Here is a 470,000-nt window from a genome sequence, read left to right as displayed (position 1 = left end):
GAACAAAAAAAAAAACAGGTTTACTGTACTTACTTTATCCCTCACTCCGCTGGCAGATGGTGCCCTCCTCTTCCTTCTGACGGTCTGGGCTGTTGGTCAACAATGCAGTTGACCAACAATGCAGGACTTCTTTCTTCATTTTCCAAAAACGTGTGGCAAAATATGTGATCTTCATTGTTCATTTTTGGAGTGTCTGTTTTCCAAAATGTGGTCATTTTGTAGGTGTTTTCATTGTCCTGATGCTCCAGGGCCTCCACAAATGTGATAGGTATTCAGGAAATTTAAATGTGTAATTTATGCTCCTCACACATGTGGCATCCCCATACTCAGGAGGACTAGAAGAATGTGTTTTGGGGTGTAACTGTAAGTATGGCCATGTCATGTGTGAGAAATAACTTGTAAAAATTACAACTTTGTGAAAAAAAAATCACATTTTATTTACTTTCTTCATCTTCCAAAAATTTGTAGCAAATACTTACAACCTCAAAAATCTCACCAGGCCTCTTATTAAATACCTTGTAGGGTCTACTTTTCAAAAAGAGACAATTTCGGGGGTGTTTATACTGTCCTGGCATTTTAGGGCCTCATTTTAAGCAGCCAGGATATCATGGTTTAAAATATATACCATAGTTTGTAGACTCTATAACTTTTTTGTTTTTACCAAAGAAACATATACACACATACATTTTGGCCTAAATTTTAGAAGAAAGAATATTTATTATATTTATTTGCAACATTTTTAGAATCTAGGGAAACCAGGTTTTTTTTTTTTAAACGTGTAAATCTTTTTTCCTTTTTCTGTAGCAAAAAAATTTAAAAAACCCAGTGATGAAAAAATATCACCAAAAAAATCTTAGTCTGTCTCTAAAATTGTCAATGTATCACAGTGATTAAAATGGAAAAATGGCTTGCAAAGGAAGGGGGTTGAATATGCTGGTCTTCAAGTGGTTAACATTGCTTTTTTGAAATGTTACAAATTACATCAGAAGTTTATAAACTCCACCTGAAATGGATTACAGTGAAGCCCAGATTATATAATTCTCTTAAAACAAACAACTTTTACAAAACATTTTTAATTATAGTGTAAGCTCCGTTTATTAATAAAGAGATCATTGATCATTGTTATGTAGTCATCATGACTGTAAATCATCTCTAAAGCCTCGACTATGCATGCACAAAGTGACATCTAGTGGCTATACGGATAATTGCAATAAAATGAATGTTGATACAAAATCCATTGTGATAGGGGTTTCTCTGGGCTTTTCAAGTGTATCTTCTTAGTCTAGGTTCACATCTATGCTAGGTTCACATCTATGCATTTGCAGTTAATGCTTTTTTCAGGCACGTTTTGCAGAGTGTTTTTTTTTCTTTTTTGATGCATTTTTAGATGCAGTTTTCATGCATTTTGTGTTATTTTTCCCCTTTAAAAACAGCAGGCACTTCCTGCCACCGTTTGCATCATTTCCCCTCCGCGGGCTGCTGCCATCCTCGTGGAGACTGGGAAGCATAACTGCTGAATAAGCGGCGCCAGCCTGACACTCCTAAGCAGCGCCTGCCTGACACCCCCCCATGTGTGGCACTGGGACAGAGCACCCCCCCGGCCCCCCATTGGTACGCCACTGCCCTCAATCCATACCAGGCCCATATCCGAGCATGCAGCCCAGCAGGTCAGGAAAGTGAGGGGGCGAGTGAACCGTATCAGGTTTCATGCCCTCAACATGGGGGGGTGCTTTGGGGCTCTGCCCCCCACCCCAAAGCACCTTGTCCACATGTTGATGGGGACAAGGGCCTCTTTCCCACAACCCTCATTCACCGAAAAAGTCTCACACACAGACAAAACGCAAACACAGTTTTTGACAATTCCTTTTTTAAAAATCAAAAAATAATGACCTGCCAAGCTGCCATTTTTTTTTATTTTGGTGTGAGGTTTCCCTCCAAATCCATACCAAACCTAAAGGGCCTGGTATGGATTTGGGAGGGGACCCCTCGCTGTTTTTTTTTTACAATTCTTTTAGCCAGTAATTCTTCTTTTTACATTCCGCTGTCAGCGGGTAATCCCACTGACAGCTAACGACCCATCGGTTGTTAAGGATTCGGCGGCCAGCTTTACGTGTTACAGTGTTTTTAAAGGGAAAAAATAAAAAAAGCACAAAACGCATCAAAAAACTCATCAAAAATGCAACATTTGCGTTTCTGGTGCAACTCCATTAAAGTCTATTACATGTAAAATGCAATCTGCTGCAGGAAAAAAGTCCCCGACCCTTGACCATTGTATAACAGATGTACTATACTTCCCTCACTGCCTGACCAACCCCCTACTCCAGCCCCCATACCATTTCCAATTAATAGAGACCGCACCAAGATGGAGTAAATATTGGCCGTAGCAGCCCCTTTTATTAACCAATAAATTTAAATGAACATAACCATAAAAAACATCTGATCTTCGCGTTGGTCTTTGCATACACTCCACATACCATCTGTTTAGTGAATGCACTGCGGTACCTTTTATTTTTGATAATAGGCCTCTAGCCGACATACTGGCTCTGAGACAACCAACTGACCGCAGTGCACCATTTAACCAAATTCCAGCTAAACCAACGTTAACTGGAATACCACCATCGAGACCCATACCACCGATGGGTCCCGAACTCTCCTTATCTGAGGTTTCTTCATTCACCCGCAATGACCAACACCCGCCAACTGCCACGACATCCTGATGACACACCGATCTGTAGAAAAAGATAAATTGAAAAAAGAAAACAAACAGGGAGGGTGGGTGGGAAGCTTGTTCCTCCACGCTGCTCTGATGCTGTTTGGAGGGGCCAGCTCCTTTTTACTCCTCTGTCCCCTCCTTCCCCAGGCTCCCCCCAATCGGGTAAGACCTGTCTGTACCCTGTTAACTCTGTCATGTCCAGCCCTCTGCTATTTTTCCTTTTTGTCCTTTTCGCTCTGGGCTTTCCTTGACCATTGTATAACAGATGTACTATACTTCCAATACTGCCTGACCAACCCCCTACTCCAACCCCCATACCATTTCCAATTAATGGAGACCACACCAAGTTGGAGTAAATATTGGCCGTAGCAGCCCCTTTATTAACCAATAAATTTAAATGAACATAACCATAAAAAACATCTGATCTTTGTGTTGGTCTTTGCATACACTCCACATACCATCTGTTTAGTAAATGTACTGTGGTACCTTTTATTTTTGATAATAGGCCTCTAGCTGACATACTGGCTCTGAGACAACCAACTGACCACAGTGCACCCGTTAACCAAATTCCAACTAAACCATCGTTAGCTGGAATACCACCATCGGGACCCATACCACCGATGGGTCCTGAACTCTCCTTATCTGAGGTTTCTTCATTCACCCGCAAAGACCAACACCCGCCACAGCCCCTACCACCCTCAACGCTCTCTGGATTCCCCCCAGCACAGAGGTGAACCTCGTCACCCCGAACCACCACCAAGTATCCATTCCTAACCCACCATCTGCTGACACCCCCTTTAACCGTTTTTTTTTTTTTAGCTATTTCCCTCCTCTCCACCGAGCGGTCCAATCTCCAAATCGTCCAAGCGATGATGTCAGACCTCACAATCAGCATACCCAGGAAAGCCCAGCGGGGTGCCTAAATCTACCTGTATACCCCTCGTTATGTCCCACATGGACTGTAAGCCCAAATAATCCCCGCTGACGTGTAACACCACAACGTCCGGAGGCCCCATCCAGTCGTGCAACGCTATGCCCTCCCGGCACTATCCTGCTCCCTAGCACGCCCTGTACTCCTAACCAACGAACACTTGTTACTCGTCTAGCAATGCCCCAGTTTGTCCCCTCATACCTACTGTCTGCACCTCTTGTCCCCCTCAACCCAGATGAGAGGACCAATATCCAGCCCAGGCCTTGTGTTCCACCTGCAAGAGAAGAGAGAACCCACCAGCCATAACCACAACAGGCATGCAAAACCCGCATACCCCCCAACAAAAACCCCGCCAGCATAACCTCTCCTATAATCCTGCAACAGGTGGGGGAGACCATACCACTGGAACTTACGTGGTTACCCTTGAAAATGCACTTAACCTGCTCTTAACCTGACCCCCATCTGGCCACCTCCCTATCAAATAAATAAGACGAAAACCATTGTCCCCAAAACCTAACGCCGGTAAACATTCCCGCCCATGGACTTGAACTCTGAGCGTTGGGGAAAAGTCCTAATGTAGCCACCATGTCCCCTCACCTTCAAATATAAAGAGCCCCCCAGGCAAGCACCTGGGGTTCCCACACATCCCCGCAGGTGACCTGCAGAGCCTTGCCCCCCCTGTACTTCGGACCATGGCAAAAGCCGTTGGGAACAAAGAAAAACTTCCTAGACCGATGTACCCCAACATACCCAATGGGCGAAAACCTGCCGTCGAATCTCCAACAACACAGTGTGCCCCATGATTCTTGAGCTTACGAGAGAGCTGATACCCTATCAGTGCTCATCCTAAACTTGCAAGGAAGTACCATCCACCCTGTGAGTTACCGACAAAAGGGGGCTGTAAACCTGCCAGTCCTGGGTCACCTCCGACATACGGGACAATGAACCCCCTAGTTACTCTGGTGCCGACTGACAATTCCCGGGGTACATCCCCACCGTAAGCCAGACCAAGCTGGTGCTGTGACGTTCCCACCCTCGGCCCCCCCAGCCGCCACTACCCTGGCTTAGGGACAATTAACCACTTACATACTACCAGACACAACCTAGTTAATACCCCGAGAATACCCCCGTATTGTCAGGAAGGGACACCCATACCTCAGATGGGCCCAACCCACAGTTATTTAAAATCAGGAAGGGACCCCATACCTCTGACGGCCCCAACCCACTGTTATCCACAGTTAGAAAGGGACCCCCCATACCTCAGATGGGCCAAACCCACAGTTGTTTGTACAGTCAGGAAGGGACCCCCATATCTCCGATGGGCCCAACCCACCGCTATCCAGTTAGGAAGGGACACCCATACTTCCGATGGGCCCAACCCACTGTTATCCAGGTAGGAAGGGACACCCATACCTCTGATGGGCCCCACCCCCAATTTTTTGTACAGTCAGGAAGGGACACCCATACCTCCGATGGGCCCAACCCACCGTTATCCAGTTAGGAAGGGACCCCCATACCTTCGATGGGCCCAATCCACCATTATCCAGTTAAGAAGGGACACCCATATCTCCGATGGGCCCAACCCACCATTTTTTGTACAGTCATGAAGGGACACCCATATCTCCGATGGGTCCAACCCACCATTATCCACAGTTAGGAAGTGGACACCCATACCACAGATGGGCCCAGCTATCCACGGTTAGGAAGGGACACCCATACCTCAGATGGGCCCAACCAACCATATTCCCACTCAGGCCTGGGCACCTAGACCCCAGGTGGGCCCCACCCATTAGCATCTGCAGTTAGGAAGGGCCACCCATCCCTCAGCTGAGCTCAACCTACCTTTTTTCCCCGTTAGGAAGTACCTCAGAAGGGCCCACCCAACCATTCACCCTATTTGGGAAGAGACACCCCTACCTCCAATGGGCCCGACCCACCATTTTCGCCTAGTTAAGAAGGGACTCCCCTACCCCAGATGGACTCAACCCACAGTGTCTCACAGGTAGGAAAGGACACCCATACCTCAGATGTGCCCAACCCACTATTTTCCACCGATAGGACGAGACACCCGTGCCTCCGCTGAGCCCGTTCCTTTCCCTCCTCCATGGAAATGCTCACCGCCCCTTCGCCAGGCCGTGTCCCCGTAGACTCCCCTGCGAGCCCCATCCACTGCTTCCATTAACTGAAGGGCCGAACAATGTCCGGGGTGCTTTCCCCCACCCACTCCCGCCATAATAGCGAAAAACAACCGTAACTAATCCTGTAAAAATTCCTCCGGATCACCCCATTGGGCTCTATGCTCTGTTGGCCCCAGCCGGCTTGCCCCTTGTCCATGGCAGCCATGAGAACAGTACCCCAGACCCACCTTCCACAGCTGTCCCATGGACCCCGGTGCAAGGTATGCCCCTAGAGGCCCCTCCAAAACCCATACACTCCCCATCGTGTAAGAGTTGGCTCAACTAACGCCCGATTGTGCGTCAGCAGCCTCCCTCCCCGCCATCCCAGCCATGTCCACCCCATCTGTGGCAGCCAGGCCACCGGCGAACCCCACTTGTGCCTTACATCCAACCTGGCAACCTCTGCACTCCCGTATTGCCCCGGTAGCAGTGTGATGGCGGGCCGAAAGCACCCGGGGATCCCCCTGTGGGCAAGCATGAGCGCGTGTCCACCCCCTCTCGCTATGGTCTGGGCCCACCCCGCTAACCTTCAGACTGCCCAGAAATGGAAAAATTTTAATATAGACTTACCCGGCTGCCTAGGATGAGTCGGGTCCCACCAGCCGCAGGTCCCGCTTTCATCGCCGCCGACTGTCTCTGGGGCTCCTCCTCCTCTTCCGACACCGATCGTGCCCCGTCCTTCCATCCCCAGTGAGTGATAGCTCTCCCGGGGGAGTGCCCCCAGGATGCCGCAGATCCACACGGCTGCTGATAAAACAGTTTAGTTCTTGTTTACTGTGGCAAAAAAATGACACAAAGGAATGAATAACATAAAATTGTACGTCATGTGAATACCTTATCTTAAGGCAACAAATCTCTAGTAATCGGTGCAATTATACCATAAGGATTTCTGTCAATAAAGCAAAAATGCAAAGAAACACAAAGTGGTTAAATACAATCAAACCCTGTTTCAGTCATTGAAATCTATGTGAACTAGACATGTGCACACTGAAATATTTCGTTTCGGAATTTCGTTTTCGTCCGAAATATAAATTTATTTAGTTACTCCCGAAATTCGTTTTTCTTTATTTCGTTTTTCGTTAAAAACTTGCATTCGTCCGAAAATCGAAATGAATTAAGGTCGAATCGGTCATTAAAGGCTTATGGTGTCTGTCGAATGTTCAAAGTAGATTCGACGGAGCAGCTAAACTGTACGACGTCGCAATCGTACATTCCGGTCGAATTTTCTGGGATGCATTTGACCGGAAATGTTCGATAGCAGCATCGTACAGTTTGTTTAGCTGCTCTGTCGAATCTTCTAACTTTTGACAGACACCATAAGCCACATTTACGTTTGCATGTTTTCGTTTCTGTGTCGAATCTTCATCGTTCATGCTCATTGTATTGGTCTACTCTGCCCCAGCAGTCAGCCAACCAAACTTTCACATTAGTTTCTCAATCAGAAGTGCGGCCGCAAAATCCGACGCTGTGTGGCTTAGAGATAATGGCAATGACAGCACCAGCAGCAACCCATTCCAGCACTAGCAGCATGGAGGAGGCTGTTCCTGGGCCTTCTAAGGCAGCATCCAAAAATGGGCGCAGGAGGGGGACACAAGCTGCATCCAGCAGGAAGCGTAACCTAATGTGGACTCATATTGAGTCCCAGGTCCTGGTAAGGGAAACGCTTCCTTGCTGGATGCAGCTGTGTGGCCCCCGCTCCAGGGAAACCACTACGGAGTGGAAGCGAGAAAAGTGGGAGGAGATTTCTAGGAAGGTGGAGGAGACATATCGCCATCGGCGTGACCCGACTGCCTGTCGCAAAAAATTCAGCGACATAAAACGGTAAGTAACGTGTCCGATTATTTTTTTTTTTACATTTTAACCACTTCAGCCCCGGAGGTATGGCTGCCAAATGACCATGCCACTTTGTGCGATTCGGCACTGCGACGCTTTAACTGACAATTGCGCGTTCGTGTGACGTTGCTCCCAAACAAAATTGATGTCCTTTTTTTCCCACAAATAGAGCTTTCTTTTGGTGGTATTTGATCACCTCTGCGGTTTTTATTTGCTTTTTGCTATATAAGTATCCCCAACAAATATATAAAAAACGAATTTCAATAACAAAAAATGTAAAACCCAGCGGTGATCTAATGCCACCAATAAAAGCTCTATATATGGCGGGAGAAGAGCATAAATTTCATGTATATATATAAAAAAGTGTTATGGTGGCTGGACTTAACCAGCTTGCGGACCCGCCATATTTTTAGTTACTATGGGGGGGTCCACATCTGCAAGTGGGTTAATGCTTTGCAAAAGAAACAAGGAAGGAAATTTTACACTATACACAGTTCACACAAGCGCGTAATAGAAAGGTGGACTGGAGTGGACACAATGGACATTTACTCGGCACAATCCCTATCCTGCCTTTTATTATTTATTGTGCACCAAAAAAGCATAGGTTTTTCTTACAATAAATTTGGTTAATAAATAAATGTGCAAACCTTGTGCTACATGAAAAAATGTGCCTAATCCAAAAATTGCATTTGCATTGTTTCATTCTACGGGTTCATTCTACATGTGTTTCATGTGTTGATGTCATTTTCAGATTACAATTGTAGTTTAATTGTGGAACCCGTTTCTCTTCTCTTTTTGTTTTGCAGTTCCATAGTGTGTAAACGCAGGCAGTCGGGGCGCAGAGGAAAGCAGGTATCTCTCCTCCCCCATGAGAAGGAGCTCTTAGCAGCTGTAGGGGAGGATGAGATAAAAAAACTGCTGGCTCATCAGGGTTGGTGTCAGCATTGCATTGTGTGTAGGAAATTTTTTTTGTCAACCATGCGACGCGACATAGTCATTTACCATGATGTGTTTGATTTTATTTAAAGATCGTCTCCAGGCCTAGCGCCGCCGGAGGCAGAGGGCAGAGGAGCAGGAGTCCTCCACGTCATCATGCAGTAAGTACTGTAGTAGTGACACTAATACAGTGGTTCCTTTTCCATTTGTCCAGCCTTCCATTGTTGATTCCAGAGTCATTGTTTCTCGCTCATGTAGTGACAGGTAGAGCCTCTGCGACGCTCTGTCAGGTAACGCAAGCGATTGCGTAACTTACGTAATTTGACAGAACGTGGCCGCTCTGAACTGAGGTGCCTGATCAGTGGCAGTGCACCTAGCACTCGCCGGCGCTGCTGGAACCAGGACAGGTAAGTGCCTCGTATTTGTTTTTTTTTTAAATGATTTTTTCTAAATGGTGAATGCATGTCCCTGCCTTGTAGATAAACGTTAGTGACCTGCCCTGTATTGCCATGCTAATGGATAATTAATTTTATCTATTTACACTACAGTATATCTATTTACGTTTATTAACGTTCATCATTTCTCCTTTATAAATAGGTGTCATCCAGTCAGAGGGGGAGACTGAGGAGGAGGCTGAGGCAGCAACGCCCACATGTAAGTTAGTATAATCTTGCTGGTATCTGCTGAGTGATCATACATGTTTCAATGTTCTTGTACTAATGTGTGAGATTGTTGTACACTGCAGATTGTAATGTTCTTTTCTATCATTACTCAACAGCTGCTGAGCAGGAGGTGGAGGAGACCTGCCCTGTAGAGGCTGCTGGGGATGCGGCGGAACAGCCAGATGCGGCAGATCCAGGGAGTAAGCATAACTTTTTTTGTATTTCCCCAATGTCCCTGATCACGCCACCTTCTTGCTGCAGATCAGATTCCCAATCTGAGCCAATCACTGTTAATCATTATGAATAACACAGCAGGCTGGGGGGGGGGTGTCAGAAAAGAATCTCCAGCTATTGGCTGGCAGTCCCTGGACATGTTCAATCTCTGGCATGCCCCTAATGCATGCATTAACACTTTTCTCCTGATGTTATACCTGTTATACCTCCTAGCCTAGACCAGGAGTGAGTAACCTACCTAGCCTAGAACAGAAGTGGGGCTTAATTTATTCAACAATCAGTGGCCTTACAAAATTATCAACTTTAAAAAATAGCCTGCTATATTTTATAAAACAACTTTTTATTAGGTCATCCCAAATGCAATGGCTTGAATGGCTTCTCTTTGGTGAGTGTAATGTTAAAAGCTGGTATAGCTGATATGTTTTTCTGCAAGTGCAACTGATCCTCCATATTTGCCAAAGTCAGTCAGTCTGGATGAGGTAGATTAGTTAGCAGTAGCACTTAGGCGTCCATTACACCTTAAGATTTTCTCCAGCCGCCCGTGCGACCAAGCGGATAAAATCTTTGGGAGATTCCCCTTTACACTGCTCGATGTGTAGAGGGGAATCCCTTTGTACTCTGGCCGGGGAGGACACTCAGCTCCACCCCGGTCAGAGTACAGTAAAGTAGTACTACACCTTCCTGCACAGCTCTGCAAACTTGGTATGACGCAGCGAATTGACGCAGACACCACTATCTCCTACACACAAATTGATTAGGTGCATCTCACTAAATATCAAAAACTGGTATGGATGGAAGTGAAAACATCTCAAGATGTTACAGTATTGTCTACAAGGGCTGGGAGATCGTTGCCTTTATATAATGTTAGGGTGAAGAAGCCATGTGTATGTGTATTGTATTATCTATCTATCTAATGTATTTTCTTTTCTTCACAGGTGAAGTCTTCATCCTGCAACTGCAGCCTGTGGACGAAGACCTGGACCTGCCCGCGTCTGGTTGGACTGGCTGTCCTTCTGAGTCCCCAGTGGTTTCTACAGTCCTCCACCCTTTAACATCCCCCCACCTGGCCTCCCCAGTGCATCCTTCACCCGCTCCAGAACAGGCACACATCCCCCACCCTCCAGAGCCACATGTGACGGATTATCTGCGGCGCATTGTGGAGGTCCAAAAGAGACATTTTGCAGTTACCCGGAGGCTGCGTCAATCTTTGGCCCTCCACAATCACCGGCAGCTCCGTCACTCTGTGGCTCTGCAGAGGTACCAGCGTAGCCTCAGGAGACACCTGGAGGCTACGTGGTACCTTGGTGACCAGTTGGCTGGGATTAATATGTCCCTACAGCGACTGGTCACCAGGTTGGGGGAGAATGTACTCTAATTTTTTTTTTTTTTGTTTTGTTTTGTTTATGTTAACTGTTAAATAAAAAAATTTTGTTCAGAAATAATTGTTTTCTTGAGTTTTGCTTTCCTTGTTAGATTTGTGTGATGTTTATCTAAATGAACTAGTCCATATATTGTTACTAACTTACTAGAGGCCTTATAATTGTAGTTTTTCTACATTTAACCATCAGGCTGAACTTAGAAAATTGATGAGATTTCTCTCTACACTATTTCAATGTGCAAAGGGTAATCCAATGTATTGTGTCCAGTCACGCCGTTCAGCTTTCCCTCCACCAGAATACACAGCAGATAGTTAGAGCAGGGGTTACTCTATACAGTCCTCAACAGTTCACAGGACATAGGTTGCAGGCTTGCAATCATGAGGGCAACAGTTAACCGGACAGAGGTTCACAGGCTAACGCAATTACAAGGGGCAACAGTTCAAAGGGCAGTGTCATGGTTATGCAATAGAGTTTGTCTGTCAGCATACCTGTCTCCATGTGTTCATCTCTAGAGACCAGCTGACCCTCACCTGACTGCTTTTGTAAGCTCTCCTCTAGCATGGCTCCACCCCAGCTCCTATCAGGGAACCCTATATTAACCTGTGCACTGCAAGCCAGCAGTGCTGATCAACCATTGTGTGTTAGCTTTCGTGTGTACTGGCTGTGTTTCCTACGTCTGATTCCAGTTAACCGACTTTGGCCTGTTCTCTACTATTCCTGTCTGCTCGTGACCCTGACCTTTGGCGTGTCCCTGACCATCCCTGTTTGCCTGTGACCCTGAACCTTGGCGTGTACTCTGTTGTCCTTGTCTGCTTGTGGCCTCGACCTTGGCTTGTCCCTTACTTCCTTGTTGTTCCAGCCTGCTGCCTCTTTCCTCTTCTCCTGTAGTCTACCGTGAGCATGAGATGTGAGACCCTGGGGGCTGCGACCTGGAGCCAGACTGCAGCGCAGTCCATCCTCACCACTAGAGGCTCTGGTGAACACCTACTGGCTCTTAGACTCCGCGCCCTGGAGAATCTATGCTCTAGCTCCCAGTGGGATCTGTGTTAGTGATCCAGTAGACCTGCTTCCTGAACCTCCCAGGTTTCAATCCACAGCAGTCAGTCCTAGGATCCACTACCTAGCGGTGCACTTCCGATTCCTACAGAGTGCATCTGTCACCTAGCCTCAAGGTGACCTGACAGGCAGTCATCATTTCCAGGGCTTGAGTAACATGGCAGCAGGGTAGATTACTCACTCACACTAGTGACTATGGACAATTGCAGATGGTCATGAAACAGGCGGAGGATCAGAGAGGGCCCTGGTGTCCCCAGGGTCAGAGATGGTAAATGGGAGGGGTCCTGGGCATCTGGATGCAGCTCAGCAGTGACCAACTAATATATCTTGCATAGAATCACGTTTCCAACTGTATGCTTCTTTGTGCTATGTTGTGTTGGTAGCATATTCTGATCCTTGAGTTGACAGTCTCTCCATCAAGAGGAACTGTCATGCTGTTGAGGTCATCTTTAATCATTGTCTCTTATTTCCAGACCACCAAACAAAAATGGTTAAATATTAGCACATGTTGCTATTTGTATTTACAAAGACAGCAACACGTGAGCAGTAGCGCCACGTCAAGGCTTCAACCCTTGCTACTGTCCATTCACACAACATTCATTCATGCAATCAAGCACACTCTAGTCACTCTACACAACATTCATTACAAAAAAGGGTGATGGAAGGAATAAAGGGAAAAATTTGGATTGCTTAAAACAATATAATTCTATTTAAATCTTGGGGTCACACCAAAGTCAAGTAGACAACTGCTATTGTGTCAAGTGGTAAGAAAATAAAAAAAATGATTTTCCTCAACATTTGGATGGTTCCTCTGAGTCCCATCTATCTTCACTGTCCATTCACACAACATTCATTCATGCAATCACGCACAATCAAGTCACTCTTGTCCCATCTATCTTCACATGGTAACAATGATTCAGGTCTCACAAATTAAGGGTAGGGTAACCCAGCTTGGGGAGGTTAAATTTGAGGAAAGTTATTTGTTCCATCAAATGGGGTGTTAGTTGTGAACGGTGTGGATTAAGGATATTCCCAGTAATAGAGAAAACTCTCTCACTTTGCACAGTGGTTGGAGGACAGCATAGTAGTTGCTGGGCAACCAGGCAAAGACCAGGCCACAAACTTTTCTTACCATCCCAATAGGTCAAAGGGTCCTCTGTAGGAAGCAAAGGTGCTTCATATAGGTAGGCCCTGACCATTTCAGAGGCACTGCTCTCCTCTCGATTACCTGCTGCTTGACCTGCATCCACCAGATTGTCAAGTGCCTCTACCCAACATGCACATGCTCCACTCTGTTGTTTTTGAGTGATGCTGCCAGGCCTTGGAATAGCAGACATGGCTGGTGAATCTTCCAAACCGGCCTCAACCGTCGTACATCTCTGTTGCTGCAAATTCCGGACCCTTTCAATCAATTTTTGTTTCCAGTAGGAGAGGCTGTTGTCTCTGAGTGCCATTTTACCTTTGATCCTGGGATCACACAGGGAAGCCAGCATGAGTTCAGGGCTTTTGCGGACACGGTCATTTAGCCGATCTTTTAAAGGGGTTGTAAAGATAAAAATTTTTTCACCTTAATGCATTCTATGCATTAAGGTGAAAAAACTTTTGACAGTACCGCCGCCCCCAGCCCCCCCGTTTTACTTACCTGACGCCTCGAATCTTCGCTGCTCGTCCTCATTGCAGCTCAGCCTGGTCGCTGATTGGCTGCAGTGGATGGATTGAAAGCAGCGCAGCCATTGGCTCGCGCTGCTGTCAATCACATCCGATGACGCGGCGTGCCGGGGGGTGGGGCCGAGTGATACAGCGAGCGGCTATAGCCGCCGGCTGTATCACGGGAGCGCGCCCGCAAGCACTCACCACCGTGCGAGGGAGCTCGCATTAAGGTGGTAAATGCTTGCGGGGAGGAGCTGAAACAGCCGCCGAGGGACCCCAGAAGATCAGGTTCGGGGCCACTCTGTGCAGAACGAGCTGCACAGTGAAGGTAAGTATGATATGTTTGTTATTTAAAAAAAAAAAAAAAATTACCTTTACAACCCCTTTAAGTTAGCTTGTAGCTTTCTGATGAAAGACGCTACATCGGCATGAAGTGGGCTGCCACAAACAGGCTCACTGTTTTCTAGGTACAATCCCATCTTATCTATGAGATAGGTAAACAAGGGTATGACCTGTCCTAGGCTGGCATTGCTCTGACTCAAGTTTTCCGTCACATTCCGAAAGGGTTTTAAGACATAAACGAGCTGCCCAATTATACACCAGTCATCACGTCCCAGTGTGGAATCAATCCCGATGCTGTGGCGGGATGATAGATTGTGGATGGCTGTCTTTTGCTCCAAAATGCGTTCCAGCATTTCCAGGGTATAGTTCCACCGGGTGCTGACATCTTGTTTCAGGCGATGTATGGGGAGCCCTGATTGTTCTTGCTCCTCCCTCAACAGTTGACTAGCCCCAACACTGCGGTGGAAATGCCCTGCAATCTTTCTACAAAGGTCCAAGATTTGAGCAATCTTGTTGGTTTTCTCCACTGGGATTGCACCCTTGACCACTAAATGCAGTATGTGTGCAGAACAGCGCACACCGACAAAAGATCCATCTTGGAGAGCTTTAACCATGTTTGAACCTCCGTCTGTCACAATGAACCCAACAGAGACATTGGTGACTGCCTGCTCTCCAAACCAATTGGCCAACATTGATCTAATTGCCCGCAATATGTTGGCAGAGCTGTGTTGGTCATCACGGACTTCTGTGTGGAGCAGGAAAGCTTGATAACCCTGCTGGTCTTGCGCTGCAGACCTGCTTCCTGATGGAGTTTGAACTCTTACACCAGCGCCACCACCAACAGGCACAGTGGCCTGCCACCAGTGTGCAGTCAAAGACAGGAAAGCGTGTTGACCGCTGAGAGCTGTCCACAAATCAGTTGTCAAATGAATTGTCTGACCCTCGGCTTTGGCCATTTTTTCCTTCAATAATCCAACGCATGAGTGGTATAGTGCTGGAATAATCTTTCTGCTGAAAGTTGTTCGTGCAGGAACAACGTATCGTGGAGCAAGGGCATGCATGAGCTGTTTAAATGGCTCCCCTTCAATCATGCGAAAAGAGGCTCCTCCAACAGCAATGAATTGGCCAATGAGGCGGGTGATCTTGTTGGCCTGCTGTTTTGACATGCCCTTGGAACTAAAGCCAACAAAACTATCGAGGGTAGGCTGATGATGTCCTTGGGAGGATGAGGAGCCTGATTGGGTCTGCAGTGGAACTACTGCACGTGGGCGGGTTGTATTAATTGAACCCTCTCTATTGCCTCCTGTGCTCTGAGTAAGTGGTGTGCTTGAGGAGGTACCACCAGTACAGTCAGAGTCCGTTATGCTGCTTCCTGTGCTACCATCTTCTTTTTCTGCCTCTGCCCGCAGTAAAGTAGAGTGGTGGTAATTTTTAAGGTGTAGGTTCATACCAGCATTGGTTAAATGACCTAACTTTTTACCCCTACTTACTTGCTTCCCACACAATTTACACTTGGCAAAGAACCCGCCTTCCAATGTTTGAAAGTATTTCCAAACGTTGCTGCGGCGGGATGCAGCCCCTTGACCCTGTGGATATCTATTTAGGGCTGATATAGCTGCAGCAGGTAGCACACCAGTGGTGGAAGCTGTTGCCACTACAGTTACACTTGGTGAACTAGAACTAGTGCTGCTAATGGCAGGGGTGCTGGGGACTGGGAGGTCGGTGATATCATCACAGGATTCTTCCATAATAACAGAGGGAGAAGGGGAGTTAGCAGCAGATGAAAAAAGTGGACTGCTACCTGTCCTACTCCTCACAGAATATCCCTCTTGCACTTTCTCCAGGTCAAGCTGTAAGTCCTGTGGGCTAAGATTGTATAAAACATCCGCAGTGTTTGGGGAAAGAGGAGCATCACATTCTAAATCATCTTCTTGGGCCAATGAAGAAAAAGTCTCACACTCTGTCTCTGCTGCTGTCTCCCTCAATTGCTCCTTTGGGGAGCTGGGCAGTGGCACTGGTAGTGTGATTGGTGGTGGTGACTGTAAAGGCAACTCCACTTTACTAGGTTTCTTGCCTATTCCATAAAAATATGCAGCCATGACACCTGTAGAAGTGGAAGGAGGCGCTGCACTGGCAGTGGAAGTGGCAGCAGATGTTGGTGGTCTGGCAGGAAAAGTAATATTAGAAGAACTGGGGGTGGTGGAACTAGCTTTGCTGGTGGCATTGGCGGTGACACCCACTGCTGTGGACAGCATGTTGGTGGCGGCAGAAGTGTCAGAGGCACTAGTAGCAGAGACCTTGCCACTTTTTTTACCAAGGCGTCCACCGCGACCACGACCACGACCACTACCTCTACCAGCCTTCACTTTTACATTAGAACGGTACATTTCTGAACTTTACAGCAACTGCAAGTCAGAAAATGGACTGGAGTGGAGATAGGGTATATAGAATCTCAATCTATAAATCACCCCCCACCACAACACGGGCAGCCTCTGAGGCTATCACAACACTAGCAGCAACACTAGTATCACTAGTCTATCTATCAAGTTCACAACACAGATGTAGCTTGCTTCACTACTATTCTGCTGCTGTGCTTAGCTTATGCTCAAATGAAATAGTTCAGGATCTCTGATAAAGTGACAATGAATTCAAACGGACCAGCTAAGATTGACTGTTCTGAAATGAATCAGCGTGTCTGTCTCTCTCTGCTAGCAAATCATAAGTGAAACTAAGTTGGCTGTACATGCGGTTCTAGCTATGTTACTGCCCCTCCTCTTTGGTTACAATTGACCAATAATAACCATCATCATCATTATTTTTATTTTACTTAATTTTTCTCTCTACATCGAATCTTCTCTCTCTATGTCGAATCTTCTCTCTATGTCGAATCTTTTCGAATAATCTTGGACTACTATGGTGGATAGACTATAGAGTTAAGGTTAGGCACATTCGACCACAGGTTCGATAGACACAAATTGTTATTGTTAGCGTCATGTCGAATCTCCTATCTATATCGAACTGTTGTCGCAACGAAAACGAAAATAAAGCATTTGTTTATGTCGGATCTTTCGTTTTTCGGAATCTGCGCTTTCGTTATCGTTTGTTAAAACGATAACGAAAATACCTGAAATTCGGACGAAAATGCATTCGGACGAAAACGAATGCACATGTCTAATGTGAACAGGCAGAAGAAAGGTAGGGGACTGGCATTTTCTTGACTATATCAGACCACTCCTTTCTGTATCCTCAGCCCACAGGCACTTAATATCTAAGCAACTGGCAAAACTGGCAAAACATTCAGCAAAACTGTTCTATTTATAACTTGGCTGGCTCCTTTAGGCAGAGTTCCAGATAACTGACACCAGACCCCTTAAGTCAAACAACATTAGTCACTGGTGAAGATTGGAAAGGGATAACAAGGGTTAAAGGTAACTCCGTGGAATCCAGCAGGTCTTCAGCTAGCACTTAAAGAAAGGTAGAGGAAATAATCCTGGATGGTAGAGCAGAGCAAATTTAGCTGGTATGTTGTTAACCGGTAGAGGATGCAGACTTTTCCTGTATAACCTAAGCACAAGTGATCACAGTGTATGATTGTTTAATGGTACTGTATCCTTTAGGACTACAGGTGCCAGAGATGTGAGCGAAAGCACAGGTGTCTGTAAACAGTGTCTATGGATTCAAATGAACTTGCATCCAGTGGCACTACAAGTACCAGAAATGTGGACAAATACAATGGTGTCTGTAGAACTAAATGGGCAGGTGCTCGCTCACTTACTCTGTCACTGAAGTTGCTGGTAGCGATAAAGATGGTTATGGCATGTCAGGCCTCTGGGTCCTGGCTCAGGGAATGGCGTCGGACCTCGTAGCGTGGAAGGAGCAGGAACAGCCTCCAGACCAGTGCAAGATAGGGAAGCGATGCTGTCCGCAGATGTCCCTCTGGATGCCGCTTGATAACGCTTTCTTGAGCAGGCCGCGACACAGGCACAGAGTTCCTGTTGGCAGATCCAGGCCGGGGTCCCAAAGAGAGCGATCCAGGCCTAGACCAGCCCTTTTATATCCTCTCCCAGAAGTCTGTTCTTCTCTTTCAGCAGTCTGGTAGTTGTAGTTCAGGCTAGTCCTGCTAGAATCGATACTCCAGCATTCTGAACTACACATCCCACAATGCTTTGCTTTGCTCTATGCTCTACCTTAGGAAATGACAACATAGAGTCCAAGCCAACACTAGAGGGAGACAGCTCCACATTAACAGCACTGCACACTGTCCCTGAATTGCAGGCAACAATAGCCGACTCCTGGCTACATATGTATGCAACTAAAATGAATACCTAGATGAAAATTGTCAAATTACTGTTTTTGCTTACAAGAGTAATATATGGCCTGTTTTTTTAAGTCTGAAATCAAATTGATTATTATCTCCTCCGTGTTTGCCAAAGGAGATTATACTGTTGGTTTTCACTATGAATGCTTCACCTATTGTAAGAGGCACACAAATGCAGTATGTGAAGTCTTTCCTCAGTGTCATTAGGCTGCCCATGATGATTTATTTACAACCACATCACTTATGAGAAAGGATTCTTGCTCGTCTCTTATACCTGTGCTGCCCTCCTCTCTGTTGTGTGCAACAACCTTGATTCATCCTCCTCCTTTTCTTACCACTTTTCAGCTTGGCCAATTTTTACCCTCAGAAGACTCATGTAGTACCCTCCTAGATAGATGCTATGATTAGGTAAATTTGCAGTGCTTTGAAAAGGTATTCATACCCCTTTGAAAGTTTCCCACATTTTGTCATGTTACAACCAAAAACGTAAATGTAATAATTATATTATAATTTTATTGGGATTTTGTGTGATAGACCAACACAAAGTGGCACACAATTGTGAAGTGGAAGGAAAATGATAAATGGTTTTCAACATTTTTTTACAAATAAACATGTGAAAAGTGTGGCGTGAATTTGTATTCAACCCCCCAAGTCAATAATTTGTAAAACCACCTTTCGCTGCAATTACAGCTGCAAGTCTTTTTTGGGTATGTCTCTACCAGCTTTGCACATCTAGAGTGTGACATTTTTGTCCATTCTTCTTTGCAAAATAGCTCAAGCTCTGTCAAATTGGATAGAAAAACATCTGTGAACAGCAATTTTCAACTCTTGCCGCAGATTCTCAATTGAATTTAGGTCTGGACTTTGACTGGGCCATACTAACACATGAATATGCTTTGACCCAGGGGCGGACTGACCCATTCGGTCATTCGGGCACAGACCGAGGGCCCGTGCCGCTAGTGGGGGCCCGTGAGAGCCTCAGCAATACATGATGCAGTCTAATATGGATTCAGCAGGACGCGGCTGTGATAATACCTCTCACAGCACGCTGCTCCTTGCCGGCTCCTCCTTCCCTCCCATCCCACCCCAGATGCTTGTATATAACATCACCTGGGATGGACGAGAAGAGAGGAGGCGCCGGCAAGGAGCAGCACGCTGTGAGAGGTATTGTCACAGCCGCATCCTGCTGAATCCATGTTAGACTGTCACTGCATCATGTATTCAGGCATTGGTGAGGTGCTGTTTCTGTTGGAAGTACCATGGATGATCATCGCTGGGGCGGGCGACGTGGCAGACAGTTCAGGTTCCCGGGCCTCAACAGGACCACAGGAGGCTCCGTGATAGTCTCCCGGTCCCCCCCTGTCCTCCACCACCACCCACCCACAGTGTCCCCCTGTGCCTTACACCCCCCCACAGTGTCCCCCTGTGCCTTACACCACCCCACAGTGTCCCCCCTGTGCCTTACACACCCCCCACAGTGTCCCCCTGTGCCTTACACCCCCCCAGTGTCCCCCCCTGTGCCTTACACCCCCCCACAGTGTCCCCCTGTGCCTTACACCCCCCCACAGTGTCCCCCTGTGCCTTACACCCCCCCCCACAGTGTCCCCCTGCGCCTTACACCCTCCCACAGTGTCCCCCTGTGTCCTCCTCCCCCCACCGTGTCCCCTTGTGCCTTACACCCCCCATAGTGTCCCCCTGTGTCCTCCACCCACCGTGTCCCCCTATGTCTTACACCCCCCCCCGTGTCCCCCTGTGCCTTACACCCCCCACAGTGTCCCCCTGTGTCCTCCTCCACCCACCGTGTCCCCCTATATCTTATACCCCCCACCGTGTACCCCTGTGCCTTACACCCCCCACAGTGTCCCCCTGTGTCCTCCACCCACAGTGTCCTCCTGTGCCTTACACCCCCCACCGTGTCCCCCTGTGTCCATCTACCCACCGTTTCCCCCTGTGTCCTCTACCCCCTCTTACCCCACGGCTGCCCTGAGAGACACTGTGCTGTGTCTGGAGGATCACAGTGCTCTGCTTTGTGCCCCGTGTTTTGGTTTGTGACCTGCGCGCCACATGGCCTGTGATATGCCCTGCTGTGTACCCCTCGGATGTGCCATACTGTGTGCCACATGCCCTGTGATGTGTCCTTTGCCCTGCTATGTGCCCAATGCCCTGCTGTGTACCGCCTGATGTGACCTACTGTGTGCCCTGTGATGTGCTCTACTGTGTGCCCCATGCCCTGTGATGTGCTGTGTAATCCCTGATGTGCCCTACTGTGTGCCCCATGCCCTGTGATGTGCCCTGCTGTGTACCGCCTAATGTGCGCTGTGACCCATGATGTTCCCTACTGTGTGCCCTGTGATGTGACCTACTGTGTGCCCCATACCCTGTGATGTGCTCTGTGCCCTGCTGTGTACTCCCTGATGTGCCCTGTGCTTTGCTGTGTACCCCCTGATGTACCCTACTCTGTGCCCCATGCCCTGTGATGTGTCCTGCTGTGTACCGCCAAATGTGCCCTGTTTCCAATGATGTGCCCTACTTTGCCCTGCTATGTGCCCCATGCCCTGCTGTGTACTGCCTGATGTGACTTACTGTGTGCCCTGTGATGTGCTCTACTGTGTGCCCCATGCCCTGTGATGTGCTGTGTACTCCCTGATGTGCCTTACTGTGTACCCCATGCCCTGTAATGGGCTGTGTACTCCCTGATGTACCCTACTGTGTGCCCCATGCCCTGTGATGTGCCCTGCTGTGTACCGCCAAATGTGCCCTGTTTCCAATGATGTGCCCTACTATATGCCACATGCCCTGTGATGTGCTGCATGCCCTGCTGTGTAACTCCTGATGTGCCCCATTGTGTACCCCATGCCCTGCTGTGTACCCACTGATGTTCCTTGTACCCCTTGTGATGCACCATGCTATGCTTAATAATGTGCCCTGCTGTATACAGCATAATCAACCCTGCTGTGTGCCCCCAGATGTGCCCCATGCCCTGTTGTGTACCACCTGATGTGCCCTGCTGTGTGTCCTGTGATGTGCCCCATGCCCTGTGATGTTCTCAGTGCCCTGCTGTGTACCCCCTGATGTTCCCCCTTTGCCCCATGATGTGCCTTACTGTGTGCCCTGTGATGTGCCATACTGTGCCCCATGCCCTGTGTTGTTCCCTGCTGTGTACCCCTTGATGTGCCCTGCTGTGCGCCCCATGCCCTGTGATGTGCCTGTGCCCTGCTGTGTGCCTTACTGTGTCCCATAATTTATGTAGGTGGGGCTTTGTGTAGGCGTGGCTTGCATGTGGGTGGGGACACATGATCTTCTATTGCCCGGGGGCCCCATGAGTTGTCAGTCTGCCCCTGCTTTGACCTAAACTATTCCATTGTAGCTCTGGCTTTATCTTTAGGGTCGTTGCCCCTCTGGAAGGTGAACCTTTGCCCTAATCTCAAATCTTTTTCAGATTCTAACAGTTTTTACTCTAATGCCGCGTACACACGAGCGGACTTTGCGGAGACTTGGCCCGGCGGACGGGATTTCGTCGGACAATTCGATCGTGTGTGGGCTCCAGCGGACTTTGTTTGCTCAAAAGTTGGACGGACTTAGATTTGAAACATGTTTTAAATCTATCTGACGGACTCTTCTTTCTAGCGGACAAACCGGTCGTGTGTGTGCTAGTCCGACGGACCAAAACTCACGCATGCTCTGAAGTAAGTACAAGAAGGAAGCGCTCGGTCTGGTAAAACTAGCCTTCGTATTGAAGCTAGCACATTCCTCTTCTGTGATCTTTTAATACAGCGCTTTTTTTTTCTTTATAATGCGAGAGGAATGAAGTTGTTTTGGTGCTTTATATTCACACAGAGTTCTCACAAACTACTTTCTTCATGATTTATCCTCATGCCATGACTAATATGATATTTTTAAAAAGCCAGATCTCCATAAATAAAGTATTAAATTCGATTTTGGACTCATCTTTTTTTTTTTTTTTATATTTAAACACTATCTATTTTACAATGTGTGCTAAATTATACAAAATGATTTATTTATTTTTTTTAATTATTTTTGTAGTTTCAAGTTACCACAATAACCTTAATATTTTGTGTTGTTTTAATGAACCTTAATGAGGTTGGTGTCCCTTGTTAATTAGACATAGGGGGGTTTATTTTCCACAGGCAAATTCATTTTTCACTACAAGTACAAATTGTACTTGGAATTGCACAGAAAGAGCATTTGGAAGTGCATTCGCTGTGGATCCGAGGGGCACATGCAAGGAACCACAAAAAAAAAAAAAAAAAAAAAAAAAAAAAAAAAAAACCTTTTTCTTGCACATGATTGTATGATAAAATCAGCAGAGCTTCCCCTCATTTCAGATCTTCCCCTCAGATTTACAGCGACTGCACTTCCAACAAGTGCACTTGCAGTGCAATTTCTAAAGTGCACTTTTCACTAGTACTTAGCACTTGATTTTCTAAATGATTTAGCCTTTAGAAACAAACACGCATAGGGGTTGATTTACTAAAGGGAAAAAGACTGTGCACTTTGCAAAGTGCAGTTGCCCTCTGCAAGAGCAGTTGCTCCAGAGCAGGGATCCTCAAACTACGGCCCTCCAGCTGTTGTGGAACTACACATCCCAGGAGGCATTGTAAAACTCTGACATTTACAGACATGACTAGGCATGATGGGAATTGTAGTTCCTGAACACCTGCAGTTTGAAGACCCCTGCTCCAGAGCTTAGTAAATGAGCAGAAGCTCTGCTGACTTCCATCATCAAATCATGTGCAAGCAAGAATGCTGTTTTTTGAATTTTCCTTGCACAAGATTGGGTACTTTTTGCAAAGTCAAGCCTTACCTCATTTCCTAAGCTCTGGAGCAATTGCACTTGCAGAGGGCAACTGCCCTCTGCAAAGTGCACAGTCTATTTGCTTTTAGTAAATCAACCCCATAGTCTTTTTGACCTGTACCTGCCTACTCCCAAACAAAATGTCGTTTTGGAATCAAAACACATAGTCAATAATGTAAGGTAACTAAAAAATCCATTTATTTTGGTAAAAAAAAAATTAGGAAGGCAACACTGGAGACACTTTTGGAATCTGTGAAGCCTTTCATCCCCCAGGACACACATCAAGTTTTAGGACAAGAAAATTGGTCTCTTGTGACTAGGGAGCACAGAGAGCACAGTCAGACCAGACAGAAGCCAGGCAATCACTTTCGACTCTTCCGTGGAGCCTTCCCTGCACGCTTCTCTGCAGCCTTCCCTCCACGCTTCTCTGCAGCCTTCCTTGGAGGCTGTGCCTCTGGTGGTGTACTTGGGGAAGGAAGAGGAGGAGGAGGAGGAGGAGTGGCTTCATCTGCTAGATAGGTTGTAGCAGTAAGCTGCCCTCTCAAGCCCATCTGATAGGCCTGCAAAATCAGACCCTCACAGAGGAGGTGTTGCCCCTTTTCCAGTTCCAGCAATCTGCTGGCCATATATGTCCCATACGCCTCCTCTGCATTGGGTGGTGTGCTTATTATTTGGCTCGCTTCACGAATGAGGTCTAGGGATTCCTCCTTAGTTTGTGTCATTCTTCTGTGCCTTTTGGTGGTAATGCGGAGGGGAGGCACCTGACACTCCGTGCAGCTTCTACTGGGCCCAGCCACAGCCTCCTCCTCTCTCCCACTGGGCAAGGCCTCCTCCTGGCTGAGGTCATCCTGTGTCAAAAAAAGGGACATAGTTGTAATTTTGTGTTACGCAATCACACACAATTTTCAGCTCATGACTTGCAAATCTAATTCTAAACAAATAGTAAAGGCTATCTATTTGACCCCACCATTATTCCAGCTGATCAACAATATCTGAAGTACATAGGCGTGCACACAGGGTGTGCCAGGTGTGCCTGGGCACACCCTAATCACCTTGTGTGGTGCATATTCCCCCCTATTTAGACCACTGATATTTCATCACAAAAAAAAGTTACAAAATAAAATAATTTTTTTTTAAATCTAATAAAACTACTGACACTGTCCACTGCCCTACTGACACCATCGGTACATATACACATGCATATGTATTTGAGCTTTGGGGTGCACACCCTAATGCAAGAGGCTGCGCACACCTATGCAGAAGTATATTTTTGGCCACTACTGTCTAGTGATATGTCTACATATTAATATTTGTGATGAAGTCATTTTTTATGAAGCACTTAATAATTTGAGACGTTAGCATCATTAATAACATTTACACAATCACAAATTCCACAAAAAAGGATACCTGGCTAAAGCTGGGCGCATCCACTTCATCAAGGATGAAAAGGCCCAGTTCTTCCTGGGACTCCTCAGCTGGGGTGGAGGTGGATGGAAGGCTGGAGGGAAGAGTGGGGGGAAGGCTGGAGGGAAGGGTGGGGGGAAGGGTTGAAAGTGATTGCCTGGCTTCTGTCTGGTCATCCAGGAATCGCATTTTGTGGTAGTACCACAGCTTGGGTACATAAACCTGGTCGGCTGCTGCTCCGGATCTGAGCGACTCCTGGATTTTATTGTGTTCCCGCTTATACATGTTTCGCAAGATACCAATATTCTTGTCCACAAACTTGAGGTCTGCCTGGGGGACTCGAGTCTTCACAAATTCTAAAAGTGTGCCCAGTGTTGCCTTCCTTACATCTCTATTGTAATATAGTGGGTGTTTGACCTCCCACAGGTTTTTTTTTTCCTGATATAAATCTATAAATCTGGACAAAAAATCAGCCTCCTTAAAGGGATTCATTTTTGCTGAAAGACAAGACACAAGATCAAAACTGTAATGTCAGTCAGAACTCCCAGGATTATTTTTTGAAGAATCTAGGGGACACATATACACACACACACACACACCCACCCACACCCCCACGTTTAATCTTACCTTCGTTTCTGACGCTCGCTACTTCCGCACGGAAATACGTAGGCCATCGTAATAGCTTTATATACACTGCGCATGTGTCATGCTCCGCCTGCGTTGCCCGCCCCTGACGTTCTTTAGTACGATTTGTCACCGCCCCTTCACTCTTCGTTGCGCAGTGGGAGTATCTAGAGAAAGATGGCGGACAGATTATCTGCAACTAGCGCGGAGGAAAGCCCGGAGCCACAACCATCCACATCCAGGAGGAGATATAAGGCCACCAACATGGCTTTTGAAGAGATGGTGGAGATGGTGTCCATATTGAGAAGGGAGGACTACGATGGGAAAAAAGGACCATACACACGACCGAATATGCGTAAGGACAAAATAATGTCCTCAGTTGTCACCACTCTAAATTTGGCACTAAATGGTCTAAAGAACAATTGAGGAAGCGGTGGTCTGACATCAAAAGTAGGGAGCCAGAACAATATTGGCGAATAAAGAAGCTTCTTAAAAAAAGTAAGTACTTGTTGTGTGTTCCTAGTGAGATACTTAACTTGCATGCTGATCCATATTTTTTTCGTTTATACAGCATCGTTCGTAAAGACCGTTCTTTGTAAAATACATATGGTACTAAGAAAATTACGTTATTTTTTTCGCCAAATACGATGTTACAGGGTTGGACATACATTTAGGTCTTGATAATTTGTCGTATTCCCAAAATTTGGTGATGTGGTGTAGATGTGTTTGAAAATATAATGCTTCTTCAAAAATGATTCAGTGTATAAGGACAGGACACAGCAGCTGTTTCCACATCTGGACTCACGAGCACTAGTGTACTATGTGACCATAAAGAAATTTTTGAGGGGTAATACACATAGGAGATCATTGAGGTGTCTGCATCTGTGAAACTTGCATGAAAATGTGTATTGTTTATAATTGTTGTTCAGAGGGAATTTTGATCCTGTTTTCTAAATTTTTGCGGACAAAAAAAGGCAATTGTCCACAACTCATAACCAACGTTTCATATTAATTTTTAAAATAAAAAATATCACTGTGTTTTAACTATACCTTTTGTTTAATTATCATAGGGGAGAAAAGACTCAGACAACAGTCCAAGGATCCCAGGACCCCCCCAAGTCACCAGCCTGAAGCTGAAGATACCCCAAGCCCCAGCCCAAGACCATGCCCACCCGACGAGCTGGAAGAAGGAGAGGTGGAGGAAGTGTGTGACATTTCAACACCACCAAGTGAGTGACTGACACCCCAGCTTAAGGTAATCTATTTAGGCGTGCATATTTTAACCCATTTTTATATCCACACATTTTAGGTGAGGTTCTGGTTGTGGAAGGCCAAGCGGCAGAGCCATTCAGCACAGACAGTGCACAAAGACTTATTGGCCAGATAATGTTGTGGAATGGCCAAATAGATCGAATGTGTGACCAAATTGACAGCATGAAAATGCGGCTGGACACCATGCAACAGGAAATGAAGAACATGATTGATGTTTTGGGCAGAATATAATAACGTTTTGCCTAAAAACATCAATCATGTTCTTCATTTCATTGTCAAGTTTGTTTTTTGTTACAATTTTGAAGTTTTAGCATTAAAAAAAAAACAATTTGCAGATGCACACGGTGTGTCATCATGTGCTATCTTCCATCAGGGGATATCAATGTACTTGTTTTGTGTTTGCAACCCCTTCATCCTAAAAATGTTATTTTGTGAGAGGAACAAAGGGATTGCACACACAAAACATGTACATTGCTCCCCCGTGATGGGAGATAGCACATGTTGACGTGAACCTTTTTTAATACCCAATTTTGAGCATCTGCAAATTTTAGCCTTTACAAGGGTGACATCACCAGCACCGTTATTCACACATGTTGAACTTTGTAAGTTCTTTTTTTTATGTATGTTTTTAAAAACACTGTTGTTAATTGTAATTTTGTAAACAAGGTCTATTTTTTTTTTAAATATGCCTTAAATTACGAAAAAAAAAAAAATGTTTTTCCAAAAAAAAAAAAAACATTTCCAAAAAAATGCACCTTTCAATGTGCACACAGTAAAATGTTTTAACTACTACAATGTGTGTGGCTGATTATTTATCAATAAGATGTTTTGCTAATTTTTGTGTGGTTACAGTGACAAAGGGCCTTATTAAATAAAGGGAAATGCACTTGCCACTACTACAAGTGCACTAGGAGACAGACATAACTAAATGCAAACAAGAATAAAAACAAGATATTTTAGCCAAAATTTTTTTTCTTTATTTTTTAAAGAAATTAGAGCTCTTCTTGAATAGCAATGGCCCCCCGACCATTAAAATAATTTACATATCGGTCACGCACTTGACGTGCGGTTTGGGGGGCCAAGCCAATACGGCCAATTTCCAGGCCTGTGAGAGTTTGGTCAACTCCAAGTCCAGCCTCAGGCCCAACAGAGGTCATATATGTAGCGGAATGTCTTCTTAAAAAATGATGGAGTATGCAGCAAGCCAATATGACATGATTTATTTTATAGTCCGCCAGATTTATGGCCGAGAGGAACAAACGGAACCGGCTGTCCAGAATCCCAAAGGCATTCTCCACAACTCTTCTTGCTCTGGCCAGCCGGTAATTAAATACCCTCCTCTCAGGGGTGAGTGTCCTTTGGGGGAACGGCCTCATCAAGTGCTCGCCGAGAGCAAACGCTTCATTAGCGATAAAAACTGAGGGTAGTCCATCCACATTCTGGTCATCAGGTGGCAATCCCAGGCCACCAGTCTGGAGACGCTGGCACAGCTCGTCTGTGCAAGGACTCCTCCGTCAGAAATCCGGTCGTTCTTCCCCACGTCCACAAACAGAAAGTCCAAATGTGCTGAGACCACCGCCATCAAAACTACACTATGGAACCCCTTATAGTTATAGAAATAAGACCCCGAATGGGGTGGTGGCACAATGCGGACATGCTTCCCATCAATCGCCCTGACACAGTTGGGAAAGTCCCAACGGTCAGCGAACTGGGAGGCCACAGTCTGCCATTCCTGTGTACTGGAAGGAAACTGTGGAGTGAAACAAAAAAAAATAAGAGAAGTACTTTTAAACATAACTTGGATATCAGATTACACAAAAACATTCTTGAACAACAGCAGTTGAACATTATTAATATGTTTTTTTTGTTAGTTTAATTATAAAAAACATAAGGCCCACTTATAAGATTACTCACCCCCTCTGATGGCCCATTGATCAATTTTAATGGGGGGGGAGGGGTTCTAAATTGTGTAAAAAACACACCTGACAGTTTCAAACATTAGAGGGGGTGGGGGAGGGGTACTAATTTGGTTAATAAACACACCTGACAGTTTCAAACATTTGAGGGGGTGGGGGAAGGGTTCTAATTAGGGTCAAAAACACACCTGACAGTTTCAAACATTTGAGGGGGTGGGGAGGGGTTCTAATTAGGGTCAAAAACACAACTGACAGTTTCAAACATTTGAGGGGGTGGGGTAGGGGTTCTAATTAGGGTCAAAAACACACCTGACAGTTTCAAACATTTGAGGGGGTGGGGGAGGGGTTCTAATTAGGGTCAAAAACACACCTGACAGTTTCAAACATTTGAGGGGGTGGGGGAGGGGTTCTAATTAGGGTCAAAAACACACCTGACAGTTTCAAACATTTGAGGGGGTGGGGGAGGGGTTCTAATTAGGGTCAAAAACACACCTGACAGTTTCAAACATTTGAGGGGGTGGGGGAGGGATTCTAATTTGGTTAATAAACACACCTGACAGTTTCAAACATTTGAGGGGGTGGGGGAGGGTCAAACAGTACAATGGAGCTGACAATATACATTGTTCAAGGGACTATAGGCTAGAGCTATAAATGGACCCAGGATTGCATGGTGGGGAGGTTATTGAAGGTAAATATGCATGTAGGGCAAAAAAGGATCAATGTAAAAAAACAGGTATGCATGAAGATAAAGGGGACATTCACAGCATATTCCAAGCATGGTAATTAGGTAACGAGGACCTTTAGACAATACATTATCAAACATTTAATTCATATCATGTAATGTTAAAGGATAAAACTTACCTTCATATAGTCCTTCTGCAGGACCTGAATGATGGCAGAACAGGTCTCTGGGATTATGATCCCCAGAGCCTGGGGGGAGATGCCTGTCGAGAACTTCAAGTCCTGAAGACTTCTCCCAGTCGCCAAGTAACGTAAAGTGGCAACTAGCCTCTGCTCCGCAGTGATGGCTTGCCTCATGCAGGTATCCTGCCTGTTGATATAGGGGGTCAGCATAGCCAGCAGACGTTCAAAAATGGGGTCCGTCATCCGGAGATAATTCCTGAAATCCTCAGGATTATTCTCACGGATCTCACGGAGCAAAGGCATATGCGAGAATTGGTCACGCTGGCGCAACCAATTCTTCATCCATGAACTCCTCCTTGCTCTTTTCATGGACTGGACTCGGGTCAAAGTATTAACCCCAACACCAAGTCCCCACGCAGCACGAACTCAAGAACGAGTACGTCCACGTGACATGGCTTCAAAACGGTCGGCTGGTCAAACAAACAAACTTATAACAAACGCACTGAAGAACAGCAAGGCCTATGAAGAACGACCTTAAAATCAGGAACGAGCGGACCAAAATGGCCTGCTAGGCAGGTTACGAACTGACCAACACGCACTGAAAAGCAGATACAAACCTCACAAGCACAAACTGAACCGCAGAAAACGATTGAAATAAGCTGAAGTGTGAAAAGCGCAAATCGTCTCTAACCAAACTTCTACTAACACGAGATAAATACGAGATTAGCAGAAGGAGCCCAAAGGGTGCCGTAGTGGGGCTTGAACTTCCTTTTTATAGTCCAGTCGTACGTACTGTACGTCACCGCGTTCAAAACCAGCAGACTTTTGGAGTGATCGTGTGTGTCCAAGTCCGTCCGTTTTTAAGTCCGGCGCACCTAGCGGACAAAGTCCGGCGAAAAGTCCGCCGAGCAAAGTCTGCCGTAAAGTCCGCTTGTGTGTACGCGGCATAAGATTGCCCTGTATTTGGCTCCATCCATCTTCCCATCAACTCTGACCAGCTTCCCTGTCCCTGCTAAAGAAAAGCAAAAGACAACATAATGCGGCCACCACCATGTTTCACGGTGGGGATGGTGTGTCAGGGTGATGTGCGGTGTTAGTTTTCCGCCACACATAGCGTTTTGCTTTTTAGGCCAAAAAGTTCAATTTTGGTGTCATCTGACCAGAGCACCTTCTTCCACATGTTTGCTGTGTCCCCCACATGGCTACCAACAAACTGCAAACAGGACCTCTTATGGCTTTCTTTCAAAAATGGCTTTCTTCTTGCCTCTCTTCCATAAAGGCCAGTTTTGTGGAGTGCACGACTAATAGTTGTCCAGTGGACAGATTCTCCCACCTGAGCTGTAGATATCTGCAGCTCCTCCAGCATTACCGTGGGCCTCTTGGCTGCTTCTCTGATTAATGCTCTCCTTGTCAGTTTAGGTGGACTGGTAGATTTTCAGTTGTGCCATACTCTTTACATTTTCGGATGATGGATTGAACAGTGCTCCGGCTTGGGATAAGACTGCTTTAAACTTCTCCACAACTTTATCCCTGACCTGTCTGGTATGTTCCTTCATGTTGCACACAGGTGGACACTATTTACTAATTAAGTGACTTCTGAAGGCAATTGGCTCCACTAGATTTTAGTTAGGGGTATTAGAGTAAAGGGGGCTGAATACAAATGCATGCCACACTTTTTATCATTTTTCTTCCTCTTCACAATTATGTGCCGCTTTGTGTTGGTCTATAACATAAACTCCCAATAAAATATATTTATGTTTTTGGTGGTAACATGACAAAAGTGGAAAATTTCAAGAGGTATGAATTCTTTTTCAGGGTAATTCATCTAGCAGTGTGGCTAAAGTATATGATGACTATATGAAGGGATCTTTGCAATACTTATAGGAGACACTACCACCAAATTGGAGGGGCAACAAATAAAGAGATTATATTATACAACTAATTTATCTAATCATTAATACGCTATAGTGACTGTTTTTTTTTTTCATAACAATTACTTTGCACATTATTTTAGGTGCTTGAATCAAATAATTGAGCTTTAGCATTAGGCTGCATTGTATAAATGTTAGTGTGAAAAGAGTGCTTGAGCAATGAGCAACTTTTAATTTATGTACTATGATATTTTTCATTATAAAAATTAAACAGACTACTTTATTTAGTGAGTTTCTAATGGCAAGCGATGACCTAATAATAAACAGATTTTTTCCTCCTGTTATTTATTTTTTTTCAATTGACAATTTTTGTTAGGTTTTTCATTTTACTGAATAAAGAAAAAATAAAAAATAACAGACAAAGGATATCACATGAAGTCTACAACAACCAGTATACAGGAAAATCAGTGGTCCAAAGGGAATGCAAGTGTTAAAGTAGCAGGATCGATTTAGCGTAATAATAATGGTTAACCAAGAATGAAAGAGAAACAGTTCAGCATTGCAAACATGAGTAGCTGGGCCCAGGCCCATAAGAGGTCAGACCAAACTAAACAAGGTATATAATTAGAACTCAGAACCTTACAGAAAGTCCTTAAATAACTGCCATTAATAACAACAAAGGAAACAAGAAAATGTAGAGAAAATAAAAGAAAGCGTTAGTAAGAGAGATGAGGTCTGCATCCATCACTCCTGTGGTACCAGAGAATGCCTGTGTCACAAACATGTGGAGCTATTAGAGCTTCACGGGGTATTTTCTCGCAGATGCCAAGGCTCCCAGATTGCATTGTGCCACTCAACCGTGTCGGTAAGGTGAGCTGTAAGGGACTACATAATTTCCATATTCTTGATCCTGGCATACAACTCAATGGAAGTCAGCGGAGTCTGCCTCTTCCATTGAAGGGCTATCAGACATCTAGCGGCTGTAAGAATATGATGTGATAGTTTCTTAGCTAACCTGGGCAATCTAGCTGGAAGCAACCCCAATATGAAGACCATATCAAACAGTTACATAGTAGGTGAGGTTGAAAAAAGACACAAGTCCATCAAGTCCAACCTATGTGTGTAATTATATGTCAGTATTACATTGTATATCCCTGTATATTTCGGTCATTCAGGTGCTTATCTAATAGTTTTTTTAAATTATCGATGCCCCCCGCCGAAACCATCGCCTGTGGAAGTGAAATTGCACATCTTTGCCGCCCTTACAGAAAAGAACCCTCCATGCAGTTTAAGGTTAAACCTCTTTTCTTCTAATCTTAATGAGTGGCCACGTGTCTTATTAAACTCCCTTCCGCAAAAAAGTTTTATCCCTATTGTGGGGTCACCAGGATGGTATTTGTAAATTGAAATCATATCCCCTCTCAAGCGTCTCTTCTACAGAGAATAAGTTCAGTGCTCGCAACCTTTCTTCATAACTAATATCCTCCAGACCCTTTATTAGCTTTGTTGCCCTTCTTTGTACTCACTCCATTTCCAGTACATCCTTCCTGAGGACTCTAAAGTCATGAATAGAAATGGCCAGCTAAGCCTATCAAAGGCTTTCTCAGAATCCAAAGTAACAGTGCCTGTATATCTTGCCTATTGACAATATCTATTAGGTTGATAACTCTTCTGGCGATGTCATCTGCCTGTCTCCACAGGACAAAGCCCACCTGGTCCTTGTGGATTAAAGATGGGAGGATTTCAGCCTCAATGAGAACAATTTTGTGAAAATGTTCAAATCTGAGTTCAGAAGAGCTATGGGCCTATGATTTGTACAAGGGGTGTGGGCCTTGTCTGGTTTAGGTATTTAAGTGAGGAAAGAGGATTGCATATCCCTCGAGACCTCTTCATCTTGCATAAAGCCATTAAATAACCGGGTTAGATGTGGGAGTAAAACAGGCGAGAAGGTGTTGTAATACTCATAGGGGAGGCCATCTGGCCCCGGGGTTTTACGGTTTGGTAGCAATTCTCCTCCTGTTATTTTTAAAGTTTATGGCCCCTTTAACGTGGGTGCCACCATGTAGCGGATTCCACTTGCTCAATGGGCAATCGTTCCGCTGATCCCCACTGAGTAGGCAGATGACAGGTATGTGTCCGCGCCACTGTGCAGAGCAGACACGGACACAGTCCCACTCTCCTCTATGGGTAAATCAGACAGAAACAGACTTCCTGTCCGCTTCCATCGGATCCAATCCACTGAACGGATGGAAAAAAAGACCACCATCCGTCTGATTTTTGCAGGCAGAATTGGATGGCGCCGGTGTCAGTGGACACATCAGCCATTCTATAGGGGAGACTAAAGGGTTCGATCAGTTCCGCTTAAAAAACTAACCTGATTGGGCAGCCTGTGTGAAAGGACCCTAAAGTAGAACTGATTTCAAAGTAGGAAAGATACTGTATATGATGCAGTTTGTCAATAGTAAAAACACAGCAATTATTGTCCCCTTTAACAAATTCTTACTAGGTTTTAATCCTGCCAGTAGATCAGTTGATTTTCAACTACTGATAGAAGAGACCTTGCCGCCCCTTTTGTTCCCCCCCCCTGGACCGAGCCGCCGCTGTCAGCAGCACAGGATAGACACAGGCAGCGGTGCTAATACAAGGGTGATTGGAGCAGCTGCAGGCTCTTTCCCTCCCCTCCCTCTCATCTTCACACTGCTACACAGGAGAGCGGCGCTGGATGGAATAGCCGCCCGTCCCCGCCCACTCCTGATTGGTCATGGGGAGGACTAATCCCAGGAGGAAAGGATCATGGGACATGTAGTCCCGGTGACTTGCAGCCCACGGTGATCCCTAGGGCAGATTACAGCCCCCAGCATGCCAAGCAGAGGGGCAGAGCGAGCCTAGAGCTGGAGGAAGGAAAAAGGGGGAGCCATGAGGCAGCCAGGGAGAGAGGCCACGAGGTCGACAGGATCACAGGAAGAGAGGAGCTCTTTCCCCTTGCTGGTTGAGGTGGAGACATTGTGGTGTGGACCGAGTGATGACCCTTTCTGTCAGTAAGCCCCACAGGTGGACGCAGGTCTCCTTCGCAGACATCATATCGACTGCGAGGACACCCGAGTCACCTCTAGGTGCATCTATACAGGCATCACTGGGTCCCTGAGTCATCAGGTTGCCAGTCAGGCATTCTTCAAGAGCATGTTCCAGGATATCCTTTCCTTTGGACCTTGGTGTCGCCAGGATTGGTGAGGGGATGAAAGCCTGCCTTGTGCACACACACTAAAAGAGACACTGCATGCAGACATTTTTACTTCACCTCCTTACATTAGAACCTTCACAGACACTTTGCATAAGTTATCCATTTCTGCACAGAAATCTCTTAGGGCTTTGTTGAGCTAGCTAAAGACACCAGATATCTACACTGCAAGGACTCCCTCATTTAATTCTCCTACAACTCAAAGGACTCAAGGGGGAATTAAGAGGGAACTCTTACTTAAAAACTTTAAGGTGGCATTCTTTGCATATTGTTCTTTATTGCATTGTACGTTTATGTTTTGGACCCGTGGTCCCAGGATTTTAAGGGAGTATATTGACATACAGGAAGCCATTCTTTCTCGATTTCATACCCGAGCCCATAGGCCTCTGGGTTGGTTAAATTGTAATCTACTTGTTTTGCATACCTCTTTGGTGAGTATCAGTATCAGAGTTTACTACAGGTAACTAACTGTCTCAGTTCATTACTGTCTTGTTTGCTGCTAAACCTCTTAGTAAAATACTCTTTTTATCTGCTACAGTCTGGTGTCTGTTTACATTGTATCTGCAGTATAATTTGTTTACCCAGGTGTGTCAGAGGGGCTGATACTGTTCTTGGGGTTGAGGGGCAGAACATAGAACCTAAAATTATCATGCGGCTCCTACTGGGGTGGCGCTACTTGTAGGTGCTCGCCCGGGATACCTTTGTTCTGCTTTAAAATCTCCAATACAGTACCCCTGAAAGCATCAAGATGGACCATACTGCTGCGATTCAGTGGTGTGAAGAAGAAAAGGGCCACCAGAAGTCAAGTGCGGCGATCAAACTCCCTGGGGAGGCCTGGACTGAAGAGCAGATCAGTCAAGCAGGGAAAACGTCCAAGACCAGAAAGTGTGGGTGGTCGATGCCAAACCCCAATCCTCTTCCACATACGCTTTGGTGGAATGGAGGCGAGAAACTCCTGACAGCTTCTGAGGGGCCACTGTGCAAATGCCTAACAAAACGTAGGTTCATCTAATTCAGCTGAATGTAAAAGATATGTGTCTAGGGAGTTCCAGCCAAGCAGTGTCAGCCGAGGAAGAAGTCACCTCAACTGCTCCCAAGGCCATGATTAGGCCATAGTTCTGCTTTGTGAGATTTTGTGGCAAAATGTCAGAAGGACATTCCAATGTGTTATGGGACTGGATATCGAAACGTCAAGGTGAAAACCTGTCTGAATACATCAGACCTTTGAATAAGATGCTGAACCAGACTGTGTTGAAGAAGGGGATGGTACGTTCTGCCATAGATCAAGATAGGGTGCAGCAAATCCTAAAAGGTGCCCTATGTTCTGATCCAGTCTGAATTCAACTAAAGACCTTAGCAGATGTTATGTCATTGAAATATCCTGAGCTCATAAAGGTGGTGAGGGAGGAAAAAGCCATGTTTGAGGACAATTGAGTTGCAGTCAGGCCAGTGTCGGCACCTCCAGCTGACGTCAGATGAGTGGGGACAATGGAGCCAAACTCAGAGATACTGTCCTCAAGTCCCAGATAATGCAAATGATGGAAATTATGAATCTGCTGGCAGCTAAAATCATCAAGACGTCCAGTGAGAAGTCCAAAGTGTCTAACATACCTCCAACTCCTCCTGCCGCCTCTGGCAAGAAACCAGCAAGCCAAGGGGTCTGTTTCAACTGTGGAGGAGTAGGGCATTATCAACGTGTGTGTCCAATCCTGGCGAGTTCGGAAACCCAGCATCCAAAACCGGCAGGAAACTTCAGAGGGCCCCGGTGAAGGAACCAACTGGGTGCCCATCTACAGTAGCTAGCTCCAAGATCAACACAAAGACTGCAGTGGAAGTCCAAACCCTCGCAGAGGGCTCTCGCTGTTGCCTCTGAGTGACCCAATGTCCCGCTCCCCTTAACCCAAGCTGCCCAGCATCAGAAAGTCAGTGAACACAAACCCTCCGTTGCACACCAACTGTCACGTACCTGATCAGTGAGCCTGACATGCAGAGGAAGGCCTCTCATACAGCTCCGGCTCCAGGGCCACTGGTAGTGATACAGCAGCCACAGGAGCATGTCGGGGTATGAGTGCCTGTAACAGTCCAGTAGTCTGCGTGGCAGCAGTCAGCAGGTAGGTAAGGCAGGTAGCAGATGAGCTGGCACGATGCTTGGCTGATGACAGACTGAGATGGACAGCTGGAGGCAGGAATCGGATGGAAGCTCGCTGGACTGGAAGCTGTAGCAGGCTGGATGAACGAGGTCAGACAAGCCGGGTCGGCAGCAATTGGACAGATCAGGCATAGACAACAGACAGCAGGGAAGTCAGGTCACAAGCCGAGTCAGTACCGGGAGATCAATCGAGCAGAATCAGAAGGCAGAAGCAGAATCCAAAAGACAAGCCAGGGTCAGGGCAGGTAGCAGGTAAACACAGGTAGAGGAAAGCCGGATCAAGATCAGAGGTCACATGGATAAAACACACAGAAGCTGCAGACCAATCCGCAATGAATCAAAGCTGCAGCCAGTTTAAATAGCCTGCTTGGCACCAGTATTACTGACAGATGCATGAGTGCGCCCGCATGAGCACGCTCGGAAGACCCTGATTATGCACATGTGCCTGGGTACTTTCTGGTCTGCGCATGCACGTCAGTGTGCGCTGACGGACTCGAGCAGTACCACGGACATGTCTTCTCTGACACTAATCCTCCAGGGCTCAACAAAAACCGAAGAAGGGGGCACAGATACAGGCCACAGGCAGGGCTGGGGCTACCACTAGGCAAACTAGGCAGCCGCCTAGGGCGCATTGCTGCCTAGGACACCCGACCACTGGTGTTCCCACTCTTCTCTCTGCAGTAAGCAACTAAGTCTCAGCATCAGCTGCCGCTCCGTTCGTGCATTTGGGGTTATTTACGAAAGGCAAATCCACTTTGCACTGCAAGTGCACTTGAAAGTGCACTGAAAGTGCACTTGGAAGTGTAGTCGCTCTAAATCTAAGGGGTAGATCTGAAATAAGTGGAAGCTCTGCTGATCATCCAATCATGTGCAAACTAAAATGCAGTTTTTTATTTTCCTTGCATGTCCCCCTCGGATCTACAGCGACTTTACTTCCAAGTGCACTTTCAGTGCACTTTCAAGTGCACTTGCAGTGCAAAGTGGATTTTCCTTTAGTAAATAACCCCCATAGTGTCATAGGCACAGCGGCGATGGAGGACTGTGTCTGTGTCCCGACTCCTGAAAGAATGGAAGCAAGCAAACATTCATTGATGGGCATTGGTAGGCTGCATTTGATGGGCGCTGGTGAGGCTGTATTTGATGGGTGCTTCATTAAAAAGGTGGGGTATACATGGGCAGGGCAAAGGGGGTGGAGTCAGGGGTGGAGCCGAGGGGGTGCCAAAATTAGGTTTTGCCTAGTGTGTCAAAAATCCTTGCACCTGCCCTGGCCACAGGACAGGCTAACTCCAATACCCCTTGCAAATTCCCTGTTGAGCTGGTGGGACATTCTGTCATGCCTATTCAAATGGAAGAAATCTATACAAAGGCCCTTCTGGACACCGGGGCACAAGTGACTCTTCTGTACCGTGACTTCTTTGACAAACTTCTCAAACACTTGCCCCTGCAAAAGTTAGAGAAGTTACAAATATGGGGCATAACCAGTCAAGTTAGCCTTTGACCCCTCCGTGGTTGGAAAAACATATACTTTGACACACTAGCAGTGGTATGTCCTCGTCCCTCAGGGGCCAACATGAGTTCCCTGATCATAGGAACCAACACTGACCTTGTCAGAAGATTGCTTACTGCTCTTCTCTTGGAGCCTGATACTTCAGCCAAGGGTATACACCCCATGCTGAGACAAGCATACCAGTGCCTGGTTCAAGAACAGAAGGCCCCAGCTGAAGGAGTGGGAAAGATATGGCGCTTGGACCAGTGCGAGAAGGTACTACAACCTGGCATGTTTACAAGTGCTAGTCAAGCTCAATTGGAAGCAACCAGGTCCTTTCATTGTCCTTAAAACTTACTGTCAGAGAGAAGAAACAAGGGTGGTGGTATTCCCAGAAATGCTATCGATTAGAGCTTTGCAACAACGTGACAGGAGGATTTCAGTTAGTGTCCACAACATTACGGCCTCACCAGTGAAGTTGCTGGCTCGAATGTTGCTGGGGCAAGTGAATCCTGCCACCCCAGTCTCACCCTCTGATTTGGTGAGGGAAGTAAAGAATGGGATCCCCATTGAGGAGTTCTACCCAAGGAACACTCCACTCTCACCTGCGTAGAAAGAAAGGGTCAAAACCCAGCTCCTGAGATGGCAGAATAGATTCTCCAAGAGTGAGTTCATGCGGGGTGTGGGTTGTACAAAAACTGCTCAACACCGTATTCGCCTTCAGGAAGACAAGCCATTCAGGGAAAGAGTCAGATGGATCACCTTGGGGAACCTGGAAGACCTACAAGTACAGCTGTCAGACCTGAAGAGAGCAGGTACCATCCGAGAGTCCAGGAATCCCTATGCTTCCAATATAGTGGTGGTGCAGAAGAAAAATGGTTCCCTTTGGTTGTGTATCGACTATCAGATTTTAAACCAAAGGACCATCCCTGACCAATATACCAGCCCAAGAGTAGAAGATGCTCTGCAGAGCCTGTCACTGGCAAAGTGGTTTAGTGTGCTGAATTTGAACAGTAGATACTATCAAATGCCCATGCACCCTGAAGATAGGGAGAAGACAGGGTTTATCACCCCAGTAGGATTCTTTGAGTTTGACAGGATGCCTCAAGGTCTGTTTGGTGCTTCAGCAAAGTTTCACGGACTAATGGAGAGGACAGTGGGGGACATAAACCTAACTGAGGTGTTGGTGTATATCATCGTCTTTGGCAAAACTCTTGAAGAGCGTCTGGAGAAGGTCTTGAAGACTCCATGATGAGGGGTTGAAGCCTTCAATTAATTACCTTTGCCATGTCATCTCTGCTGAAGGAGTGGCCACTGACCCCCAGAAGCTGGAAGCTGTCACCTCCTGGCCAAGGCCCACCAATGAGACTGAGCTTAGGTTGTTCCTGGGGTTTTGCCCATACTACAGGAGATTCGTCGAGGGATTTTCTAGAATAGCTCACCCCCTTAACGAGTTAGTGAGGAATGAGGATGAGGACTATGACCCAGACCTAACAAAACCAGTTAAATCACCTGGAGGGCCTAGGAGGCCTCGGGAGTCAATCCAAGACCAGTAGACTGACCAGTGTGAGCAGCTGAAGTGGAGTCTAACAACTGCTCCTGTTCTGGCCTATGCTGATCCAGCTAAGCCGTGTGAACTGCATGTAGATGTCAGTCGGTTAGGTGGGGTGCTGTATCAAGAACATGATGGACACCTGTGGCCTGTTGCTTATGTGAGCAGAAGTCTTGCAACTGCTGAGAACTATCCTACACAAAAGTTAAATTTCTGGCTCTAAAGTGGGCAGTGGTTGACAAGTTAAAAGATTACTTGTATGGTGCAGATTTCATGGTCAAAGCTGAGAACAACCTGCTAACATATATCCTTACTAATGTTGGGCGAACAGTTCGAGCCTAGCAAAAGTTAGTCCCGAACATCGCCTTTTCACCCGTTCAACGAACACCTAAATTTGCGAGTAGCTCGACTGGATGTTCGCCTGCAAAGCACCCCATAATGCACTGCGAGCTTCACATTCTAGGACCCTAATTCTAGGACCCTAATTGGATGAAGGCTTGCACCTGGCTGACTGCAGCTATGCAGGGGCAGGCCCAGAGGTGGTTTGCGCCATGGAAGCTTAAGCCAGGAATGGTGGTGTGCAATAATGACACTAACCTTCTGTCTGCCCTTCGACAGGAAGAGTTCACATGTGCCATGCCTGGCATGTCCTCAATTTGGTGGTGCAGAGTTTTTTAAACAGATACACAGGTTTGCAAGATCTTCTAAAGCAGAGCCAGAAGAGTCTGTAGCCTTTTCAGGTGGTCATATGCAGCCAGTGTTCAGTTGACTGAAATTCAGCAGGAATTCCACCTGCTCGTAAACCACGTGATTTGTGACTTGCCCACCAGGTGGAACTTAAATTTGGCAATGCTGCAGTGGCTGCACATGCAGCAGAGGGTTGTCAATGAGTACCTCTGTAAGTATGGCACAAGGACAGCTCAGGGCACCTCTGCTGTTTTTCCCCACGCCAATGGCTGCTGAATAAAGGATGCATGCACTGTACTGTCACCATTTAAGGAGGTGACAAGGATGGTGAGCGATGACAATGCATGCATCAGTGACACAATCCCTCTTGTGTTCTTGCTGGAGCATACTTTGTGTGGCATTATGGACAGTGCACTCGAGGCAGTGCAGCGGGAGGAAGAGGAGGACTTCCTTTCCTTTCAAGGCCCGCTTTATGCAGACACTCTTGAGACACCACAGAACACACAAGAGGAAAGGGAGGGAGGAAGAGGAGGAGGATTCTGGCAGTTTTGGAGGCATTGAAGCCGAGGAAGACGTACGCCAAACCTTTACCACTTCAGCCCCAAGCCTCGTTTTGAGATTTGTTGTTTAAGTTAAAATCATTTTTTTTTTGCTAGAAAATCACTTAGAACCCCCAAACATTATATATATATTTTTTACAGACACCCTAGAGAATAAAATGGCGGTTACACTGAGTAAATTGATACCCAACATGTCACGCTTCAAAATTGCACCAAAATCTCCATTGGCAATGTTTAAAAATTTCTACAGGTTACCAGTTTTGAGTTACAGAGGAGATCTAGTGCTGGAATCATTGCTCTCTCGCTAGCGATCGTGTCAATACCTCACATGTGTGGTTTGAAAACAGTATTAATATGCGGGCGCGACTTACATATGCGTTCACTTTTGCACGCGAGCTTGGGGGGGGCGGGGCACTTTAAATTTTAATAATTTTTTAAATTTATTTTACCTTTTATTTTTTATTTTTACACTGTCCTTTTAAAAAAAATAAAATTTGGGTCACTTTTATTCCTACTACAAAGAATGTTAACATCCCTTGTAATAGAAAAAAAAGCATGACAGGACCTCTTAAAAGTGAGATCTGGGGTCGAAAAGACCTCAGATCTCATATTTACACTAAAATGCAATAAAAAAAAATTAAATGTCATTTAAAAATAGATTAAAAAAAATCCCCTTTAAGAGCTTCGGGCAGAAGTAGCGCTTGACGTCGCTTCCGCCCTCCAATGCTATGGAGCCGATCAGGGGCCATCTTTCCTCCACTAAACATCCAGGCAGAGTGGACGCGATCGTCTCTGCCGCTAAAAACAGCTCCGGTAAGCGGCGGAGACGACATGAGCGTGGTGGGGGGGCCCCTCTCCCACCACCGATAAAAGTGATCTCGCGGCAGGAGAAGGCCCCCCCCCCACCACCGCAGAGACCATTTTTATCCTAAAGAGAAATGCACGCCATTCCGGAAAATACCGGGGTTATGGGCCATAGCAACGGTATTTAGAGTTAAAGTACCAATGTACAGGTACAGCGATTTGCGTGAAGTGATTAAGAGATGGTTTTCAGTCCCCAGAAACCTTGGGAGTAGTACGTGGCTGGGAGGAGGAAGTTCCAGAAAGGACCAGAGAATGCATGGCATCAAGGATAAGGATCATTATTGGTTGACAACCCTCCTTGACCACCGTTACAAGGGGAAAGTCTCTGAACTCATCCTGCCCTCGCAGAGGGAGCACAGGATGAAATATCTTGAGGACATCTCTGGTAGGTAACAGTCTCATTGAAAAGCTAGTTTTGAGGCTTCTGTTGGTCAAAGAAGGAGTGGGGGGGAAAAGGGGGCCCCCTCAGTGATGCATTTCAAATTTTTTTTAGTCCTCGCCTCCCAGGACTGTCAGCTTCAACATCCCATTGGCAGCATCTGCATCATATGGTGGAATATTATCTAGGGGCAAAAACAGACATGGAGAGATTTCCAGTAGACGATCCACTGGGTTTCTGGGTCATGAAAATAGACCACTGGCCAAAACTTGCCAGTATGCAATTGAGCTGCTGGGCTGCCCTGCATCCTGCGTGCTTTCCGAATGAGCATTCAGTGCCTTGCCAGAGGTTTTGTGACAGATAAAAGAGCACGTCTGTCCACAGACTCCCTTGACCAGTTGACATTTGTCAGCAGCAGCTATCAAGCCCCTGATACCGATGCCACTGATTAAGTGTTATTGGGATCTCAAATCTCTGTAAGACTGTCTAGGCTGCCTAGCTTTGTGGGTGTTGATTTTATCTTGAAGTAACTTTTTTGGTATAGGTTTAATGGACACAATTAACACCCAAGGACCAACTTTTCCACACCTGTTTGACAGGTGCATCGTTGTCAATTTTTTACAGCAAGGCCAATTCTTGCTTTCATCAAGAGTACCTCTACAAGGTTACAGGGTAAAGGCACCAACAACACTCAAAAATGAATTTTTCTGTAACTGTTTGACAGGGGCATCAAATTTAAATCTTTTACAGCGAGGCCAATTCTTGCTTTAATCAAGAGTACCTTTATAGGGTTACGGTGTGAAGCCACCACCAACACCCAAAGCCCAATTTTTCTGCACCTAGTTCTTCTATCCAAAGTCTGCAAAAGAGACACCAGACTTTATCTAAAAAAAAAAAATTATTAATCTTGGCCTGAGTGTACAATAATTTGGCTTCTTCACATAAGGCTTGCTCACTGTGGTTTAAAAATGTGTTATTTTCATCCAAAGTCTGCCAAAGAGACACCAAAATGTATCCAAAAAATCTCTAATCTTGTTCCTAGTGCACTAAATTGTGACCTCATCATACAGACTGGTTCCCCAGGCCGTTGTTTACAAAATAAAGAAAGTTTGCAGGGAAATCCAATTTGAATTAAATTTTCTTTCCTTTAGACCCCTTTCACACTGGGGCGATTTCAGGCTTTTTTTTCGCTAAAGATAGCGCCTGTAAAGTGCCTGAAAAGCACCTCTCAAGCCACCCCAGTGTGAAAGTCCGAGTGCTTTCACACTGGGGCGATGCGCTTGCAGGTGTATACACCGCTCCTCCACCGCCCCGTCCATTGAAATGAATGGGCAGCTCTGCCGAAATGCCTGTAAGCACTACTGCAGCGGCGCTTTTTGGGCACTATTAACCCTTTCCTCGGCTGCTAGCAGGGGTTAAAAGTGCCCTGCTAGCGGCCGAATAGCTCCGCCATAACAGCGGTAATGCCCACACCGCCCCAGTGTGAAAGGGGTCTTATAAATGTCAGTTTTGCTACAGTAGGATCTGTAAACGATACAAATGCGTCACTTTAGGGGCAGACTAAGGCCCCCCCGGCACTATATTTAAAGGATTTTTTCATTTTTATTGTTTTAATTTAAACATCATTAAAATCACTGCTCCTTCAAAAACAATCTTTTTTAAACATTTTTTTGCATTGGTACATGTTCCCCAGGGCAGTAGCAGGGCCCCCATACCCTTTTTATGGCCAATAACTTGCATATAAGCCTTCAAAATGGGCACTTTAGATTTTTCCTGTTCGGGTACAAACGTTTGTGATGTTCGAGAGTTCAGGCACGAAGCAAAGCAGGGGTTATTTGGCCCAATCCTTACCACCACCAAGTTGGATGCCACTGGTCAAAGGTGGTTGGCTGCCCTATCAGGGTTCATATTCAGCTTAAAGTACCGTTCAGGGGTTGGGATCAAGGAGGCGGATGCTCTGCCAAGGAGACCCTATGGTTCCGGAGCCAACTCTGAAGAGTGGGTTCAACTGACACCCAAAGGGATATCAACCCTATACCAAGGGGCGGAATATCAAGCTGGAGGCGGGTCGAGAGCCGAAGACCTTGGGTTCCGGGCAACTGGTGTCCCCAGATGATACTGTGACCTTACCCAAGTTGGGATGAAGACCCGCCCAAGCTCCCCAATAAAGATTTGAGAAGGGCCCAAGTGGAGGACCCCCTTTGCATTTTGGTGTTGAAGGCTTTGTAAGGCCAACTTCCAGATTTACTACTTACAGACTCAAAAAGAAGCATGTCTGGTGCACGGAGAATGGGATCGGTTGCAGTTACGCAATGGAGTGATCTACCAAAGGGGCCCCTCCAACAATCCTGAAGAAAGGTGGCAGCTATTCCAAGGAAGCATAGAGAGACTGTGCTGACTGCTCTACATGAGAATAATGGCCACCTAGGGCCCAAAAGGACATTCAGCCTGGTGACAGACCACTTTTACTGGCCCTGCATGCAGGTTGAAGTTGAGGGACACTGCCACTCCGGTGTATACAAAAGAAGATTTTATCCCACAGAGCTGCCCCAATAGGCCATCTTCAGAGTCAAGGACTGATGGACTTTCTGTGTCTGGAGCCTGACTTGAGTGGAAAGGGAAATATCCTGATGGTGACTGACCACTTTACCCGGTATGCCTGGGCATTTCCAACTAAAGGCCAGCAAGCATCCACTCTAGCCAAGATCCCAATAGAGAAGTTCTTTGTTCATTACGGCCTACCTCAAGGCTTTCACTCTAACCAGGGGAGAGACATTGAGAGTAATCTCATCCAGAGACTCTTAGGCCTTTTGGGCATTCAGAAGTCGAGAACAACCATAGAGATAAAGATTTAACCACACCCTTTTAGACATGCTTCGGACTCCCACTTCAGTGCAGAAACAGCATTGGAGTAAGCATATCGCAGCCATTGTGCATGCCTACATTAGCATTGCAAATGATGCCACAGGCTACTCCCCTTACAGGCTTTTGTTTGGAAGGGTAGCTCGACTGCCAGTTGACTTATCATCTGTGGGACATTATCGAGGTATGTTCCAGGGCAATGTGCCAAATGTGCCGAATTGCGTATGAGAAGGCACGGGCTGCCTCAGACACCCGCGGGCAGCGAAACGAAAGGAACTTTGACTTGAGGGTGAGAGACCATGATCTACAGCCTGGTGATAGAGTGCTACTGAGGAACTTGGGTGTCCCTGGAAAACAAAAATTGTCTGATTGCTGGAAGTCGCAGCCTTATATCATCTGTAAGCAGCTGTGTCAGGCTAGGAGCAGATAACAGGTAACAGTTCAGGTGTGCTGATTATGCAAAGATGTAAATATGTGTCCAAAAACTTGTAGAGAAAAATGGGACTCTAATTGTGCCTCGGAGGAGTATAAACAAAATGAGATACAATATATTTATACAACAAAGTGAGGAGCCTAAAATTACCATAGGAATTTGAGGGGTACTAGTACCATCATCCCAAAACATCAAGATCAAAAGAAATGAGAGAGCAGAGTAGTGGCTGCAGTTGCTGCTACTGTGAGCCAATGTCTCCACCCCCACAAAAGGGAAAAAGGGGGACTATTACGGTACTTGATAAAAGTAAGCATTGGTAGGTATAAGCCAGAAAAGAAATATAAAATATTTTTATAAAAGATTACTTTTTAATGGAAAAAATGTCTATAAAAATACAATTCCGCATACAATTGCAATTATACACAACAACACTCCATATAACCATAAAAAAGGAGATACCACATAGTCTAAGCCAGTGGATTCCACACAACTTTTAAATGACAGGTGTGTGTCAACTTTTATTCTCGACCGGTTTCGCGGTTAACACCACTTCTTCAGGAGAACCAAATCTACAATATGACATAAAGTAGTTTTAATTTTAACATAGATATATGTGTAAATCAGATTATTGCAGCACAGTTGTTAACAGATTATCAAAACACTTCATACAGACCATATAAAAATAAGGACAAGCTCACCCATTCAGGAGATTCCTGTGGGCTTGCAGGACCCCATATAATTCCCCCTGCGGCGGACACAGGGGATGGCAGACAGCCTCTGATGGATAAATATTTGATTAGTGGATCATAAATATCACCATGTTGTGATATCAAGGGGAGATGTGCCCATACCGTAAGATTGAGATACCCCGAAATAGTGGTATATGGAAGAGAATGGAATTCCGTGGGGAAGGTTAAAAAGACAGGAAGGGGAAAAAGGAAGGGAGGAAAAAGAGGGGGAGGGGGGGAGGAAGGGGAGGAGGGGGGGGAGGAGGAAAGGATAGAGGGGAGGGTAGGGGAAGAAGCATGTGGAGAGTGAGGAGGCCGAGGGTGGGGAAAGGGAAGAGAGAGGGGGGTAGGGGGAAGAGGGGAAGGGGAATGGAGGCACCGGGGAGGAAGGTAAGGGAATGCCAGGGGAGAAGGTAGGGAAAGATAGGTGGGGAGGACAGGGGGAAAGGAAAGCAACCTAGTAAGAAGGGGGGAAAAAGGGGGAAAGGGGGAAACCAAGGGAGGGGACAATTGGGGGGAGAGGGGAAAAGGGGGGGGAAAGGGAAAGGGAAGGGAGGGGGGGAAGGTAAAGGGAGGAAGGGGGGAAAAAAGGGGGGGGGAAAGGACAACCGGAAGGAAAGAAAGAGGGGGGGAGGGGAAATGGGGATAAAAGAGACTGGGGAAGGAGGGAGGGAAAGGAGGGGGGGGAAGGGAAGGGAGGGAGGGGGGAGAGGAAGGAAGAGAGAGGGGGAGGGGGAAGAAAGGGGAAACGAAAGGAAGGGAGGGGAGGGTTGAACAGGAGGGGGGGGGGAGGGAGGGGAGGGAACAAGGGGGAAAAAAGAAAGGGGGAAAAAGTGGGGGAGAAGGAGGACCCAACAGACCACCATCCAACTGAAAGTTAAGGTGATGTGTGACGCGTGAGCTGGAGTTGGATATAGGGGTTCGCCTTATAGAGACATCATGAGTAACATACTAACTTCAAGCACCCCTGTAGCTAGGGTCGTGGGTGCGTCCCAGAGGAATCACTAGAGCCAAAGGGAAATTAGATAAAAAAGGATTACTCAGCATATTATAGCAGAGGAGGTGTTCTACAGATGTCAGTGGTGAAACAGACAAATACCACAGACATCAGTCTCCTGTTAAACCAATATACTGACATACAGGGATAAAGGATAATAGGGGAGAGTAATACGATCAAAAGGATAAGTATACTAGTTCCCTCTCAAAACTGGGAGGGCGCATCCATCAGGTATTAAGACTTACTTAACCATGGATGTAGGAGTAAGAAGGATGTCAGGCACTATAAAGACACAGGGCGACAGAGTTGGCGCCAAGTACCACAGTCCCGCACGGCCACGGGACGGGATAGTGGGCAGCCAGGTAGCACACAGAGGGGAGCGGCAATACTGACCTTGTGTAGGGGAACCCCAGGGCTGGCTCCACGTCAGAAAGCTGTCCGGCTCGTATAGCGGCCATTGCTGGCCGCTATAAGAGCTCCCCAACCCGGAAGTCAGGGCACGCCAACGTAGGCGGTCCCTGACGTCACCGGGTCTGTTCGCCCGCACTGCGCAGGTGCACGTGAGTGTGCTACTGCGCAAGCGCGTGCTCCTGTCAAAGGGAAACAAGTTCCCAGACACGGAGACACAAGCAGCAGACAGCTGCCAGGGCAAACATGCGTCCGCCGCGAGAAGGAGAACCGGGACCCGACAATTGTCAACAGGTCCTGATAGGAACAAGGGAGATTGTCCTTTTACAGCAAATTTGTTCAAAAACCATAATAATGAACAACCATTAATAAAAAGAATCAAAACATATAATATACAAAATGTGGTAATTACCTGTGTCACTAAGGACCTATTAGGTCCCAACAGCATCAAGGGTGGTCATGAAATATTTATACAAGAGTAATCAAATTTTTATTATTTAAAGAACAAAGTTTAAAATACATTACAATCTTGGTAATTCGATTTGAGTTCAGGGATGTGCTGGTTCCCAACCGGAGCAAGTCCATCTATACACTGAATGCCGTGGGTATTGCATGCTGAAGGAATCGCATGCAGAACCTACCCACGGCATTCAGTGTATAGTTGGACTTGCACCGGTCCCTCCGGATTTCTCATCCGGGCGACTCGAGCAACTCCAGGAATCCTTCGTCCCACACACACCTGCCATTACTAATTATGGCAGCTGGGCTTCCCTATATAGGATGATATCCCTCAGTCTTTCCCCAGCGGCTCATCCCCCCAGTTGTGAGGAACCTTGTGGAGAGACTTTGGGTACTAGATCGCAGGTATTTGATCTCCCTTTTTTTTTTCTCTGTTAGCAGCCCTTCCTTTTAGACTAAAAATTTCCCTTTTTTTTTTGTTTGTTTGGACTAGACTATCATCGGCTGTAAACTGTGTCCTCTTTTCCACTCTGGGACGTGTTTTAAAGCTCACATATACATCACCTTTCATCATAATTGAAACCAACAGCCTAATCTTTGGAAACAACCATTTTTTTTAATGGTGCTGCAACCTTTCAATTAGGTTTGGTCTAATCCCAGTATATTTACTTGGTGAGTAATCTTCAATATACATTCTCTTGCCCTAGGGGCTATCTTTCCTGTTTTTTTTTTTTTCCTTTGATCACTGAATTCACTACCTCCTATCAACCATCTGCATGTTTAGGGGCCCCTCCTTTTCGTCCGTCCAGGTGGGGAGGAGTATTCCCACGGGCTCCCAGGCCTCCTCTGTCCCACTGAGCCGGTGTTCTCCATGTGCGGTCCTTTTCGGTGAGTTGAGGGGCATGTCATCAAAACTTTGCATTTTGCATTTTATTAGAATGCCACATAAATATGTAATTCTATCTACTTGATTTTCCATACTAAGTTCACTATAGGCAAAACATGACTGTACACCAATGGGTATATATAGAAATTATCATTGTGTTAATATGTGCAATATTTTTTAATATAACATTTTTTTATTAATATTCGTTGCAATGTATATATTTCTAGATATGAATCAATGTAAAGACAAACAGATCAACACAAGTATGTTATTTGCATCATTATGTATTCATACTCATCATATGACGTATGGTACTAATTAAGACTCTATTTGTAGAATTCACATGATGCTTTCATCTGTGCTATCCGCAAGGCCCTGACGAAGCAGAATATCTGCGAAACACGTAGGCCATTCCTTGTATAATTTGTTGGGAACCAGCACATCCCTGAACTCAAATTGAATTACCAAGATTGTAATGTATTTTAAACTTTGTTCCTTAAATAATAAAAATTTGATTACTCTTGTATAAATATATTGTATCTCATTTTGTTTTTACTCCTCCGAGGCAGAATTAGAGTCCCATTTTTCTCTACAAGTTTTTGGACACATATTTACATATTTTTCTGGCATGGTGTAGGAGTATTAGTGTTCCATGCTCACCCCACTCCTATACAATGATTATGCAAAGAGTTCAAGGAACAAGAGCACATACCATGAGCAGGTCTAAGCAGAGCAGGTCAGCTGGGACTTGTAGTTCACTGCTGAAGATGAAGGTATGTGTTGGCTGAACCTTGTAGTTCACCACTGCAGATGAAGGTACTACAGTGGAATCCGGCAAAGCGTAGTCTAGGCAAGCTGGGTCATACACAGGTAGATCAGTCCAAACAGTACTGAATCAGAAGCGAGCAAGCAGGGTCAAAACTAGCTGGGTCATACACGAAATATACAGAGCAAATATCAGCTGGTTCTAGCAGAGGTAACAACTGTATCAGGAGCACTGATTGTGTGCTGCTGATATAGGTGATTTAAAGGTTAGCTGGCCAATCACTGTTGTTTCCCAGGCAAAGTCTGTGTCAGGTGAGTTCTGCTGGGTCTTAAAGGGATTCTAGTACTGACAGATCCGCCTGGAAGGAAGGACAGGCCCACTAGAGACTTGGCACTGCAATCACCTACTGCCCTTGTCAGAAGCAGTTTATGTGCCACAACAGCCAGATTCGCAGTCTGCTCCTGTGACCTCTCGGAGACCCTGTCCAGTAACCAGGTCTCAATCTGTGCCCCTGAACACAGAGGAAAGTGAGGATGAAGAAATGGCCATCTGAAATGTCAGAAACTGTCACCCCTTCTTCTCCTCCTCCTAGGGAGACAGATACCGTAACCCTCAGGACTGAGGCCCCAGAATTCATTCCTCAAAGCCAATCTGTAGGACCCACAAACCTCTTTGACAACAGGAGATTTAGAAACCTTTCACTTTCCTATAGTGGAAGAAGGATAAGATGTGCAAGAAGGAGAGTCAGATGAATAACTGGCTAGTGTGCCTACAACACCTGAACCCTGAAGAGAGCAGAGAGAGAAAAAAAAATTTGCCCATCAAAGAGACCGACATATGATGCTCTGGGTGAAAACTCTGAAGAAATTATTCTCATCTCTCAAAGGACTCTCAACATGCCTAACCTTCCCACTATGGATTTAGTGGAGTGCGACCCCAACTCACCCCCTGGCGCATCTAGGTGGGCCATCCCAATATTGGTGGCTTGTAGACAGGACAACCTTCCCTCTTATGATAAATGGTGGGAGGTTCCTCTGTCAGATTCTTATGTACATGCTAATTGTTTATTTTCTTGCATTAACCTGTTTGTCTACTGATGTATCTTTTAAAGCATGTAACAGGTTATGGACTCTTTCCCTCGTTTGGAGGACCAAAGGTTCTTTGGTGGGGGGAGTGTGTAGCAGGGTTGCAGTGATTCCCCTCTCTGCTTGCTCCTCCTGCCAATAGATGACAGGATCGTGGCACAGGAGAAGAGACCTTACCTTCCCTTTTGTCCCCCCCTGGACCAAGATGACACTGTCAGCACCGTAGGACAGACACAGGCAGTGGCGCTGATACAAGAGAGATTGGAGCAGCTGCGGGCTCTTTCCTTCACCCTCCTTCTCCTCTTCATGCTGCTACACAGGAGAGTATCCCCGCCTGCTCCTGATTGGTCATGGGTAGGACCAATCACAGGAGGAGAGGATCATGGGACATGTAGTCCCGGGTGACTTGAGGCCCACGGTGATCCCTAGGGCAGACTACAGCCCCAAGCATGCCGAGCAGAGGGGCAGAGCAAGCCTAGAACTGGAGGAAGGAAATAAGGGGAAACACAAGGAAGCCAAGCCACAAGGCAGACAGGATCACAGGAAGAGAAGAGCTCTTTCCCCCTTGCCGATTGTGGTGGAGACATCGCGGCATGGACCAAGTGGTGACCCTTTTTGTCAGTAAGCTCCAAAGGTGGGCGCAGGTCACCGGTCGCAGACATCCTATTGGCTGCAAAGACACCCGGGTCACCTCCAGGTGCATCTATACAGTCATCACTGGGTCCCAGGGTCATCAGGTTGCCAGTCCGGCATGCTTTAACTGCCTGTTGCAGGACATCCTTTCCTTTGGACCTTGGTGTCACCAGGATTGGTGAGTGGGCGGAAGCCCACCTTGTGCACACACTGCATGCAGATATCTTTATCTCATCTCCTTACATCGGAGCCTTCACAGGATACACTTTGCATAAGTTATCCCTTGTTACTGGGCATTTCTGCACAGAGATCTCTTTGGTCTTTGTTGAGCTAGCTGAAGACGCTGGATATCTACACTGCAAGGACTCCCTCATTTCTTTCTCCTACAGCTCAAAGCTCAAAATATTGGCACACATTAAGGGGGAACTCTTACTTAAAAAGTTTAAACTTTAAGGTTGCATTCTTTGCACATTGTTGTTCATTGCATTGTACAGGACCGTCTTTAATATTGATTGGACCCTGGGCAAACATTATCTTTGCCCCCCCCGCATGCAATTTTTCTCTCCAGCTGCTTTGAGACATACAGTAAATAGCAGCTAAACTCCAAATCAGTTTAGTACAGCAGATCAGGCAGCAACTGTGATTGCCAGAGGTTAAAGCATAACTTTACCACTTACTGATTAGTTGCTTGAGGTTACAGCACATCGTTTCTGCTAGCTGATTGGTTTTGGTTGCTAGAGGTTACTGCACATAATTACCGCTCACCCATTGGTTGCTGGGGCTAGATGGTGTGTGGGCAGTGGTGGTGGTGGTGGGGGGCGGAATGGTATCAGTGGCAGTGGTAGGGAGGGATTGGAGGGTGTGATCAGTGGCAGTGCTGGGGGGTTGATGGGATCGGTGGCAGTGCTGGGGGGAATCAGTGGCAGTGCTGGGGGGGATGGGAATAGTGAAGAGTGTGCTGGTGGGAATGGGATGAGTGGCAGTGCTTCAGTGGGATGGAATCAGTAGCAGTGCTTGGGGGGAGGAGGGGGATGTAATCCATGACAGTGCTATGTGGAGATGGAATCAGTGGCACTCACTTGCTGTCACCTGTCAGTCAGTGTCCACTCAGTTCCCCCTGCCTGTATGAGATGGGGGGGTTAAAGAAGGGGGTGAGAGAGGGTGGTGGGTGAAAGAAAGAGAGAGAGATGGGGTGGGTAAAACAGAGAGAGAGAGAGATGGGGTGGGTGAAAGAGAGAGAAAGCGGGAGAGGGTTAGAGAAAGAGGGTTAGAGAGAGGGGTTGAGAGAGAGAAAGAGGGGCTGAGCGAGAGGGGGTGAGCGAGGGGGCTGAGAGAGATAGGGGTGAGTGAGAAGGGGGGTGGGTGAAAGAGAGGGGGTGAGAGAGAGTGTGTTGTGAGAGGGGGGTTGTGAGAGATAGAGAGGGATGTGAGAGAGAGAGGTGGGTGAAAGAGAGAGGGGTGACAGAGGGTGGGTTTGGGGATGAGAGAGAGAGGGGGGTTGGGGATGAGAGAGTAGGGATTGGGGATGAGAGAGGGAGGGGATTGGAGATGAGAGAGAGAGAGGGGGGATTGGGGATGAGAGAGAGAGGGGGGATTGGGGATGAGAGAGAGAGGGGGGATTGGGGATGAGAGAGAGGGGGGGATTGGGGATGAGAGAGAGGGGGGATTGGGGATGAGAGAGGGGTGAGAGGGGAGGATGAGAGAGGGGTGAGAGGGAAGGATAAGAGAGAGGGGCCCATAGCCCTATCTGCAGTCTCTTCTGTGCATCCCCTGTCCCAGTCTGTGGGTAGGTGTGTGTGATGCCCGGTACCTCCTTTCATAGGACATTCACGCTGGCTAGCAGCGGGTAGGGCCCTTCTCCTTCTTGGTGCTCCTTCCAGCTGATCCTTTTTATGTCATAGATCGCAGACTGTCCCGGGTAGCAGTCCCTGGCTGCATGTGCCTCCCACGATCCTCAGGGGACCCATAATCCGCCTGTACTCCGGGCTGCTGTCAGAGCTTGTAGTGGAGAGGAGAGCAGGGTAGCAGTACCTGGCTGCATGCACCTCCTGCTGGTCCTCGGGGGCCCCCAATCCGCCTGTCCCCGGTCCACTGTCGGCGCTTGGAGTGAAGAGGTAGTTGGAGGAATCCAGTCTCTGGGTGGCGCTGCAGCGTCAGGGTTCTGCCTGCTGCTCCTGACCTCTCTGTGATCAGGGAGCTCTTCTCCTTCCTGAGCTCTCACTTCTTGCTCCCGCTGCCACAGGTTTAGGACTCCCCAGAACAAGGGGCTCAAGGGGCAGCTGCTTTGGGCCCCTGAACAATGACAGGGCACTGGGCAGCTTCCCCTTTTGCCCCACGTTAAAGACGGCCCTGGTGATGTACATTTATGTTCTGGACCTATAGTCTCAGGGTTTTAAAGGAGTAGACTGATATACAGGAAGTCATTCTTTCTCCCTTTCATACCTGAGCCCATAGGCCATCTCAGGCCTGTGGGTTGGTTAAACTCTAATTTACTTGTATTGCATACCTCTTTGGTGCTCAAGTTACCAAATCTCAGAGTTTACTACAGGTAACTAACTGTCTCAGTTCATTACTGTCTTGTTTGCTGCTAAGCCTCCTAGTAAAATACGCTTTTTATCAGCTAAAGTCTGGTGTCCAATTACATTGTTTCTGCAGTATTATTTGTTTAACCAGGTGTGCCAGAGTGGCCGAGACTGTTCTTGGGTATGAGGGGCAGAACATAGAACCTAAAATTATCAAGCGGCTCCAACGGGGGTGGCGCTACAACTGCATATTATCAAGTAATAACCATATGCAATCACCAAAATATGCTTTGTGATAGTTGGCATTTAACTTCAAGCAAGTATTTAAAACACAATTTAATGCAGCTATTTATTTGATAAAAATTTATTTTTTAATACAGCTGGTGTAAGTACGTAAGTTGATCTACATCAGCTTCCTGTAATTCATCACCAGGCAATACTCAGGTCCACAGGTTAGCAGAAAGTGATCCAGCAGGTCAGCCAATCAGGCTGCCTTGCTTTGCACACTGCCAATTCTGCCATCAACTCTGTGAATGTGCCCAAATTGACTTATTCACCTGTGTCATACTCTAAAGACCTTGAACACAGGGAGTCAGTCTTAAAGCGGAACCAAAGTCCCCAATACATACGTTTCGAATTGTCTGAAGTTGTTCCCCATTGCCAGCATCTTCTACCCAACTTCTGCAGCCGTCTTGATTGACTGGTGTCTGATGACATCACCTCCTAGCAGTTTCTTTTATATGATTATATAATTTTTGGTGCGTTTCTTTTGAAGCCTTTGGGGCAAAAACTAACACCTGTACCCTTTCAAAATACGCACTGCATTTGAGCTGTATTTACTGTATGTGATGGGCACCATAGAGAATAATGTATTTTCTATTGTCATGCAGTATAGCTCAACAGCAAATGCAGGATAAAATGCACTAGTGTAAATGGAGGCTTAATTTTAAAGCAGAGTTTTTTTGTTGCATATAGAGCACCAACCCTGAGGAAGCTGATGTAATTTAACTGGTTGTTTCCCGAGCTTTGTGCAGAGGCAGCAAGGTACACAGCAACAGTTCTCTCACTCTGGCTCAGTAATTAGTCTAGGGAATGTCTTTTCAGGGTTTATGTTATTGCTAAAGAACTTGGATGGGGTATAGGGTGATATGGGATACTCCTGATCTACTGAATAATAGCTACATATCCGTGATACCACCACCGGCCAGCCAAACCGCTCACCTCAGCATATGGACCCCTGAACTAACAGATGGGTCAAAACAGCATTTACCACACTCAGTGGATGGGGATGAAGACTTGTCTAGGAAGATGGTCCCATGGTAGTAAAGATGGCACTCAAAATTGTAGATCATATCACATGTAATAAAAATGAAAGTACATAGTGCACACTGCGTGGCTAAAAAACGATAACATTTATTAAAAGTCAGGTACTCACATAAACAGCACTATGCCCTAGTGCTGGGATACAGATAAAATATCATCAAAGGATAATGTAGGCTAGATGGTGGCTGCAGTGATGTCCAAAACCTCCTGCACGCGTATCGTCCTCCTCCGGATTTGGACCACTGACGAAGTAGGGGGCGACAGGAGTGCTTTTTTTTTTTTTAAATATTTATTTTGCTTTTTTATTTTATTTTTAAACTGTTCCTTTCATTTATATAACTTTTTTTATTGTTATCTCAGGGAATGTAAATATCCCCTATGATAGCAATAGGTAGTGACAGGTACTCTTTTTTGAAAAAATTGGGGTCTATTAGACCCTAGAGTCATGAAATGCTCGTAGCTTCCGGTTTCGTAGGCCATAGAGATGATTGGAGCCATTCTGGTCTCTAATCAGCTCTATGGTCAGCTGGCGGAACCACTGGCTGCATTCTCAGGTTCCCTGTTGGGACAGGAGAGCCAGGGAAAACCATTGAAGACGGTGGGGGGGACATTCCCTCCCACTGCTTGTAAAAACTGTCTAGAGGCTAATTAGCTGCTAGGATTACTTTTACATGAAAGCCAAATGCTGGCTGAAAAGAATGATACCAAGATGATACCTAAACCCGCAGGCATCATTCTGGTATAACCACACAAAGTCCAGCAACATATCAGTACGTTGCTGATCCTTGTTGGGCATATATTGTAATCTTTTTTTTCATGCAGCCTGTGGGCTGAACAAAAAAGGAGATTGATCGGTGGGTATGCCCACCATTAGAAAACCTCCCTTCATCCACCCACTTCTAATGATGGGCATACATGCACCGTTTTGTTTTTAACTGTGGTGGTGAAATCACCTCCGACAGCGTTGGAGTCACAGCTTTATGTATCGTGGGAGCAAACACTGTTGCTGTCAAGATAAATAAATCTGCGATGCAGCTGAATGGCGTACCTGAAAACAAAAATATGGTTAACAAGAAAACACAGTAAACAGTAAAAGGAGAGAGAGCGTCTTGGCCTTACGGGCAACTAGGTGTAGCGCCATATTTTGGTTATATTCATGGACACAGATGGGTTTCTCCACAACACCAGTCACCGTAGTAATTTGGACCGTCGTGTCTGCATGAAGGGAGTTAAGAACGAAAACATTCTTATTATCCCTCCACTTCATAGCGAGCAAGTTATTACACTTCAAGCAGGCTCTACCCCAGCCTAACACGGGAATCTACAAGCTGCTGGGGAAAGCACGGTGCCACATGCTCCAATCTGATGATCAAACAAGTGACTAAAAAGTGGCACGCTCGTGTAATAATTGTCCACGTACAAGTGGTACCCCTTTCCGAATAAGGGTGACACCAAGTCCCACACAATCTTGCTAGCGCTTCCTATGTAGTCAGGGCAGTTTGTTGGCTCTACGTGACTATCTCTTCACTCGTAAACCATAAAACTACATGTCACAGAGCTTATACATCTTGACCCCGTATCTGGCACGCTTGATGGGAAGATACTGTTTAAATGACAAGCGGCCAGAAAACTTAATCAGGGACTCATCAACGCAGACAACTTGATGGGGAGTAAACAAGTCTGCAAAACGTTGGTTGAAGTGGTTTATGAGGGGCTGAATTTTGTAGAGCCGATCGCATCGAGGGTCTTTTCGAGGACGACAGAATTCATTGTCATTGAAGTGCATGAACCGCAAGATCTGCTCGTATCGTGCCCTGGCCATGGAAGCAGAGAACACGGGCATATGGTAAATTGGGTCAGTGGACCAATATGACCGCAACGTACTCATTTTAACTATGCCCATGTCAAGGGATAGACCCAGAAAGGTCTTAAATTCGGAAACTGTAATTGGTTTCCAATCTCTGGCAAGGGAGGACTGGGGATTAGCAGCGATGAATTGACCAGCATACAAATTACTTTGGTCCACAATAGATCTATGGAGATCTTCGGTGAAAAACAGTGAATAAAAATCAAGTGACGTAAAATCAACTGTTTCCACCTGAATGCCCGGTTGGCCAGTGAGTGGGGGAAGTATGCGTGCTGCAGAAGTGGTGGGCTTCCAATTAGGATTGGCGAATTCTGCAGGAAGGACACTATGGGCACGATGGGCCTCTCTTTGTCTTCTTCTTGGTGGCACCGGGACACTACTTGTGCTTGCCACCTCGCCAGCTTGAACTGCACTTATGGGACTCGCCACGTCACCAAGGGTTACTGCAGTGCTGGATGTACGACCAGGGTGTACTAGGCCGCTGGTGCTTGCCAGTTCACCAGAAGGAATAGCGGCGCTAGTACTTCTCTGCTCCATACGAGAGCCCTGCAGTTCTTGCACCTCAACAGCAGAAGAAGATCGGGGTCTGGTACGCCTGACCTTGGCAGGGACCACAACTCCGTCATCAGAGCTATCTATCATGGAGCCGCTGCTGTCTATAGGATTGTATTCTGAGCCTGAATCTGACAGATGAGTTACTTCCTCTTCACTATCTGTCATGCTCAGGAACGTGCAGGCCTCTTCACTACTGTACGTTCGATTTGCCATTTTGGGCTCTAAATTTACTGGTACAGTAGTGAGACTCACAGGTAAAAAAGCTCCTAGGCTGTCAGCAAATGTAACAAACGCTACCGAAAAAACTGTTAGCGATCGCAGGGATCAGGCCTGACTCTGCGAACGCTGCAGTTATGTGTGTTTAGTGTTTTAGTAAGTGACAGTGATCGATCGATACTGCACTTGGCTGGGCTGGGCTGGGTGGAGGGGCAAAACACAGGTGCTAGCAGGTATCTGGGCTGATCCCACTAACACTGCGTTTTTGGGAACCCTAAACTGCTGGGGACGCTACATGATGAAACTTCCCTGTGGCATTCCCCGTGATGCCACAGGGAAGTCCCGTCAAGTCACCGTGCGTCAGTGGGGGGCGGGGTCACCGGGTGGCCCCGCCCCCATTATTTAAGAACCATCAGAAGAGGAGAAGCGTCACACAGCGGGAGCCTCCCTCCATGCCAGCATGGATGCGGAGCAGCCTGAAAAGAAGATGAAGACGAGAAGATGAAGAGAAGAAGATGAAGAGAAGAGCTGGAGCCTCCCTCCATGCCATGGATGCGGAGCGGCCCGAGGAGAAGAAGGGAAGAAGATGCCGCGGAGGAGATGCTGGACGAGAACACTGGAGGAAGAACCAGAAGTACCAGAAGAACCAGAAGAAGAAGAAGATGAAGGAAGATAGAAGATAGAAGAAAGAAGAAGCATTTAAATAAAGGAATTGTCAAAAACTGTCTCTTGTCATTTTTAACATTTTTGACAGTTTTTTAGTGAAATGGTAGGGGTACTTTTGTACCCCCTTACCATTTCACACAGGGGGGAGGGCCAGTATCTGGGGGTCCCCTTGTTAAAGGGGGCTTCCAGATTCCGATAAGCCCCCCGCCCGCAGACCCCCACAACCACCGGCCAGGGTTGTGGGGATGAGGCCCTTGTCCTCATCAACATGGGGACAAGGTGTTTTGGGGGGCTACCCCAAAGCACCCTCCCAATGTTGAGGGCATGTGGCCTGGTCTCTCGTCCCCCCCTCTTTTCCTGTGGCCTGCCAGGTTGCGTGCTCGTATAAGGGTCTGGTATGGATTTTCGGGGGGACCCCACGCTGTTTTTTTTTTTAAATTTTGGCCGGTGTTCCCCTTAATATTCATACCAGACCTGAAGTGCCTGGTATGGAATTTAGGGGGACCCCCACGTAATTTTTTTTTTAAATTTTGGCCGGGGTTCCCCTTAATATCCATACCAGACCTGAAGGGCCTGGTATGGAATTTAGGGGGACCCCCCACATCATTTTTTGTTTTAATTTTGGTTCGGGGTTCCCCTGTGGGGAATTCCCATGCTGTTTTTATCAATGAACTTCTATGTGTATTGTCAGACCGGCAATGCATTAATACCCGCGAGTAGTTTTAAATGACTTTTTTTCCTTTGAAATGTCATTTTGCTGTCAGACTGTTCTAAACACGGGAAACATGCGCCCCTTTACAGGCATACTATAGACACCCCCCAGGTACGAAATTTAAAGGGATATTACACTTTTATTGTTTCACTTTAAGCATTATTAAAATCACTGCTCCCGAAAAAACATCTGTTTTTAAAACTTTTTTTTGCATTGATACATGTCCCCTGAGGCAGGACCCAGGTCCCCAAACACTTTTTATGACAATACCATGCATATAAGCCTTTAAAATTAGCACTTTTGATTTCTCCCATAGACTTTTAAAGGGTGTTCCGCGGCATTCAAATTTGCCGCGAACACCCCAAATTGTTCGCTGTTCGGCGAACTTGCGAACAGCCGATGTTCGAGTTGAACATGAGTTCGACTCGAACTCAAAGCTCATTCCTACTCATCACTAATCCCTCTCCCTGTGTGGGCCCCCCTGTGTGCTCGGGCCCCCCTACAAGAGGACCGGTGATCCCCCCTATCAACAGCCCTGGGAATGCTAAGCCAGCCACTGAGGTTCCAATCACTTCTCCGAGTCACAGCCTCAAACTGTCAGTGCTGCTGTTCTCTGGTATGATAGTCTGTGTCAAGCTGTAAATAACAATCTATGTAAACTGTACGTTATAACATTTTATGTACCCCATCCACTAAATTAAAGTGGTATTAAACTCAAAACCAAAAATGTATTTATATTGCAGCTTACCAATGATTGGGTGTGGTGGCTATATTAGTTTTTTTTTTGGCTTTCTTCCCTCTGTTTTCACCTGGTGATCTGGTCAGTAATACACCTCCTCTATTAGTGAGACATAACTCTGGATGAATGAGAAAAGGAGGCACAGCCGACTTGTCAGTCCGCAGGGGAAGGGTAATGTTAAATGTATTAGCAGATTTAAATACACTAAACAAATTGAAGCCAAACTTCAGCTCACACGTTATAATCAGTTACAGCAAACTGTTTTTTTCCTTTTGGGATAAAGGTTTTGCATGAATAAATAAAATCTGGCTCATCCATGTAAACTGATAAATTCTGCTGGAGAGCTTGTGCTTTTGAAAAACAATAGACTTGCTGGTTGGATCACCAAGTGAAAATAGAAGAAAGAAAGCCCAAAAAAAGAAAACTAATACAGCCATCGCATCTAAGAATTGGTAATAAATGTTTGCTTTTGGGGTTTGATACCGTTTTAAACATATTACTAAACACTTTGGCTTTTCTGACCTTAAAGCGTAAACTTCAGTAATTTTTTCATCTTTCCATCTATTAAATCTTCTGTCCTTGTTGTTTTAACTTTGGATAGTAAAACATTTTTTTTCTGCCAGTAAATACCTTATACAGCCCACTTCCTGTTTCTTGTCTGGTAAAAAGCCTACATTATGCACAGCTCTCTCTCCCTCTCCTCACTCTCCTGAGAGTTTACCAGCAAGGGAGGGGGGTGAGTCATAAGAGGGCCAGTGAGAGCTGTGGGGCTGGAGGTGTGCCTCTGTGCTTCTTTGTAAATCCAGGAAGTGAACAGGCAGCAGCTTCAGCTGCCCACAGTTAAAATTGATGCAGCCCCAGACTCAGTGGAGGGAGATTTCTGCTGCATATTTGGCAAGTACAGAATCGCTGTATATATAAAATAATATGCAAAGTGGTTGGAGGGAAGCTTCAGAATGGCAAAGGTGTTTTTATTACAAATTATGTGAGCAGACTGAGGTTCCTCTTTAAGTACACCAAGACCAAAAATATATGTATATGGGTGCTGACACCCGATATCTTAAAATTTTACCCCATACATACTGCATACATGGAAAGTAAACCCTGCAATGTCCTTAATAATAACGTACAAACATAGGATCCAGAAGAGCATTTTAAAGAATGCATATCATTTATGTATATTTAAGAAAGCTGAGCTATATACAAGTGTGAAGACTCAGATAATCCTAAATCCTATGTTTTCTGTGGTTTGGTTGAACTTTACACATTTTTTTTTTTTTATCTGTAATGTGGTAAGGAGTTAACTGTCTCACAGAAATAGCCAAAAACACAGATTAAATACTCTTTGTTTTCCCACTTAAAAGTGATTTATCTGATCCATCCATTTTCTTGTTGCTGCACACCTAGTGGACTTTCCATAGCAATATATGTAGACATTATTCTGCTGGAAGCAGCATGCTTGGCTATCTGGCAGACTGTTGTCATTTCCATTACTATGGACAGGAGTAAAGATGATGAGAGATACTGCATTCCTACTCTATCCAAAGTTAAACATTTTGGGTGGAGTTCTTTTTTAAATAAACACATAAAACAGGTATATGAATATTTAGCTATATGTACCATTTATTAATAAACATGACCCAAACTAACTTTTTGCTACTATACATCAAACATTGTACTATTATGTGCTCTTAACCAACTATTTTGGCAGAGTTAATACTGTGAGATTACCAAGCTATCACAGCATGGTCTATATATAAGTATATTCCTTGGAAATTCCAATCTCTCTTCAGTCAGACTAACATTATTGAATGCCATTAACAATGCCCGGAGAGGGCAACATGCATTGTTCAGAGCAGTCAAGTCTGAACTTCAATGTCCCATTATCTTGCCAACTCTGATAATTGTCTTCCTGTATCTAGAAAGGTGGGTAAACTCAGGTACTGATGCTCAGAGCATGCCATCTTTTTACCAGTTCTTTGGGTTTATTAAGCATTTCATTCCAGTGCTCCAGCTCTCGACCTCTTGTGTACATGTATGGTCCAACGACAACACGGCCCAGCAAAACAGTCTCTAAATAACACAGAAAGCATATCAAATGATTGTCAGTTTGTCATTAGTACTATACTGACTATAAATAAATAATGTCTTCATACCTCTCCCTATTTACTGAAGCAGTACTAAGAGCAGTAATGGTGCGTAGTAATCCATAAGGATTAAACAGATTTCAAATAAGTTTACAAGTATTTCCTGCAATTTGGAAGCTGTTCGTCTGAAACAATATACCTTAAAGCAGGGCTTTTTTTCAGGGGGAACTTGGTGTGACTCAGTTCCACCACCTCTGGCTCAGACCCTTTGGTGCCTGCTCACCACAAATAACTTGTAAACACAGAAGTCCAGTTTCTGTGTTTACAAGTGACAGCTCTGCACTCTGTGTGTAACCCCCTTGAATTCTGCACTCTGTATGTAATGCAATATGATTTAATACCCCTTTAAGACCTTCCTACTGTTTGTGAAATTTGACTGACCACACCCACTATTTCATGTGATTTGGAGGGCGTGGAGGGGTTTTGGGGGGTCGTGGTTGAGTTCCAGCACCTATTGTTTGACAAAAAAAGCCCTGCCTTAAAGTATATGTAAGCCCTCACCCTGTAAAACAATCCACTCAGTTTAAAATAGAAAAGGCAAAAAAGTTGTGTATACTGTAACAGAGCGAGATCCTGTCACTGAAAAGGAAGGAAACTATGAAAACCGGATTCACATTAAGGGTAATGTGAGGTTCTGGACTATCTTTTCTGAGCGGAGAAAGCTGTGTTTTTGGGTTTTCTCCGGATTCCCTGGATTGGAACTTTCAATCCTGTGTCTGGATTTTACCAGGTGCCTGCAGCCTGTCCTGAGTACACAGGTGTGCAGAGTTGTTACAGTGTCACCTCTCAATGCGTGTCACCTCTCACGTCACGTTATTACGTTGGAGGCGACAGAGGAAACCGGGGCAGCCCAGCCTTCCAGAACACCGAGGTGGCCACAGAAGGGCCGTCATAGGCGGCTCATTGGCCCTCTCCTGAGGGGAACTTCCAGAGGCTGAAGCACACACCTGTTACCCATTTTCAAATTAATTACTAAGGTACTTAAGATACGCCCCCCACTGGCAGTCCTCAGACGACGCCCGGGGAGAGCACACATATATGCTTTGCAAGATGGATGGGTAAGGACGGACATTAGTGTGCTGCTGGGTTTCATTATTGAAAAAATCTATTCAACACAAATGCAGTATTTATACTCTTCTGATCTGAACACACAATTACTTCAACAACGCAATAAGGTATTAATTATTTTATTTTTAATCTCTTTTACTTTTTGTTTATGCAATACATGGTTACTCCATAGCACTCTTTGTAACACTCACCTTCACTTGGCGTCCTCTCGCCCTTTTGGTTTGGATGCATTAGTATCACACTACGTATTTTGTCTTATTCATTGTAAACCTTATTGAATACAATACACTTGTAAGTTTTTGTCACCTTTTCAACATTCCTATTTTATTTTTATTTTTCACTTGTGTTTGACTGTTTTTTGTGGTTTGGGCATGAATTGCTTACGTGCACACCCTCAACTTATATTTGTTTTAACACACATATATTTTCCATACTGTACCCTTTTTCTATGACATGCATCTTTTCTAATGGATTACACTCATTTGGCCGCCATAAGCGGTAATCACACACACATGCACCTATTTCCTCTCTTTATCTTGCTGACACAATATCATTGTGTCACTCCTTACTGTTTATAACATACCCAGATCATCTGTTGTATGCCTAATACTAAGATGATTGTGGGAACAACGCACAATTCACCATCGCAACCAAGTACAGCGTGACATGGTTTCTCTTATATAGGGATTGGATATAAACTTCCCAACCCCTCTATGGAGGAAAAACCTAGATTATATACTTAGTTAACATTGAAACAACCCCGGCAGCACATGGAGGGGGACTCCTTTCATCAAGATTCTCCCCCTCTCACAATGTCCTAAAAAAGTACCCTTACCTCTTTGGTATGTTAATTATGTATAATTACAATTTTCAGGTGCTCCTGCCCATTTGATTCCCTGTTGGGGGGCCGTTAAACATGTGACCACTTGTTAGCCTCACAGATCGGGGTCGCCCCCTTGGGTTAAGGGCAGTGTTGCCAACCGCCAGTATTTTTACTGGCAGCCAGTAAAAACAGGCAATTTTCTCCTGCCAGTAAATGCCAGTAAAAGTAAAAGGTTAGAAAATATACAAAAAGTGTATCGCTATAAACTCCAAAAATTAAATATATGGTGTTTAAACACAGTATAAAGTGTATAACAAACAGATGTTAGCATCGAGAACTATAATGTACTATATAAAGGTACAAATACTGTGTACATATTAAAAACAAAGTGAAAAAACAATACAATATTAGTGTAAACTAAATATGGTACACTGTGTACATATATGAAATACAAATAATAAAAACTGAAAATAATAGTATAAATAAAGTAAAGTCCAGAAAGTCCAAATGGGGTTGACACCACTCAGAGTTCTTATAAAGAAAGTCAACCGATGTTGTTGAAAAAATATGAATAAAAGTGAAGAAGCCACCACCAAGGGTCTTAGGGGGCTTACAGAAGGCAAATAATTAGGAGGGACCAGTGTCCACCTAGACGTTAGGGTTGAGGGATCAACTGGATCAAACAGGCAAGTGGAAGTATGAAAGCAACAAAGGTGAGCAGGAAAGCTGTTGGCGGTTCAAGAGCCGTCACCGAAGGCATCGAGAGGCTTACCAGAGGTTGTTGACTTGAGAGGACATACGTCATCCAAGTCAAAAAGGCTTAATGACCAACTGGTCAAGATGATACGTCTTCTCAGATATCCTCAATGGCTTCCAAACAAAGATGGCAATTCAACCTCCACAGTTATCCACATGGCATAAAAATTATATTCCAATAAAGGCCACAAACGGATATTCATATATCATGCGAGAAATGGATAAAAAACTCACATAGCGTAATAACGTAAACACTGGTTTATTTAAAAATTATCAAAAATAGACTCACATACTAGAAGATCATCAAAGGCACAAAATTCAAATAGCGGTAATTGTGAGGGGTCCACCCCATACAATTACTGCTATTTGAATTTATTTATACTATTATTTTCAATTTTTATTATTTGTATTTCATATATGTACACAGTGTACCATATTTAGTTTACACTAATATTGTATTGTTTTTTCACTTTGTTTTTAATATGTACACAGTATTTGTACCTTATAGAGTACATCATAGTTCTCGATGCTAACATCTAACTGTTTGTTATACTTTATACTGTGTTTAAACACCATATATTTAATTTTTGGAGTTTATAGCGCTACACTTTTTGTATATTTTCTAACACTTGGGTCTATAGGTGTGTTGGCTGCTATTCACTTCCAATTTTTTACGCAGCACTGTATTACTTATATTTTTTATGCTATTAAAAGTAAAAGGTTGCCAGTAAAAAAATATGGCTGTGACACTCGCCTTGGTCCATCCAAGTGCCTGCTACAGTGTGATCGGGTGGCTCTGGTGGAGGCGGTGCCTGAGCATGTCGTGTGATGTCATGGTACAATGGAGCCAAGCAGAGCAGCCAGAGCCTCGTGTGCAGGTCTGCAGTATGGGAGCAAGGCAGGCTGGGACCGGGACCGTCAGTGCTGTTTAGAATGGAGTGGACTGAAGGGACCACTTGGCTTGGAGAGAGACTATCACTGTGACTTAGGAGGGGACATGTTGTGTCTGTGAGGTGTCATCATCATCTGTGCTGCTGCACACTGCTGTCAGTGTCACTGTGAAAGTCAATTTTATGCGTGTGTGCTGCCCATTCTAATTTTTGGAATAGCCAGTAAAAACTTGGCTTTGCCAGTAAGTTTTGGGTGTTGTGTCAGTCAATTTCAATCTGGTAGGTTGGCAACACTGGTTGAGGGCATCGACAGGCTCTCAGTGGGTCCGGGATCGCACTTGAGAGGATTATCTGGTTTTTAAAGCAGTCTCTGGTTAAGCGAGCCTTCCTGGCGGAAAGGGTAAATACACTGTGATTACATAAATCAAACACGAAACAATGTAGATGTAATAAATGAGACTGTGTTGGATATTAAATTACATGACAATTAGAATAGTGAAATCTATCCTCTTGATGTATTTATAGAAATGTAAGGACCCCCTGAAGAAGACCATAACCTTTGAGGTCGAAATGCATTGGGGCATTTCCATACATCGGATAGTGCAATTTCAAGTGTAACAATCTATCACCCTTGATGTATAACCTTTCCTAGCCTATTTTGTCTCGCCTTGTATATACCAGAGCTCATCTTTTAATTCATTTTTTATATGTTTTGTGTCTAACCATCCTTTGAAATAATAATAAAAAATCTGATTTTTTTACAAAATATTTGACTCCTATTTGCTGCTAAAAAGCCCCGTGGGGAACTTTTCACTTTTTTCTTTTCAGAGTTGTTACAGTGTCTTGAAAAAGTATTCATACCCCATGAAATTTTCCACATTTTGTCATGTTAGAACCGTAAATGTATTTTATTTGGATTTTATGTGCTAGACCAACACAAAGTGGCACATAATTGTGAAGTGGAAGGAAAATGATAAATGGTTTTCAAAATGTTTTACAAATAAAAAATCTGAAAAGTGTGGTGTGCATTTGTATTCAGCCCCCTTTACTCTGACACCCCTAACTAAAATTTAGTGGAACCAATTGCCTTCAGAAGTCACCTAATTAGTAAATAGAGTCCACCTGTGTGTAATTTAATCTCAGTATAAATACAGCTGTTCTGTGAAGCCCTCAGAGGTTTGTTAACCTTAGTGAACAAACAGCATCATGAAGGCCAAGGAACACATCAGACAGCTCAGGGATAAAGTTCTGGAGAAGTTTAACCCTTTCATGACTAAGCCTATTTTTGAAATTTGGTGTTTACTAGGTAAATCCATATTTTTTGCTAGAAAATTACTGAGAAACCCCAAACATTATATATATTTTTTTAGCAGAGAATCTAGAGAATAAAATGGAGATTGTTGCAATATTTTATATCACACAGTGTTTGTGCAGCGGTGTTTTAAACTCAAGTTTTTGGAAAAGGGACACTTCCATGAATTTTAAAAAATCCAAACGGTAAAGTTACCCCAATTTTTTTATATAATGTGAAAGATGATGTTACGCTGAGTAAATGGATACCAAACATGTCACGCTTTATAATTGCACGCACTCGTGGAATGGCGACAAACTATGGTAGCTATGAATGCTTTAAAATTTTTTACGGTTACCAGGTTAGAGTTACAGAGGAGGTCTAGGGCTAGAATTATTGCTCTCGCTCTGACGATCGCGGCGATACCTCACATGTGTGATTTGAACACCGTTTACATATGCGGGCGCGACTTCCGTATGCGTTTTCTTCGCTGCGCGAGCTCGCGGGGATGGGGGCACTTTTTTATTTATTTTATTTATTTTTAGACTTATAAATTGTGTTTTAAAAAAATTTTTTTTTTTTTACTTTTATTGCTGTCACAAGGAATGTAAACATCCCTTGTGACAGTAATAGGTGGTGACAGGTACTCTTTATGGAGGGATCGGGGGTCTAAAAGACCGAAAATGGCGATTCTGAATACTGTGTATTTTTTTAAATTCGGCGCCATTGGCAGCCGAGTAAAGGGGAAGTGACGTCATGACGTCGCTTCCGCGTTTACATTCAGAAGGCTGGCGGCTGCCAGCCACTGGAGGCAGCCGATTGGACACCGGGCCTCCCGATCGCACGGGAGGCCCGGTAAGAGCGGCGGGAGGCGGCGGGAGGGGGGGGGGATGTCCCCTCCCGCTCCTCCGGTATAACAGCCGAGCGGCTTTTAGCCGCATCGGTTGTTATATACAGGTAGCCGATCGCCCGCTCAAAACAACGGTACCGGGATGATGCCTGCAGCTGCGGGCATCATCCCGGTATAACCCCAGAAAGCCGAGTACGCACATATGCGTACGGTCAGCGTGAAGGGGTTAAAGTAGGCTTAGGTTTTACAAAAATATCACAAGCTTTGAACATATAATGGAGCAATGTTCAATTCATCATCCAAAAATGGAAAGAGTATGGCACAACTGCAAACCTACCAAGACATGGCCCTCCACCTAAACTGACAGGTCAGGCAAGGAGAGCATTCATTAGAGAAGCAGCCAAAAGGCCATGGTAACTCTGGAGGAGCTGCAGAGATCCACAGCTCAGGTGGGAGAATCTGTCCATAGGACAACTATTAGTCATAAACGCCACAAATCTGGCCTTTATGGAGGAGTGTCAAGAAGAAAGCCATTGTTGAAAGAAATCCATAAGAAGTCCTGTTTGCAGTTTGCAAGAAGCCTTGTGGGGGACACAGCAAATATGTGGAAGAAGGTGCTCTGGTCAAATGAGACGAAAATTGAACTTTTTGGCCTAAAAGCAAAATGCACATCATCCTGAACACACCATCTCCACTGTGAAACATGGTGGTGGCAGCATCATGTTGTGAGGATTGCGTTTCTTCAGCAGGGACAGCAAAGCTGGTCAGAGTTGATGGGAAGATGTATGAAGCCAAATACAGGGCAATCTTAGAAGAAAACCTGCTAAATCCTGCAAAAGACTTGAGACTGGGGCTTCCCCTTCTTTTCTTATAGTGTGTACCCCATAAGGATGGCTCAGGGCTCCCAATTTAGAGACAGCTACCAGTATGGGAGACAGAAGGTCTCACCCACGGGTCAGAGGTGCTCCAGCAAGCAGCCAGGAGACAGAGGGTCTCACCAGGGGGTCAGGTGGGTTCCTATCAGGGTGTCAGGGGAACCCCTATCTGGAAGCGAGGATTGGGCTTTGCAACAGGGTGTTCCGACTAAAGGCTAAGAGAGCCAAGTGAGACAGGAGAGCTGGACAACAGTCAGAGAGACTGGTAAGAAGAGCAGCCGGGCTGCCAACAAGGGAGCCAGGTGGCTCTGTATTTTCATTGTTCATATTGATGTGGAAGAACCTCTGCGTGGGCAACTGATGTGTATGTGAACTTTCCGTTTTGCTTAATAAAAGTTGGCTGCAATGCCCTTAAACGCAGTTTTGACTGATGCAACTCATTGGAAAAGGACCTGCCACATGAGTATAATCTTCCTAATACCCCAATACATATAAAAAAAAAAATTATAAATACTTTTTTCCAGATCTTTTTTTTCTTTTTGTATAAGTGATCACATTCTTTGTTCTCAGCTGCATAAGGATCTTAGAGGGCTGGGGGAAAAGAGCGTCAGCACACCAATCTTTCCAGTGAATGGCTGTGCAAAGGGGGGGGGGGGTGGTCATGCCAAGTCTGATCATTGGAGGAGAGCAGGCTGAGCTCTCAGCACAGCTAGAAAGCTGACCGTGCTGTGCTCTCATGTCTAGTGTAGTCAGTTTATAATAGGAAGGCAGAGGGAATGGCAGGAACACCAGGTATTTCACACAAAGAAAGCAATACAACAAGAACAGGATACATTTTCATACAAGTACTTGGTACAGCAGGCACATATCAGGTAATATAACATTTTGGGTTGACATATTCTTTAACACAAGACACTAATTGCTGTTCAGCATTTCCGTTTCTCATGGCCTGAGTATGAATCCTTACCCCTTCCACAGCAAACAGAATGCACTGTGCCCAGCCTGAAATATGTGAAGAACCTGTTCCTCTTGGCTATTTTATTGAAGGCAAAATATTTTTAGCATCTTGGTGAGTGCCATTTCTGTTGCTGGTACAACTGACTGTTTCAGTGGAGACAAGTTGAGCCAGCACCCGAAAAGTGATCATGCAGTATGGAGCCTGATCTGGCCTGCAGTGGCCTGTGAAATATTTGCCAAATGATTCTAAAGTCTCCTCCTGTACACTTGATGCCAGCTCTTCTCTCTTGGAAATGTCACATGGAGTACAGGGTCATTGTCAACACCAGCCTCTGTGATTCCTTAAAGACTAAGTTCACCTTTTTTTTTCTTCCTAAATTGCAACTCCCCTATGTACCACTATAGCATTCATGTACTTTTTTTGCCAAAATATCAAAGCTTTCCATAAAATCTACAGACATGTACCTTACTGTCCTACATCCATGATTCAAAACTTATCTATTGCTTCTGTCTTTCGTCATACAAACTAGAGGTCATGACACAGGAAGGAGTTGACCAGCTGACCTCATTAGCACACACCCTGCATCATCTACCCTCCCATTCCCAGCTGCACCATTGTTAACCACTTGCCGCCTGCCATATAGCAGAATGACGGCAGCAAAGTGGTCTCAATACACTGACTGGGCGTCATATGACGTTCGCAGGATATTGAGCCGCTGTGCGCCCCCGGAGGCGCGCATCGCGGCGATCGTTGTTGCGGGGTGTCAGTCTGACACCCCGCAACACCGATCTAGGTAAAGAGTCTCTGACGGGGACTCTTTACCACGTGATCAGCCATGTCCAATCACGGCTGATCACAATGTAAATAGAAAGAGCCGGTGATCGGCTTTTCCTCACTTGCGTCTGACAGACGCGAGTAGAGGAGAGCCGATCGGCTGCTCTCCTGACAGGGGGGGGTCTGTGCTGATTGTTTATCAGCACAGCCCCCCCTCGGATCCCACCCAGGACCACCAGGGAAGCCACCCAGGACCACCAGGGAAGCCATCCACACTGGACCACCAGGTATGCCCCCTAGACCCCCAGGGAAATACTAATCTGTGCCCAGGCAGCTGCCAATCAATGCCCAGGCAGCTGCCAATCAGTGCCCACTCACAATGCCTACCACTGCCAGTGCCACCAGGGATGCCTATCAGTGCCGCGTATCAGTGCCCATCAGTGCCACGTATCAGTGCCCATCAGTGCCGCCTATCAGTGCCCAGCAGTGCCACCCATAAGAACCCATCTTTGCAGCCTTTCAGTGCCCATCAGTGTCGCCTATCAGTGCCCACCAGTGCCACCCAGTGCCACCCATGAGTGCCCATCAGTGCCGCATATCAGTGCCCGCTCATTGGTGCCACCTCATCGGTGCCGCCTTATCAGTGCCCATCAGTGAAAGAGAAAACTTACTTATTTACAAAATTTTTTAACAGAGACAAAAGCAAAACTTTTATTTTTTTCAAAATTTTGGGTCCTTTTTTATTTGTTTAGCAAAAAATAAAAAACGCAAAGGTGATCAAATACCACCAAAAGAAAGCTCTATTTGTGAGAACAAAATTATAAAAATTTAGTTTGGGTACAGTGTTGGATGACCACGCAATTGTCATTCAAACTGCGACAGCGCTGAAAGCTGAAAATTGGTCTGGGCAGGAAGGTGTATAAGTGCCCTGTATTGAAGTGGTTAAATGAGATGCAATCAATCATTGATCACCCTTCTCACTAGATATACAATCAGATTGCATAGTGTTTGGCCATCTTTATTCAAGTACATAGGAAGGAGTGGACAGAAACACTCAGCTGTCAAGCCCCGTTCACATCTCTGCATAGCGGGAACTCACATTCCCACGTTTTTTTGTTTTTTTTTTTGTTTTTTTTAGCGAGGGGGGAGATGTTTTGGAGCATTTTCACTTATCACACATAGGGCAACACACAGCAATTGCCCCAAAGAAGCTTCAGTACTTTTTTTAGAGCAGAGCTTGGTGCGTTTTTACTGCGATTTTTGATGCAGCGCATTTCTGAAATGCAAGGAGATGCACAGATGTGAATGGAGCTTCATTGTTCTTCTGTTATTGCACCAATTCCACTTTCAGGACCCATTCACATCAAACATAGTGGGAGCGAATGTTTTGTGTCTCGTTTTTCCTGTGACACGCATAGGGCAGCCCGTTGCTTTAAGTGGGCTGTGCTATATGTGGCTTATGGTACATGTTGGCGTTTTGTGGGTTGCATATTTTTTACTGTGCGTTTTGCAGCATTTGCCATTCGTTTTTTCACATGGCAAAAAGTGTGTTTGCTTCTGTGTTTGGTGTGCCATTACCAATTAATGGCACTGAATGTGATTGCTGCGTGTAGGGCAGCACATTCAGGGGGATGGGCTCCCCTATGTGTGATGAGCGAAAATACTCCAAAACAACTCCCCACCTCACTAAAAAAAAAAGTGCATGTGGGAATGCGAGTTCCAGCTATGCAGAGATGTGAACGGGGCTCGACAGCTGAGTGTTTCTGTCCACTCCCTCCTATGTACTTGTATAAAGATGGCCATACACTATGCAATCTGATTGTATATTGTGTATTTAGTGAGAAGGGTGATTACTGATTGATTGCATTTCATTTAAAAAACGTGCACCTGGGAATGGGAGGGTGGAGGATGCAGGATGTGTGCTAATGAGGTCAGCTGGTCAACTCCTTCCTGTGTCATGACCTGCAGTCTGTAAGGAAGTAAGACAGAAGCAATAGATACATTTTGAATCATGGATGGAGGACAGTAAGGTATGTGTCTGTAGATTTTATGGAAAGCTTTGATAATTTTGCAAAAAAAGTACATGAATGCTATATTGGTACATAGGGGAGCTGGACTTTAGAAAAAAAAAGGTGAACTTAGCCTTTAATAATACAGTGATGACAGTGATGGACATGTCTGTTATCTTAACATGCCCCCCTTCAATATCAGGCCCACAGCAGCAGCATGATCTGCTGTAACTATTATTGGATCCTGGAGTACCAGGAACACGCTCCATAGAGGCAAAAACGTGCAACAAACTGGAATACATTGCTACATTGCCAAGGAGAACATCATAAATTATGGTTTTATTGCCAATTAGCTATTTATTAAAAAATGGATAAAATTGCCACCTGTATTTTAAAAGACTCACTGAGAGCATGAGCTGGGTGCCGGTTTAGACATGTGGGCGGATCCCAACCATGTTGTCGCGATCTTACCCCAGCCTGGACCGGCTCTGTGATGTCAGCCGACAGCAGGCTTCAGCTTCAGCCCGCTGTCTGCTGAAGACGGGTCACAGGAGTGCAGAACGAGCTGCACTCCTGTAATCCACAGGAGAGGTAAAGCCAAATAAGATTTGGCTATACTTCTCCTTAAAATTCACAAATTGCTAGGCCTTTATTTATTAGGTTTAGAAGATTTAAGCTAGATTACTTACTCTTCCTGCTTAAAGGGAAGCATTTTTCTTTTTTGAAAGATTTGAGAATGAACACCTTCCATTTTCATTTCCTGGAAATTTTATTTTTTGAAAGATGGGTGCATTAGAAAGGCTTTACCATTTATTTCTTGAGGCCTATATTCATACAATTTTTGAATTATTATCTTCTCTAGGGCTCTTGGGTCAATATACTTTAAGGTCCTCTTGCTCACTTATGAGGCTCCTCATGGCTTAGAACCCAATTATCTGTCTGATTATCAACTTCCCCCCCCCCCCAACCTTCACTCCTCAAATTCTGGTCTTCTGTGTGTCCCCCCTACTTACCAGCACTCAATGGGAGATATCTCCTGCTATGCTCAAAGACTCTGTAATTTACTTCCAAAGAACATCAGAGAGTCATCTTCTCTAAATTCAAATCTAATCTAAAAACTTTTTTCTTTAGACAGGCTTTCACATAATGTTTCCATTTTTGCACTTTATCCTAGATTCCTGTCTATATCTTGTGTTAGAAAAAAAGTAGAAAAAAAAGTAGAAAAAAAATGACAGCAATTCAGAGGACCCTTTTCTTCTGACCTCCTTTAAGCAAAGGAGTCACAGTGACCTCCACTCACTACTATCCCTGATTATTGCTTATTTGCTGACAACGTCCTTCTTATACACAATAGCGATTCTCTGATATTGGTTCAGATCTTACTGAGGAGGATTGGTCTCATATTTGGATCAACACTAAATCTAGTTAAGGTAATGACCTAGAAACTAAAACCAATTATAAAGTTCTCACACATTGGTACAGGGTAAGTGTTGGAATCTAACACAGTTACTTACCCCTTTGTTTTCAGCGATGTGACGTAACCGAGTGACCCCGCCCCCTCTGACGATACAGGGAAGCCATAGGGATGTCCACGTGCGTCAGAGGGGGGCAGGGTCATCCGGCGACGTCATCATGTGGCACCGCCCTCAGTTATAAAAGAACTGTCACCTGAGAGGCCGGTCATTAATGCAGGGTTTTTTTCTCTTTTTCGGTCCGTCAGAGCGAGAGAAGATTAAGATGAATGGACTTCATGGGACACTTTTATTTTTTTTATTTTTTAATAAAGGACTTGTCCCAAGGCGTGTATTGTCGTTTTTACCATTTTCACACTTTTTTTGTGAAATGCTAGGGGTACATTTGTACCCCGTTACCATTTCAAACGGAGGGGGCTGGGATCTGGGGGACCCCTTGTTAAAGGGGGCTTGCAGATTCCGATAAGCCCCCGTCCGCAGACTCCCACAACCACCGGGCAAGGGTTGTTGGGATGAGGCCCTTGTCACCATCAACATCGGGACAAGGTGCTTTGGGGGGGCCGCTACTCCAAAGCACCCTCCCCATGTTGAGGGCATGTTGCCTGGTAGGGTTCAGGAGGGGGGGCTCTCTCATCCCCCCCTCTTTCTCTGCAGCCTGCCGGTTGCATGCTCGGATAAGGGTCTGGTATGAATTTTGAGGGGGACCCCCAAGCCATTTTATTTTTAATTTTGGCGCGGGGTTCCCCTTAATATCCATGCCAGACCTGAAGGGCCTGGTATGGAATTTGGGGGGGACCCCCACGCAATTTTTTTTTAAATTTTGGATTTGGGTTCCCCTTAATATTCATACCAGATCCAAAGGGCCTGGTAATGGACTGTGGGAGAATCCCATGCTTTTTTTCAATGACTTGTATGTGTATTGCCGGGACCGACAATTCATTATAGCCGCGAGTACTTTTAAATTACTTTTTTTCCTTTAGAAATTTCATTTTTCACTCGGACTGTTCTAAACACGGGAAACATGCGCCACTTTACAAGCATACTATATACTATAGACACTCCCCAGGTACGAAATTTAAAGCAATATTTCACTTTTATTGTTTCACTTTTAGCATTATTAAAATCACTGCTCCCGAAAAAACGGCCATTTTTAAAACTTTTTTTTGTATTGATACATGTCCCCTGGGGCAGGACCCAGGACCCAAACACTTTTTATGACAATACCATGCATATAAGCCTTTAAAATTAGCACTTTTGATTATTCATGTTCGTGTCCCATAGACCTTAACGGTGTTCGCGTGTTCAAACAAATTTTTTGCCTGTTCGCATGTTCTGCTGCAAACCGTACCGGGGGGTGTTCGGCTCACCCTTAGTTCTGAGCCATCTAAATATATTAAGACATTGTCCGCATAGACAGAGATCTTTACAGACAGCTCCCCATAACAGATGTCACCCACTGCTGCCGTCTGTCGCACCGCCAGAGCAAGGGGCTCTATTGACAGTGCAAACAGAATCGGCGAGAGCGGGCAGCCCTGCCTTGTTCCCCTCTGTATGGAAAAAACATCAGATATATCCTTCATACCTAGAGTTAGTGTAGAGCAGGCGGACCCACTTAATGTATTGGGGGCTAAAGCCCATGCGGTGCATAGTTTCCCAAACAAAGGACCAGTTAACAGTATCAAAGGCTTTCAGCACATCCAACGATAACACCAAGCCACTTTTTTGGTCAGTAGCTGCCTGTGAATATGCAAGTAAAGACAGAGAATATTGTAGTACATACTCTTTCCAGGCATGAACCCAGTCTGGTCCCGGTGGACAAGGTGAAGAATAACCTTTTGTAGTCTTGTAGCTAAGAGTTTAGCCAGCACTTTAACATCAATATTTAGTAGTGAGATTGGATGGTAGGACCCACATAACAGTTTATCTTTCTCGGGTTTGGGCAACACTACAATCAGGGCTTCACACATGGATGCGGGAAGCTCGCCATCCTCTAATGCCTTTCCGAACAGAGAATGTAGTTTCTGTGCTAGGTCTTCTGCATAGTTCTTGTACCATTCAGCAGGTAAACTGTCCAACCCTGGAGTCTTGTTGGGAGGGAAAGAATATATGACTTCTGTAATTTCCTCAATTGTCAGGCGTTTATTCAAAATAAGTTTGTGAGGGTCCTCCAATTCAGGGAATTGGGTGGATTCAAAGAACCCCACCGACTCAAGTTCAGTTGGGGGGGACGGGTCTGAATATAGGCATTCATAGAAGGACTTGAATGTCTTGTTTATGGTCATAGGATCCGAAGTAACTGAGCCATCAGGTAGTTGGATTTGTGGTATGGATCTATTTGTGTATTCCGTGTGAGAAAGATAGGCCAGCATTTTACCATTTTTCCCACTATGCTTGTGTAATCTAGCCGACAGATAGAGTTGTTGCTTCTGAGTTGTGTCCACCCTATGGAGATCCAGTGCCTTATGTGCCCCCACCAAGACACCATGGGAATCTTGAGTGCGGAATGCAGTATATTGGGCCCTAGCTGTCTCTAAGGAGGACTCCAAGGTCCGAAGGGTAGCCTGACGATATTGGAGATACAGGCGCCCTGGACAGTTGCCTTAAAGGCGTCCAATGTGGAGCCTGAGGAGGAGGACCCGGCATTGTCCCTACAGTAGTGAGACATGTCCTGCCGGATGGATTGCTGAAATTCGGGGGTGAATATCGAGAGGGGACTGAGCTTCCACAGCCGAAAAGAGGGCCTATGTCCTAAAAGTAGTTCTACACACAGGGCAGAATGGTGAGATATTGTCTGAACTAAATAAGAGACTGTCTGAATATAGAGGACTAGATCCGATGTCCCCAGGGCATAGTCCAGCCTGGAAAGAGTACGGTACGTCCGAGATTAGCATGAGTAAACCCTGACTGTGGGATTTTTTTGTCGCCATGGCTCGACATAGCCAAAGGCACTCGAGACACACTGCGGCGGTGGTCGGTGTCTCCCTCTGCACACCACAATTTTTTCTCACGCCACACCAGGTAATACCCTTTCTTCACTTTATCTCACCACCCCCATTTTTCCTCTCCTTGGTGTTTTTCACGTGCAACCTTTTCTCACTTTCACTTCCCAGTCCTATTCATCACCATTTCTCTCCTCATTACTCACTTACTCCTGTTCACCTCTCCCTCCACTGTCACCTCCCCCTCCCCCCACCCACACCTCCACCTCCCCCACCTTCTCTCCCCTCCCCCCCAACCTTCATCCAGCTATTCCTTCCACCTTGGTTCACCTGCCACCTTTATCCTTAGGGTGCCTCATGGTCCTGTGTCTCCTCGGGGGGTGCCTGTGTTTGTCGCCACGGCGGGGATGCCCCCCTCAGCTCCCGGTTGCAGTGTCTTCGGACGGCCTGCCACATCTGGCCATTCACCACCAACCTATGCTTTCAGGGAGTACTCTTTATTTTCCGGGGTATTATCTGCCCTCCTGTACCCACTCTAACTTTTTTACTCATTCTAATATTATAAATTTCAGAAACATGACGTGTCCGCTCCTGATGAGTGGTCATGAACCACGAAATGCGTCGAGCTACCAGTCCCTTTTTTATCCACCCATTCGATTATATACACGTTATTGCTTCTCTAACAGGATTTTGAGGCCAGAAATCAGGCAGGCTCTACCTCATTATTAATTGTTTACCTACCCTGACACTGGTGGTCCCTTGTTTTTACCTAGCAATGATGTTTGTACCAATGTTATTATCTACTTTATCTTGCGTGACATTTGATGTTAGTAATTTTTATGCTGATCCTCGGTTATCAGTGCTATTACGCATCCTATTACATTTTACCTAGTGTTAACCATACATTGTTGGATACCATTGTTTGTATTTAACTATTAATAAAGTTTATTGACCCACCGTTCATGTGTCGGCTTGCAAACCATTGGCTTCATTTAAAGTCCCAACCCTTTCCTTTTACTCGCTCGCTCAATGCTTGTGGGTTTCTTAAGTATAGCCAAAGGAAGCACACTACTGACCAAACAGCCTAGATTCATAATGGAGAGGCTTCGATCGGTGAGCTTGTTTCTTAACGGGAGTTGATCTCCCATTCATCACTGTGATGGAGGAACTGGTGTCATTATATTGTTTTTGCACTCTTCAGTAAGGACTGTCTTTTTGGTGTGGATTCACAAGACTTTCTCAATATTCATATATATATATCTATCTATAGATATAGATATATATCTATATCTATAGATATATCTATAGATATAGATATATATACATATATATTTATTGAAGATTTTCAAAATTTTTTTCACAAAGTATCAAAACAGACATTACCTCCAGGGCCCAATCTTCCTTTCCAGTACTTCCCACTCCTTAAATAGGCAATGTGGATGATATAATGGGCACGTTATGGGTATTTCCTGGGTAGGGTGGGAATCCTGTAAAGGGGCCTGTCTAAGGTTCTATTTGTATCTCAATTCCCAGCCCATTCACTTCACCCTCACAACTCCATCCATTCCTCTCATCCACTCATCTTTCAATTTCTGACGATCTATTTTCTTTTGGGTCACTGCCTGTCATTTGCGTGTTTCTCTATGCTGATAAAATTTATACATAAATCCCTTTTGCTTCCCACAAGGTTTCCAGATCAAGTCATATTTCTTTAGCGCTCCTTGCTTTATATATACTGATTCCTCCTTGAGAATTATCCCCCGTTCATACTATTTAGCCATTTAGCCATTCCCCACTGGACGGTGGTGTGATGCCGACTGCTGATTTCCGTCACTCCCGTCCAGTAACGGAACAACTTCGGGCATCTCCAAAACATATGGTACACATCCGCCTCTAACTCCCCACATCTAGGGCATCTTGAGTCTGGCCAGCGGCCAAACTGACAAAGTTTTCGAGGGGTATAATAGGTTCTATATAGCAAGAACAAATGTGACATCCTCTGAGAGGGGGACAGCGAGACCAGTGGGGCCAGTTCCAAAATTCTGTTCCACTGCAGTTTGGAGATGTCTCCCACGTCTTTTTCCCATTTTCTCCTGTACAAAGGGGATTCCACCCCTCCCATTCTCCCCTTATTGATATGTGGATATATTTTTGAGATTAACCCTTTCCCTGACTCTGCATTGAATTAGTTTTTGAAGAACTGGAATTGTATTCCATTCTAGGAAGCTCCCTCTGAACTGTTCGACTAGTGCGTGCCTGACCTGTAAATATCTGAAAAAAGAGTTATTCGACAGGGCGTATTGGTCTCTCAGTTCCTGGAAGGTTTTCAAAATGCTGTCTAAGTATAGCTGAATAATGTACTTTATACCACGTCTCTCCCATTCCTTTACTACCCCCATCTTTTGTAGTTCTCCCAGTTTGCTGTTCTCCTACAGGGGGGTGTACTCCTTGAGACCTCTATATTTCAAAATTGTTTTCGCTGTATCCCATACTCTCATCATTAGACTCAGGGTAGGGAGTCCTGAGGGAAAGGATCCCACCTCCAGAGCTGCAGCTATTGAATCCTGTGGGGTATTTTGTCGGAGCATCTTTCTGAATGCTTCTTGGCCTGCTAGATTTCACCCCGCTATATGCTGGAGTTGTGACTCCAAGAAATAACTAAATGGATGTGGAAGCGCTACTCCTCCTTCCGACTTCTGGAGCTGCAGGGTAGTTAACCGAATTCTTGCTGGGCCACCCTTCCAGATCAATTCTCTGAACAAAATATCTATCCTTTGGAACCACTTTTTTTATGGAGCCAGATTGGGGAGTTATGTAATACATAAAGAAGCTGTGGCATCCAAATCATTTTGATTAGGTTACAGCGACCTGCCACGGATAGTGGCAGGCGTTTCCACACTTTTATTTTTCCCCTAAATTTGGCCAATAACAGGTCAATATTGTGTGAGGTATAAAGTTGAGGGTCTCTGGAGATATTTATACCTAGGTATTTAAAATTATTAACCACTTGAATCTGGACCACCTCCTCTGGAAGGGGGCCTTCCAAGGGATCTACAGGTAGCAAGCTAGATTTTGCCCAGTTAATCTTTAACCCGATGAAACATTTTTTTCAGTATATTTGTATACAGTATATATATATTTTCATTATTAGGGACATTTTTTGTCCTTTTTGGACACATTTGAGAGCACTACTGTGGATTCTATTATATATTTATTTATTTCAGCGCCGTCAATTTACGCAGTGCTTTACATATATATTGTACATTCACATCAGTCCCTACCCTCAAGGAGTTTACATATATACGTGTAGCACTGACCCCCGAAGGTGCTGCTGTATGCCTGTACTCTGCTTCGCTACCCCTTTTGATTTCTCTCAGCCCCCCCCCTGACACAGCTGTGATGTAATAATGTGCAGTAAAAACCCTGAAGACAATTTCACAATATACAATGTAATATACCTTTTTGTCTACCTTTGGTCTCCAGTCTCCACTTGCCCAATAATACTAAGGAAAACAACACTTATGCCCCGTACACACGGTCGGACTTTGTTCGGACATTCCGACAACAAAATCCTAGGATTTTTTCCGACGGATGTTGGCTCAAACTTTTTTTGTCTACACACGGTCGCACAAAGTTGTCGGAAAATCCGATCATTCTGAACGCGGTGACGTAAAACACGTACGTCGGGACTATAAACGGGGCAGTGGCCAATAGCTTTCATCTCTTTATTTATTCTGAGCATGCGTGGCACTTTGTCCGTCGGATTTGTGTACACACAATCAGAATTTCCGACAACGGATTTTGTTGTCGGAAAATTTTATATCCTGCTCTCAAACTTTGTGTGTCGGAAAATCCGATGGAAAATGTGTGATGGAGCCTACACACGGTCGGAATTTCCGACAACAAGGTCCTATCACACATTTTCCGTAGGAAAATCCGACCGTGTGTACGGGGCATTACACAAAATTACTTAAACAAGAACTTTGTTTACTGTATTTGCTTTAAAGTAGAACACTACAATAGTTGTACTGTCAGACCAGCGTAGTGTGACAGTCAACAGATTTCAACGTACAAAGGTATTATACAGATATAAAGTGTTTGAATTAACTTGCTAGTAATGTGCTAAGGAAAATAGGATAAATGGCAGAGTGAAACGATTTCACTATGAGCACTGTCCCATCCTTTGCACGCTTTGTAACTATAAGTGAATCAAATACTAATTTAATAAAGTATAATACAATCTTTAGGGAGCTCCCATTACTTGATATCACAGTAACTTTAATATGGAAATGAAACACAAAGCCTTGTGTTTTATTAGACAGTCCTTCTTTTCTTCTTTCTTCTGCTAACTATGAATAAAGTGAATTTGTAATCCAATGGTTAATGACTCCCGATCAAAGCAAGCTGAATATTGAATCAAAATTATGGTACAGCGGTACTGCAACTATCTCTGATGCCAATGACACAGTACCAGATCCTCAATGAGATACAGGCCCGGGGCCTAGATTTAGCTCAGTCTAATCCTTTTGACTTTGCTTGTGGGACTATGGGTCCCAGCAACTCTGTAGTATACAGATGAATGTGTGAAAGTGCATCAAGGAAATTTTTGGGCAACAGCCCTCTCACCCAACCAGGTCAGTGTTGTCAGAAAGTTCCGCTCTGGTGTATAGGGTCCTGTCTCTGGCCGGCTGGCACCTCTGCACTGCTCCGCTCCACACAACGAGACGCTCCGGAACTCTCAGATGGTGTGTCACAGTATCGCTGCTCGGATCGCTCTTCCGTGGAGGTAGGCCGCGCTGCGCTGGAGACCTCACACAGATCCTCCCGGGCTGGCCATGCGTGTCCAAGAGAGCTAAGATGGCCGTGCCCAGCCCTTTTATAGGCTTCCCACAATGCAGTTCTGTTCTCCTGATGTTCATGGGAGTTAATGGGCATTATGGGTAGGTCAAGTTAATGTCCAATGTAAACAAACAAAACACTTCCATGTCAACTTCTTGAACAATGAAAAATAAAAAATGCAGTCCTTTCATATTTTGGCTGCTAGATGGTGCCAGATGCTAAGCTATAACATAACATTAATTATATATCAAAAATGTGACCGCTACACACTCCTCCTGCTTGAACTCTTTGGTCCCCAAAGAGATGTAAGATTTTGTTTCTGTTACACATTTTTGTTTCTATGCGGTTACATAAAACCAACAGGGGAGCTTCCCACCAATTTTCACATGATGGGGAGCTGTCCTGTACATTCACAGCCGACATTTTGATGTCGTGTACAGGTGTGTCAGTGGGTGAGATGGAGCTTTGATTTTCTGAGTAAAAATCAAGAGTATCAAGCCTTTCAGGATTTCTCCTGGCAGTAAATTTAGTTCCTTCAGAACACTCGCCCAATGTCTCATAAGTTAGTCTCTTTGGGGGACGAATAACTCTTTTGGGCCTCTGTGCTTTTGGCGTCTCAGGCAAGTTAGTGTGTTCCTCAACTCCATCTTTTTCTTGTGGCTCAGAATCGGAATCAGCGCTTAGATTTCCCAAATCTGTTTCTGGAAGAAAAACTTGACTCCTCTGGATCTTCTCTTGATCTACTTTTGAGTATGAATTCGGGAGCCTCCGGTCTAAGAATTCCACCATCCTCTCCCCCTGCTTGGAATGAAAGGTCCACTTCAGATTCTGATACTTCAGATGGCGACAGGCAGCTTATCTCCATCTCCTCCTCTTCTTCTTCAGTAGAAGAATGTTCAGGCCTAAGTCTGGTTACTGGTCTGTGTACAACAGTGGATGGCAGCTCCTCTTGTGCAGTAATCCTGACTGATTTCGTGAGAGGCAGGAGGTGATTACGGTGCCAAGTCTTTAACGGCCCGGTGCTTCCTTCTGGTCGAATTTCATATACTGGAAGTTTCTTGCACACAATATATGGTTGTGATTTCCAGCAATCAGCCAGTTTGTGCTTGCCTGGGATTCCCAAATTCCTTAACAGAACTCGGTCACCAGGTTGTAAATCTTGAACCCGTACTTTGAGATCAAAGTTTTTTTTGTTTCTGTACCCTCTGCAGTCTGATGTGACTTGAACCTTATCATAAGCAGTTTTCAGACTCTGAGGTATGTTCCAAGCTGGTTCCAAAAGCCAAGTCCACCGGCTGTCTGGCTTCTCTTCCAAACATTAGCCGGTAGGGGGAATATCCTGTTGCATCACACTTGGTACTATTATATGCATGTACTAATGCAGTAATGTGCCTGCTCCAATATGGTTTTTGCTCAGATGTCAGAGTTCCCAACATATTTTGGTTAAATCTCTCCAGCTGAGGGTCGCCTTGTGGATGGTATGGGGTGGTTCTAGATTTCAGAATACCTAAGAGATCCAACAGCTTTTGAATCAGAGTACTTTCAAAGTCTCTCCCTTGATCGGAATGAATTCGTTGTGGTAGACCATAATGGACAAAGAACTTTTCCACCAGAACTTTCGCCACTGTAGAGGCCTGTTGGTCTTTAGTAGGGAATGCTTGAGCATAACGAGTAAAGTGATTGGTAACTATTAGAATGTTCCCCTTTCCACTTAAGTCGGATTCCAAACACAGAAAATCTATACAGACCAGCTCCATTGGATCTTGGCTCTCCAAATGACCCATTGGGGCAGCTCTCTGAGGCAAGGTCTTCCTCTGTATACATCGGAGGCATGAGTGACAATAGCCCTCTACTTCGGTCTTCATATAGGGCCAGTAGAACCTGTCCTTCACCAGCTGGAAAGTCCTTTCTGCTCCCAAATGGCCTTGATGATCATGCAGAGCAATCAGTATCTTCTCTCGGTGCTTCTCCGGTAAGAACAGTTGCCACTTCTCTTCACCGTCATCAGAGGGGCCCCTTCGGTAGACCACCCCTTGTTTGAGCTGTAACCAATCCCACTCTTTGTATAAGACGCGAGCTTCCTTTTTAGTGCTTTTGAGAAATATGTCAGGGTGTTTGCTCTCCAAAGCCTTCAGCGCCAGGCTACAAAGTGGGTCTTGTTGTTGGTCCAACTGAAGATCTCTCCTGGACAGCTTTGGTAAACCCTCCTCTGCAATTTGAGTGACATCACAATAACACTTAGGCACTCTGGCAGCAGACACTCCAACTTCTTCTGCTCTAGCCCCACCTTTACTTTGCTGTTGTGCTCCATCACAAAGGACTCCCACTCCTTCTGGGGTGAGCTGGGTCCATTCTTTTGTTTGACCCTGGGAGCAGTGAGGTTGTCTTGATAATACATCTGCATCTCTATTTCCAATTCCTGGTCTATATTTCAAGCTGAATGTGAAAGCTGAGAGTGCAGCCAACCACCTATGGCCGGTGGCATCCAACTGTGCTGTGGTAAGCAAGTAAGTAAGTGGGTTATTGTCTGTTTTATGAATGAACTCTGCACCATACAGGTAATCCTTGAGTTTATCTACCACAGCCCATTTTAAAGCCAGGAATTCCAGTTTGTGAGTGGGATAGTTCCTCTCAGTGGGGGCTACACTTCTGCTCACATAGGCGATGGGCCTTTGTTGTCCATCATGTTCCTGATAAAGCACTTCGCCCAGCCCGTTTCGGCTAGCATCCACATGCAATTCACAGGATTTGCAGGGTCTGCATGGGCTAGAACCGGAGCAGTGGTAAGGCTCCATTTCAACTGTCTGAAAGCCTCTTCACACTGTGGAGTCCATTCTTCTTGGATGGACTCTTCTTTCTGGGGCCTTCCTTTGGCTTCCACAAGCCTTCTGAGTCCAAGCCAGTTCCTTCTTGATTCTTCAACAGCTCGGTGAGTGGGTGGGCTATCTTAGCAAACCCTTCCACAAACCACCTGTAATAAGAACAGAACCCTAGAAAGGATCTAAGTTCAGTCACATTGGTCAGTCTAGGCCAAGAGGTAACGGCCTCCAATTTCTGAAGGTCTGTTGCCACTCCTTCAGCGGATACGATGTGGCCCAAGTAATTCACTGAGGGTTGGTAAAAGTGACACTTCTCCAGGCCTTCGTCATGTAATCTCTTCAAGACCTTCTCCAGGCGCTCTTCGTGCTCCTCCAGTGTTCTGCCAAACACTATGACATTGTCTAAATAGACTAACACCTCGATCAGATTCATGTCACCCACGGTCTTCTCCATTGATCGCTGGAAGGTTGCTGGGGCTCCAGACAGACCTTGAGGCATTCGATTAAACTCGAAGAATCCTACAGGGGTAATAAAAGCAGTCTTTCCTCTATCTTCAGGGCACATGGGGCTCTGATAGTACCCACTCTTAAGATCTAGCACACTGAACCACTTTGCTCCTGTTAAACTCTGTAGGGCATCCTCTATCCGAGGTGTGGTGTACTGATCTGGGATGGTCCTCCGATTTAGTGTCCGGTAGTCAATGCATAGTGGCAAAGAGCCATTCTTTTTCCTTACAGCTACTATCGGAGAGGCATATGGACTCTGGGACTCTCGGATAATCCCATCCTTTTTAGCTCAGCCAGCTGCTCCCGTAGGTCTTCCAGATCTCCTAACGGGATCCGCCTTACCCTCTCACGGAAGGGTTTATCTTCTTCTAACCTGATTTTGTGTTTGGCACTCTTTGCCAGCCCCACATCGAACTCACTTCTTGAGAGAGCAGTCCTCCATCTCAGGAGCTGGTTCTTCGCTCTCTCCATCCAGGCAGGGGTAAGAGGTGTGTTCTTTGGGTCGAATTCTTCTAGGGGAATCTCTCCATCCTGTTCTCCTATGATGCATCACGGTGAGACTGGGGTTGCTGGACTAACCTGCCCCACCAGCACTCTGGCAGGTACATTTACAGGGAAGGCTGTTGTGTTGCAAATACTGACTGAGATACATCCTTTACTTCTCTTCAGCGCCTTGGTTGACAACACTTCAGGGATAACTTCCAGGCCCTTGTCTTCTTTCTGCCTGTCCGTCTCGAGATTGATGAAGGGGCCCGGCTATCTCCAACTTAGCTTAACAGAGGCCTTTAAGCGGACTACCTCACCCGGCTGTACCAGCTTTTCCCTCTTGTCCAGGCGCCAGACCTTTCCCACCCCTTCTGGTGGGGCCTTCTGTTCCTGCACATGATCCTGGTACACCTGTGTTAGCATGGGGTGCACTCCCTTGGCTGGAGTGTTCTTCTCCTGTACAAGTGGAGTTAGAAGTCTTCTTACCAAGTCAGTGTTGGTCCCAATAATAAGGGAACTTCTATCAGCCCCAGGAGGGCGAGGACACACCACTGCCAAGGTGTCGAAGGTTTCAGCCTTTCCTGCCACAATTGGATCAAAGGTAAGCTTGATGGGTATGTATCCATTATAGGGGAAGTTCTGTGTCCCTAAACCCCATATCTCCAGCTCTTCCAGCTTCTTCAAGGGGAGATGTTGAGATATTTCTCATAAAAATCTTTGTATAGCAAAGTTACTTGAGCTCCAGTGTCCAGCAGGGCTTTCGTGTATATGCCTTCTATCTGAATTGGGACAATCGGGGAAGGTCTCACTAACTTGGGAGGAAATCCATTTGCTTTAGCACGTTTACCCCATTGAGTGGCTTGTACCTTCATGCCTTGCTTACGTGAAGTTCCTTTTCTCTGCTTCGACTTAGCTATAGCCGATTTAGCCTGATGGGTACAATTGGGTTTGGAGTTGACTGCTGTGACCGGGCGCCCAGTTGACTCCTTCACTGAGGCCCTCTGAAGTTTTCCGCTGGCTTTTGTGGTTCTGCTACAGGTTCTGTTGGACTTGGACATACTCGGCGGTAGTGTCCTGCTCCTCTACATTTAAAGCAGATCTTCTCCTTTATTGGTTTCACAGTCTGATTAATGTTAGTACTCGTTGGAGTCTTAAGGGTTAAAACTTCATTCTCACGTGGCATAACCAGTTTAGTAGCCAGTAGGGTCATCATCTCTAACATTTCTTTCTGCATTTGGAGCAATTTCTCCAGACCAGACTCACATGTCAACAGATGTTGAGTAGATGAAGGCCAAGATGTCTGATCTGTGCTCACCATCAAGACACTGGGTTCCTGAATGCCTTGTAACTCATCTAACTGCTGTCCTGTTATCCTGGTTATACTGGGAGGTTGACTCTTTCTTTGTTTCTTGTCTTTTTCTACCTTCATTTTGGTTGCCTCATTTATCTCCTCAATGAGGACCTCGTCTGGTGTAGATAGATCTTCTAGGTGCTGCCTCAACCGAAGCTTGATATAGTCGCTCCTCAGCCATGTAGTCACGGACCTCAGGAACTTCCTCTGGATCAGTTCAACTCCAAAGTGTTCTTCGGAGCCTTCTCTCATCGACACAGACAACAGACGGTCCTTCAGCTCAATGGCTCTGAATAAAAAGTTCTGAGGAGTCTCCTGACTACTCTGTGTCATATTTATCAGTTGATGACACAGTTCAGCAACATCTTCCTCTTTATAATAACTCTTCAGAATTCTCCTAAATTGAGTTAAAGTCAATCCATTCTTCATCTCCAGTATGCCCTTAATGCTTAGGCATGGACTAATGGCGTTGATCACAGCCTCTACAATCTCAGACTCCAAGTATCCCCTCTGTAAGCCCAGCTCAATTTGGTGCAAGAGTTTTTGGTAAGAGAGCTTATCCTTCTGTCCCCTCTTTCCTATCTGACCATCAATCTTGAAGTCTTTCCTGATAGTCACTTCTGGCAGGCGGGTATGAGGGTGCCTTTTCATTACTGACACCGGTCTAGGTATCACTTGACTGTCACCCAGGTCTCTGCATGTGACAGTTAGTCCCTTAATGTGTTCTGTAATCATGTTGGAAGTCTCCTGAAACCTCTCCTGTATTTCGTTGTATTGCTGTTTCAACTCGGTTTACTGTTGCTCTGACTCTGAATTCCTCTCAGGAACTCCAACTGTTTTAATAGCTGCCCTTTTCTTTGTGAGAGGGGACCCTCTGCCACTTTCCCTTGGGGTAGACTGGAGACTGAATTCTTGCTGAGTGAGCTCTGTCTCCCCCTGCTTGGCAGGATGTGTCAAGCAGAGTACAGTTCTATCAGACAGTCTCACACTGGTGCCTTGAAAATTATCAGGGACCCCCTTCCTCCATTCCATTAAGGCAAAAGTGCGGGAGGTCCCATGGTCTGGCCTCACAGCTATCACCCAGGCCTTCCTCTCTGGGGATAGTACCTGCACCACTTCTCTTACCTGTTTCTCCTCCCATCCTTCCACAGGGAGTTCAAGTGCCATGCTAGCTTCTGAGCGTGCGCCTTCAGCTTCGCACCACTGGACCACAGTAACGGGATAAATTCTGACGTCAAGAGGGTGGGTTTGTCTGCAAAGTAACAGGATCCCGGACAAGCCCCCACGTGCAGCACTGACCCCCGAAGGAGCTGCTGTATTTTAATTGGGCCTGTACTTTGCTTCGCTACCCCTTTTGATTTCTTTCGGTCCCCCCAACACAGCTGTGATGTAATATAGTGTGCAGTAAAAATCCTGAAGACAATTTCACCATATACAATGTAATATACCTTTTGTCTCCAGTCTTTGTTTACTGTATTTGCTTTAAAGTAGAACACTACAATAGTTGTACTGTCAGACCAACGTAGTGTGACAGTCAACAGATTTCAATGTACAAAGGTATTATACAGATATAAAGTGTTTGAATTAACTTGCTAGTAATGTGCTAAGTAGGGATGAGCCGAACACCCCCCGGTTCGGTTCGCACCAGAACCCGCGAACGGACCGAAAGTTCGCACGAACGTTAGAACCCCATTGACGTCTATGGGACTCGAACGTTCGAAATCAAAAGTGCTCATTTTAAAGGCTAATTTGCATGGTATTGTCCTAAAAAGGGTTTGGGGACCCGGGTCCTACCCCAGGGGACATGTATCAATGCAAAAAAAACTTTTAAAAACGGCCGTTTTTTCGGGAGCAGTGATTTTAATGATGCTTAAAGTAAAAAAAAAAAAAGTGAAATATTCCTTTAAATATCGTACCTGGGGGGTGTCTATAGTATGCCTGTAAAGTGACGCGTGTTTCCCATGTTTAGAACAGTCCCTGCACCAAATGTCATTTTTAAAGGAAAAAATCTCATTTAAAACTGCTTGCGGGTTTAATGTCATGTCGGGTCATGGCAATATGGATGAAAATCAGTGAGACAAACGGCATGGGTACCCCCCAGTCCATTACCAGGCCCTTTGGGTCTTGTATGGATATTAAGGGGAACCCCGCACCCAAATTAAAATAAGGAAAGGTGTGGGGCCACCAGGCCCTATATACTCTGAACAGCAGTATACAGGCGGTGCAAACAAGACAGGGACTGTAGGTTTGTTGTTAAGTAGAATCTGTTTGTAATTTTGAACATTTTTAACGTGTTTAGCTCCAGCCAAAAAATCTTTTCTAAGCTTTTTGGAAAACATAGGGAAGGGTTATCACCCCTGTGACATTTGTTTTGCTGTCTTTCCTCCTCTTCAGAAGATTTCACCTCACTTTTTTGTCCCAATGAAAAATGTTTTTTGAAAATTTGGGTTTTTTTGTGGAACAAGGATTGGAAAGCATCAGTGGAAAGGAGAAATTGTTTTCCCATATTAACTCTTACAGGAGAGAATTTCCCTTCCTAGGGGTAGATTTCATCTCACTTCCTGTTGTCTCCTTCCGTTTGCAAGTAGGAGTCGTTTGTAAGTTAGATGTTTGAAAGTAGGGTCCTGCCCTATATACTCAGCAGAAATTTGGGCCTTAGGTGTTGCTGTGGCCACAACACTGTAAGCCCTCACAGGGCCCTGCTGTGAAATATTAGATCAAGAATTGTAATTACATGCCCCTGTTGAACAGGAGCTGAAAAATTAGGCCTTAGGCACTGGTGCTGGTGCCACAACACTGCAACCCCTCACAGACACTCTAGTTGGAACGCAGGAACGAGCCCTGCTGCAAAGTATTGCATCAAAAATTGTAATTACACGCCCCTGTTAGACAGGGGCAGAAAAATTGGGCCCTAGGCACTGGTGCTGGTGCCACAACACTGCAACCCCTCACAGACACTCTAGTTGGAATGCAGGAACGAGCCCTGCTGCAAAGTATTACATCAAAAATTGTAATTACACGCCCCTGTTAAACAGGGGCTGAAAAATTGTGCCTTAGGCACTGGTGGTGGCGCCCAGAACCAAAAATGTTCTTACAAGCTATCAGCGTGATGATTGAGGAGGAAGAGGATAATTACTCAGGGATAGTCACTCAGCATCAGCATAGGCAGTCTTTGAAGGGATCTGAGATTTCAAAAAAAATTATTCGGTTACATCAGCATCAGGTGCTTGGTAGCTGGTGGTGATCCAAGACTCATTCATTTTTATGAAGGTCAGCCGATCGACCGAGTCGGTGGACAGACGCACCCTGTGATCGGTTACCACGCCTCCAGCAGCACTGAATGTGCGTTCCGAAAGAACGCTGGATGCAGGACAGGCCAGTAGCTCAATTGCATACTGTGCAAGCTCTGGCCAGTGATCCATCCTCAAGACCCAGTAACCCAGAGGATTTTCGGTGGGAAAGGTGTCCAAGTCTGATCTTGCCCCTAGGTATTCCTGCACCATGTAAAACAGACGCTGGCGATGGTTGCTGGAACCGATCATACCTTGGGGCTGCGGACCAAAAAATTGTCTGAACGCATCGGTCAGACGGCCACCTTCTCCACCGCTCCTTCTTTGACTGACCGAAGCCTCAGCAACACGTTGTCCAGAAACAGGAGTTTGTAACCTCCCAGTCTCTGGGAACGCGTTGCACAGACCTTTCTGCAAGGCCTCCCGAAGATGTTTCATCCTCTGCTCCCTCTGCGATGGCAAGATAAGGTCCGCAACCTTACCCTTGTAACGTGGATCAAGGAGGGTTGCCAGCCAGTATTGGTCCTTCTCCTTGATACCACGAATACGAGGATCCTTACGCAGGCTTTGCAGGATCAGGGAGGCCATGCAGCGTAGGTTTGCTGAGGCATTCGGTCCGGAGTCCTCTGGGTCACTAAGAACGACATGGTCCGCAGCCACCTCCTCCCAGCCACGTACAAGTCCATGTGTTTCTTGGGGACTGATCCCTTAAAGACTGCTGCTGATGCTGAGTGCCAGGCTCCACCTCCATACTGACACAATCTTCCTCCTCCTCCTCTTCCTCCTCGTCCTCTTCCTGTGTGATCGGCGGGCACGCAGGAACACTGTCTGGATAAAGGGGGCCTTGAGAGCTAAGGAAGTCCTCCTCTTCCTGCCTCTGTTCTGCCTCAAGTGCCCTGTCCATTATTCCACGCAGCGTGTGCTCCAACAGGTGGACAAGGGGGACAGTGTCACTGATGCATGCACTGTCACTGCTCACCATCCTCGTGGCCTCCTCGAATGGTGACAGGACAGTGCATGCATCCCTGATCATGGCCCACTGGCGTGGGGAAAAAAAAACCAAGCTCCCCTGACCCTGTCCCTGGTGCCATAAGTCGCACAGGTACTCATTGATGGCCCTCTGCTGCGTGTGCAGCCGCTGCAGCATGGCCAACGTTGAGTTCCACCTGGTGGGCATGTCACAGATTAGGCGGTTCTTGGGCAGGTTAAACTCCTTTTGGAGGTCCGTCAGCCGAGCACTGGCATTATATGACCGGCGGAAATGCACACAGACTTTCCTGGCCTGCCTCAGGACATCCTGTAAGCCCGGGTACCTGCCCAAGAACCGCTGCACCACCAAGTTAAGGACGTGAGCCAAACAGGGCACATGGGTCATTTGTCCCTGTCGGAGGGCAGAGAGGAGGTTGGTGCCATTGTCGCAAACCACCATTCCTGCCTTAAGTTGGCGTGGCGTCAACCACCTCTGAACCTGCCCCTGCAGAGCTGACAGAACCTCTGCCCCAGTGTGGCTCCTGTCCCCCCAAGCACACCAGCTCAAGCACCGCATGGCATCTTTTGGCCTGCGTACTTGCGTAGCCCCTTGAACGCCTACGGAGCACCGCTGGTTCCGAGGAAGAGGCCATGGAGGAAGAAGAAGAGGAGGGGGTGGAGGAGAGAGGTGTGTCACAATCAGCATTTTGGAGGCGTGGTGGCGGAACAACCTCCAACACTACTGCACCTTGTCCTGCATCCTTCCCAGCTGCCAGCAGAGTCACCCAATGCGCCGTGAAACTTAGGTAACGTCCCTGTCCATGCCTGCTGGACCATGAGTCAGCGGTAATATGCACCTTACCGCTGACCGCCCTGTCCAGCGAGGCATGGACATTGCCTTCCACATGCCGGTAGAGAGCCGGAATCGCCTTCCGTGAGAAAAAGTGGCGTTTGGGTACCTGCCACTGAGGAACCGCACATTCCACAAACTCACGGAAGGGGGCAGAGTCTACCAACTGAAAAGGCAGCAGTTGAAGTGCTAGCAATTTTGCCAAGCTAGCATTCAACCGCTGGGCATGTGGATGGCTGGGGAGCAAACTTCTTTCGGCGGTGCAGCAGCTGGGGCAGGGAAATTTGCCTGGTACAATCTGACGTCGGTGTACCAAAAGCAGATTGCCCACAAGTACTTGGCTGTGACACACCTAATTCTACACCTTCATTCCTCTCACTGCAGGTCTCAGAGAGGACTGAAGGTCTAGTGGGGTTGGAAATCTCAGCTGATGAGGAGCAAGGAGAGATCCTCTTTGTTCTTTGGTGTGGGTCTTTTAGATACGCTTGCCAACGAACTGCATGGCAGGTCAACATATGTCTGGTCAAGCATGTGGTACCCAAGCGGGAGATATTTTGGCCACGCGAGATACGCTTGAGACATATGTTGCAAATAGCAGCGGTGCGATCTGATGCACTCGTCTCAAAAAAGGCCCACACCAAAGAACTTTTTGAATAACGCGCAGAGACTGCAGCGCCCTGCACATGTGGAGCTTTGGGGTGTGATGCAGTCAATGTGCTGCCCTTAGGCTGGCCCCTGGAGGGCATCCTGCCTCGTTGGTGATGTGCTGCCGCCTCCTCCTCCTCCTCCTCCTCCTCCTCCTCCTCCTCCTCCTCTCTCCTATCAGGCACCCACGTTGAGTCAGTGACCTCATCATCCCCTCCTCCTCATCACTGGAGCAAACCTGGCAGTATGCTGCAGCAGGGGGAGCATGACTGCCAGATTGCTGTCCTTCTTGGGCACCCCCTCTGTCCGCGCTCATGTTACTGCCTTCATCGAGCTCAGTATCGTCATCAGAGCCTTCCAAACGCTGGGCATCCTCCTGGAGCATGTACCCAACACTGTGGTCAAACAGTTCGAGGGAATCCTCATGAGGACATGGTGGAGCTAGGGAAGGAGTCACTGATGACATTGAGCTGAGGGAAGAGGCCGCTGCTTTGCCAGACAAAGCACCCTGGGCATGGGTGAGAGAGGATGAGGAGGATGAGGACGGCTTGGTCATCCACTCGACCAAGTCTTCCCGCATGTTGCGGCTCAACATGGCCAGCTGCCGAAAAAAAGGCCAAGCGTGTCCCATGGCCACGTGCTGATGAGGATGCACCGTCTCCACGACCAGCACTAGACACAGAGCCTGCTTGCCCTCTCTTATTGGCTTGTGACTGTCTGCCTCTCCTTCTTGGCCTTCCAGACATACTAATGGCCTGTAGCTGCACTAAGCTGGGATAGAACACCTGTAATTTTCTTCAAGTAGCTTTATATACTGTAACCAGACAAGCCTGCCTGTCAGTAGGAAGATAACAGGAACGGATCTAGCTGAACACTGTGAGCAGGACGCACTGTACTAAATGTAAATAGTCTAGCTGCCTGACCGTGGTACTAATAGGATCAAATAGAACACCTGTAATTTTTCTTCAGGTAGCTTTATATACTGTAACCAGACAAGCCTGCCTGTCAGTAGGAAGATAACAGGAACGGATCTAGCTGTACACTGTGAGCAGGACGCACTGTACTAAATGTAAATAGTCTAGCTGCCTGACCGTGGTACTAATAGGATCAAATAGAACACCTGTAATTTTCTTCAGGTAGCTTTATATACTGTAACCAGACAAGCCTGCCTGTCAGTAGGAAGATAACAGGAACGGATCTAGCTGAACACTGTGAGCAGGACGCACTGTACTAAATGTAAATAGTCTAGCTGCCTGACCGTGGTACTAATAGGATCAAATAGAACACCTGTAATTTTCTTCAGGTAGCTTTATATACTGTAACCAGACAAGCCTGCCGGTCAGTAGGAATTTAACAGGGAACGGATCTAGCTGAACACTGTGAGCAGGACGCACTGCACTAAATGTAAATAGCAGGAACGGATCTAGCTGAACACTGTGAGCAGGACGCACTGCACTAATGTAAATAGCAGGAACGGATCTAGCTGAACACTGTGAGCAGGACGCACTGCACTAAATGTAAATAGCAGGAACGGATCTAGCTGAACACTGTGAGCAGGACGCACTGCACTAAATGTAAATAGCAGGAACGGATCTAGCTGAACACTGTGAGCAGGACGCACTGCACTAAATGTAAATTGCAGGAACGGATCTAGCTGAACACTGTGAGCAGGACGCACTGCACTAAATGTAAATAGTCTAGAAGATAAACAGGAACGGATCTAGCTGAACACTGTGAGCAGGCACTAAATGTAAATAGCAGGAACGGATCTAGCTGAACACTGTGAGCAGGACGCACTGCACTAAATGTAAATAGCAGGAACGGATCTAGCTGAACACTGTGAGCAGGACGCACTGCACTAAATGTAAATAGCAGGAACGGATCTAGCTGAACACTGTGAGCAGGACGCACTGCACTAAATGTAAATTGCAGGAACGGATCTAGCTGAACACTGTGAGCAGGACGCACTGCACTAAATGTAAATAGTCTAGAAGATAACAGGAACGGATCTAGCTGAACACTGTGAGCAGGACGCACTGCACTAAATGTAAATAGCAGGAACGGATCTAGCTGAACACTGTGAGCAGGACGCACTGCATTAAATGTAAATAGTCTAGATAGAAGATAACAGGAACGGATCTAGCTAAACTGAATACAGTGTATATATATATATGCAACACCTGGGATGCATATATATACACAATACACTGTAAGTGCAGCTAACTGACTGACTGTTCTGCCTAATCTATCTAACTCAAATCAAATGACACTGTCTCTCTCTCTCTCTATCTCTCAGCACACCGGAACACACACTACACAGGGCCGCCGTGCAGGCGGCCTTATATAGTGTGGGGTGTGTACTAAATCCCCTGAGCCATAATTGGCCAAAGCCACCCTGGCTTTGGCCAATTACAGCTCTCTCTACTGACGGCGCTGTGATTGGCCAAGCATGCGGGTCATAGTGCATGCTTGGCCAATCATCAGCCAGCAATGCACTGCGATGCCGCAGTGAATTATGGGCCGTGACGCGCCACACGAATTTAGCGCGAACGGCCCATAACGTTCGCAATTCGGCGAACGATCGAACAGCCGATGTTCGAGTCGAACATGGGTTCGACTCGAACACGAAGCTCATCCCTAGTGCTAAGGAAAATAGGATAAATGGCAGAGTGAAACGATTTCACTATGAGCACTGTCCCATCCTTTGCACGCTTTGTAACTATAAGTAAATCAAATACTAATTTAATAAAGTATAATACAATCTTTAGGGAGCTCCCATTACTTGATATCACAGTAACTTTAATATGGCAATGAAACACAAAGCCTTGTGTTTTATTAGACAGTCCTTCTTTTCTTCTTTCTTCTGCTAGCTATGAATAAAGTGAATTTGTAATCCAATGGTTAATGACTCCCGATCAATATGAATATTGAATCAAAATTATGGTACAGCGGTACTGCAACTATCTCTGATGCCAATGACACAGTACCAGATCCTCAATGAGATACAGGCCCGGGGCCTAGATTTAGCTCAGTCTAATCCTTTTGACTTTGCTTGTGGGACTATGGGTCCCAGCAACTCTGTAGTATACAGAAGAATGTGTGAAAGTGCATCAAGGAAACTTTTGGGCAACAGCCCTCTCACCCAACCAGGTCAGTGTTGTCAGAAAGTTCCGCTCTGGTGTACAGGGTCCTGTCTCTGGCCAGCCGGCACCTCTGCACTGCTCCGCTCCACACAATGAGCCGCTCTGGAACTCTCAGATGGCTCCGACAGGCTCCTCTGGCTCCTTCCCAGTCTTGCCCCGCCATCAGCCCAGCTCACTGGTGTGTCACAGTATCGCTGCTCGGATCGCTCTTCCGTGGAGGTAGGCCACGCTGCGATGGAGACCTCACACAGATCCTCAAAGGCTGGCCATGCGTGTCCAAGAGAGCTAAGATGGCTGCGCCCAGCCCTTTTATAGTCTTCCCACAATGCAGTTCTGTTCTCCTGATGTTCATGGGAGTTAATAGGCATTATGGGTAGGTCAAGTTAATGTCCAATGTAAACAAACAAAACACTTCCATGTCAACTTCTTGAACAATGAAAAATAAAAAATGCAGTCCTTTCATATTTTGTCCGCTAGATGGCACCAGATGCTAAGCTATAACATAACATTAATTACATATCAAAAATGTGACCGCTACATACACTTTTATATATTTATGTTTTTCATCTCTTGTTAGGTTTATGTTATTTAAGTAACACCACTACTATTGGGTATTTTTGCATTCTAAAGCACATTACTTTTGTATTAATAAATCTTTTTTAGATGGCATCTTTCCAAATAGTATGCAGCCCAGCAGGATCTGTGACCCAGGGACTCATTTGCATTATATTTGTGTAGCAATATGGACTACAATCATAAAGCACTGTACCTTCAAGTATTTCAAAGCATTGTCTGTCCCTCTAGTGATCAATTTTTGTGCCAAACAAAAGGATTGGCATGAATAGTCCCCCCGTCAGATAATTGCTTTGCACGATTATGTGCCAGGACTACATATCCCAGAGATCTTTGCTGCCATTGTGAGGTTGCTGGGAGTAGCTAGTAGCAATAAAAGAAGCAAAAGCCCACACGGAGCTCTCTTCATCTCCGTAAAAAAGGGAGAGAGAGGCCACAGCCTACCACGTGGAGTATCACCCGTAACCCATAACCTCAGAGGCTTAGCTCTGCCGTTTGCTGTTGGACATCCTTCCAGCACCACTCTGGTCGCCTGCCATTCGGTGTGTGTCAAGCTTCACATTGGGAGATCGAGACAGCGGATCCACTGCATGAGTGTCACTACATGAGTTCCTGTTCGGAAGACATCGGGGCGGTCTGGTTGTTGGTGAGAAGGCAAATCGCTCAACCCTTATCCATTCTTTGTCCCAGTTACTTTGAGACACTTTGCACAGACATCTCTACTCCAGGAATACTTTGCTGAATTTATCTGAACACTGTGCTTAGATATCTTTAGCCTTCCTCACTACAAGAAATCTATGGTTTCCCACTACAACTAATCGGATTACAGTTAACGGGCTCCTACATGCCATTAAAGAACATCATATCTGCAACGTGGACTTTATTGCCATTACTAATAGAAAGGCCCTATACTATTATTTCTAGATCTTCTCTCCCTTCTTAGGATAGCATTATAGGCTGGCTAGGTCCGATCTCTTACAGAGTGTCAGTATAATCAGTTTTGTCGCTTAGAACTCAGCAGATCTATAACCTCCTCTTTGTGATAATCTTCCCCTTTATTGGTTCAAGTAAAATATTCATAGTACCTAAGTACGCAGAGTTGTCTGATTATTACTCTATATAGTGATACAAGAATGTCTGAACCCAGAATGTCAGGTGGGTTGGAATGTTCAACAGGTCATGGCCGTGCAGATGAGCAGGTAATTCTAAGCAGTCCTCTTGGGGGCTGTGCTACATTTGGGGGCTCGTCTGGGATGCTTTCTGCAGTTGGCCCTTGCCGACCTAGATTGGAGCTGCAATCTGGATGGGAGGCAGCCTCAATGGCCGCAGTTGCTTGGGGTAGAAGTCATGGGGCCATAACAGACAAAATCACCGTTCTGGAGATACCGGGAAATGAGCACACCAAGAGAACAGAAGGTGACTGAGACCTCTGGCACCAGGACACCGCGCCTACCTGGTGGAAACTGAAGCCACAGAGGAGTTGGATCAAGTCAGGGCACTGATAGAATGGAAGGAGGAGGTGCCAGTGTGCTTTCAAGATGAAGAGGTACGTCTGACTGAAGAAGTGACTTCAAGGGTGTTCCCATTCAAAATGGAGAGAGAATAGACCGAGAAGCAGCCCCCTGCAAAACTCACAAGAAGGGTCCTGTACTGGTGGGAGCTGACTCACAAGGGGCCAGTGCTCCTCCCCTCTCGTTCTATATGGATATGAGTCGATTCGTCGATAGCCTGGTGAAGAATGGATCTGGGAATGCTCACCAGAGTTACCGAAGACTTCAAGTTTTCTCAGGGCAATTACCGACCCCTGTGGGAGAAGACGAGTTTGAAACATGGATGAGCCAGTTACAGGCCATGGAAGAGTGGAGTGTTCTGGAGGCTGCAAAACGACAACAGCTTAGTGAGAGCCTTCGAGGCCCAGCGGCTGATTTGATCCGTAACCTGAGGATGGGCAAGAGGGCTTGTATTGCTTTGGACTACATAGATGCCTTGTATGCTGTTTTTGGAAGGGTTGAAAATACTGCTGACTTGCTGTATAAATTCAACCACACTCACCAACAGAGGAAAGAGTCTATCTGAATACATCTCCCGAGTAGACAGGATGCTGCATCAAATTATCCTCAAGATTGGCACTGACCCTAAAGATGTTGATCAGGCCCGTCTGGACCGGGTTCTGCACGGGGCCCAACCCAATCATCCTATTGTACTGAAGTTATTGCTGAAGAGAACTCAGGTGGTACTCACCTATCCTGAATTGTTAAGGAAGGTAAGAGAGGCTCTGTTGGAAGAAAAAAGTCAACGATCAAGAGAACTGATCTTTGCTGCTGGGAACAAAGAGAAAGTGGTGGCCCGAGCTGTCCATGCAGAAATGGAATTCCCTGATGAGGATAGTGGAACTGAGTATGAACTGAAGGGATCAGCCCTCCCTGACATCCATAAACCAGTAGCAGAACTCAGGCCAACCGAACTTATGGCTCAGGTAGCTCAGGCTAACCCAAATGTATCATGCTCTGATGTGACTGATGGAGACCCAAGCAAAGGTTTAGGAGTAAAGGACTCGTTCAAGTGAACAAAAACTGTACCCAGAGCGAGAAAAGAGATGTTATGGATGCGGGAAGGTCAGACATTTCCCAGCTAAGTGCCATAAATCCAGCATCAGCCCTCAACTACTCACCATCCTAGGACTCCTACGAGCCTTACAGAAATTTCTTTTCCCAAAGCTGGCGGGAAACTTCAAGGGACCTCAGTGAAGAAGCTAGTTGAGAGTCCCAAGGGAAAACTGCGCTCCAAAGACAAGGAAAGAGACAAGAAAAGAGATGAGAAGAGAGGCAAAGAGAAAGTGGGACGCAAGCCCCCAGTCCCCTCTAACACTTCGGTACCTAAGCGGATCACAGAAAAAAAATCCTTGGAGAATGGAAGACGGGGACAGGAAATCAATGCACACCTTGCCAAATGAGTAGTTAAACCAACTCCACCACCTCCAAAGAGGCTGGCTAGGGCACAAAGCATAGAGTCGCCTGTAAGAAACCTACCCAAGAACTTAGTGGGGCTTTCCCCCATAGTGTCGATACAGGTAGAGGGCATATATACACAAGCTTTGCTGGACACTGGAGCTTAGGTGACACTGCTTTATCGAGACTTTTATCACAAGTACTTGAAGCATATTCCTTTGTGCAAACCTGAGGAGCTAGAGATTTGAGGCATCGGGACCCAGAAGTGCCCCTATGATGGCTACATACCCATCAAGATAACCTTCGACTCTGCTCTAGCTGGAAAACCAGAGACTTTTGACACACTGGCCGTCTTATGCCCCCGACCTCACAGGGCTGGCCGAAATTCTTTATTGACGGGCACCAACACCAGTTTGGTAAGGAGACTACTTACTTGCCTGGCCTTGGAGGGCGCTCCCATTTGGAAGATTCATCCTTAGTTGAGGCACGCATTTCAGAAGGTGTTGCAAGAAAAGAAGGCACCTGCAGAAGGAGTGGGAAGTTTGTGGTGGCTGAACACCCAAGAGAGGGTGCTGCAGCCTGGAGAAAGGGCCTGTCTGAAAGGCACAGTCAAGCTGTTCTGGAACCAGCCGAGTCCATACGTGGTGGTAGAAGCTGATCCCGCAGAAGAAGAGTTTGGGATAGAATTGGTTCCGGAGATTGTCCCCACTCAGGCCTTGCTAAGAAGGGGAGGGCAGATTCCTGTCAGTGAGCATAATGTCACTAGCCACCCGATCAGACTAAAGCCTTGAATGGTGATCGGAAAAGTGAGTGCTACCACCCCGGTAGCAGGGAATGAGATAGCTCAGAAGGGAAATGGAGGAAGAATTACTGACCACTGCCCAAATCTTCCCTCTTCATGGGAAGAGAGGATTAAAGCTCAGATAGCTCGATGGGAGAAAATGTTCTCCAAGAACAACTTTGATGTGGGCTGTGGCAAGAGCGCTCAACATTGAATTCGACTGACTGAAGATAAGCCATTTTGAGAGAGGGCGAGGCGAGTCCCCTTGTGTGACCTGGAGGTTCTTCGAGAGAAACTGGCTGAGCTAAAGAAGTCAGGGGTCATTAAGGAGTCCAGGAGCCCTTATGCTTCTCCAATTGTGGTAGTAAGGAAGAAGCATGGGTCCTATTGGATGTGTATCGATTACTGAACCTTGAATTGAAGAACCATCCCAGATCAATACACGACCCCTCGCATAGAAGAAGCCCTACAATGCTTATCAGGGGCTGAATGGTTCAGTGTATTGAATCTAAAGAGTGGGTACTACCAGATCCCCATGCACCCAGAAGACAGAGAGAAGATGGCTTTTATTAGCCCGCTGGGGTTTTTCGAGTTTGATCGAATGCCACAGGGATTAACTGGGGCCCTTGCCACTTTCCAGCAACTGATGGAGAACACTGTCGATGATTTGAACTTGGTGGAAGCATTAGTTTACCTAGATGACATCATCATGTTTGGCCGAACGTTAGAAGAGCATGAGGCCCAGTTGGAGAAGGTTTTTCAGCGACTACATGATGAGGGGTTGAAGCTGTCATTAGAGAAGTGCCAGTTACCTAGGGCATGTGGTGTCTGTTGAAGGGATAGCAACTGACCCTCAAAAGCTGGAGGCGGTCACTTCTTGGCCCCGCCCAACTACCGTCACCGAATTGAGGTCATTCTTGGGCTTCTGCTCCTACTATAGAAGATTTGTGAAGAACTTCTCACAGATTGCTCGGCCATTGAATGAGCTGTTACAGAAGCAAATGGAAGGGGGGCAGCAGAAAGCCCAAAGAAGAGGGCCCAGGCAGCCTCAGGAGTCTATCTAGGAACAATGGACGGTGAAGTGTGAAGGGTCCTTCGAGCCATTGAAGGAAAGCCTGGTTGAAGCCCCTGTGTTGGCCTATGCTGAAGCCTCGAAACCATATAAACTACATGTGGACAGCAGCAGAGATAGTATTGGGGGGTGTTGTACCAGGAGTCCGAGGGGAGACTTCGCCGCCCACTGGCTTACATGAGTCGCAGCCCCCCCCCAAGAAGGACTATCCTGTGCACAAGTTGGAGTTCTTGGCTCTTAAGTGGGCTGTAGTAGATAAACTACATGACTATCTGTAAGGGGCCACCTTTGTGGTGAAGACTGACAACAACCCCCTGACTTCTTTATTATCCACTGCCAAACTGGATGCTACTGGACACCGATGGTTAGCTGCTCTGTCCGAGTTTCAACTCAGTTTGAAATATCGACCAGGAGTGGGACCTCTTTCCCGAAGACCTCACTCCATCCAGAATGGTCAGAAGAGTTGGGTCCATTTACCTCTCGAAGGACTACAGGCTGTGTGTCAAGGAGTGGAAGATAAACAAAGAGGAGCGATAGGAGCTAAAGCAGTGGGGGTCGCCCCTGCGGGAGTACCGAAGTACTACTGTAATTTGACCCAAGTACGCAGCCAAGAGTTGCCTCAGCTGACTAAGAAGGACATGAGACGGAATCAATGGGAAGATCCATTAGGGAATCTAATAAGGAAATCGTTGTCCACCAAAGACCCTCAGATATTGATGAATAGCCCCATTGAGGGGGCCAAGGTGATTCACAGAGAATGGGAGAAAATTAAGCTGAAAAAGGGGATCATATATAGAAGAGGTCCCAATAAAGAGCCAGCTGTTCCTCCCTGAAAAACATTGTCTAACTGTGCTAACCGCTCCCCATGATGATCATGGTCACTTAGGCCCAGATAGAACTTTCAAGCTGGTCAGGGATCGATTTTACTGGCCATCCATAAGAATGGAGGTGGAAAGCTATTGCCGTTCTTGTGTCAGGTGTATCCAGAGGAAGACTTTACCAGGCAGGGCAGCCCCCATGGGCCATCTACACAGTCAAGGACCAATGGAGTTGGTGTGCATTGATTTCTTGTGCCTGGAACCTGATCTGAGTGGAAGGAATAATGTCCTGGTTGTGACAGATCATTTCACCCGATGTGCTTAGCCTTTCCCCACTAAGGATCAACAAGCTAGTACGGTGGCCAAGACTCTAGTGGAGAAGTTCTTCGTCCATTACGGGTTGCCTCAGTGCCTACATTCAGATCAAGGTCGGGACTTTGAGAGTAAACTAATCAGAAGACTATGTGAACTCTTAAGCATAAAGAAATCCAGGACTACTCCTTACCATCTCCAAGGGGACCCACAAACTGAGCGTTTCAACCGCACCCTGTTGAACATGTTGGGGATGTCCCATTAGAGAAGAAGCAGCATTGGTGAGACCATATCACTGCAATAGTTCATGCCTACAATAGTACCTCAAATGATTCTACCGCATACTCACCTTACAGATTAATGTTCGGGAGAGAAGCTCGCCTACCCGTGGATCTGGCCTTCAGAACTTCAATAGATCACACCTCCCAAGCCTCTTATAGGGGATATGTCGACAGGCTCCAGAAAGAATTTAAAGATGGTCTATGAGAAAGCCAAGGATGAAGGATATGAGGATAAATGGGGCTACCTATATAATGAAAGGCGACAGACCCTGTTCACTTTTGTAGGTGCTATGTGCCTCTATAGTGACTATTGAATGTGCATATACCAATAGTGCATTCCCAATAAATTACCAATGTGCATGTGCTAATTTTTCAAAACCTCACAAGGTTGCCAAATAAACTAGATATAAATAAATGTTCAGAAGTGATACAAAAAACGTGATACTACCATAACAAAAATACAGGTAAATAAAAATAAATAAATAAATCAAATAAAAATCAAATGAAAATCAGATAAAAATAATAAATAGTCCCAAAAGTGTAGGACAAATATAAAATATTAAAAAATATTTAAAAATAGTACAAATAATATGAAATGACCACAAAAAATTAACGTGCCAAGTCCAAAAAAAAAAATCAAAAAATCAATCCAACCAAAGTCTTATGTGATAGTTAAGTGCTTGGTGACCATATACAGGAACAAAATCCAGGTGACTTTTAAGTGCTTCCCCTCGGGTCCCCACTCACCAGCTCTAGTAACCCCTACAGGGGTATCTCGCATAGCATATAGGCTTGATGCACTGATCATGCAGCCAGGCTTCAACTTTACCAACCAGTATCCAGCTCCTATGGACCTTCCAATTCTGATTGCCACTACCCAACGTCCCAGTCAAGCACTTGCCTTCTTCACCGAGCATTTAGTAAACGATGACTTTGATCCACCCTCTGACACTACTGGGTGGGCCACTAACTTATTACTGGCCTGTCATAAAATCAATGTGACTTCTCTTGTTGATGTATACAATTTGTTATCAGAAGACCCTTCATTAAGTCAGTTATTAACTGTTGCAACTTCTAGTTTGTTAGATGGTTAATTGTTTAGCTTTCAGGATGCAGTAAAGTGATTCTACAAGTTGTGCTCTGTCTTTAGGGACCAAAGACTTTCAAGTGGGGGGAGGATGTAGCAATATGGACTACAATAATAAAGCATCGTACCTTCCAGTATTTCAAAGCATTGTCTGTCCCTCTAGTGATCAGTGTATCAGGTGACATAATATTTGTGTGTCAAACAAAAGGATTGTGGGATGAATAGTCCCCTTGTCAGATAATTGCTTTGCACGATTATCTGCCAGGACTACATATCTCAGAGATCTTTGCTGCCATTGTGAGACTGCTGGGAGTAGCTATAAAAGAAGCAAAAGCCCACATGGAGCTCTCTTCCTCCCAGGCCTGACGCAAGACAGACCTCACTGTACAAAGAGAGAGGTTGCGGCCTACCACGCAGGGTATCACCTTCCAACTCGTAACCTGAGAGGCCTAGCTCTGCCGTTTGTTGTCAGAACATCCTTCCTGCACCACTCTGGTCGCCTGCCATTAGGTGTGTGTCAAGCGTCACGTTGGGAGATTGAGACAGCGGATCTGCTGCATGAGTGTCGCTACATGAATTCCTGTTTGGAAGACAGCGGGCGGTCTGGTTGTTGGTGAGAGTGCAAATCGCTCAACCCTTATCCATTCTTTGTCACAGTTAAATTGAGACACTTTGCACAGACATCTCTACTCCGGGAATACTTTGCTGAATTTATCTGAACACTGTGCTTAGACATCTTTAGCCTTCCTTACTACAAGAAATCTACTGTTTCCCACTACACCTAATTGGATTATAGTTAAAGCGAAGGTCCGCCCACCACTTCAAAAATGAAAAGCCAGCAGCTGTACATACAGCAGCTGCTGACTTTTAATAATAGGACACTTACCTGTCCTGGAGTTCAGCGATGTCGGCACCTGCAGCTGATGTTTCCAGCGGTGGGGTAGGAGGAGGGAGCCGAGTGGTGACGCCAAGGGCCTCTGCGCAGGCTCCCAGAAGTGAGGACAGGATACCTGTGAAAGACAGGTATTCCCCCCCCCAAAAGGTGCCAAATGTGGCACCGGGGGGGGGGGGGATTAGATGAGCGGAAGTTCCACTTTCGGGTGGAACACCGCTTTAACAAGCTCCTACATGCCGGTGAAGAACATCATATCTGCAACATGGACTTTATTGCCATTACTAATAGAAAGGCCCCTATACTATCATTTCTAGATCTGCTCTTCCCTTCTTAAGATAGCATTATAGGCTGGCTAGGTCCCATCTCTTACAGAGTGTCAGTATAATCAGTTGAAATATCCGTCTAGGGGGAAACATTATTTCTCAAGGAAGTGTGTGCATAGTATTGTCATTGTTAATATTTGTCTTGTGCCTTTCGGAGAAATTCTTTTGCTGAGTTGGCGCTGTTGCCTCCTCTTTGTGATACCTCCTCTTTGTGATAACGTTTCCCTTTATTGGTTCAAGTAAAATATTCATAGAACCTAAGTACACAGAGTTGTCTGATTATTACTCTATAGTAATACAAGGATGTCTGAACCCAGAGTGTCAGGTGGGTTGGAATGTTCAAGAGGTTACGGCCATGCAGATGAGCAGGTAATTCTAAGCAGCCCTCTAGGTAGCCGTGCTACATTTGGAAATTATCTTTTACTGATTTATGTTTTCTGGTGTATGACATCTAGTTTAAAGTGATGGTAAACCCTATAAATATAAACTCAATGAAGTGACTATCCTCAAGTGATACACAGAAATTAAACAAATCCTCCTACATAAGTTGTACCAGTATATGTACATCCCTCTTTTCTCCATTCAAAGTACAGAATTTAGACAAGATTTCTGAGCTCCAGAAGGCAGGGGTGGGTATCTGATGTCTTACACGGCAAAGCACAGAGAGGAGAGCTGAGTGTAATCTGAGATCTGAGTGTAGGGAATATGTACACCCCACTCTTCACAGTCACATAGGGAAACATGCACAGCTGAGGCTGTCAATCACCTGCTGTGTGCTGGAGGAGGGGGTGGGGAGCGTCTCACAGGATTGTCTGGTGTTGGTACATATTTTCAGAAGTGACTCATGCAGATAGCACAGGAAGGAGGGAGCAGATAGGAACCACACTCAATGCTTTAGATAGGGACAAGAACTCACTATAGAAGAGGTTTCAGGTTACAATCACTTTAAGAATATTACCTTTTTTAGCACTGTTTGTTTTCTATCCTCAACTTTTTTATTTGTTGCATTATGTGCATGCATTTGAACCAACAATATCTCCTCGTAAAAAATGGTACCAGGCAAGTTAGGAACAACCTATAATTTCTTATTTCCACCTTTTTAAATAAAATCAGGTTGCTGACAAAGTACGTCATGCTTTTCCTTTTCGGTAACAGTAATCAATGGACATAAATGAATACAAATTCTTTATATATTCTGTAGATCTCTTTAACAGAGTAACTTTTGATTATTCTTTCCCTCCAACCTCCATTATCCAACAGCTGGCAAAGCCTGCAGATGGCTGTAGCTGGCATCTAATTGGGTTTTAATAACTTAATTCTCTGTTATATTCAATATATGTGTTTCACTTGGGAGAGACTTTCACTATAAAACTTCCTGGGCATAACAAAAGCTATAATATTATTATTAATTAAAGGGCTTGATAGATACACATCCTTGTGCCCTTTTCATATGAATCAAACATCTATGCAGGAATTTTGCCTAAGTCACTGTGACAAAGACCTGCAATGCTCACTAATAGTAAAATGGCTAATAAGGGAACTGAACTAAAATCTTGTTTGCTAGTGATATGGGACAGGTGAAGGTTGGATAAACAGCTGGAGAGGAGCACCCAGTTCACACATTGTTGTTTGTTGTATTTTCCATCCAAGGTATGTGAAGCGGAATAGTTTAACTCCCTGGTGGCAGAAGGAAAGTGTTTATACTACGAGGTGGTCAGATAGAAGCAAATCTAGACTATCGTCAGCCTTGTGCAGTACTGAATCCATTGGGTTGATTTACTAAAACCAGAGAGTGCAAAATCTGGTGCAGCTGTGCATGGTAGCAGCTTCTGCCATCAGCTTGTTCATTTAAGCTTTGACAATAAAACCTGGAAGCTGATTGGTTTCTATGCAGAGTTGCACCACATTTTGCACTCTATAGTTTTAGTAAATCAACCCCCATATGTCCCAATTCAATATACAATTTTGCTTTATCTGCTGACATTTCCTTCATTATATATTTGCCTAATATGAATAATAGTGAATAACCTTTTCATAAATCATTAGAAAAATGCTACAAACTCTTAATGTCAAAATAATATAATGGTTTGCTCTCCCTAGCACTTACAGCTTTAGATGCCAAACTTAAAGATGAACTCCAGGTATCGCATACTTACAGTACATTGATCCAGCTTGTGCCAAAGTAGACAAAGTACATATTTTGTACCTGATGGATTGCTGGGGAAGTTGGAAATCACTGTAGTAGTCGGCGCATCTTCAGGGTCCTGCTTAGAATCCTTGCAAGTGGCTGCCCCACTGCACACTGACCACAGGGTTTATTGCTCAGCACCACTGCTATTTTTATTGAATGAATACAAGACATTCTCTCACTGAACAAGGTGGAAAGGAGGGGCAGCGACACCTAAGCAAGACCCAGAAAATAGTGGCTATCACTCTATTAGTGCCAACTACTGTAACGATTGTCAGCTTCCCTAGCGGTCCATCAGGCATGAGATATGCATACTTAAATTGTGAAAGTGAAAACAATTCATTAATAACAAAAAGTGAAAGTCCATATAAAGCAAATGATGTGCTCCAATCTGAACAAAAGTGCAAAGTGCTCCAGAGTTTTCAAGGTGTACCACAACACCCCCTCCTGTGTCCCCACTCACCAGATGGAATGGACCCCCAGCTTTTTAGTCAAGGGGTCACTTCAGGCTTAATAGTGGTGGCCAGGAATGGCAGCTTTAACATTAGATCATCAAGTAGACCTCCCTTGTTAAGGATACTCAGCCAAGATGAAAGGTACCCAAAATGAAAGGAAGGGACTGATGGTGAAGTACCGCTTTGGTAAAGGATTTTTTGCACATAAAAATGAATACTTACAAGAAGCAAGATAAAACCAGGCATAAAAAACATGGAGCTGTGAGTACAAAAACGCTGTTCATGGCGTGCGTTCCACGATACCGAAAGTGACGTCAATAAGAACCAGAAATTACGTCCACGCGTTTCACCCTCCCACAGGGCATCATCAAAGGTCCTTTGAAGGTGATACTGGCTGAGTATCCTTAACAAGGGAGGTCTACTTGATGATCTGATGTTATAGCTGCCATTCCTGGCCACCACTATTAAGTGACCCCTAGACTGAAAACCTGAGGGTCCATTCCATCTGGTGAGTGGGGACACAGAAGGGGGCGTTGTGGTACACCTTGAAAACTCTGGAGCACTTTGCACTTTTGTTCGGATTGGAGCACATCAGTCACTTTATATGGACTTTCACTTTTTGTTATTAATGAATTGTAATGAGCTGTAATTTATATTTTTATTATATTTGGTCAAGTGATTAGCACATTGTGTACAGCAGCTGCACCTGATATCTCATTTTCACTCTATTTTATGTTTTGACATATTTGTTACACTATCGTACATTTGTTACACCATCAGAACGAGTTTATATATTTAGAATATATTTGTATACCTAAATTCAGGGCCGTCTTTAAGGCAGGGCAAAGGGGGCAGCTGCCCTGGGCCCTGTCATTGTTGTGGGGCCCAAAGCAGCTGCCTCATACTTGCCAACTATCCCAGTTTAAATTCTCTTGTGCCTTGAAGTTTTAGTCCTGTACTGTGTCCCGATATCTCAGTGTGAAGTGCTGCTACTAATGCTGCCCAGCTCTGCCTTATTGTTGTGTACAGATAACTCACCTGCAGACCCTGTGTTTACATGTAAATAACCATCATTCATATGTAAATAGTGGCAGCATTTTAATGTAAATAACTGAGGCCGACTGCATTGATATGTAAATAAAGGCGCCATTCATATGTATATCATGCCCCTCTGCAGTGAGGAGATGATGTGCTGTAACCTCTAGCAACCAATCAGTGAGCATTATTACTGTACAGTAATCTCTAGCAACCAGTCAGTAAGTGGTAATGATATGCTGTAACCTCTGGCAACGCATCACAATCGCTGCCTGCTCTGATACAGTAAACCGATTTTAAGTCTAGCTGATATTTATTGTATGTCTCAGAGCAGGTGGAGAGCGAAATTGCATGGGGGGGGGGGGGGGCAAGAAAATCTTTGCTCAGGGTCCAATCAATATTAAAGATGGCCCTGCTTAAATTGTGCCAAGCTGGACCAAAGAAAGTATGCAGTAAAGATAATACTTGGGAGTTTAGATTTAATGTCCATAATGCCCTGATGATAACTCCACCTCTATGGCTGAATATGAAACTTGTATAACCCTGGCCTGGTCGTTCAGTTTAATTTATTCTAAGTAATCAGAAAAAGACACACAGATATGTTTCATAGATATGGATATTTTATATAGATGTATGTATGTGGGTATGTGTGCTACTTACTATCTCCTTCAGCATTCTGCAAGACGGAAAAACTCAGGCTTGCTGTGTCCAATTCACTTTGTTCCAGCTTAAAGCTAAAAGTTTCATTATACACAGGATTTGGAGTCCCAAGCACTACAGCTGTCTTCTTACTCTTAATAAACCTGTTGTGATTCATGAGGGACACCTTAACAAATGCTGAGCCTATAGAAAAGAGATGACAATATTGTAATCTATATACATAACTATAATCAGGCTGATTTAATATATATATATATATATATATATATATATATATATAAAACAATCTGGTTAAATTAAATGTATACATGCATGTATTATTTAATTGGAGGTGTGTTTAACATATTTCAGGCCTAGTTGGCCATTGACGAGATATCACATGTCTTTCACTGCTACCCTTCATTAATTAGATTCGAGAGGGTGTCATTCGATAATATTAATCCCCCTGCCAACTATTACATAGCCCAAATTGTAGGGAGCCACACAATCTACCTGATATGTAACAAGACCACAGTGATAAATACATCATATTCTGGACTGTGCACTTAACACTATAATGATTTTTCAGCTACACTTTAAAAAAAGGGTAGTGCGGTGTCATAATGACATCAGAAGGCCTAATTCCAGCTTTGGAGCCACAAGGCCTATTTAAGGAATTTGCTAAATGGTCTTCAGTTGATCTCCAGGTACCTTGACCTGACTTGGCTTGTCCTAATCCCTGGTTTTGTTTGCCTGCCCATTGCTGCCTTGGACCTGCTTTTGCTTAGCTTTTGTTTGCTGATCCAGCTAGTTGCCGACCATGGCTGATTTCCTGGTGTGATCTTGGCCTGCCTACTGACTATGAACCTTACTATTACCCTGCTTGCTCATTACTTATCTTAGGCTTTGCTTCCAGCCTGTTCTTGATTGCTGCTGTTCCAGTTTACTCCTCTGAGGTCCCTCCAACTGATGCCTTGCTCCTTGGTGACATCCCTACCCTGCTCTTTAGGGACATGGTGTGCATGAGCCCCTAACAGTCAAGTCTTCTGCCAGACGGGAGCGCCTGCATATTAGACTTTTGGTACTTTTGCCTCTTTGTGCCCTCTCATTCCCTGTTCTCAACTCCAAGGATATTTGGACCAGTGGTGTGGGGGAAGCCCTCACATTACTTCAGCCTCTTAGGCTCCATTCACATCAATGCGTTTTTTCATGCTTTTTGCAGAAACGCAGGACATTTTTTAAAACATGGGTTCCTATGGAACACATTCACATCAATGCATTTTTGTGCATTTTATTTCAGAAATGTACCACTGTGTATGTTGAGATATGTTGCGGCCCCTGGCCTGCTCCACATGCACTACAATAACCAAAAAATGCATGCAGATCCTTAATAATGTCATATTAATTAACCAACTTCTAGGCAGACAGCACAGGCCTAACATTGTATTATAATCTTTATATAACGTCATTTAAAGAAGGAAGATCTGTTAATATTTCCTTCCTCTGCTCAGTCTTCTGTGTTTTTTTTTTTCTTCTTCTGTATAATCAGATCTTACTAAAACCAGACACCACAATAAATGAACAATAAAGACAGCAGAGAGGCTGAATCTGAGAGAACGTGGAAAAAAAATAGTTTGGTTCACAGAAAGAGATATTGTTTGTGTAAACAACCTTTTAATAAGAGGATGATGGGAAAAATGTGTGGCCCATAACAGTACAGAGAAAAGCCGCCTTTTTCTTTCACCTTCTGCTCCTAATGGTAAATTCAATCCTACTGGTCAAATTGTACCATATAAAATCCTAATATATAATACACTTGACTGTTTATTATTTTATTTTGTATTGTTTATTGTTTATTTTATAGTTTTATCTACCACTTACTAAAACTTTAATTTTTAGGTAGAATAGGGTTGGGGCTCCTGCCAGGAGGATTTGTCCAGTCAATTTCCATCTTGGGGACATCACTGGAAATTAAAGTTTTGCAATGGGAACAAAGAAAAGGCTACTAAAGGAACCATTTACAGTTCTGTACATGAAACCTTATCATGGAAATATAAAGCAAAAAGTATATAAACCTAACATAAAATGTCCAGACTAGTAAGCTTCCATAGCATTACACATTATTTTTCCAGCTTAAGACACACCCTGCTATGACATGCGAAGGAAAAACTTGTCCACAAATAACACATAAATAGTATTTTTGTGTGTATTTTCTTTTTGAATTGAAAATGTTATGTGGTCCTTTTTTAGATGCAAATCAGTCTACTTGGAATTGCTTTTTTTTAAGTATTTTACCACGTCTTCATCTGCAATGAAAGTGTTCCACAATTAAAAACTAACTAGAAATAGTCTGCCTTTTCTGGCATTTGGTGCAACAAGATAATCATTCCGTTTTAACACTATTACGCTCCTGCACAGCTTGTTTTTATGTCAGCTATAATTTCTTGTACTTTTCCAAATCAAATTGTAAGCATTTATTGTTTTGATTAAATAACAGTTGTCCTTATTAATAAAAAGCAGCTGTAACTCATGTGTTACAGTCTTGGATCATTCAGCAAATCTTGACACTGCTAAATGATATAGTGCACTGGATTGTCATAATAGAAGCCAAGCATTTTACTAATTTGGGGATTACCAGGAAACCTATAAATCTACTGTGTGTTTGTGACACTATCAATGTAATATGGTAGAGCCCCCCCTGACTTGCAGCCCCTGAATTTACCTGTAGTGGGCATTGTTATGACATTTTTCACCAGGTTGTTGATGGTGATGTCTAAGGACATTATCAGGTTAGGGGCAGATTTTCCTAGAAATTATATTCAGGACCCAGTCAAAATGGGTTGCATATTTAGTCCTGCACACATTTTAAAAACAGGTTTATACTGGGTGAATGCATGCGGCTCTATTGACAAATCCAGAAGTTGTGATTATTACTTCTTAGCAAAATGTCCTTTGAAACATTTGCCACTTGAGATGCATCATCAAATACTATTAAAGCTCATGTTCACGGTTTGTTAATTAAATAGGTCTCTCACCATAAAGAAATATACTAAAGCCTAAACAAACCTAGAAAATAAACTCTAGAGATTAGAATTAGCCAACAAACCATGCACTTTTATTTATTCAAACAAATCAAGGACATTACAGTACAACCTTCCTTCTCCCTATCCAATAAAACATAGAGGGCTCTGGGATGGACTCACTCAAGATATTATAAATTTATGTACACATCTGACAGATGGCTAAACTGAGAGCTAGAAAACAGCTAAAAGTTTACCTCCCACACATTTATGCCGCGTACACACGATCGGACATTCCGACAACAAAACCGTGGTTTTTTTCCAAAGGATGTTGGCTCAAACTTGTCTTGCATACACGCGGTCACACAAATGTTGTTGGAAATTCCGAACGTCAAGAACATGGTGACGTACAACACGTACGACGGCACTATAAAAAGGAAGTTCAATAGCCAGTGCGCCACCCTTTGGGCTCCTTCTGCTAATCTTGTGTTTATCTTGTGTTAGTAGAAGTTTGGTGAGAGACGATTCACGCTTTTCAGCCTCGTGCTTTTCAGTTCGTTACTGCTTGTCAGTTTGTGCTTGTGGGTTCGTATCTGTTCTTCAGTGCGTGTTGTCAGTTCATTACTGCCTTCTATTTAAGTGCGTTCTATTTAATAGTTCGTATCTGTTTTTCAGTGCGTTCTTGTCTGCTCGTTTCTGATTTTCAGCTTGTTCTTCTCAGGTCCTTTCTGATTTTCAGTGCATTCTGTCAGTTCGTTCTGACCAGCCGACCGTTTTCTAGCCATGTTGTGGGTATGTACTCATCGCAGAGTTCGTGCTCTGCAAGGGCTTGGTGTTGGAGTTCTTGCTTTGACCCAAGTCCAATCCATGAACAGGACGAGGAGGAGTTCATGAACGAAGAATTGGTTGCTCCAGCGTGACCAATTCTCTCACATGCCTTTCTTGCGGGAGATCTGGGAGAATAATCCTGATGATTTCTAAAATTATCTCTGGCTTTGCTGTCCCCTTATATTACGAAGCAGGACACCTGCATGCGGCAAGCCATCACTCCCAAGCAGAGGCTACTTGGCGATGGGGAGAAGTCTCCAGGATATTAAGTTTACGACTGGAATCTCCCCCCAGGCTCTGGGAATCATTATTCCAGAGACCTGTTCTGCCATCATTCAGGTCCTGCAGAAGGACTATATTAAGGTAAGTTTTCTCCTTTAACATCACATTCTATGTATTTAATGTTTGCTAATGTATTGTATTTCTTTCTTCATTCCCTAATTACCATGATTGTAATATGCTGTGAATGTCCTCTTTATCCTCATGCATGCTGGAAGCTTTTAATCCTCCTTTTTTGTCCTTCATGGATATTGGCCTTCACTAACCTCCCCAGCATGCTATCCTGGGCCCATACACACCTAACCTAGTCACTTAACAATGTATTTTGTCAGCTCCATTGTAGTGCTTACCCTAAACACCCCCTAAAGTGTGTCCAAATGTTATTGTTGTCCTTAAATTCAGGCAGAGTGCAAGAGGCTTTTTTTCGGGGGGGGGCCAAAACTCATTTGGAACCCTCCCTCCCCCCCAACCGCTAAGTAAACTGATACCAATTCTCTATCTGACTTTGCCAAACCCATACACACTATACTTACCTCTTTTGTGGTCATATTTATGGATGAATTCACAAAATCATGTAGTGCAAGGGCCTGCCAGAATACTTACAAATGGTACTGTTTTTAAAAGTATATATATACATATATTGAGCTTAGGGGTGCACACTCTAATGCAATAGGCTGGTGGTAACAGATGTAACATAAATAGCATGGTTTCAATATAATTTATAATGCTGACGCAGATCTGTCCCTCTATTCCCAAAGACTGTAAAAACAGTTTGCTCTTTGCCATTTGCTTATTAGCGATTTTTTTTTTTTTACTGCAGCTGGAGTTTGATGATCAGTTATTTTATGCAAAGGCACTAAGGTTTATATTTCTCTGTTACATTTCACTGTTATTATTCCCAAAGACTAGCAGGAATGCTGATACATGTAGTTCCATAGCTTTAACTTCCAAGCAGTGGCAGAATTATAGGGGTCGCTGAGGTTGTCATGGCGACCGGGCCCCTTGCTGCAGGGGGCCCTTGAGGACTCTCTTGTGAAAAGAACGAGGGGGGGGGGCTGAGGACTCTGATGTGAAAGGAAGGGGGGACTGAAGGTTCTGATGTGAAGGGGGAGGGGGAATTGACATCCCTGATATGAAAGGGGTCAGGGGGGACCTGAGGACTCTGATTTGAAAGGAGGGGACTGAGGACTTTGATGGGAAAGGGGAAACTGAGAGCTGTGATGTGAAATAATTCCAGGGGACATTAGAATGATATGAAAAGGGGGGGAGGGGACTGAGGACTCTGGAAAGGGGGGAACTAAGGACTCTGATGGGAAAGGGAAGGACAGAGGACTCTGGAAAGAGGGGACTGAGGACTCTGGTGTGAAAGGGGAGGGGTGAGGACTCTTATTGGAAAGGGGGGAACTATGGACTCTGATGGGAACAGGGGGACAGAGGACTCGGATGTCAAAGGGGGGAACTGAGGACTCTAGTTGGAAAGGGGGGAACTGAGGACTTTAGTTGGAAAGGGGGGGAATGAGGACTCTAGTTGGAAAGGGGGGAACTGAGGACTTTAGTTGGAAAGGGGGGAACTGAGGACTCTGATGTGAAAGGGGGAACTGAGGACTCTGATTGGAAAGAGGGGGGACTGAGGACTCTGATTAAAAGGGGGGGAACTGAGGACCCTGATTGGAAAGGGGGAATTGAGAACTCTAATGTGAAAGGGTGCCAGGTGACTGCGGACTTTGATGTGATGAAGGAGGGGGGGAGGGAAGCTGGGGACTCTGATGGTAAAGGAGGAAACTGAGAACTTTAATGTATAAAGGTGCCATAAGACTGCAGACTCTGATGTGAAGAAGGATTGGAAAGGGGGGGACTATGGACTCTAATGGGAAAAAGGGGGACTGAGGAATCTGATGTGATGCAAGGAGGGACTCTGATGAGGCACCTGATGCAAGGACAGATTCTGCTGGGGACCCCTGATGCAAGAACAGACTCTGCTGGGGACACCTGATGCAAGGATGGACTCTGCTGGGGACACCTGATGCAAGGATGGACTCTGCTGGTGACAGGCGACGTGGCAGGTGACATGCTCAGAGCTTTCACTGATTCTGCATTATGGTGAGTTGAATGATTTAATTTTATATTACAATGTAATAATAGAAATAATGCGCTTCAATCATCCTGACACCATAACAATCATGGTGCCGGGATGATTGAAGCGCTAACACCAGGTGTTTGGAGTATCTTTATCTGCTGATTGTTAAACTTTCTGGAATACACATATTTCTATTGTTGTGTAGGATCTGGGGCTGCTGTCCCTTCATTCCTCTCTCCCCCTTTCCCTCTCCATCCCTTATTCATCTCAGACTCTAACCACACCCCTTTGAGCCACGCCCGTTTAAGCCACGCCCACTATTTCACGTAAACCACGCCCATTGATCATCGCGGTGCACTTTGCGCACCAGTTTTGTTTTTTATTACTATGTCACGCCTACAAACGCATGCCCCGCCTCTAATTATTACACGGCTCCGCCTACAGCTAAAAAAAGTGTCCCACATTTTTTTTTGCAATGTTGGCAACTATGCTGTATACAGTACTTCGATAGGAGGAGCGGAGACAAGCTCCCCGATCCTAAGCCAAACTGTAATCTGTGCGGGGAGCTGGTCACATTGATTACAAAGTGAATGTACAGTGCTGTGCTCTTTGTCTCCCCCTACAGTGCAGTACCCGGCAGGAAGAGCTAAGGTAAAGGTCTGCCGTTTTTTATCTACTGTATGTGTGTTTATATATATGTGTGTGTGTGCATGTATTTATATGTGCATGTATGTATATGTGTGTGTGTCAGTGTGTGTGCATGTATTTATATGTGCATGTGTGTGTGTGCATGTATGTGTGTGTGTGTGTGCATGTACGTGTGCTCATGTGCATGTATGTATATGTGCATGTACGTGTGTATGTGTTTTTATCAGTGGCGGTGCGTCTATAAGGGTGCACGGGTGCCGCCCCCTCTCTCCAGCCACCCCTCTATCACAAATAGATAGATTCATGCATAGCGTGAATCTATCTATGGGCGCCACTGCCCCCCCTATTCAGGCGCCTGGCCCCTTTTCAGACGCCGGGCGCCTGAATTACACCGGCGGGGGTGTTTTTTAAAGCACTAATAGGCTTCAAAATAGGTGCCATGCTTGGCGCTCACAGTCCACCCAGGTGTTAGAAAAGCGAATGAATATTCGCTTTCCTAACACTGAACCGCCTCTCCACCAATCAGGTGCTCGGGTCTGTTACCCGTCGGCTGCGTTTGATGGGCACAGTGACTGCGTTTGAGGGCACAGTGGTGGCAAGTGATGGGCTCAGTGGCTGCATTTGATGGGCACAGTGACTGCGTTTGAGGGCACAGGGGTGGCAATTGATGGGCACAGTGGCTGTGTTTGATAGGCACAGTGGTGGCAATTGATGGGCACAGTGGCTGCGTTTGATAGGCACAGTGACTGCATTTGAGGGCACAGTGGTGGCAATTGATGGGCACAGTGGCTGTGTTTGATTGGCACAGTGGCTGCGTTTGATTGGCACAGTGGTGGCAATTGATGGGCACAGTGGCTGCGTTTGATGAGCACAGTGAGGCTGCAATTGATGCGTTTTTTTTTTTAAAGAATTTTTCAGTTTGCTTGCGCCCACCCAAAAATTTTGAGCACCAGCTGCCACTGGTTTATGTGTGTGTGCATATGTGCATTTATATATATATATATATATATATATATATATATATATATATATATGTGTGTGTATTTATATATGTGTGTATGTATGTGTGTTTACATGTATATATGCACATTTTATGTATGCGCTTTTAATCCTGACCCCCTATATGTGTCCCACTAGAATCGATTTTTTTTTTTTGCTTGTTCATAGTACCAGCAAAAAAAATGCTGTTCCTCTGAAAAGTGATCCATGCTCAGATCGCTTTTCAGAGGCATTTGACAGCCGGTAAAGAGGCAATATGTTGCCTCCTGACCACCTGTTTTAACCCCTTAAATGCATCATCACTATGCTGCAACTGCATGCAATGCACACAGTTGCAGGGTGGTTGCAGTGCAGCCCCATTCACATAGGGGTGTACTTCAAGGGTGTCCTAACTGGAGCCACTGAATGCCTGTGGGAGGGAGAGGAGGAGAAGCGGGGGGGGTGGAGAAATCGATTTCTTTATATGCAGCCACCCACTTGCGACAAGGCCCTGGTGTTCTGCCATCGGGCTCGGAGAAAAGAGCCCGGTCAGGGGTGCCCTCCATGGTTTCTTGCATCGGGGCCCTGAAGGTTCTAGTTACGCCTCTGCTTCCAAGGTTTTGCTGCAACCTGTTATCCCACAAAACTTGTGTTCATGACTGGTTAACCACCTGTTGTTGATTCAATTACCTACACACCCAGCCAATCTAGACCATCTCCCCTTCTATTTAAGCTTGTCTCATTGCTCAGGCTTTGACTGAGTGACAGATAGTTTTCCTAGTGCCAGGTGATTTTTAATAGGCTTTCTAGTGTACCCCCAATGCTTGTCTTTGCTACTCACTCTTTGTTGTCCTGTGGGTCTCTGTGCACCTGTTCATAGTATTTGAACTTTTGGGCTGGTCCAGTGATCCCTGTGCTCCAGCACTGCAAGGGATTAAGGATGAGCTCCGGCGTATTCACACAGCCCACGTGCAGAGCCCGCCAGGAAGTCGGAACTGCGTTGCGCTAATCACAGGCAGTAAGACATTTCCCGAAGCGCAGCTGCAGAGATCGGGAAATGTCTCACTGCCTCTGATTAGCGCAGCGCAGTGCCGACTTCCTGGCGGGCTCCGCACTTGGGCTGTGCGAACACGCCAGGACTCATCCTTAGAAGAGATTCTTATCTGTTTATTGGCCCTTAGTTCCCAGTAGATATCTGTTCAGGTGAGTCTGAAAACTGTAACCTGGGAATTGTCTGCAGAGTAACCCATATCCACATTCAAGAGTTTTGGAGAGGACCAGGCAGTTCCTTAGACTCTGCACCTTGGCCCTTCCAAGGGCCCTCACCTTTTCTGTATGTGTGGGCATGCTATGTTCTCTCCAGACAGTACCAATAGGTGTCCCCCCTGTCCTAGACTCCTCATTTACATCATCTGTGTCCTGTGTACCTGCATTCCCTGGGACTCCTGTGCACCTCAGTGTTCCTCAAAGATAATGTTACCTCTGTGTTCTGTAATCTCAGCATCCCACTGCTGCCAAGATACTTCTATCTCCCTGTTGGCCTGCACCCCAGTGCAGTAAGAGGCTCTCATAGGTTTTCTGTGCCCTAACTCCTGCCTGCCTGTAAGACCAACACTCCAGCACTGCACTATACTCCTGCCATTCCAGAGAGTTCTGTATTCTGTTCTTTCCAGGATCCTTGTCTCTGTGCTTTTCTGTACCAGGTTGGCTGTAGGCTGCATGTTTGTGCTCTCTAAACACCCTGCCATCCAGCATGTATGCTGCATAGAGGGTCCACAATCCCAACCATATGACAACTGCATTATGAAATATATTGTACCATGTTGTTTCTCTAAATGCAGTGCGTTTTAATGCCATTCAACAAAACAAAGGTCAGCAATCCATATGATGATTGCACAGGCCATTCAAATGTACACTTGTATTAAGAACACTTCATGGGACATAACTGTAAAAATGACTACAATTGCTTTACATGTTCTGTTTAGTTTTTACCTTGCCCCCGTGGGTATGTGAAAGAATAGAGACATATTCATCTTGCTTAATAACTAATTATATTAGTGTGATGGTCATTGAGAAGAATGTTTCTTACGTTGTGTGCTAAGAATCCCCTCTTTACAGAAAGCTCAAAAGTTAATTGGTGTCAGTGGTTAGTTTTCTTGAGAAAGACATTGCTCATAGTTCAAGGAACCCCTATTTGCCTCTGGAGGAACCCTAGTATTCCATTTAACCTTGGTTAAGAAAGGCTAGTCTGGGGAAAACCTAGAACTACTGACAAGTGGCCTTTCACCAACTGGAGGGTTGGTTGTAAAATGTTCACGTATTTTAATGATTTTTCCACATGTAATTCACTTTCAGTGCTTGCCCCAGTCAGTGTTTTTTACTCCTAGCTATCAGGAAATGGCATTTGTAATTTAATTCTTTTAGGTCTGTGTTTTCTTTTTGACCAGAACAACAGGAAATTATAACAACCGTTAAATGTTCTTTTACAAACAGATGTGCATGGATGCATGAAGAAGTCAGGGGATAGGAGATATAGTGGTATTTAGCAGTGGTATTTAGCATGTAGAGCATATTAGTCATTCCAAGACTAACATCTTTGCAGAACTACAATATAGCTTGCCAGCTAGATGAACGCTACTTTGGGAGACACAGCTTTTTTAAAAAAAAGAATGTGCAAAAATCAAAGATTCTGATTATCTTCTGTTTAAAGTAATGAAAAACCTGCTGGAGGTAATGATATTCATGCCCAAGAACAAAAATCTAAAATATTGCAGCCTACCATGCACTAGATGTGGTGGATGCATTGTTTTTTGTAAGGCTTAGTACATTTTTTGCCAGTACAGAAAAATACCTGTTGATTCTGACAGAAAACCAGCGTTCTTGAAAAAACCTTGCTCTGGACTGAAACATCTAACAATCTTACTAGCCTTCCCAGCTATCATCTATGAGCTACAAAGCAAGAACCCCTATGTATTGGAGACAGAGAGGGTTAGGTGTTGTGGGCAAAATCAGGAGTGCAACCTCATTTGACATTACTGTTTCTCCATAAATATGGTCAAGTGTGTGAAAGTTGTCACCCTAGGAAAGAAGGTGTGTTACTGACAGGTAATATAAAGTAAAAAAAAAAAAAAAAAAAAAAAAAACGAATGCAGTCACCATATCTAAGATTTAGTGAGTTGCAGTGTATGACAATTGATTCCAGCATTGTCTTGGTTGAAGCTGAGGTTCTCCCTTTGCTATTTCATTTCCAACACAGCCATTTGTACTGGAGATTCAGTAAATGCGCAGACACAGTAGGCCTTACTGTTTTAAATAGATTTTTTAAACTAATGTTTAAGAGGGAGGGGGGAGGAGGCATGTAAAAGGAACAAAAATTTGTGAAGTTCAACCTCTCTGGAAGTAAACCCTCCTACCATTTTCAGCCAAGGAAGCTGCATCTTGGCCTCTGTTTAATCTCCAGCTGCCATGATGCTGCACATGTGATCAGTTATGACACCAGCCATTGGATGGTTTCACAGTATAGTTCAAGAGTACAACCAATGTGAGTTACATTCCTAGCACGTGCTGGGAATGTAACTGTTTTTTGAAACTGTTAAATCAATAGGTTTACGTCTGCTTTAAGTAACTAAAAAGCCCATAGTAATTTCTCATGCCACTTCATGTTATACAGTGTGTGTGTGTGTGTGTGTATATATATATATATATATATATATATACATACAGTGCTGTGTTTTGGCCTAGGCCAACTGGGCCCAGGCCTAGGGCGGCACTTTGTGGGGGGCGGCAAAAAGCCCCCCCACACACACACACAAAAACGGCACCCGCTCTCCTCCCGCACAGCAGAGCACATCAAGAGAGTACAGCTTGGGAGTGCAATGGCCTCGCGGCTGCAGATGGGGCCAGGAAGCAGTTAAATCAGGAGCTGTCAAGCCGCCCCTGTAAAGCTGTGATTCTCTCTCTCTGATGTGGCCAATCATGGGGAGAGAAACAGCAGGGAGGAAGCTGGGCGGCAGCACGGCAAAATCAATTAGAGCCGCTCTCTCTCTTTCTTCTCTCTTCTCCATTCAGCTGACAGAAAGGGGAGGGGGGCGAGCGGGGGAGTTCTCTGGTAAATGGAGCAGCTGTGACAGGGAGAGGAGAGATGCGGGCTGTCTGTGGATCTCCCCTGCTCGCCTCCCTCCTCTTTCTGTCAGCCGAAGAGAGAAGAGAGAGAGAGCGGCTTTAATTGGTTTCGCCATGCCGCTGCCCAGCTTCCTGACCACTGTTTCTCACCCCATAATTGGCCACAGCAGAGGGCCAATCAGAAGACTCTGGGGGCATCATGGGAAGAGTAATCCCTGAAGAGTGACAGCCCTGTGTGTCCACAGACATCGTGCTACAGTCTCCAGCATGCATGCACTCTGCTGGGGGGGGGGGGGTTACAGGAGGAGAAAAAGAGAGTACTGTGCTGGGGGAAGCCAGATAGGGAGCCACGCTGTACCCGCACCACCAGAGAGTCACGCTGTACCCGCACCACCAGAGAGCCACGCTGTACCCGCACCACCAGAGCCACGCTGTACCCGCACCACCAGAGAGCCACGCGGTACCCGCACCACCAGAGAGCCACGCTGTACCCGCACCACCAGAGAGCCACGCTGTACCCGCACCACCAGAGAGCCACGCTGTACCCGCACCACCAGAGGGGGAGAAAAATGAAGCCACTGCCAGGGTAGAGATGCTACACTACTGACTAGAGTTGGCCTGGGCAACCCAGAGTGAGTGAACGTCCAGCCGGAGGGATCACTGTTGCAGTTTCACCGGGTCTGGTAAGAGAGCCTGTTGTCCATTATACATTACTGTTCCCAGGAACTGAGCCATTAGGAAGTTCCTAACCTGATATCCTCTAGGCCAACCCTAGTGACCCCACTGTCCCAGAGCCCACAACAAGTTACGTCACTGAGTTTCGGTTACTGGCCAGACAGGGATGCGCCAGCGTGGGCACCCAGGACATCTGCCGCCCGGAGTCCCACAAGCGGCGATGGGCTTTCCGTAGCAGCCCACACCTCTCTCCCCACTGTCAGCCACACACACTCAGTACACAGCCAGGAGGAGGAGGAGCCACAGAGGAGGGACACGACTTCAGTGCAAGAGCCTCCCAAAGCACCCAGCACATATCCCCTTACCCCCAAATGAAAAGATGCTGTATCGCTCACTGTCCTCCTCCTGCGGCGTCCCTTTGTCCTCTTCCCGTGGCGTCCCTCTGTCCTCCCATGAAGATGAGAGGGCGGATCTTAAAAAGGAAGGGGTGTGGCCTTGACAGGAAGGGGTGGGTCATAGTTAAATTAGGGGGTGCGCGAGCTTAGTCAGGCCTAGGGCAGCACAAAACCTAAATGCACCACTGTGTGTGTATATATATATATATATATATATATATATATATATATATATATATATATATATATACACAAATTGACTAAATACGGCCCAATAGCACCGCTCAGGGCCAAGAATAAACACTCCTGTAAGGTAATAAATGTCAAAACTATAGCTTATAATCTAAAACCATTTGTGTTAGCAGCTACTATAATATAAATCATACATAAAACCAATGGTAATTAAAAAAGCCCAAAATGTCACCCGACTTCAAACTGCCATAGCAGCGCTCATGTCAATTCATCAACATATGACACGCTCTTATATAATTCCTCATATAAGTGAAAAAAGTCCAATGAAGTGGTCTATGTGAGTGAATCAAATTCCTTATAGGTGATAAAAGTTCTTATCATAGGTGTGCACAGCTAGGGATGAGCCGAACACCCCCCGGTTCGGTTCGCACCAGAACCCGCGAACGGACCGAAAGTTCGCACGAACGTTAGAACCCCATTGACGTCTATGGGACTCGAACGTTCGAAATCAAAAGTGCTCATTTTAAAGGCTAATTTGCATGGTATTGTCCTAAAAAGGGTTTGGGGACCCGGGTCCTACCCCAGGGGACATGTATCAATGCAAAAAAAACTTTTAAAAACGGCCGTTTTTTCGGGAGCAGTGATTTTAATGATGCTTAAAGTAAAAAAAAAAAAAGTGAAATATTCCTTTAAATATCGTACCTGGGGGGTGTCTATAGTATGCCTGTAAAGTGACGCGTGTTTCCCATGTTTAGAACAGTCCCTGCACCAAATGTCATTTTTAAAGGAAAAAATCTCATTTAAAACTGCTTGCGGGTTTAATGTCATGTCGGGTCATGGCAATATGGATGAAAATCAGTGAGACAAACGGCATGGGTACCCCCCAGTCCATTACCAGGCCCTTTGGGTCTTGTATGGATATTAAGGGGAACCCCGCACCCAAATTAAAATAAGGAAAGGTGTGGGGCCACCAGGCCCTATATACTCTGAACAGCAGTATACAGGCGGTGCAAACAAGACAGGGACTGTAGGTTTGTTGTTAAGTAGAATCTGTTTGTAATTTTGAACATTTTTAACGTGTTTAGCTCCAGCCAAAAAATCTTTTCTAAGCTTTTTGGAAAACATAGGGAAGGGTTATCACCCCTGTGACATTTGTTTTGCTGTCTTTCCTCCTCTTCAGAAGATTTCACCTCACTTTTTTGTCCCAATGAAAAATGTTTTTTGAAAATTTGGGTTTTTTTGTGGAACAAGGATTGGAAAGCATCAGTGGAAAGGAGAAATTGTTTTCCCATATTAACTCTTACAGGAGAGAATTTCCCTTCCTAGGGGTAGATTTCATCTCACTTCCTGTTGTCTCCTTCCGTTTGCAAGTAGGAGTCGTTTGTAAGTTAGATGTTTGAAAGTAGGGTCCTGCCCTATATACTCAGCAGAAATTTGGGCCTTAGGTGTTGCTGTGGCCACAACACTGTAAGCCCTCACAGGGCCCTGCTGTGAAATATTAGATCAAGAATTGTAATTACATGCCCCTGTTGAACAGGAGCTGAAAAATTAGGCCTTAGGCACTGGTGCTGGTGCCACAACACTGCAACCCCTCACAGACACTCTAGTTGGAACGCAGGAACGAGCCCTGCTGCAAAGTATTGCATCAAAAATTGTAATTACACGCCCCTGTTAGACAGGGGCAGAAAAATTGGGCCCTAGGCACTGGTGCTGGTGCCACAACACTGCAACCCCTCACAGACACTCTAGTTGGAATGCAGGAACGAGCCCTGCTGCAAAGTATTACATCAAAAATTGTAATTACACGCCCCTGTTAAACAGGGGCTGAAAAATTGTGCCTTAGGCACTGGTGGTGGCGCCCAGAACCAAAAATGTTCTTACAAGCTATCAGCGTGATGATTGAGGAGGAAGAGGATAATTACTCAGGGATAGTCACTCAGCATCAGCATAGGCAGTCTTTGAAGGGATCTGAGATTTCAAAAAAAATTATTCGGTTACATCAGCATCAGGTGCTTGGTAGCTGGTGGTGATCCAAGACTCATTCATTTTTATGAAGGTCAGCCGATCGACCGAGTCGGTGGACAGACGCACCCTGTGATCGGTTACCACGCCTCCAGCAGCACTGAATGTGCGTTCCGAAAGAACGCTGGATGCAGGACAGGCCAGTAGCTCAATTGCATACTGTGCAAGCTCTGGCCAGTGATCCATCCTCAAGACCCAGTAACCCAGAGGATTTTCGGTGGGAAAGGTGTCCAAGTCTGATCTTGCCCCTAGGTATTCCTGCACCATGTAAAACAGACGCTGGCGATGGTTGCTGGAACCGATCATACCTTGGGGCTGCGGACCAAAAAATTGTCTGAACGCATCGGTCAGACGGCCACCTTCTCCACCGCTCCTTCTTTGACTGACCGAAGCCTCAGCAACACGTTGTCCAGAAACAGGAGTTTGTAACCTCCCAGTCTCTGGGAACGCGTTGCACAGACCTTTCTGCAAGGCCTCCCGAAGATGTTTCATCCTCTGCTCCCTCTGCGATGGCAAGATAAGGTCCGCAACCTTACCCTTGTAACGTGGATCAAGGAGGGTTGCCAGCCAGTATTGGTCCTTCTCCTTGATACCACGAATACGAGGATCCTTACGCAGGCTTTGCAGGATCAGGGAGGCCATGCAGCGTAGGTTTGCTGAGGCATTCGGTCCGGAGTCCTCTGGGTCACTAAGAACGACATGGTCCGCAGCCACCTCCTCCCAGCCACGTACAAGTCCATGTGTTTCTTGGGACTGATCCCTTAAAGACTGCTGCTGATGCTGAGTGCCAGGCTCCACCTCCATACTGACACAATCTTCCTCCTCCTCCTCTTCCTCCTCGTCCTCTTCCTGTGTGATCGGCGGGCACGCAGGAACACTGTCTGGATAAAGGGGGCCTTGAGAGCTAAGGAAGTCCTCCTCTTCCTGCCTCTGTTCTGCCTCAAGTGCCCTGTCCATTATTCCACGCAGCGTGTGCTCCAACAGGTGGACAAGGGGGACAGTGTCACTGATGCATGCACTGTCACTGCTCACCATCCTCGTGGCCTCCTCGAATGGTGACAGGACAGTGCATGCATCCCTGATCATGGCCCACTGGCGTGGGGAAAAAAAACCAAGCTCCCCTGACCCTGTCCTGGTGCCATAGTCGCACAGGTACTCATTGATGGCCCTCTGCTGCGTGTGCAGCCGCTGCAGCATGGCCAACGTTGAGTTCCACCTGGTGGGCATGTCACAGATTAGGCGGTTCTTGGGCAGGTTAAACTCCTTTTGGAGGTCCGTCAGCCGAGCACTGGCATTATATGACCGGCGGAAATGCACACAGACTTTCCTGGCCTGCCTCAGGACATCCTGTAAGCCCGGGTACCTGCCCAAGAACCGCTGCACCACCAAGTTAAGGACGTGAGCCAAACAGGGCACATGGGTCATTTGTCCCTGTCGGAGGGCAGAGAGGAGGTTGGTGCCATTGTCGCAAACCACCATTCCTGCCTTAAGTTGGCGTGGCGTCAACCACCTCTGAACCTGCCCCTGCAGAGCTGACAGAACCTCTGCCCCAGTGTGGCTCCTGTCCCCCAAGCACACCAGCTCAAGCACCGCATGGCATCTTTTGGCCTGCGTACTTGCGTAGCCCCTTGAACGCCTACGGAGCACCGCTGGTTCCGAGGAAGAGGCCATGGAGGAAGAAGAAGAGGAGGGGGTGGAGGAGAGAGGTGTGTCACAATCAGCATTTTGGAGGCGTGGTGGTGGAACAACCTCCAACACTACTGCACCTTGTCCTGCATCCTTCCCAGCTGCCAGCAGAGTCACCCAATGCGCCGTGAAACTTAGGTAACGTCCCTGTCCATGCCTGCTGGACCATGAGTCAGCGGTAATATGCACCTTACCGCTGACCGCCCTGTCCAGCGAGGCATGGACATTGCCTTCCACATGCCGGTAGAGAGCCGGAATCGCCTTCCGTGAGAAAAAGTGGCGTTTGGGTACCTGCCACTGAGGAACCGCACATTCCACAAACTCACGGAAGGGGGCAGAGTCTACCAACTGAAAAGGCAGCAGTTGAAGTGCTAGCAATTTTGCCAAGCTAGCATTCAACCGCTGGGCATGTGGATGGCTGGGAGCAAACTTCTTTCGGCGGTGCAGCAGCTGGGGCAGGGAAATTTGCCTGGTACAATCTGACGTCGGTGTACCAAAAGCAGATTGCCCACAAGTACTTGGCTGTGACACACCTAATTCTACACCTTCATTCCTCTCACTGCAGGTCTCAGAGAGGACTGAAGGTCTAGTGGGGTTGGAAATCTCAGCTGATGAGGAGCAAGGAGAGATCCTCTTTGTTCTTTGGTGTGGGTCTTTTAGATACGCTTGCCAACGAACTGCATGGCAGGTCAACATATGTCTGGTCAAGCATGTGGTACCCAAGCGGGAGATATTTTGGCCACGCGAGATACGCTTGAGACATATGTTGCAAATAGCAGCGGTGCGATCTGATGCACTCGTCTCAAAAAAGGCCCACACCAAAGAACTTTTTGAATAACGCGCAGAGACTGCAGCGCCCTGCACATGTGGAGCTTTGGGGTGTGATGCAGTCAATGTGCTGCCCTTAGGCTGGCCCCTGGAGGGCATCCTGCCTCGTTGGTGATGTGCTGCCACCTCCTCCTCCTCCTCCTCCTCCTCCTCCTCTCTCCTATCAGGCACCCACGTTGAGTCAGTGACCTCATCATCCCCTCCCTCCTCATCACTGGAGCAAACCTGGCAGTATGCTGCAGCAGGGGGAGCATGACTGCCAGATTGCTGTCCTTCTTGGGCACCCCCTCTGTCCGCGCTCATGTTACTGCCTTCATCGAGCTCAGTATCGTCATCAGAGCCTTCCAAACGCTGGGCATCCTCCTGGAGCATGTACCCAACACTGTGGTCAAACAGTTCGAGGGAATCCTCATGAGGACATGGTGGAGCTAGGGAAGGAGTCACTGATGACATTGAGCTGAGGGAAGAGGCCGCTGCTTTGCCAGACAAAGCACCCTGGGCATGGGTGAGAGAGGATGAGGAGGATGAGGACGGCTTGGTCATCCACTCGACCAAGTCTTCCGCATGTTGCGGCTCAACATGGCCAGCTGCCGAAAAAAAGGCCAAGCGTGTCCCATGGCCACGTGCTGATGAGGATGCACCGTCTCCACGACCAGCACTAGACACAGAGCCTGCTTGCCCTCTCTTATTGGCTTGTGACTGTCTGCCTCTCCTTCTTGGCCTTCCAGACATACTAATGGCCTGTAGCTGCACTAAGCTGGGATAGAACACCTGTAATTTTCTTCAAGTAGCTTTATATACTGTAACCAGACAAGCCTGCCTGTCAGTAGGAAGATAACAGGAACGGATCTAGCTGAACACTGTGAGCAGGACGCACTGTACTAAATGTAAATAGTCTAGCTGCCTGACCGTGGTACTAATAGGATCAAATAGAACACCTGTAATTTTCTTCAGGTAGCTTTATATACTGTAACCAGACAAGCCTGCCTGTCAGTAGGAAGATAACAGGAACGGATCTAGCTGTACACTGTGAGCAGGACGCACTGTACTAAATGTAAATAGTCTAGCTGCCTGACCGTGGTACTAATAGGATCAAATAGAACACCTGTAATTTTCTTCAGGTAGCTTTATATACTGTAACCAGACAAGCCTGCCTGTCAGTAGGAAGATAACAGGAACGGATCTAGCTGAACACTGTGAGCAGGACGCACTGTACTAAATGTAAATAGTCTAGCTGCCTGACCGTGGTACTAATAGGATCAAATAGAACACCTGTAATTTTCTTCAGGTAGCTTTATATACTGTAACCAGACAAGCCTGCCGGTCAGTAGGAATTTAACAGGAACGGATCTAGCTGAACACTGTGAGCAGGACGCACTGCACTAAATGTAAATAGCAGGAACGGATCTAGCTGAACACTGTGAGCAGGACGCACTGCACTAAATGTAAATAGCAGGAACGGATCTAGCTGAACACTGTGAGCAGGACGCACTGCACTAAATGTAAATAGCAGGAACGGATCTAGCTGAACACTGTGAGCAGGACGCACTGCACTAAATGTAAATAGCAGGAACGGATCTAGCTGAACACTGTGAGCAGGACGCACTGCACTAAATGTAAATTGCAGGAACGGATCTAGCTGAACACTGTGAGCAGGACGCACTGCACTAAATGTAAATAGTCTAGAAGATAACAGGAACGGATCTAGCTGAACACTGTGAGCAGGACGCACTGCACTAAATGTAAATAGCAGGAACGGATCTAGCTGAACACTGTGAGCAGGACGCACTGCACTAAATGTAAATAGCAGGAACGGATCTAGCTGAACACTGTGAGCAGGACGCACTGCACTAAATGTAAATTGCAGGAACGGATCTAGCTGAACACTGTGAGCAGGACGCACTGCACTAAATGTAAATAGTCTAGAAGATAACAGGAACGGATCTAGCTGAACACTGTGAGCAGGACGCACTGCACTAAATGTAAATAGCAGGAACGGATCTAGCTGAACACTGTGAGCAGGACGCACTGCATTAAATGTAAATAGTCTAGATAGAAGATAACAGGAACGGATCTAGCTAAACTGAATACAGTGTATATATATATATATGCAACACCTGGGATGCATATATATACACAATACACTGTAAGTGCAGCTAACTGACTGACTGTTCTGCCTAATCTATCTAACTCAAATCAAATGACACTGTCTCTCTCTCTCTCTATCTCTCAGCACACCGGAACACACACTACACAGGGCCGCCGTGCAGGCGGCCTTATATAGTGTGGGGTGTGTACTAAATCCCCTGAGCCATAATTGGCCAAAGCCACCCTGGCTTTGGCCAATTACAGCTCTCTCTACTGACGGCGCTGTGATTGGCCAAGCATGCGGGTCATAGTGCATGCTTGGCCAATCATCAGCCAGCAATGCACTGCGATGCCGCAGTGAATTATGGGCCGTGACGCGCCACACGAATTTAGCGCGAACGGCCCATAACGTTCGCAATTCGGCGAACGATCGAACAGCCGATGTTCGAGTCGAACATGGGTTCGACTCGAACACGAAGCTCATCCCTATGCACAGCCTATTGCATTAGGGTGTGTACCTCAAAGCGCAAATACATAGTTACATAGTTACATAGTAGGTGAGGTTGAAAAAAGACACAAGTCCATCAAGTCCAACCTATGTGTGTGATTATGTGTCAGTATTACATTACATATCCCTGTATATTGCGGTCATTCAGGTGATTATCTAATAGTTTCTTGAAGCTATCAATGCTCCCCGCTGAGACCACCGCCTGTGGAAGGGAATTCCACATCCTTGCCGCTCTTACAGTAAAGAACCCTCTACGTAGTTTAAGGTTAAACCTCTTTTCCTCTAATTGCAATGAGTGGCCACGAGTCTTATTAAACTCTCTTCTGCGAAAAAGTTTTATCCCTATTGTGGGGTCACCAGTACAGTATTTGTAAATTGAAATCATATCCCCTCTCAAGCGTCTCTTCTCCAGAGAGAATAAGTTCAGTGCTCGCAACCTTTCCTCATAACTAAGATCCTCCAGACCCTTTATTAGCTTTGTTGCCCTTCTTTGTACTCGCTCCATTTCCAGTACGTCCCTCCTGAGGACTGGTGCCCAGAACTGGACAGCATACTCCAGGTGCGGGCGGACCAGAGTCTTGTAGAGCGGGAGAATTATCGTTTTATCTCTGCAGTTGATCCCCCTTTTAATGCATGCCAATATTCTGTTTGCTTTATTAGCAGCAGCTTGGCATTGCATGCCGTTGCTGAGCCTATCATCCACTAGGACCCCCAAGTCCTTTTCCATCCTAGATTCCCCCAGAGGTTCTCCCCCCAGTGTATAGATTGCATTCATATTTTTGACACCCAAATGCATTATTTTACATTTTTCTACATTGAACCTCATTTGCCATGTAGTCGCCCACCCCATTAATTTGTTCAGGTCTTTTTGCAAGATTTCCACATCCTGCGGAGAAGTTATTGCCCTGCTTAGCTTAGTATCGTCTGCAAATACAGAGATGGAACTGTTTATCCCATCCTCCAGGTCATTTATGAACAAATTAAATAGGATTGGTCCCAGCACAGAACCCTGGGGGACCCCACTACCCACCCCTGACCATTCTGAGTACTCCCCATTTATCACCACCCTCTGAACACGCCCTTGTAGCCAGTTTTCAATCCATGTACTCACCCTATGGTCCATGCCAACGCACCTTATTTTGTACAGTAAACGTTTATGGGGAACTGTGTCAAATGCTTTTGCAAAATCCAGATACACCACGTCTACGGGCCTTCCTTTATCTAGATGGCAACTCACCTCCTCATAGAAGGTTAATAGATTGGTTTGGCAAGAACGATTCTTCATGAATCCATGCTGATTACTGCTAATGATATCATTCTTATTACTAAAATCTTGTATATAGTCCCTTATCATCCCCTCCAAGAGTTTACATACTATTGATGTTAGGCTAACTGGTCTGTAATTCCCAGGGATGTTTTTTGGGCCCTTTTTAAATATTGGTGCTACATCGGCTTTTCTCCAATCAGCTGGCACCATTCCAGTCAATAGACTGTCTGTAAAAATTAGGAACAACGGTCTGGCAATCACCTGACTGAGTTCCCTAAGTACCCTCGGATGCAAGCCACCTGGTCCCGGTGATTTATTAATGTTAAGTTTCTCAAGTCTAATTTTAATTCCGTCCTCTGTTAACCATGTAGGTGCTTCCTGTGTTGTGTCATGAGGATAAACACTGCAGTTTTGGTTACTGAAGCCCCCCGATTCACTCGTGAATACTGAGGAGAAGAATAAATTCAATACCTCTGCCATCTCCCCATCCTTTGTAACCAGATGTCCTACATACATATATGTGTGCATGTGTATACATACTGAGGGTGTCAGTAGAGCAGTGGCGGGTGCCAGTAAGGCAGAGATTGGTGTCAGTAAGGCAGTGGATGGTGTCAGTAGGTTTTATTAGTATTATTATTTTATTTTTATTCATATCAGGGGTTTAAACAGGGAGAATCTGCACCACACAGGGTGATTAGGGTGTGTCCAGGCACACCTGGCACACCCTGTGCACACGCCTATGGTTCTTATATTCGTGCACCACACACCCAGGCTTGTCACCGAGTAAGAAGAAACTCGCCCCTTAGGGGTTAAACTCACCAGAAATCTGAAAAAATCAAGCGTCACAAACGCATCTTATGTTGCCACTTCTCAGGAATATCCACTGGCTCTCTAATATTCTTATTGGGAATGGCAGGCTCCAGTAAACAAGGGTCCTCTCCATGTGTTCTGCACATGTGGTGCACGAATATAAGAACTTTTATCACCTATAAGGAATTTGATTTACTCACATAAACCACTTCATTGGACTTTTTTAACTTATATGAGGAATTATATAAGAACGTGTCATATGTTGATGGATTGACATGAGCGCTGCTATGGCATTTTGGACTTTTTTAATTGCCATTGGTTATATATATATATATATATATATATATATATATATATATATATATATATATATATATATATATATATATATATATATTACACACAGGTGCATCTCATGAAATTAGAATATCATCAAAATGTTAATTTATTTTGGTAATTCAATTCAAAAAGTGAAACTCACGTGTTTTATATAGATGCGTTACACGCAGAGTGATATATTTCAAGTATTTCTTTCTTTTAATTTTGATGATTATGGCTTGTACAGCTAGTAAAAACCCCAAATTCAGTATCTAAGAAAATTAGAATATTACATAAGAATATAAGGGCTGCACTGACTTTGGACTGATAAAACACAGTGGACAACACCAGCAGATGACATGGTTCCCCAAATCATCACTGACTGTGGAAAATTTTGCATTTCATATGGAAATCAAAATCCCAGAGTCTGGAGGAAGAGCAGAGAGGTACAGAATCCAAGTTGCATGAGGGCCACTGTGTTTTATCAAGTCCAAAGTCAGCGCAGCCCTTATCTTATGTAATATTCTAATTTTATGAGATGCATAAATACCTCCTTAACAAAATGTAAGCATTAAAGGGGTTGTAAACCCTTGTTTTTTTTTTTTTTTTTTTTAAATAACAAGCATGTCATACTTACCTCCACTGTGCAGTTTGTTTTGTACAGACTGGCCCCATTCCTCCTTTTCTGGGGTCCCTCAGTGGCGCTGGTGGATCCTCCCCGCATCTAGTATCCACGTTGGAGAAGGCTCTCCTAAGGTGGACATCCGTGTTTAAGAGAACGTATAAACAATTGTGACTCCATTTTAGATTCCCCTCCATTTTCTTTTTGTAGAAATGACCTTCTCTATGTATGAGTTTTGCCATAAGCAGCCTAACTTCAGTTTGCATAGAACCACTTCCAGTTATTGTGGTTAGGCCGATTCCCGGAACAGCTTCCTGTTTTCTGTGAAGACATAGGCTATTTCTTTTTCTCTTTTCAGCAGCCTAACTTGTGATGATAAGGAAGTACTGAGCAAGCTTGTATAACCCTTAAGACATGTATGCCTTATATTCAGCCCCTCCCTTCTTTGTTTTACTTGCATATAAGCCATTGTCTTCCTCATTAACATCAAACATCTTATGAACACACTCAAGCTTGCTTCTCGTGTCATGTGGTGTCTCACGGATTCGAGGGTCCCGGTGGTCGGCCTGCATAACCAGGTTGGTCGTCAAGGTGCAAATTGCTTTCCAATGGGGGCTCGTCTGGGATAAAGCAATCATCCGTGGTAAGTAGACTTTTTGACGAATTAATTTGACAAATTATTTTCTTGCCTCGACTCCGATAAAGCTTTAGTCCCTTAAAATTTATATAGAAAGGAGATGGACCATGCCTTGAAGTGTGAACGGTGTTTGGGAGACCTGAGGGTCCTAGAGAGAGGATTCTTTAACATTAGACAAAACAGTACTGTAACTCTTTTTTGGAAGGAGAGAAAGAGTTGTACTTGGATACATAATACTAGTATAGAAATTATAAAGTGACTCCGTGCAAAAATAGGAAAATTGATTAATTATCACATCAAAAGTCGTGGTTGAGAAAGATAAAACCTCCACCTCTACACACACTGCCGCTTACCGACTCCAAATGATCTCCTATTACAGGAGATCACACTCGCTTGTGGCTTAATACCCAGCCCGGGTGGAGGTGGCCACCGATCCCGAAAATTGAAGCAAGGCGTCAGCATGTAGCTCCGCCCCATGGAGCCTAATGTGAATCCATCTCATGGAATTTACCTATTTCACATTCGGTCAGAAATGTGTCTGTCCCTTTAACCACTTGCTTACTGGGCACTTAAACCCCCCTCCTGTCCAGACCAATTTTCAGCTTTCAGCGCTGTCGCACTTTGAATGACAATTGCGCGGTCATACAACACGGTACCCAAATGAAATTTTTATCATTTTTTTCCCACAAATAGAGCTTTCTTTTGATGGTATTTGATCACCTCTACGGTTTTTATTTTTTGTTAAAAAAATTGAAAAAGACAGAATTTAAAAAAAAAAATTATATTTTTTTTATATTTTGTTATCAATTTTTGCAAACAGTTAATTTTTCTCCTTCGTTGATGTACGCTGATGAGGCGGCACTGATGAGCTAGGATAGGTGGCAGTGATGGGCACTGATGGGTGGCAGTTATGGGCACTGATGGGTGGCAGTGTTGGGCACTGATTGAGCACTGATGGCAGCACTGCTAGGTGGCACTAATAGGTGGCACTTGTGGGCATTGATAGGTGGCACTTGTGGGCATTGATAGGTGGCACTTGTGGGCTTTAATAGGTGGCACTTGTGGGCACTGGCAGATGGCACTTGGAGGCACAGATGAGGCATCTGTGCCTCCTTCCTCTTCGGGACCGATGTCCCTTTGACATAAGCCGGTGATCGGCTTTTTTTTCCTGACAGCGTGAGGAGAAAACGAAACCGATCACCGAGCTTTTGTTTACATCATGTGACCAGCTGTCATTGGCTGACAGCTGATCACATGGTAAGGGGCCGGGAACGGCCCCTTACTCGGATCTGTGATCATCCGAGTCTCCGTGACTCGGTGATCACAGCGCGCACACCGCGCGCCCTGCAGGGTGCGCGCGGTGCGCGTGCATAGGGGAGGACGTCATATGACGTCCTCCCGGAGATTGAGGTCCGCGCTGTAGCCGTCATTCGGCTATGGCCCGGACCTCAAGTGGTTAAGGGTAAGTGAGCAGCCTGCTTTGTGATGCAGTAAATGTCCTCTCACAAAGCCATCTGTTTACTTTTAAACACTAGTCTACAGAGCACTGCACTTTGATGACGCTTTTACAAAGATCAAGAAGTTCTCTTGAGCTGTCTAACTATAATATAGAAAGTTGTTTATTTTGTGTGTATCCCACAGGAAGTTGCAGCTTGGCTTTCTAAAAAACAAACATATTTATGTTACATCTATTCACCTATTCACTTGTTTTTTAATTGGAAAACCAACTTTATTGAAAAAATATATGCATGGTACATAAAATAATGTAAGCCAACATGGCCAGAACAGTAGTACATACATGAGCACATTAAGTTATCTGCGTGATATAGGGTGAAATATCCAGTGGACACGAAGCCAGTACACAATAAAGAAGAAGGGAAGAAAGGGGGAGAGGAGGGAGGGAAATGAGAGATGGACATATCAACATTTCAAATACATGTTTCACCATCCTCCAACCATCTGTTCCAGACCTGCTCATATTTAAGCGGACATCCTCTATGTACATAAATCAGCTTCTTATATGGGAGAGTGTCATTAATTTCTTTTTTCCAGCACTGGATTGTACGGGGTAGGGCCTGCATCCAATTACAGGCTATCGATTTTCTCGCCAAGAATAGCGTTTCATGTAGAAAGGTACAAAGGGGTTTCTCAGCATCTAAATCTGGCAGCAGACCGAGTAGACACATCTTTGGGTCTAGGGTAGCAGGAGAGCCCATCTGATCGTGCAGGAAGCGTATCGCTTGTATCCAGTATGGTTGGATAGTTGGGCAGGACCATATAAGGTGATAGAAGGAGCCTGGGGTGTGGTCGCATAGACGGCATCCTGGATTATACATGGGTTTGAAACGCGCTATCCTCTGAGGAGTCAGATATGTCCTATGTATAATATTCAACTGCGTGAGGCGGTCCGACAGTTTGGGGGAGACTTTTTTCACGTCTTCAAAGATCTCATCCCAATCCTCATCCTTAATTATTCCAACATCCACCTCCCATCTAGTCTTAGCAGTATAGGCCAAGGCTATGGTGTTGGGAAAATGTTAAATGAAAAAACTGCGCTATATGAGACCAAATGTAAGATGTAAATTCACAATAAGTACTGGAATAACTTAAATAAAGAATTCAAATGCCTAAATAAAATCGATTTGCTTTGCAGTATTCTATCTCTAAAATAGTGCAAATAATCGCATCACAAGACAATAAAGGAATCACTTCCCAATCACCTCCTTTTCAGGTACTTACAACTCCGCCATGCTATATAAACTCAGTTTGCTGGCTCCAACCCATCCCTGACAGTCCCCTCCATATTTGACACGATCACAGGTGCTGAACCAGCCAAACTAATCTCCGCCCTCTACTCCGCCATCCGTCTTCCCAACACCATATAAAAAAATTTAAATATACAGCGCTGTCTAAAAATTCTTCCAGAAGAGACAAGATTGTAATCACCTGTCTGTTTTAGAAGGTACAAATAATACGCTCTTGCTGCAGTTTAAAATGTGAGATACCCACAATCAGTAAAATGTTAAACGAAAAAACTGCGCTATATGAGACCAAATGTAAGATGTAAATTCACAAGTACTGGAATAACTTAAATAAAGAATTCAAATGCCTAAATAAAATCGATTTGCTTCGCAGTATTCTATCTCTAAAATAGTGCAAATAATCGCATCACAAGGCAATAAAGGAATCGCATCTTAAAGTGATAAAAGAGTACATGAGGAGGTTGTTGTTTTCCAAAGACATGTGAGCTGGTATTGTTAATCATTCAATGATTGCAGTATAGGAAAGTCTCTCCTTCATATAAAATAGTGACTTCAAACTTGAAAAACACCATAGAAAATAGTGATGTAAGATAGGAAAGTCCTTCCACCTGGAAAATCACAGCCTCTTACCAGCTGCCCAGATCTCTTATTAGGAGATCAATTCCGCTTTTAGGCTTATGACCCAGCCACAGTCTCTTGGTGAGCCGATTGAATAACAATTCTCCTCCTCTCCGGTTTTTCCCAAGTGTCTCTCAGTCAGCCATCAACCACATGAGAAAGAAAAAACTCCCATAGTGTATAACTGTAAACTTCTTTAATGATAATAAAAGTATTGCACTTACAGGAAAAACGAAAAAGAATGGCATCTAACAAACATCCGAGCCGGACGGCTCTCTCGAACTATCGCCTGTTGCTTCCGGGACTGCTGTGTTGGTGGCGTCAGCACGCCGCTCTCCCTATGCCGTTTCGTCAAAGGTGACGTCGTTCGTGCTGACTCACCACCTTTTATGCTCCATATTACAAAGAAAGGAACGCCCAGTCCTGAGCTCCGAGCATCCACGTCGCAATAGCCACCATCTCAGAAGAGGGCTATTGCCAGTGATTAGAGGGAAACCATAACTATCCACTAACGGCTTATACCCAGATATAAAACAATATCATGCTATGCAATAAGTGTTATCCTATTGGATGTTATCTCAAAAGGGATTCTTAAAAGCATTTTAACTCAAACGATTATTTGATAGATTAAATTCAGTGATATTCATTATTGATCACTTCAGGGTCCACAGGTGACTCAAGTGACCTCTAGTGGTCTTTTGCTAAATATTGTGACAATTTTCAGGCTTTTCACACTAATGCCCTGTACACACAGTCGGACATTGATCGGACATTCCGACAACAAAATCCATGGATTTTTTCTGACGGATGTTGGCTCAAACTTGTCTTGCATACACACGGTCACACAAAGTTGTCGGAAAATCCGATCGTTCTGAACGCTGTGATGTAAAACACGTACGTCGGGACTATAAACGGGGCAGTAGCCAATAGTTTTCCTCTCTTAATGTATTCTGGGCATTCGTGGCACTTTTGTGCATCGGATTTGTGTACACACGATCGGAATTTCCGACAACGGATTTTGTCGTCAGAAAATTTTATAGCAAGCTCTCAAACTTTGTGTGTCGGAAATTCCTATGGAAAATGTGTGATGGAGCCTACACACGGTCGGAATTTCCAAAAACAAGGTCCTATCACACATTTTCCATCAGGAAAATCCTATCGTGTGTACAGGGCATAACAAATTACCACTAAATTTGCTGTAAATATATAAATTGTATACAATAAAATTAAAGGAAAAAAAAAAAGAAAAAATTACAAACATAGGAGGAAAATCTATTCCTCTGTTCATACAAAAAGAAAAAAAGGGAAAAAGAAAAATTGACTTTAAAAATCCCAATGGATAGTTCAAAAATAATTTAATAAAAAGTGAGGTCCTAAAACTAAAAAAAACCCAAAATGGTTTCCCCAACTATTATGATGTGCTGGTCATCACCCATCAGTTAAATCGGCAGATATACATATACCTCGTAACTAGTATCTCTACCAAGATGTCACAATGTTTACTGACAGCCCTGGGCCAAATGCTTGGGCCCATTTAACCCGCCACCTGAGGACAACTGGGAGCCCAGGACTGGTTCACATATACAACTGTTATCTATAAAGGCGTTAACATCCGTGTCTACCTTAAGACCATATGGAATATAACACCGTACCCTATGGATCCAGGCCATCTCCAACCTTGACAGTTCCCTAACTAAAGAGCCTCCCCTCCAATGTTCACTATATTTGTCTATTGCCAGAAAAATTGTATTGGCTGGATCATGATTATGGAACCTGTCATAATGCTTGGAGACAGAATGATATTTAAAACCAATCTTAATGTTGGTAATATGCTCTCCTAGGCAGACCTGCATAGACCGCTTGGTCCTGCCGATGTATTGGAGCCCGCACGGACAATGGAGTAAGTAGACTACTCCAGTAGAGCTACATGTAACAAATGGCTCAATTTTGTACTCCTTAGAGGTGTTGAAATAAAAGACTCCGTTCTTTTTGTTTTAGTTTTGTTCAATGTGCATACTTGACATCTGCGACATTGATGATACCCAGAGAGATTCTGGAAAAAAGATAATCTTTTAACAGGTGGATCCACTACGTTGGGGGCTACAATGTTCCTCAACGAGGGAACCCCTTTAAAAACTACCTGTGGTTTATCTGGTAAAGTGTTGATTATTCTATCATTAGCTAATAAGTGCCAATGTTTACACAGCGCGCAGTCCCGGAAGCAACGGGCGATAGTTCGAGTGATGTTTGTTAGATGCCATTCTTTTTCATGTTTCCTGTAAGTGCAATACTTTTATTATCATTAAAGAAGTTTACAGTTTTACATTATGGGAGTTTTCTCTTTCTCATTTGGTTGATGGCTGACTGAGAGACACTTGGGAAAAACCGGAGCGGAGGAGAATTGTTATTTAATTGGCTCACCAAGAGACTGTGGCTGGGTCATAAGCCTAAAAGCGGAATTGATCTCCTAATAAGAGATCTGGGCAGCTGGTAAGAGGCTGTGATTTTCCAGGTGGAAGGACTTTCCTATCTTACATCACTATTTTCTATGTTTTTCAAGTTTGAAGTCACTATTTTATATGAAGGAGAGACTTTCCTATACTGTAATCATTGAATGATTAACAACAATACCAGCTCACATCTCTTTGGAAAACAACAACCTCCTCATGTACTCTTATCACTTTAAGATGCGATTCCTTTATTGCCTTGTGATGCGATTATTTGCACTATTTTAGAGATAGAATACTGCGAAGCAAATCGATTTTATTTAGGCATTTGAATTCTTTATTTAAGTTATTCCAGTACTTATTGTGAATTTACATCTTACATTTGGTCTCATATAGCGCAGTTTTTTCGTTTAACATTTTACTGATTGTGGGTATCTCACATTTTAAACTGCAGCAAGACCGTATTATTTGTACCTTCTAAAACAGACAGGTGATTACTATCTTGTCTCTTCTGGAAGAATTTTTAGACAGCGCTGTATTTTAAAATTTTTTTATATGGTGTTGGGAAGACGGATGGCAGAGTAGAGGGTGGAGATTAGTTTGGCTGGTTCAGCACCTGTGATCGTGTCAAATATGGAGGGGACTGTCAGGGATGGGTTGGAGCCAGCAAATTGAGTTTGTATAGCATGGCGGAGTTGTAAGTACCTGAAAAGGAGGTGATTGGGAAATGAGAATTCATCTTTTAGCGTTTGGAATGTTTTAAGTCCCGTAGTGGCCAAGATCTGGTGTATGTACAAGATCCCATTACGTATCCAAACCGCGGGGTCTGGGATGGACAATAGTTCAGGCAGGCATGTGTTGAACCAGAGGGGGGTGTGAGAATGAACCTGTGGAGTCCTGAGTTTTTGTAGTGCCATCCGCAATACCCTCCGGTGGTGTGTCAACATGTCAGCTTTGTGTTGGGAGGTAAGTCCTGTCAATGGGGCCCTTAGGACTGACTGAAGTGGGGTGTGGGCTGGGTTATCAGGGTGTTCACAGAGTAGTAGCTAGTATCTTGGTAGCTCGTTTTTGTCAAAATGATAGAAGTGGGACAGTTGGGAGGCAAGATAATAGTCCTAAAAATCTGGAAGAGCAGCTCTCCCCAATGTCACTGGGTTCTTCAGTATTCTCCAAGATAATTTTGTGTCTGCTGTGTCCCCATATAAACAAATTAAGAATAGATTCAATTGTTTTAAAAAAAAATTGTGATATATACAGGGGGGCATGCCACACCAAATAGAGTATCTTTGGGAGGAGTACTTAAGGCCTCGAATATTGGTGTCTGCATGAACCATGATGGCCAATGGCTCCACAGCCAATGCGTACAGCATGGGGCAGCCTGGTTGGGTCCCTCTCTCCAGCGGGAATTGGTCGGAGAGCCTGCCGTTTACAAACACCTTGGCCTTCGGGGATTTATACAGGAGCTGAACCCAGCAAATAAAGTTGGGGCCCAGTCTAAATCTCGAGAGGCACTCCCATAGGTAGTCCCACTCCATGGAATCGAAGGCCTTGGTGGCATCTAGAGCCACCACGACCCTCGAGCCGACTTCATCATGGGACCCCTGAATGTTCATGAATAGGCGGTGAATATTCATAGCAGTGTTCTTCCCTGGCATAAAGCCTGTCTGATCAGGGTGGATCAGGGAAAGAATGACCTGGTTAGGGCGGGAGGCTAGAATCTTAGCCAGTATTTTAATGTCGACCTGTAGTAAGGAAATGGGTCTATACGATTCCGGGTGTTTAGGGTACTTACCAGGCTTAGGGATTACTACAATTTGGGCTTCTCTTATAGAGGGGGGTAGGATTCCCGTGTCAAATATGGATTTGTATAGGTCATGGAGTTTAGGGGTTAAAATTTCAGAGTAGGTGGCATAAAATTCAAGTGGTAAGCCATCTGATCCTGGGGCCTTAGATGTAGCCAGACAGGAGATAGCCTCGGAAATATCTTCTTTAGTAATGGGAGCCTCTAAGAGTTCACGTTGGGCGTCAGTCAATCTAGGGAATTTAATTCTCGCTAAGTAATTTCTGGTATCTTGGGGAGGGTGAGTGACCCGGTAGGTGTAGAGTGCATGATAGATTCTAGCAAATTCCTCTGCTACTTGTTGCGGATCAGTGACGTCGTTCCCCTGGGGGTCAGTCAATGACACCACCACTGGGGGACGTGAATCTAAGTGAGCAAGATATGCAAGTAGTTTGCCCGATCTTTCTCCATACTCAAATATCCTTTGCCTACAGAAAAAGATGCGCTGCTTGGCCTTCTCAATATGTAATTGGGAGACCTGTCGCATCTGAATCTTGAGATTGTTGGCGGTGCTGGGCAAGGGGTCCCCGTGGAACGCCTCCTCCAGCACCTTTAGGTGTTCTGTAGCCTGTTGGACAATGAGTTTCGATGATTGCTTAAGTCTGTTGATACGTGTGGAAAGCAGGGAGCGGGCGTGGAGCTTTAACGTCTCCCACACTATGTCGTGCGTGGCTGAGTCCCTGTTGGCTGTAAAATAGTATTGCAATTCCGTGGAAATGTCATCCTGGTCCTGCAGAGCAGTCAGACAAAATGGGTTCAGCCGCCAAAGAGGAGCAGGGGAGGCCTTCAGGAGCTGAATCATAATCCAGTAAGGGGCGTGATCTGAGAGTATTCTCGGAGCAAAGCCCGCGTCTCCCAATTTAGGTGTCAGAGTCTTTGAAATGATAGTGAAATCGATTTGTGACATTGTGTTATGGCTAGCTGAGAAACATGAGAAGACGTGTGGATGTTTGTGGCGCCAAGTGTCTACAAGAGCAAAGTCAGTCAGTATTCGGTGTAGTCTAGTATGGGCCGGCGGGCCAAGGGGGAGATCCAGTGTGCCCATTTGGTCTAGAGTGGGAATGAGGGTCATATTAAAGTCCCCCATCCACACCGCCGGTACAGAGGTGTATTGTGCCATCCTTAATTACAAGTGAGTTGTATGGGGGGGGGGGCATAGCAGGCTAGTATCAGGATAGGGGAGCCATTAATAGTGGCGTGTGTAAACACATATCTGCCCTGCCGGTCCATCTGGAGCAGCACTAGGTCAAACGGAACTCTTTTAGTGATCAGGACTGATACTCCTCTGGAATAAGAGGTGTGGGTGGCGTGGTATGCCCAACCTATCCAAGGCTTTTTGAGAGAGGATTGTAAGTGGCCCGTGACGTGGGTCTCAACTAGTGTGATGATGTCATTCCACGTGAGGAACTTTAGAGAACTCATGGCGGGTATAGGGTGTATATGATAAACCGCAACTGGATCAGGACCGGCAGACCAGACATAGTCAGATAGCATAAAACACAGTGTTAACCAATAACGACAGTGCATGTATGATAGTAACATAGTACCTTTAGCATAAGTAAGCAGTTGCAAACATGGTGGTGTGAGAAAAATAATAACCACAACATTTCCCCTCCCTCCCAGTCCAATGCCACCCCAACTTGGCACAGACATAGTACCCCATAACCAGGTATCAATGGGGGACATCCAATGTTTAGGACCCATTGGAGGCAAGGAACTTAATTTCTGAGGAGCATAGATACCCATGATAAAAAGAAAAAAAAAAAACAAAGGGGAAAAGAAAACCGTCAAACAAATGGGGGATGGAAAAATTCACAAAGATACTAGGGGGGCTACTTCTTCTCTGAGACGTGCATGGGGTGTAGGAGCCACAAAGGTGCAGCACCATTACAGCTGTGCGGGGGGGGCTCTGCTTGCTATCAGGGTGGTAGATAAAGTAAGGTAACAGAGTTTTTAGTGACGTTTGATCTACTGTCCTCTACAGGCATCTCTCAGGTGTAGGGGAAATGGGGATCATGAATGGGTGAGGTCACCCGGAGACAGTAGGTACAATGTGAGGTCCAGTGTAGGGCAGAAAAGGATTTCCAAGTCTGCCCCCCAGTTTCCGCAGAGGATATGTACATGCAATGTGCCCACTGAGGGGCTCATCAGTACAGCAGTGGGTAGTATTGCAGGTACAGGGGGCGCAGGGGGGAGAAAAGCAAAGTACTCACAGCTTATAGGCAGGGTGGTATGCTCAGTCTCGACAATTACTCTGACCAATCCAAGTGGATGCTAGTTCAGGGTCTTCAAAAAAGTGGGTTCGGCCCTCACACTCTGTACAAATCTTAGCAGGGTACAGCATAGCGTATTTGAGGTGTAGTACTCGGAGCCATCACTTAACATCCTGGAACCTGGATCTTTGTCATTGTACCTCATTGGAGAAGTCCGGAAGCATGGCCACATGCGTGTTGGTGTGGGAAATATTTCCCTTCTCTCTGGTCAGGTGGAGATCTTGTCGCGGTCCCTGAAGTTAAGGAATTTCACTATCGGTACGTGGTGGAGCCCCTGGAGGAGGAGGACGGGCAGGGATTCGATGAGCTCTTTCCACTGCGAACATTACCGAGAATGCATCTCTGCCGAAGGTGGATGTCAGGAGGTTTTCAAGGAAACTTGCCGCGTCGTTACCCTCAGCAGGCTCAGGGAGGCAGAAAAATTGGAAATTACATCTCCGGAGGCGATTTTCTATGTCGTCCTGTTTCGCACTAATCTACTGTAGCTAGCGGCGCATCTCATCAGTAGTAATATGGGTCTCTGCCTCTGCCACACGGTCCCGCAGGCTAGAGAGATCTTGTCGGATAAGGGACTCATCGGTTTTGACCTCCTCAATTTTGGTGGTGAGCATGCTCTGGCACAGGGCAATAGCATCGAGTACTTTGTTTGTGGCCACCGCAGAATGTTCTGCGTCTGAGGAGGAACCGGCGCCATCTTTGGCCTGTTGGTCTTCCTCAAATCGGCGGTACTTGGCAAGCTTGTCGGTAGCCTCGGTAGCCTTTTTTGGTGGAGACATTTTCCAGAGGTGGTTAGGGGGGTCCCGGGGTGCACTAATATGGCCACTGCTTACTAGGCCGGGTCTTCGATAACCCCCTCTCGCTGCAGTTTTAGGGTTGCACAATAGGGGCTACAAGTTGTGGCCGGATAGTTGTGAGAGCGGGTGGTTGTAGCAGGGAGAAACTGGGCTCAGGGGGATCAGGGAGTCTTGTAGTACCTGCACAGGCCCACTGTGGGTGAAGCAAGATGGCGGCCATTCTGGGGACCAGGCCGAAGCCATGGACTGTCCCACTGGCCGCCACAGGATGAGGAGGTGCTGCACCAACTGTGGCAGGAGATCCGGTGGCAGTGGCAGGCAAAGATCAGTCGTTGGGGAGTTAGGCAGGCCAGGGAGACCTGTAAGGCCACCGCCGGGTGTAGCAAGAGGGCCGCCACTCCAAAGCCCAGGCCGGAGCCGCGGACCGTCCCACTGGCTGCTGCAGGGTGCAGAGGCACTGCGCTAGCAGCCGCAGGCGATCCGGTGGCCGTAGCAGATAAAGATCAGTCTCTTGGTAGTCAGGTAGGCCAGGGAGACCTGTAGGAGCCGCCGCCGAGTGGAGCAAAATGGCCACCGCTCCGGGATCTAGGCCGAAGCCGCGGTCTGTCCTACAGGCAGCCCCAGGGTGGGGAAGTCCGATGATTTTGGCCTCGGGCGGCGCTCTAGACAGCTAAATAGCTCCAAGGACCATGCAGAGAACAAGGCAGGCTTGCTGGGATGAAGATGCTGGGTAGGATCAGCAGGATTGAGGCAAGATGGTTGTTGCAGGAGTATAGGCAAGCAGAGCACTCACTGCATGTGTCCTACTCCATTGCTCTCGCCCCATCATCCATTCACCTATTCACTTGTTCTTTTTTGATAACAAGCGCAGTAATTTTATTTTTGTTTGATAACCAGTATAAAGATACCTGGTTATTATGACATAATCTCACAACAGAAAAGAAAAGAAGTAGATAAATTACAAACAGAAGCACGAGACAAAGCAAATAATTGGGATCCTTTCAAAGGATTAGGCGAATTTAATTTTGGAGGAATATTTTCATGGCTGAAAGACATTGCTATGACCATTATAATGATTTTGCTTTTTCTATTATTTCTATATGCGTTTCAAACTTTTGTAATGTGTGTCATTGCTAGAGCTACCGGAACCCCTGACCCCACTGCTGCTAATAAAGCCTACCTTAGCATGTACTATAAGAAAGCTAATTACGTTACCATGGAGAGAAAGTAAGTCATGTTCATGACTTAAGAGGGGATTGAAAAAGAATGTATAAACAATTGTGACTCCATTTTAGATTCCTCCCCATTTTCTCTTTGTAGAAATTAACTTCTGTATGTATGAGTTTTGCCATAAGCAGCCTAACTTCAGTTTGCATAGAACCACTTCTTTTCAGTTATTGTGGTTAGGCCGATTCCCAGAACAGCTTCCTGTTTTCTGTGAAGACATAGGCTATTTCTGTTTCTCTTTTCAGCAGCATAACTGAAGATGGCCAAAAAGTTAGAGGGGTTTTTAAACTAGGCGATGGGGGGGAGGGTCCAGAGACAGTGATAGCCAGCGCGGAAGATATTCCAGAGGGTAGTATTGGGGGCATTAGTGGTAGGTTAACCAAAGCACAAAAACACAAGGTGAGTATAGTAGCAAGTCCTAGTTGCAATCTTGAAACACCCAATACGAGGACAATATGCGACCGGTCTAAACTATGTGGCATGTTCACCAATGCCAGGAGCATGGCGGACAAGATGGGTGAACTAGAGATACTGTTGTACAAGGAGGATTTTGATTTAGTGGGAATTTCAGAGACCTGGTTCAACAGCTCTCATGATTGGCTGGCAAACATTCAAGGGTATACCCTATACCACAAGGATAGAGAGGGTAAAAAAGGGGGAGGGGTATGCCTATATATCAAGAATAATATACAAGTGAATGTGAGAGATGACATCACTGAGGGAGCTAGTGAGGAGGTGGAATCCTTATGGGTAGAGCTCCAAAGGGATGAAGCTAAGGGGAAAATAATACTGGGAGTATGCTATAGGCCCCCTAACCTGAGGGAGGAAGTGGAGACGGATCTCTTATCACAATTTGGATTAGCAGCAAGGATGGGAAGTGTTATCATAATGGGGGATTTTAATTATCCAGACATAGACTGGGCGGAGGGAACCGCGCATTCATTTAAGGCTCGCTAGTTCCTTAATGTCTTGCAGGACAATTTTATGGGTCAGATGGTAGACGCACCAACTAGAAATAAAACATTACTGGATCTACTGATTACCAACAATACAGACCTGATTACAGATGTGGAAATACGGGGCAATTTAGGTAACAGCGATCACAGGTCAATTAGTTTCAGTATAAATCACACAAATAGGAAACATGAAGGGAACACAAAGACACTGAATTTCAAAAGAGCCAACTTCCCTAAACTACAAACCTTGCTAAAAGGCATAAATTGGGATAAAATATTAGGAACAAAGAATACGGAGGAGAGATGGGTTTGCTTTAAGAGCATATTAAATAAGGGCATTAGCCAATGTATCCCATTGGGTAATAAATTTAAAAGAGCGAACAAAAATCCTGGATGGCTTAACTCCAATGTAAAAATGCATATAAAAGCAAAGGAGAAGGCCTTCAAAAAATACAAGGTGGAGGGATCATCCTCAGCATTCAGACTTTATAAAGAATGCAATAAGAAATGTAAGGGTGCAATTAGGACGGCTAAGATAGAACATGAAAGACACATAGCGGAGGAGAGCAAAAAAAATCCCAAGAAATTCTTTAAGTATGTAAACAGTAAAAAAGGGAGGACAGACCATATTGGCCCCATAAAGAATGAGGAAGGACATCTGGTTACAAAGGATGGGGAGATGGCAAAGGTATTGAATTTATTCTTCTCCTCAGTATTCACGAGTGAATCGGGGGGCTTCAGTAACCAAAACTGCAGTGTTTATCCTCATGACACAACACAGGAAGCACCTACATGGTTAACAGAGGACGGAATTAAAATTAGACTTGAGAAACTTAACATTAATAAATCACTGGGACCAGATGGCTTGCATCCGAGGGTACTTAGGGAACTCAGTCAGGTGATTGCCAGACCGTTGTTCCTAATTTTTACAGACAGTCTATTGACTGGAATGGTACCAGCTGATTGGAGAAAAGCCAATGTAGCACCAATATTTAAAAAGGACCCAAAAAACATCCCTGGGAATTACAGACCAGTTAGCCTCAATAGTATGTAAACTCTTGGAGGGGATGATAAGGGACTATATACAAGATTTTAGTAATAAGAATGATATCATTAGCAGTAATCAGCATGGATTCATGAAGAATCGTTCTTGCCAAACCAATCTATTAACTTTCTATGAGGAGGTGAGTTGCCATCTAGATAAAGGAAGGCCCGTAGACGTGGTGTATCTGGATTTTGCAAAAGCATTTGACACAGTTCCCCATAAACGTTTACTGTACAAAATAAGGTCCGTTGGCATTGACCATAGGGTGAGTACATGGATTGAAAACTGGCTACAAGGGCGTGTTCAGAGGGTGGTGATAAATGGGGAGTACTCAGAATGGTCAGGGGTGGGTAGTGGGGTTCCCCAGGGTTCTGTGCTGGGACCAATCCTATTTAATTTGTTTATAAACGACCTGGAGGATGGGATAAACAGTTCAATCTCTGTATTTGCAGACGATACTAAGCTAAGCAGGGCAATAACTTCTCTGCAGGATGTGGAAACCTTGCAAAAAGACCTGAACAAATTAATGGGGTGGGCGACTACATGGCAAATGAGGTTCAATGTAGAAAAATGTAAAATAATGCATTTGGGTGGCAAAAATATGAATGCAATCTATACACTGGGGGGAGAACCTCTGGGGGAATCTAGGATGGAAAAGGACCTGGGGGTCCTAGTAGATGATAGGCTCAGCAATGGCATGCAATGCCAAGCTGCTGCTAATAAAGCAAACAGAATATTGGCATGCATTAAAAGGGGAATCAACTCCAGAGATAAAACGATAATTCTCCCGCTCTACAAGACTCTGGTCCGGCCGCACCTGGAGTATGCTGTCCAGTTCTGGGCACCAGTCCTCAGGAGGGATGTACTGGAAATGGAGAGAGTACAAAGAAGGGCAACAAAGTTAATAAAGGGTCTGGAGGATCTTAGTTATGAGGAAAGGTTGCGAGCACTGAACTTATTCTCTCTGGAGAAGAGACGCTTGAGAGGGGATATGATTTCAATTTACAAATACTGTACTGGTGACCCCACAATAGGGATAAAACTTTTTCGCAGAAGAGAGTTTAATAAGACTCGTGGCCACTCATTACAATTAGAAGAAAAGAGGTTTAACCTTAAACTACGTAGAGGGTTCTTTACTGTAAGAGCGGCAAGGATGTGGAATTCCCTTCCACAGGCGGTGGTCTCAGCGGGGAGCATTGAAAGCTTCAAGAAACTATTAGATAATCACCTGAATGACCGCAACATACAGGGATATGTAATGAAATACTGACACATAATCACACACATAGGTTGGACTTGATGGACTTGTGTCTTTTTTCAACCTCACCTATTATGTAACTATGTAACTATGTAACTTGTGATAAGGAAGTACTTAGTAAGCTTGTATAACCCTTAAGACACGTATGCCTTATGTTCAGCCCCTCTCTTCTTTGTTTTATTTGTGGTGGTCAGCCTGCATAACCATGGTGGTCGTCAAGGTGTATAATTCCTTTCACCGTGCGGGCGCGCTCCCAACTCCTGCATCTGTGTCCATTCACATGGAATGCCGGACTCAGCCCCGCCCCCCGGTGCCGCGTCATTAGATTTCATTGACAGCAGCGGGAGCCAATGGCTGCAATGCTATTAATCTATCCAATCAGGACGAGACACCAGCTAGAGCTTGTGTGCTCGATCCCGGCCGGAGCATGACAGCGTTCAGGTAAGTAAAACGGGGGGGCTGGGGGGCTGCAGCACTACAGAAGGTTTTTTTCCCTTAATGCATAGAATGCATTAAGGGGAAAAACCATAAGGGTTTACAACCCCTTTAAGGAGAAGCATAACACCCATAACAAATTCAGTATCACTAGATTAGAATGTTTGTTGTAAAAAGATGTGCTAATTGCACTCCATTGACCTTCAAAGGTAGAGTAATCGGATGACATTTTTCTCTTGATGAAAGCAAGAATTGGCCTTGCTGTAAAAAATTGCAATGAAATGCACTTGTCAAACAGGTGCAGAAAAACTGGTCTTTGGGTGTCAGTGGTGCCTTCCCACCATAGCCCTATAGAGGTAATCTTGATGAAAGCAAGAATTGGGCTTGCAGTAAAAACTTGCAATGATATGCACCTGTCAAACAGGTGCAGAAAAATTACTCTTTTGGGTGTTGGGTGCACCTTCCCACCGTAACAATATAGAGGTACTCTTGATGAAAGCAAGAATTGGCCTTGCTGTAAAAATTACAATGATATGCACCCATCAAACAGGTGCAGAAAAATTACTCTTTGGGTGTCTCTAGTGCCTTCCCACTGTAACCCTATAGAGGAACTCTTGATGAAAGCAAGAATTGGCCTTGCTGTAAAAAATTGCAATGATATGCACCTGTCAAACAGGTGTGGAAAAATTGGTCTTTGGGTGTCAGTAGTGCCTTCCCAACGTAACCCTATAGAGGTACTCTTGATGAAAGCAAGAACTGGCCTTGCTGTAAAAATTTGCAGTGATATGCACCTTTTAAACAGGTGCAGAAAAATTGGTCTTTGGGTGTTAATTGTGCCCATGAAACCTATACCAAAAACATTCTTCCACATGAAATGATTGAACACCCTCAAAGCTAGGCAGCCTCGAAGTCCTGCAGAGATTCCACATCCCAAAAAGACTTAATCAGTGACATTGGCATCAGGGGCTTCATAGCTGGTATTCCAGGACTGATTCATTTTTTATAAAAGTCAAACAGTCCACGGAGTCTGTGGACAGACGCGTTCTATGATCAGTAATGAAACCTCCTGCAGCACTGAATGCCCGTTCTGAAAGCACCCTGGATGCAGGGCAGCCCAACAACTCAATAGCATACTGGGCAGGTTCTGGCCAGTGGTCTATTCTCATGACCCAGTCAGTCAGTGGATCGTCAGCTGGAAAGCTCTTCATCTGTTTTGGCCCTGAGGTAATCGTCCACCATGTGATGCAGGCGCTGCCGATGGAATGTGGAAGCTGACAGCCCCGGGCAGCGAGGACTAAAAAAATTCTGAAATGCCTCACTTAGGCGGACGCCTTCTCCAACACTCCTCTCTTGACCAACAGAAGACTCAAAACAACGTTTCCCACCACACTGTAACCTACTGGAGTCAGGAAAAACATTCAATAAAATCCTCTTTAATGTGTCCTCAAGAGATTTTATCTTCTGCACTCTCTGTAAGGACGGGATGAGTTCTGAGACCTTACCCTTATAGTGGTGGTCAAGGAGGGTTGCCAACCAGTAATCACTCTGCTCCTTTATGCCACGTATTCTAGGGTCCTTTTGCAGGCTTTGAAACATGAGGTTGCCCATGCACCTCAAATTGGCCGAGGCTTGAGAAGCAGACTCCTCAGGATCACTCAGGATGACAGCATCTGGAACTTCCTCCTTCCAGCCACTTACTACTCCCAAGGATCCTGGGGTTGGAAAGCCATTGCTTACAGATTGACACATGTCTTCCTCTTCTTCGAAGCCTATGAAAGTGCCAGAATCCTCCTCCCCTCTCTCCCCCTGTGTGGTCTATGACATAGGAATGATGGTATCTGGATAAAGTGGGCCTTGAGAGGAAAGGAAGTCCTCTTCCTTCTGCTGCTCTGCCTCCAGTGCCCTGTCCCTAAAGCCACGCAGAGTCTGCTCCAGCAGGAACACAACAGGGATTGTGTCACTGATGCATGCACTGTCACTGCTCACCATACTTGTTGTGGCCTTGTCAAATGGTGACAATACAATGCATCCATCCTTAATGATCAGCCATTGGCGTGAGGAAAAAAAGCCGAGGCGGCCTGAGCTTGTCGTCGTGCTGTACTGGCACGGGTACTCGTTGACGGCCCTCTGCTGCATGAATAGCCGCTGAAGCAAAGCTGAGTTCCACCTGGTGGGCATGTCACAAATCAGGCGGTTTACGGGCAGGTGGAATTCCTACTGAATTTCAGCCAACTGAGCACTGGCTGTGTATGACCACCTGAAATGGCTACAGACTCTCATGCCCTATTTTAGTACATCTTGCAACCCTGGGTATGTACTTAGGAAACTGTGCACCACCAAATTGAGGACACGTACCAGGCATGGCACATGTGTCAACTTACCCTGTCTAAGGATGGACAGGAGGTTTGAGCCATTATCGGACACAAACATTCCTGGCTCCAGCTGGCGTGGTGTGAACCACATCTGGTCCTGTCCCTGCAGAGCTGCAAGAATCTCTGCTCCGGTGTGGTTCCTGTCCCCTAAACACACCAGCTGAAGCACTGCATGGCACCTTTTAGACTGACTCTGGGAATAGCCTTTTGAATGCTTAGGGGGTACCTAATGTTCATAGGACAAGTCTGTAGAGGAGGGCATGGAGGTGGCAGAGGAGGGGGGGTAGAGCTCACTGGTCTGGCATCATCACCACCAGCTGTATGGAGACGTGGGGGCACAACAAGCTGCAGCACCAAGCCCTGTCCTGCATCCTTTCAAGCTGCAAGCAGCATTACCCAGTGTGCTATGAACGAAACCTAACGTCCCTGCCCATGCTTGCTGGACCACGTGTCAGCAGTAAGGTGGATTTTATGGCTGACTGCCTTGTCCAATGATGCCAGCACATTCTCTTTCACGTGATGGTAGAGAGAAAGAACGGCCTTACATGAAAAGTAGTAGCGACCAAGAACCTGCCTTTGTGGTACAGCACATTGTGCAAATTCACGGTAGGGGGCAGAATCCACCAGGCTGAAAGACAGAAGTTGGAGAGCCAACAGCTTTGTCAAGCTTGCATTCAGATTCTGGGCATGGGGGTGGCAGGGACTGTATTTTTTTTCCCGCTGCAGCATATGAGGCAGAGAAATTTGCCGGCTACAGCCTACAGCTGGTGGTGTGCTGCTGGCAGATGTGCTGCTAGGACCTGCGACACCCTGTGCGATACCATCATCCCTGTCAGTGGAGGTTGCTAAAAAGGTAATGACTCAGTATCTCAGGGGCAGACTAAAGTGGGTAAGGAGGAGGGACAGATTTGTGCCCCTTTTGTGTGGCTTTTAGGTGCTCTTGCCAACTGGCTGAGTGGTTGGACGTTAAATACCTTGTTAGACATGTGGTACCCAAATGGTTGGTGTTTTTGCCACGTTTGATCTGCCTGAGACACAAATAGCAACAGTGCGATCTGCTGCAGATGTGCTGAAAAAGGCCCAGACAGCCGAGCTTTGGGGAATGGGCTGGGAGATAACAGCTGCAGAATGTGATGGAATAGGGTGGCTGCTCTCTACTCTTTCTTGATGTCGGCCTCCTTGGGGTTGTGCCGCCTCACCTTCAGGTTCATCCTCTGCTCTATTTGGCACCTAATTTACATCAGTGACCTCATCATCATCATCATCATCCTCGTCATCTCCATCTCCATCTCCTCCATCTTCATCATTACCACTGGAAACAACTTGGCAATACGCTGGGGCTTGGGGAACATGAATGTCAATTTGTCTTTCAGTGTTCCTCCCTCTCTCTAGGCTCATGTTCCTGTCATCCTCAACCTCAGAACCAACATCTGAATCCAGTAATGGCCGGGCATCATCAAGGAGCAAATGGCTGACGCTGTGGTCAAATAACTCAGCTGACTCCTCAATCGCTGATGTTGGGGCTATGGCAGGAATAGATGTGGACAAGGAGGCAGGTTTAACCACTCTGGCACCTGCAGGGGACTGCACACTTGTCTCTGCTTGTGTGACAGAGGATGAGGAGGATGAGGAAGGTTGCTGTGGCTGGAAAGCATGGGCAAACTCACTAAACAGAGGAAATGATGCCCTGCCTGAGGACTGACCACCATGTCCATCTTTGCCTGTGAACACATTTGTTGCTGGCCCCCTTAGAATGCCAAGGGAACGTCTGCCTCTGCTTGTTGTCCTCCTAGACATTATTGGGAGGGAGGGGGTGGTGGTGCTTATAAGCAAATGTAAAGAAGAAGTTGAAATCTACGTAGATGCACTTTAATCAATGTAAAGAGGTGTTTGGTGCACTTTATTTTGAGTACTCACACTCCACGAATACACTATAATATACTGCAATATAATGTGCCAAACGTATAGTGACGCACTGAACTATATGGCGTTAAACTGGCAGTAATGCACACACAACGATATGGCATTAAACTGGCAGTAACGCACGCAAAACTGTTTGGTGTTAAACTGGAAGTAACGCACACAGAACTATATGGTTTTAAACTGGAAGTAACGCACAAAACTATATGGCGTTAAACTGGCAGTAACGGACAAAACTATATGGCGTTAAACTGGCAGTAACACACAAAGAAGTAAATGGCGTTAAACTGGCAGTAACACAATCAAATAGACGGTGTTCAACCATCACTACACTGACGCTATCTGAACTGTACCTACTCTAGTTATACACTAATGTCAAGATTACTGACACAGTCTCACTACACTACACTGAAACTATATGATCTGTCCCTACTCCACACTAATCTATGTATGAATGACACAGTCTCATTACACTACAGTATAGAATGAATATAGACTTCTCCAAAATTAGTGTGAAAGGGTTGCCATCATCCCATAAGAATGAAAACTAGAAACCTCATATGGTTGGGATTTTTAAGGCAACAAAAAATAGAAATATTTAAAAATTGAATAAATTTTATTATACAAAAATAGTTAAAAAATAATTGACCACAAAAAAATATACATTTAAAGAGAATAAATATGATACACTACAGAAGTGGCAAAAAAAATCATATAATCCGACGCGTTTCAAAATGATTAGATTTCTTCTTCAGGGATAAGTTTTTGCTATTGTCTGAAAGGCACAAAGATGAACATAAATATACATATTTATATATTTGGCATACCAATAAAGAATATATATAAAAAAGCTTACAATAATCATGATACACCCAGCGAGTTCCCAGCGTGTCACTCCAAAAACTCCCATCCAGTCGATGAACGGTCTTTAAATCGTGCAAAGGAGCCCCCAGATACTGAGATCCAAAAAAGACGCCAAATTACCCCAAGCAACCAAAAGAAGCTAGGGGGAAGGGGGATGTGGAATCTGAAAAAACATGTGCTATCAGTAAGGGAAATATACCTCTGTGGAAAAAAAAAAAAAAGGGAAGAACCCAAACCCACCTTACATGGAAGATACAGGTTTGTATGTCTTCAAATGTGATAAAATTCCGTATACAATAAGGAAGAAAAAATGCCCTTCCTGGAGAAGGGGGGAAAAAGAAAAATTACAAAAAATAAGAAAATGCATGAAAATAAAAAATAATAAAAAAAAATAAAAAAACAAAATAAAAACAGTTATGTCCAGATATCCTATTGGACTTGACTCAAAAAGGGACTGAATCAATATATTGAAAAAAAATTTGTAAATAAACCAGTAAGTAATATATAAATATCAATGAAGTCGCTTAAAAGCACTAAAGCTAAAGGGTACCATGAAGGCAAGGAATTTGTCCCACAAGAGGGGAAAAATCCTTATCTTTAAATAATTGAAAGAGTGGTATATAGCGAGTAACAAAAATCTATAGATCATGCAATCAATGGCCAAAAAGAGCCATATAGGAGAGACTCCATACAAAGATAAATGTAGCTGACTCCCCAGACACCATCCACCAATAAGGATAAGTCTGGAGAGAAAGGACAATTAAAGATAAAATATTGATCAGTCAAAAAGGGATATAATTGAATAATGATAACTTACCACAGTTTTAAAGCATATTGCCTACGGACAGACACAAGCAAGTTCAGAGTCCAAACCGGGTCCAGGAGAGACAGAAATCCGCCCGAGCCCAAGCACAGACCCAATCCCAGCACCAAACAACAGGGAAATAACGCTGGCGGCTATGGGGCTCCCGGCGTTCTCCTTATGAGTCAGTGCTAATGAGTTAATTGAACGAGCGTGGGGAGATGACGCCGCCTCGAGAGACAGAGGCGACGTCATCTCCCCCGCCCACACCACACGTCAAGCCCAGCATCCGCCTACCAAGACGAAGGGAGAGACAGGCCGGCATCCCGACCCGCCCCCTCCAATGCCAGAGACCGGAAGGGCGCAAAAACATACACTGCTGACACCTAACAGAAGGCCCGTGCGTCAGGACGTGAGGGGAGGCAAGCCGGTACTCAGCCCCGCCCCCCCAGAATCATCCATGATCAAAGAGACGTAAAAAAAGGGGGATATGAATTGCTAATGCTACAGAAAAAGAGTCCATAGCCAGATCTTGGAGGAGGCAAAAGGAGCCCCCCCAAAACCAGATCCGTGCAAGATCGGGGGCACGTCCAAAAGCAGTTGCCACCCCTATAAATCAAAATTCACAATACGGTGTGCCGCACGGTCTCTGCTAAAAATAGAATTAAATAAGTAGCTCAAAAATAGCCATAAATAGCTAACTGGACATGTGGGAAAAAGAAAGTACCCCATATTCAGTATTTAAGCCAAGACTCATTTAGAGGAAAAAGTCCAAAAAAGGATAAATCCTCAAAGGGAGAACAAAAAGCCCCCGACACAGGAAAAATCCATCATGTACCAGAGGATGACGTCATATAAACGCCTCGAATGGCGATGGAGAAAAGGGGGCCTCCAAGCCGAAGTTCGGGCCCCCCCCTTGTGTCGGGTGCACGATATGACCACAGATCCGAATGAGGGTAATTGGAGGGCCGCCTGGGAATCAATCATATCATGAAAATTGGAGCAAAAATACCTAAAAATACAAATAAATGCATCGACAAATCATAAGAAATATCATGGACAGGACAAAGAGTTCTTTGAACCGGCCCATGAACTATCACAAGAAAAACATTTTTTTATATATAAAGGTCATTGAACAGAAATATACCCCAATAGACATTATCATTTCATATGCTGATCCATAAGCTATATGTAGTGTGAAAGAATAACCAGGAAGGGGAAAAGAGGGGGGGAGAAAAAAGAAAGAAGATTCGACCATAAAAGTAGATAGAAGTCATAATAGATTATATTCAGTCTGTTTTACCAGAACTAAAACCTTCCAAGAAAGGTCTAAAGCTTTCTGCCTCATTTAGACCTGGCGGGGTGGTGGCATCCAGATGTCTTATCCAACGCATTTCACGTTGTAGGAGGGTTTTGTTCCAGTCACCCCCTCGCAAGGGGACATGGATACGATCAACCACCGTGAAGTTCACAGATGGCATCCTGTATCCATGTCCCCTGGCTACATGTCTGCCGAGGGGGAGATACAGGTTGCCAATTTGCATATTTAGCAGGTGTTTGCTGACGCGTTGTCTGAATTCTTGGCGGGTTTTGCCGATATAAAAGGCCCCGCATTGGCATTGCACCAAGTATACTACCCCTCGGGTTTGGCAGTTGGCAAAGTGTTTTAACTGAAAGCGTTCCCCATTGGGGAGTAGGAATGAGGTCCTCTTCCCAATAACGTTGCAAAAGGAACAATTGCCACAGGGGAAGGTCCCCCATGTTTTGCAGGGGTCTCCTCTTTGGTTCCCCTTATATTCGCTTTGGGTAAGTAGATCAGCTAGGGAGCCTGCCTTCTGGAAGGTAATCTGTGGTTTTGCGGTTAGCAGACTTCCCAAAGCTGGGTCATCGGTCAAAATTGACCAGTGTTTTGTAAGGATTCTTCTTATAGAACTATGCTCATTGGAATAGCGTAGAATAATCCTAGTTGTATCGTCGGATTTACGAGTTTTGGTCCCAAAAATTAGAGCATGTCTATCTTGATTTTTGACACGATTAAACGCCTTTTTCAAGGAAGATTTAGTGTATCCCCTTATAAGTAATCTTTTACTGAGTTTGTCCGCCTCACACTGGAAAGTTTCCATAGTAGTACAATTGCGCTTTAATCTTAAAAACTGACTATAGGGTATAGATTTTTTCAAAGGTTCCGGGTGGAAACTGGCAGCATGCAAAAGAGTATTGCCGGCAGTTTCCTTCCTATACAGTTTGCTGGCAACTTGACCATCCTTGTCCTTATAGATGGTAACGTCTAGAAAATTAATTTGTGGTCATAGGACATAGTGAAGAAAAGATTCATGGCATTGTGATTCATTGCTTTGAGGCAGCTTTTTAAGATATCCTCTGGGCCGTTCCATATCAAAAAAATGTCGTCTATATACCTTTGCCATAAGACGACATGTTCCGTGTACATAATTAAATCGTCATTACAATCGTCATTACACTACAGTAAAACTATCTGAGCTGTCCCTACTCTAGCTGCACACTATGCAAAACTGAATGATGGTCCTCCTCACTACACTCCCACTATCCCTAGACTAACACTAAACTAATATTCTACACTGACAATTGAAGCAAAATAGCACAGTATAGCACACTAACACACTGATAGCACTGAACAGAGCCCTGTTCTATCTCTCTCCACGCCGAAATCAAACTAAAAATGTCTTTTATACTGTGATGCAGGAATGAGCCATGATTGGATAAAGTCATGATGACAGTGTCCAATCATGACTCTGACAGTGCTCCGTGCCCTGATTGGCTAAAGCTTTCACTGCTTCAGCCAATCAGGGCTTGCAATGCACTGTTCAGCGCCGCAATGCATTGTGGCCGGTGCAGGGGGGCAAACAAACAGTCGAACAACCCATTTTGTTTGGCTGTTCACCGAACAACCGAACAACAAAAGTTCAGCCCGAACTTATGCTCGGGCCAAACTGTTCGCCCATCCCTAGTGAACAGACTACTCCTATGAAACTAAATACAGTGTTGATACTAAAATATATGCCACACTGTTTGATTAGAACTTGCTACATTAGGGTACACAAACCCCTTTAGATTTATTTTTACAATACATTTAAGAAGGAAAAACATGTACAGGTTTTCTTCTGCATGTGCATCTGTACAAGTCATGCTGCACTATAGGGGTGAGATTAAAAAATGTAAATGATGAATAATATATGACACCAAGATTAAAAACCTGCAAAAAAATCCATGGACCAGAAGTGAAAATCGCCAAGGATGTTACATAGAGGGTGCTAATTTAGCAGATTGTATTCTCAGGGAGTTATACAGACCTGGGGAGTAAAAATAGTCTTTCTATGGTTGCCAAACATTTAAAAACTTGTAGCATATACAGTAGCTGGATCTGCGATTATCTTTTCAACCAGCATGATCAAGTTGATCTAACCATTAACTAGCATTAGAAAATTGGGAATTTCCACATAGTAGCAATATATATTTGGCAGGCATGAATATAAATGAATGCCAATAGTTTTTGACAACAGGATATATTACAGTTTACATAAGCTTTTGTTTTAAAAGAACACACACTAATGATTAGGGTCCAGAAAGATGGAAAAACTGGGCATTGTCCCTGAGTGCCAGAAGAGATAACATGGGACCTAAGACAAAGATGTTAAATTGCACTCTTTCCTCTTTGAACTGAGATGGGTTGGGACTCCAGACATACTGAGGTCGATTTACTAAAACTGGAGTGTGCAAAATATGGTGCAGGTCTTAATAGAAGCCAATCAGCTTCCGTTTTTTATTGTCAAAACGTAATAGAACAAGCTGAAATTAGCAGCTGATTGGCTACCATGCAGAGCTGCACTCTCCAATTTTAGTAAATCATCCCCACTATGTCCAGGCCAGCCCAGGGCTGTCATTTGATCTATGGAAAACCAAATGGGATGGGAAAAAGGGGAGGATGTTATGGTATGGTTAAACCAATATAATTTAGTCATAAAAAGCTTGATTGAACAGTCAGATTCTCATTAAGATTATGATATCTAAAATTAGTTATTTCACTAGGGAACTATGGTAGTTTATAACTCATCAAAAAGACACTTTTGTTCTGTTATTTGTTTTTTATTAAGGCACTAAAGTTATGTTTATAGTAAAAAAAAAAAAAAAAAAAAAAAAAAAGCAAGTACTTACTAAAAAAGATATGCAAAACAAAAGTGCCAATGAATTCAAGGGTTTGTTCACCAATGCCCGAAGTCTACCAACCAAAATAGGAGAGTTGGAAGCTTTAGTGCATGAAGAGAGCTATGATTTAATTGACATTACTGAATCTTGGCTTCAATCTTCACACGACTGGGCAATTAATATTCCTGGCTATGCTCTCTTTCGGAGAGACAGGGAAAAACTAAAAGGTGCCTGTTTCTTTGTGAGAAGTGATCTCAAAGTGAATGTGAAAGAGGATCTTATTCATGCAGAATGTGATGGTGCTAAAGCATTATGGGTGGAACTGCATATAGCTGTGCGTACTTTGCGTACTCACGAAAGACTCAACCTCAGAGCTGGATTCCTAAGTGACCATGCCAGAGACAATCTGGTCCTTGGTGCCGGGTGATTTACGTATGGTCGGGACCTGCTGATCGGCACTACAGAGCCCTGTGTTTACTAACAACACAGGGCTCTGTACATGGAGCAGCAATGTGGCTGTGTTTTCACCCTGCAAAGAAAGGAGAAAACACAGCCACATCTAATTAGTTACCCTTTGATTGCCCCTAGATGTTAACATTAACCCCTTCCCAGCCAGTGTCATTAATACAGTGACAGTATACAGTATTATCACTGATCACTGTATTAGTGTCACTGGTAATGTCAGTGTCAGTTACTTAGTTCCCACCCAGTGTCAGATAGCCCAACGCTCTATCACAGTCCCACTATAAGTCACTGATCAGCGCCATTGGTAGTATATAAACAAAAATTCAGTACATAGACCATAGTTTGTAGACGCTATAACTTTCATGCAAACCAAGCAAAATACGCTTATTGGGATTTTTTTTACCAAAGATGTACAGTAGCAGAATATATTTTGGCCTAAATTTATAAAAAATAGTTTTTTTTTTCAAAATTTTCAGTCCTTTTATTATTTATATACAATATCAAATACCACCAGAAAGCAGAAAATTTGGGTGAAAAAACTATAAATTTCATTTGGGTGCCAGTTAAAGTAGTGCATTGCCAAATAGACCTTCCGGAGCTTAAGTGGTTAAGGAAACTTTATACGGTAAAGTATTGTCGAAAACATACTGTAAAGGATTTAGCGTTTACATACACTTTATTCAGTTTCAAAATCTTGGAACCATACTTAAAAATCCTTGCGACAGAGAATTTAATTTCACCTGAACACTCTTTATTGGTCATCTGATGGCAGTTTCTAGTCTGCTCAGTTGTCACTAATGATGCTCATTATGGCCAGCTTAGACAAAAACTTGTTACAAAATGCTCATTCAGTCAATTTCCCAGTTAAATCATGGTTGTCAGAGTTGGAATAACAACATTTAAACAAAAGAGTGCAAAAATGGGTTCAAGTGTGCACATAATAAAACCACTAACTAAACATATGCTGATATTTTAAACCACTATTTAAAGCACATGGTATTTAATAAAAAATGCAATTACTTGCTTTATTAACTATGCTTTCAATGCATGCAGGGTGTCTTCCCATCTGGTAATCCTTTAATTGGCAATTATTGAAGCACCTTGCTGTTAGTGGCTTCTAGTAGTGTATTTTGGTCTGTCTGCAAATCAAGGCTTTATTTTTAATAAATAAGTGACCCATGCTGCAAAGATGTGTAAGAAAATACTTAATGAACAAAGTATAAAACACTAATTCACAATATTTGCATAACTAGCAAATGTACCTATTCCTTGATTGGGTAATTTGGACAGAGCGGCTTTGATATTGAGACATCATCAACTACTTTTCAAGATTTGTTTAGGTCTTAAGCGCATAAATTATGCCATTAAGTTAAATTTTGATATCACTATTTAGTCACAGTTTGATAACTTTTTAATAATGATAAAACTCATATTCCAAAAGGTAGACAGCTCTACTTACTGACAACCCCACGGTCTTCTTGGAACTGTATTCCTTTTGCTCGAAGTACTACTGCTGTCAAACGTCCAAGGTAGTCATTGTAGCTTAGAGAGAACTGTATGTCTCCATATTCGGATGGTGGCTGGTAAAAAGTCATAACTGATTATTACCAAGATAGGAACACAGAATGTCCACTAACTGCAAGTTAGTTTCCTGCAACATAGTTACTTAAAGCAGTATTAAACATAAAAGTAAACATTTATTATATCGCAGCTTAGTAGAAAAAGATAACTCACAAGAATGACTTGTTTGGTCAATGGTGGATTTTAAAAGCACAACATGAGACACATACATTTATATAAAAGAAATATTTTATTTAACACATATTGAAAACTAGTTTATTAAAAGGCTTCAGAGATAGCCAAAGACATAGGGAATATCCCCTGCAAATGCATCACCCAAAGAAATACAGGACATACAGTAAATGACCATAAACGCCAGATGGTATATCAATTATTCATATCATCCAAGTAGTCTTGTCCAGTTCAACAATTAATGGCGGAAATTGGTGGAATTCCAAAGAACCAGTCTGGGGGGGGGACAAAAAGGACCCAGGTGTAACCAGCCCAAAGGGAGAGCAGAGACATACAGAGGTGGAAAAAGGGCCTATAGGGTGAAACCAATAGGGCACCAGGGACATTATTATAAGGGTATATACTGTAATTCAAACTAAAAAGATAATATGTGGTAAATCATAAAAAACGTACACAAATACTTTGCCGGTGTCATAACCTACACAACCTGCATTGTAGAATAGGGATCAGGATGAAACAAGGGAGGAGAACCAGCCTTAATGATGCTTATAGCCCAACTGAAAAGGGATCAAAGAGCCAGCTACTAATCTGTATTTAAACAAATATATAAAACAACTAAATCCATCATAGATAAGTAACACTCTCACATGAAAAGAGGGGAGGGCTTTTAAAGCAACTCAATAATATCCCGGTATACAACTTCTTCTATATGGACTGTGTAGTCTATCCAGCATTAGAGTACGATCTATGATCAAGCAAACAAAACCATAAATGTATAGATCTACACCAAATATCTCTAGTTAGGAGTGAATAAGGGATATGTAATACACAATCTCTCCCCTTGCACACAATAAAGGGATATTCAATGTGGCCCAAATGTTCACAGATTTGCCTCACACATCATATCTCCCAAAATTAGTATACCATCCAGAGAGTAAAATATATCAGTGAAGCCAGCACTAACATAGTAAAACTACAGAGCCCATAGACCAGCCATCGCCATGTCGATGATGTCACGATGCAGCGGTGCCGCCCAATGATGGCATGACACGGCGTGTCCCAACCAGTCGCACATGTGCAGTGGCATATCGCAGGGCTGTATGTGGGAGCTAAGTCGCACGGACACGAGGACTGTACCGGAAGAAAAATCTCCCAGAGGCACATTAGCCCATGGCAAATGGGCACTATCCCTAGGCCCCACCAACACATAGGAGGGTCGAACCAAAGGAGTGGCGTGCCATGCTGCTAACACAAACAATCCCCTAGCAACATAGGGAGTGTGTGGGACACATAAGTTTGCCCATGAGACTAGTGAGATCCCACTATTGCAACCATCAAAATCATAGTCCCCTTTGTCAACCCCCCAGACTAGTTCTTTGAAATTCCACCGATTACCGCCATTAATTGTTGTTCCCTCAAAAAGATATGGTCTTGAAGAAGCTACAAATTAGGCGAAACACGTCGACCGTTCAGAACTGGGCAAGACTACTTGGTTGATATATACAATTGATATACCATCTGGTGCTAATGGTCATTTATGTCCTGTATTTCATACATTTGCAGGGGATTTTAATGCACTAGTTTTTAATATGTGTTAAATAAAATGTTTCTTTTATATAAATGTATGTCTCATGTTGTGCCTTTAAAAACCACCATTGACCACACAAGTAATTCTTATGAGACATCTTTTTCTGCTATTGTTTTTTGAAAGCTATTTTGCCTTATTGCCGCTTACCAATCCTTAGATGTGATGGCTGTATTAGTTCCCTTTTTTAGGTTTTATTACTCCTGTTTTCATCTGACGATCCAGCCAGTAAAACTGTTTTTCAACAGAAAAGCTCTCATGCAGTTACAGGGATGAGACAGACCATTTAGGACTGGCGGGGCTGCTTAAAATGATCAGCTTTTATTTATTTATGTAAAACCTTTAATCCCAAAAGGAAAAAACTGTTTGCTGTAACTGATTATAAAGTATTAGCTGGAGTTCGACTTCAATTTGTTACTGTGGGGGTAGGTGCAGCGTGGTGCGGTGGCAGAAAAACTCAGAGTCCAGTTGCAGAAAATGGAACTGTATTGTAACTTAAGTTCGGCCATTCACAACAAGCCCAGCAGGAAGGCACCTGACTGGGAACACTCACAGGATATATCAACACTGAGTAGTGGCAGAAGGTCTTAGGTGTGTCAACAGTGTCTGTCTCCTGAACTGAACGTTGGCTTGGCAGGTCCGAACCCAAATGGGGAGGCTACCAGGAAGGATGGCGTGTCCCTGCACTTTTCCTACTCGTCTGGAACCTCTTCCTGATGCTAAGCACTGTCCCTGTCAGACGGGTGACCTGTGCCTACTCTAGAAATATAAATGATCCAAGGTCTGGTGTTACCCCAACATCACCTCCATCCCTAATTCAATACATGTATACAAGGGATTCGCCCTGGAACTTTGAGTGAGGTGAATATGGTCAAGAAACATGTCATGGAAATAAATAATGTAGATTTATTACAATTGTTGCGCATCTGAAACACAACAGCAATTACTACAGGCCGATAAAATATAATGTGAACATGAGACAATCCACATACATGGTAAAACAATATATACCAATATACAAACATCAAAGAAATTTGCAAGCATGAGGAGCAGTACCCAACGACCAAATGCTCCGCCCCAAACGCCATTAGCGGTCCCAGCAGCAATGAGTGTACGCCGCCCCTGTTCGCACATGACGTTGGGGGCAGAGCATTTGGCTCCCCCCCCACCACAGGGGTATAATTGGAGCCTGACATGGCAGCTTTTCTCACTCACATCATGAGTTCATACACACCAGCTGCACTTCCACGATGGGATGGTCTCACATAACATTGTTTTGCCGTTTAGCTTAGTTGACATTTTAGCACATTTGTTTGCCTTTTCCTTCAACCCCCACTCTATTCCACTCAATGTGCACTTGCACACTTACTGGCCCAACATTTCTTTACTCCGTAATGTTCTTTATTTATGCCCTTGTAGTCTCCCAACATATACCAGCATTTACAGTGGGGACGGAAAGTTTTCAGACCCCCTTAAATTTTTCACTCTTTGTTACATTGCAGCCATTTGCTAAAATCATTTAAGTTCATTTTTTTTCCTCATTAATGTACACACAGCACCCCATATTGAAAAACCCAGAATTGTTGACATTTTTGCAGATTTATTAAAAAAAGAAAAACTGAAATATCACATGGTCCTAAGTATTCAGACCCTTTGCTGTGACACTCATATATTTAACTTTTAAAGTGCTGTCCATTTCTTCTGATCATCCTTGAGATGGTTCTACACCTTCATTTGAGTCCAGCTGTGTTTGATTATACTGATTGGACTTGATTAGGAAAGCCACACACCTGTCTGTATAAGACCATACAGCTCACAGTGCATGTCAGAGCAAATGAGAATCATGAGGTCAAAGGAACTGCCTGAAGAGCTCAGAGACAGAATTGTGGCAAGGCACAGATCTGGCCAAGGTTACAGCTGCTTTTTTCGTTTCTTTTTTTTGTTTCTGCTGCACTTAAGGATCCTAAGAGCACAGTGGCCTCCATAATCCTTAACCACTTGCCGACCGCCGCACGACGATGTACGTCGGCAGAATGGCACGGGCAGGCATAAGGGCTTACCTGTACGTCCCTGCCTGCCTGCGGGTGGGGGGTCCAATCGGCAGAGGCAGAGGAAGTGATGTCATCAGAAGACATCAAGTAAGTTTGCACCAACACTACACTTACAGTAGAACACGCAAGCACACTTTTCACCCCCCAGTCACCCCCCAATCACCCCTGATCACCTCCCTGCACCCCCTTTCACAGTGACACCAATAGCAGTTTTTTTTTTTTTTTTTTACTGATTATTGCATTGGTGTCATTTTGTGACAGTTATAAGTGGTAGGGCAGTTAGTGGTAGGCCCCTTTAGGTCTACCCCCCCCTAATAAAGGTTTAACCCCGTGATCACCCCCCGTCACCAGTGTCACTAAGTGATCGTTTTTCTGATCGCTGTATTAGTGTCACAGGTGACGCTAGTTGGGGAGGTAAGTATTTCGGTTCGATTTCAGCTTTTTATAGCGTCAGTGACCCCCATATACTACCTAATAAAGGTTTTAACCCCCTGATTGCCCCCTAGTTAACCCTTTCACCAGTGATCACCGTATAACTGTTACGGTGACGCTGGTTAGTTAGTTTGTTTTTTATAGTTTCAGGGCACCTGCTGTTTATTACCTAACCTAAAGGTTTAACCCCCTGATCGCCCAGCAGTGATATAAGTTAAGTTTTAGGCTCAGATAGGGTCTGCGTCGCCCCAGGCATCGTCAAGTTAGTGCCAGTACCACTAACACCCACGCAAGCAGCATACACCTCCTTTAGTGGTATAGTATCTGAACGGATCAATATCTGATCAGATCTATACTAGCGTCCCCAAAAACGCAGTGTTAGCGGGATCAGCCCAGATACCTGCTAGCACCTGCGTTTTTGCCCCTCCACCCAGCCCAGCCCACCCAAGTGCAGCATCGATCAATCACTGTCCTGCCCCAGGGGACATATATCTATGCAAAAAAAAGTTTTAAAAACTGACGTTTTTCGGGAGCAGTGATTTTAATGATGCTTAAAGTAAAAAAAAAAAAAAGTGAAATATTCCTTTAAATATCGTACCTGGGGGGTGTCTATAGTATGCCTGTAAAGTGGCGTGTGTTTCCCGTGCTTAGAACAGTCCCTGCACAAAATGACATTTTTAAAGGAATAAAAGTCATTCCAAACTACTTGCGGCTTTAATGTAATGTTGGGTCCTGGCAATATGAATGAAAATCAGTGAGACAAACGGCATGGGTACCCCCCAGTCCATTACCAGGCCTTTTGGGTCTTGTATGGATATTAAGGGGAACCCCACACCCAAATTAAAAAAAGGAAAGGCGTGTGGCCCCCAGGCCCTATATACTCAGAACAGCGGTATACAGGCGGTGCAAACAAGACAGGGATTGTAGGTTTGTTGTTAAGTAGAATCTGTTTGTAAATTTGAACTGGTACATTTTTAACGTGTTTAGCTCCAGCCAAAAAATCTATTTTAAGCTTTTTGGAAAACATAGGGAAGGGTTATCACCCCTGTGACATTTGTTTTGCTGTCTGTGCTCCTCTTCAGAAGATTTCACCACACTTTCTGTCCCAATGACAAATGTTTTTTGAAAATTTGGGGTTTTTAGTGAAACAAGGATTGGTGATAAAGCATCAGTGGAAAGGAGAAACATTTTTCCCATATTAACTCTTACAGGAGAGAATTTCCCTTCCTATGGGTAGATTTCATCTCACTTCCTGTTGTCTCCTTCCGTTTGCAAGTAGGAGTCGTTTGTAAGTTGGATGTTTGAAAGTAGGGTCCTGCCCTATATACTCTGCAGGAATTTGGGCCTTAGATGTTGGTGTTGCCACAACACTGTAAGCCCTCACAGTTACTCTTGGTGGGGGCTGGAACGGGCCCTGCTGTGAAATATTAGATCAAGAATTGTAATTACATGTCCCTGTTGAACAGAGGCAGAAAAATTGGGCCTTAGGCACTGGTGCCACAACACTGCAACCCCTCACAGATACTCTAGTTGGAGCGCAGGAACGAGCCCTGATGCAAAGTATTGCATCAAAAATTGTACTTACACGCCCCTGTTAAACAAGGGCTTAAAAATTGGGCCTTAGGCACTGGTGCCACAACACTGCAACCCCTCACAGATACTCTAGTTGGAGCGCAGAAATGAGCCCTGCTGCAAAGTATTGCATCAAAAATTGTAATTACACGCCCCTGTCAAACAGGGGCTGAAAAATTGGGCCTTAGGCACTGTTAGCGGCGCCCAGAACCAAAAATGTTCTTACAGGCTATCAGCATGATCATTGAGGAAGAAGAGGATAATCACTCAGCATAACAGGATAGCCACTCAGCATCAGCATAGGCAGTCTTGAAGGGATCTGACATTTAAAAAAAAATGATTTGGTTACATCAGTATCAGGTGCTTGGTAGCTGGTGGTGATCCAAGACTGTTTCATTTTTATGAAGGTCAGTCGATCGACCGAGTCAGTGGACAGACGTACCCTGTGATCGGTTACAAAGCCTCCAGCAGCACTGAATGTGCATTCTGAAGGAACGCTGGATGCAGGACAGGCCAGTAGCTCAATTGCATACTGTGCAAGCTCTGGCCTGTGATCCATCCTCAAGACCCAGTAACCCAGAGGATTTTCGGTGGGAAAGGTACCATGTAAAACAGACGCTGGCGATGGTTGCTGGTACCGATCATACCTTGGGGCTGCAGACTAAGAAATTGTCTGAACGCATCGGTCAGATGGCCACCTTCTCCACCGCTCCTTCTTTGACTGACCGAAGCCTCAGCAACACGTTGTTCAGGAACAGGAGATTGTAACCTCCCAGTCTCTGGGAACGCATTGCACAGACCTTTCTGCAAGGCCTCCTGAAGATGTTTCATCCTCTGCTACCTCTGCGATGGCAAGATAAGGTCCGCAACCTTACCCTTGTAACGTGGATCAAGGAGGGTTGCCAGCCAGTATTGATCCCTCTCCTTGATACCACGAATACGAGGATCCTTCCACAGGCTTTGCAGGATCAGGGAGGCCATGCAGTGTAGGTTTGCTGAGGCATTCGGTCCGGAGTCCTCTGGGTCACTAAGGACGACATGATCCGCAGCCACCTCCTCCCAGCCACGTACAAGCAAGTCCATGGGTTTCTTGGGATTGTAAATGATCCCTTAAAGACTGCTGCTGATGCTAAGTGCCAGGCTCCACCTCCATGCTGACACAATCCTCCTCCTCCTTGTCCTCCTACTGTGTGATCGGCAGGCACGCAGGAACACTGTCTGGATAAAGGGGGCCTTGAGAGCTAAGGAAGTCCTCCTCTTCCTGCCTCTGTTTTGCCTCAAGTGCCCTGTCTATTATTCCACGCAGTGTGTGCTCCAACAGGTGGACAGTGTCATTGATGCATACACTGTCACTGCTCACCATCCTCGTGGCCTCCTCAAATGGTGACAGGACAGTGCATGCATCCTCGATCATGGCCCACTGGCGTGGGGAAAAAAAAACAAGCTCCCCTGACCCTGTCCTGGTGCCATAGTTGCACAGGTACTCATTGATGGCCCTCTGCTGCGTGTGCAGCCGCTGCAGCATGGCTAACGTTGAGTTCCACCTGGTGGGCATGTCACAGATTAGGCGGTTCTTGGGCAGGTTAAATTCGTTTTGGAGGTCTGCCAGCCGAGCACTGGCATTATATGACTGGCGGAAATGCACACAGACTTTCAGGGCCTGCCTCAGGACATCCTGTAAGCCCGGGTACCTGCCCAAGAACCGCTGCACCACCAAGTTAAGGATGTGAGCCAAACAGGGCACATGGGTCAGTTGTCACTGTCGGAGAGCGGAGAGGAGGTTGGTGCCATTGTCACAAACCACCATTCCTGCCTTAAGTTGGCGTGGCGTCAACCACCTCTGAACCTGCCCCTGCAGAGCTGAAAGAATCTCTGCCCCAGTGTGGCTCCTGTCCCCCAAGCACACCAGCTCAAGCACCACATGGCATCTTTGGCCTGCGTACCCCTTGAACGCCTACGGAGCACCGCTGGTTCCGAGGACAAAGCACAGGAAGAGGCCATGGAGGAAGAAGAAGAGGAGGGGTGGAGGAGAGAGGTGTGTCAGAATCACCAGTAGTGGTATTTTGGAGGCGTGGTGGTGGAACGACCTCTAACACTACTGCACCTTGTCCTGCATCCTTCCCAGCTGCCAGCAGAGTCACCCAATGCGCCGTGAAACTTAGGTAACGTCCCTGTCCATGCCTGCTGGACCATGAGTCAGCGGTAATATGCACCTTACCACTGACCGCCCTGTCCAGCGAGGCCAAGACATTGCCTTCCACATGCCAGTAGAGAGCCAAAATCACCTTCTTCGAGAAAAAGTGGCGTTTGGGAACCTGCCACAAACTCACGGAAGGGGGCAGAGTCTACCAACTGTAAAGGTAGCAGTTGAAGTGCTAGCAATTTTGCCAAGCTAGCATTCAACCGCTGGGCATGTGGATGGCTGGGGGCGAACTTCTTTCTGTGGTGCAGCAGCTGGGGCAGGGATATTTGCCTGGTACAATCTGATGTCGGTGTCGGTGTATTGCCCCCAAGTATTTGGCTGTGACACACCTAATTCTACACCTTCATTCCTCTCAGTGCAGTTCTCAGAGTGGACTGAAGGTATAGTGGGGTTGGAGATCCCAGCTGATGAGGAGCAAGGAGAGGTCCTCTTTGTTCTTTGGTGTGGGTCTTTTAGGTACGCTTGCCAACGAACTGCATGGCAGGTCAACATGTGTCTGGTCAAGCATGTGGTGCCCAAGCAGGAGATGTTTTGGCCACGCGAGATATGCTTGAGACATATGTTGCAAATAGCAGCGGTGCCATCTGATGCACTCGTCTCAAAAAAGGCCCACACCAAAGAACTTTTGGAATAATGCACAGAAACAGCAGTGCCCTGCACATGCGGAGCTCTGCTGTGTGATGCAGTCAGTGTGCTGCCCTTAGGCTGGCCCCTGGAGGGCATCCTGCCTCGTTGGTAATGTGCCTCCTCCTCCTCATCCTCCTCTCTCCTATCAGGCACCCACGTGGAGTCAGTGACCTCATCATCCCCTCCCTCCTCATCACTGGAGCAAACCTGGCAGTATGCTGCAGCAGGGGGAACATGGCTGCCAGATTGCTGTCCTTCTTGGGCACCCCCTCTGTCCGGGCTCACGTTACTGCCATCATCAGAGCCTTCAAAACGCTGAGCATCCTCCTGGAGCATGTACCCAACACTGTGGTCAAACAGTTCGAGAGACTCCTCAGGAGGACATGGTGGGGCTAGGGAAGGAGTCACTGATGCCATTGAGCCAAGGGAAGAGGCCGTGTTGGCAGCTGTTTTTCCAGACAAAGTACTCTGAGCCTGGGTGAGAGAGGATGAGGAGGAGGAGGATGGCTTGGTCATCCACTCAACCAAGTCTTCCACATGTTGCGGCTCAACACGGCCAGCTGCCGAAAAAAAGGCCAAGTGTGTCCCACGGCCACTTGCTGATGAGGATGCACCGTGTCCACGATCAGCACTGTTGCCTCTAGACACAGAGCCTGCTTGCCCTCTTTTATTGGCTTGTGATTGTCTGCCTCTCCTTGTTGGCCTTCCAGACATACTATTGGCCTGCAGTGAGCTGCACGAAACTGGGATGTATATGTATGTATATGTATATATATATATATATATATATATATATATACCGATTATACTGCAGCTAGCAGAATCAACTGCTTGCCTGTAGTATTATTAGTATGATAACACCTGCACTTTTCTTCAGGTAGCTATACTGTAGGTGCAACTGTGCAGGGTACACAGTACAGTAATTGGAAATACTTCAAAGAGCCTACACAAGCACCTGGCTGCAGGTAGCTATACTGTAGGTGAGACTGTGCAGGGTACACAGTACAGTAACTGGGAATACTTCAAAGAGCCTACACAAGCACTTGGCTGCAGGTAGCTATACTGTAGGTGAGACTGTGCAGGGTACACAGTACAGTAACTGGAAATACTTCAAAGAGCCTACACAAGCACCTGGCTGCATGTAGCTATACTGTAGGTGAGACTGTGCAGGGTACACAGTACAGTAACTGGAAATACTTGAAAAAGAGCCTACACAAGCACCTGGCTGCAGGTAGCTATACTGTAGGTGAGACTGTGCAGGGTACACAGTACATTAACTGGAAATACTTCAAGAGCCTACACAAGCACCAGGCTGCAGGTAGCTATACTGTAGGTGAGACTGTGCGGGGTACACAGTACAGTAACTGGAAATACTTCAAAGAGCCTACACAAGCACCTGGCTGTAGGTAGCTATACTGTAGGTGAGACTGTGCAGGATACACAGTACAGTAACTGGAAATACTGTAAAAACACCTGCCTGCCTGCCAGTATATTAGGAAGAGAAGAACAGGATCTAAACTGAATACAATGTGTATATATATATATATATATATATATATATATATATATAATATATATATATATACACAACACCTGAGATGCATATATATACACAATACACTGTAACTGCAGCTAACAGACTCAACCTACCTACTCTATCTAACTTAAATCAAATGACACTGTCTCTCTCTCTCTCTATCTCTGTCTCAACGCCGGAACACACTACACAGGGCCGACGTGCAGGCGGCCTTATATAGTGTGGGGCGTGTACTAAACCCCCTGAGCCATAATTGGCCAAAGCCTCCTTGGCTTTGGCCAATTACGACTCTCTGTACACACAGCGCTGTGATTGGCCAAGCATGCGGTTCATAGTGCATGCTTGGCCAATCATCAGCCAGCAATGCACTGTGATGCCGCAGTGAATTATGGGCCGCAATGCGCCACTCGAATTTTGGGCTAACGGCCCATATCGTTCGTAATTCGACGAACGACCGAACACACGATGTTCGAGTCGAACATGGGTTCGACTCAAACACGAAGCTCATCCCTACTCATTAGTGTACCACTAAATTTAGAGCCCAAAATTACAAATTGAAGGTACACTAGTGAAGAGGTCTACACGTTTCTGAGCATGACAGATAGTGAAGAGGAAGTCACTCATCTGTCAGATTCAGGCTCAGAATACAAACCTGTAGACAGCAGCGGCTCAAAGACAGATAGCTCTGACGACGGAGTTGTGGTCCCTGCCAAGGTCAGGCATACCCGACCCCAATATTCTTCTGCTGTTGAGGTACAAGAACCGCAGGGCTCTCGTATGGAGCAGAGAAGTACTAGCGCCGCTATTCCTTCTGGTGAACTGGCAAGCACCAGCGGCCTAGTACATCCTAGTCGTACATCCAGCACTGCAGTAACACGTGGTGACGTGGCGAGTCCCATAAGTGCAGTTCAACCTGGTGAGGTGGCAAGCACAAGTAGTGTCCCGCTGCCACCAAGAAGACAAAGACAGGCCCGTCGTGCCCATAGTGTACTTCCTGCAGAATTCGCCAATCCGAATTGGGAGCCCACCACTTCCGCAGCACCCGTACTTCCCCCATTCACTGGCCAACCCGGCATTCAGGTGGAAACAGTTTATTTTACGTCACTTGATTTCTATTCGCTGTTTTTCACTGAAGATCTCTATAGATCTATTGTGGACCAAAGCAATTTGTACGCTGGTCAACACATCGCCACTATTTCCAGTCCTCACTTGCCAGAGATTGGAGACCAATTATGGTCTTCGAATTTGAGACCTTTCTGGGCCTATCCCTCAACATGGGCATAGTTAAAATGCGTACGTTTCGGTCATATTGGTCCATTGACCCAATGTACCATATGCCTGTGTTTTCTGCTTCCATTGCCAGGGCACGATACGAGCAGATTTTGCGGTTCATGCACTTCAACAACAATGAACTCTGTCGTCCTCGTGGAGACCCTGGATACGATCGGCTCTACAAAATTCGGCCCCTCGTAAACCACTTCAACCAACATTTTGCAGACTTGTTTACTCCCCATCAAGTTGTCTGCGTTGATGAATCCCTGAATACGTTTTCTGGCCGCTTGTCATTCAAACAGTACCTTCCTAGCAAGCGTGCCAGATACGGGGTCACAGGCTATATATGTAGTTTTATGGTTTACAAGGGAAGAGATAGCCACGTAGAGCCGACAAACTGCCCTGACTACATAGGAAGCGCTGGCAAGATCGTGTAGGACTTGGTGCCACCCTTATTCGGAAAGGGGTACCATTTGTATGTGGACATTTATTACACGAGCGTGCCACTTTTTAGTCACCTTTTTGATCATCAGATTGGAGCATGTGGCATTGTGCGATCTAATCGCTGGGGCTTTCCCCAGCGGCTTGTAGATTCCCATCTTAGGCTGGGGGAGAGAGCCTGCTTGAAGTGTGATAACTTGCTCGCTATGAAGTGGAAGGATAATAAGAATGTTTTCGTTCCTATCTCCCTTCATGCAGACAAGACGGTCCAAATTACTATGGCGACTGGTGTTGTCGAGAAACCCCTCTGTGTCCATGAATATAACCAAAATATGGGAGGGGTGGATCTCAACTACCAGTTGTTGGCACTGTACCTAGTTGCCCGTAAGGCCAGACGCTGGTATAAAAAAGTGTCTGTTTATTTATTTCAATTGGCTTTGCTGAACGCTCATGTGCTATACAGAGCTTCAGGACGGACTGGATCCTTCCTTAAATTCCAGGAAGAGATCGTCAGAGTCCTTCTGTTTCCAGACGGTGCTCCACCTCACCATCCCCAACCAAATGCAGTAAGCCAGCTGCATGAGAGGCATTTTCCTTATGTTCTCCCGTGTACCCCTACCCAACGAGCCCCCCCCAAAGAAAATGTTGTGTCTGCAGAAAGCGCGGATATAGGCGTGACACACTCTCCTGTCCTGACAATCCTGGTCTTTGCATTGGTGAATGTTTTGAACGCTACCATACACTAGTGGAGTTTTAGTGTAGGGTACAGCATTGCACAGACTAGGCACACTTTCACAGGGTCTCCCAAGATGTCATCGCATTTTGAGAGACCCGAACATGGAACCAGTTACAGTTACAAAAAAAAGTGTAAAAAAAAAAGTAAAATAAAAATAAATAAAAAAACAAAAAAAATATAAAATAAAAAAAACAAAAATAGTTGTTGTTTTATTGTTCTGCTCTTTTTTACTATTCTATTATTATTAGTATTCTATTCTGCAATGTTTTATTGTTATTATGTTTTATCCTGTTTGCTTTTCAGGTATGTAATTTTTTTATACTTTACTGTTTACTGTGTTTTCTTGTTAACCGTTTTTTTGTTTTCAGGTACGCCATGACAGGAACAGCGTTTGCTCCCACGATACATAAAGCCTTGACTCCAGCACTGTTGGAGGTGATTTCACCACCACAATTACATACTTCAGCATATATGCCGAAGCATGGGGGCAGCAGGGGCGGAGGAGTGATTTGTTCCTAACTTTTGCAGGTGGATGCCCCCATGCTTCGGCATATATATATATTTTAGGCGCAGGTTGCGTTAAAAATTGTTTTATTTTTTACTATATTTTTTTTTTGTATTTGCTTTGCTGGTTTGATAAGTCTAATGCCCTGTACACATGATCGGACATTGATTGGACATTCCGACAACAAAATCCATGGATTTTTTTCAACAGATGTTGGCCCAAACTTGTCTTGCATACACACGGTCGCACAAAGTTGGCGGAAAATCCGATCGTTCTGAACGCGGTGACGTAAAACACGTACGTCAGGACTATAAACGGGGCAGTAGCCACTAGCTTTTGTCTCTTAATTTATTCTGAGCATGCGTGCCACTTTGTGCGTCAGATTTGTGTACACACGATCGGAATTTAACCGATTGGATTTTGTTGTCGGAAAATGTTATAGCCTGCTCTCAAACTCTGTGTATCGGAAATTCTGATGGAAAAAGTCCGATGGAGCCCACACACGATCGGAATTTCCGATAACACAATCCGATTGCACTTTTTCCGTCGGACAATCTGACCGTGTGTACAGGGCATTACTGTTATACTGAAACGTTACTTTGTTTTATTGTTAACCATCATTTGCTTAGCAGGTACGCCATTCAGCTGCAGCGCGGATTTATTTATCTTGACAGCAACAGCGTTTGCTCCCACGATACATAAAGCCGTGACTCCAGCGCTGTTGGAGGTGATTTCACCACCACAGTTACATACTTCAGCATATATGCCAAAGCATGGGGGCAACAGGGGCGGAGGAGCAATTTGCTCCTAACTTTTGCGGGTGGATGCCCCCATGCTTCGGTATATATATATTTTAGGCACATGTTGCGTTAAAAAATGTTTTATTTTTTACTATGTTTTTTTTTATATTTGCTTTGCAGGTTTGGTAAGTCTTACTGTTATATTGTAATGTTACTTTGTTTTATTGTTAACCATCATTTGCTTAGCAGGTACGCCATTCAGCTGCAGCACAGATTTATGTATCTTGACAGCAACAGCGTTTGCTCCCACAATACATAAAGCTGTGACTCCAGCGCTGTAGGAGGTGATTTCACCACCACAGTTAAAAACAAAACGGTGCATGTATGCCCATCATTAGAAGTGGGTGGATGAAGGGAGGTATTCTAATGGTGAGCATACCCACCGATAAATCTCTTTTTTCCGTTCAGCCCACAGGCTGCATGAAAAAAAAGATTACAATATATGCCCAACAAGGACCAGCAACGTAATGGTATGTTGCTGGACTTTGAGTGGTTATACCAGAATGATGCCTGCAGGTTTAGGTATCATCTTGGTATCATTCTTTTCAGCCAGCGGTCGGCTTTCATGTAAAAGCAATCCTAGTGGCTAATTAGCCTCTAGACTGCTTTTACAAGCAGTGGGAGGGAATGCCCCCCCCACCATCTTTCATGGTTTCTCTGGCTCTCCTTTCCCAACAAGAAACCTGAGAATGTAGCCGGTGGTTCTGCCAGCTGACCATAGAGCTGATCAGAGACCAGAATGGCTCAAATCATCTCTAGCATTTCATGACTTAGATTTCGCCGGATATAAACAGCGCCATTGGGAAATTGGGAAAGCACTTTATCACACCGATCTTGGTGTGGTCAGATGCTTTGCGGGCAGAGGAGAGATCTAGGGTCTAATAGACCCCAATTTTTTCAAAAAGAGTACCTGTCACTACCTATTGCTATTATAGGGGATATTTACATTCCCTGAGATAACAATAAAAATGATAAAAAAAATATAAATGAAAGGAACAGTTTAAAAATAAAATAAAAAAAGCAAAATAAATAATAAAAACAAAACAAAAAAAACCCACCCCTGTCCCCCCCTGCTCTCGCGCAAAGGCGAACGCAAACGTCGGTCTGGCGTCATATGTAAACAGCAATTGCACCATGCATGTGAGATATCCCTGCGAAGGTCAAATTGAGGGAAGTAATTTTAGCAGTAGACCTCCTCCATAAATCTAAAGTGGTAACCTGCAAAGGCGTTTAAAGGCTTTTAAAAATGTATGTAGTTTGTCGCCGCTGTTTGTGCGCAATTTTAAAGCATGTTGTGTTTGGTATCAAACATCAAATATTTGGGCAATATAGTGTGTTTTAGTGTATTAAAATTTTAAAAAAGTGTGTTTTTTCCCAAAAAAATGCGTTTGAAAAATTGCTGCGCAAATACTGTGTGAAAAAAAAATGAAACACCCACCATTTTAATCTGTAGGTCCTTTGCTTTAAAAAAATATATAATGTTTGGGGGTTCAAAGTAATTTTCTTGCAAAAAAAAATAATATTTTTTTTCATGTAAACAAAAAGTGTCAGAAAGGGCTTTGTCTTGAAGTGGTTAGAAGAGTGGGTGATGTGTGACATAAGCTTCTAAATGTTGTGCATAAAATGCCAGGACAGTTAACCCCCCCCCCCCCATTTTGGAAAGTAGACACCCCAAGCTATTTTCTGAGAGGCATGTCCAGTCCATGGAATATTTTTTTGCACAAAGTTGTCACTAAATGATATATTGCTCAAACATGCCATGGGCATATGTGAAATTACACCCCAAAATACATTCTGTTGCTTCTCCTGAGTACGGGGATACCACATGTGTGAGACTTTTTGGGAGCCTAGCCGCGTACGGGACCCCGCAAACCAATCACCACCTTCAGGCTTTTCAAGGTTGTTCATTTTTTATTTCACTCCTCATTGCCTATCACAGTTTTGGAGGCCATGGAATGCCCAGATGGCACAACCCCCCCCCCAAATGACCCTATTTTGGAAAGTAGACACCCCAAGCTATTTGCTAAGAGGTATGGTGAGTATTTTGCAGATTTCGCTTTTTGTCACAAAGTTTGAAATTTTAAAAAAGAAAAAAAAAATACATTTTTCTTTTCTTTCTTCATTTTCAAAAACAAATGAGAGCTGCAAAATATTCACCATGCCTCTCAGAAAATATCTTGGGGTGTCTACTTTCCAAAATGGGGTCATTTGGGAGGGTTTTGTGCTATCTTGGCATTTTATGGCCTTCGGAACTGTGATAGGTAGTGAGGAGTGAAATCAAAAATTTACGCCCTTAGAAATCCTGAAGGTGGTGCTTGGTTTCGGAGCCCCGTACGCGGCTAGGCTTCCAAAAAGTCCCACACATGTGGTATCCCCATACTCAGGAGAAGAAGCAGAATGTATTTTGGGGTGTAATTCCACATATGCACATGGCATGTTTGAGCAATATATCATTTAGTGACAACTTTGTGCAAAAAAAAAAAAAAAAAAAAAAAGTTTGTCATTTTCCTGCAACTTGTGGAAAAATATAAAATATTCCATGGACTCAACATGCCTCTCAGCAAATAGCTTGGGGTGTCTACTTTCCAAAATGGGGTCATTTGGGGGGGTTTTGTGCCATCTTGGCATTTTATGGCCTTCAAAACTGTGATAGGTAGTGAGGAGTGAAATCAAAAATTGACGCCCTTAGAAAACCTGAAGGCGGTGCTTGGTTTTCGGGGCCGCGTCTAGGCTCCCAAAAAATCCCACACACGTGGGATCCCCGTACTCAGGAGAAGGAGCAGAATTTATTTTGGGGTGTAATTCCACATATGCCCATTGCATGTGTGAGCAATATATCATTTAGTGACAACTTTGTGCAAAAAAAAAAAAGTTTATTTTCCCGCAACTTGTGGCAAAATATAAAATTTTCCATGGACTCAACATGCCTCTCAGGAAATAGCTTGGGGTGTCTACTTTCCAAAATGGGGTCATTGGGGGGGGGGGGTTTGTGCCATCTTGGCATTTTCTGGCTTTCAAAACTGTGACAGGTAGTGAGGAGTGAAATAAAAAATCTACGCCCTTAGAAATCCTGAAGGCGGTGATTGGTTTTCGGGGTCCCGTACGCGGCTAGGCTCCCAAAAAGTCCCACAAATGTGGTATCTCCGTACTCAGGAGAAGCAGCAAAATGTATTTTGCGGTGCAATTCCACATATAACCATGTCATGTGTGAGCAATATATCATTTAGTAACAACTTTTTGTAAAATTTTTTTTTTTTTATCATTATTCAATCACTTGGGACAAAAAAATAAAATATTCAATGGGCTCAACATGCCTCTTAGCAATTTCCTTAGGGTGTCTACTTTCCGAAATGGGGTCATTTGGGAGGGGGGGGGGTTGTACTGCAATCAAATACCATCAAAAGAAAGCTCTATTTGTGGGAAGAAAAGGACGCAAACTTTGTTTGGGTACAACATTGCATGACTGCGCAAATACCAGTTAAAGCAGCTCAGTGCCAAATTGTAAAAAGCCCTCTGGTCTTTGGCCAGCCAAATAGTCCGGGGCTGAAGTGGTTAAATGGAAGACGTTTGGGACGACCAGAACCCTTCCTAGAGCTGGCCGTCCGGCCAAACTGAGCTATCAGGGGAGAAGAGCCTTGGTGAGAGAGGTAAAGAAGAACCTAAAGATCACTGTGGCTGAGCTCCAGAGATGCAGTCGGGAGATGGGAGAAAGTTGCAGAAAGTCAACCATCACTGCAGCCCTCCACCAGTCGGGGCTTTATGGCAGAGTGGCCCGACGGAAACCTCTCCTCAGTGCAAGACACATGAAAGCCCACATGGAGTTTGCTAAAAAACACCTGAAGAACTCCAAGATGGTGAGAAATAAGATTCTCTGGTCTGATGAGACCAAGATAGAACTTTTTGGCCTTAATTCTAAGCGGTATGTGTGGAGAAAACCAGGCACTGCTCATCCCCTGTCCAATACAGTCCCAACAGTGAAGCGTGGTGGTGGCAGCATCATGCTGTGGGGGTGTTTTTCAGCTGCAGGGACAGGATGACTGGTTGCAATCGAGGGAAAGATGAATGCGGCCAAGTACAGGGATATCCTGGACGAAAACCTTCTCCAGAGTGCTCAGGACCTCAGACTGGGCCGAAGGTTTACCTTCCAACAAGACAATGACCCTAAGCACACAGCTAAAATAAGGAAGGAGTGGCTTCACAACAACTCTGTGACTGTTCTTGAATGGCCCAGCCAGAGTCCTGACTTAAACTCAATTGAGCATCTCTGGAGAGACCTAAAAATGGCTGTTCACCAACGTTTACCATCCAACCTGACAAAACTGGAGAGGATCTGCAAGGAGGAATGGCAGAGGATCCCCAAATCCAGGTGTGAAAAACTTGTTGCATCTTTCCCAAAAAGACTCATGGCTGTATTAGATCAAAGGGTGCTTCTACTAAACACTGAGCAAAGGGTCTGAATACTTAGGACCATGTGATATTTCAGTTTTTCTTTTTTAATAAATCTGCAAAAATGTCAACAATTCTGTGTTTTTCTGTCAATATGGGTTGCTGTGTGTACATTAATGAGGAAAAAAAATGAACTTAAATGATTTTAGCAAATGGCTGCAATATAACAAAGAGTGAAAAATTTAAGGGGGTCTGAATACTTTCCGTCCCCACTGTACTTTTTGCTGGTCCCTATACAATTATATGTATATGAAACAATGCAGGAAAATCACTTGCATCTACATACTCTCTTATTATTTCTGCAATATGTATACCCAACACAGCTAGAAGTTTACCTTATTCGCATGGTCTTTCTGATATACACATACCCTTTTTTTTATACCATCTTTACAGTTCATGATCATGAACAAAGGGAGACATCTAGGGACACTTATATTTGTATCTACCAAGGCCATGTTGGTGCTCCGGTTGTTCCCCCATTGGGGTTATGCTCCGCTCCACTCCCTCAGCTCCCGTGCTGGACGTTTGTTGCTGCCGCCGCCGGTGGAATCGACTGATGTCCTGGTCCAGCCCATTGGTAAGTATGGGGTCCCTAGCCTGACCCCGATGATTACTCACCCTCCTGCCTATTTGATGCAACATACACTCATTCTTTTGATTTACTACTTGTTTTACAGATTTAACAAAGCATTTACCCCTGAAGAGCGAGCGTGGTCTCGCGAAACGTCGTCGGGTACTACTCATGCTTGCAAATTTCTCTGATGTTTGTATACTGGTATATTGGTATCGGCCTGTAGTTATTGCTGTTGTGTTTCAGATGCGCAACAATTGTAATAAATCGACATTATTTTATTTCCATGACATGTTTCTTGACTAACCATATTCACCTCACTCAAAGTCCCAGGAGGAACCCCTTGTATATATGTGCCTACTCTAGCAACACTTGAAATGCACACCAAGCCTGGGAACCAGGGTCCAAAATGGACTCCGCCTGACCCAAGATGGCCACCAAAGTCACATGGGGTGCCAGCATCCAATCAGACCAAGAAATCCATAGAGGAACTAGGTTCCTCTCAACTTCTCCTCCACCTGCATTGCCACCTGCACTGGAGACAATAGACTGCACCTACCTTCAAGTGTATCTAAATCTGCTAGTCCATCTAACACTCCACTCCCCAAGACTGACAATGCTGCTGTTCAATGATGCCCCCTTTGCTCCTTTATCCAGAGTGGGGGCACTTTAATGTAGCAGCTGTGGTAATGGCAAGATCACCGGGTGAAAACAGAGGGGGGAAAAGCCTAAAAAAAAACTAATGTAGCCAGTAGACACCATATCTAATGATTGGTAAACATATAACATTGGTAAACATATGACATTTTTTGTTTTGGGTTTAATACTGCTATAAGCGCCTTCAGATGCTAACTATAAATAAAAAAGCCTGAAAAAAACTCTGATTTGTGATTACTATTTATCAGATGTTGGTTATGGTAGCCAGAAAATGTAGATAAGCACTAGCGAACTAAATCTGGGATCAATTAGTCCCATTAGATCTAGGAATTCTTCTTGAGTGTGCTGAACTTGCCTTTTTCCATTGTGAACACCATGCAGCACCCAGCTAAAGCTATGTTTCTTTTTTAGTTTTTGGTGGAATGAGGAACAGTTAACATTGCTGTCAAGTTTTCATCTTTGTCTCTGATACCCACTAGGAAGATTTTATTTTATGTCCACATCCTGTGACTTGTGCCCACAGGACTGGGAGAGTCAGGACAGCTGCAGAAGATTGGGAGAAATTGAAGCAAATAACGAGTCCAGGGGACCGAAGGGCGTCTATAGGTCTCAAGAGGGTGAGAGAGCTCAGGGTGTCAGTGCATTCTCAAGCAGGCTCAAATTAATAATTTAAATATTAACTCTAGATTTATGTACAGGCCTATTTAAAGTCTATCATTAGAGAGCTTTGAGCTTAGAAGTGGTGGAGATGAAGGTGAGATTCCTTGAAAAGGTCTATATCTGGTCTCATAGATAGGGCTTAAAGTGGGAGTCCAGCGACCTATCGTTTTTTTTTTTTTTTTTTCTGTTCATTCACAAACTTTGATTATCAGCATATCATACTCACAGATTGTGTTTAATATTTCAACCTCTGTCCTATGTCTTCATCAAGAATAACTTTTATTATTTGATGCAGGCGGTTTCCATCTTGCTTGTGGGCAATTGAAGCCCACAAGCATTTTTTTCTGAGACACAGTGAATGCTGCCAGCATTCACCGCACATTCCTGCGCATGCTCACTAGTAACTGCAAGCATTGCCATAAAGTTCAGAGATCTCTTGAGATTTAGTCATGACGGCGTTCCACACTGCATCCTGGGAAGCCTGAGACTAGCTCCCAGGAGACTGTGCAGAGTCGGGGAAAGGCTAGAAACACGCCAACTTCCACGGGAGGAGAACCAGGAAGTGGAAATAATATTTTAAATATATAAGGTAATTACGGCAATTTGATTTTTTTGCAACAGCATTTCAGCATCTAGGCAATTAAGTGAATGTGTTAAGATAAAGTTAAAAATTTGGGTGAAACCCCGCTTTAAGAAGCTGCCAAGAATACTTCAAAGGAGGACCTTTTAAAGAACAATGTAGGTAAGGATAATAGGGAATATATCAAAACTAGCTACCAATTGGTCTCTTTTAAAAACATGTTATAACCTGTTCAGTGATGTTAAACAAATTGTATGCAGGTATTTTCCCATTTTACAAACAGATGTAGAATTAAAGAAGATATCATCTACAGGAGATCGCTTTGTGGTTAAACGCGCAGTTTGACCGCAGTGCAGCTTACTCGCATGTTTGGGGCAGATTAGCTGCCCTTTCCCATAGAGTAATATTGTGTCCCATGGTTTTGGTTCACTTTTTGAAAGCACACCAAAACTCCTACATGCTGCATCTTTAGTGCGCTTTCAGAAAACACACCAAACATGCAGGACATAATATAACTCTGTGGGAAAGCGTAGCTAATCCGATAAAAACACATGGGTAAGCTGTGTCACCCCCCCAGTGTGGATAAACAACATTGCATCAGTCTGAAAGCAGCCTAAGTAATTTCTTGTCAGTGGAATAATGGCATGGTTGTGCGACCATTTTAAGAACTATCTGTACAACAGCAGGACCAACAAAATACCAATGTACCATGTCATTTTGTGGACACCCCTTAACACTGGATCTGGTAAATTATGCACAGAAAACAAAACAAAAGGAAAAATGGTCCTGGGAATCCTTAATATAGGATTATGGTGGTGCCCACCCCCAAAATAGGTAAATTAAAATAAGGTGGGTGTCACCAATTATATACAGCAACAGAAAAAGGAAAGTAGGTATGTACAGACATCAACTTAGGCTACAGCCAAAATATTTATTATACACTGTATCAAAAAGCAATGTATATCACATTAAATAGTCCCCCCTGCCCCAAACCTTCCCTCACTCCCTAACTATTCCTCCCACCACAACGCCCTAAAAATTATACACAAAATTGACAACCCCATTAGGGGAGGTCGATCTGTTCTTCTTACTGAGTAAAAGATAAGTATACTGGATATATGTTTGGACACTTGAACTCTGAAAGGAAAACATTTTAAATGGGACATAACCCATTATTATAAATTAAGTTACCCACCATTATGAATTGTGACTCATGAATATAAATGAAATGTACATATATATCATTTTCTCTTCAGATTTTTTCTCCTTTTCTTTTTGTTCCATTTTTCTTATCTTTTTTTTTAACCTCTCTCTTTTTCCCTTTTTTTCTATTCCGCCCTTCCCTTTCCTTCCTCCTGCCTTTTTGCCCTACCTTCTTTTTCTAACCTTTCCAAAGGATACGTTATGTTTTTGTTACAGTTATGCAACACATGGGGGTTGATTTACAAAAATTGGAGAGTACAAATTCCGATGTAGCTGTTGATGGTAATCAATCAGCTTCTAACTTTAGTTTGTTCATTTAAGCTTTGACAAAAAACCTGGAGGCTGTTTGGTTTCTACGCAGAACTGCACCAGATTTTGCACTTTCCAGTTTTAGTAAATCAACCCCAATCTGTCAAGCAATTTAAAGTGGAATTTTACTCATAACAACTTAATAAAAATAATGTTCTTTAGCAAGGATTATACATTCCACATTATTAATTATGCTACCAAAATTAGTGTGTGTTGTGAATTGCCTCCAGCATTTCCCCTGTTTCTTCTTGTTTGAGGCTGCCATTTTGCTAAAGCCTGGCGCCCCTGAGTGGCAGTAAATCTTTAGGCTGTCAGCAGATTAGCCTCCAGACACTTATTTTTGTTTTACATAGCTATACCGGCAAAAGGGGCCAGCCAGAAGTGATCCATCAGGACTTAATTTTCTGACCAAAGTTCCACTTTAAGGTCTAATTCTCTGTACCTTCTTACCTCTGAACTCTCTTGTTCAAGATCCCGCCAAATGACAAGCTTGCCATCATCTGTTAAATTCTCATTTTTCAGGGGGAAGAGAACCTGTCCTAAAAGATGGTGCTTCTTTATTTTATCCACATGACAGACAGAAAATCTTAGAATTCTCTGACGTAATGTTTTGCCAGAAACCTGCAGAAAATCAGATACATGGTTTATACATGATCGCGAGTGTGGTGTATTTTCAAAGTATATCCAAAAGCTGAGAGTTAAGTTACAGACCCCAAACTTTCTACCCTCTCCCAAATACAATGGCTTTGAAAATAATGCATGTACTCTTAAAACAAATTCTACAATATTATAAAACTGAAATGTCTTGGTAGCATTGTTTTAATCAGTTTATAAAAAACCTTCCTCAACATTTGTAAATTGTCAGTACATGCTTATCATTAATGTTTTATACAAATTTAAACTTGGAAACAAAGCCAAACTATTACATTAATTTGAACAAGAACATTTTTTTGGAGTACTGCCACAAACAAGTAAAGTTACAATCTGAATGTCTGACAGCACAAGGAAAAATCCTGACAAACCTGCTGACATGCCGATTTCCTCATTTTTAAGATATTTGTTTTGTTTTGAGTTTGCTGTCATTCTTTCAGATTAGGGATATTTTAAAGTAAAAACCTGTCATGAGGAAAATACAGACCATATCAGGCTTGTGACCCCTTGCTAAATATGCTAGTTGCCTGTCTGTTATACTAATTCATTGGCTCCAAAACTTTCTGAATCTCTCACCTAAAACAGTTATGCACATTAGGAAGTTTGGAGTAAACTCAGAAGTTCCTTATCTCCATACTTGTTTCAGGTTAGTGATTCAAAGTTTATTTTTTATTTTTTTTTAATAGGCAGATTTTTATATAGTTACATAGTTACATAGTAGGCGAGGTTGAAAAAACACACAAGTCCATCAAGTCCAACCTATGTGTGTGATTATATGTCAGTATTTCATTGTATAACCCTGTATGTTGTGGTCGTTCAGGTGCTTACTCTTATAGTTTTTTTAAACCATCGATGCTCCCCACTGAAACCCCCGCCTGTGGAAGGGAATCCCACATCCTTGCCGCTCTTACAGTAAAGAATCCTCTATGCAGTTTAAGGTTAATCCTCTTTTCTTCTAATTTTAATGCGTGGCCACGTGTCTTATTAAACTCCCTTCTGCAAAAAAGTTGTATCCCTATTGTGGGGTCACCAGTATGGTATTTGTAAATGGAAATCATATCCCCTCTCAAGTGTCTCTTCTCCAGAGAGAATAAGTTCAGTGCTCGAAACCTTTCCTCATAACCAAGATCCTCCAGTCCCTTTTTTAGTTTTGTTGCCCTTCCCTTTACTCGTTCCATTTCCAGCACATCCTTCCTGAGGACTGGTGCCCAGAACTGGACAGCATACTTCAGGTGAGGCTGAACCAGAGTCTTGTTGAGTGGGAGAATTATCGCTTTAATCCCTTTAATCTGGCAATTACTTGACTGACCCAGTGACTTATTAATGCTAAGTTTTTCAAGTCTATTCCTAATTCTGTCCTCTGCTAGCCATGAGGGTGCTTCCTGTGATGTGTCATGAGGAAAAACATTGCAGTTTTGGTTACAGAATCACCCCCGTTTCCCCTCGTGAAGACTGAGGAGAACAATAAATTCAATACCTTTGCCATCTCACCATCCTTTGTAACCCTATTCCCTTCCTCATTCTTTATGGGGCCAATATGGTCTGTCCTCCCTCTTTTACTGTTTATATACTTAAATAATTTCTTGGGATTTTTTTTTTGCTCTCCTCCGCTATGTGTCTTTCGTGTTGTTCTTAGCCACCCTAATTTCACCCTTACATTTCTTGTTGCATTCTTTGTAAAGTTTGAATGCTGATGATGATCCCTCAGCCTTGTATTTTTTGAAGGCCTTCTCCTTTGCTTTTATATGCATTTTTACATTGGAGTTAAGCCACCCAGGACTTTTGTTAGCTTTTTTAAATTTATTTCCCAATGGGATGCACTGGCTAATGCCCTTATTTCATATCCTCTTAAAGCAAACCCATCTCTTCTCCGTGTTCTTTGTTCCTAAGATTTTATCCCAATTAATATCTTCTAGCAAGGTACGTAGTTTAGGGAAGTTGGCTCTTTTGAAAATCAGTGTCTTTGTATTCCCCTTATGTTTCCTATTTATGTGATTTATACTGAAGCTAATTGACCTGTGATCGCTGTTTCCTAAATTGCCCCGTATTTCCAAAATCCATGATCAGGTCTGTATTGTTGGTAATCAGTAGGTCTAGTAACTCTTTGTTTCTAGTTGGCGTGTCTACCATCTGAACCATGAAATTGTCCTGCAAGACATTTAAGAACTGGTGAGCCTTAGACAAATGTGCGGTTCCTTCCACCCAGTCTATGTCTGGATAATTAAAATTCCCCATTATGATGACACTTCCCATCCTTGCCGCTAATCCAAATTGTGATAGGAGTTCCATCCCCCCCTCTTCCCCCAGGTTAGGGGGCCTATAGCATACTCCCAGTATTAGTTTCTCCTTAGTTTCCTCCCTTTGGAGCTCTACCCATAAGGATTCCACCTCCTCCCTTGCTCCCTTAGTGATGTCATCTCTCACATTCACTTGTACATTATTCTTGATATACAGGCATACCCCTCCCCCTTTTCTACCCTCTCTATCCCTACGATAAGGGGAATACCCTTGAATGGTTGCCAGCCAATCATGAGAGCTGTTGAACCAAGTCTCTGAAATTCCCACAAAATCTAAATCCTCCTCGTACAACAGTATCTCTAGTTCTCCCATCTTGTCTGCCAGGCTCCTGGCATTGGTGAACATGCCGCGTAGTTTAGACAGGTCGCATACTGTCTTCTTATTGGGTGTTCCGAGGTTGCAATTAGGACTTGTTACAATACTAACCTCGGGTTTAGTCAACCTACCACTAATGCCCCCAATACTACCCTCTGGAATATGTTCCGCACTGACTATCTCTACCTCTGGACCCCCCCATCACCTAGTTTAAAAGCCCCTCTAACTTTTCAGCCATCTTCACCTCCACAGATCTGCACGCTCCTCATGTAGGTTTATGGACTTACAAAGTACAAAATGTACAGATTCCAGAACAGGAAGAATACATACAAAGAAAAACAGCACTTGGCTTAATGAATACAGAACAGTCCAATACAGAAGGGAAGAGAATTACATTCCAACAGTTGCACCATACAATATTAAAAAATAAAGTGATGTACTGTTCTGCTTCTGCAAGAAGTAAGCTCACATGCTAACAGGTGGCCTGGAATCAACCAGGGAGGAGTCTAAGGCCTGGTTCACACCTGTGTGCTTTTATGTGTATTTTTCATAGCATAAACATGCATGTGTCGTGAAAATACATTGATTCCAATGAGACTGTTCACATCCATGCACTGCATTGTAAAACATAAGGCATGATCAATATTATATGCATTTACCTTCATTTTCTGCCCCACTGAAGTCTACTAAACATATGAAAGCTCTTGTAAAATGCATGAAAACTCTTGAAAGTGCTTAAGAAACACATGTAAATGCACTAAAAAGCAAATTAAAGAACATAAACAAAACACAAGCAAAAATGCATGACAGTGGAAGCAGTAAGACATGAACAGGCTAAGTGGTTAGCACAACTGCCTGGGATCACTAGGGTTGTCAGTTTGAATTCTAACCACGGCACTACCTGTACGGAGTTTGCATATTCTCCATGTGCCTGCGTGGGTTTCCTCTGGGTACTCCATTTCCTGCCACCCTCCAAAGACATGCTGGTTAGCTTAATTTGCTCTGGTCTAAATTAGCCCTAGTATGTGTGTTAGGGACCATAGATTGTAAGCTCCTTGAGGGTAGGGACTGATGTGAATGTACAATGTATATGTAAAGTGCTGCGTAAATTGACAGCGCTATACAAGTACCTGTAAAAAAATAGTAATAATAATAATAGGCGCCAGCAGGTTTTCACCAGAGCTCCTGATAGTGGAGATAGATTTCACTGTGTTGGTACTGGTTGTTACCCCATGTACACACTGCTGTAGCGCACGGCCTAAGCCTTATAAGCAGAAGAGGCCAGGCATGGAAGAACATCAAGAAGTACAGTAGAATCGAACAGCAAAGATGGAGATCTAGAAACAAGCCAAGGGTCAGGACAGACAGCAGACAAGCAAAATTAATTGTGAGAGAAGAGATCGATACACGGAAAATCAGCACAAAACAGGCAGCTAGTGGTGTCCCTGAAGAGAGATGGAGGCAAATTATAAAATGTTACTGAGGTGCTAGATGTTGACCAGTGCAGACCAAGCAGGGCCGGTACAAGGGGTGGGCTAGAAGGGCTTCTGCCCTGGGTGCAGTTTGGGAGGGGGCGTAAGGTTGTGAGAAGAAGAAGTCGATCCACAAAATCTAGCTGTGACACTTGTAGGCCCGTGTTGCCTACCCAAAAACAAACAGAATGCGCCCTTGCTCCCTGTCAGACTCCTTTCCAGGAAAACATCACACTCCCCCCGACTCCCTTTTTGAGTTCCTGTGAGTTGTCAAACCCCCCCCCCCCGGTCCCAGCGACAGTACATGTGGGTGGGGCAGAAAGAGAACCTTACACTGCAAGTTTATTGAAAGAGAAAGTAAAATTTTTTAATAGGTTAGGAATTAGTGGGGCTTTTCAGCTGCTCCATAGATGTAGTCCACATACACATTATATCTTATTACAAATCCTACTATGTAGTAAGATATAATGTGTATGTGGATTAAATCTATGTAGCACCTGAAAAGTCCCACTAATTCTAAACCTATTAAAGAATATAAGTATACACAGCAAAGAATGGAATGGCTTATCCCAGCCCAACTCCAAGAAATTAAAGAAGTCCACGCTTGCAGTGTGGGGGAGGGGGGGCAAGGGGAGTATAGCCTTTTTTACTTACCTGATTCTTTACTCCAGCCAGCTCCAATGCTCTTCTCCTCTCTAAAACATCATCACATATAGAGGAAAATTAACCCTGTATGAAACGAAGTGGAGCCTGGAGTGTGACCACAGTCAGTCCCAACTTACACAGGAGCTGCAGGGGACCAATAACAGCACTGCGGGGAACCTGCTGAAGCAAGGGATAAGGTAAAGCTGGGTACACAGATCAAAATTCATCTGGTTCAGCAGGGGCTGAATATTGCTGGGTGCATAGCCCTCTGTATTAGGCAGAAGCCGATCATTATTGCAGCTTCTGCTGAAAGGGACTGCTAGAAATCCTTGCTCAATTAGCGGCTAGCAGCTAACCAACAGTGCTGATCACTTGTAGTTTAACCACTTAAGCCCTGGAAAGATTTACCCCCTTAATGACCAGGCCATTTTTTGCGATACGGCATTGCGTTGCTTTAACTGACAATTGCGTGGTCGTACCCAAACAAAATTGATGTCCTTTTTTCCCACAAATAGCACTTTCCTTTGGTGATATTTGATCACCTGTGCGTTTTTTATTTTTTGCACTATAAACAAAAAAAGAGTGACAATTTTTAAAAAAACACAACATTTTGTACTTTTTGTTATAATAGATATTCAAAATAAATTAATAATGAAGAATAATGTATTCTTCTACATATTTTTGGTAAAAAAAATCGCAATAAGTGGATATTGATTAGTTTGCGCAAAAGTTATAGCATCTACAAAATAGGGGATATATTTATGCCATTTTTATTATAATTTTTTTTTTTTACTAGTAATTTCGGTGATCTGCGATTTTTATTGGGGCTAAGACATTATGGCGGACACATCCGACACTTTTTTGGGACCAGTGACATTTATACAGCGATCAGAGCTAAAAAAAAAAGCCACTGATTACTGTATAAATGTCACTGGCAGGGAAGGGGTTAACACTAGGGGGCGATCAGGGGATTAAATGTGTTCCCTTACTGTGTGTTCTAACTGTGGGGGGATAGGACTGACTGGGGGAGGAGACATATCGCTGTTCCTACTTAGTAGGAACACACGATTTGTCTCTACTCCCCTGACAGAACCAGGATTTATGTGTTTACACACACAGATCCCGGGTTCTGGCTCTGTCAGGAGTGATCGTGGGTGCCCGGTGGACATCGCGCCTGCCGACCTTGCACATTGGCTCCGGGGACACGCTGTGGGCGCGTGCCTGCCATATCGATCTAAAGAGTCGACGTACCATGACGGTGATTCGCGCAGCCATGTCAACCTGCCGCATTACAACTGCGGCCGCTGGTTGGCAAGTAGTTAAATGAACTACAAGCACACTAATCGGCATGCCTGTAGTTCATTTACTCTGTTTACAACTCTGAAAATGACAGCCCATACAGAGGTATAGGCAACGGAGCTGTGGGTAGTGTCTGCAGGAGCCTGATATTGTACCCGTGATCTACCGATGACGGGTGCAATATTTTGCAGGCTCCTGTTTGAAATTATAATAAATGCACAATTTTTACCTTAAAAAAAATGTTTTTATGATTTATGTATTTATTATTTTTTAATTAAAGGTGAATTTACCCTTAATTATTTATACCTTAAAGTGCTTCTAAAGACTGAAGGTTTTTTACCTAATGAATTCTCTGCATTAAGGTAAAAAGCCTTCATTGTGCAGCTCCCCCCCCCCACCCACTTAATACTTGCATTGAACTATAAGAATTTGACTAGAGGGGGAGCACAGGTGCGAAGCTGCTGAGCAGTCATGAATGCTTAGAGCTCCGCTGTCACCGGGACGAAAAGGCCTTCTATCGACAAGTCACGTTCGAATACCGCATTAATACGGTAACCCACTTATTACTGAGACTACGGGGCACAACTACATATAATGTTTAGCGGGAAAAAGACAAAACTTAAACAGCCAGCAGGCAAAGAAAAGCTGACAAGAAACGCTCCTAATATGACAGCAGCACAATCTTCCCGCTCTGCATTACCTCAGAGACAGTCACAAAGGGGGAACTCTACATATTTTTCCTCACAACTTGCTGACTCTGACCTTGATTATGGATTAACACCAATATCTCTACAGAATATTCCTAATAACTCGGATATTCTTAGTCAGTTTGAACGTGTTTTACAAAAAGCCCTCCAAAATACCTCAGACACAATAACAGAAAAACTGACAAGGGAAATTCGTGAGGTAGGGCGCCGCACATCTATCTTAGAACACAAAATGGAGGATATAAATGATATCACTAATACTCATACTGACGAGCTAGAAGCCTTGAAAGAAGAAAATTTTACTCTACACACACGTCTGGAAGATTTCGAAAACAGAGCGAGAAGATCCAACCTGCGATTGCGCGGTATACCTGAAACTATAATAGATCTTCAATCAACCATTACAGCGCTTTTTCAGGAGTTAGCCCCATCAATCCCCATTGAACGATTGGAGATGGACAGAATTCATAGAACTTTGGCCCCTAAAAAAGAAGATGGTCCCCCCAGGGACATTGTAATAAAATTACACTATTTTAGAACAAAGGAACAACTGAAGGAAGCGGCACGTAATAAAGATACATTAACCTTTCAAGGCCATCGCTACCAAGTATTCCATGATCTCTCGCAGCAAACTCTCTACAGAAGAAAAGAGATGAAACCTCACCTACAAATACTCCAATACCACCACATCCCCTATCGTTGGAGTTTTCCATTTGCCCTGCGATTCACCTATAAAGGTACAACATATACCTGCAAGAAATTGGACGACCTACTGACTGCGATCCAGGAGCTTCGTTTGTCAATTCCAGATAATTCGACTGAAGGCTCCAAACGCAGAGCATCATCAAACTCACCCAAGGCTCAGCAAGACAACCAAACTCAACTAGCTCACTCCAGTACCAGTAAAAGGAGTCGTTTTGCATCACCACCTCCTAATTCCAAAGATCAAATGAACTGAAAGCCACTACGATTCTTTTATTTCATTGAAACCTTTTACCTAGTGTTACTATTATAACGGTAACCAATTTCAGGTAGATTCAGAGTAGGGATCGAATAATCCTTCCTCTGTCTTTACCTTTATCCTTATAATTTCATTTAAGCAGAAGTTAATCAATCCTTTGTAAAATAATAATTGTTACCAAACTTTATTACTCCAATATCATTTTTTAGGTTTAGTTTAGTAAATGCAATGCCCTTTTTTATAAGTGCATGATGTAATGCAAAGTTATAGAAACATATCTCTATTACATTATCCTAATAATAGCTATTATATTATTAGTGACTTGTATTATTTTGTTATTGTTTGTATAGCCTTTGAGGAGGCTGCCTTTGTCCCGGAGACAATCCACTGTGCCTCTCAATAGATCCTCGAGTAGCCGGACTTACTGACCGGACTCTCTTTGGACCATTTGTACCCACCGGTTGGTGATATTTCACCACCCCTTGGATACTAGCTCCATATAGGAGCTATTTTCCTCTTTATTTAAAAACAACTTCTCATCTACTGCTCTAAAACAGGAATTTTACTTATTCTACTTGTCCTATTCATCCCCCTTTATTCTTTTTACCCATCCTTTCCTGCCCCCCCCCTTTTTTTTTTTTTTTTTTTTTTTTTTATTGTGTTTTGTTTTTTTGTTTTTTCTCGCCCCTCCAGAGTATAACCTTCTTGGATATTATCACATTAAGAATTTATTATAATCCCTAATACCTTTTATTCAAAAATGTCTTTAAATGTACTAACACTTAATGTCCAGGGTCTCAACTCCCCACCAAAACGAACAAAAGCCTTTCATTCCTTTTCTTCACTTTCTGCACATGTAATATGTCTGCAGGAAACACACTTCTCTACACAGTCTTCCCCTAAATTTATAAGTCGCCAATACCCACAAGTCTATATGGCCTCGGCCACTACAAAACAAAGAGGAGTGCTGATTGCATTTCATAACACAACCCCCTTCACTTTACATAGAGAAATAAAAGATCCTGAGGGTCGCTATATAATCCTTACAGGTCTCCTGTTAGATAATGAAATAACTATAGTTTCTTACTATGCTCCCAACAGAAATCCTCTTTCGTTCCTCTCACACTTGTTCTCAGTAGTTGAATCTCATAAAAAAGGTACCCTCATGATGTGTGGAGACTCAAATCAAGTTTTATACCCAATTTTAGACAAATCCCCTACACCACTACAACCTCAACGCCTTAATTTCAGACAACTCCTTGAACAACATTCTCTTATTGACTCTTGGCGTGAACAAAACCCTAGAAGAAAACAATACACTTACTATTCCCATCCCCACAAAACATTTTCTCGTATAGACCACCAATTCGTCCACATTGGCACGTTACCACAAATACATAATTCCTTAATCATCCCATGCGCATGGTCAGACCACAATGCGGTCATGACGTCCTTCTCATCCTTGATCCCGAGGCCTAGCCATAGATCCTGGACTATAAATGATAATTTATTAGTTGACCCAACATACCGTCTAAAAATAGAAACAGCCATACAAGATTACATCGCTAATAATTTACCAACAGATACTAATCCACTGAATCTATGGGAAGCTCTTAAACCTTCCATTAGAGGAGTCTGTATCAGCCAGTCGTCTTACCGACGTAAATTGAAACAGCAAATGCAAAACAAATTAGAGGAAGCTTATTATAAAGCCTCTGAAATTTTCCAAAATTTGCCCTCTCAAACTACAAAGCTAGGCTATGATAAAGCAAAGTTGGAGCTTGATCTTTTTTTAACAGACTCAGCTATACAGATTCTTCGCAAAACTAAACATACAATATATATGAAAGCTAATAAGCCAACCACATTCTTGGCATTAACTCTACGCAGAGCAGACCACATTCCGAAACCAATTCGGCTACAAATCACCAAAAACAATTTTTCTAGTAATCCACAGAAAATTATCAATGAGTTCCGTAGGAAACTCAAAGATTTATACCAAAATACACAAACATTCGACTCAACAAAATTAGACGCACTGTTATCTTCTATTCTTCTCCCAACCCTTTCTGTTACCCAACAAGAAACTTTAGATAAGCAGATCACTAATATGGAAGTCATATCAGCAATAAAATCCCTAAAATTGCATAAACGCCCAGGCCCTGATGGATACTCAGCCACATTTTATAAACACTTTACTACACTACTAGCCCCACTTATGACAAACGCATTTAATTCTCTATTAGAAGGCTGTGCCTTTAACGCGGAATCCCTACTAGCTTCAATATCCATGATTCCAAAACCGCATGCAGATGACACGTCATGGTCCAATTACAGACCAATCTCAATCCTTAATATAGACATAAAAATATTAGCAAAGATTCTATCTAATAGACTTAATCCAATTATTGGCACATTAATTCATAAAGACCAAACGGGTTTCATACCTTTCAGACAAGCAGGTGATAACATACGGCGTGCTACCCTACTGGCTCATATAGCCAGGTCTCGCAAAATCCCTGCCTGTTTCCTCTCTATCGATATACAAAAGGCGTTTGACACTCTGTCATGGTCTTATCTTAAAGCCATTCTTCATAAATGGGGATTTGGTGAGCGGTTCCAGGGATGGATTTCCTCTCTTTATCATAATCCAAAAGCGTATATAACCTATTCAGGTTACCGCTCAGACCCCTTTAATATTGAAAGAGGAACCAGGCAGGGATGTCCATTATCCCCTCTTCTATTCTCCTTGGCTATTGAGCCCCTAGCTCAACTTATTAGATCCAATATAAATATAAAAGGACTTGAATTAGGTGGTCACCAACATAAGTTATGTTTATTTGCCGATGACGTCTTAGTATTTCTTACTTCGCCCCTACTATCAGCTCCAAACCTCATTGAAATTCTTACAAAATTCGGTAAAATATCTGGTCTTAAGATAAATCAGCAAAAATCAAAAGCCCTAAATATATCGTTATCACCTGATTTACAGAAACAGTTACAAGACTCCCTTCCATTTACATGGTCAACAACACATTTACCATATTTAGGGATCTCACTAACGGCTAATCCAGCTGACCTATACTCTGCAAATTATCCTCCCATGCTAACTCAATTATCAACCTTACTGAGAAAATGGTCTTCTTTACCGTTAGCATGGATGGGTAGAATCACAGTAGTAAAAATGTCCATATTGCCTAAAATCCTATACCTGTTCCGTGTACTTCCTATAAACGTTCCGGCTTATTTTTTCCGAATACTACAACGCAAATCAGCCCAATTTATTTGGGGCAAACTTAAACCACGATTACCACAAAATACACTACATATGGCCCGAACCTGTGGAGGTTTGGGTGTTCCAAATTTCTCAAAATACTATTATGCTTCTCAATTAGCACAAATTATTAAATACCATGCCACTAAAGAAATCCCTCTTTGGGTAACTATAGAATCGGTGGAATGTGATCCACTTTCTATATCAAATCTGTTATGGCTTTCACCACCCCAACGACGTTCAATAACAAATCTAGTCACAAAACATAGCCTCTCAATATGGGATAGACTTAAATTCCGTTTTGGTCTCCAATCTCCACTAAACCCTCTCCTCTCCTTTCTAAACAACCCCTCCTTCTACCCAGCTTGGACTTTACCTTCCTCCTTTAAAGCTTGGATAAATGTGGGTCTTACACGAGTTCATCACTTCTATGACTCTGATAAACTTATTTCATTTCCTACAATAAGCAAGACACACAACATACCCAGTAATGAAACATTTAGATTCTTACAAATTAAAAACTTTTTATCCCAAAACATCCCCACAAACTTGACAACTCCAGAATATACTTCATTTGAACGATCATGTATGTCAGATCCACACAGACGAGGACTTATCTCTGACATATATGCTCAACTACTTTCACAAACAAATTCCTCTCCCCCGTCTTATACTACCAAATGGGAAGCTGATTTAAACCTTCCTCCAGACTCACTGGATTGGTCACAAATCTGGCAATCTACAAAATCAGCCACACCCAACATAGTTGCCCTAGAAACAAATTATAAAGTTCTTACCAGGTGGTATTTAGTGCCAGCACGTATATCAAAATACCTTCCCCAATACCCCCCTCACTGTTTTTGCGGATGCAGCGACATTGGTACACATCTGCATATTTGGTGGACTTGTCCAATAGTCCAAACATATTGGTCAAAAATATTTCAAATTCTCTCTACAATGTTTGAAACCACATTACAACCAGATCCATTGGTAGCCCTCCTAAATAATAAGCCACGAAACATAACTCAACGTCAATTTAAACTTTTACTATATGTCACAACAGCTGCAAAACAATCTATAGCAAAAGCCTGGAAAACCAATAAGCTTTGTGACATATCTGTAAAACAACGTGTAACTCAAGCTATGATCCATGCTAAAATGGAGGCAATCATACTTGATAAACTGGACAAATTTGAATCTCTTTGGCTTCCATGGATAACACACATACTACCACCGGATTTGAACTATTCACTTCTTTTACCCTGATGAGATCTACCACCTTCACGGTCTATATTATTACACGTTCCCATAAATATTTAACACTCGCTTCTCTCTGGAGACCCCAAATTCCCTCCATAACCATTTCAGATCCCACCACATATTCCCACTTATTAAATTTTATTTTTAGTGATGTATAATAATAAAATGTGTCTTTATCTATTTCTATTAAATTATTATTTGGTTAGGCAAACTATGTCTTTTTCGGATGCAAACTATCTATACCTTTGATGGGGATGCTTTGGAGGGACACCCATGCACCCGGGATATTGCCGGGCCAAATAGCCGGACCTTGGCCCTGGTTGTTTGGGTGTCTCTCTAGGTCATCTCATTAATACCCAATTTATCTAATTTAGTTGCATTTTATGTCTCACTATTGTGACATATTGTATTTTTTTTTTTTTATATATATTTATCTACTTACTTATTTATTTATTTTTACAATTACAAAAGCTCTATTAATTATTATAACCATATAATTCAGATATGTACACTGGATAATAGATTTTCTTACTGATTTCTAGAAGATAACTTAAGTATTATTATTCTAAGTTATTATTGAGAAGTTCCTTTTCCTCATATTTTGTAACCTTACATAAATTTAAAACCAGTACTGTAAAATTGTATTGTTGTATTCTCAATAAATTATTTGAAAAGAAGAATTTGACTAGAGTTGTTTGAATATTATTTGGAAGTTATTCACATTATATGTTATAGTTTTTTACATTGTTATTTACAGCATCAGGAGTCTGGTTTTAACTCCCTCACAATTTTTTTTTTTGCACACAGGGATTTTGGTCCCACATACAGGTACATGTGATTTGTAATTGATATTTGTAATTGTAATATGTTTTGGTATTCTACGTACAGCACCGGGAGTCTGGGTATTTTGTTTTCATATTCACATATTATATGTGACATATAATTCACTTGAGGTAATGACACATACACTAAATTTGATTTAATTTATAAATGTATTGATAGCACACATATAGGAATAAGCACCATGCTGATACAAAGAAAAATACACTAACATATGTGGGGATACACATAGTGTTGGCAGCTCTGTCCACATAGTAAATATAGGGAAGAGATTTAAATTGCAGTGGTTGTGCTCTCTCCCTCCTCATTGGCTCAGAGACAGCAGCAGGAGCCAGTGAGGAGAGGGTGGGACTGAGCTGCGCTCTGTGTGTCTATGGACACACAGAGCCAGCATGGGAGCAAGCGCCCCCATAACAAGCTGCTTGCTATGGGGCACTCGGCAAGAGGCCAGGAGTGCCATTGGGGGATCCCAGAAGTACAGGATCGTGGCTGCTCTGTGAAAAACCATTACACAGAGCAGGTAAGTATGACATGTTTGCTATTAAAAAAAAGTAACTTTAATCCTCTGCCCCTAGACTAAACTGAGTGGGGTACTCCGCTGCAAGGGTGGGTTTTTTATTTTCCTGGAGTTGGGATTTTAACCAGAGAAAGAGAAAGTCACCTGGGTCAGGCAGGCACATAAATGGGTTTATGTATATATGTAGGTGTAAAATGCCTCATAGGGGTACTGCTGTGCACTAGGTTGTATATACTCGTGGTCTCTGCACTCTGTAGTTTACCTGCTCATGACTCCTGCACATTGTATATTACTGTACATACACCTTACCTCCGCACTCTGTATGTTTTCTTCTCCTGACTCCCGCACACTGTACATTATTTTTGCTCCGGATCCTTGTACTTTTTAATGTATCCAATCCTGACCTCTGCACATGTAGTTATAATGATCAGGTGTGTATAAGATAATTGGTCATGGGGGTGTGCAGCTTGGCAGGTTCGCCATGGGCGCTGGTTGACCTTGTTTCGGCACTGAATTGAAAGAAGAAATTCCTATGGATGGGACTTTAGACCTTGTCCCGGCACTGAGGCCAAGAAAGAGAGGCAGCCTGGAAGCGCAGGAGTGAGTAAGGTAAGTGACGTGTGGCAGCTATGTGTATGTTTTGGAGTTTTTGTATGTGGTGGCCAATAGAAATTTAGACTACATTTTTGTTATGCGGAGATTCAGATGTATGCAAATTGTTATGGATGTTATGTTTGTTTATATGCAACTCCATGATGTATCTCTGTTGTACTTACTTCCTGTGTTGTGTTTCCTGTTCCTGCTGAATATTATTCAATGAACATGGCTTCTGTGCAGTAATGGCTTGTGCTGTCTTTACTTACATCACATGAAACATGGTGTCAGAAGTATCTGAATTCATGCTGTTTCTACACATTTGATGCTGAGGCCTGCTAGCCTTGAGGTGAGTGTTTTTAGAACTGATTATACCTCCTAGCAATTGCAGTCTTGTCCTGGAAGCTGAGCATTTGAAGCACGGAAAACGGCATCATGGCAGCTAATAGCATTCCACTGCCTGAGGCAATGAGGGTGGGTGGAGATATCAGCAGTAACTGGGACAATTTCAGGGCTGAGTTTGAGGACTATTCCCTAGCCACAGTGAGGAGGGGGGTGGGCAGTGAATGCCCCCATGTTTACAGGCATAATCTGAACTTCATAGGGGAGCAAAAGAGCGACACTAAGGGGGTTATTTACTAAAGGAAAATCCACTTTGCACTGCAAGTGCATTTGAAAGTGCACTGAAAGTGCACTTGGAAGTAAAGTCGCTGTAGATCCGAGGGGGACATGCAAGGAAAATAAAAAATAGCATTTTATCTTGCACATGATTGGATTGGATGATAAAATCAGCAGAGCTTCCACTCATTTCAGATCTACCCCTTAGATTTAGAGCGACTGCACTTCCAAGTGCACTTGCAGTGCAAAGTGGATTTGCCTTTGTAAATAACCCCCTAAAGCCATTCTAGAAGCTTTCTTTAGGCCCTCTAAAAATGTCATATGTGAAAGATATTTATTTGGCTGCTGCAAGCAAAAAGACTGTGAATCAATAGACAGGGTTGTCACCCGGGTAAGAGAAAAAGCTGCAAGCTGTAAATATGGCTCTTTGAGAGATTAACTTATTTGTGATAAAATAGTTCTTGGTATTACCAGTGAAAGCACACGCCATCACCTATTGAGGAAACATGATTTAGACCTACAAACAGCAATTGAGATTTGTCGTATCGCACAACTTACTGACCAACATATGAAAGCTATGGAGCAGGATAAACTGATTGACAATATCAATGCAGCCTCTAAACAACAGCAAAGGTTCAAGAATCATCAGCACAAGTTTCAGCACTAGAATCACCTACACAACTCACCTGGAGGGAAGCCTGCATCATGCAAGTATTGCAGCAATGTGCATGTACAACTGAAAGAAAGGTGTCCTGCATATGGGAAAATCTGTACCGCATATGGTAAACCAAATCACATTGCAGGAGTGTGTCTCTCCAGTAAAATTGAAGCAAGAAAGAGAACTGAGAATAAAAAACCTGTCTCGGCTCAACCAGCCCAAAAACATAAAAGTAGCCCACTATATGTATCAAAATAGATAAACCACAAATGTATATTTAACCACCTCAATACAGTTAAATTACACCCCCTTCCTGCCCAAGCCAGTTTTCAGCTTTCAGCGCTGTCGCTGTTTAAATGACAGTTGCGTGGTCATGCTACACTGTACCCAAACAGAATTTTTATCATTTTGTTCCCACAAAAAGAGCTTTCTTTTGGTGGTATTCGATCACCTCTGGGGTTTTTATTTTTTGATAAACGAATAAAAAAGGCCTAAAATGTTGAAAAAAATTTTTTTCTTTTGTTTCTGTTATAGAATTTTGTAAATAAGTAAATTTTCTCCTTAACTGATGGGCACTGATAAGACGACACTGACAGGCACTGATAAGGTGGCACCGATGAGGTGGCACTGATGGGCACTGATGATGGGCACTGAAAGGCGGTACTGATGGGCACTGGTAGGCAGCACTGATGGGTGGCACTGATATGCAGCACTGATGGGCATTGATAGGTGGCACTGATGGGCACTCATGGCTGGCACTGATGGGCACTGCTGGGCGACACTGATGGGCCCTGATAGGTGACACTGATGGGTACTTATGGGTGGCACTGCAGGGCATTGATAAGCGGCACTGCTGGACACTGCTGGGCACTGTTAGGCGGCACTGCTGGGCACTGATATGTGGCACTGATAGATGGCATTGATAGGCATCACTGATGGCACTGGCAGGCATTTGGGATGGGCAATGATTGGCATTTCCCTGGTGGTCTAGTGTGGCATACCTGGTGGTCCATGGTGGTGCCAATCCCTGGTGGTCCTGGCGGCATCCTGGTGGTCCTGGGCGGGCATCCGAGGGGGGCTGTACTGATAAACAATCAGCACAGACCCTCCCTGTCAGGAGAGCAGCCGTTCGGCTCTCCTCTACACGCGTCTGTCAGAGGCGAGTGAGGAAAAGCCGATTAACGGCTCTTCCTGTTTACATCGTGATCAGCCGTGATTGGACATGGCTGATCACGTGGTAAAGAGCTTCCTTTAGAGGCTCTTTACTGAGATCGTTGCAGCGGTGTGTCTGACTGACACACCGCACGACCGATCGCCTCGATGCACACCACCCAGGGGTGCGCGAGAGTGGTCTTTCTGGGAGGACGTCATATGATGCCTGCCCAGAACGAGAGCTGCGACGACTGGCCATCATTTGAAGGCCAGCGGGCGTGAGGCGGTTAAAACAATGACTAACATAAACAAACACACACTAATTAAAACAAGCCAAGTCCACCTCTTTCAGACCCATAAATAAGATCAAGATGACATCTGCATGTGGCAATTGTGCAAAAATAAATCTAGTATAGAGGGTTGTACCCTCCAGTCCACAGAAGCACTTAATGAATAGCTTGTGCACCTATGGAGGCCAAGATATATAAACTGTCAATGCTCATGGGGTAAAAAGTGTATATCTCCAATGTCAGTCTTCTGCATAGTTGGATCCAGTAGGCGATGAGGAGTACTAACCACAATTACACAAATACTGCTGGCAATGATGGTGTTTGGAAGTCCCAAGATAAGGAAAACTTTTCCAATGGTCTAGAGGAGATATGTCAGACAGGATGGTTGTGAAAAAAAAGTGTAGAGCCACTAAAAGTGGCTTATCCACTCCTGTATGGCCTTCCTCACATTGTGGCACATGGCTGCAGAAAGCAAACTGATAGTCCCGATCTCATGGAGACCATTTGTAATCCAAAGGTTGTATATAAAGTACTGCATAGCTCCCAAGTTCTTGGGGCGTAAGATATACTCACCATAGGATGAGTACATGGATTAAAAACTGGCTACAAGGGCGAGTTCAGAAGGTGGTGATAAATGGGGAGTACTCGGAATGGTCAGGGGTGGGTAGTGGGGTCCCCCAGGGTTTTGTGCTTGGACCAATCCTGTTTAATTTGTTCATAAATGAGGGTAAACAGTTCAATCTCTGTATTTGCGGACGATACTAAGCTAAGCAGGGCAATAGCTTCTCTGCAGGATGTGGAAACCTTGCAAAAAGATCTGAACAAATTAATGGGGTGGGCAACTACATGGCAAATGAGGTTCAATGTAGAAAAATGTAAAATAATGCATTTTGGTGGCAAAAGTATGAATGCAATCTATACACTGGGGGGGAGAACCTCTGGGGGAATCTAGGATGGAAAAGGACCTGGGGGTCCTAGTAGATGATAGGCTCAGCAATGGCATGCAATGTCAAGCTGCTGCTAACAAAGCAAACAGAATATTGGCATGCATTAAAAGGGGACTAATTCCAGAGATAAAACGATAATTCTCCCGCTCTACAAGACTCTGGTCCGGCCGCACCTAGAGTACTACAAAAAAAGCGTAGAACCAGAAGTGTTTAAACATAGCAACCTTTCCTATGTCCCCTTCACTACCTCTGTGAATTTAAGTAGTCTCAGTGAACAGGGAACCTTCCTCCTGATAATTGTCTCAAACATGTCAGCACAAGTGCATTATGTGAACATACCTGAAAGACAAAGTTTTCATCAAACTGGGGGTTCAAGGTTTTACGTTTTGTTTTTGACTGAAGAGAGCGCCTTTCATCCGGCAGGAGATGCATCTTCACAAAAGGGTTGCAGGAGTCTGAGTTGAAGTGAAGGTTCCTTACTTTAATAAGAGAAACCACCAATCTCTCTGTCTCATGTTCATACTCTACAGCAAACCAAATGCGCCCAATATTTCCTTCTGGGAAATCGGTTTCTTCATTATCATCTCGATATTTGTACAAAGCCGGGTTGATGGAGCCCAAAACATATGCTGCCCCTAATAATTGTAAGAGTAGATTGTATTATTATATTTTCTAGCAGCCATCATTAAAATAAAAACATTAGCTTAATTATCACATATCAGTAATAGACACCGAATCTAAATTTTTTACTGAAAGCAAATATTTTCCTAATTAAATTGGCTTATACATTAAAGAAATCCATATGCTGCTTCTTGTTATTCTGTATAATAACACAAAAGGGTCCCAATTTTAATAGCTTACTTTTTTAGCAACAGCTAGAACATTGCAGTGGTGGCGCTTGCAATGATCAATCGACCATGTACAGTCAATGTCATCATAGGATGCCAATAAATCTGCCAATGTTTGATTTTTTTGGGGGTCTTCATATCCTATTTAAAGTCAGCAAAACCCAAATTTAGCTTGGAACCCCACTGAAGTCGATGGGAGAGTGAATCTTGATGCTAATTTCTGGTCATTTTGCTAGGCTAATAGGCAAGCAAGATATTGTAAGTAGGGCACTGTCATGAGTGACATTTAACAAAGCAAACATTTAAAAAAAATGTGGAAAATTATTCTTTTGCTGTGACTTCAAGGGCAACATGGAAAAACACCAATCATTTACATTGCATGCTTGGGAGGTGCCTTTAAGTTCTTTGTGGTGTTACAAAACAATTTTTACAGACAGCAACAACACCATATTCTGGCATCATATATTTGGATTTGCAGTTGATGTTTTAACCTTTACATTTAGCTTTGCCTAAATACAATAGCAGCACCCTAGTCTGATTAATTTCAAATTGAAAAAAGGGCCTTTTTAGGTTTTGGCTGTGACACCTAATTTATTTTATCAAGTGGTAATAGGTAAACTGACTGTTGGAACTAAGAGCAACAAAAAATTTTAAAGCCATAAGAGTGTTCACCCTTAAAAAAAAAGCCAAAGCCTACAGTTTCATACAATTTGGCCAGTGGTACAACAATTTATTAGTATTGTTTATGAGCTTTTTTTCACAGCACCACATTGCACTGTCTTTAAAGGGTTAGTTCAACCTTTACCAAAAAACTGCCTATGCAAATAAGAATGTTTGTAGATAAAACAAACTGTGCAGCTTTGACCAAAGTTGAAATAAAGCCCTTGCTGTAGGTGTAAGCCATTTATGCACCTCATAAAGCCGAAACGGAGAACTCTGCAAGAATATATTCTTGCGGTATTTTGAGCACCCTGCTATCCCAGGATAGAGCAGTGAGATGCAATGAAGTCACCTGTGCCTCCCACAAGCATCAGAAGCCGAGCCAAGGTGCTATATATATACTGTGACAGACCCAACATGGACAAGACTAGGAGCAAGCCTCCTACCCACTGATTATGGCCCATGGAGAGAGCGGATCATTCCCCAATTATGGACAACAATGTGATGAACGCTAAGAGCGAGGCTTGGATTACTTCTCTGAATATGGACAATAAAGCTTCTCTTCTGGAGTGAATGGAAAAGTGTAATAATAATCTTCTACAGGTTAATGATCAGAGGAAATATGGTGGCCCTCCTGCAGACTGGGTTGGAGAGGCACCTTCCCTTGGGACAGAAATATTTATCAACAATATATCCCTCAAGAAAAATATGAAGATAAATTAATTCCACCTTTTCAGACTGCTGGAACGTTGTATTAGTTTGTCTCATACAGACTGTTGTAGACTTTTTCCGAACATTCTGAGGTGGGGTGGGATCACTGTTTGTTATGTGTGTCTTTCTCCCTTTGTTCGCCTTTTAGGTGTGCATTCCCATTGTTAATTGAGTCACTTATTGCTTCTGTCTGATCATCTCTTGATCATCTCTTGGAGAGGTGATTAATATTGTGTCCACTTTAACTTGTTATCGAACTATTGGGGGATATTATGTGTTTATGTTGATTAGCTTACGGGTTAATTAGATTACTGTCAATTAGATCCCTTTCAACTATTAGTTGTTAGCTGTGGATTAACATTATGTGTATGTTGGCTGTTCCTTAGCTATGTAATTATATTCCTGTGTACCTTTTGTATTGTATACCATAATGTGGTCAGGCTCACCTGATATTGTGTGGTATATACAGTGGGGACGGAAAGCATTCAGACCCCCTTAACCACTTGCCGACCGCCTCACGCCTATATACGTGATCAGAGCGGCACGGGCAGGCAAAATCACGTACCTGATACGTGATGCCTTCCCGCGTGCGGGGGGGCCGATCGGACCCCCCCCCGGTGCGTAGGCGGTCGGCTCTTGTTCGCGGGCGATGAGGGGTCAGGGGGAGGCCATCCATTGATGGCCACCCCCTCCCGATCGCTCCCAGCGAATCAAATGCTTCCTCTCCCTCTGTAATGTAAACAGAGGGAGAGGAAGTGATGTCATCTCTCCTGGAGTCGGTCTTTTTGATCCGGCGCCGAGGAGCGAAGACATCCAAGTAAGTGCACCAACACTACACTTCCAGTAGAACACGCAGGCACACTTTTCACCCCCCTGTCACCCCCCGATCACCCCCCGATCACCCCCTGTACCCCCTGTCACTCTGACACCAATAGCAGTGTTTTTTTTTTTTTTGCATTGGTGTCAGTTTGTGTCAGTTATAAGTGTTAGGGCAGTTAGGTTAGCCCCCTTTAGGTCTAGGGTACCCCCCTTTAGGTCCAGGGTACCCCCCCTAACCCCCCTAATAAAGGTTAACCCCGTGATCACCCCCCGTCACCAGTGTCGCTAAGCGATCGTTTTTCTGATCGCTGTATTAGTGACACAGGTGACGCTAGTTTAGGGAGGTAAGTATATAGGTTCGCTGTCAGTGTTTTATAGCGACAGGGACCCCCATATACTACCTACTAAAGGTTTTAACCCCCTGATTGCCCCCTAGTTAACCCTTTCACCAGCGATCACCGTATAAGTGTTACGGGTGACGCTGGTTAGATTTTTTGTTTTTTGTTTTTTGTAGTTTATTATAGTTTATTACAGTTTATTATAGTTTATTATAGTTTTAGGGCACCCGCCGTTTATTACCTTATAAAGGTTTAACCCCCTAATTGCCCGGCGGTGATAGAAGTTAAGTTTTTAGGATCAGATAAGGTCTGCGTCGCCCCAGGCAGCGTCAGGTTAGCGCCAGTACCGCTAAAACCCACGCACGCAGCATACACCTCCCTTAGTGCTATAGTATCTGAACGGATCGATATCTGATCCGATCAGATCTATACTCCCCAGCAGTTTAGGGTTCCCTGAAACGCAGTGTTAGCGGGATCAGCCCAGATACCTGCTAGCACCTGCGTTTTGCTCCTCGGCCCAGCCCAGCCCAGCCCACTTAAGTGCAGTATCGATAGATAACTGACACTTACAAAACACTAAGCACACATAACTGCAGCGTTCGCAGAGTCAGGCCTGATCCCTGCGATCGCTAACAGTTTTTTGGTAGCATTTTGAATCAGTCGCTGACAGTCAGGAGCTTTTTTGCCTGTGAGTCTCACTAGTGTACCCCTAAATTTAGAGGCCAAAATGGCAAATCGAAGGTACACTAGTGAAGAGGCCTACAGGTTTCTGAGCATGACAGATAGTGAAGAGGAAGTCACTCATCTGTCAGATTCAGGCTCAGAATACGATCCTGTAGAGGACAGCGGCTCCATGACAGATAGCTCTGACGACGGAGTTGTGGTCCCTGCCAAGGTCAGGCGTACCAGACCCCGAACTTATTCTGTCCTTGAAGTGCAAGAACCGCAGGGCTCTCGTATGGAGCAGAGAAGTACTAGTGCCTCTATTCCTTCTGGTGAACTGGCAAGCACCAGCGGCCTAGTACACCCTGGTCGTACATCCAGCACTGCAGTAACACTTGGTGACGTGGCGAGTCCCATAAGTGCAGTTCAAGCTGGCGAGGTGGCAAGCACAAGTAGTGTCCCACTGCCACCAAGAAGACGAACACAGGCCCGTCGTGCCCATAGTGCCCTTCCTGCTGCATTCGCCAATCCGAATTGGGTACCCACCACTTCTGCAGCACCCGTACTTCCCCCTTTCACTGGCCAACCCGGAATTCAGGTGGAAACAGTTGACTTTACGCCACTGGATTTTTATTTGCTGTTTTTCACCGAAGATCTCTATAGATCTATTGTGGACCAAAGCAATTTATACGCTGATCAATACATCGCCGCTAATCCCCAGTCCTCCCTTGCCAGAGATTGGAGACCAATTACGGTCTCCGAATTTAAGATCTTTCTGGGCCTTTCCCTCCTCATGGGGTTGAATAAAAAGAGTGAGTTGCGGTCATATTGGTCCACTGACCCAATTTACCATTCACCCTTGTTCTCTGCCTCCATGGCCAGGGCACGATACGAGCAGATTTTGCGGTTCATGCACTTCAACGACAATGAACTCTGTCGTCCTCGTGGAGACCCTGCATACGATCGGCTCTACAAAATTCGGCCCCTCGTAAACCACTTCAACCAACGTTTTGCAGACTTGTTTACTCCCCATCAAGTTGTCTGCGTTGATGAGTCCCTGGTTAAATTTTCTGGCCGCTTGTCATTCAAACAGTACCTTCCCAGCAAGCGTGCCAGATACGGGGTCAAGATGTATAAGCTCTGTGACAGGGCCACAGGCTATACATATAGTTTTATGGTTTACGAGGGCAAAGATAGTCACGTAGAGCCGACAATCTGCCCTGACTACATAGGAAGCGCTGGCAAGATAGTGTGGGACTTGGTGTCACCCTTATTCGGAAAGGGGTACCACTTGTGGACAATTATTATACGAGCGTGCCACTTTTTAGTCACTTGTTTGATCATCAGATTGGAGCATGTGGCACCGTGCGACCTAATCGCCGGGGCTTTCCCCAGCGGCTTGTAGATTCCCGTCTTAGGCTGGGGGAGAGAGCCTGCTTGAAGTATAATAATTTGCTCGCTATGAAGTGGAGGGATAAGAAGAATGTTTTCGTTCTCACCTCCCTTCATGCAGACACGATGGTCCAAATTCCTACGGCGACTGGTGTTGTGGAGAAACCCCTCTGTGTCCACGAATATAACCTTAATATGGGAGGGGTGGACCTCAACGACCAGTTGTTGGCGCCGTACCTAATTGCCCGTAAGGCCAGACGCTGGTACAAAAAAGTGTCTGTTTATTTATTTCAATTGGCTTTGCTGAATGCTTATGTGCTATACAGAGCTTCAGGACAGACTGGATCCTTCCTTAAATTCCAGGAAGAGATTGTCAGAGCCCTTCTGTATCCAGACGGTGCTCCACCTCACCATCCCCAACCAAATGCAGTAAGCCGGCTGCATGAGAGGCATTTTCTTTATGCCCTACCGAGTACCCCTACCCAACGAACCCCCCAAAAAAGATGTCGTGTCTGCAGCAAGCGCGGATTTAGGCATGACACCCGGTATTATTGTCCCCTCTGTCCTGGCAATACTGGTCTTTGCATTGGTGAATGTTTTGAACGCTACCATACATTAGTGGAATATTAGCGTAGGGTACAGCACTGCACAGACTAGGCACACTTCCACAGGGTCTCCCAAGATGCTGTCGCATTTTGAGAGACCCAAACCTGGTACCAGTTAAAAAAGTTAAAGTTACAAAAAAAAGTCTAAAAAAAACAAAAAAAAGTAAAAAAAAAGAAAAAAACACAAAAAAATATATAAAATAAAAAAAACAAAAATAGTTGTTGTTTTATTGTTCTCTCTCTATTCTCTCTCTATTGTTCTGCATTCTATACTGCAATGTTTTATTGTTATGTTTTTATCATGTTTGCTTTATAGGTATGCAATTTTTTTATACTTTGTTTTTTTTATTGTTAACCACTTTTTTGTTTTCTGGTACGCCATTCAGCTGCAGAGCGGATTTATTTATCTTGACAGCAACAGCGTTTACTCCCACGATACATAAAGCCGTGACTCCAGCGCTGTCGGAGGTGATTTCACCACCACAGTTACATACTTCAGCATATATGCCGAAGCATGGGGGCAGCAGTGGGTGGAGGAGCGATTTGCTCCTGCCTTTTGCGGGAGGATGCCCCCATGCTTCGGCATATATATTTTTTAGGTAGGCACAGGTTGCGTTAAATGTTTTATTTTTTACTATGTTTTTTTTGTATTTTGCTTTGCAGGTATGGTAAGTATTACTGTTATACTGTAATGTTACTTTGTTTTTTTGTTAACCATCATTTGCTTAGCAGGTACGCCATTCAGTTGCAGCACGGATTTATTTATCTTGACAGCAACAGCGTTTGCTCCCACGATACATAAAGCCGTGACTCCAGCGCTGTCGGAGGTGATTTCACCACCACAGCTACATACTTCAGCATATATGCCGAAGCGTGGGGGCAGCAGTGGGTGGAGGAGCGATTTGCTCCTGCCTTTTGCGGGAGGATGCCCCCATGCTTCGGCATATATATACGGTGCATGTATGCCCATCATTAGAAGTGGGTGGATGAAGGGAGGTATTCTAATGGTGGGCATACCCACCGATCAATATCTTTTTTTCGTTCAGCCCACAGGCTGCATGAAAAAAAAGTTTAGAATATATGCCCAACAAGGAACAGCAACATACTGGTATGTTGCTGGACTGTGAGTGGTTATACCAGAATGATCCCTGCAGGTTTAGGTATCATCTTGGTATCATTCTTTTCAGCCAGTGGTCGGCTTTCTTGTAAAAGCAATCCTAGCGGCTAATTAGCCTCTAGACTGCTTTTACAAGCAGTGGGAGGGAATGCCCCCCCCAACGTCTTCCATGTTTTTCTCTGGCTCTCCTGTCCCAACAGGGAACTTGAGAATGCAGCCGGTGATTCAGCCAGCTGACCATAGAGCTGATCAGAGACCAGAATGGCTCCAAACATCTCTATGGCCTAAGAAACCGGAAGCTACGAGCATTTCATGACTTAGATTTCGCCGGATGTAAACAGCGCCATTGGGAAATTGGGAAAGCATTTTATCACACCGATCTTGGTGTGGTCAGATGCTTTGAGGGCAGAGGAGAGATCTAGGGTCTAATAGTCCCCAATTTTTTCTAAAAAGAGTACCTGTCACTGCCTATTGCTATCATAGGGGATATTTACATTCCCTGAGATAACAATAAAAATGATTAAAAAAAAATAAAAATGAAAGGAACAGTTTAAAAATAAGATAAAAAAGCAAAAAAAAAAAAAAAAAAAAAAAAAAGCACCCCTGCCCCCCCCTGCTCTCGCACAAAGGTGAACGCAAGCGTCGGCCTGGCGTCAAATGTAAACAGCAATTGCACCATGCATGTGAGGTATCACCGCGAAGGTCAGATCGAGGGCAGTAATTTTAGCAGTAGATCTCCTCTGTAAATCTAAAGTGGTAACCTGTAAAGGCTTTTAAAGGCTTTTAAAAATGTATTTAGTTTGTCGCCACTGCACGTTTGTGCGCAATTTTAAAGCATGTCATGTTTGGTATCCATGTACTCGGCCTAAGATCATCTTTTTTATTTCATCAAACATTTTGACAAAATAGTGTGTTTTAGTGTATTAAAATTTTAAAAAGTGTGTATTTTCCCCAAAAAATGCGTTTGAAAAATTGCTGCGCAAATACTGTGTGAAAAAAAAAAATTAAACACCCACCATTTTAATCTGTAGGGCATTTGCTTTAAAAAAAATATATAATGTTTGGGGGTTCAAAGTAATTTTTTTTGCAAAAAAAAATAATTTTTTCATGTAAACAAAAAGTGTCAGAAAGGGCTTTGTCTTCAAGTAGTTAGAAGAGTGGTCGATGTGTGACATAAGCTTCTAAATGTTGTGCATAAAATGCCAGGACAGTTCAAAACCCCCCCAAATGACCCCATTTTGGAAAGTAGACACCCCAAGCTATTTGCTGAGAGGCATGTCGAGTCCATGGAATATTTTATATTGTGACACAAGTTGCGGGAAAAAGACAAATTTTTTTTTTTTTTTTTTTTTGCACAAAGTTGTCACTAAATGATATATTGCTCAAACATGCCATGGGAATATGTGAAATTACACCCCAAAATACATTCTGTTGCTTCTCCTGAGTACGGGGATACCACATGTGTGAGACTTTTTGGGAGCCTAGCCGCGTACGGGACCCCGAAAACCAAGCCCCGCCTTCAGGCTTTCTAAGGGCGTAAATTTTTGATTTCACTCTTCACTGCCTATCACAGTTTCGGAGGCCATGGAATGCCCAGATGGCACAAACCCCCCCCCAAATGACCCCATTTTGGAAAATAGACACCCAAAGCTATTTGCTGAGAGGTATAGTGAGTATTTTGCAGACCTCACTTTTTGTCACAAACTTTTGAAAATTGAAAAAAGAAAAAAAAATACGTTTTTCTTGTCTTTCTTCATTTTCAAAAACAAATGAGAGCTGCAAAATACTCACCATGCCTCTCAGCAAATAGCTTGGGGTGTCTACTTTCCAAAATGGGGTCATTTGGGGGGGTTTTGTGCCATCTTGGCATTTTATGGCCTTCAAAACTGTGATAGGTAGTGAGGAGTGAAATCAAAAATGTATGCCCTTAGAAATCCTGAAGGCGGTGCTTGGTTTTCGGGGCCCCGTACGCGGCTAGGCTCCCAAAAAGTCCCACACATGTGGTATCCCCGTACTCAGGAGAAGCAGCAGAATATATTTTGGGGTGCAATTCCACATATGCCCATGGCATGTTTGAGCAATATATCATTTAGTGACAACTTTGTGCAAAAAAAAAAAAAAAAAATTGTCACTTTCCCGCAACTTGTGTCAAAATATAAAATATTCCATGGACTCAACATGCCTCTCAGCAAATAGCTTGGGGTGTCTACTTTCCAAAATGGGGTCATTTGGGGGGGTTTTGTGCCATCTTGGCATTTTATGGCCTTCAAAACTCTGATAGGTAGTGAGGAGTGAAATAAAAAATTTATGCCCTTAGAAATCCTAAAGGCGGTGATTGGTTTTCGGGGCCCCGTATGCGGCTAGGCTCCCAAAAAGTCCCACACATGTGGTATCCCCATACTCAGGAGAAGCAGCTAAATGTATTTTGGGGTGCAATTCCACATATGCCCATGGCCTGTGTGAGCAATATATCATTTAGTGACAACTTTGTGCAAAAAAAAAAAAAATTGTCACATTCCCACAACTTGTGTCAAAAAATAAAATATTCCATGGACTCAACATACCTCTCAGCAAATAGCTTGGGGTGTCTACTTTCCAAAATGGGGTCATTTGGGGGGGGTTTGTGCCATCTTGGCATTTTATGGCCTTCAAAACTGTGATAGGTAGTGAGGAGTGTAATCAAAAATCTATGCCCTTAGAAATCCTGAAGGCGGTGCTTGGTTTTCGGGGCCCCGTACGCGGCTAGGCTCCCAAAAAGTCCCACACATGTGGTATCCCCGTACTCAGGAGAAGCAGCTGAATGTATTTTGGGGTGCAATTCCACATATGCACATGGCCTGTGTGAGCAATATATCATTTAGTGGAAACTTTTTGTAATTTTTTTTTTTTGTCATTATTCAATCACCTGGGACAAAAAAAAAAAAATATTCAATGGGTTCAACATGCCTCTCAGCAATTTCCTTGGGGTATCTACTTTCCAAAATGGGGTCATTTGGGGAGGTTTTGTACTGCCCTGCCATTTTAGCACCTCAAGAAATGACATAGGCAGTCATAAACTAAAAGCTGTGTAAATTCCAGAAAATGTACCCTAGTTTGTAGGCGCTATAACTTTTGCGCAAACCAATAAATATACGCTTATTGACTTTTTTTTTACCAAAGACATGTGGCCGAATACATTTTGGCCTAAATGTATGACTAAAATTGAGTTTATTGGATTTTTTTTATAACAAAAAGTAGAAAATATCATTTTTTTTCAAAATTTTCGGTCTTTTTCCGTTTATAGCGCAAAAAATAAAAATGGCAGAGGTGATCAAATACCATCAAAAGAAAGCTCTATTTGTGGGAAGAAAAGGACGCAAATTTCGTTTAGGTACACCATTGCATGACCGCGCAATTAGCAGTTAAAGCGACGCAGTGCCAAGTTGTAAAAAGTGCTCTGGTCAGGAAGGGGGTAAATCCTTCCGGGGCTGAAGTGGTTAAATTTTTCACTCTTTGTTATATTGCAGCCATTTGCTAAAATCATTTAAGTTCATTTTTTCCTCATTAATGTACACACAGCACCCCATATTGAGAGAAAAACACAGGAATGTTGACATTTTTGCAGATTTATTAAAAATGAAAAACTGGAATATCACATGGTCCTAAGTATTCAGACCCTTTGTTGTGACACTCATATATTTAACTCAGGTGCTGTCCATTTCTTCTGATCATCCTTGAGATGGTTCTACACCTTCATTTGAGTCCAGCTGTGTTTGATTATACTGATTGGACTTGACTAGGAAAGCCACACACCTGTCTATATAAGACCTTACAGCTCACAGTGCATGTCAGAGCAAATGAGAATCATGAGGTCAAAGGAACTGCCTGAAGAGCTCAGAGACAGAATTGTGGCAAGGCACAGATCTAGCCAAGGTTACAAAAAAAATTCTGCTGCACTTTAGGTTCCTAAGAGCACAGTGGACTCCATAATCCTTAAATGGAAGACGTTTGGGACGACCAGAACCCTCTTAGAGCTGGCTGTCCAGCCAAACTGAGCTATCGGGGGAGAAGAGCCTTGGTGAGAGAGGTAAAGAAGAACCCAAAGATCACTGTGGCTGAGCTCCAGAGATGCAGTCGGAAGATGGGAGAAAGTTGTAGAAAGTCAACCATCACTGCAGCCCTCCACCAGTCGGGGCTGTATGGCAGAGTGGCCCGACGGAAGCCTCTCCTCAGTGCAAGACACATGAAAGCCCACATGGAGTTTGCTAAAAAACACCTGAAGGACTCCAAGATGGTGAGAAATAAGATTCTTTGGTCTGATGAGCTCAAGATAGAACTTTTTGGCCTTAATTCTAAGCGGTATGTGTGGAGAAAACCAGGCACTGCTCATCACCTGTCCAATACAGTCCCAACAGTGAAGCATGGTGGTGGCAGCATCATGCTGTGGGGGTGTTTTTCAGCTGCAGGGACAGGACGACTGGTTGCAATCGAGGGAAAGATTAATGCGGCCAAGTACAGGGATATCCTGGACGAAAATCAGGTGATTGCCAGACCGTTGTTCCTAATTTTTACAGTCTATTGACTGGAATGGTACCAGCTGATTGGAGAAAAGCCAATGTAGCACCAATATTTAAAAAGGGCCCAAAAAACATCCCTGGGAATTACAGACCAGTTAGCCTAACATCAATAGTATGTAAACTCTTGGAGGGGATGATAAGGGACTATATACAAGATTTTAGTAATAAGAATGATATCATTAGCAGTAATCAGCATGGATTCATGAAGAATCGTTCTTGCCAAACCAATCTATTAACCTTCTATGAGGAGGTGAGTTGCCATCTAGATAAAGGAAGGCCCGTAGACATGGTGTATCTGGATTTTGCAAAAGCATTTGACACAGTTCCCCATAAACGTTTACTGTACAAAATAAGGTGCGTTGGCATGGACCATAGGGTGAGTACATGGATTGAAAACTGGCTACAAGGGCGTGTTCAGAGGGTGGTGATAAATGGGGAGTACTCAGAATGGTCAGGGGTGGGTAGTGGGGTTCCCCAGGGTTCTGTGCTGGGACCAATCCTATTTAATTTGTTCATAAACGACCTGGAGGATGGGATAAACAGTTCAATCTCTGTATTTGCAGATGATACTAAGCTAAGCAGGGCAATAACTTCTCCGCAGGATGTGGAAATCTTGCAAAAAGACCTGAACAAATTAATGGGGTGGGCGACTACATGGCAAATGAGGTTCAATGTAGAAAAATGTAAAATAATGCATGTGGGTGGCAAAAATATGAATGCAATCTATACACTGGGGGGAGAACCTCTGGGGGAATCTAGGATGGAAAAGGACCTGGGGGTCCTAGTGGATGATAGGCTCAGCAATGGCATGCAATGCCAAGCTGCTGCTAATAAAGCAAACAGAATATTGGCATGCATTAAAAGGGGGATCAACTGCAGAGATAAAACGATAATTCTCCCGCTCTACAAGACTCTGGTCCGCCCGCACCTGGAGTATGCTGTCCAGTTCTGGGCACCAGTCCTCAGGAGGGACGTACTGGAAATGGAGCGAGTACAAAGAAGGGCAACAAAGCTAATAAAGGGTCTGGAGGATCTTAGTTATGAGGAAAGGTTGCGAGCACTGAACTTATTCTCTCTGGAGAAGAGACGCTTGAGAGGGGATATGATTTCAATTTACAAATACTGTACTGGTGACCCCACAATAGGGATAAAACTTTTTCGCAGAAGAGAGTTTAATAAGACTCGTGGCCACTCATTACAATTAGAAGAAAAGAGGTTTAACCTTAAACTACGTAGAGGGTTCTTTACTGTAAGAGCGGCAAGGATGTGGAATTCCCTTCCACAGGCGGTGGTCTCAGCGGGGAGCATTGATAGCTTCAAGAAACTATTAGATAATCACCTGAATGACCGCAATATACAGGGATATGTAATGTAATACTGACACATAATCACACACATAGGTTGGACTTGATGGACTTGTGTCTTTTTTCAACCTCACCTACTATGTAACTATGTAAAACCTTCTCCAGAGTGCTCAGGACCTCAGACTGGGCCGTAGGTTTACCTTCCAACAAGACAATGACCCTAAGCACACAGCTAAAATAATGAAGGAGTGGCTTCACAACAACTCTGTGACTGTTTTTGAATGGCCCAGCCAGAGCCCTGACTTAAACCCAATTGAGCATCTCTGGAGAGACCTAAAAATGGCTGTCCACCAACGTTTACCATCCAACCTGACAGAACTGGAGAGGATCTGCAAGGAGGAATAGCAGAGGATCCCCAAATCCAGGTGTGAAAAACTTGTTGCATCTTTCCCAAAAAGACTCATGGCTGTATTAGATCAAAATGGTGCTTCTACGAAATACTGAGCAAAGGGTCGGAATACTTAGGACCATGTGATATTTCAGTTTTTCTTTTTTTTAAAATCTGCAAAAATGTCAACAATTCTGTGTTTTTCTGTCAATATGGGGTGCTGTGTGTACATTAATGAGGAAAAAAAATGAACTTAAATGATTTTAGCAAATGGCTGCAATATAACAAAGAGTGAAAAATGTAAGGGTCTCTGACTTTCTGTCCCCACTGTAAATTCACTGTATAAGTTTGCATCTAAGCTAGTGCCGTATAGTCTTGGATGCTCAGCTATAATACCTGGTTGGTTCTTGGGTCCAGATTGGAGGAAGCTATATCTTGACGGAAGCACCCAAGCTGGGTGCTGGATGGTTCAGTCAAATATATATTAAACATTTGTATGTGGGCAGCACAGTGGTATAGTGGGTAGTACTCTCGCCTAGCAGTAAAAAGGGTTGCTGGTTCGAATCCCAACCACGACACTACCTGCCTGGAGTTTGCATGTTCTCCCTGTGCCTGCGTGGGTTTCCTCCGGGTACTCCGGTTTTCTCCCACACTCCAAAGACATGCTGGTAGGTTAATTGGCTTCTGTTCAAAATTGGCCCTAGTATATGAATGTGAGTTGGGGACCTTGGATTGTGGGCTCCTTGAGGGTAGGGACCGATGTATGTGTGGAGTGCTGCGTGAGGTGGCGGCGCTATATGGGTACCCTAAATAAATAGGGATGATTGTAGACACGCACACTCACTCAGGTTGAACTGGATGGACTGGTGTCTTTATTCAACCTTACTATGTAACTATGTAACTATGTGGTTTGACTGTAGGGGGCGTAAGGGGCTTTTAATAGAGTAGGCCTTTCATTTTCATGGGAAATCACTGTTTTATTGTGAGAGGAGTGGCTTATTCAGAAGCCCATTTATTAACTCTTCCTAACCAGTTGAGCTAAGTTCAAAGGCCATTTAGTGCATTATGGTTACTATGGAGAATTCCCACATTATTTTTGCGGGTCTGCGAACCTTGAACACACATGCCAAACCCATGGTAGTAGCACACCTGAACCTTGCACCTACAGCCAAAGTATCTGAATTATCATGCTGCAGTAATAGATTGTATTGTACACCAGAAAAATAAATCTAAAACACTGCTAATAGTAAAGCTGCGCATTTACAGAGATGGGCAAGAATGACATTTTCAGCCACTTATCACAATCAGAAAGATGATTTCCATTTAAACTACAATTACTCCTTAATTGCTCCACCTGATCACACATCATCATGTTTAGGGTTGTCCCGATACCACTTTTTTAGGACCGAGTACAAGTACCGATACGTTGTATGTGTGTGTGTTTTTTTTTTTTTATTTACAATTTTTATTTTTTACAATCATTTTTTTTTTATTCTTTATTGCAATATGTGTTTTTTTTTTGTTTTTTTTTAATCAGCCCTGTTGGGGGGCTTTGGTGAGATATCAGGGGTCTTAACAGACCCCTGATATCTCCCCCTTGAGACAGCGAAAGAGACCGAGGATAGAGATTCCCCAGTCCCTTTCTCTGCAGCCTCAGCTGCACTGAGAATGAATGGAGAGAAGACAGCGGCTCCTCTCCATTCATAAACTGACACATCGTAATCACAGGAGATTACAATCTTTCAGTTATGTGAATGGACAGAGTCAGCTGACTCTGTCTATTCACAAAGGAAGGAGGAGGGGGATGGTGGAACGGAGGGGGAGAGAGAAGGAGAGGGGAACAGAGGGGACAGCGGAGAGACACAGATAATGAAAGAGGAACGGAGGGGACAGCGGAGAGGCACAGATAATGAAAGAGGAACGGAGGGGACAGCGGAGAGGCACAGATAATGAAAGAGGAACGGAGGGGACAGCGGAGGGGGACAGAAGAGGAGAGAGAAACAGAGGGGGACAGCGGAGGGGGACAGAGGAAAGGAGGGGGCATGGAGGAGGATGCAGTGACAGTCAGCTGTGAGCAATCACTGCTGTATGTCACTAAAGCAGCTGAAAGCCGCCGGGGGAGAATCTTGTAACTCCCCCATGCGCCGATTACAGCTGTCTTCCAGGTATCGGGGGAAGCATCGGGAGCATTTGCCCGAGTACAAGTACTTGGGCAAATGCTCCGTATCGGTGCCGATACCGATACTAGTATCGGTATCGGGACAACCCTAATCATGTTAATACAAGTACTACCTCAACAGAGATTTAATAGAGAATATTTTACCCATAGAGCAGAAGGATGATCTTGGAAGGAAATCTGGAGCAGTATAAGGCTCACTATCTTCTTGGATACGTTCTCCATTCTGTATGCAAACCCAGTCTCTTCCATGAAACTTTGGTGGAACAATAAAGGGTACGCTTTTTGCTCTGAAAGTAAAAAAAAAAAAGGCTACACCATTTGTCTGTCAGATTCGTAAATATGACTGCTATTTGTTTATGCCAAAGACTGTATTTTGATAATGTTTGGATATAAAACATAGGTTATAAACTGTAGACTTACATTACTGATTCTTTCTTCAAGAAAGACAGAGAAATAATTCAAATAACTTAATTTCTTTTAAATATAACAATTTTTTTTCAGATCCTCATAGAGTTCTTTGCCATGAGGTGCCATGTTGAACTTCCAGTGACCAGTATGAGAGAGTGAGAGTGATAACACCAAACTTAACACGCCTGCTCCTCATTCACACCTGAGCCTTGTAACACTAACGAGTCACATGACACAGGGGAGGGAAAATGGCTAATTGGACCCAATTTGGACATTTTTACTTAGGGGTGTACTCACTTTTGTTGCCAGTAGTTCACACATTAATGGCTGTGTGTTGAGTTATTTTGAGAGGACAGCAAATTTACACTGTTATACAAGCTGTACATGCAATACTTTACATTGTAGCAAAATGTCATTTCTTCAGTGTTGTCACGTGGAAAGATATAATAAAGTATTTACAAAAATGTAAAGGATGTACTCACTTTTGTGAGATACTGTATATTGAATCTATATAAAGAAAACTGTTGCCAAGTAACATTTTATTTCTGCATGCTCAGTCGCCTAATGGATTAATGGACTTATGTTTGAATTAATGAAAGAATCTTTTTGACACCTCCAATTGTTAAAAAAGGCCTTAATTATTAGGTTAGGTAGGTGGTTCTGTGGTTATTCATGTTGGATGGAGAGTATCCGCCCCAGCCAGTATCCACCTAGCCAGCCCCATGAACATGAAGAAATGACCCCCCCCCCCCCATTCATGCCCCTATCCGGATGCCGGCTATTTGAAGAAATGACTACATCTTTTACATGGAAATCTTTGTTGTTCATCTTTGTTGTTCTAATGCCACAGGAGGTCCTGAGATGAGTAAAGGGGGACTCCTGCTGGAAAAATGTTCCTGGCAATGACACATTGGGGGGGGGAGGGAGGCATGATGCAAACCCAAGGTAGACTTCCAGTGAACACCTCGAGAAAGAGACCTAAGGTGCCAGCTCGAAGACCCAAGCCTAGCCCAATGCATCAGTTCCAGTTTGTCTGTGGATGTCAAGTTCTGTCCTTACAAAGAGGCAAGTTTTTGGGGTGGAGAATATTCTGTTTACATGAATGACTACAGAATCAAATCCTTGGAGGTATTTTTAAAAGTTTAGGAAATTAAATTAAGGAGTGAAATAATGTGGACTTTTTTTCTGTATACTGGAAATTTTGTGGACATTCATAAGCCATACAAAAGAGACTCTTTTAGTGTTCCTTTATATTTTTTGATAGTTACATAATAGGTGAGATTGAAAAAAGACACAAGTCCATCAAGTCCAACCTATGTGTGTGATTATATGTCAGTATTCCATTGTATAGCCCTGTATGTTGCGGTAGTTCAGGTGCATATCTAATAGTTTTTTAAACTATCGATGCCCCCCTGAAACCACCGCCTGTGGAAGGGAATTCCACATCCTTGCCACTCTTACAGAACCCTCTACGCAGTTTAAGGTTAAACCTCTTTTTCTTTCTCGAACATCACGGGACACAGAGCCTCAGTAATAACTGATGGGTTATATAGGTATCACTAGGTGATTGGACACTGGCACACCCTACCAGGAAGTTCAACCCCCTATATAATCCCTCCCCCTTGCAGGGATACCTCAGTTTTTACGCCAGTGTCTTAGGTGATGGACGTGTAAAGATGTCCTGTGCTGAGCTCCAAAGGGATTATCCTATATCCTATACTGGGGCAGGCCAGGCGAACCGGATCCATTCCAATGTGATGGTACCCGGGCCTCGTGTCCGAAGAAACGAGGTTTTACCTGTAACGCTTCTCTTTTTAGAGAGCTGGACCCCGCATATCAGAAAATTGTTTTCTATCCTTATTTCTGGCTGGGTGCTTTACAGGCCAGAACTGTGGATCCCCCTATTCGTAGGGGGTCCCGGTCTCTGAAGGTTTTTTCAAACTGAGCCCACCGTGAGAGGCGAAGATTGGGTCTGTATAACAAACCCTGCGGCTGGATAAGGTAAGGGAGATTGCACAGAATTTTTTAATTCTAGTAGGTTTCTCCTTTAACCACTTCAATACCGGGCACTTAGACACCTTCCTGCCCAGACCAATTTTCAGCTTTCAGTGCTGTCGCAGTTTGAATGACAATTGCGCGGTCATACAGCACTGTACCCAAACTAAATTTTTATCATTTTGTTCCCACAAATAGAGCTTTCTTTTGGTGGTATTTGATCACCTCGGCGGTTTTTATTTTTTGCTAAACAATAAAAAAAGACCGAAAATGTTGAAAAAAATAAAAGTTTTCCTTTTGTTTCTGTTAAAAAAAATTGTAAATAAATAAGTTTTCTCTTTCACTGATGGGCACTGATAAGGCGGCACTGACAGGCACTGATACGGTGGCACCGATGAGGTGGCACCAATGAGCGGGCACTGACGGGCACTGACGATGGGCACTGATATGTGGCACTGATGGGCACTGGTAGGCGGCACTGATGGGTGGCACTCATATGCAGCACTGATGGGCATTGATAGGCGGCACTGATGGGCACTGATGGATGGCACTGTGTGGCACTGGTTGGCACTGATAGGCAACACTGATGGGCAATGAAAGGTGGCACTACTGGGCACTGATAGGGTGGCGCTGATAGGCGGCACTGATAGGCGGCACTGCTGGGCACTGATGGGCACTGATAGGCGGCACTGATAGGCACTGATACGTGGCACTGATGGGCACTGATACGTGGCACTGATATGAGGCACTGATGGGCATCCCTGGTGGCACTGGCAGTGGTAGGCATTGAAGTGGGCATTGATTGGCAGCTGCCTGGGCACAGATTGGCAGCTGCCTGGGCACACAGTGGCATTTCCCTGGGGGTCTAGGGGCATACCTGGTGGTCCAGTGTGGATGGCTTCCCTGGTGGTCCTGGGCGGCTTCCCTGGTGGTCCTGGGTAGGATCCGAGGGGGGGCTGTGCTGATAAACAATCAGCACAGACCTCCCCTGTTAGGAGAGCAGCCGATTGCAGCTTTACACCATCAATTCGGCATGGGGTTATCTGAGAGTATAAAGGATGAGCTTGCTCGGGTTGGAATACCCGATACCCTTGAGGAACTTATTGCCCTAACAATCCAGATCGACCGACGCCTTCGTGAACGCCGATCTGAACGTTCCTCCCAGCCAACACTCCCAATGTGGATGACTGCAAGAGTTCCGGCTCCTGCCTCCCGATACCTACCTTCTGCCTGCACAAGCCCAGCTACCCCAACATCTGATGCTCCTGAACCAATGCAGCTAGGACTACTACGTACTACTCTGCCCCCAGAAGAAAGGGCGCGCGGACGCCAGCTGAACCTCTGCCTCTACTGTGGTGGAGCAGGCCACTATGTGAACAACTGCCCGGTCAAGACCTGTAAGTGTTTTTCTTCTACTCCGGCCAGTCTATCCGCTTTGACCGCCAATGCAACTCAACTTGCTCTTCCTCTCTCGTTACAGCTCCAGGGAAGAACGATTCAAGTCAACGCCATAATTGATTCTGGGGCATGTAGTTGCTTTATTGACTCTGCCTTTGCTACTTAACAAGATCTTCCCCTGAAAGACAAGACTCACAAACTCTCAGTTTTTCTGGCCGATGGGTCCCACATAAGGTCGGGACAAGTCTCTCAAGAAACCCTTCCTCTGTCTGCCACCTGTTTATCCCAGCATAAAGAAATCCTAACTTTGGACGTTATCTCCTCTCCATTATTCCCGATCATTTTGGGCATGCCCTGGCTCCAGGCCCATAACCCCCACGTTAATTAGACTACCGGTGAAGTCAAGTTTTTGTCACCCTATTGCCAAAGACATTGTTTACCTGAACCCTCCAAGTCTGCTACCACCTTACTTTGCATGGACATTGACCAAGACCTGCTTCAAACCATACCAGAGGTCTACCGGGAGTTTGCAGATGTATTCAGTAAGAAGGGAGCAGACTCCCTGCCACCCCATCGCCCTTATGATTGCCCAATTGAGCTGCTCCCTGGGGCCGAGATTCCTTTCGGGCGCATCTTTCCGTTATCTGAAAAAGAGCAAGAAGCACTCAAGCAATACATTGAAGAGAATCTCAAAAAGGGCTTTATTCGACCTTCTACCTCCCCAGCTGGTGCCGGAATATTTTTAGTCTCCAAGAAAGATCAGACTCTTCGGCCATGTGTGGACTATCGGGAGTTAAACAAAATCACAGTTAAGAACCGCTATCCATTGCCCCTGATACCCGAATTGTTCCAGAAGTTGAGGTCTGCCAGCATCTTCACCAAGCTGGATTTAAGAGGAGCCTACAACCTGGTCCGCATCCGGGCCGGGGATGAATGGAAGACAGCTTTCCGGACCCGGTTTGGGCACTATGAGTACTTAGTCATGCCCTTTGGCCTATGCAATGCCCCTGCCACATTCCAGCATCTGGTCAACGATGTATTCAGAGACTTCCTGGATATCTATGTAATCGTCTACCTGGATGACATTTTAATTTTTTCCAGTTCACTTAATCAACATCGGGAACATGTTCGCAGAGTCTTAGGCCGTCTTCGTTTGCACGGACTGTATGCTAAAGCGGAGAAGTGCGAATTCGAACAAAAAGACATTCAGTTTTTGGGGTTAGTGATCTCCCCAGCTGGCATCAAGATGGACCCTCAGAAGGTGTCCGCCGTGCTAGATTGGCCAGCCCCCCTGGACAAGAAGGGCGTGCAGCGCTTCATTGGATTCGCAAATTTCTATAGGAAATTCATTAAGGGATTCTCTACCATCATTTCGCCCATCACGCAGTTAACCAAGCAGAACTGTCGTTTTCACTGGAGTCCGGAGGCTCAGGAGGCCTTTGAAGAATTGAAAAGGCGCTTCACTTCAGCTCCGATCCTCAGCCACCCTGACCCATCTTTACCCTTCATTCTGGAGGTTGATGCTTCCGAAGTGGCCATGGGTCCAGTCATCTCTCAACGGCAGGGCAACAAGGACATGATGCATCCTGTGGGATTCTTCTCTAGGAAACTCTCGCCGGCTGAGCGGAATTATGATGTTGGTGATCGGGAACTACTTGCTATCAAGACAGCATTGGAGGAGTGGAGGTATCTGTTAGAGGGCGCAGTTCACCCGGTTCTAATATATACCGATCACAAAAATCTAGAATACTTGAGATCTGCTAAGAGACTGAAACCTCGACAAGCTCGCTGGGCCTTATTCTTTACACGTTTCTGTTTCCACATCACTTACCGGCCAGGAACTAAGAACGTAAAACCAGACGCGCTATCACGCATGTTCGATAGCCCTAAAGACCTTTCCGTACCTGACACCATTCTGACGGCAAATAATTTCTTACTTCTTCAGACGGATCTCCTGTCTTTGATCAGAGAAGCATCGCCAGAACCTTCAAGTCTCCAGGGAACCACGTTAACACCTCGAGATGGATTATTGTGGAGAGGAAGTCAGATATTTGTACCAGAGGACGTCCGAGTTAAGGTGCTGACCTTGCTTCACGACCATCCACTTGCAGGACATTTTGGGGTTCGTAAGACCCTTGAACTCGTGCAACGCATGTTCTGGTGGCCTAATCTGAAAGAATTCTGCAGGAAGTACGTCAGCTCTTGTCCTGTTTGCATCCAGAACAAAACCTCCAGGAACCGAGCCTGGGGACTGTTGAGGCCATTGCCCATACCAGATAGGCCCTGGAGGATGATAGCAATGGACTTTATAGTTGAGCTACCATGCTCGGAAGGATGTTCCTGCGATCTTTGTGGTCGTCGATCACCTGTCTAAGATGGCCTATTTCGTGCCCTTAAAGGGGACACCCTCTGCTGTAGAGATGGCCCGTATCTTCATCAAGGAGATCGTCAGGCTGCACGGAATTCCTGCAAATATAGTATCTGATAGGGGGGTGCAGTTTACTTCACGTTTCTGGAAGGCCCTGTGTGAGATCTTGAAGATTGAACTAGTCCTGTCCTCAGCATACCATCCCCAAACTAACAGGCAAACAGAAAGGACAAATCAGACGTTGGAGCAATACATTAGGTGTTTCACATCTTTTGTACAAGATGACTGGGTGTCCCTGCTGCCCCTAGCGGAATTCGCTTATAATAATGCCAGCCACTCTGCCACTGGTCAGTCTCCTTTCTTTGCCAATTATGGTTTTCATGTATCTTTTTTACCTGATTTTCTTCCAGAATCCCCAGTTCCAGCGGTCCAGGACACACTACAGTTTCTCAGTCACAATAATCAGATGTTACAGGAAGCGGTATCCAAGGCACAAGCAGACAGTAAGAGGATCTTCGATCAAAAGAGAAGAGGAGATCTAAACCTTCAGCTTGATAAGGTATGGCTGTCTATCAATAACATTAAACTGACTTGTCCTTCTAAAAAGTTTGCTCCTAAGTTTATGGGGCCCTTCCCGGTGAAAAGGAAGATTAATGAAGTATCCTATGAACTGTGTTTACCTGACTCACTTAAAATCCACCCTGTATTCCATGTGTCACTATTGAAGCCTGCTGTGACCGATCCCTTTCCTGATAGGGGCACCAGGGTCCCTGAACCTGTCTTGGTGGACGGAGATGAGGAATACGAGGTGGAGGCCATTCTCGATTGCAGAAAAAGACTGGGGCAAGTACAGTTTTTGATTAAATGGAAAGGGTATGGTCCAGAGAATAATTCATGGGAACCTGACAGCAATATTCACGCTAAACGTTTGATCCATGCCTATTTCTCTGCTCATCCTGAAAAGAAGAGTTGTCTGGGCATCCGGAGGCTGCCTGTTGGGAGGGGGCAATGTCAGGGATGTGCCGGTGCCCGTCGGGCGAACATGCGTGCACACGTGCGCACGAGGGGCTTTTCCAGGGCAGTTCAGCTGAATTCCCCATCGGGGGGCGCCGGCGCGCTCCCGCGCCCATGCTCGCTAGCGCTGTTTGGCGCCAAGGACTCTTTAAAAGGTTGTCAGATGCTTCCATCAGGTGCTGTTCGTCTGCAGCTCTGCACCTGAGTTCCTGTATCCTGCCTGTTGTTATTTGCTATTGACCCAGCTACATCTGACCATTCTTCTGTCTCCAACCCGACCTGGCTTGCCTGACTTTGCTTATATCTTGTGACCCATTGCCGAACCTCTGCCTGCCTGCCTGACCATTCTGTGATCATCTCTCCTGCCATATACCTGACTGATCTCCTGCCAAGCGGACTGTCTGACTCTGCTTTGCCTGTGTCCTGTGACGCTGTTCCAGTCTGCTCTTCCAGCTCCAGGTTCTGCTGCGGCCATATCTTCTACCTGCCTGCTTGCTAACCAGCTTCTACCTGCCTGCATCCGCAGCCCAGCCATCCCGGAGGGACGTCTTCCCAGCTCCTGTGTCAGCCACCGCAAGGACCCGCACCAGGCACTTCTACCCACTGTGCTCAAGAGACCACTGTTCCCACTCCAGTGGCTCCTGAACCAGCACTTAGGAGAGGTCTTCTTCTACCAGTCGGGCTCAACTACCAGGTACCTAACAGGTCCTTCTGTCCGCCTTTGTATGAGGCTGCTAGGAAAGATGGTGTCTTCATTCAAAGCAGTTCCCTATGCTCAGTTCCTTTCAAGGCTACTGCAACACAGTATTCTGTCGGCCTGGAACAAGAAGGTTTAGGCATTATACTTTCCGATGCACCTGTCTCATGCGGTGCGTCAGAGCCTCAATTGGTGGCTCATACCCGAAAACCTGCAGAAGGGGAAATCCTTTCTGCCGGTTACCTGGACGGTGGTAACAGCAGATGCCAGTCTGTCGGGTTGGGGAGCAGTTCTGGAACAGTCTGCGGTTCAGGGGGTATGGTCCAAAGCCGAGAGGACCTTACCTATCAACATTCTGGAGATTCGTGCGGTATATCTAGCCCTAAAGGCCTGGACTATCAGGCTACAGGGTTGCCCGGTCAGGATCAAGTCCCATAATGCCACAGCAGTGGCTTATGTCAATCATCAGGGAGGCACCAGGAGCCGAGCTGCTCAAAAAGAGGTGAACCAGATCTTAGTCTGAGCAGAGAAGCATGTGCCATGCATATCAGCAGTTTTCATTCCAGGGATAGAAAACTGGCAGGCGGACTATTTAAGTCGCCAGCAGTTACTTCCAGGGGAATGGTCTCTGCATCCCGACGTCTTTTGGGCCATATGCCAAAGATGGGGGGTTCCAGATGTAGATCCCTTTGCATCCTGATTCAATAAAAAGATAGACAGATTTGTGGCAAGGACAAAAGATCCTCTTGCATGCGGGACGGATGCGTTGGTGATTCCGTGGCATCGGTTCTCACTGATTCACTGATGGACAGCACGGGACACAGAGGTCCCGCCCCTCTTCTAATACACTATATTGCTTGGCTACAAAACTGAGGTATCCCTGCAAGGGGGAGGGATTATATAGGGGGTTGAACTTCCTGGTAGGGTGTGCCAGTGTCCAATCACCTAGTGATACCTATATAACCCATCAGTTATTACTGAGGCTCTGTGTCCCATGATGTCCATCGAAAGAAAAGGATTTTACAGGTAAGCTGTTATAAAAAATCCTATTTTTTCTCATTTTAATGAGTGGCCACCTGTCTTATTAAACTCCCTTCTGCAAAAAAGTTTTATCCCTATTGTGGGGTCACCAGTATGGTATTTGTAAATTGAAATCATATCCCCTCTCAAGCATCTCTTCTTCAGAGAGAATAAGTTCAGTGCTCGCAACCTTTCTTCATAACTAATATCCTCCAGACCCTTTTATTAGCATTGTTGCCCTTCTTTCTACTCGCTCCATTTCCAGTAATCCTTCCTGAGGACTGGTTCCCAGAACTGGACAGCATACTCCAGGTGAGGTCGGACCAAAGTCTTGTGGGAGAATTATCGCTTTATCTCTTGAGTTAATCCCCTTTTTAAAGCATGCCAATATTCTGTTTACTTTGCTAGCAGCAGCTTGGCATTGCATGCCATTGCTGAGCCTATCATCTACTAGGACCCCCAGATCCTTTTATGTTCTAGATTCCCCCAGAGGTTCACCCCCTAGTGAGTAGATTGCATTCATATTTTTGCCACCCAAATGCATTATTTTACATTTTTCTATATTAAACCTCATTTGCCATGTAGTTGCCCACCCCATTCATTTGTTCAGATATTCTTGCAAGGTTTCCACATTCTGCAAAGTTATTGCACTGCTTAGCTTATTGTCAGAGATTTAACTGTTTACCCCATACTCCAGGTCATTTATGAACAAATTAAACAGGATTGGTCCCAGCTAGGGATGAGCTTCGTGTTCGAGTCGAACCCATGTTCGACTCGAACATTGTCTGTTCGCCCGTTCGGCGAATTCCGAACAATATGGGCCGTTTGCGCCAAATTCGTGTGGCGCGTCACGGCCCATAATTCACTGCGGCATTGCAGTGCATTGCTTGCTGATGATTGGCCAAGCATGCACTATGACCCGCATGCTTGGCCAATCACAGCGCCGCCTTAACCACTTGCCGACCGCCTAACGTAGATATACGTCGGCAGAATGGCACGGGCAGGCAGAATCACGTATATATACGTGATCTGCCTCCCGCGGGCGGGGGGTCCGATCGGACCCCCCCCCCGGTGCCAGCGGCGGTCGGCATCTGACTGGGAGCGTCGGGAGGCGAGGGGGAGACCATCCGATCGTGGCCCCCCCCTCGCGATCGCTCCCAGCCAATGGGAATCCTCCTCTGCCTGTGTGTAGTTTCACACAGGCAGAGGATGTGATGTCATCTCTCCTCGGTCTGGCAGTTTCCGTCCAGCGCCGAGGAGAGAAGACATGTAAGTGCACACAACACAAACACACACAGTAGAACATGCCAGGCATACCTTACACCCCCGATCCCCCCCCGATCGCCCCCCGATCCCCCCCCAATCACCCCCCCCCCTGTCACAAACTGACATTAGCAGTATTTTTTTTTTTTTTTTTTTTTTTTTCTGATTACTGCATAGTGTCAGTTTGTGACAGTTACAGTGTTAGGGCAGTGAGTGTTACCCCCCTTTAGGTCTAGGATACCCCCCTAACCCCCCCTAATAAAGTTTTAACCCCTTGATCACCCCCTGTCACCAGTGTCACTAAGCGATCATTTTTCTGATCGCTGTATTAGTGTCGCTGGTGACGCTAGTTAGTGAGGTAAATATTTAGGTTCGCCGTCAGCGTTTTATAGCGACAGGGACCCCCATATACTACCTAATAAATGTTTTAACCCCTTGATTGCCCCCTAGTTAACCCTTTCACCACTGATCACCGTATAACTGTTACGAGTGACGCTGGTTAGTTCGTTTATTTTTTATAGTGTCAGGGCACCCGCCGTTTATTACCGAATAAAAGTTTAGCCCCCTGATCGCCCGGCGGTGAAATGCGTCGCCCCAGGCAGCGTCAGATTAGCGCCAGTACCGCTAACACCCACGCACGCAGCATACGCCTCCCTTAGTGGTATAGTATCTGTACGGATCAATATCTGATCCGATCAGATCTATATTAGCGTCCCCAGCAGTTTAGGGTTCCCAAAAACGCAGTGTTAGCGGGATCAGCCCAGATACCCGCTAGCACCTGCGTTTTGCCCCTCTGCCCGGCCCACCCAAGTGCAGTATCGATCGATCACTGTCACTTACAAAACACTAAACGCATAACTGCAGCGTTCGCATAGTCAGGCCTGATCCCTGCGATCGCTAACAGTTTTTTTGGTAGTGTTTTGGTGAACTGGCAAGCACCAGCCCCAAGCAGTGTCAGGTTAGCGCCAGTACCGCTAACACCCACGCACGCAGCATACGCCTCCCTTAGTGGTATAGTATCTGATCGGATCAATATCTGATCCGATCAGATCTATACTGGCGTCCCCAGCAGTTTAGGGTTCCCACAAACGCAGTGTTAGCGGGATCAGCCCAGATACCTGCTAGCACCTGCGTTTTGCCCCTCCGCCCGGCCCAGCCCAGCCCACCCAAGTGCAGTATCGATCGATCACTGACACTTACAAAACACTAAACGCATAACTGCAGCGTTCGCAGAGTCAGGCCTGATCCTTGCGATCGCTAACAGTTTTTTTGGTAGCGTTTTGGTGAACTGGCAAGCGCCAGCGGCCTAGTACACCCCGGTCGTAGTCAAACCAGCACTGCAGTAACACTTGGTGACGTGGCGAGTCCCATAAGTGCAGTTCAAGCTGGTGAGGTGGCAAGCACAAGTAGTGTCCCGCTGCCACCAAGAAGACAAACACAGGCCCGTCGTGCCCATAGTGCCCTTCCTGCTGCATTTGCCAATCCTAATTGGGAACCCACCGCTTCTGCAGTGCCCGTACTTCCCCCATTCACATCCCCAACCAAATGCAGTCAGCTGCATGAGAGGCATTTTCTTTATGTCCTCCCGAGTACCCCTACCCAACGAACCCCCCCAAAAAAGATGTCGTGTCTGCAGCAAGCGCGGATATAGGCGTGACACCCGCTATTATTGTCCCTCCTGTCCTGACAATCCTGGTCTTTGCATTGGTGAATGTTTTGAACGCTACCATTCACTAGTTGAGTATTAGCGTAGGGTACAGCATTGCACAGACTAGGCACACTTTCACAGGGTCTCCCAAGATGCCATCGCATTTTGAGAGACCCGAACCTGGAACCGGTTACAGTTATAAAAGTTAGTTACAAAAAAAAGTGTAAAAAAAAAAAAAAAAAAAACACATACAAAAATATAAAATAAAAAAAAATAGTTGTCGTTTTATTGTTCTCTCTCTCTCTATTCTCTCTCTATTGTTCTGCTCTTTTTTACTGTATTCTATTCTGCAATGTTTTATTGTTATTATGTTTTATCATGTTTGCTTTTCAGGTATGCAATTTTTTATACCTTACCGTTTACTGTGCTTTATTGTTAACCATTTTTTTGTCTTCAGGTACGCCATTCACGACTTTGAGTGGTTATACCAGAATGATGCCTGCAGGTTTAGGTATCATCTTGGTATCATTCTTTTCAGCCAGCGGTCGGCTTTCATGTAAAAGCAATCCTAGCGGCTAATTAGCCTCTAGACTGCTTTTACAAGCAGTGGGAGGGAATGCCCCTCCCCCCCCAACGTCTTCCGTGTTTTTCTCTGGCTCTCCTGTCTCAACAGGGAACCTGAAAATGCAGCCGGTGATTCAGCCAGCTGACCATAGAGCTGATCAGAGACCAGAGAGGCTCCAAACATCTCTATGGCCTAAGAAACCGGAAGCTACGAGCATTTTATGACTTAGATTTCGCCGGATGTAAACAGCGCCATTGGGAAATTGGGAAAGCATTTTATCACACCGATCTTGGTGTGGTCAGATGCTTTGAGGGCAGAGGAGAAATCTAGGGTCTAATAGACCCCAATTTTTGCAAAAAAGAGTACCTGTCACTACCTATTGCTATGATAGGGGATATTTACATTCCCTGAGATAACAATAAAAATGATTAAAAAAAAAAAAAAATGAAAGGAACAGTTTAAAAATAAGATAAAAAAATAATAATAATAAAGAAAAAAAAAAAAAAAAAAAAAAAAGCACCCCTGTCCCCCCTGCTCTCGCGCTAAGGCGAACGCAAGCGTCGGTCTGGCGTCAAATGTAAACAGCAATTGCACCATGCATGTGAGGTATCGCCGCGAAGGTCAGATCGAGGGCAGTAAGTTTAGCAGTAGACCTCCTCTGTAAATCTAAAGTGGTAACCTGTAAAGGCTTTTAAAGGCTTTTAAAAATGTATTTAGTTTGTCGCCACTGCACGTTTGTGCGCAATTTTAAAGCATGTCATGTTTGGTATCCATGTACTCGGCCTAAGATCATCTTTTTTATTTCATCAAACATTTGGGCAATATAGTGTGTTTTAGTGCATTAAAATGTAAAAAAGTGTGTTTTTTCCCCAAAAAATGCGTTTGAAAAATCGCTGCGCAAATACTGTGTGAAAAAAAAAAATGAAACACCCACCATTTTAATCTGTAGGGCATTTGCTTTAAAAAAAATAATGTTTGGGGGTTCAAAGTAATTTTCTTGCAAAAAAAAATTATTTTTTTATGTAAACAATAAGTGTCAGAAAGGGCTTTGTCTTCAAGTGGTTAGAAGTGTGGGTGATGTGTGACATAAGCTTCTAGATGTTGTGCATAAAATGCCAGGACAGTTCAAAACCCCCCCAAATGACCCCATTTTGGAAAGTAGACACCCCAAGCTATTTGCTGAGAGTCATGTTGAGTCCATGGAATAATTTATATTGTGACACAAGTTGCGGGAAAGAGACAATTTTTTATTTTTTTTATTTTTTTTTGCGCAAAGTTGTCACTAAATGATATATTGCTCAAACATGCCATGGGAATATGTGAAATTACACCCCAAAATACATTCTGCTGCTTCTCCTGAGTATGGGGATACCACATGTGTGAGACTTTTTGGGAGCCTAGCCGCGTACGGGACCCCGAAAACCAAGCACCGCCTTCAGGCTTTCTAAGGCCGTAAATTTTTGATTTCACTCTTCACTGCCTATCACAGTTTCGGAGGCCATGGAATGCCCAGGTGGCAAAAAAACCCCCCAAATGACCCCATTTTGGAAAGTAGACACCCCAAGCTATTTGATGAGAGGTATAGTGAGTATTTTGCAGACCTCACTTTTTGTCACAAAGTTTTGAAAATTGAAAAAAGAAAAAAAAAAAAATTTTTTTCTCGTCTTTCTTTATTTTCAAAAACAAATGAGAGCTGCAAAATACTCACCATGCCTCTCAGCAAATAGCTTGGGGTGTCTACTTTCCAAAATGGGGTCATTTGGGGGGGGTTTGTGCCACCTGGGCATTCCATGGCCTCCGAAACTGTGATAGGCAGTGAGGAGTAAAATCAAAAATGTACGCCCTTAGAAATCCTGAAGGCAGTGATTGGTTTTCGGGGTCCCATACGCGGCTAGGCTCCCAAAAAGTCCCACACATGTGGTATCCCCATACTCAGGAGAAGCAGCTAAATGTATTTTGGGGTGCAATTCCACATATGCCCATGGCCTGTGTGAGCAATATATCATTTAGTGACAACTTTGTGCAAAAAAAAAAAAAAAAAAAAAATTTGTCACTTTCCCGCAACTTGTGTCAAAATATAAAACATTCCATGGACTCAACATGCCTCAAAGCAAATAGCTTGGGGTGTCTACTTTCCAAAATGGGGTCATTTGGGGGGGTTTTATGTCATCTGGGCATTTTATGGCCTTCAAAACTGTGATAGGTAGTGAGGAGTAAAATCAAAAATGTACGCCCTTAGAAATCCTGAAGGCAGTGATTGGTTTTCGGGGCCCCGTACGCGGCTAGGCTCCCAAAAAGTCCCACACATGTGGTATCCCCATACTCAGGAGAAGCAGATAAATGTATTTTGGGGTGCAATTCCACATATGCCCATGGCCTGTGTGAGCAATATATCATTTAGTGACAACTTTTTGTAATTTTTTTTTTTTTTTTTTTTTTTTGTCATTGTTCAATCACTTGGGACAAAAAAAATGAATATTCAATGGGCTCAACATGCCTCTCAGCAAATTCCTTGGGGTGTCTACTTTCCAAAATGGGGTCATTTGTGGGGGTTTTGTACTGCCCTGCCATTTTAGCACCTCAAGAAACGACATAGGCAGTCATAAATTAAAGGCTGTGTAAATTCCAGAAAATGTACCCTAGTTTGTAGACGCTATAACTTTTGCGCAAACCAATAAATATACACTTATTGACATTTTTTTTACCAAAGACATGTGGCCGAATACATTTTGGCCTAAATGTATGACTAAAATTGAGTTTATTGGATTTTTTTTATAACAAAAAGTAGAAAATATCATTTTTTTTCAAAATTTTCGGTCTTTTTCCGTGTATAGCGCAAAAAATAAAAACGGCAGAGGTGATCAAATACTATCAAAAGAAAGCTCTATTTGTGGGAAGAAAAGGACGCAAATTTCGTTTGGGTACAGCATTGCATGACCGCGCAATTAGCAGTTAAAGCGACGCAGTGCCGAATTGTAAAAAGTGCTCTGGTCAGGAAGGGGGTAAAACCTTCCGGGGCTAAAGTGGTTAACAGAGAGCCATAATTGGCCAAAGCCAAGGAGGCTTTGGCCAATTATGGCTCAGGGGATTTAGTACACGCCCCACACTATATAAGGCCGCCTGCACGGCGGCCCTGTGCAGTGTGTTCCGGTGTGCTTAGAGAGAGAGAGAGACAGTGTCATTTCATTTGAGTTAGCTAGATTAGGCAGGACAGTCAGTCAGTTAGCTGCACTTAAAGTGTATTGTGTATATATATGCATCCCAGGTGTTGCATATATATATATACACTGTATTCAGTTTAGCTAGATCCGTTCCTGTTATCTTCTAGACTATTTACATTTAGTGCAGTGCGTCCTGCTCACAGTGTTCAGCTAGATCCGTTCCTGTTATATTCCTACTGACAGGCAGGCTTGTCTTGTTACAGTATTTTGAAGAAAATTACTGGTGTTCTTTTGATCCTATTAGTACCACAGTCAGGCAGCTAGACTATTTACATTTAGTGCAGTGCGTCCTGCTCACAGTGTTCAGCTAGATCCGTTCCTGTTATCTTCTTACTGACAGGCAGGCTTGTCTTGTTACAGTATTTTAAAGAAAATTACTGGTGTTCTTTTGATCCTATTAGTACCACAGTCAGGCAGCTAGACTATTTACAGTTAGTGCAGTGCGTCCTGCCCACAGTGTTCTGCTAAACCTACAAGTAAGTGGGGTGCGTCCTGCTCACAGTGTTCAGCTAAACCTACAAGTTAGTGGGGTGCGTCCACCTCACAGTGTTCAGCTAAACCTACAAGCTAGTGGGGTGCGTCCTGCTCACAGTGTTCAGCTAGATCCGTTTCTGTTATCTTCTTACTAACAGGCAGGCTTGTCTTGTTACAGTAAATACAGCTACCTGAAGAAAATTGCTGGTGTTCTTTTGATCCTATTAGTACCACAGTCAGGCAGCTAGACTATTTGCAGTTAGTGCAGTGCGTCCTGCTCACAGTGTTCTGCTAAACCTACAAGTTAGTGGGGTGCGTCCTGCTCACAGTGTTCAGCTAAACCTACAAGTTAGTGGGGTGCGTCCACCTCACAGTGTTCAGCTAAACCTACAAGCTAGTGGGGTGCGTCCTGCTCACAGTGTTCAGCTAGATCCGTTTCTGTTATCTTCTTACTGACAGGCAGGCTTGTCTTGTTACAGTAAATACAGCTACCTGAAGAAAATTGCTGGTGTTCTTTTGATCCTATTAGTACCACAGTCAGGCAGCTAGACTATTTACAGTTAGTGCAGTGCGTCCTGCTCACAGTGTTCTGCTAAACCTACAAGTTAGTGGGGTGCGTCCTGCTCACAGTGTTCAGCTAAACCTACAAGTTAGTGGGGTGCGTCCACCTCACAGTGTTCAGCTAAACCTACAAGCTAGTGGGGTGCGTCCTGCTCACAGTGTTCAGCTAGATCCGTTTCTGTTATCTTCTTACTGACAGGCAGGCTTGTCTTGTTACAGTAAATACAGCTACCTGAAGAAAATTGCTGGTGTTCTTTTGATCCTATTAGTACCACAGTCAAGCAGCTAGACTATTTACAGTTAGTGCAGTGCGTCCTGCTCACAGTGTTCTGCTAAACCTACAAGTTAGTGGGGTGCGTCCTGCTCACAGTGTTCAGCTAAACCTACAAGTTAGTGGGGTGCGTCCACCTCACAGTGTTCAGCTAAACCTACAAGCTAGTGGGGTGCGTCCTGCTCACAGTGTTCAGCTAGATCCGTTTCTGTTATCTTCTTACTGACAGGCAGGCTTGTCTTGTTACAGTAAATACAGCTACCTGAAGAAAATTGCTGGTGTTCTTTTGATCCTATTAGTACCACAGTCAGGCAGCTAGACTATTTACAGTTAGTGCAGTGCGTCCTGCTCACAGTGTTCTGCTAAACCTACAAGTTAGTGGGGTGCGTCCACCTCACAGTGTTCAGCTAAACCTACAAGCTAGTGGGGTGCGTCCTGCTCACAGTGTTCAGCTAGATCCGTTTCTGTTATCTTCTTACTGACAGGCAGGCTTGTCTTGTTACAGTAAATACAGCTACCTGAAGAAAATTGCTGGTGTTCTTTTGATCCTATTAGTACCACAGTCAGGCAGCTAGACTATTTACAGTTAGTGCAGTGCATCCTGCTCACAGTGTTCTGCTAAACCTACAAGTTAGTGGGGTGCGTCCTGCTCACAGTGTTCAGCTAAACCTACAAGTTAGTGGGGTGCGTCCACCTCACAGTGTTCAGCTAAACCTACAAGCTAGTGGGGTGCGTCCTGCTCACAGTGTTCAGCTAGATCCGTTTCTGTTATCTTCTTACTGACAGGCAGGCTTGTCTTGTTACAGTAAATACAGCTACCTGAAGAAAATTGCTGGTGTTCTTTTGATCCTATTAGTACCACAGTCAGGCAGCTAGACTATTTACAGTTAGTGCAGTGCGTCCTGCTCACAGTGTTCTGCTAAACCTACAAGTTAGTGGGGTGCGTCCTGCTCACAGTGTTCAGCTAAACCTACAAGTTAGTGGGGTGCGTCCACCTCACAGTGTTCAGCTAAACCTACAAGCTAGTGGGGTGCGTCCTGCTCACAGTGTTCAGCTAGATCCGTTCCTGTTATCTTCTTACTGACAGGCAGGCTTGTCTTGTTACAGTAAATACAGCTACCTGAAGAAAATTGCTGGTGTTCTTTTGATCCTATTAGTACCACAGTCAGGCAGCTAGACTATTTACAGCTAGTGCAGTGCGTCCTGCTCACAGTGTTCTGCTAAACCTACAAGTTAGTGGGGTGCGTCCTGCTCGCAGTGTTCAGCTAAACCTACAAGTTAGTGGGGTGCGTCCACCTCACAGTGTTCAGCTAAACCTACAAGCTAGTGGGGTGCGTCCTGCTCACAGTGTTCAGCTAGATCCGTTCCTGTTATCTTCTTACTGACAGGCAGGCTTGTCTTGTTACAGTAAATACAGCTACCTGAAGAAAATTGCTGGTGTTCTTTTGATCCTATTAGTACCACAGTCAGGCAGCTAGACTATTTACAGTTAGTGCAGTGCGTCCTGCTCACAGTGTTCTGCTAAACCTACAAGTTAGTGGGGTGCGTCCTGCTCACAGTGTTCAGCTAAACCTACAAGTTAGTGGGGTGCGTCCACCTCACAGTGTTCAGCTAAACCTACAAGCTAGTGGGGTGCGTCCTGCTCACAGTGTTCAGCTAGATCCGTTCCTGTTATCTTCTTACTGACAGGCAGGCTTGTCTTGTTACAGTATTTTAAAGAAAATTGCTGGTGTTCTTTTGATCCTATTAGTACCACAGTCAGGCAGCTAGACTATTTACAGTTAGTGCAGTGCGTCCTGCTCACAGTGTTCTGCTAAACCTACAAGTTAGTGGGGTGCGCCCTGCTCACAGTGTTCAGCTAAACCTACAAGTTAGTGGGGTGCGTCCACCTCACAGTGTTCAGCTAAAGCTACCTGTAGAAGGTTGGTGGTGTTCTCATACTACAGGCAGGCAGTTGATTTTGCTAGCTGCAGTATCAGTACATATATATATATATATATATATATATATATATATCCCAGCTTAGTGCAGCTACAGGCCATTAGTATGTCTGGAAGGCCAAGAAGGAGAGGCAGACAGTCACAAGCCAATAAGAGAGGGCAAGCAGGCTCTGTGTCTAGTGCTGGTCATGGAGACGGTGCATCCTCATCAGCACGTGGCCATGGGACACGCTTGGCCTTTTTTTCGGCAGCTGGCCATGTTGAGCCGCAACATGCGGAAGACTTGGTCGAGTGGATGACCAAGCCGTCCTCATCCTCCTCATCCTCTCTCACCCATGCCCAGGGTACTTTGTCTGGCAAAGCAGCGGCCTCTTCCCTTGGCTCAATGTCATCAGTGACTCCTTCCCTAGCCCCACCATGTCCTCCTGAGGAGTCCCTCGAACTGTTTGACCACAGTGTTGGGTACATGCTCCAGGAGGATGCCCAGCGTTTGGAAGGCTCTGATGATGATACTGAGCTTGATGAAGGCAGTAACACGAGCACGGACAGAGGGGGTGCCCAAGAAGGACAGCAATCTGGCAGTCATGCTCCCCCTGCTGCAGCATACTGCCAGGTTTGCTCCAGTGATGAGGAGGGAGGGGATGATGAGGTCACTGACTCAACGTGGGTGCCTGATAGGAGAGAGGAGGAGGAGGAGGAGGAGGAGGCGGCACATCACCAACGAGGCAGGATGCCCTCCAGGGGCCAGCCTAAGGGCAGCACATTGACTGCATCACACCCCAAAGCTCCACATGTGCAGGGCGCTGCAGTCTCTGCGCGTTATTCAAAAAGTTCTTTGGTGTGGGCCTTTTTTGAGACGAGTGCATCAGATCGCACCGCTGCTATTTGCAACATATGTCTCAAGCGTATCTCGCGTGGCCAAAACATCTCCCGCTTGGGTACCACATGCTTGACCAGACAAATGTTGACCTGCCATGCAGTTCGTTGGCAAGCGTATCTAAAAGACCCACACCAAAGAACAAAGAGGACCTCTGCTTGCTCCTCATCAGCTGAGATTTCCAACCCCACTAGACCTTCAGTCCTCTCTGAGACCTGCACTGAGAGGAATGAAGGTGTAGAATTAGGTGTGTCACAGCCACGTACTTGTGGGCAATCTGATTTTGGTACACCGACGTCAGATTGTACCAGGCAAATTTCCCTGCCCCAGCTGCTGCACCGGCGAAAGAAGTTTGCTCCCAGCCATCCACATGCCCAACGGTTGAATGCTAGCTTGGCAAAATTGCTAGCACTTCAACTGCTGCCTTTTCAGTTGGTAGACTCTGCCCCCTTCCGTGAGTTTGTGGAATGTGCGGTTCCTCAGTGGCAGGTACCCAAACGCCACTTTTTCTTACGGAAGGCAATTCCGGCTCTCTACCAGCATGTGGAAGGCAATGTCCATGCCTCGCTGGACAGGGTGGTCAGCGGTAAGGTGCATATTACCGCTGACTCATGGTCCAGCAGGCATGGACAGGGACGTTACCTAAGTTTCACGGCGCATTGGGTGACTCTGCTGGCAGCTGGGAAGGATGCAGGACAAGGTGCAGTAGTGTTGGAGGTTGTTCCGCCACCACGCCTCCAAAATGCTAATGATTGTGACACACCTCTCTCCTCCACCCCCTCCTCTTCTTCTTCCTCCATGGCCTCTTCCTCGGAACCAGCGGTGCTCCGTAGTCGTTCAAGGGGCTACGCAAGTACGCAGGCCAAAAGATGCCATGCGGTGCTTGAGCTGGTGTGCTTGGGGGACAGGAGCCACACTGGGGCAGAGGTTCTGTCAGCTCTGCAGGGGCAGGTTCAGAGGTGGTTGACATCACGCCAACTTAAGGCAGGAATGGTGGTTTGCGACAATGGCACCAACCTCCTCTCTGCCCTCCGACAGGGACAAATGTCCCATGTGCCCTGTTTGGCTCACGTCCTTAACTTGGTGGTGCAGCGGTTCTTGGGCAGGTACCCGGGCTTACAGGATGTCCTGAGGCAGGCCAGGAAAGTCTGTGTGCATTTCCGCCGGTCATATAATGCCAGTGCTCGGCTGACGGACCTCCAAAATGAGTTTAACCTGCCCAAGAACCGCCTAATCTGTGACATGCCCACCAGGTGGAACTCAACGTTGGCCATGCTGCAGCGGCTGCACACGCAGCAGAGGGCCATCAATGAGTACCTGTGCGACTATGGCACCAGGACAGGGTCAGGGGAGCTTGTTTTTTTTTCCCCACGCCAGTGGGCCATGATCAGGGATGCATGCACTGTCCTGTCACCATTTGAGGAGGCCACGAGGATGGTGAGCAGTGACAGTGCATGCATCAGTGACACTGTCCCCCTTGTCCACCTGTTGGAGCACACGCTGCGTGGAATAATGGACAGGGCACTTGAGGCAGAACAGAGGCAGGAAGAGGAGGACTTCCTTAGCTCTCAAGGCCCCCTTTATCCAGACAGTGTTCCTGCGTGCCCGCCGATCACACAGGAAGAGGACGAGGAGGAAGAGGAGGAGGAGGAGGAAGATTGTGTCAGTATGGAGGTGGAGCTTGGCACTCAGCATCAGCAGCAGTCTTTAAGGGATCAGTCCCAAGAAACACATGGACTTGTACGTGGCTGGGAGGAGGTGGCTGCGGACCATGTCGTCCTTAGTGACCCAGAGGACTCCGGACCGAATGCCTCAGCAAACCTACGCTGCATGGCCTCCCTGATCCTGCAAAGCCTGCGTAAGGATCCTCGTATTCGTGGTATCAAGGAGAAGGACCAATACTGGCTGGCAACCCTCCTTGACCAACGTTACAAGGGTAAGGTTGCGGACCTTATCTTGCCATCGCAGAGGGAGCAGAGGATGAAACATCTTCGGGAGGCCTTGCAGAAAGGTCTGTGCAATGCGTTCCCAGAGACTGGGAGGTTACAAACTCCTGTTTCTGGACAACGTGTTGCTGAGGCTTCGGTCAGTCAAAGAAGGAGCGGTGGAGAAGGTGGCCGTCTGACCGATGCGTTCAGACAATTTTTTGGTCCGCAGCCCCAAGGTATGATCGGTTCCAGCAACCATCGCCAGCGTCTGTTTTACATGGTGCAGGAATACCTAGGGGCAAGATCAGACTTGGACACCTTTCCCACCGAAAATCCTCTGGGTTACTGGGTCTTGAGGATGGATCACTGGCCAGAGCTTGCACAGTATGCAATTGAGCTACTGGCCTGTCCTGCATCCAGCGTTCTTTCGGAACGCACATTCAGTGCTGCTGGAGGCGTGGTAACCGATCACAGGGTGCGTCTGTCCACTGACTCGGTCGATCGACTGACCTTCATAAAAATGAATGAGTCTTGGATCACCACCAGCTACCAAGCACCTGATGCTGATGTAACCGAATAATTTTTTTTGAAATCTCAGATCCCTTCAAAGACTGCCTATGCTGATGCTGAGTGACTATCCCTGAGTAATTATCCTCTTCCTCCTCAATCATCACGCTGATAGCTTGTAAGAACATTTTTGGTTCTGGGTGCCACCACCAGTGCCTAAGGCACAATTTTTCAGCCCCTGTTTAACAGGGGCGTGTAATTACAATTTTTGATGTAATACTTTGCAGCAGGGCTCGTTCCTGCATTCCAACTAGAGTGTCTGTGAGGGGTTGCAGTGTTGTGGCACCAGTGCCTAAGGCCCAATTTTTCAGCCCTTGTTTAACAGGGGCGTGTAATTAAAATTTTTGATGCAATACTTTGCAGCAGGGCTCGTTCCTGCATTCCAACTAGAGTGTCTGTGAGGGGTTGCAGTGTTGTGGCACCAGCACCAGTGCCTAAGGCCTAATTTTTCAGCTCCTGTTCAACAGGGGCATGTAATTACAATTCTTGATCTAATATTTCACAGCAGAGCCCTGTGAGGGCTTACAGTGTTGTGGCCACAGCAACACCTAAGGCCCAAATTTCTGCTGAGTATATAGGGCAGGACCCTACTTTCAAACAACTAACTTACAAACAACTCCTACTTGCAAATGGAAGGAGACAACAGGAAGTGAAATCTACCCCTAGGAAGGGAAATTCTCTCCTGTAAGAGTTAATATGGGAAAAACATTTCTCCTTTCCACTGATGCTTTCCAATCCATTGGGACAAAAAGTGAGGTGAAATCTTCTGAAGAGGAGGAAAGACAGCAAAACAAATGTCACAGGGGTGATAACCCTTCCCTATGTTTTCCAAAAAGCTTAAAAAAAATTTTTTGGCTGGAGCTAAACACGTTAAAAATGTACCCGTTCAAAATTACAAAGAGATTCTACTTAACAACAAACCTACAGCCTGTATACTGCTGTTCAGAGTATATAGGGTCTGGTGGCCCCACACCTTTCCTTATTTTAATTTGGGTGCGGGGTTCCACTTAATATCCATACAAGACCCAAAGGGCCTGGTAATGGACTGGGGGGTACCCATGCCGTTTGTCTCACTGATTTTCATCCATATTGCCAGGACCCGACATTACATTAAACCCGCAAGCAGTTTTAAATGAGATTTTTTCCTTTAAAAATGACATTTGGTGCAGGGACTGTTCTAAACATGGGAAACACGCGTCACTTTACAGGCATACTATAGACACCCCTCAGGTACGATATTTAAAGGAATATTTCACTTTTTTTTTTTTACTTTAAGCATCATTAAAATCACTGCTCCCGAAAAAACGGCCGTTTTTAAAAGTTTTTTTTGCATTGATACATGTCCCCTGGGGTAGGACCCGGGTCCCCAAACCCTTTTTAGGACAATACCATGCAAATTAGCCTTTAAAATGAGCACTTTTGATTTCGAACGTTCGAGTCCCATAGACGTCAATGGGGTTCTAACGTTCGTGCAAACTTTCGGTCCGTTCGCAGGTTCTGGTGCGAACCGAACCGGGGGGTGTTCGGCTCATCCCTAGTCCCAGCACAGAACCCTGGGGGACCACACTTCTCACCCCTGACCATTCCGAGTATTCCCCATTTATCACCACCCTCTGAACTCGCCCTTGTAGCCAGTTTTCAATCCATGTACTCACCCTATGGTCCATGCCAACGGACCTTACATTGTACAGTAAACTTTTATGGGGAACTGTGTCAAATGCTTTTGAAAAATCCTATTACACCACGTCTACGGGCCTTCCTTTATCTAGATGGCAGCTCCCCTCCTCATAGAAGGTTAATGGATTGGTTTGGCAAGAAAGATTCTTCATGAATCCATGCTGATTACTGTTAATGATACAGTTTCCTTACTAAAATCTTGTATATAGTCCCTTATCATCCCCTCCAAGAGCTTCCATACTATTGATGTTAGGTTAACTGGTCTGTAATTCCCAGGGATGTATTTTGGCCTTTTTTAAAATATTGGTTGGCTACATTGGCTTTTCTCCAATCAGCTGGTACCATTCCAGTCAGTAGACTGTCAGTAAAAATTAGGAAGAATGGTCTGGCAATTACTTGACTGCATTCCCTAAGTACCCTAGGGCGCAAGCCATCTAGTCCTGGTGATTTGTAATGTTAGGTTTCCCAAGTCTATTTCTAATTCTGTCCTCTGTTAGCCATGCGGGTGCTTCCTGTGATATGTCATGCGGACAAACATTGCAGTTTTGTCTACTAAAGCCCCCCGATTCCCTTGTGAAGACTGAGGAGAAGAATAAATTCAATACCTTTGCCATCTGACCATCCTTTGTAACCAGATGTCCTTCCTCATTCTTTATGGGGCCAATATGGTCTGTCCTCGTTTTTTTACTGTTTATATACTTAAAGAATTTCTTGGGATTTATTTTACCCTCCTCCGCTATGTGTCGTTTGTGTTCTATCTTAGCCGCCCTAATTGCACCCTTACATATCTTGTTGCATTCTTTGTAAATTCTGAATGCTGATGATGATCCCTCAGCTTGTATTTTTTGAAGGCCTTCTCCTTTGCTTTTATATGGATTTTTACATTGAAGTTAAGCCACCCAGGACTTGTGTTCGCTCTTTTAAATTTGATGAGGACTAATTATCATTAACCTACAAACTGTCATGCTCCCCCTCTTGGTTTTATGGACTGATGCCCCCTCCCTCCCTCCCCTTTTTTCATGGAGAATTGATATACAGCTGAGATCTTGATATCTATTAATTCTGATGTGTTTATTGTTACATGTTTAGGATAATAGCACATTTATGGGAGGAGTAATCCAGGTTGATGTTAAAGGGTATTAGGGCAACAGGGATTGTAGTTGTCACGTTCATGACAAAAGATGGTTGAAAGAGGTGGTTTAGAGCCCCCCTAATATATCAAAGGAAAAGAGTTTGGTGGGACTTTAAATGAGGTAAAGCGGGGCCGTTCAAGTCCCCTCCTCCATCCCAGTAAGGTATATTAGGTAGAGAGAGCAAATGATGGGACTTTCCATGAAGCACACAGGAGCAATAGTAAAATCGAATAAAAAATTTCTATTTCTAAATATTATTTTTTTTTTATTTATAGACTACTACCATGGTTTTTTCTCCTGATGATAGGCTATAAGGCCTTGAAAGGCGTAGAGCTAACAACAACCTAGTGTATACATCTATGAATTTTTTTGGCCTTTCCAATTCATTTGTTCCTTTCCCTTACCTCATTTCAGTGATATCTTTGCTTGTTCCTAATCTGTACAGCTACTAAATTGAATTCATATAATCATGTTCTAATCATTTCATGTACTCTACAATATGTACTAACTCTTTGTTGGAATGTTAATCAATGTATATTATTTGGCTCTAATGAATTGTAAAGTTTTAAAAAAATATTAATATATAGCAAAATGCATAAAATAATTTGATATGAAAACTTTATGACAATCTGAACCAATGAAAAGCTATTTTTTTATTCAATTTTACTATTGCTCCCGTGTGCTTCATGGAAAGTCCCGTCATTTGCTCTCTCTACCTAATATACCTCCTCCTAATATATATTTCTTGTTTTGGGTTATTACTCCTTTAAATATATTGTTGCTCTGAAGTTAGAAGTAGGAGAGATGGTTCTGTAGGGAAGAAGGAAGTCTTGGTTTAGTTTTGTCCTAACCACAAAGCTAACGCCTGGATCAAAGTGATGTGATAGCCTGTGTGTTGTTCTAAAAGCTGTTGTAAAAACTATCTGAACATTGACAGGCAATAAATGCTATGAATAACTGTATGTATATGAGGGAGGTGTTTAGCATGGCTTGGATTGGTAATATCCCATTGGTGGGCTATATCTTCAATGTATACTCTAAATATGCTGTACCAGGACCAATAAATCGAACAGTATGTAGATCTGATAATCTGTGTTGGGTCACTTTTATATATACATTGTTCCCTGTGCAGAATCTGGGTGTGACAAACTGAGAAGTACCATCAAAAATAATAAGGTAAGATTAAAACTCCAAAGAAATGCTGGTAGATTAATTGGATCCTGTCTAAATTGTCCCTAGTATGTATGAATGTGAGTTAGGGACCTTAGATTGTAAGCTCCTTGAGGGTAGGGACTGATGTGAATGTACAATGTATAAGTAAAGCGCTGCGTAAATTGATGGCGCTATATAAGTACCATAAATAAATAAATAAATGAATGAATAAATTAACAAGGTGATAGCTAGGACTACAGTTTATAGGATCCAGAAGTATCCCATCACTGACACCAGTGCTGGGGGCTATTATTGTGTTCACTAACCCCAATGTTGGAGGTTATTTTTGCATCCACTGCCACCAATGTTGGAGTTATTATTGCACTTAATGATACCAATACTGAGGGTTATTGTATTTCAACTTCTTCAGTGTGCATTGTGATATGCTGCAAAAAAAATGCAACAAAACCACATTAAGGTGTGTTATAGCTCATATATTTTGAATGCAATACATGAAAATGCACTGCTATTGTGTCGCCCCCTGGAAGTGTCGGGGCCCTCATGGCCACCTATAATTTTCAAGTTGATCACCACTAATATACTGTAGATCCTAATATTCTCCTTAACTTGGCCATTGAGCACATACAGATCCCTAGCTACATGCAGGATCGTCTGTGACAGCCCCATTTGAAAATCGTGGCAACCTTATGGGGGAAACATATGATTGAACAAGCCCTGGTTATTTTGTCACAGTGTCTCCCAAGGCCAACAGCCCTTCACTCTCCTGGAAGGCATCTGTCCTGGGAGAAAGTACCTACTCCCTGACAGATGGCAAGTGTAAAAGTCCTCCCCTCTTCCAAGTGAGTGAGTGATGTGCCGTTGGTTAACTGTCTCCCTGGCCCCTATGTGCTGTGTTATTGTGTAGGGGCTGATTGGCCCTACCTTGGGATGCCTCCTATCTTTTGCTTTGTACCTACCATTTTAATTTATTATGGGTCTCCAGTCTGGGGGCTGTTGGGCACTGGCTATGACCATTCTGCTGTGGCAATGTCTGCACCTCCAGCAGTCATCTTTGTTTTGGGAATGGCACAGGCGAATAACATCACTCCTCAATGCTCTGCAGGGACAGTGGGAAGGGGCTCCACTTGGCTTCCCTGACTGACTCAAGTTGTGCAGCTGCTGCAGTGGTCGAGAACAGTGCCATGTGTAATAGCTTGCACTGGAAAGGGCACCCTTCCTGTTTCCTGTCCTGTGTGGTTGCCTAAAACTCATAGTGGTGCTGTGAGTCCTTCTGGGTGTCAGTCCTTCAATCTGTGGCAGTTGTTCTGTGCCTGCAGAGTCTGTCCCTCGAGGCTTACATGTGGTGGTGAAGGGGGGGAGGGGGACTGGGTGCCTTTTCCTGCCAAGGTTCTGTGGACCATCCCATACAGCACTGCCCCATCTTGGGGAGTGCTACAGTAATCCGGTACCTTTTGGCCTCCCAATGAATTCACAGGAAGGAATCTCCATCCCTTAAAGACCAGGCCAAAAGAAAGGCAGAAACCCTTGCATGTTAAATGTATTTGTCCTGTCTTCCCTGAAAGACAAACTAGAATTGACTATTTGCACCCTAAACGAGTTTGACTTAATCTTGTACTTTTCCAGCTTCAACTCTGCATCTGGAGTACCTGGGCCTAATTCTACAAAAACTGCAGACTCAGAGCTCATGTTTATCTGCTGTTGTCTCACTGGTGGGCATCTCTGCATAGTGTATAGGTGTCATAGTCTCTATGGTTCTGTAGGCAGTTTTGTATGTTTAACACCACATCCTAGTTCTGCAGTGGGAAATTTTGACCAAATGGGACAAATCATCCTTGTCCCTGGCAAACAGGTTAGTGTGAGTTGTCTACTCAGGTCCTCCCTATTTTGGTTGCTTCTTTCTCCATTGCTGCTGACTGGCAAAATCTTTCTGACCCTTTATTGGATAGAGAGGGGTGATGGTTCAGCTGTCAGGGCCTGTGGAAGGGGTCAGTTTTCTATCAATGTGCAGCAACTATGGGCGATAAGGATCTGTCTTTCACATTGGATTGATCTCTTTTGGGATAATTCACTGAGGGTCCAGTTGCAGCAGTGGCATATGTCAATTGCCAGGGCAGAACAAAGAGTCCTGCCGGGTGGAGCATCATGTTCTAGCCCTCTCCATGGTTTACATTCTGGATGTGGAAAGCTAACAGGCAGACTACTTAAGTAATCAAGGTCTAGACCAGGGGTGTCCCATGGGATATGAATGCTATGAATGTGGCCATGAGTGTTAGTGCATTTTATGTGTGGCCCAAGCAATTTCTCTTCTTGCAATGTGGCCCAGGAAGATCAAAAGGTTGGACATCCCTGGTCTAGACCAAGGTAAGCCAGGTTTTGGCCAAGGTGGTCTACTTTAAATGACCTCTTGCTGTACACTCATTGGATTGTACCTTCTTCACCCAAAGTGTTATGCATGTTACTCCGCCTGTCAGACTTCCAATGTTGTTGCGGGACCTGACCTTCTGTAGAAACTCCCCCTTGAGAACATTTGGAAAATTCATTTCCTGACTCTTTCATAGAAAATTGCCTTTTTGGTAGACATCACCTTTGCTTGTAAGGTTTTGGAGTTGACGCTCCTGTTCTGCAAGCTCCCCTTTGTGGTTTAACATACGGATAAGGTGGTTCTTCAGCCACTGCTCTTTTTCCTACCAAGGGTGGTGTCCACATTTTACCTTAACATTGTCCTGCCTTGTCTTTGCCAACAACCAATTCATCCAAAGGATATTGCACTTCATACTCTGAATGTTGTTTGGGCTGTTTTACCTTTCTGATATAGCTTCATTTCATACAACAGTTTCTCTTTTGGAGGTACCAGAACGTCCATGCAAGGGGTTGGTGGTTTCTTTGGCTACTATCCTGAGATTGATTAGGCAGGCTATTGTTCAGGCTTATGCCATAAAACATCTGGCTCCTCCTTTCCCTTTTACAGCCCATTCCACTAGGGAAGTTTGCATGTATTGTGTCTATGGTGTTGTCTCAACACACCGTCACCAGGTTGATGTTGCTTCATCTTTGGATGCATTTTTTGTCTGCAAGATTTTGCAGACAGCAGTTTAGCTGATTTTTTTTCTTGGGAGCTTTATGCTGTTACTGGTTCTCCCACCTCAAGGTGATCTCTGCTTTGAGATGTCCCTAACGTCTAGAATCAAGGACCAGGCTTTGTCCTTTATGAACAAAAGAAAAAATAGGATTTTTTGTACTCACCGTGAAAAGGTGAGTACCTTTATTAAAAAGGGCTATGAGGAAACAAGATTAAATAAAATTATTGCCGAGGTGCCTAAGGTCCACTGGAGGGGCATAAATAGGAAGACATCCACTTTTCAAAAAGAAACTAAGTGGATTAATTATCTTCAAACTCTGAAACCCAAAGGTCTCCATATTGAATTGGACATCATTTGTTTTATTAGCAATGCTTAGTTTATATATACTGTATTTTTGTGAGGGCTTTTAGGTTTAGATTTGTGTTTATTTATTTATTTATTTATTTATTTATTTATTTTTATTGTTGGTCATTGGTCTTTTTATGGGTTTTATTTTCTATGCATGTATTTTATTATGTGTTTTTTTTTACACAATAGTTTTCATATTGTAATATTTATTTTACTTTGTTACAATATTTTATTTGGGGTGCAATATGTGTGTATTCATTTTAGACCTTTTTATGGATTATATATGGATTATTTATACATCATGCCTTTTATGTATTATATATGTCTGTTCATTATGCTACATTGGTTTTCAGTGGATCAGCATTTGATAGGTTAATGAGCTTGCATACAATTGATATTATCTTGCTACAAAGTTTTAGTTGTTTTTACTATTAAGTGATACAGTCTTTTAAATCCCCTGTGTGAGGTCTGTGCCTATGGAGCTAGCTTGTGTGAGTTTCCAGCTCCAGGGATCTATTCAGCAGGGATGGGCTGAGCCTTTCTAGGCAGTGCTTTCAATGTTGGGCATCGCCCTTGAAAAAGTCAATACGAACGAAACGTATGTAGGGAGTGAAGCCTAATAGTGGGGGCTGAGATTTGCTTTTGCTGTGTTTCTATCTGTAGATCCTGTTTGTGTTCAGCGGTGAAGGCTGAATTAGCCAGCGGCAGGAGGTACACTCTGCCTAGCTGAACCTGTGTTTATTTCATGCTGTATGCTGATTAACAAGATTTTTCCTGTGGGTATGTTTTGTTTGGATTCAATAAAGTATGCTTGGCAGTATTGCACTATGGAAGTGTTTTTTTGCTATCCATCTCTATGTCCTAGGAGACAGCTGTATTCTAAGAAGAAAGCCTGGTCTGCCAGTGTTTTGATCTTAGAATTATCTGATCTGTGTTTGCCTAATTTTATTTGTTAGGCACACACTTTTGGTAAGTGTGTTTCATGAGTGCAGTTGAAGGCACTTGGTGTTGAGGATTATTTTCCCGTATTATTACATGGTGGAGAAAATTGAAGGATCATACACAATTGGATTTTTTGACATCACATTCATGTTTACACTACATAATTTGTACTACTTTATCTGCTTTATTTATACTACTATTTATTATCACTGTCCATTTGAAAGGTTAAAATTTGGTTTAGAGGAACTAGGGCACAGTACAATGAAACAATATATAAATAAATAAATATACCTCTCATAGAAACTTTATAACGTGCAATTGCATGACTGTGTCCATTGATATTCTAAACTATTCTAACAGCCTTGACAGTATGTTCTTCTTCTGCAGTCTAAATGAACCAAGCTGAAGGGCTAATCAAATTTGAAAACCAGACTAGTTGGCATATAGTGTAGGCCATGTGGACTTAATCTGATTTTATTGTAATTTTATGATACCTTTAATTGATGTAACAAGCAGTTACATTTTTTTTTTCATTTCCTTTTTTTTTTATTGTAAGGTTTGTATTTAGTTTTCAAATTATACAAAGATAAACCATTAACCATTACATATTTCACATTCTGCCAGTCTTCACTGTGTCAGCATTTAAGGTAAGTTAACAGTCATAGCGCAATATTGGGTAATTAAGTATTTACTATTACACACAATGAGGGAAACAGAAGATAAACATCATAAGAAGGGCGTGGAAACAGCAGTGGATAACTCATCTTCCTTTGGTTGGGAAAGCTGAAAAGTGGCAATGGTGTGAGAGGGATATAGGTTTGTTGGCTTTTAGCAGTCCATGGGGGTGTTGTGTAGTGTGAAAAGATTAGGGGAGAAAAGAGACTCTGAGGGTTAGGGGAAGGGTAGAATGGGTGGGCAGGAGAACTGGGGACCTGTACATCTGGTGCACCATGACTGTCCCTCCTACCAAATCCAGAGTGTTGTATTAGTTCACTAATGGCCCACAGATTCAGGGTATTTTAGCTAATTTCGCTGCAGTAGCTCCAGGCACCTCAATAACAGTCAGAGTTTACTTTGTACAGTTGTATGCCCTAATGTATTGTCCTTAGAGCCAATCAGGCTCTGCCACATTTACATCTATAGGGAGGTAACATGCTGGCAGGAGAGAGCAGAGTTCATTACTTCACAAGGATGGGGAGGTGAGACCCCTGCATTCCTTAATTCTAACAGAGAAAGAGGTGTTATCCTCCTGGCTGTGATGCCTGTCAGAGACCTATGCATCACAAAAGCGGCTAACCTTTTAGCAGATAAATCTGTTCATATACACTAAATTTGTTTCAGTTGTATATTTAGCCATTTGCCTGGTGTTCAGTTTTTAAAGGCTATGTCCAGTCAAAACATTTTTCGTAGTTATGGATAGAGTGGGGAAGGGTCAGGACCTCTGTCAGGTTCTAACGGCTGTCCATTTTCCATTTATGTCTTGTGTACAGCATTTTTTTGTTTTTAGTAAATCTGGGGAAGACTAGAATCCCTGTCAAATTTGTATTTCTGTCTATTTCCCTATTGCAGATTTTCCCTCACTTGAATGACAATATGAAGTAAAGGTAAACATGGATATCAGTAAAAATTCAGCAGAAATTCTGATTCTTCTCCACTCCACCCAAACCTGGAAAAAAAGGCTTGCCTCACATTCTCAGGTAAATGCCACCACTTCAGCTCAGCACAGAGAGTTATTTACAATATTATGGCCAGGAGTTGGGCACAATATGGCTAAGACTCTATCAGCAGTGGGTCACTGTCCTAACCCAGAAGAAGTAGGGCAGGGGCTCTAGCGATTTGGCGCCAACATGCAGCCAATCGTGGTTCCCCTTACATGCAGACCATGAATGGGCAGTTTTTTTCTGCATGTCTAGACTCCAGATGCTGCATGCAGGCAGCCCATTGAAGTCTATTAAGAGGCAGCGGCTGCAAAGACAAAAACTTTCATTGTAATGTATCAGGCGAGCAGGTACGCTTGAGCACACTTGTGAATGAATCCTAACAGGCAAAAGTAAACAGGAATGCCCTGAGTTACCTGGGTCAGTCAAAACTCAAGTAAACAGGAGACCTTGTAAATATAAAAGAAGTGCTGCATTGACAATGTGGTTACAAAAAATGTTACAACATTAATATCTATAGATAACTGTTTTATAATTTGAGTTCTGTCTCAACTCTGCAGTCAGCCAAACCACCAGTGAATATATACAGTTTATATATAGGTGGGGAAAATAATTATTGGATCCCCTGCAGATTTTGTAAGTTTTTCCACTTACAAAGAAATGAAGGGTCTATCATTTTTATCATAGGTGTATTTTAAATGATAGAGGCAGAATATCAACCAAAAATCCAGATAAAAACACATAAACAAATGCTATAAATTATGTTGCAGTTCAGGGGGAAAAAGTGTGTGTTATACGCCAATAAATCCGATCCCCAAGCAAAACATGACTTAGTACTTGTTGGAGAAACCCTTGTTGGCAGGCACAGAGGTAAGACGTTTCTTATAATTGGTGACCAGGTTTGCATGCATCTCAGGAGGGATTTTGGTCCACTCTTCCTTACAGATCTTCTCTAAATCCTTAAGGTTTCCTGGCTGTCTTTTGGCAACTCGAAGTTTCAGCTCCCTCCATTAATTTTCTATAGGATTAAGATCTGGAGACTGACTAGGCCACTCCATGATCTTGATGTACTTCTTCTTGAGCCACTCCTTTGTTGCCTGGGCGGTATGTTTTATGTCATTGTCATGCTGGAAAACCCATCCACGACCTATCTTCAGTCTTCTGGTTGACGGAAGAAGGTTCTCATCCAAGAGTTTACAATACACGGCCCCATCTATTGGCCCCTCAATGCGTCAAAGTCAGCCTGCACCTTTAGCAGAGAAACAGCCCCAAAGCATCATGTTTCCACCTCCATGCTTGAGTGTAGGGATGGTGTTCTTAGGGTCATAGTCAGCATTTTTCTTCCTCCAAACACGGCAAGTCGAGTTAATGCCAAAGAGCTCAATTTTGGTCTTATCTGACCACAGCACTTTCTCCTAATCCTTCTCTGAATTATTTTCATTTTCGTTGACATGACTGTACATGTGCCTTCTTGAGGAGGGGGACTCACTGTGTCAAGAGGAAGAAAAATGCTGACTACGATCCTAAAAAACACCATCCCTATAGTCAAACACGGAGGTGGAAACATTATGCTTTGGGGCTGTTTCTTTGCTAAAGGTACAGACTGGGGCACATTGGGGCCATGTATTGTAAAATCTTGGATGAGAACCTTCTTTCATCAGCCAGAACACTGAAGATAGGTCGTGGGTGGGTCTTCCAGCATGGCAATGACATAAAACATACCGCCAAGGCAGTATGTTTCCACATTGGGGTATGTGGCCATGTATTGTAAAATCTTAGATGAGAACCTTCTTTCATCAGCCAGAACACTGAAAATGGGTCATTGATGGGTCTTTGAGCATGACAATGACCAAAAACACACCAAAGGAGTGTCTCAAGAAGAAGCACATTAAGGCCATAGAGTGACCTAGCCAGTCTACAGACCTTAATCCTAATAAAAATTTATGGAGGGAGCTGAAACTTCGAGTTACCAAGCAACAGCCAAGAAACCTTGAGGATTTAGAGAAGATCTGTAAAATAGAGTGGACCAAAATACCTCCTGAGATGTGTGCAAACCTGGTAACCAACTACAAGAGACGTCTTACCTCTGTGCTTGCCAACAAGGGTTTCTTCACCAAGTACTAAGTCATGTTTTGCTTGGGGATCAAAATTATTGGCATATAACACGCACTTTCTCCCCCTGGAAATAGAGGGTAAACAGTGCCTGCGTGCTATACGCCAATATTGTTTTTTACCAACGGGGGGGCAGGGATTGGGCACTTGCCAGACCCTTGTCCTACACTGCTTCTCCTGTGTCATTGTCAAACAAAGCTCAATAGCTCTGTCTATTTCTGGCTGCTCTTGTCCTCCCTTTCCTCTTCCTCCTTGGAGTGTAGCTTTAGATTGGAGGAGGAGAGTGGTCACATGACCATCTATGAAACGTCAGAGGTGAGCAGTCATGTGACTAGGTCAGTAAAAGAATGGAACTATTGAGGTATTTAGAAGCTTCGTTTTACAATGACACTGACACAGGAGGAGCAGTGTAGAAGGGGCTGGCAGTGATTTTTTTCTTGACTGGGGGTCTCCTGGGAGTGCAGGGGGCTGTTTATTGTGCAGAGGTGGGGGCTGTGTATTGTGCAGAGGTGGGGGCTGTGTATTGTGCAGAGGTGGGGGGGCTGTGCATTGTGCAGAGGTGGGGGCTGCTTATTGTGCAGAGGTGGGGGGCTGTGTACTGTGAACAGGGAGGGGGCTGTGTAATGTAGAGGGGGCTGTGAAAACATTTTTTCCTCAAACTTCCCTCCTAAAATTGGGGTGCGTGTTATATGCCTGTGCGTGTTATATGCCGATAAATACTTATTTTGCTCACTGAACTGCAACTCAATTTATAACTATTGTAGCATGTTATTTTTGGATTTTTGTAGATATTCTGTCTCTATGATTTAAAATACACCTATGATAAAAAATTATAGACCCTTAATTTATTTGTAAGTGGGCAAACTTACAAAATCGGCAGGGGATCAAATAATAATAAATAATTATTTTCCCCACTATGTATATATATATATACACACACACACACACACACACACACACACACACACACACACGAAATACTGTGCAAACGTTTTTGGCAGCTGTGAAGAAATGCTGTAAAGTAAGAATTTGTTAAAAAATGTATATTTTTATTGTTAATTTTTGTCTTTACAAAATGCAAAGTGAGCAAACAGAAGAAAAATCTAAATCAAATCAATATTTGGTGTGACTACCCTTTGACTTCAAACCAGCATTAATTCTTACACTTGCACACTTTGTACACTTGCACAAAGTCAGGAATTTTGTAGGATTAGGTGTATGATTAACTAATTATACCAAGCAGGTGGTAGTGATCATCAATTTCATATGTAGGTTGAAACACAGTCATTACCTGAAACAGGAACAGCTGTGTAGGAGGCCTAAAACTGGGTGAAGAACAGCCAAACTCTGCTACATAGGTGAGGTTGTGGAAAAAAGTTTCATATCAAAAGTCATACACAATGGCAAGACTGAGAACAGCAAAAATACACAAGGTAGTTACACCGCATCGATAAGATCTCTCCCAGGCAAAGATTTCAAAGCAGACTGGGGTTTCAAGATGTGCTGTTCAAGGTCTTTTGAAGAAGCACAAAGAAATAGGCAATGTTGAAGACCATAGATGCAGTGGTTGGCCAACAAAACTTAACGCGGCAGATGAAAGACATACCATGCTTACTTTTTTCAACACTGGAAAATGTCCAACAGGGCCATCAGAACAGATCTTGCGGAAACCAGTGGGACCCAGGTACACCCATTTACTGTTTGGGGAAGTCTGAAAAGAAGTAGTCTTTATGGAAGAATTGTGGCCAAAAAGGCCATACCTCTGACGTGGAAACAAGGATAAGCAACTCAACTATGCACAAAAACATAGGTACTGATGTGCAGAAAAATAGCAGCAAGTGCTCTTGACTGATGAGTGAAAATTGGAAATATTTGGCTGTAGCAGGAAGCAGTTTGTTCGCTAAGGGCTAGAGAGCGGTACAATAATGAATGTCTTTAGGCAACAGTGAAGCATAGTGGAGATTCCTTGCAAGTTTGGGGCTTCATTTTTGCAAATGGAATAAGAGGTTTGGTCAGTTGGTATCCTCAATGCTGAAAAATACAGGCAGATACTTAACCATCATGCCATACCATCAGGGAGGCGTGTGATTGGCCCCACATTCTGCAGCAGGACAATGACCCCAATCATACAGCCAATGCCATTAAGAACTATCTTCAGCGTAAAGAAGAACAAGGAGTCTTGGTGGTTTGGTGTTCTCAATATCATCGAGTCTGTCTGGGATTACATGAAGAGACAGAAGGGTTAAAGGCAGCCTACATCCACAGAAGATCTGTGGTTAGTTCTCCAAGATGTGTGGAACAACCTACAGTTTCTTCACAAACAGTTTCTTTCTGAGTTTCTTCACAAACTGTGTGCAAGTGGTTGCCTTACGTGGACAGGCTACTATGGTCTTTTGTTTGTTTTATTACAATATCACGCTATGTACTTTTTATATTATCTTTTGGGAACATCTGTGCAAACTGATACTGATCTGTGAGCATCAGGAAACATTAAGAAGGAAAGTGATCCATTCATCCCTCCATCTATGTCTCCATTTTTGGTGTATTCCTGTGCTGTGAGTGTCAGACCATAAGTAGGTGGTGAATAAGAAGTTTCAAGGAGTTTGTTTGAAGTCCGCACATAAGGTGTTAACAAAAAAAGTGGACTGTGCACTTAATCAAATGGGCAACGGGTTTCAGTTACATATTACTTTGTAGGTTTCAAATAAAGTGGGAAAGAGACATTTCACATTGAACATTTTAATATTTATTTCTGAACACAGTTTTATTTTGCTGTAGTGCTGTATACAATGAGGATTAGCCTTATGTTTATGGTCACCTAGAAGAATTGATGCTATTTTGAAGCCAAAAGGGTGTTCACATCAGTATTGATTTCATTTGGATTTATTTTCTGTTTATTTACTTTCCATTTTGTTAACTAATAAAAATAAACTATTAACCTCCCTGGCGGTATGATTATATCGGATTTTAGGTGCTGAAAGCGGTACAATTATTTTGCATAGAAATTTGGCGTTTTATATTGTAGGCCTGTAATTCTTAACAATAACACACGTAAATCTGTCCACCAAGAGTCTAGTAGATATCCTGGGTATGATGAAGTTTGAAACACAAAAACATAAATTATAATATAATAAATAAATATAAATAATTAAAAAAATAATAATATAATAATAATATAATAAATTTCCCCACAATTCACTATCGCTCAATTCTGCAAGTGTTCTAATTTACTATCGCTGTTTTCTAGCTGGTCTAAAGCCACTTTTGACGTAAAGAGACACTTTTTGGTTGCTATGGACAATCTCCAGTTTCCAGACAGAAAGAACAGTATATATAATATAAAACTGCATGCAGGGCATTGGACAAAGCACTGGGGACAAAAGAAATGTGAAATAATTTCATACAGTACTGTAGTACTGTATGTGTTATGATTTTTACTTTTTTTTAAATTTGCCGCCAGGCTCTGCCCCCGTGTGTCGCGAAGCTCGCAGGGAATGAAGCCTGGCACATAGAGCCTTCAGAGGAGACAGAACCCACAGACACAGCGGGGGACATGGCAGGATCCTGGGGACAAGGTAAGTAACGCTGCACCAGGATCCTGCAATGTAATCCCGAGTGTGGCTCAGGGTTACCGCTAATGGTGCTGAAATTTAACCCTGAGCCACACTGGGGAAAACCGTCAGGGAGGTTAACACTTCAATTTCTGAAAGCATTCTTAAGAGCATTTTTTCACACTTGCCTAAAACTTTTGCACAATGTGCAGTGCCTTGAAAAAGTATTCATACCCCTTGAAATTTTACACATTTTGTAATGTTACAACCGAAAACGTAAATGTATTTTATTGGACTTGTATATGATAGACCAACACAAAGTGGCACATAATTGTGAAGTGGAAGGAAAATGATAAATAGTTTTCATTTTGTTTTTACAAATAAAGATCTGAAAAGTGTGGCATGCATTTGTATTCAGCCCCCCTGAGTCAATACTTTGTAGAACCACCTTTTGCTGCAATTACAGCTTCAAGTCTTTTTGGGTATGTTTCTACTAGCTTTAATTTTTAAAGTCTTGCCACAGATTCTCAATTGGTTTTACGTCCGGGCTTTAACTGGGCCATTCTAACACATGAATATGGTTTGATCTAAACCATTCCTTTGTTTTTCTGGCTGTATGTTTAGGGTTGTTGTCCTACTGGAAGGTGAACCTCCGCCCCAGTCTCAAGTCTTTTACAGACTCTAATGCCTCATACACACGGTTGGATTTTCCGATGAGAAATGTTGGATCACAGGCTGTTGGCGGAAAATCCGACCGTGTGTATGTCTTTAAAATGAATCAACACTCACCAAACTTCTACTAACATGAAATTAGCAGAAGGAGCCCGAAAGGTGGCACTAAAGAGCTGAAAATCCACGTAGTATGCCTAGTACATCACTACGTTCGTAATTGTTGGCCAACATTTGTGTGACCGTGTGTATGCAAGACAAGTTTGATCCAACACCCTTCGGACAAAATTCCACAGTTTTGTTGTCGGAAAGCCTGATCGAGGCATGAGATTGGCCTGTATTTAGCTCCATACATCTTCCCATCAACTCTGACCAGTTTCCCTGTCCCTGCTGAAGGAAAACAACACCACCGTGAAACATGGTGTGGTCAGGGTGATGTGCAGTGTTAGTTTTTCGCCACACATAGTGTTTTGCTTTTAGGACAAAAAGTTAAATGTTGGTCTCACATGGCTTCTCGCTAACTGCAAACGGGACTTATTATGGCATTCTTTCAACAATGGTTTTGTTCTTGCCACTCTTCCATAAGGCTACTTTCACACTGAGGAGCTTTACAGATGCCATAGCGATAAAAATAGCGCCTGCAAAGCACCTGTAAAGCACCTCTCCGGTTACTCCAATGTGAAAGCCTGAGTGCTTTCACACTGGAGCGGTGTGCTGGCAGGACGCTACAAAAAATCCTAAAAGCAGCATCTTTGAGACGCTTTAGGGGAGCAGTGTATACACCGCTCCCAAAGCGCCTGTGCCCATTGAAATCAATGGGCAGCGCCGCCAAAGTGGCGGCAAAGCTGCTCTTATAACCCTTTTTCGGCCGCTAGCGGGGGTTAAAAGCACCCTGCTAGCAGACTAAAAACGCCGCTAAAACTACGGTAAAGCGCCGCTAAAAATACCGGCGCTTTACCGCCCCAGTGCCTCAGCGTGAAGTGGCCTTAAGGCTAGATTTGTGGAGTGCACGAATGATAATGATAGATTCTCCCACCTGAGCTGTGGATCTCTGCAGCTCCCCCAGAGTTACCACGGGCCTCTCAGCTGCTCTTAGCTGCTTCTCTGATTAATGCTCTCCTTGACCGGCAATTCCAGCAGCGATCTTTTCTCTCTATGTCCAATCTTTTCTCTCTATGTCCAATCTTTTCTCTCTATGTAGAATAATCTTGGACTAATAGAGTTAAGGTTAGGCACATTCGACCACAGGTTCGATAGACACAGATTGTTATTGTCAGCGTCATGTCGAATCTCCTATCTATATCGAACTGTTGTCGCAACGAAAATGAAAATAAAGCATTTGTTTATGTCGGATCTTTCGGTTTTCATTATCTGCACTTTCGTTATCGTTTGTTAAAACGATAATGAAAATACCTGAAATTCGGACGAAAATGCATTTGGACGAAAAAGAATGCACATGTCTATTTGCCACTTTGTGTTGGTCTATAACATAAAATCCCAATAAAATACATTTACGTTTTTGTTTGTAACATGACAGAATGTGGAAAATTTCAATGGGTATGAATACTTTTTCAAGGCCCTGTATGTACAGTACATACACACACTCACACACAGTGAGTGAGGATAGATAGATATAGATAGATAGATAGATAGATAGATAGATAGATAGATAGATAGATAGATAGATAGATAGATAGATAGATAGATAGAGTGGATAGGCATTGCAAATGATCCCTTTGCAATCAAATATCATGACATCCCTTGCATACTCCGTAGAGTTACAGTGTTAAATCTTACCCTGGGTCCTTGGCATAACCCAATGATGGTGACAGTCTCTGTTCCACAACAGTGATTTCTGTTTGTGTTGGAGTTGATGCGTTTAACAGTTCTTCATAAGAAGGGCCAATGCACTTCTTCTTCAGTAGGACATAGACTCCAAAGCCAATCAGAAACAACAGAAGAACTCCTCCTATTATACCTCCAGCAACTGCTGCCACTTGTTCTAAATGGAAACAAAATAAGCAAGGTGTTTTCTAACACATTGGCAGGTAAGTGGTTGACATAATGAAATCCACAAAAGTAGGTAAATATGCACTTGAATTAAATACAAGACCTATTTTACTTTCCAAATAATTTGTATATCTGCGCAGCCAGTTTTGTGATCCACAGCCAAATACTTGACTTCCAGAACAGCAGAAGCACAGTTTAATTAAGAAAACTGGTCAAACCTTACCACAGATTTTTGATTTTACACTGAAGGAGCTGATCCTCCTTCTGCCAGAGGATTACAGGAGCCCAGTATAAGTAACAGTTTTGTGTACATCATCTGTATTGTAAAATATAATTCTTAATTGTTTGATAAATATATTACTACACTATTAGGTGTTTTTATGTCTCTAAATTCAGCACGCAGCATTAATATAAAAAATAAGACACCCAGTACACCATCATGCAGCACTCTGCTTCTTGACTGATGCTTATTTGGATGCGGACTACATCTGATTTGTGACATGTTCACTTACTGTACATTATACAGTAAAACCTTGGATTGCGAGCATAATTAGTTCCAGAAACATGCTTGTAATCCAAAGCACTTGTATATCAAAGCGAATTTCCCCATAAGAAATAATGGAAACTCAGATGATTTGTTCCACAACCATTTATTCATAAGTCCTTCAGTTTATAGTCCATATTAAAAGATTACAGCAATGTGATAGGTTGTGTAACCATAAAATGTCCATGCATAAATGGCAGCCTCCACAAGGGGATCAGCAGCAAAATCCAGCAGGAGATACAGAGTGTAAAAGAGAAGAGAGGCGCCTCTAAGTGTAGCAATATGGTTATATTTAATAAAGGTATAACATTTAGCAACTCACATGGTTGATGGTTAAAGTAGGTACATAGCACAGGCATCCGGGGTAAAGCTGTCCACATTGACCATCCTCCGCACCGCCGGCTCTCATCGCTGTCAGTCTGCAATCGTGACCGGAAAGACTACCTGCAGTAGAGCGATCTGAAAGCGAGGCTTGAACCACTCATGGAGCACAGCGTGGAAGGGAAGACATTGATGGCGGTGAGTAGGATGGTCTATGTGGACAGCTTTACCCCAGATGCCTGCATACTTAGATGCACCTGTTTTAATCATCAACCATGCGAGTTGCTAAATGTTGTACCTTCATTAAATGTAACCATATTGCTACACTTAGAGGTGCCTGAGTTTTATACTCAGTTGTGACATGACGCTACTTGTATATCAAGACATCACTTATTTCTTAAAAATTTAGCTTGTCTTGCAAAACACTCTCAAACCAAGTTACTCTCAAACCAAGGTTTTACTGTATACTGCTAGCACTTCTCTTATTTGTTAAAAATTGATGTATGGTGCCCCGATTGCCATCCATTTCCTACTTTTTAAATTCTTTGTTATCTTGTTATTCTGTTTCCCTATATCATGTTCTGAAATTAGGGATTTAATTATAAATCTCTTCTGACAGAGTTACAAAGTTAGTTCATCCAGTTCAACCAATAGAAGGGGAGAAAAAAATATACAATCCTATATCCACAGTTGATCTAGAGTAGGGGTGTCAAACTGGTGGCCCTCCAGCTGTTGAGGAAATATGAGTCCCATCATGCCTCTGCCTGTGAGAGTTATGCTTGCAACTGTCATTCTTACAATGCCTCATGGGACTTGTAGTTCCGCAACAGATGGAGGGCCGCCAGTTTGAAACCTGTGAATTCTAGAGCAGGGGTCTCCAAACTATGGCCCTAGACTTGTTCAGGAACTAACAGCTGTAGTAAACAAATGCAAGAGCAATTAAATGATAAAGAGAAAGAATTATTCCTTCATTGGGAGAAAATAAATAGAAAATCTACAAGAGTAGTCCTTACGTGGAACAGCCTAACGGAGGAATAAGTCAACATCATATCTATTGTTCATGCCAAGTGGTAATTTGGTATGAAGGCTAAAGATCCACCATACCTCACGTTCGAGGAGCTTCCGGTGTGTGTCACCGCCCCGAGGTGAATTTTTGACCTTTCGTAAACCATAAAATGTAAAAGATGACATATTGCCTAAATGGTGATATTTGAAGTGTTTTGACACATTTTATAAACCTTTATCTGACTCATAAGATGCTCCTTGGTAGTGTTCGCTTATTCTAGTTCTTAGTGCCCTTGTAGAGCACCCTACATATTGTAGATGGCATGATACACATTCCACCACATATACCACATTGGTAGATCCACAATTAGTATAATCACGTAATTTAAAGCGGGGTTCCACTCAAATTTTTAACTTAATCTTACCCCCTTCAGTTAATTGCATAGATGTTCAAATGCCGCATGAAAAAATTTTTTATCGCTGTAATTGCCTTTATATTGTACTTTATTGTGGCACTTCCTGTCTCTCCTCCCATGGGAGTAGGCGTGTTTATTGCCTTTCCCCGACGCCGCACTGTCTCCTGGGGGCTTAGTGTCAGGCTTCCCAAGATTCAGTGCGGGAACAATGATCATGCTTGTGAACAAGCTGTGAATGAACAGCATTCATCGCATCCAGGAAATCAATGCTTGTGGGCTTCACATGCCCACAAGCAAGATGGAAACAGCCAGCACCACATTTTTAAAGTTATTCTTCAGTACGAAAACAGACAGAGGCGGAAATATTACACCCAACTTGTGAGTATTATTTTGGGATTAGCAAAGTGTCTCAATGACCTAAAAAAAAAAAAAAAAGATTGGTCGCTGGACTCCCACTTTAAAGCTCTTACCTGTGGAACATGAGTGTACTACATCTTGATTTTTTAGAATGTTTGGTGCAAAACCTACAGGCCTTAACACCACAAGCATAAGAGCCTGTGGTGTATAACCATGTTTTTGTATAAGCCTCCGATTGGAACATGCTTGGAGAAAAAATATCTCCCAGTGTGCTGGCTCTTCTGCTGGAAAACCTACACCCTGCTTCCAAAATAGAGCTAAGGTCTTTGTGGATAGGATAGGAAGATGTATACGTATAATGCTGGAATAATTATTTCTCTTATCATTTAATTGTTCTTGCATTTGTTTACTACAGATACAATTGTTTTACTGTTTTTAGATTTCATTATAACCATTTTACATATGCTTTTTTGTCTGTTTCTAGAAAATTATGTATATTGCACAGTGTAGGGATTATACACACACACACAGAGATGTTACCCATTTACCTTGATTGAAGATAATATCTGATTGGTAGGGATGAACTTCCTTGTGCATATATATATATATATATATATATATATATATATATATATATATATATATATATGCTATGTGTGTCACTTTAGAATGTGCTGTGAACAAGGCCTGTGTGCCGAAACACGCCTGCGTGTTCTTTTTATCATGGTCTTACGACAACAATAAAATTAGAGACTGAATTTCCAGTGGTGCCGCCTCTTCCATGTACATTTTAAAAGAGCACTTTAAAGGATCTTAGGCATAAGGGTTATAAATCACAAATTTGAAATCGGGTTGTTTTACTAAAACTGGAAGACAGTGTTAATTTCGTTGACTAAAGTATTTTCGACTAAAATATTTTCTTTGACTAAATTAAAATGATTTTAGTCAACTAATATACAGTCTAAATTTTAGTCAAAACTAAAACAATTCTGATGCTTAAAATGACATTCTAGTCATAAGACTAAAATACAACTAAAACTCAAATGGCATTTTAGTCAAAAGACTATGACTAAAACTAAATTGAAAATTTACATAAAAATGTCAGTGTTACTACTCTGCTGGTAATTTCTAAATCGGCAACACAATTATTATTATTATACAGGATTTATATAGCGCCAATAGTTTACGCAGCGCTTCCATCCAGAGCCTATAATAATAATAGCACATTAAAGTTTAAACATGTATTGCCCTACTGCATAAGGATAAATAAAGGGCATCTACCAAGCTGCTGAGAGAGAAAAAAATTAAGAAAAGGGCTTTTCTTATGTTTCCCTATTATTTTATGTTGGTAACATATTCAGGTAATATGTCCAATGGCATTACAGCCAATAGAGTTTACAGTTTTTTTGTTTTTTTTAGTATTTTGTTTAAGTATTTCAAGTATGAGTACTTCTGTTTGTCAAAAAGCAATATTTTTATTTGTTTATGAAACTTGGTTTTATTTTTAAAGACATTATATACAGTATCACAATGGCTAAATCTGTGTTTGTAGTGCATGTTTAAACCTTAATACAAAAAAAAACATCTTTTTACTCCAGCAGTATAGAATTAGTTTGGAAATTCTAGAGAAATGTTTAACCGCTTCAATACCAGGCACTTAGACACCTTCCCGCCCAGCCCAATTTTCAGCTTTCAGCACTGTCGCAATTTGAATGACAATTGCGCGGTCATGCTACACTGTACCCAAACAAATTTTTTATCATTTTGTTCCCACAAATAGAACTTTCTTTTGGCGGTATTTGATCACCTTTGCGGTTTTTATTTTTTGCGCAACAAATAAAAAAAGACCGAAAATTTTGAACAAAAACAAGTTTTTCTTTGTTTCTGTTAAAACTTTTTGTAAATAAGTACGTCTTCTTCTTCAATGACGGGCACTGATATGGCTGCACTGACGGGCACTGATACGGCGGCACTGATGGGCACCGATGAGGTGGCACCGATGAGGTGGCACTGATGATGGGCACTGATAGGCGGCACTGATAGGTGGCACTGATGGGCACTGATAGGTGGCACTGGTATGCGGCACTGATGGGCACTCATAGGTGGCACGGATGGGCACTCATAGGCGGCACTGATGGGCACTCATAGGTGGCATTGATGGGCACTCGTAGGTGGCATTGATGGTTACTTATGGGTGGCACTGATAGTTGGCACAGATGGGCACGGATGGGCACTGATAGATGGGCACTGATGGGCACGGATGGGCACTGACAGGTGGCATGAATGGACACTGATGGGTGGAACTGATGGCATTACTTGTTTGCAGTGATGCCCCTAAGGGTGGCATTGCTGGGCATCACTGCAACATAATTGTGCCAATCAGTGCCCATTTGTGGGCACTGATTGGCACAGATTTGGCACACTGGGCACATGTGGATGGCCATGGGGTACATACCTGGCCATCCACATGTTGCCCCTTCCCTGGTGGTCCTAGTGGCGATCCCTGGTGGTCCAGTGTGGTGATCTGCGGGGGGGCTGTGCTGATAAACAATCAGCGCAGACCCCCCCTGCCAGGAGAGCCGCCGATCGGCTCTCCTCTAATCGCGTCTGTCAGACGCGAGTGAGGAAGAGCCGATCAACGGCTCTTCCTATTGACAGCGTGATCAGCCGTGATTGGACACGGCTGATCACGTGGTAAAGAGCCTCCGCCGGAGGCTTTTTACCAAGATCAGTGTAGCGGTGTGTCACACTGACACACCGCTCCACCGATCGCCGCGATGCGCGCCCACGGGGGCGCGCTGCGGCATGTTATCCTGCTGGACATCATATGACGTCCAGTCAGGATAACAGAACCACTTCCCGGACGTCAATCCGCTATAGGGCGGGCGGGAAGTGGTTAAATAATGCATTACAATTTACCTAAACCCATTAGATTTTAGTTGACTAAAATGTATGAGATTTTAGTCGACTAAAATGTACTGGAGATTTTAGTTGACTAAAATATGACTAAAACTAAAAAAATTCAGATATATACTGTATATATATATATATATATATATATATTTTTTTTTTTTTTTTTTTTTTAAATTGGGATATTTATTATAGCAAAAAGTAAAAAATATTGTTTTTTTTTCAAAATTGTAGCTCTTTTATGTTTATAGCACAAAAAATAAAAACCGCAGCAGTGATCAAATACCACCAAAAGAAAGCTCTATTCGTGGGGAAAGAAAATGATAAAAATGTAATTTGGGTACAGTGTTGCATGACCGCGCAATTGTCATTCAAAATATTACAGCGCTGAAAGCTGAAAATGGGCCTGGGGCAGGAAGGGGGTGAAAATGCCCGGTATTGTAGTGGTTAAATACTGCTTCTTCAGAGAAAATAGGTATAGATGATTTACTGTCACCAAGGCAAGTGTAATTGGAAGTGGATCAAAACGGACTATATGTACATAAGTAATCATTTATAGATAGAAATAATGTGGATTGTGTGATATCAACAATTAGAATGTATACAGACACCAATGGATTGATGTACAGTGGGTGTAAAGATTGTAATTGGCCTTCTGTCTTTCATGCGTTGTGTTCTTTTAGCCCCATCATAACTAAAATACAATTTTTTATGTTTAAATGTAAAACGCTCTAGGCCGTGAGAATGTTGATTAACTTTGCAGCAGAGACCTAGGAATGCGCAACTGTGTGTGCTCCTAGTCCTCAGTCCTGAAGTCAATTAGAAATAACAATCATAGGGGGATATTTTTAAAGCTGACCCATGGCGAGGAAAGGGGTCAGGTTGGGGGGGGGGGGGGCAGCACCATCACACAGATGTAGTAGTGATTGGACAGCTTTACCGCCACACAAAACAATTTAATTACTGAAGCCAGCATGATAACCAGGCAAAAAACAATTTAGAAAGTTAGCAATGGCAGCCCATATTGTCTTCACAGTAGATGTTTCCTTTAAAGAGTAACTTCACTTTTGTTGAGAAAAAAACATTCCCCTCTGGGGGATATATGTACATTGCAAGGATTTTAACACACTTTGTTGCTGATTCCTACCTTGTGTTGTTCTGAAGAAATCCCTGTGTCTGTGTCCATGTGGTAATGGGAGTAGTTTCATAATTATCAATCAGCTGCTGCACTTGCTCTAATGAGGAAAATTGCAGGGTCTGCATCCCTTTAGACGTGAACCCCTTTTGGGAGTATCTCACGAAAATTGAAATTGAAATTTTTATTGCAAGGGATGCCTGATATCTGACTTGTATCTTGTGTAGACTGTTGGGAAAATGAGTAAATCACACATGCAGGAAATTATGTTTCTGGGGCGCGTTCTGTAAACATTCTGTGTACAGAACACCTCCAGTTTGCCATATTGCATTGCATTTTAGGCCCCTTTCACACATGCGGACCGTATGTCCGTATTTCATCCATCCGTTTTCGGATGAAATACGGACATACATGCATCCCTATGGGATAGCGGGTGTCAGCGGATGTACATCCGCTAACACCCAATGTCGTCCGCCTCCGCTCTCGTCCGATTCTGCGGACGGAAGAAAATCCTATTTTTCTATCCGTCTGCAGAGCGGATCAGAGGAACACGGACAGACGGTCCGTGTTCCTCCGATCCCCCATAGGGGAGAGCGGAGATCTGACAGGGCGGTCCCTGCACAGTGTGCGGGTCCCGCCCTGTCATCTGCCTGCTCAGCTGGGGAAAGCGGAGCGATCCCCGCTGAGCAGCGGATAAACACGGGGCGGATCAACACGGATCCGTCCCGTGTGAAAGGGGCCTTACAGAAAATTGCAGAGCTGCAGATTAAAAAGGAAAGGTAATTTTTAATAACATTCAATTACAATGACTTGAGTCGCAATTGAATATACTAAATTATTTATTTTTTTATTTTCTATTTTTTTTCCCACGAAAGTGGAGTTACCTTTTAAAGCATAACTCCAATCAAAACTTGTTTACTTTTTTTAACCAGTTCCAGACAAGCCGGCGCAGTTTTACTGCGGCAGGTTGGTCCGGCTATGCGAAATCATGTTAGTATACGTGATGCGCGTGGCCGGCTGGGGAGCGCGCCGGCCGCGATGATCGGATTCGATCAGGAACTGATCAATCCCCAGGCCCAGGACAATGAAATCTGGCCTGGACCTAGTGATCGCTCCTGGCGAATGAGATCCTTCCCCTGTCATGTAACTGTAAACACTGACAGGGGAAGTGATGTCATCTCTCCTCGTGTCGGTATTCTCGTTCCAGACCGAGAGGAGAGAGCATCGAAAAAGTGAGTTGTACCAACACTACACTGACACCAGGTCACATAGGCACACAATTCACCCCCCCCCCCCGTTAACCCCTTCACCACCTGTCACTGTGTCACCCAGTACAGCAATCAGATTTTTTTTTGATCACTGTACTGGTGTCATTAGTGACAAAAATCAGTGTTAGGGTAATTAGTCTTAGGCCCAGATAGGTCTAGGGACCCCCCTAACCCCCCCAATAAAGGTTTAACCCCTTGATTACCCCGTCACCTGTGATCACAGTATAAGTGTCACGGGTGACGCAGTTTAGCTAGTTTATTTTTTATAGCGTCAGGGCACCCGCCGTATTTTACCCAATAAAGGTTTAACCCCCTGATCACCCGGCGGGTGATCAAAGTTAGGTTTTAGCGTCAGATAGGGTCTGCGTCATCCCAGGCAGCATCAGAGGGCTAACACCCTCGCACGCACCATACTCCTCCCTTAGTAGTATAGTGTCGATCGATATCTGATCTGATCAGATCTATACTAGCTTCCCCAGCAGTTTAGGGTTCCCAAAAATGCAGTGTTAGCGGGATCAGCCCAGATACCTGTTAGCATCTGCGTTTAGCCCCTCCGCCCAGCCCAGCCCAGCCCACCCAAGTGCAGTATCAATCGATCACTGTCACTTACAAAACACAAAACACATAACTGCAGAGTCAGGCCTGATCCCTGCGAACACTAACAGTTTTTTTGGTAGCGTTTGAATCAGTCGCTAACAGTCAGGAGCTTTTTAACCTGTGAGTCTCACTAGTGTACCAGCAAATTTAGCGACCAAAATGTCAAATTGAAGGTACACTAGTGAAGAGGCCTACACGTTTCTGAGCATGACAGATAGTGAAGAGGAAGTCACTCATCTGTCAGATTCAGGCTCAGAATATGAACCTGTAGACAGCAATGGCACCCTGACAGATATCTCTGACGACGAGTTGTGATCCCTGCCAAGGTCAGGCGTACCAGACCCTGATCTTCTTCTGCTGTGTTGAGGTGCAAGAACCGCAGGTCCCTTTGTATGGAGCAGAGAGCCAGTACTAGTGCCGCTATTCCTTTTGGGGAACTGGCAAGCACCAGCGGCCTAGTACATCCTGGTCATACATGCAGCACTGCAGTAACACGTGGTGACGTGGCGAGTCCCATAAGTGCAGTTCAAGTTGGCGAAGTGGCAAGCATGAGGTAGTGTCCCGCTGCCATCAAGAAGAAGACAAACACAGGCCCGTCGAGCCCATAGTGCCCTTCCTGCTGCATTCGCCAATCCTAATTGGGAACCCACCACTTCTGCAGCACCCGTACTTCCTCCATTCACTGGCCAACCCGGAATTCAGGTGGAAACAGTTGATTTTATGTCACTTGATTTTTATTCGCTGTTTTTCCCCGAAGATCAATATAGATCTATTGTGGACCAAAGCAATTTCTGCTAATCCCCAGCTGACGCTTGCCAGGGATTGGAAACCAATTACGGTTTCCGATTTTAAGACCTTTCTGGGCCTATCCCTCCTCATGGGCATAAAAAAAAAGAGTGAGTTGCAGTCATATTGGTCCACTGACCCAATTCACCATATGCCGTGTTCTCTGCCTCCATGGCCAGGACATGATACGAGTAGATCTTGCGGTTCATGCACTTCAATGACAATGAACTCTGTCGTCCTCTGGGTGACCCTGGATTTGATCGGCTCTACAAAATTCGGCCCCTCGTAAATCACTTGAACCAACATTTTGCAGCCTTGTTTACTCCCGATCAAGTTGTCTGCGTTGATGAGTCCCTGATTAAGTTTTCTGGCCGCTTGTCTATCAAACAGTATCTTCCCAGCAAGCGTGCCAGATACAGGGTCAAGATGTATAAGCTCTGTGACAGGGCCACAGGCTATACACATAGTTTTATGGTTTACAAGGGAAGAGATAGTCATGTAGAGACGGAGAACTGCCCAGACTACATAGGGAGCGCTGGTAAGATAGTGTGGGACTTGGTGTCACCCTTATTTGGAAAGGGGTTCCACTTGTACGTGGACAATTATTACACCAGCATGCCACTTTTTTGTCACCTTTTTCATTATTGAATTGGCGCATGTGGCACCGTGCGATCTAATCGATGTGGTTTCCCCCAACGGCTTGTAGAATGCTGACTTAGACGCTGGGAGAGAGCCTGCTTGAGGTGTAATAATTTGTTAGCAGTGAAGTGGAGGGATTCACGGAATGTTTTTGTTCTGTCCTCGCTGTAGTGTGTTTTGTATATGTATATATATATATATATATATATATATATATATATGTTTGTATATATATATATATATATATATATATATATATATATATATATATATATATATTGTATGTATTTTATATATAGTGTTATATGTAGGCATCCTAGGACAAGTCCATTCTAGACAGGCCACATTGGTATCTGTTAATCTAATTACACATATACTTGTTGATGTTAATATGCAAGAATACAGATTAGGGATGTAGGCATTCCAGGACAAATCCATTCTACACATCAAAAGGGTGTTAAGGTGGTATCTGTTAATCTAATTACACATATCAAAGGGGACTTGTTGATCACTCTGTGTGTGATTATTAGGGATGAGCTTCGTGTTCGAGTCGAACCCATGTTCGACTCGAACATCGTCTGTTCGCCCGTTCGCCGAATTGCGAACGATATGGGCCGTTCGCGCCAAATTCGTGTGGCGCGTCACAGCCCATAATTTGCTGCGGCATCGCAGTGCATTGCTGGCTGATGATTGGCCAAGCATGCACTATGACCCGCATGCTTGGCCAATCACAGCACAGTCTGAACAGAGAGCCGTAATTGGCCAAAGCCAAGGAGGCTTTGGCCAATTATGGCTCAGGGGATTTGGCACACGCCCCACACTATATAAGGCCGCCTGCACGGCGGCCCTGTGTAGTGTGTGTTCCGGCGTTCATAGATAGAGAGAGAGAGACAGACAGTGTCATTTGATTTGAGTTAGATAGATTAGGCAGAACAGTCAGTCAGTTAGCTGCACTTACAGTGTATTGTGTATATATATATGCATCCCAGGTGTTGCATATATATATATACACTGTATTCAGTTTAGCTAGATCCATTCCTGTTATCTTCTTACTGACAGGCAGGCTTGTCTTGTTACAGTATTTACAGCTACCTGAAGAAAATTGCTGGTGTTCTTTTGATCCTATTAGTACCACAGTCAGGCAGCTAGACTATTTACAGTTAGTGCAGTGCGTCCTGCTCACAGTGTTCTGCTAAACCTACAAGTTAGTGGGGTGCGTCCTGCTCACAGTGTTCAGCTAGACCTACAAGTTAGTGGGGTGCGTCCTGCTCACAGTGTTCAGCTAAACCTACAAGTTAGTGTGGTGCGTCCACCTCACAGTGTTCAGCTAAACCTACAAGTTAGTGCGGTGCGTCCTGCTCACAGTGTTCAGCTAAAACTACAAGTTAGTGCGGTGCGTCCACCTCACAGTGTTCAGCTAAACCTAGAAGTTAGTGCGGTGCGTCCTGCTCACAGTGTTCAGCTAAAACTACAAGTTAGTGCTGTGCGTCCTCCTCACAGTGTTCAGCTAAACCTACAAGTTAGCGTAGTGAGACCTCTGCACAGTGTTCATCTAAAGCTACAAGTTAGTGCAGTGCGTCCTGCTCACAGTGTTCGGCTAGATCCGTTCCTGTTATCTTCTTACTGACAGGCAGGCTTGTTTTGTTACAGTATTTACAGCTACCTGAAGAAAATTGCTGGTGTTCTTTGATCCTATTAATACCACAGTCAGGCAGCTAGACTATTTACAGTTAGTGCAGTGCGTCCTGCTCACAGTGTTCAGCTAAAACTACAAGTTAGTGTGGTGCGTCCACCTCACAGTGTTCAGCTAAACCTACAAGTTAGTGCGGTGCGTCCTGCTCACAGTGTTCAGCTAGATCCGTTCCTGTTATCTTCTTACTGACAGGCAGGCTTGTCTTGTTACAGTATTTACAGCTACCTGAAGAAAATTGCTGGTGATCTTTTGATCCTATTAGTACCACAGTCAGGTAGCTAGACTATTTACAGTTAGTGCGGTGCGTCCTGCTCACAGTGTTCAGCTAAAACTACAAGTTAGTGGGGTACGTCCACCTCACAGTGTTCAGCTAAACCTAGAAGTTAGTGCGGTGCGTCCTGCTCACAGTGTTCAGCTAAAACTACAAGTTAGTGCTGTGCGTCCTGCTCACAGTGTTCAGCTAAACCTACAAGTTAGTGTAGTGAGACCTCTGCACAGTGTTCATCTAAAGCTACAAGTTAGTGCAGTGCGTCCTGCTCACAGTGTTCAGCTAGATCTGTTCCTGTTATCTTCTTACTGACAGGCAGGCTTGTCTTGTTACAGTATTTACAGCTACCTGAAGAAAATTGCTGGTGTTCTTTTGATCCTATTAGTACCACAGTCAGGCAGCTAGACTATTTACAGTTAGTGCAGTGCGTCCTGCTCACAGTGTTCAGCTAAAACTACAAGTTAGTGGGGTACGTCCACCTCACAGTGTTCAGCTAAACCTAGAAGTTAGTGCGGTGCGTCCTGCTCACAGTGTTCAGCTAAAACTACAAGTTAGTGGGGTATGTCCACCTCACAGTGTTCAGCTAAACCTACAAGTTAGTGTAGTGAGACCTCTGCACAGTGTATATCTAAAGCTACAAGTTAGTGCAGTGCGTCCTGCTCACAGTGTTCAGCTAGATCTGTTCCTGTTATCTTCTTACTGACAGGCAGGCTTGTCTTGTTACAGTATTTACAGCTACCTGAAGAAAATTGCTGGTGTTCTTTTGATCCTATTAGTACCACAGTCAGGCAGCTAGACTATTTACAGTTAGTGCAGTGCGTCCTGCTCACAGTGTTCAGCTAAAACTACAAGTTAGTGGGGTACGTCCACCTCACAGTGTTCAGCTAAACCTAGAAGTTAGTGCGGTGCGTCCTGCTCACAGTGTTCAGCTAAAACTACAAGTTAGTGGGGTATGTCCACCTCACAGTGTTCAGCTAAACCTAGAAGTTAGTGCGGTGCGTCCTGCTCACAGTGTTCAGCTAAAACTACAAGTTAGTGGGGTACGTCCACCTCACAGTGTTCAGCTAAACCTAGAAGTTAGTGCGGTGCGTCCTGCTCACAGTGTTCAGCTAAAACTACAAGTTAGTGGGGTACGTCCACCTCACAGTGATCAGCTAAACTTAGAAGTTAGTGCGGTGCGTCTTGCTCACAGTGTTCAGCTAAAACTACAAGTTAGTGCTGTGCGTCCTGCTCACAGTGTTCAGCTAAACCTACAAGTTAGTGTAGTGAGACCTCTGCACAGTGTTCATCTAAAGCTACAAGTTAGTGCAGTGCGTCCTGCTCACAGTGTTCAGCTAGATCCGTTCCTGTTATCTTCTTACTGACAGGCAGGCTTGTCTTGTTACAGTATTTACAGTTACCTGAAGAAAATTGCTGGTGTTCTTTTGATCCTATTAGTACCACAGTCAGGCAGCTAGACTATTTACAGTTAGTGCAGTGCATCCTGCTTACAGTGTTCAGCTAAAACTACAAGTTAGTGGGGTACGTCCACCTCACAGTGTTCAGCTAAACCTACAAGTTAGTGGGGTGCGTCCTGCTCAAAGTGTTCAGCTAAACCCACAAGTTAGTGCGGTGCGTCCTGCTCAAAGTGTTCAGCTAAAACTACAAGTTAATGCGGTGCGTCCACCTCACAGTGTTCAGCTAAACCTAGAAGTTAGTGCGGTGCGTCCTGCTCACAGTGTTCAGCTAAAACTACAAGTTAGTGCTGTGCGTCCTCCTCACAGTGTTCAGTTAAACCTACAAGTTAGCGTAGTGAGACCTCTGCACAGTGTTCATCTAAAGCTACAAGTTAGTGCAGTGCGTCCTGCTCACAGTGTTCAGCTAGATCCGTTCCTGTTATCTTCTTACTGACAGACAGGCTTGTCTTGTTACAGTATTTACAGCTACCTGAAGAAAATTGCTGGTGTTCTTTTGATCCTATTAGTACCACAGTCAGGCAGCTAGACTATTTACAGTTAGTGCAGTGCGTCCTGCTCACAGTGTTCAGCTAAAACTACAAGTTAGTGGGGTACGTCCACCTCACAGTGTTCAGCTAAACCTAGAAGGTAGTGCGGTGCGTCCTGCTCACAGTGTTCAGCTAAAACTACAAGTTAGTGCGGTGCGTCCACCTCACAGTGTTCAGCTAAACCTAGAAGTTAGTGCGGTGCGTCCTGCTCACAGTGTTCAGCTAAAACTACAAGTTAGTGCTGTGCGTCCTGCTCACAGTGTTCAGCTAAACCTACAAGTTAGTGTAGTGAGACCTCTGCACAGTGGTCATCTAAAGCTACAAATTAGTGCAGTGCGTCCTGCTCACAGTGTTCAGCTAGATCCGTTCCTGTTATCTTCTTACTGACAGGCAGGCTTGTCTTGTTACAGTATTTACAGCTACCTGAAGAAAATTGCTGGTGTTCTTTTGATCCTATTAGTACCACAGTCAGGCAGGTAGACTATTTACAGTTAGTGCAGTGCGTCCTGCTCACAGTGTTCAGCTAAAACTACAAGTTAGTGGGGTGCGTCCTGCTCACAGTGTTCAGCTAAACCTACAAGTTAGTGGGGTACGTCCACCTCACAGTGTTCAGCTAAACCTAGAAGGTAGTGCGGTGCGTCCTGCTCACAGTGTTCAGCTAAAACTACAAGTTAGTGCAGTGCGTCCTGCTCACAGTGTTCAGCTAAAACTACAAGTTAGTGCGGTGCGTCCACCTCACAGTGTTCAGCTAAACCTAGAAGTTAGTGCGGTGCGTCCTGCTCACAGTGTTCAGCTAAAACTACAAGTTAGTGCTGTGCGTCCTGCTCACAGTGTTCAGCTAAACCTACAAGTTAGTGTAGTGAGACCTCTGCACAGTGTTCATCTAAAGCTACAAGTTAGTGCAGTGCGTCCTGCTCACAGTGTTCAGCTAGATCCGTTCCTGTTATCTTCTTACTGACAGGCAGGCTTGTCTTGTTACAGTATTTGCAGCTACCTGAAGAAAATTGCTGGTGTTCTTTTGATCCTATTAGTACCACAGTCAGGCAGCTAGACTATTTACAGTTAGTGCAGTGCATCCTGCTCACAGTGTTCAGCTAAAACTACAAGTTAGTGGGGTACGTCCTGCTCACAGTGTTCAGCTTAACCTACAAGTTAGTGGGGTGCGTCCATCTCACAGTGTTCAGCTAAACCTACAAGTTAGTGCGGTGCGTCCTGCTCACAGTGTACAGCTAAAACTACAATTTAGTGCAGTGCGTCCTGCTCACAGTGTTCAGCTAAAACTACAAGTTAGTGTGGTGCATCCACCTCACAGTGTTCAGCTAAAACTACAAGTTAGTGCGGTGCGTCTACCTCACAGTGTTCAGCTAAACCTACAAGTTAGTGTGGTGCGTCCTGCTCACAGTGTACAGCTAAAACTACAAGTTAGTGCTGTGCGTCCTGCTCACAGTGTTCAGCTAAAACTACAAGTTAGTGTTGTGCGTCCTCCTCACAGCATTGCGCTAAACCTACAAGTTATTTTTTTGCGAGCTCTGCACAGTGTTCAGCTAAAGCTACCTGTAGAAGGTTGGTGGTGTTCTCATACTACAGGCAGGCAGTTGATTTTGCTAGCTGCAGTATCAGTATATATATATATATATATATATATATATATATATATATCCCAGCTTAGTGCAGCTACAGGCCATTAGTATGTCTGGAAGGCCAAGAAGGAGAGGCAGACAGTCACAAGCCAATAAGGGAGGGCAAGCAGGCTCTGTGTCTAGTGCTGGTCATGGAGACGGTGCATCCTCATCAGCACGTGGCCGTGGGACACGCTTGGCCTTTTTTTCGGCAGCTGGCCGTGTTGAGCCGCAACATGCGGAAGACTTGGTTGAGTGCATGACCAAGCCGTCCTCATCCTCCTCATCCTCTCTCACCCATGCCCAGGGCACTTTGTCTGGCAAAGCAGCGGCCTCTTCCCTTCGCTCAATGTCATCAGTGACTCCTTCCCTAGCCCCACCATGTCCTCCTGAGGAGTCCCTCGAACTGTTTGACCACAGTGTTGGGTACATGCTCTAGGAGGATGCCCAGCGTTTGGAAGGCTCTGATGATGATACTGAGCTCAATGAAGGCAGTAACGTGAGCACGGACAGAGGGGGTGTCCAAGAAGGACAGCAATCTGGCAGTCATGCTCCCCCTGCTGCAGCATACTGCCAGGTTTGCTCCAGTGATGAGGAGGGAGGGGATGATGAGGTCACTGACTCAACGTGGGTGCCTGATAGGAGAGAGGAGGAGGAGGAGGCAGCACATCACCAACGAGGCAGGATGCCCTCCAGGAGCCAGCCTAAGGGCAGCACCTTGACTGCATCACACCCCAAAGCTCCACATGTGCAGGGCGCTACAGTCTCTGCGCGTTATTCAAAAAGTTCTTTGGTGTGGGCCTTTTTTGAGACGAGTGCATCAGATCGCACCGCTGCTATTTGCAACATATGTCTCAAGCGTATCTCGCGTGGCCAAAACATCTCCCGCTTGGGTACCACATGCTTGACCAGACATATGTTGACCTGCCATGCAGTTCGTTGGCAAGCGTATCTAAAAGACCCACACCAAAGAACAAAGAGGACCTCTCCTTGCTCCTCATCAGCTGAGATCTCCAACCCCACTATACCTTCAGTCCTCTCTGAGACCTGCACTGAGAGGAATGAAGGTGTAGAATTAGGTGTGTCACAGCCAAGTACTTGTGGGCAATCTGCTTTTGGTACACCGACGTCAGATTGTACCAGGCAAATTTCCGTGCCCCAGCTGCTGCACCGCCGAAAGAAGTTTGCTCCCAGCCATCCACATGCCCAGCGGTTGAATGCTAGCTTGGCAAAATTGCTAGCACTTCAACTGCTGCCTTTTCAGTTGGTAGACTCTGCCCCCTTCCGTGAGTTTGTGGAATGTGCGCTTCCTCAGTGGCAGGTACCCAAATGCCACTTTTTCTCACGGAAGGCGATTTCGGCTCTCTACCGGCATGTGGAAGGCAATGTCCATGCCTCGCTGGACAGGGCGATCAGCGGTAAGGTGCATATTACCACTGACTCATGGTCCAGCAGGCATGGACAGGGACGTTACCTAAGTTTCACGGCGCATTGGGTGACTCTGCTGGCAGCTGGGAAGGGTGCAGGACAAGGTGCAGTAGTGTTGGAGGTTGTTCCGCCACCACGCCTCCAAAATGCTAATGATTGTGACACACCTCTCTCCTCCACCCCCTCCTCTTCTTCTTCCTCCATGGCCTCTTCCTGTGCTTTGTCCTCAGAACCAGCGGTGCTTCGTAGCCGTTCAAGGGGCTACGCAAGTACGCAGGCCAAAAGATGCCATGCGGTGCTTGAGCTGGTGTGCTTGGGGGACAGGAGCCAAACTGGGGCAGAGGTTCTGTCAGCTCTGCAGGGGCAGGTTCAGAGGTGGTTGACGCCACGCCAACTTAAGGCAGGAATGGTGGTTTGTGACAATGGCACCAACCTCCTCTCTGCCCTCCGACAGGGACAAATGACCCATGTGCCCTGTTTGGCTCACGTCCTTAACTTGGTGGTGCAGCGGTTCTTGGGCAGGTACCCGGGCTTACAGGATGTCCTGAGGCAGGCCAGGAAAGTCTGTGTGCATTTCCGCCGGTCATATAATGCCAATGCTCGGCTGACGGACCTCCAAAAGGAGTTTAACCTGCCCAAGAACCGCCTAATCTGTGACATGCCCACCAGGTGGAACTCAACGTTGGCCATGCTGCAGCGGCTGCACATGCAGCAGAGGGCCATCAATGAGTACCTGTGCGACTATGGCACCAGGACAGGGTCAGGGGAGCTTGTTTTTTTTTCCCCACGCCAGTGGGCCATGATCAGGGATGCATGCACTGTCCTGTCACCATTTGAGGAGGCCACGAGGATGGTGAGCAGTGACAGTGCATGCATCAGTGACACTGTCGCCCTTGTCCACACTGCGTGGAATAATGGACAGGGCACTTGAGGCAGAACAGAGGCAGGAAGAGGAGGACTTCCTTAGCTCTCAAGGCCCCCTTTATCCAGACAGTGTTCCTGCGTGCCCGCCGATCACACAGGAAGAGGAGGAGGAGGAGGAAGATTGTGTCAGTATGGAGGTGGAGCCTGGCACTCAGCATCAGCAGCAGTCTTTAAGGGATCAGTCCCAAGAAACACATGGACTTGTACGTGGCTGGGAGGAGGTGGCTGCGGACCATGTCGTCCTTAGTGACCCAGAGGACTCCGGACCGAATGCCTCAGCAAACCTACGCTGCATGGCCTCCCTGATCCTGCAAAGCCTCCGTAAGGATCCTCGTATTCGTGGTATCAAGGAGAAGGACCAATACTGGCTGGCAACACTCCTTGATCCACGTTACAAGGGTAAGGTTGTGGACCTTATCTTGCCATCGCAGAGGGAGCAGAGGATGAAACATCTTCGGGAGGCCTTGCAGAAAGGTCTGTGCAATGCGTTCCCAGAGACTGGGAGGTTACAAACTCCTGTTTCTGGACAACGTGTTGCTGAGGCTTCGGTCAGTCAAAGAAGGAGCGGTGGAGAAGGTGGCCGTCTGACCGATGCGTTCAGACAATTTTTTGGTCCGCAGCCCCAAGGTATGATCGGTTCCAGCAACCATCGCCAGCGTCTGTTTTACATGGTGCAGGAATACCTAGGGGCAAGATCTGACTTGGACACCTTTCCCACCGAAAATCCTCTGGGTTACTGGGTCTTGAGGATGGATCACTGGCCAGAGCTTGCACAGTATGCAATTGAGCTACTGGCCTGTCCTGCATCCAGCGTTCTTTCGGAACGCACATTCAGTGCTGCTGGAGGCTTTGTAACCGATCACAGGGTGCGTCTGTCCACCGACTCGGTCGATCGACTGACCTTCATAAAAATGAATCAGTCTTGGATCACCACCAGCTACCAAGCACCTGATGCTGATGTAACCGAATAATTTTTTTTGAAATCTCAGATCCCTTCAAAGACTGCCTTTGCTGATGCTGAGTGACTATCCCTGAGTAATTATCCTCTTCCTCCTCAATCATCACGCTGATAGCTTGTAAGAACATTTTTGGTTCTGGGCGCCACCACCAGTGCCTAAGGCCCAATTTTTCAGCCCCTGTTTAACAGGGGCGTGTAATTACAATTTTTGATGCAATACTTTGCAGCAGGGCTCGTTTCTGCGTTACAACTAGAGTATCTGTGAGGGGTTGCAGTGTTGTGGCACCAGCACCAGTGCCTAAGGCCCAATTTTTCAGCCCCTGTTTAACAGGGGCATGTAATTACAATTTTTGATGCAATACTTTGCAGCAGGGCTCATTTCTGCGTTCCAACTAGAGTATCTGTGAGAGGTTGCAGTGTTGTGGCACCAGCACCAGTGCCTTGTAGTGATCGGGTTTATTAATATATACTGGGTGTATAGATGTAGAGTGGGTATGATAATTAATATTTAGGTTATTATATAATGATGATGTAAGTACTCTTCCGCAGCAACCCAATTCTTCCAGAGAGATGCACTTTATTGACTTCCAACACAGAACAAAGTCCAAAGTCCACAGATGACAAAGAAATCCGACAGAGGAAATATAATTCAGAGACCCATATTATTCAGTCTTCCCATATAATTCAGTCTACCCAGCCATGCACAGACAAGCCTCCCTCATACACAGACAAGCCTCACTTCCCCATACAGACAAGCCTCACTTACAAAACCTATAGACTGAATGCCGTGTTATATTCACCAGGCATTGAATGGCTGAGCAATTTGATTGGCCGTTTCAATTTAGGACTTTGATTAGCTTTAGTCTTTCAAACAGACAACAACCCCCAGCCGTGAACAGCCGTGAACCACCCCAATTTGCACTCCCGCATATCAACATCAACAAGTCCCCTTTAGATATGTGTATACCACCTGAATACCCTTTGAGATGTTCAAATAGACTTGCATAAGATTAACACATCAAAGAGTCTTCAGCTGTTAAAATTCAGCTGGACAATGCAACTGAATTTCTGGTCAGCATGGCACTCCAATACAATATTATACATAAATTGGCCAATATATTACAACATATACCCCCACTTGGGTCGGTTCTAACTACTAGAACTGACCCATAAATCAAACAACAAAAAAATATCATTTCGATTTAAGGTACTGGATGCTTTACAATGGCTGATATAAAATATGAAGTTGAAACTGGTTACATCTCTCTTCGCCAGCCTCTAAAATATCCCCATGAAACAGTTATTAGATAATATAACTTTTAGACCATGACTGGAAAAGGATTTGGTAAACGTCAGTGGCCCATATAGCTGTTAGGCCTTATTATATCGCATCAAGATCTTGAATATTGCGCAAAGGCGAGCTGATGTCACAGTCCATCCTTCGGTCTGACTTCATCACATCTCTCACCATCTCACTGAAAGTAAACTTGGTATGCTCTGGCAACTCCAATCCACATAAGTCCAGGATTTTTTCATCTCCAGGCTCAAGCTTTTCATTTTTAAAGATGCTTTTACGGAAACACTCTACTTTCATCTTTATAGTAAGAAGAACTATCAATGTACCAGCACTCACTTTCAAGGTCAAAAAGGTTTGGATATGGCAGTAAAACTATTTCCTTGCACTTGACATTCATGAGTCCATCTTTGTTGATTGCCAGCCACAATTTGCTTTTGTGATTTGCTGTAGGCCGACCCCTCATTGCCTTCAGTAAAGCAGTTACTTGGATCATTCAGTCCACAATTACACTTGAATGGTATACCAACATATACATATAGATATACCCCCACACAATGGTTCAGATAGAGTCATCTTGACATCAGTGTTTATCAGATCTTCTATCCAGACAAAGCGGCAGTGGAAATTCTTGCCAGTATCTCCACCATGAAAGGTAGAAAGGTCTTTTTCATCCATATATGTCATAGCCTTTAGCATATTATAAACAACTGAATCAACAAATTTTCAAATCATGACTAGAGTGATGAATTTCACTCACCCCTCTTATAAATTTAGGAAAACCACCCAACATACTAAAATTTATGCTATGCCAAGCCATTGTGCAGCATCTCACCTTAGATGTCAAATATATTGATCAATACACATTATGTAATATGTACAGATGTTATGAAAATCCTTTTAGGTTTAAATGCTTCTCTTTGGTTTTAAGATAACGTTCAAGAAATAAAACATAAAGAAAATAAAAAAATGAAAAGCAAAATATATCAGGAAAAGAGAGAAAAATTAAAAATTAGGGCGTTGAAGAAAAAAGAAAAAAAAAGGTCCATTGCTTGATGAATATTGAGAGTCCATGAATTTTTTATAATTCCTTGTATAGTGATATATTTGTTTATTCAGCGTTTCTCCCCCACTAGCCAGCAATTTCAGACTGTGCTTCTGCTATTCACCCTCATTTAAATTTCAATATCTGAAAGACAAAAAAACTCTCCAACAAAACTAATTAGCAAGGTCCTTAAACATTGTTTGAAGTTAAAACAAAACACTATTTACACGTTTACAGTTTGGAGCTAATTCACCCCCACTGCTAGACAAGTGTCATCTGCATTCAAAGACAGATCTGGAGAATGTACATCTTGTACATTCATGACACCCTGTCCCCCCTTCAACTGCTGTAATAATTTATCACGTTCCCCTCTCATCTTGTCATACTCAATCTTCAGGTGGTCATATTTCTGTTTTAACTGAGAAAACGGTATCCAAGTCTTGGACCTTTTCTTCTTATTATTTTGTTCAGCTCTGTTTTTCATATTATTATCACCTATGTATGACCCGGTTTGTCCTCTCTGGGTGTTATCATAGGATATTATCTTCTGATCTTTATGTTCAGTATTTGTCCTAAACAATGTGGCTAAATCAATTTTGACAGCCTGCTCATTTGACTTTCTCCATAAATGGTCTGCTCCTGTGTGACAATTCATAGGGAGATTCATTTTGCATTTGTTGGATCCTCCCATGAATAGTAACATCAGAACGTACACCATACAAAACACATAATAATTCCAGTAATATGTCCCTTGTCCTCAGAGGCTGAATACAGATCTGTTTAATTCTCATCCAAATACCACTTCCTACAGAATGTTGCAAAACTCTTTCTAAGTCAGATGGGTTGAGATTGTACATATCTCTGACTTGCTGCACGTCACAAAACCATTTTAAAAATCTGTTTAAATCATGGTATGGAACCATTCCTATTTCTTTAAGAATTGCGTCTAATAATTTTGGTTTCAATGGCTTCATTACAAGCTGAACTTCACCTGTATTATTATTATTGTTATAAACTGTGGTGGTCACAGTGGGGGCAGCTGGTAATGAATTATCAGATTTAATATGAGGTTCTGTTTGCTGCAGATTGCTGAATCCAAGATTTGATGCATATCTGCATTCCTGAGATCTCTTCTCTAATTCCATGATTCTTAATTTTAATCTCTCATTTTCCTCTGATAATTCATCACAACGTTTAGACTTCTCAAGTAAAGCTTCTCCAATGGTAACCGCATGCAATTTTAAATTTACTGTCTCAGTGTCTGATTGGTTTTGTAACCTCTCACAAACATTGTTGCTATTATCAACTGCCTTCTGTAACTGGGTAATTTCCTCAACCTTATTATTCAAAGAACTTTCCATTGTTAAACAGCAAGATAACAAGCCCTGTATAATACAACCTTTTCTTTTACTTTCTGAAATTTTGCTATCAAAAACATTTTTCTCTAAAAATTCCTTCATCATCGTCCATGTCTGCTTATATTTTTCCGGAATTTCATAAGGACCGCCATGGCGCTTAATACATTTTAATACCCATCTGTTAACTTTATCAGAACTGACACTGGCTTCACACTGAGTAAGCATTTTGACTATATTACTAATAATTAAAAAAAGAAAATATTTTACTCACCGCATTAGTTACTCCTTCAGCTTCCACTTCAGGTCTTCTGGTACACGACACAGTCCTTTTTTTGTTGTTGTTTCCAGTCTCCAGAGAATAATTCTGGGGTTCCCAACTTGTTAAATTTTGTAGACCAGACTCTTTTATGTCACAACCAGACATTAGAGTCACAGCACAGCTCTTGGTTCTTCATCAGACTTCTGTCCACCTCACAGGATTGTTGTCACCACCGACTTCTGTTACTAAGTCCGAAAATGCTCTTCTGGTCGCTTGAACGGCACCAAGTGTAGTGATCGGGTTTATTAATATATACTGGGTGTATAGATGTAGAGTGGGTATCATAATTAATATTTAGGTTATTATATAATGATGATGTAAGTACTCTTCCGCAGCAACCCAATTCTTCCAGAGAGATGCACTTTATTGACTTCCAACACAGAACAAAGTCCAAAGTCCACAGATGACAAAGAAATCCGACAGAGGAAATATAATTCAGAGACCCATATTATTCAGTCTTCCCATATAATTCAGTCTACCCAGCCATGCACAGACAAGCCTCCCTCATACACAGACAAGCCTCACTTCCCCATACAGACAAGCCTCACTTACAAAACCTATAGACTGAATGCCGTGTTATATTCACCAGGCATTGAATGGCTGAGCAATTTGATTGGCCATTTCAATTTAGGACTTTGATTAGCTTTAGTCTTTCAAACAGACAGCAACCCCCAGCCGTGAACAGCCGTGAACCACCCCAATTTGCACTCCCGCATATCAACATCAACAAGTCCCCTTTAGATATGTGTATACCACCTGAATACCCTTTGAGATGTTCAAATAGACTTGCATAAGATTAACACATCAAAGAGTCTTCAGCTGTTAAAATTCAGTTGGACAATGCAACTGAATTTCTGGTCAGCATGGCACTCCAATACAATATTATACATAAATTGGCCAATATATTACAACATGCCTAAGGCCCAATTTTTCAGCCCCTGTTTAACAGGGGCCTGTAATTACAATTTTTGATGCTATACTTTGCAGCAGGGCTCATTTCTGCATTCCAACTAGAGTATCTGTGAGGGGTTGCAGTGTTGTGGCACCAGCACCAGTGCGTAAGGCCCAATTTTTCAGCCCCTGTTTAACAAGGGCGTGTTATTACAATTTTTGATGCAATACTTTGCAGCAGGGCTCATTTCTGCGTTCCAAGTAGAGTATCTGTGAGGGGTTGCAGTGTTGTGGCACCAGCACCAGTGCCTAAGGCCTAATTTTTCAGCCCCTGTTCAACAGGGGCATGTAATTACAATTCTTGATCTAATATTTCACCGCAGGGCCCATTTCTGCGCCCACCAAGAGCGAGTGAGGACTTACAGTGTTGTGGCACCACCACCACCAAAGGCCCAATTTTTCTGCCCTTGTTCGACAGGGGAATGTAATTACAATTCTTGATCTAATATTTCACAGCAGGGCCCATTTCTGCACCCACCAAGAGCGAGTGAGGACTTACAGTGTTGTGGCACCAGCACCACCACCACCACCACCACCAAAGGCCCAATTTTTCTGCCCTTGTTCAACAGGGGCATGTAATTACAATTCTTGATCTAATATTTCACAGCAGGGCCCTGTGAGGGCTTACAGTGTTGTGGCCACAACAACACCTAAGGCCCAAATTTCTGCTGAGTATATAGGGCAGGCCCCTACTTTCAAACATCTAATTTACAAACAACTCCTACTTGCAAACGGAAGGAGACAACAGGAAGTGAGATGAAATCTACCCCTAGGAAGGGAAATTCTCTCCTGTAAGAGTTAATATGGGAAAAACATTTCTCCTTTCCACTGATGCTTTATCACCAATCCTTGTTCCACAAAAAACCCCAAATTTTCAAAAAACATTTGTCATTGGGACAAAAGTGAGGTGAAATCTTCTGAAGAGGAGGAAAGACAGCAAAACAAATGTCACTGGGGTGATAACCCTTCCCTATGTTTTCCAAAAAGCTTAAAAAAGATTTTCTGGCTGGAGCTAAACACGTTAAAAATGTACCCGTTAAAAATTACAAACAGATTCTACTTAACAACAAACCTACAGTCCCTGTCTTGTTTGCACCACCTGTATACTGCTGTTCAGAGTATATAGGGCCTGGTGGCCCCACACCTTTCCTTATTTGAATTTGGGTGCGGGGTTCCCCTTAATATCCATACAAGACCCAAAGGGCCTGGTAATGGTCTGGGGGGTACCCATGCCGTTTGTCTCACTGATTTTCATCCAAATTGCCAGGACCCGACATTACATTAAACCCGCAAGCAGTTTTAAATGAGATTTTTTCCTTTAAAAATGACATTTTGTGCAGGGACTGTTCTAAACACGGGAAACACGTGCCACTTTACAGGCATACTATAGACACACCCCAGGTACGATATTTAAAGGAATATTTCACTTTTTTTTTTTTTTACTTTAAGCATCATTAAAATCACTGCTCCCGAAAAAACGGCCGTTTTTAAAAGTTTTTTTTGCATCGATACAAGTCCCCTGGGGTAGGACCCGGGTCCCCAAACCCTTTTTAGGACAATACCATGCAAATTAGCCTTTAAAATGAGCACTTTTGATTTCGAACGTTCGAGTCCCATAGACGTCAATGGGGTTCTAACGTTCGTGCAAATTTTCGGTCCGTTCGCAGGTTCTGGTGCGAACCGAACCGGGGGGTGTTCGGCTCATCCCTAGTGATTATGAAAGCACAGGTCTAGGAAACATGGGACTCTGAAAGCTAATATATTTACTAGTGTTGTCATATTTACTCTGTTGGATTTTGTCATCTGTTGCAAGACCTTGCTCTATGTTGGAAGTCAATAAAGTGCATCTTTCTGAATTGGGTTGCTGCAGAAAGATTACTTACATCATCATTATAATAACTACTAATTAATTATCTATATCACTATACTATATCACTACACTCGCTTCACGCAGACACGGCAGTCCAAATTCCTGCGGTGACTGGTGTTGTGTTGTGACTGGTGTTGTGGAGAAACCCCTCTGTGTTCACGAATACAACCTTAACCACTTCAGCCCCGGAAGGTTTTACCCCCTTCCTGACCAGAGCACTTTTTACAATTTGGCACTGCATTGTTTTAACTGCTAATTGCGCAGTCATGCAATGTTGTACCCAAACGAAATTTGCATCCTTTTTTCCCACAAATAGAGCTTTCTTTTGATGGTATTTGATCACCTTTCGTTTTTTATTTTTTGCGCTAGAAATGGACCGAAAATTTTGAAAAAAAAATATTTTCTACTTTTTGTTATTAAAAAAATCCAATAAACTAAATTTTAGTCATACATTTAGGCCAAAATGTATTCAGCCACATGCCTTTGGTCAAAAAAAAGTCAATAAGCGTATATTTTTTGGTTTGCGCAAAAGTTATAGCGTCTACAAACTAGGGTACATTTTCTGGAATTTACACAGCTTTTAGTTTATGCCTATCTCATTGAGGTGCTAAAATGTCAGGGCAGTACAAACCCCCCCCCCCCCCCCATGAACCCATTTTGGAAAGTAGACACCCCAAGGAAATTGCTGAGAGGCATGTTGAGCCCATTGAATATTTTATTTTTTTTGTCCCAAGTGATTGAATAATGACAAAAAAAAAATATTTTACAAAAAGTTGTCACTAAATGATATATTGCGCACACATGCCATGGTTATATGCGGAATTGCACCCCAAAATACATTTTGCTGCTTCTCCTGAGTACGGGGATACCACAAGTGTGAAACTTTTTGGGAGACTAGCCGCATACGGGGCCCCCGAAAACCAATCATCGCCTTCAGGATTTCTAAGGGCGTACATTTTTGATTTCACTTCTCACTACCTATCACAGTTTTGAAGGCCATAAAATGCCAAGATGGAACAAAACCCCCCAAATGACCCATTTTAGAAAGTAGACACCCCAAGCTATTTTGCTGAGAGGCATGTTGATTCCATGGAATATTTTATATTTTGCCACAAGTTGCGGGAAAATGACAAACTTTTTTTTTTTTGCACAAAGTTGTCACTAAATGATATATTGCTCAAACATGCCATGGGCATATGTGAAATTACACCCCAAAATACATTCTGTTGCTTCTCCTGAGTACAGGGATACCACATGTGTGAGACTTTTTGGGAGCCTAGCCGCGTACGGGACCCCGAAAACCAAGCACCTCCTTCAGGGTTTCTAAGGGTGTAAATTTTTGATTTCACTCCTCACTACCTATCACAGTTTCGAAGGCCATGAAATGCCAAGATGGCTCAAACCCCCCAAATGACCCCATTTTGGAAAGTAGACACCCCAAGCTATTTGCTGAGAGGTATGGTGAGTATTTTGCAGACCTCGCTTTTTGTCACAAAGCTTTGAAAATTGAAAAAAGAAAAAAAAAGGAACATTTTTCTGTGACAACTTTGTGCAAAAAAAAAATTTGTCTTTTTCCCGCAACTTGTGTCACAATATAAAATATTCCATGCACTCAACATGCCTATCAGCAAATAGCTGGGGGGTGTCTACTTTCCAAAATGGGGTAATTTGGGGGGGGGGGGTTTGAACTGTCCTGGCATTTTATGCACAACATTTAGAAGCTTATGTCACACATCACCCACTCTTCTAACCACTTGAAGACAAAGCCCTTTCTGACACTTTTTGTTTACATGAAAAAATATTTTTTTTTTTGCAAGGAAATTACTTTGAACCCCCAAACATTATATATATATATATATATATATATATATTTTAAAGCAAAGGCCCTACAGATTAAAATGGTGGGTGTTTCATTTTTTTTTTTCACACAGTATTTGCGCAGCGATTTTTCAAACGCATTTTTTTGTGAAAAAACACACTTTTTTTTTATTTTAATGTACTAAAACACACTATATTGCCCAAATGTTTGATGCAATAAAAAAGATGATCTTAGGCTGAGTACATGGATATCAAAGATTTAAAGAGGAGGTCTACTGCTAAAATTACTTCCCTCGATCTGACCTTCACGGTGATACCTCACATGCATGGTGCAATTGCTGTTTACATTTGACGCCAGACCGACGCTTGCGTTCGACCTTTGCGCGAGAGCAGGGGGGGGGGACAGGGGTGCTTTTTTTTTTTCTTTATTATTTTTTTGATTTTTTTATCTTATTTTTAAACTGTTCCTTTCATTTTTTTAATAATTTTTATTGTTATCTCAGGGAATGTAAATATCCCCTATGATAGCAATAGGTAGTGACAGGTACTCTTTTTTGAAAAAATTGGGGTCTATTAGACCCGAGATCTCTCCTCTGCCCTCAAAGCATCTGACCACACCAAGATCGGTGTGATAAAATGCTTTCTCAATTTCCCAATGCCGTTGTTTACATCCGAAGAAACCTAAGTCATGAAATGCTCGTAGCTTCTGGTTTCTTAGGCCATAGAGATGATTGGAGCCATTCTGGTCTCTGATCAGCTCTATGGTCAGCTGGCCGAATCACCGGCTGCATTCTCGGGTTCCCTGTTGGGACAGGAGAGCCAGAGAAAACCATGGAAGACGGTGGGGGGGCATTCCCTCCCACTGCTTGTAAAAGCAGTCTAGAGGCTAATTAGCCACTAGGATTGCTTTTATGTGAAAGCCGACCGCTGGCTGAAAAGAATGATACCAAGATGATACCTAAACCTGCAAGCATTATTCTGGTATAACCACTCAAAGTCCAGCAACATACCAGTACGTTGCTGGTCCTTGTTAGGCATATATTGTTATTTTTTTTTCATGCAGCCTGTGGGCTGCATGAAAAAAGAGATTGATCGGTGGGTATGCCAACCATTAGAATACCTCCCTTCATCCACCCACTTCTAATGATGGGCATACATGCACCATTTATATATGCCAAAGCATGGGGGCATCCGCCCCAAAAGTTACAAGCGAATCGCTCCTCCGCCCCTGTTGCCCCCATGCTTCCGCATATATGCTCTTTTTTTAACTGTGGTGGTGAAATCACCCCCTACAGTGCTGGAGTCACGGCTTTATGTATTGTGCTGTTATGTACTGTATTGTTGCTGTCAAGATAAATAAATCCGCACTGCAGCTGAATGGCGTACCTGCTAAGCAAATGATGGTTAACAATAAAACAAAGTAACATTACAGTATAACAGTAAGACTTACTATACCTGCAAAGCAAATAAAAAAAAAAAACATAGTAAAAAATAAAACATTTTTTAACGCAACCTGTGCCTAAAATATATATATGCCGAAGCATGGGGGCATCCACCCGCAAAAGGTAGGAGCAAATCACTCCTCCGCCCCTGCTGCCCCCATGCTTCGGCATATATGCTAATTTTTTTAACTGTGGTGGTGAAATCACCTCCGACAGCGCTGGTGTCATGGCTTTATGTATCGTGGGCGCAAACGCTGTTGCTGTCAAGATAAATAAACCCGCGCTGCAGCTGAATGGCGTACCTGAAAACACAAAAATAGTTAACAATAAAACACAGTAAACAGTAAAGTATAAAAAAATTACATACCTGAAAAGCAAACATGATAAACCATAATAACAATAAAACATTGCAGAATAGAATACAGTAAAAAAGAGCAGAACAATAGAGAGAGAATAGAGAGAGAGAGAACAATAAAACAACAACTATTTTTGTTTTTTTTATTTTTTTTTTTGTGTATTTTTTTTTTACTTTTTTTTTTTTTTACATTTTTTTTTATAACTGTAACTTTTGTAACTGTAACCGGTTCCAGGTTCGGGTCTCTCAAAATGCGATGGCATCTTGGGAGACCCTGTGAAAGTGTGCCTAGTCTGTGCAATGCTGTACCCTACGCTAAAACTCAACTAGTGTATAGTAGTGCTCAAAACATTCACCAATGCAAAGACCAGGATTGTTAGGACAGGAGGGACAATAATAGCGGGTGTCACGCATATATCCGCGCTTTCTACAGACACGACATTTTCTTTGGGGGGCTCGTTGGGTAGGGGTACTCGGGAGGACATAAGGAAAATGCCTCTCATGCAGCCGGCTTACTGCATTTGGTTGGGGAAGATGAGGTGGAGCACCGTCTGGAAACAAAAGGGCTCTGACGATCTCTTCCTGGAATTTAAGGAAGGATCCAGTCCATCCTGAAGCTCTGTATAGCACATGAGCGTTCAGCAAAGCCAATTGAAATAAGTATACAGACACTTTTTTATACCAGCGTCTGGCCTTATGGGCAACTAGGTACAGCGCCAACAACTGGTCATTGAGGTCCACCCCTCCCATATTTTGCTTATATTCGTGGACACAGAGGGGTTTCTCCACAACACCAGTCGCCGTAGTAATTTGGACAGTCGTGTCTGCATGAAGGGAGGTAAGAACAAAAACATTCTTATTATCCCTCCACTTCATAGCGAGCAAGTTATTACACTTTAAGCAGGCTCTCCCCCCCAGCCTAAGACGGGAATCCACAAGCCGCTGGGGAAAGCCCCGGTGATTAGATCGCACGGTGCCACATGCTCCAATCTGATGATCAAACAAGTGACTAAAAAGTGGCATGCTTGTGTAATAATTGTCCACGTACAAGTGGTACCCCTTTCCGAATATGGGTGACACCAAGTTCCACACAATCTTGCCAGCGCTTCTTATGTAGTCAGGGCAGTTTGTCGGCTCTACGTGACTATCACTTCCCTCGTAAACCATAAAACTACATGTATAGGCTGTGACCCTGTCACAGAGCTTATACATCTTGACCCCGTATCTGGAACGCTTGCTGGAAAGGTACTGTTTGAATGACAAGCAGCCAGAAAACTTAATCAGGGACTCACCAATGCAGACAACTTGATGGGGAGTAAACAAGTCTGCAAAACGTTGGTTGAAGTGGTTTACGAGGGGCCGAATTTTGTACAGCCGATCGTATCCAGGGTCTCCACAAGGACAACAGAGTTCATTGTTGTTGAAGTGCATGAACCGTAAAATCTGCTCATATCGTGCCCTGGCCATGGAAGCAGAGAACACGGGCATATGGTGAATTGGGTCAGTGAACCAGGAGCATGGCGTACAAGATGGGTGAACTAGAGATACTGTTGTACGAGGAGGATTTGGATTTTGTGGGAATTTCAGAAACCTGGTTCAACAGTTCTCATGATTGGCTGGCAAACATTCAAGGGTATACCCTATACCGCAAGGATAGAGAGGGTAAAAAAGGGGGAGGGGTATGCCTATATATCAAGAATAATGTATAAGTGAATGTGAGAGATGACATCACTGAGGGAGCTAGAGAGGAGGTGGAATCCTTATGGGTAGAGCTCCAAAGGGATGAAGCTAAGGGAAAAATAATACTGGGAGTATGCTATAGGCCCCCTAACCTGAGGAAGGAAGTAGAGACAGATCTCCTATCACAATTTGGATTAGCAGCAAGGATGGGAAGTGTTATCATAATGGGGGATTTTAATTATCCAGACATAGACTGGGCGGAGGGAACCGCGCATTCTTTTAAAGCTTGCCAGTTCCTTAATGTCTTGCAGGACAATTTTATGGGTTAGATGGTAGACGCACCAACTAGAAATAAAACATTACTGGATCGACTGATTACCAACAATACTGACCTGATCACGGATGTGGAAATATGGGGCAATTTAGGTAACAGCGATCACAGGTCAATTAGTTTCAGGATAAATCACACAAATAGGAAACATAAAGGTAATACAAAGACACTGAATTTCAAAAGAGCCAACTTCCCTAAACTACAAACCTTGCTAAAAGGCATAAATTGGGATAAAATATTAGGAACAAAGAATACGGAGGAGAGATGGGTTTGCTTTAAGAGCATATTAAATAAGGGCATTAGCCAATGTATCCCATTGGGTAATAAATTACAGAACAAAAGTCCCGGATGGCTTAACTCCAATGTAAAAATGCATATAAAAGCAAAGGAGAAGGCCTTCAAAAAATAAACATTTGAGGGATCATCCTCAGCATTAAGACTTTATAAAGAATGCAACAAGAAATGTAAGGGTGCAATTAGGACAGCTAGGATAGAACATGAAAGACACATAGCGGAGGAGAGCAAAAAAAAAAATCCCAAGAAATTCTGTAAGTATGTAAACAGTAAAAAAGGGAGGACAGACCATATTGGCCCTATAAAGAATGAGGAAGGACATCTGACTACAAAGGATGGGGAGATGGCGAAGGTATTAAATTTATTCTTCTCCTCAGTCTTCACAAGTGAATCGGGGGGCTTCAGTAACCAAAACTGCAGAGTTTATCCTCATGACACAACACAGGAAGCACCTCCATGGTTAACAGAGGACAGAATTAAAATTAGACTTGAGAAACTTAACATTAATAAATCACCGGGACCAAATGGCTTGCATCCGAGGGTACTTAGGGAACTCAGTCAAGTGATTGCCAGACCATTGTTCCTAGTTTTTATAGATAGTCTACTGACTGGAATGGTACCAGCTGATTGGAGAAAAGCCAATGTAGCACCAATATTTAAAAAGGGCCCAAAATACATCCTTGGGAATTACAGACCAGTTAGCCTAACATCAATAGTATGTAAACTCTTGGAGGGGATGATAAGGGACTATATACAAGATTTTTATGATTTCAATATACAAATACCGTACTGGTGACCCCACAATAGGGATAAAACTTTTTCGCAGAAGAGAGTTTAACAAGACACGTGGCCACTCATTAAAATTAGAAGAAAAGAGGTTTAACCTTAAACTACGTAGAGGGTTCTTTACTGTAAGAGCGGCAAGGATGTGGAATTCCCTTCCACAGGCAGTGGTCTCAGCGGGGAGCATTGATAGCTTCAAGAAACTATTAGATAAGCACCTGAATGACCGCAACATACAGGGATATATAATGTAATACTGACACATAATCACACACATAGGTTGGACTTGATGGACTTGTGTCTTTTTTCAAACTCACCTACTATGTAACTATGTAACCAATATGACCGCAACTCACTCTTTTTGGTTATGCCCATTAGGAGGGATAGGCCCAGAAAGATCTTAAATTCGGAAACCGTAATTGGTTTCCAATCTGTGGCAAGGGAGGACTGGGGAATAGTGGCGATGTGTTGACCAGCATACAAATTGCTTTGGTCCACAATAGATCTATAGAGATCTTTGGTGAAAAACAGCCAATAAAAATCAAGTGACGTAAAATCAACTGTTTCCACCTGAATGGGAGAAGTACGGGTGCTGCGGAAGTGGTGGGTTCCCAATTAGGATTTGCGAATGCAGCAGGAAGGGCACTATGGGTACGCTGGGCCTGTGTTCGTCTTCTTGGTGGCAGTGGGACACTACTTGTGCTTGCCACCTCGCCAGCTTGAACTGCACTTATGGGACTTGCCACGTCACCAAGTGTTACTGCAGTGCTGGATGTACGACCAGGGTGTACTAGGCCGCTGGTGCTTGCCAGTTCACCAGAAGGAATAGCGGCGCTAGTACTTCTCTGCTCCATACGAGAGCCCTGCGGTTCTTGCACCTCAACAGCAGAAGAAGAAGATTCTCTGCTCTCTCTTTTTTCCGTTCAGCCCACAGGCTGCATGAAAAAAAGTACATTACAATGTATGCCCAACAAGGACCAGCAACGTACTGGTATGTTGCTGGAACTTGAGTGGTTATACCAGAATGATGCCTGCAGGTTTAGGTATCATCTTGGTATCATTCTTTTCAGCCAGCAGTCAGCTTTCATATAAAAGCAATCCTAACGGCTAATTAGCCTCTAGACTGCTTTTATAAGCAGTGGGAGGGAACATCCCCCCCTCCCACCGTCTTCCATGGTTTTCTTGGGCTCTCCTGTCCCAACAGGGAACCCGAGAATGCAGCCGGTGGATCAGCCAGCTGACCATAGAGCTGATCAGAGACCAGAATGGCTCCAATCATCTCTATGGCCTAAGAAACCAGAAGCTACGAGCATTTCATGACTTAGATTTCAGCTATAAACAGCGCCATTGGGAAATTGGCAAAGCATTTTATCATACCAATCTTGGTGTGGTCAGATGCTTTGAGGGCAGAGGAAGGATCTAGGGTTTAATAGACCCCAATTTTTTCAAAAAAGAGTACCTGTCACTACCTATTGCTATCATAGGGGATATTTACATTCCCTGAGATAACAATAAAAATGATAATAAAAAAATTAAAGCAAAATAAATAATTAAAAAAAAAAAAAAAGCACCCCTGTCCCCCTGTGCTCACGCGCAAAGGCGAATGCAAACATCGGTCTGGTGTCATATGTAAACAGCAATTGCACCATGCATGTGAGGTATCACTGCAAAGGTCAGCTCAAGGGCAGTCATTTTAGCAGTAGACCTCCTCTGTAGATGTAGATGTAAAATGGTAACCTGTAAAGGCTTTTAAAAATGTATGTAGTTTGGGGGGCGTGGCCAACCGGAGCTGAAGATGGACGCTTAATTGCATAGTTCAGCAGCCAGGGGACACAATCCAGCGCAATCGGCCCACACCACGACTCCATCCGCACCCATCCTCGCTCCAGGCACTCAGGAGACAAAGATGCAGCCATCCAGGAAAAGATTTACGGAGCACAAGCCCCAAAAACTAACTGAATTCGCTTACAAGCCGGCGGGCTGGGATTCCCAAGATGGCGCCGACCATGCCGCGCCGTCCGAATCATACACGGACCTCCCGGATGACATCCAGGACGCACAACACTCCACAGGTACGATCCCTGACAAGTACCAAGCCCCAGAGAGTGACCCTCTCCCCAGCAGCCCAGCAAAAGCTAGGATGAGGCTAGACACACTGACGCTGCACACACAGCGCCAGCTAACTGAGGCCCAGGCTCCCATCCCCTTCTCCATAGACCAGGCCCTGCACTCCTCCATGGCCTCCTTCCCCACATCAGGGCAGCCAGTCATGGACACAACTCTGAAGGACATGCTTCTGTCCCTCCAATCCTCCCTCATGAATGATCTTTCATCCATGTTTCACAGAGTCACCTCTGACATTCACAAGCTTGATGACAGAATGACTAATGCTGAGAGGGGAATACAGGCCTGTACTTCCACAGTAAATGAAATGATCGATTCTTATGACAATATAAAGGAGGAACAGGCATGGATGCGCGCCAAAATGGCGGATTTAGAAGACAGGTCACGCAGGAACAACATTAAGCTGAGGGGAGTCCCAGAGTCCATACTTCCAGTGGACTTACCACGCTACGCGAAAGAATTGATACATCTAGTGATACCTGAAGCTTCCCCACGAGACGCCATTATTGACAGAATACACAGAATTGCCAAACCGTCCCACCTGGCGGCCTCAGTCCCTAGAGATGTACTGATGAGGGTTCATTTCTATCAAACCAAAGAAAAGCTCCTTCTGGGCCTTAGAGCAAAATCTCCACTACCTGGCCCCTATACTGGGATACAACTTTTCCCTGACCTGTCCAAGTACACCCTCCAACTGCGACGGCAACTGAACCCGATAACCAAAAGTCTGCAGAACCACAAGGTACCATACAAATGGCGCCACCCAGCTACCATCCTTGTCGTCCGCAATGGTCAGACACACGCAATAGGAGACCTAGATAAAGGCCTAAAGCTCCTCCACTCCTGGAGCATAATCCCTGATATGGCTGCCCCTTCCGCACTAACCACCGGTGCCATTCCTCCTCGTAGACAACAAAATCATCCTCTCACCTGAGGATGCTCGCATCTCCTCAACAATGGCCGACAACTCATCCCACAGTTCCCCTGAGCTCTGACAGTCTGACACCTAAACTCTCTTCCTCCGGTGATACTGACTCTGTTACCCCCACGTAGAGGATTTAACGATGTCAAACACCCCCTCTAATCTTCGCTCTAGCTGAAATATTCAGCAACATCATACCCAGCAACAGCAAACTGAAAATCCAAGTTCGTTTTCCACTAGTTTCCATACTTTATACAAGTGATCTGTCAATGCATTTCTCTATTGGTTACTGACATATTGCTCTATCCGCAGCACTCTGGTCCACTTCTATTTCAGACCCTTGGACTGCCACTGGAACATCTCTGCGCTCTACCTCCAGGACTCACCTACAGACAGAAGCATCAACACCCCTATACCGGTACCTCAACACATCTGCACTCGAACTTCCACCTCAGGATCAAAGTAGCCGACCACATCTACCATCAGATTCATCCACCAGCAACGAACCGTAAGTGTTACACTCAACACCCCCACGGACACAAAATGCCATTCACTATACTGTCATTAAATACCAACGGCCTCAATCATCCTGCCAAGAGACACTCACTATGGAGATCCACTACAGATCTCCACAGCGACATCCTTTGTGCCCAGGAAACACATCTGCTCACCACTGATACACCCCTATGCAAGAACAACCGCTTTCCCCAGGTGTTCCACGCCACCCATTCAACTAAAACCAGAGGGGTCATGATCGCAATCAGAGACTCACTGGACTTCCAGCTTTTAGATATTGAAAAAGACCCCGAAGGCCGCTACATCATACTTGCTTGCAAAGTCAACAAAGTGACCTATACCATAATCAACATCTATGCCCCGAATTCTTGCCAAACTAAATTCCTCCACAAAGTCTTGCGTCAAGCCAAACACATTCAAAAAGGTCACCTGATACTATGTGGAGACTTTAATCTCGTCCCTGAAATAGCCATCGACTCAACATCATCGGCAACTAGAAGAGTCTCACCTCTGAAAAGATTCATCTCCTCCCAAGACCTCTACGACGTTTGGCGCTGCTACCACGGTTCCGAACGGGACTATACTTTTTTTTCCTCCAGGCATCGCTCATATTCAAGAATAGACCTGTTCTTGACCGATAAGTTTATTCTACAAAATGTATCTGCCTCCACAATCCACACCACGACATGGTCGGACCATGCCCCAATCTCTATCACGATCCAAGACTCTAACTTACAAAAAAATACATTTATATGGCGAGTAAACAACCACATCATTCAACACAATCAATATGCGCCATCTATAGCAGAACAAATAACTGATTTCTTCTCACTAAACAAAGGCTCGGTGCCCGACCCTGCCGTGGTGTGGAGTGCGCACAAAGCATACATGAGAGGAATGTTAATTAAATTAAGTTCCCACCATAAGAAAAAGAGGACGCAACGTATAATCGACCTAACGACCCAAATAGCAGCCCTAGAATCGAAACACAAATCTGACACCCGAGACCAACTGACAAATCACCTATTGTCCCTTAGACAGGAACTTAGAACACTACTCCTTCACTCTTATGAATTCCTCCAGAAAAAATTTAAGGCGACATCGTATTCTACCTCTAACAAAGCAGGGAAGAAACTAGCACAAAGACTAAAAGGTAGACGCACCAAAGCCAAAATCTCTCAACTTATCCACCCTCATACCAAAGCCCCGCTGAGCAACCCCCAAGACATAGCCAATGCCTTCAGTGCCTATTATGAAGACTTATATAATCTAAAACAAGACCCGCTCACACCTCAACCCACCCCAGACGACATTGACAACTTTCTTAGGAAAGTCAAGCTACCTACACTGACAACAGACCAACTGAATACCTTAAATGCCCCCTTCACAGAAATAGAAATAAAAAAGACTATTACCTCACTACCTAGCGGCAAAGCCCCAGGCCCTGACGGCTTAACTGGGGAATACTACAAGCAATTTTCACCCCACTTGACCCCGTACCTAACGGAATTATATAACCACGTTGCCTCCTCTTCTGCTTTCTCTAAAGAATACTTGAATGCGTTGGTGATCACATTGCCGAAACCAGGGAAACAGTCGAATGTACCTCAAAATTTCCGCCCAATCTCTCTACTTAATCTCGACCTTAAAATTTACGCAAAAACCATAGCAACAAGATTGATCAAAATTATGCCCACTCTTATTCACCATGACCAGACGGGGTTCACAAAGGGCAGACAATCGTCTGATGCCACCAGACGGATGATAAACCTAATCCACCATGCTGAATCCACCGGAACGCCTTCTCTGCTCCTATCCTTGGATGCAGAGAAGGCGTTCGACAGGGTACACTGGACCTATCTAGAAAAGGTACTCCAAAAGTTTGGATTCCAGGGTCAGATTCTTGGAGCCATCATGGCACTATACTCCAATCCCGAAGCTCAGGTTTACACAGAAGGCATGCTCTCCTGCCCATTCCCCATAACCAATGGTACCCGCCAAGGCTGCCCTCTATCTCCCCTTATATTTAACATGCTCATGGAGCCCCTAGCAGAAAGTATCCGTTCTCATCCCAACATCTCTGGCTTACACATTGGAACTACGCACCATAAGATCAGCTTATTTGCGGACGACATCATTCTTATCCTATCCAACCCGACTGTTTCCCTGGCTGAGGTACACCATATGCTCCAATGGTTTAGTTCGATTTCCTACTACAAGGTGAACACATCCAAATCCTTCATCCTAGACATAAACATAAACGCCACCATAAAAAATCTTCTACAACTCCAATATCCCTTTGTATGGGCAGACACTGACATTTCATACCTGGGCATTAAACTCCCAAGAAACACTAAAAACCTCTATTCAAGTAATTTTCCCCCATTACTCCAGACTATACAGCAAACGACACAACAAATAGCAAAACAAGAACTATCTTGGACAGGAAGGCTTGCGGCCTTTAAAATGATATGCCTACCCCAAATACTCTATTATTTCAGAACCCTACCAATCCCATTACCTGCTACGTTTTTTAGATCCCTACGCACAATGTACAACAAACTCCTGTGGAACGGTAAACGTCCCAGGTGTGCACACCACCAACTGACTAAACACAAGCAAGTGGGGGGCACGAGCTCTATAGATTTTGAAGACTACCATATAGCAGCCATTCTGGCCCAGCTACCCTGCTGGTTCCAACCATCTCCAACTACTCTATGGGGGCAAATTGAATGCTCCTCAATTACAAGATCAGACCTGAAAACCTGGTTACTAAGCACCCCACTGGGCTCATCGATCCCAAAGTCCTTATCTCCGACCATTAAAGCATCAGCGCAAGCCTGGAAAAAATTGTCCACCTCAATGAGTGACACCCCCCATGAACCACAAACACACATCCCTCTAGCCTCCTTGAAACATATATCACCTGAACTGCCAGTAACCTCATGGACATACAAAGGCATAGGGCCCCTACAACATCTACTGCAAGACAACTCCCTCAAACCATTCTCCCAATTGCAATCTGAATATACAATACCCACATCTGAACATTTCACCTACCTCCGTATACAACACTGCCTCAAAACGGTCCCCCTCCCTCTGTACAACATCCACCCCAAGACTTGGGATTATCTCACCAACCCTAACACAAGTCTCAGAGGAATCTCATACTTCTACAACTCCCTACACCAAAAACACACCTTCACCAAACTAAAGCCACACAAGAAATGGGAAATAGATCTGAAACACGAATTCACAGACAACCAATGGCATCAAGCCTTCAAGTACATATACAAGGCCACGAAATGCGCGGCCCTTTGGGAACTGGCGCAAAAAATTTCTCTGCGTTGGTATATGACCCCAGCCAGAATCGCGTCCATTAACCCTCAAATCCCCAATATCTGCTGGAGATGTAACTCATCCCCAGGGGATCTTCTCCATGTTTTCTGGTCATGCCACCTTCTTAAAACGTACTGGGATAGTATTTTCCAGTTAATCTCAAGCATCACCCACATCAAAACTCCCCCCTCCCCAGCACTTGCGATCCTGAATCTTACTATTGAGGATCTTCCTCACCCCTTTAGAATAGTGACCACCCACATCCTGATGGCAGCTAAACTTAACATAGCTAGACACTGGAAGTCGGACACATCTTTAACCCTAACCCAAGTCGTAGATTTGGTATCATTACACTACAGCTATGAGCACACATCTGCTTCTGACACAAACCATTATAAAAAAATACAATCCAGCTGGCAACCATGGACCACCTGGACTAGACACTGCGCAATTCACGTCTAAGTTACTGCATTACATTTCCTTCCTCTTGACCGAGCAATACTATGAATAAAGTATGTTTACATGTATGTTTTCAACTGACAACCTTCCAGAAAACTTCTTTCTTCGCTCTTTGGAATGCATCAAAAATAGATGGTCCACTTCGCTCCTGTGACTCTAGAGATCCCACTTGGGGTGTCACACTAGTGAAGTGGTCCAGCAACGTCTACAATATTACCGATGCTAGCGTTACTGGTTACTATGTACTAAATGCATTAATTCATTGTGTATGGACAAAGTTTTACTCTACCCAATGTGGAGCTATTTTCAATGCATTGTCCACCTATACGTCGTTGCACGACGTACAATGTTCAATTGTACAATGTATAATCTGTAAAAATTAATAAAAATTATTGATTAAAAAAAAAAAATGTATGTAGTTTGTCGCCGCTGCACGTTTGTGCGCAATTTTAAAGCATGTCGTGTTTGGTATCCATGTACTCAGCATAAGATCATCCTTTTTATTTCATCAAACATTTGGGCAATATTGTGTGTTTTAGTGCATTGAAATTTTAAAAAGTGTGTTTTTTCAAAAAAAAATGCGTTTGAAAAATCGCCGTGCAAATACTGTGTGAAAAAAAATTGCAACACCCACCATTTTAATCTGTAGGGCCTTTGCTTTAAAAAAATATATAATGTTTGGGGGTTCAAAGTAATTTTCTTGCAAAAAAAAAATATTTTTTCATGTAAACAAAAAAAGGGCTTTGTGGTTAGAAGAGTGGGTGATGTGTGACATAAGCTTCTAAATGTTGTGCATAAAATGCCAGGACAGTTCAACCCCCCCCCCAAATAACCCCTTTTTGGAAAGTAAACACCCCAAGCTATTTGCTGATAGGCATGTTGAGTCCATGGAATATTTTGTCACAAGTTTTGGGAAAATTACACTTTTTTTTTTTTTTTTTGCACAAAGTTGTCACTAAATGATCTATTGCTCAAACATGCCATGGGCATATGTGAAATTACACCCCAAAATACATTCTGTTGCTTCTCCTGAGTATGGGGATACTACATGTGTGAGACTTTTTTGGAGCCTAGCGTGTACAGGACCCCAAAAACCAATCACCGCCTTCAGGCTTTCTAAAGGCATAAAATGGTGATTTTACTCCTCACTACCTATCACAGTTACGGAGGCCCTAAAATGTCCAGATAGCACAAACCCCCCCCCAAAATGACCCCATTTTGGAAAGTAGACACCCAAAGGTATTTGCTAAGAGGCATGGTGAGTATTTTGTAGATCTCATTTATTTTTGAAAATGAAGAAAGAAAAGAAAAATGTATTTTTTTTTCTTTTTTCAATTTTCAAAACTTTGTGACAAAAAGTGAGATCTGCAAAATACTCAACATGCCTCTCAGCTGATAGCTTGGGGTGTCTACTTTCCAAAATAGGGTCATTTGGGGGGGGTGTTTGTTCTAACTGGGCATTTCATGGCCTCCGAAACTGATAGGCAGTGAGGAGTGAAATCAAAAATGTACACCCTTAGAAAGCCTGAAGGCGGTGATTGGTTTTGCGGGGTCCTGTATGCGGTTAGACTGCCAAAAAGTTCCACACATGTGGTATCCCCGTGGGAAAAAAGGGACGTAAATTTCGTTTGGGTACAACACTGCATGACCGCGCAATTACCAATTAAAGCAGGGCAGTGCCTCCGGTCATTGAGCTGCCAAATCCTCTGGGGCTGAAGTGGTTAAATCAGTATAGAGTGGGGAAAGGTTGGAATGTCTGCAAGATTTATATTGATGCATGTGACTCAACTGGAGGTATTTTCCTTCTCTGTCTAACCTTGCAACACTAGGGCAAGAAGTGAGGTGAAGGAGGCTATCCCTTGCAGGAGGGCACAGGCAGCAGCAAAATCTCACATTGGCTCTAACCAGTTTACACCTAAAATAGTGTTTTGCTGTGTATATGCCTCCAACAGACCCTGCAAAGAATTTAACTCCTTCCTTAATGAAGCAAAAAAAAAAAAAAGATTTGTCTGGAGTTGGCCTTTTAGCGGGTTAGCATTGGCTAGATTACTCCTGTTATACATGAATGATCCATTTGTATATGGCCAGCAATCAAGGTGATTTCCACTTTTCTTTTTTTTTTTCAAATTCTTTATAAGAAACAAATACAGCATTCAGAATAGGCATAGAAAATGCTACATAAGGTTAAAAAAAATATGTTCAGTCAGAACGTTATCATATCAAGTTTAATTGGATGTGTGTATATCCAACTTTTACATCACAGAAAGTGATTAGTATAAATCATTAAGTCGTAAACATAAATACTGTGGTATATTCACTGTATAGTCACTATGATACACTTGTTGGATCTGGGTTTTTATAACTTAAAAAATTAACAGAACAGGTACAGAACTTTTAAGCAAATAAAAGAGGGAAAAACTGGGGTGTAAGGGTATCAACTAAGGGAGAACATTCTAGATGTCCACTTTTCATTTTATTTGTACAGACTAGCCTGAAGACTGGAAAGAATGAATAACATAATAAGTGTCATTAAACGTTATAGAATTCTTGTAGGATTTAGTATTGTAGTTAAACAGTTAAAAATTGCCACTGTGAAAAGAAACAGAACGTTTATGTTAATTGATACAGCGAGCCCCAGAGCTTTGGATCTCATTGCTACAATGAACTTGGTGAACCCTATTACACAACCACTGGAGCACTGTTATTTTATTAATTCCATGTACGGGTTTATAGAATGATGATATCTGGTGCCTTTTGGTGCTTCACGTTACACTAAACAAACAACATAGCCACCTTATGAAAGGATTTCTGTTACTGAAGTCAAAACGTAAAATTATATAAGTAATAGAGTCCTCGACACACAACCACATAGTACTGTATGTACTGTGATTTTTTGCATAAACCCTTTGTATTTGAAATGATATCTGTTATTCTGGCCAGAATCCCTGCTTAAACAGGATAATAGTCCTGACATCATCTGAAATAGGACCACTAAAATAGCAATCAGCTTTGTCACCCAGCATCCACTATTTAGCCCAGCATTACAGCTCTACATGCCGACATAGGAGTTGTTTTACAAAAGGCATAAAGACTGTACATTTTGCAAGTGCAGTTGCATTCTGCAAAGGCATCTGATCCAGAGCTTAGTAAATGAAGTGAAACTTCACTTTGCAGGTGTAGTGCTACTCCCATAGGAGCTGCTGGAAATTTGCCTAGGTTCTTCCCCTGTGGATTGCCCCGCAGCCAGGCACACAATCTCAGCCACACTTTTCCTTAATAACCAGTCTAGGGTCGTTGTTTTTGTTGTTTTTATTTTTTAAGAACTTGGATAGGGTTGAGGGAATTGAGTGGGATACTCCAAAAACAGAAACTATGTATAGTTTGAGGACAGTGAACTCCTTTCTGTAAAGCTGAAGCAGAAGTCCTTGCATATAGCATAGGGTTTCCATCTGTACGGTTTTCTCCCAGTTTTTGAATGATGTGTTCGGGTTTACTTCTGCCCCAGACCCGGACACATCATTCACATGGACTGCACTGAGAGTGACATGTCTCTCCTCTCCCTGACAGCAGCTTGGTTCAGCAGGCAGAGTGTCAGTGTATCAAAGCTCCTCCCCTCCTTCTCCATTCTGTACACACACGAGGAGGAGGGGGAGCAGGGACGCTGATATCAGATCTGTAGAAAGTTTTTATTATGCTCTGTAGATGGAGGGAGTGGGAGAGAGCGGCTGGAAAGGAGGACAAGGTAGAAAATATGTGGTGTGATCAAGGGATTAGGAGGATATGTGCTGCGGGGGCTTTGGCAGGAGGAAGATATGCTAGAAGTGTGGAATGGATTTGAAATCTGACAACCCCTCCTAGCACTATCTCTCTTCATTCTCAAAGGACGCCTCCAGCACATATCCTACCCCCTACCCCCCCCCCCCCCCCTTGCACTGGCCCTCTTCTCTCACAAAGCGCCCCCCCAGCACATTTCTGACCCCCCCAAGTGCAACCCAGCATGAATGGGCACAGGCTGCATATGATGGGCACAGAGGCTGTATGGCACAGAGGCTGCATGATGGGCACAAGCTGCATATAATGGGCACAGAGGCTGCATATGATGGCCACAGAGGCTGCATATTAAGGGCACAGAGGCTGCATATGATGGGCACAGAGGCTGCATTTTTTTCAGTTTGTTTGCGCCCCCCCCAAAAAAATTTTTGAGCACCAGCCGCCACTACCCCCCAGCAAATAGCTAACTCTCCCCACCCCCCTGCTAGCACTAGCCCTCTTCCCAGGACATATCTGACCCCTGCATTCCGTGCAGAACAATTCAACCAAGTGCACTGTTTGCTGCGGCGAGCTATACGCCACATTACTGCTCTCTTTCAGGCCACCAAAAGTGTCCCAGGTCTTTTACAACTGTATAGCATATATCCCCCCCAAAAAAATGCCGCTGCTAAAGCGTTTGGGTTTGGTTCGAAGAAAATGTGGAAACCCTAATATAGCAGACTGTGGACTTAGTAGAAGCAGAAGCAGTTAACAGCATACACGCTTCTTCTGTTAGAGAAACAGGAGCAGAGTCCCTTCAAAGAGAACTAAATAGACTGAGCTTTTAAGGACACCAGCCAATGTCCATTCTAGCAAACACACAGCTGACTCTAGAACAAGAGGAGTGGCAGCAGCCCAAAGGTCTCACAGCCATCTGTAATCACTAAGGGTCAAGGGACAGTTGGTTGCCTATTTCCAAAATGTAATTTTGCTGCAGAACTGTAAAATACATCAGACAGATGAACCACTTTACAGGCAGACCAAGGGGACCCCCAGGCACGATAATTAAAGGAATATTTCTATTTAGTGTTTCACTTTAAGCATTCTTAAAACCACTGCTCCTGAAAAAACTGTAGTTTTAAGAATGTTTTTTTGCATTGATACATGTCCCTTGGGGCAGTACCCGGGTCCCCATACACTTTTTATGGCAATAACTTGCATATTAGCCTTTAAAATGAGCACTTTTGATTTTTTTATGTACGTGTCCCATAGACTTTAATAGGGTTTGCATGTTCACACAATTTTTTTATTTTTTTTCCTGTTTGCTTCTGTTCTGGTGCAAACCGAATTGGGGTGGGGGGGGGCGTTCGGCCCATCCCTAGACACCACATCCCTGTAGACCATTCAAAAATCCCTAATTGAAAAGTGGAACTTTACAGTGTTAAATATCTCAGGAATAACACAGTAATGGATGATTAAAAAATATATTTTATTGGCTTACAAGATAAAAGAGGCATTTTGATAAAGTCCTAACACAGTTAAAAAACAACAGTAGGTGCATCTTACACCAGACACAAATCTACCGATTTGTTGATGAGGAGACAGCCTGGCTATGTTCTTCGCGACTCAGCAGTACCAGCCAGTTTGGGATTTGTATATTAGAGGACCTCAATAAGTATAATTTTTTCTTGATCCCTGCCATACCCGAGGCTTATGCAGGACTGGTTACTGTCCTAGGCGGAGTTCTACCCTCTTTATGTATGTGGGTATGTGACCCGTGTTTGTTGCCATCTGTCTGCATCGGTTCAATTCCCTCCTTTTTTTCTTTGGTGGTTATGGGAGCTCCCTCTACTGGTATATGCTTGGACACATAAAATCCTGCTGACAAAGCTGCAACAGCGAAATGTGTACAGATACCTTGACCCACTCATCTTAAAGCGGAGTTCCGCTTACAATTTTTTTTTTAAGTCAGCAGCTACAAATACTGCAGCTGCTGACTTTTAATAATCGGACACCTCTCTGCGGCCCCGGCATTGTCACTGTGGGTGCCCAGCTGTGGCTTCACAGCCACGAGGCACGCTATGACTGGCCAGGCAATCATCTGGGACCTGTGACATGTCCCGGATGATTGCCGAGAGGGAGGGGGGAAAGGTGAACTTACTTCCGGCGCCGCAGTGCCCCGGGAGCAAGAGGGAGCGGGAACCCTCTAAAAAGACGGTTTCCGCTCCCCCCCCAAAAAAATGACATGCCAAATGTGGCATGTTAGGGGGTCACCTTCCCATAAAGCTGAAGTTCCATTTTTGGGTGGAACTCCGTTTTAATATGGATTTGTAATCTAGCAGTTATGGAATGTTATTCTTGATATTGTGATGTCAAGTGGGTTAAAGGCAGATTTGTGTCTGGCATAAGATATAGTACACCTACTGTTGTCTTTAACCTTTTTAGGGCTTTATTGAAATGCCTCTTTTATCCTGTAAAAAAAAAAAAAAAAAGATTTTTTTTATCATCCATTACTGTCTTACTCCTGAGAAATTTAGCACCGTAACGCCCCACTTTTCTCTTAGATATTTTTAAAGGGGAACTCTGAGAGTTCAGATGTAAAGGGGGCACTCTGTGGTTTCAGATGTAAAGGGGGAACTCTGTGGATTCAGATGTAAAGGGGGAACTCTGTGGATTCAGATGTAAAAGGGGAACTCTGGATTCAGATGTAAAGGGGGCACTCTGTGGATTCAGGTGTAAAGGTGGAACTCTGTGGACTCTGATGTAAGAGAGGACTCTTGTGATTAAATCCATATGGTTAGAAATGTTATTTAATCACAAAATACATGTATAGTGTATACCAGTGGTTCTTAACCCTGTCCTAAAGTACCCCAACAGGCCATGTTTGCAGGTTTTCCTTTATCTTGCACAGGTGCTTTAAATCAGAGTCAATGGCTTGGTATGTTGGACAGATATTTTATCGAAGAGAAATTGTCAAAACACGTCCAGTTGCGGGTACTTGAGGATAGGGTTGAGAACCACTAGTGTATACTACCGAAAAATTTTTGCTGTGCGCCACAAAAATGTTTGGTTTTGGCTTAAAGAAAAGGTGGCAACCCTACCTAAGACTGCAGGAAGTGGGCCTGGTGCAGAACATGTTAAAGGGTCCTGCTGCAGGACTGTTATATGGGGCCCCAGGATTAGTGGGAAGGGGCCCAGGACCAAAGGTCAGGGGGGCCCTTCATGGTTTCTTGCATCGGGGCCCTTTGATCGCCCCTGATGTTAACCCCTTCCTTGCCAGTGTCATTAGTACAATGTCAGTGCATATTTTTAGTACTGATAACTGTAATAATGTCACTGGTTCCCAAAAAAGCTATAACTTTTGTGCAAACCAATCAATATACCCTTATTGTTTTTTTGTTTTTTTTACCAAAAACATGTAGCAGAATACATATTGGCCTAAATTTATGAAGAAATTTATGAAGTAAAAAATATTGTTTTTTTTTTTCAAAATTGTCGGTCTTTTTTTGTTTATAGCGCAATAAATAAAAACCGCAGAGGTGATCAAATACCACCAAAAGAAAGCTCTATTTGTGGGAAAAAATGGACACCAATTTTATTTGGGTACAGCGTCGCATGACCGCGCAATTGTTAGTTAAATTAACACAGTGCCATATCGCAAAAAATGGCCTGGTAAACCTTCCGGAGCTGAAATGGTTCAACAAGTTGAAGTTAGAAGCTGATTGGCTACCATGCACAGCAGCACCAGATTTTGCACTCTCCAATTTTAGTAAATCAACCCCATTGGATGAAAACATTCATATGAAAAAGAATGTACTCTGGATGGCATTAAGTTTATAATGGGTCTTCTATGTATGATTTTAACCACTTGCTGACCCGCCACAGTAAATATACTGCGGCAGGGTGGCACGTGCAGGCACAATGACATGTATATACATACATGTACATGATTGTGCCTGCTCTGGTGTTAGGAGCGAGCAGCACGTCCCTCCTGTGACTCTTGTGTCCATCGGACACGACGGATTACAGTTACTGGTACAGGCAGTCTCCGGGTTGCAAACAAGATATGTTCTATAGGTTTGTTCTTAACCGCATGCCGACCGGGCCATGGCCGAAAGACGGCCGCAGCACGGTAAGCTTATTCTGGGAGGGCATCCATGGACGTCCTCCCAGAATCTTGCTCCCGCGCGCTCCCTGGGGCACGCACCCGGGAATATCTGTGACCGCCGGGTCCAGAGGACCCGGCGCATCACTGATCACAGTATATAGCCGCTGAAAGCGGCTGTTTACCACGTGATCACTCCGTCAAATGACGGAGCGATCACTTGCAAACAGACCGGCGTCATGTCCGGTTCCTCTCTCCCCTCTCTGTATCGATCGTACAGAGAGGGGAGAGATCAAGTGCTGCAGCGCTGTGGGCTGGATGTGTCCTGCCCACAGAGCTGTTCTGTGCACATTCCAGCACTCATCTAGCCATCCATCCACGATCAGCCATCTTCAGCATTACTCATCCATCCTCAGCATTACTCATCCATTACTCATCCATCCTCAGCATTACTCATCCATCCTCAGCATTACTCATCCATTACTCATCCATCCTCAGCATTACTCATCCATCCTCAGCATTACTCGTTCATTACTCATCCATCCTCAGCATTACTCATCCATTACTCATCCATCCTCAGCATTACTCTTCCATTACTCATCCATCCTCAGCATTACTCATCCATCCTCAGCATTACTCATCCATTACTCATCCATCCTCAGCATTACTCATCCATCCATCCTCAGCATTACTCATCCATCCTCAGCATTACTCATCCATTACTCATCCATGCTCAGCATTACTCATCCATTACTCATCCATCCTCAGCATTACTCATCCATCCATCCTCAGCATTACTCATCCATCCTCAGCATTACTCATCCATCCTCAGCATTACTCATCCATTACTCATCCATCCTCAGCTATACTCATCCATCCATCCTCAGCAATACTCATCCATCCATCCATCCTTAGTAATACTCATCCATCCATCCATCCTCAGCAATACTCATCCATTACTCATCCATCCTCAGCAATACTCATATATCCTCAGCAATACTCATACATCCATAACAAACCTAAGAGGATATTAATGTGCAAAACCACAAAATCCAAAGAACTGGAAAGAAGCCGCCAATATAAAAAGTATACTCACGTAACTGAAACAAATGCAAAACAAGGTATGTGGCGCTAACTAACCTAGGTGAAATGTATGGTGAAAAAAACAGTACATACAAGTGCAATAATAAAATAATGCATAACATACAGTTCATATAATGCAATGAAAAAGTGCAATAGTGCAAAATAATAAAGTGCAATATGAAGTGAAGCAATAACCAAATCTGGATAAGTGCAATATATAAACAATGTGCTAAAAAGTGAAATCAAACAATGTGCATACATAAATATGTAATATATAAAATGACGTGACACACCAATGTGTGTAATAAATATCCAAAAAACACAAGCAGATGATCATAAAAAAGTGATAAGTGCAATCCAATGGACCATGTACTGCGACTCACAATAACGACAAGATGAGATCTTCTGATAATAGTTCAAAGAATATAAGGAAAGTGCAAGTGCAATATAAAGTCGATGTGGCGAAAAAAGTGTCTATACATAGTTAGTAAGGTTGAATAAAGACACCAGTCCATCCAGAGTGAGTGTGAGTGCGTGTCTACAATAATCCCTATTCATTTAAAGTACCCATATAGCGCTGTCAATTTACGCAGCACTCCACACATACATTGCACACTCACATTGGTCCCTACCCTCAAGGAGCCCACAATCCAAGGTCCCCAGCTCACATTCATATACTAGGGCCAATTTTGGACAGAAGCCAATTAACCTACCAGCATGTCTTTGGAGTGTAGGAGGAAACCGGAGTACCCGGAGGAAAACCACGCAGGCACAGGGAGAACGTGCAAACTCCAGGCAGGTAGTGTCGTGGTTGGGATTCGAACCAGCGACCCTTTTTACTGCTAGGCGAGAGTGCTACCCACTACACCACTGTGCTGCCCAGTGGTGCCTTTGAGAAACTCACGTGTGTAGTGACGCAACGCCTCAGGGAGGAGCCAGGTGCCGCTGGTTCCGGGTACGGCCGCACCCAGAAGCATTTGTCCTTGCTGCTGTTTTTATCGATTTTTACATGTAAGTTACTACTTGCTTTTTGGAAATAAAATAATTTTAATATTACACTATGGAGCCACCTTTTCTCTTTCACCATTCATCCTATGGCATCTACTGAGTGTGGGAGAACGCAATCTTGTGCTAGATACCGTGTGTCCCCTTGCACCATATTGTGACGAATTCCGGAAGCTGATTGCCTGAGTTTTGCTGGTCTATGCTAGAGGTGAGAGGCTGGGGGAAACAGGTGTCGCACTCCGAAGTAGGATTGGATGAATCATCTACATCATAGACACTTTTTTTGCCACATCGACTTTATATTGCACTTGCACTTTCCTTATATTCTTTGAACTATTATCAGAAGAGCTCATCTTGTCGTTATTGTGAGTCGCAGTATACGGTCCATTGGATTGCACTGATCACTTTTTTATGATCATCTGCTTGCGTTTTTTGGATATTTATTACACACATTGGTGTGTCACGTCATTTTATATATTACATATTTATGTATGCACATTGTTTGATTTCACTTTTTAGCACATTGTTTATATATTGCACTTATCCAGATTGGGTTATTGCTCCACTTCATATGGCACTTTATTATTTTGCACTATAGCACTTTTTCATTGCATTATATGAACTGTATGTTATGCATTATTTTATTATTGCACTTGCATGTACTGTTTTTTTCAGCATACATTTCACCTAGGTTAGTTAGCGCCACATACCTTGTTTTACTCATCCATCCATCTATCCTCAGCAATACTCATCCATCCATCCTCAGCAATACTCATCCATCCATCCTCAGCAATACTCATCCATCCATCCTCGGCAATACTCATCCATCCATCCTCAGCAATACTCATCCATCCATCCTCAGTAATACTCATCCATCCATCCTCAGCAATACTCATCCATCCATCCTCGGCAATACTCATCCATCCATCCTCAGCAATACTAATCCATCCTCAGTAATACTCATCCATCCATCCATCCTCAGCAATACTCACTTTAGAACGAGGCCTCAACATCTGATCGTGGTCCACGCCGAGGGAGCTGACATGATCCCTTGGCGTTTCTTCTGGGTATCGCGGCTCCGGCGCTGTGAGTGGCCGAAGCCACGATTACGTCGTGCGGGAGTCTTCTTCCCGGCTAGGTCCAGCAGCAGCTACAGAAACCTTAAGCTGGGCATTCACATCGCATGCGCCGTTGACATCAGCACCTGCATGCAAAGTAAATATCTCCTAAACCGTACAAGTTTAGGAGGTATTAATTTTACCTACAGGTAAGCCTTATTATAGGTTTACCTGTAGGTAAAATTTAAAAAAGGGTATACAACCACTTTAGGTTGAATTTGTATGTAAGTTGGAAGAGGTACATTTTTAAGTGTAGCTCCAGACCCAAAAATATTTTTTACTTTCTTTGGATAGCATACGGAAGGGTTAACACCCCTGTAACATTTGTTTTGCTGCCTGTGCCCCTGTTCAGAAGATTTAACCTCATTTTCTGTCCCTGTGAGAATTGGATTTTGAAAATTTTGGGCTGTTGTGAAAACAAGGATTGGTGATAAAGCTTCAGTAGAGGAGACACCTTTTTCCCAAGATAACTCTTATGTCCCGTACACACGAGCGGAAATTCCGCCAGCAAAAGTCCGATGAGAGCTTTTGGTCCGAAAATGCGACCATGTGTATATCCATCGGACTTTTGCTGGCGGAATTCCAGCCAGCAAAAGATTGAGAGCATGTTCTCAATTTTTCGGTCGGAAAAAGTTCTGAGCGGAAATTCCGATCGTCTGTACCATTCCTACGCATGCTCGGAAAAAATTTGACGCATGCTCGGAAGCATTGAACTTCATTTTCTTGGCTCGTCGTAGTGTTGTACGTCACCGCGTTCTTGACGGTCGAAAGTTCAGCGAACTTTTGTGTGACCGTGTGTATGCAAGCCAAGCTTGAGCGGAATTCCGTTGGAAAAACCATCCAAGATTTTTCCGTGGAAATTCTGCTCGTGTGTACGCGGCATTACAGGAGTAAATTTCACTTCCTATGGGTAGAATTCCTCTCACTTCCTGTTGTCTCCCTCTGTTTGTAAGTATGAGTCGTTTGTAAGTCAGATGTATGTATCTCAGGGACTCCCTGTAATCAGTAACCGGGTATCATGTGATCGCTATGATTGGTCATAGCGATCACATGATAACAATGTAAACAACCTGTCATGAATGGCTTTCCATACATGAACGGTTTGCTTACTGTTGTGATCTGTAAATTGGCCCACAGCAATCACATGGTATCTGGCTACCTGTACAATGTGATTAGCTGTAGCCAATCACAGATCAAACCAAAAGCAAGCTGTTCAAAACTATTACTTTTACATTGATCTTCACTGTATAAGCAACAACAGTGAAAAAAAAATCCCTGATCACCCCCAAAAATTGGTACAGTATCACTATGGTGACACTGAGGTACTCTGATGACAGGATATAAAAAATATAGTAAAATATGGTAATAAAAAAGAACAGTAAAAAAAAATGTTCAATACATTTTTTTTTTCTTTACATACTGTCACTAGTCAGTATACCTGATTACCGCCACACCAGTCACATGATGACGCTGTACTGAAATGGTGACAGTATGTAAATAAAAATGTGAAAAAAAAATGTATTTAATTACTTCATTTTTTAAAAAATTGTGACATAAAAATTACAACTGCAAAAAACTCGCCATGCCTAAATAAATACCTCAGACCAATAAATACCTCAGACCATCTACTTTCCAAAAAGAGGTCATTTGGGGGCATTTGTACTGTCCTGGCAATTTAGGGCCTCAAGAAATGATTGATCAATTTGTGGATGCAAACCAATTAATATACACTTAATGTGTTTTTTGTTTACCAAAGACAGAATACATTCAATGTGACAGAATACATTTTGGCCTAAATGTATGAAGAAATTCGATGTTTTGTTGTATAATAGAAAGTAGAATATATTGGGGTTTTTTTTTCAACATTTTTGGTCTTTTTTCAATCATATAATAAAAAGCCCAGTGGTGATCAAATACCTCCAAAAGAAAACTCTATTTGTGTGAAAAAAAAATTATATAAATTTCATTTGGGTACAGTGTTGCATGACCGAGCAATAAAATAGCAAAAAATGCTCTGGTCATGAAGGGGGTAATACCTTTCAGAGCTCAAGTGGTTACCAGGGTGAGTTTATGTATGTCCAAATAAATTAATTTTAAGTGCAAAAATAAAAATGGAGATACTTTAATCATGTTTTGGTGATCATCTAATGCATATAATAAATACACCCATTTTCTTTATTTGTTTATAATGCATACTATAGAATTGTTATGGGTGGCTATGCCTAGAGTAAATTATTTCCTCCTAATTACTATATCCTGATTTTCTGTTCTACCCAACTCTATCCAAAACTCCAAAATCTCCAAAGTTTGGACTTTAGATACACTGAGTACACCCCTCACATTTTTGTAAATATTTTATTCTGTCTTTTCATGTGACAACACTGAAGAAATGACACTTTGCTACAATGTAAAGTAGTGAGTGTACAGCTTGTATAACAGTGTGAATTTTCTGTCCCCTCAAAATAACTCAACAGCCATTATTGTCTAAACCGCTGGCAACAAAAGTGAGTACACCCCTAAGTAAAAATGTCCAAATTGGGCCCAAAGTGTCAATATATTGTGCGGCCACCATTATTTTCCAGCACTGTTTTAACCCTCTTGGGCATGGAGTTCACCAGAGCTTTACAGGTTGCCACTGGAGTCCTCTTCCACTCCTCCATGACCACTTCACGTAGCTGGTGGGTGTTAGAGACCTTGCGCTCTTCCATCTTCGGTTTGAGGATACCCCACAGATGTTCAATAGGGTTTAGGTCTGGAGACATGCTTGACCAGTCCATCACCTTTACCCTCAGCTTCTTTAGCAAGGCAGTGGTTATCTTTGAGGTCTGTTTGGGGTCGTTATCATGTTGGAATACTGTCCTGCGGCCCAGTCTCCGAAGAGAGGGGATCATGCTTTGCTTTAGTATGTCACAGTACATGTTGAAATTCATGGTTTCCTCAATGAACTGTAGCTCCCCAGTGCCGGCAGCACTCATGCAGCCCCAGACCAGTAATCTATGTCCTTAGTCTGCTTGTCTTCAGCAAACTGTTTGCAGGCTTTCTTGTGCATCATCTTTAGAAGATTTGATGCAGTGTGAGGTGTATGGTCTAAGCACTGAGCATTGGTCTGAGTGTGTTGAGTTATTTTGAGAGGACAACAAATTTACACTGTTTTATTCAAACTGTATGCTCACTACTTTACATTGTAGCAAAGTGTAATTTCTTCAGTGTTGTCACATGTGAGATAATGTATGTAGTATTTTCTAATCTAGTTACTAATCGTTAATTAATTTAAATGAGATGTCTATTTTTTCACTGCTTCAGCTCCGTAAGATTTTACTCCCTTCATGAACAGGCCATTTATTGCTATTGTGTCACTTTAACTGGCGATTGCGCGGACATGCAACACTATACCCAAACTGAACTTATATAATTTTTGCACACAAATAGCTCTGCTATGCACGAAACCCTGACCCAGAATCAGGTTGTCAACCGCCTCCCTTTCCCCTCCGCTCCACCCCACGAAGAGTCGCCCCCCCCCCCCCCCCCCCCCCAGTGGGCCCTTTATCCTGGACCGACTTCCCCTGAAAAAAATTTTAAAAGACCGAACATTTTGAAAAAATAAAAGTATTTTTTACTTCCTGCTATAAAACATATCCAATAAAAAAATTTAAAAAATGGATTTCTTCATGAATTTTGGCCAAAATGTATTCTGCTACATACTTTTGATGTAAAAAAAATCCCAATACGTGTATATTGATTGGTTGGCTTGAAAGTTATAGCGCCTACAAACTATGGTATAGATACTATCATTTTTTTTTTTTATACTACTAATGGCGGCGATCAATGACTTAAGACTGTGATCGTGCAATCTGAAACTGAGGCTGGTGGTAACTGACTAACTGCCACTGACATCACCAGTGACAATAATTCAGTGATAATACTATACATTGTTACTGTACTAATGACATTGGCTGGACAGGGGTCAACATCTAGGGTGATTAAGGGGCTTGAATGTCACCATAGAGCTCTGGGCCTCAGGAGTACCGTGAATCATTGGCTGGGACTCGCTATGTACAATCACAATGGGTGCCAGCGGGGGGCGCCCTAAACCCGGAAGTAGGCAGCGTCGTATAGGTACATCGCTTTGCATAGAGCGGCCGCTCCTCCGCAGTACAAAGTGGTTGGGTGGTTGTTAAGTGGTTAATGAAAATGAAACCGTAACTAAATTCTTTTTGATAAGTTTTATTTATTTAGATGCATTCCATGAAAAGAGTACTGAAAAATAAACAAAATTCAGTTTATGGTGTGTATTTTCCACACTCTTAAAGGGTATCTAAACCAAAGAACAAAAATGGATAGTTTATAAATAGTTTAAAATGGACAGCTTACTAGTCCTTAGATGTGGTGGTTGCATTAGTTTACTTTTTTCACCCTTTTTTTTCTTTATTTTAAACCTGGGAGTTCTTCCATTAACACAGTAAATGACCTAGGGTGACAAATGTGTGGAGCAGCATTGTCACGCTGGGGGTTATTTACGAAAGGCAAATCCACTTTGCACTACAAGTGCAAACTACAAGTGCAAAGTGCACTCGAAATTGCACTGAAAGTACACTTGGAAGTGCAGTCGCTGCAGATCTGAGGGGTAGATCTGAAATGAGGGGAAGCTCTGCTGATTTTATCTTCCAATCATGTGCAAGCTAAAATTCTGTTTTTTACTTTCCTTGCATGACCCCCTCGGATATACAGTGACTGCATTTCCAACTGCAATTTCAAGTGCATTTTGCACTTGTATTTTACACTTGTAGTGCAAAGTGGATTTGCCTTTAGTAAATAACCCCCACTGAGACAAGAGAGGACAATATAACACTGGGGTTTGTTTACTAAAACTGGAGAGTGCAGTGTTGCCAACCGTCAGTATTTTTACTGGCAGCCAGTAAAAGACTGGCACTTTTCTTCTGCCAGTAAATGTTAGTGATAGGAAAAGGTTGCCAGTAAAAATCTGCACTTCCGGGTTTTGGGGGCGAGCATGCACTACTGGTGTGCTCGCACCCAAATTAGTACAGTGAAAGTGCATATTATTAGCACTTATCTCTATAATAATGTTACTGGTCCCTAAAAAAGTGTCAGTTAGGTGTCCGATTTGTCTGTCGCAATATCGCAGTCCCACTACAAGTTGCTGATCGCCGCATTTACTAGTAAAAAAAATGTTAAAAGATAAATAAAAAAATTTCCCATAGTTTGTAAATGCTGTAACTTTTGCGTAAACCAATCAATATATGCTTATTGTAATTTTTTTTAACCAAAAATATGTAGCAAAATACATATTGGCCTCAAGTGATGAAGAAATTTGATTTTTTTACATTTTTTTATTGGATATGTTTTAGAGCAGAAAGTAAAAAATATAGTTTCTTTTTCAAAATTGCTGGTCGTTCTTTGTTTTTAGCGTAAAAAATAAAAACCGCAGAGGTGATCAAATTCCACCAAAAGAAAGCTCTGTTTGGGGGAAAAAAAAGGACATACATTTCTTTGGGTACAGTGTCGCACGACTGCGCAATTGTCAGTTAAAGCAACACAGTGCAACTCAGTTAAAGCAATTCAGTGCCGTATTACAAAAATGGCCTGGTAAGGAAGGGGGGTAAACCTTCCTTACCAGGCCAAGTGGTTAATATCTACCGCCAGTTCACACCATAGAAATGCAGTCCAGATGTGCTCCAGATGCTTTTTTGCATGCGCGTTTTTGATGCGTTCCAGTGCGTTTTTGATGCATTTTTGGTGTGTTTTTAATGCATCGTGCGATGAGCGTTTACAAGCTCCCAGTACCAGGATGGATCTCGTTCGTGCCATGGTGGTAATGTATGCATTCTTTCTTACATGGCAGCCGTTTTTTGTGTGTGTGTGTGTTTGTCTGCTAAAACTTACTCCATTTTTGGGCCATGGCGGCTGGGACGCATCTGCGTTCCAGTCCGCCGCTTCTCACTCTGACTGCTCAGCTGCAAAGTCTCGATTGAGATCGAGGCTTGGATCGTGCCTGCGCGGTCGGGACAAGATGGCAGCGGTCGCGCATGCGCGCGAGCGCCGTAGAGCGGCATTAGATACAGCGAAGTCACGCTGTAGACGCGATGATGTCATCGACAGGCGGCAGGTTCAAATAGCTGTCAGAAACAGCTATTATTTGGGTTGCTTTGCAAGGCTCAGGCAGCGGCTTCCCTGTGATCTTATTTACAGCATCTGAGGTAGGGGATTTAATGCTGCTTTACCCTATTGTTAGATATTGCCTTTGTCTTTTAAAAGCTGTTTATTTATTTGCCTTATTGGATTGTTTCAGTCTTTTGGGTCTGTCGCTATGGATGTGTCACCGCCCCCTAGTGGCCAACCCTTATGCCGCAGGTAGGATGGAAATTTTTGTTTTTCATTCTGCCTGTATTGTTTGGGGTAGCATTTAAGAGCAGGGTAATCGTTTTTCTTTTCCCTCAGCCCTTCCAGGTCTGAACGTCAATTATCGGCACATAAAGATAAAGACCAGTCTAGGTCACAACATCAACATTCCACGTCAAGTTCTAGACATTCTAGGTTGTCCTCCAGACACCACAAAGAAGGGTCGAGATCTGGATCTGGACGCCATTCTCACCGCCATTCCAGCCGCTCTGAGAGAAAAGCTTGCTGGGGATGTAAAGCTCAGGTTCCAGAGGGTAAATCCCTCTGTGAGTTGTGTTACTCTAGAGCTATGAAGGAAAGAGGAGCTGGGGACCAGCAAGTGGAAGATGTGGTCAGGAAAGTGTTTCAAGAATCTCTGAACAAAACAGATTCCAATCAGACATTTAATCCTCCCTCTGTTACAGCTCTAGTTGTTGAAGAAGCTGAACCCGAAAATCCGGGTCCCTCTCGACGTAGTCTCTCTCTGAGTGGATCCTCGGACAGCGAGGCAGAGATGATTGAACCTGGTGCAGGTTTTGATTTTTCCCTGGTTCCACAGTTGGTCAGAGTGGTTAAAGACGCATTGAGATGGGAAGAACCAGTGGAGGCACCCTCTAAGCAGAGGAAATACTTTAAACATCTTAAGAAAGAACGCCCAAACTTCCCCTTCCTGGGTGAACTTGGCGAAATCATTTCGGATGAATGGGGTAAAGTTAAAAGGACAAACTCTTTAATTTCCAAGATAGCAAAGATGTACCCATTCAAGAGTGATGAGGTAAAACATCTAGAGTCGACAACCCTTATTGATGTGGCTCTTATGAGGCTGGTGAGACATGTTACACTCCCTCCAGAAGATACCGTTTCCTTCAAGGATGGTTTAGAGAAGAAGATTGATACTGATCTCAAACGTAGTTATATCACAGCAGGTATGGCTTGTAAACCAGCCCTGGCTCTTGCAGCGCTTTCTAAAGCTATGGAGTCCTGGACGGATGATGTGTGTGCAGCTTTAGGAAGGGCGTCTGAAGATTTAGTCAAGAGCTTACCAGTACACGAACTGAAGCTGGCGCCGGTCTTCCTGGGGAAAGCATCCCTTGATATTATCCGCCTAGTGGCACGCGTCATGCTCTCTTCGGTTACAGCTAAATGCTCCCTGTGGTTACGCCCGTGGGTTGCAGACCCTGCCTCTGAACAAGCATGGTGTAGGATTCCATTTGAGGGATCCTCGCTCTTTGGGAACAAACTTGACTCCGCCATCACCCATGCTACTGGGGGTAAATTAGGGTTCTTACCTCAGGACCGTCGTCTCCTGAACCAAAGAAGAGCTCAACTCAGGCAAGAACCGGAGCACGCTAGAGATGCTCACCGCTACAGGCCTGGCCGTGAGTTTAGAAAAAACTGGAAGAGAGGTCAACCTTCCGGCCAAAAATCCTCAAAGACAGCCCCATCTGGGGGACGGGATGCTTCCAAGTCCTTTTGATATGGATCCTGTCCAGACGGAGCAAGTCGGGGACCGTTTACTCCTTTTTTCAGCACATCTGGGCAGCCTCTATTCAAGACTACTGGACCGTCAAAACGGTCTCCTCAGGTCATACTTGGGTATTCAACAGTCCACCCATACACCAGTTTGTTCCTACGGTTCTTCCACATTTAGAAGAAAAGAAACAAGTCCTTCTGTTTTATACAGACTCCCTGGTGGCTCAAGGCGCCACCATTCTGGTTCCAACCGAGGAAAGATTTCAAGGGGTTTACTCCCCCCTTTTCATGGTCCTCAAAAAAATGGCTCCTGGAGGCCAGTCATCGATTTGACACACCTGAACTCCTTCATCAAGAAGGAAAAGCTCAAGATGGAAACACTGCTAACAATTCGTCAGACAATGCAACCAGGCAACTGGCTTGTCTCCATAGACCTGAAAGATGCCTACTTTCATGTCCCGATTGCGAAGCAATTTCAGAAATATCTTCGTTTCGCAGTGGACCAAATACATCTTCAATTTACATGTCTCCCGTTCGGGCTTACAACATCGCCACGGGTATTTTCGAAGCTCTTACTGGCTGTTGTAGCACTAATCAGGGTCAGAGGTATCCAGTTACACCACTATCTGGACGATCTTCTTTTACTCTCCCAAGACAGGGAGCAACTGTTGATACATCAAGATCAGGTCATCTCTACTCTGACGGAATTCGGTTGGCTGTTGAACAGGGAAAAAAGCCATCTAGAGCCGACACAGTCTCTAATAATCATCTGAGCCCAATTCAACACGGTGAAGAGCACCATCTCCTTGCCCCTAGAGAAAATTCCGGTGATCCGGGACAGAATTCACCTGGCAATGTCATCATCTCTCCTCAGAGCCTCACAGTGCCTCAAGATAATCGGTACCATGGTGTCCACAGCCCCCATGGTGAAATGGGCACAATGGAAGATGCGGCCTTTCCAGAAGGGTTTTCTCCAACAGTGGGACCCGGGGTTTCAAGACCATCTTGTCAGGATACCCCCTTCTATGCGGGAAAGCCTCCCCTGGTGGCTGCAGCGGAAAAATCTCCTCAATTGCCATTCCATAGCACCTGTCTCCTGGATTACGGTGACAACGGATGCCAGCAACAGAGGTTGGGGAGCTCTCTGTCTGACGGAGGTAGCCCAAGGCAAATGGGATTTCCCATCCCGAGGTGTAGTCTCGAATGTTCTGGAGCTCCTAGCTGCCTTCCTTGCTCTACAAGCTTTTCTCCACTTGACAGCAGGAGCCTCAGTTCTCCTTAGGCTGGACAATACGACAGCAGTATCTTATATCAAGAGACAGGGGGCACCCGCAGTCTCTCCTTACTGAAGGAGGTAAGCCCGATCATGTCTTGGGCCCAGACGAACTTGACAAATCTGACAGCGGTTTACCTTCCCGGAATTCAAAATGTCCAAGTAGACTTTCTCTCAAGATTTGCCCTGGACAACAACAAATGGTCTCTCCACACCAAGGTATTCAACCGGATTCTGTCTCTGGGAATCTTGCCGGAGGTAGACCTGTTTGCCTCCCCTTGCAATTTCAAACTGAAAAGATACTACATGAGATGTCGTTGTCCCCAGGCCTTCGGAGTGGATGCCCTGACGGACCAGTAGAGATTTCACAGGGCTTATGCCTTCCCCCCAGTTCCGGTCATTATCCGATTTCTGTCGAGGCTCAGGTGGGAAGAAGCCGAAGTAGTGGCAGTTGTTCCCTATTGGCCCAACAGGCCATGGTTTCCCCTCCTGATGCAGCTCAGTTACCGGGATCCAGTTCCTCTCCCTTCCAGACCAGATCTCCTGTTGCAAGGAACATCTCTTCACTCATGCCCATCCCATCTCCATCTGATGGCTTGGTTCTTGAGAGGAGAAGGCTGGAAGCGCTAGGATGTCCAAGTACGGCTATTGCTACTTTACTGAATGCCAGAAGACCAGGTACCAACAAAGTTTATCAAAGAATCTAGTCGAAGTTTGCAGACTATGTTAGCACCACTGACGGTTCCTGTAATGATCCAAAGATACAAGATATTCTGGGCTTTTTGCAAACAGGCCTGGATCTGTCTTTATCAGTAAGTTCTTTACGGGTTCAGGTTTCCGCAATCTCTGCCTTCACAGGGGTATCCTGGGCCAGACACCCTCTTACCAGACAGTTCTTCAGAGGAGCAATAAGGCTCAGACCTCAAAGAAAACCAAGATTTTCCAAGTGGGACCTTCCTTTTGTCCTGGATTTCTTCTCAGGAAAAGAAATTCAACATATGGATCAATCAGCTATTAAAGATCTTTCTCTCAAAGCTGTCTTCCTAGTAGCCATAACATCGGCTAAGAGGGTCTCCGCGATCAGTTCTCTAGGATTCAAGGAGCCATTCCTTACTTTCTTTACTGATCGAGTAGTCTTGATTACTATGCTAGGATCAAATCCTAAGGTAACATCTGTATTTCACAAGAATCAAGAGATTGTTCTTCCAACTTTCCAGACAACTGAAGACTCTAATATTCATCCTTTAGATATTGGAGAAGTGTTAAAGCAATATTTAGAAGCCACAGCTTCTTTTCGGAAGTCCGATCATCTGTTCATTTATTTCCACGGGAAAAACAAAGGATTGCGTGCTTCTTCCAGAACCATCGCAGCTTGGATTGTCCAAGCCATCCAAGGGGCTTATAAGGCTAAGGGTTTGGCTCCTCCGGAGGCAGTGACCGCTCATTCTACCAGGAGCATTTCTACATCATGGGCAGCTTCCTGTCATGTATCCCCAGAAGTGATCTGTAAGGCAGCCTCACGGTCGTCGATCAATACATTTATGACGCACTATTGCGTAGAACCGGCTTCTTTGTCTTCAGTTAATTTTGGTTTGCATGTCTTATCTGTTGACGTTGCCAATTAAACCATTTTTTCTTTAAACCAGCTATTGCCCACCCGGGTGTGTATGGCTAGTTATTTCCCATACGTAGGCTGCCATGGAGACTGTCAGGAAAACGGAAAATTTATATCAAATACTTACCGTAATTTTCCTTTCCTGATGGACTCCATGGCAGCAGGAGTTCCCTCCCATTTGCTTGAATAGGCTAAGTTACGGAACGCGGTCTCTGACTAGAAGCAAAGATTTATGGGAGTGGGGTCCTATGAGGTATGAGAGGCGGGATTAACCCATACGTAGGCTGCCATGGAGTCCATCAGGAAAGGAAAATTACGTTAAGTATTTGATATAAATTTTCCGTTTTCTACGCGTATTTGATGCAGAAAAAAACACACTGGACTGCATGTGGTGTGAACTGGCCCTTAATCACATTGCTAATTGCATATTGTACTTTTTTTAGCCTAAATACTGAAATTTACATTTAAAACTATATTTTTGTAACTTTTGGAAATGCCAATAAAAACTTGGCTGTGCCACTAAATTTTGGGTGTCGTGTCAGTAAATTTGAATTTGGTAGGTTGGCAACACTGGGAGAGTGCAAAATCTGGTGCAGCTGTGCATGGTAGCCAATCAGCCACTACAGCTTGTTCAATCAGGCTTTGATAATAAAACCTGGAAGCTGATTATTTTCTGTGCAGAGCTGACCCATATTTTGCACACTTCAGTTTTAGTAAATGAACCCCACTGTGTAAGAGTGACATAAACACTTCTCTCTCTTCTCGATAACAGGAGAGGTGTTCTGTAGTCTGTGGAAATAGCAGGGAAACAATGCTAACTGATAACAGTCCAGAGAGTACAGAAAGTTATCAGTTCACAAGATTTCTGGATAAACTGGTATTTAAAAGGCCAAACAGGAGCATATCAAATAATTTTATGTTAGAGTTTACATACACTTAGGTATACTTTTTTTCTTTACTTGGTTATTACATCATGATACCTATAGACCAGTGATTAGCAGCCATTGGTTACTGTACAGTAGTACTACTTTACTATATTAATAACTCATCTTGTTTCTGTTGTAGAGATTGCAAATACATATTCTGACAGATGTCAACTATCCATAACTCATCCAGGCAATTAATCTGATTGCCTGTGACTGGCTGTAGAAGGATTTTTTTTTCCGATATGAGGAAAACATTGGTGGTTGAGGAACTGTTTTTTTTTTTTTTTCCTGGATAATGATTATAATGATTTTATCATAATACATTTTGCCTTTCTCGTACCTAAGAACTGGCACAAACATCTGACTATTCTGCTTGTTGAAGTATGGACTTGTAGTTACACACATAGGATATATTCATAAACCAGTGAATGTGACTTTCACCAGACATTTTGTTTCTTACATTTTTATTTAATAACCCTCCTGGCGGTAATCCCGAGTGTGGCTCTGGGTTAAATTTCAGTACCATTGGGGTAACCCTGAGCCATACTTGGGATTGCATTGCAGAATACTTGTCCAGGTAGCTTACCTTGTCACCAGGATCCTGTGATGTCCCCCTGCTGCGCCCCGCCATTAACAACTGATGAGTCATCAGCTGTCAATGGGTTACCCCGATGACAGTTAAATAAAAAAAAAAGTGCAGAGCGAGCACCCCCCCTTCTAAACCACATGCCCTCAACAAACTTGTGGATGGGGACAGAGGCCTCATCCCCACAACCGTGGCCGGTTTGTGGCCACCCCCCCCCCCCATGTGAATACGTATTGGGTATATACCCCTACCCATTCACCCAAAAAGTGTACAAGAAGAATAAAAATTTGGCGGCCAGCCGTCCCAAAAGGCAGAGCATTGTTTTTTTGTTTTTTTTTCTGGAGTCCGGCGGGCAGTGTGACTGATGATGGATGGATTTACATCAAGGGACACTACTTTTTTATTTTTTAATAAAGAATTTGTCAAAAACTTGTCTCCTGTTTTTATTTATTTTTTGTACACTTTTTAGGTGAATGGGTAGGAGTACTATATATACCCAATACTCACATATGGAGGGTGGGTTCTGGGGCATTCCGATAAGCCCCCAGCCCGTAGACCCTCCACAGCCACTACAGCCATAGTTGTAGGGATGAGGCCCTTGCCCCCCGCCCCAAAGCACCCACCTCCCCAATGTTGAGGGCATGTGGCCTGGTATGGTTCAGGGTGCTCGCTGCCCATCCCCCCCCTTCCTGACCTGCTAGGCTGCATGCGCGGATAAGGGTCTGGTATGGATTTTGGGGTATTTTTTAATCTTGGCGTGGAGGGGACCTCTCACCATTTTTTAATTTATTCTTTCAATAGCTGGGTACCAGAAATTGCAACCGCGAATCATTTTAAAAAGATTTGAGGGTTTTTTCTTTGGAAATCTAACTTTTGCTGCAGCATGCTATATATATATATATATATATATATATATATATATATATATATATATATGCTATAGATGCACCACTTTACAGGCAGACTAAGGGACCCCCAGGCACTATGTTTAAAGGAATTTTTGATTTTTATTGTTGCACATTAAATATAATTAAAATCACTACTCCTGAAAAAATTATTGTTTTTTTTTTAAATTGCATTTATACATGTCCCTCAGAGCAGTACCCGGACCCCCATACCCCTTTTATTGCCAATTACTTGCATATAAGCCTTCAAAATGGGCACTTATGATTTTTCCTTTTCGCCTCCCATAGACTTCAACGGGGTTCGCTGTTCGGGTTAGAACAGTGTTTAGCCCATGTCTAGTCAACAGATGGACAAATGATCCGTATGTGTGAGAGGGGCCTTATGGGTAGTGAATCAATCACTGTAATTTAAACACAAACACCTGCAGTGAATGCTTGGGGCATATTTATAAAGCATTGAATCTGTCATTCACCAATGTATTATGCAGGAACTTGAATTCATCATAGAGATGGCTTTTGGTGGTTTGACAGCTTTTAAAGGCAGGAAATGTCTGTGAGCTTGGAGTTTAAACAGAGATAATAGCTCTTCTTACCCACAGATGCCACACCAATTATTTCCGACTATCTGGTTGAGCTCTACATCTTGGAGGATTTTATTTTTAATCAAATCTAAAATATACTGTAGCCTAGTGCACTGGCTATAGACCCCGCTTGACCCCTCCTAGCTCACAATGTGGGGGATGGCTTTGCGGAGCAGCAGAGGAAAGAGGAACTCTGCCAAATTTGCTACTGGCTTACTAGAGTGCTGGCCGGGGAGACTCAACTTTGGGGACAGTGTGTTGAGGATGCTTGCCACGTCACCACATCTGCTGGACCTGCAGCATACATGCCATTGCCACAAGGGGATCTGAACATACGTCCACCTCACTGCTGTACACCAGAGGCTTTGGAGAGACTGAGGGGGCCTCTTCCGCTGTGGATGCCACAGCTGTATCCTGGGGACTGGTAAGAGGGCTATCGACCCAAAATGTCAAGTACACCCAGGTCATCTATGTCTGACATCTACATGCACCCATGCAAAGACTGGACCACCCTTATAGCATACTTTAAATGCATGCATGTTCACAAGGACTGTTGATAAGTGCACCAATGTTTCTTAAAGGGCCCCAACTATAGCTGGCAGAATAAACATCTTAAAGACTTCCCCTGTAATATAACCAGTTTCAATAATCCCATCTCGTGCCTTTTGCCTATTTCACATACCTTAAACCTTAATAGTGCTTACCAGATGGTTTTAGGTCTAGCGTAGCTGCAATTAGTGCATTCTGACAGTATATCTCTTGGTTTTTAGTGCAAGTCATCTACTACTCACAGCTGCACTTCAGGTGGTGTTGTTAATGCTTACGCTGATCTGGATCAATGTCATCTTATGTCCTGTCCCCTTTCTCAAAGGGGTTGTAAACCCTCATGGTTTTTCACCTTAAGGACCAGTTCACACCATAGAAACGCAGTTTGGATGCGTTCCAGGTGCTTTTCTGCATGTGTGTTTTTGATGTGTTCCAGTGTGTTTTTGTTGCATTTTTGGTGCGTTTTTGATGCAGTCCAATGCTTTTTTCCCCCCTCTTTTTTAAATAAGGACAAGTGTGTTGCAGTGCGTTTTTGGTGCATTTAGGTGCGTTCCAGTGCGTATTTGATGTGTTTTACGGTGTTTCAGTACAGTCCAGTGCAGAAAAAATGCAACATGTTCTACTTTTTTTCAAGAACGCACTGGAACCGCAAGCACTGGTGTAAACTATGCCATTGGAAACCATATAAACTACTTTCCATGTGTTTTTGATGCAGAAAAAAAACGCACCGGACTGCATGTGGTGTGAACTGGCCCTAATGCACTCTATACATTAAAGTGAAAAAACTTTTTTAGTGCTGCAGCCCCTCAGCTCCCCCGTTTTACTTACCTGGATGCTGTCATCCTCTGTCCGAAAAATGAGCACACCATCTGTAGCTGGTGTCTCGTGTCCCGGTTGGATAGATTGATAGCAGCGCAGCCATTGGCTCCCGCTGCTGTCAATCAAATCCAATGATGCAGTGCCGGGGGGGCAGGACTGAGTCCTGTATTCTGTGTGAATGGACACAGATGCGTGACTCCGGAGCGTGCCCCAATGGGTTTCCACCAAGGAGAGGGCTTCTCCAACGTGGACACTCGATGCGGGGAGGAGCCACCAGCACCGCCGTGGGACCCCAAAAGAGGAGGACCAGGGCCACTCTGTGCAAAACAAACTGCACAGTGGAGGTAAGTGTGACATGTTTGTTATTTAAAAAAAAAACAAAAAACAAGGGTTTACAATCCCTTTAAATTAGCCTTATTGCTGGGTAATTAGTGTCGCAGTCAGTGATTTTCTGTGATATTGCGTGTTTCTGCACTCAGCCTGGTGCGTCAGAGGAGCTTAGGTTTTTGAGAAGGTCGAGGCCAGAAACAGAGGACCCATATCAACCAATGGCTCCTGCAGGGGTAGTGCTACACTACTAAAAGAAATTGACAACTGGAAAGGGACAAGAAGTGAGGGGAAATCTCCCCCAATAGGGACATATAGAGAGAAGGAGAACTGTCAGAGAATCTAATACTTTATCAAAAATCTTTTGCAGAAATTGGGCTCTTGGCAGCTTTAGAAGACACAAATGAATAAGATCTCTATATTCATTATTATATTTTTAAATATATAGTTTTAAATGCAAACACTGTAAGTGCCTGAATCAGCCTTTGCATCAGACTCTTGTAATCCCTGTACAGCAGAGACCAGACTTGGAGAGGGAGAAGCAGCACAAGGAGCCAGTCAGGTGTACTGCAGTGCTAACAATAAGTATGGAGCAGAGAGCACAGTGACAGAGATCAGTCTGCTGCTTCTTCTTTCATTGTCTAATCAAACACTTGGTAAACGTATTTACAAGTGCAAACAAAAATTTAATATATTGCAGCTTGCTAAGCCTTAGATGTGGTGCATGCATTAGTTTTCTTTTTCAGGCTTTTTCACCTGGTGATCTGGCCAGTAACACACTTCTGTCTTAGTGTGGCTCTATTTGGGCAGCAAAGACATAACAAATTATAAAGCAGTACTGTCAGTCTGGAGGAAAATGTTAGACTAACATAAATTTAAATGGACTTGACTAACAAATAAAAGCAAAACACCAGCTAACGCTTTTTAAGCAGTTACAGCAAAAAAAACAGGTCTCCTCCCCTGCTAGACGGGACTGTGATATGTAGAAGAGCTGTATAAATCTCAAGACAGAAATATAAATCCTGTGGCAGGTAAAACAGCAAAATTATAAACACAACACTTTTGTGTTTGCCCCTATTTATCATGAGCTGAACTCAAAGATCTACAACTTTTTCTATGTACACAAAAGGCCTATTTCTCTCAAATATTGTTCACAATCTGTTTAAGGCTGGGTTCACACTGGTCCGACAAACGCTCCGACATTGGGAGCTCATGTCGCATGACGTGTGAAATTTAATGTTTCCCTATGGGAGCCGTCCTAACTGGTCCGACACAAGTCGTTCCGACTTTAGAAATGCTTCCTGTACTACTTTGGTCCGACTTTGATCCTACTTCAGCCTATTGACTATCATTGAAGTCGGATCAAAGTCGGATTGCCGTCTTGCATGATTCGACTTCGGCACGCGACTTGTGCTCAGATGTTCTTGAGGGAGAACTCCCGCCAAATTTTAAATAAAAAACCGGCATGGGTTCCCCCTCCAAGAGCATACCAGGCCCTTGGGTCTGGTATGGACCTTGAGGGGAACCCCCTACGCCGAAAAAACGCCCCCTTATGCCGTCACAGTCCCTGGGCATGCTGGGACTGTGACGTTTTAGGGGGCGTGGTCATCACCCGATGACCACGCCCCCTTATGCCGTCACAGTCCCAGCATGCCCAGGGACTGTGACGGCATAAGGGGGCGTGGTCACCACCTATATAAGTCAGAGCGGAGCGCTCAGAGTGCATTCCAGCCCCAGAGAGCGTCGTGTCAACATCAGGAGAAGAGAGCAGAAGGCAGAAGGCAGAAGATTGAAGACCGGGCTCCTTCGCTATAGCAAAAGAGCGGCAAAAGAGCAGAAGAGAGCGGAGGAGCCCGGCAGAAGGTCCGGAGAGCGCGGAGAAGAACCGGAGAGACCCCCGAAGAGAAGAAGGCAGCAGACCGGGCTCCTCCGCTATAGCAAAAGAGCAGAAAATAGCGGAGGAGCCCGGCAGAAGACCCGGAGAGCGCGGAGAAGAACCGGAGAGACCCCCGAAGTCGGAAGAAGACCCCCGGAGCTGTCTAATAAATTACTTTAAAAATCTGTGTAGTGTTTTTTTTTAATTGACACTTTTTCCCTAGGTGAATGGGTAGGGGTACGATGTACCCCATACTCATTCACATAGGGTGGGGGGACGGGATCTGGGGGCCCCCTTATTAAAGGGGGCTCCCGGATTCCGATAAGCCCCCGCCCGCAGACCCCGACAACCAACGGCCAGGGTTGTCGGGAAGAGGCCCTTGTCCTCATCAACATGGGGACAAGGTGCTTTGGGGTGGGGGGGCCGCAGCGCGCCCCCTCCCCCAAGGCACCACCCCCCATGTTGAGGGCATGCGGCCTGGTACGGTTCAGGAGGGGGGGGGCGCTCACTCGTCCCCACCCCCATTCCTGTCCGGCCGGGCTGCGTGCTCGGATAAGGGTCTGGTATGGATTGGGGGCGACCCCCCACGCCGTTTTTTCGGCGTAGGGGGTTCCCCTCAAGGTCCATACCAGACCCAAGGGCCTGGTATGCTCTTGGAGGGGGAACCCATGCCGGTTTTTTATTTAAAATTTGGCGCGGAGTTCCCCCTAATACCAAACAATGCCGGGCATTGGCGGGGATCCAAGTCGGATCCCCGTTCATTGAAAATCGGACACATGCCGGCTTTATGTCGCAGGGCAAAGTCGGATCCAAAGTAGGACGGCTGTCGTGTCGCACCAGTGTGAACCCAGCCAAATCTGTGTTAGTGAGCACTTCTGCTTTGCCGAGATAATCCATCCACCTCTCAGGTGTGGCATATCAAGATGCTGATTAGACAGCATGATTATTGCACAGGTGTGCCTTAGGCTGGCCACAATAAAAGGTCACTCTAAAATGTGCAGTTTTACTGTATTGGGGAGTCGGGGGGGGGGGTCCGAAAACCAGTCAGTATCTGGTGTGACCACCATTTGCCTCACGCAGTACAGCACATCTCCTTTTCATAGATCTGATCAGGTTGTTGATTATGGTCTGTGGAATGCTGGTCCATTCCTCTTCAATGACTGTGCGAAATTTCTGGATTAATATCCATGAACTAGAACACGTTGTCGTATACGCCAATCCAGAGCATCCCAAACATGCTCAATGGGTGACATGTCTGGTGAGTATGCTGGCCTCGCAAGAATTGGGATGTTTTCAGCTTCCAGAAATTGTGTAAAGATCCTTGCAACATGGGGCTGTGCATTATCAAACTGCAACATGAGGTGATGGTCGTGGATGAATGGCACAACAATGGGCCTCAGGATCTCATCACGGTATCTCTGTGCATTCAAAATGCCATCAATAAAATGCACCTGTGTTCGATGTCCATAGCATACACCTGCCCATACCATAACCCCACCGCCACCATGGGCCACTCGATCTACAGCGTTGACATCAGCAAACCGCTCACCCATATAATGCCATACATGCTGTCTGCCATCTGCCCTGTGAAGAGAACACCATCGGTCCTGAGCATTTGCCCACTCAAGTCTGTTACGACGACAAACTGCAGTCAGGTCGAGACCCAATGAGGACAACGAGCATGCAGATGAGCTTCCCTGAGATGGTTTTTGACAGTTTGTGCAGAAATTCTTTGGTTATGCAGCAGCTGTCGGGTGGCTGGTCTCAGACAATCTTGGAGATGAAGATGCTGGATGTGGAGGTCCTGGGATGGTGTGGTTACACGTGGTCTGCAGTTGTGAGGCTGGTTGGATGTACTGCCAAATTCTCTGAAATGCCTTTGGAGACGGCTTATGGTAGAGAAATAAACATTCAATTCGCGGGAAATTGGAGCGCCTGTGGAACACACCGTAATGAACGGCGAGACCGTCAATGCACTGCGAGATCGCAGTGCATTGACGGTTGCTGATTGGCCAAAGCATGCACCTGACCTGCATGCTTTGGCCAATCACAGCGCGCTCTGCTGTGAGAGCCATGATTGGCCAAAGGCAGGGTGCCTTTGGCCAATCATGGCTCAGGGGGCTGAGTCCACACCTCGCACTATGTAAGGCTGCTTACACGGCAGCCGTACATAGTTTTTTGAATTAGAGCAGCAAAATTACATTTTTAAAGGAAAACAAGTCATTTAAAACTGTTTGCGGCTATAATGTATTGCCAGATCCTAGCAATATAGATACAAATCATTGAAAAAAACGGCATGGGGTCCCCGCACCAAAATGTAAAAAAAATTGTGTGGGGCCCCCCCAAAATCCATACCAGGCCCTTCAGGTCTGGTATGGCTATTAAAGGAGTTGTAAAGGTAAAAATTTTTTCACCTCAATGCATTCTATGCATTAAGGTGAAAAAACTTTTGACAGTACCGCCGCCCCCAGGCCCCCCGTTTTACTTACCTGACGCCTCGAATCTTCGCTCCTCGTCCTCGTCAGCTTCATTGCAGCTCAGCCTGGTCGCTGATTGGCTGCAGTGGATGGATTGAAAGCAGCGCAGCCATTGGCTCGCGCTGCTGTCAATCACATCCGATGACGCGGCGCGCCGGGGGGCGGGGCCGAGTGATACAGCGAGCGGCTATAGCCGCCGGCTGTATCACGGGAGCGCGCCCGCAAGCACTCACCACCATGCGAGGGAGCTCGCATGAAGGTGGTAAATGCTTGCGGGGAGGAGCTGAAACAGCCGCCGAGGGACCCCAGAAGACCAGGTTCGGGGCCACTCTGTGCAGAACGAGCTGCACAGTGAAGGTAAGTATAACATGTTTGTTATTTTAAAAAAAAAAAAAAAACAACTTTACAACCCCTTTAAGGGGAACCCTGCGTCAAAATTAAAAAAAATGGCGTAGGGTTCCCCCCAAAATCCATACCAGACCATTATCCGAGCACGCAACCTGGTAGGCCACAGGAAAAGGGGGGGATGAGAGAGCTCCCCCCCCCCTCCTGAACCATACCAGGCCACATGACCTCAACATTGGGAGGATGTTTTGGGGTCCCCCAAAACACTTTGTTGATGGGGACAAGGGCCTCATCCCCACAACCCTTGCCCGGTGGTTGTGGGGGTCTGCGGGCGGGGGGCTTAGACGGAATCTGGAAGCCCCCTTTAACCCCCAGATCCTGCCCCCCATGTGAATGGGTATTGGGTATCATGTGATGTCACGTAACAGCAGAGGGGACAGGGTCACCCGTTTACCTCACCAGGTGTCCCCGCCCTCAGCTATATAACAGCTGTCATTGCAAAAAGCCTGCAGTCAGTGGGAGCCTCCCATGGAGGACGAGTTTCTTCTGTTTCTTTTTCCTTTTCTCGGGTCATCTGCGCTGTGATCGAAGATGAATAGACACCGCAGAGGTGGATCCGGGGGGGGGGCAATGGGGCAATTGCCACCCCCGAGAAATTTGTTGCCGGCCGGGCGGGTGAGATAGCGGGTGGCCCTGCAGGCGGGTGAGATAGCGGGTGGCCCTGCGGGCGGGTGAGATAGCGGGCAGCTCAGTGGGCGGGTGAGATAGTGGGCGGCTCCGATGGCGGGCGGACCAGGTGGCATGGTTTGTGGGCGGCGTGGTTTGTGGGCGGGCCGGGCTGCCAGGTGGCTCAGTGTGTTGGCAAGTGAGAGTGAGAGAGCAGGCTCCGTGTGGCAGCTGGCCAATCAGTTAGCAAGGGGCGGGGGAGCAGAGAGATGAGATCATCTCTCACCGCCAGCCCTGAATCCCTGCAGTAACTTCCGCCCTCACTGGGCAGGCAGCAGAGAGATTACATTATCTCTCTGCTGCCTGACTCTGGGAGTCTGGGACAGAGCAAAAGACAACCAAAACACCACTTTAGCAGGCAAGTGACAATCCACAAGGTGTGGCAGGTGATGTGGCAAGTGGCAATCCGCAAGGTGTGGCAGATGACGTGGCAAGTGACAATCTGCATCTGGTGGCAGGCAAGTGACAATCCCCAAGGTGTGGCATGTGACGTGGCAAGTGACAATCCACAAGGTGTGGCAGGCGATGTGGCAAGTGACAATCTGCAACGTGTGGCAGGTGATGTGGCAAGTGGCAATCCGCAAGGTGTGGTAGGTGACGTGGCAAGTGACAATCTGCATCTGGTGGCAGGCAAGTGACAATCCCCAAGGTGTGGCAGGTGACGTGGCAAGTAACAATCCACAAGGTGTGGCAGGAGATGTGGCAAGTGACAATCCGCAATGTGTGGCAGATAACGTGGCAAGTGACAACTCACAATGTGTGGCAAGTGACAATCTGCAACGTGTGGCAAGTGACAATTCGCAATGTGTGGCAGGTGTAGTGGCAAGTGACAATCCGCAACGTGTGGCAAGTGACAATCCGCAACGTGTGGCAGGAGACGTGGCAAGTGACAATCCGCAACGTGTGCCAGGTGACGTGGCAAGTGACACACTCAGGGCTACCACTGATTCTGCATTATGGTGAGTTCAACTATTTCATTTTATATTACAATGTAATTATAGAAATAATGTGCTTCAATCACCCTGACACCATAGCAACCATGGTTCCCGGGATGATTGAAAAGCCAACACCAGCCATTTCCCCGATTGCCCACAAAAAAAACAGATTTTCTGGCAGTGCCCCTCCCGAAACTAGACCCTGGACCCGCCCTTGTGAAGGGTAAAATATACCTGATACCCATTCACATAGGGGGGGGCCGGGACCTGGAGGTCCCCTTGTTAAAGGGGGCTTCCAGATTCCGATAAGCCTCCTGCCTGCAGACCCCCACAACCACCAGGCAAGGGTTGTGGTGATGAGGCCCTTGTCCCCATCAATAAGGGGACAAGGTGTTTTGGGGGGGGGCCCCAAAGCATCCTCCTTATGTTGAGGGCTTGTGGCCTGGTACAGTTCAGGAGGGGGGAGCGCTCTCTCCCCCCCCCTTTTCCTGCGGCCTGCCAGGTTGTGTGCTCGGATAAGGGTCTGGTATAGAAATTTGGGGGGGCTACGTCATTTTTTTAAAATTTTGGCTCTGGGTTCCCCCTAATATCCTTACCAGAGCCAAAGGACCAGGTAATGGTCTGGGGGGGGGCCGTGACCCATGCCGTTTTTTTCAATGATTTTTATCTATATTGCCAGGACCCGACAATACATTAGAGCCGCAAAGAGTTTTAAATGACATTTTTTCCTTTAGAAAATTTTGCTGTTGTACTGTTCTAAACACGGGAAAGATGCGCTACTTTACAGGCATACTAAGGACACCCCCCAGGCACGATATTTAAAGGAATATTTCATTTTTATTGTTTCACTTTAGGCATTATTAAAGTCACTGCTCCTGAAAAAACGGCTGTTTTTAAAACTTTTTTTTTGCATTGATATATGTCCCCTGGGTACACTTTTTTTTTATACCCATACACTTTTTATGGCAATAACTTGCATATAAGCCTGTAAAATGAGCACTTTTGATTTTTCATGTTAGTGTCCCATAGGCTTTAACGGTGTTCGTCTGTACAAATGTTTTGCCTGTTCGCAAGTTCTGGTGCGAACCGCATCGGGTGGGGGGGGGATTGTTTGGCTCATCCCTAGTAATCAGCATCTTGATACCTGTGAGGTGGATGGATTATCTGGGCAAAGGAGAAGTGCTCACTAACACAGATTTAGATTTGTGAACAATATTTGAGATAAATAGGCCTTTTGTGTACATAGATCTTTGGTCTTAGATCTTTGATATATATATATATGTATGTATGTATGTGTGTGTGTGTGTGTGTGTGTGTGTGTGTGTGTGTGTGTGTGTATGTAATCTGTGAATTTTGCTGTTTGCCTTAAGTTCAGCGTTACAACCTTCTTCAGGTAGCAGGGTAGAATATAGCCAAAATTAGTATAACATCTTGCAGTTAATCTGAAATAACAAGTAGATACCCCATTTGCATGTCACATACACAGCTATTTTCCCAGGGTATGTCATAAAAGGCAGGGCGCTGCTTCCTTCTAGTTGAATTTTTGTGACAACAGAATGCATTCCAATGTCTACTACTTACTACTATGTACAATAACATGTCTCTGTAGCAAATTCTTACAAATACTCCAACTCTTCCATGTATTTAATACTATAGGGTTGTGGTTGTTTGAATAATATGGGAAATGTTGAAAACCTGTTGTTCAAGCACCGTTCCCATCTGTGGATAACTCTGACAAATGCTGTTGACATGCAAACAATTACAGAAGGAAACTCCTAAGTCCGGACACGGGTATTTTAATGTTCTCTCTAGTATGGAAGCATGTGCAAAATGAAACTTTTCACTGAAACTTTAGATTTATTTCCTTATTTACGTCATAAAAAAAAAACAAAAAAACAACATAACATTTACATGCACTGCAAGGGTTAAATGCTCGTTGAGGTCTAGGGGACTGAAAAAGACGTTTTAGACCCCTTTCACATTGGGGCGGTGCGGGCATCAGCGGTAAAGGGGTTAAAAGCGCCCGCTGAGCGCTGCTTTCAAAACGCTTTTACGACGATTTGAAAGCTGTGCCCGATCAATTCAATTGGCAGGGGCGGTGGAGGAGCGGTGTATACAGCGCTCCCCAACCGCCCCAAAGATGCCGCTTGCAGGACTTTTTTTCTTGTCCTGCAAGCACACCACCCCAGTGTGAAAGCACTCGGGCTTTCACACTGGGGCTGCAGAAGAGGCAGTTCACAGGCACTTTACAGGTGCTATTTTTAGCACAAAAACACCTGTAAAGCGCTTCAGTGTGAAAGGGTCTTACTTACCTGATCCTCCACTCCCGCAGCAGCCAGTGCTACCCTACACTCCAACTATGGACTGTTCCCCAGTTTCCTCACTTCCAGTGCACGGCTAAGGGCTCTGCATTGGACTTGAGGCTGCCAGGGGACCTGCGACCACCAGGGTATAGGGGGAGGAGACTACATGGACTTGTCTAAGGGCTCATTTACACCTATGATTGAGGGCCAGTAAAAACATGCAGCTGAGCTGCATTTTTACTGTCCCCCCCAACCACCTCTCCTTAAAATGCAAAATCAGCAGCCAGGGGCGTACACATGCCATGATGTTTTGTGGCTGTGGCTGTGGCAGGCATTATACCCCCTGTCGACCCATTCAAAGCAAAAGTGGATGTGCTGCAACTGCCCCGCTGTGGTAGTACAGCATTTAGGGGGTTAAAACAGTCTGTGAAATGCTTCTGAAAGGTGATCTGAATGCAGATCGCTTTTCAAAGGAGCACAAGTCCTTGCCGCAAGTGTAAACAAGTGCCTAACTGTGGACTGTTCTCAGTATCCTCACATCCAGTGCAGGGCTACGGCTCTGCAGTGAACTTGAGGCTGTCAGAAGACCTGTATAGTGGATAAGAGACTGTGGGGACTCACCTTACGTCACGAAGGAGCCTTTCGGGAGTGGAGGATCAGTGAGTAAAAAAATGAGCATTTAATCCTTACTGCAAGGGCAGCCCCACTGTAAGGGAAGATTGTTCCTTTCACTGTGGTTCAGCCCTAAGGCTCAGTTCACACTACTGCGACATGGGATCTGACTTGTGAGAACGCCATCCCAAGACATCTCATATTCAATCTTTCCATATGAGAGCCATCTTAACTGACACTACACAAGTTGCTCCGACTTTACAAAAGATCCTGCACTACTTTGGGTGCGATTTCAGCCCTTGCACAGGCTCCTAAATAGCATCCAAGTCAAAAGAAATTTGACTTACGACTTTGCCATCGCAGCAGTGTGGACCGAGCCTTAGGCTGCTTTCACATTGCTCCTTTGAAAAAATGTATCAAAAACGCATATACATTTCTGATGCATTTACCATGCATTTACTGGTTGCCTAACTCCCAGCATGCACCTGTGAAACATGGACATGTGACTAAAAAACACACCAAAAACGCAACTTGATGTGCATTGTTTTTGACTCGTTTTTCTATTTATTTCAATGGGAAGCTTTCTGGTGTGGTCTTGAAAAGCGCACCAAAGATGTAGCAAGCAAATGCAAAATGTACTGCACCTGCAGCACATTGGTGTAAAGAGTCCCATAAGATTTAAAGGGAAACATTTTTTTGTGTATTTTTTTGCGGTTTTAGCAAGTTAAAAGTACAGCAAAAATGCATCAGTGTGAAGCTGGGTTCACACTATTGCCTGCATGCGTCTCACAGCAGGGGTTCGGTGTGTCCCTGTTCACCGTTTCAGGTTCCCATTTCAGCCCCAAATTTTGGGCTAAATTCCGACCTGAAATGGACCAAAAGACGCACAGGACCCCTGTGCAAATTCGCACGAAATGTGAACCAGCTCCATAGAGAGCCGGTCACAATCTCCTACCATGCGAATTGGAATGCGGGGAAAATTGGCATAGGTGTGAACCCAGCCTGAAGGGGCACTAACATTTGTGACTCTGATTCTTCTCAATTCAGTTTGACCCAGCTCCCAATTGAGCATTTTATTTAAAATACTATTGAGCAAAAGCAAAAATCTATGATTTGTTGTTTGGCATAATTAATGTGATCAGCATCTGTCTCAGAAGAGATCTGACAGGTTGGAACATTTGAAAGCAGACATGAAAACCTATAGGATGGCGTGCTAACCCCAGACTGGAATCACAGCCAGAAATAATTCTGTCCAACACAGAATCCTGGTAAACCTAATTAGTCCAACACAATCTGTTATACGAACATCCATCTCAATAACTGAAGGCGTTTTTTTCCCCAGAAATACCGATTTACAAAATAAAAAAACTAGAGCAGCTGTCCATAGTGACCAATTCACTTTTAACTCCCAAATTTAACAAGAAATTAGACCGGTAACATGCTCTGTTCTGCTCCAGATTCTGAAAATCAGCTTTTGTAATTCAAAATATGTTCATACATGAGTATATAGATCTGTTCTTTCTAGAAGTGCAAGCCAAGGTCTAGTGTAAACTCCCTCTGTGACAACATGCAAACCTGTCCCAGCTTACCAGACATTGCCGCCTGTCCTCCTGGACATTGAAGAAAAGCTGGTTGGGGGTCTGTATAGAGGGCTGTCCTCCTCCTTGTCCTCCTGAATTCTCAGTCCATGTGGATCTGTTAACTTTATTCAGGCAGAGATCTCTAATCCACAGTCTTGTCAAGAGTCAGCTCTGCAGACACAGTGCTGTCATTGTCAGCTCCCAGGTCTGTCACACAGACTCCTGAATCCTCCCCTTTCACTGTACAGGCATTGAACGCCCGGCTTCTGTTCTAGCTGACTAGAGGGGAGGAGATAAAACACATACTAGAAGACATTAAATGAATTTGTTTTTCTTCATTATGTACGAATTTAAATTTTGGCTGCATAAAACAAATTAAAGGGTCGCTCCATCCAAAACAATTTCTGTTTTTGGTCAATTCTGGTGGATAGTTACACCGGCATCTGATGTCTGTGTGTATTTTCCTGAGCCTGCACACCTGCTGTGACCACCATGGTGTCCTACTCCCACACCAGCTTCATCAGTTCCATCATGAAAACGGAATCCTTCTACATCAATTTACATTAACAAGCCAATGAGAAGCAAGGCGCTAACACATATGTGATAATTGCATGTGAATAAAAAAAAACAATCCAAATATACTTGAGAGTCCAAAGGTAAAAAAAAGTTATTTATAAGTTTTATTAATATATATTGCACAGTCCAAAAAATGTTCCTAAGGCTACTTTCAAACTGAGGCGTGCGGGCGCCGGTGGTGCAGCGGCGCTAAATATAGCGCCGCTTTACCGTCGTTTTAGCGGCGCTAGCGGGGCGGTTTTAACCCCCCCCCACTAGCGGCCGAAAAAGGGTTAAAACCACACGCAAAGCGCTACTGCAGCAGCACTTTGCGGGCGGGTTTGCAGCGCTGCCCCATTGTTTTCAATGGGAAGGGGTGCTTTAGGAGCGGTAAATACACCGCTCCTAATGCGCTCCAAAGATGCGGCTTGCAGGACTTTTAAAACCGCCCTGCAAGCGCACCGCTCCAGTATGAAAGCCCTCAGGGCTTTCACACTGGAGTGCATTGAGCAGCTCTTTCGGGGTGCTTTGCAGGCGCTATTTTTAGCACTTTAGCACCTGCAAAGCGCCTCAGTGTGAAAGGAGCCTAAATCTTGCTGAACAAAGTTCCAATCACCATGCTCCTGGTCTTAAAGGTGCCTCAGATATTCCTCATATAAGTGCTGCACCACAAAGTGTACAAAATGCATGCTTACCAAGAGCATCTATGATATACGCCTTTGATGTCATAAGATATCACCCTTTTTGCACGTTGTTTTCACAATGTTCCACCCTAAGAATGGTATATGGGAAACTAACACCAGCTGATCTTCTCAAACATCAATAACGGAGACCCAGGGAGAGATAATAATCCAGGATAGTGTGATATCGTTTTATTAAAAGGATAAAAATATCAATTTGCCACTCACATTTCAAGGTTCTATAGTCAGCACCAACACAACCAGCCGGTTCGATTGTCCTGCACACCGCTCGGTCTGAGCCGGCGTACATTCCAAATGGCCGAATGTTCAAACCAGATCAAAAACCGGAGATTATGTCACATATGGCAGAAGCGCAGTATCAATGCATTTCGCTTGTAAGCATCATCAGGAAGCTCATTACATTATTTACATTAGTTTTATACATCTGTCTTCAGTTAAAGCTGCATTAAACCCAAAAAACAGAAGTAGCGCAGGGATTGAAAATTCCACTTACCCGCTCGCCAAATGCAAGGGTAAATTCCTTTCTGGTGAGCACAGTAATGCCCTGTACAGATAGAGCTGGTGGCTTGCAATGTGATCCCCAGGCCCCAGGGATCGATTTGCATTCCACTTGCGCTCCAAGCCTCATTTTTAAGCCGATTTCCCGTTTCCGACTTCCGGCTTCTTCGGTACCGCCATTACACTGGCAGCGCTGCTGAGGGGACAGGTGCAGGAGAGGTCCGCTCTCCACCGCCATGGGGGACACAAGGAGAGGTCCACTCTCCACTGCCGTGGGGGACATGAGGAGAGGTCCGCTCTCCACCGCCATGGGGGACACGAGAAGGAGAGGCCTGCCAACGGTGCACATCTCTACACCCGCCAGCTTAAGGTAAATGACCTGGGGACACTGATGTAAGGGGGAGGCTCTCTGGGGACACTAATGTAAGGGGAGGCTCTCTGGGGACACTGATGTAAGGGGGAGGCTCTCTGGGGACACTAATGTAAGGGGGAGGCTTTCTGGGGACACTAATGTAAGAGGAGGATCTCTGGGGACACTGATGTAAGGGGGGGCTCTCTGGGGACACTAATGTAAGGGGGGGCTCTCTGGGGACACTAATGTAAGGGGGGGCTCTCTGGGGACACTAATTTAAGGGGGGGGCTCTCTGGGAACACTAATGTAAGGGGGGGCTCTCTGGGGACACTGATGTAAGGGGAGGCACTCTGGGGACCCTGATGTAAGGGGGGGGGGGCTCTCTGGGGACCCTGATGTAAGGGGGGCTCTCTGGGGACACTGATGTAAGGGGGGCTCTCTGGGGACACTGTAAGGGGGGCTCTCTGCTGACACTGATGTAAGGGGGAGGCTCTCTGGGGACCCTGATGTAAGGGGGAGGCTCTCTGGGGACCCTGATGTAAGGGGGAGGCTCTCTGGGGACCCTGATGTAAGGGGGAGGCTCTCTGGGGACCCTGATGTAAGGGGGAGGCTCTCTGGGGACCCTGATGTAAGGGGAGGCTCTCTGGGGACCCTGATGTAAGGGGGCGCTCTCTGGGGACCCTGATGTAAGGGGGCGCTCTCTTTTTCTTAAGAAAAATGTAATTTCATAAGCTTCAAGGGGGCGAGGGTTGGGGGATGGACCTGGGCAAGGTTTGGTGGGGCAACTGGTGGAGAGGTTTTTGCCTGGCTAGTAGGTCTAGACTGGAAATTTTAAGCCCTGATGTAGCTCACCTCCTAAGGAGCCACAGTTTACTGGGATCCCCCACCCTGTACAGCCAGACACACCAAATTTTCACAGGCACTCCAAAGACAGAGAACAGTCCATGACTTTGTTTTTGTTGTTTATTGAGGGTTAATAACTTGGACAGGGATGGGAAATTCTGGGATGCCCACTTTTCTTCAGCAACATTTTAGCAACATCTTCAGGGACATCCTCCGGAACACAGTCTATATGCAATCTATATACAGCTTCCTCAACACTCCTTCTGCACTTTACTTGCTTGAACACACCAGCTGAATAACTCAAAGGGATCTGACAGGCACAGTCAGATTCAGCAATAGCCCTTTGTAGGCTGGAACTCCAATCCCCTTGTGTAGCAGAACACAATGATCAGCTTGCAATCTCCCTCCTGTAGCTACTGGTCCCAGCAACACCTCTTAAGGCACTGCCAACCCACCTGACTGCAGATGCCCCTTTCACTAGCCCTCCAGGCTAACTTCACACAGCAGTCCTCCAGACTGACTCTCTCTTACTAGCCCACTCGGCTGACTCTTCAGGAGATCTCCCAGGGAAAGGATGAAGACTTGGCACAACGCGGTCTTCAGGGAGAACTGGCTACATGTGGCAGTCTCCCCCCTTGTAGGTCCCCAGTAGTGCTGCTGTACTCACACTGTCCGTTCACTTGCTCCCATGCCTCCAGGAAGGGCTTCCTCCGTGTGTTGTGGCAGGATCCCTCCAGCACCTGAGCCCTGGTCCAAGGTCACCCCCCCCCCCCAGACTAGGGGGCATCCTTAAGGTGTCTTCACAGTACTATATCTCCATCTTCCACCAGACTGCCCCTGCTGGCATGCCTATTTATGAGTTGAACTTGCCCCCTGCCAGCCCTTTGCTGGGCATTGGCTGAGGCCCTCATAAATATCCCAAACAGCTCCTCCCAACCTCCACCCACTAGTTCTAGAAGTTTCTACCACCTTCCAGACCAGGGGGAGGCACAGAGGAGCTGACTCGCTGAACCCTGACCGAGATTTACAGCTCAGGCTTAGCCCTGAGCCAAACCAGATTTCCCTACAATAACAAACCTACATCTAACACACACTAGTGGTTGCTACAATTATAGTGCAGCTTGCAAATCCTTCAATGTGGCGGTTGCATTATATGTTTTATTCTTTGTTGTCACTGGTGATTTGGCCAGTGAGTCTGTTGTCCAGACAAAGTATTATTATTATTATTATACAGGATTTATATAGCGCCAACAGTTTGCACAGCACTTTACAACATAAGGGCAGAAGTAAACTTACAATACAAATCAATACAGGAGGGATGAGAGGGCCCTAAAGTAGCAGTTAGAGGGTTGAAATAAACAATTTAACACCGACAGGGATGTTTACAATGGCCAGATTTTATTCATTTATGTAAATCCTTTATCCCAAAAGGTAAAAAAAAAAAAAGAAGAAAAATGTTCCGGTATCTGCTTAACCACTTCAAAACCAGGTCAATTCTGACATTCCTCTCTTCTGCATTTTTTGCTAGAAAGTTACTTAGAACCCCCAAACATTATATCTTTTTTTAAGCAGAGGCTCTTTAGATAAAAATGGTTGTTGTTGCAATTTTTTATGTCACACTATATTTATGAAGAGGTTTTATCAAACGCTTCCTCTGGATCAACTGTGGGTATAGGATCGTGTATATGGAGGTTTTCTATTTGTGTGTATGTTTTTTTTTTCTCTGGATTGAACTGGATGGTCTTTTTTCAACCAGGTTAACTATGTACCAATATAAGCGCAAATTTTCTGAAAAAAATACCCTTTTAATTAATTTTAGTGCTCACAAACCAATTTTTGGTAAACACGTGATGTGATGCTTTAAAATTGCATACACCTGTGGAACGGCAACAAACTACAGCACCTAAAATAGCATAATTTTAAAGGAGAAGAGAAAGAAGACTAAAGCTGGCTGATGTCACTGAGCTGGTACAGGCTCGGGAAAGATCACAACTTTACAGTTAGGATCCACCCAGATGCCTGAAACGGCAGCTGACTCAGGCTTTCAGTGGGTCGCTGAGAAACTAAACCAGCAGCTCTGGCCTCCTCCACTGCCTGGTGCCCCAGTGAGCACTGGAAGGGCAGAGTAGAGAACCGGTGACTGACAGTCACTGGCTCTCTGCTCATTGAAGTCTGAGAACTAAGCAATCAGGGGTCTTTGATCGCTCAGATCTTAGAAACGGCAGGGGACAGATGCAGCATCAGACTGAGGCATCCATCTAGGTGAGTATAAATGTTTATTTTTTTTGTAAACACCAGGGCTTTTTTTCTCAAACATTAGGTGCTGGAACTTAACCACGGCCCCACAAAACCCCTCCCCCTACACACACCCTCCAAATCACATAAAATATTTGGTGTGTTCAGTCAAATTTCACGAAAACAGTAGGAGGGTCTTAAAGGGGCATTAAACACCAGGATTACATACAGAGTGCAGAGCTGTCACTTGTAAACACAGAAACCAAACTTCTGTGTTTACAAGTGATTGTGGTGAGCAGGCACCAAAGGGTCTGAGCCAGAGGTGGTGGAACTGAGTTCCACCAAGTTCCCCCTGAAAAAAAGCCCTGGTAAACACTATACTTCTCTTTTAAAAGCCTTTACAGGTTACCAGTTCAGAGTTACACAGGGGGATTGTGAATTATTGCTCTTGCGCTGACATTCCCAGTAATACCTCTTACATATGTTTGTGGAACCTATGTGCGTATTTGCCTTTGTGCGTGAGCATGGGGGAGGGGGGTGCATTGAACATTTTTTTATTTTATTACTTGTGTATTACCCTGTTTCCCTGAAAATAAGACCTATCGTGATGGTCGGTGATGGCTGCAATATAAACCCTACCCCCCAAATAAGCCCTAGTTAAACTCCTTGTAGGTCTTATTTTCAGGGTAGGGCTTATTTTCAGGGAAACAGGGTAGGGCTTATTTGGGGGTTAGGGCTTATATTGCAGCCATCACCAACAATCATGCTAGGTCTTATTTACGGGGAAACAGGGTACTATGTGTATTACTATGTAGCACCCTCTAGTGTGCTAGAAGTGGTAGTACAGTTTTGTAAGAGTAGGTAAATTTCCAGGCTTGGCTGGCAGCCAAGCCTGGGTGTGTTTTGACCTGGGTTGGGAGTGGCTCGGGGTAGTGCTGGGTGTGTCACAGGTAGCATCACCTAAAGAGGTGGTACTGGGGAGCAGTAGCCACAGGGACAGCTAGTCCGGGATCATTTGTTCACGGGTAACCTGCCTGCCGTTGCCCTTAACAACCGAAGTTGACCGAGCCGGGGAACTGCACTTTGTTCCACCAATTGAGGAATTGAACTCTGGGGAAGGATTCATGTGCTCTGCCTGCATTCAGTACTACAGCATTGAGTGCCATTGTCTATACCAACCAGCGGGACCTGCTTGCCAAGTTATTGCTGCCCTGCTTACCCAGTTCCCCAACTGTGGCTGGAACAGACACTTGTGCTAAAATCTGAAATTCAGTAACTTCCTACCATGTGCTGTCACCCGTGGCAACCACGGCGGGTGACCGTGCCCATTGATTACAAATATGTCCAGCGATCTGCTAATGCTGGACATCTCGAGATGGATTACAAATATGTCCAGCAATCTGCTATTGCTGGACATCCTGAACTTATGCTTCAAACTCCTGCTTCAAATAGCAATGTGTACCTGGAAGTGTCTACTGTTGCCCGGGGTGATCGGGAGCAGCCTGCGGGTGGGATTGTGCTAGAAGTGTTCCCTTCAGTGAGGCATGGGCTACAAACTTTATTGTTGCTACCAGCAACCACCAGAAAAGTCAGCGATCATTTGCTTGGGCACAGTTGGTGCTGAGCGACATGCCTGGACAAGTCCTGCTAGTTTCAGCATGTCTGCAAACTTCAGTTTGTCTAACAAGGGGTTACAGCAGCATGACAGGAGAGGCACCTGCCTGTCAGTTTCACAGATGCCAGCCTGTCTGAAAGTGAGGGGGCGGTGCCACACCCTAGAGGAGGCCCAGCTTTCCCTGATAGCAGACATCATGAGGCAGGGGAGCAAGATGGCGGAGGGTGGTCGTGCATTCCCAGCGCTGACCTGGTTGCCTGATTTGCAGGAGCAGACACTGATGGACACCGGTGTCCGGTTAGAGCATCACGAGGGATTGCTCTCGGGATGATTGATGGGATGAAGCGACTGTGCCTGTTGTGTCCAGAATGCCGGATACCGACCGCGGTGGAAGGAGCCAGTGCTGGAGGGGAGTGCGCCCTCAGGTGAGCCGGAATGGAAATGGGAGGACAGGGCCATAGATTTTTGATCCCCCAGACTGCTAGCAGAGTTCAGGTCCCTGGAGAGATTAGCAGAGTGGTCATCTCCTAGCAGCAGCTTGGAGGAGGAATGGGAGATGGGAGGTTCCCAGGTCCTGGAGGTCCAGTCCGAGGGAGGAGAAGAGCCAGACTTTGCTGGGAGAACCGAAGAAGCTGCAGCAACCCCCATCAGTAACAGACAACTTTTCTACAACAGACCTTCCACCACGCAGACCAGAGCAGTTGACTACAGGCAGTGGGTCAAGAGGTCCCCTGAACCTTGTGTCCTGCCCGGAAAAGGAAAGCCCAGAGAACTGTCCAGGTTTTCCTGGTTTTATTGGGAAGTTCAGAGCACAGTTGCTCTGGAGTGGGGTCTGCACTATCCTTATGTCCCTCCTGACACTATGGACATCATAGAGAACTCCCGGGGAGAGTGGGAGGATGACCTAGTGTGGGAATACTTGCAACTTTTGGAGGTGCCAGAGTGTGAGGAGACCTGGGCCCACTTTGAGGACATTCGGAGGGAATGGCGGCTGAAGAGAGCAATCTAGGACCGGGTGATGATCGTGAAGGCAGGACGGCCTGCGAGGGGTCACTCTGTCTCCATCAGGGAGGAAGGGGGAGGTAGGAAGAGACTGCCTGACCCCAATTTCTATGCGTGAAGGACTGTTGGCGTGTACAGCCCACCACTGAAATGTCCACATGGACTGCTGTGAAGGTTGCAGAGTGTGTATCCCTTTCTCCCTGACTTTTGCAGGATCAGACCAGCCTGCCACCTGTTTGTGCCTGATGGGTGGACTTTGCTATCAATGGACGCTGGGTGAGGTTTGATTCCCACTTTAACTCTTTTAAGGAACCTGTCAGTTCAGGGAGGGGCCCCTCCTATCAGAGACTCCAAAGAGAATTGATCACATTTCATTTTTGTTTGCTTTTCTGTCAGCAGGACAATAATCCCCTGTTGACAGAACCTGATACAGGAACTAATGATGATGTGCTCTATTGTGTAAATGTATTTCTGTCGGCAGGATGCTAACCTCCTCCAGGCAGAAGGTGTTGTGAAGTGTGTAGATATTCATTAGCATAGGATGTTGTTGTGTTATGTTTTCACAGGTTTCCTTTTGGATGGGACGGCTGTTCATCCATCTCCGGCAGGAGTCAAGAATCCTGTATCTTGCCCAAGGGAAAAATGCTCTGATCTGAATGTACAAAGTTTGATGTGTTGATGTTAGCTACAGGGATCTGTAGTTAGGTGTATAGTGAGATGTATATGATGTAAATACTTACCAAATATCTTCAATTTTGTACGTATTTATTTGTATATAGCCCTGTCCCAGTTTGTTCCCTTTTCCCTATCCAAATTGTATATTTTATGAGATGCCCTTGCTCCCGGGCCCAGGAGCTCATTTTTGTAAATTTCCCAGCTAAGGGACTAGCTGGATGTTGGGGGGGGGGGGGGGTGAGTGTAGCACCCTCTAGTGTGCAAGGAGTGAGTAGGTAAATTTACAGGCAGCCAAGCCTGGGTGTGTTTTGACCTGGGTTGGGAGTGGCTCAAGGTAGTGCTGGGTAGCCCAGGACCTCCCACTTCTTTCCTGAATGTTCTGGTGTTTTCAGGAAAGAGAGTTGGAGAGGGGAGGTGGAGCTGCCTGGGGTGTTCTGAGGAGCCCTGACCAATCCCCAATCTGGATTGGCAGGGGGCAGGCCTCCTTAAATACCCAGGGTCAGCCCAGCTGGGGAGGAGTTGATCAGGTGGAAGATGGAGATGGAGTGTTAGGCTGTCGGGCCTTTGAGGAAGCTCCCCAGTCTGGTGGGGGGGGTGACCTTGGGCCTGCGCTTCAGTGTGGACGGAATCCTCTTACAACCCACAGAGGTGTTCTGACCAGGAGGCACAGGAGGAGCAAGAGAGGACAGCGGGTGTACACTGGCGGGCAAGTCTCTAGGAGTTCCACAGAGGCAGCCAAGAGGGCTGGTGAGTGTTAACACAGTTGCACACCTGAGAGGACTGAGATGCAGCAGTCTGGGATGGGTGCAGACCCAGTCTGGAGGATTGTGGTGGCACAGGCAGAGGAAGGGGGCAGCTGTGGCCTGGAAGGCTGGCAGTGCCTGAAGAGGTGGTACTGGGAGCAGTAGCCACAGGGACAGATAGCACTGGAACTTTCTATGTTTTTGCTACACCATAGGGGCCCGCGGTCCCTGCCTGCAAAAAGTATCTGGTGTCAGGCCTACCAAATCAGTGCTAGTTGGTCTGGGAAGTGCAAGCAAGTGATGTGCTGGAGGAGTGAGGAGTGGTAGTCTGATATAACCACCTCAATACGAGGTATTGAGATAGTTAATAAGTGTTAGCTGGAGTTCAGCTTCAAGTTGTTAGTCAAGGGTGTCTCTGTTGCTCCATTGCCATTATAATGGTGCAGGAAACTTAGTTAATTTCCCAGCCTGAGTCTCCTAATTTCGTTTGAAAACCCCCCAAATTTTGTCCAAATCTGCTATTTGAATGGAATGCCAGACTTATAAAACAATATGTACAGTATCTCACAAAAGTGAGTACACCCCTCACATCTTTGTAAATTCTTTATGATATCTTTTCATGTGACAGCACTGAAGAAATTACACTTTGCTACAATGTAAAGTAGTGAGTGTACAGCTTGTATAACAGTGCAAATTTGCTGTCCCCTCAAAATAACTTAACACACAGCCATTAATGTCTAAACTGCTGACAACAAAAGTGAGTACATCTAAGTGAAAATGTCCAAATTGGGCCCAAAGTGTCAATATTTTGTGTGACCACCATTATTTTCCAGCACTGCCTTAACCCTCTTGGGCATGGCATTCACCAGAGCTTCACAGGTTGCCACTGGAGTCCTCTTCTACTCCTCCATGATGACATCACAGAGCTGGTGGATGTTAGAGACCTTGCGCTCCTCCACCTTCCATTTGAGGATACCCCACAGATGCTCAATAGGGTTTAGGTCTGGAGACATGCTTGGCCAGTCCATCACCTATACCCTCAGCTTCTTTATCAAGGCAGTGGTCGTCTTGGAGGTCTGTTTGTGGTCATTATCATGTTGGAATACTCCCCTGCTTTCCGAAGGGAGGGGATCTTGCTCTGCTTCAATATGTCACAGTACATGTTGGCATTCATGGTTCCCTCAATGAACTGTAGCTCCCCAGTGCCAGCAGCACTCATGCAGCCCCTGACCATGACACTCCCACTACCATGCTTGATTGTAGGCAAGACACACTTGTCTTTGTACTCCTTACCTGGTTGCCGCCACACACGTTTGACACCATCTGAGCCAAATACGTTTATCTTGGTCTCATCAGACCACAGGACATGGTTCCAGTAATCCATGTCCTCAGTCTGCTTGTTGTCAGCAAACTGTTTGTGGGCTTTCTTGTGCATCATCTTTAGAAGAGGCTTCTTTCTGGGATGACAGCCATGCAGGCCAGTTTGATGCAGTGTGCGGAGTATGGTCTGAGCACTGACAGGCTGACCCCCCACCCCTTCAACCTCTGCAGCAATGCTGGCAGCACCCATACGTCTATTTCCCAAAGACAACCTCTGGATATGACGCTGAGCACATGCACTCAACTTCTTTGGTCGACCATGGCGAGGCCTGTTCTGCGTGGAACCTATCCTGTTAAACCGCTGTATGGTCTGGGCCACCGTGCCGCTGCTCAGTTTCAGGGTCTTGGCAATCTTCTTATAGCCAAGGCCAGTGTTTCTCAACTCCAGTCCTCAAGGCGCACCAACAGGTCATTTTTTTCAGGATTTCCAATATTTTGCACAGGTGATTTGATCAGTTTCACTGCCTTAATAATTAACACAGCTGTTTCATCTGAGGGAAATCCTGAAAACATGACCTGTTGGTGCGCTCTGAGGACTGGAGTTGAGAAACACTGGCCTAGGCCATCTTTATGTATTGCAACGATTCTTTTTTTCAGATCTTCAGAGAGTTCTTTGCCATGAGCTGCCACGTTGAACTTCCAGTAACCAGTATGAGAGGGTGAGAGTGATAACACCAAGTTTAACACACCTGCTCCCCATTCACACCTGAGACCTTGTAATACTAAAGAGTCACTATGACACTGGGGAGGGAAAATGGCTAATTGGGCCCAATTTGGACATTTTCACTTAGAGGTGTACTTACTTTTGTTGCCAGTGGTTTAGACATTAATGGCTGTGTGTTGAGTTATTTTGAGGGGAAAGCAAATTTACACTGTTATACAAGCTGTACACTCACTACCTTTATTGTAGCAAAGTGACATTTCTTCAGTGTTGTCGTATGAATAGATATAATAAAATATTTACAAAAATGTGAGGGGTGTACTCATTATTGTGAGATACTGTATGATTTTTATTATAAAAGCAAGACACTGATATAAGCCAGACACTGTGTCAAGTTTGGCTGTAAGCCAGCAGCTGCAAATACAAATCAGGTCTTCCCACAGCCATCTTGGATATGGAATCTGGCTGTGGTTTCCTGAGGAACCACAGCTGGCTCCCCACTGTGTATGTGCAAGCTTGTGTGGCACCAGTGTTGCCAACCATCAGTATTTTTACTGCCAGCCAGTAAAAAACAGGCACTTTTCCCCTGCCAGTAAATGCCAGTGACAGGAAAAGGTTGCCAGTAAAATATATGACTGTGATGTTTGGTGTCTGCTACAGTGTGTTTGGCCAGGGCACCGGCTGGGTGCAGGACTGGGGGAGGCAGTGCCCGATCGTGTCGTGCGATGTCATGGTGCAAGGGAGGCAAGCTGAACGGCCGAAGCCTTGTGCGTGGGTCTACGGAACAGGAGCAAGGCAAGCCGGGAGCGGGCCTGTCAGTGCTGTTTGGACTGGAGTTGACTGAAGGGACCACCTGACATGGAGAGAGAAACATTTTGACATATTTGGTATCTATTTACACTGCGCAACATATTTTCATACATTATACCAAAATAATTGGGTATTATATTGTGTATGTGTGCACTAAAATGCATTTAAGAGAATTTTTTCCTGAAAATTAGCATTTGATAAATGGCATAAAAATTGTAACCACTATTTAATTCTCAAGGGCCCCTGCTTTCAGAAAATATATACTATTTAGGGGTTCTAAGTAATTTTCTAGAAAAACAAATTCTGATTTCAATATGTATGTGAAAAATGTCAAAATTGGCCCAGATGCAAAGTGGTTAAAAGAGACACAGACTCCAAAGAGAAAGACATATTTTTGCCCCTGTACAAATCATTAGTAAGACCTCATTTGGAATATGCAGTTTAGTTTTGGGGACCAGCCACCAGTACATACATTTATTATACCAAATTCAATATAAATTACAGAAGTGTGATTGTTCATAGCTCAATCCTCATCGTCGTCATAGATCAAGCCTCCCACCCATGTCCTAGGTGTGACGTCATCACAGACAGGGCCGACGCTACCATTCGGCGAACTAAGGCGCACTGCTGCTTTCCGCCAGCTTTCTAACACTCCGCTGGCTTCCCCACACAGTACGTAAGGCTGCATCCTGCTGCTCGCTGCTGTTGTGCACACCTCCGTGACTTGTACCTGCATATTGTGTATGTGATTGGTTACTGTTGAGGCCGTACCTCAATAGGAACAAATCACATACACAATATGCAGTAATAAAAGTGAATGCTGATAAAACAAAAAACAGAATCAAAGAATTTTGCAGGGCAAACTCAAAGTAGTATTTTGGGTCTGGTACTCTCTCCACTCCTCTGTACCTGGGACCTGCCTAACTACATAATGATGGATTGTCCTCGGAATTGGGACAGTCTACCACAACCATGTCCATGTAAATATGGCGTCCATAGTTCCACTCCCGATATACTCAGTGGAACTCTGTGCAGGTGGCTGTCCCTTCCACAAGCACCTGATGGTGTTTGGGAACCTGTAAATTATCCCAGACAGCAGTCTCATACCACTGTTGCCCCTGTGCCTCTTAGGTACGAAACAAAGCTTCCAGGACATAGGGAACCCTAGTTGATCGGTTGAACTAGATGGACTTGTGTCTTTTTTCTTAAAGTGGTGTTTCGGCCGAAATTTTTCTTTTTAAATAAAAATACCCCTATAATGCAGAAGCTTAATGTATTCTAGTAAAGTTAGTCTGTAAATTAAGGTCTGTTTTGTTAGTTTATAGCAGTAGTTTGTTATTTTATAAACTTACAGCAGGCCGTGGCCATCTTAAGTGTGGGCATCTAAAGCCAGACTGTATTTCTTCCTGGATCTCATCCTTGCAGATCTCGCACATGTTCAGTGCAGCACAAGCAGAGTAATAGGTTTCAGGTCAGGTTTCCATAGCAACGGCAGTGTCAGAGGAAGCTGCCGCCCCTTCCCAGAAGGCATTGCAAACAGGAAATGATGTGATGGGCCACAGCCAGGGAGGAGGAAGTGAAAAATGAATACAGCAGATATACAGTAGCTGCTGAGAAAAAAAATAAAAAAATATCCAATTCGTTTACAGTGCACAGTTTAGTGAGGGATGCTGAAGAGTTGTAAAAGTGGGTGGAACTCCACTTTAAGCAAACTAACAAAACTGATCCCTGATCATCCACTGCTGGAGTTGTGACAACTGCGTGAGGTGGTGACTCTGCCCCTGTCGTGGGGGCAGATAGGATGGTGGGTATTGAGGGGTTCTCCAGGGCACTGCTGGTCTCCTCTTCTTCCTCCTTCTCTGACTCCATGTAAGGTGGGCATCAGGTCTCTGAGGGGTTGGGTCCTTGTAATAGTGCCCCCTCTCACTGCTAAATAGCGGTGGAGACTGGTGAAGATGTTGCAGGTGAAGCAATGTGAGCAACAGATCCTTCCCGGCTCCTCTGCTGTGGCAGTACCTTCAGGGCATGTTCCACAATGCCCCAGGCTACTCCTCGAGCTCCTCACAAGGGGCTGATGGCCCACACACCACCACCAATTATGGTGGTTCCTTGGTGGGTAGGGCAGATGGCTGTACCTCCGATGGTTCTAGAGAAACACTTCCCTCTGGTGGGTGTGCTGTGGTAGGTGGCGGTTCTTCAATTGCCTTCACAAATGGTACCTCTAATGCAGGCTCTCAACGGAGCTCAACCCCGCTGGCACTGGTGGAGCACTCAGCCCCGTGGTCCATGAGGAAGCCCTGGTGGGTGGTGCTATCCACCTCCTCCGCCACCAGGTCTTAAGAGCCTGGGTGTTGCTCTGCAAATGACGTGGCCATGTGGTGACCTTAGCAACAATGGTCCATAGTGCATTGTGTCTTGGCAGAGTACCAGGTAGTCACACAGAGCCTCCCTAACAGGGAGCACCCCAAAGAGGAAGGTCCGGCATTCCCCACAACAGGCCCAGGATGAGAGAGCCGATGTCAGGGCTCCACACTCAGAACATACAGAGACCAAGGTTTCTGTGATCCTAGTGTGGCACACTGCCAGACTTCTCCCTGGACACAAAGTCCAGTGTCCAGAGAAATATCACAGATATCAGGTGATATTAAGCAGGACGTGTCACTTGAGCTACAGGCTGTTTTAATATTTTGTACTGTTTTTAAAAATTTGGAAGATTTTTATTTTATTTGGGGGGGGGGGGTGCAGGTAGCTGGTCTTACCTAGGGCACAAAATTGTCAAGCACCGGCCTTGCTCACGCATGGCATTAGTGATTGGGCCAACATTAGAGTGTCTGCCTGTTTGGATTCAGTAAGATGATTTTAATTATTTTCAATGTGAGTGCTCTCTTTATTTTAAATAGAGCAGCTTCTATTAATTTCTACACTATTGTGCATTTTATCCTATCCCAGTCTGCTGCAAGTACTGTTTAATGGAAAGTGATATTGAGACCCAACTGTCAGTGGAAATAGTATCTGCACGAAGAGTTAATTGACCATTTCATTGCTGATGGTCAATCCTTTTTGATATCAGGCTTGGTGGTTAGTGTGAACACCTCCAAAAGTGCATAAACTAAGCTGTGGGTGCATATCACTTCAAAGCTGTTTAGTTGGATGTCCACTTCTGAGAAGGATCACGGGATGTTCACTATTTTACGGACACTGTTTTTCCATATGTTGAGAAAATGGACTAAAGGATTGGTGGTTAATATTCACTTATTAATCTGTGCATGGTCATATGTTCACTGTATATCATTGAGTTGATTGATCTATGTATGGGCAGTTACATTTTTGTAATATTATTTTGAAAGGTTTTTTTTTGCTTAATGATGATGGTTTAGGTTTTGATTCACCTTATTGTAAAAGGGTTTAGCATTTCTATTGCACAGAGTGTCCCCTTACCACCTCTTTTGACTTCTGGGGTACCCTGTCGGCACTCTCTGCTCTACAGCTCCTCTGTGAGCCACCATAGGAAGCCATTCCTATGGGGGGCAGACACGCCGGTGCACTCCTCGGCTCAGCCCAACCCTCTTCTTCCTCCTCACAGGATTTGACTAAAAGCAGCAAAAGCCAATGGCTCTGACAGAGTCAACCTGCAGATGGGGAGAGAAAACCTGCAGATGAGCACATCATTGGATCATTGTAGGTAAGTATTTAGGGAGGGGGGATGGAGCAACAACTACTCAAAAGTTTTTTTTTTCTTACCTTAATGCAGTGAATGCATTGGGGTAAAAAAAACAAAAAACATGACATTATAACCACTTTGAGGGGGATATGAACACCATGTACAAATACCTAACGGGTCCATATAGTGAAGTTGGTGCAGAGTTCTTCACCTTGGGGTCATTGCAGAGGACAAGGGGGCACTATTTACATTTGGAGGAAAAGAGATTTAACCTTCACATACAGAAAGGCTTCTTCACAGTAAGATCTGTGAAAATGTAGAATAGACTCCCTCAAGGACAAGCTCAAGGGATAGTTTAAAAAAAAAGCTGAATGCATTGCTAAATGCACAAAATATACATTGATAAGTATTAACACTTGAGATTGTTGTTCCAGGGAATATGTAATTGCTTCCTGGGGATCAGGAAATAATGTGGGTATAGGACTGTGTATATGGAGGTTTTATATTTTATTTATTTTTTTGCTATTTGTTGAACTGGATGGATTTGTGTTTTTCAACCAGACTATGTATGTGGGCAGGAGGCTTGTTTGTCACATCCTCAATGTTTTCCCATTAACTTGGGTGGCAAGTACTGGGTCACACGGAAGGCCTACCCGGCGGGATTTCTTCTGGGCTATTTTAGGCACTTTATTACAGGGTCACTTGAAACACACATGAGGTACCTTTACTTTGTGCTGTCTTCATCAATGCCTTGGGACAAGACCGAGGCTGTTATAGGGGAATACTCAACACTAAGTTGGGCCTCCTCTCTTTAGAGATGAACGTACCTCATGTACACTGTACTGTAACTGTTCTCTAATTAACTCTTGGTTCCCCCGTGACAATGTACATTTTCTCAGTAACTTGCATTTTGGAGGGACAAGCTAAGTCAATATCCACATCCACCTGTCCAGCATTTTCCACTACAACTCCTCAGTAGCGAAGTGGGTCCTCTGTGTGCACTCTGCGCAGGCTCCACATGTTCACTTAACTTGACTGCAATCTGTTCCTGTTGCTCTGGGAGACACACTGCTGGCGGATGGAGTGCCAACGACATCACCCTCGCTAATAGAGGTACACACTATCAACAAGTTGCTTGTTACGCTTTGAAAACTCTAGGCAACCACTTGTCTTAACATTACTCCATGCTGATATCTTCATACCACAATGTGTTAAGACCCTTTCAGTGAACTATATGTACTCGTTACTTACAATACTCCACTTTCAGTAACTTCAGATGAGACAGGGACAGAGTTTCAAATGCTTTATTTGGTAAAAGTGCAAAAATAAACATTTCACAGTCCAGCAAGCAAGGCATGATACTTTCTAGATCCCTAACACTACAGGTGAAGTGCTGCCCCAGCATACCTAAAAAAGGTGAATTCCAGAGTTCTTCGTCCTTTCAAGGCTCTCTCACGCAAGTGTAAATACTTATGAGGCACATTTACGCACTGGTGTCTTTGGTGTAAACCCAAGGTTCCAATAGCTTCACCTCCCGATAGTCATCAATAGCATCCTTCTAATATGGGATTATTTGTGATAGCTAAAAGAATGCTTGAAACATTCACACAACAACCTTTTTTTTTAAAATAGTGTACCCACAGTTACCTATAGACTTGTATTAGACACACCAAAGATGCAGCATGCAGGACTTTTGGTTTGAGCAGTGTGAAAGGGGCCTTGAACGCTGAGCCAAAACTTGACCTCAGAATTTAATAACCCATTACATAAAGTGATTGTAAAGGTTCATACTTATCTGCTCTGTGCAAGGGTTTTGCACAGAGTGACCCCAATCCTCCTCTTCTGGAGTGGCGCTCCTGGCTCCTCCTCCTCATTGAATGCTCCCACGGAGAGCTGCATTCCAGGGGGGGCACTTGTGCTGCGTCCATTGACATAGACAGCAGGACTCGGCCCCGCCCCCTGCTCCCGTGTCACTGGATCTGATTGACAGCAGCGGGAGCCAATGGATCCTGCTGCTATCAATCTATCCAATGAGGACCCGAGACAGTGGCTGAAGTTGCTGGGCCCGTGCTCGTCGCTGGAACGATCGGGTTCAGGTAAGGAAAAGGGAGGCTCTGGGGGCAGCTGTACCACAGAAGGTTTTTCACCTTAATGCATAGAATGCATTAGGGTGAAAGACCTTGAGACTTTACAACTACTTTAATATCCCATCCTTATTACTTATTTTTTATTGTATTTATTTATTTCAGAGCTTTATATAGGGCCATCAATTTACACTTTTCTAAATACATTTTACAACTGCCAAAGTTCCTTAAAGAAAATTATAAATTGCAAAGCCCAGTACATAGGATTGGTGTCAAGGAGTCTGATGAGATACGTGCAGGTGTTATGTGTACACAGGTGTTGCTTTCACATGCTACAGCCGGTTAGGCCATGGGTGATTTCATGATGTTGATGGATGCCAAACCCCTGTGTAAGAAGGCTCTGTTTAAAGAAACCATTCTTCAATTCATGTGCTCCATTGTAGATGCTAGAACTGTTTGTTTGCACTGTGCCTAAGGGTAAAATCGGTGGACTTATGATCCATGAGTGGAATTCACTAAGACTGGAGGAGACAGAATCTGGAGTAACCAATAAGCTTCTGTCGTTCACATTTAAAAATCTTCTAAACGCTCTTCTTCCGGCAGGAGAAAAAGGAGCATCAAAAATATGCCTAAGCCACGTTTTTGCAAAAATTCGGACCTGAATCGCACCGGACCCCAGGCATGAACCCACAGCCGCACATATGTGAACATGGCCTTATGAGTAAAGAAAACTCCCTCTTCTTTGGGAAGTTAAGTCATTGTTTACCAAACCACAAAACTAATTTCCTAAATAAATATTTGACATGCTCACATCTTATATTTAGGACTGACAAATTAATTTGGAATGACACTCAAAGGAAAGGCCAAATCTTCAAGCGTGAGTGGAGGGTATTCTGGTGTATTATTATTATTCTGTTGCTGCCTACCATAGACCTTTCCCTGCCAAGGCGATTTTTGTGTTTTTTGTGCACTTATTTAAAAAAAGCAGAGATCCTGGAGAATAACATTTTGGTAGTTAAAGGTTTTATGTCAAACAACATTATTGCAATGCACATGGACGTTTTTACAGCTGCTTTTTTGAGCTTTTTTTGCAGCTTAAAAAGGCCTGTCTATGTTAGTCTATGGCTTCATGCCCACCTAGGCGTTTTTGAGCTGCAAGTGGCATAAGCGTTTTTAAGCTGTAAAAAAAACCCAGGACCAGTGCGTTCTGAAAGACGTTTTTCAGCTGTAAAAACGTTCTAACACTGAAAAACGCTCAAAAACGCTCAAAAACGCTTAAAAACGTTCAAAAACGCTCAAAAACGCTCAAAACGCTAACGCGGAAAAACGCTCAAAAACGCTAAAAACGCTATTGCAAAAACGCTGAAAAAAGCTGAAAAAAGTTAAAAAAATTCACTGCAAAGATACTGGCGTTTTCATAACGTTTTTTTAACAGCCTGTGTGCATGAGGGCTTAAAGCACAAATTTGCATGATAAAAAACACAAACATTACATAGTTACATAGTTACATAGTAGGTGAGGTTGAAAAAAGACACAAGTCCATCAAGTTCAACCTATGTATGTGATTATATGTCAGTATTACATTGTATATCCCTGTATGTTGCAGTCGTTCAGGTGCTTATCTAATAGTTTTTTGAAACTATCAATGCTCCTCACTAAGACCACATCCTGTGTAAGGGAATTCCACATCCTTGCCGCTCTTACAGTAAAAAACCCTCTACGTAGTTTAAGGTTAAACCTCTTTTCTTCTAATTTTAATGAGTGGCCATGGGTCTTGTTAAACTCCCTTCCACGAAAAAGTCCCTATTGTGGGGTCACCAGTATGGTATTTATAAATTGAAATCATATCCCCTCTCAAACGTCTCTTCTCCAGAGAGAATAAGTGCAGTGCTCGCAATCTTTCCTCATAACTAATATCCTCCAGACCCTTTATTAGCTTAGTTGCCCTTCTTCGTACTCGCTCCATTTCTAGTACATCCTTCCTGAGGACTGGTGCCCAGAACTAGACAGCATACTCTAGGTGCGGCCAGACCAGAGTCTTGTAGAGTGGGAGAATTATCATTTTATCTCTGCAGTTGATCCCCATTTTAATGCATGCCAATATTCTGTTTGATTTGTTAGCAGCAGCTTGGCATTGCATGCCATTGCTGAGCCTATCATTTACTAGGACCCCCAGGTCCTTTTCCGTCCCAGATTCCCCCAGAAGTTGTCCCCCCAGTGTATTGATTGCATTCATATTTTTGCCACCCAAATGCATTATTTTACATTTTTCTACATTAAACTTCATTTGCCATGTAGTTGCAAACCCCATTAATTTGTTCAGATCTTTTTTCAAGGTTTCCACATCCTACCGAGAAGTTATTGCCCTGCTTAGCTTAGTATCGTCCGCAAATACAGAGATTGAACTGTTTACCCCATCCTCCAGGTCGTTTATGAACAAAATAAATAGGATTGGTCCCAGCACAGAACCCTGGGGGATCCCACTACCCACCTCTGACCATTCCGAGCACTCCCTATTTATAACCACCCTCTGAACTCACCCTTGTAGTCAGGTTTCAATCCATGCACTCACCCTATGGTCCATGCCAACGAACCTTATTTTGTACAGTAAACGTTTATGGGGAACTGTGTCAAATGCTTTTGCAAAATCCAGATACACCACGTCTATGGCCTTCCTTTATTTAGATGGCAACTCACCTCCTCATAGAAGGTTAATAGATTGGTTTGGCAAGAATGATTCTTCACGAATCCATGCTGATTACTGCTAATGATACCGTTCTCATTATTAAAATCTTGTATATAGTCCCTTACCCTCCAAGAACTATTGATGTTAGGCTAGGTCTGTAATTCCCAGGGATGGATTTTGGGCCTTTTTTAAATATTGGTGCTACATTGGCTTTTCTCCAATCACCTGGTACCATTCCAGACAGTAGACTGTCAGTAAAAATTAGGAACAATGGTCTGGCAATTACTTGACTGAGTTCCCTAAGTACCCTCGGATGCAAGCCATCTGGTCCCGGTGATTTATTAATGTTAAGTTTCCCAAGTCTAATTTTAATTATGTCCTCTGTTAACCATGGAGGTACTTCCTGTGATGTGTCATAAGGATAAACACTGCAGTTTTACTGAAGCCCCCCGATTCCCTCGTGAAGACTGAGGAGAAGAAGAAATTCAATACCTTCAATATCTCCCCATCCTTTGTAACCAGATGTCCTTACTCGATCTTTATGGGGCCAATATGGTCTGTCCTCCCTTTTTTACTGTTTACATACTTAAAGAATTTCTTGGGATTTTTTTTGCTCTCCTCCGCTATGTGTCTTTCGTGTTCTATTTTAGCCGCCCTAATTGCACCCTTACATATCTTGTTGCATTCTTCGTAAATTCTAAATGCTGATGATGATCCCTCAGCCTTGTATTTTTTGAAGGTCTTCTCCTTTGCTTTTATATGCATTTTTACATTGGAATAAAGCCATCGAGGACTTTTGTTCGCTCTTTTAAATTTATTACCCAATGGGATACATTGGCTAATGCCCTTATTTAATATGCTCTTAAAGCAAGCCCATTTCTCCTCTGTGTTCTTTGTTCCTAAGATTTTATCCCAATTCATGCCTTCTAACAAGGTCCGTAGTTTAGGGAAGTTGGCTCTTTTGAAATTCAGTGTCTTTGTATTCCCCTTATGTTTCCTATTTGTGGGATTTATACTGAAGCCAATTGACCTTTGATCGCTGTTTACTAAATTGCCCCGTATTTCCACATCCGTGATCAGGTCTGTATTGTTGGTAATTAGTAGATCCAGTAACACTTTATTTCTAGTTGGTGCGTCTACCATCTGACCCATAAAATTGTCCTGCAAGACATTTAGGAACTGGTGAGCCTTAGACGAATGCGTGCTTCCCTCCGCCCAGTCTATGTCTGGATAATTACAATCCCCTCATTATGATAACACTTCCCATCCTTGCTGCTAATCCAACTTGTGATAGGAGATCCGTCTCCCCCTCCTCCCTCAGGTGAGGGGGCCTATAGCATACTCCCAGTAATATTTTCCCCTTATCTTCATCCCTTTGGAGCTCTACCTATAAGGATTCCACCTCCTCCCTAGCTCCCTTAGTGATGTCATCTCTCACATTCACTTGTGCAATATTCTTGATATATAGACATACCCCTCCCCCTTTTTACCCTCTCTATCCCTGCGGTAAAGGGTATACCCTTGAATGGTTGCCAGCCAATAATAAGAGCTGTTGAACCAGGTCTCTGAAATTCCCACAAAATCCAAATCCTCCTTGTACAACAGTATCTCTAGTTCACCCATCTTGTCCGCCAGGCTGCCGGCATTGGTGAACATGCCACGTAGTTTAGACCGGTTGCATACCATCCTCTTATTGGGTGTTCCGAGATTGCAACTAGGACTTGCTACTATACTTACTTTGGGTTTATGTGCTTTAGTCAACCTACCACTAATGCCCCCAATACTACCCTCTGGAATATGTTCTGCGCTGACAATCTCTACCTCTGCCCCCCCCCCCCCCCTCGTCGCCTAGTTTAAAAACCCCTCTAACTTTTTGGCCATCTTTACTCCCCTTATTACCCTTTGTAAGCACAATATATTACCCAATGTTTTGGTAAAACAAAAAAGACAAGGTTGCACCAAGTAAATAGATACCAGATATGTCAAACCTTACAACTGTGCAAATTTGGTACTCACGGTTTTCCATAACAGCACTTTAAAAGCCCCAACAGGTCATGAGTTTTGAGTTACCAGTGAATATTGGTCCTAGAATGATTGCTCTCACTCAAAGTAAAATGTGTAGCACAATTGACAATTTCATGCTACATAGATGCCCCAGATTTTTTGTTTACAATGATAGATTGTTTGTTTACAAACATAGGAGCCCCAAACATCATCTTCTGGGGTCCTCAGCCGGCTCTCGCGGCTCCTCCCCGCATCAGATAACCCCCTAGGAGAAGCGCTCTCCCAAGGGGGTTACCTTGTAGGTGCGCTCCAGAGTCCAGCATTTGAGTCCACAGACACGAATGCCGGGCTCAGCCCCGCCCCCCAGTGCCCGCGTCATTGGATTTGATTGACAGCAGCGGGAGCCAATGGCTGTGGTGCTATCAATCTATCCAATCAAGAGCCAGGACCCCGTGGAGAGAGGGACAGCGTGTCCCCGCCGAGGAGATGAAGGGGCTCCGGTAAGTAAAAAGGGGAGATGGGGGGCCGTTGACTGCCAGGTGTGTTTTCACCTTAAAGCGGAGTTCCACCCAAAAGTGGAACTTCCGCTCATCTGATTCCTCCCCCCCTCCAGTGCCACAATTGGCACCTTTCAGGGGGGAGGGAGTGCAGATACCTGTCTTAGACAAGTATCTGCACCCACTTCTGGGAATAGACTCCCGCGGGGGTCACGCCCCCTCCTGCACCCCCCGCTGTCTCCTGGGAAACACACAGGTCTCAGGAGATAGCGGGGACCACTTAGGATGCGCAGCGCGACTCGCGCATGTGCAGTAGGGAACACTTCCTTATTCCCTCACCGAGAATGGCGGTGGCAGCAGCCGAGAGCTGAGCAACTGCTCGGCTTCGGCTGCCGACATCGCTGGACTCCTGGACAGGTAAGCGTCCATTTATTAAAAGTCAGCAGCTGCAGTATTTGTAGCTGCTGGCTTTTAATAATTTTTTTCTGGTGGACTCCCTCTTCAATGCACAGGGTGCAATAAGGTGAAAAAACACCAGGGTTTACAACCCCTTTAACTTTATTTTCATCACATAGGGGACCAAAATTCCCAATTCAATAGCATTTTGCTGTGACAGGTTCTCCTCAGTGAGATATCAGCGGTTTATTGGACCCTTGATGTCTCATCTACTTTCTACTGAAGCAAATAGAATACTCCATTAGCTTCTTCCCCAGCTATAGCAACAGCCAAACATAACATAATGCACATTCTAGCTAGAGGAGATCTTTCCCTTCCACACAGCAACACCTGCTATGGGGGTCCCAGGCCTGCAGGTGGGACAGCAGAGAATTGAGGTTGCAATACCATGGGTCATTGGAAGCTCTAAGTGTGTGTAAAACCCCTCGCTGCTGCCGACATATGACCTAAAGTGTATGCAAAGTTTTAGTTTTCAATACTGTGGATAAGGTTATATACTCTGTCAGTTATTTTTCTTGTCTGTTTCACTGCTCAGAAGATTCACCCGTCTCTTTGTTCTGATGGCCAATGTTACCCAGACAGAAATTCTGTCTAAGGAGAATCCTAAATTTTAGAGGTGAGGTTTATGGTTCTGAAAACCATCTAAGATGAGAATTCATTTTACGCTGTGGAAATTTTATCTGACTCTTGCAGGGCAGAAAGTCACAGGGAATTACTACCAGACAGCCTAATCACCTAATTGGATTTTTACTTTTCCCCTCTCTAAAACTGAAAAACGTTGTGGTTATACATAGACCCTTTGAAACAGAATTATATAAATAATAGGATTTTTTAAACAGGAGCCGCTCACTGGAGACTAATGGGCTTCCAGTATGATGTACAGTAGAAGGAACGGCGCACCAGAGTGTAGTTAAAGCTCAGTCAATTTTAGAAGTGACAATAATATCAGCAAAGAATACAACGTGTTTCAGGGGCTTCACCGGTCCCCCTTTTCTTAGGGTTAAAAATACAATGCATGAAGAAAATAACTGATCTTTTAAAGCATAAGTTCACCTTTAGTAACATGTTACATGTTACACCAGTATTTAGGGTGTAGCATATAACATGTTACTATGCAGCACCTCCCCCTCTCATGACCATCCAAGTGATGCTAGGTGACATCTAGGGATGAGCCAAACACCCCCCCGGTTCGATTCGCACCAGAACCTGCGAACGGACCAAAAGAACCCCATTGACGTCTATGGGACTCGAACGTTCGAAATCAAAAGTGCTCATTTTAAAAACTAATTTGCATGGTATTGTCCTAAAAAGGGTTTGGGGACCCGGGTCCTACCCCAGGGGACATGTATCGATGCAAAAAAAACTTTTAAAAACGGCCGTTTTTTCGGGAGCAGTGATTTTAATGATGCTTAAAGTAAAAAAAAAAAAAGTGAAATATTCCTTTAAATATCGTACCTGAGGGGTGTCTATAGTATGCCTGTAAAGTGACGCGTGTTTCCCGTGTTTAGAACAGTCCCTGCACCAAATGTAATTTTTAAAGGAAAAAATCTCATTTAAAACTGCTTGCGGGTTTAATGTAATGTCGGGTCCTGGCAATATGGATGAAAATCAGTGAGACAAACGGCATGGGTACCCCCCAGTCCATTACCAGGCCCTTTGGGTCTTGTATGGATATTAAGGGGAACCCCACACCCAAATTAAAATAAGGAAAGGTGTGGGGCCACCAGGCCCTATATACTCTGAACAGCAGTATACAGGCGGTGCAAACAAGACAGGGACTGTAGGTTTGTTGTTAAGTAGAATCTCTTTGTAATTTTGAACGGGTACATTTTTAACGTGTTTAGCTCCAGCCAAAAAATCTTTTTTAAGCTTTTTGGAAAACATAGGGAAGGGTTATCACCCCTGTGACATTTGTTTTGCTGTCTTTCCTCCTCTTCAGAAGATTTCACCTCACTTTTTGTCCCAATGGATTGGAAAGCATCAGTGGAAAGGAGAAATGTTTTTCCCATATTAACTCTTACAGGAGAGAATTTCCCTTCCTAGGGGTAGATTTCATCTCACTTCCTGTTGTCTCCTTCCGTTTGCAAGTAGGAGTCGTTTGTAAGTTAGTTGTTTGAAAGTAGGGTCCTGCCCTATATACTCAGCAGAAATTTGGGCCTTAGGTGTTGCTGTGGCCACAACACTGTAAGCCCTCACAGGGCCCTGCTGTGAAATATTAGATCAAGAATTGTAATTACATGCCCCTGTTGAACAGGAGCTGAAAAATTAGGCCTTAGGCACTGGTGCTGTGCCACAACACTGCAAACCCTCACAGACATTCTAGTTGGAACGCAGGAACGAGCCCTGCTGCAAATATTGCATCAAAAATTGTAATTACACGCCCTTGTTAGACAAGGGCTGAAAAATTGGGCCTTAGGCACTGGTGCTGGTGCCACAACACTGCAACCCCTCACAGACACTCTAGTTGGAATGCAGGAACGAGCCCTGCTGCAAAGTATTGCATCAAAAATTGTAATTACACGCCCCTGTTAAACAGGGGCAGAAAAAATGGGCCTTAGGCACTGGTGCTGGTGCCACAACACTGCAACCCCTCACAGACACTCTAGTTGGAATGCAGGAACGAGCCCTGCTGCAAAGTATTGCATCAAAAATTGTAATTACATGCCCCTGTTAAACAGGGGCAGAAAAAATGGGCCTTAGGCACTGGTGCTGGTGCCACAACACTGCAACCCCTCACAGACACTCTAGTTGGAATGCAGGAACGAGCCCTGCTGCAAAGTATTGCATCAAAAATTGTAATTACATGCCCCTGTTAAACAGGGGCAGAAAAAATGGGCCTTAGGCACTGGTGCTGGTGCCACAACACTGCAACCCCTCACAGACACTCTAGTTGGAACGCAGGAACGATCCCTGCTGCAAAGTATTGCATCAAAAATTGTAATTACACGCCCCTGTTAAACAGGGGCAGAAAAAATGGGCCTTAGGCACTGGTGCTGGTGCCACAACACTGCAACCCCTCACAGACACTCTAGTTGGAATGCAGGAACGAGCCCTGCTGCAAAGTATTACATCAAAAATTGTAATTACACGCCCCTGTTAAACAGGGGCTGAAAAATTGTGCCTTAGGCACTGGTGGTGGCGCCCAGAACCAAAAATGTTCTTACAAGCTATCAGCGTGATGATTGAGGAGGAAGAGGATAATTACTCAGGGATAGTCACTCAGCATCAGCATAGGCAGTCTTTGAAGGGATCTGAGATTTCAAAAAAAATTATTCGGTTACATCAGCATCAGGTGCTTGGTAGCTGGTGGTGATCCAAGACTGATTCATTTTTATGAAGGTCAGTCGATCGACCGAGTCAGTGGACAGACGCACCCTGTGATCGGTTACCACGCCTTCAGCAGCACTGAATGTGCGTTCCGAAAGAACGCTGGATGCAGGACAGGCCAGTAGCTCAATTGCATACTGTGCAAGCTCTGGCCAGTGATCCATCCTCAAGACCCAGTAACCCAGAGGATTTTCGGTGGGAAAGGTGTCCAAGTCTGATCTTGCCCCTAGGTATTCCTGCACCATGTAAAACAGACGCTGGCGATGGTTGCTGGAACCGATCATACCTTGGGGCTGCGGACCAAAAAATTGTCTGAACGCATCGGTCAGACGGCCACCTTCTCCACCGCTCCTTCTTTGACTGACCGAAGCCTCAGCAACACGTTGTCCAGAAACAGGAGTTTGTAACCTCCCAGTCTCTGGGAACGCGTTGCACAGACCTTTCTGCAAGGCCTCCCGAAGATGTTTCATCCTCTGCTCCCTCTGCGATGGCAAGATAAGGTCCGCAACCTTACCCTTGTAACGTTGGTCAAGGAGGGTTGCCAGCCAGTATTGGTCCTTCTCCTTGATACCACGAATACGAGGATCCTTACGCAGGCTTTGCAGGATCAGGGAGGCCATGCAGCGTAGGTTTGCTGAGGCATTCGGTCCGGAGTCCTCTGGGTCACTAAGGACGACATGGTCCGCAGCCACCTCCTCCCAGCCACGTACAAGTCCATGTGTTTCTTGGGACTGATCCCTTAAAGACTGCTGCTGATGCTGAGTGCCAGGCTCCACCTCCATACTGACACAATCTTCCTCCTCCTCCTCCTCCTCCTCGTCCTCTTCCTGTGTGATCGGCGGGCACGCAGGAACACTGTCTGGATAAAGGGGGCCTTGAGAGCTAAGGAAGTCCTCCTCTTCCTGCCTCTGTTCTGCCTCAAGTGCCCTCTCCATTATTCCACGCAGCGTGTGCTCCAACAGGTGGACAAGGGGGACAGTGTCACTGATGCATGCACTGTCACTGCTCACCATCCTCGTGGCCTCCTCAAATGGTGACAGGACAGTGCATGCATCCCTGATCATGGCCCACTGGCGTGGGGAAAAAAAACCAAGCTCCCCTGACCCTGTCCTGGTGCCATAGTCGCACAGGTACTCATTGATGGCCCTCTGCTGCGTGTGCAGCCGCTGCAGCATGGCCAACGTTGAGTTCCACCTGGTGGGCATGTCACAGATTAGGCGGTTCTTGGGCAGGTTAAACTCCTTTTGGAGGTCTGTCAGCCGAGCACTGGCATTATATGACCGGCGGAAATGCACACAGACTTTCCTGGCCTGCCTCAGGACATCCTGTAAGCCCGGTACCTGCCCAAGAACCGCTGCACCACCAAGTTAAGGACGTGAGCCAAACAGGGCACATGGGTCATTTGTCCCTGTCGGAGGGCAGAGAGGAGGTTGGTGCCATTGTCGCAAACCACCATTCCTGCCTTAAGTTGGCGTGGCGTCAACCACCTCTGAACCTGCCCCTGCAGAGCTGACAGAACCTCTGCCCCAGTGTGGCTCCTGTCCCCCAAGCACACCAGCTCAAGCACCGCATGGCATCTTTTGGCCTGCGTACTTGCGTAGCCCCTTGAACGACTACGGAGCACCGCTGGTTCCGAGGAAGAGGCCATGGAGGAAGAAGAAGAGGAGGGGGTGGAGGAGAGAGGTGTGTCACAATCATTAGCATTTTGGAGGCGTGGTGGCGGAACAACCTCCAACACTACTGCACCTTGTCCTGCATCCTTCCCAGCTGCCAGCAGAGTCACCCAATGCGCCGTGAAACTTAGGTAACGTCCCTGTCCATGCCTGCTGGACCATGAGTCAGCGGTAATGTGCACCTTACCGCTGACCGCCCTGTCCAGCGAGGCATGGACATTGCCTTCCACATGCTGGTAGAGAGCCGGAATCGCCTTCCGTGAGAAAAAGTGGCGTTTGGGTACCTGCCACTGAGGAACCGCACATTCCACAAACTCACGGAAGGGGGCAGAGTCTACCAACTGAAAAGGCAGCAGTTGAAGTGCTAGCAATTTTGCCAAGCTAGCATTCAACCGCTGGGCATGTGGATGGCTGGGAGCAAACTTCTTTCGGCGGTGCAGCAGCTGGGGCAGGGAAATTTGCCTGGTACAATCTGACGTCGGTGTACCAAAATCAGATTGCCCACAAGTACTTGGCTGTGACACACCTAATTCTACACCTTCATTCCTCTCAGTGCAGGTCTCAGAGAGGACTGAAGGTCTAGTGGGGTTGGAAATCTCAGCTGATGAGGAGCAAGGAGAGGTCCTCTTTGTTCTTTGGTGTGGGTCTTTTAGATACGCTTGCCAACGAACTGCGTGGCAGGTCAACATATGTCTGGTCAAGCATGTGGTACCCAAGCGGGAGATGTTTTGGCCACGCGAGATACACTTGAGACATATGTTGCAAATAGCAGCGGTGCGATCTGATGCACTCGTCTCAAAAAAGGCCCACACCAAAGAACTTTTTGAATAACGCGCAGAGACTGCAGCGCCCTGCACATGTGGAGCTTTGGGGTGTGATGCAGTCAATGTGCTGCCCTTAGGCTGGCCCCTGGAGGGCATCCTGCCTCGTTGGTGATGTGCCGCCTCCTCCTCCTCCTCCTCCTCCTCTCTCCTATCAGGCACCCACGTTGAGTCAGTGACCTCATCATCCCCTCCCTCCTCATCACTGGAGCAAACCTGGCAGTATGCTGCAGCAGGGGGAGCATGACTGCCAGATTGCTGTCCTTCTTGGGCACCCCCTCTGTCTGTGCTCATGTTACTGCCTTCATCGAGCTCAGTATCATCATCAGAGCCTTCCAAACGCTGGGCATCCTCCTGGAGCATGTACCCAACACTGTGGTCAAACAGTTCGAGGGACTCCTCAGGAGGACATGGTGGGGCTAGGGAAGGAGTCACTGATGACATTGAGCCGAGGGAAGAGGCCGCTGCTTTGCCAGACAAAGTACCCTGGGCATGGGTGAGAGAGGATGAGGAGGATGAGGACGGCTTGGTCATCCACTCGACCAAGTCTTCCGCATGTTGCGGCTCAACACGACAAGTTGCCGAAAAAAATGCCAAGCGTGTCCCATGGCCACGTGCTGATGAGGATGCACCGTCTCCACGACCAGCACTAGACACAGAGCCTGCTTGCCCTCTCTTATTGGCTTGTTACTGTCTGCCTCTCCTTCTTGGCCTTCCAGACATACTAATGGTCTGTAGCTGCACTAAGCTGGGATATATATATATATATATATATATATATATATATATATATATATGTACTGATACTGCAGCTAGCAAAATCAACTGCCTGCCTGTAGTATGAGAACACCACCAACCTTCTACAGGTAGCTTTAGCTGAACACTGTGAGGTGGACGCACCCCACTAACTTGTAGGTTTAGCTGAACACTGTGAGCAGGACGCACTGCACTAACTGTAAATAGTCTAGCTGCCTGACTGTGGTACTAATAGGATCAAAAGAACACCAGCAATTTTCTTCAGGTAGCTGTATTTACTGTAACAAGACAAGCCTGCCTGTCAGTAAGAAGATAACAGAAACGGATCTAGCTGAACACTGTGAGCAGGACGCACCCCACTAGCTTGTAGGTTTAGCTGAACACTGTGAGGTGGACGCACCCCACTAACTTGTAGGTTTAGCTGAACACTGTGAGCAGGACGCACCCCACTAACTTGTAGGTTTAGCAGAACACTGTGAGCAGGATGCACTGCACTAACTGTAAATAGTCTAGCTGCCTGACTGTGGTACTAATAGGATCAAAAGAACACCAGCAATTTTCTTCAGGTAGCTGTATTTACTGTAACAAGACAAGCCTGCCTGTCAGTAAGAAGATAACAGAAACGGATCTAGCTGAACACTGTGAGCAGGACGCACCCCACTAGCTTGTAGGTTTAGCTGAACACTGTGAGGTGGACGCACCCCACTAACTTGTAGGTTTAGCTGAACACTGTGAGCAGGACGCACCCCACTAACTTGTAGGTTTAGCAGAACACTGTGAGCAGGACGCACTGCACTAACTGTAAATAGTCTAGCTGCCTGACTGTGGTACTAATAGGATCAAAAGAACACAAGCAATTTTCTTCAGGTAGCTGTATTTACTGTAACAAGACAAGCCTGCCTGTCAGTAAGAAGATAACAGAAACGGATCTAGCTGAACACTGTGAGCAGGACGCACCCCACTAGCTTGTAGGTTTAGCTGAACACTGTGAGGTGGACGCACCCCACTAACTTGTAGGTTTAGCTGAACACTGTGAGCAGGACGCACCCCACTAACTTGTAGGTTTAGCAGAACACTGTGAGCAGGACGCACTGCACTAACTGTAAATAGTCTAGCTGCCTGACTGTGGTACTAATAGGATCAAAAGAACACCAGCAATTTTCTTCAGGTATCTGTATTTACTGTAACAAGACAAGCCTGCCTGTCAGTAAGAAGATAACAGAAACGGATCTAGCTGAACACTGTGAGCAGGACGCACCCCACTAGCTTGTAGGTTTAGCTGAACACTGTGAGGTGGACGCACCCCACTAACTTGTAGGTTTAGCTGAACACTGTGAGCAGGACGCACCCCACTAACTTGTAGGTTTAGCAGAACACTGTGAGCAGGACGCACTGCACTAACTGTAAATAGTCTAGCTGCCTGACTGTGGTACTAATAGGATCAAAAGAATACAAGCAATTTTCTTCAGGTAGCTGTATTTACTGTAACAAGACAAGCCTGCCTGTCAGTAAGAAGATAACAGAAACGGATCTAGCTGAACACTGTGAGCAGGACGCACCCCACTAACTTGTAGGTTTAGCAGAACACTGTGAGCAGGACGCTCTGCACTAAATGTAAATAGTCTACCTGCCTGACTGTGGTACTAATAGGATCAAAAGAACACCAGTAATTTTCTTCAGGTAGCTTTATATACTGTAACAAGACAAGCCTGCCTGTCAGTAAGAAGAGAACAAGAACGGATCTAGCTGAACACTGTGAGCAGGAAGCACTGCACTAAATGTAAATAGTCTAGCTGCCTGACTGTGGTACTAATAGGATCAAAAGAACACCAGTAATTTTCTTCAAAATACTGTAACAAGACAAGCTTGCCTGTCAGTAAGAAGATAACAGGAACGGATCTAGCTGAACACTGTGAGCAGGACGCACTGCACTAAATGTAAATAGTCTAGCTGCCTGACTGTGGTACTAATAGGATCAAAAGAACACCAGTAATTTTCTTCAAAATACTGTAACAAGACAAGCCTGCCTGTCAGTAAGAAGATAACAGGAACGGATCTAGCTGAACACTGTGAGCAGGACGCACTGCACTAAATGTAAATAGTCTAGAAGATAACAGGAACGGATCTAGCTAAACTGAATACAGTGTATATATATATATATATATATATGCAACACCTGGGATGCATATATATAGACAATACACTTTAAGTGCAGCTAACTGACTGACTGTCCTGCCTAATCTAGCTAACTCAAATGAAATGACACTGTCTCTCTCTCTCTCTATTTCTCAGCACACCGGAACACACTGCACAGGGCCGCCGTGCAGGCGGCCTTATATAGTGTGGGGTGTGTACTAAATCCCCTGAGCCATAATTGGCCAAAGCCTCCTTGGCTTTGGCCAATTACGGCTCTTTGTTAAGGCGGCGCTGTGATTGGCCAAGCATGCGGGTCATAGTGCATGCTTGGCCAATCATCAGCAAGCAATGCACTGCGATGCCGCAGTGAATTATGGGCCGTGACGCGCCACACGAATTTGGCGCGAACGGCCCATATCGTTCGCAATTCGACGAACGATCGAACAGCCGATGTTCGAGTCGAACATGGGTTTGACTCGAACACGAAGCTCATCCCTAGTGACATCATATTTGTTCAATGAGGTCACCCAGGATCCAAGGTCCCTTTGTTTTACAAATAGAAGCTGGCAGGGGTCTCTCATTTAGTGATAGTGGTATTGATACCTCTTCTAAATGACAGATTTTCTGGTATCTTGACAAACAGAAGTCAGCAAGAAACTGCTACCACTACCCAGATAGCAATGATAACGTGCCACAAATTTGTGGTAGTGCTGAATTGTAAGTCTGTTAACTTGCTGCACTTTTTCACTGGCAAGTTGTACACTTGCAGAGTACATGAAGCACAAGTTCTAGTTGACACTTTTCCAATGTGTAGCAAATTTGCATGGCAAGTCTCTAGTAAGAGCAAAGTTGTAGTGGCGAGTCTACGGCATGAGCTCTGCAAGTCTACAGCATGCAAATTCAGCCACAGTGACCCCTGTGGTGGCATGACTATTGCACAACATAACTTAACCATAACTTGCAGCAGACTTGCAGAATGTTTTCAAAGAAAGTTGATCTGGAGTCATGCAATGCGGACTTGCTGCAATTGTTTAATAAACGTCTAAAGCCTGGCAAGTCTAGCAATAGCTTAGCAAGTCATTTTCAAACTTGCAGCACAATTGCTTGCTATCTGGTTACTAAATGCCAAATTGCCAGATGCTGTTTGTAAACACAAAATTTGCATGTGCAACTTTAAGTGAAAGGCATCCACTGAGCATGTTATTTAAAGGATTTGTGGTTTTTCATCATTGCCATTAAAGCAGCATTAAAAAAAACCCTTTGCCCACTGAATAGTATTTATTAAAAAACATTTTGGATTGGTACAATGTCTTCCATGGTAGTGTCCAGCTGCCCATGTCCTGTTTTAACAAAAGCTTGCAAACTGGCCTTAAAGTAACATTCCAGTCACATCATAACTATACCCAACCCGCTCTCACCCCCATTCTAAGCCTATTCTAACTACCCCGTAAAGGAAAGATGTCTATGCTTACCCATTCTGAGGGTGCTCCAGTCACATGATCAGGTTCCAGCGCCAGCTTCATTGTACAGGAGGGACAGCTGACAACGGTTGCCTCATAGTAAGCCTATGGGTGACATCACTGTATAGGCTTTGAAGCCATTGTCGGTGTAACGAGCCCCTTGCTCGCTCGGTTCCACTCTCCCGACACTCCTCTGCTGCTATAGAATCAGATTGCAGATCGCAACATCTGATTGCTCGGTCATCCAATGCTCCGGGATTAGAACTACAGCTATGTGCCGTTCTAACCCAGTTGTGATAGCTCAGAACAAACACCAGGCAGGCTGTATGTAAGTTCAACCAGGAATCTCCTTTATTGCAAAATACAGGCTCTTTTATATACTAAAAGAGGAGGTGCAGACCTCGTGCTCATATTACTCTAACAATACAGCTGTAACCTAATTAACCTAATTAACATGAGCTAATTAACTAATCCCTTTAGACAGCCTAGATGACTCAGACTTGACCTTTAGGCCAGACTGGCCATCTTGTAGTTCAGAAAATCCAATCAACATTATCACAATAGCAGAGTTAATTAAACACAAACAACAATGGGGATCTAATGACTCTTAGATCCCATACTAGAGACTTATTTACAATACACATTTTAGCAGACAACAGACAGGTAGCTGGAATTGATGACATTAGCATTTAACAGTAGGAGTCCCAACGATATGAATCAGTCACTATTCCAATATGGCAAATCCAGGGTCCCCAAAGTCTGTGTGTCCTGGAGGACCAGGACCCGAATCCACAGTAATACCACCTCAAGGGTCCCCAGGCATACAGCTCACAAAGAACACCGTTCCCCCAAATGCCAGGCCCCACAATCGATCGGCAAGAGGCTAGCATACAGTCCCCTCCAAAAGTCTCTCTCCCGGCTAGGTCTGTCACAGTCGGCAATCTCTCCTCTTCACTGAAGCTGGCCCCTGGAGAGATCATGTGACTGTCCCGGCACCCTCAGAATAGGTAGGCATAGACATCTTTCCTTTACAGGGTAGTTAGAATAGGCTTAGAATGGGGGTGGATATACAGAGATTAAGTACAGCGCTGCGCTAAAGGTGACAAACAGCAGCCAACACACCCGTAGACTCAGGATCAAAACTAACAGTAAAAATACAAAAGTGTGGCGCTAAATTTTACGTGAAAAATAAATATACAAATGCAGTGACTACAAATCAGATAATACGGTATGAACCGAAAAAGATACGTGAGTATACAGATTGGTGAATATATAATGACAATCAATATACATGTATTGAACAAAATATATAAAAAACGTGAAATATAAAGTCCCAATATATGTGCAAATAGGCAAAAAAAGTCTGTAATAATGGTGAAAAGATAATAATAACCAGGTGTCTCCTGAGCATGCAGGGGGATGGTTCCGAGCCGGCACCTTGGTATGTAAATAAACCATAGAGAAACCGGAAGTGCACAGAGGATTGATGTCGGTGTCAGGACCATCACCAGAAACCAAGGAGGCTTACCAGAAGATGTGGCCTGAAATGGCGTATGCCATACAGGTCAAAAAGGCTTGATGACCAACAGGTCTAGGCATATAATCTGGTCGGATGTCATCAGGTAAGGAGGGAAGAGGATCAGCACGGCTTCCTCAGCAGTGAATGCACCGTAAACCAGATAATTGGTGTGGATAACATGTGAGGGAAAAAACACTCACATAGCGTAATAACGTTTGAACTTGGATTTATTAAAATAACAGGAAAACAAACTCACATTTTCAGAGGATAAAAACAGCATATAATCTTGCAGCGGTAGTTATGAGGGGTCCACCCGACATGTTTCAGCTAAAAAGCCATCATCTGGGGTGTGGACCCCCTCATCCCACCGCTCTATATATAGATAAATGATGAATGGTGACCCCCACTGGAAATGACCGAAACCGGAAGTGCTTCTGACGACTTTTATTTCCGGTTCAGGGGGTATAATTGCACCAAATTAGACCATGTAAATAATCAACAGCTATGTTTAATTAAAATGAAATGGATCTAAAATAAACAACAAGAGACAAACGAGCTTAAATGGCTAGGATTGGGGCCGGTATGCGACCCGGAACCAAGCCTCACTTTCGTTTTCTCCAAAGCAAATGGGTGGAAGCGCAGTGATAACACCGCGCTCCACCTCCTGAGCCAAGCCTCGCTGTCGTGTTGCGCAATGACGTCATACGCGAAACACGGCAACGTCGGCATGCGTTCCACGTTGGTCCAGCCAAGCCTCTCTTTGGAGACACTTGTGAGTGGATGGTAATCGGTCGCAACTCCCCTGGAGGTGGAGCCTAGCTTGGATACAGGACCGGAAGAGCCACTAAAGTGTCAGCAAAGGCGGACACACACAGAAAAACTGTATGAGAGGTGTATAAGGGCTGAATGTGTGGAAAAATTTGAAAATATAATTGAAAAATATATTGATAATTTAAAATTTAGAAATGATTCCAGAGGAATCAATATAAAAATATAATGAAAAATTAATGGAAACCGGAACGTGTTTAGCACAAATGAGTATAAACGTGAGATCTACTGGACACTGCCAATAGGGGGCACCAAAACAATCCAGAACATACTTAGATACATATACAGTATAAAAAATACTAATATATATAAGAGATCAAAGGAACATAAATATGGTATGTTGGATTATACATATTTAAAATTAAAAAATCAAAAATTAAAAATTAAAAATTAAAAAATCAAAGAGAGAACGAAAATTTGTTTATAGCTATGCCTGGTTGATAAAAGAGTTGATGTCCTATTCAACGTTGATACCTTGCGGAGAATGGGACCCCAACTCGTATATCCAATATGTCTCCAAACGGGAGACACCCCTAAGTGTCGACCCCCCCCACCAAGGGGCCGTGTATTTGTCTATGATAAGAAACTGAGTGCCCTCAGGGTTTCTATCATGACATTCCCTATAATGCCTAGGGACCGTATGTTTGGTACTACCTGCTTTAATTAAATTAATATGTTCCGAGACACGTACAGTAAAAGATCTAATAGTACGGCCCACATATTGTTTCCCACAGGGGCAGGTTATCAAGTATACAATCCCTGTGGTTGCACACGTACTAAATTGTTTTATTGTGTACGTGCGACCAGTTACGGTAGAGGAAAAATCGTAACTGGTCCTTCTCCCACAAGTGTTATACTGGCAAACCAAACATCTTTTACAAGGATGGAAACCCGTCCAATTGTGAAAAAAAGATGTTTTTTTTGGTGGATCAATGACGTTAGGGGCCAACTTGCTGCTAAGGGATGGAACGCCTCTAAAGACCACCTTGGGGGTCTCAGGTAGCAGTGGTCCTAGTATTTTGTCTGTTCTGAGGACATCCCAATGGTGTTCAAAAATCCTTTTGATATGCTTGTGTTGCATAGAGAAGGACGTCAGGAATGACCATTTGAAATCATCATTGGGATGTTTAGGTCTATCCTGCAGTAGTGTCTGGCGATCCACCTTATAGGCATTTTCAATTTCCCTATTCAAATCGGGGAGATTATATCCCTTTTCCAAAAACCGATCCCTCAGCGTCCTAGCCTGAACCATGAAGGTATCATGGTCAGTGCAATTCCTGCGTAACCTCAAGAATTGACTCCGGGGGACTGATCGTATCCAGGAGCTGTGATGACAGCTATCGGTTGGTATATAGCCATTTCTGTCGGTGGATTTGAAATAAGTACTAAATGTGAAACCACCTTCCTTTCTGTCAATGACCAAATCTAGAAAATGGACAGAGGTGGTGCTAGCCTCAAAAGTCAGGGAAATACCCCTATCATTTGTGTTTAAAGAAGCCATGAAGTCAACCAGATCATCGTGGCTACCTGTCCATAAGAGGAGGATGTCGTCTATGTACCGGGCCCACATCAAAAGATGTGGGTTCCCCATGGCATAGACGACATCCTCCTCCCACTTGGCCATGAACAAGTGGGCCAAGCTGGGGGCAAACTTAGCCCCTATTGCAACCCCCTTGTGTTGGCGATAGTAATTACCGTTAAACCAGAAGTAATTATGTTGCGTAGCAAACTCGATTAACTCCATGATAAAATTAATTTGGGGGGAGGCAAGAGTAACGTCTCTATTCAAAAAACATTGTACTGCGTTCACACCTTGACGGTGCGGAATGCAGGTGTAGAGAGACGCCACATCCGCAGTGGCCATGATAAGGTCACCGGAGTAGGAAACATTGGATAGTAATCTAATCACATCTTTTGTGTCCTTAAGATAGGATGGCATTTTAAGTACAGACGGCTGAAGAAAGAAGTCTATGTACTTCCCGATTTTAGAAGTGACCGAGTCGATACCACTAATTATGGGTCGACCTGGGGGGTGTAGGGGATCTTTGTGAACTTTGGGCAAATAGTACATAACTGGAATGCGCGGGGCCAAGGGAACTAAAAAAGATCTCTCTTTATTATTTAAAATACGAGACTCATACCTTTGTTTATTATTTTCTTCAATTCTCTCTTATACTATATGTGGGATTATTTGGTAGTTCCATATAAGTTTCACGGTCTCCTAAAATGCGATACATTTCTTCACAGTAATCGGTTTTATTTAGTAAAACAATGCCACCGCCCTTATCAGCGGGGCGGATGACCAAGTTCTTGTTATCACAGAGAGTTTTCAAGCCCACTGAGGGCAAAGGATTATGGAATTTACGCTTAAGTGGAATTTTTGCTAGATCTCTTATCACCAATTCTTTAAATAAATTGATGGCTGGTGGAGGTTGTGTTGGGGGGCTGAAGAGGGAGGGGTTAGATAGACCGGAATGTACCGAGCCAGACGTTGCTGCCCTGGCTATATTTCTGGTAGGGTTCGAGATGATATATCTTTGAACATTGATTTTTCTAATAAATTTGTGAATGTCAATGAACGTAGTAAATTTGTTGTTTGTGTGGGGGGGCAAACTTGAGCCCCTTATTCAAAACACTCTTCTCCTCCTGTGTGAGAACAGTGTCACTCAGATTAAATACACCCTGACACATTATGTTCTTTTTCGTTTTTCGTCTCTGAACCCTCCTCCCTCCTCTGGTCCCTCTCTTGTTTCCGGACCTCTTTTTTTGTTCAGAGTGTCCTCGCGAAAACCCAGGGTAGCCCGTGGGTCCGAATAGGGTTGTTTGTAAAGGGGTGGATCATAGCCGGCATTGGGGAACGGACAGACATTTTCATTGTGGTGATCCCGTAATGGGGAATATCTATTGTAGGTGGAAATTGGTGGATGTCTGTAATATGGTGTGTTGGGGTAGTAAGGAGGGTGGCGATAAGGAGAATCATGATAACAGACCGGAGACCCACGATGATATGAGTTCTCACGTTCACGGTATTGATAATCATAACCCTGTTGGTCACTCCGGTTGCCACCTCTTCCTCTGCCTCTAGAATGAAATCCTCTACCCCTGTGTTGGTTTCTGGGGGTATGGGGCTGTCGTCCCATATGTTGAGGGGGACCACCGTGGGGTCGTCCTTTATCTGTAATGGGTTTGGGGCGAACCGAAGGTTCAGTGGGGGGGGGCAGTAGTGGCCTCATTATTGGTATCCGTCTCCATTGTGGTCTGTAAAGTAGACCCTACGATGGACTTCTGCCATCCAAATACTTTTCCCGCCTTATAGTCCCCAATATCTCGGGAATATTTTTTATGTTTTTTAGTTTTTTGTTCCTTGTCCTCCTTTACAAGATGTGCCTGCAAATTGGAGGACAGAGTGTTGTACTCAACAGAGTTTTTATAGATGAGTAATTTTTCCTTTAGTTCCTTGATTTCCTGATCCAATTTAGAAAGACGGATGCGCTTTCTATTGATAAGAAAATCCAGGAACTTAATCCCGGCATCATTAAAATATTTGAACCAGGAATCGAGTTCCACCTCCCCCTGTTGGGGTTGGACATCCCATCTAAGACTGCGTGGGATCATGCCCTCTGTTACGTATTGCTCTAAGAAGACCAAGTCCCATTGCAGATGGAGTTCAGAGACCATAACATTCTTTAGCCTCATAAATAATCCTCCAATTTCTGTGTCATTGGAGGTGGCAATAAATACACCTTCGGTATTAACTACCCGAGATGCACGGTATTCAAAAACATCCATGTTTATGTGGAGTAATAAGTGCTGCAGCTATACTAAATGTCAATTTACAAAAATGGATATACAGAGATTAAGTACAGCGCTGCGCTAAAGGTGACAAACAGCAGCCAACACACCCGTAGACTCAGGATCAAAACTAACAGTAAAAATACAAAAGTGTGGCGCTAAATTTTACGTGAAAAATAAATATACAAATGCAGTGACTACAAATCAGATAATACGGTATGAACCGAAAAAGATACGTGAGTATACAGATTAGTGAATATATAATGACAATTAATATACATGTATTGAACAAAATATATAAAAAACGTGAAATATAAAGTCCCAATATATGTGCAAATAGGCAAAAAAAGTCTGTAATAATGGTGAAAAGATAATAATAACCAGGTGTCTCCTGAGCATGCAGGGGGATGGTTCAGAGCCGGCACCTTGGTATGTAAATAAACCGTAGAGAAACCGGAAGTGCACAGAGGATTGATGTCGGTGTCAGGACCATCACCAGAAACCAAGGAGGCTTACCAGAAGATGTGGCCTGAAATGGCGTATGCCATACAGGTCAAAAAGGCTTGATGACCAACAGGTCTAGGCATATAATCTGGTCGGATGTCATCAGGTAAGGAGGGAAGAGGATCAGCACGGCTTCCTCAGCAGTGAATGCACCGTAAACCAGATAATTGGTGTGGATAACATGTGAGGGAAAAAACACTCACATAGCGTAATAACGTTTGAACTTGGATTTATTAAAATAACAGGAAAACAAACTCACATTTTCAGAGGATAAAAACAGCATATAATCTTGCAGCGGTAGTTATGAGGGGTCCACCCGACATGTTTCAACTAAAAAGTCATCATCTGGGGTGTGGACCCCCTCATCCCACCGCTCTATATATAGATAAATGATGAATGGTGACCCCCACTGGAAATGACCGAAACCGGAAGTGCTTCTGACGACTTTTATTTCCGGTTCAGGGGGTATAAGTGCACCAAATTAGACCATGTAAATAATCAACAGGTATGTTTAATTAAAATGAAATGGATCTAAAATAAACAATAAGAGACAAACGAGCTTAAATGGCTAGGATTGGGGCCGGTATGCGACCCGGAACCAAGCCTCACTTTCGTTTTCTCCAAAGCAAATGGGTGGAAGTGCAGTGATAACACCGCGCTCCACCTCCTGAGCCAAGCCTCGCTGTCGTGTTGCGCAATGACGTCATACGCGAAATACGGCAACGTCGGCATGCGCTCCACGTTGGTCCAGCCAAGCCTCTCTTTGGAGACACTTGTGAGTGGATGGTAATCGGTCGCAACTCCCCCGGAGGTGGAGCTCAGCTTGGATACAGGACCGGAAGAGCCACTAAAGTGTCAGCAAAGGCGGACACACACAGAAAAACTGTATGAGAGGTGTATAAGGGCTGAATGTGTGGAAAAATTTGAAAATATAATTGAAAAATATATTGATAATTTAAAATTTAGAAATGATTCCAGAGGAATCAATATAAAAATATAATGAAAAATTAATGGAAACCGGAACGTGTTTAGCACAAATGAGTATAAACGTGAGATCTACTGGACACTGCCAATAGGGGGCACCAAAACAATCCAGAACATACTTAGATACATATACAGTATAAAAAATACTAATATATATAAGAGATCAAAGGAACATAAATATGGTATGTTGGATTATACATATTTAAAATTAAAAAATCAAAAATTAAAAATTAAAAATTAAAAAATCAAAGAGAGAACGGAAATTTGTTTATAGCTACAGTATGCCTGGTTGATAAAAGAGTTGATGTCCCATTCAACGTTGATACCTTGCGGAGAATGGGACCTCAACTTGTATATCCAATATGTCTCCAAACGGGAGACACCCCTAAGTGTCGACCCCCCCCGCCAAGGGGCCGTGTATTTGTCTATGATAAGAAACTGAGTGCCCTCAGGGTTTCTATCATGACATTCCCTATAATGCCTAGGGACCGTATGTTTGGTACTACCTGCTTTAATTAAATTAATATGTTCCGAGACACGTACAGTAAAAGATCTAATAGTACGGCCCACATATTGTTTCCCACAGGGGCAGGTTATCAAGTATACAATCCCTGTGGTTGCACACATACTAAATTGTTTTATTGTGTACGTGCGACCAGTTACGGTAGAGGAAAAATCGTAACTGGTCCTTCTCCCACAAGTGTTATACTGGCAAACCAAACATCTTTTACAAGGATGGGAACCCGTCCAATTGTGAAAAAAAGATGTTTTTTTTGGTGGATCAATGACGTTAGGGGCCAACTTGCTGCTAAGGGATGGAACGCCTCTAAAGACCACCTTGGGGGTCTCAGGTAGCAGTGGTCCTAGTATTTTGTCTGTTCTGAGGACATCCCAATGGTGTTCAAAAATCCTTTTGATATGCTTGTGTTGCATAGAGAAGGACGTCAGGAATGACCATTTGAAATCATCATTGGGATGTTTAGGTCTATCCTGCAGTAGTGTCTGGCGATCCACCTTATAGGCATTTTCAATTTCCCTATTCAAATCGGGGAGATTATATCCCTTTTCCAAAAACCGATCCCTCAGCGTCCTAGCCTGAACCATGAAGGTATCATGGTCAGTGCAATTCCTGCGTAACCTCAAGAATTGACTCCGGGGGACTGATCGTATCCAGGAGCTGTGATGACAGCTATCGGTTGGTATATAGCCATTTCTGTCGGTGGATTTGAAATAAGTACTAAATGTGAAACCACCTTCCTTTCTGTCAATGACCAAATCTAGAAAATGGACAGAGGTGGTGCTAGCCTCAAAGGTCAGGGAAATACCCCTATCATTTGTGTTTAAAGAAGCCATGAAGTCAACCAGATCATCGTGGCTACCTGTCCATAAGAGGAGGATGTCGTCTATGTACCGGGCCCACATCAAAAGATGTGGGTTCCCCATGGCATAGACGACATCCTCCTCCCACTTGGCCATGAACAAGTTGGGCAATATTAAAATATTTGAACCAGGAATCGAGTTCCACCTCCCCCTGTTGGGGTTGGACATCCCATCTAAGACTGCGTGGGATCATGCCCTCTGTTACGTATTGCTCTAAGAAGACCAAGTCCCATTGCAGATGGAGTTCAGAGACCATAACATTCTTTAGCCTCATAAATAATCCTCCAATTTCTGTCATTGGAGGTGGCAATAAATACACCTTCGGTATTAACTACCCGAGATGCACGGTATTCAAAAACATCCATGTTTATGTGGAGTAATAAGTGCTGCAGCTATACTAGATGTCAATTTACAAAAATGGATATACAGAGATTAAGTACAGCGCTGCGCTAAAGGTGACAAACAGCAGCCAACACACCCGTAGACTCAGGATCAAAACTAACAGTAAAAATACAAAAGTGTGGCGCTAAATTTTACGTGAAAAATAAATATACAAATGCAGTGACTACAAATCAGATAATACGGTATGAACCGAAAAAGATACGTGAGTATACAGATTAGTGAATATATAATGACAATCAATATACATGTATTGAACAAAATATATAAAAAACGTGAAATATAAAGTCCCAATATATGTGCAAATAGGCAAAAAAAGTCTGTAATAATGGTGAAAAGATAATAATAACCAGGTGTCTCCTGAGCATGCAGGGGGATGGTTCAGAGCCGGCACCTTGGTATGTAAATAAACCGTAGAGAAACCGGAAGTGCACAGAGGATTGATGTCGGTGTCAGGACCATCACCAGAAACCAAGGAGGCTTACCAGAAGATGTGGCCTGAAATGGCATATGCCATACAGGTCAAAAAGGCTTGATGACCAACAGGTCTAGGCATATAATCTGGTCAGATGTCATCAGGTAAGGAGGGAAGAGGATCAGCACGGCTTCCTCAGCAGTGAATGCACCGTAAACCAGATAATTGGTGTGGATAACATGTGAGGGAAAAAACACTCACACACAAGGGGGTTGCAATGGGGGCTAAGTTTGCCCCCAGCTTGGCCAACTTGTTCATGGCCAAGTGGGAGGAGGATGTCGTCTATGCCATGGGGAACCCACATCTTTTGATGTGGGCCCGGTACATAGACGACATCCTCCTCTTATGGACAGGTAGCCACGATGATCTGGTTGACTTCATGGCTTCTTTAAACACAAATGATAGGGGTATTTCCCTGACTTTTGAGGCTAGCACCACCTCTGTCCATTTTCTAGATTTGGTCATTGACAGAAAGGAAGGTGGTTTCACATTTAGTACTTATTTCAAATCCACCGACAGAAATGGCTATATACCAACCGATAGCTGTCATCACAACTCCTGGATACGATCAGTCCCCCGGAGTCAATTCTTGAGGTTACGCAGGAATTGCACTGACCATGATACCTTCATGGTTCAGGCTAGGACGCTGAGGGATCGGTTTTTGGAAAAGGGATATAATCTCCCCGATTTGAATAGGGAAATTGAAAATGCCTATAAGGTGGATCGCCAGACACTACTGCAGGATAGACCTAAACATCCCAATGATGATTTCAAATGGTCATTCCTGATTTCCTTCTCTATGCAACACAAGCATATCAAAAGGATTTTTGAACACCATTGGGATGTCCTCAGAACAGACAAAATACTAGGACCACTGCTACCTGAGACCCCCAAGGTGGTCTTTAGAGGCGTTCCATCCCTTAGGAGCAAGTTGGCCCCTAACGTCATTGATCCACCAAAAAAAACATCTTTTTTTCACAATTGGACGGGTTTCCATCCTTGTAAAAGATGTTTGGTTTGCCAGTATAACACTTGTGGGAGAAGGACCAGTTACGATTTTTCCTCTACTGTAACTGGTCGCACGTACACAATAAAACAATTTAGTACGTGTGCAACCACAGGGATTGTATACTTGATAACCTGCCCCTGTGGGAAACAATATGTGGGCCGTACTATTAGATCTTTTACTGTACGTGTCTCGGAACATATTAATTTAATTAAAGCAGGTAGTACCAAACATACGGTCCCTAGGCATTATAGGGAATGTCATGATAGAAACCCTGAGGGCACTCAGTTTCTTATCATAGACAAATACACGGCCCCTTGGCGGGGGGGGTCGACACTTAGGGGTGTCTCCCGTTTGGAGACATATTGGATATACGAGTTGGGGTCCCATTCTCCGCAAGGTATCAACGTTGAATGGGACATCAACTCTTTTATCAACCAGGCATAGCTATAAATAAATTTCCGTTCTCTCTTTGATTTTTTAATTTTTAATTTTTAATTTTTAATTTTTGATTTTTTAATTTTAAATATGTATAATCCAACATACCATATTTATGTTCCTTTGATCTCTTATATATATTAGTATTTTTTATACTGTATATGTATCTAAGTATGTTCTGGATTGTTTTGGTGCCCCCTATTGGCAGTGTCCAGTAGATCTCACGTTTATACTCATTTGTGCTAAACACGTTCCGGTTTCCATTAATTTTTCATTATATTTTTATATTGATTCCTCTGGAATCATTTCTAAATTTTAAATTATCAATATATTTTTCAATTATATTTTCAAATTTTTCCACACATTCAGCCCTTATACACCTCTCATACAGTTTTTCTGTGTGTGTCCGCCTTTGCTGACACTTTAGTGGCTCTTCCGGTCCTGTATCCAAGCTGGGCTCCACCTCCGGGGGAGTTGCGACCGATTACCATCCACTCACAAGTGTCTCCAAAGAGAGGCTTGGCTGGACCAACGTGGAGCGCATGCCGACGTTGCCGTGTTTCACGTATGACATCATTGCGCAACACGACAGCGAGGCTTGGCTCAGGAGGTGGAGCGCGGTGTTATCACTGCGCTTCCACCCATTTGCTTTGGAGAAAACGAAAGTGAGGCTTGGTTCCGGGTCGCATACCGGCCCCAATCCTAGCCATTTAAGCTCGTTTGTCTCTTATTGTTTATTTTAGATCCATTTCATTTTAATTAAACATAGCTGTTGATTATTTACATGGTCTAATTTGGTGCACTTATACACCCTGAACCAGAAATAAAAGTCGTCAGAAGCACTTCCGGTTTCGGTCATTTCCAGTGGGGGTCACCATTCATCATTTATCTATATATAGAGCGGTGGGATGAGGGGGTCCACACCCCAGATGATGACTTTTTAGTTGAAACATGTCGGGTGGACCCCTCATAACTACCGCTGCAAGATTATATGCTGTTTTTATCCTCTGAAAATGTGAGTTTGTTTTCCTTTTATTTTAATAAATCCAAGTTCAAACGTTATTACGCTATGTGAGTGTTTTTTCCCTCACATGTTATCCACACCAATTATCTGGTTTACGGTGCATTCACTGCTGAGGAAGCCGTGCTGATCCTCTTCCCTCCTTACCTGATGACATCCGACCAGATTATATGCCTAGACCTGTTGGTCATCAAGCCTTTTTGACCTGTATGGCATACGCCATTTCAGGCCACATCTTCTGGTAAGCCTCCTTGGTTTCTGGTGATGGTCCTGACACCGACATCAATCCTCTGTGCACTTCCGGTTTCTCTACGGTTTATTTACATACCAAGGTGCCGGCTCTGAACCATCCCCCTGCATGCTCAGGAGACACCTGGTTATTATTATCTTTTCACCATTATTACAGACTTTTTTTGCCTATTTGCACATATATTGGGACTTTATATTTCACGTTTTTTATATATTTTGTTCAATACATGTATATTGATTGTCATTATATATTCACTAATCTGTATACTCACGTATCTTTTTTGGTTCATACCGTATTATCTGATTTGTAGTCACTGCATTTGTATATTTATTTTTCACGTAAAATTTAGCGCCACACTTTTGTATTTTTACTGTTAGAATGGGGGTGGGAACAGGTTTAGCTATAGTTGGGAATTGACTGGAATTCTATTTTAATAGAAGCCAGAAAATAACGAGATTGGGCTTCCATAGACTTCACTGGCCTTTAGGGCTATGTTTGGGATTAGAAGACTTTTTCCAGCATTAACCAAACCTACTGCAAACCAACTTTGCTTGGTTTTATCACCACTTGCAGGACCAATTTGAATGGACCCTGGCAAAGAAAATCAGATTTTTTTTTTTCATCCATTCTGTCATCAACTCCATCTTGGAATTAAATAGGATTACATGGAAGTAGCTATCACACCCTCCTTTTCACAAACCATTCTTCATTAACAGGACAGAATATTCATTATTTAAATAGTGGTTTGGGGATCCTGTAACTGTAAATATTCAGTAGTATGGGAGTGAAATTATGAAATGCATTTTATATCATGAAATAATATATTAGATCAGATGATTTGTCACAAAGCTACAACCATTTCATCTGTGTCTTTAGACTATCAGGTTCATTTGACAATCGTCTGATTTCAACATTTAATGGCTTTCCTTTTGCTTATATCTGAATTATTTCAAAGAAAACATCTTGTTATTTTTCCAGAATGAGCTTACATCCTGCAAGGGAGCAGAGCTTGTTGTTTTCATCTGGCCCTAGTAATAATGTCTTGCACATAAATAATTTATCATAATATTGCTCACTGTTTTAAAAAAAATGCTATCATCAATTAATAGCAACATTAGGTCTGATGAAGCTAACACCAGATGAGGGGAGAGTAGCATGTGGGAGGAAGAATGGGCACCCTCCTATTAGGACATTTCGTCAAAGTTTAACTCATTGATTGCTTGACATTTAAAATACTAAAATCTTCTGCCTATGTTCAGGTATTTTTTTATAATCATTACTGAGAAGACATTGCTGTTTGAATCACTATTTCTGAGCGAGATAATATCTTGAGCACAGCATAATGCTACAATCCAATATATCACTGTAAAACAGTAATAAGATAACAAATAACAGTAACAAGATAAAGGCATAGAGCCAGAAATAAATGCAACTAAGTATGCAAGTAAGGATTTTATTCGTTCCAAAATTTGCATTAACCAAAAATTCCAGGAAGTATTTCCAGGTCACTGGAGGGGTAGCGTATTTCAGGGCAAAAAAATATATATATTTTGTATATCTCTACAAATATGGCCTTCTCGTCCAACATCAGTGCCTGACCTCACAAATGCATTTAAAAGAATGGTCAAACATTCCCATAGACACACTCCTAAACCTTGTGGACAGCCTTCCCAGAAGAGTTGAAGTTGTTATAGCTGCAAAGGGTGGGCCAAATTAATTTTGAACCCTACGGACTAAGACTGGGATGCCATTACAGTTCATGTGTGTTTAAAGGCAGGCATCCCAATACTTAGGCCAATATATTGTATATTGCTTGTGACACTGAGCATGGCTATGGACTTAGGGCTGGTTCACATGACAGAGATGCAGAGAACATGCGTGAGGCTGCCTGGTGGCTAAGTGGGTAGCAGTTCTGTCTAGCAGCACTGGGGTTGCTGGTTCAATTCCCCAACATGCTAATGCTTGTGTTGAAGTTTATATGTTCTCCCTATGTGGGTTTCTCAATACAATCCAAAGACATGCTGGCATTTTATTTGTCTCCTGTCGAAATAATCTCTAATGTAAGAAAGTTAGTTTTGGACTTTAGATTGGAAGCTCATTGCAGCCAGGGACTGATGTTAATGTTTGTTAGCACTGATCATGCCCAGGGATTTGGACATTTAAAATTGTAGGGTTTACACTGCACAGGTACATATGCTTAGAAAACTGTTGCTTTGTTTATGTGCATGCAAATGGACTTCAATCTTTGGCCTGTAGTTGGAGATTTGATGCGCATAGCCAAGGGCTAACACAGTTGCAAATAGTATTATGTGTTCCTGTTCATCAGGTGCAATCACTTTAGACATACACGAAGAGACAGATTGAAAGATACTGGTGGGCGTGTACTTCTATTGGGAGTGTGTCTAACAATACAACCTATCTTATATAAAGGGCTGCAGTAGGGAGGTTCGTTTGGCCTGAGAAGGTCAGGTTTTTTGCTGTGATTTGTGTAGGAGAAGGAATGATATTGTGCCTATTGACAAACGCCCAACTAGGGCTGTTTGCTGAAATTCTTGTGCATTTTTTCAATCAAAAGTGGGTTTTATGTGGTCATGCTGTCAATGTTGTGTGTGTGTATTGTTCCTGTCTGACCATGCAAACATGGTTTGGGGGCATGTGCTGATCTTCTACTCTTTGATCTCATGGCTTAATCATGTACATAGAAATGCAGCTTCCAGCAGAACATGGTCACCAATGTATGTATATGTGTACTATACTACTTTATTTGTTCACTTATTCACAAAAGTACATTATTGAGCGTGTTTGTTGTTATGTTTTTTTTTCTCTTTTCTTTCTTCTTTTTAATTCGTTTTGGGGGTGGTGGTTTTGGGGAGGTGTAAGATCTTTTATATCTTAGGCTGCTTTCACACTGGAGGCACTTTACAGGCGCTATAGCGCTAAAAATAGCGCCTGTAAAGAGCCTCTCAGTCCAATGTGAACTGGCCCTGACCCTAGGTTCCCATCTATGCATTTTTTTAGTGCGTTTTGCAGTTTTCAGAAACACTCTACGGTCCATTTAACATGGTTTCCTATGGTACTAGTTCACATCTTTGTGTTTTGCGGCCGTGCATCTTTGGAAATGGTCGGGTAATTTTTTCACGCGATTTGCGTGTAATAGATTTCAATGGAACTGCACCACAACTGCTGCATTTGTGATGTGATATTTGATGTGTTTTGCGGTTATTATTTTAACACTGTATGTAGCTGGTTGCTAATCGGGGGGGCCGGGAAGCCAGCTGCCGCATCCTTAACAACCAATGAATCTTCATCTGTCAGTGGCTTCTCCACTGAAAGTAAAAAAAAATGCCAGCCAAAATAAAATTGCAAAAAAACTGCATGGGGTCCCCCCCAGGTCTATACCAGGCCCTTCGGGTCTAGTATGGATTTGGAGGGGATCCCCCCATGCCAAAATTTAACAAAAATGGCGTGGGGTTCCCCCCCAGTCCATTACCAGACCCAAAGGGTCTGGTATGAATATTATGAGAATCCCACATCAAAATAAAAAAATTGCGTGGGGTTCCCCCCAAAATTCATACCAGGCCCTTCAAGTCTGGTATGGGTATTAAGGGGAACCCTGCGCCAAAATTTTGAGAAAAAATGGTGTAGGGGACCCTTATCCGAGCACCCAACCTGGCAGGCCGCAGGACAAGGGGGGGACGAGAGAGTGCCCCCCTCCTGAACCGTACCAGGCCACATGTCCTCAACATGGGGAGGGTGCTTTGGAGTAGCCCCCCCCAAAGCACCTTGCCCCCATGTTGATGGGGACGATGGCCTCATCCCCAAAACCCTTGCCCGGTGGTTTTGGGGGTCTGCGGGCGGGGGGCTTATCGGAATCTGGAAGCCCCCTTTAACAAGAGGGCCCCCAGATCCCAGCCCCCCCTATGTGTATGGGTATCGGTACATTGTACCCTTACACATTCACCAAAAAAAGCAGTGAAATGTGACAAAAGACAATAGCCGGTTTTTGACAATTCCTTTATTTAAAATGTCTTCTTCTTTCCCTGCGTCTTCCTCCAGCTTCTTCTTCCCCCCATTCCTTCCTCCGGTCCTCCTTTGGTTTTCTCCATCTTCCTCCGGCTCCGGTCTTTCTCCTCCGCCGCTCCTGCCACCGACCTGCTATGAAAACGAACCTCCTCCAACGCTGCAGCCAGCCGATCTGTCCGCTTCCATAGGGCACATTTCATATACAACTATGGGGCGTGGCCACCGGATGAGGTCATCAGGAGACCCCGCCCCGTGTGACATCACTGACCTATCATGCCCCATGCGGTAAAGTCACAAGGGGCGTGGTCTCGGAGTAACATCATCCACGCATCGGAGATGGTTCGTTTTTTGAATGTTCAGCAGAAGCGGCAGAGGAGAAAGACCAGAGGATGGGCCTGGGGAAGAAAAAGCTGGAGGAAGATGGAGAAGACCGGAGGAAGAAGCTGAGGAGAAAGACCGGAGGATGGACCGGGGGAAGAAGAAGCTGGAGGAAGATGGAGAAGACCGGAGCAAGAAGCGGGAAAAGAAGAAGACATTTTTAATAAAGGAAAGGAAAAAACGGTTATTGTCTTTTGTCACATTTTACTGCTTTTTTTAGTGAATGTGTAGGGGTACAATGTACCCGATACCCAGTCACATGGGGGGGCGGGATCTGGGGGCCCACTTATTAAAGGGAGCTTCCAGATTCCGATAACCCCCTCATCCGCATACCCCCACAACCATCAGGCAGGGGTTGTGGGAATGAGGCCCTTGTCCCCATCAACATGGGGACAAGGTGTTTTTGGGGGGACCCCAAAGCACCCTCCCCATGTTGAGGGAATGTGGACTGTTACGGTTCAGGAGGGGGGGCGCTCCCTCGCCCCCCTCTTTTCCTGCGGCCTGCCAGGTTGCGTGCTCGGATAAGAGTCTGGTATGGATTTTGGGGGGACCCCCATGCCATTTTTTTTTCAGATTTTGGGGCAGGGTTACCCTTAATATCCATACCAGACCTTAAGGGTCTGGTATGGATTTTGGGGGGGACCCCTACGCCATTTCATTTTTTTAATCTGGCGTGGAGTTCCCCTTAATATCAATACCAAACTCGAAGGGCCTGGTATGGACCGGTGGGTGGAAACCTACGCCGTATTTTTCTTTGATTTTAACTCTATATTGCCGGTAACCGGCACTTCATTACAGCCGCAAGTAATTTTGGATGAAATGTTTTCCTTTAGAAATGTCATTTTGCTGCGGTACTGTAATAAACACGGGAAAGATGCGCTACTTTACAGGCATACTATAGACCTGGGGGCACGATATTTCAAGGAATTTTTTTTTTTTGTTTCACTTTAAGCATTATTAAATTCACTGTTCCTGAAAAAGTGGCCGTTTTTAAAACATTTTTTCCAATTGATACATGTCCCCTGGGGCAGGACCCAGGTCCCCATATACTTTTTATGGCAAAGAACTTGCATATAAGCCTTCAGTGTGAACTTTGGATTTTGCAGGTTCGAGCCCCGTTGACTTCCACTATTCCTGCATATGTGATCTGACAGGCATTTTTGCCCGCAATAGCGCTGCTTTCCATTTGCTTTAGCGCTCAGTTTCTGAGAGTTGAAGTCTTAATTGGCCTTAATTGGGCGCTATTTTATGGGACTGCAGGATAATTTTTCGGCGCTATCCTGTGTGTAGAAAATGGGGTTATGAAGTTTATGGGGGGCATGCCTACTTTTGAAGAAAGACTACTTCCAAGCAGTTGTCCCTGAAAGAAATTTATAAGCCTTAATGATGTCCCTGGGAGTAAGTAAATAGAATTCTCAGTACAGGAACAAAATTTAAGAAAAATTCCGAGACGTCCTAAAGGGGAGAGCAAGGTTTGCGGGTAAATCTGGCCTTGACATACATTAATGATTTTTTAACTTTGGTTGGGCCACACACGCCCAGGAAACTTTATTTAAATACTTTGTGCATTCTTTAGACCTTCCTGGCAACTCCCTGACCACATTTAGGCCCCGTTCACATAAGGTGATTCATGGTAGAACACGCAACGCACGTTTGGGTGCCATTATTCACAATGACAAGACAAGTGCGATTCTGCAGTGACTGTGGTTCAAAATCATGCTAAACCTGTCACCCAAAAACAAGCAGGAGCTTCATTGAAGTGATTATAGTTATATGAGCACACCATGATCATGCTATCATTGGGTTCTTGAAGGGGATTCTTCTCTGAATCACAGCTGAACAACCACAGAGCTAGTGGCAGAGTAGTGGTTGCGACAGCTACTATTCCTGCTGTTCTGCTTCTGTCAAGGACTGGAATGTGACAGTCCCTGGAAATCACAAACAATAAGTAAATGTGAATGCAGTTTCGGAAGCCTGTGCTGTCTAAACTTCCTCCCTCTTTATTTCCTGTATCATCAATCATATTCAAACTTCCAAGGCTGGATTGAATGATTGTTGGCTGTGAAAAATGTCTTAGCGCTGATATTTTTTTTTTGCAATTGTAGTTCTCTACAGAGTTGTTTTTAGAGTTGGCTATGATGCTGGTCCGTAATAACTACAAAATGTTGGTGTGCTGGGATCATCGGTAGCTGCACTGGGTAACAGGAATCAATTGTGAAGCTTGTAATTCTGTAGATAGTTCCAAATGCTGTGAAAAGTCAGTCACTCAACAGTCTTCTGATTCCAGCAAGCAAATTGCACAAACCTGATTTGGTACAATAACTGGCAAAGATTAAATGCTTCCTTTCCCATTAAGAAAATGACAATGATAATGGTATGTAAATGTAATTGGTTGCAAATATTTTAACATTTTCAGTCATGATCAAATGGTGTGGCACATTTTGGTCACAGCCAACAGTATAGTGATTACATAATAGATTGATAGATAGTAAGATATAGGTAGATAGAAAAACAGAAATAGCCATAACATCTGTAGGGCGTAGGGGAAAAGTCCTTACTTACCCTGCCTGAGAAGACTACCTTCTAGGTTTTTGAGGTGAAACAAATCCTCCCACAAAAGTTGTACCTGTTCATCTGCTGCCCTTTCTCCTCTACAGCCTCCTAAAGCACACCTCGTACACAGCATTTCTGAGCTTCAAAAGGCAGGAGGAGGAGACAGAAATCACACTAGGTGCTTTAGTTAGAGTCAAGTAAACACTATAGAAGGAAATGCTTTGTTAATTTTTCATTTAGGAGCTTTATAACCACTTTAACCGCTTCCTGCCCGGCCACTGCACATAAACGACCAGGTGGGAGCTTCACCGTTCTGTGTGGATGTACCGGTATGTCCCTTCAAAGCATCATCACAGCTGGGGACATGGGCGCTTTGATTGGCCCTCCCGATCATGTGATCGGGATAGAAAGAGAGTTTGCCACAGCTAGCTGACTGTACTGTTTGCGGACCACATCCCTAATACGTATAGTAAAAAACAAGTTCCTCAAGTTGGGATTTTAAATGGACCACAAACAGTAATTGTAAAAAAATACAAATGTATTAATATATATGAAAGTAGACAATGTTCAAAGATAATAAAAACAAACACGTGTGTTGGGGGCAGATATGGAAACAGCTGAGAGGGAAGCCCAAAACTGTCAAACAGACAGAGAGTCCAACACGTTTCGAAAAAACACAGTGCAGATCTTCTTCAGGGAATAAAGGGCTTGAAACTTCCAAAACTGTGGCTTAAGTCTAGGATGATAAAATACATGTCATCAGAAATATGCAAGAGTGCAAAGGTATAAATGTTACAATCATCTTACATTTCATACAGAAAAATCATACGTGCATATTGTGACATAACCAATAGGTTAACAGCTGAAAATACTGACCCCAAATGTAAGTGTTCCACCCGTACGCTGTATACCAGGAATATATATGTATACAGATTTAATCATGTCTATATTGGCACAGAACAATTAATGGAAAAACAGTTAATCATGGAACTGATACTAAACATTTGACATCAGTTGTGTAACCCAAATGGTTGAAACCCTAAAGTGATAACAAGGGAGGAAAAAGGAGGAGAGGAAAAGTACAAAGATTGGGTGAGATTATGGATGAGGGGAGGGGATGTGTGTACGGGCTAATGGAGACTAGTACATCTCAGGACCCCCAGAGACGAAGCCCTCCAAAAATGGTTTGAAGGAGATCGTCTTGTTGAGTGCAGGAAACGATGTTGCATTCAACTTAAATATCCATCGCTGTTCTCGTTGCAACAAAATCTTATTCCAGTCGGGGGAGGGGGGTGATGACTGGAATAAGATTTTGTTGCAGCGAGAACAGCTTATATATAGAGACTGATACTATGTCTATTATTGACATGATATGCCTCTGGAGGACGAAGACTTTTTGTTCTATGTGAAGCCCCTGTGATTTGAGGTATGACGATTCTTGTTTGACTATTTTGGACTGTATTCGTTTATCATTATCATCTAATCGGTGAAATAATCTTTATACCCATTTAGATATATCACAGTCAAATATATCGGCCAGCCACACTCCCTTTGAGTGCTCACTGTGTCTTACGTGAATCACTGTTGGTCGGTTATACCCTGGCCTGCTGTTCATGCGTGGCTCTGACGGACCATTTTCTCTCTTCATTTGTTGAGTCCTGATTCTCTGCTGTTCGGGTGGAACACTTACATTTGGGGTCAGTATTTTCAGCTGTTAACCTATTGGTTATGTCACAATATGCATGTATGATGTTTCTGTATGAAATGTAAGATGATTGTAACATTTATATCTTTGCACTCTTGCATATTTCTGATGACATGTAGTTTATCATCGTAGACTTAAGCCATAGTTTTGGAAGTTTCAAGCCCTTTAGTCCCTGAAGAAGAACTGCACTATTTTTTTGAAACACGTCATATATATTAATAGATTTGTATTTTGTTACGATTACTGTTTGTGGTCCGTTTAAAACCCCAACTTGAGGAACTTGTTTTTTACTATACGTATTAGGGATGTGGTCCACAAACAGTACAGTCAGCTAGCTGTGGCAAACTCTCTTTCTATCCTGATCATGTGATGGCTGAGTCCAATCACAGCCTTCACACAGTGTAAACAGAGACATGTGTCTCTGTGTTAGCTCTCCCCGCTGAGCTCAGTGCAGACATGCTGTGCAGTCATGACAGTTCTCTGTGTAACTGATGATTTTAGTGTTCAGTTACACAGAGATCACACAGACTGCAACCATTCCCACACAGTACACCAAGCACCAATGTCCCTGTCCAAGTGTCCCATGCATATCTGTACTAGTGTACAAAACATCTGTCACAGTGTACTAGTGTCCTATCAACATCTATCACAGTGTACCAGTGCACAAAAACATCTGCAATAGTGTCGGTGAACTTAGTGGATTGTCAATATCTACCAGTGTTTTCCATGGACAATCAATCTGTCACAGTGTACAAGTGCACAAAAACATCTATCACAGTGTCCCAGTGTGCAGCCATTGAATAAATAAAAAATGGAAAGCAACCCCCCCCCCTACTCACGTGCAAATGCTGTTGGTCCCGTATGCATACATAAACTGCCATCGCACCATACATGTGAGGTATCGCCACTAACGTTAGAGTGAGAGCAATAATTCTATCACTAGATCTTCTCTGTTACCTTTAAACTCATAAACTGTAAAGGCTTAAAAAACGTTGCCTATGGAGATTTTTTAAATACTGAAGTGTGGCACCATTTCACGATTGTGTGACATTTAAAAGCATGACAACATCTGTCAGTGTCTTCCATGGACAATCAACATCTGTCACAGTGTACAAGTGGACAGAAACATCTGTCACAGTGTACAAGTGTATTATATTGTGTTCGGAAAAAACTGCTGCGCAAATACCATGTGACGCAAAAAAAATACAGATTTTACTTGTCAGAAGAAGTCCTGGTCTTAAAGTGGATAATGCTTGGATGTTTGGTCTCTCTACGTAACTAGGCTGTGAAAAAGTCTTGCACATTTGGTATCACCATATTCAGGAGCAGAATGTGTTTTGGGGTGTAGTTGCAAGTATGCCTATGCCGTGTGTAAGAAATAACTTGTTAATATGACAATTTTATGATAAAAAAAAAAGAAAAATTTCATTTTTCAAAGAATTGTGGGGAAAAAATGGCAACTTCAAAAAACTCACAATGCCTCTTACTAAATACATTTGACTGTCTACTTTCCAAAAATGGGTAATTTGGGGGGTATTTGTACTGTTTTGGCATGATAGGGCCTCAAGAAATGAGATAGGCCATCAGTACATTAGGTGTGATCAATTTTTTTTGTAATTCCTTTATTTTCCGAGTGTTGCTATTCACATTTTAACAGAAACATGAAAGAACGGAGCAAAATTGCCAACCTCCCACAGCATTTTTTACTAACAAAACATTGACAATTTACTGGCGGAGCACATTTTTTACTGGCAACCTGAGACATGACAGAACTACTATTGAAAACTAACACAGTGAATATTTGAACAGTATAAACATGATATGGAAACACTAACAATACCTATAACAAAGTCATTTGCTTGATTTACACTTCAAAAGTCAACACAGCATGAAATTTTCAGCCCCAGATATTTACTGGCAGTTGTAAAAAATCATTGATTTTTACAAACTGTCAGTAAATTTACTGGCGGTTGGCAACCCTGGAACGGAGCATGGTCAGCATTTAGCATAAACATTGTAAATCTCTCAGTAAAATTCATAGGTCAATTGACCTATTAAAACATAGTCTGAATAGTCAAATAAACGTATCAAATATGAGAACTACATTTACCAAGTATATGCAACAAATAGACTAACAATGTGAGAGACCACAGACACCAATTTGTAGATTTAAAGCCGTGCAACTTTGTTTTTAGCAGGATTATGTATTGTAGCAGGAAGCGGGCCTCTGCTACCAGTAGCCCAGTAAACAGGAAGGGTAGGGATCATGGGGGGGGGGAGAAGGTTTGTAGGAGACAGTTGTGGAAAGGTAAAAAGAATTGAGCATCTCAGGTTCAGGAGAAAAGGAACAAAGAAGTGGGGTAGAAGGGGTGGAACGTGGCCAACCTCAGGGGCTCAACCCGAATGTGAGGCCCTTTGAAGATAGGCATCAGTGAAGACAAAGTGTTGCCATGGTCTCCAGGTGTCGCGGAAGGTCTCCTCTCGGGTATGCAAGGTAGCAGTGAGATCCTCCATGTCCCTGAGTTCATTCATTTTGGAAAAACAGCACACTTTGGACAACGGGCTCTCGGATCTCCAACATAAGGGGATGCGTGCTTTAGCTGCATTCAGTAACTGTATCATGAGAATAAGCCTTATACTTCTTGATTGGACAGTTCAAGAGATGCAACAGACGAGCTGCGGGACTCCAGGTCCACGTTAGTCAGGTGCTCGATAATACCGATCACCTCTTGCCAAAAGGGTCTAAGTATGGGACAATCCCAAAAGATATGGAGCATTGTTCCCTCCGCATTGCCACACCGCCTGAGGTTTTAACATTAGTGCAACTATATATATACATATATATATATATTTCATTTTTTTTTCTTTCCCCTTTGAGGACGTGGCTCTTTTTGCACACAATTTTCAACTCCACCATTTCTTATAAAAACGCTTGCCCATGGTGTTCAAGACTAGCCTAGCTCTGAGGAAGGGTGTGCGCCCCCGAAACACGTTAGCTGTACCCTGTGTTCTGTGCATGTCCATGCACTGTGTTTATGGACTTTTGTAAGTTGCATTTTGTGAGTACCTACTTTTATACAAAAATTTCTTATTATTAAATTATCTCTGGTAATGCACTAGGTGTGCGTGCCTTCCATTTCTGTTTTTCTTGTACCACACCACCAGCATATACTGGGGACCTGAGGATAGGTGTGATCAATTTTCATTGATTGGTACCATAGCTTGTAGACTCTATATCTTTCACGCAAATCAGAAATATTTTTCTTCTTTTTACCAAAGAAATGTAGCAGTATAAATTTTGGTCAAAATTTATGAAGAAAAATTACTTATTTGCAAAATTGCAAAATATAACAGAAACAAAGAAAATTAACATGTTTTTTTTTTTCAAAATTTTCTGTCTTTTTTCATTTATAGCACAAAAAAACAGTGATGATTAAATACCACCAAAAGCTCTATTTATCTAAAAAAAAATGATAAAAAATGCATATGGGTACAGTGGGGCATGACTAAGTAATTATCATTCAAAGTGTGACTGCACTGAAAGCTGAAAGTTGGCCTGGGTGGGAAGGGGGTAGAAGTGCCAGTATTGAGGTGGTTAATAAAGAGTTGGTGATTTTAGAGTATCCAGGTACTTTTCCCTCTAATGCCAAGAAATACCAGTGGTCTGATTTCTCAGTTACAGCTATCACTAAAGCTGGCCATACACAGCTGGAATTTCAACCAATTCTTGCTGAATCAGTTGAAATTCGAGCTGTGGGTGGGCCTGCTGGCACCACCCAGATTGACAAACTGAAAAATCATAAGACCTGGGTGGAAAATTGTTGGCCAAACAGTGACTACATCCTATGAGATGCAATCACTGTTAAGAGTATCCAGACAGCTGCGGGCGTTGTGGCTATCTAAAAACTATACATGTATGGCTAGCATAAGACAGTGGATCCATACACAGCACTATAGTCCTGCCTTTGAGGAGAGTAAAGAAAAGGGTAGATTTTTGGGAAGCCACTCAACCCCCATCTGGTCTGTGCAGGGTTTTTCTCCACATGCTCGGGCAAAACACTTTTAAATAATATGGAAGAGAGGAGGGTTGCAAGACCAGTGCAGTGGACTGGGTAGGGGTAGGCAACACTAGATGTGGTAGGCATAAGGGGGTATACAAAAGGACCAGGTAAGGTGGGCAGAAAAAGTTAATGAGCCCTTTGAAATTTTGTTGTGTGGAATTAAGTATATAGAGAGATTTTTTCAAATAGCACTCAGAGATGAATACTATACTATCCTAATGGCCTTAATTTGTTTATTTTCTATACATTACAGATGTAGCTTACTCAAAGACTCAAATTTTAGTTTAAATCATCGTCATCCGTCTGATAACTGCTGGCCTTACAGGAAGAAGTACATGTTAGTGTCTTCTGGTTGCACCGCTAGATCCAATTATATTCTTCATAGGGTTGCTTGCTGCAAATAATTCCAAACACTGCTTCCTATATTTTAATTATCAATATTGTTCAGAAAAAGTTACCATTCACATATGACTAATACATATAAATCCTGTATAATAATAATAATACAACGAAAATAACATGAAATACTTCCAGCTAGTGTGGTTCAGACTGCAAAAGGGTATAAATATAGCTTTTTGGAACACAGATCACAAAAGTGAGAAAATACAACTATAGCCTTTCTCCATTTCCTCCATTCAATCGTAATCGTACGTAAAATTAAAGAAGCAGCAACTATGATTTCTGTATTATGAATATTAGTTCATTTTCCAAACTATATTTTTCTTTAAATGACAATGGAATGTAGTAGCCCGTATGGGGGTACTTCTCCTTCACATTTGGGCGCTTCTGCTGACACCAGTTTCCTATCTTTTGGGGCTAATAAACCTTTACTAAGATTGTTACTGATTAAGGGACTCCCTTTAGGTAAAAAATGTTGAAGTTGTGTACAATACTGAAGATCAAACAGTTAAGAACCTCTGTGTATCACTCACAAACCTACAAGTTGGTAGAGTGGTTTCACAAAATGCAAAAGGTATATTATGCAAGGTAATTGACAAAGATGCACGAGACTGCAGGCTACTACAGGGAACTCTCCCTTTAAGCTGCTGTATGGTAGATGGCCCTGTGGCGGAAATTTGCGACATTGACCTGGGAACAAGAAGCAATGCTCCACAGAAGCATGATTGAACATGTCTCTCAGATGCAGGACTGAATTGCAATGGTCATTCATGCCTGTGGTTTGTAAACATAAGCAAGGAGCCTAGGTGGTTCAAGCCAAGGTGTATAAAAGGCCGGCAATGGCATTGGTAAGAACTTTTCAGCCTGGAGACAGGGCCCTGCTGTTGGTCCAAATTGTGTAAAGCAAGTGTCTGGCTCAGTGGCACGACCCATTTGAGATAATTGTACATGTCAGGGAGGTAAACTATAAAGTGCTTTAGCTTTGTAAGCATAAGCCAGAACAGATTTACCAAATTATTCTAATCAATGTGACCCTACTTAGTTTCTTAAAGCGTTGCTCCAAGCGCCCATCCAACCCACTCCAGTGACCCACTACTCTCGGGTGTCAGTGTCTGAACTGCCCATCCTAGCCTGCTTTACAATGTGTGGCTCAGAGATGCTGCATTTCTATGCAGCCTATATACTCGATAAGTGGATGAAAAGTGGCCTCAGCCTAGGCTCCTTCCAGGCCAGGTCTGGTGAAATTGTGGAGCAATAGCTGGGTTTTTATGCATCATAAGTTGCTGGTAACAAGTGGGGAGGGATCACACAAATAAACAAAAGAAAAGCAACTGGATGCCAATACAAGATGCCTGCTTATATGGCACTGCTATACCACATGATTATAACCAAACCTTGAAAGAATGGAGAGTTTACCGTTCTAGTTAGCCTGCTGCCAGCATCCAGTTCTTGGGTGTCAGAATTTGGAGTGACAACCTATCCAAAGTGCAGAGGCAGGAAGTAAAAGTTTCAGCAGCGAAACTAGGAAATCATCTCAAATATCCCAGAATGCATCTCTGTGATTAAACAATGCATTGTGTCTGGTTAAAGCCCTCTCAAATACTAGAAGCTTGGAGACAGGAGGCAGGCTATAGCAGAGGAGGTACAGAAAATGCTGGATCTTGTGACAATAGAGAGGTCCAAGAATGAGTGGTCCAGGCCTATAGTGCATGTTCCCAAACTTGATGGCTTAATCTGCATATATAATGACTTTAGGAAGCTAAATGAGGAGTCCAAAGTCCATGCCTATCACATGCCCTAGGTAGATGAATTAATAGATAGGCCAGGACTGGCCTGGTTCAGATCCACCTTGTATTTTGACTAAGGATTACTGGCAAATCTTCCTCAACTCTCGCCAACAGCACCAAAAGGCTGCTTTTGTTATCTGGAAATTTTTCAGCCCCACTAACTGCTGATCTTCTAACTGCTTGTCATTGACAATGTATCTGACCTTCTGATCTATGGACCAACAAAAATGCATTCCTTAAAGCAATTGTAAACCCTCACCTCCCAACCTCCCAGTGAAAGGCTGCATAGGGGAAAGGGGGGGGGGGGGGGTGTCTGTCAGGACAAGTTTTATTATAAGAGCAGAGCACACTTCCAGCATAGCTAGAGAACTGACTACAGTGTGTTTTCCTGCTTTTTCTTTTTTATTTAAAGGATTATGCTTATTACATTTTTCAAAGTTCAACACTAGTACAACAAAGCATACTAAACAAAACAGTGTGCTGAGATGCAGCTTCATCAAATACACAAAAAAAGGGGAATAGAGATCCATTTATTTATAGCAAGTAACCTTATTGCAGAAGAAGAGACCAGAACATTCACGTAGTTAACAAAACAAAGATAGAAGGCGAAAAATAAACTATGCATGATATATCTTATGGTCAACAGTACATATACAGGAATACAAGAAAACCAAGGGCTATTCTGGAGCCACCATAGCCTGTGAATCTAACCAGGGGGACCGCCTTAAGGTGATGGGATGGAGGGCGGGAAAATACGAAATCCCCAGCCACATGCTGGGGATTTGGATTTTAAAAATAACTGTCTTCCGTTTCCTAGGTAGGGGGAGAGGTGGCGCCCCTGAATAGCGGAGAAGGAAACCTTACCTCCTCTGTGCTGAACTGCTCCATCAACTCCACCTTCCAGCTCCGCCCCGCGACCCCGGCTCCCTCTTCTTTGTTCCAGACTGCTCCTGCCGGCCTGCCATGTAAGGTAAGAGAGATTTCTTGCCTCAAGAGTTCTCCCTCCATGTCGCATACAAATAACCACAACATATTGCTGTCTCTTGTCAAATACACAGTGCCCAGAGCCTGAGCGAGTGTGTGTCCAGGTGTCCCTCTGTCACACTGACCTCCCACCTGTTACACTTTCCTCCTGCTGTCACAATGTCACCCTCCTGTTACACTGTCCTCCACCTGTCACACTGCCCCACACCTGTCACACTGCCCCCCACCTGTTACACTGTCCCTCTCCTGTCACACTGCCCCACCTGTTACACTGTCCCTCTCCTGTCACACTGCCCCTCTCCTGTCACACTGCCCCCCACCTGACACACTGTCCCTCTCCTGTCACACTGCCCCCCACCTGTCACACTGCCCCTCTCCTGTCACACTGCCCCTCTACTGTCACACTGCCCCTCTCCTGTCACACTGCCCCTCTACTGTCACACTTCCCCCCACCTGTCACACTGTCCCTCTCCTGTCACACTGCCCCTCTCCTGTCACACTGCCCCTCTACTGTCACATTGCCCCCCACCTGTCACACTGTCCCTCTCCTGTCACACTGCCCCCACTTGTCAAACTGTTGGCTTGGTACATGAAAATAAACATTCTAGAAACTGGATTGTATTTTGCCTTCCTGCCGCAGAACTACCATGTGAGCAAGTCCTCTGTAACAGAAATTTCCTACAACAGTAACTTGCGTGCTACCTCTTGCCTGGACATTATATCACACACAAATAAGGAAATGCATGGCAACTACAGTATGTATCTGTATCTTATTTTTCCTGGGTGGAATAGAATTATCAAGGATTGTTATGAGATCAAGCAGTCACATAAATCAGGTACTTAAGTTACAAAATATCTTTTTTATGGTGGTCAATGCATGAACTTGATAACTGGTAGTAGGCCTAAAGTCAACCTACCATTTATAAGTGCGAGAGCTCCATCTGCTGTTCAAAACCTTTCCTTAAAAAATGTAAAAATGTATCACAGCAGGTTATCAACACTCCAACATATGCATGATTAACACAATTAATCGATATGTTTGAACACAAGTATTTGTAATACAAATGTAGATAGGCAGGGGTGACCAACTGAAACATAGATATTTTGTTTACCTTTTTATAAAAAGTAAAACTGTGTATATTCCTTTGCCTCAAATCTGATAATTCTGCAGTATTAAAAAAATAAATTGTTACATCAGAAAGTGTAATGGTACACATCTGCAGTAAATAGTTTCTTTTTTCATACTCTTTATTGCTAATAAAAAACATTCATAAAAATAAAAATTACATTTACAAATTTCTACATTAATCATTCTGTTCATCTACTCTATCTCTTTATACTACACCACAGGGCCGACTTTAAGGAAGGGCAAAAGGGGCAGCTGCCCTGGGCCCCATCATTGTTGTGGGGCCCAAAGCGGCTGCCTCATACTTGCCAACTATTCCAGTTTAAATTCCCTTGTTCCTTGAAGTTTTAGTCCTTTAATGTGTCCTGATATCTCAGTGTGAAGTTCTGTTACTAATGCTGCCCAGCTCTGCCCTATTGCCGAATACATATGACTCACCTGCAGACCCTGTGTTTACATAAATAACCTGTATTGAATGTAAATAGCGGCTCCATTATTATGTAAATAGCTGTGGACCGGCTGCATTTATATGTAAATAGAGGCGGCTTTCATATGTATATCATGCCCCCCTGGGGTCACATCCACCATCACTTCTGCTAAATGGGAGGTAAAGGGGCATGCTTGAAAGTCCTGCCTCCAACTGTGCTCATTAAGCCTAACATCAGGTTGTTCTGCAAAGGTAAGCAATATGGAGGTGGAACCCTTTTTCAAAATAACATGGTGCCACAGCACCGTGAAATTTGGTGCATGTAAATACGACATCACAGCAGATGCGTGAGGGTGTCATTAACAATTGATCACACTGCTGTGTATCTGCTAAAGGGCAGCACATTTCTGTGGTGTCAGGTAAGCAATTTTGCACGCATTCCCAACACACACAAATGTGAACGCAGGCTAAATGTCTCAGTTACATAGGTGGTCAGTTTTAAATCTTCTCGTTACATTGGGGCTTGGTGTACTAGCCTTTCATTCACACTAGTGGTCAGTGTGAATGTTCCCCTTTAGAAGTGGTGGTTACTGTAAATTCATCAGTGGTCAGTGTAAATCCCCATTACATTGGTGGCCAGTGTAGAAACTCCTCTTTATATTCGTGGTGGTGAATATAAACCCCCCCATACATTGATGGCCAGTGTAGAAATCCCCCTTTATTGGTTGTTGATGTAAAATTCCCCATCACTGAAAATTTTTCATTACATTGGTGATCAGTGTACATTTCCTTTTATATTGGTGGTAAGTGCAGAATTACACTTACACTGGTGGTCAGTGTAAATCCCCTTTACATTGGTGGTCAGTGTAAATCCCCCTAACATTGGTAGTCAGTGTAGATGTGTCACCTTACATGGTGGCCATTGTAAATTCCCCATTACATTGGTGGTCAGTGTAGAATTCCCCACTATATACTTCCCAAAGATGTCCAGCTTTGCTCTAAATGATTCATAATTTGCCACAGTGTACTGCCTCCTAACAAATCTCATTACCCACACCAGTGCCCACATGATCCCATTAACCCCCCAGAATTTCCACTGGTCACCCCCCTACCCCCAGCATTCCACTGATCCTGGGATCCCTATGATTTTTCTGTCTATTTTTCTGTCTATTGATGGGTCCCCTCACCTCCCCAGTCCATGGTATGCAGGCAGTCAGGAGATGATGTGCCTTTAGCAACCAATCAGTGAGCAGCAATGATGTGCACTAACCTCTTGCAACTAATCATTGAGCGGTAAGGATATGCAGTAACCTCTAGCAACCAATCAGTGAGCAGTAATAATATGCAGTAACCTCTCGCAACTAATTAGTGAGTGATAAGGATGTCCAGTAACTTCTAGCAACCACTAAGTGAGCAGTGTTGATGTACAGTAATCTCTAGCAACCAATCAACAAGCAGAAGTCATGTGCTGTAGCTAGGGATGAGCTTCGAGTTCGAGTCGAACTCATGTTCGACTCGAACATCGGCTGTTCGCCAGTTCGCCGGACAGCAAACAATTTGGGGTGTTCGCGGCAAATTCAAATGCCGCCGAACGCCCTTTAAAAGTCTATGGGAGAAATCAAAAGTGCTAATTTTAAAGGCTTATATGCATGCTATTGTCATAAAAAGTGTTTAGGGACCTGGGTCCTGACCCAGGGGACATGGATCAATGCAAAAAAAAGTTTTAAAAACGGACGTTTTTTTCGGGAGCAGTGATTTTAATAATGCTTAAAGTGAAACAATGAAAGTGTAATATCCCTTTAAATTTCATACCTGGGGGGTGTCTATAGTATGCCTGTAAAGGGGCGCATGTTTCCCGTGTTTAGAACAGTCTGACAGCAAAATGACATTTCAAAGAAAAAAGTCATTTAAAACTACTCGCGGCTATTAATGAATTGCCGGTCCGACAATACACATAAAAGTTCATTGATAAAAACGGCATGGGAATTCCCCACAGGGGAACCACGAACCAAAAAAAAAATGACGTGGGGAGTCCCCCTAAATTCCATACCAGGCCCTTCAGGTCTGGTATGGCTATTAAGGGGAACCCCTGACAAAATTTGACCCCGCCCCCCTCTGACGCACGGGGACCTGACTGGGACTTCCCTGTGGCATTCCCCGTGACGTCAGAAGGGGGCGTGGTTACGTAACGGGTGACCCCGCCCCCTCTGATGTCACGGAGAATGCCACAGGGAAGTCCCTGTCAAGTCCCCGTGCATCAGAGGGGGCGGGGTCACCGGGTGGCCCCGCCCCCCATTATTTAAGAACCATCAGAAGAAGAGAAGCGTCACACAGCGGGAGCCTCCCTCCATGCCATCATGGATGCGGAGCGGCCCAAAAAGAAGATGAAGACAAGAAGATGAAGAGAAAAAGATGAAGAAAAAGATGAAGAGAGAAGCGTCACACAGCGGGAGCCTCCCTCCATGCCATCATGGATGCGGAGCGGCCCGAGGTGAAGAAGATAAGAAGACGCCGCAGAGGAAATGCCGGACGAGAACACCGGAGGAAGAACTAGAAGAACCAGAAGAAGAAGAATATGGAGGAATAAACCGAAGGAAGATAGAAGGTAGAAGAAAGAAGAAAGAAGAAGCATTTAAATAAAGGAATTGTCAAAAACTGTCTCGTCATTTTTAACATTTTTGACAGTTTATTTGTGAAATGGTAGGGGTACTTTTGTACCCCCTTACCATTTCACACAGGGGGGAGGGCCGGGATCTGGGGGTCCCCTTGTTAAAGGGTGCTTCCAGATTCCGATAAGCCTCCCCCGCAGACCCCCACAACCACCGGGCAAGGGTTGTGGGGATGAGGCCCTTGTCCCCATCAACATGGGGACAAGGTGTTTTGGGGGGCTACCCAAAAGCACCCTCCCAATGTTGAGGGCATGTGGCCTGGTTCAGGAGGGGGGGCCGCTCTCTTGTCCCCCCTCTTTTCCTGCGGCCTGCCAGGTTGCGTGCTCGGATAAGGGTCTGGTATGGATTTTAAGGGGGGACCCCACGCCATTTTTTTTTTTTTAATTTTGGCCGGGATTCCCGTTAATATTCATACCAGACCTGAAGGGCCTGGTATGGAATTTAGAGGGACCCCCCACGTCATTTTTTTTTTTAAATTTTGGTTCGGGGTTCCCCTGTGGGGAATTCCCATGCCGTTTTTATCAATGAACTTTTATGTGTATTGTCAGACCGGCAATTCATTATTAGCTGCGAGTAGTTTTAAATGACTTTTTTTCCTTTGAAATGTCATTTTGCTGTCATACTGTTCTAAACACGGGAAACATGTGCCCCTTTACAGGCATACTATAGACACCCCCCAGGTATGAAATTCAAAAGGATATTACACTTTTATTGTGTCACTTTAAGCATTATTAAGCATTATTAAAATCACTGCTCCTTTTAAAACTTTTTTTGCATTGATCCTTGTCCCCTGGGGCAGGACCCAGGTCCCCAAACACTTTTTATGACAATAACTTGCATATAAGCCTTTAAAATTAGCACTTTTGATTATTCATGTTTGTGTCCCATAGACTTTAACGGTGTTCGCGTGTTCAAACAAATTTTTTGCCTGTTCGCAAGTTCTGGTGCGAACCGAACAGGGGGGTGTTCGGCTCATCCCTAGCTGTAACCTCCAATAATCAGTGAGCCATAATGTGTTCTGTAACCTCTAGCAGCCAGTCATTTAGGAGTAATGATACACTGTAACCTCTGGCAACCAATCACAATCGCTGCCTGGTCTGATTCAGTAAACTGATTTTGAGTCTAGCTGCTATTTATTGTATGTCTCAGAGCAGGTGGAGAGTGAAATTGCATGAAAGGCTGGCCCAAGAAAATGTTTGCCCAGGGTCCAATCAATATTAAAGATGGCCCTGCTACACCATTTATTACAAATTTTCTGATATTTCTGTGGGTTTCCCACAGTATTCAAAAATAAATTGTTACATCAGAAAGTGTAATGGTACACGTCTGCAGTAAATAGATTTAATCTTTACAGAGTTAACAGTATATGTGAAATGGTTGTAATGGATAACAAAATGCAATACAGCAAATACTGTGTATATATATATATGTGTAGCGCTGGTAGATTTGCGATTTGCCATCTGATAGGTAAATTTTGTAACTTGTTCGTCAGGAAGGTTAGATTTGCCTCTGTTCCAGCTTGGCTGACATTGCGTGTGTTTCCATACCGAGCTATGGGTGTCGCTATTACCGCTGGCTAGTGTTGGAAGGGCAACGTGTCTAAGCGTATGGATGCTTTTCTGCCCCCGAGACAACTCGGTGGAGGTGGTCCTCCGAGTTGCATTCTGGGCGAGGGTATTTATGGCACAGACGCCATATTTTGGGGTTCGTTTTACAGCCACCTGCTGGCCCTCCTGGCCGACAGGTATGCGTTAGAGAGCTATCTCATGGCCCTCCGTTCCGGAGGCCCACGTTGCTGCGGCGCAGGGGTGGGCCCAGAAGCTTGTCTGGGGCCTACCACAGCGGCCGAGGAATGGTCCTGAGCTGTCTATCCAGAGTGAAGAAGCTGGACAATCAAGGAGATCCCAGGGGAGGTGTCACGTACCTGGTGATGGAGCCTGATATGCAGAGGACGGTCTCTCTTACAACTCTGACTTGGAGCTCCTGATAGGGCTGACAGGAAGCACCGAGATGCAGAGTCGCACGAGTGCCTAGCGGGATCACTGAACCTGGAGCTGGATCGGAGCACTTGGCCGGGCTGTAGAGGTGTCTGTAGGAATCTCAGAGCAGTGGTAGGCAGGTAGCTGGAGTGAGTAGACAACCGGACCCCACAGGCAGAAGTGCAGGTGCAGCAGAAGGGATGGTGGCACCCTCGAGGCTGAAGAGAAGGCAGGTACAGGCAGGCCGGGTCATACACAAACGGGCACGTCAGGAACAGAGGCTGAAGCGGAAGCGGAATCAGATTACAGGCCGGGTCGTCAGCAGACTGGCAGCGAAGTGGCAGAAGGAGCAGGCAGATGCAAAGTAGAGGACAAGCCGGGGTCGGATGCAGGCAGGAAACAGGAACGTCAGGAAGCAAGCCGGGTCACAACAGGAACGGAAGTCAGGTAGGTAATTGCAGGATACACAGGGAACGCTGTAGAGCAGACAGCACTGAGTCTGGAAACTGACTGAGTTTAAGTAGCCTGTTTGGGTGTCAAAAGCTGTCACAGGGTGTGTGTGCACCAATGGAATTCTGACAGGGGCAGAGGTAACAGGTCATCTTCTTCGGCAGCCATCTTGGGTGCTGACATGCCCTTCCTGACAGGCAGAGGTAACAGGTCGCCTTCTTCGGCAGCCATCTTGGGTGCTGGCATGCCCTTCCTGACACTGCCCCCCCCCAAAGGGCAGCCTCCGGATGCCCAACTTGGCCCACTTGTCAGGATGGGAGTTCTTAAAAGCTTGAACCAAATTTTGGGCATGGATATTACCTTCAGGTTCCCAGGAGTTGTCCTCTGGCCCATACCCTTTCCATTTTATCAGGAACTGGATCTGATTTCTTCTCTTCCTGCAGTCTAAGATTGTTTCCACCTCAAACTCTTCCTCCCCGTCAATAATTACAGGTTCAGGCGGGCCGGAACTTCGTCCTGGGAAGGGGTCAGGAATGGCAGGTTTCAACAAGGTTATGTGGAACACAGGGTGGATTCTAAATGACTCAGGCAACTCTAATTCATACGCAACCTCATTGATCCGTCTCTTCACCGGAAATGGTCCTATAAATTTAGGGCCCAGTTTCTTCGAGGGACAGGCCAGTTTCAAATTAGTAGTTGCTAGCCACACTTGGTCACCAGGGTTCAAGATCAATTCTCCCCTTCTTTTCCTGTCATAAACTTCCTTATTGTATGCCTGTGTCTTGGCCATTGTTTCCTGTAGCAGTTTGTTATTGGCATTGAAGAAATTTATAGTTTCGGAAACAGCTGGTACAGGGGAATCTGGAATTGTATTAGACAAAAAAGAAGGGTGGAAACCGTAGTTTGCAAAAAATGGAGATTGCTTTGTAGCAGAGTGTACTGAATTGTTATAAGAAAACTCGGCCAGGGGAAGCAGAGAAGCCCAATCGTCTTGAGAAAATGAGGAGAAACATCTCAGGTACTGTTCAAGGGTTTGATTAGTCCTCTCTGTCTGCCCATTCGTTTGTGGGTGATATGCAGAAGAAAATGAAAGTTCAATCCCGAGTGCATCACATAAGGCTCTCCAGAATCTGGATGTAAACTGCACCCCACGGTCGGACACAATATTGGTCGGAATCCCGTGAAGCCTTACGATCTCCTTGACAAAGGTTTGAGCTGTTTCTCGAGCAGATGGTGTGCCCTTCATGGGCAGGAAGTGTGCCATCTTAGATAGTCTATCGACAACTACAAAAATGGTGTTGTGGCCCTCAGATGGGGGAAGTTCTACAATAAAATCTATTGAGATCATCTTCCAAGGTCTACTGGGGACAGGTAAGGGTTTTAGCAGACCCCAGGCTCTGGATCTGCTGGTTTTATTGCGGATGCAAGTGGTGCAAGATTCCACATATTTCCTACAATCTTTTTCCACCCCAGGCCACCAAAATGTCCGTTGTACTAATTCAGTTGTCTTGCCAATGCCAAAATGACCTGCCAGCACATGATCATGGCATCGCACCAGGATGGCCATTCGGAGGTCTTCCGGCACAAAGACCTTGTCTTCATGCCAAAGTAGCCCATCCTTCGCCAGTAGAGAGACCCCGGCTGGTGAAGGGTTCCTTACTAGAGTTTGTTTAATTTGTTTTATTAACTCACATTGAAGTAACAGGAAGTTCCCAGGGGATAGAATGGTATCCGGAGATGAGATTTCTTCAGGTTTGCTGAACATGCGTGATAACGCATCAGGTTTTGCATTCTTGGATCTGGGCCTGAACGTTAAGTGAAAAGTGAATCTAGAAAAGAATAGTGCCCACCTGGCTTGTCGGGGTTTCAATCTTTTTGCTGTTCTTAAATACTCAAGGTTCTTATGATCAGTATAGATCAAGATTGGGTGTGCGGCCCCCTCTAGAAGGTACCTCCATTCCTCCAGGGCGGCTTTGATGGCCAAAAGTTCACGGTCCCCGACGTCATAGTTCCTTTCGGCATTTGACAGCTTGCGGGAAAAAAAAGCAACTGGATGCAGTAGAGCCTTAGCCCCCCGCCTCTGAGACAATATTGCTCCGACCGCTGTTTCTGAGGCGTCTACTTCCAAGACGTAGGGCAAGGCTGGGTCAGGGTGTTTCAGGACAGATGCAGATGTGAAAAGTCTTTTTAGGGTGTCAAAAGCTTTCTGAGCTTCCAGAGACCAAGAGAATCTTGTACCTTGTTTGGTTAAACTTGTAATGGGGGATATGATTGCAGAAAAATTTCTGATGAATTTTCGATAAAAATTTGCGAACCCCACGAAACGTTGGACACCCTTCTTATCACTGGGAGCAGGCCAATCCAGGATGGCTGTAACCTACTGGGGATCCATCTGGATGCCTTCGGTGGAAATGATTAAACCCAAGAATTGGATGCTTTGGCGTTCAAATACACATTTCTCTGGTTTTGCATAAAGTCCGTGTTGTCAAAGGCGACTCAATACATTCTTGACGTGACTACGGTGGTGATCTAGAGAGGGAGAGAAGATTAGTATATCATCAAGATAAACAACAACAAATAGATCCAGGAAATCTCGGAAGACATCGTTGATGAAGTGCTGAAAGGTAGCTGGGGCATTGCAAAGTCCAAAGGGCATCACAAGGTATTCAAAATGCCCAAAGCGTGTGCGGAACGCCGTCTTCCATTCATCCCCCTCTCGTATGCGAACCAGATTATAAGCACCCCGAAGATCCAATTTTGTGAAAATGGTGGCCGTACCGAGTCGCTGGAATAATTCAGGCACAAGTGGAAGAGGGTAACGGTTTTTTACAGTGACCTTATTAAGTTCACGGTAGTCCACACAGGGCCGTAATGAGTGGTCCTTTTTTTCTACAAAGAAGATCCCCGCACCGGCAGGAGATGTGGAGGGGCGAATAAACCCCTTTTTTAGGTTGTCATCAATGTAGTCTTTCAAAGCAACAAGTTCAGATTCAGATAGAGGAAAGATCCTGCCAAAAGGAACTTCAACCCCAGGAAGGAGCTCAATTGGACAGTCATAAGCCCTATGAGGAGGAAGCGTTTCTGCCCCTTTTTTGCTGAAAACATCCAGAAAGCCATGATATGCTACTGGAACGACTTGGCGGGCTTCGGACTCCAAATCGATGCACAGCAGGGGAGATTGGTCCTGATGATTCTCTTGCCAACAATGCTGAAGGCAATAGGGGGAAAGAAACTTGATTTCTTCTGTAACCCAGTTAATGTGAGGGTTATGAGCTTTTAACCAAGGCATACCCAGAATGATTGGGAACAGAGGGGAAGCGATTACATCTAGGCGTAGAAGCTCTTGATGGTTCTCGGCAATGGTGGTAGATAACGGGATGGTTTCATGAGTAACCAATCCAGATTTAATGGTGGATCCGTCTGCCAGATGTACAGAAAGTCTCTGAGCCTTGGGTAGTAGAGGAATTTGATGTTTGGCAGCAAAAGCTAAATCTATGAAACAGCTGCAAGCTCCAGAGTCAATTATAGCGGGGGGTCTGGATAGTTCCTCCTGGGAGCTGTAGCACAATGGGAAGAGCAAGATGAGCAGAGTGATTGGGTAGAGATGGAGGAGAAGTGGATGTAACTGAGAGGCACTTGCGGATCTTGACCGGGCAAGACCTCACATAATGTCCCGATCCTCCACAGTACAGGCAAAGATTTAGCTGGCGTCTGCGCTGGCGTTCTTCTGTAGTCAGAGAAGGACGGAGGAGACCAAGCTTCATGGGTTCAGGTGCGTCTGAAGCGGATGCGGCAGGATCAGGTGAAGCGGGACTGAAAGAACCAGACACTCGTGGAAGCATCCATACTGGACGGGACTGGTCGGTGGCTCGTTCCGACCTACGTTCCCTTAAGCGACGGTCAATCTGGATTGACAAATTTATAAGTGTCTCCAAGGTGGAGGGGACACCTATTCGTGCTAGCTCGTCCTTGAGATTATCAGAAAGGCCCATGCGGAACTGGTAACGCAGGTCAGCATCGTTCCAGTTGGTGTCGGAACTCCAGCGCCTGAATTCTGAAACATAGTCCTCCACGGCCCTGTGACCCTGCTGAAGCGTGTGAAGGGCGGCTTCCGCAGTAGCGGCTTGCTGGGGGTCTTCATATAACTGAGCCATGGCTCCAAAAAAGGAGGCTAAGTCTGTCAGAGATGTGGCCTTTTGTTCAAGGAGTCGGTGAGCCCAGGCCTGTGGTTCCCCCTGAAGCAAGGAAATGACAAACCCGACCTTGGTGGCTTCCAGGGAGAAGGTTTGTGGTTGTAGCGAAAAATAGAGTTTGCATGCATTGCGGAAGGCTCTGAACTCGTTGCGTTCTCCGTGGAACTTTTCAGGAGTTGGGACTCTGAGTTCAGGTGGTAGCATAACGACTGCAGGAGCTGCTGGCATCCCAGAAGTGGAAGGTGCTTGAGCAGCAGAGGCAGACAAGGTCTGTATTTGGCCTTCCAGCTGGGTATAACCCTGTTGTAAGTCCTTTACAACTTGTGTTAATCCGGCTAGGTGTTGGCAGAGTTCCTCCATAGGAGAGGGTCCTTGCACAGGCTCAGACAGGCTGTCTGCTACTGTCACGTACCTGGTGATGGAGCCTGATATGCAGAGGACGGCCTCTCTTACAACTCTGACTTGGAGCCCCTGATAGAGCTGACAGGAAGCACCGAGATGCAGAGTCGCACGAGTGCCTAGCGGGATCACTGAACCTGGAGCTGGATCGGAGCACTTGGCCGGGCTGTAGAGGTGTCTGTAGGAATCTCAGAGCAGTGGTAGGCAGGTAGCTGGAGTGAGTAGACAACCGGACCTCACAGGCAGAAGTGCAGGTGCAGCAGAAGGGATGGTGGCACCCTCGAGGCTGAAGAGAAGGCAGGTACAGGCAGGCCGGGTCATACACAAACGGGCACGTCAGGAACAGAGGCTGAAGCGGAAGCGGAATCAGATTACAGGCCGGGTCGTCAGCAGACTGGCAGCGAAGTGACAGAAGGAGCAGGCAGATGCAAAGTAGAGGACAAGCCGGGGTCGGATGCAGGCAGGAAACAGGAACGTCAGGAAGCAAGCCGGGTCACAACAGGAACGGAAGTCAGGTAGGTAATTGCAGGATACACAGGGAACGCTGTAGAGCAGACAGCACTGAGTCTGGAAACTGACTGAGTTTAAGTAGCCTGTTTGGGTGTCAAAAGCTGTCACAGGGTGTGTGTGCACCAATGGAATTCTGACAGGGGCAGAGGTAACAGGTCATCTTCTTCGGCAGCCATCTTGGGTGCTGGCATGCCCTTCCTGACAGGCAGAGGTAACAGGTCGCCTTCTTCGGCAGCCATCTTGGGTGCTGGCATGCCCTTCCTGACAGGAGGACCCGTCATGGAAGGATCATGCAACGTGCTGGTCTGGAGAGGGGCCTGGTGACTCGGTTGGAGGACGTATCCTAAAGTAATTATACAGCATAGTGTTGCCGGGTTTGGTTTAAAGGTTCAAGCACTGTGACTGACATTCACAAAGGAACCAATACATCCTGTGGCAGAGGATCGTACGGGTTCATCCCAAACAAGTCTGTGGCAGAGACTTTTGTTTGTGCTACGTACTGGCTGCTAGGCTAGTGAGGGAGGCCTATCCAGGCGTGCAAGGAGTGTGTCCCACCAAGGGAGTGCATTCTACTGAAATATCCAACCCCAAAGGACATTTGTCAGGAATCTTACTGAAAAGGTATTTGAGTTTTCCTCTGCAGTTTCCCTTTTGCCTCTTTCCTGCTACTTCCTTCGTTGATGGTTTAATAAAGCATTGAAAACGTACTCAAGTGTTGGTGCGTGTGTCGTCCAGAGGTAAACTCAACGGAACCCTAGACCCGCTGCTGGTGAAACAGAGGGAAGGAGAGTGAAGGTAACAAGCCCGCTTAAACCAGCAGCTCCACCGAGAGTTATTGCTATATATGTATATATATATATAACCTCTCGCTACATCCTGAGAAATACCTATTACCACAATGCAAAAAGAAAAATGTTAACTTGGGGCAGCTACCACTAATATGTGTAATCACACCACACAAAAAAAAAAAAAAAATTAAAAAAAGGGAAGCGCTCCAGTATCTATGTATACTTTACAAAAGGTCATATAGTGCCTATAGTACAATAAATACTTTGTTGCTTGCGTCATTGCATTGAATATGCCACCTTACAAACCCCAACTCTAGCAGAGGAGCTGTTTTGGTAACCCCTTTGGAAAAGAGCTCCTACTTTAAGGATTCTCTCATCATATGCATATGCATGGCCCTGGTTAGAGTTCAAGAATAACAGAATTTACTGTCTGAAAATTAACTGCATATGAATATTGGGTAGTCCTGGGTTCAATTAATGGACTGGAGCACCTGTGCACTCTATTAGCATATTGTTTCATGTTTTTTATTTTTCTCTTTTTTTATTTTCCTCTTTCTCTGCTCTATAAATAGCTTGGTCCTACCTACCAGGAACTGTATCATTTGCTGGTGGCACTGTGGTTCTTAGATCTAAAGGGTGTAGCCTTAGTGTCCACTAGTGGGTGTCGCCTAGTAGCCAGCAGACCCCACATGATGCTGACTACTGGGAAAGTATTTATCTGCTCTTGTAGCATCCCACATGTCTCAGTGTTTTGCCTGTGCTCTGGTCCTGTAAACTTGTAACCTTGATCCTGCTTGCTTGTACCTGGCTCCTGTTTCCCTGCTCCCCATTTTAACCTATTCCTGAATTGCTATTCCTTGTTTCTCAATCTTATCCCTCTCTGCCCTATTTATCCTGCTGTTTGTACTTTGCTTAGTTAGTTTGTATAGGTAGGTTTGCTTTAGTTGGTTTTAATTACACTGGTTAAACAGATAAATAATTGTGAATACCTTGTACACTACTAAATAGGACTTCTCAATAATGATCACTAACCAAAATAACTGAGATAAATAAACTACAATAACATTAAATAAATAAAGTAAGCTAAAATAAAGTGCAGTCGGGGACTGCTGCTCCCACTCTAATAGTATACTCACACACTAAGTTATAGCAGATGATAGTATATAATAGTGGTTTGCTGTCCCTTTAAATCAAATATTAATAATAAAGTGAATTAATCAACCAGTGTGGATCGTACTGTATGCTTAAATACACTCCTATTATAATATTCTAAAATGGTGTTGTGTTCAGATTGTATACATTTTTATACATATAGCTTACTAAAATAACCAATAATCATCATATACTGTATATCTATCCAATTGTATATTAATCCCAAGTGAGTCCTTCAAATTATAGTTCATAAAAATAATGCATTCACTGTGAAAATAATTCAAATATGTCTTCAGTGAGACATACAGTATCTTGCAATGGCGTTGTCACGGGCATGGCCAGAGCGGAGGCTGTTGGAGAGGACTGTGTGCAAGCCTGTTGCCCACCGATTATGGGCCCTAGCATTTGAGGTGAATGAGAAATCCAGTCTGAACTGTATTAATCGAACTCAGTCATGTATATATTGTATGGGGACTCCTTACTGTATATTTGTGTCCCTGAAGAGGGAGGGGGGATTCCTCCAGCAGCCCCCTGCTGATAAGACTGATTCATTCTGCTGGGACACATCCTGTGAGGAGATGCTGGTGTTATCAACATGTGTTTATGTTAATTGAGAGAGCTGATCACATTAGCCACCAGCCCTGGCTAATAGACGAATGGTCTAGGCTGAGGAGGGGGGAGATTGTTGTTTGTATTGTTAATTGTATTAATGTGTGAAGCTCGGTGCCCACAAGACTGTCATTTGGTCTGGGTACATTTTGTAGTAAATTAGGTCTTGTTAATTAGGTTAGCTTTGAGTCATCCCTGCTGTATAAAGGTCTGTGAGATCTCAAAATAAAGTTAGTTCTGATGTACTCCAAGACTGGTGTTGTCTAGTTCTTGGGGTTCTTATAGCCAGATCCATTGGACTTGTGTTCCAGAACTTAGGAAGCGGTATACAGACGGAAGCACTCAAGCGGAGAGTGGGGCGTTCCGTGACATTGGTGGCAAGCAGCGGGAAAGCTTCCTGAAGTCTGAAGTCTGGGACATCCAAACCTCCAACTGGATCCAAGATCAGCATAGCAGACTTCAGTCACCCCAGCGGAGATATGGACCTGGCATCAGAATTCCCGGGGCTGCTGCGGATCATCCTTTCAACGTACACCAGGACTGTGTCTGAGGATGAATACCTGGAGCTCAGGCAGCTGATTCGGGTGGAGCTCTGGATTGCAGCCCTCCGTCTCGCTGGTATAAAACAGGGCAAGTGCTTTCCAACCCAAGAGCAACGGGCCAGTGACCAACGGGCATTGCGGATGGCATTCCTGGGAGAGCAGCCCCAGGAGCAATGGGTGACTGAGTTGGACAGGTTGGTCCAGCAGGAGATAGAGCTGGACAATCGATATCGGGCTCTGCAATGGCACGCAGAGGAGGGATATTTAGGGGAGACAACAGAATGCTCTCCGGAGGGATATGACTTTGGCGGCCCTGGATTGCTGTGGGAGAACCTTACAGATCTTTTTATGTTTGGCGATGAAGGGGAACCTGACCTTGAGGACATGAGAGACTATAGAGAGTCTATGCTCGGTCTTGCAGGGGTCTCAGAGCTCAAACCTGATCTGGACCATTTGCTAAGGAAGGAACAGCATCTGGAAAGGGCATACAGGAAACTGCTAGAACAAGTTCAGCAGCATGCCAGAGAATCGGCAGTGGAAAATCCGGAGATTGCCGTCCCCAAACCTGAAGTGCTGACAACAGGGCAGAGCTCTGCTAACCTCTGTCCAGAAATGATAACATCTTCTGGGTTCCATGGACAGGAGATGGTGAACCCCTATTCCCCGACATCAGTTGCAGAGACATGGGATTTGATAGACTTTTCTGCTGAGGAAGAACAACCTGATGAGCCTCCAGCAGAAGAGCTGCTATCGGGGCCAAAGTTCACTGTGTTCTGCCCAGCACCAACAGTGGCTTCGGCCTTCCTGAGAGAAGAGGTAGTCGGCCTTTCTCCCACAACACTGACAGGGACATGTGATTTTCTGCCAGCAGCATCTATGGAGTTAAAACAAACTTCTCCAGCTGAAGATCTGGTAACTGAACAGAGGGTCCAAGACCTCTGTCCCACACTTTTACCAATTCCAGAGACTGGGGATTTAATAGACGTTTCTGTAGAGGAGGAACCACCTGGCAAACCCCCAGCAGAAGTGCTGGCAACCGGACAGAGGGTCCAAGACCTCTGCCCCACACCTGCAGCAATTGTGGAGGCCCAAGGTGAGGAGGTTGCAGTCTATCGCGAGCTGCAGATCAGGATCCAAGGAGAGAATGCAGTCATCACCTCACAACTGCAGCTTGATCTGGTGTCGGTTGATGGGGCTTCAGTCCCCACCTGTATACCCCAGGGATGCTGGGCAGTCGGCCCAGATCCCCAACAGCAGGATGGAGTGAGCCCAGTCCCCCTGTCTTCTCTCCAGCGGCAGAAAGGATTCCAGGGAGAAGGGCCAGTCCGGGCCTCTCCCCAGCGGCAGATATGTTCTCTGAGAGAGGCAGAGGATGGCTGGGTGAGTAATGCACTGTTTGGGATGATTTGTTTGGGGTACTGTGTGGGTACAGGCAGTAGAGGACTGGAGCTGTGGACTTACTTCGGAGTCAACCCGTCTGGGGTCTCCTCCTGTGTTAGTCTCCTGCCGAAAGGGGAGAAATGTCACGGGCATGGCCAGAGCGGAGGCTGTTGGAGAGGACTGTGTGCAAGCCTGTTGCCCACCGATTATGGGCCCTAGCATTTGAGGTGAATGAGAAATCCAGTCTGAACTGTATTAATCGAACTCAGTCATGTATATTTAGTATGGGGACTCCTTACTGTATATTTGTGTCCCTGAAGAGGGAGGGGGGATTCCTCCAGCAGCCCCCTGCTGATAAGACTGATTCATTCTGCTGGGACACATCCTGTGAGGAGATGCTGGTGTTATCAACATGTGTTTATGTTAATTGAGAGAGCTGATCACATTAGCCACCAGCCCTGGCTAATAGACGAATGGTCTAGGCTGAGGAGGGGGGAGATTGTTGTTTGTATTGTTAATTGTATTAATGTGTGAAGCTCGGTGCCCACAAGACTGTCATTTGGTCTGGGTACATTTTGTAGTAAATTAGGTCATGTTAATTAGGTTAGCTTTGAGTCATCCCTGCTGTATAAAGGTCTGTGAGATCTCAAAATAAAGTTAGTTCTGATGTACTCCAAGACTGGTGTTGTCTAGTTCTTGGGGTTCTTATAGCCAGATCCATTGGACTTGTGTTCCAGAACTTAGGAAGCGGTATACAGACGGAAGCACTCAAGCGGAGAGTGGGGCGTTCCGTGACAGGCGTGTTAAAATATTTGTGCTTCAATCCCCAGTGCGGATCTCCACTAATGAGTGCAATGGCCACTCGCCTTTACCTTTGGACCTAAATTCAAACAGGTCACTTGTGCTTTAGTATAAAGCGTCACTTCTGGCCATACACAAACTGAAAGGGTGGTGGGGAAAATGCCATCTTTGTCATTGTATCACTGCTCAGAGATCTTTTAAACACTGCGAGTGTAAAAATCGGCACAATAAAATAGTTTTTATTATATATAGGATGCGCTATGAATATTCTCCCCTTCTTTTGACTCATACCGCACTGAGGACAACAAGGATTGGTCTCTTAAAGGGGCCCTGAGTGTAAAGTAGCTGCTAAAGGCTTAAGGTGGAGATGCAAGGTTTTATACTAAAGTGCAAATGACCTTTCTCAACTGACTGTAGGTCCATAGTTAAAGGGTAGCGGGCATTGCACTTATTGGTGGAGAACCACACTGGGGATTGGAGCACAAATATTTAAGCATGCCATTGCAAGATATGTGTCACTGAGGACATATTTGTATAATTTTCACAGTGAATGCATTTATTTATATACTATAATTTAAAGGACTCACTTGGGATTCATTTATAATCAGATAGAGAGATTTTATGATGATTAAATAATAAGAGTGTAATTAAGCATACAGTGCTTAATTAGTTGATTAGTTCACGTTATTAATATTTGATTTAAAGGGACAGCGCACCACTATTATATATTATCACTTCCACTGGTTAGGTTCACTTTCATAGGTTTTTGTATGTTGGTGTGTAGCGCTTACCTCCGAAGGGGCCACTGGAAACAGATAGGTCCTCCCTAAGTAGTACAGAGGCCACCAATCAAACCAGCAGCAGACTCTTAACAGGAGGAAGGGGTCTGCAGTCACAGGATACGTCAAAACACTGCACAGGAAGACAAACTTTTCTCACGTCTCTCAATAGCAGCTTTTTTGGAGGTAGCAGAGGATGGCTAGAATATCTAAGACTCCACAGCTGTAGACCACAGGGCAATCTGTGGCCACTGATTTCTTCTGCTTTACTCAGTTATCAGTTCCTAGTAAAATCTGTACTCACAGTGTCCTAGGAGCTGTCTGCCACCCAGTTTGACCCTGTTGTACTTTTCTCTTCTACCACTAGGTGGCTGGGCACTTGGTGGTACTAGATATGAGAAGGACAACTCAAGGTCAGGTTATGGGAATATGGGGTATCTCAGCCAATGGGCAGGGGTTTTTTTAATCCCTTGGCCTGCTGGGAGTGCCTATATATTTGGGTGGAGTCAGATGATCTATGTTCTGGGCCACCCGGACTGCCGTCTGGGTGGATGTGTGTCGTCTACCCCGGGCTGCTATGCCAGAGATTGGGCCTATCCCAGGGGCATCTGGCTGCCAAGCTGTGTGAGGGCCAATACAGAAGTAAGAGGGCAGCACAGGGCTGAGACTGCGGCTTGCAGTCCAACCAAAAGTGACGGTTCTGCCAGCCGGAGAACCTGACGTGGTCGGAGGTAGAAGGGAAGCTGTCGCCACTAAGGGACCAGCCACCTTTACCAGGGACCACAGTGAGTAACTGAAGCAAGTACCGGAGCAGTATTCTCACCCAACGGGCACAATGGAGAATCAGGAAACTTCAGACAGTGTCAAGTCAGGGACCCAACCAGCGGAGTTGACGCTTGCAGAGCAGCCTTGTGTGTCAAGCCAGGGACTGAGCCAGTCAGCAGGGGTGAAGCTTGAAGGTATCCGAAGTGCCAAGCTAGGGACTCGGCGAGGAAGCGTGGGTGACGCTTGAGGGAGAGACCACCGCAAAAGCCTTGAGGAGCTTACGGGATTCGGAGTTAGTGAATCAGAGAGTCCAGTGAGAGACCAGGTGCTCAAGGGGCTGAAGAACTACAAGCAGAAGTTGTAGTAAAGCTGAGAGAACTGTTACGTTTGAATTAAGAACTGTTAAGTACTATAGCCATAGTGGCACCTTGCTGGGGCCTTTCCCTGTATGGCTGTCCTTCTATTGAAGCCTCAGAGTCTGCCTATTGAAATTACTTAAGGGTGTCCTGGCCCCAACCCCCTTTCCCTTGCAAAATATAAAAGGACTGTTAAAAGAAATAAAACCTCTTTTGCATCCAAGAAGTGTCTGGCGCCCAATTACTTTTACTACCTTTGCACTCACTATGCCTCACACCCACTACGTATTGAAGGATGTCAGTGGTCTGTTGCCTCAAAGATTCTCAGACTGGAAGAGGTTAGAGATTCTGCTACATTTGGTGCCCAACCTGGGGCTAAGGTGTTGTCCTTGCAGCAGTCATCCATAGCAACCGGCTTCCTCTCCATCTGGAGTTTGCCTGGCTACGTGGGAAGGTGGCAAGTAACATTTACCCTTCCTATAGACTGTGTTGTCATGTGTACTATTAGCGTGGGGAAGAACCAATGAGTCTCACTGCTCAGGGGAAATAATCAGCCTGGTCTTTTGACACTTACCACCAATGCTGTAAGGGTTAAAACAGGCCCCAGAATGGACTCCATTACAGTTTTGGCGCGCGGCAGCAACAAGGAAGTGGGCGTCATAGTTCACGAGAAACATTTGCACCAATCCGTTGGCAGGGGGAGGAGCTCCCGCTCTGCAGAGGAGGATATGGAAGTGTCGCCACGTGTGTCTGGTGTGTCTGATTGTGGGTTAGTGAAGGAGATGGCGCAGTTCGTGAGTGAGATGGCGGATTGGAGAAAGTACGCTCCGGGTGTCTATGTTGACCCGTGCCCTGTCGTGACCGATACCGGAGTGCGGTACACACCGAATGGTCAGCTTGCTTTATACACGGCTGGAGGCTATGAGTCTCTGGGATTGATTTGTGGAAAATCTTCTGGCCTGACCACGCAGCTGAGGCCTTGGACTGTCTATGGACACTGTGGGGAGCATCTGTTCGAGGTTACCTGTCCAACTCTACCTCCACGGATCCTACACGTGGATTGGGACAAGAGTGTTATTGTACTGTCGGAGGGTGATGTCCAAAGTTCGTCGGTGGTTACCTAAGTTGTGCAGGAAGCTGCTGCCCCTATCATGATGGCTACCTCAGGACCCAGCGCACGATAACTCCCAAGGGTCGAGGCCGGGCCAGGATGCTTGCGCTGATGACTGATTTGCCCGAGAGAAAAATACCGGGGCCAAGTAAGTCAGTGAGCAGTGAGCGTGGTGTTCCTGTGGGGGGGTGTGATACCGGTGGCCACAAGAGGAGTTGACCCAGAAGTGCCAACCAAGGCAAAAGCCACCAGCAGGAGTGAAGCTTGAAGGTATTTGAAGTGCCAAGCTAGGGACCCAGCAAGGAAGCGTGGGTGACGCTTGAGGGAGATACCACCGCAAAAGCCTTGAGGTGCTCACGGGATTCAGAGTTAGTGAATCAGAGGGTCCAGTGAGAGACCAGGAGCTCAAGGGGCTGAAGAACTACAATCAGAAGTTGTAGTAAAGCTGAGAGAACTGTTACATTTGAATTAGGAACTGTTAAGTACTGTAGCCTCAGGGGACAGCAAACCTGCACGTGCAAAAGTGGTACTTGCTGGGGCCTTTCCCTGTACGGCTGTCCTCCTATTGAAGCTTCTGAGTCTGCCTATTGAAATTGCAACTACTTAAGGGTGTCTTGGCCCTAACCCTCTTTCCCTTGCAAAATATAAAAGGACTGTTAAAAGAAATAAAACCTCATTTGCATCCAAGAAGTGTCTGGCGCTCAATGACTTTTACCATCTTTGCATTCACTATGCCTCACAGCCCACTACACATTGAAGGATGTCAGCGGTCTGTTGCCTCAAAGGTTCTCATTAGACTGGAAGAGGTTAGAGATTCTGCTATATATCTAACAGCCTAACTGGGAGGGTGCTACAGGTGTATTTGATTGTATTGATTGCCATGTTTATGTTATTTGTCACCTGTGCTGTTTCCCTAACAAATCTTTATTTTCACTTAATTTTGAGTCTGGTGTTCCCTGTGCAGATCTACACATCCACTTTTCAGGATACCGGCCTCTAGTATTCCAACAGCACCATTCAATATCAATTGAATTAAATGTTCTATTCCAATAAAAAATCAGTTTATAAAGTAAATTGCAATTCTGCTAAATTTCAAAATGAAAAAGAATTTAAAAAAACAGCAGAGCACATCAAATTGTGCAGATAATCACTTTTAATAACCAGTATAAAAAGGATGGTATGCACCTTCTTGTCTGCAAATCCTATATTTTAATGTTCAACAGCTCTCTTACATCATATTAAGTTCAAGCTATAATCCACTTTTTACTATGCAATAGAAAAATAAAATTATACAAGGGTACCCAGATTTTCATGATTTAATTATTTATAGCAGGGATCCTCAAACATTTTGAAACAGAAGTCATGTTCACTGTCCTTGAAACTGCACGGGGCAAGACTGTGACCAGTGATCAGTGGATGTAAAAAGTGCCCTGGCATACATTTTATAATGTATGCCCTATTATCACGTACCTGATGCCGGAGGCCAATGGGTAGAGAGGGCTTCCCTTGCGGCTAAGTTTCAGACCCCCCTGAGGGTGGGTCAGGCCCAAAGTAGCACTGGTCGCCTGCTGGACTGTGTACAGCTGGTGTGCTGGTGTAGAATCAGCAGACAGGTGGCGCCCGTGAGGTGTTGCAGGACTCGGACAATGCTGAGATTGGAGCGTGGTCAGAAGGAAGCCTAGGTCAGAAGCCAGGTGGGTATCAGAGCAGAGGTGATCATGTGGTTAGCCGAGATCTGGAGCCAGGTGGGTATCAGAGCAGACGTGGTCAGGTGGATAGCAGGAGACAGGTCAAGGACAAGCCAGGTCAGTAACAGGAGACACAGGAACAGGAATATCACGGAGATCACTGGAGGAGCCAAAGATCAACCAGCAACTGCAGTCACATGTGAAGTGCTGGTAGAGATGCTGGGTCCTAGAGTCCTTATCCTGCTGTTGGAGCCCTGATAAGTGCTGGTAGAGATGCTGGGTTCTAGAGCCCTTCCCCTGCTGTTGGTGCTCTGACACTGATATTGCCAGGTGCTAGTACACTCTATGTTGCAGCTCACAGCACTAGCTGCCTCTGTAAATATGGGTTATGTGGGGCCTTCAATATAAGCTCTGGTAAAAGGCAAGGAGCAGGTTGTATGTTGTCTGTGGGCTGTAGTTTAAGGACGTCTGATTCAGAGGTATAGGGACTTATAATTGCTAGAAATTCTGTACATAGCCATAGTAGAGTCAGTGACCTCATCATCCCCTCCCTCCTCGTCACTGGAGCAAACCTAGCAGTATGCTGCAGCTGGGGGAACATGACTGCCAGTTTGTTGTCCTTCTTGGGCACCCCCTCTCTCTGGGCTCACGATACTGCCTTCCTCAATCTGGGTACCATCATCGATACATGTGCATCCTCCTGCAGCATGTACCCAACACTGTGGTCAAACAGTTCTGGGACTCCTCAGGGCATGATGGTGGGGCTAGGGAAGGAGTGACTGATGACATTGAGCCAATGGAAGAGGCCACTTTGGCAGCTGCATTGGCAGCCAAAGTAGCCTGAGTCTGGGTGTCAGAGGATGAGGAGGATGAGGACGGTTTGGTCATCCACTCTACCAACTCTTCTGCATGTTGTAGCTCAACACGGCCAGCTGCCAAAAAAAAGGACAAGCGTGCCCCACAGCCCCGTGCTGAGGATGCACCGTGTCCACGACCAGCAATGTTGGCTGTAGACACAGAGCCTGCTTGCCCTCTTTTAGTGGCCTGTGAGCGTCTACCTCTCCTTGTTGGCCTTCCAGACATACTGTATTTGATGTATTTGTAATATATTTGAATAGGTACACCAGGAATGGCCTGCAGTGAGATGTAGCTGCACACAGCTGGGATGTATATATATATACTGAATATACTGCAGCTAACTGAATCAACTGCCTGCCTATAGTATGTTAGGAAGAGAACAACAGGAACGGTCTGCAGCAAGATTTAGCTGCACAGGATACAGTACTGAATATACTGCGGCTAACTGAATGAACTGCCTGCCTGTAGTATATTAGGAAGAGAACAACAGGAATGGTCTGCAGCGAGATTTAGCTGCACAGGATACAGTACTGAATATACTGCAGCTAACTGAATGAACTGCCTGCCTGTAGTATATTAGGAACAGAACAACAAGAACGGTCTGCAGCGAGATCTAGCTGCACAGGATACAGTACTGAATATACTGCAGCTAACTGAATGAACTGCCTGCCTTTAGTACATTAGGAAGAATTAGACACAGAGCCTGCTTGCCCTCTTTTAGTGGCCTGTGAGTGTCTGCCTCTCCTTGTTGGCCTTCCAGACATACTGCATTTGATGTATTTGTAATGTATTTGAATAGGTACACCAGGAATGGCCTGCAGTGAGATGTAGCTCCACACAGCTGGGATGTATATATATACTGAATATACTGCAGCTAACTGAATCAACTGCCTGCCTGTAGTATATTAGGAAGAGAACAACAAGAATGGTCTGCAGCGAGATCTAGATGCACAGGATACAGTACTGAATATGCTGCAGCTAACTGAACGAACTGCCTGCCTGTAGTGTATTAGGAACAGAACAACAGGAACAGTCTGCAGTGAGATCTATATATACAAAGCCTGGAATGTATATATATATATATATATATATATATATATATATATATATATATATATATATATATATATTTATACTAAATATACTGGAGCTAACTGAATCAACTGTCTGCTCTCTCTCTCTCTCTCTCTCTCTCTGAATGCCGGAACACACTACACACGGCCGAGGTGCACGTGGCCTTATATAGTGTGGGGCGTGTACTTAATCCCCTGAGCCATAATTGGCCAAAGGCACCCTGCCAATTATGGCTCTGTTTGCTTATGGCGCTGTGATTGGCCAAAGCATGCGGGTCATAGTGCATGCTTGGCCAATCATCAGTCAGCAAACCACTGTGATGATGCAGTGCATTATGGACCGCGACGCGCCTCTCGAATTTGGCTCGAATGGCCCATAATGTTCGATCTTCGTCGAACGTTCGAACAGCCGATGTTCGAGTCGAACTCATGTTTGACTCGAACTCAAAGCTCATCCCTAGTCTTGCAGCCCGGTTTCTTCTTTTAGAGCATTTAGATTGTCTGTGTTTAATTTTTATTTCTGTGTCTCCTTGTTGCTTATTTTTATGTGACACTAATGTTAATTTTCTCTCAGTTTGAAGTGGGTGTGTTAATTCATGAAATTCTGAACACACTGAACTTTCATCTACATTTAGACTTCTACTAATGGTTACCTTGTCTGTGTCTTTGTGTAGAATTCTAAATCCCTTTTGAGAGTACACAAGTACACCTTCCTTTGCGCAAGCATCCCATTTTGTATGTTTTTCACTTGGGCTTTGCTTTCAACATTTTTTAGATGGTTCAAATTAGGGGCCCTTCCATTCCACAGTTTATATCGAGTTTTCTCAGTTGATTTTTCTGGAGGTCGAATTTGGAGATAGCATGCGGTCACAAATCTTCATCAAACAGCATGGTTCTTCCACTCTCACATAGAGTATGGGTTAATTCTTTCTGCAACCCCATTTAGTTCTTGCTTGTATGGTACAGTCGCTTGAAATAATATGCCATGCTTTCTGAGAACTGCCTGTGTATTATCACCTGTATATTCAGTTTAATTATCTGTGGCCAATAGGGATGAGCCGAACACCCCCCGGTTCGGTTCGCACCAGAACCTGCGAACGGACCGAAAATTTGTGCAAACTTTAGAACCCCATTGAAGTCTATGGGACTCGAACGTTCGAAATCAAAAGTGCTAAATTTAAAGGCTAATTTGCATGGTATTGTCCTAAAAAGGGTTTGGGGACCCGGGTCCTGCCCCAGGGGACATGTATCAATGCAAAAAAAAAGTTTTAAAAACGTCCGTTTTTCAGGAGCAGTGATTTTAATGATGCTTAAGGTGAAAAAAAAGTGAAATATTCCTTTAAATATCGTACCTGGGGGGTGTCTATAGTATTCCTGTAAAGTGGCGTGTGTTTCCCGTACTTAGAACAGTCCCTGCACAAAATGACATTTTTTAAAGGAATAAAAGTCATTTAAAACTGCTTGCAGCTTTAATGTAATGTTGGGTCCCGGCAATATGGATGAAAATCAGTGAGACAAACGGCATGGGTACCCCCCACCCCCAGTCCATTACCAGGCCCTTTGGGTCTTGTATGGATATTAAGGGGAACCCCGCACCCAAATTAAAAAAAGGAAAGGTGTGGGGCCCCCAGGCACTATATACTCTGAACAGCAGTATGCAGGCGGTGCAAACAAGACAGAGACTGTAGGTTTGTTGTTAAGTAGAATCTGTTTGTAATTTTGAACTGGTACATTTTTAAAGTGTAGCTCCAGCCAAAAAATCTATTTTTAAGCTTTTTGGAAAACATAGGGAAGGGTTATCACCCCTGTGACATTTGTTTTGTTGGCTGTGCACCTCTTCAGAAGATTTCACCTCACTTTCTGTCCCAATGACAAATGTTTTTTGAAAATTTGGGGTTTTTAGTGAAACAAGGATTGTGATAAAGCATCAGTGGAAAGGAGACACGTTTTTCCCATATTAACTCTTACAGGAGAGAATTTCCCTTCCTAGGGGTAGATTTCATCTAACTTCCTGTTGTCTCCTTCCATTTGCAAGTAGGAGTTGTTTGTAAGTTGGATGTTTGAAAGTAGGGGCCTGCCCTATATACTCTGCAGAAATTGCGGCCTTAGGTGTTGGTGTTGCCACAACACTGTAAGCCCTCACAGTTACTCTTGGTGGGCGCAGGAATGGGCTCTGCTGTGAAATATTAGATCAAGAATTGTAATTACATGCCCCTGTTGAACAGGGTCAGAAAAATTGGGCCTTTGGTGGTGGTGGTGGTGCTGGTGCCACAACACTGCAAGTCCTCACAGTTACTCTTGATGGGTGCAGAAACGAGCCCTGCTGTGAAATATTAGATCAAGAGTTGTAATTACATGCCCCTGTTGAACAAGGTCAGAGAAATGTATCCTTTGGTGGTGGTGGTGGTGGTGCTGGTGCCACAACACTGTAAGTCCTCACAGTTACTCTTGGTGGGAGCTGGAACGGGCCCTGCTGTGAAATATTAGATCAAGAATTGTAATTACATGCACCTGTTGAACAGGGGCAGAAAAATTGGGCCTTTGGTGGTGGTGGTGCTGGTGCCACAACACTGTAAGTCCTCACAGTTACTCTTGGTGGGCGCAGAAACGGGCCCTGCTGTGAGATATTAGATTAAGAATTGTAATTACATGTCCCTGTTGAACAGGGGCAGAAAAATTGGGTCTTAGGCACTGGTGCCACAACACTGCAACCCCTCACAGATACTCTAGTTGAGCGCAGCAACGAACCCTCCTTGCAAAATATTGCATCAAAAATTGTAATTACATGCCCCTGTTAAACAGGGGCTGAAAAATTGGGCCTTAGACACTGGTGGTGGCGCCCAGAACCAAAAATATTCTTACAAGCTATCAGCATGATCATTGAGGAGGAAGAAGATAGTCACCCAGCATAACAGGATAGTCACTCAGCATCAGCATAGGCAGTCTTGAAGGGATCTGACATTTCAAAAAAAATTATTCGGTTATATCAGCATCAGGTGCTTGGTAGCTGGTGGTGATCCAAGACTGATTCATTTTTATGAAGATCAGTCGATCGACCGAGTCGGTGGACAGGCGCACCTTGTGATCAGTTACAAAGCCTCCAGCAGCACTGAATGTGCGTTCCGAAAGAACGCTGGATGCAGAACAGGCCAGTAGCTCAATTGCATACTGTGCAAGCTCTGGACAGTGATCCATCCTCAAGACCCAGTAACCCAGAGGATTTTCGGTGGGAAAGGTGTCCAAGTCAGATGCTGGCGATGGTTGCTGGAACCGATCATACCTTGGGGCTGCGGACTAAAAAATTGTCTGAACGCATCGGTCAGATGGCCACCTTCTCCACCGCTCCTTCTTTGACTGACCGAAGCCTCAGCAACACGTTGTCCAGGAACAGGAGTTGGTAACCTCCAGGCATGTACTGGTCTTCGGGACTACTGGGAGTTTCCCGGTGGGCTGATGGCTCAGTGGGCCAGTCAGGTGCAGTCCTGGAGCCTCTCCCCTCTGACAGTGAGTGATCACGATTTCACTCCTGTCAGGGGGAGCAGCTTATATGCTCATATGCTGGAGAGAGCATTAGGTTTTCTGCTCCCTCCAGCCTGCAGGGGGAGATAGACAGCCGGCAGACTTTCCTTCCTCTCTCCTCTTATCACTTGTCACTTATCACATGACTGGAGAGAGGAAGAAAAGAAGCTGCCTTCAGAACTGTGAGTACACGTTGGAGGGGGAGGAGATGGGGGACACTCTGATGTAAGGGGTTGCTGATGGGACACTCTGATGGAAGGGGGTGCTGATGGGACACTCTGATGTAAGGGGGTGCTGATGGGACACTCTGATGAAAGGAGGTGCTGATGGGACACTCTGATGTAAGGGGGTGCTGATGGGACACTCTGATGTAAGGGGCTGGTGATGGGACTTTGATGTAAGGGGCTGGTGATGGGACTCTGATGTAAGGGGCTGCTGATGGGACTCTGATGTAAGGGGGCTGCTGATGGGACTCTGATGTAAGGGGCTGGTGATGAGACTCTGATGTAAGGGGCTGGTGATGGGACACTCTGATGTAAGGGGGTGCTGATGTTACACTCAAAATGTAAGTGGGCCGGACTGGATGAAGTCCAGGGCCAAATTTCTGTCCCAGTCCAGCACTGGTAACCTCACAGTCACAGACCTTTTTGCAAGGCCTCCCAAAAATGTTTCATCCTCTGCTCCCTCTGCGACGGCAAGATAAGGTCCGCAACCTTACCGTTGTAACGTGGATCAAGGAGGGTTGCCAGCCAGTATTGATCCCTCTCCTTGATACCACGAATACGAGGATCCTTCCGCAGGCTTTGCAGGATCAGGGAGGCCATGCAGCGTAGGTTTGCTAAGGCATTCGGTCCGAAGTCCTCTGGGTCACTAAGGGTGACATGATCCGCAGCCACCTCCTCCTGGCCACATATAAGTCCATGGGTTTCTTGGGACTGTAAATGATCCCTTAAAGACTGCTGCTGATGCTGAGTGCCAGGCTCCACCTCCATGCTGACACAATCCTCCTCTTCCTCCTCCTCCTTGTCCTCTTCCTGTGTGATCGGCGGGCATGCAGGAACACTGTCTGGATAAAGGTGGCCTTTGAGAGCTAAGGAAGTCCTCCTCTTCCTGCCTCTGTTCTGCCTCAAGTGCCCTGTCTATTATTCCACGCAGCGTGTGCTCCAACAGGTGGACAAGGGGGTCAGTGTCACTGATGCATGCACTGTCACTGCTCACCATCCTCATGTCCTCCTCAAATGGTAACAGGACAGTGCATGCATCCCTGATCATGGCCAACTAGCGTGGGGAAAAAAAAAACAAGCTCCCCTGACCCTGTCCTGGTGCCATAGTCACACAGGTACTCATTGATGGCCCTCTGCTGCATGTGCAGCCGCTGCAGCATGGCCAACATTGAGTTCCACCTTGTGGGCATGTCACAGATTAGGCGGTTCTTGGGCAGATTAAATTCCTTTTGGAGGTCAGCCAGCCGAGCACTGGCAATATATGACCTGCGGAAATGCACAGAGACTTTCCTGGCCTGCCTCAGGACATCCTGTAAGCCCGGGTACCTGCCCAAGAACCGCTGCACCACCAAGTTAAGGACGTGAGCCAAACAGGGCACACGGGTCATTTGTCCCTGTCGGAGGTCGGAGAGAAGGTTGGTGCCATTGTCGCAAACCACCATACCTGCCTTAAGCTGGCGTGGCATCAACCACCTCTGAACCTGCCCCTGCAGTGCTGACAGAATATCTGCCCCAGTGTGGCTCCTGTCCCCCAAGCACACCAGCTCAAGCACTGCATGGCATTTTTTGGCCTGCTTGCTTGCGTAGCCCCTTAAATGCCTACAGAGCACCGCTGGTTCCGAAGACAAATCAGCACAGGAAGAGGCCATGGAGGAAGAAGAAGAGGAGGGGGTGGAGGAGAGAGGTGTGGCAGAATCACCACTAGTAGTATTTTGGAGGCGTGGTGGCGGAACAACCTCCAACACTACTGCACCCTGTCCTGCATGCTTCCCAGCTGCCAGAAGAGTCACCCAGTGCACGGTGAAAGATAGGTAACGTCCCTGACCATGCCTGCTGGACCATGAGTCAGCAGTAATATGCACCTTACCGCTGACCGCCCTGTCCAGCGAGGCCAAGACATTGCCTTCCACATGCCGGTAGAGAGCCGGAATCGCCTTCCGTGAGAAAAAGTGGCATTTGGGAACCTGCCACTGAGGAACCGCACATTCCACAAACTCACGGAAGGGGGCAAAGTCTACCAGTTGAAGTGCTAGCAATTTAGCCAAGGTAGCATTCAACCGCTGGGCATGTGGATGGCTGGGAGCGAACTTCTTTCGGCGGTGCAGCAGCTGGGGCAGGGAAATTTGCCTGGTACAATCTGACGTTGGTGCACCGATAGCAGATTGCCCCCAAGTACTTGGCTGTGACACACCTAATTCTACACCTTCATTCCTCTCAGTGCAGGTCTCAGAAAGGATTGAAGGTATAGTGGGGTTGGAGATCCCATCTGATAAGGAGCAAGGAGAGGTCCTCTTTGTTCTTTGGTGTGGGTCTTTTAGGTACGCTTGCCAGCGAACTGCATGGCAGGTCAACATATGTCAGGTCAAGCATGTGGTGCCCAAGCGGGAGGTGTTTTGGCCACGCATGATACGCTTGAGACATATGTTGCAAATAGCAGCGGTGGGATCTGATGCACTCGTCTCAAAAAAGGCCCACACCAGAGAACTTTTGGAATAACATGCAGAGACAGCAGTGCCCTGCACATGCGGAACTCTGCGGTGTGATGCAGTCAGTGTGCTGCCCTTAAGCTGGCCCCTGGATGGCATTCTGCCTCGTTGGTGATGTGCCTCCCCCTCCTCCTCCTCTCTCCTATCAGGCACCCATGTGGAGTCAGTGACCTCATCATCCCCTCCCTCCTCATCACTGGAGCAAAGCTGGCAGTATGCTGCAGCTGGGGGAACATGACTGCTAGATTGCTGTCCTTCTTAGGCACCCCCTCTCTCTGGGCTCACATTACTGCCTTCCTCTAGCTGGGTACCATTATCGGAGCCTTCAAAACGCTGGGCATCTTCCTGGAGCATGTACCCAACACTGTGGTCAAACAGTTTGGGGGACTCCTCAGGAGGACATGGTGGGGCTAGGGAAGGAGTGACTGATGCCATTGAACCGAGGGAAGAGGCCACGTTGGCAGCTGCTTTGTCAGACAAAGTACCCTGAGCCTGGGTGAGAGAGGATGAAGGATCAGAAGAACACCACTAATTTTCTTCATGTAGCTTTAGGTGCACACTGTGCAGAGGACGCACTACACTAACTTGTAAATACTGCAGCTGTCTGCGGTACTGTACTAATAGGATCAGAAGAACACCACTAATTTTCTTTAGGTAGCTTTAGGTTGCACACTGTGCAGAGGACACACTACACTAACTTGTAAATACTACAGCTGCCTGCAGTACTGTACTAATAGGATCAGAAGAACACCACTAATTTTCTTCAGGTAGCTTTAGGTGCACACTGTGCAGAGGACGCACTACACTAACTTGTAAATACTGCAGCTGCCTGCAGTACTGTACTAATAGGATCAGAAGAACACCACTAATTTTCTTCAGGTAGCTTTAGGTGCACACTGTGCAGAGGACGCACTACACTAACTTGTAAATACTGCAGCTGCCTGCGGTACTGTACTAATAGGATCAGAAGAACACCACTAATTTTGTTCAGGTAGCTTTAGGTGCACACTGTGCAGAGGATGCACTACACTAACTGTAAATACTGTAGCTAATAGGACTAATAGGATCAGAAGAACACCAGCAATTTTCTTCATGTAGCTGTAAATACTGTAAAAACACTTGCCTGCCTGTCAGTAGTAGGAAGAGAATAACAACAAGAACGGATCTAGTTAAACTGAATACAGTGTTTATATATGTTTATATATATATATATATATATATATATATATATATATATATATATATATATATATATATATATATATAGATATATCTATACATATAGATATATCTATATATATATAGATATATCTATATATATATGTATATACAACACCTAGGATGTATATATATATACACAATACACTGTAAGTGTAGCTAACTGACTCGCCTGCCTACTCTATCTAACTTAAATCAAATGACACTGTCTCTCTATCTCTCTCTCAACGCCGGAACACACTACACAGGCCTGCCGTGCAGGCGGCCTTATATAGTGTGGGGCGTGTACTAAACCCCCTGAGCCATAATTGGCCAAAGCCACCCTGGCTTTGGCCAATTATGGCTCTCTGTACAGACGGCGCTGTGATTGGCCAAGCATGCGGGTCATAGTGCATGCTTGGCCAATCATCAGCCAGCAATGCACTGCGAAGCCGCAGTGAATTATGGGCCGTGACACGACACTCGAATTTGGCACGAATGGCCTATATCTTTCGTAATTCGGCGAACGACCGAACAGACGATATTCGAGTCGAATATGGGTTCGACTCGAACACAAAGCTCATCCCTAGTGCCCAATACACTTGCCATTTTCCACATTTGTTGCTTACTTGTGCCAAATACTGTCCACGTTTCTCTGGTACTTCACTGTTGTTGTGTAACTGATATAGTGTAGTGTAGTATGTAGCTATTTTTCTGACAGCGAGTAGTTCTTCACTTTTTAAACAACCATTGACTTACATGTTTATATGGTTGTATATATTTGTTTACTACGAGTTTTGCTCATTATTATTTGTTGTTGTGACTTGTGTATTTGACATTCTGGGAATTATATTCTTCTTCTAGAACTGTATGGTGTATCAACCATGGCCAATTATTTGGGGAGAAACTGGGACAGTCTTATGTCTGGCTATTTGGAAGATTATGGAAAAAATGGCTTGTTTTCTAAACTGACCAAAGTCCTTGAGAAAAAATTGTCATTGTTTTGGCACATTAAGACTTTTCAGGACTATATTAGGGTTGACATGAACCCTTTGGGACTTAGGGTCCAGATCTTCCCTAATTTGGATGATCTGGATGCCAATTTTAAAAATGCATGGGAGAAAGTCCTCCGCACATGTTCTAAAGACATGATGCAACTCCTCATTACGGAGTATGAAAAACGGTTTGGTATTTTGGACGATGATATACAAACTATCTGTTCAAAACTCCAACCCTTGCAAACACACAAAACATTTGCGGATAGGGAGTCAAAACTCAAGAAACATTTAGAAGATTTCAATAAAGATATCTTAATGAAAAAAGAGCAAATTTAGCAGGGACCGATGTGCCTTTGAAGATAATCGGGCTTATAAATGGAATCAACAACAACCTAAAAATGATAATAAATTTAGGAGCATTACTCTGCTATTTCTAATCATAAGGAGCATTACTCTGCTATTTCTATTTCATCTTCGAGTATATCATCCATCTCTTCACAGATTTCCTCAAAGAATAAAAAGGCACCCCACCCTAATCGAGCTGATAATCGTTCTCAGGAACCCAAGAACCACACCACCAATGCATCAGAGCGCTCCCTGGGATCACCTCCGGTTGCAGGTAGGGCACCTATGGGGGCAATGAGTTCTATGGTTCCCCCCTCCATGCCACCCTCGGGAGGCAACACAAGTTCACCTCCCGTCACGAGGTCTAAAACTGCCCAGGGAGGGGATAGACAGGACAGCATCCCTTTAGTAGAGATGCTTTTAAACAAATCCACCAACAAAACTTAGGTTTATGTAGTGAGGAACGAACGGTTGAGATTTCTGATGGAACTGACCTGTCCTTTAATATTGTCAATCTTTCCTCCCATACACTGACTGACAGTGAAGCTCAGATACTCCAAAAAGGTCTCAGATTCTGTCCAAATGAAAACATGGATAGGTTTGAAGTCGTGAAAGACTAATGCCCCGTACACACGGTCGGATTTTCCGATGGAAAATGTCTGATCGGAGCGTGTTGTCGGAAATTCCGACCGTGTGTGGGCTCCATCGGACATTTTCCATCGGATTTTCCGACACACAAAGTTGGAGAGCAGGAGATAAAATTTTCCGACAACAAAATCCGTTGTCGGAAATTCCGATCGTGTGTACACAAATCCGACAGACAAAGTGCCACGCATGCTCAGAATAAATAAAGAGATGAAAGCTATTGGCCACTGCCCCGTTTATAGTCCCGACGTACATGTTTTACGTCACCGCGTTTAGAGCGATCGGATTTTCCGACAACTTTGTGTGACCGTGTGTATGCAAGACAAGTTTGAGCCAACATCCGTCAGAAGAAATCCTAGGATTTTGTTGTCGGAATGTCCGAACAAAGTCCGACCGTATGTACGCCCTATTAGAATTGTTTGCACACAAACTAATGCTAAAAAAGATGTACCAGAAACCTCAGGGATCTATCGATTTAACACCCAAAGAAAACCAAGCCATTGACCAGTTGGTGTTTGGTTCTTGGAAGAGAGCGACACGACTGATCTTATTGATCGTATTGATTTGCCTACGGTACTCTCTCTTCCTATGGACACCAATGGCAGGTCGAAACAAGAACCCAGAAAGGGGTCAAAACTCAAGAAAAAATCAATACATTTTCCACCTCCAAGTTCTAATCCTAACATTTCAACATTTTTGAAGTTGGTCAACATGGAGATCGATAAACTTTCTATTCGATCTCCAAGGGTGACCAACATTGACAAGGCAGACAAACACGCTTTAAAGGAGCTTAATGACAACAAATTGATAGTCATTAAGCCATCCGACAAGGGGGGCAACATTGTCCTGATGGATAGTGCCCAATACACCCCTTTGTGCCTTAAAATTCTAATGAATGAAAACTGGTACAAGAGAATTACTAGGGATGTGGTGAATAGATTCAACTAGGAATATTATTCGTTGGTAGATTCAGCATACAACAACAATATTATCAATAAAACCATATGGGAATATATCAGAGTCAAATTTCCCTTGGTATCAACGTTTTATTCATTACCTAAAATCTATAAGGATAGCCGTAATCCAACAGGTAGACCAATTATATAAGGTAGGGGGTCCATCAGTGAAAACGCAAGTCGTTTGATTGATGAATACCTAAAACCCCATGTTATAAGTCTACGTTCATTTGTGAAAGACACTATTCACTTCTTGAAGATTATTGAAAACTTTTTCACACCAGAGCATGGATACCTAGTCACCATCGATGTAGAAGTCCTCTACAGCTCTATCCCCCACTCTAGGGGGCTAACAGCTGTCAGAAATGCCATCTATCAGAGAGGCGATGGTGACTGGGCATATAACGAATTTATTTTACAGCTTTTAGAGTATATCCTCTATCACAATATCTTCACTTTTGATGGCTCCCACTTCCTCCAGGTACAGGGAGTAGCGATGGGGACTTGTTGTGCACCATCCTACACGAACCTGTACCTGGGGGAGTGGGAGAACACATTCCTGAATGATGAGGACTTATCGATGTATATGGACCACTTTCTTATGTGGTTCCAATACATCGATTACATTTTCACCATTTGGGATGGACCCTTAGAGCTTTTACATCTTTGTCTTGATCATATGAACAAAAACTCATTTAACCCCACTTTTACAATGTCATCAAGTCGCAGTGAGATCACTTTCTTGGATGTCATGGTCTCCAGGAACAATGATGGTGGACTCAGCAGTGGCCTCTATCGGAAGGCCACTGTGGGCAATACCATATTACACACCACGAGTTTCCATCCACAAAGTTTAATAAAATCCATACCCTATAGTCAGTACCTTAGGGTGAGAAGGATCTGTACCAACAATGCTACTTTCAAAATCGAGGCCGACAACTTACGTGATAGACTTCTTCTGAGAGGCTAGTCATGTACATCCTTAAAAAAGGCATATAGATGGGCCACCTCATATACTCGACACAAACTTATCTATTCACAAAAATCTAAGAGCCAAGACAATCACCTCTGTATCATCACCAAGTACTGTAACCAACATACAGATGTGAAACGAATTGTGTCCAAATTCTGGCACGTCTTAACCATGGACCCCAGTCTGGGTAGACTCCTCCCTGCTAGTCCGCTCTTCACCTTCAAGAGGGCCACGTCTGTGGCATCTAGACTGGTTAAGAGTGAATTTAAGGGGGAAAATCATGTTGAGCACTGTAAATATAAGGGCACATTTATGTGCGGGTCTTGCGGGTACTGCAAATTCATGTATACCACTAAGAACCCTATTTTACCTGATGGCAGTACCTTCAGGCCTAAACATTTTGCTAATTGCAAGACTGAAGGTGTTGTATACATGCTCCAATGTGACTGTGGGTGTTTCTATGTCGGAAATACTAAACTTCAGTTCTGGCATAGGGCATACCGTCACATTCGGAGCATGCAGACATGTAATTCCGACTTGCCATTGGAGCAGTACTATGCATTTCTTGTCTATCTATAGATTGGAGTGGGTGGGCTTTTAGTTTGATAGCCCTGTACTGATTATTACTTTTTCTCTGTTTAGTATCCACTATTATTATAATGAAATCTATTCTTACATCCCTTTTATAACGCAGGCATATCCAGCTACCACTATTCTGTGTTTTTTGCTGGGCACTGGACCCCATGGGTTAGCCTGGCACAGCAAAGATGTTCCCCCATGGGGACATCATGGGAGTGGCATCTGTTCTGTTGCACCTCCTTCCCATCCCTGGGTCAGTCTTATTGACTGTCACCAGGGTGGGTTTGCCGTGCCGGTGGGGGCCGACTGCGGCACGTCAATCCGTGACGCACGTCCACATTTGCATTCCAGCTTGGCTGGGGCGCATGCACGGAGCGTCATCAGGACCAAAATGACGGGTGGGCGTGGCGCAGCCGAAGCTCAGGGCGCTCATTGACAGGGCCAAATCGAGACACACCTCCATCGAACTGACAATTTCCAGTGTAATTGGGGGCATTGTTTCCCCCCTGGCATTTCCCGATACAACCCAGGGGACGTTTGATCCAACTTTTGAGTGGATGTTGCTGGGGAGACACCCGTGAAGCTGATTTTAACCATATGGATACTTATGCACTATCAATGCATTGGAAGTAAGTGTTTTCCATCCCTTGGCTCCCTTCAGAGGTGCTGATACTTAGAACTAATCATGTTTCCTATTCTGTAACCTTTAGATGTACTTCCACTAAATAAACCCTGATGAAGGAAAAGTTCTGAAACAAGTTGGTTCAGTGAGATCATGCATTTTCATTGATGGTTCTCTTTTATGCATTGTTTATATCTTTGTATCCATATTTATGTTTATTGTTTTATTGTTGATACATATGATTATTGTACATTTTTGTTTTCGATTTATATTTTTGCCATGTGATAAAAGTGGAGGAAGTGGATGTAATTATCTGAAAAATCCATTTCTTCTGTCACACTTTTTGGCCTTTTGTAGTTTAGTTTTTTTTTGCAATCTGCTTTTAAATTACTTTGTTTCTTGCACACAAAACACTCTCATGTTTCTTGTTGCATGTTACTGTTTTTATTACTATTTTTGACTTTAAGGCAGACTCTGCGACAGAAGCACCGTCACTATCCATGCTTTCTCTTTTACGCTTATATTCCTCCACAAGCTTGCCCTTAACATATTCCAATGTCAGTTCATCATCTGGACGTGCATCAAGTGTTTCATATGTTTTTGGTAAACCACTAAGTAATAATGCTGGGACATGAAAATATTTTATTTATCCTCCTATATCTCTCAGGCGTTCAACCATTTCCAAGATGTGTCTTATGTAATTCGGCATATTCTGGCCTTTCATCAGCTTGGTTTGGTATAGCTTTCTAATCAAATACAGTTTATTGCTGGGATTAGCTCTTTGATGCACCTTTTGTAATCCTTCCCACATTTCTTTAGCACACTTACATATAATTATGATTTGATCATCTTCTATGCGAGAGATTGTGCTCGGAGCTGTCCGGTCTTTCTCTATCCACTCATCTCACCTGTTCTGTCCTGACTTCCCTCATACATTTCCAGTTTTCCATGTACCTTCTCTTATTAGCAGCATTTCATCTTGAATTTCCAAGACTGGTTGTTCTGGTTTGTCAGATTTGCAAATTAAAACTTTGTTGCAGTTGTGTTACTGGCCATTTTCTTTTATTCTTTTTCAGTCTTCTTTCTGTTTCTGTATCTTGAACTGTTGCTGTAGCAGTTTATTACTGGGCTTTAACTGGGTTCTCAGCTTCTCTTTGGGTGGGTGTCAGGGCTACATCTGGACCCATAATCTGTTAGAAATTCTGTACATAGCACTACAGAACAGACAGTACAAAGTTCACATGGGTTTTGCTGCTTAACTGCAGACTGGAAACAGGAACTTTATTATACAGAGTAAATACATAGAGTTTACCATAGAGCAGCTACAAACGTATAAACACTGCCATCTGTTGGCTGAAGAATATATCTATAGTTCTCTGGAATTCTCTGATGTTTCTTCTATAGCTGGTGTATATTTATTACATAGGAGGGAATTGGCTTTGAAACAAAATATCTGTGTGAGAACCTCTGAGAAATCTGAAAATTCTCCCTTGCAGTGGGGCACACAAATACATCCCCCCACACCCTCCTCCCACATACAGAAGCCCATCTCCCATACACACATACAAAGAATGCAACCCTCTGCCACAGTAAAACTTTTTATAGAGCACCCTTTTTTTTTTATCAGCAGCGGGCTGATTGAAAAAAAATTGAGTCCTCCATCCACACAAGTGAGATGGACAAAGTAACCCTTCGACCCCTTTCACACTGGGTGGTTTGCAGGCGCTATTGTGCTAAAAATAGCGCCTGCAAACTGACCCGAAACAGCCGCTGCTGTGTCTCCAGTGTGAAAGCCCCAAGGGCTTTCACACTGGAGCGGTGCGCCAGCAGGATGGGAAAAAAAGTCCTGCTAGCAGCATCTTCAGAGCCGTGAAGGAGCGGTGTATACACCGCTCCTTCACCGCTCCTGCCCATTGAAATCAATTGGGCAGCGCGGCAATACCGCTAGCAAAGCGCTTCTGCAGAGGCGCTTTGCAATGGTTCTTAACCCTTTCTTGGCCGCTAGTGTGGGGTAAAACCGCCCCGCTAGCGGCCGAATACCGCCGCTAAAACGACGGTAAAGCGCCGCTAATAATAGTGGCGCTTTACCGCCGACGCACCTCCCGCCCCAGTGTGAAAGGGGCCTTCCAGCTGGGACTCCTCTGCTGTCAGAAGAAACTGATCAGCAGCTGCAGCTGTTTGGCTGTGGTAGCTGATTGATAAATGTTTGCAACATTCTAGTTTTTCAGTTCAATAGAAATCAATCTAATGATCGACTTCTGTCTAACAGAAGCTAAATTCTGTTTTGCTGAACCAGCTGAATTTCAATCCATCTATGGCCAGTTTTACTCATGGCATTGGCCATGTGCTGCACAGGAACAGGAAAAGCCTTTCTATAGGACTCCTGTTCCCTGTCAGGCTGCGGGTGGTACGGTGAAAGCTGGCTGGGACAGCACTGCAGAGGTGGTCAGCAAGTTGAGGAGGGCGCAGGTCTTCCCCCTTTACCATCCTAGAATGCTCTGCATTTATTAAAGTCAAAAACACAATCAGATGTGCCCTGGTGGCTTGCAGAGTTCAAAGAGCTTCAGTATTCGTGGAAATCAAGTCAACCACCATAATCAGCTTTTTCAAAATCAGTACTAAATGATATTTATTATGCTCTGTTTACGTGCAAGCATTCCTGTTGCTGAGCAGTTAGATGATCAGATAAACTCATTCAAACTATCACAGCTTTCTGAAAAGGCCACTAGATGTCTCTGCATACTTTCAACATAACAGCCAAAAAGTAGTACCAAGAATGAAGAAGTAATCTGATCTGATACCATTGTGTGTATCAAAAGCATTATGCTAGTGACTTTTGTGTGTCAGTTGTTTAAACTTGAATAAAGGATGTCAAATCATTTTCAAATCTGAGTTTCCTCATATTAAAGATGCCTCCTCCCACTGTATGTGGAATATATAGGTCAACTTTTCTATGAATAAGTTGGGGGGAGGGTCAAGGTAAATCCATTTTTGCTATTTATTTATTTTTTGGCTATTAGAGAGATGATGTAAGTTATTGTTTACAGCCCTTGGAAATTCTAACTTCTGGGGAGTCTATTAGACCCAAAAATATTATTCCAGGGTTAAAGGCAGATAATTAATTAGATGTGGGATAGCAAAACATTTTATTGTAATCTAGAATTGTTTAATCTTCAGGTGTGTCCAGAATGCATGATATAGATCAGTGTTTCTCAACTCCAGTCCACAAGGCGTCTCAACAGGTCATGTTTTCAGCATTTCCATTATTTCGCACAGGTGATTTGATCAGCTTCACTGCCTTAGTAATTACCACAGCTGTTTCATCAGAGGGAAATCCTGAAAACATGACCTGTTGGGGCACCTTGAGGACTGGAGTTGAGAAACACTGATATAGAGCCACATCTGAATGTCCACATTTAAGACAACAGGAGGAAGGTCTTAGGCCCATGAGATATGCTTGGCGTGGGGATATGTAGGAGTGGTGGATAGAGTGTTATTCACCATTGACCATCAATGTAAAGCAGGCGTCAGCTACCTGTAGATCGCTATCTACCAGTAGATCATGGACAGGTGACTGGTAGATCTTGGTCTATGTTTGCTGACCTACCATTCCAGAGCATCAAACAGAGTACAATGCAGAGGGGCTACTTGTAAAGTTGGAGCTGTAGTAGAGAGCAAGAGCCGCATAAGCCGATGCCTCCTCTGTAGTGCTGGCTCCTGTCCCATATGGAGTGATACCAACTGTATTTCACCTCTCATCCCAGATAGCGGTCTCCAGAGTGGTGCCAGCAGCAGGAAAGAAGAGATCTTCAGGTCAGTGTGAAGCAAAACACTGGGCATGATAGTATAGGTCTGCTTTCACCCTGATGTTCTGCGGTATACCCACACCATGGGTGTAGTGTAGTGTACCTGCAGCTTTCCTGGCAGGTTTGCTGTGCTTAGCCATAGACTTCTATTATATCCTGCTGTTTTACCACCCCCTAACTTTACGGGTGAACAAGCACAAGTGCTGCTTCTCTAAAAAAAAGTGGTCCAAGTGTGTGTTGATACGTGGTTAGGAGGTGATATATTGCCTTCTCAACACCTGACTTAACACAGTAGTCCTGCAATTAGAGGTTTAAAGCAGGTGTGAGGAGGCGTCACTGTGACCGGTGATCTTTGACCTCTCCCGTGTTGTTCAGATAGATCTCCACCTCTGTAAGGTTGCCTACCCCTGATGTAAAGAGTCACATTAACACCCACCACCAATGTAAAAGAGAGACTACACTTACCATTCTGCATAGTGAATACCCCTGACATACTTCTGACCACTACACTGTGCAAGCTGTGCTGTGGGAAAATACTTTTGACTGCTGCACTCTGTAAGTTTTTCCCTGTGCATGAAATAGCCCTCATTGCTGCACTGTGCTGTAGGTTATATATTAATCAGCACATTAACAGTTGCTAGTTGCTACGTAGCATAGGAAAAATTAATTAAGCCCTCTGGTTTTGTTTTTCCAGCAGTGAAAGGGTTCAAAGACATCCATGTAATTCCAATGATCTCAAAATAGTGGTCTCAATTGGTCTATAATGTAACAAATTAAAAAATTAACATATTAAAAAAATATCAATACACCTCTACATATAACAGGTGAGCTGTATCCCCCAACCAACAAGCACCCCACAAGTACTCATTTGTGGCATTATATGATCATCTTAAATGCTTTTCTTAGTAGTTATTTTCTTATTGCAACATTGGGACTGATCATGTACTGTAACTTTAGCAGCCCGTGACCCCCCCCCCCCCAAGTAAATGAATTCCCACCTTTGGACTAGCTGGTAATCTATACAGCTCTTTGATATAGAAGGAATTTGGAATCCCGCTACAGTGCTTGCTGTCTGGCTGGATATCCCCGATTAGGATGCTGAACAAAGGGAGGAGTGCCTGGACGTTCCTATGTGCGTAATCATGGTCATTAGAGAATGGCCTATTCATACACATATTACTATATGTACTGTGTTTATTTAACTTTTAGCTAAATTTAATGAAACTCCCTGAAATGTTTGTCCCAAATGCAAGTAGATGTATGCATCTCTTATGTGTCTAATATGATATTGCCCTACAATCGATGCATTCTAGAAACAAATTACAGCCTCTGTAACTGACAAAATGAAAAAAAAACAAGTATGTGTGGTGATCTTCATATAAGACTTCTTACCAAAGGAGGCATCATCCCTACATATGCCCTACATGTCCAAAACACAAAAAGCAAAATGATGGAACTTTACACAGTTTCCGACAGTAGCGGCTGGTGCTCAATTTTTTGAGGGGGCGCCAAACAAACCCCCCCCCCAGACGGGTCGCGGACGGCTTCGGCGGCTTCCCCACTGCTTCTCCTTCTTGGTGGCTTCCACAGCTGCTTTGGCTGCTTCCCAGGTGCTTCTCCTCCTCGGCGGCTTCGGCGGCTTCCCAGCTGCTTCTCCTCTTCAACGGCTTCCCGGGTGGCTTCGGCAGCTTCCCCATTTCTTCTCCTACCAGCCAATCCAGTCGTTTCTTCTCCTGGCCAATCGGGTCTTAAGACCTGCCTTCTGACTGGCCAGGGGGAGAAGCAGAAAGACAATAGCGAATACTAATTCGCTAATGTCACACAAGTGGCTGGGAGCTCGAGGTGCAGTGTTCTGCGCCCCAAGCCCACTTACTTTGAAGCCAATTAGAGCCTCTAATCACGTCCTTCTAAAAACAAATAAAACATACCCCATAGATTAGGGGGCGGCGCCCCTGCGCCCTGTATGAGCGGCCGCCACTGGTCTCCAATAGTAACTCCAAAGTTAGTTAAAAAGAATAAAAATTAAATTTTATTAGTATACATTAAAACCATACTGACAAATATTAAAATACATGTTTGAGGTCATGAATGTATCAACAACCAACTCCTGAAAACCCAGATGGGGTGTCATGGCGGTCGTTGTGTGAAGGTCGAGGGGATTTTGCGGGAAACCCCCACTTCCTCAGGACCTTACAGACCTCGTAGACATTCCAATATCATTACAATGTCATAAAAGACACTGAAAATAGAAAACAGCAAATGAATAGAATGGATTAGGAAGGCTTAAAGCTTTGAGCCTGACAAGCATAGGCATGCGGTCGCCCCTCCCTTTATAAAACATAGGATAGATTTAAATAATAAGATAATGTTAGTAAGTTATGCGCAGGTTAATGTATTTACATCAGCACCTCCCCGTTCGTCCTCTCCAGGAGGTGATCGCAGGTATCCCCGCGGCGATCGAGTCCACGGGACCCGCGACCCGACTCACGGAGCTCCCGGCACGCAATGGTTATCTGACTCTAGCCAATCCCTGGGAGGCTGGCCAGGAAGGTGTGGCTGGGGAGAAGATAAATATTTGAGAGGATCTGATCAGTCTCTCTCTTACTCTGGGGCTTTCCTCTCTGGGAGAAGGCATTTATGTGTTCCAGAGAACAACTGCTAAAGGCCTCAGCAGGTGCTATGAGCTGAGGGCCTGAAAGAAGACTTGCCTGAAGGAAATTTGCCTATAGATGCTTGCCTGGAGAAGTGGGTGCCTTTTGCCTGTAGCTTCAGGTATAGAAGTACTTGTTGGGTTGAGACGGCAGAATTTGCTGCAAGGACTGTGACTGTTCTCATAGGGTCTCAGTTTTGGTGTGTTTCTGGGATTGAAAACTGGATGTGCAGCCTCTGGACAGGTAAGGGGGACACAGTTTTTTCCAGCGGCCCCTCCGGGAGTTATCGCTACACAAACAACTTCTAAGGGTACACATTTTTCCTCACATATGGATTAAACTAAACCTGCTACAAACCTGAATAAATCAAACTGAGCATTTACCACTTGAGGTCCGGGCCATAGCTGAAGACGGCCACAGCGTGGACCTCAATTTCCGGGAGGCCGTCATAGGATGTCCTCCTCTGTGCACGCTCCCCGCGCGCACCCTGCAGGGTGCGCGCTGCGCGTGCTGTGATCACGAGCCACGGAGACTCGGGTGATCACAGATCCGAGTAAGGGGTCGATCCCGGCTGTAACGAGCCCCTTGCTCTCTCGGTTCAACTCTCCCGACACTCCTCTGCAGCTATTGAATCAGATTGCAGATCGCACCATCTGATTGCTCGGTCATCCAATGCTCCGGGATTAGAATTACAGCTATGTGCCGTTCTAACCCAGTTGTGATAGCTCAGAACAAACACCAGGCAGGCTGTATGTAAGTTCAACCAGGAATCTCACTTTATTGCAAAATACAGGCTTTTATACACTAAAAGTGGAGGTGCAGACCTCCTGCTCATATTACTCTAACAATACAGCTGTAACCTAATTAACCTAATTAACATGAGCTAATTAACTAATCCCTTTAGACAGCCTAGATGACTCAGACATGATTTTTAGGCCAGACTGGCCGTCTTGTAGTTCAGAAAATCCAATCAACATTATCACAATCAACATAGACTCTTCTTCACACAATAGCAGAGTTAATTAACACAAACAACAATGGGGATCTAATGACTCTTAGATCCCATACTATAGACTTATTTACAATACACATTTTAGCAGACAATAGACAGACAGGTGCTGGAATTTACATCAGCATCTCCTAACAGTATCTGTCCCAGCATTATGAATCAGCCACTATTCCAATATGGCAAATCCAGTGTCCCCAGAGTCTGTGTGTCCTGGGGGACCAGGACCCGAATCCACAGTAATACCACCTCAAGGGTCCCCAGGCATACAGCTCACAATGAGCACCGTTCCCCCAAATGCAAGGGCCCCCGATCGATCGGCAAGAGGCTAGCATGCAGTCCCCTCCAAAAGTCTCTCTCCCGGCTAGGTCTGTCACACCGGCCCCTTACCATGTGATCAGCTGTCAGCCAATGACAGCTAATCCCATGATGTAAACAAAAGCTCGGCAATCGTTTTTTTTTCTCCTCACGCTGACAGCATGAGGAGAAATAAAAGCCGATCACCGGCTTATGTTAGAGGGACATTGGTCGCGAAGAGGAAGAAGGCACATATGCCTCATCTGTGCCTACCAGTGCTACCTGCCATTGCCACCTGCCAGTGCCCACAGTGCCCCGCAGTGCCACCTATCAATGCCCACAAGTGCCACCTATCAATGCCCACAAGTGCCACCTATCAATGCCCACCAGTGGTGCCAATCAGTGCCACCTAGCAGTGCTGCCATCAGTGTAAGCATCAGTGCCCATAACTTCCACCTATCGGTGCTCACCAGTGCCGCCTCATCAGCGTACATCAATGAAGGAGAAAAATTACCTGATTGCAAAATTTTATAACAAAATATAAAAAAATATATATATATTTTTTTAATTCTGTATTTTTCAATTTTTTTAACAAAAAATAAAAACTGCAGAGGTGACCAAATACCACCAAAAGAAAGCTCTATTTGTGGGGAAAAAAATGATAAAAATTTGTTGTATGACCGCGAAATTGTCATTCAAAGTGCGACAGCACTAAAAGCTGAAAATTGGTCTGAACAGGAGGGGGGTTTAAGTGACCAGTAAGCAAGTGGTTAATAAAACATTCAAATATCACCCTCACCCAGCTAAATATACTGTGCATATAGGCAACTTGTCATTCAATGTGTCACTTACCAATATAAAGAGGCTGGAGAGGTGGGAGGGGCAGTGACGAGCTCAAAATTAACTGGAGAAGTATAAGTTTAAATATTTGTTCAGATGACATAATTTCTAAATGTAAACAATGTTTGCTATACATTTTTCCTGTAAGTTTATCTCTGCTTATAGTGAATGCGCCAGGAAGAGGGGGGGAAGGGAGGGACACAGCTTTAGGTATGAAATGCAAGCACCTACCATATCTACAGGAACTTGTCATATTTCTGGGTTGTTCTTAAAAGCAATGGTCTTTCAGGTAGTGTTTGAGATGGTGCTAAACCCTACTGGTCCAGTAGGAATACATAGGCATTAGGACACTGTTGCCAACCTACCAGATTGAAATTTACTGACAAGATACCCAAAATTTACTGGCGCACACCAAGTTTTTATTGGCATTTCCAAAAGTTACAAAATTATAGTTTTAATTGCAAATTTCAGTATTTAGGCTACAAACAATTACAATATGCAATTAGCAATGTGATTTATTAAGGAAAAAACAAGCTTCTTCTTTTCTTTTTGATATAGTAAGTAAATAGCTCAGAGACAGGACTCAGGAGGGCAAGAAATTAGAATGGGCAGACACACACATGAAATTGACTCTCACAGTGACACTGACAGCAGTGTGCAGCAGCACAGATGATGATGTCACCTCATCGGCACGTCCCCTCCTGAGTCCAGTTCGAACAGCACTGACACTCCCGCTCTCGGCTTGCCTTTCTTTCATCCCGCAGACCTGTACATGAAGCATCGGATGCTCCGCTCAGCTCCCTTGCCCTGTGACATCACACGGCACAATCGTGCACCACCGCTGCCAGACCCGCTGCTGGTGCCGCCTGAATACACTGTAGCAGGCACTGAGATGGTCCCAGCTGCCTCTGGCCTGGAACTGGACATGTGCAGTTCTGAGCCAAGCGTCACATATATAAAAATATTGCCATATTTTTACCTGGCAACCTTTTCCTGTCACTGGCATTTACTGGCTGAAGAAAGATGCCTGTTTTTTACTGGCTGCCGGTAAATATGTTGATGGGTGGCAACACTGCCTTAGGGAGAGGTGAGGAAGCTTTGGTACTGTCAAAGAGTGCTGAAACTGTCAGAACGACCAGGAATTCAGCCCAGTAAGGTTTGGGAGGCAAGTATGTGTAAGCTCGTCTAGATACCTGGACTTTATACCTGCACTTTTTTTAATTGATTCCCCTGAAAGTTTAGGCATGTTATGCAGTCAAAGGTTTGTCTCTTTCCTATCTGAGATAAAACACATTACTAACCAAAATCAAGTGTAGAGGATGAAGAGGTATTTCTGTTCTTACAGACACTCGGCTCGTTTGAATAAAGAATATTTCATGAGATAATTGAATCAGGTGACACTTTTTTCCCCATTACCTCATAATGAAAAAGTGAATTTACACCTTAGGAGGTATTTACCTCAAAAAGCAAAAACACTCCTTAAATACCTCATAAAACAGGTTTTTTATTGCTGTCTGAGCCCCTGTTATGGAAATGCACCCTCTCTATTTGTCCTGTTTACCATTATCACTGAAAGTAAAATGAAAAGAAAATCCTATAGAGTTGTTTTTCCCATAAATGTATATAGAGGGGAAATCTTCCAATGGAGACACTGGTTCTGGTGACCTGGGGGTCCCCAAGGGATTTCTTCTCACTTCCTGTTTTGGCTATGGAACGGGAAGTGAATGGAAATCTCCCCAATGACAACGTTGTCTTTTGTATTGGTGGAAGAAGGGTATTTATATGTGTGTGTGTGTGTGTGTGATTTTGGATACTATTTTCATTCAATATTTGACATTTATGATGATATTTTGTATTTACTTCATTTAACTTAGTTGTTGTAACACATGTCCTGTAAAAGCAGCTTCCCTTTGACTGGTATTATAATTTCATTCACGTTTTTTCTTTTGTATTAATCCATCTGCTGCAGAGACCACACTGACTTAGTGAGGTGGCATTTTTCTACGGTCTAACCCATTTTACCTCTTTACTAGCAATAAAAACTGACAGGTGTTAGAATCCTTTACCACTGTATCCATCCCAAAGAATATCACATCATGAGATAAAATACTGAACTCATGCTTTATTTTGATAGAGTTTTTTTGAAATGTGAAAAAAACATTTTGAAAAATGCTCAGAGATTTTTTATCTCAGATTTTAAAGAGGAAAATAACTCCTTGTATTGAGCCCAGTGTATGTTAATACTTTCTTTAACCTCCAAGCTGAATCACCAGTTGCATCATTTCTTTGAGGACTAGACTGTATCAAATAATAATCTTAATGAGATTCCGGATCAGAACTAATTAATAGTGTGCAGTGTGTAATCCCATACTGAGCTTTACTTGGCAAGTCTTAGCAGAACTGGCAGTGATACAACTTATGTCTGTTTACTGTAGTTTAGAAAATAGTAGCAAGTGATACACATACAGTATATAGAGGCAATAGTTTAATCTGAGAATATCTCAAGGAAAGGAAATGCAGGCACACATCAAAAAAATTACACACCTGTGCACATTATAAAAAGTTTATATATAATAAATGTTTTATTTTTTCTGTTATTATTTAATGTTTAGTCCAACCCAAATTTAAATTGATGCCAGTTTCTCAAACAGATTAACTACCTCTTGTTTTACTAAGATTTAATTAAGAAGTATAACCATACTTTTTGTTATCCTTGTGGTATTTCCCAGGAGATCGGGTGCATGGAGTACTTGGACCTGTTCTGATCTGTGGTAGAATTTTGCAGAAAAGGACATTTATTTTTTTCAGTTTTATTTTATTGAATAATAACTTAAGGCAAATAGAAGATACAGAATGCAGAAAAGAAAGGGAGGGCGTACATAAGGTACCTTACCAGTGCAACATATTTCAACATTGAGAACATAGAAGTGAAGTTCCAGGTTCCTTCAATATTACTATCTTATGACAAGACAACAATAATTCCTGGACCTCCCATATAAGAGTAACCTATTAATCTTATACGTATGTGTGGCGGTACCCCCCCGTGAGTGGTGCTAATAAACTCTGTACCCCACTGATTACCTTGACTCTGCAAATCCTCTTACCTCTGACACCCTGGGTTCCATCATTTCACCAACTGTAGTAGTAAATAGAGACTCACACAGTATTGAAGAAACAGTTCAAATACTTTTACTGTATTAATAAAACACAAAATACGTATACTTTGTCAGTTAGCAAGAAAACACTCCTACACACATACTAATATACCAAATGTGCACCGCTAAAAATAAATAGAATAAAAAAAATGAATATTTAACTAATAACTCATGCATGTATGCTATAATGTGAAAAAGATCAAACATAAATAATATAATTAAAGTGCACATGCTCCGTGTGATGCACACAAATCCTCAGTAATGTAAAAAAGTCCATTATACAAACATAAACATAGAACAAAATGGTAAAATCTTCATGCAATGTCCATAAACTATATAAAAGGAAAGTGCACGTGCTCTGTGTATTGCACAGAAAATCCTTAAAATTTCAACAGTCCAAACATCATAAACCATGATGGTGATTTCTTCATGCGGTGTGCACCCCCTCCCCCCCCAACCAGGTGTAATCTCACCTTAAGGGCTTTTAAAAAAAAACCTGGGATAAATAATATTATCAGCTTGGGGAGATCCTCCTATGGTTCCTCTTTCATGTAGTGATTAGTTATGGCTTAAATGCTGCTACAAAGATCACTCCTTCCTCCTGATCACAAGCCACTCTCCTCCTGGCTACCAGCAATCTCCTCATGTATCACACATGTGAAAGACAATAGAAACTTGCAGTGGTGTGATAATGTTTTAAAACGGGTTTATTAAACTTAAAATCCCACATAGATGTACACTTACATTTAGCACAAAAAAAACAAGCCTTGATATGCTTATGGGCAGAACAAGGGGGATGATTATGTCACCTGGAGACAAAATCTGCAGCTGCGGTTTCCAGCGTTCTATCTGTCCTTATCCTGTAGTACAAAAGACACCTCACTTCCTCTCTCATCAGCCGATCAAGCTCCTACTACCGGTTTCGTCACAGTCTCGTGACTTCCTCTGAGAATTTTATTTTTTTCATTATTTTTTTTCATTATATTTTCATTTATTCTTTCATGTAGTCTTATTTTTAGTTTCAGGTTAGGAGTTTAGCAGCTCACAAGGTTACACCCACTTCCACACACATAGCTATTTTATCTGTACTTATCCAAAGAAACCAATATAATGGTGCAAGTTACCTTGGTTGTAAATTAACACATATATTACCCAATCACAAAAACCTATGTGAACAGGTTAAAGTGGTTGTAAACCCTTACAACACATTTTTTGCTACAGGTAAGCCTATAATAAGGCTTACCTGTAGCTACCCTGAATCCCCTGTATTTGCATGTGTATTTGCATTTGCATGTGCTGACGTCATCGCCACATGCGCACTGAAGCAAACTGAAGCAATGGCACGTACGTGCCGTTGCTTCAGTGAGTGTGCCATTACCGGTGGCTCGTGCCAGTCACACCCGCATGAGTGGGCGTGACGTCATTGCGGCTCTGGCCAATCACAGTGCTGGAGCCCACGATACCGGGAAGTAACTCCAGGAGCGATGTGGGCCGCCGGAGCAGTGTATGAGGATGCCTGCAGGGGCTTTGATCTCAGTTAAGTAATTCATAATGAGCTAGTATGCTATGCATACTAGTTCATTATGCCTTTGTCTTGCAGGTTTTTTATTTTTTTTTATTTTTGTCCTAGGGTTTACAACCACTTTAACAGGAGGGTAGATAACTGACACTATGGGGGTGATTTACTGAGAAGAAGGCAATGCATGAGTTCATACATTAATTGGCATGCCGGAAAAGTCATTAATTGAACATGCGAACCGGCGCACACTGAAGCGATAGCGATAATAAATACCCGCATATGTAAACTGCAACTGTCATTAGGGTAACTGCGGTTTTCTCATTGATAATAGCGCACGCCCAATACAATAGGTAATTTCATCTCATTGGATGTGTCTTGTTAGGCAATTAGTAGTTGTTAACTCTTTTGATGTTAATCTCATTCCTATCACTTCTAATATATATGTGAAATGTGTTTCCTTCTTTTTTTACCCAAATCTTTCAATACATTACAAAGAACAGAGAAGAGTTTCTAAACCCAATAAATTAATATTTTCAGAACTTGATCATTAAAGGTGACCATACACTGCAATCAGTTAGATCTTAAATAAATTCGATTTAGTACAAGAGCCTGTTTGATTTCTTATAATTTGCCTAAATATCGAGTTGTACAGAGATTGGCCAATCAGATTGCATAGTGCTTCTTAAGTGCCAAATTTGGAATGCAGATGTGCCGTGACCCACTTGTATTTTCCAAACGATATTTCTTGGGCATTATACAAGGCACATGAAAAATCACCTTTTTTCAAGACATGCTAGAGTGATCAGAAATCTTCAAACTACAGCTCTCCAGCTGTTGCGGAACTACACATCCCATGAGGCATTGCAAAACTCTGACATTCACAGACATGACTAGGCATGATGGGAATTGTAATTCCTGAACAACTGGAGGGCCGTAGTTTGAAGACCCCTGTGCTAGACCATTATTATGCCTCCAGAATTGGGAGTGTGGCATATACCCAACTTCTATCTGCTGGTGGACACAAGAACCTACGTCTATAGATATATCTATATATATGTGCCTGCGTGGGTTTCCTCCGGGTAATCCGGTTTCCTCCCATACTCCAAAGACATGCTGTTACGTTAATTGGATCCTGTCTAAATTGTCCCTAGTAGGTATGAATGTGAGTTAGGGACCTTAGATTGTAAGCTCGTTGAGGGTAGGGACTGATGTGAATGTACAATGTATATGTAAAGCGCTGCGTAAATTGATGGCGCTATATAAGTACCTGAAATAAATAAAATAAATATATAGATATATCTATATATATACACACACACACTGAAGCAGGAAGCAATATACATTGGCCCGGAAGTGAATCTGTACACAGGAAGTAGGTGAGTGTTTTGAGGCCAAATCATTTAGACATACACACATGACCCACACAAACACCACTCCATGTAAAAATAAATGAAAAAATGATCTTAATTTGCAAATAAAGAGAACAGTGATCAGGGCATGGAGATGGGAATTAATTAGTGGCAGTACAAGCAACTTCCTGGAGGGGTGTGATTCCTGTGTGCTGGCCACTGCTTCTGGGTATCAGATGTGCCACGGGTACATACCTCTGCGCACACAGTGGCCGCACATCTAGATGCATTTGGCGCATCTAGCTGCAGGAACCCAATTTTTAGGGAAATTAATACCCTGTTTCCCCGAAAATAAGACAGTGTCTTATATTAATTTTTGCTCCCAAAGATGCGCTAGATCTTATTTTCAGGGGATGTCTTATTTTTCCATGAAGAAGAATATGGTACACATTTATTGTGCCATTTTTATTGATTCCCCCCCTTCTGACCCTCCTGTGCCATTTTGATTCCCCCCCTCAAATCCACCCTGTGACATTTTAAGTGAGTCGCCCTCCCCCCAATCCTGTGCCAGTGGACAGTGGATTATTTAGTCTCTCCCCCCTCCCACCTTCACCAGACAGTCCACCCCCCCTTTACCAGACATCCTCCCCAACCCTTTATCAGACATTCCCCCCCCCCCACCTCAGTCACCCCTGTGTATCTGTGCCGGCCAGATTCCACACAATGTGCCCGACTCACTCACTGTCTAATTGTGAGTCAGCCAGACTCCATCAGGGCAGAGCAGGCAGAAGACAGCAGCTTGTCCTAGCGGCAGCAGGGGCTCTCTGATTTAAAGAGACCTCGCACTGCCTGAAAAGCTCCGGCTGCGCTGTGGCCAATCAGTGAGCTGCGCGGCGGCGCCTGCCGCTACGGTCCAGAGGAGTCAGCTTTAGGGTAGCTTCGGGGGCCTTATTATCGGGGAGGCCTTATTATCGGGGAGGACTTATTATCAGGGGGATGCCTTATATTACAGTGAGAAGCAAAACTGGAGGTAGGTCTTATTTTCGGGGGATGTCTTACTTTCGGGGAAACACGGTAGTAAAGCAGATGTAAATTTCCAGGACTGTACTAACAAATGTTTATAGTGAAAGGCAACTGGTGTTTTCTATTAAACAAGGTCTAAATGGGCAATTGACATGCATCACAGTTGAACTTAGGAATGTGTCTTTGCAAAGTTAAACTAAATGAAATCCTTTCTTAATTTTGCTTGGAGATAGAGTGCAAAGTGATTAGAAGTCTTGTCAGTTTTTGGGGATGTCTGCACCCCTGATAGGGTGAAGACACTTCCCAAATTTTGCCAGTTTCTCCTTCAAATGTATTCACTTCCTGTCACATAGCCAAACAGGAAGTGAGGGTAAAATCCTACCAATGTCTTTCCTTGGTCAATCTGAAGAGTTTCCCCATTAGGTAAATTGCACTCTAGCATTTTGCTGTGTACACCCCAAATTATTAGGTATCTTGGACTTTGGGCTTTATTTACTAAAGCCAAATCCACTTTGCACTACAAGTGCACTTGGAAGTGCAGTTGCTGGAGATCCAAAGGGGACATGCAATGGAAATTAAAAAACAGCACCTTTGCTTCTACATGATTGGATGATAAAATCACCAGTGCTTCCCCTCAGATTTACAGCGAGTACACTGGTATTGCAGAGTGGATTTGCCTTTAATAAACCCCAAAATACCTAATAATTTGGGGTGTACACAACAAAGTGCTAGAGTGCAATTTGCCTAATGGGGACACTAGTTAGATTGACCTGTGTGTCCCCAAGGAAAGTAATTGGTAGGGTTTTACCCTCACTTCCTGTTTGGCTATGTGACAGGAAGTGAAGCCAATTTTCAGAAAAGGGACACAAAGCCCAACCTAAAAAGACAAGCAGGGGTTCTAACACTCAATTGGTTTCCCTCAAATGCCCACAATTAGAATAGGATTGTCTTGAGCTAGATTTTAGCTCAGTGCTCTAAATCAGTGGTTCTCAACCCTGTCCTCGAGTACCCCCAACAGGCCATGTTTGCAGGTTTTCCTTCTTCTTGCACAGGTGCTTTAAATCACAGTCAGTGGCTTGGTATTTTGGACAGCTATTTTAGCTAAGATAAGTTCCCAAAACATGTCCTGTTGGGGGTAGTTGAGGACTGAGGCTGAGAACCACTGCGCTAAAATGGAAAATTGAATACTTACCTCTCTGTAATTTTCCTTACCTGGTGCCTATCCATGGCAGCATACACACAATCCATGCATATGCTACCATGAAGGCACCAGGAAAGTAGCTTTTAGACAAATCAAACCTTTTTTTGTTTTGCCATGCCAATCAGCCTAGTTAACTCCTTCAGATCCGCACTATAGCCAAATGACTGCTACAGCGTGGATCTGCTTTGCCGGGAGGGTGTCAATAGACGTCCTCCCCTTTGCAAGCTGGCCGTGCCCCCCTGCAGGGCGCATGCGGCATGTGCTGTGATCACCCGAGTCACCGAGACTCGGTGATCACAGATCAGAGTAAGGGGTCGATCCCATCCCCTTACCACGTGATCAGCTGTCAGCCAATGACAGTTGATTACGTGATGTAAACAGAGGATCGGTAATCGTTTTGTTTTTTTTCTCAGCCTATTAGTGCCCATCAGTGTAGCCTCATCAGCGTACATCAATGAAGAAGAAAAATTACTTGTTTGCAAAATTTATTAACAAAATATAAAACGTTTTTGTGTTTTTTTTTACATTCGCACATTTTAATTTTTCTAACAAAAAATAAAAAACCCAGCGGCGATCAAATACCACCAAAAGAAAGTTCTATTTGTGGGAAGAAAATTATAAAAATTTAATTTGCGTACAGTGTAGCATGACCATGCAATTGTCATTCAAAGAGTGACAGCGCTAAAAGCTGAAAATTGGTCTGGGCAGGAGGGTGGTTTAGGTGCCCAGTAAGCAAGTGGTTAAACTGCAGCTGGTAAATCTGTTGCATAAAAATTGTTTGGGGGGGGGGTAAAATGCATTACTTGGATTGAGCATGCATTTGCAAAAAAATTTTTAACAAAACACAGAAAACATAAAAATTTGCTACAAATTTTATTGGTCAACAAAACAGGACTTGGAAAAGAGCAGGGAAAGCAAAAAACACATGTATGTTAACTTGAGACACTAACAGAATATGGATTTGAGGCCTGACTATTTTGCAGAGGAAATTAACAGGAGTTAAAAGGACTGCGCCCACAAACGGACAGTAAATAGATATTTGCCAGCACACCATGGATCGGCACAAATGGATAGTTTTTGCATGATCACAACACAAGGAGAGTGCCCAGTGATTGTGTTGTCTAGATCTATGGTGAATGGTGAGTTACAACTTTTATCAAAGGGCCTTTTCTTTTGCCCTACTGCTAGATTTCAGAACTTTGACTTTGAGGTTGATATGTTTAAATTTGAAAGAACGCTCAAAATTAAACAGTATTTTCATGCAGTACCCAATACAATTTCCACAAGAACAATAATGTTTTCATACAGTACCCAATACAATTTCCACAAGAACAATGACACCATTTAAATTTAAAAGCACATTTTTTTCCACCGGGACATTTCCACTCTATTGATAGTTTTATACGAACAATCAAACATGATGTGTGTAACAATGTTTCCAATAAAACATACACCAACCTAAGCCCGGATGAGTTTATTGCACTAAGGACACTTAAAGAAGACAAAAGTATCATCATTAAACCCACCGATTAAGTCGGTGCTATAGTGGTCATGGACTACATTGACTACAAGGAGGGTATGACTGCCATGCTGCCAGACACAGCAAGTTATGTTGTACTTAAACAGAACCCCATACCAAGTATTAGAAACGCATTAAATTCCTTTATTAACCTTGGGAGACTGAACGGCTGATTATCTGACAATACTGCCGAATTTTTATGCAATGAACACCCTTGCTGTCCAGTCATTTACGGCCTACCAAAAATCCACAAAGGTACGAACTCTTTGAAATTTAGACCCACTGTGTCTGGCATAGGGTTGATCACCCAACCTCTGGCCCAGCTCCTTGACCAGCTCCTACAACCTTTGGTAAAAAGTTACCAGCCTATATTAGGGATACAAACTTCGTGCATTCACAGACTTCAGTGAAGGATGGAAACATGCAACTAAGGATATAGGATCCCTGTATACATGCATACCCAATGATGCTGGATTGCAGGTCATTAGACATTTTCTGACTGATATGGAATCAACAATAATACCCAAAGAGTTTCTTATCGAATGTCTCGATTTTGTACTTTCAAACAACAATTTTACATTCGAGGGCATCAAGTATGTACAGATCCCAGGTACAGCCATGGGGAGCTCAGCGGCCCCATCTTTTGCCAACCTCTTTGTGGGCCTACTTGAGGAACGTTATATTTATCCATCTAATGCCTTTACCAACTATATCAAATGTTGGTGTAGGTACATTGATGACATTTTCCTTTTCTGGACTGACGAGGATGCTCAGTTCTTTGACTTTGTTGATTTTCTAAACAGTATCTTTACAGGGGCTGTGTTTACGCCTGAAATTTGACCATGTAACATTTCCTTCTTGGATGTAATGATCACTAACTCTACATCTCTCTTTACAAAACCCACTGACAGAAACACACTCTTGCACTATCAAAGTGCACATCCCAAACATCTTCTCAATAGTCTGACAATATCTCAGTTTATGAGAGTGTCACGTATCTGTTCTGATGAAGATGATAAACTACAGCAACTTAATAAGATGTATGACAAGTTTCAGGAAAGGGGATATCCTTCAGAAGTTCTTGACCATGTATTAACCAAGTTTAGGACCACTTGCACCAAGCACTCTGGGCCTTTGGATCAACCATTGTTTATCCACACATTCAACCAGGAGTCTGATCATATCAAACAGGCCATGACGAAAAATCGACACATTCTACAACCTGACAACGCATTGACATATAAACCTAAAACGGTGCCCCTAATTGCACATAGACACAACAAAACACTTCATGATTTTCTCATGCAAGCTGATCCCAGATATAAATATGCCAGAACTATACAGAGAATTTCCCAGAAGACTGGCTGTACAAATGCCACAACTGCAATGTGTGTAATTCCCTTATATGTGGTGAACACTTTATGCACCCACATAGGGGTAACCGCTATCGCATTAAAGAGCACCTGAACTGTAACACTGGCTACTGTGTCTACATCCTCAAATGCCTATATGCACTCACTTATGTTGGCAAAACAACCGGCCCTTTTAAAAGGAGGTTTCAAAAACACAGAAGCAACATTAGACTCTCCCTGTCTAAAACAGAGGAGGATATGCAGATCAATCTAAACCAACTTAGTGGCAGTGCATTTTGTCAAATACAGACATCAAATACATGAACTAAGGGGCATGGTCATTGAACACGTCCAACAGCCCATCAGAGGCGGTGACTATTGAATCCATACCCTGGGCACGGTCCATCCTGGAGGACTCAATGCCAATCTATCATTTACATGCTTCTTAAATGAGAGATAGCTGACCTGTGTTCTTGACGTGAACAATGATCAAACTCATTTCCTTTGACCATGGAGTTTCCATCCTTTTGTCCCCCTTCTCTTTCCTTTTTTCTTTTAATTTTTTCCGTCTGTCTGGGCGATGGCCTGTTGACAAACTTGCAACTAATTATGGGATTACTTTTTAACTGCTGAGATCATTTAATCTTTCTCTGCATATACTAAATCTTGAGATTCATTTTGAACGTAGTAAAATAGGTCTCTTGCATCCAGGTTCTAAGCCCTCCCCCCTCTTTTTTTCCCTCCCCACTCCCCCCTTCCCCTTTTCATCCCTCCTCCCACCTCTACCCCCCCTCCCATTTATCTTCTTCCCGCTCCCTCCTAATTTCTTCCTCCTCCTCTTCTTCTTCTTCCCTTTTTTATCTTCTTAGTTTTTCCTCTTTTTACTCCTTTTTATTTATTTTTTTCTTTTCTTTTTCTTTCTCTTTCTCTTTTCTTTTTCCTTTTCTCTTCTCTCATTTCTTTTTTTTTCTCCCTTTCTTTGTTTTTCTTATTTTATTTATTTATTTATTTTTATTTTTACTTCTATTGTTTATTGATTAATTTTTTTTTTCATTTGTATTTATTTTTTGTTTTTATTTATTTTTTATCACCATTATGGATTTCTCTTTTCTTTTCTTCTCCTCTCTACACCCTCCTTATTTTCTTGACCTGGTTTACTAACCCATATTTATTCATACCTCTTTTTGTGTTCAATTACTCCTTGATCCCAGTCTTTTTCTTCCTTTCATGTTTCTCTCTCTCTCTTTTGTCTGTTTTCACTTCCTGTTCTCCTCTCCTTGTTTTACTGCTGCTTTGATGGCTGTGTTTCTCTCCACTCACTCACGTTCCTCACTTCTCTTCCCCACTTCCCTTGATTGGACGCAATCTACCTTGATGGGCGGGGTCCGCCAACGCCATCCGTCTCCATGACATCGCCGGCCCCAGCACTGCAGCATCCCTCATTACTTGGCTACGGCTGGGGCATTGCGAATGCACGGCTGGTGATGACTGTTGTAATCCAAGCCAACCTGCAAGCATTGATCCCCACACTGGCACTGATCTGGGTCTGGCCAGGGTTCACTAACGTCACACGTTTCCATAACGTCGGTGGCCCCAGCACTGCAGCGTCCCCGTTGCTTGGTTACCGCTGTCGCATTGCGCATGCACGGCCGGCGATCGCTGCTGTGATCTGTCCTGCAACTATTGATCCCTGCACTGGCGCTGATCTATATCCAGATCGTGCACTGTATACAGATGCTCCCTAGCAACAGGTCCGTTCTCACAGTGACTAAGGATCCACATCATCAAGTCCATCATGACAATACACAGGTAGTAATAGTATGTTATTTGGTAACCCCCTCTTCTTATAAGTCTTTTCTCAAGTCTGTGATATTGTGCTAATTTTTTTGAGTCTTTTGGTGGGATTTGTGACGTCATACCTGTCCGGGGGTGGGAGGAGTTTTGGTTTCCTTTCTTTTCTGATCAGTTGATGGTTATTTAATTCTTTTCACTGTTACCCCACGTTTATCACATGCCTGACGAAGGGGTCCTGCGTGACTCCGAAACGTTAAATTTTTTTTTTTTTTTTAGAAGGCACTCTTCTTGTGTTGTGATCATGTAATAAACTATGCGTTTGGACGCTACTTTGTGTCGATCCATGGTGTGCTGGCCAATATCTACTTTGTGACTTGAACCAGTATCCAGCTGGTTGTTGCTGCAGCACCCAAATGTTGAGAGCTTATCCAGGAACGTGTGTGATGGAAATATGAAGTATCACAAACGGACAAGGAAATGGATCTTTAAACGTTAAGTGGTCACAACAGCTTGAGGAAGATTTTGAAAAATAATGCAGCACAGACAAGTAAATCAAAGTGAAACTAACAACCTACAAACAACACAGATTGACAACATCAAAAATATTTCAGTGAAAAATATCCCCGCCCCCCAAAAAAAATTAAAGAATTAAAAAATACTTGCTCTAAAATCTGTTTTGCAAAAACATAACAAACAAAATACAAAGAGAAATACATGTGGTACAAACTCTGTAAGGACACCCAAATGTACTACATTTTCCCCAAGCCATATATCATCATTTTCCACTCACTCACCTTCACTCCTGTTATTTCTTTCACCAGATCTTGATTCACATGTGACACCACACCCCCAGAACACATGCTCGCTGTCTTCTACACCCCCACAATTCATTCATGGACAAATATCAGACACACACAAAACCCTCCTTTTCATAAATAGCCTTGTAGGTAGACATTCATGCAAACTCATCCATACTATCTGTCTCTGCACATTTGTCACCCCATACACACTCATTTTCTTCCATACTTCCCCGGCCCCTGATGAATTAACTCCCTTAAGGTTACACACATACTCCTTCTGTATCAACCACTTTCTCACCTTCACTTTATCCCTCTCCCCTTCTCCTAAATCTGCCAACTTAAACTCTACCCTAAACTTTCTAATACCCAGTAGTCGCGTGCCACCACGTAGGCCACCGGTATCCTTGAATCCCTTCCCAATCACCCCCATCTCCTAAACAACCACCCACCCTAGCACACACTCCGCCATTGCTCAAAACATTCACCACGCAAAACCAAAAAATGCATTAACAAAAACACTCTCACATTCGGAAAACCCAACACACCATTAAATTCATGTCTCTACACACATATTCTCTCTTGACTCTTTCTAATTTTGACCCCCATAAAAAAGTAAACAATAACATATTAATTTTCCTCAATCTAATCTCCCCAGGAGGGAAGATATTGCTTGCATACAAAATGAAAGGTAAGATTACTGCCTTGACTACTAAAACTTTCCCATAAATCGACAATTTTCTTAGGCACCAAAACCTCAACTTCTCCCACTTCATTCCAGTACGCTTCCCCTTTCATTCCATGGTCAAACACAATACCCAAAATCCTCACTCCATCCTCAACCCTCCCAATCTGATCATCCACGCATTCCACTTGTCTCCCATACACACCCAAACTACACTTATTCAAAGTCACACTCATTCATGCACATACACAAAAAAATAGACAAAAGTAACTTCACCCTTCTTCCACCCACCACCGACTGACACACTGCCACCACATCATCCATATAACCTAAACATTTTACAATTTTCCCCCCACTCTCAGGCACCAAAAAGCCCCTCGCCGCCTTATTCCTCTGTATCATCCTTAACAGAGGATTGATAAAACAAATAAAGAGAAGAGGGGACAGAGGGCACCCCAGATTTAACCAAAAAAGCCCACTTCAAACTCCCTTTAACCAGAACCCGCCTACTGATCCCCCAATACAACCCTTTTAGTACATTAATGAGCTGCTGTGGTATGCCCATCCACTTCAAAACCTACCACAAAGGTCACATGATGTCAGGATAATCAAACTATTCCTACCTTTACAAAAATTAATTATATCCCTAACTAAAATTACATTCTCCGAGATCATTCAACCCGGCACTGCACAGGTCTGCATCTCGCTAACCATCCTACTAATGACCTTAGATAAGCTCCTCACCACCATTTTTGCAAAGACCTTGTAGTCTGAATTTAACAAGGCAATAGGCCTCCAATTTCGAATATCCTTCCTATCCCCCTTCTTATAAATGAATTCCACTACCCCCTCTCTCATAGATTCGCATATAATACCTTCCCTCATCATATAACTAAATACCTCAACCACTTCTCCCTTAATAATATCCCAAAACAATTTAAAAAACTCACTTGGTAAGCCATCCCCTCCTGGGGTTTATTAGGTCCAGTGCTTGTCACAGCTCCCCACACCTCTTCCTCGTTCACCGCTTTATGCAAAAAAAACCTTATCATCCTCGTCTAAATTATCCTCTACCATATCAATCATTCTAGTATCTGACTCATCAACACACACTCCCACATACAACCATTCATAAAATTTGGTCACGCATTCCAGCACATTCTCTCCCTTACATTCCCTCCCTTCTTCATCATACACACCCTCAAACACTCCTTTTTCCTTACAAACCTTCTTTAAAAAAAATCTAGAGCATTTTTAATCCTGCTCCAGGTATTTTACTCTCGCTTGAAAAATAATTTGTTTCTTTCAGTTAATACCTCTTTAATCCTCTTCCTAACATGGTCTATTTCATCGGCCATGTCAAAGCCCATATTCCTAAATGAATATAATGTAGCCAACCTGACTTGTAACCTAGAATATCTCATTTTCTCACTGCTACTTTTATCCCTACTCTTTTTTTGAAAAAATAATTTAGTTTTCCTTTTGACCCAATCCCACCACCCCAAAATATTACTAAAATCTTTTTTCCTATTAACCCATCTACTATACACATTACTAAAATGGGCTTTGACATGCTCACCCTGCAACAATAAACTATTTAACCTCCATACCCCTAAACCAAACAAAATACTATCCCCTATACTCAAATCAACATACACTGCCACATGGTCTGAAAAAAATACTGGCCTGTGCTTAACATTAGCACATTTGAACGCATCAGAAAACAAACATAAATCAATTCTGGATTTGGTGTGCCCACTCACCAAATGCAGAACAATATGAGCATCATTGAGATGTAAGTCCAGAATTACCCCATTCAGCATGGTGCTACCTACATCTAACTTAGTCTCCGCTACTCCCATCTTTCACAAAATGGATCGTATTAAAATCACCCATGATCACACTAGGTCTCCTTCCCACTGCATGTAACTTCAAAACTTCAAAAAACTCAAGACGTTCCTGTCTATTCACAGAGGCATATTAAAAAGCCTAAAAAGCCTAAACTTCTGGTTAAACAAAACTAAATCTGCCATAATTAATTTTACTGGTACTAACACAACATGTGACATAATGCGAATATTTCTATTTGTAATGATAATGCCTACCCCAGCATTCCTATTGTCCCCAACTGCCGACCATATGTAATCCACCACCCACTCTGGAGCTTGGGCGGTCGATTAAAAAACACTCCTGTAGACAGGTGATGTCTCCTCCATTGACCCTTAAATCCTCCAAAACAGCACTTTGTCTAGCAGGAAACCCAAAACCCCTCACATTGAGGGACAACAACTTAATGCTCATTCACATGAAGATGTGCATCATTTACCCCCAGTCCTATCACTTAAGCCAGAAAACTGACATACATTCCTCAGGGCCACAACGCTTTCATCAGCATCAGAAGATCCTGACTAGGTGACATTGTGGCCAGCTGAAAAATTGCTGGAGTCCCCGGACTTAGTGCTGATGATTCTACCTCCACTCTGACATCCCCCAGGACCTCAAAGGGGTTACTTGTTTCAATTCCAGCTGCCTCTACTTAAAATTTCTTAGCCCTTCTCTTCCTGGGGCTCTCCAAAGCATCTACCTTGGTCTTGGCACCCAGTGTCTCCATCTGTTCCACCTCCTCTTTTTGGGCTTCCTGCACCTCCGGCTCCCACTGTAAGGCTGCTGCCAACTCCTCCATAGTCTCCTCCACTGCCCTCTCCACCTCTGCTCCACTCTCCGCTGTTAATGGCTCCACACTGGTGGGTGGCACTTCTACTCTCTCCTCCACTCCCTCCACCACACCCTGGTGTCCGCTTTCTTCCTCTTCCACCTCCTCTTTCTGTCTTTTAGGTCAGACAGCACCTGTGTGGACACTGGTCATCCACTCTCAGCAGTGCGCCTGACAGCTTCAGCATAAAAGGCATAGGCCCTTCTTACTATTGAACAATTCTTCACTGTGTGATCACACTATCCACATATATCACAGGCCCGCTTAACCAAGCAAGCCTCAGCCTCATGTCCCTCCTCCCCACAGTTTCAGCAGTGCATCTCCACATTACATTCATCTCTGGTATGCCCAAACTTATGATATCTCCTGCATTTTGTCGGTTGACCAGAGTTCATTTGCATAAACTCACTTTATGCAAATGACCAGGCATAATCTGAAATGGCAGGGTGTTCTGAATCTCCTTTCGCTCCATCAAGCTCGGCAAAGAGAAATTCAGGCCATCAAGCAATCTTGCCTCTTTTCAGGGCAAGGTAAAGAATGCTATCTGCAAGCTTTATATAACATAGGTTTGTGTGCTAATGAAATAAATACTGAAATTGAAATAACTTCTAAACTAAATAATATCCGAAGGTGGTTACGGATTCTATCTATTTATTTCATATATGTATTAATTTGTCTATTTCTATAGTTGGCTAGCCTATTAAAACTCTGATAGTTACTGTTGATAGCACAATAATATAAGGTTAGCTATGAAAACAAACACACTTCATAGTAAAACAACATTTTATTTATTTCCCAAGAAAATAGGTGATTGAAGCTGTATTAGTGCAATTGTGAAAGAGAAAATTGAGTACTGCCTGTGATACTTTTTTTATTTGCACTAACATACCATTTTTCATGGACGAGCTTTCGGGGTGTGTCCCCTTCTTCAAGGTCCAAGCAGTACTGATTCACAAAAGTTTTAGCTAAACTTAAAGTTTAGCTACTTTGCTATTAGAGCGGGCGTAAATGTAATAGGTCTCAGACGCGGGGATTCCTGGGAAAAAATAGGCCTTCATGCTGACGATACAGTACTATACCTAGCTGACCAGGGTTCTTCGCTGCAAGCATCGCTAAACATAATAGAGACAATGGGTAAATACTCAGGACTAAAAATTAATTGGGACAAGTCCCAAATTCTCCAGTTGGACTATTTTCCTCCACCTGTTACATCCCCGGAACTTCCCCTAAAAAGAGTGGCAGAAATTAAATACTTGGGAGTGAAGGTTACTAGGAATCTCGTGGATTATGTCTCACTAAATGCGGAGCCCTTGTTCACGGTTCTTAAGTAAAAAACCCAAACATGGTCAAAACTACCTCTAGGAGTAATGGGTAGGATACATTTACTAAAAATGATCCTATTGCCTAAAATTCTATATGCAGTGTGGCATGCCCCTTTGTACATCCCCCTTAAAGTTTTCAAACAGATGGAAGCCATTTTAAATGAATTCGTATGGGGCTCAGGTAGGCACAAATTAGCCTGGCATATTCTTAAAAACCCCGCCCTGGAAGGCGGATGTTCTCTCCCAGATATTCAAGCTTACTATGTGGCAGCGCAGCTCTCACACCTGTACTACTTTCATACTAGAGAATCCCAGAGATATAGGACATTAGTGTGTGACAAACTGGGAAACCTATTCAAACTACCTTGCGAAAGGGACATTTTGGACATAAATCTTCTAGATATAATACAGGTATGTTAACACATCATCAGAAAAGATGGGACATAGCACTAAAGAAACAAAATCAGAATCACATCCATTCTTATACCCCATTATGGTTTAATGGCTGCTTGCCTGAGTTGTGTACTGTACCTGACCCGCAGCTTTGGGCTGCATACGGAATAATTTCTCTATCCAAAATTCTGACAGAAGCTGGACCCAAAAATTTCAGACACTCAAGGAAGAATTTGCACTTCCGAATCACCTATTGTTTCGATACCTGCAGCTTAGGCATGCGGTCCAAGCACAAGCTAATATTACCAATGCTCGTGACACCCCACTGGTCCTTAATGTTATACTTGGGGCAGAACCGACTAAGCTTATATCCAACTTGTACTATATTCTTAGACTCCACAGTGCACATAGGGTTTCTCAGACAGATAAATTAGCATGGGAGCAGGATGTTGGTCCTATTGATAACACGGAATGGGAGGAGATTCTGGAAGGAGTTAAGACAGTGTCCCCTTAACTCTCGGATAGGCTGACACAATTATATATAGTACATTGAGCATACTTAAAGTCATTGAAACTCGCTAAATTTCAAACTGATAGAAGCCCCTTATGTCCCATGTGCATGTTGACTTCTGCCACATTTTATCACTTAATATGGAGCTGCCCAAACATACAAACTTATTGGCTCCAGGTGATTCAATTTCTGCATGATAATATAGACTCTCCAGTAGTGCTGGACCTGAAGTTGTGCTTTTTGGGCCTACTGCCTGACACTGATATAGACAAATATCAAGCAATATTTTTGTATGAATCCCTATTTTTGGCACGAAAAGTTGTTGCTAAGGCCTGGATGCAGGCAGTGCCCCCGGCACTACAGGTGTGGAAAAGAGAAATCAATACTACCCTTCCGTATAGGAAAATTATATACATCCACAGAGGTCATCCACAGAAATGTTTGGGATAGATGGCTTGAAGATGGAGAGACTTGCACTTCATGACCCCGCACCTACATGTATAAAACACCCAGGAGTATATTGTATGTTAACATTGAGTTATAGCTTACGTGTACTTTACTCTTTTCCGTTGAACAAAGTTTTTTATTGAGTTAAAATGATGCATACACATTTAACATATTATTTGTATACATAGATTGCATAATAGGTTCCATAAACCGAATAGTGCCTACAATACAGGTATAGCAAATAGTATGCAATAGTATATGCTGATGTATATCCATGTAAGTGACTCCACAAAATACTGCCGATATGAAGATTGATTATCCATTTATGTGTCTGAGCCTTTGTGTCCCTGGTCAGGTTAATATTTTTTCATTGAACAAAGGTTTTTATTTGAATATAGAGAGTGTGTATATGAGTAATGTAGCATTTGCATACAGAAATCGCATATTAAGGTCCATGAGCTGAATACTACATTCAATACAGGTATAACAATTATTATGGAATGGCATATGCTGTTTTACATTTCGATAGGTGCATTCACTAGACACAGCAGGAATAAAGACTAATTGTAAGCATCTAAATTTTGTATTACTGATCAGATTCATAATTAACTGCAAGTTTCTGGTTCCTGTAACCAACGATCCCAGATCTTCTTGTATTTGGCCGAGCAGCCTCTATTAATCTATACATATTTTTTGTATGGTAAGGTTGTGTTGACTTCTGTTCTCCACTCCGCAAAACTAGGGGGAGATGGTCTCATCCACTTTCTTGCAATTATTTTCCTGACGGAAAATAGAGTTTCGTGGAGAAATACTTTAGGGAATTTGTCTACTGTATCTGGGAATATCCCCAGAAGACATTGTTTTGGTTCTAGCGCTATGGGAGAACCCATGGTGTCATGCAAAAAGGTTACAACTTGTTTCCAAAGCTGTTGAATTTTTGTGCAGGTCCATATTAAATGGTAGAACGTGCCTGTTTCTTGCCCACATAGTAGGCAAAGGGTGGACTGATTACGCTTATATCTGGCTACCCGAATAGGGGTGAGGTATGTCCTGTGTGTTACATAAATCTGAGACAGTCTATCTGAGAGTCTTGGTGATACCGCTTTACATGTCTTCAGAGCCTCCTCCCACTCTTCATTCTCCATGAGGCCCACCTCTCTTTCCCAGCCAGGCTTCAAGTCAAATGCTATCTTAGAGGAAGTGGGAACCAAAAGCATGTTATAGAATGTGGATATCAAGCCACGTGGATCTGTGTTCTTAACTATGGCCATGATAGAGTGGAGCGTGGGTGTTGTGTGAATCTGTGGAAATTGCACTTGGGCCACGTGCCGTACTTGCAAATATCTGAAGAACATGCAATTTTGGAGTGAGAATTCCTCTTTAAGCATGTTGTAAGTTTTAAGGGTTCCGTCGGAGAACAAATGGTGTAGATAGTATACACCCCTAGTTTCCCACAACTCGGGATCTGAGAAAAAATTCTGTCAGATCTCTGTTGTGCCATATTGGCGTGTAGTCATTGTATCGGGGCATTCCTAATTTAGTAGAGGTGAGGTCCCAGATGCGTCTGTAATGATACACCAGGGACTTCGCATCCCCTCTCAGCTCAGTACCCCTGAAGCCCGTCGAAATTGCATACAGCGAGTCACCGGTGAGCTGCGATCCTCTTGAGCAAAGTAGAACCTGGAAACGTAGGTTATCTGTCTTGTCTATGTGAAATAATTGTGACAGTTGAGATGCAATATAAAAAAGATTCAAATCTGGTAGGGCCGTTCCCCCCATATCTGTTGGGTTTTTAAGCGCTGACCAGGCAAGTTTATGCCTGCTGGTCCCCCAGAAGAAGGGTTTAAGGAGGGCTTCAAGTAATTTAAAGTATTTTAATGGAAGGTAAATTGGGGTGTGCCATAATACATACAGGATTTTGGGAAGAAGGACCATTTTTATCAAATTTATACAGCCCCATATCCCTAAAGGTAGACGGGCCCATATGCGTATTTTGGCTCTGTCTAGTGAAAAGAGGGGTTCTACATTGAGGGAGATGTAGTCGGCTGGGCTCCTAGATATGTGAATTCCTAGGTACTTGATAGTATTTACTCTTTGGAGAGGGATGTTTGTCTGGGACTCTGATGGTGGAAAACTATCTATTGGAAGAATTTGGGACTTTCCCCAATTGATCTTCAATCCGTAAAATGTTCCGAAACGTTCAATCAACTGGAGTGCAGCCTGAAGGGAAGGGCCTGAGTCAGCAAGATACAATAATGTATCGTCTGCGTATAAGCTAATTTTTTCGATTAAGGGTCCCATCCGTAAACCCACGATCTCAGGATTTGTACGGATGGACACGGCCAAAGGTTCTGCGGCTAGGGCATAAAGAAGTGGGGAGAGAGGGCAGCCTTGTCTAGTGCCACTGCTGAGGTCAAACTCTTGAGACGGCCATCCATTCCCCACCACTTTAGCTGTAGGAGCTTGGTAAAGTAACTTAACCCATTTGAGGAACCTGGGGCCAAAACCATAGCTTTCCAGGCATCTCCACAGGTACCTCCACTCCACAGAGTCAACCGCCTTTGCCATGTCCAGCGTCACAATCACCTACGTTTTCATTTGTGGCCTGTAGGTTAATAAATAATTTCCGCAGATTGAATGAGGTATTGCGACCTGGCATAAACCCTGCCTGGTCCGTATGAATCAATGAGAGTATAACTTGATTGAGTCGGAGAGAAAGGACTTTGGCTAATTTTTTAACATCCACCTATAGTAGTGAGATGGGGCGATAGGATTCGGGATATCCAGGATCTTTTCCCAGTTTGGGTATGAGGACTATTGTCGCCTCTCTCATAGAGGTGGGGAGTGTGAATGTCTCGAATAGGTGGTTATATAGGGCTAAAAGTTTAGGAGTCAGAATTTCACTAAATTGGGAGTAGAATTCTATAGGTAGGCCGTCCGAGCCTGGGGACTTGGATCTGGCAAATCCTGCAATAGCCTCCGCTATTTCCTCCTCGGTGAGAGGTGCCTCGAGGAGGTTGACCTGGTCTTCAGTCAGTTGAGGAAGTACTTTCTCCTCTAAAAAGGAGTTCATCGGGCCCATGTCCTCAGGACTTTTAGATGTATAGAGGTCAGTGAAGAAGTCTCTAAACAGAGAAGTCACTGTACGGGGGTCAGTGATATATTGTCCATCAGGACCATGTAGGGAGATTACCACTGGGGTCTATCCTCGCAATGGACCAGGCATGCCAGGAGTTTGCCAGCCTTCTCCCCATGCTCAAACAACTTCTGTTTGGCGAAGAACATTTTTTACCTTGCTTTCCCATATTGAAGTTGAGTCACTACTCTAGTCTGGAGCTTAAGTGTGTTTGCGTTTAAAGGAGAGGGATCATTCACATAATTCTGTTCTGTGAGGGACAGTTCCGCCACTGCTCCGTCAAACTCTCTAGCAGAGTCTAGCTTAATTCTGTTGATGCGGGATGTGAGTGTCATGCGAACATGCGATTTAAATGACTCCCAGATTGTCGCCATGGGGGCAGATCGGTCATTTGTCTCAGAAGTATAATTTCCACTCATTAGTAAGTTAAAAAGCCAGAATGGATTTAATCGCCAGTTCTGCATTGGTTTGTTTGTGGGTACACTTAATGTGATCCAGTATGGACTATGGTCAGATAGTAACCTTGGAGAGAAAACTGTCTCTAGCAGTCGTGGTGTAAGGCTTTGTGATATCAGTATGAGATCAATCTAGAATATAGAATTAGAACATAGAATTGTGGGTAGAGGAGAAACAAGAGTAAGTTCGCTTGTGGGCGAAGTTATGTCTCCAAGAATCCATGAGGTGGAAGGGGGAGATCAGTTTGGAGAATTTAGTGTCCCTGTGAGTTTGGATTCGAGGTTTGAAGCCTATCTAGCGAAGGGTTTAGTGTGGTATTGAAATCCCTCAACCAAACTGCTTGGACTGTGGGATGTCTTGCCATAAATGTGAATCGCTCTAGAATTATAGGTATCGAGAATGAGGGGGGGGAGGGTGTAGAAGGCCAATATGAGGAAAGGTTCCCCATATAATTTAGCAGATAGAAAGATATATTGTCCCTGTGGGTCCGTGGAGACCTCACTGAGTTCAAATTGTACAGATTTGGACACCAGTACAGATACCCCTCGTGCGTGGGACATATAGGTCGAGTGGAATGCCCATCCCACCCAAGGGCGACGGAGGGCCATCTGTAATCTCCCCTCCACATGAGTCTCAACCAAGACTATAATATCAGCATGTTGTTTTTTAAGGAATGCGAGAGCTGCCGAGCGTTTTACCCTCTCACGCAGACCTCGCACATTCCAGGTGAGGAATTTCAAGGACACCATGGGCTTTCCCCTATACGATAATGTGCTCTGGCTACCTTAGATCTGTCAGCTCCCTTGATTAAGGCTCGCAGGAACCCATGTAACATGATTAACATACACAATGTTAAGTAAAGCGTGGTGTTTAATACCTGAATCAGTAATAATGTACTTTGCTTTGTATGTAGTCGGAATACATCAGATACAAATCTGTTCAACGATTAAACTATCCCTCCCGCCACCCCCCAACCCGCACTGCAACCCTTCCAACTGTTGCGGGCATCATCCCCAAACCAATTGAAAATCCCTAACAAGAGAAAAAAAAAAACGTTTCATGGTAAGTCCAATAGAGAGTGGATATTTGGAACCACTGCAATGCAGAGCGGTGTTGGAGCAAGCTTCGCATTAAATAAGTGGCACATGTTTGTGCACTGCAGTGGCACCCATCCTCACAACAATGTTCTCTGGTGTTAGGTGGGGAAAAATCTCGCTGCACTTTGCATTTAGGGAGAAGGACCGTATCAGTCCCGAGGCTCTGTCCTCCAAGAATGTGTAGTGGGCCACTTAGGACCCCAGGAGAAAACAAAGAAAAAAGGAAAAAAGAAAAAAATATGAAGAGGCCGCCCCCAAACGGTTATCATTAAAGTCCTAACTTGACTCTCGTAGCAGAATAGTTGTGTCAGAGATCCTTATCTGCTCCATCTTCAGGCATGTTCTATTGCACAGTGGGCTAGTATGAAGTGCACTAGAATAGGAGGTTTGGTACTGTGTGTGCCCAATACAGTGCTCAAAATATGGCGTATAGGCTCTAAACAGGAATGTAACAGGCAGGAAATGTTGCACGCTGTAGTGTTCATGGTAAGGTGTATCAATAAATGTACTTACATCGGTGTCAGTCAGCTCTCTCTGCGGCTGCTCGGCGTTCTAGCCAGGTTATCACTTCCTCAGGGTCCTCGCAGAAAAAGACTTGGCCATCTTGTTCCACTCTGAGCCAGGCCGGGAACAGCATGGCATATTTAATGTGGTGTATTCTCAGCCTGCGTTTGGCCTCCGTGAACCCTTGTCTGCGGCGTTGGATCTCTGCCGAGAAATCCGGGAATATGGCAATTTTGTTGTTTCCCAACTGGATATTGCCCTTTTCTCGGGCCGTTCTCAGGGCCGCATCCTGCTCCCTGCGGGGGTGGTCTAGCAGGCATGCGGTGGGCCTTTTCCACGGCCAGTAAGGGAGAAAAGGCCTCCCTGCCATAGGTTGTAATGAGTAACTGCTCCCAGAATGTGGTAGGGTCCTTACCCTCTGCACCCTCAGGGAGGCCAATGAGTCGCAGGTTGCATCTCCTCAGCCTGTTCTCCATCCTGCCTGGAGAACAGTTTCTGGATCTGGCACTGCATGCAGTCTGTTCCCTCTTGCAGGGGCGTGATGGCATCCTCCGCGTTGCTGAGTCTGGTCTTTGCTGTTTTTACCTGGTCCCGGAGTTTGTGCAAATCCTGCCTAATGAGGGATATATCCACCTTAACCTCCTCTATTTGGGCCGTAAGTGAGATCCGGCAGAAGGTGATTGCCTCAAGGAGCCGCTCTGTTTCTCCCGCCACTCGTTCCCCCTCGGGCTTCTCCGCGGCGCCATTTTCCTCCATCTCCTCTCCCTCCTGCTAGCGGTACTGGGCTAGCTTCACCGCCGTCACGGATTTCTGCACCTTCGTGGGAGACATTTTGCCCGGGTCCTCAGTATGTACGAGAGGGAAGCCGGCAGACATGATTAGAGTCGTCTATGGGCACAGGATAACTTTAAAGCAGGAGTAGTGGACGGAGCTCCTCGTGAAAGCGTCCTACTCCATTCGCTGTCTGGCCACGCCCCCACTTTACTCTTTTCAAAACTATGTGTTAATCTGTTGGCATTATCTTGTCTATGACGTTTGTATCGCCTAATAAGATTCACTAGAATGTGTGCATGTATATGCTGATTGCATCTCAATAAACATGGTTTTTCTTGGAAAAAAAGTTTAGCTACTTTTGTGAATCAGTACAGCTTGGACCTTGAAGAAGGGGACACACCCCGAAAGCTTGTCCATGAAAAATTATATGTTAGTCCAAATAAAAAAGCATCATTGACAATATTGAATTTTCTCCAAGAAAATAGGGAAATTCTACATGAAAATACTAAAGGAAGATATTACAAAGCATATAACAAAAGAACATCAAATATACTTATCGCAAGTCTGTCCTCTAGATATTGTCTCCTCAGCTGGGCTCAAAATGATGATAACAGAGAGAGCCATGAGGCTCAGAGAGCCATCAGGCATGGGCCAATAGCGAAAAGGGGCGATTGTAACAGAGAGAGCTCTCTGTCTCAGTCAGCCCTTTTTATATTTCAATCATACACCGTTCAGACCCAACCCCATTGCCGGCCCATCTAGACCTTTGATGAATCAATGTATTTATGGGGCAGTCCTCCTTATATATTATATCACTCTCCGTCCTGCTGTATTGGCTTCTAGGGGCAGCATTGTCCATGTATCATGTCTATGTATCCTGGGTCAATCTTCAATGCCTTTGATCTCTGTAACCCACCTGGCGTTATCACACCAGATGGACAGGAGCCAAGCTTTTGTTCAGCCTTGCTTCTTCAGGTGAATAAGCTTTGATGTGCAACTTGTTACCTTCCAGACAACCCCCAAGAATGTGAAGGTCTGGTATAGCCATAGTTCATATTTCAAACACCTCTTGTATTTATTAAATAAAATATGTTGCCTTCCAACATATGCCGCTAAAGGGCGCATATCACTCTTCTTCAGACACGGCTTCTATGGAACAGTCCATACCTGTCTTAACGCGGTGCGCTTCCCAACATGTGTTTCAGAACCAGTTCCTATGGAACAGTCCATAACTGTCTTAACGAGTTGCGTTTCCCAACATGTACTTCAGAAAGAGCTCCTATGGAACAGTCCATAACGGTCTTAACGTGTTGTGCTTCCCAACATGTGCCGCTTTGCCACTGAGTGACACACCGCCATCTTTCTTCAGTGACAGCTTCCATGTCACCATTCTGTGTCTTCTCCTTTCCGATATCTTCACGACGGGGTGCACTACAGGCAAGAGATGTCTATTCACTCACCATTCACTAGCACAACATATTCACCAGCTCTCAGATACAGAGTCTCAAGGAGGGCCTTAATCACCCTTATTACTAACCTAAAATACACATATGTCACACTATACCATAACATAAATCAACCCATCACCATAATATATGCATCCAACCTCCTCTAACCCTTTACTGTAAATACGGGTCGGGATTAGGCAGGCTTGCTCACAATGGCCTTTCCTACTCCAATTTTAGCACGTCAGCGGCTCTGAATTGGCAGCAAAGCCTCTAACTTGTACGAAGAGACCTTACCGTCAATTCTTCCCTCAACTGGCATAGATAAATGGGAGACCCTTCTATATAAATATTTAGTCTAACACATATAAACCTGAAACAATGACAAACCACAAAATTCCATCCCTGTGCCTGGATTTCAGAGACCATGCCCAGGGTATACAATGCACCTCTATCTACTGTTAGGTTCAAGGAACACCATAGTTCCATGACTAATGTTATATCGGTATCCTTTAAGACAAAGAAACAAACTCGCCTATGTCCCAAATAATACCCAGGTGCTTCCTTCCCAGCAATGATCTCTCCATCCAGAACACAGAGTGAAATCTCTTCCCAACATTTCTCGTTCACCACCGTGTATTGTCCTGGCACACCAAGGACATCATGGTCATGCTTCCGACAGAGGGAAATATCAACCTGCCAGCCATTTAGGCTCCGATGCAACAAGGTAGAATCCCCAGTCAGTAAGCCCATTGATGCCACCAAATATACAGAATGAGTCTGCACTTCTGTATATGGGATCAATGAGGCAGCATAACACCTTTCACAATCCAAACTAGCACAGTCCATCCAGGCATTCGACCACCACTTTGGATTTGTGTAGGTGACGTGTTTTGCATAATCTTACTGAGCTGTGATGCTAACCCATAAAGCCACTGCCCCTCATACAGAGACTGTACAATCAGCTTGAAGTTGGTTGATACCTCCCCTCCGCCTGCCCCTGCG

General features: G+C 44.4%; 1 protein-coding gene across 1 annotated transcript; it reads right to left on the bottom strand.

Moving 5' to 3' along the window:
* Positions 1–61,367: 61,367 nt before the first annotated feature.
* On the bottom strand, positions 61,368–335,125 carry SYT15 (synaptotagmin 15). Its single transcript, XM_073595201.1, has 8 exons — positions 334,897–335,125; positions 257,561–257,765; positions 217,350–217,492; positions 201,965–202,260; positions 183,578–183,748; positions 160,648–160,768; positions 108,950–109,132; positions 61,368–61,843 (listed from the first exon to the last, which is right to left on the bottom strand). Exons 1-8 carry the CDS (start codon positions 334,901–334,903, stop codon positions 61,707–61,709), a joined length of 1,263 nt encoding a protein of 420 aa, XP_073451302.1. The 5' UTR covers positions 334,904–335,125; the 3' UTR covers positions 61,368–61,706.
* Between the last annotated feature and the right edge of the window lie 134,875 nt (positions 335,126–470,000).

Source organism: Aquarana catesbeiana, linkage group LG08 (assembly GCF_042186555.1).
Source record: "Aquarana catesbeiana isolate 2022-GZ linkage group LG08, ASM4218655v1, whole genome shotgun sequence".
Taxonomy (NCBI): domain Eukaryota; kingdom Metazoa; phylum Chordata; class Amphibia; order Anura; family Ranidae; genus Aquarana; species Aquarana catesbeiana.
The sequence above is the reverse complement of the archived record's forward strand: the minus strand, read 5'-3'. Positions and strand labels throughout refer to the sequence as shown.

What these genes read in the sequence shown, in the direction of transcription:
- SYT15 (XM_073595201.1), bottom strand. An exon ending in GGTTATGCCAAGGACCCAGG is followed by an intron (nt 217,493 to 257,560) that starts GTAAGATTTAAC and finishes TTTTACTTTCAG; the next exon opens with AGCAAAAAGCGTACCCTTTA. An exon ending in ATCATCCTTCTGCTCTATGG is followed by an intron (nt 202,261 to 217,349) that starts GTAAAATATTCT and finishes TACAATTATTAG; the next exon opens with GGGCAGCATATGTTTTGGGC.